Source organism: Coturnix japonica, chromosome 2, assembly GCF_001577835.2.
Source record: "Coturnix japonica isolate 7356 chromosome 2, Coturnix japonica 2.1, whole genome shotgun sequence".
Taxonomy (NCBI): domain Eukaryota; kingdom Metazoa; phylum Chordata; class Aves; order Galliformes; family Phasianidae; genus Coturnix; species Coturnix japonica.
In genome coordinates, this window is record NC_029517.1 from 61,125,542 (window position 1) to 61,689,669 (window position 564,128).

Sequence of the window (564,128 nt, forward strand, 5' to 3'; positions counted from 1 at the left end):
GTCAGTACCTTGATTATAGGTCTACCTATGCATAATTTTTGTAGTTTTTTGACCAGTAATTGCAGCATTACAGTGGCTTGCTCACATGAACATCAGCTATCGCTGCATATGGGACAGGGAATATATAGGGACTATTTTCTCCTCAGCTGCAGGAGCTCTGTCAGCCCTTCACAAATCAGAGATACAAAGCTAACTAATGAAACTTCCAGGTGTGGCTTAAGGTGTAAATATCTACATATTGCTTGACAGCTTTTCTGCTGGGTTCATATCTCTGTGAGTGGAAAAATATCTCTTCCCAAATATCCAGTAGTAACTCTAGGTAAGCTGGGAATGCTCAAAGATAAAGCCTATAATTTTGGTTCCTTTCATGGAAAACTTCAGCACAGGTAGAAGAGGGGGCATGAAAAGAAATGGGTAAGAAAATAAGTCAAAGCACCCAGAAGAAATACGACTGAAGTGTAGGTAAGAGTTATCAAGTGAATGTAGTTATCAAGTGAACAAATTGCATGAACCTGCTGCCCATTTTCCCATGTCTTTCTCAAAGACTGTAGGTGTGTTTGGAATTCTTTAATTCCACTCCCATCTGCACATTTTAATTAGTTGTAATGAGGATCTCTCCTTTCCTGTAAAACAAAAATAGCTCAGTACCTCAGCTTAACATAGTGCAATTTAATTAATTTATTTATTTATACAGTCAACCAGCTCTTGGCTAGTTAGTCTACAGAATTGTTTCACAGAGCTCTACAGCAAAAAAATATTCTTTCTGCATGCATACCCACATATCGGGGAGACTAAAGTTGCTGTTCAGTTATGTCTCTGGCACAACTTACTCAAGCCAGTGAAGAAGATCAAACATTCATGAAGATCAACTGGTTTTGAGGCAAAGGAGATACAACAAAGTTCTCCAGAACTGATAGGATGATATTTTTAATATAATCAGCAAACAAAATCCACTCTGAATCCACAGTCATGTGTATGGGTTCTTTGTGGGCTGAGAAAAGGGACATGGAAAATGAAGTAAACTAAAAGATGGATCCTGAAATTCCTGACCACAAGACTGTACCAAAAATATCCATACTTAAAGAAACAAACTACTTTTTGAAATACATTTCTTTTCTACCTTATCTTCTCTTTCAGAATATAAAATTTGTAGTAATTAAGTACTCAATTGATTATATTCTGTTACAAAACTTTTGAACTTGCCTGTATTCTAACCCAGAAACATTAAATTAGCCATTGTCCTTTTGCTGCAGAAGGAGATACAGGGCGAACAGAGATTAATGTCACTCTAAATGTCTGGTTATCTGGTATTTTACGAATGGATGATTTCTTCCCAAAAGCATTCATGATTTACTGTGCATCCTTATAACTCACTAGAACTGAAATCTTACTTCAAGATGTAATTATGCTTGTATTTAACTTTAAAGTTCCCTTTCAAATATGAGGGGAAAAAAAACCTGCTGTATATTTTTTGGGGAAAAAAAGGAAATAAATTTTCCAAGGACTTCCTGGAATTAAAACTATTAGTAGTCAACAGTATAATACTACTCAGTACATGTACATCTCAATAGTATATATGACTATGTTTGCCTTTTTTCTACTCTTATCCTGTATCCTGCCATTTCAAACATCTTTGAGACACATGAAATTCAAAGAGATTTTTCTCTTTACCTGTTTTCAGTTTCGTTAAACTAAAAATACGGCATTCATAGTTACGAATGAACTGAATTTCAGATAAGAATCCTGTAATATATAAAGAGCCAAAGTCAAACAGCACAAGATTTTGCAGAGAGAAAACCTAGAAGCAATATCTCTTGGAAAAAATTCATTCCAACCTGTTTTGCTTAACTCCTACAGTTGTTAAATGTGCTTCTTCTGAAGTTTTGGCATTCTTGCTGCTTCTGTGCATTTTCTGTGGCTGTGATCTATTACAACCAGTTTAAATCCAATCTTTCTTTCTTGGCACTTTAAATATTTTGCTTTTATTGTTAGACTGTGGCTGTTGGAAAATGTTTGGTGGAAAGAAAGATGAGAAAGTTAAAAGAGGGAAAGCATACATCATTGTAAAGTAGGCTACTGAAAAAACAAAGAAGTACTGAGATTTGGGGTTTTAAGTGAATTTTATCTTTTTATTTTACTGCACAGAGAATGGAAAGAAGTAAGGAGAAATTGTTTTGAAGTGTGTGTGTGTTGGGGTGGGTTCAGAGAAAGGCCAGACAACCAACCATGGTTGATGGAGTTGTGTCAGTCGCATTACAAAGACAAAGAGAGCCACTCCATAACGCTCTGCTGCTGTGGGGGATAGAGCCATTGTCTTCTTTCCAGGGCTTTGCTCTTTCCTCATCTTCTCTATCTACTCATAGTGAATGATGCTCTGATGATCCTTCTTCTGCTCTTCAGCTGAGAAGGTCTTGTGCTTGTGACTTGCAAGACAAAAATCCATGAACTCTATGGCTTTCCCTTTGACCCTTCTCTTCCCTAAAAATCACATGTAGGAGTCATGAAACACAGCAGATATTAATTTGAAAGTGAACTCTAGTTACTTTTGTTTTACAGCCCATGTGTTGTGTCCATTTAGAAAGGGCCACATGGTGTGCATGGCATAGAGAGGGTCCTGTACCCTGACAGCCTCCTAAATAAGGCCAGTGTGGGTAGAAGGAAGCATCCCACTAGTAGAAAGTAAATGTGTTTTCTTTTTCAATTACTCCCATTCTTTGCTGTGATTTGGAGCCTAGAGAAATGATGCAAGAATGAGAAGAATTTCTGCAGTTTGGGTGCAAAGTCAAGACAGGACATCAGAATTGGATGGTAGATAAGTTACATTGTTTAGAGTTTGGGAAAGTGGGTCCAGCAGCTTGAGGAACAGTAGGGCAGAGATATTCAGGGCAGCGAGTGCAGAAATCAGTGATAAATTTTATATCACCCAGTCACAAAGGTTGCTCTTATGTCTCTTCTCATTATGGTGAATAGTGCTTTACTCTGAGGAAGTGGTCCCTCAGATGTTCAAGCACTTGTTGAAGAACCAAGGGCATGGAACCAGCTGAAAAAGCTATCCAAATACTCTGTGGTTTTCTGCCTCCACTCACCTACCTAAGAATGTGGCACTTCCATTAACTGTCTCCAGACAGGACAGGTTTTGACGGGCAGAAATAATCTAGTTCTGGCTCTTTGATTTACAGCTGGTGGTTTTCTCAGCATCCTTCAAATCTATTCTTGCTCGAAGCTCAGTTTTGCCATTATGGTCACTAGGCTGTTTTACATGCTATGCAGAAACACTCGCTCCATGAAACACCTGCAAGAGCAAGGGATGATATCTTCATTAAACAGCACTTTAAACAGAGATGACTAAAAAGCCAAATTCCTCTCTGACCTTGGATATGCAGACAGCACCGAAACAGGGTACCTTGCTTGAAAACCCTAAAGAGTATGTGAACTACGTGTATTAGATATTGACCATTAAATATTGGTGCAGATGAGCGTCACATGGCTCATTGCACTTTATCCACCTATCATATAAGAAAGCAGCATTTTCCTTCACTATACATTTAGGAAAGGGAACTGGCATGGCTGGTCAATTCTTTTTAATATGTTAACATCTAAAACATCCTAATGGAAACTTGGTAACTTTTTTCCTCCAGAGTGATACCCTGCTTTGCAAGTAGCTATACAGATGGTTCATATTTTTATAGCAATTTAGTTTTGGAAAATATGTAGAAATACTTATGAAAAATGCCAACAGTATCATTCTTTTTATTCCTTCAGTTGGATCTAGGTTACAGAGTTGCTTTGACATAATTTTGCAGTATCTTTGTGAGGATTATTATTGTATTTGAAGAGATTTGTTTTCTTCATTCTGTTAAGGTGAGCCTATCTACATTCAGATGGTATGACAAATATATATCACAAATGCAATTTCTTAATCTCCGTGGCAGATGAAACTTCTTATAAAAGGAGACATAAGAAGACCCTGCAAGGAAAAATGCACAACAGAGTGAAGCATAATGAAATGGGAAAATGGGATGTGAAAAACACATGGTATATCAAACAAAAATGTCCAGTGTTTCATCCTGAAGATTCCTCAAGAAGAGCACGGATGAATGACAGGATGAAAATCTGCAGAGTGCACTGCAATGGAATCTCCCATCCAGAAGATTTCCAGAGTGTTTGATGGAGGATTTTGCATGAGCAGAAAACACTGCTGCAGTGCCATGGATTTATGAGTAGTAATATGTATTGTCAGAGTGGATTTAATGGGAGATGTCACTTGCCTTCACTTTGGGGCCAGAAATCTCTTAAATTCTTTCATCTCTGAGCTTCCCCATGAGTCTTTCTCATAAGCCATGAAACATGGGGCTGTGAGGACATAATGATACACTGCTTCAGGAAATAGTGTCAGAAAAGTGTGTTGTTTCAAACTTCACAGCATCCCAGGAGCGAGTCACCCTGTCCTGCCTGGCTGTAGGTGGTATCAGGAGGACGTAGGAATCCAGAGTTGCTATTTGTAGATAACCAGGAAGGCGTTTCCTTCCTAACTATGGTTTAAGTCTGATGTTGGTACAAAGACAGCTTGTAAGAATGAGACAGTGACTAACAAATGAAACGTCACAGAGTTGGGGTAGTTTGAAGGGACCTCTGGAGCTCATTGAGTCCAACCCCCTGCTACAGCAGGTTCCTTACAGCAGGTCACACAGGAAGGTGTCCCCATCTTTCTTCTCCTCTTCACCTTAGGCAGAAACTTAAATCACCTTTCTGAGGAGAGAGACGCATTCTGGCAACTCATTGCAACCAGGTCTCCATGCCAGCCCACGATGCCCAGCACAAAGACACAGAGAACCAGTTGCAGCCTCTCTGCAACTGATTTACAGGGACACAGGAAGAAATGTGACAGGCAGGGTTGAGAAGAGTTCACCTCCCCTCTTTCTTTCTTTTCCTTTTTTTTTTTTTTTTTTTTACATCAGAACACATGCGGAGAAATATCTGATTGCACTAATAGCTTTATTACTTTTCGCATGTACTCACTTAGCCAAACAGGTGAAACTGATTTGTGCCAGGTTTTTACGAGCCCAAGGGCCGAGCAAGCAAAACGGGAGTTTTGTGTGACAGGGCCCAGCTTCTTCTGGTTCTCATCCCGGCTTGAAATTTGTGAGAAAATTCAATTTGAGCAAAGCACCCTTTTCAACTCTGAGACAAGCTCGCAGCCACCTGAATCAAAACCAGATGTACTTATCAAGCCTAAAGATAACAAATAGCGGCTTGAGATCCTGTCAGCAGAGGACCACCAGAGCAAGGGCTACAAAACTCGCTTGCCTCATGAAATTCTAGCACGATGCATATTAATGCTCACCAGATCTGGAGTCGAGACTCCTCGGCTTCTTTTTCTTTTCCCCTTTAATAAATTCTGAAGAACATCGCTGCATTGTAAACTGGTTATTTGAGACTGTTTAAGTAAAACCAAAAGCCCCCACATCCCTCTAATTCCTCCCCCCTTCCCCCTTCCCCTTCTCTCTTCCCCCAGGCTGACATAAGCAGGTCTTTTCAAGTATGCCCATAGCGGGAGATGGTTTGTTTTGGCAAGGGAGCAGGTGCCTTCCCCAGTGCAGAGATCTGGAGTGTCAGCAGTGACCCCGAGGTCTTGGGTGGCCAGCTTCACGCTTACACTTCCCTGTGTCAGTCGATACACCTACCACCCACAAGCTGAAAGCTTCCAGCAAGCTCAGAGCCGCTTAAAAAGCGAACTGACCTTTCTCTCCTCACCTCCCTCCTCCTCCTGCCTCCCTCCCCTGCTCTCTCCTCCTGTCGCCTTGGAGCAACCTGGGAACGTTATGAATGTCAGGCCCCACTTCTTATAAACAGCAAGGTAGGGGACCGTTTGAACGCTGGGGTTGTGTAACCTTAGCTTCTTGGAAATGATTAAAATATGACCATGTAAACAAATGATGCCTTAAATCCCTGGAATATTCTGCCCTTCTCTTATCTAAAGAGAAAGAGAAGATGGGAGGATTATGTGGATATTTTTAAGGCTGATTTTATTTGGTGCTCCTAAGCCAAGGGTGTCTGTTTCAGCACTAAATAGACCAATCTTCTGTTACGGTTTAATTATTTTTTTCTATTTGCATTTTCCAAACAAAATCACTTTCCCACATGGTCTTCTAATAAACATTGGTAGTCTCCACTATGCAAGATAGGGCTTGAAAATTACACTAAGATTTCCTTTTTTTTTTTTTAAGCTGCCAAATTGATGCCTTTTTCTTCTTGTGCTGACTTTGAAGACTACAGGGGAGAAGAAATCTTTGTATACTTGCAGGATAGCAGCAATGGTCTACTGTGAAGGGGAAATCCAGGGAAATTTGGTCATTCTCCTGGCTTTCATTTCGGTTTCACATCATGGGGGCCTGATTTCCAGCAAATATCTGAACCTAATTTCCAGTGAATAATCTGAAAAACAAAAAGATCTCAGGATATGTGGTAATGCCTTTACTGGATGTCCCCTGTGTCCCAGAAGAGACCCACAGTCAGGGCACTATAGAGAGCATGCGTCACCCTGAGGATGTGGAACATGATAGAGGAGGAAGGCAGCACAGCCAAAATGCACCAACATCATGAAATACAAAGTATAAGGTCCTTTGGCTGCTCTGCACTGGCATGCAAGCCTGGCCTGGAAAAGCTCTAGCTGCCCATGTTGAAGGATTTCCATCCTATGCTGAGACAAGTACCTATTAATTGAGAAGTACATTCACTTAAGCTTTTAATTAAGAACTAAGGAAAATCTCACTTTGGCTTTCCAGCACTTAATAATACAATCACATCAATTATGAAAATAACATTTCATTATTGCTTATGGTTCATGTGACCCTGAACGGAAATTAATGTCTAAGACACTGTAAATTTTTGTTTTTAGCACACACACACAAAAGCCTATGCCTGGAAAAGGCTCTCAAGACATAATTCACTAGTTCAGCCTACCATAATGGCATTAGGCTGACAGCCACTGGACATCGCCAGCCCAGCCTGAGCTCTCAAGCACTCTTGTGCAGACCTGTACAACATTCTGACAGTCCTCCATGGAAAAAGAGGCAGACTGTGACCCAATAAGAAGATGAAAAATTGCTTTATTTTGGTGTTTAGTTGTTGCTGTTTTGTTTTGTTTTCTGGGGGGCAATGGTGGAAACGGAGAGCCCAATGTAGGAGGAAAGTGAATGTTCTTTGTCTGTCCATTCAAGGAAAATTATGCAAGCAGCTTGAGATTACATTTGATTCAGTGGTTTCTTTACCAGTTACTTAGCTTTCCAGTTAATGCTACCAATGTGGTTACTGGAGCAGAGGGAACAAAGTTCCCATGATTATAATCAGGCAAAATAAGCCACTTCCTCTTCTACGTGCTAATCAACATTTTCCTTTTGCCTTCCTAAGCAGTTGCAGAAGGAATATTGCCCCGTCTGTGAGGCCAAAAGAGATAGGCAGCCAAAACACAGCCTTGCTAGATTGGCACATCCCTCTCTGCGGCCACAGAGGGCTGGATGTAACACCCAGGGCAAGTTTCTGAAACGTGCCAGCAACCCTCAGGCTCCTGCCCAGCCTCTGCTTTCTTTCTCCTATCACTCACCCTCATCATGTCATGACCTCCTTCCGACTGCCTCCTGGTAGGGGGGTCAAGTTTTCCAGAGGTCTTTGGATCATCTATCATGTCAAAGCTTTTCCTTTGTGCTTACACTTCCCTGGTCAATTGTTGCTCCTTGATGCCCTGTGTTGGGCTCAAGTCAGTGGTAGCCATTTCTTTTTTTCCTGAAGATTTCAAAGCCTGATGTTCTCTTCTCCTCCTCCTCAGGTTTTGTCTTTCCTTACCTGCATCTCAATACTATACAAATATTTTTCAGCACTCGGCTGGATCACTAATCTAGCAGCCCGTGATCTGCAAAGCTTCAAAAACATGGTTGGATTTGCATTCTATAGCTTGAGCCCACAGCCATTATAAAGCCCTATTTTGTCTGTGTCATGAAAAAGCAGCACTCAGTTCGCCGGACCTCCTTTTGCAGCCTTCTTGCAACCTCTTGTACTGGCAGAATCCGACCACAGGATGGCAATGTATGTATGGAGCCATACAGACGTGCCCCGGTGTCTGGCGTACAGGCGCAGGACGAGGGCTGAACTGCTAAGGTATGAGCAGGAAGAGGAGGGGAAAGACCAGAACTTCTCAGTGCTTTGCGGTGTTATGTAGTTGTTGTTCAGGTCAAATTCTGCTGCTGGAAAGTACCTCTCTCTGAGAAGAAACCAGTGTTTAGCCAGTTATCCCAAACCAAAGCTTTATGTAATTACAGCTTCTGTTTTCAAAGGTATTTGCCACTTTGGGCTGATTGCCATTTTGTGAATAATTCTTTGTCGCAAGCTTGCTGGCAGGCTAATGTCAGTGTTTGTTTTGTGTTAAATATGACTGGTTCTGTCTTTTACAATGGGACGTGACCCTCTGTCTTTTGGTGACTATAACTGTTGAACCTGTTGGAGAGGAAGGATCACAGCACAGCAATTAACACTCCAATATAGACTGCAGGAGACCAGGAGTTCAAGACCTTGGACTGTTGCAGCCTTCCTATGCAATCTTTGGCAGAACTTGTAAAGATTGATCCAAAAACTACCTAAGTGTCTGAAAGTGAGATGCTGAATAGCTTAACTTTTGGCAGAATTAAAGTCCAGAAGGGTATATTAAAATCCATAGCTCCCAATCCAACATGTGGGAAGAGCCTGGCCCTTCCAAAAGGAGTTAATTCCCCCTTCCTCCTGCCCCCTGAGCACAGGGAAAAACCTGCACCTGGTGGTAGGGTGTGGGATGGAGCAGGACCAGACTTCTCCCGATTCCTTCCTTCCTGGATGCTGCGAGGTGCTGTGATGTGCATCTACTCCACAACCAGGAGCTTCCTCCAGAAGTAGGCATCATCACTTGTTCCTTCCAAGCAAGGCTGTTATGTTCTTACATGGTGAAATTCCCACCCTGACTGTGGCTTTTATCCTTAATCTCTCTGTGCTTGTCTTTGCCACCCAGTGATGGCACATGGGAGCATTACATCAGTGTTTTTTCTCTTGTTAAGAATGACAAGGTACTGAGGTGCTTTAATTAGCAGGGGTGGTACAAGACGTTTGTGTGTTGATTGTTTTTGGAGATGCAGCTCATACTTGTGCGTAAGATACTACAGACCTCTCACATTGTCTGTTGTGCTTTTAAAATGTACACTTGAGCTTTACACTGGCTACAGGTTTAATGTTTGAGAGCCTTCAAGTGTGGGAGCTTTCACAGAAAGCCCAGCTGCAGGAACTGAATAAAAGTACACACAAATGCTATTTCTCAGAAGCCCTCTAGTTACAGGCACCCATTTTACCAGGAGCCACTTCTATCCTTCCTGCCATAAGCCCTTGTACTCAGCAGAGTCTGTTGTGTCTTGGATGGTGCCCTTCAAGCAGCCAGTGGGACTACGGGCAGCAGGTTTGGAGGATGCCCCTACTTTGGTTGCTGACCACTTTGGAGAGAGATATGAGTGGTCTTGCAAACACTGGAATGGAGCATTAGGCAGAATCAGCTGCTGTTGGGCTCCTGTGCCTCTGCTCCAGATGGATGAAGGTTAATTCAAATGTATATATTTGATACTTCAGCTTCAGGTGGCTAGTGTGGTTGTGTACTTGCTGCTTGCAACAATGACTGCTTCAGCAGAAAGGCTGAACTAAAAATTATTTGTCAGCTAACCAGGAAACATGGAAAATTCACTAAAACAGTACAATAAATACAATATGATGACTTTTCCATTACTGTGTTTTCACCCATAAAGAAATGGGAGCTGTCCCCTCTGTTCTACAGAAAATCATATTCCTACGCTTTCTGGGCAGTGGACTCAGTTATCTGTATGCTCTATTTGTGCACATTTTAAGAATATTAACTGCTGTGCTATTTGGTATGTGCTTTATAAATGGTAACATAACAGTACACCCAGAATTTAAAATATGTATTTCTTGCCTTGAAGAACTAGTCAGAGTTTTGGGAGTGGTAGAAGTTAACAGTCAAGCAATTGGTGCATTGTGGCAGCTTTGCATTACCAAACCACTGAAAATGACTCAAGTAGAACAAAATATGCATGTTTGACCATTGTAAGCCGTAACGTTAAAGCTATGTGCATCTCTGTGACATTTGTAGGTCTTGTCTTGAATATAATTTCCACTCTTTCCCCTTGACAACTTCTCTGCTCCCTGACTTTCTTGTCTTGGAGAAAATTTTGTTACAGTCAAAGGGTCTTAAATCATGCACATAATGAAATACTGAGTCCTCAGGGAAGAAAATCCAATTCAGGAAGGAAAGACCCATCTTCTCCCTCTGTTTGCTCTTTCAGCTTTCCCTGGTGCTCTTTCCTTGCAGGAAGGGCTGAGTTGGCAGTGGCTCTGCCCATCCTGTCCTGTCCAGTGTACTCTCCAATACTCTTTAAGACTTTCTATTTTCAAGAGTCTTTTCCTGCTGCTGAAACAGTGACACACTATGTGTGGGCTAAGGTAAAACTTCTGATATTAATTCAGGACAGGAAAGAGCTGAGGCTTTGAAGTAAGTATCTCTGCCCCCAGCTGCTCTATGGGTGTGGCTAGGCTTTGCCACCAACACCAAACAATAACTAAAGTTTTCAGGCTGACTCATCATAAGGAAAAAATTAAAAGTGCTGTCTTTTAGAAAAAGAAAAGTATTCCTGTTATCTTGAAAATCAGAGAAAAGAAGGATTACAGTGAACTTTTTCTTTGCTTAAGAAGAGGAATGAAATAAGAAGTGTACGTTATAAAGAACAGGCTTCTATTTTGATTTCTTTTTATTTTGCTTTATTTTATTTTCCCCCCCACACCCACTATAAGTATTATGATGTAACCACAGCAATAGATGTAACAAAATCTTTGTCTCTATTGTTTAAGCACTGTGGTGCCAAATTCTGAGATCTGGTTTTATGCTCTGAGGAAAGAGAGAGCTGATTGGAACAAAATCTGAACCACCTCAAAACTGAACTCTGCTCACATTATGAGGTTCAGTGTTGTAAGGCCTCTTCCTAATAGCCAAATTGTCTGTCTCCAGGTTGAATAATGTTGATGATAAAAGGTCTGATGGATCTGTTCTTCCAAATGGGATCTGTGTAGTCAAGGAGACAACAGTTCATTCTGAGTGTATAATAGAGTGACATAAAGACAAATAACTTGGTGAAAGAGCCCTGAGAGGGACTGTGGAATTAACTAATTGTGGGTGAGTAAGAATAGAGGTCATCAGTATCCCAGCCTCTAATAAATTTAGGTGGACTGCTGAAGAAAGGCAATAGCTTTCAAGAGAATGCAGAATGCTCTCTGGTATGTTAGGTGGTGGAAAAAGCAAGGATCATAAAGGGACTTCACATTCTACTATGCAGAACTGAAGGGTAATTGGAACCATTTCTGACAAAAACAAACTACAACAGACAGTCCCTGCCATGAGCGTATGTATTCAGAATATAGCAAATTTGGAGTCCAAAGACATTTCTGGAAAATTTCAGTATGGTGAATTCAAATTTACCCTTGCATGTACGTGCCCTAACCACATAATTGTTGAAATACAACTGATTACAATTAAGTTAAACTTTGTTTGCTTGATTATGTTATGCATGTTTGTTAAAAACATTCAAAAGAATGTTTTATAGACAATAAATGTAGTTATTTAGAATTTCATTTAAAAGTTCCTATCACTTTTTTTCCTTTTCTTCCAGAATCCCTTCTCCCTCTCATATTAACCTTCCCTGGGACATTTTCTTCTTCCTTCTTATGTAGTCAGTTGGTTTAGTGTTTGCTGCAACTGTGAGCATGGGAACTTAGTGGAACTGGGAGAAGGAATAAGATAAGAAGGGAGAAAAGAAGCTGATATAAATGGCTGGAGTAAAGAGATTCTAAAATTTGTTACCAACTGACTGAAAGCATTCTCTGTCAGTAACTCTGTTTTGGGAGACTCTACTCTCCTTTGGAAATCCCGATTTCCTTGGGATCTTCTTGTGATTGGATTGATGAATGTACAAAAGATGTCTTCTTCACAGTGTAAAATAAATCCATTCCTGTCCTCTGATGCTCTTGTACAACATAAGCAAAACCTACTAGCTCAGCAGAAAGACTGGGTAAATTAAAAGCAAAGTGAAAGATACAGACTGTCATTTGAAGTAAACCCCTCTGTCCTGTTGGTTGGGTGCTATGCCCAGATTATTTTGCTTAAATTGCTAATCACTTCTATGACTAGTGTTGACTTCTGTGTTGATGAAGTTGATCAACCAGTCTCCTGCATCATATTCAAAGGACAGACATTTGTGTCAGTCCAAAAGGATTCTTCGACCAGCAGCCATGTCACTTTTTGTTTAATGTAGAGACTTTTAATGTGGATGCCATATGTACCTTGAGTGGTATAAAGAGATCTCTTTATCCTCTTTCCCTCTAGAGCAAGTGGCATGGGGAGCAAAATAAAACCTACAGCAAATGGGCATTTTGGTGATTTCACTTGATGTCACACAAAAAATTACAAGCCCAGATCAGGATTTCATGATCCTGGCAGGAGCCAGGCTGCCCCTTGACATCTTCAGAGTGTGAACTATGCTCTGGAGTATGAACTAATCTGCACAGGTTTGCATTCAGAATTGGTAAGATATGTGCACAGCTGGCTTGAGAACCACAGCTCAGCTTTGAGCCAAAGCCTGGTAAGAGTGGCAGTGGGAGTGAATCCATGGATATTAAAGAGCTTCAGATTAGGCTTCAGGCATGTACTGTAGTTTGTCTTGTTTAGTCCTAATGAGAAAATAACAAGCTCAGACAACAAGCATGCCTCCCTAGGAACTGAAAGAGTTCAGTTTTGAGGTCTAACCTTTCTTGGGGACAGGGTGAAGAGGTTAGGTTTTTTTCTTTTTTTCTGTGTGTGTTTTTCTTCCCAAACTTTACTTCACAAGGAAAAACAAGATGTTGGCAAAAGAGAAGGATCTGTCCCTTGCTTCAGTCAAGCTACAGAGCTGAAATTTTGATCTTAGGTGGTTAGTATCCTTATGTGAGCTAATGTGTGTGTATGTGTGTCTCGGGGTATCATGAGTTGGAAAAGAAAAAGTGGAGAGAGCAAGAAAGAAAAGGAGAATTAAATGCCAGTCAGACATAAGTTACTTTTAGCCACAAGCTTGTTGTTGATCTATTAAACAACAATTTAAATAGCAATGTGCAACTATTCTACAGTCTGGTTTTCAACAACATTAAAAAACAAAACAAAACAAAACAAAACAAACAAAATAGTGAGACAGTGCTGATGTGATTATGGCAATAAAGTGTTATGGGCTAAAAAAAAAAGGGAGGAAAATTACATTGCATTTTGGATGCTATAAAACTTACAGTAAGCCTGTGGTTTCAATACCAGTAAATAGCTCTTATTATGTTACAGAAAAACTGTTCTTTGTTTGGAGACTGAAAGCAGAAATTAAGAAATATGGTTCATGTATGAAAACATTTTTCTTTTTTTAGATATCTCATAAGGTCATATTACTGCAATGAAACAGCTGAATCCAAGAAAGTTCAACAAGGACCCTATTTGAGGGTATGATGAGTGGTGTGACGGAGCAAGTTAGATGACTGCATATTGCACCAAAAGCAATGAAATATGAACCAGGTGATTTCAGATTCATTGCTCCATGCAGGATACATCATGGCCATGACAGCAGGCCTTTGCTCATTATAAGGTTTGGGGTATGAAGAATGATCAATTTCTTAAGCTGTTACACATTGGTGCTTAGGTCCATTAAAACTTCACCTAGTCACCTTTTCTTTACCCCAGTAACATGAGGCTATTTATCATGCAGACCAAGTTCTGGTCTCCTTGCAGTTCTGACCAGCTTCCCAGTTGAATAGTCCCGTTCTTTCAAATGGTAGAGTAAGTGCCCAAAGGGATTATCATCTCAAAAGTTGTCCTGAAATATCTTCTGCCTTGGATACAGTGATGATAGGTGACTCTGGAAAGATCTAGCATGAGTGTTATGGAGAAAACTGGCTTCTCACAATGCTCAGGTGTTGAGGTCATTGTGAAGAAGGTGGCAACGTGTTTACTGAGCATTAGATCATTTTGAAGGCCTACTGAATTTCTGCTTGGTGACTTAGAGATTGCTCAAGTCTTTGCAGGAGGGACCAGATTTGGCTTGCAACCAGATTGCCTGCATGTAATCATCCTTACCCTTGTGCAATGCTACTGCAACTAGAAGTAACTGCCACTGAACTCCTAAGGCCTCCAAGGCTTGGATGTGACACTTGCTCAGCAAGAGTTTGGGTTTGATGCACCCCCAGGAACTGTGCCAGCTATTTCCTGGAGAGGTATAGGGGGGATGTGCTTTGAGGATCTGATATATGTGAGGACTCCAGAGAGTGATTCAGTTTCTGCAGGGCACAACTGAAGTTATGCTCAGCTGTTGCACTATGGAAACAGGGTGTGGGATTCAGTTCTAGGTTAAGAAACAGATGAAGGTTTCTGTGTGTAGATGCATAAATGTTAGTATCTAAGCTCCTGTCATAATTAATGGAAAACTTGTCAATACAGTCAGTAGAGCATAGCAAAAGAACTGTTTTACCCTGAGGCAGACACCTGCTATTCGTCTGAAGAGATCTTGTGGCTCTGTTGGTTTTCTTTTCATGTTGAAACACTGTACTGAAGGTGTTAACCCACTCTGGGCATCAGTTCTACTTTAGTTCACCTGAAGTGCCTTGAATAGTAGCATAGTAAGACTGAAAGTGTGTACAGTTACACTGATGAGTTACTGAGATATTTGCCATTGGAAAGAGACCTGTGCAAAATGGTGCAACTGTGGTGGAGCCTGCTAGAAGAACAAGTCATGCCCTGGCAGTACTTGAGGAAACTTCTTGCTTGTGAAAATTGTATGACTTGTATTTTTCTAGAGTTCTGGGAGGATCTGGATTTATGTCCTTAGAAATTAATATTATTTGGCCTTGACAAAACGATGTGGAAGATAGGGTTGCATATCCATGGTATTTTTTTCAGAGGCATGGAAAATAGATAGAGACTGATGCATTCCTTTCTAGATTTCCCATTGTTAATTTATAATTTTTCTTTAGTGGATTTGTTTATCCTCTGGAGTTATAAAAGTCTTCCTATTTGTGATGTGAACAATCAGTTGCATTTACCTCTATGAGTCCTCTGAAAATGTTGCAAACAGATGAAGAAAGTTTGGCAACTGCAAAGAATCAGTCATTGAAAGATTTCCCCAGGGGTTGGTGCTGGATATGGTCTTGTTCAACATCTTCATCAGTGACCTTGACCTTGACGGGGGTATAGAGGCCTCAGTGAGTTTGCTGATGATATGAAGCTGGGAGGATTGGCTGACACACCTGAAGGCTGTGCTGCCATTCAGCGAGACCTGGAGGGGCTGGAGAGCTGGGCAGTAAGAAACCAGATGAAGTTTAACAAAAGCAAGTGTAGAGTCTTGCACTTAGGGAGGAATAATTGCATGCACCTGTAGGTGCACTTTAGGATTTTCCCTAGATAAAGAAATATCTGTATCTTTAGCAAGCAAAAGTGGTCTTCTGTCAGCTCCAGAGGGCACCACAGAAAAATGATGCTACCTTCTCTTTTACTTTCATCTTCAGATGCATAGTAAGAAGACAAAAGCACAGTATAGATTGAGAATCCAATAGAGAGTTGAATAAAATATTAAAAATTTGAGCTGTTCCTGTCTGCTGTATCATTTGCAATTGTGAAGAATAGCCTTGTATTAAGAAAAACTGAGACGTCAAGAAAAAGCCCAGACCAAAATAAGAACATATTATGTCTTTTCCTAGATGAGTAAAGCAGAATTATTCAATTGAATGTAATGTCTTTTATTATTATTTCTTTTTCAATGCCTGCAAGTATTTTCCTATGATTATCCATCTTTTGGTTAGTATGTAAAGTACTATGCATGTAATCTTCTTTTGCTTAGTATGTTACCTTGGTACATTGCAAGCTGAGATTCTTTCAGTCTATTTTCTTGTCTGTCTTTTATTCTGAGAATTATGAAGTTAATGCTTCTCTTGTTTCCTTATAGGGGCGAAGTCCTGGCTTCACCAATGTCAACGCTTGTGTTGACTAAAGGAGAACTTGAATCCTTCTTAGAAGAGGAGATGGGGTAAGTGAGATATGGAAAGATAACTATTTTCAATGAGACACTTATAGGAAATTTTTTTTATTTTTTTATTTTTTTTGGTTTTTGGTTTTTGGTTTTTGGTTTTTTTCCTAAGTGTATGAATAATATTAGAATAGGCAAGATGTACAAAACAATTTTTTTACTAAAACTACTGAATAGTTTTGAATGAGAAGAATAATGGCTAAGCTAATGGCCTGACAATGACTAAGATAGCTAGCCACTTAAGAAAATCATTACATTGTTTGCTGTATCAAAATGATGTCTTCTGCACTGCCCTACATATTTTGCTTTATCCAAATTTGCTCTTGGCAAATGTTTAAAATTTTGTGTTGAAAAGCTTTCATTTGCATTATTAAACAATTTGTACAATTTGGTCTTTATTTCTAGTACACGCCCTTGAGAGCTGAATGCTGGCAGGTAGGAGAAGGAAAGTGTTTTCCATGGAAAAAGAGCTGAGATAGATATCAACAGTCTAAAAGACATGCAGAATAGTAGTGCTGTTTCCTCATGGGGGGCTGCATCTGTCACGTTATTTTATTTCATAGTATTGCACTGAAGAGAAGCATGGAAAAAGTTTCATTTGAACAGGGTAGCTAGGAGAAGTTTATATGAAGAATGATTATTACTTGCACATTTCTAACAACAGAGTATCTAGATTACTCTGTCACTTCTATTTTTAAATTACTTTTCCCAGTACTAAGGAATACAAACTTGGCAATTCCCAGCAATAATCAACTGATTAGTTTGACGGGTCTAGAAAAAGCACAAATCTCTTGACAGCTATTATTCATCTAGTGCTATTAGACTGAACAAGTCTGAACAAGAAGGTGTAAGATTGGCCAAATTATTTTGAAAAAATGTAATGTAAAATAAGAGAAGTAACAGCAGCCGTCATCTAAACTGTACAGCAGATTGGCACTGTGGCACCACTGAGCAAAATTGTCCCTACTGAAGGGTCATATTGAGGTGGAGGTTGTGTTACTGTCATTAAAACAAAGTATGTGGAGTAGTGGGGGGGAAACTGAAATCCCTGCCTGGAAGAATATGGTGTTAGTTTAGAGAGTTAGAATTTAGTATAGCACATCTAAATAGAAGTTACTAGAGTTTTAATAAGATTGAGTGTTTTCCTTATTTTAACTTGCCTTAAAATATTACTGTTATTTATTTAAAACCACGCCAGTTCTTGAGGTGCTACAGATTCTGCAGAATCTATGATAATGTTTTCCTCATTTAAAACAACAAAAAAGGAACTTATGGGAAAGGACAGTAATCACATTAATAAACAAAGAATGAAGATGAAACTGCCCACTAGCTTGAAACCAGCTCAGCTGTCGAACAAGAATTTCCCAAAAATGGCAGAAATATTATGAAGGGTTTTGTTGTTGTTTGATGCTTATCTCTCTTGGAGAGTCTTTAAAGTTACCCTCCATCTCCCTGTTTCTTTAAAAGAATAGATTCTTTCTGCCCTCAGTGTGGGTGTTTTAATTTGTCCTCTCTGGCGCTTTGAATCCTTGTCTTCTTCAGTGTCCAAAACATTTGTTTCTCCAAGGTTTAGCACATTGTTGCTTTCTATGCCATGAGTCCACTCCAATTGACTTGAAGGGTGCCAGAATTTTGTCTTCCCTCTCCTCTCCTCTCCTCTCCTCTCCTCTCCTCTCCTTTTCTCATAATAGCTGAAATTCTTCTTAATTTTCTCCTTAAAATTCTCCTAAGCCCAAAGGACATCTTGTTTTATATAGAGCTTTCATCAGCCTATGAGATTATTTCCCACACTAATCAATGTTATCTCTTCAAAGTCTGCTTCAGAGGAAAATGAGCTAGTGGTGGTTGTTTTCCTTGCTTGCTTTTGAAGATATGCAGATAGGCCTTTGTTAATATTTTTGGGGCTAGTGACTGTCTTGCTTTTTTGGGTTGAATGGATCTTACTTCTCGACTTCATTATTTTTCTATCCATGTCCTCACAAAGAAGAAATCTTGCCAATCTTGTCTGTTAATGCTGAAAAGAAAAAAAAAAAAAAAATCTTAATAAATGCACACATAATGCAGTCCAAAAGTGTGAGTTACATTCAATTTTAATATTTCCATGGCAAAACCACCACTGCGTGTTTGTATAAATAGTGTTTTTGTTTAACCTAGGAGTATTCCTAACAAGTGTACACATTAACAACCTTAAGTTCAAAGCAAGAGTGTAGTTCTAGAAAGAGCTTTTGGTTTTATTCATCATTCTTTTATAACTGCAAAATAATATTTTCTGTCTTGTAGAATAAAATGAGATGTCCTGTGGATGGGATTTGAGCATGTATATTAAATGAATAAATTTAATAAAGTCCATGGGTGTTAACTCTGATTTGGCTGAGACAAGATAAGCATCACATGTTCATTAAAACAAATCAAGAACAGATGTTTCAACTTCCAACCCATTTGATGTACTAACATCACAGTGTGTCTGTCTCTCTTTGGAAAAGTATTGTGCTAGAGTTGCATACTGTAGTGAGAATGACAATGATAGGTAAAATTAATCTTGTATCAGAGTCAAATACTTGGATTCACTGCTCATGGAGGTAAATATGTAGTGACTTGTTGGATCAGTATGTGAATGAAGGAGATGTGTGATTTCTATTCTTGTACCAAGCTATGAATTTTTAAGATATCAAAACATATCTGGTTGTCTCTGTTTTATGGTATGGCAGTTCTACTACATTGGATCACATTGGAATTTGTTCTTCCTCAGCTCTTTGCAATTCTGACTCGGACTGTGAAACACAATTTTTCTTAACTGATCATCTTTAAAGATTCATGAATTTTCAAAAGTTTGCAAGTATTTGCTCTGAAGGGTTGGGGTGCTAAGATGGCTCTGTGTGCATGAATGTGAGTAAACACTGCACAGACAGGTGTAATTTCAACTTTCATCTAGCTAACCTGAGCTACTCTAATAATCAAAAAGAGAAGAAGAGGACGCAATACTTGGCCAAGGTGTGAACTTCTTTCTTATGCTCATAATCTCAGTTGTTCTGTTGGTTGTAAGTGCTCATGTGTAAAGATGTAGAAGACTGAATTCCTGCTTTCCCTTCATACCATCTGCTTCTTTAAATCATGTTTATGGAGTCCTTCAAACAGTGCATTTCACTTTTAAATACTGTAAGCTAGAATCATGCAATTCCTAGCTAATAACTTTGAGTTTCTGTTGCAGATGACTGTCACGATTAGACATATAGACTAAAACATGGTGGGGCAATGTCACGGTCCTTTTTTGTTATTCTCCTCTTGCAGAGAATGACATTTTAATGTATAAGGAAGCCTTGGTAAAGTCAAGATCAGTATTCTACAGTAGGAAGGACTCAAACATTCTTGTATTTCTAGTAGTATCCACTTCTAATCCATTTAATTGACAGTTCAGCTCTCACTAGAGAGAGAGAAATGTACTATGAGTAAAGCTTTTATCTTTCACTCTTCCAGTCCAACATTTTCCATGCATTTAAGAAATGCCAGAGGATAAAATGATGGGCATTTGATGTTAAAATCTATGTTCTATTAAAAAGTTTGCTATGAATCACTCATGTAAAATCCACAACATTTTTGTTCTATTATAAACTGCTATTCAGACAGCCAGTCTGTGCACTTTTAATCCTGCTGTCATTAGCGATTGGATTTCACTCTGGCAGCTTTTTGGACGGGAACTGAAAACTTCTGACAATCTCCATAAAGACACGATTTTGGCAAAGGGACTTTTCTGGCAATTAAAACATTTCATTCTGCAGTTTCCATCAGGGGCCAACTAGAGCAGACCTAGTTCATTTTTCTGTCTGATTTTTATTTTTTTCCAAACATTCAATGAAAAAGATCAACTGTTCTAGTAAATGTACCTCGTATGCTTAGAAATGAAATGCCCACATATTAATTGGAAGACGAGACCTTTGTAAGAAATAAAAATGGACCCGGAGACAGAAAGAGTTATAACTGCTGTAAACTCTGATATTCTAGTGGGTGCCCTTTGGTGACTTAGCCACCTGCTTTGTAACAGTGATTCCAAAATAGGAGGTGCATTACCAGCAGTTAAGAGTAAGATCACGGGTTTGACTGAGAAAATCAACTTAATCACTTGTTTACATATTTGCATAAAATAAATAACATGTTGGTCCACGATATGGTTAAAAGGGCCAAAGCCGTTTGTTCCCTAAGTATAGATGCTCTTCCTATAGGGCAGGTATTTTAGACTTGACATCTTCCTTCTACCCTCTTTCTCTAAGGTTCTGAGAGCCAGAGGAGCCTCCAACACTGTATTTTCTGCAGCGCCTGCTGCTGAGAGATCAAGGTCTCTGACAGGCTTGTTTGGGTGATTCAGAGACTAGGTCATTCTAATAAGAAATGCAGAATGTGGGGCAGTGTTTCCTCAGCTGTGCTGCAGACTTAGTTTGCTCTGTTCTGTGCAAGTCCCTCTTGGCCAACATTTAACACTGTGGCTGGCACAGCAGAAATTGCTCCAAAGTCTGGTTCACACACATTTGTTCTATAGGAACAGCTGGACTCCTCTTTTGTGCTTCTAATAAAAATTCTGCATGCTTAAATTGATCTTGCTCTCAGAAATGATTTAAATGCTCTGTAATAAAGTGCCATTTGAAACTCATGGGGTTTTTAAATCTGCATTTATAGAGAGAGCGTGTGTAATAATACACAGAATACCCAAAGGGAAATTTAGAGTGACATAGTTACAAGTGCTTCTANGGTCTTTCATGATTTATGATGTCAGTAAGACTCAGCAGTAATTCTCTACATCTTCATAGCTTTCCTTTTCTTTTTTTTTCTTTTTTTTTTTTTTTTAATTTACTTTGTCATATTTGAGTTTTGTTACAAATAAAAATTAACAAGAGTTGGCTATGGTGTAGAGGTTTGAGTTCTAAAATAATAATGAAAAATAATAAATGCTTCATGCAAAGATTAACATTCTGTCTTGATACTTAAGGTTGTTTCTCACCCCTTGGAAAGGAAGGAGGAAGAAGTGAGGTTGTGAAGTGGGACCATCCCTTTCACTTTCAGTATTACTTCCTTTTGGCTTCATCCCTAGCTATTCTTCTTCTTGTGTTTATACATGAAGTCCGTACTCTGTTGCAAACTCCTTAATGTGCCATTCAGCAGCTCTACTTGAGGACAACCTTCTGGCTAAAAAATTGCTGCAGACATTGTACGTGAGCCCTGAGAGTAGTACAGCATGAGTACAGTTATGGGAAGGTGCCCCAAAGAGTGAAACTCCCCTGTTACATGTTGGCAGTGTTGGTCTTCTCATGTTGGTCTTCTCTTTCCAGCAATGGAAAGCATTTTTCAAGGTGGGTGTTGGGGGTCACTCTAGAATGGAATTTCTTCTGGAGGTGAGATGGGCACCTACTGACAGAGAGCTTCATGCAGACAACATCAGTCTGCAAAGCTGTCTTCTGACATACCACTGTAAATGTAGCCTGCTGCGCTGAAGTACATTTACTTAGATTAAGCTCAGCTTTTCTTTTTCAATCAAATTTCTAAACAAAGTCTGCATTTCAAAACAAGACAGAAAATGTCAGTCTAGGGTTAATGGAATAGAACAGCTCAAAGGATACAAAACTGTTTTTTCAGCAATAAGCAGGTTATCACTAGTACAAGAGCATATTACCTCTTGGAGCACGAGAGCCATCTTTACTCATGTGAGAAGTCTGTGGCCAAGAATGAGAAGAACAAAACGTCAGAAGTATTTTTCTACCCAAAACTGATCCTGTCATGTTTCTCCTCATTCACCTACACATCTGCCTTCTGTTTAAAAGCCACCTTTGCAGGCAGTTCAAATACAGATATTATCATTGGTAGAATGTTTCCTTATCACTTACAGTACTGACTTCCCTGTTTTTTCCTTTTGCCCCACTTTTATGACTCAATAAAAATGCAATAAGTGAAATAGCCATATTTAAGGTGGTAAAGGTTATTTTGGAGCTTGTCTTACAGTTTTGAATCCAATTTTTTTGTGTGTTCAAGTTTTCTTTTAAAGTTTTTTGTTTGTTTGTTTGTTTTTGTTTGTTTGTTTGTTTGTTTTCCTTTTTGTAGGACCTTTAATTTACCAATTCTTCTCCTGAGCTTTATTAAATAAAGCATGGATAAAGATCAGGTGAATGCAGCAGTATAATCCTAAGGGATGCATTGCACACTCAGGTGGGATACTGGTTGGATACAGCACTGGAGACATTGGGAATACAGATAATTTGAGGTTTGCATGGTTTGGTGCTCTGACAAAATTAAGAAAAAGAAATACATGATTTTGGACCAACCTAAAAATGAATTTACATTTTTTGAATTGTTGTCAAAACAGAAAGTAAAAATTTGAGATATTATTTATGTCCTAAGCAGTTGGCTGTGATTACTCATCAGGGAAGCAAGATGAACAGTGTTCATATCACCTCTTTGACTTATGTAGAGATTCTGCCCTGAGAAATGTTACAGTGAATTCTAGAGTGGCTTCTGTGTCTTGGCCTGCTGAAGCTATGCCAGATTATATGAGGATTTGAATGACTGAATGGGAAAAAGAGAGATGCATACTGTGGTGACAACCCTCACAATGGACTAAGAGATAGATATACTGTTTTCATCCAAATTCCAGTGTTTGCTCTATTAGTATCTATTTAACTGTATCTACCTAGAAATTGTGTGTAGCCTGCCCTGGCTTTGTGGCCTGCACTAGGGTACTCTTGGAATCCAGTTATGTTAGTTAAAATATTTGAAAACTAGTAAAATAACATGCTAGCACTTCCAAAACCAGTTATTTTCTAACTTATTTTTATTCGTCTTCCAAAACCAACCAAGATTAAGTGGCTTTTAGTAAGTAGATTTTGAATGTAAACTTTATTATTCTTCTGTTTCCTCATCCCTCCCTCTGTCCCGTGCAAGAAGCTCCTCCTTGCTTCCTACTGGCTGTCTAGTGGTAGAGCTATGAGATGGTGGAAGTGATGCCATGATTTCATTCATGTGACAAAGTCTACCCCCGTTCTCAACCTGTTTTAACATGCTAGAGTTGAATGTTACAGAACTTGGCCACTTAAACCTGTCTACTCCCCCCCTCCCTTTTCCCTCTTTTTTTTTTCTCTGCTCACCATGCCAGCCATTGGCCAGTGAAGATGCAATACTTTTAAGAGAACTGTATTTCATTCTAAATGCTGCAGAGTTTTCTACAGGAGTGTTCACTATATTTCTACTACCACATCGCAGGCAGTAACTTGGGTAGGATTCATGTGAATTGTAACTGAAAGGGCAATAGTAGGGCAGTTACTGGGGGAATTGCTCCTGTCTTTGTTGAAGTAGCTGGTGTAGGCAAGAACAAGACAGTAAATAACAGATGCTTTAAACTTGGTGGTAAAAGACAGACTTTCTCAGGTGACTTTAAATGTTTTACGTCATTCAGGCGTACAACTCTCTCCTGAGAATGTTTAAAGTTATTATTTGCTGCCCAAAAATCCTCTAGAAACCATTACCTTATATGAAATGGAAAGCCACCGAATTCTTTCCTAATGACAGTCATTCAAAATGGATAGTTTAGAAGAGTTATAGCTAGCTTCATGCCAGGGAGTTTTTGTGGTGAAACAAGACTTAAGCAGTACCTCTCATAAGTATACCTTTCAATCAGTGTAGCAAAAACTGCCTCACACTTGGGGGTGGAGGGGAGAATTACACAGGAGAAAGATAATGATTTTCTCCTCTCCCTTTGCCTGAAGGTATCTGTACTGACCATCCTGTGCTGAAGTAGAAGAAATTTGAAAATGGGACATGCTGATTTTACAAAGAGAGGCTTTTATAACCAAATTCTTTCTGTTATGGCTAGCTTCACCAAACATGGATTTAACAGATGATAAAGATGTGAATGATTGCACAGAGAATTTATTTGTGTTAAATATTTGGGCCATGACTGCTTTAAATTAGTGCTAGCATGTTTGAAATGTGTTTCTTGTCCGTTCACTATTTTTGCACTTGTTTCTTCCATACATTCCTGTTTAAATGTGTCTACATACACGACTAGAAGTGTTTAGTTACTCAGCCAGGAATCAGAAACAATATTATGGGACCTAAGTGATGAATTACATAGCAGAAATGGGGCATGGAGAAAGTAGTTCCCTTGTGAACAACTTGCAGGCAAGAAATTGTTGACTCACACTACTTGAACACTTATAAGTAATTAATCCAGTCACAAACATCTGGATTTTTTCTTTTATGCTGATGTGAATTTTACGACTATTTAAGGCACTGTCCCTTTATAGATTGCATCAGATTTATAAGGCTTTCCTCAATAACCCACAAATGTGGGAAATGTAGATATTAAACTTCCATGAGGCTGGCACTGAGGTGGCTTCTCTTCTACATGAAATGCTCTTAACCTGGGACAAGAGCAGGTGTCAGCATGTTTTCTTTCTATGAACCCACATGGAAGAGCAGTCCATTTCCTTGGAGCTCATGTCAGCATTGGGACCAGCTTCTGCTGAATATAGTTTGCCACATACACATGCTCCCTCTCTCCAAAGATTGACGGGGTCCAGAAAGCCTTTCTGCCAGGCAATCCAAGATTTTGTCAAATACATCTGACTGGTTCATTTGCATAAAGTGAAAGCTGAGGTGCTTTCAAAGCCAAGCATAACACGCACTGGCCAACAAGAGTACCTATAACACACGGTTTTAACAGTTCAAAGTTTATTAGTGAACTTTTACTGAACAGCCTCTGGCGCTTAGGTTTGTTTTCCATTGGCGAGGGAGTGTAAAAGTAGCTGCCAGGCTCAACTTTCACAAACCTGCATATTTTCAGGATGTTTAGCAAATAATCTCTGCATCTGGCCAGGTCTCTCTTGGGCAGCTTTGAAGCCTGAGCCTGAAAAAGGCACAGGATTGGGGAGGTGGAGGATACAAAAGTAGAGTACAACCCTGCATGTCTCAGAAGACATGGAAGTCAGGTATTTCATGATAAAATGAATATAAAGTGATTCCTTTGCATAAGGATTTGACACAGTCTCTCTCATTGCATTTCAAGCACTTTCTCTTAGTACCTCAAACACAATGAAATGGTTTATGACAGAGTTAAATTGTTTAGTCTCTCTCAACGGCAAGCCAGCCAGCCCAGTGTTACACGTGGCCTCTGATGGTCTTGTGTACTGTCATGAAATTTAGTCAGAACACCTCTACAATTTTCAGAAGGTCCTGAAATGCCTATTAATTCCTATAAAACAAGGACGTGAGATGAAAGGTTATCTGGTCGGCATCTTGTCAGTGTTTACCTCTGACTGGAATTTGAGGAGAGTGCTTAGCAAGACTTCTAAATCCACATTAGAGAATGGAATAGAAGACCTTATTCTCAAAAGCTGCACTCACATATTAAGTTTTCATAGTGGGCTGATGAAATTCCAACTTCTGATTTAAATACTGAAATGTGCATGTAAGAATTCACCCTACCTCTCCTTAAGAATACCCGCTTAGCCACAATACTGCTTACCACAATTGCGTAAGATCTCCATGGGAGCCACAGGGGAAAGACTGACTCAGGGCAACAAGGCCATTAACTTCTTTTGGTATCCTCAGTTGCTCCCAAGGTTGACATCCTGCCTTTATTATCTGTACTATGATCTGTTAAGTTGCAAGGAGTAGCTTGGCAGGACAACCACAACCAGGCTTAGTCGGCAATGTCTTGGTAGGATTAACTCCCATGAAAATAAATGGCCTTGGATTCTCTGCTGTTTGTGAGAAGCTCCTGTAGCACAATCAGCATGAGAAGCCTCACCTGCTTCATCCTGTACTTGTGGAAACAATTCAAGGGTCATGCCTGATTGAGGGAGCACTACTGTCCTCCCCACACATGCCCTTCAGAAGAGTGCAGTCATTTGTTCTCTAGAAAGGACAGGTCACTATGGTAAAACTCACTGATTTCTGCTCATGATAATGAATTATTCTGTTCCTTCCCTCCCATCTTTTACTTATATCTAATGCCTAAAAGAGAAAAAATAAACAAAAAAAAACCTTATCTAAAGATAAATTTTTTAGTTGTCATTCCTATTCTTTCTCATGAATAACATTTCCCAAATCTCCACCACTTAGAAGTCTGGATTAAGACACATGACTTCCTTGATTGTTGTCTCTCATTCACAGCACATTGATTCACTTATTCAGTGTTTTAAACATCTGATGTGGGAATGCTCAGTTATTGCTGTTAAGAGCTGAAGGAAACAGTAAGCTGTTTACTTCCATCTCTGAGCGCTGCGAATGCCAGTGTTCTGAAGAACCAGTGTGCACGACTGCAACAGCAGTTAGTGAGGGCAGTATACCACACCAGCCAGACTACGGGGCAGAGGTAGTATCTTTTATTAGGCCAGACATTTTTATTTTATGAGCTTAAAATAAGGCGTTACCTGCCCCTACAAGCCTTGTCTCACCTCACCCTTAATCCTTAGACTTTAAAAAAGGTCACTAAAACCTTGTTTCTTTCTTCCTCCCATCACAGTCTTCAAAAGCATGAGAAGTGATAAGGAACAGGAGGAATTACTGCCAGATAGACATATGGGCAGTATGTCCAAGCTTTTCTGAGCCAGCTGCATCATTCATCCTCTTCTGCAGCAGCCTTTCCTTTTCCATTGAGAAGTCAATTTAAAATATTTTGCAGACGATAAAATGTGGAGTGATTATGCAATATAGGTCATTACTCACTGGACAATACAATTAGAGGCCACTGAGTCCACTTACAGGTCCAAAGAACCATCAAGACATATTATCTCCACTAGATTATGTGCTAGTCTTCCAACAAATGCAGTCCAGTGACTGCTGGTAAGGTAATTGCACATAGCAAAGAATATGCCAGCACAGAGGACAGATTCTGCTTGTCATTGTAATATAATTCATTGGCCCATGAGATTCAGAATTGCTCTATTTTTCTTCCCCAAGACAGATAGCTATGGAAAGGAGGATGGCCTTGTGGTTAAGGATTTGGATGCTGAAGATACAGTCTCAGTTTCCAGCCTTCTCTCAAACTTCCTGTGTGGCCTCAAACAAACCACGAATGCTTTTGTGATTTTCTTCCCTGTCAGTAAGACAATGATTTTTCTAGCAGGAACAATCTGAAGTGGACTGAACTCAATTCTTCTTTCTTTTCTTTCTCTCTCTTTCTTTTTCTTTTTCCTTCTCAATTCTGTGATGTCCTTACGGCTTTGATATTCTTTGGCTTTATACTAATAGTTCTCTGACAAAGATGCCTAATCAAATTACAGAAGAATAATGGTGCTTCATTTATCATTATTGAGTTCCTAAGGAAAGCAGACAGTTCTCTGAATTATAGAGTTAGTACCACGTGCTGAACATCCCCAGAAGAGCTGAACATCTCACTTTCTGACGGTCTGCACCTCCCTGTCCAGTGACTGCACTGATTAGAATGACAGCTCTGGAGACCTGATGGGAGGAGGAAGGCAAGCAATTGGGCTGTTCCTGTGGCAGATCTGCCAGGGATGGAGGCAGACCCCCTCTCCCAGCACTGCTGTAGACTTTGAGATGTTTCAAGGGAACTTCTTGTGCTCAGCAAATTTTTCAGTGATGCTTTGCAACCGGTTCTCTGCATAAAAGCGCTCTGCGTGAAAAGAAAAACAGCATAAAACGCCTGTTAAATAATGAGCTCGATGACTCTGTCCACTCTGTTTTTCTACTCACTGGAAAAGACTACAAGATTTTTAGGGTTTTGGATAGAACAACGACCCTGCTTCCTATTAATGATTATCCTCCTTTTCTATTGTGACATATCCTCCTTTTCTATTGTGACATAAACAATAGTTTCTTCCCTGTGCAGCATGTGGACTCACTCCAAACCTCTAATTATTCATGCTTGGCATGAGGAAAATTGCAAACCAGATCTGCATCTGAGCTTTTTCTAGCTCCTAATTGAAGCAGTTGAACCGAGCTCACCATCTGAAGACCCATGAAGTCTGTCAGACTCAACAAACTCTGGGTCTGAGTCCAAGCTTTGTATCTTGGTCTTATCTCTCTGGTATCAATCAAATCAACCACAGGAAGAGCTTCAAACATAATCCCTCTATTCTCATGCCCCTTCTTCATTCCTGCAATGTCAGGCCAGTGCTGAGCATATCTTGACAAGCTGCCAGCTTTAAGACTGTAAAGAATGGTGAACTCAGCCCATGCTTGTGACCTCCTAGCAGCACATACTACAAGTGTCAGAAGAGATGTACAAGTGTTGGAGATTGTACTGTATCCCCTCTGCCTCTTGCAAATCTTTCCAGTCATTCCTCAAAGGGTACCTTCTTTTACAGGTTTGGTATTAGGTGGAGAATGCCATGAAGAAGGACAGAATTTCACAGACACAGCTACAGTCGCCTTGCTGCTCACATACACACACCAGTGCCTGAATGCCTGAATGTGTTAACAGCACTAAGGTGTTGAAGTTACAAATTATTCCCTGAAATGAGTTGAAAGATTTTCCTGGAGATCACAGCAAAGATAGTTTTTGGTTTTTTGTTTTTTGTTTGTTTTTTTTTTTTTTTAAGTCCTTTTGTATTTCTATCTCTTTGTCTTTTATTTCCCCTCTTATTTCCACGTAGCAGGGTGCCATCAGCTGGGTCTCCCTAACAGCATGAGAGATGGCGACACATCTTGTGTTTGCAGCAAAGGCTGCTTTGGCTTACGTCTGTCCGGCTAGCAAAACAGCAAGCTGCCAAAAACAACAGTCCAAGGTATGAAAGTTAACAGTTAGCAATAACTGCGGTGTGAAACATTCCCATGAAATCCAGACATCAAGGATACTGCTTGGAATAGCTTGAATGTCCTGCATTCTTTTGCAGTGAAAACAGAGTAATAACACCAGCAGCGTGGGAGACAGCAGCCAAGGAGGAACACACGAGCCCCAGAGAACAGGCCATCAATTTTCTTGCTGTGGCTGGCTGGAGGAAACTGAAATGTATATTGCAGTGGCTTCTGACGCCAGCCACTGCTTTATGCTCCACACTTCGGACTCTAAATATGTTACCCTAAAAATGAAGCAAAAAATTCCCCAAGCTATTAATAGATTTGTATAAAGAAATCCCTTGTAGTTTCTAATCATTTACATCTGGGACTGAGAAACCAACCATAAAATGTCAGTATGGCTATTACATGGGTCACTGGAACAGGTTTATGTTAGCTAATATGCTGAAACAGTAGATTAGGAAGAGGATAGTTTATGGTCTTTAGTTCATTTGTTGACAGGAAGAATCAGGAGCAGATTTGTTTTATGCCTGAACCCATCACGGAACAACTAGGAACAGAACAGTGATTAAAATCCAGGCAACAGAAATAGGATAACGACTAGGCTGCATATATATTACTGTGGGTAAACTAGATGTTTGTGAAGGGAAGGAGCTAATGAGATCACAGAAATCAGCAGAGCAGAGCAGAGGGCTCCTGTGCAGCCCTCTGAAGTGACTCAGCAAAGTACAATTGCTTGGCATCCCATTGCAGAGCTGGTAGATACCACAGCCCCTCATGAGGTGCAGCACTCACAAAAGGAAGAGCTTCTGCAGACATGCAGACAACAAATGTATTCTTAGAAATGTATTAGCCTATACGCAGTGTTCTAACAGGTCGCTAGAAATAGCTAGAGCTTTCCAAAGCGTAGGCACTCTAACACGTTTGAAAGCCTTGTTAAATCATCCCATGCTGTGTTTGATTACTGCATTTTGTAATTCCTCACTCAAAGATGACTTTTTCTCTTGCCTGCTGTTCTTTTTGTGCTTATTCCAGATTTATGGGAAATTCTGTGAGAATCTTTGAAAACTGAAACCATAAACAACCATCAGGACTTCTAACATTTAATCAGAGCATCATGAATGTTAAGAACATCATGATCATTTACAAAGACTTTGGTGACTTGTGATATAAATGTATCTGAATCCTGTAAGTATTGCAAAAATGTGCCAATAATAATTGACTCATTCATCTTGCTTGGAACGAGGGAAAAACTGAGGCTGGAATTCTCTCCATACTCTTAATGCAGCCCTTAATGTTTGGCTCAATCCAACGCAGAATGGGAGGGTGATGCTGTGATGCTTACCCAAGGTCCAGCACTGTAGGAGCTTTCGTCATCCTCCACATACCTGTATTTTCTGAGATATTCTGCCTGCTATTTTAGCTCTGCTGAAGTCCTGTGAGCTGTGTGGAAAACTACTTCAAAGATGGTACCTTCAATAGGCTTTCCTAGTCCATGTCAGGGAAGCAGCAAGGAGCATCCTCTCCTGAGGCTTGCAAAAAGCAGCAGATGTGTCCCCTTGCTTGTGAAGTTCTGGCCAAGACAGAAGTAGATCTTGGTAGTCGGTTTTCTCCCATCACGTACTTAAAGTTTAGTCTTCCCTTCAAAATGTCAGTGCTCAAAAGGGAAGGGAAATCCTGTAGAGCATGAATGCTGCTGAGAAGCAAACCCTACAGTGGGACAATTTCATGTATAAACTTCAGACCAAACAAGTTATTTTACCATGTGGCATCCTACTGGAACATCTAGCTTGGTATCCCATATCTTCAGAAGCTTTAGTGTCCCAGATCAGCTGGCACAGCATTTCAGCCTCAATGAACAGTTGAGAAATCTGCCTTGCACCCTTGTTTCTTTGATTCAGAGACTGTAGCACTTTTCCTTCCACTTTCTTTTTCATATTCTTACTCCTCACACTGTTCATATTTTTGGTACATTTCCTAAGAGGGAAAAAATATATTTTTGATGTCTTTCCCTTTCAAAAATAAAGTTTTCTTTTCTGGAGGAGATTAAGCTGGTTCTCTAAGTGAAGACTTTCATGATTCCTGCCATTCTGCAGCAAATTTTCAGTGTTCACCTGTATGGAAACTGTTGAGTCATGGCCTGAACCTCTGATTGATCACCTGAGGCAAGCACTGAGTCAGCCCTGGGAGCACAGGTGAAGGTAATTCAGCTGTGGGACTGGAACGGATGGAGCCTGGCTGCACCTCTCTTAGACCCCATTGAAGAGCTGACTGCCACTGGAGAAAGATTTTTTTTTGGAGATCTCTCCCTTTGGGTTTTTCTACAGCAAGCCTAGGGCATGGGTGAGCATTTCATTTTTGTTTACTTTCCACCACCACAGTAATCTTTCTATCACCTCTGCACCTATAAATAGCATCCTAACCATGTCTCTCTTCTAACTGTACATTTGTTAATTGTACATCACCTTGACAGTGTTACACTTTATTGGGGCGCTATTTTCAGTAGTTTGGGATTTATGATCACTCCCAAATCGTTTTGACCTCGCTGAGTAGATTAAAGAACTTATGCAACAACACAGCTCCAACATGTTCCTAAGCCCTCCAGCAGCAGGAAGCCAAGTGGATTCTTGTCAGCATCTCACACTGCAGGCTTCTGGGCAGCTAAGATGAACCCAGGATATTTCACTTCACCAAAACTAGCCAGAAGGGGAGACTATGTACAGGGCTTGAATGAAGAAAAGTAACTTTTTTATAGACAGAAAAGGCTTCTTCAGATCAACTTTATTTTTAAGTTTCCTATGGAGGGACAAAAAAACACAGAGGGTAGCAGAAGTGTTGTTGAAGATTGAGGTTCATTCCTCTACATGAAACTTCTAATAGATGTGGTTTGTCAAGTGAGATATTTCTGATATGAAAGTGACATATACTGTTTAGAATCCTCACTGAATATTGGGAAGAGCAAATTTTCTTCCATAGAGCAAGAAAAAGGTCTATTACAGTGTTTTTGTCACTCAAAAAAGAAAGTTTAAATTCTTTCTGGACACCGTATTTCAAGCCTGAAATGACCACCGTGTCCCAATCCAAGAGTAGACAGGGACACTTCTAAAAGAGGTGTATTTTCACCACAGGAAGAGATAGGGAGAAGAGCTGGGGAAGGGGGAGGGAGGAATTTTTTTGTCTCTAACAATCTTTTCTCAATATATCTTTATGCATCTGCTATATATATATGGAATGTTTTACTAGCAGCTTTCTGTTTAACCAGGTGAGCAACTTTACCTATGGAGAAGGAAAAGACAACAAAAGCCTGTGAGGGGCATATCTTATGATGACAAAACTTAGAGCAGGAATATAATTAGATTAAGAAACACTGTGGATATTGTTGAAACTCTCTTTCTTTGTTCCCCTTATTGAAGAGCCCTGTGGTTTGGAGGCACTTGGTGTTCTGTTAGCTGGTTCTACTTTCCTCTACATCTTTCCTCCTACGAATTTCCCTCTAAGGATTAGACAGCAGTACAAATATTATTACACTCTGCAGGCTTTGCCTTCTGACCTACTCCACAGAGACTTATGTGATGGAGTCAGCGCTGCTGAATAGAAAATGTCTTTCTTAACGCTGTGATGCTGGAGCATTGCCAAGGTCCAGTAGTTCATAAAGAGACCGAGCTAGCTGTGCTCATGAGAGGAGTCAGAAAAAGCCCTGATTTTTTAAAGAAAAGGGTCAGTGGAAAGAAACTATAATATGGAAGAGCAGGGAGAGGAGGGGGTGGGAAAGAAGGGGGCGAGGGTTTGCTAAGAGTATGATCTGAGGATGGAGTCCCTCAGTGATGGGACAAGTGCTTCTGTAGGAGCTGCTCCTGTTGGCTTTGCAGACCAGCCAAGTTTCTTTTGCTGTTAGCAGGCAGGATTTGTGATGCACTTGTGTGCATATGTATGAGTGTGTTAAGCGTGTTTTCCCAGGAGAGACTTCTTGGGAACGAGTTGGACCAGCCAGAAGTGTGGGCGGATGGGAGGGCTTTTGCTGCCCGCTGCTTGGTGGAAGCAGCTTTCCCTGTGCTTTGCTGTTCAGCTCTGGCTGCTTGGGAAAGATCCTCATCTTCGTGGTTTCCCTGTCATCACTAAAACCCTGGCCTCCAACTGTGCCAGACACTGTGGTGTATTCGGGCTGTGCATGCCTGCCTTTGCGTGTGCAAATGACGTGGACAAAGCTTCTCTGGAGAATGGGTCTAGACCACCGGTGTCATTCTTCCCTTTGACTTTGGCCAGATTTGGGGCTTCAGCTGCCAGAGGTAGAAATCTGTGCCAAGGCATTGGGCTGTGCTGATGCGCTGCCATGCTCTACTGTGAGCTGGAGGCGCTGGGAAGGGATCAGCCCAGACAAAATCAACAAGAATCTTCCCACCCGAGTGTAACCCAGTCCAAATTCAGATGTTCCTGAGCTCTCCTAAGTCTTGCTGGTGCTTCTTGGTTTTTGTTTAGCTTTTCTCAGTAACTCCCCATTCCCTGTTTCCATCAAGGGGATGATGTAAAAATGCTAATGGACCGTGGAGCAACTCAACTTCTATTTACCCAAAGTCAAAAGCATATTAAAGTAAGCCTCTCCAGGGAGTAGGTTGATCCTTAGCATTTTGTTAAAATTCCAAATTATGTTTTCGGGAATGGACAGAAAACTTCTACTTCACATTGCACTGAGGAAGTGACAAGACATTTTCTCAAGGGCTTGTTTGATGTGTAGGCTAATTTGTACATCAAAAGGACTTAGTTCACAGGGTGAACTCTTTTTTGTCTTTCCATGATTTATTTTTTTCCGACACTGCATTAATGAGTTTTTGAAGCTCCACTTCAGTGGGTGTTATATTTTCTGGATGTAAGTGATGTGCTTTTATAGAAGCTTCTTTTGGTTTTGCTCTAAGGTACGTGGTCTTGGCTGTCATTCTAAGAGGCAAGTCAGGCACTGGGTCATGGAAAGGAGGGAGATTTGCTTGAATTTAAGCCAAAACGTTAATTGCCATCTTCTCTCAGTGAAATACTGGATGGTAAACACTAGCTGTGTGTGGCTCATTCACACTGTGAATGCAAGGTATGCAAAAACCACAAGAAACGAACGTGCTCTGGATAAACAGAAGCGGATGATCACATATAGCTAATTTGTATCCCCATTATTTGGGAGTTATACAGTCGGTTTCAATTTGAAGGACATACTGCAGATTTCAGTACTCCTTTACGTAGGGAATAACCTTTGTTTTTAATTATCAGACTTTAAGAGCTTGTACCATAATTTTGGTGTTCACTTTTATCTGTTGAAAGAAAAAATGGCACAGCCTATAAATCCTTCTTCTTCTTCTTACACAGCCAACAATAGTCTTTTGTGGTCTGAACTACCGTAGTTCAGTGCACTTAGAGGAGAAGAAAAAAAGAATGCAAATCTTGCAGCAAGAATAATATGGAGCAGAAGCAGCATGAGTGGAAATTGTTCATTGAAGTCCCTTCCTTGCATGCAGATGATATAATGCCATTTAATGTGCACTGAGTGAAAAACTGCATCCCTATGAATAGTGGCTTCTGCTTCCTGCTTCAACACTTTTCATAGAGCCAGTGATGGGACTGACGTCCAGCAAGTTGTCTTTAATTGTATTTTTTTGCTCAGCTTGCCTGCTTGTTGAAAAGCTGTGTTTTATTTACCATTAATATTATTTGAGAGGCAAGGTTCCAACTTTATCAGCTTATAACTCTGACAAATGGGGCTCCTCATTTTCCTTCTGAGATTTCACATGACCAGTTAACTTTCCTGGCAAGTTGCAGCTTATACTGAAGGCTCTCCTCCATGGGTCAACTGGATGAGTTCTCACTGAAACTAAGCAGGGACAATTCCTGTCTGCTGGGAAAACATACCAAAGCCCTGAGCTGTGCCTGCCTGCATCTACCACTATGTCTCTGCTTTTGGCAGTGGCCAGTGCCTGCAAGACAACAGCACTCACCTTTGCTTCTTGCTGTGACAGTTCAGTGCCCTTGGCCAAGAAGCCTACTGTTGGTTGGCCTCAAGTAGTAACAGTAGAGGATGCTACATTTTCCTAATGCCTCTTCTTTTCTGTGACATGAAGGACATGGAAAGATGGTGGAGAAAGTGACAGTAAAGCCACATTGTAGAAGTTCGTATTGGAGAAACTGTGAGAAATGTCTTAAGCTAAACTCTAAGTTTTAACCACTGTGGCAAAATTTGTCTTCCACCCCAGTAACTCCTTGTTGGCTTGTTCTTGAAATGTTAACCTCTGTATTTATGGAAGAAAAGGCTGAGTGTTTTTGAGGATCTCAAGTCATTTACAGCAAAGCAGAGTCTGGCTGAATTTGCCTCACACATAATTCCTTTTCCCAGTACTTGATGGGAAGATGGCAAATGACTTGTGCTCTTTGTTTGAGCCTTTAAACTGGATCTAGTATGCTTAGACTTTTAAATCTGTATTATTGCACTTTTTAAGGGGTTTCATCTTGACATTTATGTGGCTGGGAAGTGGTTAGTGCTGCTTCTTCCTGCTTGCCATGATAGAATGATGTTTTTTAGGCAGGGAGTGAAATACTGTAGCTTGCGTTGCTGAAGGACTTATCAGGTTAATTCCATCTGCATTCCTTTTAGTTGCTCTTCCCACTCATCATGTTTTCGGTTTTAAATGTTCAATCTCTACCTCCTTCCAGTGGCTGCCTTTCAGCGAGAAAAAGGCAGAGAGGTTTTTGGCCCCAGTGTATGTTCATAGCAGTGTGTAGGTAAAACTGCCTCTGCAATGTTCATAGCTGCTGAAACTGCGCTGAAATGTGGACAGATGATCAGCTAGTAGCTTCTATCAATGCAAATAGCTAAAGGGTTTTGTGCTGAGGCAGGAGTGTTCTCCAGCTGCATCTTTCCTTTTCTTATTATGCTACCTAAAAAAGACATGTTGTTGTGCCTAGATGCAGACCCCCACACCTCCCTAAAGCCTGAGGCCCTTGGGGATGACCTGAGCTTCCAGTTCTAGACGGGAAAATGCCATCCTTAAGCATCAGTTCAGAGCTGGGTCACTTGGACTCTCTGCAGCCTCCAGGCTTAAGGTGAGCCCCATGTTTATCTCCTCATCCACACTTGTTTCCAGATCCCTTTATACTTGTCTGTGCAAACATACCATGTGGTACAAGAAGCTCTGTCTCTCCGTAAGAGCCTTGGTGTGCGTGCCTGTCTGTGATGCAGGTGAGGTGTGGAGGAAAAAAGTAGGACAAGCACATGAGAATATTGTTTCCAGGCTTGCCTGTAATTTTTGTTAGGCTGATCAAATTTGCGGTCTCTCCAACCAGGACTCAATATCCAATGGCAAGGAGGGGGTCCTCCTTTGAAGAATTGACATCAGATGCTGAGAACTTTTCACTTTATGGCCCTGGGCAGCAAACACCAACTTAAAATGACAGGACCCCAGGACTGCTAATTAGAAACTGGCAAAACCAGGACATCTGGACACCTTATCAGAGGTTTATCAAGATTACTGGCATGATCCATACAAACCCTTAATGGAAATCAGCTGTCAGACAAGTGAAGTAATTTAGGCAAAGGTTGCTTTTTGTCAAGGCTATAATATATTACAAGCTGAGTTCTTAGGGGCTGTAATAACTGCACAGTTTCATAACCACTTTTTTTTTGTTTGTTTGTTGCTGAACTCCCTAGCCAAGGAGGCTCTGGGCTGAATTTGGAAAGCAAGAGCAGCTCTGAAGCAGTCAGTGCAAAAACCTGCAACCATACTGGCTCTGAGCAACCCTCAGCTGTGAGGCCATGCCCCTCTCTGACACCACAGAAGCCTTAACTCCGCTCCATGGCAGTTTCAATTCTGATGACTCTTGACACATCACCTTGTCTTTATATGGTGAGCTAAGAGGGTTATAAAAGACTATGGGGGAAAATGTGATCTAGTAAAAAAGGCTGAATGTGTGGTCCTGTATTTTACACATGAGAGTTTGGAAAGAGTATGAACTTCCTCAGATTACAGAAGCTGAGGATTATGATCGCTGTTTAGTCAGTGTATTTTACTGAGCTGAAAGAATGAAAGCTACCACAAGGAAGAAAACGCAGCTTTGGTTCTTGCCCTCCAGGATACTTCGCATGCTTTGAGTCTATTTACATGCACTTGGGGCAGAGCTGAAATCAGAAAGCCTTTTAAAAATATACTTTAAAGCCTATTTGTCTTAAATCTTACTGAAGCCATAACCAAGGAAAGCAATAAATGAAATGTGAAGAAAGTGGAGCTGCTGCCTGATGTAAGCCTGCTAATGGCAGGGAACACATCTTACTGCCTTGCTTGTGCTGAGATACTTGCTGACTGCCTTAAGAAGGGACAAGTCCACAGTCAGGCAGAATAGCAAAGAGAAGCTGTAGCTAGAGCAGAGCCTGTGTTGCTGACAACCTGTTCTTGTGCACTGATCTGGTTTGAGCCCCCACTGTGAGGAAACTAACTTAATATAATATGTGTAAAATGAAGGCAGTTTTAGTAGAGACTCAGCAAAGCTATTTATTTTTTTCCGCATGGAAGTAGCATTTAAGTGTCTTAGACATGCCTACATGAGCTTTAGCAAATCTGAGCTCTATGTTCATACAACTTCAGATATAGTTTAGGTTTTACAGCCACATGATTTTTGTTCCTGAGCTCAAACTTTTCTTTCATTTCATTTTTCCAAGTGAATGATGGACTTACGGAATATTTCTCCAGACTGAAAAATGAGAATTTATTGTCCTACTGAATGTTTGCGTATTTTGGCAGGTGAGGAGAGACCTGGTAAGTGGGAGACTGCAAAGGATAGATTTCATACTAACATGAACGCTTCAGAAACATTTGCTTTGCAAGAAGTTCAGCTGAAACCATTTCCTCAAACCACTTCCATAAGCATGGAAGCATGGCCGGTCTTTGGAAAGATGAGACATTTTCTTCTGTCTTCAAAATGCAATGAACTGGCATGCACTGGGGACCAGGTGACTTGCATTTTTAGCAACTCACTTTATCCAGTAGTCCTCACTGGAGGACTGGTTCTTCAAATATAGACCGTGGGAGAAGGCCTTTGAAACAACTACTTAGTTGAAGCGTTGGCTTATTTACACATGCTTCATACAGTGTAATTTTGTTTATCTGTTGTTTTACTGTGCACATAATTTATTTTGGTTTCGTCTCTGCTTTCTTATACAAGCATAAGAAAAAAGCACTCTTCTGCTAGAATTGACTTGTTTGTTTAAGGATGAGATTAAAAAAAAAAGTGACAGAAGATAATATAAAAGAGCTTTGCAAAAGGACAAGCCATGGTGACTGTCAGGTTATCGTACTTTAAGTCTTAAAGGCGATGTCTTGGTGAAACCAGTGCCGCTATCACTTGAGAGACAGCTGTTTGCTTTTCTGGATGTTGTAAAAAAACAAACATCTAAACAGCTCTCATAGGGAATATCACCTGCTCCAAAAGTTTTCAGGCTGATACAAATATTTTTATTTGATTATACTTCCCTTGTTGGTCTTAATCTTGATTTTTATAGAAAATAAAAGCTCCAAATATTTGTATGGTCCAGTGGGAAATGCTTTTGTGCTTTGCTTTATTGAAAACTATTGTTGCTGTTAAGTGACAACTGAAAATTAATGCTATTCTTGTATGTGTGTTTCTTGGTGAACACATCAGCTGTGCGGGACTGATTAAAAGCATGTCTATAATTTAACAGTTGACTGCAAGGCTTTATAGCCTACCAAAAGTCTCTCACGCCTTGTAACTGCCAGACTGCCTGTAGTTAAATGGCAAATTTCATCAGTTGCTTTCCTGTCTGAATTAATGCTACAAGCAGTTGAAAGATGGGTACTAGTAAAGAGTGATCTTCCTTCTTGAATGCAGAGATCTTTCTAATAGAGAAAGCTGACTAATACTGTCCAGACGATTAATGTTCTTTCTGACAGGTGGGATATTCACTGACTCATCCACGGAGCCCTTATTTTGTTTCATGACTGCTGTTTTGGGAAGAAAATCTAAAAATGGTGGTCTTGTTCAGAAAGCTATGTCAAAATCATTGGCTTTTGTAAGAATGCAAAGCACCATTCTATCAGCTGGTGACCTCTGTTGCCGTGTTCTCTCTCTCTAAATTTCACGTGCAGGAATTCAATGTATAGAAATATCATGTTTGAAGATTTCTGTCTAGCTCAGGCATTCTGGTAAACAGTGCTGAATACTAGTCCACCCTAGCTTGACCTCAGTGTAGACATAAAACAATCAGGAACTGCAATGCCTAAAAAGCTGTCTGAAAGAAGTGGAGTTCCCTTGTGTACTTTAACCCCTTGTGTACTTTTCCCTTTCATATGATTATCCTGCAGAGCATTTTAAGCTCTGACTTGATTATAAAATGAGACTGTCATGGTGCTGTGTGTCCAACAATTAGTATTTGCTGGTATAAGGATGAGAACAACAATTAGCTGACGTTTCTTTGGCAACTGTAAATGGCCTTGGTTTTTATAGTGATTTTTGTGTAACACCAGCCTCAGCTTCTAGACTTTTGTTAGATATCTCCTGTTCTGGCTTTCATACCAGACTTTAGATAGGTTATGTGAGTGATGGTCTTTATTCTCATATTGACATATATGCTCACCGTATATATGTTTTTGTATAAGTGCAGTGTTCATCACCTTAATGTCTAAATGCCTAATGTCTAGATAGTGGATGCATTCTGCTTTCTTGCTTTGCTACAAATTGCTATTTCATCACATAGGCACTGTGTTTCAAAACTGAAACTCACAGCTGCGCCTTTCTTCAACACTGCCCCCAAATGGATCCCATCATTTAGTAGTTCAAGTTATTGATAGAAGCTGCGTAAAGAACCTTAGAGAAGTCAGAATAATGAGGTGGCTTGGCATTAGTTTTGTGTGTACGTGGTTTTATGAAACCATTTCATAGCTGCTCTAAAGAGGAAAAAATATTGGTAAGCATAGTGCAGCAGATACTGGTGGAGACCAACTGAATTTCTGCGGCCAAGATCACTTGTGTAATTTGTGTCACAATGATACACACACTCAAAAGTCTGTTAATATTTATGCAACTTTTTGTCTTCTCTCGGGTTTGAGGTATCGTAGACCAGAGGTTTGATATAAACTGCTCTGATCTGCTGATTTTTTTATGTAATGCGCGCTCTCACTTCATCTAGTTGAATGACTCAGATTCCTCAAGGTAATGGAGTGTTTCATAGCTTCTCCATGCCATAGGGCATGAGCACATTTATGTCAACAGAATATCATCTACATAATGTTGTGTAAGGTAATTCCCTTTCAAGCCAGTCTCTAAGAACGACTCCAAGTCTGTAATCAAAGAAAAACTCTAAAGAAGAGGGATTTATTTATTATTATTACTATTATTTTAATTATTTGTGAAAAATAAGGTGGTTGTAAGTCATGGCATTGATTTTTCTCTTTTTTTCTTGCTTTTTTATTTCTTTTTTTTCTTTTTCTTTTTTTTTTTTTTAAAGGATGACCCAGGCAAAATACTCAGAAGGTTTCCACACTTTCTTGAAACCATGACCCTTCAGCAGAGCTGAGTGTGGGAACTCAACAAGGCAGGCATCCAAATCATCATCCAGCTGAGGGACTCAGGCTGGGAAGGACCTCCTGAGCAGTCATCTCTGACTCAGTCCCCTGTTAATACAGGCAGTTATATCACATAATCCCTCTCATAAACTGGTCATGCTTTACATTTCAATTACTACTAAGGTTTTACCAGAAATTTGCTGCCCTTTCTTCTAGAAAACCTGTCATAGTTTCCAGTGGGAATGTGCTCAGGGCCAGTCTTTTACTATTTGTTCTTCTGACAACATCATTCTTTAGCTTAAATAACTCTTCAGCTCTCCTGGTGTCTTCTGCCTTAATGTATTCATAAAAAGTGAACATATTTCAACCTTCTTTTTGCTAGACTAAACAAGACAGGCTCTTTTGGTGTCATCCAGAAAGAACAGCTTTTCTTTCCCCTAAGCTGAAGTCTTCCACAGCTGTCTCAAGCTGAATAAATTCATTCTTGAATGTGAGTGACCTGAGCTGTACACATCGTTCTGGATAAAGTCTTGCCAAAGCCTTGTACAATGGCATTTTGAACATTCAGGCTGAATCTGGGGTTTTCGTGGGTCCGCATTTTGAGTTTCGTGTGGCAGGAAGTAAGTTTTGGATTCAGTTTGTATGTTTTGCTAAAAGCTTTTGGAATATTAAATGAGAAACTTAATTTTTTGCTGACAGTTTTGGAAGAAGCTTAGGGGAACTGTATTCCCAACCCTGCTTTCCATGGGAATTGTGCTCCCTTGGATAATTCCAGTTCTAATTACAAACAGGGTAAATGAAGGCAACTTAAGCAACAGTCTCCAAAAAGAAATATGAAACGAAGTGTGACTTGGTGCAGAGATGCTGTATTTCTACTTGGTATCAGCAATAACCCAGCTGTGTCTCCACAGAGGCATGAGCTCAGAGTCCCTTTCTGATCTGATGGGTCTGGTTCAAAGCAGCAACGCAGAGCTATACATTGCTACAGCTAAAGAGCTATCAGCCCCTATGGCAGCCCAAATGTCTTGGTATCATATTCCAGTACACTGTCAGATGCAGCAAAGACCAAACATGACTTAATGAAGGTGAATGGCTTGGGTGCCACTGTGCCTTTAGCTCCTTGGCTCTCGTCCCACAGCTACACATCAGTTGTTCAACAGTGGCAATACAGAGACATTTCTTTGCATTTTCCTGCAGATACTGGGAATTCTCCTCAGTGAGATGTGTCTGCCTTGATGGGAACTGTTGCTCTGTGCTGGAAATCAGGAAACTCCTGATTTCATTTTGGCAGACGTTTATCATGTGTGTTATGCTCCTACTCCTTGGCCACAAAGACAGAAGGTACTGTGTGCTTGCAACATGCACAACACAAGACTTTGGGGGTGTATGGATGCAGTGTAGCACAAATCAATGCCAAAAGCAGAGCACCCTGCTCTCACAGGAGCTGATAAGAGAGACTGTCCACAGAGGTGGAGGAGTAAATCTGTCTTTGAATGTTCCTGGTGCTGTTGCTCCAGAAGGGCCCTCTGAGCTAGAAATAGTAGCTGGTGATCATGTTTAGTGTCCTGTATTTGCAACTGAAAGGGGCCATGACTCATATGTGTATGGTGCTCTGGCTGTAAGCCATTCTAACTTAAAATGGCTGAGGTTTACTGTGAGAAAGAACATCTGATTCGTATTTTCTTGAGTCTGAAAAAGTATCTTCAAATAACAGCATAAGGGAAAAACACTAACTGTAAAGAATTTTACATTCGTTGGAATGATATCATAGAAGAACATACACAGTAGACTAATTATGATTTCATCTTTAATTTTACTCCGAAGTCAGTTGCATTTTTTTGAAGTGTCATTCCTTTTTATTTTCACCCTCCAAAAATGGCCGCATTCCAATCACTTACTTACAATCATCTATATTAATTTGTGTTCTTCAAACAGCTGGATAATCTGTTGTAATTAGAATGTGCTCCGCTGGCTGGCTTTTATCATCCTGTCGGAGGAAAATACCAGGCAGACTTCTCGTTCCCTCCAGCAGACAGCGGAGGGTGCTGTTGGATTTAATGTTGTGGAATGGGAAAATGAATCGAAGCTGTTCTTAGAGTTGGCTGCCCAAGGCTCGCTTCATAGTTACCACAATAGACTGTGCAGATACAGACTATCAAGTTTTGCCTTACTGGGGTATCAAGAAGCACCAATAAGGACCTTCCAGAGCATGATCTGAATTAGGCAGAGTGCAGTACATCTTCAACATTCTAGCTAGAACTTATTAAGGCATAATGAATACTTAACAAAACTTGCTGCCTAATTTGGGAGATTATATTAGGACACCCAAAGTCAGCAGTAGTGCTTTTCAGCTGTTTGTATTAGCTGAATGTGATATAATAGCAGGTGCTTGGCAAGCTGGTCTGCCTTTGGTCTTGAACAGGATGCAGGATGCGGTTACTGGATTGTAAATGCTGTATTTCATTGTCACTGGTACACTGTGACTTTATTAGTGAATATATCACCAATAATATGGCAATTATGTGGTCAAAGGATTTGCCATTCTCAAACCCAAGTAAATAGCATAGAGTTAACAAATACGCTTCAAAGAAGCCCTTTGTGAATTGTAAATATGACTTGCTGCTACTGCTATTTAGACAATTGTTTTCCCTCTATACCACTTTTCCTGTAAAAACTGCAAATAGAAACTCAAGCTTCCCTACTAAAATAAAAATATCTGTTATATGGATGAGTAATTGGAGAAGTGGAAGAAATTGAATGATTTTCCCAGGATCAACAGTGGATGAAATCAATGTGTGAATTAAGCTCAGAAGCTGAACTTCCTTGAACAACTGGAAGGAGCAAGATGCGTCCCATGGCCTCTTTCTTTCCACCACAGAGGAATTTCAATTCTGTATTCTGAAGGGAATGTGTTACACAGGAGCTTTGTGGGATGCCTGCTGCCCTGCATGCCTCATAAGTTCATCAACTCCTGTAACTGGTCAATATATCCTGATCATCATGTTTCTACATTGTTTTAAAGATGAGAAGCACTATGTCTGTCTGTGATTGAAGCTATTGCACAATGTGATTTTCATCCCACAGAATATGAAGCTGCCCACTGAGGTATTCAGATGTACTCCCCTGCTCTGGCACCATGAAAAAAGAAAAAAGAAAAAAAAAAAAAGATCCCTAAAAAATAATACAAATGTAAATGCAATATTCGCCCTTTCTCCATCATTCTGAGCAAACCCAGAACTTTTAAAATTATATATCCTTGGTTCCTGTCTGAATAGCGGTGTGTAGCAACACCTCAGAGCCACTCATACAGTCTTCTTTGGACAAAATTCCTTTCTGGAGTAGATTGCTGAGGGCTGATTTGCTAATGGGAAATGTTCCTACCTATCTTGTGTTCAGTTTACCTGGATTTAATCTCTTTAGTTTGAATTAGCAGAGAAGAATGTGTTTATGTCTGTATCCATAGATGGAAATAGAGATAGACTCCTTACTTGAGTGCACAATGTTTATTTTATCCTAAAAGTTTGTTTTCCTTTCCCCCCTCCCACTACTGTGTCACTGCTGCTGTATTTTATTAGACCTCTGGTTTTCATTATGCAAAAAGTCAAAACTGGAACGTTGTAAATCTCCCCTCTCCTTCCCGCTCGCTGCTCTGAAGCCCGGCCACCATTCGATGCCTGACGGCTTCTCCTACCAACGCACACTATTTCCAGGGGCTCTGGGGAACTGGAGGTGAGAACAGGGAACAGGGAGGGGGAGCCTGCTTGCCTAAGGCTTGTTAACCTGAGCGCACACTCTCTTTCTCAAATTTGTTTTCTCAGCTGGTGGCACAGTCACTGCTCCAGCGCCATCAGCCCAGCAGAGAGCAGTTCCATTTGAGATCTGAAGGCAGATTTTAAAGAAGTGGTTGGGCAGGAGGAGGGGAGCTTAATAAAAGCTTAGAGCTTGACTCTGCATGTTTTCTTAGTATATTGAAATACGAACTGTGTAAACATGCTCTGCATTCCACCTGCTCAAGCATCGGCCAAAAATCTCACAAAAGCCCTTTGCTCTATCTTACACCCTCCTGTTCCGCCTGTCCTCCCTGCAGGCTCTCCTGCACCACCTCACTGTCCTGCTCCCCACCCAGTCTCCACAAACACATGTTCTATTTTGTTCCTGCTGGAGATGAACATTTCCAACCTCTACTTGCACCTAGCATGCAGCGCATTTCCCAGCCTCCTCATTCTTAGGGTTGGGACTCAGTTCAGTCTCAGAGCATTTCTTGGTGCTGAAGCTTGTCAGATTATTGTTGTTCTTCCAATAGTATTTATTATTATTACACATAAATGTGAGAGCAATCACCCCAGGGACCAAATGCTTTCCATGCCAAAAACTGTAGCAAAGCAGAAAGGGTTGCACCCACTTGCTCAGCTTTTTACCTGTCTGCCCCTGACGAGAGCAATTTCCATCCAGATGGCAAGCCATCAAGGGTTTTACACTTTTACACTTAGTAAAAACACTGAACAAAGAAGGGCCTTTTCCATCATGCTCTAAAAGAGAGCAGGCTGTGCTGGCATCTCCAAGAGAGCAGATTTCCCTTTGGCATGATCTTCCACCAGCATCCAGCAGTTGGACACAGGCAGCAAATCACATTTCTGCTGTGCCATGCCAGCCTCAGGGGCTGTGTGTGTAATGTGGAGCGAGCGGAACAACCTCAAGCCATCTTCCTTGTTTCTTGTGTCAAGTGTGACCACACCATCTGGGCCCAGGGTGCGTAGGGCTTGGTGGGGTTCCTGGTAGCACATATTGGGAAGTGTGGAGATTTGGAGCTGGGAAGTTGAAGACACTTTTGGCTGTGTTAACTGCAGCAGGCAGTAAGCCTTGCTGCGATTGCATCAGACTGCAAGAGGCTGGTATGAAAAAGAACAAGGAACTTTGATTTATGACTAAGACAAAACTTTCTTCATTTGACTGTGTAGGGAAGGCACCATCTCAGCTACCCACAAAATGGGGTAGTGATGTTCAGTCAGTTTTCCCACCATCATACAACCTTCGTGCAACTAGTATAGATACAGACATAAGTAGCTGGTTTCTAAGAGTGGCTTAAGTTGGAATAGATCATAAAACCCACCCAGCTCCAACCCCATGATGTGGGCAGGACTGCCCCCACCAGCTCAGCTGCCCAGGGCCCCATCTAACCTCGTCTTGGGTACCTCCAAGGTACCTCCAATGCTTCATACTGTGAAGAGTGGACCACAGCATTCATATCTCAGCTCTGGTCCTTTTTGGTCTGGTGGCTATGATGATAACTGTTCTGACTGGTTTGAAAAGTGCCAGTGAAATACCACCAAAATAAACTGCTGCCACAAGGGGCTGGGAAGGCCTTGGCGGGACCTTTGTAGGCCCCAGGCTTCATGGGGCAGCTCCTAGCTGGGAGTAAATCCTACACTTCATGGGACAGAGGATGGGAAGGGCAGACACTGCTGTTGCTGAGATGTTTCACAGGTGCTTGGGTGTCTCTGCTGTTCACTGAGCCTTTTTGAGGCTACAGCATCGCAGCGGGTTAATGCAATGAGAGACAGTTTAAAGAGAGAGCTTTAACATGGTGGTCTGACTGCATAGATCTCACAAGGTCTTTAACTGGATTGTTTCATCTTTTGAAATTATCTTCAACTCCTGTGTGTTTGGGGGGCAGGGAGGTGGGAGATGACACTTGTTTGTTTTGTTTTCTTTTCCTGATATAGGGAATCAGCCATTTTAGGAGGGTAGTTGCCATGGTGTATCATCCACACTCTGTACTCTCTTGGGACCAGGGCTTGGGATTTTTTTCATTCTTTTTTCCTTGCCTTGCACTTTGTTCCTGCATATATTTCTTCCTGAAACAGGAATCGGGCTAAATGTCCTCACAGCCCTTTCCAAACTCTTGGCATTAGAACCACCCTTCCCCTTTGCTTCTCCCTGCCAAGTGATGTGTGCAACAGAGCTCAGAGCGGGGAAGGGAAGGGAAGGGAGGAGGAAGAGGAAATCATTCACCCCACCCTTCCAACCAGAAGCAGGATCCTGAAGTGGCTGTTCAGATGGAAGAAAGTCACAATTAAAAGAAAAAAAAAATTAAAAAAGAAAAAAAAAAAGTACAAAAGGTATTCCCACCCCCTGCCCTGTTAGGATCATGATGTCTGGGCGTAACCCACAGACAGACACCAGCAGCTCTTGCCAGAAGCTCATCAGATGTCAGTGAAAAGCTGAGACCACCCAGAGAGAAGCAGTAGTTCTAAGCTGACCTGTGCTTTGCTTGTGGAAGGTGTCTTGATGTCCTCTCCACTAAATTCAGCTTGCTGAAGGATGTCCCTTTGCTTTCAGAATTCCTCATCACAAAGTGCAGTTGAACTCAACTGTTTCTAACTCAGTTAGGGCAAATGCTGTCCTGTCTCCAGATATTTTTTAGAAGGTTGCTGTGAAGGACTGAGAAACAGGGACGTGTATATTTGTTCCCTGAAAAGAGGAAGGGTCATTAAACTGGAACATCTAGTATGCTTTTGAAAGAATTGCATTACATCAGAGCGAGCCAGAAATAAGATACCGTTTGTTAACTTTACTAATCCATTAAAAATACATTGGGCAACTGAACTATTATTTGTAACTCTCTGCAATCTCTCTTACAGCAAGGAAACAATGTCCGACTGCGTTTAGGTGTGGTGTGTTCTCAGAGCACATAAAGCTTTCAGCAGCTTTGTACGGGGCTGATTTTGATTTTAGGTAACAGCACATACTGATTCAGCTGGGGAAAGAAACTCTCCAACCAGAAATCTACTAGCAGTAAATTATCTGGAATTTCAAATGACCCACAGATATATTTATCATATTATCCCTATATTCGTGAATTTGTGCGTGGGAGGGAAGGAGGTCCTTGAATCTGCAAATTGTCGGTCCACATTCAGTATTTCAGACTGAGCCAAGTCATTCTCGCCTTTTCTTTTAAGCTGAATGTAACTAGCAAATAATTATGTGGTTGAAATGAAAGATTTTACCTTGGGTAGTACTTTATCGTACTGAGTATTCCTGTGTTCGTAAGAACAAGTTCACCGACTTGTTCTCCATCACTACCATGAACTAAAGGGAGGATGGAAATGAACTGAGAAAATTTTTCTTCTGTTTTAATCTTATTAATCTTTTTTCTTCTGTTCCAGTTAAAACAAAAGCAAGAACTGTGGAGACAGATTGACCCTATAATAGCAAAAGCATTGGTTCAGTGAATCTTTATATCAGTGTCTCAGCTTTTCCTGTTCCCTAGAACTTAAATTGAAATGGCTTTTCTAGCTTTCAGGAGAACAAGTTTGCGCTCTGAAGATAGAAATGTATTTGTGAATTGAAAAATATAGTTTCCTTTAGGATGCTTTTTAGAACATCAGTGTGCTTAATAGTAGAGATGGTAGCTGACGACAGAAATTGTATTATTGGCACCTCATATTATCAGCGATGAAAACAAATTCCCTGAATGGATTAAAATTGCCTGAAAGGACAAAAAAGGACAAATTGCCTGAAAAGCAGCAGGACGTAGAGCTATATACTTCTGCTGTGCACACAGCAGTGACAAACCCATGGCTGATATTTCCTGTCTTGCTGAGAGTTCAGGTTCTAAATTTAGGGCTCTAAATAAGTGATCTGATGTATCAAGGGCCTATACTGCCAACCAGAGTCAATGGGAAGAGCTGATGCCTTCATGCCTTTCCAAATCAGGGCATTTAAGTATAAAGCACATTCTGGGAACCCAGCCTTTCCTTAATGGCTTCACTTTCCCCAGTGGTCAGATGGAGCCATGGCACACCAAACAGCAAGCAAGGGGTGCTGTATGAAAACTGTTTGTCTACCAAGCCTGCCCCCCAGCCCACTGCTGGGATCTGCTCAGAAGGGACCCCAGGAATGATGGTATCCACCTGGACCAGTCAAGCCTGCTGCCAGGACCAGCCCTGGGTACCTGGACCAAGGCAGCACATTTCTAGGCGCTTTGGTAAGTACATTAAGACCCAGCAAACCAGGGGCGGCTGTCAGGCTGGTAGGAGCTGGAGGGTGGGAAAGAGGAGAATAGAAGCAAGGATGGGCTCCCAGAACTGTAGCCACCTCACCTCTGACTGGCTGGTATTTTTTACTAACTATTCAAAAAACTGTCTTAATCTATTGTGCAATTACAACAGCAAAGCACTTACCTGTCATCATGCCTCGGCAGCAGTACCTTAACAAGCAGTTCAATAAAGAAGGCTGCTGTTTCCTCTTTGCTGGTGAAGTCTCTACTTGTGTATGCTGGAGAGTCTTCTTTCCAACTAAGCATCTCAGGAACCTGTTCTTTTCTTACAAGATATTCTGGCAAGTGCTCAACCAACCTCAGTTCATCCTGCCTCCCAAAGCAGTCCTTCAGAGCCCTTCCCTGAGAATAGGAAGCTGGAACTTTGTTTGTTTGTTTGTTTTTGAGAAAGAGAAGATGGAGACTCTTAAGGGAGTCTCCAGGATGGAGACTGAGGAATGGGGAAATGAATCTGTTTTTGTCTTGCCTTACTTTTCTTGGCATTTTGGGTTTTTTTGCTGAGGGATGACTGCTACGCTGACTGCCATGTTTAAAGCATCAGCGTATCACCACTTCTCTCAGGAAAGGTCATAACCAGAGGAAACCTGGCCCCTGTGTGGTAAGCAGTTTTAGTAAAGTCAGCAGCAGCATCTTCGTGGGTCAGAGACATCAGCAGGATCTAGAAGTCTCTGCCTCTCCCAGGAGCAAAGACATCCCCCAGCTGCTTGCAGGAGACAGGGCCACCTGATGCACACCTGATGGGCACACCTGTTGCACTATCCCCTATTTTTTGGATGGTTTACTACAGAGACAGTGATTTTGTAATCTCAAAATCTGCTGATTCTTCCCAATATAAATCACTTTCAAATCCATTAAACAATTCCTAAGAAATGTAGAAGAGGTGTAAGAAATCACAGACTTCAGGAAAACTGGTGGCTGGATGGGAAAGAACCTCCCTGCTCCCACCCCAGACACCCAAAGGAAAAGCATTTTCTATTTAGCCATTATCTATTTTCTTTGGTTGCAGCCAACTGGTCATTCATCACATGTGTTACCATCAGCTGGCCACAGTAAATGCTATTTCTGATCTGGCACTACGGGGAATATGAACAAGTTTTTGATGTAATAGGCAGAGGAACGAGGACAGTCTTGTGGGAGGCCAGGCTCATTAATTCTGTCACTCATGGGACAACTTGATATTTTCTTAATTTTGATTATGACTAATGTCCTGTTTCTCTTTTTTGTAATTAAGTCTCAAGGAAATGAAAAGCAATTGCTGAATGGGAATGGAAACCTTGGTCCGTCTAGTGTTTGAGCACTGTAAGGCAGGTAAGATAACCAAGAGCTATAAGAATACAGTAACAAGGGAAATCAGAAGAACTTAGATGGAGACATTATCATTCCAAGGAAAAAAAAAAAAAAAAGAAAGAAAAGAGCATTTTCATTTTCCTCTGTGGTTCTGTGACTTTCCCTTTCCAAGTCTTCAGTCATCTGCACTAAAGGACTGGCTCATTTTCAGTGGCTGGAAATGGCCTAAGCATTTTAAAGGAAGAGGGAGATACTAGGGACTTGGGGATAAGAGTCTTGCAAGTAATTTTCAAGGAAAATATTACAGCTTTAACAGCTAACAAGGGGCAAAAATCCACTGTTGGGAGAGTGCACTGGGGTGTTGCCAAGAGCAAGTTGCTGATAATAGCTGCAAATATATCTGCTGATGAAATGTTAAGTTGCTTGATAGAGCTTTTTGGTTTTCAAAGTGACACTTTTCCATGAAAATTTACATCATAAGAATTTGAGGTGGGGCAAAATTGGAACCATGTGTTGGCTAGATCTGGCAGTTGCAGTTAAAAAAGAGCACAGAACTGGTGTCCATGCTTACAAATTGCAGCATTAAAATCTAACAAAATGTCACCAAATCTGACTTGAACAGAAGAAAGTACCTAACAATGAGCACCCTGCTGTGAACCCAAGATCAATGTTTGCTAAACAAAAACTACAGCTTGTTATCTTTGTATCTGTCAGGAACAAAAATTATAGCACAGAATATTTTCAATTCACAAAAAACTCTTGGAAAAATCCACCTGATATCAGAAGGAATGGAAATTAGACCCAATAAATCTTTGTTTGTTGGGCCCAAATTATAGGAGTTTCTCTTCTTTCTCACAGCCTCATTCACCCATTGTGCCTTCTGTCCTCTGTGTCATGTTCCTCAAAGTGGGATTCTGTTCAAATGGACCCTGTTGGCAAAACTGTTGATTTCGTTGGGTGTGGATTCTGTTTTCTGCTTTACATACTCTCCGAGGAGCATAGCAAGTCTGTACACAGACCTAAGGGACTTGGAAGTTCTTAAGTAAAGTTTGTGATTGAATGTGGAAGTAGCAGCTCCAGGGTTTTTCCTGACTGTAGCTTTAATCATTCCCACCAAAGAGCTTCTTTGGTCCTAAACCTGTAAGAGTCTACACACATGGTTAATGTTAGGTATGGGTGTAGTTCCCTCTGCATGAAGTCAGTGAGAACATTCATTCATTCAAGGCTAAAAGTGTGTAGATGTTGGAATGGCTGAGACTATGAATGGTTTCAATGGGTGGTCCTCACTGCAAGTATCAATCTAGCAAAAGAAACTTCAGTATCAGTCTTTCAAGCAAGGATTTTAGTTCATTTGGCAAAACAGAAGATAGGAAATTGGTACTGCAGAGGTCTAGACTGATCTCCTAAACTCTCTTTTGTTAAATGAACACACGAGCATATGAAATTCTTCTGTATTAAACAACTTTTGTAAGAGCTTGTAAACATTATGACTGTAAATGATAGCAAGAAAACTTCTAGATCAGACTTAAGAAAGCAGCATGCTCTTGACTATCCTAAATAAAACTTATTTGTCTATTATCTAAGGGTTTATGTATAAGAATTTATGTTTGAGAAGAAGAAAGCCTTCAAAATATATCTTATCTCAAAGTTAGTGTAAGTTAAATACAGGTGTAAAATAAAACAAATGCTTAAATGCTTTCACGAATCAGGGAATAAACACTGAAGGGTCATAGGTCTCTAAACAACTATTTTCAACTATTACCAGTAAATATTTTTAGAGTACACTGCCAGTTATGATAGGCTGAAGCCAGATTCTTGTAGGGAGGAAAAATGAATGCACAAGAGTACTGAAAACTGATCTCTGCTGCTTGCCCTTTTGTTTCTAGAAACAAAAACAACCAAAAATCGTTCTGGCATTTGTATGTACAAACCCATGAACAATGTGTTAAAAGATTATATTCTAAGGTTGTATACAAATTAACAATTTGAAAGTTACAGTTCAGCAGTCATTTATATCACATGACCGGACTATCAATCATAATAATAATAAAACGGGAGATTTTTCAGCTAGCACACTTCTGAGTATTCAGCCGAAATGGAGAAAAATGGGGAAATCACATAATATATCTTAGGAGTAGTAATGTCCTGTTATTGTTAAAAAACTGCTGGGACCTCATTAGTGACTATGAAAACATCATCTGTGAATACTGTGAGGCCATAAATCTACAGTGTCCAAGGAAGAGAGTGCAGGGGGGAGGGAAGGGGCGAGGGAAGAGAGCAAGCACAACATGTATGTTTGCCATTTTTTCTTACCCAGCTGTGAGTTAGTAATTTCCATATCTGCTTGCCAAACAGCTTCCAGAAACTATTACCAATTATGTGAATTCAGTAGTCTGCTAATGAACGATAAGATAATGGGTCTATGTTCAAGAGTACAGAAGACAAATAGTTGTTTACATGTCAAAAATTCCTTTTCAGTTTGGGTCACTGCACTCACATACACACGGGATTTTGAGGCCACACTTCACAGAAGTGTAGCTCCAAGCCAAGGCTGCTGACGCTGCAGGTAATGGCACTTCAGTCTTCAAACCTGGTTGTTTAGTATTCTATTAATGAGCAGTTTTCCATAGCATTAATTAATGGTATTGGATGATAAAGATGATTTTATCCTCTGCCTGTCTCACAGAGCCATGGAGCAATCCCATTTGTGCCATAGTACACAGATCCATTGCTATCATAAGTATGTTGCAGTGGAATTTGGCTCTGTATTTGCAGAGCTCACATCACCTGTCACTGAAATCTGGCTACTTTTAGACAGGAAAAATAGCACTGATTTTAGCAGGGGGAACAAAAGCTAAAAGTCAGCTGAAATGGCTTCAGAGAATAGGTAAGAAGAACACAAGGCATTTACTTGATCCAGAGTTTCTTCAGGACACTAGGTCCACTTATTCATGTAAGTCTGAGAAATGATATCTGATCCCTCACAGCCATGAGTATAATGCCAACTGAAAAAGTGGAAACTACTTGCCAGTGTGAAAGTTACAGACTGGTTTTGCACAGAGCCACCTCCTTTCATGTTGAGCGTATGTGTGTTTTATTATCATTTGTTTGTTTTTCACTGTGAACTTTCACTGTAGAACCTTTTCTTGTATTCAGTTTCACAGTACTGGATCCTTGGGAGGTCATGTTGTGAAACTGGAGAGCTCTTTTGTACATTTTACCTTAAAAAGCAGTGAAAAAGCAAATAGATGGGGATTTACCTCCCAGGAAAATGGATAACTTATCTCTCTGTATGTGAAAATATAGCCACTGGAAAGTAAATGCCTCTAAAAAGACCTAACATACCCAATACCAGTTTTGGAAAACATCAAAGTTGGCAGCTGTCTAGCACAGTGGCCTGCCAGAGGTAGTTAAACAGCTGTTTTCCATACTTTGTTTATGCTAGAGCTTTGGACAGTGAGACTTATGGCAGTAGGGAAGCCAGAGTTTAAGTGGTATGGAACTCTAAGGAACAGCTAAGACCTCTGTCTCTAACTGCAGACAGTGTGGTTTTGCAGAGTAGTTTTGGACTTGCAAATCAGACTGTAGCGATCAGACTGTAGTTCTGTAGAAGAAAATTGAAATGCAGTTTCTAGAGTTTCTATTTTCACCTTTATCACCAAATGATGTCAACAGAAGTCTGGGAACTTCTGGAAGATCGAAATCAGGCACAGCTGAAAATCAAGTATTCACATTGTCAGGGTTGAATCTTTCTTGTATATCAGCTTTATTTCCTGTTCTCTGAGAACTACTTGTTCCACTTTTACCACCTGAGGCCATACCATTTGGCACGGTCTCACCTTTTTGCTCTGCAGTGTTAACAACTCACAAAATCACCAGAAGAGAGCATTTTTCTGCAGCAGCTAGCAGCAATGTTGGTTCTCACTGCAAGCAGAGCCAACAACAGCAAAAGTCAAACCAAAGATCTAACCATGCCCAATCAAAGGTCATCTCCTGTATCACATCCCATTAGTCAAAAGGCAGAAAGGGCCAGTCATGATTTAGAGTAACCTGAAATAAAGCACTATTGCTTGGCTTGGAAGGAATTCCAGCTTTTGTAATGGATCTAGCAGAACTGTACATTAATGTGGTCTGAACTAATTTATGTTTTGTAAATGTATAAAAGCTGATGGGAAAGCAATAGCCCCCTGCTAAGCTATATCTCTTGGAAGAAAAATGAGATGGAACAGGATTGGGCCTTGTAAAATCTTGAAGATAATAGGAAAAAGAGTGTGCTGTTATTCATCCCCAAGAACTGGTAGCTTCTTCCTTCTTCTGGGCAGCTTGTGCTCATCCACCAGTGGTCAGTTCAGACATCTGCATGCATTTTGGTCTACTCCATCAGAAAGAAACAGTAAATAGGATGACAGCATATGCAGTTCTGTGTGTAGATCTTCTGTGTGTTTACCTTCTGATTGCCTAAGGTTGGACTGGCAAGTATAGTATTTGAGGTGAAAGAAGAGTTTGTATTTTTATGAAATTGAGAAGGAAAAAAAACCCCACAAATGTACTGTTTTCCGATATTCCCCTCTGTCACTGACTAAATATATGTAGCATTACACTACAATAGGAGCTGCTCAGCCTGTCAGCGTAGAGGAGTACTTCAAGCAGAATTTTTACTGGGGGAAATTCAGACATTCATCCCCAAATAAAAGTCCCAGGAATGTGCACGCACATCACTTAAGAAACTTCAAAAAATCACAGCTTTCATGTATGATGTTCTGCAGTATAAGCATTAGATGAACATATGCCAGTACTGGCCTGAGATTCAAATTTTCCCTTATCCTGGCCTCACTAACTTAGTTTACTAGATTAAAATTTCCTAATTTTACTACATTTTCTCTCTCAAGAGAGCTAATTCTTCTCTCAATACTATGCCACTTTTCCTCCTGCAATATTTGTCTTCTCTTGATTTCTTCTCCTCCATGTTCAGGAAGGGCAAGTGAGCTCAATGCTCCACACTCACATCTCTCTCAAGCTATGAACTGCATTCTCAGTTAAGTCATCAACAATTCAGTAACTAACAGAAACAGATATTCTTTCTAATATTTCTACAGTTATTATTTCTATTTCAGAAAAACTCTATTCTAAATGTTAAAAAGTGTTAACAGAAATCTGTTAAGGACAAAAAAGTAAAAAGAGGGGGGGAAAAAAAGCTCTCATTGTAGAGCTAGAGAAATCATTCCAAGGCTGAAGTGTATTAATTGGGCCCATGTGCCAGCTGTTAACTCATCAGCAAGTCATGGCTCTTGGAGCCTAGGAGAACTCCTGGTAGCTGCCAGAGCTTTTACCTCTACTCCTCAGTTATGCATGGGTGCATATATCCTGCCAGACTTTCAAGTCTGCCATTTTGGCCCCAGGTTCAAAGGCCTTCAGACATTTCTGGAAGGACAGTTATTCTTGTTTTAGACCATTGACAATGCTAATGGTAAGAGCAGATTTTGATCTCATATTTTGTGAGTCAGATTTTTATTTGTTGTTTCCTGAAGTCTGTGCGAAAGGAGCAGAGGGTACTCTAGGGTCCAGCTTGAGGACCAGTAGAGAAGCCTGGAGTTCTGTTTGTTGTCAAAGGTGATGAGAGCGATTCACAAAAAGTGTTAATTTCTGTGGAGGTTACCGCTATGGAAACCAAAGAGGTGACTCATGAGAAATGCATGGTTTCAGGATAGACAGGTGAGAATTGTTTCCAAATCCTGTAAAGAACAAGTTGAGCTAATAACAGTGCTGCACAGTCCTGACTGCATGGACTGAACTGAAAACTGCTGTAACGTTATTGCGTACCTCTTTTGCGTCACTGGGGGTAAGCTGGTGTTTATTAATTAGTGACTAAGGTATCATACCATGATCTACTTTCTCCAGGCAGCTCCTGAGCCCCCCAAACACCTTTTTTAAGAAATTTACCCTTTTACACAACTGTGGAAAGTACCTTTTAATGACACTAATATGTACTGATGTACTGAAGTATGATGTTAAATGCCATTGCCTTCAATGGGACACAAACTCATGCTTATTTGAACTTAACTGATCTGTTGACTTTGGAGCCTTAGTTTTTTCAACATTTGGTATAAATTGTACAAAACTTTTCCACTTTCAATTTTAATTCGCATTGACCTCTATAGATGAGTCACTGAAAGCACAAGGATGTGTCAGTGGTCTAAGCCAACTCTATCACTATCACGTACTGTACATGACATCTTTTATTTTCTTCCTGTTTCCATTTAAATATATATACCAGGAGAAAAAAAAAGGGGGGGGGAGGGGGGGATTTTTTCTCCCACTCATTTCCTCTCTTCTATACTTCTGACTCAAAAATTCAGTGAAATACCTGTGTGTTGAAGCACTAATATTTAGTTTATCTAAACATTTCCATTCAAAAGTCCCAGTTTAAGTTATTTATTATTTTCATAAACTTTAGCCTCTTTGGCTGAACTTAGTCCAATGCTGTTCTCTTTCCAAAAGTATTTTTGGAAAATTTGGGTATGACTCAAGCAAAAACAAAATCTAACAAAAAAAATAAAATAAAATACACTTTTCCCACCATTTCCCCCAGATCTTTGGAGAAGGTATAATGGCCAAATCCTTTCAGATAAAAATCTGGCATTTGTCATGAAACAGTCTGTAAAAGAAAAAGATGCCTTCTAACATCTTTCTGAAAACAGTTGGAGGCAGATGGAATTATCAATTCCATTCTCTCAAATGAAGAAACCGAAGCAATGGGGTCGGGAATTGAATTTTCCTATACTTTGGTTGGTGTTCTAAGTTAATTGATAATAATCTCCAACACTCTAAACATGTGTTCCTTTTATAGCTAAAGTTGCACAAAGACTCAAAGTGGTGGTTAACAGCTGGATATGCAGTCTAGTGTGTACTGGGTAACTGACAAGCTCAAGGACATCAGTGCACTGAACAGGCACCATCAAGTGAATGCTGAATGCTGAAAGCACTCACACGCAGATTTTGTTCTTTCTGCAGTTCTTGTGAGGCATGGCAAAGAGATATTTCATGACTGCTTCATTCACTTAATAGCATTGTATTTGGCCACTGAATTATAGTGTGTTGACATGGTATTGAAATTTCTCTCATGAGCCTCAACATGTTTGTTTATTTGTTTGTTTTCAAGAGAGTTTTTAGAAAATAGTAGAGTCAGATGCCCAGAAAGCCAGTAGAGTTTGCAGCTATTCTTCATCTGCTCCTTTGACTATTCCATCCATGAAATATAAGTACTGTGAATTGTAAATGTGTGAGCAGTTCCACTGAAGTTTAGTAAGCATTTAGGTGCTTTGTTGGATGGATTCTGTTTGTGCTCCATAGCATAAAAAGTCCATGTGGTGGTGAAAAAAAATAATGAGTTTTTCAGCCAAGATAATGTCTTTGAGGAAATGCTCTTATTTTCTAAAATGTTCTTCAAGAACAAGAAAAAACTGGGCTGTGAGAATGCTTAATTTATATTCCCAGTCACTTTTAATGAAGGAGCTCATAGTTCAGATTCTCTTGATGCTGCAGAAAACAAAAGTTTTTTGCAAGCTGCTGTCTTTGTCATGTATCATTCCAGAAAACATGGATTGAGTGAGTGTAGTAACATATTCTGGAGATATCTCACCTTTTAAATTCTCAGAGCCAGAAGTAAACACTGGAGATCTTTCCCTGTAGCCCCCATTGGATCAAACCACTCTGCACATTGTGCAGTGAAGAAAAAATATACATAAAATAACTGTTTGCCGAGTAAGTTTGCTGATTCTTATTATTGCCACCAAACAACTGTGTCTGAATGACTTATGCCTGAAGGAGGAAAATATCATTTTCAGTGAAGCAGTTAAAGGTCCTATCACAATCCATCCATGTAAGGAAGTGTGTGTGTTCGAGCAGTGATTTCCTTGCTTTTGAGCAGTCGGCTTCAAAGTCAGTAATGCTCTTTAAGTCAATAGGCATTTTTGTGTACAATTTCCCTGTGCATAATAGTTAAGTTCTGGTTGTAGTGAACAGAGATGTGACTTAGTATGTTGTATAGCAGGGACTGAGGCATAAGCCTGTACCCAAGGAGAATCAAACATAAATTTTTCTTGTGGGTTTCACTGATATTTCCTAAAAAGCAGAGGAACAGTCAGGAATCTAGACTTCCAGCCCATCCTTGGGAGAGTATGTTGTAGAGAACATAGCTCATTTCTGTGCATCATTCTCCTCTTCATTTCCCCTGAACTCCTTTTCTTAGATCCAGATGCTTCTGCCCTGGTCTTTCCAGGGCTTTCCTTTTCTAGAATCTGGTCAGACAAAAGTTGGGTTCCATTCAAGCACAATTAGACTTTGAGGCTTCTAAAGACTAGGCTTGCTAGATGACTGCTTTATCACCGGGTGTATCCCTTATGTTGACCCTGGCCACCCTCTTTTTGGCAAAGATATCTCAAAGGCTCCTCCTTAGACTGCAGAACTCTTGGCAATGGCACCACTGACTCAAGTCAATCCATGACTCATTGGTTATGTGTAGACAACAGAGGCTGTACCTGTTGTTCAGGTTTGCTCTAATACATACCTAACACTTGGTTCTGTTATTCTCCAGTTCATGACCCTCTTGCTCCTTGACTCATCTTCCCCACCATATTCTCCTTACTGAGTTTAATCAAAATACTTTGATCTTTCTCTTCAGAGGAAAGAGAAGGGTCATTTATTGACCAGACACAATGTTTTGTTGTTTGGCATTGACCACATTTGCTGTTCTGTTTTTCTTTTTTAGAAGAAGAAAGTAAGAAGTCCACATATGATGCTGGAGGCTTCCTGGTCCTGCTGCTGCCAATCTACAAAATTCAGATAACTGGCCCAGTGATTATGATCTTCTCACTATTGTCACAGTTGCTTTGAGAAGCTCCCACAGGAGAAGCCAGATAATTTGAAGAAAAGAACAGAGGTAAGATTGGTCCATTATCACCTATAAGCCTGATCTGGACACAGAGCTCCTGTGTCCATGCTTCCTTTAGCTCAAGCTTTCTTCAGACATTGTTGTGCAAGGTCTCACCCGCAGATGTACATCCTCAGAACAGACTTAGAAAAGAAAGAATTGGCACTTTCATGCCACACTCATTTAGTGGAGAGAACGCTTTGATCTCTGTGGCTACCCATCTAACAGCCCCACATAGCAGTAAATTCATACACTCTTTTTTTCTTTTTCAAATATATCTGCCAAGAAAGAAAAAAGTGAAAGGAAAAAAGCAGCAATTCCAGGAAGAAGCTGAAGTCTATGAAGTGATCTTTCACTCCCTCTTGCAAAGCTATTGCTAGTCAGCACCACCACGAATCTATCAGAGTATTTTCGGTAACAAGCTTTTGAAAAGCTGAATTTAAAATAAGAAGTGGGAAGTGGAGAGGGAGGCATGGGGAGTATCTTCAAACCAAATGCCACAACTGCTCACAAGGCACTCTATAATTCAGAACTGGGTACCCTCAGGCACGCTGTGCACACATTTATATTTTCAAGGGAACAGACCCACAATGCAAACACTGTGAGTGGTTTTGCCTTAAGGATCCTGTACGATTTATGCACACGAGAGCTCTTGTCGCTTGTAAGTAGAGGTCAGGAACCTGCCTGGGTGGAGAAGGCAGAGTCAGTGCTTTCCTGAAATCCCTCCTTGTGCCAGGAAATAATCACCACACCCACAGCTACTACATTTGAGCCAAGGTGTTCCAGGGACACAGTCTGTCATATAGGGCACGCCTGTGGAAAAAGGTTTTATAAACCATATCCCGTTTCTTTAATCTTCCATTCCTTGTTGCTGAAAGAAATGGGGAAAAAAAAAAAAAAAAAATCAAGGTAGTTGCTTGTGAGGGAAAATAAAAGGCGTTTCTGTTCAATATCCAAAAGGAAAAGATCAAAAATAAAACTTCTGATTTTTCACATATTCCAGATTGCTCAAGACAGGGTTTATTTCCACTGGGTTAAATAGCAGGTAATGAAGTCTTGACTATGGTAGCATAAATCAACTCTTTTGATGGAATAAAGGCATAAGGAGGAGAACAAAGAACAGGCGGAGAGGCTACAGTACCAAATGTTACTTGTTAAAATGTAGAACTGGTATTTGTTCCTGGTAGGCATCTTAATCTGTGATTTATTGTTGATTCAAAAATGCTACATTTTTTTTATTAGCTCAGAATGGATTTGAAACTACCATTGCTACATAAAATGGCTAATTGTGTTTTATTACTTCATTTCAAGTACAATTCTATCTTAGTGCCAAACATCAGGCTGAGAAAAATGACGTATTTTATTTAAAATAATTGCCTTAAAAAATGAGTTGGTTTCTTTTGGCTGTGATTATATTACTGAAAATTTTATTATGAATGAAAATCCTAGATAGTTGTTTCTTGTCAGTATCATCTGTCTAGTATCTCCTCAGTTCAGAAAACATCCAGATTTGTTTGATTTTATAGCATATAAATTCTTCTGAATCTTCGACTTCTCTCTCTCTTTTTTTTTTTTTCCTCAGATATGTTTTGAAACTTAAAGTCTGATAGTTTTCTCATACATACTTAAAACATCACATCACTCATTTTGTGTGGAGGCCAGTGATGTCTGAGAATGAGTAGTCAGAACAGAGGCACAGAGATGTCCTCAGAGCTGTTGCAGAATTGTGTGTGTGTAGTTGTGTGTGTAGGTGATCTACACACGAGCTTTTCCCTAATTGCAAATTACAGGGAAATCAGTGTACAGCAATCCTAGTCATCTTCCTATTTAAAACCACAAGCACTATACAGAGGGAGCTGGGAAGAGATCTTTGTTTTTTAAAAAAAACACATGGCTTTGTTGTTTGATGGCATGGCCACATGAGGTTGTGGGGGGCCAACAGTCACCTCTCATCCAAGTTGGGTGTTACGAAAAGCCAGGAGATGACTCGCCTTTGTCATCTTTTGTGACAGTGGAGTGAATTACTGCTCTCCATTTTCTTATCTACACTGGAGGTGTTCAAGGCCAGGTTGGATGGGGCCCTGGGAAACCTGACCTAGTAGCTGGAGACCCTGCCCACAACAGGCAAATTGGAGCTTGGTGATCTTTAAGATTACTTCCAATACAAGCTATTCTGTCTCTATAATTCTGTGATATAAGACCTGAGAGTTCCAAGGCTTTTCCTAAGCTTGGGCACCGAAGGCTTCTGTTCCAGACCTGCCAATCTGAAGCAGATCTTCTTAACTTTCTTGGATAGAATCTGTAGTAAGAAGTGTTACCTACTCGTTTCACTCCACATGGCTACGAGCATTAACATATCCTTCTGAGAGCAATAAGCAATGGAAGAAAATGTCACAAAGACAATATCACTGTGGTCGCTGCTCCTGACTCTACTTGTCAGATGCAGCAAGTCGCTCGGCAGAGAGAGCTCTGCATGCTCTGTGGAACAGAGATAACAGCATAGAATACTTCAGGGTCATTCTCATTTGTAAAGTCTTTTGAGATTCCTCGATGACAAGATACAGCATAAATCACTACATTCTGTTTTCAAATATGCTAGTTCAGACAGCAGGTTTTGTAGGTAATTTATATTTTGCTCCGTTGCCTGGAAAAATCAAACTCTCCTGAATAACTGTAGTTTAGTGAAATGGCACTGAAGCCAGAATTCATTTATTTCTGCTGCTATTCTTCTTATGAAAGTATGTAACTATAACTAAGCAGTGTCATTCTTTCAGACAGATGGAAGCAATTGTCTTCTGGGTAGATGTGTACGGTTGGCTGTATGGTTATTCCTAAAGCTAGGTAGCACCATTTCTAACTTAGTGTGTGATACATGATGTTGGTAGTGTTTGAATGTGTGACTGTAACAGGAGGTGTGAAGTGCAGCGACAGCTCCAAAATCCACTCAATTTAATCTAGGTCTTTTCGTTTACTTCACTGGCTATTGAATAGCACCTATAAAATGTAGTTTATTGTATGCGTTGCATTGTGAACACATTCTGAGTTATTGTCAGTGGCAGTAATGGCAAACAGCTGAGGTAACTTCTGTTCTGGGGGAACTGCTTTCCAACTATTCCTTGAAAATAACTTTCCCCATTTTTCATTGGGCTTTAGATATATGTGTTTGAACAAAAGTGTTAGGGACACATTATATTGCCGGAATCTAGTGAGCTGATTTTTCAGGCATTAATACAGAAACATCATATGGCTTTATTTTAGTCTAATAAAATTATGTGGGTGACTTAGTGTTTATGTCTTTGGCTTAGAAGATGCTGTCCACTTGACATGTTGTATGAAGGAAAATAGCTTGGTGCTGTTTCTCTTGCAGATGAGCATTTGGCCAGAAAGGTGGGGGGGTATCTGTTGGTTGTTTTTTTTTTTTTAACTGTTAATTGGCTACCAATTGACTAATAAAAATCCAGTACCCTAAAACAGAGGCTTAAAAATAGAGCAGCTTGTGGTATACCTAAAATCCAGCTTCTAGAAAGGATCCACTCCATTTCAGACATTTCTCAACGCTGTCAGATTTTCCACCAGATTTATAATGAGCACTTTGTAAAGCTCTGGCTCCTAAGCTGAATACTGAGCATTTGCAAAGTTCTCCCTGAGGAATTTTCCAGCCACCCTTAGGGCCCAGGAGTATGAAGCCCTTTCTGATGTCCCCATGCACAGAGCTCCGCGCTCTGCCTGAACCTGAATGGAAGTGGCTCTGCATCTCACAAAATAAGGGCACAAAATGAAAATCTGGGATAAAATAATGCAGTGGGTTTAAAATGATTTTTAGACACTGGGTTTGGATCCTTCTCAGGCTGCTCACACCTGTTTAGATGAGTTGTCTCGGCAGAGTCATGTGGGTGCATCTCAGAGCAGCTTTTGGCCTCTGTGGCATCATTCCATGTCTTGAGCTACAGCCTTGCGTCGGTTGCACAGGGTGGGTCCCGGCAAAGTGGCAGAACTGAAGGCTTATCTTGGCTGCCATGCAAAAATGCTGGATGTTTCCATATTTCAAAGAGTGCTTTGCATAAGCTGTGCACGACGACTGTGCTGTGGCAAACCCATCTCTGGGAAGGTAATGTCCTGGCCATGGCAGGGGTATTTCTAGCCAGTTCCTCACTGTACTACTGGAGATTCTGCTTGTCCTAACACTGCCTGAAATTAAAGCCAGATGAGAGGCAAAATTTATTCCACCCTTTAGGTGAGAAAAAATGGATGGTAAAACCTTTTGAGCATTGGAAGCACTTGGGAGAAGGCTGAGGTTTGAGTATGTACAGTGTATCTGCACATCCCGGTTCTGCCAGTGTAATTCTCTGGACAAAAACAACAGTGCTTCTGTTCACAGGATGGATTCAGGATGATCCCTGGCAAATTAAAACTATTTGACAGTTGTTGCTTTCTTCTAGTGTGTTTCCTAAAATTAATTTAAAGGAATTACTCTGGCAGTGCTTAGAAGCCAACAGACTTAGAGAGTGATCAAAAGCTTGGAGGACTGAAATCAGAAATGCAGATAGATACGTATCGGTCAGGTTTCTTTGCCCTGCTTACAGACATCATTTGAGAGAGAATGTATTATTGCATAAACTGACGCCTTGCCACACAAAAAGGACACAGTTCTGCTTTGGGTGCATCAGCTGTAAGAGGCACCTGTTGCTGAGCTGCTCACTGAAATGCTGTGTGGCAGCTCGATGCTGGCTTTCCACAGGCAGAAAACATCTGTGACATGAAGGTTGGCTGAGTGCATGCACAGAGTTTCAAACTCTGCAGGCTCTGATGTTTTTCTTTACCAGAAAACTGACTTCCTGAGTCCAAACCATTATCCCAGGACTCAGTCATAGCAGTTAGCTTGCGTTTTTGTAGGAGGTTGCCTGGGAGCAGCATCAACACAAACTTTTCATAACATAGATGCGAATTAACATGCTTAAATTACAAGCATACTTAATTGCTCTCTAACCAGGGAGGCACTCAAGTTTCTCTCCGTAATTTCAGTGGGTGGTGAACATATCTATGAATATTTTTAGTATCCTAACTTTGGCATCTGTCCATTCTGGTTCCCCATATAGTTGATAGAGAGTGAGACAGAAAAGGAGAGAAAACCCAGAACACACACTCAAGAGCACTTTCCTATAGAATGACCCAGGGCAGCAGGCTCTATGAAGATTATATACCTGCTGGTGTCAGAGCTTCAAGGTTTTCATTTTTTTTATTATTTTTTTTAATAGTGAAATTAAATAGAAAAAGGATTTCTGTATAATAATAGGGCAAAAATTTACTGTATTGTTTGGACTGTTTCTTCTTCCACATGCTGAGAAGGGAAAAAAGGCCTACATTCAGGAGGTAGAAACCCAGTAGGTTTAGGGAAGCATCAAATTTTTATAGTTTCAAGAGCTGAACTTCTGTTTGTGCTTTTAAAAATTAACTGGAGAAGCACTCAGTGTAGTGAGTATCCATACTTAGTAAAGCCTGTTTTGCATCCTTTCAGATAATGCTTTTCATAACCAAGGGGCAATTTTGTGACTTGCTATGGTCATGACTACACAGCGTACTATAAAACAGCTATTGATAGGAATCTGGAACACATAATCCAGTGACTCATAACAGTCTTCCTAAGGCAATGATTAAGGCAAATGCATAGGTTAGCTGAGGGTAGATGTCGCACTGTGTGCACAATGCTATCCCCAACCTCCTGTTTTATGGCATGCAGACTGATTTGGGTTTGATGCTGCAGAGAGGCAGGAGATGTCCTAGGAATCCCCTGAGTATAGTCCTTGGAAAAGACTTGAGCAGTTCAGCTGGACTGTGTGCCTGGAAGGAAGCAACATGATATTCCTCCTTCCTCTCTCAAAGGGTGTAGCCCATGCACTCTTGTGAGCACCAGAAATACAGCTTTGCCCTGTCCTGATATCAGCTGTGCTAAAGGTTTTCTCCCCATCCCTCATTCCTACTGGGCAAGGAGCGGGCAGGCTGTAGCTCTGTATGACAAGGCTTTGTGTTTCACCTCAGACAATTTTGCCTAAAAATGTCTGTTTAAAATGTCAAATATTTCTTAGGGCCTTGGCATGCTGTTTGCCAGTCTGTGCAAGTTCTCTTCAGAAGCAGAACATTCAGATCTCCATAGCTCTAATTAGGAGTAGGTCAAGACATAAACAGCAAAGACTAAAATTAGCTATGCTTGTTACTGACATTAGTTATCATTTATAACAGCAGACCTTGCTAAGTTCTGAGGCTCTTTCATGATCATTTGCTGTCCAATAATGAGTAGCAACTCAGTCCAATTTCTAAGTAGCAGCAAATCAAGGGGAATACATAACAATTTAAATAACTTTCTGGCAGAGTAGAAGCTAAATATTAAGTGAGAGTACTGTGTGTGCCATTGGGTAATCCTATCAGAGGTATTTTTGGAGTATTGTCTTGTACTCTAGCATAGTTGTGAGAGAGTTGTCACAGAGAATCCTTACAAGAACACAGGTATTTTGAGTTCCACACTGATAGGAAAAGTTAGGAATAAAATGAGGAGTCATAATGTTAGATTCATGAAAAATCTGAAGATGTACCACAGAAAAGTATTCACTTTTTGCTATTGGCTGAAAAGTGACAGCTACTTAAAACTGCAATTCCTTTGAGTCAGAGGTCCAAAAAATATCAGTAACTTGTTTCCTAGGCAAGGGTACATGTAGGAGGGGACCTTGTAGGAAGGAACTGAATTAAAATCCACCTTAAAAATCAAATGGATAATAACAGGGAACCTAAAAGGAATGAGAATAGAGACTAATCAGACAAGAAAGCAGCAGTCTGGAGGTCAAAGGGCAAAAATAAAGTAAGAATTACCAAAAGTCAAGCTGTGTGAGACCTTAAAAAGGAAATAAAACTAATACAAAATAAATAATTAAATAAATAAAGATCAACAATCTAAATAGGAATTGAACACAAAAGAAAAAAAAGGAAACTGTCCTGCAATAGTCAAGGGTGGAGATTTATTATTATTTTTCCTAAGTCTGATACACCGTGCCATTTTTCTTTATTCACAAAGTCACTGACAACAGAGAGAGAGATGATATGGCCAGAGAGAATTACTTCTGTAGTGACAGATGCAGAACTCATATACGCTACATCAAGCTTGTATTGCAGGGAGCAGGTTAATCTCCACCTCAGAAATACTGAGGAAGCAGCATGTGAAATCTCCAGTTCATCACAAAACTCCTCTCCTCAACACTGAAGACAGAAAAGATAACTGATGAACAGAAAACATATCCATCTCTCCAAACGGGATAAAAAGTGAGAAGGCGCTCTGAATATTTTGAGGTCATTTACTCCGCAACAACCTGCATGTCTGTAGAACAAATGTTGCAGGAAAGGATAAAGATAAGCAGAAAAATGGAAAATGTTTTCAGACTGGTTTGGTCATAGTCTGATCACGCCAGACTAGTATAATATCTTTCTCTAACGCGACTGTTTTCTCTAGACAAAGGAAATACAATGTTCCCAATTTCAGTGAAACAGTTGGTTTGGTGCCATGTGAGAAAGTGTCTGCTTAGCTAAGGAAAAGGAGGATTAGTAGAAAAACTGTAAGATGGGTAGAAAACTGGTTAAAGCAGAGATGACAGCAGACTGTGTCGAGAGAGGAAGTATTGAGCTGGAGACAGGCTATTAATGGAGTTCGTCAAGGGCTGGTTTTGGCTCAAAAAGTAGGAGTGGGCTTATGAAATGCGTTGATGACACAAAGTTGGAAGGCCCTGACAATTCAGAGGAGGACTAGAATACCATGCAGAGAGAATTGGATGACCCTGAGGACAGAAGTAATGGAAATGGAATGAAAGTGAATAGCACAAAGTGCAAAATCCAGCCCTTCAGAATGAGTAACAAGAATTTCTGTTTGAGAAACACATCTGGAAACAATGGAGGAGAAGATGGTATACCCGACTATACCAGTTAATTGTAGAATGACTGTGATCTCCAGGCTGGATGTGATCACGATCTTAGGATGCAGTAAGTGAAATACTTCTGTGACACATGTAAGACAATTCAAGTCTTCATCTGAAGTGCAATATATGGTTCCAGTGACCTGTGTGCAATGAGGAGGTATTTAAGATGACACACAGTTACAAAATGGACAAGGAGATAGAGAACTTTCTTCAAAAGGATTGTAGACACAAAAAATGTGGCGCAAAGTCTCTGAGTGACCCAATATAAGAAATGAAAGCTTGAAGTCACATTGAAAGACAGATGCAACAGCTGGTCTGAATTGCACAGCAAAATGCAGCTTTGTTTCTCCCAGGGCTCCGGATAGCGGCGTTATGGTGTGGCTCTGCTCTCTAGAGGCCACACAGACCAAATGATTTAATTTATTAACTCTAGTAACTGATGTACTAGAATCAGCTATATAGCTTCTTTGTGTACATTGGTTAGTACAAAACTAACTAGGCTGAAGAGATTTTCCACAAGGGACTGTGGGAATAATATGGATATAACATCCATGAATTTAGGTTGAAAATCAGATTTCTAACATCCAGATACTAGAATAACTGGAAAACACCCTTCCCAGGCATTTAGGCTGCTTAAATAAGATGAAAAGATGCAAAAGAGATTGTGTGATATCACAGGAAAGGACTGGACTCAGTCACCTGGAGGCTTCTCAATCCCAATGCATATCAAAAAAATTTAGCATCAGCTTTGAAGCCAGTAAAGCTGCTCTTCTGATCTGCAACAGCTAATTAGTTTGTTTTCATGATTTTGTAACATTTGTTTTCCTGATCCTTTATACACCTTATTTCCTGAGTGTCTAAATGTCTGAGTAAGTGACAAATAACAGCACTAACAGATGAACAAGCTCAAGTGTGAAATAAAGGGAGTAAATATTATGGAGAGAAGCATTTAGCTTTTACTCAGATAAGTGTATAAGACCCAAAGAATAAACAATAAACCCAGGCTGATCTAACATAATTCATTGGAAATTCTTTCAGAGCAGTCCCCTAAGGCAGTCAAGGAACAAGTTAAACTCCAGAGGTACCAGTTTGTCCCCACTCCAGGGCGGTCTTTCTCCCAAGGCATCTTTGGGACCTCTCTGACCATACATCCAAAATTCAACTCAAAGCGCCATCATGAAAAGAGGCAGCTCACCAGGAAACACACTCACACCCTCCTGTTGCAGATGTCTCTCTCCTGGGTGCTTGCTGTGCCAGATGACTATACTGTTGTTAGTCCTATCCATCTTGGCCATCTATCTCTTGAGGGAAACTTGAGCTGGTTGGCTTCATCCTAACAAACCCTGAGTGCACAGGGATGCACTGTGCAATAAACAGGTTCAGCGTGAGATAACTCCTTCTGATCTACTTCTTTTTTTAATTCACAAGCTGCACACCCGTAGTCATAAGGAAGAACTTAATAGTGTTTTTTCCATGTGATATTGTATATTTGTCTACTAGTTTATAGGAAGGCTGACTAGCAGTCTTGTTGGATGAAAGATAGGCTGTAATTCTGAAAATGGCATCCACTGTGCTGATACCACCCATAGAACTATCCTTCAGTGACTTTTCAGTAGCTGTTAGGATTTATGTTCCATGTGGTGAGATGCTTTCCTTATACTGCACCTGCTGTGAAACCACCAGGAGCTACTAACTGTGTACACGCTTTTTCATACTTGGATATTTTCTCATGTTGTGACTTTATAGGTTAGTTTCCAGAGGGCAACACATGCTAGGAGAACTGGCATTGACCCTCAGACTTCAGACAATAGCTGATGTCCAAGTTTACAGTTAATTCTCTGCTCCCTAGCTATCTACTAATGAAATGGTTTCTAACAGTTAAGCCATGGTTGACATCATATTGTTAACCAGTGATTTCATTGCTTCATTAAGTGCAAGCATCTGAGAGAGCTGGAACAATGCTGAGGGAGTAGAAGAGTATCTCCAGTCTCTACTCAGGGCATGATCCTTGCTAGAGGTATCACGACCTATCCAGAAGTACAAGTATTTTTTACTGGAGTTCTTACAACTCATTTCTATGAGTGAGACAGTGAAGTCTGTCTTGCCGTTCTCTGCAGAGTGAAACGACAACTCTGGAAGCTCAGTTATACAAAGAAACAAGCTATCAGATTGGAAGAAAACCGTGCATGGCTTTTGCGCCCTCTCTCAGATCTTATGCCTTGTCTGATATAGATCTAGGTCTCACTGCATCTGTTTGGAAAATTACATTTCAGTTAGACTAAAGATTGCACAACTGCAGTGCTATATATCAAGAAATAGGGAAAAAAATATCAAGAGCTAAGTAGAGCCTGCAAGCCTCCAGCTGACACCTTGTTTACATTATACAGTATTTATGTGTAGCATTTATGATGGGAGACAGCATTTTGGCTTTGGGGGGGGGGGGGGAATAAAAGAAAGCTGGAAGTTGTGCCACAAAATAAATGCTTGGAGCTGATTTTCAACTTGCCTTTTAACATGGTGCAGATTTTATATATTATGCGCCTGTGGAGCTGTACAGTGGGTAATAGTATCACAGTATAATATCAATTGTAAATCTCTGTGAGGTGCATCAGGACAACAAATGAAGTCAGTTCAAAGTGTTCAGATCTTCACCAGTCAGAAATTACCAGTCCGAGCAAACACTGTACCACATTCTCAATTTAACTTTTGTTCAAGCTGTGAATGTGTGTTCTGCTTCTTGTAACGCTTACAGACCTTTTTTCACCTGCATGGTTTTCCACAGAGCCTTGAGACACAACAAGGAAAGCCATGTGCTCAACCTCTTTTCTGCCAGGCTAAATTTCTTCAGACAGATGTCCCTTTGCCTTTAGTAGAACCTGGAGTCTAACAACAAGAAAATAAATGGGCAGGGGAAAAAAAGTATCTAGCTTAGTAATTTACTGTGGATTAGTTGCATATGTAGTAAACTAAGCGCTCAGTTTTAACTTGAAAATATTTGCATATGGATGAAGTCTCGCTATGAAGGGGCTTGAATATCTTTGCTGTGATGTGGCTGGAGTGCTCCACTCCGCTGTCTCTTTGGTGGGGGCAAAAGTCTTGGGGCAGCTGGTCTTCATGGGATCTTGAATTGTCTCAGAAGCACCAACGTCAGCTCTTGTCTGTCAGATCCATAGGGCAACATTCTATGAAGGGAGGAATCTTCCACCAAGAGAAATAAATATGAGAAACATCTTCTCAATTTTTATGAAGTTTATATGCAGTATATATAAAATTAACTGAGCAAGGAGGACTTTTGCTCCAGTGACAGAAGGTGCCTCAGGCTCACCTTATACACTAACACAATCCAGATGAGGTTTAGAGCAGCCTTGAGGCTGTACTAAGTTACCCTTTCCATGTCTTGTTTACAGAACCAGGAGCTGAGAGACTGGAGGAGGCAACGCTGTCTCCTCCCTGCTCACATTTGAGCATAACATCTCTCCAGAATCCTCTCACTTTCAAATATTCTGTTCACATGGCTCAAGGAGTGATAGTACTGACTCTACCAATTGTCTACCAGTTCTGAAGGCCTCTCAGAGGTCAGCAGTCCTCCATTCCCTGTGTGAATAGCTGGCAGAGGGGAGAAGGTGGGTTAGAGGAAAGAGGTGATTTCAGTTTGACAGTCAGTAAGTGCAAGCTTTGAGAGTATAATATATCAAATGTTCCCATGGATCCAGATTCTGAGCATCTTAAAGCTGGATGGATTTTAGCCCAGGCCTTTACATCATTCAAAATAAAATGAAAAACTTGTTTCCTAAAGGGTATTTTAATAAAGCTAATAAATATAACCAGTTTTGGAAGGGTAAAAAAAACCCACTGAGCTGACTCTTGCCATGGCTGAATCTGGTGGCACTCAGATTTCAAGATGCTTGGGTCAGCATGACCTTCAATAAACATTCAGTCTAGGACTGGCCAGGACTCATCAGAGGTATGCTATCCTCAGCATGGGGACTGGGCAGTTTGGAGACTGGAGTCTCAATTCTGACTGCTAAAGTAATTTAATAATTTCAAAAAGTTTTAGCTGCATTTTTCTTCATGCAAGTAGCTCCATGGTACATAGAACCATAGAATCATTAAGGTTGGAAAAAACCTCTAAGATCATCAAATACAGCCATCAGCCCATTTTCACTTATGTCTGCTAACCATGTCTCTCATATGCCACATCCACACATTCCTTCGACACCTCCAACAACAGTGATTCTACCTCTTCCCTGGGCTGCCTGCTCCAGTGCCCTACCAGTATTTCTGAGAGGAATTTCTTCCTAATATCCATAGTTCTGTAGTCAGGGTTATAGATACTATGATTCTGGACACGTCTTTGAGATACACATTTTTCAATCAAACCCAAGGTTTCTTTTCTTTACCTCTTATCAATTTCACACATGCCATAGAAAGTCCTTAGCTTGTTAATGAGGCTCTTTAAATGTTTATGCTTTTGTTGTAACCTGTCACTGTGTGGTTTAGTGAGTATATATTATGGTACTACAATATATTGCATTCCCGTGACCCTCCTGTGAAAATGACAGAGGACTTTGTCTCTGAATATATTCATAATATATTATGAATAAATAAACATACAAGTGGGCAGTTCTGCAGTTCCTCTCCCTCAGAGCTGAATATTTGAGCCTTCTTTTTCTTAAATAACTCTTCTTAGCTGTTACATGGGTGGGTGGACAGATGTTTGCAATTATGTCCATATATGTGGTCCACAGGTATGCCAGAGCTGAGGAATCTGGCGCTTTGTTAAATATTTTCAAGTAACCAGCTGCCGCATTTCTCCATGCAGCCAAACCACACCAAATGGAAATGTACTAAAAGAGATGGGTAAAGTGAAGTACTTTTTTAAAAACAGAAAAATGACTCATACTCATAAAATATAATTACTGTAGTAATTCTTTAAATATACTGACCAACGACTGGGGGAAATTTCAATTGACCGTTCATCAGAGTAATTTTTGCTTCATCTACCAACAGGCTGGAACTGGAAGGGAAGTTGAAAAGGGCCCATGCATCTGTGGATGAGGGGATCACAGCCTGTGGCAGAGCACCTCAGGTATGCTTCTCATGGTGCCATGTCATGCACCAAGTTTGCAGTCACCTGCGAATGGTGGCAGGCTGGGATCGAGCTTTCTTTCAGTAAATACTCATCAGCAAGTTGTGCTGCTCAACATTCAGTCATGAGGTATTCAGAAAGACAAATATGTTATGAAATAAGGAAAGTGGAAATTCCCGGATTTTATAAATAACTACTAAGTATACACTGATGACATGCTTTCAGTTTTGCTGGCATTACAAGTTGCTGTGTAATTTTTTTCCATTATCTTGTGATGGTTCATAGCCCACTGAGCTATTTTAGGGAAGGTACCTAAGGAGATGTGAGACATTGGTCCTATATACTGAAATGTAACTCATATTTTTCACTACTCTGGGCATCGTTTGCCATTGTCTACCCTTTCTACTATAGAGCAGGTGAAAAGCAAACGTAGAAAAGGTAACCAGATAGAATGGCAAAAAAGGAAGTGGAAACAATCAATGAAAGTTGAGGTGCTTTCATGTTTCATACGTGCTTGCATATATGAGCATGCATGTGCTGCCTGTGTTATGTTGGGCTCTCAAAGGAGCCTAGAGTCCAGTAGCTGTTATCCAGCCTCCAGGGAGCAGGATTTATGTGCCTGTGGTTTTGTTTGAGAAGTGCAGACAGAGAAAAATCTGTGTATGCTCTATTTTATGCTGTGAGGAATTGTAGTTGTAGAGTGTTGTCGATTCAGTAAATAGTTCCTGAACAAAACTTCAGCTTGTCAGGAAGTGGGTGACAAATCTGTTTTCTTTCTTTGCAAAATAAGCTATTAGGAAATTGTCTTCTTCTCGTGCATTTTAAAAAAATGTGGAGAATTTGATAATCAAGATTCAATACTAATGCATAAGACTAGACTGATAGATCCAGAAGTGGAAGGCTAGCATTCTGTGTTTGGCTTCCTAAGCCTGTACTGTCAGGGGCAAAAAATACAGGTATCCAGATGACATAGCCTGCAAATTTATACAGTCTGCACACCTAGCTGAAGCAGGATCCATTTATTTAAATTATTTTTCATAATTTTTTATCCAGGTCTGGCTTTATTGGGCGCCCAAATTCCTGGACCCAGCTCCCTAGTTGAGCTCAATTTATTGAACTTTCATTCCTAAGCCATGACATTTTGCGTAGGAGTCTTTGGACTATTCCCATAAATGGTGTCATTCCCAATAGCACAAGCGAGCTGTTTCAGGTGACTCTAAAAAGTGCTTGGTGATATAAATTTGCACCACCAACACCAGTGGGAATTTTTTAAATTGACTTTGACAGCAAGAGGACTCCTCCCATTCTGACAATGAGATTCTACCTTATTATGAAGTATAAGTCTTTGTACTTAAGCAGATCATATCATATAAATATATATAAATCTGTTAAGGGTCTAAGGAAACAATCCAGATTTTCAAAGGTTTTTTATTTAAATTGTGTACTGTAAGTGTACCATAGAGGGCAATGAGTACTGAATTTGTGTGTACTCCAAGCGACTTGACCTCCTAAAACTGATGATTATTATGTTGTCTGGCTAGCTACCCCAAAATCACTATTCTCAAAGACCTAAGCCAAAAATACTTTAACAAAAAACTTAAAACTGAAAACATTGAAAGAAATAATTTTTAATGCATTGAAAACATTATAAATCTTTGGGAAGTAACCTGTACTGCCTTTAATAAGTTCCTATCATTACGTGAGACATCTGAAAGTGTTTGGGATGCAACAATGCAAAACAAAAAGCATTACTCACTTTCATTTCAAACTTGGTACGAATACAAAGTCCTACACTGAATACTCCAGAATTTGCAGAAACCACAGATGGTGAAAATAGGGCTTGAGGGAAAATGCTTTGCAATGAAACAATGACAAAATGACAAACAACACTCCCACACCACATAACTATAATAAAGTGATTTGATGGTGTGTGTTGATGAAGCTGACATTTTGTGGCAAAGAACAACAGCTATGTTCCACCCTTTCTGGTATTTTTTTTTCAAGCGTAGTTGTGTGGGAAGAAGTTCCCTTTGGTTCCAGTTTTTAAGGCAGCGTAATATCAAAAACATAACAGAGCCATGTAAACACCAGTACTGTTTCAAAAGTTGCTTCAGAAGATAAGCACTGAGGTATTATAAATACCCAATAGACACACTGCATTGCAGGAATTGCCATGTCTTCAGAGCCTGTACAAAATTGCACAGCCTTCACTGCCTATAGTAAGGGTAGTCTTCACAGTTTATCATAAAACTCTCAGTAGTTTTGTTTCATTTGGGGTTCTCTAACAAGACTACGTGTTGGTAAAATTTCAACTGAAACATGAGATACAAAGCCAGATGACAAATAATTGCGTTTAATTTTCCTAATTTCCATCTACATCAAGTTATTTGCATAAATTATCAAATATACTCTGCTCTAAAATAGCAAACAAAACTGAGCAATGGAAGCCATACCAAAGACTTATCCTCTAAAGTATTTCCATTTGACACTCCTTCTGGAAGCAAAACTATTTTTATTTTAGGTAGTATGGGCCTGGTTTTTCCACACATACCATGAATGGTGCTTGAGGTTACAGTACCATACTTATGCTACACGCAAGAGGCAGATCTGTTCCACGTGCAACCTCATGAGCACCAAGAGGCCTGTGTTCCCTTCTGAGCAAACACTGGGAAAAGAGTATGCATATGCATATGCATGTGGTTGTATACTGCACCCCGGTGTCTTGCCTGTAAAATGGGAACCTCCCAGTCTTCTGGGTGATAGGAGAATAAGAATCCCCTGGTGTGGGATGTGGTAAAGAGAAATTTCATACAGGTAACCACAAGCAAATGCCACAATCAAAGTCACCCAGGATTTCAGCAATTTCTTTTTAAGCAGGTACTGAGTTTTTCAAAACAAGTAAAATCTCTCTTTTTTCATGATCAACATGGGCAGATTTTGTAGAGAGCATCTGGTAACACCCCTCCACAGGGCCTCACTTGGGTGGAAGGTCCTGCTTTGGTTTTATGGATCTTGGTTATCTCGAAAAGGATCTGGCATCTTAGAGTAGTTGCAGTAGGAGCAGGGTTTGAGATAGCATTGCCTGCATATTATGTTTTACCTTGCTTATTTTCTCAAATGCTTGAGAATTGTAAGTTGCCATCCTGGAAGAAGGTTTTCTACATTGCCAGTACAGGGGCAAATCCAGTTGCTCCAGTAATAAAGAAACAAAGAAGAGTGGAAGAGAATTTTAAACAGGAAGAAAAGAAAAAAAAAAAAAAAGAGGATCCTGATGAAAGAGGTGAGCAAAAGCCCAACTATTCCAAATTGGACCAGCCAGCTCTGCACTCTTACGTCTGCTCTGGGAGCTGCTTACCCTCTTGGCAAATATCTCCCTGGCCTGGGTCAACTGGGTGAGGAAAAACATACACTAAGATGGCTGAGACCCCTTTGCAAAAGGAGGAAAAAAACCTCCTTCTTGGACAGCTTTTTGGAAAACCATAAAATCAAATGCAGTTCATAACACATGCTGTGTGATCAAGCAGAGCTTCCCCTTGCTTGCCAGAACTCTGCCCAGGGACCAAGAGGTCTTTTAAAAGCTAGCTGTGGTATTCTAACATTTGCTTTCATGCATATTAAAATAGATTATTCTGAGGAAACTAACCCAAAACATGTATGTGTTTTAATATATCATATTTCTGATTACTGGTAATTGCATTAGATTTCTAAGAAGATTCTGCCCTATCTCCTCAGCACTCTTATGTATCAGTTGCTTTATTAAAAATCCTGTGGGTTTTTTTGATGACCTGTTTCCTCATCAAAACCTTGGAAGTCTTAGATGATTACAGTACCCCAGCCTTCTCAAACAAAGCTGTCCGCCAACATAGTAATTAATTAACCTTGCTGACCAGCTATGCCCTTTTAAATGTTTCTTACATTCAAAATTATATATGAAATAAATACCTGATGATTCATTGCGTGAAGGGAAATTTGCATTATTGCCTGCTTTAGTCAGCAACTTTTAAGCCTTACTGCTTTCTTTATGAGGCAAAGCAATAAAAGCAACATAAGCTTGTATCAAAATACATAAATCAAACTAGTGCCTGCCAGGTAGTTAGTAGTGATGAGGGTTCGTTGGGTAACTATCTGACGTCTTTCCACAAGGAACACTTCCTCTGGTAGAACATCCTGTCCAGACAGCAAATACAATGGGAAAACCGGACCACTGTGAAAGATGCAGAGACTCAGGAAAACTCAAGTCTAGTGTGTCCATGAGCAAGCGCATCTGACCTGTATTACCCCAACAAGAAAGCGTTGTGATAAATATAGCTCTGTTTCAGAGCCCGCTGGCAATTATCATTCAGTCTGATATATGGTTGTTTACAATACGAGCGAACCTGCTTCTCTGGGAGACTGACCTTGGAAGACATTCCACCATGACAACCAGAGAAGGAGATTTAGGAGGTCATTAAAACCTTTTACACCTTAGCCAGCATAACAAATGCAGATGCTCGCATGTAAAAAACTCAACATATCCTGTCTAGAAATAATACCTACTATGTTTGCTTTCAGAAAACTGATGGACATCCTTGTTAGATTTAAGACTAACCAATTTCATCTATGTCAATTCCAGCAATTAATTTCACTGTCCCTAGTCTTTTCTATGTAACACCTCCAAAAGAATAAGTGCAGTCAGCACCGCTCTTTTTAGAACCAAACAGATTTTTGAAAATGAGTATTTGCAAATGTTCAGGGTTTTTTTCTTCCACATTGTTTTTGTTTTAGCATTTCGATGACAACAGAGTTGCCATCCCTGTAGGTATACCTAAAATCTGTAAGTAAAAATACAGTAATTCCAATTCAGTGGAACAGAGGGGGATATGAAAAGTTTGTCTTTAAAAAATGGCTGTATTTCATCAAAAGCCACAAGCATGGTAGTGCAACAACTATTCAAAAAAATGGACAAAAGAGTAAGTTAAAGTTGTTTGCGACCCATAACCATGCGTGGCTGTACTGTAAAGACTAGATTTCCTTGAACCACAGAACTTTTTTTTTCTGGGTTTTGGCAGTTAAATGTAGAAAAACCTTGTGGTTTCATGAAGAAAGGCTTGTGGTGCAATATACACATCTCAAAATACATTTCTTTTTCAAAGTCCTGAACTAAAAGCTTGTAGTACAGCAGAAGAGTAGGGAGGCCAACTGCACAGCAGTAGTTCTTGCTAAAGACTTTTATCATGTTTCCTTGAATGAGAGACCACTGCTGGGCAAGCATCTTTCTGTTGAAAAATGCCACGGGGTCCCCTTTCAATTGAATTACCACAGGACGTGGTCCAGAAGTGCTGGAGTTCTTCACAATGCCAAAAAACTAAGTGAAGATGTTGGGACTCAAATTGGCATGAAGGGAACATCTGGCTAAGAAATGTGTGTTTCTAGGGGGCTGTCAGGTTCAAATAAAATTCTATGAAATGAATATGGATTGACAGCATGACTGATTTCTCTTCATTTCAATAAACGTAAGTTTGAAATCAGTCTTATTATGATAAATCTTATATGTATAAACACTTATATCCAGGATTTTATTAATACAGCTGGAGGACTATCTAATAAAGTAAAATATTTTGCCTTTAGGATACTTCTCATGTCATAGCGCTTTACAAACCATATGATATTTCTACAGCTTCCCTCGCTCTTGGATGTGTTCATCACACTGAACCCACAGCCCCGTGTGGGATGCAGACTAATGCCCACTGCATATGTACCAACGAAGTTATAGACACCAAGAGAGGTAAGGAATGCCTTGCTTGTTGACAAGGTTGAACACTTTTATTTCACTGGTATTTTAAGTTCCGTCAAGTTGGTTGTTTTGTAGTGTAAATTGGTCAATTTGATTGGCAACAAAATGGTTATTAAAAGCAGCAGGTATGCCAAAGAACTATTCATGCCATTCTTGCATCAAAGTGAAACTAATATTTCAATAGGAAGAAGCTATAATTTCACAACATAAGCAGTGGTGGGCTGAAATTCTTCTTGCATAGAAGTGAGAACTAGAGGGTGAGTCCATCTGAGTGCGACCCTAATACTATTGCCAGATGTACTTTGCATTTTAAGAAAAAGCACTGGAGCCTATGAACTGCTGCACGCTCCTTGCTGGACGTGCTGGTTTTCAGCCCCCATGGCTGCCAGTGTGAAACAGGGGCATCACATTCCACACGTAGTATTTATTCAGGCCTATATAAGGCAAACTAGGACTTTTGGGAGCAGAGCACTATGCCTGATCCTTCCAACCAGCCAGTATGTAACAGGAATGATCAACAGAAAATAGAATGGTAGAAAATAGGTATCGTGGTATCTCAAAGGATGTTGTAATGGCCCACAAGCAGCAAAATACAGGTGAAGTAACCTTGTCAAAACAGAGATCTTTGCAATTCTAGCAGAGTCCAAGCTAGCACGGAAGGTAGCCATGAGTTGAAGGAGATGGGGATGTGTGCAGAGGCATAGCAGCCCCATCATTCCCTGGCACAGGATGTGAACTGTACTTGTAATATGGAGGCCCAATTTGCCTCTCTTCCCTATAAAAAAACTCCAGTATCTGCATTAGGGACAAACTGTGAAAAGTACGAAGCTCCCAAACTTGCAGAATGACTATCCCAGAGGAGTGAAGAAAATAGGTGCTTCTGAAAATCCCAGTCAGTGTTTTTTTGTGTGTGTAGCTTTTTAAACAACACTGGAAATCTGGCTTGTAGGCAATTAAATCACCTTCTACCAGCAGTTATTATTCAAAATGAAACAGTTTCTTAGGCATCAGCACTCAGCTCTGAATGTGTTTGTAAACCAAAGCGGGGCTGGTTTCACTAGATCAACCTATGGTTAATGTATGGAAATGTGCTTCTTGGCTGAGAGGGGAGCAGCACAGCCTAAGGGTTAGGCCACAAGACTGAGACGAGGCTGCGGGTTCTGCTTCTGGTTTGGCTCTGGCTGCAGTGCAAATCTGGGCAAGTCATTTCATCCCCTTGTGCTTCCTGGTTGGAACCTGTAGGCACTACTGTAACATGAATAATAATAGGCAGCCATTTATAGTAGTTACTGTTAAATTATAAATAAATGATTAGAAGGTTCTTCTAAAATCTTGTTTCTGTTTCTCATCACATGTTTCTAAAAATAATCTATAATTTTGTAAGTATTACAGAAATAGGGAAATAAAAGATTGAAAATAGTTGAAGTGTTTTGAGGTAAAATACTGTTTCACTTATGTAAAGAATATCAGTATTTTTACTGGCTTTCAGACCAAATGTGAAGAAAAGCCAAACACAGAAGAATTACTATATGCAAAACATTAAGAGCAGTACACAAGGAGGTGTGTGGGATATATCCTGCATATATTAGTTGGCAAAAATGGATTTCTGCTGAGCTGAGCTTCTTAATAAGAATTACTCATTGTCTGCAGCTTGGACAACTTGCAACATCATGAACGTGCACATATTCATAACAGATGACTCTGAGGTAATGGAAGCAATTAGTTCCTGTGGGGCCTTACATTCTTCATAGCCCACATTTACATGAGATGTGTCTATTTGCAAGGGAAAACAAAGTCATTTGGGTCAACTAAGGGGTCAAATAAATAAATAAGATTGGACGAGGTCTGTGTTCTGCCAGCCTTCTTCAGGCAAGGAGTGTTACTCAAATTTGCCAGTGTTCCTTAAGAATAAATGAGAGACACGGTGGAACTATGAAGGAGGAAGAATGGGTGATCCTAGCTGGCACAAAATGAATGCAATGATTGGGTGAAAGCTGCTCCACTCACAATGGGAAGTCACCTGTAACCTATTTCACAGGTGTCAGAAAAGAACAAACACATCATTCTGAGGATGTGCATTTTCCAATGCTTTATTTTTCCTGAGGCAGCTCTTTTTGCCTGTTTAAATCTGGAGAACCTTTGATGGAAAATAGGAATTTTAATCTGAAAAGAGAAAGAAAAAAAAAAGGAAAAGAGAGGGGGAAAGAAAGGGAGGGGGGAGGGGGAAGGGGAAAGGAAAATGGAAAAGGAAAGGAGAGAAAAGAACATGACAGAAAAAGGAGAATGTGACCAAAAAAAAAAAAAAAAAAAAAAAGAAGAAAAAAACACAGAAAACTTTCTTAGGAGAGACCAGCAGGTGGGAGTGTTGACTTTATCTCAGAGGATTCAAAACAACACGAAGATTATTTTTTCTGTGAAAGGGCACTTCCCAAGAAACGAGCAAATTAATCTTATCTGTGTTTTGCTACTTTTTAAGATACTGTCCTTTATATCACATACTAGAGTGAGCCTTTTTTCAGAAGTCTTCCATTGTCCATATATTGCTTTTGGCACCATGTCTTGTTTGGAAGATAAAGGAAATTCACATTCATCAGGGTTTTGCTAATCCAGCTTCAATACTCACCACTCTCATCAGTGTCTGGTAAACTACCATTCACTCTGGCAAAGGTATTTTGATTTTTTAAGAAATCAGAATGGTTGGAGACAGAAAAAAAGAACAAACGTGAAAAAACTTGTATTTACGTGAGTGAAGTGGGAATTTTGGATGTAAATATCTTAGGACTGGTTTTAAGACTTGGATGTATTTTTGGAAGCTCAGTTGCAATTGAAATGGGGTAACAAAAGGTAGGAAATAATGGAAGGAGAGTTGTTTCTGTGCTAGAATGGGAAAGTGATGATGAACGATCTGTAATGTCAATGTTTCTAGCTCATTCTTTGGCCAAGAAGACACCTAGCACCAAGGTTTTCCACTGTGCCATTAGTTTGGAATAACTCTATGCTTGTGGAGTCCATGGTTAGGTATCTATGAGCTGTGGTGGGATCACTTAGCAATTGAATCTGTTCTGCTGAGGTTCTGCAAGCTGGAATATAACCATTACCCTATGATGCAAAACATGATGTCACTGAACATCATAGCTCTGTTTCCTCCCAGATCAGATATAGGAAGTGAGAGCAAATTGTTACAGCAGCACGTAGCAGGGAGGTTGAAACTAGATGAACATTATGGTCCTTTTCAAACCAGGCCATTCTATGATTCTATTATTCTCTTTCCTTATGCATTTGTTTGGGTTTAAGTCTATTAATGTTTTAAATAAGACTTGTTTAAAGCCTCTGACTTATTTCCATTTTCATAAGTCATTTTTTGATTCCACAGCCACTAGCCTTACAGTTGTTGGCCTCACTAGGAGCTATTTTAGTCTAGAAAACTGATCATGTGCTACTAATTCACTTACACTGCTCAGAAGATGCTAATACAAAATCTCTCTGTCTATGTTAAGTCCTCTGTTACACTGAAACCTATAGCATCTCTGAACTTCCCACTTAACCATATTTTCTTCCCCCCCTCCCCCCCATTTTTCCAGTGCAGCTTGCTTCTTTTGACTCCTTAAAAAGAAAATCCACATTTAATGTTTGCATCTGCAAAATTTCAGTGTCCTACACAACTCACTTGAGTGTTTTTCAAACTTTATATGGATAAAAAGTGGAATGTTGTAAGGGTTGATATTCCTGCAAAGTAGTTCTTAAAAGGCAAGTGAAGGCCTTAAGTAAGGAAGTATTTAAACAGCAACAAGGAGCATTAAGGTTAGATGTTAGGATGAACTTCTCTTTCACCAGCTGTAGAGCAGGAATGGAGACCATAGCACAGAACCAACCAGAGATCCTCTGTCTACTAACAGGAGAGAGTCACGGCTGGAATGATGTATCTGCCCTGAGAGTGAATGATGGATTTAATGAACAATAGATGTCCATCCCAAGCAATACTGCAAGTTGGATTTTCCTACAGAGAACAGTGATTTGTAATTACTTACCAGGGAAACTGCAGATATTGATGTCTCAACTCAGCAGGCTGCAGGACAAGGTAGGTGCCTGATGACATGGGAGGAAGACTGCAGGGGAGAGCTAGTTGCTTGCATGGAAGGAGTTATCAGTGCAAGGAGGGAGGGAATACAGTCTGGAGGTGAAAATCAGAAAGAGAAAGGAAATTACCTGCTTACTTCCACTCAGTGATAGTGGTAAAGGAGATAATAGGCTGGCTTGAATTCAGCTTTGCATGCAGATAATTTGCTGACTGGTATGCTGCAGCCAGGGTGGAAACACATTCCCTAGTAACAGAAGTTTCTAAGCTTCTGAAACTGTAGCTTGGCTATGTTACAACTTCTATCATCTCCTTTCTTCTGTTCCCTTTTAATATTACATAGAGCACTGAAAGCTTTATTATTCTCTCCATGCTAGAAATTGCAGCCGCCTTATCTCTCTGACAGGACTTGTAAGTTCTCCCATTATTCTTTGTTTCAGCTTGGAAAACAAGTAGAGCAAATGGAAGATACTCTGTTTGAATTGCAGGATTATTCCTGAAAGGATTCCTGATGACTCCAGGTAGGTTATACAAAATATGACCTGACACTGATTTTAGAAAGGAATCCACACTGAAGGAAACATCAGGTGTAGTTTAAAACACCCTCAGTATGATACAATCGCAGTTATAACAAAGAAGTTTTCAGAACAGAGTATTTAGCAGAGGACATGTATCAGCTTGAGCCATGGATAACAAGTCTTCAAACATCTTTGCTTGTTTATTACTAAATAGGCGGATCACTTGTTAATGAAGTGCTTCATGAATAACGTATCTCATTAAATTTTGAGCAGACTTTTCATTGAGCAAGTTCTGCTTTTAGGCCAAAGTAGACACACTTACTATGTGGCAGTCATTAAGTCCTCCTCTGTCTTTGGGCAAATGAATTGGAAATGAGATTTCAAGAGCTGAACAGACCAAGGTAGGAAGCCGAGTTCCGATTTCTACTTAAGAGGCACGTATCATTATTGCCAGTATTTCTGCTGTGTCAGTTGGACTTGGAAAACACACTTGAAACTAATACAGTCTATATTCCAATATTTGCTTTGATCTATTTTCATGTTCTTCTCTGTGGGGATCTCTGAAATGCCTCTCAGGTCTCACTCCCGAGTCAGCATATAAGCAATTAAACAACTGCGGAACTGTCTGGCAACAGTTACTTGAAAATAATTATTAGCTTTCTTGACTGGAGGTATTGAATCAAATTAATATCCCAAAGAATTTTTGGACGCATCTTGTATGCTCCTTAAGTACTGTGTTCTTTGGTTAACGAATGGCCTTGTAGATCCTGCCTGTGAAGCCAAGAGTCCTGCAAGCTGAATCCCAATTTATTTGTTTCAGCAGAAGGAAGGATAGGAAGTGGAAATTAATTCAGGGCCAACTTGTATTTGGACTGGATTTTCAGCCACTTTAAAAGTGAAGCCAAATACAATGCAGAAGGGCAGTCTATGACCCAACGAAAATACAGCCATTCGTCCATCCACGCCTACACATGGCTGAAGTTAGATAGTCCCCTCCAGCCTCAGCAGTGTTCTAATTAAAAAAAAATACGCAGGGCTTACATTCAATTTAGGCTTGTAGAATTTTAGGCCAAAAGGAACTAGATCATGTAGTGTAACCTGTAAGTCACAGGCTGTTAAATTTTACTCAGTTGCCCTGTTGAGCTCAATAATTTTTATTTGACTAAGTTGTGCTTTGGCTTCCAGTAAGGCAAGCAATTTTTGTCTGAATGATAAAGAGGCAGAAAAATATTATTTTTGTTATATATATATTCTGCTTTAGTATCTGAGAACTAGGCTTTAGTTGGGGAATACAGTCCTGCAAGTAAATAGATGTGACCATCATGCAGATGAGAAGACTCACAACATGACTGCTATCTTACCACGGAGAAGAGTAGGGGAAAGACAAAGGGAAGGAATGCACACAAACACAGGCCTGTTTCAGCTCTCCCTCTCTCACACACACTCCTTTCAAGGTTTCCACTTAAGAAATAAACTTAAGTTAACAAACTTAACCTGTTTTTTTTTGTTTTTTTGCTTGTTTGTTTTTCTCTTTTTAATGAATCCCGTAATTTGCAAAAATACCTCAGATACATAATGTTTTCCAAACCACAGTTTAAAGGCTCACATAATTAACACAGCGATATAAATCACTGCTATTCTAGCTGGGAAAAAAAAAAAAAAAAAAAGATGTGGCTAATGATAAAATGAGATTCAAAACCAGCAAAGTGAATGAATTACTCAGGCACATTGTTTATGTTGATTTGAATGTTTTTGTTATATTAATTTGAGCACAGGTCAATTAGTAAATCAACTAAAAATAAATTATAGCTGCTGATATCTAAATTCAAAGTACAACCAACATCTTTTTGGCAAACTAATTGACTGTGCTTAAAACAAGGTTAGAAAACGAAGGCTTCACTTTTAACAGAAGTGGGATGGCTTATATTTTGTACCTCATACTCCAAATCTTTTTAGAAATCAAAGCATAATTTGCTTTTTCACTAATACCCCACCTAGGCTTTAGTAAACACTACAAAGCATGCAGAGTGCTATGAATCAGTGCAACTAAACAGCTGCTGGAGAGCAGCCTAAAAGCTGCAGTTAAACATAATGATCGTAGTTTAGCTTTATACCAATATATTTTTAACTCATACTGTATTGCTTGTATTTATGCATTTTCTGCTGGTCTGGCCAGCTATTGTTTTCTAGTTTCCTTCCTTACGTCTTGAGTAGACTAAAATAGTCTCCAGAACTTCTGGAGGAAATTTTTTAGGGCTCCATCCAGTAAAAGCTTGATACAAAGCCATTTAGCTTAATGAAAGTCTTTCCCCTGACTGAAGTAGTTTGCTTCCAACCTCATGGTTCACAGGCACACTGTTCAAATGACTACAATGAAGCTTTTGTTGGTGAAATTACGTATCTATGTTATTTCTTTTAATTCGGCGTGCCAAGCAGTGTTTTGGTTACCATAATTTTTGTTGATTATCTCACTGAACTTTGAGAGACAGTCTGCTCCAAAGCTGCACGTCAGCTCAGAATGGGTTAAAGAACGACTGCTGTGTTTGCTATGAGGCTCTGGTGCCCAGTCCAGGGTTATGGTCCTTTCTTAAGACCAGGCAGGTGCTACAACCTGGGACAAGCCTAATCATGTCAGTTGTGTTGAAGTCTGAGGTGCCCAGAGAATGAATCTAAAGGAAGATACAACCATCCTCTCCTGTCATGAAGAAGGCAATACAGATACCCTACTTATTTATAACTAGAAATGTAATTTGATTTTTAAATGAGTTTTTGCTTTCCCTGGGTGAGGTTTGCACCTACCAGAAATTTGCCAGAGTAAAAAACTGGTTAAAAACTTCATGCAAAGTCCTGCTTGGAAAAACAGGGACCTGCAAATATATCTACATATCCCTTTTTGTAGAGATCCTATTCTGTTCACTGTACACTTCTGGCATCCCAACTGATTCAGTGGGAAGTTTCATTGGATGTCAAGATTGGCCCTTTATTTGAAGAATAATGCAGACTAACAGTGAAAGTCCAATAGCTTAGAAATACAATAACAATTTGGTTAAAAGTTCCAGGAGTCTCCTATGGGCTTTGTCAGACCTCTGTGGTTTCTGTTTAAAACTACAGCAGATTTTTTCCAGTGAAGCATAGCAGCTGAATTCGCTAGCCCCGTGTGCAGAGTGGGAGGTTTCTCACATTTCCACCTTGCAGTCAAAACATTTTCTGGCAGCGAGAAGTGCTAATTTAACAAATTTCTTTCCAGTGCCTTTTTGCCAGCAGGCAACCAGAAACATCCCCAGGTATTCAAAGCAGAGGTGATGTTGGGAATGGAAAAAGGCAAACTTTATCCCAAGTAGCTTGAGGCCACTCCGGAAACTTTGTCCTGGGAGTCCCTGCTGGATTCTGCACCAAGTCAGTACATGGCCTGATATGAGTATGTGTTTAAATGTCCATTCAGTTGCCATTGCAGAGGGGGGAAAAAAATGGTACCACTTTGGGTGAGACTCACAAATGTGTGACACAGAAAGCCCTCCTTGGTTAATCCATTTTCTCCTGTATACGCTTCCTTTCTGTTCTTTTTGATCTCCCAATAGCCAACAGAGTGCTCATCCAAGAGTGGTGACAGGAGCTTTCTGTGAGTCTAATTATGTGTCTTTCCCTGATTGACTCAGTGCTTTTAATATCCTAATTTGAAAGGCAGGGTGTGATTGCAAAAGCATACCCTTCTACCCAAGTCATAGGGATTTTTGTACAGACTGACCACTGTTGCTTGTTTGCCCAGAAGAGACAGCTCTTCAGAGACTTTCTTGAAGGAAAGGAAAACAGGGTGGACTATGAACAGGGTGGGATTCAAAGAGATTAACAATCGGAATTAAGCAGATTCCTCCGCTAACCATCTGGCTTAGCAACCCCAATGGACAAGTTGATCCAGAAAGCAGAGACACTACCTCATAGTCTATAGCCCATGAGTCAGTGAAAGCGTTTGACAAAGATGATCAAGTAATTATAATCTCCAAAACTGTCAGACTTGCTGGTAGGGTCAGTGGCGTGACAGTCTTAGCTGATGCTGTCACTTCCTCACACACATAGGCCAATTGTGTCACCAAGGCTATAGTCAAACACTTCAGCATGATGGCTCATAATGTTGCCAAACATCTTTCCTTGTAGCTAACTATGAAAAAATGTTGGTGTCAGTAGTCATGTAGAGACTGTAATTAAAATACTGAACTTTTTAGGTCAGATTCTTTAGTGGTCCCTTGCTGGTAGACAGCCTAATGTGGGCAATGGGCTGCAATGAAAAGTGGCACAATTTCTGTTGCATTCACAGAGAAACGATGGAGCCTACAATAAAGAAAATGTGTCAGAAAATTTGGTCTCTGGAGCCTACAGATACCAGAAATGAGAGTATTGGAACTCTTGCTCCTCATCTGCTTTACTAAACAAAAAACAACACACCCTCATTTCTTACAGCCATAACCTTGAGATTATGAACTATTTAAAACCAGTAGCTGAAGTTGGCTATATATATTTGTGATTTTTTTTTTTTTCCCCTAAGACTGTGGCTTATCAGTGATATTTCTTACATCAGCACATGACTGTCCTTTAAAATACATTATGGGTCTGTTATTTTGGGGAGCTGCTCAGGAGTTTGCTCTCTTGGTCCTATGACAAATGAATAACAGATGTTTTTATCTGGACTGTAAGGACCCCATACTGCCTTCCACAGGGGGTAGGCTAGCTTGGATTTGGTGCTATTGCAGAACTTTGGATCACTGCTGCAGAAAGAGATGGGTGAGAAAAAGCTGTGTGATGCAGGGGCCTGGTCATCTTTGCTTAGGAGCTCTGTTCAAGCTAAGGCATTCACCTTTGCCACCCTCCTTGAGCTACACTGCAAGTGTGCCTGTGCCTGGCTGTGTGTTCCACTGACACTGTCTCTGAATTGTGAACTTGAAATCAGTTCACTTGATCTCAGTTCTGCCTCCTCACTACAGGCTTCTCTGGTGATCTGCACGTGGCCATCCCTGGTTGCCATCACCAGACCTGCTCTGCTCTTCATTATTAGGTGCTGTGGTATCACAGGCCTTGTCAACGAAGCCATCACCTTGCCAGCCTGGCTGTCACCCTCTGCTCCCTACCTCGCCCTAACTTCTTCCTGAAACCGAGATTGTTGTGTTTGTCCAGCTGTCAAATTTATTGATCAAACAAAAGCAGTGGAGTCTCAAGCAATATGGAAGTGGCAAAGTGGGTGAGGCAAGACCAGTTGTCAGGACTCTGCTCCCTATTTTCTGATTACAGCTCTGCCACCTATGCATAATGCCTTTTCCTGAAAATAAAACATCCTCTAAGAACAGAATAAATATCTGGCTGCAAAAGGATTACCTAGTACTGTTTATGGGAGTTTGCCTTGAGCTTGAAATATTGTGGTCAAGATCTCATTCCTTTCAAAATACTGTAGATCTGGAAGCAATCCTGAAGCATCAAGTATGATGTCACTTGTCCAGGGTAAGCTCAGCTGTAGCAGGTTGTTCCTGCTGCACAGGACTGTCCTAGCCCTTCATTCCTGGACAATGTCATACTTTCTTATGATAAAATATCCTACTTTTTCTTACCTTTCCTTCCATACCATGTTTTGTGGTTTTCTATTAATTTTTATGGCTCTTTATCACCCTTTCGATAACCAGCACCAAACACAGTGCCCATGTTGAGATGGTAACATCAAATAAAGAATGGGAAATACCCAGTGTGCTCACAGATTGTATACATGTATCTATGTTGTGCTTACCCATTTTAACAACAATGTGCTGCTGATGATCGCATTACTCCTTTTGATAAACATGATCCCTATCTTCTTTTTTTCTGAACTTTTTAAGTTATAGTCAGACATACTATGAACTCTGGACTCTTGATAATATTTGTCCTTCTGTTCTGACAGTGAATTAACATTATCTGCTGTGTCAGTGTGATTTTCCAGTTGATTTTGCACACTTGATATTAGATTCTTTCAGACCTGCTTTCTTTGCTTTGTTCTTTCAAAGAGTCGCTGTCAACAGTATTGAGAACATGTGGATTATAGGTGTGGTACTCAAAAGCAAATAAGAGTTTATATCTATTGTGAGAACATAATATACAACAATTACTGGTTTTCCTTCAATCTGCAGGTCCACTCAATGACTAAATAAAGAAACTAAATTGGACCTTGACAAATCCATAGGCTTATTCAAAAATCCAGGTGTGTTTTTTTTTCCCCTTCCTTTGTAATCCTTGCAATCTGTCACCAAAAGTCACTTTTGGCTATTTCTCCCTAACTCCAAACAACTGAGTTTAGCTGGCCAGTCAATAATTCTTTGACCTCCTTTTCAAGTTATGTCATATTTGCTTTTATCTGCTTTTGGGTACCTTACCCAAAAATCATGTACTCTATAGTACTCCCAATGTCATCTGCTAGTAGGCTTCCCCTTCTGTTTAGAAGTTCACTAACCCTGCTTTGCTTATTATTGCATAATATTGCATTATTGCATAGTTAGAATGATTTCAGTAGCCAAGGTTTCTAGAACTAGCATGTCATTTTCTGCCTTGGCCTTCCTGATGTTGTATCTGTGCACTGTTGAAAATCTGCCTTTAGTACTCCTTTATACTTCCTACTTCCTGTATAATTTCTTCTAATGTATGGGATCAAAGTGACCTAACCAAACTGATTACTTACTCCCTGCTTATCTTCTGCTACTGGAAACTTTGCACTTGCATCTTTAATACCATTTCTTTAAAGTTATGTGATTTCTTTCAATTTCCCCTTTTACCTTGGATCGGTCTTCCAGGAAATCTTACCTAATGAGCTTCTGGATAACTTAAATCTGCCTTCCTGAAATCCTGTTGCTTTTACTGCAATGTTGCCTCTTTCCATATGAAGGAAATGTGAATTCTGTCATTTTCCCATCACTGACACCCGAGATACTCTTTGACCGGCCCCACTCTGTGCCTCTGTTTGTTGGTTTGAATCCAGCACTCCTCTGTGGCAAACCAAAAGAAAGGCTGCAGGGGTCTGACTCTGTCAGCACCTAGCAAACAGTTAATGCATTGTAATAGGAGTAATAAAGGAGTAATTTTATGTATCGTTCTTCTGGTTTTGGTCACAATGAGTCACAGAATGCTTTACCCCAGGCACACAAGCCTGTGAGAGTGCTTCTAGTCGCGTGAAATATGCATGTTAAAAATAACAGCATTAATTCTTACCTTACCACTTCACCACAAATAAATGTAAAGGAATATATAAAGAGTGTGAATAGCATATGTCTAGCCAAATACATGTGTGTTGTTACAAAAAACTTAGTTTCAGCAATGTTAAGAGTCCCCCCCTGGTCCGTATCTTGAGTTTCTTTTATGCTCTGCTACTGATTTGTTCCGTGACTGCAGAGACAACTTGTAAAAGCAACCACTGACATTTTGACCAATCTTCTAAGAGAATAATCCAGGCCAGGGGACAGGGAAGTGATTTTTTAATTTTCCTACTAGATTTTTTTACAGTGTACTTCTTACTCTGCTCCTGTTATGGCTCTGAGTTCAGTGACAAGGCACGCTCACTTACTGCCTCATTGCAGTTAATTCTTTGAATAGTTAATGCTTGCTTTATGTGAATTTTCTTAACAGACACCACACCACTCTATGGCTGCATTACTCTTTTCCCAAGGTGGTCTTTTTTATAGTGTGAGAAGTACAACATTGTTGTTTTCTTTCCTGATTAGAAGTCTTTTGGACAAGATTTATGCAGGGATTTGTGTGTATATTGGCCTATATTTGTGTAAGGCCAGGAGAAAGAAGAGAACCCCTGTTACTGTGTTTTGATGGCTTTCCAGAGAAACAGTTTATAATGTCCTCATTCTGAGTAGAGCAGCTATTTGAATTAACCTTAATGGGGATCAACAGCATGTGTAAACCCGGGTTTGTTCAAATTTACTCCCCGCAAGACCTTATCTCCAAGCACTGGCTCCAAAGCTCCCAACTAAGAAAGACCTCCCAAGTCCTCCTGTTTCTGCTCTGCCTGCCATTGCTGTGTCAGAGCACTGAGAACATGGGTCACTACGTGTGCCCTCAGATATTCAGGTCAACAGTTCAAAAAATAAATATGGAAATTGACTTCCCTTAACTTCCCACTCTCTATTTCTTTTTACTTCAAATGAGATCTGCCCCTCTTTCCCCAGTGACTTGCTACTCTCTAACACCTGCACCTCATTTCATATCATGCTGGATCTCTCCTGGACTCTCTAGCATCTCATCTTTCGCACTCCTTTCCAGATCTCCCCAGATTTGTGTAGCACACTATTGTTTTCCACTGTTAAAGTAAAACAGAAAAGTAGAAGAAGAGAAATAAACCCTAAGTGTTTTACTTTCTTCTAGGCCTACTGCAGCTCCCTTAGTTGCCTGCCAGTATGAACTAAAAGCTCCTCAGGAAGAAAAGGTCTCTTGGATGTATTACTCTGTCCACTGCTGGCTCCCTGAGCCATCTCCTATGAGATGTGAACACCTTGTTGTCGCTATGGACTTCACTGCCACGGACAGGATCCAAAGTATTGGTTAGCAATAGGCAGGCAACTGAAACTGAAGGTAAGCAAAGAATCAGGGCTCTTGCTTGAGTACAGCTTTGACAGAGTTCACAGATGTAGAAGTTGCTTAAACTGTTTGAAGTAGGTCATTCAAAAGTGCCTCAGAAAGAGGCAAGTCACCAGTTTCTCCCCCTGTTACAGAGTGATACAGAGAATGAGAACTACATTTGGTCCACCAGCAATTTGTAACTCCTATACAGAACAGGGTATGCTAATAACATGTCAACTTTCATTACAGCAAAATAAGCCTAAGCTTATGCTGAGAAAGCATTATGAATGACACTATTAATGAAATAGGACTAGGGATGCTTTTGTTCCACAGTGAGAAAAAAGGTTGCTTTAAATTGGCAATTTCTACTTCTGGAGGTAAAGCAAGATTACTTAATCTCTGTAAGTATTAATAATGGGTTCAAGTGAGATTCTTAAACTTCAAATAACTACCTTTTCAAATCTCAGTCAGCACTATGGCCAAAACCTCATACAAACACTGAGGTCCTCATGATTGCTGTGCATGCGGTATTCAAACAGTTTGTGTATGTTCTCCTTCCTTTTCCCTTTTCCTCAGTGTTCAATATGGTCATTTTTTTGGCAATCTAATATACTTCAGCCTTTTCCTCCTATTATTCCTTTCTTCCTTATTCTCAGCAAGATTTATTTTCTCTTTACTTTTCCCTCCGTTTCCTTTTTGCTCATTTCCATTATTCTCTAGTTGTGCCAGTTTGGCATCAATCAGCAGTGCTCTTCATCTCTCTTTCCACATGATGTATATATTTTTATCCACCACCAAAAAGCGAATTTCACTGCATCTGTTCAATACCTCTTTCTCACCTGTGGTGGCAGTGTTCACATTAACACAACACAGTTCTACGGCACATGCTGTTCATTTTTTGTTGCTTCAGGTCTTGTCAGTTTACTCACTCATCTTAAAACTTTTACTGGTTGCAAGCTTCTCCTCTTACAGGGATTCAAGGGGGCTGAGGGTGCATTTGTATGTCTATCTGATGTCTCCTCTTCAGTGAGGGCTTTGCCAATTTTAGCAGCCAGAGTCGGGTCTACGCAGACGCATGAAAAAGTGATTATGGTGTTGGCAGACATAGCTTTAAGTTAGGTAGCACACGTAATGGTACAGGTGCTGGAGGCAGAAAGAAAGACATAAGTGCAGGCTAGCGCCCAGAGTACATATTAACCCCCAGATCCCTGGGGTAGTCCAGTTTTCAGCCTATCCTGAAAAATGCTGCAGTCTGTCATGAACTGCTGTCAACACCAGAGCAACTTAGGCAAAACCGAGTACCTGTGCCACAATCGAGCCTTCAGTCTTGTCTGTAAATGTACCTTGGAAGACTTTGGTGACAGAACAGCCTTTGTGCATTTAACCTGGAATGTGCTCCAGTGCATGCCAGGGGCAGATTTAGAAGGATTATGGTAGCTGGCTAATGGTATCTGTAACTACCAGTGCCAGACTTATAAATGGAACAGAAATTTAAACAGGTTCAAGACTTCTTTTTTTTCGCTTCAGTCAGCTGGAACCTGAACTAGGCTACATCCTGTCTAAAAATACCAGTATAAACCCTGCAAAAGTGATCTCNGCACAGTCTGCCTGAGATGCTCTCCTTACAAAAGTGACACAGATTGGCATATCTCATTCTGAATCTCTTCACTCTGTGAGCAGTGAAGATGCTGAGTAGAAAGACAACTGCTCTGAGCTTAGGAAGAGCCCAGGTACTTGTCACCCAAGATTACAGTCATGGGTCAAGGTAATCTTTCAACCGGTGTGATTGATTAATCATCTGAGTTCTGAACGGTGTGAGCAGCTCCCTCCTTTGGTGGAGAGCTTTGGAGATTAAGTCATGAAAATGCTGCATTTGAAACAGATCTTGTGGGTTCTTGGACAAACAGGGGTAGACAAAATTCTGCTTGGAGAGTGACCAAAAAAAGCCTTTTAAATGTGCACGAGAGCTGAACGATGGGAGCTCCTGACCTAGCACAGCTTCAGGCCCTGCACTGTCAGCACCTCTCATTGATTTGCTGAGCAGCATACAGAAAGAAGACCAGATTTGCTTTGGAGTACATTGAACAAGCTGCCAACAAAAGCTAAAAATGATGAACGATAGTATTTTCCTTTAGTCTTTCCTCTTTCTTGTCACAGCTCAGATTGCAGAATCATAGAATCATTAAGGTTGGAAAAGACTACTAAGATACCTAGTCCAATGGGCAGAACATTCCCACCATGCCCACTAACCATGTCTCTCAGTGCTACATCCACATGTTTCTTGAACATCTCCGGGGATGGTGACTCCACAGAATCACAGAATTACAGAATCACAGAATTATCAAGGTTGGAAAAGACCTAGAAGATCATCTAGTCCAACCATTACCAATACTTCCCGGCTAAACCATATCCCTCAGCACAACATCCAAACGTTTCTTGAACACTCCCATGCTCAGTGACTCCACCACTTCTCTGGGCAGTGCATTCCAGTGCCTGACCACCCTTTCCGAGAAGTAATACTTCCTAATGTCCAGTCTGAATCTCCCCTGGTGCAGAACCACCACCTTGGGCAGCCTGTGTCACTACCTCACTACACTTCATATCCAGTCTGAGCCTCTCCTGGTGAAGCCTCTCATCACAGGTACACGTGAGAAGAGGCCAATCGCATTTCAGTACAACCTCCCTTCAGGCAGTTGTAGGGAGCTATAAGTTGTAGGGAGCTATAAGGTCTCCCCTGAGCCTCCTCTTCCTCCCAAGTGTTCCTGCTGGTAACACTGTTTTTGATACAGGCTGGGATGCCCACAGGTCTTCTTGGCCACCTGGGCACACTGCTGGCTTGTGTTCATCTGAGTGTAAATCAACACTCTCAGATCCTGTATCTCCACGCAGTCTCGCCAGCCGCTATTCCCCAAGCCTGTAGACTGATGCTGTTCGATTTCACATAGAATCACAGAATGACCCGGGTTGGAAGGGACCTCAAGGATCATGTAGTTCCAACCCCCCTGCCTGGCAGGGCCACCAAACATACACCTTTACTAGATCAGGTTGCCCAGGGCCCCGTCCAACCTGGTCTTGAACGCCTCCAAGGACGGGGCATCCACAACCTCCCTGGGCAGCCTGTTCCAGGGCCTAACCACTCTCCTAGTGAAGAACTTCCCCCTGACATCCAACCTAAATCTTCCCTCCTTCAACTTAAAACCATTTCCCCGTGTCCTGCTATTACATATTCTGCCATGCTGAAGTCTGATCCTGTCTGAACATCACTCGCGGCAGCGAGCTACGTTCGCACTTCACAGTATCACAGTCTCATGCGGGTTGGAAAGGACCTTAGAGATCATCGAGTCCAACCCCCGGGATTCGAGCCGGGATTCGAGCCTCTTCTACCACTTGCGCTACAGGGGGGATTCGAACCCGGGCCTCTGGTGTTGCAAAGCGGCGTTCTTAACCACTGCGCCACCGGAGATACAATGATCACTTGGTGTTCTTGCACAGAGATGCCGGCCAACTCCTCTTGATGCAATACCTCCTCCCCGCCGCAGGGGTCGCTGTTTCTCCGGCGCTCTAAGGCGGGGCGGCGGCGCTCTCGTCGTTGTCACGTAGCCCCGCCCCCTGGCGACACGCGGTCAGGAAGTCGGCGGCTCCGCTTCTCCGCAAGCCACGCCCCTTCTCCCTCTCCCGACCAATCACCGCGTTCGCTTTCAGCCCCGGCGCGCCGTCGTCTCGTATCCCTTTAAGGCAGCGCCGAGGCTCCCTATTGGCTGCGGAGCGGAGCCGGGCGGGGCCAGAAGAGATAAGGGGTGGGAAACAAGCGGGGCGCGCTCCCGCCGATCCCCCCGTTATCGCGCGCGGCCGGGGCCGGGCTGGGGGCGGCGGCGCTGCTGGGGTTGTTGCACCTGCGGCCGCCTCGGGGCGGGACGGCTGCGCAGGGAGCGGCGGGCGGGGCGATGCCCCCGCGGCAGAGGTAGCCGCGGGCTGCCGGCATCCCATGTGCGAGCCGCGCTCGGGGCGGCGGCCGTCTTCATCTCGGTGCCCGCCCCCGGCGTCCTGGCCCTGCCCTCGGGCGGCGGCGGCGGTGGTAGCGCCTCCGCCCCGAGCTACCTCTGCACCTGGGCCACCGCCTTCCCCGCCGGCAGGGTGGCGCAGCCAGCGGCGGAAGCGTGTGCCGGAGCGGCGGCCCCGGGAGACGAGGACGGGGAGATGGGCGACAAGAAGGTGGCTCTCATCACCGGCATCACCGGGCAGGTAGGGAGCGGGGTGAGATGGGCCGAGCCCCATCGGCCCCCGGCGGCACGTGTGGGACGGGGGGGCGCGGTCCTATGGGCTCCCGGGGGCTGCAGCCGGGCCCGGTGTCCCTGCGAAGTGCCCCGCGAGGTGCCCGCAGCGCTTTGCGGCGCGGCGGTGCGTGGAGCCCGCACTTCCTGTTGCAGCGGGCGCTGTCACGGCGCTGCCGGGCGGCCCCCGAGAGCCGCCGGACTGTCATGGGCCGCCGCAGGGTGAGGGGTGTGCGGGGCTCAGCTGGATGCTGCCTGTATGTGCGTCCTGTGCTTAGGGATGCTTTCTGCTGGCGTCTTTGGTAGCAGTGCGTTGCTCTTGTGCCTGTCTTCGTAGTCATCTTCACCTGGACTTGTTAAAGGCATCAGTTGACCCTCGGTTGAAGTGGGATGTGATGTGACCTTCAGCAAAGGAGCTGTGTCTGTGAAAGGAAACACGCAGCTCTTCTACCTGATGGGCTGAAGACACGGAGCACTGAGGCTCTCCCTCAGCAGGGCTGTTGCACAGGGCAGCGTGTTGTCACCTGCTCCCCCGACACACAGGATAGTCTTATAAGTCAGTGTGTACTTTCAGCCCAGGCTTGAATGGGTGACAAGGGCATCTCCTGTGTTTTGTGTCCATGTGGGTTACACAGAACCGTAGGGGTTGGAGAGGACCTCTGGAGATCCAACCCCCTGTTAAAGTAGGTTCCATACAAGGTTGTACAGAGAAGTTTCTGGGTAGGTCTTGTATGTCTTTAGTGGAGACTCCACAGCCTCTCTGGCAGCTTGTTCCAGTGCTCTGTCACCTTCACAGAGGGTTTGTCACAGTCTCTGTGTTTTGATTGTGTTGACAATAGAGATAACGATGCTCTCATTCCTCATACTCTCAGCAGAAGGTGCTGAAAAAAGGCCACGTGGAAGGAGAAGTGTTTCCCTTGCAGCAGCTTCTGCCCTGGGGAGAAATAATGTTCCAGTGGTGAGTTTTAACTTAGTGAGACCTGCAGGAGTGTTGATGTACGGAGCTTGTAGCTTTCCTCCCTACGCTGCCAACAGGCACCTTGGATTTGTTTGTCTTGTCCACTCAGAGTTCTGCATTGTTATATTTGCTGGTAAGTTGTGCTAAGTGAAGTTGTGAGCTCCTTTGATGGTGTTTGAGGAACTCCTTGCTTTGTAGTGTAGGTGTTGCCTGCTGCCTGGGAAAACCACTCTGCTTGCACTCAGGTTATCTCTTTGAACATGCTGAGTGCCATCTACTCATAGGGTGTATTGTTTGTGATGGGTAAAACCTGTTAAGTAGGTTATGTTGGATGGTATGCATTAATAATTGTCTTAGAAGTAGTGGAACCATTTTGGTGGTTGTTGTTTGGTTGCTATTTTATCCCTTTACGACTGGCATTAAGTGTGAACTTAGTGCTTGGAAGGACATTTTCTTCAGCTGTGGCTCTTCCTGGAGTGTTTGCCAATCCATTTGTGAGGCCCTGCTGTGGATTGTTCAGAAGGCAGCGAGCACTGCAGAAAAGGACAGGTGAAAACAAGCATGGCACTATTTTACTCTACATTGAAGAGCCACTTGATTTTTGTGAGAGAATTAATTGTGGCAATACAGTGTCACAGCATTTCTCACCCATTACTACTTGCGGACTCCGTGTTCCGTGTTCATCTGCTGATCTTACTTCAGCTCATTGTCTGTACTCAGGTGTTCTTAAAACACTTTGCAGCATCATCCCTTCTGGTGGATTACTGACCCAAGCAGTGGGCTCACTAAGAGTGGCTTAGGATGGAAGTTTTATATTGAGAGTAGCCTCCAAGTCCTATATTTTTCTGTCACTGGGTTTTGTTCTGTCTTCTATTCTTATGTAAAATTTAAGAGGAAGTTGACTAAATATTTGTTCCTTGCCCTCTTATCTTATTCCCTTTCTTTCTTTTTTTTTTTTATAATGGCTTTTATTTGGAGAAGCCTCACCCAGAAATGAGACACCTGTAGTATTCTGTTCCTTCCTTATATGAGAACAGGCAAACTTGTATGCCTGCCTTTAGTGAGAATTTCTTAGTGCTGTCTAGTTTTTAAGCTTAACTATCATGCATAAAATGTAGAAATATATTTGTGCATTTCACCAAATGGCATTGAGCTCAGGCTTTGTCTTTTCTGGGTAGTTAACTTTAATTACTTGGCTAAATAGAGTTGGTCTGTTTTGCATTCTCACTTGGAATTGGTACTCTTGCAAGGCAGGAAATAAGGGCTTGGATCCTTTGGGGTAAGAAAGCATAGAACAGCACTAGATAGTTAACTAATCTTGTTCAAACTGTGTCCCTTTTGTTACACTGAATTGGTACAGTTGAGTTGTATAAAGAATCACATGTGTATGGCCAACATACTCTGAGAACATATGCAAAATTAAGAGCCTGGAAGAATGATAAGTGGATGATAAAATTAAGCTAAAAGAGCTGCTTTAGACAGCTGTGGAGTTGTACTTTTATGTTTAGAGTACTCTGAGGCTCAGCAAGGTGCTGCTTGAACTATAGTGGCACCTCCTGAGTTAAGGTGATGCTATATCAGGCATAACTGATCATAGTGTTGGAATCAGACACCTCACATTTTTCAGAACTTCTGTGCAGGTGTGAACATCTCAACTGTTCATCTTCTCCACTGACAAATGATGGGATTTTTATCTTGTTTTGGTGGAGGAAGAGTTGAGCTGAGGTAGGACTGATTATCCTAACAGTTCTGGTTGGAGTTGTCTAGCAATGCAGCTTTTAGCTGAGGTATGCCATGGAAATGTGGCACAATTGTATCTTGTGATTTATAGACCTCTGATGGGACTCGTAAGACTGGAGGAAGTGGATGTGCTATATGCATGTGTTCTGTATAGTGCGTAGGAGCTCACATGGTTCCTGCTCAACTATGAGCTGCACCAGTTAGTAAAGGCACTTTATGTGGCCTGCTTCCCTTCTAGGTGCCAGCTGTTAGAAGTACAGGTGTATGTGAGGGTAAATGTGTTAACCATAAGCTGATGATGACATTTGGCCAGATAGTAAAAGGTGGGAACGATACGGATGAAGCTGTAAGTACTAACTGATTCCACGTGGTCCCAATGCAAAAGGCATTCATTTGGCAAGGGCTAGACTTCAGTCCCTATGTACTATGTAGTATGTAAATTAATTTCTACACGTTCTGCATTTAGAAATGGGGCTAAAGTGTAATCGGTGCCGTTCTATCGCTTGTACTGCTGATAAGAGACCTTTGACATGTACCCAGTGGTGTTGTACACTCTTGTTGCAGCTCTGAGATTTCCTTATCTCCTTTCTCACACTATACAGCAGTGGGGTAAACCACACTTCACTGTTCTGATAATGTTGGTTCTAGATTGAGCCAACTGCTGTGTTTGGATGGATAAAACTTCTGAAGTGTCAGATAGGTGCTGGTCGGATGGTAAACTACTTCTGAGTAATGTAGAGCCCTTTCTTTCTTCATTGAAGGGGAAAATGTTGTTGTTGAAACACATTCCTGCTAGATGTATCAGAATTAAGTTAAAGACTTAAGTTAAGACATAGTCTGAGTCTTAACTACTGTGTTATGTGCTGATGTTTCATTTTCCCTCTCTGTCACTGCATTATGAGCCTTGAATAGTGTATCTTTTTATCTTTTCTGGCACTGTGCTGCTTTACTTGGAGTGGTGATAAGTTGGTTTGTAGACAAACAGGAAAATTGTTTAACTTGTAAAGCTAAGTTTTAAATGCAGCAATACGCTAGAACTCATATGCCAATGTATGACCAGATGCTTTTGTTAATTATAGGCAAATTAGTTGTTTCTGTCTTATAATGAGAGCTCTTTTGTATAGTTGCGGGCATTTCTGTCAAAACTCGAATTTTGGTTGAAAGTTCTTGAGATGGCTATTGTAAGTGTAAATATAACTGAGAAGTGAGCGTGCATAAGTGCAAGAGTATGTTCTTTGTTTTACTTAATGTAGAGAGAAGATAGGATCTGCCTCTGTCCTAGTACTGAAAGTTTAATGAACATGCACACCAAATCCATATACATATGTGCTGCTTACTATACAGGTGTTAGTATGTGATTTGTGGAAGACAAACTGCACATGGAGGGAAAAGGATCACCGAGGAAGTAGACTTAAAGTGTTTCATAAGTGTTTTGATCAAGTGGGACCCTGTCTTTTGGAAGTGCGCATGTGTCTGGAAGGCAAATGTAGAGGCGTTATATCATGCTCTTCAGAGAGAAGACAGTCCTTTGTCAGGTGGAGGACAGAATCTGAAGGATTGCTTTTCTGCATAGGAATAGGCTAGATTTCACTGAAACTGCATAGGCTACAGGTGAGGCTTCATGTAAGTTTGTGCTGCCTTTTCTTTGAGACAAATGTGGTCTTGGCTGAAAGTAGGTGCTCTCTACTTTAGTGGCTGTCTCTGAATAGCCAAGCATTGTTCTGAGTGAGGATCTCAGATCTCTTGAACATCCTTTTCTTACTTCGAGGTTGCAGAGATGGAGGAGTCCCAGTTTGGGATCAAACTGAAATGTAAGAAACATAATTGGAAATCGAAGACACTCCTACGCTATGGAGTCTAGCTGTATACCATTACCTGCAATGATGCAGTTAATAAGGTATTTGAGCACAGGTGAGCTAGAACACATTTATGACACAAAGTATGGCTGGTATAGGATTAGCTTGAATCTATCTTGGTGTTTGTGTTAGCTTCTCTTTTTTTCCTCCATCCTTGTACATCTTTGCTCAGTGTTTATGGCTGCCAGTGTAGTTTGTTCTGGGGCTTGTTACAGGAGAGGGAAGTTCTGGTAAAGCAGCACAGCTCCCAGGTGTTGACTCAAGGATCAGCACAATCTGATTCCTTGTATTTGAACAGGATACGCACAGGATGTGGACTGAGAAACATTGTGAACAGCAAGTAGACTAAGTATCACTGTATACAGTGATATGTATCTGATGTGAAAGTAGATGAAATACTAAATACATACTGGAAAATTTAGAATTTAGTCTATATGAACAGTGCAATGGTATAGGAAAGGCAATCGCTTAGCACCCAGTCTGTATTTGGGAAGCTGATTTCTGGCAGCACATTTCTTGTAAAAGTTTCTGATGCTGTGAATAGCTTTCTTAGTTCTGTTGTTGGTTTTGTTTTTTAAATGAAGACTGGTAGCCATCAGGAAAGTTACTTGCCTTGGGTGTAGGATGCTGTAAGTCTTGGAGTTTTGAGAAGAGTTTCCTAGTGCGTAGCTTGCACTGCTACACTTGAACACGTTTGAAATAATAGAAAGAAAAATAACTTGCTATGGGAAAAATCTGACTATTAAATGTAAATATGCCATATTTCTGTATTTCACAAGGCTGTAGCATTGAAGCATCCTTTTCTTTACACACCTACAGCCTATTCAAATTGAAGAGAGTGCTCTTCTACCTTCTTCCTATGATTTCAAGCTCTCCCACTAAGCTTTGGTCTTGTTGCTCCTCTGGTTGTCTCTTGTCCATCCATTTGGCTCTTGAGTTTTCCACATAAGAGAAACAATTTCTTAGAAAACAGCTGTGCAGAAGGGCAAGGAGAGTGGAGTACTTTAAGCCTGCTGTGCTGATCTACGTGTAGAACACATAAGAGGTTACCATTCTGATTCCTGTAATTCAAGGAAGTTGTGTAAGGTTTTTCTGTGCAACTATAATAATGGTATTAATCCTAGCATTACTTCTTGTGGCCCACATCTTATTTCTGAGGAATGCTTGATGATCACAGAATCACAGAATGACCCAGGTTGGAAGGGACCTCAAGGATCATGTAGTTCCAACCCCCCTGCCTGGCAGGGCCATCAAACTTCCACATTTACTAGATCAGGTTGCCCAGGGCCCCGTCCAACCTGGCCTTGAACACCTCCAAGGACGGGGCATCCACAACCTCCCTGGGCAGCAATGATCAATCAATAATGTTACCTTGCACTTACATACACTTTTATTTGTTTTTTGATATGGTATTACGGTGGTGAGGCAAGAAGTACTTCCTTTCTTGACAATTTCTAACAGCTTCATCCCAGCTTCTTCAGGCTTTTGAGTCTGGACTTGAGTCCTGGTTAAGTATCTGTTCTTACAAACTTGTCAGTTCTGCTACTCTTCCTATAATGTTGCAGCTTATTTGAGGAAGTATAGTTCCATTGAACCAGCAGATGAACAATGACATGAGAGCAAGTCAATATTATGGATGGTGTCTGATTTCCTCTCTCAAGGATTTGTGTTTCAGTAATTTAATAATGAGATTTTTAAAGCCTGGCAACTTGATGGTAAGCTATTTTGTCTTGTCATTTTTTACATCTGTCATTAAGCAGTAAAGCTTCCTCATATGGAATGTAAATGTTGCAGTACTTTGTGTATTTGTGAATAAACAAAATATATGTCAGGCATTCTTTCTTCAAGTATTTCTTTTTCTCATGGGAAATGAGTTTTGCTTTGCAACTTTTATGTTGTCTGACAGTTAGCAAACTTTCTCAGGATGTGTCCATTGACTTTATGGTCTAGCTGGAGCAGGTTCGATGATGGGTTCCCTTGAACAGCATTTGATACTCTACCAGGAGCCCAATTCATCGCATGAATAAAAGTACAGCTTGTATCATGCAGTGAAATAAGTCTGTTCAAAATTGATGCATTGCAATGCCCTTGTATTGATGCCTAAGTCAAAGCCAATGGGTAAGTTAGCTACGAAATGGTACTTGCCTTGGCTAGGGTATGTTGTAGAACTTTGGGTTTGGAAAGTGTCTCCCGAAACAGTTTGCACTACAATTACTATGCTTGAACACATTTGAAATGATTAGAAGCAAAGATTCTTGCTCTGGGGAAAAAAAAAAAATCTGACTGCTGAGTATAGTAAGATAGTCAATTCTATGAGTTCTCTGGTTTTAGCTGTCATCTGACCCATTTGTTGCTGCTTGGAAATTTCTCTCAAAGGAGAATTCTTGCAGCCTGTGGTGAAATTGAATGTGTAATGGGAGAAAATTGCTATATTGAAAGTCTAGTCAAGTGCTTTTGTTGTAATGAGGAGATGCTGTGTCTCTGCATATCTGGCACCTGTGTAGCTATTCCAGGTGTGCCTCTTGGCTTTTTTCTTGTATTTCATGTTCCTGAGGAGGTGTTCTTTTGCATGTCAGGTATGTAATACATTCAATCTGTAAAGTTTAACCTTATAGCATGGAGCTAAGAGAGGCACTCTGGTCTACTGTGTCTTCTCTGAGTATTTATAAGCATTTTGTGGTAGTATGTCATGCTGCACTGGAAGCCTTAAAACACAGCAAAACCGAAGCAACAAAAATACACATAAAACAAAGAAAGCACCAAATAAAAGAAGAAGTTAGTGGTGTGAAAGCAGTAGAGATTCTTATTCCAACTTAGTAACGTATGAACCCATAACAGAAGTAACTTGAACATATTTGCCATTTTATGAGTGTAAATAAGCCTTTTCTGAGGTATGTGGAACAATATATGTTTAGCAGGACTGAAATCAGGCAGGGAATGGTTAGTGCTCCTATATACACCTTATTTCTGTCATTTATGTGCTGCATGCTTTGGTTGGTGGTGTTCTGGAACCTGGGATGCATCTGACTGTTTAGGCTGCTACTTGTCAATCTGCAGGCATGCATGCTGTAATATGTTGTTACTGTGTCTCTTGCTTTTTTCTAAACAACTCTTGCTCGTGGGATTTCTTTAGATGTAATGGCAGTGTGTGGCTTCATAAGCTATGCTGGCGGTGATCCAATCCTTTTGATTTCTATTTCTTTTTTAGAAACCCAAAGAACAGCTACGCTATCTCCAGTGTCATTGTCTTCTTTATCTTGTATATAGCTCTCCAAAAGCATAAACCTTAATGTGGTGAGGATTTGTTTTTCAGATGCTGAAAACACTGGCAAAGCTTTCTGGATTTTATACAACTAAATAATTGTGGTTTTCAAGTTAGTGTAATTTTTTCCCATGATTATACAGTAGTAGTCTGTCAGCATATTGGTGCCAAAACTTAGCACGCTGTTTCTGGAATTAAAATGCCATTGAAATCTGGTAACATGTACATTATAAAGGGTATATAGAAGTCTTTGGACTTGAATATGGATTATGATGTTCTACCATACTCTAGATGGTGTGATCATGCCAGTAGCTTTGTCAGACATCAGTTTCAGTGTCATGCTTAAGAAGTCACAGCCAAGAAGCTACTTTACTAGTCTTGAATTGGTTACTCCTGATCAAGTGCTATTCTGCTGGAACCCATGCCCGGTCTTCTCTGGTGGAAATGACCATCACTCTATTGCTTTCAAATGAATGTTTGGTTTTGTGTTTACCCCTACTAATGTTGGCAGTGGTACCAGACAGGATGAGAGCAGTTTCAGAGTGCTGACTGCACTTTGGACAGTGATGGAGGCTGTGTTGTAGATCTGTATGTTTAGTAGCATAGGTACATTTATTTTTTAGTCCAAAATAAAGTTACATAGTTATTCTTGAAGATGTGAAGGTGAGGTAGTCATAAAGACTAGCAGCTAAACTACAGTTTATGCCCTTTCTAGCCTGGTTCAGAGAAATAGCCATAACTGTAGCTGGTCCAAGACTGGAAATCAATAACTATGGTTTTCTTCAGGTATTTGCCTTCTAAATTTCCTACAATGATCTGCTATGCATCAAATGGGAGACCGTGTTCACGTGTTCTTATTGCAGCCTTTCCTATTAGAAGATACACTGAAACCATTAAGTTCTATCTCTATCTTGAAGACTAGATTACAATGGTAAGATTTTTCTTTACTAATTTACAAGTTTCTCAGTACTGAGGAATGATATAGAAATCTCAGTATAGACCATCTCTAAAATATTTGCTGCATTAGTTATTAATTTCCTTGTACCTTCATACTTTTGCAGTTATGCTGGATCACTGTTCAGTCAGGACGTTAAAAAAAAAAACCAAAACTTGTAGAAATGTTGTGCTGTGACTTGTTTTATTTATGAAGTGTGGGCAGCATTTCATGTCTTTACACTCTTTACACTGTTCTGTTTAAATGGTGTGAGAAATCATACTTTAAATTAGGAGGTAGTGCAGTCAGATGGGGAAATGCTGACTGCTAATTACACATGCAGTGGAAGTGCTGTGTTATACGTGTGCACTGGCAGTTCTTACCTCCTCCCAGTACCTTGCATCTTTCTGTTATTCTGATTAAAGGAAAGTGTAACGCAAACTTAGCAAGTGAAAAACATCCAGAACCATTACAGTACTGAAATCCTGCTACTGAAATATTGCTATATTTTTGATTTTAATAAACAAGAAGACCTGTAAAGTAACTAAGTTATTGCTAGTTCATAAATACTTAGTATGAAAGTGCCTTAGTAGTGAGATTGGAGAGTCAAACTGCATTTGAAATAGACAACTTCCCCATCATTTAGTGTTGTAATTGGCACTTGCAGAGGTGGACATGCAACTTGATTGGGCTCTTGTTAAGTAGGCCAAGTTCCTGTTGGAAATTATTTGTGTGACTTGAGAAATGTGATGGTTGACTTTAATTGATGCTGTTTCATTTCCTTTATTCTAGCTTGTGTTACTGGTTGATGAATTCTGTCACTTTCAGTAGGAACCCCCTTGCTTAACAATGTCTACACTAAGCTAGTTGTCTAGGCTGCTGCTTTGGTCTCTGAGAATCATTTAGACCATTAAGTTCAGGACTGTAGGCTTGTTTGATCAGATGCTTCTGTCTACCTTATAGTAAGAAGAATTGTGCTCTAAGTTCTGTTGGCTGTATGGATGTCTGCTATACTGACTGTGAAAGGCGCTTAAGGTACCTGCCTGGTGGTGCTTATTTATGCTTTCATTTGCCTAAGCAGCAATTATTTTATTTGAAGCACTAAATAGAATTCTGATTTCTGCCTTACCTGGCAGTAATGATGGATCTTAAGTTACTTTCTATCATGTGTATGCTCTCATCTTAATATTAAATTGTGTTTGTAAACAGAAATGTCATTATTTTCCTTTCAAAGCTTTCTGGAGAGTTTAGATGACTTTCATCTATTGGCTTACTGAGACTGACATTTCAATATAAGATTGTCCCTATTCCCCTCATAAAATGTTCCAATAATCGTAAAGAGTAGATGCCAATATTTGTACAGCCTATGTGTTGAAGGTCAGAATGGGGTCACTTTGCGGCCATGGATGATAGGGAGTGGCCAAAAGTCAAGTAATGGGAGATTTCTTTTAAAGGAGGTACAAGCCCAAGTTCTTAATAAAGATCTAAAAATCTAGATCTAAAAACTTAGATCTAAAGTGATTCAATATGCTGGGCAAAAAAATATCAGCAGCTTGACCCTGACTAATTCTTGTGTTTCAGTGACGATGGTTTTGATGGATTTATTTTTTTTAAATTGATCTTACTAAAATAATTGGAGCTTATAGGAGTAGCACTGGTTAATGATCAAACCAGAGCTTTGAGATTAGCTTAACAGTTCACAGCTTCTTTTATATTTGGAATTCTAAGGGAAGGATGGATGAGAGAAGGGATTGTGAATTTGTAAGCACATCAGGGGTAGAGTAGGGTAGAGTATACCAGGCTTTAATTCTTTATAGAATAGAAGGTACTTCATTTTAATATGGGAAAATGTACAAAAAGATGGGAGGGAAAATTACTCTACCATTGCTCCTACTGTTACAGTAGAACTCTACTGTCTTTGGCATTATGTATGTGGAGGGAAACATATAACTCTACCATGTATTTATATACAATGAGATGGTGATAGGAAATCACCATTGAAGTTGAGCATTTAATTAAATTGCTATATATTATTGAATTTATCTAAGACATTACTGACTTTCCTCACACTCAAAGTTGCTAGTCTTTGAAGCTAATGTTTAATGTTTCTCGTAATTAAACTTAGCTATGAAGTAGAATAAAATCCCGAATCTGTATGATGTGCTCAACACACCAATATACCCTAAGAAAAAGCTCTTATGGGATACAATTGTATTCTGTGGCAAGTTTCTCTGTATCTTTTAAATAAAAAGATACTCTGCCCTTGTAAGGCCCTAACTGGAGTACTGTGTTCAGGTCTGTAGCCCCCAGTACAAGAAAGACAAGGAGCTGTTAGAGGAGGAGGGCCACAAAGATGGTCAGAGGGCTGGAGCATCTCCCCTATGAAGACAGGCTGAGGGAGCTGGGCTTCTTCAGCCTGGAGAAGAGAAGGCTGCGGGGTGACCTCATTGCAGCCTTTCAGGGCCTAAAGGGAACCTACAAACAGGAGGGGAGTCAACTCTTTACAAGGGTAGATAATGGCAGGGCAAGAGGAAATGGTTTTTAGTTGAAGGTGGGTAGATTTAGGTTGGATGTCGGGGGAAGTTCTTTACTAGGGGAGTGGTGAGGTTCTGGCACAGGCTGCCCAGAGAGGTTGTGGATGCCCCATCCCTGGATGTGTTTAAGGCCAGGTTGGATGGGGCCCTTGGCAACCTGGTCTGGTATTAGATATGGAGGCTGGCAGCTCTGCCTGCAGCAGGGGAGTTGGAGCTGGATGAACCTTCCAGCCCAAGCCATTCTATAATTATTGCAGCATCTCTTCAGCTGTATATCCCTGACATCTGATGAGTTAAAATGTCAGTTTCTTCATGCTGGTGTGGAACAGATGTGCCAATGTCATTTGGAGCATTGCTTTTAACTTTGCATGGGACTGGTCCCTCAGTGTGTAGTGTTTATGTATTTCCTTGCTTGAAGAATCTCACTTGATGTCTATTCAAAACTGTATCTGTTACTTCCTCTCTGTGTTTAAACACATACTGGCCCAGTTACAAAGATCTATAGCTGTGTATTGGAACGGTTGTATTATAGCTGTGTATTGTGAACTGTGTATTGGAACGGTTTCTCTGGTATGTCTCTAATTCTTGAAGAATGCATGCCAAAATTGAAAACTACTTATTTCTCAATGTCTTGCTCTCCACCAAGTTTCTGTCTTGCAATATTTATCAAACTGTCTTTAAGGTGTAGTCCTGTTTGGCAATGATTGTATCCAAAAATGACTTGCAAATTTTTTGGATCTTATTATTCAGAAATTATGTATTAAAATATAGTTGACTCTCGCCTTTCACCCAGTGAAAACAGAAATGTTGCTCCCCACAGATACAGGCGTAATATGCTTGGTTCTACTGAAAGCAGTTTTTACAGCTGGGTGCTAAAGCCATGAAAATCAAACTGCTGACACAACCTGAATCATAGTACCACAAGTAGCACTTCTTTGTTTTTGTATGACAGTTTCATTGGTACTATAAATAGTTGGCTCCTTACAGGTGTTCGTATGTAATAACTCTTAGAAGGCAACACTTGGTAAGTTTTCAAATGAATCATGTTAATTCCAGGATTAATTTTTGCAGGGAGACCTTTTGGCTCTTTTCCTTTTGAGGTTTTTAGTCATAAAAATCCATATGTGAAAAAAGTCCATTCCTTTTAATTCTTGAAGTGCAGCTTTCTGGCAGAGGGAATCGGAAAAGAAGCTGGCTTGTTTGTGATAGGGGGCAGCGTCACTTGATCTAATGCTTCCCCTGTCAGTCTCTCTAGTTGTTCTGTTCTGCCATTGGTACTCAGCTGGCACGAGGTCTTTGAGTTAGCTGTGTTATCACCAGCACTGAAGTAACAGCAGATCTAAGAGGAAAAGCCTGTGTGCTTCTGTTTCAGACACCAGCAAGGAAGCCTGAATACACATACAGTAGTAAAGACTTTTCTCAGCTGTTGCTGGGTATATATACTGACAGCGTCATATGCTTTTAACAGAATAGATGGCTGAATGTAAAACCAGAGTTCCTGTTGCAAGTCTTTCTATTGCTCCCTCTTGGTTCTGGTTTATGTAGCAGTGTTGGGAGAACAAAGAAGTGACTGTGTACGTGGCTTGAGTCTGGAATTATTTAGGTGGCTATAGTCAGTCCTCAGACAGCTTGGTAAAATGCTGGCTATAAATTGAGCTGGGAAACTTTTGTTTTCTTTTACGATTATCATTGAGCCTGAATTTAGCATGGCTGATAGGTGTTGCAGTGTCTCTTTCAGGTACTGTTGATTAAATGCAATAATACTCTGGATGTAGTTATCTTGACCTGTGGAGAACCTGAAGTGAGTAGCTTTATGTGGCTCCTGACATCTACAAAGCAAACAAATCTCTGTTCAGTTTCTGGGGCTGCTGTTTAAATACGTCCATCAAGTAGCAGAGTGGTACTGATACACATTCTTTTCTCTCCAGTCTTTGCCTGAGCTTATTGACATCTGAAAAATGGGTGTGAGGTTTATTTGTAAATGCTTTACTAAGGATTTCAAAGATATTGGTTTACTGTAGCATGCATGGCTATGTAGTTGCACCTTAAAACAGTTTAGGTAGTGACGTGCTTGAACTACGTTGAGCTGCAAGTTATTAGGTTTCTAAGAGATTTTTGTAAGAAATTCCTTAATTAGCATAGAGACCAGACTTTGAGAATTAAACTCCATCACACTGCTGCCTATGTTAATATGTTTATCCACAGTTAGTTCATTAATTACATGCAGAAGGCTGACTAATTCAATGGAAAATGATGTTGGAGTGAAGGTGATGGGAAGGGAGAAACATTAGAGAAAGAGGAAGTACAGGTAAGGCTTCTGCTTTTGCTGCCTTCTAGTTCATAGCTTTCTTTTTCAGTTACATCTCCTTGCCTAGATAACGTGGGGCGAAAGGCATGAATGAGCTTATTGTTCCTGAGTAATGGCTAAAGGAGAAAGATAACAAGTTGCTTGAAGGTATCAGTGGTTGTTTAAACAAATTCTGACCTGTTTCTTGATTTCTTGATTGTTTTTAGTAATATTGTTTTGTTGTCATTCTCAGTGCTTTAGCTCTACATGACTTTTCTTTAGGCTTCCACCTTTAAATTATTTCCTGTGGTTGCTTCATGACAAGATACGAGCACTAATTGGAACTTGTAGTTAGTAATATTTTTGCTTTCATTAAGTGATCATAGTATCACCAAGGTTGGAAAAGACCTCTGAGATTACCCAGTCCAACCATCCACATATCACCAATATTAATGAGACTTTTTATAGGGAGAAGGTGCTTCATGCAGTGCTGTTTTTTGGGATGTCTGCCAGAAGAACTTGTTGGAGTCCAGGCTGTTTGGGGAGCAGAATTTGAAGAGGGCTAAGTCAGCTCTATACTCTTTAAAACTGCAGTCAAATGCATTGAAGTTTGAAGTGGGAATGGAAATGTTGTCACATGGTAGGTGAAGAAACTTACGTGTGGTGATATGAGCAAGAAGTTAAATAGTTGTTGAGGTGGGCAAAATGGTTCAGAAGTGAATAAAGTCCAAGTTCAAAATCTGAAAACAGTTCTTTTGAACAAAACAGGGTTACCACTTTCCCATTCTCTCCGCCTGGATTAGGATGTTCATGATGTAGAAATCTCACTTAAGGCTGTTCTGCTTTTGTAGAATTTTATTACATGATGGTGCTACCTCCACTCCTATTTTTGGATTTTTTTTAATTTTTTTTTTTATGGTCCAAGGTGGATAAAGGGAGAGAAATAATACTCTGACAGGCTGATTATGCTGCATTTATGTGCTATGTGCTCTCCCTTTGATCCCAGTTGTAGCATAGAACTGTGCTTCTAGTGACACAGTAAAGCTCTCCACCTAGAGGGAGGAAACAGACTGCAGTCACTGGAGCAAGGCTGACTGGCTGCCTTGGTTTGAGAGATCCAGGATGAGTGGCATAGAGGTCGTCTTTAAGAGACAAAATCAAGTAGCTGATGAATTCCTTACTTAGTATTTTATTTCAAATACTTAAAAAATCCAGCAAAACCAAGAGAATTAGACTCTACTATTCAATAAAGATACAATAATAAAAAATTGCGCACAAATATAAATGTTTTTCAAGTATCTGTGCCTCTTTGAAATAAATTGCTTAGTCAGAGTAATTTTCTTTGCTTCATCCTTCCCTTGATTCGGGAGTGGGCTTCTGAAGAGCATCTCCTTACTCTGGCTGAAGGCAGTAGTCTGAATGTATTTCCCAATGTGCTTTCTGAATGCATAACTGTGCTTGCAGAATGACATCAGTTATACCTAAACCTGACATTTTTAGCTTTAAGTGAAAGGATGTGTGTAAGAAGCAAGCAATTTTATTTCCAGTATATTAAATTTCTCCACCTTATCCTTAGATCTCCTCTCCCATTGTATCTGCTCAATTTTGAGCTTTGTTTTGTGACAATGAGCTGCCCACCTCCTGTGCTACTGATTTTGTGATCACTAGGAAACTTTCAGTCAGAATCACTTCTTCATTTGAGTACAAAATAAGTTGTTACAGAACAAATCTCTTGCTTTGGCTTAGTGGCAGCCTATTTTTTTATTTTTTATTTTTTTAGAGAATCTTGAACGCTGATGAACAATACCAGTATGTGTTTGTAGTTGTTTTGCTTGCAAAAACTATGCATCATTTTGGTTCATGTGGAAAATAAATGTTATGAAGATTTTAGTTATGCCATCTTTGACAAAGAGAACTTAAGGGAAAAAATGAAATTGAGGAGGATGTCAGCCTTAATATGAGTTGAATGAAATCCTCGTTTTTACATTTCTTGGAGTATTTTCACTTCTAAGTATGTAATTTTTGCAACAGTGGCATATATAATTCCAGATTTTTTTATATGAACTCAACTGGTTTTCTGTTCCAGTGTCAGTGAGAATAGTTTCTGTTTATGGGTATGGATTTATGAGTAACTGGTAAGACAATTACAGATATGGGAAATCTGGAGGGAACTGCTGGAAAGTATGTGATGATATTTTCTAACAGTAATATATATTTTTAAAGCTACCCTGTGTGTGATGCATTTTTTACCATCTATCATTACATAAGCTGGAATTGCTGATGGCTCAGTCAGTCCCTCAGCATGCATGTGAGTTAATGCAGGTTCTTTGACCAGACAACGTTGGTTAGGCAAAGAATTAGTATCTGCTACTGCTGTAATAGGCAAGTTTGGTTGGTGGCATAATTTCCTAGGCTTGCAGAAATGTTTTGTTGAAAACTGTTTTGCTTTCATTGTTTCTTGCCTGGCTTCTACTGTTGATTCTTGTAGTGGAAATGCTAAGTTGTGGATTGACCCAGTGATTGAGCACCTGGTAGGAAGGCAGGGCCAACCCAGGGGAGCTCAGGTACATGCAATGCAGCTGAGTGACTGGAAGGGGTGGAGCCTTCCCAGACCTCATTTAAGGGTTGGCAATGGAGGTGAGGGTATCTCACTGGAGATCCCTGCCTACCTGTGAAGGTAAGCAGCTTCTTTCATTTATTTCTCTGCCCGAGGCTGTTGCATTTGAGTAAATCTGCTACAGCCTGGGGCCTTGCTTCTCTGCTGTTATTGCTGCACTTTCTATCACTTTGCAATTCTAGAATTCCCCACAGCTGTCTGTTCTATAACTTTTTCAGTCCCAATGAGTCAACTGTAATGAAAATCCAAATGTGAGGAGGTGGGAGGAAATTTTACAAGGTGGCACGAACTTAACACTTCAAGATAGACTCAGTGGTTTGAAGCATGGTCTCTTTTTGGGATCATGGCTTTGAAGTAAGCTCAGTGGTTTGGAACATGTTCTCAACATCTTTTGGGACAAGGGCTTTTATCTGTTGGTCTGTGTCAATAAAATGTCTTGAAAATGACTGTCCTTAAAGTCAAACAGACTTCATGATATCTCCTGTCTGAGTTCTGAGAAGGCTTTTCTCCATGCTGGCTGTTTCCCAGTCCTTACAGCTCTCCTTCTGTTAGACTCACTGTCCCTGTGGGTGTGTGAAGTATTGTTGTATACTACAGATACTGTTGTATCTGACACTTGACAGAATTTATCTTCCTCAGCAAACTGGGATGAGACTGGGAAGACAGAATGAAATCTGATAGTACTGCACTTCTGGTTTTGGTGTTCTAGGTAGTTTGGATCAGGGGGAAGAACAGTATTATAATCTAGGCACTGTTAGAAGTGGGTGAGGGTTATAATTATATAGCAGAAGAGAAATGGAGGTTGGAAGCTTTGATGTAAAACTATGGCAGGGGTTGTGTGCTGAGCCCTGCTGAACAAGAGGTTGGGCAGAGAGTTTGGCGCTGGACCAAATGGAATAGGGGCAGAGAGGATGGGGTAACTGTGATGATGTGCAGCAGGCTTGGGCTAAGCAGTGAAACTGGAGCAAGAGTTTAGGAAAGCAGATGATGCCAAGGTGGGTGAAGGGCTAGGAAGGAGAGACTGGGAAAGGGCCTGTGAAGGAAGTGGCCCTAGGAGACTGGGTGAAGCTTTGGAAGTGGGAAATGGAGATGAACTGGGGACATCCTGAGGCTGAGATTTTAGTAAGCGTAGAGATTTTAGTAAGAGTAGAGGAGCTGTGAGGAAAACCCTTCTACCTTTCCTATGGTTCTGCAGGCTAGAAGTTCTTTCCTTTGTCCTGGCATGCTACCTGCTGCTCTGCCTATTGGCAGCCTCTTGTCTGTTTTGCCTTAGGACAGGTGGTGGGATAAAAGCAGGCATAGCCTTTTTCTGTGGTACTTGTGAAATTCTTTAAGTCTTTGAGGGAGCAAAAGGCAGCCCTTGCCCAGACATCTGGAGTCCGCTGCGTGCATGGTATGAGTCTGGTAAAGAGAAATCAGATCACAAACTGATCTGTAGCAAGGGGAAGGAAAGAGTTTCACTGAATTGCTGTGTGAATCGTATGCCCTCTTGTACGGGGTGTAGAAGGAGAGCAGAGGGCAGTTTCTATATGTTGAAAGTGTAGCTGTACGCTGAGGTTTTTAAACCTCAAGTTTCTTCATGGATTTTAGAAGGTACTTAATACACTAGGAGAGAGGTTCCTTTAGCTGTTGCTTTAGCCTGTTCAGGACTTCACCCAACTCAGGAGCACTCTAAGATCTCGCCTTATGCACTTGGAAAATGAGTTAAGTAAAATCAAAATCATTGAGTGTATCCAAGTCTTAGTTGTTACATACCGGTATAGGAGCTCTCTGACAGACATGAGGACTCATTGGAGAGGATGTTTTCTGGCATTTAATACTTAGGTTTTGTCACAGAGTTCTCTCTAGAGCTCACTATTGCTTCAGACAATAAATGGTCTTTTTTTTTTTTTTTATTTTGGAGGGGGGTGGCCTGATAAACTTGTTGTCCATTGCTAAATAGCACTGGAGATGGTCCTTTTGTTCAATTGAAATGCCTATTTTGCTGCTGTTGATTTACAGTATCAGAACATGAGATGTCAGTACAGCTGTGGATGTTTATGAGGAAACTGTGTCAGCACCTTGTTCTCAATCTGCCTCAAATGCCTGAAGCTATTTAATGCTCTATTTTGACTGTAGTTTAAAATGGAGCAGCAATCATCCAATCAAAGTTGTCTGGGATGGTCTGTTTTCATATAACTTGATTTTTGAATAGCAGCTTGTGACATTTTGTTTTTAATACTAAAAACAATTACTGCTATTTCTAATTAAAAAAAAAGCCAACATTGTTTGTCATATTTGAAGTACACAGGCTCTGTAAATACCACATGTGCTACAATGATAACCTTCTGCTCTGTGTGAATGTATTATGCCAAATATGGTCTTTATGCTGCAATACAGTGAGTCATCTTATGACTTGGGGTTCTTAGTACTGACCTTTCCAGTTTTGAACGTAAATGTCCTGGAAATTTCTCCTAAGTTTACTAAATGTGTTCTACTGTTGCTGTGGATCTAATCTTAATATATTTCAACCCAGAGAATACAAAATCATTTATTCTTGCATATTGTCAGCATGGAACATAGCAAAAATTCTTTGGCTTTCACATACTTCAATTTGGAAGTGACTGTTGAAAAACGACATATTTTCTCAACAGGTACTTAGGAATGCAATTCTTCAAAGTCACTTTTATATAATTATTAAGAAAAACCATGTTCAAAGCACAATACCTACATGTCATATTTTAATAGGCTGCTGCATCTCATGTAGTATTTGAGCTAGATTCAGTTCTCTGACTGTTGCCCACTCTGTTCATTAGTGAGAGAGGAAAATGTGGAAGAGCCAGATCATGGCCTGAAGCAATAAGAGCACTTTATCTGCAGAGGGTAGTGAGACTGCTGGACTTTGTACTGATGGTGGGTGATGAGCTGGGCAGGAGCTTTTTAAAAAGGAACTTAAGCAATGTAATGAATAAAGTGAGTAGAAAGGCACTGCAGTTGCTGTTTGTTTTGTCTACAGAAGCTGAAGACTTCAAGATGCAGGCAGAGAGAAGGAATGAAAAAGAAAGAAACAGAGAGAGTGGACTTCTTTCTCAGTAAAGTGGATGTTGAGTCTAGTTGAGGTTTCCTCTCTCAGCTTACCTGTTCCTTTATTCTTCTTTTCCTCTCAGCATTGAGGAAGGCATTAAATGCATTTTGGTGCACACCCTTTCCTTTGTCATTCATTTTCTGTGGAAAAATCCTAGCTTCTGGCATACTTCTCCCATAGGTACCTACCTGAAGAGTCCTAGTCAAAGAAACAGGCCTGTTTCGGGGGATTATTTGAAAGATCTTCATCCTTGAAAATAATCTTCTGGTATTTCTTTCCTATAGGGCTGTAGCACACAGTGGTGTTGGATTATGAATACAAGGCTGTGCTCCATTGCACTGACAAGTGTTTGCTGCAGAAGTCTGAAACTTTACTGGATTAAGTTTGGCATAACTGTGTGTGGATGGAGGCTGGGATTTGGAGTCTTCTCTGTGACAGTTGCAACTTGACGAGTTTGTTTCAGTGCATGCAGAGTACGCAAACTGTTGAGGATGCGCTAGTACAGAAATCACACAGTGCTTGTTCTGTTTATGAATGCTGTAGGACTTCATTCAAAAACAGTCAACTGATGGAAAAAGTCTCACAAAACAAGTCAAAATGCAGCTGAGAGACAAAAGGTGGTATGAAGAATCTTAGGCTTGATGTGTTCAGAGGTTTCTTTTTTGAAGTAGCAATGGAAAACTGACTTTTCAGTTTCTAACTTAAAAGACTAGCAGTCTTCAACACCAGTTAAATATGTCCATATTAGTTTGCTCTAGAGATCTGGTACTCTTTCTGTAAGAGTTAGTGGAAGAGCTGCATCTTCCATAAGTCAATGTCAAGAGAATGTTTATTCTCTAGCAAGTAATTCTGTTTTGACTAAAAACAAACTTCTGACCTTCTCTGGGCTTCTCAGCCAGCTGCTATTTAAATGTGTGTGCCTCTGCCTCATTAGGCAGTGCAGCTGCAAGCACTGTACTAGCCGGAAACCAGGGCATTTATGATTGAGTTCCTGTTATTGACTTGCTCGAGAGAAAATGCCAAATTCCACTGTATTTACTACAGTAGGGCCACTGTGGGAGGCTGGTGCAAATGCTTTTTTTGATGCTTGTAGATGGTAGATTGTTATCTTCTAGTTTAAGGGTTATTTTCTTTACAGTTTCTTTTCGGACTACTAAGTATTGCAGGTAATTAAGAAAATGACAGACCTTAAAACAGTGTGCTAGCGAACCTGGGAAATATGGAACTAGAAAAGTATCTGTAAATCTTTTTTGCAATTTTGTAATTAGATGTGAGCTCTCGTCTTCTTAATACCTTTTTCACTATGAAGATGGGTGTGCCAAATGAGTGGCTTATTGTGGGGCTTTTTGAAAGCATGGTGGAGTTTAACAAAATGATCTGCAATATAGGCTAATAACAACTAGGAATGTAAAGTGCATTTGTGACTGCATTGTGCTTATTACATATGAATCATTAAAACATAAATTCATGAATGGCTCAAGGTATGCCTCATTTAAAGACTATCTGTAGCTTTTCAGGAAGTGTTGAAGTCTTCCTTCATTTGAATGCTTTCATATAATGTAATAATAATGCTACATTAATCTTTTCTATACTGAATATTCTGTACGTTGTTGTGCACATGTGTCCATTATTTTCTTGGGGTAGTATGCTAAAATTCCTTTGAACTGAAATAGTTCCTGGGTGTTCTAAATGTTTTCCCTTCCTTCAGAGCTTCTCTGTGTGAAAACAATTTATAGTTGTAGTGAACTGGGTTCTTAGTATTGGACCAAAGTCTTTGTTTATGCATGTGCTTTCTAACAAATCCAAATGTATTAAGATTTTATTCTGCCTGTACCCTATTTTCTTCTTATTGGGATGGTAAGCACTTTAGGAAATGAGAAACTGTTGCTTACATTGCAATGAAACCTTGGTTTCAATTGTACAGTAAAGGCCATTGACTTTTGTTAAGCACTTGAGGTTATTTTTTTTTTTATCCCTGTACTCATTACTCCTTTAGAAAATGAGTTAATTATCAAGGCCTACTAAAAACAAACAAACAAAAAACACTGTGGATAAATGCATACAGGCTATAAATTAGTAGTTCTCTGCTTCTTTACTCCATGATTATATTTTCCTGTGACCTGTGTCAACGTGGACGCAATTAAACAGCAATTGGAAATCCTCTTACTTGCAACAATTTTAACTCTCCTGGGGCAGAGAGTGAAGGTAGGAGCTCAGGAGCTGGGCTTCAGCCGAAAACAGAAAAGAAGTGTACTGCCTATCAGGTAATCACTGGTATTAAGTGTGGGCAAGGGGCTTTTTCCATAGTCTGCTTCATTGTCAATAGCAGTGGTGGCTCTTTCCAGGTCCATTGTTCTGAGTGAAATCTTCCTGCCAAAAAAAAAGTGACTGCTGGTCATTTTCTTCATGTTTTATAGATTGGAAGGCTTATTTTTCCTCCAAATTTTATATTCAGGGTCACTCTCAATTCTTGAGGAACTTGCTATTGAACTGAAGTCTAATGCAGATGAAGAATATACCCTTAAGATGCTGCTGTTGAGCAGGTACTGTCCCAGGTATCTAGCCAGCATTCCATGAGTTCGTAGACTTCCTGCTGTCTTTCAGATATGTAGCTATCACTGCTTTAATTTATGAACATTAATCTACTGTAATGAAACTAATTAAAGGACATTTGTTGTATAGAAACAAAGAAACTATCAAATGATATAATCACAGAAATCAGCATTGTTCCTATCTGTATGGGAAATTGGTAATCACAGCCTGAACCTCTGAGGCAAGTGATGAGTCAGCTGTGAGAGTACAGGTGAAGGTAATTCAGCTGTGCTCCCGGAGGGGTTGAAGCTTGACTTCACCTCTCCTAGATCCCATTTTAGGGCTGACCACCTCTGAGGTAGCATGCTACAAGCTGAAGTATTGACTTAGGATGAGAATACAGCCTGTATCTTGCCCTGGATGACAGACCTTCCCCTCCTAGTGCCTTTGAAACATCTGTGTTACTCTCCCTGAGTCTGTGAGCTTCTAGGACCACTGGAAGGAATTAGATGCTTAATGGTGACCCACATGGGACTGATGAAACACAGATGGACGTGCACCTCATGATTGCTTGTCTCCAGTAACATCAATCAAGCACTGGCCCATGGAAGACCATGAACTTCTATCAGTCATCACTCAAATTGTGTCAATGTGCATCGCAGTGGGAAATTTTATAAGCATTATTATATGTTGGAACTCTGTAATAAGGAAAAGCTCACCTAATCATTGGTTCACACTGTGAAGGGGTGGAGTGTAAGGGAAACTGTTGATCACAGCCTGAACCTCTGATTAACCACCTGAGGCAAATGATGAATCAGCTGTGGGATCACAGGTGAAGGTAATTCAGCTGTGCTCCTGAAAGGGTTGGACCTCTCCCAGATCCCATTTAAGGGCAGACCACCACTAAGGTAGCATCTCTTTCTGGAGATCACTCTTTTGTGGAGTTCTTGTGGTGAGCCTCAACATCAGCAAGCATCCATCTTGACTGAAGGCCTCAGAGTTGGTGAGTCTTTTCCTTAGATACCCTCTGGCTATCTATTTACAACTATACTTGTATTATTCCAACTATACATAACTATACTTGTATTATTCCAGCTCTACAACACATATATGTAAATTATGTTAAAATTTAAATAAAAGTTTACCACATGTAAGAAGAGAAGCAGAACGCTTGTTAGTTTTTGGAAAAATAGTTTTTTATTATGTGTGTGCATTGAAGGAGGAGAACTAAGGCACCAAGTGGTTGGTTTTACCCTCCACTCTAGAGGGCAGTTAATCTACCCTAAAATAACTTTTTCTTGTCCACTCTTTGCACTGTAAAAATGGGAGTAGGGGTGTCTTGCAACCAGCAGCTGGTGCAAATTCAGGGAAATCAGTTATTCAAGCAGATTTGTCTTTGAAGCTGGATTCTTAAAGCTGTTAAGAATTTCTCTACAAACACTGAACTTTCTACTTACCCCTATTTTTCCTTCTTGGAAATAGTAGCTGCCTGCACCTTCACTAGAAGGCAAATAAAACAAAGTAGAAAATGACACAGAGTGGTTATTCCTAGCATAAGTTTATCTGTAACTCAATGTAGATTTTTAATAGCAGGTGTCTCGTTCTCATAATGGAAGACTTGTTATCAGTGCACCTTGTTTCCATTTGCTATGTGCTTGGAAACAATTAATGCCACCTGTTTGGTGTTGTGTAGGAAAAAGACTCTAGGTCCAGGGGTCTGTGTAACACTTAATCTCTGTCCTGTGTTGTTTTGTTTTTTGTTGTTTTTTATGTTTTTTTTTTTAGTAAATCTAGTTGCCAAAAGAATAGGTATTTTAAAGGTAAATGTCTTAAAGAAACCTCAAAAAGCTATACATGCTTTCCTAAAGATCTGTTAAATAATATTTTGATATAAGGAAATAACTCATCTAAGTCATTGCCTAAACTTCTGAAGTTATATTATGAGGTGATCTGTGGATATACAACAACCAAGGCCCAAAGGCTGGTTTAGCAGAGATATGAAATCTTCAGAAGTAGTAGCAGGGCTACTAAAATGTTAAGAACTTCCCCGCACTGGGGAAAAAGCTCTTGAATTTCAACTTAGTTAAAATGAACTGAAAATTGTAGTGGTTCTCTATAGCCCTTCATTTTTGTCAAAACAGGGCAACGTGCAATCGGAAGATTTGTGCTGTGTTCTAAGTATGTTACTGGTGCCAAAAAGCATTAAAAAAAAAAACAAAACTCATTGAAGAATCAAGTTTGACTGTCTTTGAGTTCATGGCTTAGAAATGTACGTATTTCTTCTTAGGAAAATCATTATTTCTGAAAAAAAAATCTGTTTTTTGAAATTTTGGATCATAAGTACTAGTGAAGTATATCTCAATGGCTTTATTTTTGACAGTGTTTTCAGGTAATACGAGGTTCTGTACAGACTGGTTTTTCTGATATAGATTGGTAGTAGAACCCAGATAATGTATTGAAACAACCATAGTGGATAGTATAGCATTGAAATTTAGTTTCTGAATGGAAAATTTTCTTCAGAACTGTTTATTTAGGAGTAAAACAGGATTATTTGTATGAACTAAGGCTATTGGTTTGGTATATTCTGAGACAAAGGAAGATAATTTTATCATCCACTATATAGGTACTTAGATGAGCAGTTACAGGTGATAAATTCAATTTGTATTTGTTCACTTCTATGATTCCAGCTGTGCTGTAAAAGCTTGAAACTTGTTCGAGAACAGCAGATAATCTGCAACTTGGGTTGTCTCCTGCTAAATTTTCAGATCTTAAGACTGCCTTGACTTGGTATATATAGTTATCCTGGTCAGATGAGGGGTGATGCTCTCAAAGACATGCTGCCCCAAGTACTTAAAGGCAGGAAGGACCCCAAAGCTAACCTCCATATACTAAATAAAACCTACACAGTGTTTTTCTTAGTGAAACATGCTCTCCAGTGTGTTCCCATGAAACATTAGTCAGAACTCTCCTTGTAAAAGCTCATTTGGTTGTTGGAAGTCTCCTAACTAGCTCAAGTAGAGCTATTTCTGTATCAAGTAATAAACCCTGTATTATAGAGAGACAGTGAAAAGTGGTTCTTTTTCACAGAAGCAGGAGATCATTTTTACTACATTTAAAACCTCTCAATTTTTCTGTCAGAATACAATTAAGTTATTAAACCAAATGACTCTATCAAGGCTGGAAACTGTTGACAACTTGGGTTAAGACAAGCCCCTACTGTTAAGCGGTTATCTCTGCCAATAAACGTGACTGTTCAATTTTGTTACCTTTTACAACTTCTATTAAATACAGGGAGAGGCTGAGCACCATTTATAACCAAATTTTCACAAAAAACACTGCCACCATTTTCAAGTAATATTTGATATGGGAATAAGAATAAAAGGTCGAGAAAATATGACGAGAGTTACTCTCCCATGTATTGGGAGAAGTGTGATGACTGAGTCATTTTCCCCTCGCTATAACTGATTTTTTTTTCCTTTATTTATAGCAGCAAAGAATACCCTAGATATAATGCAACCCTACCAATAAAGTCCAGATCTGTGGCCAGAATATTAGTCTTGAAGTGTTATCTTTCATTCTCACTACAAAAGCACTTCTAAACTGTCATTTTTAATGGTCCGTGAGCTGTTAGCAAGTTAGTTGTTATGTCTTGAAGATATTTATCTGGTAAACATACTGTTTCAGTCCTCTAGCAGTGTGTTGGACACTACATAATGTACAACCCAAGCATGGTCTTAATAAAATGGCTAGTTTAAATGCCATATGTAATTTCAGAAACAGCTAAGACACTTTAAAAATAATTACAGGTTTGACAGGTCCCTTGGGGACGGATTTCACTTGACTCAAAAGTATCCTACTGCTTGTATAAAACAGCTTGTCTTTAATTTGAGCTGTTCTTATCAGATTCTTGGCAAAATGTTTTTATGAACAATTGCAATAAATGTACTGAGAGAACGGTTCTCAAATGCATTGACTTGGGACTATACTAAAGCTCCTGTGCCAAATTGTCTTTGGTCTGCCAGTGGGAAAACTTGTTTCTAGATTTCTGTATTCTTTATTGTGGAATAAAATTACTTCTCAGTGTTAAAACACTTCAGTTGAAAGTAAATGTGTATTGCCAGCCTTAGCTGGCTTCTCTCAAATTACACTTGAAAAGTATAAATTGGGAAGGTTTTTTCTTTATGTCAATGCAGCAGATACATTAAAATGAAGTGAAAAGTAACTGTAATATTAAAAGCCTAAGTCTAATGCTGGAGTTGACCTATGCTCATGCCACGGTTTACCACACAATGGCTTATTCTCTGATTGACTGAGGAAATCAGCATGTTACTTGGGCTCCTTTATTATTACTTTAATGATGCATGAGCTTGAAGAAATGGTGCTCATGTATTGCACTGTTACTTCTGTACTTAAAATAAAAATACACCCAAAACCACAAATATACATGTATGCTGATCTTCCCCCACTCCTTAGAGTTCTGTGATTTGATCACAGTCTTAGTGAATGTCAGTACCATATAGATCTTATACCGTATAGAATGTCAGTACCACCATGGGAGTGCTTAGTCTGGGATAGTTTAAGATTATAGATTTTCTTGTTTGTTCTTTTTAGTGAAAAATAAATATAAAAAGTCTGAAATCTTTTCAGAAGTCTGATACCTTTTACTTGTCAACCACATATTGCTTGTTCTTTGTAGTTACAGTGAGGTCATAGTTAAGAGAACACAGGCGTAGGGATTGTTGGACTACAGCTAGTGTCTTTGTAATTCATGTGTTTTTTTTTTTCTTAACACTTCAGTACTGCACATTTGTATTTCTGAGCCCATGTTTAAATACATGCTGGTGTTAGCATGTGAGCCTTGCAGCATTATTATATGGAACTCTGCAGGTACTTCTGCAGAGAACTTCAGTTTGCAATGTTATTAATCAAATCACAACTTTCCATCAAACATGTCATAGGAAAATCTCAATTATGGAACTCTAATGATAATTCTAGTAATGTGTACAAAAACTTAACATTGGATAAATATGTATATAACCATGAGAAGCATGACTACAATAGAAGATTATGTGGCATTTTTATGTAAAACATCATTAAATTTACCATACTGAAGCAGTTGAGGGAGGAAAAAAATAGTTTGTATTTACAGGCTTGGTTTCATGAATAAAACTACTTGTATAAGTTTCAAAAATGTTAGATAAAAGAAGTTCCTGGCACTTGTTATTCTTTAATTGAAATTGAAAAAGTGTTGTGCTCTTTCTAAATTGGATGTCTAGACAGGAGAGATGCATTTCCTCTTACTGAAGAGAACTGAATATTCTCTAAAACAAGATTAGAGGCTGTTCTGAAACAGCTGATTCACATCTCATCTGCCTGTAAAGTTAACAGGAGTTTTTGTGCTGCCTAATTACTGTGTGTAGTGACCCTGTGTGTATAAGCCCTTTCCTTCCTGAGCGACGCTATGATCTGAATTACAGACTTAAAAACCTAACTTCATGTGTTGCCTAAAAGCAGCTTTCACAATGCCTGTCTGTGTTTTGGTTGTGGGAAGCATTGATATGCTTTGCAAGAAACCAGTTAAACTTAACCTTTACCAAAAAATGAAGCTATGTAGGTGAACGAGTGTTTTTGCACTGCATCCTGGTGGGGTCTTCAAAGCCTGTCTTCCAAAGAGTTTCAGCTTGGGAGCAATCTACCAGCACGTCAGAGTTGTCTTTCACTGCTTTGTCACTGAATGTTCCTTACTCCTTTTGATAATTTTGTGCAATTTGTACCATTACTTCTACAACTAAACAGGAGATACAGTTTCTTTTGAAGGTACTGACTGATAGCCTGACATCCTAGCTCTTGTATTAATTTATATAAAAATATGCCCTCTTTCAGTGTTGTTTTTTATTACTTCAGGAGCAAAACAGTATGGAATCCCAATGTTGATATATTACACAGTGTTTACTTAACATTCATTACTCATTTTTAGATTCATCGTTTAGATTCACTCTTAAATACCAGCATAAAGCTTGTAAAGCATCCTGCTCACATAAGAGGAGCAAGCAACTTTAGGTTTAATTTAAGCATTAAAATCAGAAGTTGGGCAAATTGTCCAAGCCAGGTGATTGCAGAGGTGTTTTAGGGAAGGACCTCATATGTCTAATCCTAATGATGCTACTTACCAGTAGTTCAGATTACTGTGGAAAGACTATAAAAACATGTAAGGCCTTGTAAGTCTTCATTACATTTGAACTTTTAGTGCTGATGTAAAGCACATGGCTTGCAGGTACTGTGTGGAAATGGACCATATTGTTTGTCCAGAAGTTGTGTGTTGTACTTCCCAGATCTTATCTGTCAGGGTTGGTGCAGTTGGTGTGGTGGTATCTTCTTATCTTCACGTTGTATACCAACAGAAGAAATTTATGACTAGTATGTGTAGTATACAGTGATGAACAAGGATCTAAATGCCTTTACTTGTGAGATGCCCCATGTGTGCAGGTTCTAGAGAGTTCACGTATTTTCTTGGTATGCCACTCGTGCTCAGTGGTTTTATGTAGTATGGATTTAAAAAACTTACGTGGTAGATTACTTTGTGGGGAGCTATTGGCTGAAATCACCAGTTGTTTAAACAGTTTGACTGATGCTAGCTGTTAAATGGTCTTATAGAATCATAGAATCACCCAGGTTGGAAAGGACCTTGAAGATCATCAAATCCAACTGTAGCCTAACCAGAACCCTAACTCTAAAAACCCTACTCTAAATCATATCCCTGATATGATTATGTAGTTTAACTTCAAAAATCCGTGCTATCTAAAGGGAGTACTGCTTTGTGAGCATGCTGCTTTTGTGCTAAGTGCCTGTATTTCAGCCTGTATTGCACAGACCCAGAAAATCACAACACTGATGAATATGTGTAGTGTTGTAATGTGAGAAATATGCCACAAGGTGGCTCAACAATATAGTGCCTTAAGCATTTCCAACGTTTTTGGTTCATTTCATGCCATGGTATTTCCCTATAGCTCAGCACTAATGTAGAAACACTTACTCTGTGTAGTGCTGCAACCCGCTATTAAGTTTCAAGGAATTGTTAGTTCAACGTATCACTAATCATTGTGTTGCACTAACGTGGAGACAGTAAGGTGTTCCTGTATGTACTCTCTGAATGTGCAGTTCCAGCAGGCTTGTATTTTAGTCACATTTCTTGGAACTGGTGAGTAGGAGTTGGCTTACTGTTTGTAAGGAGAGAAATGGAAGTACTGGTATTTTTATGATGCTGAAATGTGAGCTCTTCTCAAAGAATTTCAAACTAAAATGACCATACAGCTACACAAAGGAACGTATTTTGTATCCTATTTTTTCTCGGTGTTCATGCAACCAGAAAGTCACTCTAAAAGTGTTACCTAGTTTTGAAATAAAAATGGAAAGTTCTTAAAACAAGATCTTACTGCCTGCACTGATTCCAGTTGGACTCAGTAAGAGTTCTTCATTCTAGCTTGGGTATCAGTAAGAACCTTAAAACAGAAAATATGGGCTAGGATACATGAAGGAAGGTAATACTGCTAGTGTGGAGGTAGAGGGTGCTTGGGAGGGTGTGAGGTTTGTTGTTGAGTAGAGAAGGTTGTCCTAAAGATTCAGGAAAAGCTGAATGTTTTCTTACTAGGGTGCAGATCTTACGTATCATGTGAAAATACAGCTTGACACTGAGAAGTCTTTGGTTTCCTTCTACTGTTTGATTAATACAGTCACCTCCTATCAGTGCATGAGTAAGTACATGATGACCTGGCTGTCACAAACTGCCATTCTTGGGACTAGGAATACAGGCCAGAACAAGTCTGGCTGAAAGATCCTGACACAATGTGATTACCCACTAAATCTGGAACTTTTTTGATTTGTAGTTGACTATTAGGTCTTTATAGCTGATGGAAAATGAAGCTAATATTTTTTTTTCCCGTGTAGCAGTGGAAAACGGTCAGTTTAAACAAGTGATTACATCTTATTGACTACCATTTAAAAAGAAAATAGAAGAATGATTTAAACTTGAGAAGAGGAACAGCAGAGAGGGATAACCGGGTGGTGAAAGTGCTCTGCTGTTGTTCTAACAATCAGCAATGGTGGACATGTTTCATTAAAATCACACTGACGTGGCACGTTAGAGGTAGACTCAGAAACAAGTGCTTACTAATCTGTTTTCATTTCTGGTACTAAATGCACATGCAGTGAATATCTGGAGTTCATCCAGCAGCAACAAGGGCTATTTTTAAATAGAAGTCTTCCTGAAGTAGTCAAAGCTTGGGTTCACTTTACTACTTTAATTTCACACCTGGAAATGTTGAAAAATGCACGGAGGGCTGCACAGTTGAAGGCAGATCTTACTTCGCCTTGTAGTGGCTTGCTGGCAGGTAGTTGAAATACATGTACCTTGGAAATTAAGAATGATTTTAAACAACAATTTCTATCAGAGTGTTACAAGAGTTTCTCTTCAGGTCATGAAGGTTTTGTCCAGCACGGTGTCAGCATGTAAAGAATGATTGTGGTGCCTCAGCCAATTGCAGTCTATGAAAATTGCTTTGGCAACCACAATATTTGAATGTCCAAAAACACTGATGGGCCTTGTCGGAACTTGAAGCTGGGAATAGTTTTCTAGAACTGGAGCTACTGAGGTGGAAACTTGTTTAAACGTTCATGCTCATCTGCCCTTTGTAGAGAAGTAGTTAGCAGTGATATAAAGTAGCAGGTCTGTGGTTGTAGGAGGTGGGTTCAGGGTGCTTAATTCTACCTTTCCAAGTGTGAATAAAAACTATGAGGAAATAAAGGTCTGGTCAACACCAAATTGTACCAGAGCTGCTTTGCTTATAAGTTGTGGGTTATTTTTTAAAGAAAAATTTTCCCTTTTGAACTAGCAATTTTTTCCTTTTGTGGTCCTGTGCACTTGAATCTCCTCCTCACAGTGTACTAAAGGATCTTTGGAAGCGGCACCATATTAAAGGGGAAATGCTGTGTCTAGACTAAACCACAGCTCTTCTCCCTCTGACGTGGCTAATTCCACCCAACCCAAGTTTGTAATGGAGGGACTGGTGATGTGGTTGAAGGCTGTGGGGGGGGTTACTTTAAATGCTCACACAAAATGGAGGCAAGGCCAGACATGTCTTGTACTTGCCCCTGTGCAATCAGATTTGTCCCACCAATGGGTGGGTCTTTGCTCTTGCTTGGGCAAGTGAGAAAAATATGGACTCCAATGGAAGTAAAGGGTAGTGGTCTCTTAAAATAACTTCACAAAGTTGCTTAGAGTTTTCAACTGAAATATTTGAAAGGTAAATGGTTTTATATTTGAATCTGATATGACAGAAAAGGTTTCCTTTCCCCAACCCTCCAGTATGAAGTCTCTTTAGCTGGAAGTTGCTTGGCAGTACTTAAGAGTTAAGCATCCAACAAAGCCTCAAATCACTATTTTTTAGTATTAGAATATGTAATAGTAAGTTCTAATATTGCTTTATTCCATGTTCCATGTAATTTAAACTTAGGAATCGTTCTTCTCCTTCCCTCCCTTCCATATTCCTCCCCACCCCCTGCCTTGGCTTGTAGCCACTATGGCCCCTGTACAATTCTTGAACAGTGTTCTTCTAGTCAAACTACTTCAAATTCATCACTGAGTTGGATGAAAACATGTATTGTGTTAGGGTATCATTTCAACATCTAGTCCTTAATCATTACTGGTGGTTTTGCATTTGGGACAGATTTGGAACTTTGATACCAATAGAGAGATTTCTATTTGTTTTAAAGTGTACCTGTTTTTCTAAGAGAGACAGAGTTAAAAACCTAAACTTGGAGGAACAAATAGGATTTCAGGATCTCTAATTTGATCATACCAGAGCATTTGCTTCAGGCCAGTAATATTTCCAGATAAAAGGTAATAGTGCTCTGGTGGTGGTTTTAATGGTATGGTTTTCCCGCAGCCTCTTTCTGGGAAATATGCAAACATATTCTCCCATGCTGCGAATTGCAGTTAGATGCAGCCCCTTCCTAAACTATAACTGAGGTAGACAGAAAATACTACTCAGGTAAATAAACAGACTGAGATTCTTGTGCTGTTCATCTCCTTTGATCCCTTCTGTAAATGTTTACACCTTATTCAATGTGCTTTAATAGAAAGTGAAAACATGCTTTTATTCTCACACTTAAGACACACATTTATTTTTAATAGTGCTATTAGTTTTTTTGGAGGTTGAAATGTGTGTGCACTGTTGTTTTTTAAGCCTGTATATGTTACGCACTATTCAGCTGCTCTTCTGAATCAAAAAGCTGAAGTTTCAGGACAAGAATGGCAATGATATTTATGAGAAGTGCCTAGTTTGTACACTGGCTCCTGGAATTAAATAGGAATGGCTTGAAGTCTCCTGGCAAAGCTGTTTTTAGATTACTTAAGTTTTTCTTCTTTTGGTAACCACAGCCTTATACTTTTGTTCTGAGTTATAAGAAAGCTACATTTTTCTTATCAATTTTTAAGAGAAAATCTTTGAAGCTAAGACTTGGAAGAGCTTTTGCGACACCTACTTTTAGTGATGGTAGCTATCTAGTGATACCAGTAATGGTAATTTGAGCAGTGTTTGATCCCCTTCTTTTCCTCCAGAAAGAGTATGGTTGTTTTAAGTCCTGCTGATGCTTATTGACTTCATTTAGGTGTAGAGAATGAAAAAGGTACCAATGCAATTCTGATTACAAAATCCAGAAGCTTATTTTTAATATAGTGCAAAACAATGCCTACGTGAAACTGCTTGTTTACCAGAACTTAAAATAATTTTGCTCTATTTAGGTTAAAGGGAGCATTTGGTATGACAACTACTCCATTCACACCTCATTTTTCTTGAAGATGGATTGTCCCTGAGGTGGTATGTTAATTGAAAAAAACAGCAGTATTGCATAGGACTTCGTTAATTAAAAGTAAAAATAAAAAAGAACACTGAGACTTGTCTCTGCTGTCAGTCTGGGTTCAGGTAGGTTGAAATGTCACCCAGTCTTCTGTTGGAATTGAGGAAGTAAGAGGCTTCCTTAACTACTGAGGGAGTTGTTTATGAGGAATGTCCAGAAGGAGCTGTGGGCTCCTTGTCTGTTTTCTAACACAGGACATCCACCCAACATTTAATTACTGTCAGCTACAAAATGTGGAAGTTCAGTTCTCTTTGGAACCAGTCCAGTATTTTGATTTCCTTGATCAATTGCCAAACTAGTGAAAAGGTTTTGCGCCAGGTTAGAGTTTCTTAGCTCCTCCACTTTTCCTGTGTCATAATGTAACTGGAGCAGAACAGCATCAAAGCTTTGACGTGTTCTGTTATATGCATTTTGATTTCTTGATATTTATATACATGTCAGTAGAACCAAATGTGTTCAAAAGGTATAAGAGTGTAATCACCTTCCAGCAGTGAAACTATTTGTTTTTCTGTGCAAAAATGATATTTCAGTCTGTGGGAAAGGAGGGAAAAATAGCTGGTCCTTTCTCCAACATCTGTTGTGTATTTTGTATTTGCAGGTGTAAGATGTCTACAAAAAAGTAGCTTAGCTGATGTCACTGTTTTAAAATGATTTTTTATTATTGAAGTGAGTACTAATTTATAGTTAAATTTTGACTTGCGTACTAGTTTTCTGTGATCTCAAATGTTGATCTGAAAGTGTTCTGTTGTACCAAAACTGAAGGTGTCACATCAAGTTGTAGCCAGATAGTTTCTGCTCTAGGGACACATCGGTGAAGAGCTTTTGTTTCTCATGGCAGTTTGATGCCTTTTCCAGCCCCTGCTCCACCATATAGGCAGTAAAATGAAATAATTTTAAAACTCTTCTGCTTCTCATATGAGGTGAGGGAAGATATAGCTTACTGATTACATTAATCTTGAGTATAAAAATAGAAGTGTGAAACGGTATATGGGATGACTTGTTAAGGTGGGATCTTGAAGCAAGTTTTCTCATTTTAGGATGGTATTATGTGGCCTTTATGTGCATCTTCTAAATGAATATCACCTTTATGTAATGCAGTGCAGTATCTGGGGAGTGTTCTAGGGAGCCTGAACTGACACTGGTTCTAAATTCGGTATTACTTTGCGGTGTGTGAGGTAGTCTTTTGTCAAGTCTTTTCATGTTTTAAAATTGATTTACCACTTCACGTGTCTTGATGTAAGTCTTGCAGGAAGATATTTGCAGCCTCTGTTACATACCTGTTAAGCTGTGATGTGCAATACCATCACTGAATCATTGAGATGGGATATCCAAGGCTGTGTTCTACCATTAAGGTGCAAGAGGTGATGCTGGGACTTGAACTTGAGATTATTTTGGAGGTGAAGACCTACATCAGTATAAATGATTCAGCCTAAGATGGTACTGATTGATTAAACAGTGCTTGAGTTGTCTTTTCCTTTGAAATATGAAGGAAAGATTAGATTACTTTATCAGAAATAATTTGCTCTGCTTGGAATGTGAGCTTGCTGTGACTAAGTTTTGATCTTAGTCACTGGTCTGCCTTCTTAGGACTTTCCATGTAATCCAAGGGAATCTTTTCTCTTTCAGCAAGAAATCAATTTACACAGTTTAATAATCCTGGACTAAAATGTTTTTAGGGAAGTATGCAGAAATGTACTGATATTAGCTTATATTGCTGTAGTGCTTTGAGAAATAGGTGTTTGATCTGAAAAATGTTTTTTCCCCCTCTGTTAGTTTCTTCTCAGTTTGTGTTTGTCGTGAATATAAACATGATTCCCCATTATTCACTGTAATATGCAATTTACTGTGGAAAAAAGAAAAGATTCTCTGAAGCTTGGGGAATTAGAAAAATTCCAAGTATAAGGCATTCCAATTTAGCATCTAGGGGACTTGAACTTCTGTATTCCTTTTCTGATAACTTGTAACATTTTTGTGCATGATATTGAAATTCTCATTCGTAACGCATTGTTCACTGGCATACGAAGTATGTCACAAGGAAAAGAAAAACTTGTGGTGGTGGTGTTTTTTTTAGAGTTAAAAAGAATTTATTTCTTAAGAAATAATGATGAAAAACCTACAGAAATGTTGCAATATTCCTGCATAGGCTTGAACTCCAGATGGGAAAAAGATGTGGGAGGATTGCATTGGAGAGCAAGCTTAGGTTTTTTTTTTTTTTAGCCTAGTTATTGTGCATCTGGTGATATCAGGAGGAAATAATTTTTATAAAGAGAAAGCCAGAGAAAGAAGCGATGAGATGCAACTGAACATCTTGCCAACTGTTCTACAATGTACTCAATGACTGCTGACAGGGAAGCTGAAGGTTTCTTTCAGAGCCTTTCAGTTGATTTAGTGCTGCTCTCTGACTGGGTTACCCATAGGTCTATCTGTCTTTTCATGCTCTATCTATAAAATATTACTATTGCCAGTAAAATAATCAAACCTGTGAATTAATTAAAAGTCCTCACATAAAACACTGTCAAGGGTCAGTTAGCTTAACAGTCTGAGTGAGCCACATCCCGTAGAGACTGGTGAGTGGTACGCTACCTTTATAGCCTTTTCATTTTCCTTTGTAGCTTTTTTTCCCTGAATTTCAGTTTAAAAATAATATATATATATCTCCATCACTTCCTTAGCGCAGGGTATTGTTGCCTGTTTCTTCTGAGTGTCTAATAACTTTTCCTGCTATGCTTTCTGGACAGTTTGTGTACACTGGTTAAGAAATACTCTCAATACCATAGCGAAGTCATGTGTAATATTCATTTTACAGTCAGAGAGGGGAAATAAAATGTTACTTAAAAAATCAAGTTGCTTGGAGGAAATGAAGTGGTGCCAGAGGCGAAAGTCAAGGCATGTAGGACTGCTCTTTGCATGTTTGATACTCAAAACAAGGCAGTATAATTAGGTCTTTACCTCTTGTTATGACAACAACATCTTGAGAGCTTTAGTTCTTTTCTGCAGAATGACACAAAAACTGTTGAAAAGACTGTGTAATTGGAGTTACAACTGTATGACATCAGCAAGAGTAATTTGCTTTACTCAGCAATGCTGTCTGTTGGAGAAAGAAAAGTAGAGTATTCCTTTTAATATTGTGCTCCTCTAGCCAGTTGCACTGTAGGATATTTTCCTCAAGACTAAATGTTAGCAAAATGAGGTACTTGCAATGAAGTCATTAACCTTGCTGCTTAAGACATTTTTTGGAGGACATGAGTACGTGGAAACAGAGAACATAGTGAAATTGAGTACATAAGATGCTCTTTTTTTCTCCTGTGGACGCCTGTGACTACTAGTCCTTTGCTCCTTCATTCCTGACCTTTTCTACAAAAGGTCATTACGACCATTGATTTTTGACATAGTGAATGTCTCTCCAACTGCTGTCAGTGTAGTTAAGTGTAAATGCTTGTGAATCACTAGGTTTGATGAAAGAGGAAGGAATCAACATAGTACTATGAAATGATTGGGATTCTGCATTAATGAACTGCTGAGGGTATGGGGTGTTCCAGTGAGGAATTCTTCCACTTGTTACTGTGTCCATGAATGAAAACTAAATGGAGAGTAAGTTAGAAATGTTTATGCACAAGTGATTCCTGATGCCATATGAGAAGCTATCGCTATGGCTAGCTACTAGTTTTTGTGTAAATACACTGTTAAATAAACTATTATTTAAAAATAGCATCAAATACTTTTTACTGTCTAGCTAATATCTTTAATGTACTGAATACTCTGCATACTGTATACTCACTGTATACTGTATACTGAGAAGAATATAGCTTGTCATCCTTGTATCCTATGGAATGCATTAAGTACAAGTAAGTATCTGAAACTACATAGAAAGAGGTCCTCTTGCACTTTGCTTTCTCCTTTACACTTGATATTTAACAAAAGCAGTTGGTATATCTTCTCCTGAATATGGAAATATTAAATTTCTTAAATAATAATTTTAAAAAGCTTGTAATAAGAACTAGATAAAAGTTTTCTTCATATTTGACTTTTTGCAAGCGGATATGTTTGTTCGGTTAAAGTATATCCTCACATAACTTGGCACTTAAACTAAAGAATTTTTTGGAACTATAAGTTGGTGACATCGTGGAACGCTGGTGTTTGGTTTGGTGTATGTTGTTAACTTAGCTAGGAATAAATGTGACAGAACAGCTTGCAAAGTTAGACAGGGAGGATTCCGTAGTATTTCCTGTAGTTTCTAGGGCACAAAGTGATTCAAATGAACTGCTAAGAAACCTTGAGATTAGAGGAAATTACTGTGAACTCAGACAAAAATGACTAAAATGCGTCCCGTGTACTCAGTCTCTCCACGGCTTGTAAAGTCTGTTAAATTTAACTTTAAGTTTCAGGTTTTGGTGGAGCAGAGTATGAAAGAAGTTGAAGAAATGCTTGTGACCGGCTCTTTAAAGTAATTTGTTTTGATGCTTCTTAAAGACTTCTTTGTGAAAGTTTTAAATAGTTCCTCTGTTTTTAGAGATCTATGCAAAATTGCATAATTTATTGGAATAAAACAGATGTGGAAATACTTAGGCTGTACGGTGACTTTACCTTGATTACAGCTTTGCCCTAGTTGTGATAAGTACGCTGTTTGTGAAGTAACTGCGGACTAGCTAGCTAGGAGAACTTCTGATAACTGCCTGAAGCCTGATACAAGGGGTGATTTGCTAACTTGGGCTGTAGGTGACTCGATATTTTATGAATTGAAGGAATAGGTATTTTGTTGGCAATGCTGTAGTGGCTGCCTATTCCAAATCCTGTTTCTGACAGATAGGATAAACAAGCATGATAGCTCACTTTCCTTTTCTAGTTCCCTTTAGACAAGGGCCTTGGCAGTTAGTGGAACTGGTTTTTTTCCCTTTCTAAGTTGACAAGGGGAGACTGTGAAGCTGGGTACACAAGCATTGTACAGTATCTGTAAATATAAGGATGACCTTTGCCAACCTGCTCTGAAAAAACACTGCATCCCTTCGCAGTCTATCGCCTAGATAATTCTTATCCTGCTTGGCTTCTTGCCACTAGGAAGCTCAGTTCATGTGGTATCTGAGCACTTGATTGAAGTTAATACACGTAGCTTTGTGGAATGGAAGTATCAGATCTTATGTCCAATTTCAATCAGTTTTTAGTAAACACTTTTGCTATCGCTGTTTTTCCTGTATAGTTTGACATTCACTTGGAGCTGTCTTTGTTTACAGAGGAAGGTTGTGCTGCCTGAATTAGTAGTTCCATTCAGTGGTAACTTACATAATACAATAAAATTTACTGTAGTTATGTATTTCATTTATTTATCTTATATTATGGAGGAAGAAAAATCCTATACTGTATGAAAAAAACAAAACATCAAAAGAACTTTACGAAGCCTATTTAGCCTTTTGCTCAAAAATATCAGGCAAAATGAAGCTGCTTTGGAGTGCAGTAAAAATGTTTGGCAATACATGGATTTCTGTTGAGTGCTGTCATTAATAAAAAGTGTTTAAAAGCATTCTGTTCAAGTAGTTCTAGACCATGCTCCTTTGACTTGTTTAATAATTTCACAAGGACAGTCTTTTGGAAGGCCCAGGAAGAGTGTGTCATCTTAAGATTTCTATCATTTCTATGTGTTTCTGTCATTCAACTAAAGCTCTATGAATTTAAGGCTCAAAATACAGGGGTTGCTCTGAAAGTAATCCCCTCCTATTTTATGATGTTGGCCCGCAGTGTCAGAGGCAGATGGTGGTGGTATGGCAGTAGATGTTAAACCTTCCCATCAATATTCTTTTACTTTTTATTGTCATGTGACAAGAGGGCAGCAGTGGGGCAGTCTGAGAGAATGATGTCTGACATGGAATTGTGTATGTTGCAAAGCTGTGTCATTGAATTCCTTCATTGAATTGTTGGGGGGGAAAAATGGCACTCATTGACACTTGGTGAATGTTTTTAGAGAGAGAACAGAGGATGTGAGCACAGTGAGGTGGTGGGTGGTGCATTTGAGCAGTGGTGATGATGATGTGAAAGACAAGTTTTTAGTAGAGCTGTACAATTATCAGTGTTGCACGTGGGCTCTTGTTCATCACTGGTGAAAAATGCATAGCTAGTGGTGGTGACTACATTGAAAAATACTGTTTTGTAGATGAGAGTTTAATCAAATAGTGTTAGTGTGCTCTTTGAATCAATTGTAGCTTCTGTGGAAATCATTATGTTCAGTGCAACATGCGTACTTGGCATGTATCTGTTTTGGTAACAAGAATGTGTGTAGAGGGGAGATTAAGGAGCAACTTTCTAAGAACTCTCCTATTGTGTGGAGAGAAATTGACAGGAATAATCCCATGAAATGAGTTATTTAAAATGCTCTCCCCATTGTGAACGTATGGAGAAGTTTTTAGGCGTTTTGAGTTGTTGATGTGGCAGGTGTAAGGATTTTAAGTTCTTCCTGTATCCATTCTTGTTAGAACAAGGACTCTGAGCAACCCAGATTTCTAGAAAGAGAAGTCTTTCTGTAGGGCACTCAATATTCATAAAGATATATGTAGTACTGGCAATGACCTTTTAAAGATGTATATCAGTCAAGATTTGAAAAAGCGATAATCTTGAAACGATGAGATGGGAATTGCATAAACAAGCAGAATTCCTGAAAATTTAACTATAGCTGAGTGGATACCAGCCCATTAAAACCGAGCTTCCATTGTGATGATTGGAAGAAACAATGCTGGAGAGTGGATGATGCATTGTAACACAAACTGTTTTGTCCCAAGTCTTCAAAATATCCTGGAAACAAAATTGTTGCTCCTGTGACTTTCAGAGTATGTTGTTGCTGTGCTGATACCATCCTTGGCTATACTGCTTTACTTATTTGGTATGCTAAGCAAGGTGAGTGCTTTCACTCCATCCAAACAAATATTGCAAGACTGAGAACTGTTAAAGCTCAGATATGTCAGTTGAGCATTGTGGATTGCATTTCCAATTCTCTGACTGTACAAACACTGAAGAAAATTGAAGATAGCTTTATGTGCGTTGCTTCTCAATTGCAACTGACACATGCTTTCCTTCTTTTGTTAAGTAAATCATATTTGGGGTTTAATTGCTATGTTTGTATTTAAAACTGCTGAGTACAGAACAGTGAATATGAAACCTTTACCCACATGTATGTAAATCTATGCCTCATTAAGTTCTGGCCTCGTGCAGACAAGATACAAGTGTGTTCTGCTCTGAACACAACAGGTTCTGTGTTTCTCCCAAAACTTTCGAGGCTTTACAGGTTACTTTTCTGCTACAGCAACAAATCTTGACTTATTTTTTATTTTTATTTTTTAAATAGGAGGTCAACATTGTTCTTCTGGGAACATGCCTGACTTAGTACTGGCTTTACTGCTTTTTCTGCTCTGCATGAAGAGAACAGGTCTGCTTGTTTGGGTTTCCCTTGAGTGGTGGTGTGTCTTAGTTTGCAGTTAGCATTTGTTGCAGACTGGGAGGCTTCCCTGAGTCAGCTGCAGCAGTTGGTCATGCAATGGGCTGATGGATTAGTCCAACTGCTGGAGGATGGGCATGGCCAGAAAGCTCCTGTCTCCTGCTACTTGGAAATGCTGCTACTGTTTTGGAATGGTAAAAGACCATCTGATACCCACAGTTATTTGAAAGCAGGAGGAAATAAGAATGGACAAAATAATCATCCTGTGGCTGTTAAAGCTGTTGCAGGTTTCCCCATTACTAACACAAAGTAGAGGGTTTTATTTTCTTGTGGATTGTTGTCCATATGATTTGGATTTCCATGTTTTTAGAGCTATTGGACACATTCTTCTGCTCCCTGAGGTTTCACTAGTGAGAGAGAAAAAAAGTAGCTAGGTTTCTCTCAAATTTAGAGTTCATAACTGGTTTATTTTATAAATATACCAGTTAGTATACTAATACTGTACACATTCATATCTAAAGATGTAATGTAGTATGGTTTATTCCATCACGACTGGATGTTGTGTTGAGGGATGTGGTTTAGTGGGGGCTATTGGTAATAGGTGAATGGTTGGACTGGATGAGCTTTTAGGTCTTTTCCAACCTTGGTGATTCTGAATTTCTGTGATTTAAATAAGCGGTGTTGCACTTTCATACCTTTCTCTTGATGTGAATTGCATTGTTCTGTGTAAAGATAACTGTGGAGGAAGAAAGAATGAACCACCTTTTGCTGCTGCTTGTAACTGCAGTTACAGTTCTTAATATAACTTAATAGTTTACCAGTGGAATAGTTGTGTGAAGGCAGGAGCTCAGATGCGGAAATAACATGGTGATTCACTTTTCCAAGCTACTTACTTCCCTTTTAAATGACTCGTGAGAAAGGGCAGAGTAATGTCATTAAACACTAATGTTGTTGCTAATGATGACCCTTTCTCCTATTCCAGTATTGCATTTAATGCACCATGAGAAGAACTTCAAATACGAGGAATATTTTAAAACAAATTTTTTTAACTTGTATTACCTTTTGACTGTTTGTTTGGACTACAAGAACAAAAGGACACTTGTTTTCCTGTTCTTACTTTGGCCAGAATACAAATCCGTATAGCAAAATAACTGCTGCATTTGTAGGCTGGCGGCTTTAATAAATCAGTTAAGAACTTCAGAGTTCATAATTCTTCCTTTTTTTCCCAGTATGGAGCTTTTCTTTTTTGTATGAGTGCTCTAATGCTTTGCTTCAAACACTGCTTTGAAAGCTTGAGACTAAGTGCAACAGTGTTCTGTCTATAGTAGCTGCATGAAATACCTGTTTCCTCCTTAAGTCATTGAAAATGATTAGTAGTATGCATTTTCCAGCAGAAATAATAGTGCATGGTGCTACTCTCTCAAATCTCTCTTTCTGGAAGAAGGCTAATGTCACGCTATAAAAAAAATCAGTAGCTGTTCTTGTGGACTGTTATAAAAATCATTTAGATGTTGCTTTAGTGTATTGTATGTTTCCTGCTCCAAAGGGTCTGCCACCACAGTCCAACTTAAGTCACTGAAATAGCCTATAGTTATGCAAAGGTTTTATAGTTTGATGAAGCAACTACTTATTGTGAAGGGATAGCAGTGGAACCAGTTCAGTGTATTTTAGCAGAAGTACTTATTATCCCTTTAAACCAAGATAAAGGAAAATTATTGTGACAGTGTATTGGTGGTGTTGTTATTACAGGTCCCTTTACTGAAGAAATTAAAAACATGCCTTGTGAACATGCACCTCTTCTCTACTTCTTCCCCCCAAACAAAGTAATTGAACATATCTAAATTTGACTTCAGAACAGAGCTACAGTTTGTAGTTCAAACAGAATTCAAGACTGTTATGAATGAAGTTCATAATTTACTCCATCTATATTTTGATATACCATAAACTCACCTTTATAGTATTATTCCTGAGGATATGGGAGTAGTTTTTTCAGTTTTGCATTTTACAAGCAGAACCAACCGTGGTCTCTTGTTTATGTGGAAAATTAAGGTACTTTTTCCCCCAAAGGAATAATGATCTCTGAAAATTGTATCCATTATGTGTAGGAGCTGCATAAAAGTAGAGAGCAGATCTATAAGCCTATAGAGAAGGACAGAGATTCATCCTACATATCTACCTTAAAAATGTTCCCCTCAAAAAACCCAAACCTCCCTCTAATACTGCATCTGACTACACTTATATTTAATGTTCTCAGGCATTATTGGCAATGTATTTGCAGATGGGAAGATGCAAGAGGAAGGCACTTTGATCACTCTTGCTGTATTACTTAGTGAGGTGATGTTCTTAGGCTGTGCCTCTTGTGGATTGGAGCCAGGTCTGGGTCTAGTTGATAGCAGGATCTGTGTGTCAGAAAAGTAGAGAGGTTTCTTATTCTTTCCTTCTGGAAAAAAAGAAATTTAATGTTCTTTCCCTCAGAATTTGAGGAATTATAGTAAGAACTCTAGTCAATTTACTTCTGGTCTGTCTTCTCCTGTTTGTTCATCCATGTGATGCTTTCTTCTTTTCCTCTGTCTTTAGTAGAAAGGAGGATTCCTCTTCCCTACATTACTAATGTTTGGGTTGAATGTATAATTTAGTTCTGGTGTCCAGTAGCATTGTGGCTGGTGTCAGAACTGGTCGTCTCAGAGGAAGAGGTGTATGATGCTGTGCATTTGGGGTTGCTCATATATGGCCTTACCTTAAATGTGCTAATATAAATCTGAAATTAGCCTATTTGTGCAATTGGAATTTCCCAGAACAGAACAGTACAAAATAAAGGCCAATTGGATTGTCAAACAGGCCATCTAATTCCACTGATTTCCAGTTTTCCTTTCTGTAGAAATTCTTTTCTGTATAGATGATCCCGTTCTCTGCTCATAGATCAAGTTAAACATGATACTTTTTATTTTAGATGTTTGTGGCAAGACTCTAACCCGTTTATGTCTCAATTTCTTTGCTCTGTTGGAAAAAGATTTTCCTTGACAGTGCATCAAATTTTATTGAAATTCTTGACATTAACTACTGTATTAAGAATAAAATATTGCATCCTATGATTCTCTCTCTAGTTTATATGACTATTTTCTTTTGTCTGGGAATTTTACAGACATGAAAGACAGCTGCAGTTGGAAGTTTACTGCTGTGTATTGGAAGACAACTAAGTATCATTCTTTGCATATGCTTTCAAACTACTTTGGCTGAAGATGGTGAAGCGATTCTTCAAGTGCTGATATGTCAGTGTGTTGATGAGGAGCCATTTCAACTGGCAGTGTTGTTCAAAACATGTTGACTGTTCAATATGGTTTGGAATATGTGTGGAGTCAGTTCTCATTATGATCCTGCATAACAGCTTTCATAGCCTATTTTCTCTCTTTGAAATGGATGATTTAGCTAGACAGGGATGTGCTTCAGTCTGATGAGGTTTTATTGATCTAAAATCAGCAGTAACAGTTGTTGGGTACTTTACATTAGCAAATGTAAGCTCTGAAATGTGAGAATGCTTCTAAAGTAAAACAGCGCATTGCACAGTGGAGGTAGCAGAGTAACCATGCACTCTAATTTGTTTGGCATATGACTTCTCCACTTCCTTTTGTGGTTTAGTTTTGGGAGTAGGTTGCCGAGAGCATCTCAGTGATCAGATTGGGCTCTGGCTTTGCTACTGTCTTGATTGCATTTGATTACAACCACCTAGGCTGGTACTCTGTTTGGTTGATGTGGGTATGCCATTTTGCATAGTTCAGATAATAGTGTAAAAGCTTCCAGTAATGAAATGGCTGTGCTGCTGTACTCCTTACTAATTCTAACAAAAATTGGGCTTTCTTGCCAAATACCTAGCTCCTTTAATGTTCCTTTCCTTGTTTATTGATTCCTGAACCTTGAAAGCTCTGTCTGTACTAAGTGGAAATCAGTAGCTTCAATAATATAATTTATATTCATAATATAGATTGAAACCACTTTGTAGAGGTTGCTTAATATTCTTTGTTGATACTAACAGGAGAAGATTAAAACTGCTATCCTTACAGGCTGCAAACTCTTGAACATTTCAATTGCAAATCTGATTGCCATTCTCACTGACAGCTGTTATACTGAAAAGAAAAGGAAGGTAAACATGAAAGATGTGATACTGTATCATAGTGCGGGACAGCTTGAATCTGCATTGTGTGCCATTAGCAGGCAGTAAATCAGCTGTGCTGTGCTAGAGCCAGAAACCAGTAGCTTTCACACTTGCTGCCTGTTTCCCACTCATTGTGAAGCCCTGCCCTATCACTTGATAGACCTGGAAAGGAAGCAGAGAGGAAGCGAATGCCACCGCTAGTTCAAAATGTTCCAGTGTGTTTGGAAAGTTTGAGCAACAGCCTGGGTGAGAAGAACAGGGTCTTATTGACAGGGTTCAATCCTAGTCAAGTCTGTTGTACATCAACTTTCTAAGTAGTCACAGTCTGTCTTTTATTTTTTTCATCTCCTTTCCACTCAGGGTTTCCTATTTTCACCTTCTTTTTACGTATTTTATTTACTTGGATGTGTAATCAAGGGGTTTTGTGGAGTTTCCTGACCTCTCCTAAATCCTAAGGGACTTACTATTGAGAGAGACAACTATATTAAAAAATTCTGCCTTTACTTCCATATTTCTCCAACGTTTCCGTTGCATATTCTTAGTTTCTCCCCTCAGTGGGATCTTGCTCTGTGTGATGCACAGAAGCACATATTATTCCTGTGATTCCACAGCAAACATGGCTTGTCATGTTCCATAGTCTGACCGTTCTGGTTATGGGTAGTTCTGAAAGCTGGTAAGCATGTGCATATTGTACACATAGTAGGCAAAATGTGTAAGCTGAGTCATGATTTCAAGGTCTTCTGGACTATAGGAGATGAAATATTTGCTCTGTAATGGTGTTAATTTGGTGTTAATTTTTTTTTTTTTTTTTTATATATACTGGAAATTGTAACACATGGTAGTACCCCCTACCACTGCATAAATTTAGGCATGATTTTGCCATCAATCTGATGAGCACTCTTCACTGGCCATCATGCTGCTTTAGGGCCTCCTGGTGCATCTCAAATTTCTTATTTCCCTGTGTTATTCTTTTTAGGCTGTCTTGAGATGTGAAAAATTGATTTAATCTAAGGTGAGAGAGGAGTTCTCTGGAAACGTGGCTTAAAAGAGAGGACCGAAGAGATACGCATTCAGTTTCTTACTTTAGTGTCTCTGTCCAGGATTGTGTCCAGGCAAACACATGTAATATAGTTTAAGCATTTGAGCCAAGGTGTTGTTCCATGTTTCTGTGGTATTCCTGAAGCAAGTCAGTTGACTCTGGAGCGCTCTTACATTATTATTTGATGTGTTGGTTAGCATTCATTCCAGATGGGTGAGCTTTGTTGGATTTCTGCAATGTTACATGCAAATGTATAGGGACATTGACTTACTGTATTTGGTAATCCTGGCAGTAGTGATGGTAGGAAAACCATTTGATTTCAGGATAACACACACTAGGTCATGTTTTGAAGTATTTGCTTTTTGATATTTTAATAATTTGAGTTTGACAGGGATTTAAAAGGAGGAAGAGAGGAACACTCTCAACCCTCAAAGATATACAAACTGTTGAAATGGCCTGTATTCTGTAGCATAAATATAGTATGTGCTAGGGATGTTTTTGAAAAACTCAATCAACAGGCAGAATTTATTGCCTTTAGATTGCTTGTGAAAGGACTGAGTGCAACAGAAATGCAAATGAGACACGGTGCTGCAGAAACCTATCAGTCCCGCTAGTGTGCTAAGCTTGCACCAGTTTTTTTAGAATGTTTTTCCTTTCCTATCTCCAAAATAGTTCAAATTCAATAACTGCAGTTAAAGATATTTTGGAAAGATGTCTCTAGACACTTTTGAATCTCTTCCCAAGTTCCATTATGGAGACTGGAGTTCTGAACCAGCGTTTGTAAGCGAGCTATTTTAAAATATACTGTGACTTAGTCTAAAATTAACCAAAAAGCATCCATAGTATTCTAGGTCAGTGCATAAATCTGGAGAAGTCAAAGCTTATGCTTGCTAACCAGTCCACTTATTGCAAAACTTTCTTCTTCCTTTTTTGGGACCATAATCAGTCCAAATCTCACAGGCCCATTCACTGTGTTTCTAACATTTTCCTATATCTTACTCTTCCCAGGATGGATCGTACTTGGCTGAATTCCTGCTGGAAAAAGGCTATGAGGTGAGTGACTCAGTGACTGACTGCAGCTGATGGAATCACTTGGATGCTGCAGCTCAAGCTTCCTTTGCTTCTGTCCTTCTCTGTGTATGTTTTCCACTCAACCCTAGATAACAAATCAAAACTCCAGAGAGGAATGTGCAGCATGGCTTGTAATCGTGCCAGCTTATTGTACTATTTATCATCTAATGTCCACTGGTGGATTCCCTCTTCTCCTTGGGGTATATCTGCTTAGCGTGTTTTCCGCCAGCTCAGATAAGCAGCAACCTGTGCAAGCCAAAACTGTAAGGAATTAGGGAATAATTTATGATGCTGTGTACCACAGAAAGGAAAGAGGATCTTTTTTTTTTTTTTCTCTCTTGACACAAATGGCCCTCTTCAGCAGTTGTACTTCAATGAAAATGCTGTATTTTCCTTTCTTTATTTTTAAACAAACAAACAAAAAAACAACTTCAAGCTTTCTGTAGTGTTAGTTTCCACCTGCTTAATTATATTTATACTTATTATATGATGTTATTTAGCTTTGTAAAATGAACAAAATCAGATCCCTTTCTTCGGCATATCTTTGGCCAAATTACCATATTATTTTTTTCTGTGGACCACCAATATAACAATCATGTTATTGTGGAATTGTCTGATAGTTCACCATATTAGTCTTAAAAGATGTTCCCAGAAGGTGTGACAGTAGAAGAAGGAGGAAAGAAATGGATGATCAAATAAATCTCCTCAGTGCATTTCCTGGTTCACAGGATTGCACAGGGTTCTTCCTTTCTGTTCCTCAATTCTCCATCTACTTGGAGTTCTTTACTGTGTCTTAGCTTGGGACCTCTGTTCCTGAATAACTGAATGCTGGGGTAAAAGTGATAATAAGGTCATTTGTTTTATATTTACTTTCTTTTAATTGCAATCTACCTAAAGATCAAGCCCTATTGAGAAAAACAGTGATCTTTCATTCATAACTAGATTAACCAGTTTGCACGTGTTTTAGCTTGTCATGAAGTTTGTGGTTCGCCTGTCCCATGCACACAAAGGCATCTTTCATCTTTTTGTACAGTAATATTGCTATAATGGATTAAGCATTTGGCAGGCTTGTTTTCTTTTGTACGTTCACACCAGAAAGAAAGGAGTGAAAGGCTTTATTTAAAAAGAAAACAAAACCACCAAAAAGACCTCACAACCCTGGTGTTCTGGGTTTTTTTGTTATTGCTAGATGTGTGAGGCTCTCTGGCTTTGCTTTTGGAAATATTTTGAAGTCTTGTGTTGATTGCATTTAACGTATCTTACTGATCAAATGTTGGTATCACAGTCATTCAGATGATGCAAAACTCTTGCAAGCATGATCTCTCATTTTTGAGCTGACAAGGTTTGACTTATTGTTCAATTTTTTTTGTGTGTGTGAACTTCAATTTCAAGGTGACTTAAATCACAATTGAGAGATTGGATGTCTCTCATTGGGACTTTAGGCCAAAATGTCTAATTTGGCTAGGACTAACAAGTACTAGGAATACTTGTTAGCTTGTTTAACAGTTTTGAAGAATCAAATTCTTATAAAGTCTTAGCTTGCTCATCAGAACAGCTGTTCATTTAATATTGTTCATTAAAATATTACTAACATCTTTTGCAGAAGTTACGTTATTCTGGAGCTGCCTTTTTTTTAGGTGTTTCTCTATTAGCCCTATGTTTCTAGAAACTATCCACACGTTAAATACTTTGAGGAGAATTTAACTGTGTTCCTTAAGACTTGTTTTTATATATTCATTGTTTAGGAAACAATTTTTCTCCTTATGGATGTGTCTTATTTTCCTATTGATCTTCAAAATGTAGATAACTTGCTCAGTTACGGAAAGTTCAACATTTGGATGCTAGAACACGGTATATTATAAGCCTGTTGTGTAGCTGAGTGATAGACATTTTATGCAAGGAAGTTGACACTCAAGATTTGTGCAAGTTATGTGGATGAAGCTCTTTGGCAGTAATTATGGACCTTATTGCCAAAATGTTGTTCATAAAGCTGGTCTCATTCTGATGTTGTATTAAGTTTGAGGCATAAGATGGAGTAAAATGTGTTTTATGTGAAAATAAAAAAATGTTTACTGTGTAACAGTAACAATAGTTCATACTATCTGCATAACAAAACAAAAACCTACCATTTTTTCCTGCTGGTGTATTCTCACAACTTAAGTTAGCAAGAATAGAGTGAAGTGGCCCGACTTAATGAGGTGTTGGATGCATCAAATTGTAAGTAGTCACTTACAATTGAAGAAAGGGAGGGCAGTTGGATGCTAGAGCTTGATTTCACTTGTGCACAGTTCCTGCAGCTGGTAACCTAAGCTAACACAACTTTCTGGCAGCAGGCATGGGGCTATCTTACATAAGGAGGAAACAGAATCTGTGTTAGAACAATTTCTCTAATGTACTAGAGACAAATAGACCTTTCTTTTAACATTAGTCAGAGCTGCTGCCTTTTCACCAACTTATTTATCGTGGCTGGTTAAAGGAAATTCCCAACCTGTGTTTCAGTCTTAGACTTACTTGTCTGTCTTGTAGCCCATCTGAGAACATTGACTCACACGGTACAAAAAATAGGACTGACTGTTCAGTCTGTTCTTCCAAGACACCAGAAAGTGAATAACAGCTGTTTTCTAAAGCATCTTTGGGCCTTGCTACTGCTGTTCTTTTTTCTTTCCATCTCTCTTTCCTTTCCCCGATCTGACTCTTGCTGCTGCTTTTTACATGCCCATCCACTTTGACCCTAGAAAAGCTACTCTGTAACCAAATAGCAGTGATTGTCTTGAGATCCACTAATTGCTTCTCCAACTCCATTGACATTGTTGGGTTTCACTCACTAGAATACATGATGCTCTATGTCAATGTAGTGTTTTCTGCACTACATGTGGTACCTGCGCTGCCAGGGTTGTCAACAGGGCAGAAGGTGAAAACATTCAAGGCTACTGAAATGACGACATCATAAAGTATTTTGTTAGAAATTGGATAATTGTGTGCCTTTAAGAATGGAGATACTGATGGGACTTAGGTACATGTATCTGAAAAGAGAGAGGATGGGTCTCCTTTGTCTTAAAACATTACACAAGCATTAATGTTGAAAATATTTTAAAAAATAAATTATTTACCTCTTATGTTTACTGTTTCCTTTTGTATTTTTCCATCTCCAGGTGCATGGAATTGTTCGTCGATCTAGTTCTTTTAACACAGGCCGGATTGAGCATCTCTATAAGAACTCACAGGCTCACATTGAAGGAAGTAAGACCTTATTTTTGTATTTAATGCTTGTTGGGTGGAGGAAGGTTCTTGGGAGCAGGAAGGGAATCTCAGTTTCCTCTGATGTGAAAATAATGATTAGTTAATACAATAAAGCTGTACTTGACTTAGAATTAGTTATTGGAAAAAAACCGAACAACCAGCGCTCCAAAACTTAATAGTAAGCTTTCCTTTTCTGTTAGCTGCTGTCTTACAGAAAATCAATGATTTCTCTATGATCGAAGTGTGAAAAAGCATAGATATTCTTATGTTAACAGGAGGGGAAAGTGAAGGGCACAGGAAGGTGCTTCATATTATTCATAAATACAGACATAGTTCTTAAGTCATAGCAATTAAAAGTTGGCTGGCCCCCCAAAAGTAATTAGGAGGATTCAGATTCATTGCTTTTCTCTTCTCTTTAGTTTGTGACCTCCCTTCATATAATCTGTCCCACTTGCATAGGACATAAAATTGGAAAGTAAGAGTGTCAGATGTTGGATGGTACATTTATAGAACTACTTGTTTGTATCAAGAAGGTGAATTCAGGCTTAGTGGCAGCCTTTTGTTTATTGCATGGTCTTTCTAAGAGGAGTAAAATACTGTGAGCTGCTCTGTCAGCAAGGATGTTTTGCACCCTGTTTCTATTTCCTCATGAGCTTCTTAGTGCCAAATGTAGGTAAGGGTTTGAGGACAGCTTATATGACAGTATAAGTAAAATGTAAGCAGTTCTTGCTTATGGCAGGAAGAATGAAGAAACTTGCTGACGTTAACTTGTGTTCTTTGCTACTGATATGATAATCTGGAAATCTGAACTGATTACATTTCAGTGCCATTTTTTAGTGTTTTACTGTAAGGAGATGCTAACTCTTCAGTTAATGAGATGTGGTAGTGTTGGTTGGTTCCGGTTCAGGAGAAGTTTGGATAATTGAGTGTTTGAATGCACATGCAGTTCTTTATTGTTTGTATTTCTAAACTTGTGCAGAATAAAACAGACTTAAAGAAAGCTTGAATGTTTAAGGTGTTACTTCTAAATATTTCCATGCTGTCAGCAAAGATTGTCTTTTGAAGTTTTCCCCACCATAATGAAGCAGAACCTAACTTTACTGTACAGTAACACATAACACAGCTTTTAGATTGCACTTAGTTCTTTGCTTCTCTTTTAAAAATATATTTTTATACAACATCAGTGTATTTTTCTGTGAATAGTTTCTGCTTACTGTACATTGCTACTTTAGTTATCTTCTTGAAGAATACTCGCCCCTATGTATCCAATGAGGACAGCATAAGAACTGTGTCCTATGATTTAAATTTGTGACTTACAATGTAAAGGCAGGCAAAAGAGATCAAAAAGAAGTCTGTATATTATGAGGACAAGATATGAATATGAAAAGTGATTTGAGAAGATGACATATATAACAGATATGTATACAAGCATTTGAGAATTGGAAGAGGGAAAAAGAAAGCATTAAATATTTCATCCCACTTCTTATCTCATTTTCCTTTAACCAAGAAGTCGTAGCCATATGAATTGAAGGTGGAAGAATTGGATTTGGAATCTCAGGAAAGGCTGCTCCATGGCAACTAGTTTGAAACAATGAGTTTCCAGGCAGTACCAGAGGAAACAAAGAAGCAATAGTGATTAGTGAACAAACTAAACTTCTTTTTTTCCCCTGTGTTCTTCCCACGAACTGATTATGCATTGCAGGATGTAGGTGATCGTCATAGACAGTGAATCTCTTAATACCCCCAAAGATAAGAAAAACGAGAGGAAAAATGTGTTTCTTCAAGTGAGTCCTTTAGCTACTGCTTGCTGAGGAGACTTTTAGATTGGAAAAACCTCAGTATCAACCAGTGCTTACCCGAAGGTGTTGACATTTAATCTCTTTATAAATACTTGCACCAAATAAACAGTTTCTAGTAGGTCTTTTCCACTTAGCAGATTACTGCTGAAAGATCTCTTTTTAAAGGATCAGAAAATGTAAACAGTGCCTTGTGTCCTGCTCTCTGTCTAAAAAGATATTTAAATGAGAAACTTCAAAGGTGGTGGGAGACTAAAATGGGTGCCATAGTGAGAGCTTTTATGTATATATTAATTATGGCAGAGCATCTCCACTGCTCAACTCAACTCAAGTGGCAGCCCTCCTTTCCCTAGAGTAAGGAAGCTCAGAGACCAGTCTCTGTCTTGGGGAAGATAGCAGAACTGGATGTTTTTGGCATAGGAAAAAGGAGCCTGGCTATGGTACAGTTTTCTCTGTTGCTCTTAGCCTGTGGAGGGAGGGAGTTCTTTCATACATAAATCTTCTAAAAAAAACAGCTGTCTTGGACCTCCTTTTGAAACACCATCATCTCTGGAGCATTTTCTCCTAGAGGTGAACAGTTGGACTGGATGATCTTGGAGATCTTTTCCAACCTTGGTTCTAAAGATAACAGCTATTTCATCAAGAGTTGTAACATTTTAATTTGTTTAATAGATGTGATTAGCAGTGTGGTGTTCTTAAATGTAAGGTAAAAGATGTTTTATTAGAGTGAATTTACCTTTTTGGAAAGTTCTTAACAGGTTAGAGTCTGAAACCTATGATAAGTCCATAAGCCATTGCAGTCTGCTGTATTTTGACAGAAACTTGACTATTGTTCTTGCCTGCCCTTTTGCATGCAAGTTAGAAATAATTCAGGAAAAGGTATGTAATGTGCACGACTGATAACTGTTTGATATTTGTGTAGTATCATGAAACAAGTTTTATTGTTTTTCGTATGTTGTTAGATGTTATTATGTTATTTAATATATATGCTTAAGTTATTAAAGATGCCTGCAATAGAAAGATTGGAAGCCTAAACTAAAATAATGTTCTTTTGGGTGGCTTATGGCTGAAATTCAGTATGTGGCATTGGTCAAATTTGTTTAACTTGGCTTAACAAAGCATAAGCTACTGAAAAAATGCTGTAAATGTTGCTAGGTAAATCATGCTATTAAAGAGTCTAAAATAGTATTTATTATTCTGGGCAATATATAGTGTGCCTAAAGAGTTACAAACAAGCAGTGTCTTACTTAGCTAGCATTCTCCATTTTTTTTACAGTTACTGTTTATTTGAACTTTAAGCCTGGGATAGAATCTGGTCAAAGAATGCTGTATTGGGATTAAAGTATATTAACCATATGTTCTTAAACTTTGAAGACATGAAGCTGCACTATGGTGACCTCACGGACAGCACCTGCCTGGTGAAGATCATTAATGAAGTCAAACCCAATGAAATATACAACCTGGGAGCTCAGAGCCATGTCAAGGTGAGCTGCAAATAATGAATGTACGTTGGTGGTGACATACTGATTTTATTTTTTTTTAACCTCCCACATTTATAACCTCTTTAAGTGCTGTCTTTGGGTAGATACTTAACAAACTCGTGCTTGCTGTGGCGCTGAATTATTAATTGAGTTTGGATACTGAATATGTGAGCAGATATTGGAAATTGATGAGGTTAAATTCTCATTATCAACAAAATCCCTAGGCTGAGAAATAAATTTTTCCTACTGTTTGCGCCAACTTTCTCTGTGCAGCACACTGCAGATCAACCCTGTGGAGAAATTGTACACTGTTAGGTCAGACTTTGATTATAAACACATTTGCATTAAAGTTTGTATTGTGTCATTTATAGAAAGGCTTCACCTATACTGATTTTCATGTAGACGGTATTTTTTGTCTAACCTATGAGTAGACTAAATGACCTTGCTACAGCTTATGGCTTTACTACTTTTTTCTTTGGAAAATTGAGTTATAGAAACTGAAACTGAGAAGACTTTACCTTGGCAAAAAAATTACTGTGTCATACTGGAGCATGTACAATAGAACAGTTAAATTTAATTTGCATTATATATATGTATGTATGTTAAGCTATGTTGCTTTATGTTCAGCTTAATTCACTGACCGGTGAATTTCGTTTACTTGCCAAAACCTCATTCATACTCCCTGCCATGATTACAAACAAAAACGGATGTCCAAATAGTAAACTATTAGCCTTATGCCCTTTCCTTAATGTGTGCAATGTGAAAGTATTCCTCAGCAGTAATATTCCCTAGTTTCTCTTGAGGTTAGAACTGAGGGAGCATTTAAGCTTAATGAAAACCATTTTGATTTTGGTTTCCTAAGTCAGCCTTCCTACAAAAAGCAATGTTGCTCCTATCAGTGCGCAAGCCCGTGAGGAAATCATGATTAATGACTCGAGTTACTGATAAGGCAGACAGGAGAATATAAAGATGAAATGGGGATAATCTTTCTTTTCAATTGTTTGTGTGATTGAGTTAGCCATCTTGCTTTGTGCTATGCAGGAATCTGGTTAAAGCTTTTAGATTGAGTACAGCACTATAAGAACAAGTCTAATGTGATTCTGAGGGCAGCTCTAGTCCAGAAGGCATTTTAGCTGCTGCTCTGTAGAATTAAACCAGCAAATCATTCCAGGTATTTGCAGGCCAAGTTTGGGTGTTTCAGTGCTTCGTGTCTTAAACCATTTCAGTGGCTAACAATCTCCATGGAATTGGCTTCCGTCCACTAGGAAATTGAGTCTAGAACTGTGCTATCTCCATTTTCTTATTGCATTTGCCAGCAGCTCAAATCACAGCTCTGAGAGGTAGTAAAGGGATGATGGTGGTGTTGAGGCTGCCGCAGATTCTTAGATAATACTGAGATGGGCTCTGGGAAGGGTTATTCCTTAGGTATTAGACAAAGTTCATGCAGTGAGCCTATGCAGAACTGGTGCTGACTCTCAGCTTCTGGAGACCTGAAATGCCGTGGAACACAGTGAGGGAGACTTGAAGACATTCTCATAAGCTAGCACAAATACAGCAGATCAGTGCTTAAGCAATGCTAAGAAGTCTTATTGTACCTAGGTGAGGCCTTGCTGGGAACTTCTTTAAAGAGGTACTTATTGTGCTTCCTAATATCTCCAATAATACTTCTTTTGTTGCAGCTGGGGGAATAACTGAGGTACCCCTAGCCTAATTAAAATGACTGGTAGACTTCACTATGGTGTTGATAGGATTTTAAAAAAAATAATAAAAATTGAAGTTGGGGAGGACCTCTAAGATTGGCAAGACCAACTGTCAACCTATCACCACCATGCCCACTAAACCATGTCCCTAAGTGCCACATTTGCATGTTTTTAGACAGTCCAACAGCATTTACCATTTGAAAACTATTCTCAGCATTAGAAGAGAGGGGTTAGAACTTGGCCGCTTGTTGGGAGCTAAGGCCTTTCCCACAGAACTGAACATTTCTTGCCGTTATACTTTGCTGATGTAATTGTACCACTTCTGCCTGCGTGCATCATGTTTGGAAAAGGAAGAAAAAAAGTCCTCTAATCTTAGCTTACCTCACATTCTGGTCACTTAGAACCAGTGACGTCTTCAGTATTTTTTGGTGCTGTTTATGTTGGCATGTGTTTACGTAGAATAAAGTTTTTTTTAAATCGCTCTCACTTCCAGTTAGTTTTATGTGAGCCATGCTGAAATGAAGGAAAACAAAATAATAGGAAGTTGGTCTGGTTTCCTACAGGAAACCAATGAAGATGAAATTGGTTCTTGGAATGAACCCACAGTAGTCTGGGAAATACTGTCAGAGAAGACTTTTTTTTTGAATCATAAATAGTGAAGATTATGACTCATAAAATAGGTCACTGGGAGGCTGTTCTAATCTTCTACATGGGAGAAAGTGAGAGAAGGCTGAAACTTAGTCATTAAAAACAGTAAACTTAACAGAATGATATCATCAGTAGGAACAAATTATCCAGTGTGCATTCCTGTCTGTTTTGAGGAGAAATAGGGATTAGCTGCCCATACTGTAACTTGTGTGGTGGGTGTTTGGGAAAACAGAGGCACATTCACTTCAGAGTTACTTTAGCCTCATGTTCTCTATCCAGTCTTTGTGTCTTCCTGCTCTGGCTCGCAGTGCTTTGGGGATACACTGTGTTGATCAGGGCTTGTTTTCATATAAGTTTAATGGGGGTAATTGTCAGTATATTGATTGTAAATAATAACAAATTGTGTATAGGTAGTGTGCTCATGACTTAATCTAAATTTGCAGCAAAACTCTCCTTGTACCCCTCTCAGTTGAATGCCTTAGAGGTCAATTATTGAAATGCTACTTTGGCTAAATGTTCCTTTTTGCATAGTTTCAGTAGATGCACCCACAGTCCAATGTGAACTTGTAACTGTTTTTCCTGAAAGTCAGTAGTGATGGCATCCTTTTCCTCACTGTAAGATTTCTGTTTTGAGTTGTATTACACTGATGAAGTTTGTAAATATTTTGACAAACCTGAAGCAAAAAGGCAGTGGAACATTAGGAAAAGGTCTCTTGCTCTCAGCACTTGAAACTTGCCATACTGAACAGATAACTATAGGAGTAGGAAGTAAACTCCAGATTTATGACTATCGTTGTTCTAGTAGCCATTTACTAAATGGTGTTGTCCAATTGAGCTGTAGTGCAGATAACCACAAGTATTCTGTTTACTTTAAATCATGTGGAGTCTGAAGGACTAACATCCTAGATTTTGCCTTCTGACTGTTGACGTTTGTTATTAGAAATTTTGTACCAAGTGTGTTTTATGATATATGAAAACTTTGTGAAGTTTAAGGGTAAGGTCTTACCTGTATTTAACTACATTTAAAAAGTCAATATATGTTGTGCTTTTTACCTGACAAAATGTGTGCGACTTCTTTTTCATTAGTGTACTTTCTGTTTATTCCTTGCATGTATTGATGTCTGTAGAACTTCAACTAACAGTGGTAGGATTTTCTTCTTAGAGGTGAGATTTAAGAATCCAAGCGACTTCTGTTCCCTCACTTGAGTAAAGGTCTCTTTACACTTAATTGTTTTATCCATCTTTATCTCTAGGCCCTCTTTTTTTTCCTTTTATGAATCGTCTTCTCCTACAAAGAGGCCTTTTAGTATCTTCTTTCACCATACAAATGATATAGGCTGGCAAAGGTAAAGAACTTGTGAATTTCTAATTTGTTTACTTGCATCAAATGCTGACTCCTAGTTGTTGTGAACGTAACATCATACCATTAGATTTCAATCCCATACCTATTAATGTGATATTCTTCATATTTTGTGGAAGATGAGTAGCAGCATGAAGGATTTAAACAATTCAGAGACAAAAAGCCACAAAGTCTTCAGAGCCCTGGGAGGAAAATTCCAAACTTATGTAATGCCTGTACTCATGTGGACCTCTACTGAAGCCTGAACTTGTATAGCTTCTATTATTTAAATTTCATGAAGTTCCTGCCTACTCATTGTTCCAGCCTGCTGAGATCCTCTGACGGGATTTGCCATCTGGCATTATCAACCACTCCTCCCAGTTTTGTGCCCTCTGCAGACTTACTGAGGATGTGGTCTGTTCTGTTATCAAGGTTGTGAGTAATGATGTTAATCAGTATTTGCTTGAGTATTGATTTCTGGAGTATTCAGTTAGTGACTGTCCTCCCACTGGACTTCCTGCCTTTAGCCACAGCACTGAGCCTGGCTCTTCAGTCTATTGATAGTCCACCTCACTGTTCATTTATCTAACCCTATCTTCCATCATCCAGAGTTGTAATCATCTCATAGAGGGCTATGAGATTAGTTAGGCATGATATTGTCTTCATAAATCTAACTTCTGATCGCACTTTTGTCTTTCATATGTTTGAAAATTATTTCCAAGTTGTCAGGTCCCAGGGACTTGCATGTGTACCCAATTTTGTTTAAATAATTCCTGTATCTTTCTCTACCAGAGGCAAGCTTTGATTGCTCTAGACCTTCCATGTGTCTTGGCCTTCCTTAACATCAGCTTTTACCGGTAAAGATAAGTAAAAAGGACATGGAATACCTCAGCCATGAGGTGACCTCTGTCATAAACTCTCCTGTCATGTTAAGCAGCAGGCCTGTGTATTCACTGATCATCCTTTTTTGTAAAATTATTATTATTTTATTATTTTTATTTTTTATTTTTTGCTGCTGATGTAGAAACTTTTCTTGCTGATTCAAAAAATGGGCTTTGCTTTGCCTACACCCTTACCTGTCTTTTTTGAATAGTGCCTCTGTATTCCTTGTGGGTCACTTGTACTTGTTTCCAGCTCTTACATGTTTGCCTCTTATGCTTCAGTTGGGATCTCATTATTTATCATGTGAGCCTCTCGCCACTTCTGTATGATCTCATACTTCTCAGAATGAATTCTCTTTGAGTGTAGAGGAGTTTTTTGAGTATCAGCCAGCTCTTGTGGACCCTTGTTCTCTCAAGGTCTGATTTCATTGGTACCCTACTAAGCAGATCCCTAAACAGTCCAAGTCTGCTCTCTCTATCAAAATCTATGATTGTGATCCTGCTTTCTGCCATGCTCTTGCATCTCAGTATCCTGAAAGTTACAGTCTCGTGGGCACTGCAACCAAGGCTGCTCTGACTGCTTTTTCCATGTCTCTAGAAATCAGATCTTTATAGCATTTTTCCTTCTTGTTTACTCGATCACCTGTGTCACATCAGCTGTGGAATCCAGAAACCTGCATTACTTGTGCCCTGCTTTTTTGTTCCTATAACAGATATCTCTGTGATAAAATGGAAGGCAGTGAAGGGTTCCCCATGCGGATCAGATCCTATGAATGTGAGATTTCTTCTGGTTAACTGGAGAAAGTCTTATTTGCTACTACATACAAAGCCTACTTCCATCCCTGGGCTGGCCTAAGGAGTGAAAACCTTATGGGAGAAGGGGCTTCACAGTTCTCAGCATTTTTATGGGTTGCATTTTTCTGTAGCTGTATTGGTACACTAGAACAATTGCTATGAGAAGGTAGTGCTGTGCAGCTTTCTGAGGAAAGCTGTGTTTGGGACACAGCCTGGAATCTAAATCCTCCTGTTTGGGACACAGTTGTGTCAAGTATTGTAAAATATTGCTGAGTCTCTCCTGTTGGTTTTACCAATGACATTACAGGGTCAGTCCACTTTGCTAATCTACTTTCAATTTGTGTAGCTGGTGTAGTTGAAAATAATTTGAGAAAGTTGGGTTAGGATAGTGATTGCCCTGAGGCCATCTCACAGAGGAAGCTACTGCCACTGTATGTGTCAAGCGAGTACTTAGCTTTGAGGAAAGTCATAAACTTAAATACCTTAATCCAGATCTTAGTCAAAACTGAGAACTAAAGCCCCTCAATTGAATTTTGTGATAGTTTCAAGGTCTGGAGTCCATATAGAACAACTCTGCCATGACTCTTATTTTGGAAGTCTTTAAATGTGTTTTGGTTTAGCTTTTAACCGTCTCAGTAATTGTAGTAAGCTAACTTCTAATAATTGCTGATATTGCCTATTTAGTGGCATAGTTCTGAGAACAGGTTTTGTTTGATAGAGATGTGTTTTAATACTGTAGTCAGTGTTAAACAGAAACGTTCTCTACTAGTTTGTAGGGTAGATTTTTATCACATGTAAATAGCGATCAGTAACCTTAACAGTGCTACTAATGTGCTTATATGTGATTTGTAAACTTAAGCAGATTGGTTCCAGTCCTGAAATGCTTATTGTCAAAATTTGTATTTGGTACAGTTTCACCTATATAAAGTAGATAATTCAATGAATTAATGGCAAATTTTCTCCAATGCTGAGTTAGTAACAAAGCTTAAACTGTGTGTGACAGCTTGTATAATAAATGTTGTGTATGCTGTACCTTGTTGTCCTTATTGCTACACAGTTGCATAGGTTGTGCTGTGAATGTCACAAAAGATCATGGCTGCTTGGAAAACTGAGTATTTCTTTCTTGTGTTTTATACAAAAAGGAATTTGGATATTCAGTGGAACAGGATCTAGCCTAGCTAGTTGAAAAGAATATTAGCAGCATACTTTTGTAATCATTCATAGGCAAATATAAGCCTAAAGTACTATAATTTTATGGAGTTAAAGATTTATATAGTTATGCTTTATAGAATATTTTACTGTCTCAAGATGATATCCAATTACTTCCAATTTAGCATGTATGGCAGTTCATTTTATTGTCCAGAAAGTGAGGTTCCAAAGCTGATTCCTGCTATAATAAGATTATAACTATAGGGCCTTCTGCTCCAGGATAAATCTGCTTTGCAGTGGATCTCTGCACAGGCCTGTAGTAATGTGTGCTGTGGCATGCTTGGGTACCTGTCCATCTCCTGTTGTGCTTAGGATATGATCCTGTAGAGTGCTGAACAGTCTTAAAGTAGCTCAGTGCACCCTTTAGCTACTGACTTCAGGTGCTTGGAATTACTCGGGTGCTTTCCTGTGTTTTGTCCAAGATACTCCGTTCTTGTGGGATGAAGTTGTAGTGCACCAGAGGGCAGAATAAGCCTCCTGAGTGCTTCTTGGTAATGCTGCTTACATATGGTGATGTTCTGTGTGTAGTTTACAAACCCTAAGCAATCCAATTTTATGTAAAATTTGATTGTTTACAAGGTTTTACAGTTAAATTATTCTGGGTATTTCTTAAATATATTTACCAATTCAAATGAATTAAGTAGAAAGGCAATTCCAGTAATAGCTAGCAATTGCCATTTTGTATGTCCATTTGACCCACTAAATATTTATGGTACTTTACCACTGTTTGTAATTGTGGCCTGTTACTGGCAGACTGCACTCTAAACCAGAATGTTTCCTAACTTAATGCAGCTATTAATTTTGTTAAACAGTTTAACTGTAATAGCTAAATAGCTGTATTATGGCTGTGAATACAAACAAAACAATGAAATAGCAGTGTTACTAGTATGTATTAGTTATTAGCAAATACAAGTGTTAACAAGTGGCTCCCCAAACCAAATGCTGCTTATGTTGGTTGCAGTGAGAAAATTAAGGCATTATGTTTATGGGTCTGTGTTTACTCCACAAATGATTGTATTCAGCAGTAGTTATGTGAGCATTACCTCTGTGCTGTCCCATTCTACCTCTCCCATTTTCTCCTTAACTATTTCACTCTCAACAACAAGTTTCTCCCTGCCCATCATCTGTGGTAGGGATTTGATTTTTCCTTCCTTGCTATGAAAAGTAACATGAGTTTTTATATGCTTTTTGGATATTCTAACAACTGTTGTTTATAGTGGTCTTAATAACTTGCTAGTTTTCCATTATTCATCTTTGCTTTTCTTAAGGAACATTTCCAGGGTAATTACATTACTACCAATAAGACATTATACATATATTTATTTGTATTAAGGAAAGTAACCATGTTGGGGGGTGCTGAGAGAACCAGACTGAGTCCTGGAACAGAACTTTACTATATGGTTTAGTAATTAAACAACTCAATAATATATTATTTTTCATTTTCTCTGTGGGTAACTCTTGTATAATGTCTTGCAAGTAAAGGATGCTTTTTAAGCTGTTGTTCTTGTGCTGCGCAGTTGCGCGCAAAGCAGGCTGAACCCTGTGATGAATGAAGTGGTGTTTATCTTAGTGAACCTGATGATGGATAAAGTACCACCTCTTTCATCTCACGCTTTGTGTGTGGTTTCTGCTTTTAGGCCCCATAATTTGACTTCCCGACTCAATTCTGAATTTTAAATCTGGTGTAGTGAAAGGGGATTGCAGCACAACCCGTGTTCATTCAGTGCTGTGGTCTGAAAGTTGTAGATAGTTGTTGAAATCAAGCTCTCAATTACCTCTGTTGCTACATAATTAGGAAGGTCTTAGTACAAACCTCGGAACTGGAATCTGGTTTGAAGTTATAAATGTAAGAAGGTTATTAAACTGGATTCCCTTTAGAGAAGAGTGCTTACTGAATATATTAATATCCTCATTGCTACTTCAATCGTAGCAATTTTAAAGTGCAAAAGTAGTTACTGAAAGGACTTCTGAATCTAAGGATGGGCAGGGAGAAGTGAGCAAAAGGTCCTTGGTGGTTTTCTTTCTATCAGCTGCTGTAAGGGGAGAGCTGGTGGAAAGGGAAGGTGGACACTTGTGGTGTTGTATTTTTTCCGTCAAATAGATGGCAGCAGAGTGTCGTATAGAATAGAATAGCTCTATTGAGTAATAGCAATGAAAGAGGAATGACGCTTCAAGCTGAGTTGTATCAACTGCAGCCTTGAACAACTTGTAGTTAGTCATAAGGTAGGAAAGAAAGCTACTATTTATAATACAAGTATACAGAGGATGAAGAAGGGTATGAGATGCTAGAAAGTACTGAATTTCTGGAGTAGTCCCAGGTGGCAAAACTTAATCTTTTAAGGTATGTCACCCACTCATGCAACATGATTGAAATCAGCTAACATAATATGCATGTCAAAATAAAGAGACAGAAAGAAAAAGAAAGTATTCACAAGTTGCAACTGAAAGTAATATACAGCTGCCTTGGGGTACTGTAGGAATTGGCCAGAATGCCTGTTTTTCAGTTAAGCAAGTTAGAGAAAGGAAATGTCAGTCCTCAGTCAGGCAAGCATTCTTTGGTTAAGATCTGCTTATATGTCAGCTTCATATTTTTATTTTTTTTTGGTAAGAAAGAGCTGCAGTCTGTAATGCCCTGATCCCACAAATTAGATTTGTGGTTAAAATGAGCCAAGGTGCAGATCTGCCTCTAGAAGTGTTCAAGTAATAATGGTGGTACAATGATGGACTTATATTTATTGGCTACAAAATATGTAATCATGTAGGCATTAAAGAGGCTTTTGTGTACGCATCTGCATCTAAAAATTTGTAGTAGGGCTTTCCCAAGATAAAGGTAGAGTTTTGTCAATATTGTAGGCTGTGGTTCTGGTGTCAGTGGTTGTTCAACACCTGGGATTTTAAGATACTGTAGCAGAATAGAAAGAGAAACCTTAGAAATGGATGTTATACCGTGATTAGAGAAGTCTAGAAATTATGTCAAGGTTGGAAAAGTCAGTATCTAGACCTATTTTAGTCATAAAACTTATTCCTGTTATGGCTCTGAGTGCTACCATCCTGGATAAGCACTAGCTTCATTTATTTTTCAGATGCACCTCATTAGGATTTTACTTTCTGTAAGCGGATGTAACCAAATTTCCTGAAAGCTCTTATAACAACTTGCTACTTGGCAGGTTTCTATTGATAACTTATTCCTCATATGTTTCTTTTTCTCAAACCGTGTGTTTTAGCTCACCCCTTTGGAAGTGTACCTTAGAGTACTCAGAAAGCCAAACTGCAGCCAAATTTATCTCTTGCAAGTCTAAAGAAAAGCACTGGATTTTCTTTGAAACATTTCAAATAAAGCAAACTGTTGCAAGTCTACTAAGATCACAGGGTAATATGTGTTTACAGGAGTGTGGGTGATTTTCACTATCGCTCATGGAACTATGGAGAGTGCTCATAGAAGAGCTCTGATTTCTGAAGTGTTCTTGTTGTCATTAAATTGCTGTTTGTGCAGCTAAATGAGCAGGTCTGCACGTGTGGGATTTTTTATTTTTTTCTTTAGGGCAAAAGTGGACTTTTAAAAGAGAATTTAGGTTACATGCGATGTCTGTTGTTTGAATGCTAGTAAAGTGCTGCTGCTGAGTTGACAAAATGCATGTGTTTTGTTAGATGAGTTATAACATAAATGCATTTATTCAATGCAAATTGATTTGGTCTGTTCTGTCTCAGAATTCTTACTGTATTTCTGCACGTGCTTCTGTGGCTGCATGTTAATACGTACTTGGAAGAAAAAACATGTTTTTAATATATTTAGAAACCATTTGCTAAGTCACTGTTCAAAACGTTATAAATAAAATGCTATGGAATGCCTGAATACACAACAATGCACGCGTTGCATTGATTATTCAGATAAGTTAGGTTGGCAGAACAAACATTAACTTCTTAAAACAAGCAGTTCCAACGTTCTTTCTGCAATTCTTCTTGGAGCTAAGTGCTGCAGAGTCCTACTTATACACGTTTAAATGATGTTTTGCTTATAAAGGGGGAGAAGGGTGTTTCTCGCCTCCTTTCCATTGAGGTAAGGATATTGGCTTGAATGACATCATTTAATTTTCTCAGTTTTAGAAAGGGTTTATTTGCATAACAAAGCAGGTTTTTTTTCCCCTGTAGGATCATTAGTACTGCCGGGGTGTATGTGTGCGTGCATGTTTCTTGTCTTCTTGCTGAGTAACTCTGCATTTCTTCTTTGTAAGCTTACTTTGTGGTTTATGCAGTTTTAAAAGCGTCTGTTCATCCTCTCAGCTTCCTTCATCTGCAGAAGAAACGCACTGAGTTGAACGCTGCTTGGGGTGTTTTATGGGCATGCAAAATGAGAAATACAGTATTTTTTGCAGTGAAAATGCCTTCACTCTTTTTAGAGCATAAAGCAGCATATAGAGGTTAAAGCACACAGTGTTTTGGTTAAATAATCGTTGCAGTAAGATGTACACGCTTAAGATCGTAGAACCTATGATTAAGAAATTCAGTGTGGTCAGTAATGACAGAACATATTTATATTAGGAGAGATTAATTCCACTGTTACAACAGTCTGTGGACATGATTTTTCTTTTTTTCCTTTGGATGTTGAAGGTGAAACAATTTGAGTTCCAGAAATGAAATTAGACTTTTTTTGAGTCGTGAGTTTCAATAAATGGTGGATGCTAAGAATAGATATCATTGTTCAGTGTAGCAATGTTGAAAAAATATTGTGCACTGTTTAAGTTGCAGTCCTGAGATGGTCAGGATCAGTTACCATTCTGTGCACTTTTCTGTTCATGGCAAAGACCTTGAGGGAATAAGTATAGAATACTACTCTTTAACTGCTTATTTCCTGCTAATCAGATAATTATTTACTCTGTAAACAGTGTCTGTTTGGTGTTTACATATAATCCATCCAGATCAGGAACTGAATTGGTTTAAATAGCATTGCTGCAGTTAAATTTTATTGTGATGCTGCTGTATTACACTTCAGCAGGCAGAAAAATGTTACTCAGGAAATGGATCCGTTCTCCCCTGAAATGAAGAGCTGTGTATTAGGAGCATTTGTGGCTGGAGAAAATCTTCACTGTTTGTCCAAACAGGCAGTTTTGCTGAGGGTTTAGGTGTTTCTCATGTAACAGTAAATTGTTCAGAAGTATATACATGCACGATAACTCAGCTCTGTCCGTTGTGTGTGGAAGTCTCCAACTTCTATTTGGCTTTTCTTTTACTTTTCTTTTTGAAATGCAGCTGTATCAAGCATCTTTGCCAATAGACTCAGGTCCCGAGGAGTGCAGTTAGAGCAAGAGGAGGAGCACTCTGGTGGCTTTTCTCGCTATGCAGCTATCCACGCTCACTTTGCATTACCTTATTTTTTCATTATGTGTTTACTGAATATATTGGTTTGAATAATTACATTGTCAGTGCCTAAACTGCATTTTTCCTATAACTGTGATGCTAAGAAATAACACTTTAATTTTAGCCAGACATTCTTGCATAATGTTGCTTTGTGATGATGCAATTTCACTGGCACAGCATCAGAACAAAGAACAGCATCAAACAAGAGCATAAAAACAAATTAAAGGAGGCTAAGAGTTTGAAGCCCTGCTTTAAAGATTTTAATATGCTAAATATTCTTGATTTTTTTTTAAAGCTTTTTCTGTCTGTATTGTATGCATGTAATAAGTGAGTTCTGCAGACCTTTTCCAATTCTGTGTTGCTGTAATACTTTCTTCCTTTGACTTGTCTCTAAAACTGCATTGTGGCAAAGAACATCCTCTAGAAACGATGTATTTTTAATTACAAGGCATAAATACACAACCTATGTATTTAGTTAGCTTGACAGTAAAATTTAATTGCAAAGCTCTAAGGAAAAAAAAAAAGCTCCTTAAAACACTGCATACATTCAGTGCACCTGAGTGCATGGAACTAGTAAAAGAATCAATTTGCTCAATCCACATTATCTAAAATGCCAATTCCACTGGGGGTGAAAATGACTTAAAACTGCACTGAATAGGGAGTAATGTAAACTACTAATTATAAATAATAGTGATCTTTTTATACAGTAATCTTTTCCATGTATAAACATCAATTATAGTATCAGTTCTCGTCAGGTTTTATCTGAAATAAAATGGTATATAATTCTTCCTGCTGATTTCAAAAGGTACGACTTAATTGAAACAATATGGTATGTAAATAGCTGATAAATGAGAATTCTTTTCAAATGCACTACATGAGAAACTCCGTAAAAACCTTTCACGTTTCTATGGCATGCTAGACAATTCTGAAGCTGTTTGCAATAATTCTAACAAAAGAAAATGGGACTGATTGACTTGTTATATTAGTCTGATCTAAAGGCTACTGAAGTCAATGGGATTCAGTATACAGTGCTTGGGAGTATTTCAGATGCATGGGTTTTTTTGTCACTTCTCACCCTGATCCTTTGACCTTGTTCAGAGGTAAGTATTTCTAGGTGTTATGCTTTTTTTCCCATAAAATATAGATCTTTGAGAGTATTGCTACTGAATATTGGAAATTCCAATGAGTAATTACATGATAGGATAGGATGTTAATATTTTTATTATACAGTTTGCTGCGATGAGAAATATGCATTAGGAAGTCAGACTGCAAACAGTGGGTGCTGAGTAAGATTTAGGAATGTTATACAAGTCAGTTGAAGGCCAACATTTTGGGTATTTTTTTTGAGACTTGAACACTGTTAATCTTGTTTAAATTGTGTAAGTGCTTGTAATCTGTTGCCTTAGATTTGTGACTGGGGTTCTGAACTAGAATTCCCCTATAAGTGTTAGTGTAAGGTATTCTTTATTTATACTAAAAAAAATCAAAGCAAATGACTTGAACTTTCTCTTCAGCGCTTCAGCTTAAAATAAATAATTGTTAATATGATGATTAGTATCAAGTCATGGTGAAGGCAAAATTTCACAATAATGGCATGCAGCTGATCAATATAAATAATTTATGATAGTGTCAGTGTAGATTTAGTAATCTAAGAACCGTAATAGTTTTGCAATTTAATGGCTGAAAATACATGTAATTCTATCTAACATGAAAACCTGTCCTCATGCGAAGGGTAATTTTGCCATTGATTCTATGGTTTCCATATTAAAGTTGAAATACTTCTTAATCTAAGAATGCTTTGCATTTTTAAAACAAAAGGNGGAATGGAAAGGAAAAGCAAGTTTAATGTATCGAGACCCTTGAATAAAACTGAATTGTCTGTAATATATTATCTGTTCTGTCAGCAAGTATAAATTAAAGTTGACTTTGCTTCTGTGAGCGTATGTTAACATTTTTATAGGAGGGGTCTCTTTCTTAATGGCATGTTACATATGCATATTTACTGTTAGATGTTAATGCGTTAACTAAGTAAAACATGTGGTTTTCTCATGCCATGGAGTGTAAATAATTTGAAGATTTCAAAGGTCACACAGACAATATATTGAAAACATTATTACTTTTTAAGGCAAGCAAGCAATTGAACCTTAATTTAAACATATCTTAAGTTTTAATATATGGTTGGATTTAATTTTTTTTTATTTTTTATTTTTTTAAGAAGTAGACATGCGCTTTTGTGGGGCGTGGAAGGATGAGCATTTAGTGTTTGAAGCGGAACTTTTTCCATATTGTAATTAAACACTGTTATGAATAAGAACTGTACAAATAGTTTTCTAACTTTTTGAAGTGGCTCACAGTCACTGTCCCTATGAGTTTGAAAAGAACATTACCAAGGTGTTCACGTGTGTGTGAAAACATGGCTTTCACTAGGCATTTGCTTAGGTTCATTTGCGTGTTAACTTCTGTCAGTTGTATAGAATGTGCTGCAAGTTTGCCAGCATAGAAGCTATTTCTTCACGTGTCTTCTACGCTCCAAATGGGCTCTGGTGTGGCTTTTCTGGTCTGTGATGTCATGGTGATAGAACATGTTTTAGAAGGAGCAGTGGATAAGTAGAAATACTTTTGGTCTACTTCCTCTAATATACTGTGAGATACCTTGCTTTCTGATGTGATTTTTATCTCATTGGACTGCTGTTGATACAGCATTTGCATTCATTTTGCATTCCTGAACTACATAAAATCAGTGCTAATTTTCTTTTGCTTTCCTTAGCTTTTGGCCCGTGTAAAGCATTCTGTGCAACCTGACTGGGTTTGCATAAAATCAGAAACTGGAGTTGTTAAATTGGAAATGAAGTTTCCTTGCATTTTTAAAATTCTAACTAAAAGCTTGCCAGAAAAGCAAAATGGTACATTTTGAAAATGAAAAGGCTGACTATTTGCAGGCATAAATGCAAATGTGTGTGTCAGTGTAACCAGGAAGTGCAAATATAGCTGGTATAGATTTTTTTATGACAGTCTGTAGTGGTTCGTCAACATTTAGTTGTTCTTTGTTTCTAAAATATCAGTACATTTTTTAGCACATTTGTACATTCTCTCATGTAACATCTAGAACTAGTTTTAGAAACCTTTGCTTAAGGAAGCAAGATTGAAAATGAGATGGCAATTGGGAAACAATTACTTTGTCGTTGTTTGATTTAAAGGATGTTGCTAAAATGAAAGTTATCTTGGAAGATTCTAGTTAGTACATTTCTCGACATAGAAACGTAGTGCAATTATGTTTAAGACAGTGGGTTTAAAGTGAGAATGGGCAAGGAAATCTGGAGAGCGTACTATCTGCACTGTTGTTTTTATGATTATTAATTAGATAAACTTTATCTCAACTTTTGTGTATTTCCCCATTTTTCTTATAGCACTGTGTGGGAAGCTTTGATACAAAAGATGCGTGAAATCACTGAGGGCAGGAAAGTGCTCTGTTAACTGTTTCTTAGGTTGTTTTACTTATATACTATACTTAATGCATGTTCAACTGCAGTGCTGTAGCATTAGTTGCATTGTGTAGCATAGGTGAATGACTTGGAATGCCATTGAAGCTATTTTCTATGTATTAATAGTGCTGAAGATTCCAAGTATTTGTCCTGTTGTGAGCTGAATGTAATATTGTGAGTGTAGTAGATTGGGTGTTGCATTACTGTTAAAACTTAACAAGTTAAAAATACAAAAGCGAGACTGGATGAATTAGTCTTTCATCTTTTTCCTCCTTTTCTGTCACTTTTTAAGTTTTTTCTTTTTTTCTTTATTGTTATTATTTTCGTTAGATGGGTGGTAAGCATGGGGAGTATGTGAAAATGTTACACTTTGGAACTGATTTAAAAGACTTTGACTAGAACCATCTGTTCCCACCTCCTAATCTTCAAGCACTTGAAAAATAGGCCAAGTCTTATCCGTGGGGGGCCTGTGGATACAACTATCTGCAACAATAATAAGATGCAAAAATACAAAGTAGATAGATAACAAAAGCTCAGCGATCTGTAGCAACCTGGTGTATTTTTGTATTCTGGGTGTATTTTGTGCAGGTCTGCCTTAATTGAGTGGGAAAGACAATGTGGAATTAATATAGGGAGTGGGGGGAAACCACCTATTTGTCTTCACTTTTAACCATATGATAATACTACAATGAAACTTTCAAATGAGATCACCTTGCCTACTGTGGGCACATGTTTCCACTTTGACAGAGGAAGTGATTTTTCCGCATACTTCCCTCAAACCGTGTTGCCTCTTTTCCTGGGAAAATATTCCATTCCTTTAGGAATAGAAGAAGTGTTTTGAACCTCACATTGTATCATTAAAAATAAATAAAATGAATGCATTTGCAAGCAAAGTAAGGCCCAGTGCAGGAACAGTGTTTTTTGAATGTTGGTTTCTTGCTCAACTGCACATCAGCATCTTGCTGTAGCTTTTCCTTGGTATGATTATTACTGATTTATTGTCACCACCAAGGTTATTTTTAAGGTAAATGGAGAATCCCTGAGGTTAATGCTTTGTGTCATTTTCATTGAACCCAAGCATTTGTTCAAACTTTTGTATATAGAGTCTTCTACAGCTCAGATTTCTTCAGCATTTGACATCCATCCGAGTTACCTGCAGGTGCTAATGAGATAATACAGGTGGAAGTACTAAAAAAAGGAAGGAAAATAAAAGCAGGAAAATGCGAACAACAACATCTTGCAGCTTCATGTTTTTACAGGCATGGACTCTGTAACAGTGATTTGTGACCACAGCTCATTATAACTACACAACCACATAGTGTGCGAAAGCTGAAGCTGGCGTAATTCTCAACAATAAACACAGTTACTACGCTATGAGTACATTCATCCTGAGATAGGTCTTCCTTTTTGTATTGAGTCTTCCCTGAGAATGTTTAGTTTACTAATGGCTTATCTGTGTTTCATCCCAGTTGCTGGAGCTACGAGCCTCACTTGCCACAACATGAACCCCACAGTATCAGTTCAGAAGGTTAGGACTGCCAAATACAGTACTTAGTAGGAGTCAGATCCTAAACTATGCTGTTTGTTCCTGGAAAAAAATATGTTCTCAAGACAACTGTCAGAACTAAATTTCTGCATAAAACTCAATTTTTAAATAATACTGTGCATTTCTGTCAAAGCTAAATAAAAAACTGACAGCTTGTGTAGACTCCTGCTCAAGGAAATTGAAGAGGTTCTATATGTATAGGTTTGAATAAGGAGGAAAAGCAGGGAAGATACTCTCTTGAGTACTTCAGAGTTGTTTAGGTACTGCAGGTGCTGCTGGGGACAATAACTAAAGATACTGACACTGTGAGGTTTTGGAATTGCTTTTATGTACATTTCTCAGGTGTTGCACCAAAGAGGGAGATCCAAAGCATACAGAAATTTCTGTGCTATGGAACTGGTGTTTGCATCTGTCTTACTGTTGCTTCAGTCCATCTGTGATTTGTTACAGTGCCTGTGTGCAGTGTAATACTATCCTGCTATTTTGGTTCCATACTTTACAAGAAACAAAATGAAACAAAAAAAAAAATAAAAACACAAAACAAACAGCAGAGTGGTTCATGAATAGTATTTTTTTCTTTTATATGGTACATGTAGAGCTAAAAAAAAACAAACAAAAAAACGTTGGGTGCAAACTGCTTACTTGTCCTCAGCGTTCTTCACTACTTTCAGATTGCCATTGTTCTTCACCTGTGACTTAAGGTCTTTACTGAGCAACTGAGAGAGGATGCCAAACTGCTTTTCTGCCCTCTGACTGCGGATGCAAAGTACTTCTTTACCCATTACTACCACACCAGGAGTGCTTTCATGTGCAAAAATCTTTAAAAACAGAATATTTGCCTGCTAATAGAAATGTTTAACTATCTTTCAAATCTTCCTCTAGAGATGTGTGCCTTTGAGGCCTATTCTAACAGCTGTAATTAAGATGCTGCTATTTCTTGAGCTAGCTCACTTAAAAGAAATGGCTTTATTTCCACATTAAGAAGTAACAGAGCTTAACTGCATCAACAAGGTAGGAGGACATGTTGATGGTCTGTTTGGACTGTGCTGCTAAGGTAGATAAGAAGTTTCATGCACCAAGGACTGTAGTTCCTTACTTTGTCAGACACTATTGTTGGCATGTCCCATAGTTGTGTACTCCAAACTAAATGGGGTGACTGATAATTAAAAAAAAAAAAAAAAAAAAAAAAAAAAGAAAAAAAAAAGGTATTTTTAATTGTTCTTATATGTTGACTTTTTGTCAAAGATGACAAAGGGCTTTTCCATGGATTTTGCAGGTGTATAGTATTTGATGTATCCAGTAGGTGAATCAGCACTACTCTTAATGTGTTTCTGCCCATAGCCAGAGCCCAATCCTTTCACAGGTGAGAGAAGATGTTTTCTCCCTTTTTCTGTGTCTACTTTGCCAGTAGAAGAACTAAAATATTAAAGATCCTGAATAGAAAGTAAGACATTGGTTGTTTTGTTAGACAGTTAACGTTAGTGTTGCTCAGTGTACAAATAGTACTTCCTAATGCAGCTAATCAAGATGGTAGTAACTCCTCCCAGGACCAGAAGCATAAGCATGTAAGAGTAATGCTTTCAGCTGTAAGTATCTCTAATTCAGGGTAGATGTCAGCTTTGCACTGTGGGCTGTTAATTTCCATTGCATCTTTGAGAAAGAGCAACTGGAAAATCAACCCTGTTGATTTTCTATAGCTAAATAACGGTAGGTGTATTAGATGACTTAAGTAATTTCATCAAAATACATTTCAAGTTGATAGCAACTACTGAACTTTCTCCTTTGTACGATAGAACAGGAATCAATTTGGTTGGTGACATAGATATGGAATGCAGTATGAAAATGAAATAAGATAAAACTCCCCACGGGGAAGCAGTCAGCATGCTGCACCCTGAAGGGATGAATGTTGATACTGTGCATGAAGGGCTTCTTCAGCCCTGGAATTTCTAAATATTTATGATGGCAGAATATAATGATTGAATTACATAATGTGTTGCTGTTTCCTGAAAAAGCTTGATAATCTTGGGCTTAAACATTTCTTGTAGTTGTATTAGAGTTTTGCAGATAGCAGTTGTGAAATAATCAAGACTAAATTTAAGAGCAAAAGGAATTTAGTAGGCCACCTTCCACTTTTAGCTTAGATCTTTAACCATTAGAAGTCTGGTATTTTAACTCTTTCCTTGCTGTTGACTGTAGGGAAGTGATAGGAGCCTAAGGTTCTGATCTGTAGAGTGGTGTAATGCTCAGTTGGTTTTCAGGAGATAATTCTGGGTGTGAGAGACGTAGCAGAGGTAGAAGCTGTGTCAGTGCTTCCTTACTTCTGCATACACTACGGATATAACAAAGACCAAATGGATCTTCAACAAGATTCATAGTGTCATTTGTTCCACACAAATGTGTGCAAGAACTTCTTTACAGTGAGGGTGACGGAGCACTGCAACAAGCTGCCCAGGGGGGTTGTGGAATCTCCTTCTCTGCAGATACTCAAGACCCGCCTGGACACCTACCTGTGCAATCTGATGTAGGGAACCTGCTTTGGCAGGGGGGCTGGATTCCGTGATCTCTGGAGGTCCCTTCCAACCTCTACCATTCTGTGATTCTGTGAAATCAGATGACATCGTGTTACAGAACTGTGGAGTGTTGTAGTTCTGCTTTGAGCATAATCTGTTTTCTGTGTTGTGTGTGTTTGTTTGTTTTCATTTTGGGAACATATCTGAAAATTACTGTGAAAAGTCACAGCTCCTGGTTTTCTCAATTTACCTTTCCAATAGCTACTCTTCGTTAATGGCCTTGCCTCTTCATAGTGTGTTCCAATGACAATTTTATCCTTTTCTAGCAAAGTTATGTCTTTGTGAATAAGAAAGCTACAGATTATAGACTTTTTCCCTGGCTGTGACACCAAAGTGAAGTTCTATGAACATTCTTTTAGCAACACCTCCTGAGTTGGACTTAGTAAAAGGATGTGCAAACATTTTCCCATTTTATTACCCACGCTGGTAAATTAGAGGCCATTTTCAAAATACCCCAAATCTCTTGGGTATAATCTGATCACCCTTGAGTGTTTGTGATAGACTGACAGCTGTGGCTTGATGGATGTTGGTACAGATTTCCTGTTGGCTTGCTGCTCTCTAACAGAATGTTTGCACACTTAGTTTAGTTGCTGCATAGGAAACACGGTTTAGTAGAAGGAAAGACGGTTTAGTCTGTTAGTCTTCTGACTTTTGTTTTTTTTGTTTGCAATGGCCAGCAAATAGCAGCACAACTTCTTACATGTTTGGTGGGTTGCACAGAGATGTATGTTCAGCTGAATCTGAAGAAAGGTAATAGACAATGTCTAACCATTAGTCTGATGCACAAAAAACAAGGTGGCTTGGGAAAGCTGCTCCTGAATTTCTACTATAAAGCCAAATCAGTGAAATATATACTGGCAATTTTTTTTCCATGGTACCTTTTGACATCATGCTGAGGCAGCAGTTCTTGTTGTTTCTATACTGATGGGCCACTGTTGACCCTTTGCCTTTTTTGTGGAGGACTGTATTTCTACTGAGTTTGTAATTAAAACACTTAAGTGAGATATGCTTCTGTAGGCCATTTGCTTCAATTTTGTGGGGCATCCAGAGACTTACAAAACAGGGTGTGGAAAGCAGGCTGCTAAGGAATTAACACAAGCTGAACAGCTATGTTTAATAAGCAGCAGCAACTGCTTTGTATCTTAGTTTTATTTCTTGAAGATTGTCATTATGAAAATCTTCTTGCACCCTGTGCTCAAATTCTGATGCACAGATATTCTACAGTTATCCTAAACTGTAAAGTGTCAAAACTATATTTACATCAAAACTTTTCACCAGCAAATGTGAAAGCTTCATGAAAAGGTTGTGTGTATTTTTCCTTCCTCTTTAATCAGATATAATGACCTGTTATAATCCCTTAAGATGTAAATTAGAGTAGCAATTAATTATAGTATTAATTAAGACTATGGTTCCTCCTGAACTTTTCTGTATTGGTAAAAGATGTTCTCTCTTCTGCCAAAATCAAAGCAAAGCATTGCTTACTGTTCAAGGAGCAGTCTGGAATGAATGAAACTCTTGTCTAGGAGTAGGTGAGTGCATGCCTCTTCCTTTTGCTGGAACAAAAGTCATTTCTATGTCTTCCAATATTGCATGAATTGTCAGGTTGTATTTTTTTTCCCCCTCTACAAATAAGGAGTAAGGTTGTAGTACTACTAATGATGGGCACCACGGTTTATCTAAGTGTTTGGCACTGAGTGAAACCACAACAGATGCATGGGAAAAGTTTAAAAAATAAATAAATATTAAAAATCAGCCAACCAAAAAAGCTTCCAAACACTCCCCTCCTCACCCTCTGCTGCCAAATAGTATATATTTAGGGAAAGAGAATGAGGGGAGCGTGTATGTATTTAAAAGGGGAGATGTGGGAAATTGAAAATAATTTTATGCTTGTGATTTAAAAACAAAAACATTGCCTGGATGTACTGACGATTCCATTCATAAAAAAGTATGGCCAAGAGGATGTCTGGTCGATATTTGGGATCATGGCAGAAGAACAAGAACAAATAAGTTTTTTAACAGGACAAATTAATACTGAGGCATTGGTCAAAGCCATTGTGTTTAGGCAAGTATGATTTTTTCTATTAACACACCAGAGGGAATGCTGTGTTAAAACTTCCTTTTATTTAATGTGTGGAGTAAAAGTTGCATATATTCAAAGATATTGTAAAGAGGCTTACATCTTAACATCTGCAGAAGAGTTAATTTCCCATATGACAAAGAGTGTTTCTTGATGCTGCTTGGAAGCAACTGTCATTCTCAGTCAGTCATACAAGTGCAATTAATGCTCATCTAAATAGTTAAATGCCGCATTCAGCTTGATTATTATCTGTTCAAAGTACAAGTTGGTTTTACATTCCCCTACCTTTTCTTTTTTTTCTTTTCCTTTAAACAGTAACTTATGTTAGCAATAGTTTTCTCATTCCTTTTGTTTTCAGGGGATAGAGGTGTGGGAAAGGGGAAAAAGGGCACAATGAAGAGAAAAACAATGTTTTCATAGCTTTTATACGGTCCTAGCCAGTCACTGAAGTTCATGCCTCACTGAGATAGAAGGAGAATGTTGGAGTGCATATTTAGCTGGTAAAATGTGTGGGACAAGATCAGTTTCACACTGTGATATCCATAGGCTATTCCCTCAAGGATGGGTGAAAGGCAGCAGTGCCACATCTGCAGAACAGATGCAGGCAGGAGCAAACTTGCTTCTCTTGGGAGGTGACGGACAGCATTATAGTGAGGATTCAGAAGTGCATTTGCAGAAGGTATTCCACTCACTGGGACAAAAAGATTTTTCCCTTAGAGAAAATTGATGATAGTGCTAATGCTTTTTAGAACGTTTCCTTGTTTTAGGGGTGGTTTTTTTTTTTACATGTGTGTAATGAGGTTTTGAGCATCTTTTTGCCATGAGCTGGTATTGTAGTGAATGGATCTGATGACATATGACATTTCTTCCTAGAAATTGTGAGGTCAGGTAAGTGTAGTCTCACCTGTATTTGTTATGACTTATGCATTCATTAATGTTCTGGGGTCCTGTTCTCTTTGAGGATTTACTAGTGTATGGTTCTGCCAGAGACAGTGTAAAATTTGTGTGCTGCAACCAGAAATGAGTTTTGTCACAGAAGATGAGATTGGGAGATGCCTGCATCTCCTGCCAGAGCTCAAAAAGGCTGCTGCCTCATTCAGGGATGTAGCAGCCAACTTGGCTCTTCACCTCTCTGATTTATGTAGCTTATGGGCATGGATACCCTCACGTGGGATTGTTTTGCTGCTCCCCAGCAATATGCAACTCTAGACTACTGCTGCCTTTGCCTGTGTGTAAAACCAGTCATGGTTCTGCCCCGCTGGGATACTGCGGAGACCAAATGTAACTGGAGATGTTTGGAGAGAGGCCTCCCGGAGAATGCAGAGGTGTTCTTGTGAACCCAGCACGCAGGTGGCATGTGTATAAATTAACATCAGTGGCTGCAGGTGGGAGTTGCATTAATATTCTTTGTGCACTGACAGACTAATACAAGCATTGTGGTGTAAAATCAAAACTGTTAGCTAATATTTCAGTGTAAGGGTCAGTGAGCCTCTGAAATAGAAGTGTGTGAAGGGAACCAAGAAAATCTTGGGAAGGCTGACATAAAATATAATAAAGACCAATAAACGTTTCAGATTTTCACCTAGCTGAGGTAGGTACCTGCTCACTTGCCACATTTCCTTTCCTTGTGCAAGTTCTCTGAAGTTAGGGAGGTAGGTTTTACTTGGTGAGAGAAGGCTGAAGTGAAAATTTTGCACTCTTCAGCAACTTCTTTTTTTCAGATATTTGAATCTGTTTTCTTTTACAAAATCCTGATGGAATGATCTTGAAAGAGTTATGCCTGTTGTTCTTGGCATTTAGTGGTCGTGCTCCATGCGGTGTGAAGGACCTGCTGCTTGTCCCAAAAATTAAGAAATTGAATGGAGATTGATCTTGGATGTGTTCCAGTGTCATTCCTTAAACCTTACATTTCGAGCTCCCCCCTTTTTCCTCTGATTGCCATCCCTCCAGCACACACACATGCTCATTTGCGATGACCTTTGTAGGGTCAGGAATTTAACTTTCTCACCTTTTTTAACGCATGGCAAGTATAGATGTTAGGACTAATGTGCTTCATAAAATAATATAAAAATCATTTTAAACTTCTTTGTTACCAGCTATTGTTTTCCAACATAACTGGGATCTCTATATGTTGTTATTTTAAGTATTTGATCATTGTAGGAGATTATGCTATTGGTTCTTGTTGGATTGATGACTCTTCTAACTAAAGAGAATATGCTTAAGAGAGAGAGAGAGAGTTTGCAACGATATGTGTGCAAGTTTATAATAAAAAAGCATAATTGTTTCCATAGGAGTTTTTTCTGATTTAAAAATCTAAATTCCAGAAGGGCAGAAACATTCTGGTTCAGATCATCACGAGATGAGATAAATGCCATGAAGACTATCCTGCCCTGCTAGGAGTTGCTCTTGATATCAGTCTGCCAAGATCTGTGTCTTAGCAATTTTATTTTTGAATTGAGTAAATGCTTCCCTTACAAGATAAGAGATGATCTCATTCATTCCTAATGCTTCTCATTTAGGTTAGTGATGACAGTTAGTTGCCTACTGATCTTAATAATTAGGAAGGTTAAAGGATTTGATTGCAGTATTTGCTTTTGTATTATTGAACATATACATTCCTGTATAATGCTACATAGTTTATTACACATTGTATTTTACTCCACAGCATCCAGCAGCTTTAAGAATTTGCCTAGTCTGTGCTCAGATACTTCGCAAGATGTGAGGGCTTTTTCTTCTCAAATTAACACTTCTCTGTGCTAGGCTGTCTTCTAGGATTTAGGGTTTTGTCTTTTTTGCTGCAACTTGAGATAATGCTAAGTGCTGGTCTGCCTTTTAGTTCTCAGTTTACTGTTGAAAATTGTCAGTATTTCAAGGCTCTTTTAACTATGTATTCTTATATCTTCCTACAAATATTCTTGTGTCTTTCTTCAAATAGGAATATCATATCTTTCTCTGAAGCTCATACTCTGAGTCTTAATCCCATCATTGAAAGCCACTCAAAAGTGACTAAAAAAGGAAGGAAAAGCTACCTACAATTCTTTAGAGTAGCCTTCTAGGGAGGGAAGTGGATCAAAGAACTGAAGTAGGAGATGGGAAAAGTTATGCTTTTGGTCAGTCCTGTTAGTGTGTTAGGGTGGTGCTTAATGCCTTGAGATCTTGCACGGATTGCAGATTGTGTTCCCATGATAAAGGTACATAGCTAATAAACCAGATGAAGAACAGCTTAAGAGAGCTGATTCAAAGACAAGTTCCTCATACATGTATATACATATATATAGTGTGTGTGAGCTACTCTGAAAACCTGCTTACAGTGCACACACTTTGCAGCTGTGTGATGCAGCTTCTCTGTAGCTGTGCAAGTAGCTTCTCTGCTTGGTCTTGCAGAGGGTTTCTTGGACATGGAGCTAGTAGTCCTTTTTCTGGCTCCTTGGTAAGGAGGCTTCAGGCTCAGCAGAAGCTGAACATCCCTTCAGGCTGACCTGGCAGGTGATACCTGTGGTAAAGAACAGCTATAAGGATGCTTGTAAGCTGTACATTGAGATCTCAGGGGATAACCTCATCAGAATAAATTTTCACAGTATCACAGTCTCGTGCGGGTTGGAAGGGACCTTAGAGATCATCGAGTCCAACCCCTGGGATTCGAGCCTCCTGTGTAGCAGAGTGGCACTTCTACCACTTGCGCCAAGGCAATTTTAGGCAATTTTAGATTATTTTTTTCTTGTAAATACTATTTTCTATTATCTGGTAGTCAGTTTTTTTTGTTTGTTTGTTTGTTTTTTTCCTTGATATATATTAATGCAATAGCTTTGGAAAGCAGCTTGTCTTTTTCTTGCTAATAACAATCACCGTCATTAAATATTGCTTGTGTCTCACAATGAGACCTACATTTCAGACTTATAAAGTTGTTTGACATCCAGCAGCAGAATGAAGAAGTATTGTTATCTATCTTTCCATTTACGTTTTCCAAATCTAGTTTTTCTCGTCATCCAAACCAAGCAGTCAGACAGCCTATGCACCCTGGGATGAAGTAATTGTCACTGATAGAGACTGTACTAAAGCAAGGATTTTAAAATGAGTGTAGCAGATTTCTTACTTCCTTAGTTAGGCACCTCATGTTGTACTGAGAAAAATGTGATCTTTTAAATCAGTTTGTTCAAGTTCAGTGTTTATTATAAAATAAATGGAACATATGACTTTATATGTACATATATAGGCAACACTAAATTACGTTGTCTGCCATTCTTTCTCCTCTCTCTTCCCTGGCACAGGAAAAGTAGAAAAATATAAATCAGAGCAAAAAATTCCTGGGGAAATGGAAAATGTGAGCTGTGATCATTCAGACATTTGTCTTTAGATTCCGTTTGTAAATAGCAGATAATTTTTTAGTTTGCAGATAATTCTTTTAGTTATGGGATGTGTCCCTCTGAGTGTTATCTTCTCTGCATCAATGATGTCTATATTTGTTCATTACGTGTCTTTTTCTGACTCTATTTGTAACATCTGGCTAACAAAAACACCATTTTTGAGCATAACCACAAAGGTGGTAAGCATGACTGTAATTTATTGGTTGGTTTTTTAACCTCTGAGAACTGTTGCTCCTCTCCATAAGCTTTTCTCTTTTTTTCCCTTTTGCTCACAGCACTTTTGACACACAAACAAAAGTGACTTTTGTCTTGTAATGGAAACATGCCAAGCTGTTTGACATAATGACAGGTGGGATATTATTTAGTGCTGCTGAAATTTGGGTTGTATGGGTGCTTTGTTCCTCCTAGATTGTGTTTTGACTTGCATGTTTCTGACTGCCATTGTAGCATTAACCTTCTTTATTGGACTTGGAACATGCCTGCAAGAGTTAGCCTTATAAATGGCACTGAATTTTTCCTGCATTGTTAATGTGTTTCTGAAACAAATTGTACAACAGGAGTAAAAAGTTTTCTTCCCTATGTTTTTCCATTGTAGATTGCTTGTTATATTTAGATGTACATGCTTTTTTTTTTTTTTTTTTTCCTTCTTTCACACTTACATGGGAATATACTCATAAATAAAATATTCTGTGGGGTTTTTTTTTAGCAATGTTTATTAAACTGGTGCTTTTGAAACTGCTGTCTGACAGTGAGAAGGTCATCTCTATGCAACTTCTCCTTCTGATTATTGAATATTTGAAGATGTCTTTTCTTTTTGATGGAGTGGGGTTTGGTACTGCCTTAATGCATATCTGCCTCCTTTGTGCAAGAGCTATGATATCATGCTTAGAGAAGTAAAAATATGCAAGAGTTGCTGGTCACCAGGAGAGTGAGGAAATATTGCCATTATTTTTATGCATTCCATCTATACTTGTGTTATAACAAGTTCTCCATTGCATGTAATGATTGGAAAGATACGTCAAAGGCAATGCCTGCTGCATGTCAGGAATGCAAAGTCTAAGGGACTGGGTTAGTTAATTTTTCCTAAGCACTGAGACCACAGGACCTCAGTATGAACAGCAGTTTGCTGCTGTGACCTCTTGTCTGGCCAGTCCTCAGTACCTCAGACATCTGGCATGCTGCAGTACCATAGCACGTCTGGCAATAGTACTTGAGGAAGTTCTTTTCAACCTTAGCTTTGCATAAATGAAAATTTGTGTGTGTGTGTACTTGTGTTCTTTGTTTTAGCTTTACATGAAGCACTGCCTTCATTCAGTTTAACCTCAAGTTCTTGTCCTGGTAAAATGGTGAAGGATTATCTGGACAATTCTGGGTATTTTGAAACCCTTCATGTACTAGGGGTGGAAATCAGATTCTAGTTTTCTGTTAAACTGTACAAGCTGTGAAGTTTCAGTTCAGTGATATTCAGAAGTGATTTTTGTGTGAGGAAGATCACAAACCATTTCTTAGGATCATTAAATGGCTTAGGTTGCAGCGGACCTGAAAAGCCCACTCAGCTCCAACCTGCAGCTGTAGGCTGGGCTGCCACCCACCAGATCAAGCTGCTCCAACCTGGGCTAGAGAGTCTCCATTGATGAGGCATCCATCACCTCCCTCAGCAACCTATTCCAGTGCGTCAACACCCTCTAATTAAAAACAATTTCTTCATGTTTTTCTGGATGGCACCCCTTCTTTCTGTTGCTTCAGCTGCACACACAGTTTAGTATCATGAGCAAACTTTCTGAGGGCACACTCGATCCCACTGATAAAGATACTGAAGAGCACTGGTCCTATGATGAACCCCTGAGGGACACCACTCAAAACTTTCTCTCACCTGAATATAGAGCTGCTAACAACAACCCTCTGGCTGTGAGAATCCAACCAATTCTTTATCCACTGACTAGTCCAACTTTCAAACTCGTATCTCCAGTTTAGAGAGATGAAGATGTGGTGTGGGCCTGTGTCAAAGGTCTTGCACAAGTCTGGGTAGACAGTATCAGTTGCCCTCCCTTTGTCTACCATGCTGTCACTCCATCATAGGAAGCCACCAGATTGGTCAATCACGCCGCATGGTTTGCTCTGTATTGTTTTTACTTTGGAGCTGTTGATTAATTTACCTCAACTCTAGTAAATATTTCTCAAGTCAGTGGCTTAATCATAATTTGAAAAATAAATATGGTCAGAATTTTCCTTCTATGCTAGCTTGGTAATACTAGTATACTATTATTCTTATAGCAGTGTATTGAATCAGTATCATGAACTTATAAAAAGCTTTTGTTTTCCAACATTGAGCCTAAAGATCTGTGACTCTTGGATAAATAATATATTTTCATTGATGTAGTTAAAATTAATTCTGTTTCATACTAAAATCCCAAAATGTTAGCTATTTCTCTGCATTTCTATATCTTTTCCTGTTTAAAAAAAAAAAAAAAAAAAAGATTTACTTTTTTCTTGCTTTTTAGTTTTTTTAATTTCCTTGACTGATTTACCTTGCCATTGAAGTACTTAACTGTGGTGCTTTTAAAACGTTGTAGAAATGAAGTCTGTATAGAAGACAAACCAATCAGAAAAAGTTAAAATCACCTAGTAGCCTATTGCTTCTGAGCATAAAACCATACCTTTCAAATTATTCCCAGCAGAATTTGGGGAAAACATTTTAGAAATGATGACTGAAGACATATTTTAATACAATATTTTAAGTGACTGGCTTTTCACCAAGCCTGGCCTTGCAAATGTGCTAGGTCAGTTCTGAAACACCTGGATTGAAGTGAACCAGTGATTCCTTTCAGCGCCTTCGACAACTGGCCAAGTCGTGCAGCTCAGGCCAGGGCTGTAACGTGAGGTCTTGATGTCATCACTCTGCTGTAGAGGTGACTGAATTAAAATGTCCTTCCCCCAAGGGAGGGGAAGGAGAAGAAGGAGGAAAAGGGGGTGGGGAGACCTGTCATCCTGAAGGAAGGGTTTTGAACAGTGCAAATACCACAGTCACTATACCCAGACATGACAGCATGCAACAAGATTGTTACATGAAATCAGATGTGCAATGCACTGTGGACTGTGTGACAATAAGGTAATTGTTGTGCTTGGAGAAGCTAAGAAATGGACTTCTTACACTTAATACCTACAAAAATTGCTTGTGAAAGAGGCACACAAAGGCAACGTTATGTATTAGATTATAGGTTATTACACTAAGTGCTGTGAATTTTTTTGACAGCATGCCAGAGTGGCATTTTATTGCTCTCTGTGTCCTTTTTGGCAAATGAGCTGAATTTTCCTGCTGGGCATATTGCTCATCTTCCAAAGTTTTGACTGGAGTGGGTCATTAGTTTTGCAGCTATTGGCTAAGATCGGATGACTTTCTTAGGTACCAAGTGCAGTGTGGATTTGCTGTTAGCCCGTACTTGTCTATAGGTGGAGAGTTGCATAGGTGGATGCTACTGTAAGTCTTGACCTTTAAATGGAAGCAGATTGGGAAGGGGAAGAAGTTGTCAAGTAATTTTTGGGTTTTCAAGTTCATAATACATGGAGGATGGCTGAAAATAACGTTTCATTGACCTTTTCTCTATAGATTATGTAATGTGACACTTGGGATTATGTGTTTTCAATGGAATTATTACACATATATAAATCATAAAGACATTTTCTGGTTGTCCTAGCATGATGCTCTGTTTAAATGATAAACAGTGTTGTTCTTGTACACAATTCTAACTAAACATGTACTCATCTACCAAGACTCAACATAATTTTGTCTGAGATTAAATGCTTTAACTAGATTACTTACTTCTTAACCTTGTGGAACTACTGAAGCCGTGACATCCAAAGTGATTTTCTGTCCCTCCTCAGGAAATAGGTGAAGTCTCTGAAAGCCTTTGGTATCCCACTGAGAGATGTCAAACTACAACAATTTCATAATAAAGAAAGAGTTATTAATAGTTTAAATCAAAATTAAATTTAATAATTACATTAAGATACTTTATGATCAAAATGAATCCTTGCTCACTGGTTGTGGCCTTCCTATTGCTGTATGACACCATTTAGGTTTGGTAGCAAAGACAATGGCTGTCTTTAGAGGGTACAGTTTGTTGTATTGCTAAGTCCATGCATTATTCTCATGCATGTGTTCAGTTTCTGTTTTCAGCCACTTAAGCATAATTCCAGTGAGTAAATTCCAAATGAATTTTTCTACGAAATTACACTTACTGCCAGTTCTGCAGATTCTGTACTGTTCTTTTTACTGTGGCAGTTTTCTGAGGAAACTCTAAAAGTACTGATGCATCAAAATTATTTTCTTCAGAGGACCTTTCTTTTTCAGAGCGTTACTGGCATATGAATCATTCATGCTAAAAATATGCTATTTTTTTCACGTTGACCAACCCCTGGTGGGGATTATCTAGTTAATTATAGAGTCAGTGTTTGAAAGCTAGGCTGCAATTTACAGGGAAGCTGAAGAAATATGAGTAAAATGAGCCCATCTCGTAGAGATTCATGAGCCAACAACATTTTTCTTTATATTTCTTATTCAAAAGCGTGCTGAGAGCAGAGTGGAAGTGCTTCAGCTTGCTAGGACCTTTTCTACCAAAGGATTATTTTTAAATGCTGTGCGACTTGAAACAATTTTCAAAGATTTTTTTAATAACATTTGCATTGAAGTCACTCTGTTCTGTAGTTTGGAAATTGAGTATCTGTTTGATATTACAAGTTGGGGTCGAATTGTTTGTGATGTAAAAGATGTAGCTGGCCTCCAGCCGAAAGGTGGATTCTCCATCCACCGCAACTGCATCAACTCCATCATCTCCTATCTTTTATCTCCTTGTTTGTTTTGATATGTTTTTGATATGTATTCTATGACTACCACATTTGTAATCAACTGGGTGAAACCACAAATATGGCTATCACCATAAATATCCCAATTTGAGTGTGTATAGAAATGCTTTTCCTCCTTTCTGGGCTTTCTCCACATTGGAGGAGCAGAAAGAGGAAAAACTGGAGGTGCCCATTTCCTCTTTCAAACTTGCCTTGGGGGTTTGCACATGTAAAACTCTAGGTCTGTAAGCATGTTTATGTTTCCTGTAGAAGCTTACAAAAATCTATTCTCCAGGGATGCTCACATGAGGCAAATTTTGTGCTTTCCAATAGAAATCCTGGTTCTCATTAGAATCATCTTTGGAAGGCAAAACCTGCTAGTGTATGATGCTTTTGTGCACCGTGCTATCGAGTCATACTGTTTTCACCTGTGGAAATGCTTAATTTCTTTACTATAACATAAAGTAATTTTGAAAGCCATAGTCACATATACAGTCTAGTCTGAATTAATGGTTATTAAATACACCTACTGCTGTTTACATTAAATAAAAATCTTCAAAATGATTCAGAAAGTATGCAAAATGGAATGCAGTAGGTTACTCTTTGTGACAGCTTGATTCAATATAGAAAATCCTTTCTGTTTCTTACCATGCTGCAGTGATGTACTTAAAACAATGTGGTGGATATCTTGCAAGTCCCTCTGGCTGTCAAAAAAAAAAAGCCTTTGAGATACAGTACAAAAATTCCATGCATTAATATCTCCATGACTTGTAAATTTCAATTTTGGGAATAGCTGTCTCACACACAAAGAAGATAAACAGGCAGATGTGCAGTCATCAAAGGAATACGATCTGTTTGCTACTCTGTGTCTAATTAGAAAGATTAACCCTTCCATAATTGAAAATAAGAATCATTTGCAAAGTTGCTTTGTAAATGTAACTGCCAGGTTTTGTTTGTTTATTTTCCTCTCTTTTAAAAACATACTATAACCATTTCACTAGTCCTGCAGTAGATGTATAGTTTCATAGCAGGTTGTTTGTGAAAAAGGAGGTTCAGATTGGATATCAGGAAAAATCTCAGAAACTGTGGTGGGGCAGTGGCACAGGCTGCCCGGGGAAGTGGTGGGATAACCATCCCTGGAGGTATTCAGGGATTGCATGGATGCAGCTCTGAGGGACATGGGTAGTGGGCATGGTGGGGATGGCTTTGTGGTTGGACTGAATGAGCTTAGATTTTGAACTGAACAGAGCAATTTCTAAAGTGTGTGGTTTGGAGGTGTTGTTTTTATGGATGTTGGCCAATGTCAATTGCATAAGGGCAGCGATCTGGGGCGTGACTTGGGTATCGGTTTTGTTACACTTTCAAACTACTTCTGAAACCCTTTCTTTTTAATCCTTGGAATTTTTCCAAATGTAACAAAATCCAAGCAATTCATACTGTCTGTGGCAAGCTTTGCCAGCAACTGGGTTATGTATCAGAACTGAAAGGGTGGTATAAGCCTGAATTATTCTTCACTACCATTTCCCCAGCTCCCCTTCCCACAAAAAAGTATGGGACTTTCTTCAGAAGGGGAGCTGAAATGTCTTTCGTGCTTTGAACACAGCACTGGCAATCCATGGTTGTGTCTGCAGGAAAAGCATCTCCCTGCAGTGAACAAAACTTAGTGATAACCTGCACAGGAACTAGAGGTCATGGTAAAGTAGCAGCCTAATGCTGTTGTATGCAGCAATTACTTTCTTTTCATGACTGAAAATGTTAACAATTTGTGACTCATTTACATTTATTTTTCCAGCAGGAAGTTCTGTTATCTTTACTTTAGATAATTACTTGATTTCATTTATTTATTTATTTATTTTAAATTACAGGATTTCAGCTTTTACAGGCACTTAATATAAATTTACAGGATTTAAACAACTTGAATAGTATTAAGTGTTAGTAGGCTGTAAGTAGGAAAATTTTTATATTTTTTCACTATTTTTAAGCTCTGTGAAAAGGTTCCATTCTTTTCCATAGTGCTGCTTTTTTTATTATAATACCACTTGCTTGGGGAAGTTTAAATCAGCTCCTGTATGTAGAGGCAAGAAAGTCCTGTATGTTGTGATGGCTCATGACAAAATGTTGACAAAAGGAGACTCAACTCCATTCCTAGCAATCATAATTCAGTCTCTTACAGTATCTGCATTCCTACAGTGTTCCTGACTTCCAGTCCAGGGCAATAATAATTTCCACACTTCCTCTTGTTCTGTCCTGGGACCTGAGGAATGTGGGAGCACAGGAGATGGTGGAGGTGCTGGGATTCTGCAGAGGAGTGGCATCCAGCTTTTGGAGGGCTGAATGTGGGATATAGATTTTAATGGACTATGGGAAGGAAGTGGCTACTTTGACATGGAGATGGTAGAAATTGTGTGCAGGCATGCTGTCTTCTAAGGCAGACCCCTGTGTAGTCAGGTGATCTACAGTACGGACTATGGAAAGAGTATGTGTGTAAAGATGCCATGTTATGTTCTAAGCTCTGTTTATCTCCATCTGATCCATGATAATTACATTGAGGTGTGACAGGTTAAGGATTTGAGCTAGATAAGTCTCTCTTTGTAAGGATCTGCAAAAAAGCCATCACGTAAAATCTGCTTTCTCATAATCCAGTGGGAGTGTTTCTGTATTGTAAAGTTTGAATGTTTCAAGGGCCATCATTGAAGTAGTTTGAAATAGGAACCCAAAGAATGGGATAGCAGTCATCTTCCAGCTGAAGGAGAGGTATCCAAAAACCAATCTGATTCTGACAAATTACACCAGATCTCCCTACTTTAATTTGATCATGTTTGAGGCTTCAACATCTGTGCTGATTGGGATATGCTTTTGCCTGCAGCTTAGCTCTCATGCTTGAGCTTGGGCTTAATTTGGATTAGCTTTTTAGAAACTACATTTTTATGGCCAGTGAAATACTTCAGCCTTGCTAGTAGTAAGCAGGTGCCAGTATTATGGAAGATCTAGTATGTGCAGCTCAGAAACATCTGAGCGTACTTCTGTAGACTTGGCAGATCCATATTTCTGACTTATGATCCCATCTAGTCATGATTTGTCTCCTACCTGAAAGCTTATGCTCAGTGGAGCTGTTCTGTGAAACGACCGTAATCTGGGCTTTTAAGAAACAGAAATGGCAAGGGAAAAAAAGAAAAAAGTAAATTACTTTCCTAGCTTTTAGTTTTGGAAAAAAAAAAAAAAAAAAAAAAAAGTTCTAAACTTTGTCTTTTCATGAAGTTGAAAACAAAACAAAGCACGCAGCCCTAGGGAGCGTGTGAATATGGAAAATAGCAGCTTCATAAATGGTTAATGTTCTGCCAAAGAACAGCTGAAAACAAAACCTTTCAGTGGAGCATACTTAGTGGTATGATGGGAGATGGTGAGATTTCAGACCATTTTCTGAATTCTAGCCACTAATATTCAGTTTCAGTAGGACGTTCTTCTCTTGCGGCCATGTTTGTAAAAAACGTTGTATTTCCATAGATGTGTGAGTCTCGTGGAGAATATACTTTCCAGGCACTTGGATAATGGAAATTATTAATTATGACAGGATGTAGCCCTATTTGAAATGAAAGGGTAATTTTTTAAAATCTTTGATCTTTTTCTGAGAACTGATAAATGTGAGAATTTTTTCTTCCCATTTTTTTGCATCCATTTATATCACTGGGAAGTGGCTTAAAACCATTGCCTTGATCTTGTCTTCTGCCCATTCCGGGTTCAGTGTGTAGGACACAGTGTTTATTAGACCTGAATGTTTTGAAGCTTCCAGGAGGTTTCTAGCGGTGTCAGAGGACCAGAAGCACTGATGTCGATTGACTGCGAAGTCAATACCTTGGAAGTCAATATCTTGGAACTGACTTGACTTCACGGCAAGTAGTGTTGCTTTTATGTTTTGTAGGTGTGTGTTCCCCTTTTTTAATCCTTCTCCAGTTCTTATTAGGATGCAAGACAAGATTTTTTCTCTATCACACTGTTCCTCTATGCTTTTAGGCGTTCAAACTTCAACTAGACAAGATTGTCATTGTCACGATACTCGATACTGCTTACAGGCTATCACAGCTTCTTCCAGCCTGTACTGTTAAGGTTCTGAGACAGTGGAGATTTTATACATGAACAGTATGCAGTACCCTTAGTTTGATGGATTAAGACTGTAACAAAAAGATTAATTATTAATTGGCTGAAGAAATAGCAAATGTTTGTGCAGTGAGCCTACTCTGTATAGAGTACCAAAATGAATCAAACATGCTTGAAATGATGAGATCTAAATCAGTCAAAGTAAGAAATAATATGCTAATGTTAACTTAGGAAGTGTTCAATAATATGATCTTGACTCAAAATTATATATACGGTTCACCAGATAATAAAGCATATTCCTTACACATTTCATTTATTTTGTGTTTTATGGACTGAATGAGCTTTGTCTTGCTCCTTTTGCATTGTGTGCACCCTTTTGCATGAGATCAAGAAGAGATGAGATCATATTTCAAAGAAAAATTTAGGCATTTTAGTTTATCATTAGATGTAGTTGTATCTTTGAGGCTGAGATTAAAAGTAACCTGGTTGGTTTTGTGTTCATTGAGAGCAAATGGGTTTTTTCTCCGTGTTTTAATTCTACAAATCCCTGCAGACATCCCAACAGCTATGTTGCAGTCTTGGTGGAAAATGTAGTGCGTCTGGGTAGAGTGTCTTAAAGCTTTCTCACAGTCTGTATACAATGTTCTTAAAAGGAATGATTTCTGTATCCTAAATATGTGTGAAGTTGTGGCAGCATCCTGTTATTAAAATGCTGTGGTAAAATGGGATGAAATACTTTTATCATGTTTAGATTTTAATGCATGCTCTGTAAACGCTGCAGCAGAAAAACAGGTTTTTTTGTCAGAATAATGCAGGCAAGTAACTTGTCTTTCACCTTGGTTGTTGGAGGAGAGGACTGGAATTGGTGGCAGCGAGGTTTGTTTGGCAAGGTGATGAGGAAAGAGATTTTGCACCCAAGCATAATGTTGTCATCAATGAAAACTTGTAACTTCAGAACTAAAAGCTAAAAGATGTGTACTTCAATAGTGAAATGGAAAACCCACTTCACAGTCTGTCTTACTTTCTTCTACAACACAATAAGAAGGTAAGATAACTATCAGAACTTATTTGTTCAGAAGTACGTTACCTCTGAGAGCTGAAATTTTGCTTGCTTGGTTGATTGGCTTCTCAATTTGTTAAATACTGAGAGAAATGTTTATGATTCCGTTTATATTTTCTAGTTTCCATTTCTGTTAGTAACAGTTACACTGAGAAGAAAAGATGAGTTGCATTTTGTCCTAACTTTTTATCTCCTATGCTGACATAGCAATTAAAGAATTATCTTTAATCCTTTAGTTCTAAATTGTACTCTGTTTTTTGAGTAATGAAATGAGTGTTTGCATGGTCTGTTAAAGGAAAAGTAAGCTTTTTGGCATTACATCTGTTTGCATCCAGCACTTTGAGCTCTGTGCAGGGAGCTGAATTGGTTTGATAGCAAAAAGATCAAGCATGATAAAGTTGTCTGATAAGAAGGACTAATGCCATGCAAGTGCATTGCTTATCCAAGTTAGTTCTCCACGGGTACTACTTCTAAATCGGTCAGCAGCCTCAGGTTATACTTCTTCTAGTGTAAATTTGTCCTCAGAGCCACATTTTTCATATAGTATAATCCTTGAAGATACATGTGCATGACTAATCTATTTCTTGTCAAGAGCCTGGACAGCTCTCTGCCATCAATTCACTAGCTGGGTACTAAAATGTTTTTGCGGTACAGTGTTTTTTCTGAAGATAGTTAAGAAAGTTCAGAATGTGAAATGATTGACCGTTTCTTTTTCTTGGCAAAAACAGAATAAAACAAAGTATGTAAATGTTCTGAGCAAAAGAAGAATGTACTTGTAGTTAAAATATTGGGAGGACTGCTGCTATTCTTCATTTATACTTCCAGTGTGCTTTCCTGAAAAATTAGCATACCATGTGCTGACAAACAATTTTAGTTTTGAAAATATGTATTTTAAAAATAATTCCTCAAATGTATCTCTTGCTGATTTTGCTTTAGTATCGTTCCCATAGAACAGTCAATATTAGCAGCAGAAATCTGATGTTAAATAGGGCTAAAACCTGTGGAGCATGCATCTGGAGGAAATTCTGTTTCTCTCTTCATCTACAAATACGTCTTACTCTACATCTAACGCACAAGTAGATGTGAAGCCAGTAACTGTATGTTGTTACAGCAATAGCATGGTTCTCTTGGGGTCAGGCAACAATTTCTAGCTAATTTTTCTTCCACTTTCAAAGAGTGGCAGAAGTATAGAGACATCAAGAGCAGCTCATTGTCGGAGAGGAATGTTCACAGTGTGTCTGTGAATACCTCCAGTGCAGCAAGCTTAAATGCAGGTAATGGATTTTGTTTGTTTTGTTTTGGGCAGTGTTGCAAATAAGCCTGTGTCCACTGAACTGAATTGCAATTTTACCTGATGTGTATTGAGAAAATACGAACTCACCAAATTTTGTATGTTTTTTTTACATTTAAAACTTTGGCATGCTAAGAGAAAAACATGCCTTTTTATTGCAGGATTTTTTTAATAAGTACAATTTGAGGACGTATGTCTAAAATTTAAGGTTCATGAAAAGAGGTATTGGGTTTTTGTACATGTTTAGGTGACATCTGTACTTAATTAACGGGTTTATTTCCAAAAGTGCTTAGATGAAGCTCAGAAATTAATCCCAAGAAATCTTTTTTCTTTTGAATTACTTTTGTTAATGTATATTAAAAAAGAAAAAAAGAAGTACAGTCCATGTGTTTCTTACTTGTGGTTAAACTGGGCTTGCTTTTTCCTATACAGACTTTTTTTGATGCTGCACCACTAGGACCGTTTTGAGTTGTGGAAAACACTTCTATAAAATGTTGCAGTGAGGGAGACTTTTTAGCAGAGTTTTCTGGTTTGATTTCCCATATGTACAGGATATTGCTTTGACATATCAAAGAATCAGTTCTGCTGCACACAGAAAGAACAAGCGTGCACTAAAAGTAACTGAGGACGGGTGAGTAAAAAACAACTGGAGAATGCCGTGCAAGAGATTGAGGTTGCTTCTACCAAACAAGTCTTACATTCATTCCTGAAAGGCTCAGGCCTGACTCTTTTTGCTAGCTTTCACCAGTATGGCCTGCTTATCAAAGCACTTTATCAGTGGGGAAGGGATGTGGGTTAACCACTTCACTCAACTTTAACTTCCCAGCGAGCAGTCTGTCACCCAACAGCTGTTTTTCAATATGTACACTATGTGTTGTGGAGCTGGTTCAGAGCTCACGACAAGAACAGCATTGTATTGTGGGGCTTGTTCACGTTTGGGGTTAGTTTCCTATGAGCTTTAAAAGTAAAGAATTTGAGTGCAGCTCCAAGATTTACTTTATTATTTTTAAATGGCATTTTCCTCAGTGCACTTAAGTATACGCGTATGTGTGTATATTTAAATCATGCAAAGGCTGAAAGCTGGATCTCAGAACACTGATATGGGATTTTGCTTTCTGGTAAATCCCTATTTCATGCCATTTCAACTTTCTGGAAAGTGTTAGCCTATCTATTTGAAGTGCTAGTATAGCAGACCAGGTAGATGAGCATGTCTGTAGAGTAGTACGTCCTTAGTATTTACACAAGGTGTGATGTGTGCCTGTAATTGTATTTATTTCCATTCTTTATTTTCTCTATATATTTAGAAATGGATTCAAAGGTAGACTGGTTTCAAATAGCTTTAAAAGGGCACGTTTAGAGGAGAAAATAATTCACTAGTTCTTCAGTGTAAGTTTTCTTACTTAAAAACAAACACAGGTTAAATATCCAGCTTCTGTGGAGCTGCACCTAACCCTCTGAAAATGAATAGATGTAATGCGGCTTCAGGAAAGCAGCAGATGAAAGGTTAATACCATGCCTGCTCTTCAAAGTCAGTGTAACACTTGTGAACTTTCCACCAGCTTCTTAGTGCTGTCAGAAAGCCATGGGCAGCACCATGGGTTGATGACACAGGGCTGTTCTTGGGCCCAGAGAACACATAAAATAGAGGTCCAGTGCAGGGAAGGCAGGAGTTAGCAGAGCAGACCCCATCCAGTGCAGCAGCTGTGGGATGGCAAAGTAGAATAACGGACCACCCAGTAATTAAGAGGATTTAGAGTAGATTAAAAACAGAGGAATATCAAGGGCTGGTTTTGTTTTGTTGGTTTTTTTTTGTTTGCTTTCCATTTCTGTGCCATAAGGTGTGTGGAATGGACTTGGGCACTGGATTGTTATTAATCACCTCCCCTATTAGCAAGAAGCCAATACAGAAGAATAGTTTCCAAGTCAAGATCATGTACCTTGCTGAAAATACCTTCTTCATTCTCAGCAGGTGTCTATAGCACCTAGACCCTTCCCTAAAACAGTGTTTCTGTCACCTTCTGCTCCACTTCTCACACTGCTGCTTACCTTGTAAACTGACCTCCAGCTCATAGATGCATTGTTAAAGTTTTCACATGCTCTGCAGATTAATAACTGAAGCAGGAAAGCGGCTGGAGTTGAATGCCATCCCACCAGGGCAATGTTGCAGCCAGGTTTGGCTCCAGTTTCTCTGTGGAGCTTGTCATGTTTGTATGTCTCTCATCTGGGTGAAGTACTCTGACAAAGTGCTGATTTTTGGCAGGCTACACTATAATGATTCGTATTGTAGATCTTGGGAGTCCCAGGATAAGATTATTCCTGTACTGTGATGAATACTTTGAATCTCGTGGTTCTGTGGTCTTCTGAGCACTCTCCCTTCAGGCATCTTGAAAGCAAAACTATCCCTGAGCTGTAGTTCATAGATCCCACTGGAACAATTCTGTGATGACTTTGTGCAACTGCCTGGGGAGTATTTGTCATCAAAAAGGTTTTGCTGGGAATGGAGAAGGAGAGAGGGAGTGTTAAATATTCAACTTTTCCTGAATTTCAACATTTTCATTGGAATCAAGTGGTGTCTAGAAACATTCTACCTTGGTCACTTCAACACAGCTGTGATAAATCCTGTTAATGAGTTATGTATCAGTCTTTGAACTTGTGCAAATGAGTTCTGTCGACAGACTGTGTTTTCATTCCTTTCCTTGTGCATAGCAAATGAATAAGAATGTGGAAGAATTGAGAACTTTATAGGAATGCTTATTTAATCCACTTCCTTATGCATTTGATAAATAACATTCTTTTAACATCTTGGCTTCAGAAGACTCTTGAACCTTTTAAAATATTCATTTAGATTCATTCAAGCAACTTATCAGAATGATATAATTTGGCTCTTCATGAATGTTTTATTCTAGATAATGTGGAAGAACACACAAATTTGCTTAAAATAGCTTGAAAGAGTGATTGAGGATATCTGCAATGAATTCAACGCAGACAGGTTGATTTTTACTCTGCCACAATGAAAATACTCCATGAGAGTTTTACTGAAGATACAGTGCTACATGAGTTGTACCCCCAAAAGGAACCCTGGCGTGTATCATAGAATCATAGAATCACAAGGCTGGAAAGGACCTACAAGATCATCTAGTCCAACCATCCTCCCTTTACCATACCTACAGAAAAACCACTAAACCATATCTCCTAGCTCCCCATCCGGATGCCTCTTGAACACTGCCAGGGATGGCGACTCCACCACCTCCCTGGGCAGCCATTCCAGTGCCTGACCACTCTCTGAGAGAAAAAGTTCCTTCTTATGTCCAGTCTAAACCTCATCTGATACAAGTTGTGGCCATTTCCTCAGGTCCTGTTTGTTGCCTGGCAGAAGAGGCCGAGCCCCTCCTCTTCACAACCTCCCTTCAGGAAGTTAACAGTCATAACACCTCCTATCTGGAAGATGTTATTTTTGCTGACAGATTGCTACCTAGAGACTTCCTGAAACATTGCTTTAGTGCAGATTATTTTGCTGAGTAATTTTTTTGTGGTGTTTATGGAAAATATCATCCGCGTGTTCCCTATCCAGCTACTGACTTGGCGTAACTACTGTAGCAGATGAGATTAAAAAGCCTTTAAAAGGAAGTGGTCTGAGAAGTGTTAGAAAACAGTTGTGCTATACAATTTTTTTTTTCTATTTTCATGGGTGATTTAAAGGGCTTAATTTGTTGATAACCATGCTAATTTAGCATGTGTTTATATTTCTCATTGGGATGCTGGATTTAATTCTTATAAATTGCACAGTCCTTCTTTCATGACCATGAGAAATAGTTGTCTAGGATGAAATGTTCGCAGAATTTAGACTACTTTTTGTAGATTGCTCTGCCTGTCTGTATTTCAGATTCTCAAAATATCTTGCAAATGGGAATCATACCTTGATGACCGGAGGAGGTAAACGCGAGGCTCTGAAGGAACAAAGTGTGTGTGAATTTCAAAGTTGAATAAAAAGACAGGTAGAAGAGAGATTATTATTTTTTTCTTTGGCCTCAGACTGGCATACAGCCATCAGATATTTCAGAGGAAGGGGAAATGTGCCAGAAAGGCAAATGTCCTTTGAGTACCTACACCTTAAAGGATGACAAGAAGTCTCATTGATCAGGAGGGTCTTGAGTATTTACATGGTCATGTGCCAACCTTGGGGATTAGGTGGTGTGGTAGCAGGTTGGTACACCTTGAACCATGTCCACTTCAAAGAAAACTAACCAAACAGCATTGCGATTTAGTAACCCCTAACTTTTAGGTAAGACAATTAGATCCAAGAAATCATCTCTACGGACTCTTTTACTATCAGATTCTAAACAGAGGATTTGTTATTCACTGCTTGTTGGGTATGGATGCGATCAGTTTATGCCTAATTATCAGTAAAGTAAATGTGGACCTTAGAAAGGGCGGGCTGTAAGTTACCATGTAGTTCTTTGTGATGTGTGAACTAATAATTGGGAAGAACTAAATCTGGGAGTGATCTATGGGGGGTTGTTTTGTTTTGTTTTGGTGGTTTTATTCCTCTGAATTTCAAACTAAGTTTAAAATCCCACATTTGTGGCAGTATTGGTAAGATTTCTAAAGCATCAGGAGGCTGTTCACAACAACATTTACATCACAGATTCAGTGTTTATGAGGTTAGATTATCTGCAATTCTAAATGCTGCTTAGAGGTGCCTAGGGGATGGCAGACTTCTCTGGATTTTGCATTAATATACCTAGTGTTTGCTTAACACCTTGTTGGCAGCTCTACTCAGAAAAGGTTAATAATTTTTACTTGGAAAATGAAACTTTATTTTACCCTTCAATTTTGTTCTGTTAATTTTTAATATTGGCTAATTGCAGGACAACAACCTTGTATATATTCCTCAGGGTGCATCGCCAGTTGCAATTTAGTATTGATTTTAGCCACAAAAACATTGGCCCTCCTGTGCCAAGAAACTGTTAATTTTTTTGTGTGTGTAAAAATAAATAGACAGAATGCTCTGTCATAGTCTGTTGAGCGTCAAGGGTGAGATCTGAATGTTGCTGAAGGAAGTCGAGATTTAAGGTAAAATCTCTTTTTCAACTGGAGCAAAAATGGCTATTCTCACAGACATTGTTTTAATTGTTATTGTTGATCGTCAGAAACAAAGGGTTGCAACATGCCCTTTGGATAATCTTGTTCATTTTGTCATTCCTGCAGACATGAAAGAAATCCTTCATTCAGAGAGGGGTCCTTTTTGAAAATTATAGCGATACAAGTTTTGCCACCTTCCCTTTAGGAAGTGCTCTCCAAACAGCTTAAGGGAAATAGAAGAATGCTTTCGGTGAGGTGACTAAATGTAGGTCTTGTTAAATATTTGGCTTACTTCACTATCTATCCCCTCTTCACCCAACTGTAAAGGTTTACCTGGGCTGCAGGACAAAAATAACACAATTCTGTGCCAACTGCTGCAGCCTCTCTTTTAACTGGCTACTGCTGATTAAAATTAGAGCTCTTGAAGTAAAAGCTGTGAAACTGGATCACCTGTGCTCTTAACATGTGGTCCTTAGGCATACCGTCTTTCCTTACTACAGTCCATTACTTGTTTGTTACCGCTATTTCAATTCATCTTCAGTTTAGTTGCTGATCAGTTCAGCCTGTCAGTTCTAAAGCCATTATTTGTAACTTGATTAATTTTGAATGGGATTTGCCAGTATTGGTATGACTAGACTGTATTTGTCCCTGTGTGAGAACAGGAGGTGTTACATGTTGCTTCACTTGTATCATCAGATACTGCAGCTTAAATTAAGCAAAGTTACCTCTCATGTTTAAAATGATCCTTAAAAAATTTGTGTTCCAAGTAGAACTGGTTCACTGGAGTTCTTTAAGCTGGTTTTGGTGTTATACTTGAACTCACTCTTGTTCTTGCTGCTCAGCCTTGCTTCATAGTTTCTGAAACTTCTAGGAGAGTCAAAAATTGCTCAGCAGACTCTTGAGCTCTGAAGTGTGAGACCTCTTTTTCCCCCTTTCTTTTTATAATGTATGTGGTCGTTTTATCTTTCCTTTCCTCTTTTGCCTTTTGTCTTTGCCATCAGCTTCTTTCCCTTAAGGGTTTTTTGTTGTTGTTGTTCCTTCCTCCTTGGTGCTGTCTGCACCATCTCTGTGTTATCTCCCCTCCCCAAGCACTGGGATCACTGTTCATCATTTCCCAACATCGTCAGGTTAATTCTTAATGCTTTTGATCAGTGCTTCCCTCCCTGTATTGCTGTCATGCTTCAAGCAAAGCTGAGAGGAAAGTGTGAGGAGATCAGACAGTCCAGAGATAACACAGACGTGATGTGAGAGCAGCGTCCTGGGACATGGTCAGGAAAATGGCTTAATAACAGGATGTCCCATGAAGTGCAGAGCACTTGAGAAATGTGACAGCCTTCAGAACCCCCAGAAGGTTTGTACCATCTGCAGTTGTAGTTTCTTATGCACAATTTTAATAGTAGCTACTTTGATTGTCTGAATGTGGGGTTTGATTTTGCACAGATATTTCAGACACATTAATGAAAATCTGTTCAAAAAGCAGGAAGAAAGTGGTTAGCTCTACTAACTTACTATTTGATATTCAGGTTTTAGCTACTCCAAGTCTTTTTTTCCTAGATCACTGACTTCCAGTAATCTGCCAAATACCTACTATAATTAGGGTCATCTCTGTCAGTGTTTGGGGTCATTCAGTCAGCGTTTAAGTGCATTATTTGTTTAGTTAAACATGTATTTTACTTGTGCAAATGTATTATTTATCTGATAAATCCTGTTGGTTTATTTGGATCCTTTACAGCCTGAAGGGCAAATACATATTTTGGCATGGCAGTAGTTTGGAAAACATGTATTATTTACCCATCAGAAAGTAATGGGTCCAAAGGAGCCATTATAATCCAGCTTGTAAATCCTACTCAGTTTGCATATTATTGACCCAATAGACAGTAACAACTCCTGGGACCTGTTGTGGTCTATCCATATTCATTTGGTTGCCATACATATGTGTAAAGTCAGCTTGCTGAAAATCCTTACAAATGCTTGACTGAAAAAATATATACGTAGAGTCATACTTATAAATGAAATGGCTTGGTTTTAATTTCTCTCGTTCCTTTGCTCGCATAAATGCCTAGAGACGCTTTTAAGGAAAATCATTTAGGAATTGCATGAGCACTCAGAAGAGCTTTATGCTAATAATTATTCCTTTGCAAAAAAAGAAACCCACAACACTCTGACTTTTGATGAATTAAAAAAAAATAAAAATGTTTTTATGCCAAGTTCTAGGCTAATTTTTTTTTACAGTGCAATAATAAACATTAAACACATCAGCGCATAATGGAAACATTGATGTCTCCAAGGCTGGTTGAACAAATAATTCTTGTGTAATGAGACTCTTGCTTTTTAGAGTTTGATGTTTTGAAGTTTTATTCAAATAATTTCTTTCAAACCAAAAGATTTTTGGATAGCGTATATGAGTTGTATGTGATCCAAGAGAAGAGTTGCCAGGATCAGGATTGTCAGGCTCTGACACCTGAGAAAAAGTTAGCTTTATTGGGTGCTTCTGTGGCTGAGCTTCTTATGCTCGTTTCTGCAACGTGGTGGAAGAGGTTAGATAAGGACTACAGCTGTTTTGGTATGCAGTTGTTCCTACCTCCATGCCCCAACAATTTCCTTGTGCAGTTTGTTTCTAGTTAGAAGACTGGCTGGGGATTTTGCTGTAAAAGCATAGCAAAGGCAACCAAAAAAATAAAAAGCTGATGTTTGTGGTGTGTGGAGTGTAAGCCTCAATTTGGCCAACTATGCAGAGGTGAATTTCTGTGTTAACTAGGTCCACTGACGTTCATTTTGGGGCCAGTGTGAAGTGTTTGTGAAAGACCTTATTTGCCTCTGAGCTTGGTTGTACTGTGTACCTCACAGAAAGGAACGTGAGCACTACCAAGAATGGGGCCCAGCTGGATGTGATGGTCCAGGCTGTGGTCAGCTGGTGTGCCTGCTTCTTTCAGTGATTTGTAAGCCATGTCTGTTCACTATTCCAAGCCAGCCAGAATTTGTGGCCTTCTTAAAGACTCAGTTGGAGTTGAAAAATTCCTCGTTTGAAACCCAAAATGTTTTGTGGGGGTAATAATAACATTAGGGAAAGCTGAATCCTAAAATTGAAAGGTGATGGGAAATACAATTGTGTGCATTAACCGTGATTTTTTTAGCCAACAAATGCCTTTTGACTTTTATGTCTGTATCTGAATTGGCATGTGTACTCACATTTGTATGCTTAAGGAATTCAAGTGTGTGTCTATGTGTGTATATTTTAATCTCATTACATTATTATGACACGTTTTTGTATGTTGCTACTTACCTGCCCTTTTCAGTCTTAAAGGAATTTGACTGTGGCTATGCATGATACGCATTCTCTCAAGCTGGTCAAATAATAGGTACTCACAGCAGAGTGAGCAGTCTCTGCCTTCTTATTTAAGGATTATGTTCAGATACTCATTCTCTGCTGTAAAGTGAAATTAATTTTCTTATTATATCAATTGAAAAAATGACACATTTTTAATAGAAAATAGTAATCACTCTGTGACAATTCATTAAACGCAAAGAGAGAGATTTATGAATCCTTAGAAGTCCTTAAGATCTTTAGTCAGGAAACTTAGCTTGAACAAGAAAATGTCAAGATGTATAACTGGTCATTTTTGCTGCCCAAAACCATCTCTGTCATCTCTGGCCCGCATGCAAAATCCTCAATCAGTAATTATATCTCTTGTAGAGTATAGTAATCAGCATTTGTTAATTCCCATCATTCATGCATAAATCAACAAGTAGAGTAGAAGTAGAGGACATTTATTTGCAGTCTGTTTATTTTGAAGTCTTTTACAGGTAATCCACAAGAAGACGACTTCTGCCAAAGCTGAAGAAGTCTATTGCTTTTCTGTAGTCTTTGCTTATCATTAATAGAAAGCAGCATGTGTACATCCTGCAAACTCATTTCCTTATTTAAAGTGGGCATCCTTCCTTTACTGAGATAGGCTTCCTCTTTCAATACAGGAGTGAGGACGAAGCCTTTGTAAGTCCTTAAAGGCACATCCCTTCCAAATGACCTTTTGTCCCGCACTGGTAGGCTGCATTGTTTTGTCGACTCTGTTCAGTGTAGTTATATGAGATGTCTTTGGAAATGAAGAAAAAAAAAGGGGGGGGGGAGGCTAATTAAATTTGGAAGCATTTCATATTTTCCGATTATGAAGCATAAATGAAAGCTCAGTAGTGTATGTTGTGCCTTTTGGGAGTCGGGGGGAGAACTGAATTCCACAGAGTAACTGAGTGTGGCTCATTCATTCACCTCTCTGTGGATACTCACTGTATTTGAGCCTTATGGTTTTTCTTAATCTTTCATATAAGTAAGATAGTATATTTATCTTCTTTTGATTTTTAAGACCAAAATTTGTCCGAGTATATGTAAATACGCACAAAATTACAGGATTAGATACCTTCTCTATATATGAACAGTGATGTGTAAATGTACCAGTAAGGCATTTCTCCTGAAAGTTCAAATGCAACTTCCAGGGCACTTTCATTTTTGCCCAGGTTTACTTTTCGTTTGTTTATTGCTTCTTACTGGATTTAAGATGAACAGAAAATTGTTCCTCTCTGTGAACTCGTCACACTTGATTTTCCTAACAGCATCCCATTAGTTGCTGTAGAAAAGGCATCAGTATTGCAGACACTGGGTTTTAGTGCATTATTAAATTAATTGGAGAGAGAAAATTAGGATTTATGTAGTTTAATAGCTGATGCAGTATTTTACTAATCATAGATGAGGGGAAAAGAGGAATATGGAAAACTTCAGAAGCCGTTACAGAAGTTGCAGGGCTGAATTTTATCGTTTAATACCTTGAACGTTATAACAAGAGGTCAGGTCAGTTGCTCCCATGTTTCTGTCATAACAGCGAGTAACTTAATTATGTTTTCTGGGTATTTGATTTTACCGCACAGGTCTTGGAAGCTTTTCTTCTTTGTTTCTTTTCTCCATTTCCCCCCAGTTACACTTGTTAGGATTTGTATATATTTGCTTATTATGAGTGGTACTGTTGATTTCCAGGGAACTTCATACCTATGAAACATAAGAAATTATAGCCACTTCAATTCAAAAACCTTGTTGAATTAGTCTTCAACTTTTCTGTATAATACCTTATGCTGAAACCGCTTACACCAGAAGCGGGGAACCTTCATGTTAAAGCTTCTTATCCTAGGGGACTTCACACCCATGTTGCACATACCTCACAGGAAACTCCCTACCTGTGTGGGTATGCTAAAATGGGAACTAGTCTCCAACTCTCCATTGTATGCCACATAGCAGCCACGGAATCAGTATGTTTGCTGCAGGGGCCAGACAGTGTGAGCGAGATTGGTGAAGGGTATAAACAAGAAAATGAAATACAAGGTGGATTCAAGCCTGCAGAGGAAGGAAGAGCTGGAAAAAAATACATGCTTCATGTGCTTTGGCTAATACTGTAAAACCAAATTAATTGAGAGTAAAATCTTAAACCCGCTGCAGTCAAATGAAGTGTTGTCATTATCATCATTGGGGGTTGGAACTAGATGATCTTTGAGGTCCCTTCCAACACAAATCATTCCATAATAAATGAAAGGACTTAAGCTTTTCTTTTAGTGAATTTTCCAGCACTGCAATGGATGTCCATGGTACAACTGTCCTTGTGCCAGCTTTACGTCAGTGTGTTTAAAAAATGGAAGAAACACATGTATGCCTCTAGGAAAACTGTAGTTTTTAAATGTGATTTAACATACCTCAGTACAATAAAGTTCTCGCTGGGGTTGTTTTCTGACCGCCTTGTACGTGGCATACGTTAGTGATGCAGTTTTTAGAACAGCCACTCTTTGCATACTCCATTTGGAGGGGATCTTTGTTGTCTGGATCGTTGGCATAATTGAGTCGGGGGTGAGGTCCTCGCTTGCTTGCAGGTAGCACAGATTCTGTTTGCAGTAACAAGGCTGTTTCTTTAACAAGTTTGAGCAACTGTTTGTTCTGGAGTTAATTAAGATGCTAGGAACAGAGGAAATTCACGTGCCCTTCTGTCCTTTCTTCACCCTGAAGAAAGATGTTGAGACAGCTATCTTATTAGATCCTGTTTGACTAATGAGTATATGTGTGTGAGGCAAAAACCAAGTGGCTAATGACCTTAACACTTCTGGTGCCCTTTCTTTTGGTGAAAAAGGGGAAGAGGAAAAGAGGGGAGGGGAAGACTTCTTTTCTCAATTTTTAATGCTCTCATATGGGGGCCTTGATAAATAAGTAATAATTATAAGTTCTTAAGAATTCCTGTAAGAGAAACTTGTATCTTCCATCTTGTGCTTCAGTGAAATTCTTTTGACACTTGAATCGAACAAGCTGCTAGTATTTTTTTGAAACTGAATACCAGTATTTTTGCTGTTTAGATTTAATATATAACATGCCTTTATTTTTTGCTTTCTAGTTACAGAAAGGAGACGACTCAGACCAGTTGCTAGCTTGCATGAGTAGAGACTATTACATCTGTCCTTTAATTACTCTTGGGAGTTTGTTTGGTATGGAGCAAACTAAGGCATAGAATGATGATTTACTTGAATCTTTTTTGTGTGTGTTTATAAAAGTAACGTTGATTTGTGAACAATGCAGTGCTTCCATATGCACTTAGCTGTTAGCAAGGGAAGGTTTTGAAGGGAGTACTCACATACTTAAACATAACATTCATAAGTGTTTTCTGAATACATGTCCTCAAATGTTATTTGGGCTTGTGTAGCTAAGGTTGCTAGTGCTTACAACATACACTTGTGTTTTTAGAGGCTTGTTCTATGGCTGGGTAGAGTGTCACTTGGCACTTAAGTGTGTTTTATTTCAGCTAACCAGAATACAAGACAACTGCTCCCATTTAGATGAGGACAGCAGAGAATTTGCTGCTGCATAAGGGGCAAGATTACAAAACCAGAGTAGTATTGCTGGAATACGTGAATATGAGGTTGCACCCATACACGGGATTTCAACATAGGCCTAGATCTATGAAAATCAGTACTTTTAATTTTAAAAGCTTTCAGAGTCATTGTGAATAATTAGCTTGATGATCTGAAAGGAAAAGTGGGTTGTACTGACTGCATATTTTACTGCTTCTGGTATATGCCGGTAAATATTTTAACCGTATATTTAATCATGTAAAGCCTTAGGGAGATTTTTTTTTATTATTTTATATATATATTTTTAAGAAATATACACCTGCTTTGATGGTTATGTGTTGTTTTTTTATGTTTTTTTTTTTTTTAAACCTACAAACAAAAAAACCCCAAACCAACCAAGCAAAAAAAATTACCCACACCTCTGCTAATACATCTTTCATGTCAGGAAAGAAAGTAAAAACTCAAAACTTTAAATAGTAAGACTAATACCTCATCTTAATTGCAGCTTGTATTGCTGCGTTAAAAGTGCATATTAGCAAAAGCTTCCCAAGTTTTCTATTTCAGCCTTTGTGGAGTCTCTATGGCCATCACTGCTTCCCTCTCATTCTCAAAGCCTAAGCCCCAAAATACTCAAACCTCTGAAGTCTCCCCAAAACTGCTCTCTTGAAATTAAGTAATATTTTTCTCTATTTCTACTATAGGAGCTTCAGAGTGCCAGAAATCTGTCTTGTGAAGCACATGAGGCATGTTTTGAAAGTTGGGATGTAATGTGTAAATAAGCTTGATTTTTAATTAGCCTAACAAGACAAGAATAATTCCAGGGACTATGAGCTTTTGCATATCTATGAGCTTTTGTTATCTAGCTATTGTTTATCTATCGTTTACAAGTTTCGAGAGGAGGAAATATTACTCCTGGAGAAAGAGAAAATTGCCCAAATGAAGTACCTACTTTATACAACAAAAATGTAGCATGAGCAAGTAAGCTTGAATTTAATGCATGTATTATCTCTCAATCTGCTGTTCTCCTGCTGATCAGCACTATGTTTAAGATGAATAAAGAGGTGTTGTGGTTTTCAGTGAAATAGAGGGAAAAGAATTTGATATTTTATTTTGAAACCATTACTCTCAGTTGCTTCGAAACTGACTTTTTAATGTTTACATACAGGTGGTCTGCAGTGGAGTTTGGCAAAATAGCCTTTTTGATTTCATTCTTGATTGACCACTTGATAATATTAGGAATTATTCTCCAGTGAAGGCTGCACCACGCTGCTTTTCTCTTTGCAACGTGGCATGCCTGGAGCCCTTCTAAGCCAAACTGTCAGAGCAGGGAGGGAGCTAGAGAGCTTTCCTCCAGCCTTTGCCCTGGTCAGAGTTGTCTCTGTATTGCAGCTGCTTTTTGTCAGAAGAGCATGGTGGTTAAGAAGCCTTAATCTCAGTTTTCTTCAGATGGTTTCCAGGTGGGCAGGTGTTGCCCTCTTGGTTCTACCAGGCAAGTCCACTTACCAGGAGCTGGCCTCTTAGAAGCTAAGATTGCTATATGTAGGGATGTAGTCCTGTTTACTTTTTCTTATACAAATTGCATTTGCTGCTGGTGAACAGAAGAGCCAGGCTGTGCCAGATGATGATCTAGGTATGATTTACAATATAACTGGGTGTGGATAAAAACTAATACTGAAGTACAGTATTATATATCATGTTCCAATGAATTTGGGTAACATATAAGGTAGACCTTTCCAGCAAATTCTTTTTACCAAACCCCAACTGATTAGTATCCAAGTCAAGCTACAATATATGTAGTTACTAGACTTCATGCACTGAGTGTGAGTCCTCCTTGAGGAGAATAATTTTGGAGGTTTATTTCTAAGTCTCATATGCTTCTGGCCTGGTCAGCACCTTACATATTTGTATTTTTAAAGTGAGAGAATGGAAGGCAGAAAGAAGGAAGAGGATATCCTGTACATGAGTAGGGTAGAGCATCATCCCTTATTTGGCTTGCTTCTCTCAAGCTATACCAGAGGAAAAGAAAAGTGAAAAGGAGAAGTAAAACATTCCTGTGCTGTATTTGTTGTTTTCTAGTGCTAGAAGATAGTTATATCATTTATTTCCTATTTGACTGCACTTCCAGATAGAGAAGCGCAGTCAAATAATAGATTACCTTGCCTCAAGCAAAAAGTATTTTTACTGACTCCTTTAGTATATTCTAACTCTAAGTTAGAAATTCAGTGTTAAGAATTGCAGATTTCTTACTGCTAACTGCGTGGGAAAAGCAGACTGTGCTAAGCCAGTTACATTAGGACTACATGATCTTCACAAGAAGCGAGTAAAATGAAAGGACAGAGAGCAAGGCTTTAAGGTTTGAATTGAGGTTTGCAAAGTTGATAGCAGGCATAGCTTAAATCACTCAAATGTCTCAACTGAGATTACTAGACTCGCCATTAAAGAGAAAATCATTAAACTCAAAGGCATTACTTCTAAACCAAATTGCTGCATGTGTTTATTAGTATCTCACTGGTTATAGACACCTCGTGCCTTTTGTCAGATTTGTTCTTTTCTGCCTCTGCTTTAATGGAATGGCTCTTTCTGTGAACTAAAGGAGAAGAAACTGGATTCTGCTGAAACCCGTTAGAGCAGCAGTTATAAATAGACTTGGAAACAGCAACAAGCTGGGTCTGCTGCCTCTGTAATGGCCCTTTCCAAATACTTTAAAACAAATGATTCATCAAATAAGGAACACTAAAAGAAGAAATCTGCCAATTTGTAGAATTTGACTCCTCCTAATCAGAGCAAGGCAACAGGATGTTGAGTTCCTGCCCTGCACCTGATTAAAGCCAAATGCACTCGAAACAGCTGGGAATAAGAGGAAGCGCCAAGCTCTTCTCAGTTGGGGGTAGGACAGCAAAAGAATTTTTTTAAATCCCTTCCACCTTTGTTGTTCTGTTTTCCTGACTCTTTGACAGATAAACGCTTATTTCCTCTGGCATTTGGAGCCCCTGGAAGCCGCATACAATGTATAGCCCATAGGAAAGTGCTACATGTGTGTGTGCCTGGCCCAGGCAGAATTAATTTTGGTCATGATTATGACATTCCTCATCACTGTACTTTGGCCAAATCATTAACTTTACAAACTCCGCTCATGCAGGTGCCAAATTCTCCAAGTTCTGCCCACCCACCTTCAGCAGGTCAAAAGCAGGAGTAGTGTTGAGCCTGACATGCATTCTCCATCTGGATCTCTGTTGTTGTTCTCTCTGCTTCATGCCCAGGCAGAGCCCTGCAATGAATACAATGAATACGTTTCTATTATTTTTATAGAAATTCAGAGATAATGTGAAATGTTTGTCAGTTCGTTCTTTCTGTGCTCTAGAAGCTATAAGATACACAGCTTTTCAAACTTTAAATGTATGCCTTCAGTTATTTTTCCCTATGCAATTGCAGAATGTATTACAGAATATAGCCAAGCACAGAAAATAAGTGTCTCGTAGCATATGCTTCAGATGCAATAACAGTTACAGAGTACATTACTGCTTAGAATACAGGAGTTAGTTTACTGTCAGAAATCTTCAGAGAGCCTGAAGATAAAGCTCCTTCTTTTACATTTCATGAAGTAACTTCTTATGCGACTATTCCCATGACACTGGCTTTTTGCATTCACATCACAAAGCAACTTTATACACACGCAGCTTCCTTTCTGTACCTTGTGTCAATAGCACAGGCTGTTTGCTCATGCAGTCCCTGGGTCTGATCCAGCACACGGTCAGGTCAGGAGCAAAAGGCTCCTCCTGACTTCCCTGCGCTTTGGATCAGGCCTCCTGCTGCTCACACATGGTATATTGGCATCCGTCACTCAGCTCTTTTCTCTCAGTATCAGTGCTGCCTGGGGATCAGAGCCATGGCCACCACTGGAAAACCTCAGAAAAGCACACAGTTCAGACAATCTGAGTGTACTGGAGCTTGTCAGACTCTCCTATTTCCTTTTCCTCCTGTTTTTCCTTGAATTTCCAGGTTAATATTGGTGCCATTTGGTGAGAATTGGTGTTAATAGTGTGCCTGACATAGGAGGGAGTGCTGGGACCACCGCTGGCTTACCATGGCCTGATGAGAATAGGTGCAACCAGATTTTGCAGTCCCTAGAGCTGTGTATTTAAGATCTTAGTGTATGTCAACCAAAACAGCTTGTCTTTACCTCAAGCAAACAAAAGTGATACTTGAATAAACAGTTGGAAAGCCAAGAAGCTCTGCAACTGCTGAGAGAAAAAAGGATACATCCATAAACTTGTGCTGTAAAACAGAAACCTCAGGTACTAAGTGTTCCTTGTTTGACTGAATTTGGGATATAGGCTGACCTAGGATAAGGCTAGGCTGACCTGCACTTGGTATTTCAAGGGAAAATCACTGAATAGATGTCTGCCTGGATCTTTGTGCTGTGCTGCATTCTCTTCCGTGGAACCAGAGATCTTGCCTGTTGGGGGAGGTGAGGTGGGAGCTCTGAGCAAATGGACATTGCTTTAGAAAAACAGACACAGAGTTTAGCAAGAATCTTTCTGTTGTTTAAAGCTTTTATCACCTGTTAAAATGCAACCAATTACTTTTTTTTCCTTTGATAGTGAATAGCCTAGCTTGCCTATTAATTCATAATATGCTTTCTTAATATAGCATCAGAAACTCTTAATGAATTTACTGTTCATGTTATATACAACAATGTGGCAAGTTGTATTCATATAGGTCGAGTTAAAAGTCTGGAGCAATTAAACACCTACTTGTTGTGCAGTGTGCTTTTCCTGTCTTGCAGCGCCAAAAAAAAAAAAGGTGCTCGAAAGCATTGAGAGATGCACTAATTTTCCCTGAGCTAATGGAACTTGCCTGCTGCTATTTTGGAACACACAATCATTATGTATTCTTAGATGTATCTATATTTAAAGCCCAAAGCAGATGTTGGATGTTGAGAGCAGATGTTGGATGTTGAGACGACCTGTGGAAACTTGTATGTCAACTTTAATCTTTTTTTTTTTACCCCTTCGGTTCATTTCTGAAAAGAGATTGCTTTCAGAGGGGAAAGTGCTCTAGAAGTTAGAGGTTAATTGCCCTTCATTAAAATTGTTTTTGAAGAAAGATATGCAAAACCCGTGAATAAGCATATTAAAGTTTTCCATTAGGTGATGTCGCTTGTTCATTGGTTTGGTGTTTTTGCAATGCGTATTATGGCATGAAAATAATACCTTTATCAACATATTTATTGTTTGACTTGGGAAAAGATTTTGAAAAAATATTGGTTAACACTATTTAAAAATTCTTAGAATAACAGCGACTTCACGCTAATTCTTGCACATGTGCAGCTGTCAGAATATGACGAGTGAATATTGAAGGGCTAGCTAGCATGCACGTGTATATACAAATGTGGGGTTTGTGCATCTGTACATCCATGGGGCTTATTCTGTTATGTACCCCAAAGGTATTGTGCTGTTGCGTTCAGTAAATGAGAATCAAGGGCCTCTAAGTATAATCATACATATAAAACATTAACTTCAGTGTTTTTTGCCGGCATTGTAGATGTTCCAAAGTTTACTTCATTTGTATTCTCCAGATTTCTTCATGCCAGAGAGATAAAGCCAACAAGGAGAAATCAAATATTTTATGATTTCACTCCTACAATGCCTGGTCACAAAATGAGCCAAGTGTTTCTTATGACTTACTTTCCTTTTCCCAGCAAGCACAGATGGCTGTCTCTGGTTTGCTTTGGGTTTCTACCACCCAACTCAGAAAATCGGAGTATCTTCTGATGGCCACCCTCCTTCCTTCTTTCTTTTCTGAAGGGAAGTGGGAGTTTGGGGAGTGGTGTTGTTCACTAAACTTTTGTAATGGGGTTTATCAGAAGTGTATCCTGTGATGCTGGCAGAGATACGGTTGTAACAAAACTAAGGCAAATGAAAGAATGAACTCATCAGTACAAGTGAAAGTGTTTTATACTTGAGGAAACCTTTCATTTGCTTTCCAAATACTGTTAGCTTTTTGCACCATGAGGACACTTCATTAGAAAACTATTTCCTCCGTCTTCCTCTCTGCACATGAGATCAGATCCAGCAGCATTGTCCTGAACTGCAGCAAAATACTTACTTGCTTAAACAGTGTTTGGGGCACACTTTGGTACATGTTTATGTCTTATATGGCTCTGTGACAGATTTTACAAATTTCGGGAGTTGCAGTCCTGTTCTTCCGGTTTTTTCTTCCTGCTGACAGATGGTGCTTTTTTGTGATGTGAAGCAGGAGATCAGTGCGGGAGCATAACTCTGATGCAGTAGAGGAAGGGAGGCTTGTCTTGTATGCTTGATGAAGATTTTTTTCCTGTTTTCATTTTGGAATAGGCCTAGCGAGGTCTCTAATTTGATAAAGATGCTGGCAGAGGTAAGCTGTCCTCATCTTTGCAGTTAATCTGGCTAATGAGCTCCAGAGGTTAGAAAGCGCATCTGCTTGTGAGTGGGTGATTGGTCGGTGCCAGAGTCAGAAAGAGAGGTTAGTCTGATGCAGCTGTTTGTGAATCTTATTCCTGTCCAGCTTGCCTATTGGGGAGGCTTTGCTGTGTCCCACAGCTTTTGTATGTGACACGGCAGCATGGAAAGCTCCAGTGCTTACAGTAATGTGCCAGGTCTGATCTATGATTTCCTAGGTACCTTTCTAATAAATCCTTTCTAATTCAGAGTTACAATGCAGGAGCTGTCTTTTAAATGATTCAACTCATGCCTAAATTTAAAAGACAGTGAGGTTTCCCAATTTTCCATTTAATTTAAAAACCACAAAACAGTGCTTTCAGTTAGCTTTGGTGTTTCTTATGGAAACCACACTAGTATTTTCTTTACCTTTATCCTCCCACTCCCTAAGCCCACAACCAGATAGCCTTAAAAAAATGCTTAAAGGTTGATCTTGAGGAATTATTAGTTACCCGTCTGATGATTTCTTGATGTAATCAAAACGACCACTTTTTAGAAAAGAGACAGAATTCTAATGTAGTATTGAGGCATTTCCTATTTCTGCTCACATGTTCTGTTTTTCTCTCTTTATTCTCATATCATCGGGCTTCCAAATAGGTTTATTGTTCATAACCTGGTGTTTTGCTCCTTAGTCACTTGAATCTTGGAGTTGTTCTGTAGCTCACAAATAGATTTGATTGCTGTTTCTATGTTTTCAAGTTAAATGAGCATCATCACACTAGTTTTGTACCTCCTTTAACTATATCCTGTCCTGGGTTGAGGAAGCTGGGATATACTCTAAGGAAAAGGTACTGGAGTCAATCAATCATAGAATGGCCTGGATTGAAAAGGACCATAATGTTCATCTAGTTTCAACCTCCCTGCTATGTGCAGGGTCACCAACCACCAGACAAGGCTGCCCAGAACCACTTCCAGCCTGGCCTTGAATGCCTCCAGGTACGGGGCATCCACAGCCTCCTTGGGCAACCTGTTCCAGTGTCTCACCACCCTCGGTGTGAAAGACTTCCTCCTAATATCTAACCTAAACTGTCCACTGTCTCCGTTTAAAACCATTCCCCCTTGTTTTATCACTATCCACCCTTGTAAATGGTTGTTCCCCCTCCTCTTTATATGCCCCCTTCAAGTACTGAAAGGCCGCAATGTGGTCTCCCTGGAGCCTTCTCTTCTCCAAGCTAAACAAGCCCAGTTCCCTCAAGCTTTCTTCATAGGAGAGGTGCTCCAGCCTATAAATGCATTACACAAGAACACTACAGATCTTCTAATTTTCAGAGTATGTTGACAATTGAAAATGACTTAGATGAAAGATTAAAATGATTTCTTTTAGGAGTAGAAAGCAGACTTCCTCATGAAAGACACTAGGAGACCACTAGAATTACCTCATTAAAGTGAACGTGAAGGAGCTATTTGATCCTGTTAACACAGGGAATAAGATGTTTGGTATTACAGTGTCCTTAACCTAGTAGGCAATTATACGGAGATCCAGTGCTGAAAACTAAAGTTAAACAAATTCAAACCAGAGAAGAGGTGCAAATTTTTAGAAGTGAGGACAATTACCACTTGAGCGGCTTACCAAAGGCTGTGAAAGATTCTCCATTACTTGCAGTCCTCAAATCAAGATTGGATGCCTGCCTAAGGTATATAAATAACTACTAGCTATTTGTACAGCTTGCTGTAAGAATCACTGAATGAAGTCATATGGCCTCTGTTATGCAGGATTTTTCATATGAGAAGAAAGAAGATTGTAAATAGTAGTGGTTATATGTATATTGTCATTACTTCTATTATTTAAGCAATTGTGACAGGGAAAAAAAAAAAAAAGTGGTCCTTTTTTAATAATCCTATTTTCCTCTGATTTTTCAATGCGTTCAGATATCTGATGCTTCAGTTTTCTCATCTGCGGGCTTAAATAGCTGTACCTAAATGCCCTTATGGGGATAAAGTACTTTTAAACTGCTACACTCAACAAGATCACGTGGGACTGTGTCTCTTTTCTGATAGAATGAGCACAATTTTTAACAAAGACAAAGGATTGAAATTACCACACATTGCCCACGTGTTTTAGGAAGAGTTAAAAGCTGAGCAGAATTATGTTTTAGAAATGTTGCCTTTTTTTTTACTTGCCCAAGGCATCATACCTATAGAGAAAATAAGAATTAGACTTTGCTAAGGCTGGCTGTGGAGTTCACACGTGATTTATGCATTAGCAGGAAAACTGTATGTGGATTCATTCTTTCATCCTCCTTTTACATATTTTTGTCTGGCTTATTTCATTGTTTTGAAGGGCTGTGTGAGTCTTTTCTCCCTTTGTGTCATTGGTTTATATCCCATCCTGTTGAAAAGCATCTATTTTTGTTGGAAAAATACTATTCACATGGGTTAGAATAATTGTGAAATGCATGCTTTATCTCAAACTAAATACTGAAATGTGACGGTAGTCATTTGGTATCATAAGCCTGTTACAGTAAGTGTAACAGTTTATTACAAGAGAACACGTACCTCTCGATTATCACTTGTAATACCATCTATAACTTCTTTTTGCTTTGCTGTTTATGGTATTAGTTATAGTATATGATAGTTACTGCATATGACAGTAGTTATTACTGTTGTTTGCCTTCCAGTTGCTTTCACTAGCATGCCATGTATTATAGCATTTAAATTATAAACAAAAACGGGGAGGGGGGTTGAATACCCTCTTTTGAAATTGAAAAGTGCAGTTCTCTCCAAAATCTTTTTATGGAAAATCAAAACCAAATTTATTCTGTATTTCTTTAGATAATTTTGAAAGTCTGAATTGACTTGACAGTGGTATGCGTGCGAAAGCCTACAGATTTCATGTGGATCTACATGGAGACAAACACGTCTCACAGTTCATCTGAAACGATGAAACAAAGATTACAAACTTAGTTAATTTCCATGCCATGTTGCTAGAAATCATTGAGAATAATATAAAATTCTTCTATAAAAGCAGAAGGCTTACAGAAGTCTCACTAGCTTTAAAAATCTACTCTAATAATCACAGAATTAATTACAAAGTAATCTAGTTTGAAATTGATAAAGCTAACTTCTTTCGAGACAGTCTTTCCAAGCCTTAGATGTGTTCAGACATCTGCAGTGGAATGTTTCCTCTTACTGTATTTCATCAGTGGGATGGTGGGTGACAGTGGTAATACAATAGGCGTGAATCTTTTTTCCTCTCTTAATTTGTCTTGGCAGCCTTGCAAGAGGAGGGCAGTAGATCTAAATCAGCTACTGTAGCAGTGAGCGCTAAATGCACTTTAATGCGCACCAAGATTTCTATAAGGTTATTATCACGGTTGGTGGACATAGAAGCAAGCAGAAGGTGTACCTGTCTGAACAGTGAAACTTCAAACTGATGAGAAGGCAATTGTTTCAGCACTGGACTGCTGTCGTATGGACAGCAGGGCGGGCGGTGTTGCTGGATAGATGATTTGAAGCAGCGCCTGCCTGAGTCACAACCAAACACTTCAGTTAATTCATCACAGGGCTCTCGAGCACTTCACTTGTGCAAACTTAAAAGGTTAAGGCCGTAAATAGTTTATTGCCATCGAGGCCTGCTGAACATTGATCACTGTTAAATTCCCTCTGTTTAGATATAAGCTCTTTTGAAATATGCTCTGTAGGTTTAGTCTGAGAGCAGGATAATTGCCTTGAGGGCTTAAAATTTGAAAACAGACACTTCTACAGCCAGAATGCAATAGGCTGCCAAGATGAACTGGTGTGAAACAATGCACTGTTATGCTTTTTTTCTTCTCAGTATTTGAATGAAGCAATAGCAAAGGATTTTTTGTGAGGCTTGGATGAGTATGATCCTGTGTAGCTTGCCCCTTTTGTGCCTATTAATAAAACTTTTGTTATAGTTCTATTTTCAACCTCTCTAGAGTTTATGCTGCAATTCTAAGCAGCTGATCGCTCTCCTTAGCCTGGTGTTAGGGAGTTGCTTAATCGGTGTGCAATTATGATTTCTCAGTGCACGCATTGATACTGGGAGGTTACAAGCATTCTATAAGGTTCTCCTGCTGTGTGTATGGCTTTGCGTGTTTTCACTAATGCTTAGGTAATGTGTAGGATTCTTACTACTGCAAAGCTCTGTGTTTCGGAAAAGCTGTTGGCGGTGTTCAGTCAATGTGCAGTGCTGGTTCTGTGCCCAACAAGCTATGTGAACATCAGGGTCTGCCAAAGCATGACCTAATGGCTTCAGGCTTTGGATCCAGATTCACTAATTTGTCTGCTGGGGGTGGAGAGTGATGGGTCTGGGAGGGTAGGTTGCAGCTGTAGTTTAAAAGTACAGAACCATCCTAAATGTCTGTTTATGCTCTTGTAATCATCAGGATATCATCTTGACACATTCAGTGGTACCATGTGTTTGGTGATTGTGTTCCTCCTTCTCAAAAAGGTGAAATCTCTAAAATTTATACCTCGATCCAACGGAAAGCTCAGCCGGGATGAATCTCTGCATCCACACATAGACCTTCCTGGCTTTGCTGAATCTGTGTGTGCAGTTGAGGTTTACAATCAAATCTAGTTAAGCTGAGGTTATGTATATTAACATCTTTTATTTGATTTTCAGTAAAACTGTGCTGATATGGACGCACAGTATAAAACACAAGAAGTGGAATGGATGACCCAGGGAGGTGGTGGAGTCACTGACCCTGGGGGTTTTCAAGGAACAACTGGATATTGTGTTGAGGGACATGTTTTAGTGGGAGCTATTGGTAATAGGTGAACAGTCTTTTATTCCTAAATCCTAAAAGATAGGATTATCTTTTAGGTCTTTTCCAGCCTTGGTGATACTGTGATTCTATGAAACATCTGAGGAATCTGTGCCTGTGTTCTGTTGTTCTGTGGTGGATTATGCATGAATTTAAACTTTTAAGGAAGACTGAGCATTTGGACGTGCTGAACTTGTTATCAAAGACAGTATCTGCTGCCTTTCAGGTTGTAAAAAGGAGGTGGATTTATATGCATAATAAGAGAATTATAAGAACGGAGAACTGTTTCTTAAAAAAAAAACAACAAAAAAACAACTGGAACATCATTAGTAAATTCAGTTCTAAATTTAAGAACAGTTTGCTTCTGAAGGAATGTAGTCTTTTAGAACAAAAATCAGAATTCCTTGGAAATCAAATAATAAAAGTCAAATTCCCAGACTCACAGAGTACTATAAAGTTCAAGACCAAAGCAATAAAGTGAGAGGAAAGAAAAGCTAACACTGACAACAAAAAACTAGTGAGCAGTCAATCACTTTCTCTGTATGTGGCCCTACACTCTACCAAGAAAGCAGAACCTCAGACTTGCCAGCTGTGAAATTTTTAGTTCATCTTTACCACAGAGCACATTATATATTTTTTTTCCTCCTCCTTTAGACAGAACTATGAACAGATGATGGATGAACTGTAGACTCATTGTGTTAGAAATACCTTTTTCATTTTAAAAGCTAAGTTTAAAGTCCTTTCTTGACAGGGCAGCCATTCCCTCTTGTAACAATAGAAGAAACATCGCACAGTCATAGCTCAGCTCCACTGAAAGACTTCATTCAAGGGCTGATGAATAGCAGAGGGAATTGTAAGCAAAATAACATGACAGCTGAAATCTTTTTGCTATCCCCCTCTTTCACTATCTGGAACGTCAATTTTTCCTACGTATTTGATGTTAGGTGAGAATTCACAGTGCAGACAATTATTTTCAGCTGAGAGAGATTTCAAGGATGAACTTGCTGATTTTAAAGTTTAAAAGGATTAATATGAACTAAAGGTAGTACTGTGTAAGATATGCTTTGTAGAGCAACTGTTGCATCTGATGCTAAAATTTCTTCAGTTTTGCTACTTCTGGTGGATCTGAAGAATGTTTACAGCAGAATTCTGAGATACGGTGTCTGTGCTCTGCGCTGTGCGGCCGCACCTCCAGCACTGGGGGCAGGTTTGAGGCACCAGAATGTAAGAGGAGCAAAGGGTCTGCGTCAGAGGGCAATGGGCATGGACCCAAAGTGCTGGAGTTTTGGGAGCATTTGGGCAGTGCTCTCAGGCACTGGGTTTGAATGTTGGGTGATGCTGTGTGGAGCTGGGAGCTGGACTCAGTGATCCTTGTGGATTCCTTCCAACTCAGCATATTCTAACTCTCTGAATGTGCTCACAGTGCGCTGAAATATCTTTACATGAAATTTTATGAGCATAGTAAGTCTTCAAATGCTGAATATCATACAAATACGTCAACTGGGGTTTTCATTTAGAGTTTTATAGGAGCATATAATTTCAAAACAGCACTAGCAGTTGTTAAATGTCAGTGAGAACTAATGTCTTGGGGTAATGTTGGAGAAAAACAAGACTCCTGGGATCAGACTGCTGTATAATTTTGGTATGGCATCTAATTAGATCTCATACCTGCGTGTGATGTTTATGAATTCATGTTTTAAGATGTTTCACAATGTTACTGTCTCTTGGCAGAGGGGTAGTATTATCTGTTCAATGAAGTGAATCAAGTGGCTTTGGGTTCTTTCACCTGAGGAGGAAAATGTCATATTTTGTCATTTATGGGATAAAAAAAATAACCCATGTAAAAATATTATGAGGCTGATACGTAATGATGTATATACTTTACAAGCATAATAACTGTTTTCTCCATAAATTTGGCAAGTTTATTGCATGAAAAATAAATAAGCATCTGCGTTTCCATGCAGTGAAGATGTATGAGTAGGTGGATATCGTTACTTTGAATAGTATATGAATTAGCTACGTTTGTCTATGTGGAACAGAGGGCTCTCTGTAAGTGGTGGCTAGGATAGCTCAGAAATTTAAAACTGATTCTTTCTCACTTTCTCTTTGTTACACAACACTTCATAGCATTATACAATTAATTTTTTAGGAAGGCTTTTATGAAAGAGCCAGTATAGAACTTCAGTGCTCTCTAATGATATGACTACACATGGCTGTAGTTGTAGGCGGGTAGGATTTTCAATCAGTATCGCAGGTTTAGAGATAGCAAATTTTATTTGAAGTTTCTGCCTTTGCTGAATGAGATTTAATGGGATTTTCTTGCATTTATTAATCCCATGGCTGTATTTCCTGAGTGATACTGGGAGGTTTGATTTAAGCTAATATGTGGTTTGCATTATTGGCTTGTATTTGCTTTAGAAGATTTTCTTTATCTCCACTTTTCCCTGTATCTTACTGACAGGAGACACAGCTTCTTTTTACTCATGCTGCTAATTAGCAAAAAATGCAAACTCAACACTTTCAGCTTAAATGGGTTCACTAATATAAACTATCAATCTTCTGTTTTTCATTATCAGAAATACGCCTCTTTCCCTTTCCTTTTCCCCTCACCCAACAGAGGAGAAAAAGAGACAGTTCTCAGGGGTGTGGTTATCATGAGATAATTTCCACCCCAAGGGGGTTTGAGACACTTGGGTGCATTTCATACCTCATAGCTGTCCAAGGATGAGATTTTCACAAGGAGGCTCCACCCCTCTCTATTTTTTATTGCTTAAATCAGTTCTATGTGCTTAGGGATCATTTATCATTTCCCTAATGCTCACCAGGGTACAAACAGTACCGTACTAGTTTCATTCAACCTCCTTATTTCTCCATCCTTCCCCTGCTCAGAAGAAGAAAAAAAAAAAAAAAAAAGTTGGCAAAAAGCTAAAATTATATAATGGCGATTCTGTATTTAATGCAGAAATCATACATTACCCTAAAAACCCTTCACCCTTGAGTACTCTTTGTACTTCTGAGGACATGATATATGGCTGAATAGTGCACTTAGCAGCCATGACTTCATTTAAATCCTCCAGTTTCTGAGAAAGGGATTACTGCCTAGAACCTAAATAGTATTAAAACTACATACTTTCAGATGCAACTGCAGTTAACATCGGCTTAAATCTGTGTGTGGAGAGAACACTCTCACAACATGAGAGGTGTTAAAATCTATAGGGCTGGAAAGGAAAACACTTGCTGAAGTTTTGTTCTTATGCCAAAACTTTTTAATTTTTTACCAAATTACAGAATTCTTCATCAACTTCACACGTTCACATTTCTCAACCTTCTCAGCACAGCTTCTTTAGTATATACTATATACACACAGGGTTGAAAATTGACATTTCCCAAGTCCCAAATGTCACTTCTGCAATTTCCTCTGCTTCTCTGACTAACAGACAGCACCACTGTTTCTCCCCTTGTTTTATAGTTCCTGACAGAGCTTCTTGTATCCCAGCTGAAGATGCTAAAAGCCTCAAGGCAGCTTGGGGTCAGCATGCTTGAAATTAGTTAAAACTGTTACCGCAGCCTTGAGATGCAGTGTTCTTAGCTTGTCAGTGCTGGGTGGAATCATGGGTCTTGACTTGCATTGTTTTTTCATCCAGCCGTACTTCACAGCTATTCAGCGCATCTCCCTCATGAACAGTCATCCCTCATAATGACCTATGCAGCGTGGTTATTTCAGTGTTGTGTAGAAGTATGTAGGATTCCCTCTTTTGTATGTGCGCTTGCTGGGAAGTTTGTATTATGACTCCTTCATTTGTTCTTGGGTTTAATATGGTAAAAGAGATCTTGTGGACTGAACTGGACTTGTTTGTTCCTCACTGACAGGATTTAGAAACACAGTTTCCTTAGCTTTAGTTAAATTCTTGTAAACACTGCTTGCTTGGAAGGGCATGGAAACTGAGAAGGCTGCAATATAGAGGCTTGCAGGCATTCAGAGAAAACATGTTTGCATGGAAGACAAGCTGAAAAAATCTTGAGATGGACTTACACATTTTCTTCCACATTTATCTCCTAGCAAGATAAAAGCAGACTGTTGGCATGTGCTTGCGATCCTGCCACTTCTTGACTGAGAGATCTGTGAGTCATTTAGAAAAGAAAAGCATGATTGAAAAGTGCTAATTGAAATAAAATATTTGCATACAATAGAGGCATGATAATTGCCTGAGCTGTACTATTATTTTTTTTTTTTAATAAAATGCAGCCGTACGCAGTTTTACAGCCCACCTGATTTGTGAAAATTGATGTTCCCACTGGCAGCATCCAATCAATGACTTGTTCATTGCAGTTTGGCAATTCAATCTTATTGTCCCTATTGCCCTTTCAACACGCCTCATCTTGAGGCTCTGAAATTCACTTTGAAAGCTGGTGGAGCCTTTTCTATGGCAAACAAGTCTTTCTTAAGGAGAAGATCTATGGGTACATTGAATACCATTCTCTAACATAGAAGGAGTACTGCCATGTTTCATTTCTAGCACTGCAGGAAACAAAAATCTCAGTGGTCTCTCAGATCATAGTCAGGTGGATGAAAGTAATGTAGTATTGGTTGATGTGTGCAAGAGGAGAAACTCCTAAGCTTTTTGATTTATGAAATTAGCTGACTGCCACGTTGCTGTTTCCTGAACATTTCACTCCTATACTTGCATGAAAAGCAGCTATTATTCCTATTCATTTTCTCTGTGTCAGAAACCAAGTGACAAATGAGAAATCAGGCTGATGTTGGTGTTATGGGTTACACTACACAAATCAACTGCAACGTTCTTCTTTGATTTATGATCACCATGCTTCATGAGTGGCAAAGCTGATTCTTAAAATCAGTGCTTGTGCACTGTATTATTATAATTGCAATGGAGGCACTTTAGTAGTCAAATACAACAATAAAGGAAAGACAAAGGGGATATTAGCCTAAAATCTGTCAGATTGTGATCTGCCTCCTGAGCGAATCATACTAATAGACCATAAAAGGGAAAAATAATTCTTAAAAGTTTAACCTTGAAGCTCTCTGCCCCCTAGCCTTCTCCCCAGTAGCCCCACATAACTGTCAAGATGCATGTGTTTTTCTCATTTGTCCCAGATTTTCCTAGCTAGCCACCCACATCCTGAAGCAGACGAGTTGATTAAGTAGACTGTTTTATGAGGGGATAGTCTTTGAGTTCAGAGGACGCACTTTCACGTAGGAAAAAACATCAGTTTTCTACCTGAAATGATAGAACTGAAGAGTTAGTAAGGCTCATGGTTCCTTAAGTACACTTTAAACTCTGAATACTAACAGTGATGACAGCAGTGCATTCTGCTCCTGTAGCTTCCTACACAGGATGAAGAATTAATCAAAGTCCATGCTGAGGTATGTAATTATTGCTATCCTAATCTTGCCTGAAAAGGAAAGTTAAAATTAGATGCAACTACAGTGAGTTTACTGAAGGCTGTTTCTACAGGTTTATTACATCATTCCCAACAAAACCATCATCAACTACTGTATTCATGGATGTGATTAATACTCTGGTTTTAAAATTAATCATTTGTAGTGCCTATATTTGCATTATGGGTGAGGGTGCTTGTACTCATTTACTCAGTTCGCTGGCTGAATCATTTCAAAGTGGAGTGGTTTTTTTATTCATTGGTTATAATTTAAATAAGCGTAAAGGATTCAATGGTCTTTTTTTTTTCATAACAAGTGTAAATCTCAGACTGTGCATTTATTGTTTGAAACTTTTAAAGTTCATCTATTTTCAAGATTGATTAAAGGAAAAATAATGTTTTTTTATGGAAAAAAAAAATATGGATTTTCAAATGTTGTGTTGTTTTCGAGTAAAATTTGGGATAACATTTTGGACAGATGACTTTATTCATTAGAAGAAAAGGCAGTGGTTTCCCCAGTACCACAATGAAAGCAGGAAAAACAAAAGAAAACCCGGTGACTTATTTCTTGATGTGCTGTTGCATGCTCATGCATTTACTGTCCTTCCTGCTGCAGTACCGGAGCAGAAACTGCAGGTGAAGACTGAGAGCTTGCCTCTTGTCAGTAAGCACAAATCCATCCAAATTTGCCCCATCAGAGTTTAATTCTTTGCATGCGCAGTAGAAATGAATGAAAGCCTGAGAAATTAATTGCAAGACTGAGGTATGCCAGTAACATTCTAGCTGAAGAGGAGGGGTTTTTTTAATTTGTTTGTTTGTTTGTTTGTTTGTTTTTGTGGCAAACCAGATGGTAGATGTAGGTCCACAGAAGGGTAATCTCATGAAGAATTGTAATCACTTGGCACCCATGGCACAGGAGAATTTTGACTTACACAGAGTGAGTGAGTAGAGCAGAAGTAAGTTTGAAGTGATATTACTCATCTTTGTTTAGAAGATGTGTTTTTACGGTACTTCTCTCTAAGAGCGATATCTGTGTGATGAATATGAGTATTTTAAGGATAATCTGAGTGAGTTAATGGAGGCACACTCTTTAGTCTGCTGAACTGGGGCCTTTTTGTCTCTGCCACGCTGGTGCAAGCATCGTACTCTAAACTCTCAGCACTGCCAGGTACTTCAGGGCAGAGGATGTTCCCTCAATGGCTGTGCCCAACATGGGGCAGGAGGCCTGTCTAATGGACAGTCCATCTGATTGGGTTTCTGGATCCATTAACAGCAACTTGTGCATGTTGAACCACTGCATTTGGTTCTTGCAGCATCTATTTGAAGAAGGGAACGTCTGTCAAACACAAGGTAGCCGTAAAGGAGAAGATAGTAATTAATTATTGTTGTCAGAAGAAATTGCATTTAATTGTAGTAATGAAAAGTACAGGTATTTTCTTAGAGTAACAGGTAAAGCTTTCACTGCAGTTTATGGGAAGAATGTTTCTATGATGTGTCTGCTAGATCCCTGTAGCTACTTCATTCAGTGTGCCCAGTTCTACTAAACTGGATTATATGGCTTAACCAGCGGGCAGTGTTTTTTCTTATCTTTTTTTATCACTATAACTGTGCTGCATCAATTACTATGGAGGTATAGAACAAAATCTAAAATCCAAGTCGTGATAAATGTAACTCATGGAACTGCCCAGTTCTGTAGGGAACTGAGGGGAAAAAAGAAATCAAAAAGTTCTTCTAGGCTTTCTAATTCAGTGTTTCTTGACATGAGAAATCACAGTCTAGACAGCTGTTTTCTAAAGTGATAAACACTGGAAAGATTTTGAGTGGGTTGAAAGGCAAAACTGACAGGGCCCATAAAGTTCAGAGGTTTTTACCTTATGCATTGACAGGAGATACAGGAGAGACAGGCAGTGTAACTTGCAGACTGTTGGGGTAATTGTGACTTCTTGGCAACAAGGGGGGAGTTGTGGGGTTTTTTTTGGTGGACTTCTTTTTGCATGCAGTGATGTTTTTAGCACTTCTGTGCAGAACATCTTTCCACATGTTCTGAAAACATCAAGGAAGTAAACACATCAAAACTGAAATACATGCATATAGTAATACTACAACCTACTTGTATCTTAGAATTTTAAAATAAGTTGTGTACTTTCTATTCATTTCTTCACATAGGAAAGAGAATAAAAACTTGTAGCGTTTCTTCCAAAATGACTGCATTCCCTGTGCGCATTTTATCCATAGCTCTCTATTCCCTTGGTACATATAAACCAAAATGAATTGGCTATCTTTTTACATCTCCCTTTCAACGTTCTCTAGTGACTCTGCAAGTTACCCCTTTTTGTCTTTCTACTAAATAGCATTTAAGACTTCTGGCACAGCTGGACTTGAATATGTGAGAAAGCTTTTAGGGTATTATAGCGTCGCTAGCCATTGAAGTCGCAAAATTTCAAGCATTCAAACTCGTCTTGACTTTGCTGCGTGTTCCTTGTGCTTAAAAACTTGGGTAAACATGTATATTGTTGCAAAGATCCCTGAAAAAAATCACGATGAAAAGGAAGAAAGAATCAGCGCTTCTTTTTTAAAAGCTTCTTTTCTAATCTCTGTAACTTGAACCTAAAGACTTTGAACAGTGGGTTGGAGATCGTTCTGCAAGATAAATTCCTTGCATCACATAACCCTGACAACTCCCCAGCTCCATCAAATTAATAACAAATGGATGAGAAGATAAGGAAAACTAATGGTGAGGTTACATTTTTGTGACAAAGGTTTATGGCCGTACCGAATCTCATGTTCTGTGAAACCCCTCCTCCTTCTCCTCCTACACTTTTTTTTTTCTTTAACTATCTGATCTGAGCATTCCAGTATCTGAAGCTTTTCTATGAAGGAAATCTGTTGAATAGCAAGTTGGACTGTGTGCCTCTAGAAGTTGCTGTGAACAGTTCTCCACTCCTACTAGTATACATTTTGTTCAAGATTGGCCTCATCCTCACACACCACACAGCAATCTTCTGCTCATTGGATGGTGCTATCTGAATACTGAAACACACTGATGCAAATCCATCTCCCTCTTTTGTTATAACTGTGGCATAATTCAGTTAGGACCAATCTCTTGAATGTCACCAGCTTAGCAATAAGGCAGGGGGAAACTTACAGCAGGTAGTTCAGGGCCATGATTGATTGAATTTTGTGTATCTCCAAGGGTGGAAATGCCACAACCTGTTTGGACAGCCTGAATTAGGATTAGGCTGCTCATACTGTGAACTTTTTATTTTTCACCTGGTATGTAATTATAATTTTTTGTCTTGCAGCTCGTGTCCCTTTTCTTTTGGCCTCTCTCTGTGCATCTGTCTTTAAATCCAGAGTATGAAATTCACTTAAGAATAAGCAATTTACAGCCTATCTCTTTTCTGCTTCAAAAACACATTCTTCGGTCACCAGACAGCGACCAAAACAACTGTATGGAATGGGCACTTTGTTTTGTTATAGTGGATCTCGAAGGGAATGAATATACCAGTAAAAGACTGTAGTACTGAAATTTAGAAACAGTCAACAACCGGACTTCAGCAGTCAGGCATCTGCCGGTAAAGCTGCTGTAAATGCGAAGGTGAACGTGGTGACCTCGAGAGCTGGATTTACAGCCTCACCTGCAGCTTGTCAGGAAGTGTTGAGGATCCACTCAGTGTAGGAACTGAATAATGAATGCAGCTATCAACCCCTGCTAGTTCAATAAACAAAACTTCAGTAATCAGGTAGTATTGAAGTATATGAAGAAACCCTGTTTTCTTGGAGAATATGAACTTATGAATAAATATTGATAACTCTTCCTTCAGGGTGTCTTGCTAATCCTCTGCATACAGTCAGGTTACTCTGATTTTATGCAGATCACTTTATTTTATATTCTTTAGTAGTGGAGAACAGGGAAGGAAATAGGAAAAAAGACATATACTAAAACATACTTGTTTTATTCAAGCTTTCAGTCATTTTTTCAGTTTACTTCTATGTAGTTATGGAGTCTAATAGGGCTTTGATATATCAAGAACATAACCATAAACACAGCTACTGAACAGATTAATTTTTTGTATGACAAAAAACATAGAGATTTTTTTTGGGGGGTGGGGGTGGATTTTGTTATCTTTCAACTACTAATTTTATTGAGTGAGAAGACAATGCATTAAGCATTTATTATGAGTTAAGATATTAGAGGCAAGAGGAATTGTCATATTCTCCTAGAAGATTACCGGATGTTTCTGTAGTTGTGTTGGTTCTTCCCCATCCCCCCTGACACCTCCCACCTCCACCCAAATTCTCTGGATTTCCTAAAATCCCTAGGACTTTTTTTTTGTGGTGTTAGGACTTTGCAGGAATGCTTGGCCCATACTCTGTATTAGACTTAACAGTTGGAATGTTATGCTTTAAATACCTGTTCCTAGGGGTTGAGCAGTGTGTTTATTGAGATGATATAAGTGATCCCACTGGTTTTTGTTGGCATTGAAAGGCACACTGAATATTCAAAGAAAATAGAATTATTTGTAAAAACACAAAAAAGTAACTGCTGTGAAACTGGTGAGGCTTGAAACATTTCTGAGCAATTTTTCTTCCCTGTGATTTGTTTCTCAGGTGTAAACCTTTGTCGGTGCTTATAGAGACCTGATTCATATCTTCTGCTCTGGTAAATCTAAGTCTTACAGAAATCTTTGTCTTAGAGAACAAAGATGCTTAATCTGATACTTATCTTAGTCACCTCTGCTTTTACAGTGAAGGAATAATACATAATTTACACTTCTATTATCCTGCTTCCTTTTTGGGCTTCCCATAGCCAGACAGCTAAATTCCATATCCTTAAACTGAGGATACCATAAGAAGGATATGAAATTGCAAATTGTTATTTATATCTCTTAGAGTATTAGAGCATGTTCTGCTAGTTCATACCTAAGGTATGGTACCTACCCAAGTGGTATGATTACAGTCCATCCTTTGGACTGTTCAGAAACAGAAATTCATATTTATTTTCTGAATATCACCACTGTTGATGATGCACTACTCAGAAGCAAGTGTTTTTAAATCTGCAGCTTGTATGTAGTACTCATAGACATGATAGGAATGCGTTCTTGGGGAGGGCAAGTCCCATATGTTTTCATTTAGATAGTTTTCAATAAGCTTTTAAATCTTGTTAAAGACCTTGCTAAGCTTGGTTTCGAATGATCAGTTGGGAAACATCATATTTAAAACATTGCTTTATTAAATTTGGATCTCATATAGTGATTAAATCTTACAATTATGAAGAAAGAAGTGGGGGGGGGGGAAAGAGTTTAATTTCAAAATATAGGGACTGATTCACAAAACTCACTGTCATTCTTGGAGCTGTGTTGTTGAAGAGATGCAGTGTAGTATTAAGTGTATTTCTATTGTGTCCTGTGTTTCCAGGAATGTTGTAATGACTCTATGCTTTTCTCAAGAAAATTTTATTATCCTATGAGTAAGCCTTGCTGTGGGAACTTATGCTTGCCTAAGAATGTATTTGAATTGTTCCACAATTAGAGAGATTAGTCCAGCAGTGAAATCCATATGGGCTGAAGACAGTGTATAAAAGCCCCAATTCCTTTTTAATATTCTTTGAGCCAATGCTGCAAGGTATTCAGAGCCTGAAAACTTGGAACTGAAATACTTTTAACCAAGAATTTTAGTATTTCCATTTTGTTCAGTCCACTTTTAATGATAATGTTGTCACTCTTTCTTGAATGGAATAAGGAGACGTATCTTCAGTGTATAGATTCACAACGTGTCCAGAGGTTGACTATGACACTTCCAAAAGCAGTGTGGGAAGGGAGTTCCAAGATCACTCAAACAATCCAAGCAGACAATTTCAGTTTTCTTGGTATGTTGCTTTCCCTTTGACACAAAATCTATCCAAAGAAGACAAAAGAATATTGGACTTATGCCCTTCAGAGTCTTCAATGAGAAAACTTCTAGTTTTTAGGTTTTGTCCAGGCAAAGGCACTTCTTTTTGCTACTCCAGTCATTACAACAACTCTTGCTGTGGCCTTCGGAGGATTTACTGAAGTACACTGCTTCCTTTATGCAGGTGACAAAAACTGTTTGGGATTTTTGAAGCTAGGATGGCACATCTCCCTTAGCTAAGTTAATAACTAATGTATATGTAATTATTCTGAAGCATAATGAAGAGCACTTCCTTAAGCTTTCTGCTCTGACTTTCCGCTGTCTTCAGTGGTATATAGGGAGATCAACTTCCTAATTCAGACTCTTTGAAAACTTTAATCTGTTAGAATTATTTGCGCTATCTTTTCCACAGGGGAAATATTTAACTTTTCAGAAACTATAGGCTGATCATAACATTTATGCACCTGCCCTTACAGGCCACCATGAAGTTTGTACTCTCTCAGGTAATCTCACCAAGCTGAGCGCACAAGCAAAGATTATTGCTGAGTAGTGTTTATAGCATCCGATGTGATAGTTGGTTTCTGTTATACAAGCCCTGACCTTTTGTATGTTGTACAAGCAAAGCCACATCTCTTTTGCATGTCCCTCCTAATGAGATCCCTTCATTATTGTTATTTTCTTCAGTCTTCCTATGGGCTTTGCAGAAAGCAATATGTTCAGAAGTAGAAAGAATGTGTTAAGGATAGCTTAACACTTTTCTTACACTGTCCTGCTTCATTTGTAACTAGTTTTATAGAACTTTTTTACGGTATTAACGTTGAATTAGAATGCAATTCCAGTGTGAAGTGACACTGCAGAAAATGTCGTAACAGCCCTGTGTTTTTAGAGTTGGGAGTTTTTAGTGAGTAAAGCCATTTTTCATTTTCTCCAATGCCGTTTTAGTCCAACCTGCGCTCCAAAACAAAGTGAGTTTAGTGGTCTGAGTCCCGTCCCTGGTGAACAATAGTCGACATTACAAAAACACCAAACCCACACAAAGCTGTCGGTTTCTGTTCAAGAACACTCAGACCAGGCCAACATGGAGAGAGAATTACCTCACACCCGAGGGAGTGATTTTTCTAGGTGAACATTGAGGTCATTCTTCAGGCAATAGGGAAAGGCATGTCTTGTGAAACTGGTCTCTGAGCAGCCAGCAAGAGCAGCCCCTGGTAGTGCTACTGCAGGCTCTTTGTTCACTTTAGTGAAGGGGTTTTATAGTCTGGGATTTCTCATTTAAGACCTCTTGACATCCACATGCAGCATTTACTCATGTCGGTGGAATATGCAGGCAAAGTTTGCATTTTTGGAGAGTTGTTTCATCAAGTTATTTGTTAAGAAGAATATGTTAATATGGTTAAATTCTTGATTCTGCCAAAATTAGTGTTTTGCTTTTTCTTTTAGAGGGGTGGGAACCTGTTAATTTATGTTCATTAGAGCATTTTCAAGATAAGGCAAGATAAGGCTCTGGGCAACCTGATCAGGCTGTGTTGTCCCTGTTCATTGCAGGGGCGTTGGACTAGATGGCCTTCAAAGGTCCCTACCAAATCTAAGGATTCTATGATTTTTGACAATATCACTTATTTAAGATCTGTTCTCAAGAGTTACTCTAACGGTGAAGCTGCGAGGCTTTAAGTGTCTATTATCTTGGTAGCAAATGAATATAAAAAATGGGAAGCTCAGCACTTCTTAGTAGAATCACAGAATCGTAGGGGTTGGAAGGGACCTTCAGAGATCATTGAGTCCAGCCCCCCAGTGCTCAGTTTCAGCTGGGCTATACCAGGTTAACATGTGAAGAACTCAATTTCTTTTTTTTTTTCTTTTGGTTTTAAAGAAAGGTTAGATTTGTTATAATTTGTACCATTAGCTGTTTCAGGTCAAAACTGTGTGAGAGTATCTTTATTTTGGAGTACGCCAATACAATTTACATTATTTCATACTTGTATTAAAATAGCTGTAAGTGCATATAAAAAAGGGTCATTTACCTTCTCCACTCACAACTAACCTGCCACAGAAGGCTAAAGAAGGAGTGACAGTAGTTTTTAACCTCTGGATGGAGTCATATAAAGAAGCTGTAACATTGCTATTGCTATAGGGCTTGTTCCTAAAAAGCAGTCATCAGCAAGAGGAGCACTTAGGCAGAGTAATTTTTCCTTTGCTCGTAGTGATGGTGGAGATCACTCTAATGGTTCATTCTCTTTTTATTTATTTATTTATTTATTATTATTGGTTGGTGGTATAAACAGGGAATGTTTGTTTCAGTTTGCTGGGGTTTCTTTTGTTTAAAAAAAAGAAAACAGTGTGTAGAAGCAAAATGCTGGGCTGGAGAGATGATGTGAAGGGAGGCACTGTCTTGTGGCTTATGCTGCATTCAGGGTCATCATGAAAGTAACAAAACTACTGAGGCCGGAAGAGAAATGAGAGATGTGCCCACAAACCTGTTACCAACTTCTGAAGGATATGTCAGCTAAGGGAGAAGTCAGCTTTCAACTGGATACCTCTACCTTTTGCTCTCCCACTTCATCACCCCCCTGGCCTCTATGCAAAAGTCGCACTTGATACTCCTTAGCCAGATGAAGCTGGGAATGTCATTTGAAAGCAGATATTTCCAGTCTTCTCTTCAGTTTACAGTGTGTTGAAATTGCTTAACTTTGAGTGTTATTTAAGGTTGCTTATTTCTAAAATAAATATTTATGCTTGTGTCATGTTATCTTACATAATTTTTAAAGTATACTTAGGCCATTTTTAACTAATTCTCGTGTGTCAAAGTTATTAAGCCCAAGCGAATATTGTGAAAATTGTCAGCTGTGGAGATGAGAGAGTGCCTGATAATGCTTCCACTATAGGGTAGGCTTACCCCTTTCTTCACATGGGAAAGTAATCCAGAGAGAGAGATCAGGGAACACCAGTCTTTTGATTCTGCTATTTGTGGATCTACTTGTTTATTCTTAGAAATCTTTTGAGAGTACTTTTGTAAACTGAGCATCAACTCTGTACAGAAGTGTCTAGATGATTTGTGACAAGTGGTATATTACTTTGCTTGGTTATACGTACGTACATGATTACTGCATGTTCTGATTCTCTTTACTCAAACTGATGTTTTTTTTGTTTCTTTCTCTCCCAAGATTTCTTTTGACCTAGCAGAGTATACTGCTGATGTTGATGGAGTTGGCACTTTAAGGCTCCTAGATGCTATTAAGACTTGTGGCCTTATCAATTCTGTGAAGTTCTACCAAGCCTCCACCAGTGAACTTTTTGGAAAGGTACAAGAAATCCCGCAGAAGGAGACCACCCCTTTTTACCCAAGATCGCCTTATGGTAAGGCTTGCTGATGCGTGTGTGTCAGTAGTGTCTGTATGTCTGTTCTCCCTTCTCATGTCTCAGGGCTGAAGTCATTCGGGTGTGAGATTAGAATGACGATGGAGTAAAAGTGACTAGACATGTTGAGAGGCATACCTTTATGAATTACTGTATTAAAAGTATTTGTTGCCATTGCCCGGGGGTTGGAAATTACCATCTCACTTCTCAGGACTGTGTTCGTTCAGATCAGAATTAAAGAGCTCTTCCAGACAGGAGGGGGAAGGTTGGCTCTTCCTTCACAAAGAACTGCAAGATAGCACTGGAGTGATAAGGTTTCATATGTTTTGTTGCCCAAATGAAAAACTCCCAAGAGCTCGTTTCTTCCTTCATGACCTCGCATTAAATTTGAAACACTTATTTAAGCAATGTGCATGGAAGACTTTGGTGATAAATTTTCAAATCAATTTGAGTGTTAAGGCACCAGATTTTTGCTTTTATTCCTCTTAAAGTCTTTTTTTTTTTTTTTTTTTTATTAGCAGAGGTCACCACAGTGGCATATTTCACACGCTCTGGCTGCATTAATTGTATTGTAAAAGAAAAAGTGCTATGCTTGAGTGTGTGTAAGAAAACAAGTGAGAGTGCCATAACCCTTCCTGGTGATCCTGGGGTTGTGCAGAAAAGGAGTATTTTCCTGCTCAGCTGCTGTTTATTGGCCTAGATATTTTTTCCCTATGAAATGTGACACATCTAGGGAATGAATTGAATTCTAATTGAATTGTTGAAATGTGGCCATCACCCTGCCTGTGAGAGAGATGTGTGTGTATGTGTCTGAGCAGTTCACAAGTGGAGAGATTATGTGTTACATCTTCAATTATTTTTGTAGGTGCAGCAAAACTGTATGCCTACTGGATTGTGGTGAACTTCAGAGAGGCCTACAATCTCTTTGCTGTGAATGGCATTCTCTTCAATCATGAAAGTCCCAGGAGAGGTTAGAAAATCCATGTAAAACTGTTCTTAAGTTTGTGCATATCTGATAGGAAAGATGATACAATGCATCCAGAAGTTTTATTTCAGTTTCCAAAATGCTGAGGTCAGGTTGTTTGACTTGAGGTAGTCTGTGCACTGTGTTTAATGTAGCCCTTTGTGGCAGTCTGCAGAAATGGCAGTCTTCACTCTCAAGCATCACATTCCATTTTGTAACCTTCCAACTCTGAAGGGAGTCTGGTTTATCTGATTTTGTGTATCAGTGCTCTCAAGAGACTGCAAAAATCTCATAGCATCTCTGCATTTTCTTCCCTTCCTGTTAGTAAGTTAAAGCTATAACATTAAAATGATATATTAAAAGGCAGGTTTTAAAATGGTTCAGGTGAGCAACTGCATAACAGATGCAATTTCAAGTGTGACTTGTACTCAGGATTTTCATTTGCATATAAATGTCAATTGAAGAAGCAGAAATAATAGACCCTCTTAATTTCACAAGACTAATGATTACAGCCTGGTATATTTTGGAAACTTGTGGATTATGACTTCTGATGTGATGTCTTCTTTCAAAGTATGGCTTTAAAATGCTTTTCTGTTTAATCCTTAATAGCAACGCAGTTTAAGTTCCACTTAATCATCCTTTTTCCTTTTGCACTACTTTAGGAACAATTAATAGTGGTAGTTAATTTGAGCAAAAGTCCAGAGTTGATTAAAAGTCTCTTATACAGTGACAGCTTTCCTCTGCCCTTAAAATACTGTGACATAGAAAATACTCTGAAATTAAACTTTAAATTGACACACAGAACTGGATTCTCAGTGCAGGAGCCTTTTATTGTGGTCTGCTTCTAAATGAAATATAAATTCAAATTTTACAGGAATGAAATTATGTAAATTATAGCCTTGTACAAAATATAATCATTTTACTCATACTTACAAATATAAAATAAACCATAATTGCAACTGTTTAAAAAAAAAAAAAAGAGAGAGAGAGGAAAAAAAAGTCAGTGTCAATATGATTCAAATAGGGATTTCTTTGAGAGTCACAGCTGTAAAGCCTTACAGTACACTGAGTAGGCAGTGTTTCCAGGACATGATGCATCAAAAATGGCATGGTTACATTGTCTTCACATATGATTTTTTACCAGAATTCAAGAATTCAAGAATTGTCAAAAATGGTGGCAGAAATTGGTGTAGTGATTCATGCCAGAACGGTTGACGCTATAAGTTCAAAATTAAAAGAGAATCAAATTCACTAACTTGTTTCACTTAGAAGCCCTAATACTTTGCTTTCCTTTAAGCATTTGACTACAATATAGTCTTGGTGCACTATATAAGGTGATGTGAAAATTGCTTTGCGTTTTAATGTTGAAATTAAAACTATCTGACCAAGACGAATGAAAATGCAATTACACATACTATTCTGGCATGATACTGAAGGAAACAGGGCTGCTTAGTCTGGGGAAGAGGAGGCTGAGGGGTGACCTTATTGCTCTCTTCAGTGCCTGAAAGGTGATTGCAATGAGAGCCGTGTTGGTCTCTTCTCACTGGTGACAGGACAAGGGGAAATGGCCTCAAGTTGTGCTGGGGAGGTTTAGGTTGGATATCAGGAAAAAACTTCTTTACAGAAAGGGCTGTTAAGCACTGGAATAGGCTCTCCCAGGGAGGTGGTTGAGTCACCATCCCTGGATGTGTTTAAAAACCATTTGAATGTGGTGCTCAGGGTCATGATTTAGTGGAGGGTTGTTAGAGTTAGGGTAGGATGGTCATGTTGTGATTGGACTTGAGGATCTCTAAGGTCTTTTCCAACTTGAGCAGCTCTATGGTATTATAATTTCTAGTAATAATAAACAACAATGGGATGAATTGGAGGTTACAGGAACACATTTATGATTTCTGCTGTTTTTTTCTCTTCAGGCTTGTGCCATTTTGAAATATAAAAACTTCACTGCTTGTTGCTATTTTGATCCCTCTGACATTCATTCCAGCTTTGATACTGCTGAAACAGAGCTTCCAATGAGAAGTCTCATTTCAACACATTTAATGTCCCTGTGGAGATCGACGTCTGTGCTTTGAAGTCCCAGGCTGTTTTTCTAGTTGTGTGTATGTGACTCTAGTAAAATTTAAGCCCCTTCTGCCATGAACATGAATCTTGTCTTAGAAGTAGTTTAGGTTGACTCCATTAGCCTTAGCAGGAGCACAAGCAATGAAAGTGACAGTAAACACAGCCCACTGTCATTTGCTTAGTGTTTTTATGTGAGAATGTCTGAAAATTTTACAGAGAAGAAAAATAGAAATGAAAGAGTTTTGAGGTTGTTTCTTTATTGGCTTTCACCACTTTTGGTTTTGAAGTCTATGAACATGCTCTGTGAGGCAAAGAGGATGTAATAGAGATAGATAGTTCCTATGCAGAGATAGTAATATGGTGAAAATTAATTGCTGGTGGTGGTGGCTATGTTGAAAAATAGTGTTTTGTAGCTGAGAATTTGCACTAACAAATAGTGCTATTGTGCTCTTTGTATCTGTTGTAGTTTCCATGGAAATGAATGGGAGGCATTACTTTTGGAGTGACGTATATTTTGTTCTCATATTTCATGCTGTTTTTGTTGAAGCCATTTTCTCCTTGGGATGGTATGAGGAAAAATCAAACAAACAGCACGATATTTCAGAATATTGATTATTTTCTTTAGTCTTTCCAGTTTTATTTTGGAAAGAAGCTCCAGTAGTTACATCACATATACTTAGTAGTAATAAACAAGTCTACAGAGTAGAGAGTTGACCAGTATGTGTCCTTCAGCTCACACAAGTCAGCATGGTTGTGTTGAAGTAAACCGGACCACATTGATTTATACTGGCTAAGCATAGTATTTCAAGTAATGGCCTGGTAATGTAAGGTAAGCTTAATTCCCCTGTATCAGGGAAAAGACCAGTAACAGCAATAAACCTTCATAAAGCTGGTTTCTCTCTTACTTTTATCACTCTTATTCCAGGTATGGCTCAAGTGATTCCTGATTTATGGCAATGCCAGAGGAGAATGGCCTTTTCCATTTCTGAGGCTTATTTAACATGACAATATCTGAAAAGCAAAATGCTCACTAGCTTACAGTGCTAGTAAGCTATAAGATGGCATGTGTTTCCAAAACCAAACATACAAGACAAAACCTAAAAAATCTTCCCAGATGAAGCAGGGAGGTGTAGGTTAGGATAAATCTGAATGATTTCTCCATATCAATCTTGTACAGCTGCCATAACAGAGTGGATTTTTTGACACATTTCAAAGGGCTAATTCCAAAGTTGTGCCCTTCCAGGCTCCAGTGGGTGATATTGAACAGAAAGCTGGACACATAGTACTGGAGGGTTGGGGTTTTTTGTTCTTCTTTTTTTTAAAATAACATTGTGGAATACCAAATGGGGAAGCTTGTGATCAGCAAGTTTCTGTTGGTGGTTGAATGTGGCTCCCAGTATTACCAACGTGGAAATGTCTGCCCTATAGCAATATCGAAAAGGCATTTCAGTTCAGTGAGATGACGATTTTGACAGTGAGAGAGTGAGGCAATTAGCAAGTCTAGTTTTCTGGAAAGCTGGGGCATGATCCAAGTCTTCTTTACACCATTGGAAAGATTCCTGTTCTTTTGTTGGGCTGTGGATCTCACTGATACCATTTTAATGAGTAAGAAAGCTAACTACTTGTTGACAGTGTCATTTGTTTCTTCCCAGACAAGCCGTTACTTTTTTTTTTGCTCCTCAGCACTGTGTATAGTTTTCTCAGGTTTACAAGATGTGCCTTTGGATGTCTGAGATAACTCTCCGATTTGGTTAACCGCTTCATTGCTTGCCTCATCTGATCGTTATCTGCCAAGATGTACAAACATGTACAGCATGTTTCCTGACACAATGCAACAGAAGTTTTGTTTTCTTTTTGCTGTGATTTTTTTTTTCTTTTTCTGTAAGTGCTAAATACTTTGCCTCCACGTATGACATAACTGTGTAGATCATTGTGTAGGAAATTTTTGTTTGTCTGATACCAGCTATGGTAAAGCAGTTGTCATCAGACCCTTGCTGTATAGCCAGAGGGAAAGGATACAACTGCTCATTTCTATGATCTCTTTCAGCCAGGAGGGAAATGGCTAGGTGTTAGATTGCAGGCTGAAGGTTGTCAAAGTACATGTAGCAAGATTAAAATGAAAAGAAATCATGATGTGAAGAGAATGGGGAGTGTTCTTTGCTTTTATTGTGCAACTGGATTGCAGTTTTGCTAGGAGGGAGTGGGGCAAGGGGTTCTACCACTTTGCTGTAAATGTACGTGGGTGTCTTGAAATTATTTTGTTGTTACCTGTTGCTTTTTTCCCTCTTTTTAACAAGCTTTCAGTCTCCTTTTAACAGAGAGGGCAGTAGCAGATGTTGACATCTGCTACTGACTTTCACAAGAAATCCCTACAATCCCTGCAGTAACAGCTGCTCTTCTGCATCTCCTATAAAGAGATGTGGCCAACATCTGTCAGATTTCCGTTTCTCTTTTTTTTTTTTTTTTTTAACATTGAGGAAACTAATTGCTGGTGTCCTCAGAAATGTTCTGTGCAAGAGGGGCTTAGGCAACCTAGCACCACTGAAAATATGAAGGGCTTTTGCTGGTCCTCTTTTTTTGTAAGTTTAGACCAGTGAAAGATGCAAATGTGAAATTTTCAGTGCAGAGTTAATTATCTTTAATTTAGTTTAAAAGTCTCCAATCCAAAATCCCATTTGAATAACAGAACTCATCAGAGTGCTGCTTGTGTCTTTCTGATTCCTTGCTCAGGGAGAAGAATGCAGGCTGGCTAGTATTATCAGGGAACGTCTGCCTAGCATATTGAAAACCTGATGGCAAGGTACCATGGCCAATGTAAAAGCAGTTATTCAGACAGTTGTGTGCTGCACATCAGCCAAGATCATTTCATGCTTTTTAGTTTGCATGTTTCAACAGAGAAAGCATGCAGTGTCCTGAAGACATGCATTCTTACTGGCTTTTTCTCCCTGCTGTGAGACTGATCCTGCTAAGTGATCCATGCAGGTGTTCCCTTATCAACACACACAGTCAAACTTCAGTGGGGATAAATATGGGCATTAGAGTCTACGTGTACACATGGATTTGCAGTAATATTGTCCATAATAAAAGAAGACTGCTGGGTAGTAACTCTCTGCTATTTTAGCTAGGTATGTGTGTTTTCCTTTGGAAAAGCAATGACCTTACAAAGTAAGTGGTAATTCTTCTGATGTTGAACATGGTTCTGTCTTTTTAGATACTACAGATCTGAGCACATCACAGTACGCAGATTTTTGTGAGTCTTTCTGATTTTTGTGTTGCTAGTAAATCGTCTTAGTCTTGAATTCTGGTAAAAAATCATATGTGAAGACAATGTAATCATGCCAAAAGGTGAGCGGGCTTCCCTCTGTGAGCTTAGGTTCTGAAAGCAGTGCCAGACTTCTGATACAGGAACTGAAAGCTGTGAATGTTTCTGCATACGCTTGCCTTTGGACATCCATGTCCAGGTCAGTGCCATGGAACTTGTCTCACGTGGACACTAAACACTCATATATATCAACAGGATTATATTATATTTATATATTTTTCTCAAGTGAGTTACTGTGAAAAGAAGATCCTATGTTGAGTAGTCTAATTATTGAATTTTTTTATTCAGTTTTAGAAACAATGGTTTGTGAAAATCTTTCCAATTTCTTATGCTATTTTATTTTTTTCCTTTCCAGTACTGGAGTACCCTTGGTTCTATGCTTCTTATCTGATGTACTTTTCTAGGGTCTATCGACAGTTTATCTAAATAGTTCTGAATATAGCACTCACAAAGACTAAGTAATTTCTTGCCTGTGGGTTTAGCTTCTTGGAACAGCTGCATTTGCAACCCAGATCTCTCCTTGAGCAAATTATTATCTTATCAGATACATCTTCTTGTCATTAAATCATGTGCTCCCTTGTGGCTTATTCTGCGTTGGGAAGAAAGTAGATTACACTTTTTGCTGTTTCCCATGATTGATTTAACTTCACCCACCCAATTTACAAAATATTGAAATTACTAAATCTAGAAAACCTTGCAATGTAATTCTTAATATTTCTCATGTTGTATTATCTGGTGTCAGTGTTAGTTTCTTAAACTGAGTGTTTGAAGCCTTTCCTTCATCTTATGAAATACAAACTCTGACCTCTGGAGTACAGTGTTAAGGAAGATCTGGAAGGCAGCAGTGGGAAATGGAAGGGTTGGAGCATGTACCTCATCTTTTGTGGCCGCACTGGTGCACAAATATGTAGCAAAATTTTTGAAACTATATGAAATATGAGGTTGTTTCTCCTTTTTAATTTCCCTTTGTTAAAGTCATTAGGCAAAAATGCTTCAGAAGGGAAGGTCATCTGGTTATTCCTCTGTAAAACCTTCAGGATTCATTAAAAACAAATACGAAATGAGCATGTAAGTGAGAACTACAGTGTAGTCAGATGTCATGTCAGATACCGTTCATCATTTGGAGGGTTTTTATGGTAGTATTGTAGGAGGGTAAACTACATTATCTGAGGACAGCAAGCAGGTTGGGGCCAGAGCCTTTTGTCAAACGTGGTTTTACGTACCTGCTTTTTTATGCTTTGATTGTGCCAGGGCTTACCGAAAGTTCCCAGAAAACTGTGCTTGAAAATACAAAGCAAATCCACATGGATTCCTTACATGTTTAATTAGTTTGATTTCAGACCATAAAATGCATTGTGTACTTCTGGGGCTGCAAAATACTTCTGTTTCTAAACTAACCTGTTTCACTTTGAAATAATTGAAAATTGAAGTAGCCGGGCAGGCTGCTGATTGGTATGAGTCTGGTTAGTCAGGTATTTTTTGAGCATATTTTAGCTAGTCCCAGGGACTGGTTATATACTGCCCGTTATACACAGAATCATGGAATGGCTTAGATTGGAAAGGATCTTAAAGCTTATCAAGTTCCAAATACATCACAGGCAGAGTTGACTTCCACTAGATCAGGTTGTCCAGGGCTCCATACAGCATGTCTTTCAATGCTTCTAGGGAAGACACAGCTTCTCTGGGCAGCCTGTTGTAGCATCTCACCTCTCTTCAATAATGAAGAATCTTGGCTTGCATCAGAAACAATGTTGCCAGCAGGAGCAGAGAGTTGCTTGTCGCCCTGTACTTAGCACTGGTGAGGCCACACCTTGAGTACTGCATCCGGTTTTGGGCCCCTCACTGCAAGAAAAACATCGGGGTCCTGGAACGTGTTTAAAGGATGGCAACAAAGCTAAGGGAGACCTTAGCATTCATATTCATATTCATATTCAAATTCAAATATTCGTATTCATATATTCATATTCATATTGCAACAAAGCAATAAGGGGAGACCTTATTGCTCTCTACAACTTCCTGAAGGGAGGTCCTGCAAGAGGAGCAGGTGGGCAGCACTGAGCTCTGCTCTTTGGTGACCAGTGATAGACTTTGCAAATTCTGTGAAATCCTTGAAAACAGAGTAAATTGAAAATCATTTCTGGATCTAAATGCTTTGTTGATTAGGAATGGTACTAGTGGTATAATTCATTTTAAGCATTTATACTGAAATGACATTGAATCTTGAGCAAAGCCAATGTAGTGACTATAGTACTTGAGTTTGCAAATTATTGCATACATTTGTCATCGGAAATCAGGCCAGTAATTGCTAATTCTGACATGAATTACAGCAGGAATGTTACTTCCTTTTCTCAAGTTTTTAAATTGATTTTGATTAGGTGTGTCATTGGAAACATAGGAAGTAACAGAAGCCTTCTGATGTTTGATTGGAGAAGAGGCTAGACTAGTGCTGGGAGTGTCATCTGTTGTCGTGCTCCATTGGAGTAGTCATTGAGATATCACGGGTAAAACCTTAGGTGTTGCTGGAGGTGGTAAATGCCTTATGTGGGTGGTTACAGTAGTGGGAACAGAGCAACTGGCAGCTAAGGGGTAAACCTCTTTGGGCTGCTGAACTATGGAAGGACATTGCTGCCCAAACAAATAATATGGTTGTAAAGGTACATCATGTAGATGCTCATGTGCCCAAGAGTCGGGCTACTGAAGAGAAACAACCTCTCTGAGGTCTAAAACTAAGTAGTGTAATTCTCCTTTTCTGAATAGCAGGAAGGTGTGCAGCTTTGTGTCCTAGGCTATAAAACTTTTCAGTCACACTGCATTTTCTAGGTAGTAGCGTGAATCACCTCAGCCCAAGTAAGGTCAGGTTTTATTACTTAATCTAAATTACTTTAATCTCTTCAGCTGTTTTCCTCCTAAACCTGCTCCACTATCAATCAATCAATACCATTCAATCCTGAATACATCTGTAATGAATTTCAAAAGAAGCTAGAAACTAAAGTCTCTTAGACTTGGTGAAAATCAAATACTTGTCATGCATCTTGGGTAGAAGGTGGCTCCATGGGTCTCCCTTATAATTGTCGCGTCCTCATAGAAGTGCTGGTGTTCCTACATGTGAAAGTCACTTTTCCTTCAGCTTGGCATGGTCTAGCATCACAGCCTGTGGTTTAACCCAGGCTGTGCTCCCATCACTCAGCAACAACCAAACATCAGTGTGCTATTAACACTGTTTGGGCTGAAACCAGGACATGGCCCTAGCTCACGCTCTCTATTTACAGCACGCTCCAAGCTTCTGTTTTCCAGCAAACAGTTTTAACATCTTATAGTCTCAAGTCTACTTCTTTTAAACTTTCCCAGTTTATCTTCAAGTGAAGATTCTACCTTGAATGATTCTGTTAACAAGTGAGCATCTAAAACAAATAATATGGATTTTTCTTCAAATATTTTTGAGTTTCGCTTGAATTTGTACTGCATATTATTACAGTTTGTTTAGTGTCAACAAAATTAGCCATGAGATATTTTTTGTCCCCAGAAACCATGTAACAGTTAACAGAAACATTTAAAACAAGACTGGTGTTAACAGTAACTCAGTCTGTGAACTTTAAAGCTTCATTTCATCTAATAACAGCCTTAGGGAAATGCTGCCTTTGCTACTTAGTTGTGTTATTGTTTGTGCTGGTGATACTAAAAAACTGGCAGCAGTTTTTGTCAAGCTGGCGAATCCAGGACCTATTGAACAAAATGGGGTCAGAAAACTAACCAACAAATAACAGGTCATTATTAAGTTTTTACCTGTGTCTCCTAATGATATCATGGTCATAAATTGTACTTATAAAAATAAGCTCTTTGTTTTGAAATCATGAGATTATGCAATTGTGAGTATGAGTTCATTAGTGTGCAACAGTTATTGCGCAGCTTAGGTCTACTTGCAAGTGATGCATCTACTGTCACTTTGGCTCTGCAGGTTCCTTGTGGGTTTGGTAGGGTGACGTCATCTGGTTTTACCTTCACATTTGTAGACAGTGATAACCAGGCATCAACACTCACAGAGGAACCCACAGAGTCATCAGGGAATGCTAATTCACTCTTTTCATAGTTATGTATGTGTGTGAGTGTGTGAATGATGTGTGCAAATGGTTGCCTGTACATGAAAATCTGATGACATAATTAGTGTGTTCAGTAAAATTTGCAGAAAAAATCAGAACAAATAAAAACCAAAAAGAATTGGGTTGTATCTATTGTCAAGAGTGATAATGTACATGAAGGTTTGCTCGTACTTAAGTGGCCTAATATTTAATACTGAAGCCTTTGAATTGAAGACAAAAAAATCTTAGATTTAACACATTTTAAAGCATGCTTTTCCTCTAAAATAAGAAAGGAAAACATTAGGAAACTAGCATCAGCTTGGATAGCTGTTTATTTAATCTTTATTCTTGAAGTGGAGATGGCATAATTTGGGGTTTCTAAGTTGTTCTTTAACTGCAGCTTTTTTATGATTTATTTTTCCATCTTGCCATAGTATTTAGTGTGGTTTTGCCTCAACATCTTTTGACATCTTTGGCTCTCAGAAGAATTTAAGGCAAAATTTCCCTATCCAACCTATTTATGAAACAATTATAAGAAAATCTGAAACATTATTGCAGTAGGCTATACAAATTTAAATTATTTATAAAATTATGAATCCAAGGTTACACTGAATAAGAACTCTAAAAATATAAGGCTTGGAGGGATACTAACAAGCTATTCAGCATCACTTTTCAGAATTTGTGAGTCTTTCTTTAATTATTTTATACATTTGGCAAGTAAATTTTCTAAGCGACTGTCATTTTCTTTCACAGCTATTGTATACACTTACTGTAGAATTACATCACAGAGAATTAGATCACAGAGAATGGCATTTCCATTGCAGTCTCATGACTTTGGATTTCACTTTTTTCACATCTGTACTATTATCACGTGAGCACTTTTGAGATGCAGGATTTAACATCGCTTGCCAGAATTAAATTTTTATATCAGGTGTATATTTTTTTAGTGTTTGTGTGAGCTTTCCTGTAATATGCTTTTGTTTCAACTGAAAGCTTTCATGAACATCTGCTAATTTATCCAGACTTCTGTGTACCCATGGTTGGTTGGTTTTTTTCGTACAAGAGTAGGCTTTTGTCATTTCATGGGGTGTCATTTTATTTAGCTTGCTGCTGCTTCAAAGAAATCCAGGTTAAAATAAAAGTGTGCTTTCCAAATGTTCTTCCCTCAAGAATCCACAGTCTCTGTTCTTTGACAGTGTTTGAACCAGGCTCCTCTAACAACTGTACTTCTCTATGAAACTGCCACCTCCCCTTCTATCAACAACACCTTCACATTCATCTTTTTCTTTTCTTCTCATTATCCCCTACTTTAAGTGGATTAAGGCAAATACCTCTTAATATTCTGTAACCTATCCGGAAAGAAATGCTTATGCAGCCACATGATACTGTAAGATCTTTTTGAATGTTTTTGGCTTTTACCACAGAGAATATTATAGCCACAGTCCTTAAGACACTTGATGCTTATTGGCTCTGACTCTCTATTCTATTGTTATTAAATGGAAGGCTATTGCCAGTAAGTGAACAAGAGCTCAATCACACTGATCAGATTTTCAAACCTGCTTTTTAATGACAGTGAGAGCATTCAGATTTTTCAAAGCACTGGGGCATGTATATTGAAAGGTTGGGCACTTTACAGAATTCTTGAAAGAATCATAGTGTTAAGAAATATTTTTGAGAGGACACAATAATTCCATGCTTCTAAAAGGAGAACAAGTCAACTGTGTAATGATGTCTGCAGTGCTTACCTGGAAATATTTGCTTACCCTCTTTTTCCTTTTACCCTAAAATAATGCTTGTAGGAAGAACTGCTATGCTAAGTATATTTCATCATATGAGAAAGGAACTTTCTCTGGCAAATTTTTTGTAAGCAATTATTCTGATTCAGTAATCATAGAAAAATATAGAAAAATATATATGCTCTGAAAATAATGCCTCCTATTTATTTCCATGGAAAATACAAGAGATTTTTACAAGATGCTTTTTCTGCCTTGTTTTCAACTGAAGCTGTTGTAAGATTCTATCGAGACAAGGAGAAATGGCTTTAAGTTGAAGGAGGGAAGATTTAGGTTGGATGTCAGGGAGACGTTCTTTACTATGAGAGTGGCGAGGTGCTGGAATAGGCTGCCCAGAGAGGTTATGGATGCTCTGTCCCTGGGGGTATTCAAGGCCAGGTTGGATGGGGTCCTGGGCAGTCTGGTCTATTGTTAAATGTGGAGGTTGGTAACCCTACATGTGGTGAGGGGATTGGAACTTGACGATCCTTGAGATCCCTTCCAACCCAAGCCATTCTATGATTCTGTCAGATACAAAGTGCATAGTAACACCATTTGATAGAGGAAATTCTCAGCTGCAAAACACAGTCTTTCAACACAGTCACCACTCTTAGCTCTGCATTTTCACCAGTAATGAGCCAGAGCCTGCACAATGCGCTCATAAAAATCTGCATGGCCATCTTTCATATTGCTGTCACCACTGCTGAAAAGCACTGCCTACCACCTCGCTGTGCTCACATCCACTGTTTAGTCTTCATCAACATTCAGCAGGCGTCAATGAACAACAATGGGTGCTATTTTTTCAGCATGGAAGAATTCAGTGACACACCTTTGCTTTGTATGCACTTCCATGTCAGATGCCACTCTATCGGACTTCCCCTCTGCTGCCTTCTGTTGCATGGCAACAAACAGTAATGGAATGTTGGTGGGAAGGTTCAGCGTCTTCTGCCATACCACCATCTTCCTCTGATGTTGTGGGCTTACATCACGAATTAGGAAGCATTCTTTTGGAGAAGCCCCCGTATTTTCTGTTTTGTTTGGCTCTGAATTAGATTCTGCAAGGGCTTCACGTGACAGATCATTTTCCCATTTTAGAAAAAATAAATCGATTTTATATTTTGGTTCTGTTTGAGGGAAACAAGAAACAAGTGGCCTTTTTATACTTTGGCACCACTTAGCTATTTTGTGCACTTCGCTGCCTGGGTAAGCTGCTTTATTGGGCTATAGCATACTTCCTGGCTGACATGCAATGCAATAATACAGTGGTGCAGTGTTTGGCTAACAAGTAGAATCAGGGAACGTATTGATGTAAGGAGAAAGATCATACTAGGATTAAAGTGTGAAAATAATCTGTATTGGTTTGGTATGAGGTTGAAGTAGTTTGGAGAGAGCTTGTGTTTGTATCTAAATCCACGTGACAATGTTGCCTATGAGCAGATCAGGGAAATGTGGATATTTACAAAAAAGAAAAAGAAAAAAAGAGGAAAGGGAGACAACATAAAAATCTGAAACTTGAGCCTGCATTTTTATAACCTTGTCATCATATACGCTGGGTAAAGAGAATACTTTGTGATGAATAAAATACTGTTTACTGAATTCCATCGAAACTCTCGAGAATAACTTAAGAATTTAACTTCATTCTTAGTAAGCTGATATGCCTATAGTGCTGGCTACTTTTAAATCCCTTGGCAAATATTTTTGCTGTGTTTAAGTTTATTGTTTCTGTATAATAGCTCACAATTTGATTGTTTTTTCTTTTTCAGCAACTTAGGTTGTGTTCTTTCTTTTCATTGGTGTGTGAGATGTTAGGGGACATGAGCAGATTCTTTAGCATCCCATTCTGGGCTGTGCTGAAACTTGGCTAAGAAGCAGTTTTTTCTGATGTGTTACAATTGAAACATTTTAAAAGAAACAGTTGAGTCGAGGGTTAAAGCTTTAATATAATTTAATCCACATGTACTTACAAGGTGTGGATGAAATTGATTGGTGTTATTTGATAATCAACAGTTCCGCTTCATTAGGAATCTGCACAGTTGGGTCACTCAGCAGCTCAGAAGATTATGTTGTAGAGAGCATATACAGCACCCTGTTCCCAAACATTGCCAGGGTCACTGCCAGTACTGTGTACGGGCATAGGAAGAACAAGCAATAGAGTGTTATAAGTACGAGCAATTTGAAATGGCTGGGAGAAGGTGGATGGGAATTGATTGCTTTCTCTCATAATTTCACATGCTGGTCCTTGGTTCTCATCTTGCCACATTATAGGCTCAAAGAAAATACAGGATTTGGCTTTATGGTTTGTTTGCGACGGGAGCAGTTTGTTGTGACAGGATTTTGCAGATGTCAAAAAATTTCCACAAATCCAAAAAGCAATGGAAGAAATTTGTGAAAATCCATCAGAAGCCGTACACGCTCATATCTCTGAAAGCAGGAGGAGAATACCAATAAAGGGTTTCTCTGCAGAGCACGGGGATTTTGCAGTTAGAATTAATTGTATGTTGCCAGTTTTTGAGAGCTTACCCGACTACATGGGCTTCTGTCAGATGGGCTGAAGATGTTCTTGCTGGTTTTGCACACAATTTTAGGAAAACAGAAATAGTCTGTTGCTGAGGAGGAAATCCTCTGCTTCTTAAAGAGAAAACTTCTTCAGTAGTAGTGCTCACTATTCCTTTAGGGTTCTTCCATAAGAGACCATGGTTAAATATATTGTTATTTGCCTGAAGCGTGTGAAGCAGCTATACAGCTGCTTCAATCTGAATGTAAATTAGCTGTGTAAAAGATGAGGGATCTCTCTCAGATGAAATAACACGTGTGTTCAAGAGAGTTATAAATAGAACTGATTTTTATTTTAGTATATCCATCTTGTATCATAACAATTGCCCAAGTGTTTACTCACAGGTGCAAAATACTTAGAGAGTCTCCTTAATCTACAATTATTGTTGCCCTCTCATCTTGACCTCTGTTGAAGTGTTTTATAAACAATTTAAAGAATAAATGAAGTATTAGAAACAGTTATTATAGAGGAGGCAAAGTTATTTGCTTTCCCTCGGTGAAGGGATATAATTTATAAAGGGCTGATTATACTAATCTGTTTTCTGGGTAGCCTGCAAGTTTACTTTACCATGGCAAGGGAGAATAACAGAGAAATTGTGTCATGGGAGCCAAGTAAGATATTGTAGCGGTAGGAAATCCATTTGCCTTGTTGTACAGCCATTTGTCTTGACCGTCATTTCTGTCAAATGATCATTTGAATCAAAAGCATTAAAGAGATTTTCTTCCTTTGCAGTAATGAGAACAACAGAGACTTCTGTGCTGCAGGACATTCTTGCTAGGTCTTTCCTTCTTTTAACATGGCTACTTGCCAGCTTGTGCTATTATTAAAAGTTGCTTCATTTAGTACATTTTATGAAGTGGCTCTGCCTGGCTGCTTGATTGTCACTGAGACCATGAGTCAAGAAAGAGAACAGGAGCAGAGCCTAGCAAAGAAGCAGTTTAAGCTGAGGATATTAATGAGAAGCTTTTTACTTCGAATGTTTTCTTTTCAAGGTATGTGTTCATATAGAAAGAAAAATACTGCAAAAAGCAAGTTTGATCTCTGTGCCTTACCAGTTTAAACAAATGGCTTCTGCCTTGCCTTTTACTTACAAAGCTTAGCACTAGCAAAACTGCCTTGCAACCCATGAAGTTTAGAGAGGTGCAGACCTACTAACATGAGGTTGAAGTGGAGATGTTTCACTCCAGCTCAGAAAGAAGGGCCCTTTCTAGGAGGGAACAGCTTAAGGATTTCAAATGTTCCCTCTGTAAGTCTTCAAGCCCTTCTCACCTCGGCTTTGCACTTCTGTCAAGCAGGGATGAATTGAGACTTATGAGTCCAGGAATCATCAAAACAACAGAGTCTGTTGGCTCCAACACAGCTGGAGCTGGGAAAGTGATGTCTGTTCCTCCTCTCTTATGTGGCTTTTTCTGTTTCTTTTCCGATCTCCCTGTGAGGCAGACAGAGTGGAGGCAGTAGAGCAGCAGGGAAGAAGAAAAGGGTGACAGAGGCTGTCTATTCCAAGTCAGAAGACAATTTGGTAGTGTCCCTTTGCAATTAGAAGAACATTCATCAGTCATGACATCTGCCAACCATAGCTCTGCAGCCGCAAGAGGAGTTTGTCTTACTGAAGTGCTTTTGACTGTTTTCCCAGGCAGATATGAGAGAATGCACCCTTGTTTCCAAGATCAGTATTTGAGTAAGAAGGGCAGTACTTGAATGGGGCAGGATGTTGTTGTTGTAGACACATATACAATTATGTCTCCATTTCTAGTGCTGCTAGAGCAGAGGGATGGAGGAAGATACCTTAATAACACATGGTTGTTGTGAGCATTATTTGATTCCACCTCCTGCAGTAATTCCTACAGTGGCTTACCTGCAGTTGTGCTTAGAAATATTCCTTAGCAGTTATGAGACGCTTCTAAAGCTTTTGCAGTCATCGTTTTAAAATAGTCAGTAAATTCTATGGTTAAGGTACTTAATCACTGAGAGGGCTAAGGCCTGTGTTCAGAAGAATGTGGTTGGGGAAGTCAGTTTCTGAGAGCTGATTCCTTGTCTCATTCAGAGCCCATAGAGGTGCTCTGAGAAACAAATGTGGATTTTACTGTGGCTCAGGGGAGGTCCTTTATTGTGTAATGACATATGAGGGTTATGCATCTAAGTACCAAACTGTCACACTCCCATACTGTGCAGCATTTCACAGCCTGGAGATAAACAGGCTAAAATAACAGTTATATTTTCTCTCTGTTTCTCTGCTTGCTGGGCTAAGTCACCTTTGTCTGTTCCTGAGTGAGCCATCTTACAGATCTATCTGTCCTGTAAATCAGGTATGGTACTTTCCATCAGATATTATTTTTACCTGAAATACATAGCACTGCATTCTTTAAGAATTATTGCAAATAATTGCCAAAAGGTGGTAGCTACATTATCCCAACAAATGCACATTATGAATGGTCTCCTTTTTAAGCCTAGAATTCCTTTAAACATGCCTGTTGGGTTTTGAGTACCTGCAGTTAAATGGTGTTGCTTTTGGCAGGGCTCGGTGAGCAAATGAGGCATAATCTCTCTGATCTCAGTAGTCTGGTCAGCCAGCCATGACATTCTCAGTGTCTTTTCTTTCTACACCCTGTCTGAACAGAGCCATAGCCCAGGCAGCTCTCAGCAGGGTTGCCAAAGATTACGGTGTGCAGTGAAGCAGCAGATGGTAGGACGGTGGAAAATATGCAGTCCCAATCCCTGAGTTCATGTTGGGTTCAGGGTTAAATTTCAGCGATTTCTATCCCTGTTCCTTGGGGTACTCTGAACTGCCCTTTGGGGGGCCAGCTCCTCAGTGTGCACTTGGGAGCCATATGAAATTCAGTTTTGTACAGTTTTGAAATTGGGTTCTAGACCACAGCTGGAAATTTAAGACGGTTGTGCTTTGGCCACAGGAGTTAGGTTTCCTCACCATCCAAAGACATAAGCGATGAGGTCAATATGAACACATCCTGAAAACTGCAGAGAGGGAAGAAAGAACATTGCAGACTTGACTAGCTCAAATATTGTGTAATGAGTGAATGAAGGGTGCCTCCACAGACCTAATTCACACTTGTGCCTTTGTAATCTGATACAGTTCTTATTTGCAAACTTCACCCCCCCAAACACCCCCAAGTCCTTCCCTTGTTCCTTACACAAAATGAGTTGTGTTTGCCTGCATGACTGCATGTTTGATATTTGCGAGGCAGAGCACGAGAAATGATTTCTTTTACAACAGGTATACTCAGTGCTCCATTCATGGGACGTGCTCCTCAGTCTATGCACTAAGAATGATTTCACTCTATTTTGACTTATTCAAGGACACTTCTTTCTGATTATTTTGCAAGTATCAAGATACTCAGCTTTGTGAAGTTCCTGCAAATTATTTGTTCTTATTTAATCCAGTGATCAAATAAGAATCTAGTGAATTGGTGAGTACGTTTTTGAATTGGCCGAAGAAGCTCAAGTACAAAGCATTTTTCCATAGCAGCGTTAATCAAACTGAACTGTAAATCCATCATTTCTTTTTCTGTAGTTCTTCACCTTTGCTGAGCTTCAGATTCTGTTAGAACTCCTGCCTCATTCCTTCCAAGTTTTTGCGCCCAGATCAAATCCATCCTCTGCATACAGAGCAATCTTAAAGGGGGAAAAAGTACAGCATCTAATTAATCTGTAGGTATGTAATGAAACTGTGTCACTGTGCATTCAGTAATAACACTGGCACAGGGAGCCCTAACTTCAGTGCTAGAATTTACAGCTTTCTTCCTGAACAAGCACAGAGTGTGTGTATATACATGTGTGAGCTTCAGAGGGCATGCACAGCTACCTATGTGGGTAATAAAATTATGTGAAAGGTCCCACTAATAGTACAAAGCCAGGAAATTCAGAATTGGGCTAACTTTCTGTCCTGGGTTCACCCCATTGTGCTTAAGTATTGTAAGCATCTCAGAACAGCAGGTGATCTGACTGCCTCTTCTGTTCCTAGAGGAAGTCTAAACTAACTTAAATGGGAAATATCACAAAAACAGGATAACAATGAATTTTGAGAAACTACAAAGGAAGAAGTGTTCTTAAAATACTGATATTAAAACAGAAGTGAACGTGAAAAGTTGAGCTGAGCAAAATGAACATTCTGTTTAGATGTTCTTTTTTGCTACTTAATTGCTTTCCAAATATTTTGTACAGCTCATTTCTGCTTTGCTTCAGTGTCATGCAAAAGTATTGTAGTAATTGGACATATTAATGGTAGAATGTGTAAGTTTGGATTGTTCTCTGTAAACTTAAGAAATCTGACTTTAGTGACTGCCACAATTCGTCTTAGTAGAAAACTGGGCTGTCTGTATGTATAGCTGCATATTTATCTTTATTTAATTCAGGTATTGATTACACTAAACAAACATCATTCCCACTTGGAAAGAATGCAAGAATGGGATTAAGTTTCAGTGACAATGTCTGAAAAAGAGAATGATCATTGAAATGCATGTACATCTTATACAACTGCTATAATTTTACTGGTTTCCTGCTTTCAAGGGATTTTTTTTCCCCAGTAAATACAGTGTCTATTTATTCACCACACTGTCTTTTTCACTTTAAAATGAAAATTAGCTTCATTCCCGGCATTCGTCCCAGAGGGGGTTTGTTTGCAACCAGCAGCTTTTATGCAACCTCCTGTGGGAGAGCTGCCCCCCCCGCCTAGCCACGTTTTCAGTGTAGGGTTGGGTGTGGAAGCCATAGCACCCTTGCTTAACTCCATGGTCCCCAGAGAGTGATTGTGGCCTGCTCTGACATAAGGACATAACTTTTTACAACACATTAAGGCAACTGGCAGCAGCTACAGCTAGGTGAAATAATGTTTTTATTGGCTCTCTGAATACAGGAGGTCAACACAGCTTGGCCAAACATGTCCAAGTTTTTCGGGAACAGAAGGGCTGTGCTGTCTTAGTTGGCTTTCACTCTTCCTTATATCTCGTCAACTTGTCTCTGCACTTCCTTTTCACTCTCACCCAGTTGGGTTTGCAGGTTTTCTTTAAGGTTTTGGGTGTTCTTTTTGCATTATTACTTTGAAGTGCGTGTCATGGAGGTTTGTTGTTAAAATACTGTGTCTGAAGATTGTTTTGGTTTTATCCAAGATCATGACTTCTAGTGTTGTCCTGCTATGTTCTCAGCACCCTACTTGTTCCTGTGTAGAAACAGAGCTGAGGAAGCTCTGGGGAAGCTGGGACAGCCAATGCAGACAGAGTGAGCTGAAATCACCGAGAGCCCTTCTGGTCTTGCTTGGTAGCACATCAGATTGACGGCATGCTGCCTACCACAGCTTGAGGAAAATTTTGGACTTACATGCCAGAGTCATCTGTTTACTTGTTTAGTTTAGCTACAGCTGAAGGGTAGCTGGAGTGACAACTCAGCCTCATAATGGTAATTGCAGACAATCAGCTGATTTATACACTGAGTTCTTGGGATCATCAGCAATGTGAGAGGTGTACTTCTCACAGCATCCCAGCTTAGAATCCAGTTACCAATTTCACAAGTCTGTGGAGCTGGATGGATTATACCCTAGAGTGCTAAGAGAATTGGTGGATGTGGCTGCCAAACCACTCTCCATCATTCTTCATCAGTCCTGGCTAATGTCCCAGTGGACTGGAGACTGGTAAACATGATGGCCATCTTCAAAAAGGGCCAGAAAGATGATCCTGGTAACTACAGACCTATCAGTCTCACCTTGGTGCCGAGGAAGGTTATGGAACGGATAATCTTGGGAGCCATCATGGACCAGTTAAAGATCAACCAGAGAGGGCATCAGGCCCAGTCAGCATGGGTTTACAAACACTAGATCCTGTCTGACAAACCCAATTTCATTCTATGATAAGGTGACCCACTTAGTGGATGAAGGTAAGGCTGTCAGTGTGTTCTGCCTGGACTTCAGCAAAGCCTCTGACGCTGTACCCCACAACATCCTCATGGAGAAGCTGGTTGCCCACAGTTTGGATGGGTGTATGCTCCACTGGATGAAACACTGGCTGGATGGCCAGGCCCTAAGAGTTTTGGTCAATGGAGTTAAATCCATGTGGCAGCCAGTCACGAGCAGTGTAGCCCAGGGCTTGGTACTGGGGCCATTTCTATTTAACATCTTTATTAACAATCTTGATGAGGGGATTGAGTGCACCCTCAGTAAGTTTGCAGACGACACCAAGCTGGGAGAGAGTGTTGATGTGCCAGAGGTGAGAAAGGCACTATAGAGTGCCTGGATAGACTGGATTGATGGGCTAAGTATTGGGTCCTGCATTCTGATCACAACCCCAGGCAACCTGCACGCTTGGGGAGGAACAGCTGGAAAGTTGCCTGATGGAAAGGGACCTTGGCGTACTGATGGACAGTCAGCTGAAAATGAGGTAACAGTGTGCCACGGTGGTGAGGAGGGCCGATGACATCTTGGCTTGTATAAGGAATGATGTGATGAGCAGGAATAGGGAAGTCATCTTTCTTCTCTACACAGTATTGGTGAGGCCTCACCTCAAATACTGTGCTCAGTTTTGGGCACCTCAGTACAGAAAGGACATTGAGGTGCTGGAGCAGATCCAAAGAAGGGCAACAAGGCTTGTGAAGGGCTTGGAAAATCATCCCTATGAGGAGAGACTGAAGGAACTGGAGCTGTTTAGTCTGGAGAAGAGGAGGCTGAGGGGAGACCTTATTGCTCTCTTCCAATACCTGAAAGGTGCTTACTGCAAGAGCAGGGTTGGTCTCTTCTCTCTGGTGACAGGTGACAGGATGAGGGGAAATGGCCTTAAGATGTGCCAGGGTAAGCTTAGGTTGGATATCAGGAAAAACAACTTTACAGAAAGCACTGGAATCGGCTCCCCTGCGGAGGTGGTTGAGTCACCATCCACAAATGTATTTAAAAATCATTTGGATGTGGTGCTCAGGGACATGATTTAATGGAGGGTTGTTAATTTGGGGGTAGGACGGTCAGGATGTTGTTGGACTTCACGATCTTTAAGGTATTTTCCAACCTGAGTGATTCTATGATTCTGCTCATAACATAGAAGATGGAAGGAAATATAGTGTCTCGCATTTTACGTGCACTGTTCAAGTGCTAAAAAAACCTATGCTTCCTGTATTTGCAGAAGCTGAGATTTCTCTCTCTCCTCCCCAGCTCTTCCTAATCCCTTGTTACTCCTTGGTGAGCCTCTTCGCCTCTAGATCTTTCCAGCTCTCCAGAGATGCAGTTCAAGCATTTCAGCACCCTGCTTTGGCTGTTCCAGGACTCCTGGAGCAAAGGGAGTGGTTTATGACAACTGAGATGCATTTACTAAATAATGTAGTAAAGGCTTCCCGTGGAGTGCCTTGGAGGGTACCATTGTCACAAAGCTATTCAGAAGAAAGCTCTAAGAAAACAACAACAACAAAAAAAAAGGTTGATCAATGGAGCTCAAAAAGGAAGTACATGGATTTAGGAACATCTTGATTTTGTGGACGTGTCAAATCTGACCAGAGCTGTTTATTAGTTTTTGTGGGAGGCAGAGTTTCATATGAGTTATTTGGCTGTAGCTAGCCTATTTTTCTCTCTCCAAGAAAATACATAAGTTCTGACTCAGCAAAGTGATTAGTTTTAAGGCTAGCTCTTATTATTGTCTCTTTTGTCTTTAGTAGAAGTGCATGAAAGTTGAAATTAAGTGAAATTACTCATTTTTCACTGAAAAATTTGCACATTAAAAACTGGCATTAACGAGGGTGTATAGAAAGACACAGAAGACCTATGCAAAGTATTGATTATATAGTGACCTACCACAAACTAATGTCCTAACCACCTGGAGAGACTGAGGGACCAACCAGACTTAGTCCCTTAGAGGTCAGAAGGTCTGAGAAACTGTATTAGTCAGTCATGTGTCACCAGGTAAGATTAAAAGCCTTGCCTGCTTGTTCTCAAGGGAGTGCTAAAGTAAAGGCTGAATGTCTCAGCTTGAGCCATCAAACAGCACTTTTCTTGACATGCTACTAGTTGCTGGGGGCACAGATGTCCAAACTTTGCTAGTTATTTAACAAGCTGAGTTAGAATCAGTTTTTGTGCTCATTGCCTTAGACTGCACGATATTTCTGCTTTGTACAAATGCTGGATTTTTCTTTTGATTGCAACCTAAACAATGTAAAGAGACTGTGCTGATGGACAAGCACATTCATGCTGACCCATAGCCCACGCATTCAAGAACTCATCTAACTCTGCAACACCTTAAATTAGTGCTTTAATTCCAAAATGTTGGACGCACATTTTAAAATATATATCTTAATGAATGTTGAATAAATCAGAGTGGCTGAATATTTTTGCTTTTATTTCAAAAAGCAGGGTGTAAGGACTGTGTTTAAAGAATCAAAGGGAATAGTTTGGAGCAAAAGGTTAAGTTTTCTGTAAGCGAAACGCTGCTCTGTTTATGTAAGCGCCATTAAGAGCATAAACTTGGGAACAGGAATAACACTTTTACATATTGTTTTCAGTATTAATGTTTGGTTTTTCCTTTATAAGAATCTTTGATGCCTCACCTTTTCCTGTTCAGTGTACAGTTCCTGAAGGGAAAATATTTTAATTTAAGAAAAATTATATAGAGGAAATATACTAAAATAACAGTTCTGTGTCCAGCTATTATTGCAGGTTAGTCGCCATATCCTTTTAACCAGACCATCAGATAGATCCAATGTGTGTATTTCATCCTGAATAAGGTCCTTTTTTAATGTGAAATATAATAGTGTCCGTCTATCAGTCAAACAGACTGACTGCTAATTAAATGATTGTGGGGGATTTTTTTGCAGTGACATTAGAGGACTGCTGCTATGTATTCATTGAAATCATCCTGTCATTGTTCTGTGCAGAGGTGGAAATGTATATCTGTTTGTATGCAGAATGGTTGTGGAGAGATTTTAAAGCTCTGCTGATAAATCTCAGTGTGGATGGTTAGCTACACTAAATCACTGAGGAATGTAGATTGCTGTGGTGAGACCTAGTGGCAAACACCATGTTTGATTCCCAGTTTTCATGGCCATCGGTACATCAGTTGCCCCACTTTCATGCCTCTCTTTTTCAGTGCTTCTAGTTGTCTCTCCAGGTAGGCTTCATGCTATCTTTCTACCCCCCAGGAAAAAGGAAGGTCTTGCATGCTTACTTATCTGCTTCAATCTCCTATAAGCATGTAAAAAAAAAGTACATTTGCCATTATGAAAGGGCTTTGAGTTGAAAGAGTACAGTACAAATGGGAAATAGGGCCAAAGAAATGTATATTCCTGAATTAGCATACTTTGCTTTTGGCATTGGAAAGTTAAAAATGTCAATATATTATTGAAGAGGATGTCCTTGTTATCAATTTTTTAATTGAATGAATAGCATTTTATTGAAATCACACCTTTTAATGTAATACTGAATCGGAATCCCTTGATAAGGAGGAAGAGTTTTCTCTCGTGTTATTGTACAGTTGCTTTCAATTTGTGATCTGTGAATTTTATTGTTATGTGATTATTTCCAGGGGGACAGATAAAAAATAACTTGTAGAAAGAGGACTATTATCAGTAACTTATTCTTGCGTTTTCAGAGATCCCACATGTTTATTGGAAAATAGCTAGGGCTGCATAAACTGAGAATGTGTCAGGTACTCTAATCTTTGTATATGTATTATAAATACAGGAAATCTATTATATAAGATATTACTACAGTTTTAAGGGGCAGAAAAGGAGATTAGAGACGTTACAGTATATTTCCAGCTACGCTATTAGGATTAAAATGTAAGGATTAAAGCACTGTATCTCACATTTCAGGAAATAAAATGATTTATTACTCAGGTCAGGAAGATGTTTCCCATGCAGTGCGTGACTTTACAGTGAGTTGCTTATGAATCATTTTGCCCTCATTTCACATATATTTCATTTCGCAGAAATCTGATGGTGGATTTTTTCACAAGCTCATCCTGATGTAGCCGTATTCATGTGTGAAATTAGTAGGATAGTATGAAGATCTGGAAAGGAAAAAAAATTACCATTAGAATTGATGTTTCCTTTGTTTCCAAACAGGGATGTTTCTAATTTATGTATTTTTTATAATGAGAACAACAACTTGCTGTTGTAAAATGAGAGTCGATTCATGATTCAAATGCTTTTGTTTGTGTTTAACATGTACTAAGCAGCTGCTTTATCAATTGTTTCAGTTAAGACATAGTTGAAAGTTCCGCTTAAATCTCTCAAACTGGAAGCTTCAAAGATCTGTAACTTGATTTTTTGTCTGGCTTACATTAACAGAACTTCAGTGACTTTGGAGTTTTTGTGCTGATTTTCATCAGCAGAAGCCCATGGAGACTCTGAATTTCTTTCCTTAGAGACACTGGGTGCTACTTTGTTGTTTCATTTTAGCTTGCCACAGGAAAAAAAAAAAAAAGAAAAAAAAAAGGAAAAACTTCTAATAGAATGGAAATTATGAGCAGTGTGGATTTTCAGGCAATCAAATTATTTTAATGATCTCATTAAATGTATCGTTTACAACATATATGCTAAAAGATACGTGCTCCCCTGGGTTAATAGAAGCACTGGGTACACAATGTGTTTGAACATGTTGGACTTCCACTGGAATCTATGCCAGATCTGTAGAATCTAGGAGGGGGGGTGAAAATCCCCCTTTTCTTGTGCCAGAGTTTTTAAGACAGAAAACTTTTTGTCGTATTTCATGCAAAGCGAAGAAAAAGATGTAATGGCAACTCAGATATAATAGTACTGCATCTCAGCTGATTAGTGTTGCTATTGAACAATATTATATTGTCTGTTATCTATTATTTGAATTAGATGGATATTTCTTATGTGAGATATAGCTAGTTTTATACAGGGACAGCAGTCTTTCTAAGATCTCTATTCACCATGTGTTGACTTTCATCTGTAGTTCTGAGTGACTGGAAAATGGTTGTTGGAAAAACAAACAAAAACAGTTTCTATAACAGAAGCTCATCACACTGCTTCATCTGTTTGATTGCTTGTTGTAAAACCCTGAATCCTGATAAAAACACCAGTTTGCTGATAGTACAGGAAGGGTGAAATCCAAGTGCTGATGAAAAGAATGAGGTGTGCTGTTTTTTTCTCTCAGGGTATCTAACTTTGAAACTGTAGGTATATTGAGAGTATACAACCTAAAGCATTGGTTTTACTTGTTTTCCCTATTTTTGAAGCCATGTCTTTGCCAGATACATACAGCATCCTTTTCAGAGGGATGAGCTGTCCTAAGCCAGGTGGCCAAGTGGGCAACAGGCCTGGACTGCAGAGCCCAAGCTGTTGGTTTGTATTCCTTATTGCAGTATTGTTCCTATAATCGTTTACTGTCTGGGTATGTGTTTTACAGATCAGGTCTGCCTAACGAGGATTCCTTGTTTAGAATGGTGACTAAGGTAAACAGTTATAAATCAGACCTTATGGTTCCTGTTGGAATGCTGATGATCTCAGAGGGAGGGCTTGGGTTTTCAAAACAAATCTGAACTAATGCCCAGGGCTGAAAGAGCTGTTAATATCATGAAAACTCAGGTTTAAGGTCTTTTTATTTATTCATTTATTTTAATGTAAACTCTTGAAAGGCAGTCCTCAACCAAGGAACTGCTGAAATGTGAGGACAAGCCAAAGAAAGTCTTGCCATGTCTGGCCAGACCTCTGATGTGGCACTACAGTAATTCTAGCACTGTTGGTAGTAACATGAAGCCACATCACTCCACATTCATTCCACTAGGTGTGAGCAGAGAGGTGTGTTTTCCAAAGCCTCTTGGAAGTGAAGAAGCGGTACAAAGCCAGGAGACAAATGTGGGACTCTGACCTCTCTTCCCTTCCATCCTAAGTTTTCAAGCAATATAGCAATGGTGATAGCATTAAGAATGTAGGCCTTATGCAGCTGTGATAGCTAAATGACCTTGTAGCTGATGCATCATCTAGACCTGATGAAAGACAACCTGAAGAATGAAGTGTTTGACATAGCAGCACCTCTGCTGATACTCTTACTGGTACTGACTTTCCATTCTATGGAGGAAAACGCTTGTGTAGTTTCAACATTAAAATTAAATCTTCAGTATCTCCTGAGGAAGAAAGATGTTAATACAAAGGTTTGAGTTCAGTTATATAAGGATAACTGTATAAATCCACATAGATCTTTCAATAGAATCATTCCCAAGGATAGAGGCTTTATGTCTGCCAAAGCAAGACTTTACAGCCCAATTGCAAACCCCTAGGAGAGGACTTTATGATGGAAATGCTGACACAGCCTTAACTGTTTTGTATGACTCCAGTGGACGTAGGCTAAATTTCTAGTTATGACATGCATTTAATGGCATAGGATCAAACACAAAATATATTAGGATATTTTAAGATACTATGTTTGAAGAGAATCAGTATTTAAACTTTATTTATGAACCATATCATTTGAATTCCCTTGGAACGTGCCATTCAGTCCTTGGTTATGTAAGAAAAATTCTGATCACATTTTTTGAAATGAACAGTAGCATGATTTTCTTCCACAACTTTAATGCTGGAGCATTTCCAAGAACCTTTACTAGGGTCTTTGCGGTAAATAAAGGTTTTCATTCATCACTCTGGAGCTCTTTAATACGTGCATTTGGTGGTGTATTCTGATTTTTCTTGAAGATCTTTAAAGACAGTTTCTCTCCAGTTATTGGCAACTGTGTTGTGCCGGGTGAATCTTTTTTCCTTTGCAATATCATTCATACTTTCATACATTTCAGGTTAAGTTGATTGTATCATCCTCACACACTCTCATTACCTAGTATGCTTCTTTTTGTACTAAGACAGTATAAAAAATGGAAACTGATGTTCATTATTTCTGGAGGTTGACAGTAAAACTCGCCCTAATGCAGATGATGATTAGAACTCTCACTGCTTTTACTGCAAATGGGAGTGTAGTGTTGAAAGCTGCTGGGTTTGCTTGTTAATCAGTTGCAGCCTGGAACAAAAGACCGTGTACTTTACCCGTCAAAAAAATCTCTCTTCCAATTGTTATTCACAGAATAATAATAAAAACTGAAACAATGTCATTGCAGAAGGTTAAGAAATTTCACAGCTCTCCTGAATATGTGAATATGTGATCGGATGAATCTGTGTTAAATAAAACAGTAATAGTCTGTATGAAGATTACTCTGATAACTTTAAAACATAAAATAAAATCATCGGAGAAGTGTCAGTCAGGCTAACCAAAGAGATTCTCTCACCTGGAGTTCCACTCCCGCTGCAAGCCTGTCCAACTGGGAACTGGGGAAACACACTTTGCTTTCAGAAACTGAAATAGAAGAATTGTAGTGCTGGTCCTGTGGTTTACCTCGCTTTATCTTTGGCATAATTCTGTTTCTCCTGCTGAGAAGAATGGCCAAGGCTTTTATCTTGCCAAGTTTGACCAATTTTTGAGAAACATTGATTTAATAAAGACTCCCAAGTATATTTTTATTAGTGAATTTTTTACAAGTCCCTCTATTTTGTAAAATTCCTTTTCATATAAGTGCTTTTTTTCAAGGAATGTGGAAATTGTATGATTTTAGTCCTTAAAAAAAAAAAAAAAAAAAAAAAAAACAACAAACAAGCACAAAATTATGATATATTCTAAATATCTGATAACAGTGATTGAATTGACAGTCTTGACAATTGACAGGAAATTGCAATTCTATATTAACAGTATGGTAAGCTATATACCTGTGTCATTTGATATTGTGCTTAAAAGTGCACACTTATTTTTTGTTGTTTGATGGAATGAAATGATACAAAAAGGAGCTGTAATGCTCTAGACATTAAAGCAAAAATCAGTGGTCTGAAACACACAGTTTTCATCATGTAATAATTTTGCAGCAGCCTAACATTTGTTTGACTAAAAATAGAAAATACTCAGATGCATATTTCAGGTGTTCTATAAGGAAAAAACTACCGTACGTGCCTTAAATGTCCAAGCAACAAGTGTTACTTTGTGCTTTTAAAAATTGCTATGAGCATTTTACAAGTGCAATCATTTTCACTAACGTTCCTGCTTTCCACTTGGATGCTGTATCATCTGTCACCACTCAATCATATTTTTTTAGGTATTAAAAAGGCATGTAATTTTAATTTTTGTGGCCCATTAGTGTCCAGATGCCACTGGGCTCGTTTAGCCTACATTCATTATCTGAATTCAAGTTCCTCTGCTTTTGAGGAAACTGCTGACCACGTTCTATAGAAACAGTGGTCCTAATCTAAAAATGAGGATACAAATTTAATTAAAAGCAAGTCTTTTTTAAAACAACTCAGCTGTGAGCGTAAATGGGCACACGTTTTTCCAGTGAAATATAGCAAACAAAATACTGAAGCCTGATAAAAAATAACATACAGCCTTCAGTTGAAGAAGGTGAAATCACAGTTTCACGATTGTCTTTGAAATGAGGAAGAGAATCCCAGGTAATTAGAAATATAGAGTTTGTTTAACTGTCTCAGTTTTTTAATATGCTTTTTAAAAAAATGAATAAACGAATGTGTTTAGATGTATGCATTCTTTAAAAAATAAAATGGAAGAAATTAAACGACAACAAAAAAAAAAACAAAAAAAAAAAAACCAAGGGTGGCCTAAGATGTCTGTCTTCTTTATGTAACCTTTTGCATTTTGTGTTTAAGTACTGACATTCCAGATGATTTTCTTTGGCTTTATGCCTGGACTGAACACTGAGGCAGCAAATTAGGAATGCTTAGAAGTCCCACAAAGAAAGATGTTTGCTGTGAAAGTGAAGCTAATGTGACACTTGCACTGGAAGCTTCTTAGCCTGCTCAAACAATAAATGATGGCATGGGACTAGGTGGTATGAGAGGAATGAATGAAGAATGAAGGAGAATGAAATAAGCTGAGCTGCTAGGTATTTCTCATAGCCAATTGTGTGCCACTGTGACTACACTGATGCTTCCTTTTATTTCTATTCCAGGAGCTAATTTCGTTACTCGAAAAATTAGCCGATCAGTGGCAAAGATTCACCTCGGACAGATGGATTCTTTCAGCTTGGGCAATCTGGATGCTAAGAGAGACTGGGGCCATGCCAGGGACTACGTTGAGGTAAGCTGTGGGCCAGATGCCTTGTTCTGAATCATCTTTGTGGTGAGGATAACTTTTATTGCTATAGCTTCACTTTGTGATCCACAAAGGGCTACAGGTTTGGGGTTTTCTTTTGCCTATAGAGACTTGTTAACTGTGTTGCTCTTGATTTCAGACTAGGGAGTTTAGTAACATAAGTCTACCCCAGGCATGACCTGAACAGAAAAATAAATCTTTGGGTTTACATTCCTTTACTGAATTCCTTGGGGGAAGGGACCAACAATAAGCTGGTGCTATTTTAGAATATTTCTTCTACTGTTTTCAGAGTTTGTATGACCAATATTAAGATTGTAGCAATATGCAAGCTGGCCTGAAGTCACAGGTTATGCTGGAGAGTGTTGGTGGCCATAATTTACATATCATGTGGAAAGAATGTTGTTGATATTAATGATCAGAAGTGATATTAATGATCAAAATGATCTGGTTATATCTAAAAAAGAAGCATCATCACATAGTTGTGATCTGAGATCTGCCACGTATGTGCCTGCATTTAGCAGTTGAAGTGTTTTCATAGTCAGGAGTTGTTTCTAATTTTATTCTGTGCATCTACTTAAGCAGACAAACAAACAATACCCCTGTATTGTAAGACAAGGAGACATGAATGACCATGTAGGAAATATTGTCTTTTCCCCAGGAGGCCTTTGTCCCCATTTTGGTGCTTAAAGATTTCCTGTGGTCATTGGTCTATTTCTGTCTTTTAAAAATGCCTTGCTGGGAAACCGGATCTGGCTTCACCATTCATTGATGTAGTTTAAAAAAAATGACCACTGTTTTGTTTTTCTGTTTTACAAAGTATTTCAGTAGGAAAAAAGAAAACCTGATCTGGGGTTTTATTGTTTTGTGGGATTTAAAAGATAAAGTAAATGCTCCCAAATCTTGTTTGTGGTCAGAAAACCTCCAAAAACAAAAACAAAACAAAACCTCAAGGAAATGAAATGATGATGCCATGATATACACTTCTGTTCTGGGTGATATAAAAAAGGTAAACACCAAGTGAGTTGTGCTAAGTAAGCAAAAAAGTGATGCTTGGCAGCTGGCTATAAAGATACCTTTTGATTCTGTGCTGCATGTACGTGTAAGATGGTTCATCTCGTGCCACTTGCACCAAGAAAGACAAATGTCCTCAGTCTGCTTCCATGCAAATATTTCCACTTCCATGCTTTATATTTGTGACGTCAACATTAGTTGAAGTAATAATCTAGTAAACCATCCCAATCATCTTTATATTGATAAAACTATAACAAAGTGTTCAAGAAATCATTTGCCAAGGTTCGGACAAAAGGAAGAAACAGATGAGCCAAATAAAATGATCAGTTGCAATGATATCAATATGATTTACTAATGCATAGGATATTCCATAAATACTTCAGCTGCCTCATTTAAAGGCAGCTTGCACCAAATCATAAACTGTGGGATGAATTCTAATGTCTTCTTTTATATGGGAAATTTGGAATAACTCTCTTGTGCATAATGGGTCAGGCCCTTGTCCTGTTTCCTAAATTTCAAAAACAAAAAGAAAATGAGAGCAAGTCTATCCAGGAACATGGCTTTGGCCTCCAGAAGGAATGTAGTTGTCTGAGGTCTACAACGCGAACACATGTTTGTTGTGTAAGTAGCATTCCAGACCTTTCAGTTAACATGTTTTGGGCCTGTCCCAAAATCTTCTGGAAGAATTCCTCACTAAAATATAGTTCATCTTGAATATTTCTCTTCCCAGAGATACCCCTTTGGATAATGGGAGAGTTATTATCAATTCTCTAATTCCCCAAATATCATGGAAATGTGATTACAGACAGCCTTCTAATGGCTAAAAGAGAGTAACTTTAAACTGGAAATAAACAATTATTTGAGGCTTTAATGGGCTGGAAAGTAGGGCTCAGAGATTTAACATTGTTCAAATAAATACATAGTACGTTAGCAAGCATAATCGTATTTACAAGCATTTGGGGAGCTTCCTTAAGCATATGGCTGAACACATAGGGATATATCTTATCCTCTCCATATGTACTTTTAAATCCCATTGATATTAATACAAGTAACACATGTGCATGTAGACTAGACCATGTACAATCCTTCCTTTCTCATTGTTTCCTTAGTAGGGATAATAATAAAACCATAAATATGTTCCTTTTTGTTGTTTTATAAAACATTATGGGTCAATTCCTGATCCCATGAAAGTTGATGATCAAACTCTCAATGACATTATGGAGAGATTGTATCCTGTATGTATTGGAGTGGAGAAAGTCTGGTGGTTTCAAACAGGAGTTGAGTCATAAACATTGGTTTATATTAGGAGAGAAGAGTTGGAGTATGTGTTTGGTTAGGTTTATGAGCTGGGACTGCTATATTCAGCAACTGAGAGTCAGGTACAATGGCATCGTGCTGCTGAATGAAAATAGGGAAATGTAATTCAGAAGAAAGATTTTCATTCAGTATTTAAAAGGAGGGAAAAAGAACTAATTAAACAGTGAACATTTTGGACTGGTTATTTTTGTCCTAATATTCTGTTAGTAAATTTTAACATTTCTGAAGAAATTACCATAGCTTCCTATTTCCCCTTTCTCAGCTTTTACTTATCTGTGATCCAGCACAAGTCTCAAGGGATGATATCATAGGTGATCAATGCCACTGATCTGGAAGAAGAAAAGCAATGTATCAACACTTACGATATGTGAATCTTCTGAGCACCATTTTGTTTTGTGAGAATAATTTCCACCTTTAATATGTTGCAGAAAGTTCTAGTAAACCGTCTGCTAGGTATTTTCAAATACTAGTACAACAGCAAGCCTGGAGTCTGTCATTTTTGTGCCTTTTGTAACACACAAGGCATACGCTTTTCCTCAGACATTCTCTCAGGGGCCTTCTTTCGAATAGGTATAGATCTTAAAAGTCTTTAACTTGGATCATATTAAAAAATGTACATTAATCCATTGCTAGTTGTTTTTTATTTTATTTCCTATGTGCTAAATAGTCCTTAAGGTATATATGCAACTGAAGCCCTGAAGTGGTGTTGCTGGGGAAGCTAGACGCATATCTTTATAAGGCTGTAAGGGGAAAGCCAACAAATGGAGTATAGTCTTGTTGAAATTTGTTCTGGGAAAGAGCACATTCATTTTCATCAGAATAAGGCTTTATTTTCCTCTTCAGTCTCTTCCTTATCACTTACTAAGGCTGCCTTCTGCCATTGCATTGCCCACATCTTTATTGTCCAGTGAGCATAAATATGATGAAGGTGATGCTTCCATGTTGCAGTTTTAGTTGTGACTTCTCCAAACAAATTATTAATATGTAATATAATACATCAATATTAATATATATTATATTAATATGTATATGCTCATTAATTATTTGGAACACCATCAGTGTAGCATTGATGAATGCTATAGAAAAATCTATCAGTACATATTTTACAGAAGTATTTTAAAAGAAAAAATAATGAAAGGTAACAACTTTATAGACTTCAGTCATTGACACAGATAAAAAGCACTTCTTTTCAGTAGAAATCAGGGAGTGTTTCAAGCAGTAATTACAGAGGACTCATGATTTGCTGCAGTTCAATTAATTACAGGTCTGCTCAAATGCTCTAAATTAAGCATAGTCTTAAATTCATTGTGAAACCAGGGAATGTTTGATATTCTAAGTATATGGCAATCAGCTTTCATTAATTTATATTAACTAACCTTTATATTAATTTATATGTTTATATTATTAATTGCAATCAACATAATTAACATTAACTAACCTTTCCAACTTTTTTTTTGTATTTTTTACTTATGTTTGTGATTAAAATGCACAAGAAAATGCAATCATTTTTACTTCTTAAGCCATTTTGTGCCTGTTTAAATTGAGACTGCAAAATCCAGTCATGTGCGCTGTGGTGTCTTTCTGTGTTCAAACCTCTGGCTGCCGTCTCTCAGTTGCTTTTTCACGGTTCTTTCATTCATTTCTTATAGGTAGAAGCTGATCTTTGGCACAGCTTTTACCATTTCTTTTATGGGGAATCCCTTTTATGTTTGTTGGTGCTCATGCACAAAAGTAAAGTAAAATTGTCAGTAATTCTGTCTGGCAAGGGAAAATGATTCAACAAAGTAGACTGTTGGTCAAGGTAATTTTAGTTCCGTTTTGTTGTTTTCTTGGCGCGTTAAGGATGTGTCATTTTTTGAAATACATGACACCTTAGTTTGATGAAACTGGAAGTCCTATTTGCTGTGGCCAGCAGAATACTTGCAAGAGTCTTGCTTTGTTTAGGGCTGTTGGTTGTGAAAAGAAGGTCGGTTATGTCTGTGTACGTAACTTCCCTGTACCTCATATACCTGTGAGATCGGCTCATGAGTTGAAAGGCATGCTTTTAAATGCAGATATTTTACCCTTTTGTTATGGACCAAAGATGAAAAGATTTTTTTTTTTTTTTTCTTCTTACTACCTAGCTTTTATAGTCATAGATAATCACTTCTAACAGGAGTGAAGATATAATATTAAACCTACTATGTTTTTCATTGCTGGACTTCTTTCTTTCTTTGTGAATGTGAGTTGTAAATTAAGATTTTTGAGCCATTCATGTGACCAGAGATATTTTATGTATTTCAAAATGAGCACATTTTGTTTCCATCAACTTGTTTGAACTGGAATAATTAATAGCTCTTTTAATTGAAATCGATCTTAAAATGATATCCAGTCTGCTCTGATTGATGTGACAATCCACTGCATCAATAATCTTATCACCTCCATCTAGGTGAAGTAATTGTGAGATCATTCATAAAATTCTTCACAAGTCGTTGCTGAAGCACCATCTTTTCTAGAGGCGTAGGTATCAGAAAGGATGACTATTCCATCTTGTTTTGTTTTTTGTTGGGTTTTTTTTTGGACAACCCTTAGGTCTCTGGGCTTAGTTATGAACTTGACTGGTAGACTGAAGACTTGAAGCATTTTGTTTTCCAAGACTCTTGCTGAGTGGTACCAAATGAACTATCACAAATGACAAGCAAATAGTGAAGCTGTCCTCCGTGTACATTTCTTCTCCACTGCCTCATGCAAATAGAGAAAGAGTTGATACTTAAATGCTGTTTTTTTCTGTTAGAGCATGATTCAGTACTAGCAGAATATAGGTGTATTTCTCAAATATGTCTTTTCAGATTTTGCTAATATACGATAGTGAAAGTTTTGCTTTCTAATGCCAAACAAAGGCTTACATTCTGGTAACTCAGCATAGGCAACAAAAGAGCTTACCATACCTTTCTTTTAGCACATGTAGTTTAGATTCTACTTCTTGACTTGGATATAGTTGCAATTCCTAGCAGAGTAACACTCTATCATCTTAATTTCAGTTGTGTAGGGGATGTCTGCTCTAAAGAGAAAAAAAAAAACCAACAAACAAATCCTTTATGAGTCTTGGTTATCATCTTCATAAAGTATTGACATCTATACAATAATGCAATTATAAATTCCGCTGTGTAAGAGAAAATTCAAATATGCCATACACATAAGCACGCATGCATGCAATCCATATGCATATGTATGTGTGCAGGTGTGTGTAAAGGTGTGAATGCATGTCTGTTTCTCTAAATGGATGATTTTCTATTTCCATCTATGTGTTTTGTAGAAATATTTCTATCCGTGGATGTTAAGAGGTACACAAATGTGGTATTTCCTCTTCAGGTCTGATATGATAACTAGTACAAATTTAAACAAGAGTATAGTTTACTGCAATATGTACAAATGGTCTCTTTATTTAAAGCTTAAAAACAAGGAGAGGGTTTTAATTACAGTATGTAGGTGTTCTGTCTAATGCACGTCATATGGTATTGATTTCCAGCAGCGGTGCCTACTGTAAGTATTGCTGCTAGACCTTTTCCTTTCAGAAAACTATCCCAGTCTGTTCCAGAACTTTAGCACCATTTTGCCCTTTTTACATTCCCGAAGCCATTTTTATGTGAGGGGAATATAACTATAAAAAGGTTTTTTTTCTTATTTACATGAATTTTCCTGTAGCTTTCTTTTTCACCACTTTTGTGTTTGACCTGTGAGTGTTTTAAGGCTTTGCAAAGCCTAAAACGTGCTCTCTTCAGCAAAACCATCTGGTTTAGTTTCCTGTGCCTTAACAATGATATGTGTATTATTATCAGGGCCACCCCTGTGGTTTTCTAAGTGGTCTTGTTAGAGTGGTGGTCTTACAATTCAATTGGAGTGATTGAAAGGTTAGACTAAGGCTTCTTTCAAGTATAAGGTTTCCATAAATTATGTATTGTTGTCATATTTTTGAGGCTGACCTATTATGCCATTGTTGGCTTGAGTGCAGCATCTCTTTAAATAACGCAACTAGAGTAGCCCTCCTGACAACTTCTGCTTTTGTGGCATGCTGTTTTTGTAGACTAACAAATTAAGGCATTTTTCAGAAGTAACTTTAAATTCATGCTGTGTTACTATGGTTTTAATTTTCCACCATGGCTGGCAACCTTTCTAAATGATGGGGTGTTCCACTTTCCGGACAGTATCAGAGTAGTTTTCACTTGGGGCAACAGCAGCTGAGACTGTGGGAAAGAGGTGAATCCCACAATGGAGTTGGGATTACCCAGGCCAAGGAGCAAGGATACCACGCAGACATCTCTGCCTGCAGCTGCACCTCAAGGGAAACCACTGTCCTATTGCTGAATGGAGAGAGCTCATTGGGAAGTCAGTCTACACAAGGTTCAACAGCAAAGGTTTTGCAAGTCTCTTTTGAGTATATTTAAACCATGAGCATTTGTTTTTATTTTATTCTTTCTTGTCTACACTAATGTTATGAATTTAGCATGTTTGGGGCAAATTTCATAGCAGTGTTCACATAAATAGCCCTACTCTTCCTCAGTCAAGGTTTTAAATTCATACAAATGAAGCTGAATCACTTCAGTTGAGATCTCTCCATTATTTTTTTCTTCTTTCTCCTGTTATGAGTGGGGGGAAAAGTCAAAAATGAAAAGGTAATGAGGTGTGTCTACCTTTGAGCTTAAGTTTTTTTAATCCAGCCAGATGGTATTTGGCAACATTTTAAAGAACTGAAAGCAGCATCTTTTATTGGGAAATGTTTGGCAACATCAAGAACGGGTACTGCTACCAGCCCCACCTCTATAATCCAGATAGTTTATTAACTAATCTGAGATTTGCAGATTTATTTGAATCTTAGAGCAACGCACCATGTTGAGAAAGCTATGTAGCATAGTTGGTTTTAATTTTAATAGGGGGGAAAAAATCCCTTAAAACAGATCATTAAAATTTAATGAGGACATTTTTAAAACCCTGTAATGATTAAATTTACACTGGAAGTCCAAAACAGCTAATGGCATTGTTATGTCTGTGTGGTAACATCCTCGCTCCTCTGTAATTGCTTTCACTTGAACTGTAGCCAGTAAAAAAGAAATTGTGGGCACTGAATTCCCAGGACCAAAGATTGCAGCTCTCCAAAAATTTCAGGTCATTCCACTGAAATAAATATTTCAGATGACAAATTAAAACGTCGGGGCTCACTTTTATTGTGTTCTAATAATATTAATATTCTATGTATTATTAAGAACAAGATTGGTTATCAGCAGTGTGACTATGCTTTCCCTATCTGGGTATGGAAAAGAAATAGGATTTTTTTGTTGTTGTTTGAGTGGGAAACATTCCCCAAACCCACAGGGTGCTCTTAACATGCCACTTTTAGTTTTAACAGAAATACTTGAATTTTAGCTGTAGGTGTTTTTGGATGAAGTCTTGACCTAACAACCAGCATTAATGGCCCAAAGATAGAGCAGCTGAACTTTCCTGTCAGCCTTCTATGGCTGACATTTGTCTTCCTCTGGGGAGGGCTGACTTGGTTACCAGGTTAGGCATGCAAGGAAAGCTTAGTGCTGTCGAGTGCATGACTCCTCTCTCTTCCTCTCAAAACCCGTGTGATTTCTACAACAGAAACAATTGTTTGTTTCCTCAGGAGTATGAAGAATGATGCATTTGCAAAAGTAGAAGAGCAGCCTTCTCATTTTCTTCTTCCTTGTCCCCAGTCAGTTAAGCAGTGTGACTGGGATTTGCCTGCAGCCCTGGAAGAGGAGAATTAAGTGAACAGCATTTCCCTGAAATTATCCAGGGTCTGCAGCTTATGAGAGAGCCATGCAAAGCAGCTGGGGCATCCCTCAAATGCTCTGAGCTCCTTCCTGCGCTCGGATGCTCAGTGGTGCTGCAGAGCCCAGCAGCTGCCTTCACCAGCAGGGTAGCTCCTGCAGCCAGAGAGCTCAGTATCAGTTTCATTGCTTTTAGCAAAATCTGGATGTTTTACTTAAAAAAAACAAGGTTTGTGGGCTAGATATCTGTTTTCAACATCTTCTGTTGTGCAGTAGGATTAAAGGATTTCTGGTATTGGATTTGAGGAAGCAAAATTAGGAGAGAGCTCAGTCCTCTTCTGCTGATATGGAATGCTACCTGTCTGTGTGGAAAAATTTAAGGGCTGGTGGGATTTTTGGTTGGTTTTGTTTTGCCTAGCCTACTTTCTCTGGTTTAATAGGACAAGTAGGGCAGGGCAAATTCAATCATTTGAAGCCTCAGAGAACTGTGACTTCCAATTAGGAAACTCTGCTCTGAGTGTTGGAGGAGGCTGCTGTGTCCTTAGAAGGTCTGGGAGCATTGAAGCATCTTCTTGTTGCACTGATGTTACTTAGTTCATGCAGTTCTCCTATAAAATAAACTGATGCCATTATGGAAGATATGTTTGCTCTCAAAGTTTGCTTATAGTAGCAAGCGTTGTGCTTTTTAGAAGCTGATACTTCAAGATACTTCAAGTTGTATTGCTATTTCTTGATCTGCAAATGAGGTTCTTTGTAAGTCTCAAAAGAAGTTTTCTTTTTCCACACACTCTAGACTGGTTTCCTTAGGACATGACAAATTGCGTTAGAAGAGCATTACCTCTTAATTCTACCTTAACCTTTAACATGTGAGATGTTAACTCTACCCTGTAACTGTTTATCAAGACGACCCTAATGCTATGATACCAGGCATACGTGTTTCTTTTGACATTATGACAAGTTGTTCCAAATCATACAATCATGCTGTACTGTGCCTTGATTTACAAGAAAAATCAATGCTTTGTGCTGCTAATGCAATATTTTCTCTCTGTGTGATACAGGCATACTTTCCCTCTCACCATTAATTTATTTTGCTGCACTTATTTCCAGACAAACCTTACTTTTCCATATCTAGTGGCAAATTCTTTCTTTCTCTGAGGTGTTTTAAATTCAAGGAACATAAGGTTTTTAATATATCATACTCATTTTAAAGGGTAAATAATTGACACAGGAAAAATGTGCAAGTTCCTTTTCCATTTTGTTGCCAATATTATTATTGATATCCTAGGTAGATGTTTATTAAAAATTCTACCAATTGAAAACTGTTCACCTCCCTGGTTATGAGTTAGTCTCAGTTTGTTTGGAAGGTGGCACGAGGCACAAAAGAGGATGGCCATTGCATGGTAGATGCCTGTGCATATATGGCAGGTCTCTTCCAACATGGAAGAGCACTGGGTTGAATGCTGAGCACCATGCTTTGTAGCACTGTAGTCCTCTGGTTGCTGGCAAGCTGATTAGAGCAGTCAGGCTTTAATATGGACCGCAGCTGGGGAGTTGCCCCTGCTTCTACCTAGGCATTCCCACATACTTGTTTATGATGTTTTATTTTGGCCCATGGTACCTTGTTAAGCTTTCCAGTGACTTCTGTGCCACAGTGACGGTGTACACCACTGGAATGTGGCCTTCTGAATCAGTCGTGCTGGTAGCAGAAATCTCTGATTTGCAAGGCTGAGTCTGCCACAGCGCAGGGCCCAGCAGTACGCAGTTCCTGGGATGCGAGCTTGGAACATGAAGGAGCTTGCCTTCTGAGACATTTTCCCACACTAACTGTGCTATCTGTTGCCTGATCTCCAGATTATTTCTTTCTTTCTGAAGCAATTCAGGAGCAAGCAAGTATCAATTAAAAACCATTGTTGCTTGAAGGCATGTGCAAGTTCATATGGTCCAAGCACGCTTAATGACAGACTTCATGTAATGTGTAGAATTCTAGCGGAGTTTTACAAATATAGGTGCTAAGAAAATGTTTTCTAAAGCAGTCTGTTTGATCCAGACAGCAATAAAGGGTGAGAGCATATGCTTCAAGTTTGCCATCCGGGACCCACAGTCATCAGGAGTAAAATTCCATGAGGACTGCAGAGCTGTGTCCCCTCCTTGGCCTCCCAGCAAACCTGAGGGCCAAGCGTGCTGCAAGCTAACTGCAGAAACTGGTCTGGAGTGAAAGCTTGTGCTAACAATATGATTATTGACTTTGGTGGGATTGACTTCATCCATTGCATCGTACATTTATACACAGGGAGGAGGAGGTTGGTGGACGAGAAAAGAGGCTCTGTGCCCACACAAATTTACGCAGTACACCTGTGATAGGGACAGCCACAATTTGGCTCTGAAAGTGACCTCAAGCAACATTAAAATTCCGTTTAACATGTTACCAATGTAAACAGGAAGCACAATAAAGCGTTTTCACCTGGCCCACTCTGTGCTAGTTTTCAGCCTCAAGTATGACAGAATGATGAAATTGGTGCACAACTGCCCACTCCTTGTAATTAAGCAAATTACACTTTCCTCAAAGAAAGCTTTTTTGTTGCTGATTTCCATAGGTCACATCTAGAGAAGGGCAGCGTAAAACCAACAGGCACATGTGTAAAAGTGTAGCTGGCTGTAGAATAAGTTTGAGTGAAAAGTCCACCCAAAATTCAATGAAATTCATCATCATTGTTACCACATTCATTTTTGGAATAATTACTTAAATTAAAGAAAAAAAAAAGTGTTAAATAGTAACAGACTCGTGCAACAACATGTCAGTTGCCTTTAAAATACACTCAATATACGGTGAAAAAAAAAAGCCTGAGTTACTCGGTTTAATTTATTCATAAGAGGTTTCTAAACAAATTGCGTAATGAAATTGCATACTGATGATAGGCATTTAGTTACACTGATTTGCAGCAGTCAGATCATTTAAATACAATGTGTCATAAATATTTCAAGTTAGGGGAAAAAAATCCAAATTCTGAAAGCAGTGTTTTAAGAAGGGCTTGTATAGTTGTTTATGCTCTGTAGTTGCTTGTAAAACAGTTGACTCCTGCATTAGTTGATAGTTTTATTAGTAGTATCTTGAAGTGATCCTTTTTGCCTAGATATGGGTTTTCACTGGGGTGCTGGTTCATATAAAGTCTCTTTCATTGAAATAGTCCACTAAGTTGTCACTGTGTTAGTATTAGAAAGTCCTCCTGGAGCTTACACTGTTATTACACTTTCTTGGAGGGAAAAGTAACACAGACTTTTATATTTCACAAAGGGAGATAAAAACTGGAAAATAAAACTGCCTGTAAACAAGAATAAAATAGCAGTGTTCAGGCACAGGATGAAAGCTTGCATCTGGAATCCCACCCAGAACCAAGTTTGCAGCAGCCAGAAGGAGCATGGTCTGGCACAGCAAAGCAAGTTTATACTCAGGAGGAACATAGCTGAAGCTGCATGTTTGTGTCAGGGGACAATGCAGGATGAGGTTTAAGACCCTAGTTGATTAGGGAGCACTGTGGTCTTATCACGTGCTCTTGCACTCCCGTGGGGCAAAGCAAACCATAGCTTGCTGTTGGGCTTTATTGTGCCTGTGGAAGGAAACTGAAATTCTCCAGACAGATTTAGTTGCGGCACAAATTAGAACACACACACACACAAAGCAAATGTTTACACTTGGTTTTGACAATTTATTTTTTTGTGGAATTAAGAGATGCAAAGGATGTGCTCAATTCAAAGCTTTGACTTGAGAATTGCCTTTAACAGTAGTTTCAATTTCTGGCTCTGCAGAAGCCCATTTACTAGCATGTGAATACTTGACAATTCTGCAAAATCCCTTATTTTGTGTTGGTCATAGAGAGCCAGCTCAGTCTCTGTGCACACCCAGTAAGGGTGCAAGACATTGAACACAAGTTCCCTGTGTGTAGCTCACCAGCAAAAACAGGCCTACCAGCTACCACCGTTAAAATAACTGCACTTTTTTTAAAGGTAATAAAACTAGTCAATGTAGCATGGATCGAACTGAGAGCACCCAGGGAATTCCTCTTAGCTCTCAGAAGCCCCAAGTGAGTATCAGCCGGTTCACCATCAATCATCATTTTGGTAGACATTTATGCTAGATATAACCCTGAAATGAAAAATGAATACATAATGAACACATCAGTTTTGATGGTTTTAAAGATGATCTATGTGTTATATTTATTCCTGACCTGCATCCTCTTCTGCTGTATAACATAGGTGCTTTGAAGCAAGCTTACATATGCATGTGCAGGTTGCTAGTCCTTCAGTCTTCTGCTGTGGGGAATGACAAGAGTGCAATGATTTGTCCTCCCTGGCTTTGCATGGGAACTGTGGAGGTAGCATCTGAAATTTGTTACTGAAATTTTAATAGAAGTGGGTGCCAAGTCTTTAACAAAAACATCCTTTTTTTTGCTAGAGGTTTGCTGGCCACTGGAGCCTAACAGGTGTCAACAAATAAAAAGTGTCAGTTTGTTTAGACTACAACTTTTTTGTTGCTTTTTAGTTGCTGGAAACTCACTCTTAACTTTATTATGATACTGCTATAAATCCTCCGGTTCCCTGAGTCAGATGGGGGAAGAAAGAAAATTCAGTTGGTAGAAAGTGAATATGAGAGGGAGAAATCAGAGCATTTGAATTTTTTAACAAGGAAAAACTTAAAGGAAAACAATGGAATTACTTGCTTTCCTTTGAGTTTCCAAGAGTTTCTTTGCCTGTTATGTGTCATTATTAACCAGAAATACTTAACAGTTGTGTTTAGAATAAGCACACCAAGTCATCTGCCCAACCAAATCTGAATTAAAACAAATCAACAAAGCAAAGAGGGCCTGAGTAAGTATTCCTGCCCATAGAAACATTAAGCCTTTAAACTTAGCCAGTCTGGATTTGTTATTTAGTAGCTTGTGTAATTATAATGTTTGTTGCTTTATTTAGATGAACAGTTTGGCTCCGGCTACCTTTGTTCTCAGCATACAGAAGATTTGGCACACTGCATACAAGGATTAGAGAGGGGAGACCTGCAAAGGACATCCTCCCAAGGCAGATTGGCAGGCGATAGCAGAACATCCTTTTCATTGAAAGCAGCTCATCAGGAAAGCATTGGTCCTGCCTCTCTGTATTTAGCTGAATGCAGATGAGAGACATGATTAACACTAATGAGTGACAGGGGATTTATTGTTTACCTAGAGATAAGGTATGGGCTTCCTTTGTTGGCACTTTCTGCCAAATAGTTTGATCCTAGTTCACTAAGCCTTCTATTACGTGTTGTTGTATTTTTGGGTAGTAATGGTTGTTGTTGCTTTAAGTGATTTCTTCCACCAAAATCTTTTCATCACTTGGGCTTTTTTATTTTATTTTTATTGCAAATTGTCTAAGCTGTTTGTCATTTGGGCCAAAGAAGTCTGGAGGTCCTTTACATGCATCACATGTTTCTGCATCCAACAGTGCTTTTTCTGTTCGGTGCTTGCCCTCCTCCCCAAAGCTGAAATAAATCAAAGTAGGTTGAGACTCAGTCGCAATAAATCAAGACCTGTCCAAAACTGGAGCCTGCCCAGTCAAAATGTCATAGCTTGGCTTTCACTGAGGATTAATTAAAGGCCTGATATAAAGCCCAGATGTGCTACAGAAGAGTAGCAAACTGCCTGCTGGTGGCTATACTAAAAACCAAGTCTCCCCATGAATCTGCCCACCCAAGAACATGGAGGAGGATAAGGCTGAGGAAAGGAAAGAAGGGAGGGGAGGGAAGAAATAAACTGAATCAAGCATGATTTTATAGCATCTACATTGGCAGAAAACAAGACAAGCTTTATGCTAGAGCACCTCTGAAAAAAAATACAAAGCAGACGTGTGTATGTTTCTAACAGCAGCAGAGAACATAATTGTTAAAAAGTTCGGCATTAATTGGGAGTGGGAGAAAACTAACACAGCAAGTGAACTTTTGCACTTTTTATGGTTAAAAAAAAATGCTTAAAAATATATGAAGTGGCATGCCCAGTGTCTGAGTTTGCTCAGTGCCTGTTTTACATTAAATTCCTGAAAGTTATCTTGATTAAAATGGTTTAGCTGAAGATTCTTGAGACTCTGGCAGGGACAGATATGGAAGCGTGTATCTAAATTCAATGTATTTGAATACAAGTATATGAAATATACATAAATTACTTGGTGCTTACATTATGGTCTCTGTAGAACTCCAACTGTACAGAATCACAGAATGGTTGAGGTTGAAAGGAACCTCTGGAGATCATCTAATCCAATCTTTAGAGCACAACAGCATCACAGAATGGTTCAAAGTTTAAATGAAAAGTGTGCACAGATGAGACATTTTGTATGGGTGCACTCACTTTTTTGCAGGCGTAGAGCTACAAGTTATTGCAAAACATAATAGTATCTGTTCAGATCAAAGTTAAATGCCTTTTTTGAGTAATGTTAATTTGACAATAGCTGCCCTGTGTTCTTTTTCTTTAAATTCACTGTAAGTCCTGAATATGCATACATGCTCTGATGAGATGTGGTGTTAAAATTTCCTAAAACTGAAGAAGCGGTTCTGGAATGGCAGAAGTGGTCTTCAGGGCTGCCTGGACCTGTCTGCTGTTTTGATGGATATGTAGTGATTCCACTACCTGTAAGGCAGTCAGCTGTGACAGTGCAGATATTCCTTGGCATGGGATGATCCTATGTATATCTATGTATATACTCATGTATATTCATATGTATCTATTTATATCTTTCCAGTGAGACCAAGCTGTTAGTCATGAATAACTCAGTGATACCCTTTTTGAGACGTGAGGATCTTTCTAGTCTCTCCTCCACCTAGAATAAATGAAAGTCAGCTTTGAAAGATGAAGGTGGGGGGGGAAGGTCTTATTTCTGTAAATTGTGAACCAAAAGTATACGGTTCTTCATTAAGGCCCCAAGAAGAATTGAGGAAAACTGGGACTTGAGGGATGTTTGGTGGGAGGTTTCAAAGTCCCACTCTGCTCTGTGCTGTGCAGCCTCACCTTGAGCATGGAGTGCAGGTTTGGGGCACTACAATATAAGAAGGGCATCAAGCTATTAGAGAGTATCCAATAGAGGATTACAAAGATGAGGAAGAGTCTGGAGGGCAAGGTGTATGTGGAGCAGCTGAGGTCCCTGGGTTCGCTCAGTCCAGAGCAGAGGAGCTGAGGGGAGGACTGATGGTGGCTGCAGCTCCTCACAGGTAGTGGAGGGGCAGCACTGAGCTCTGATCTCTGTGATAGGGACAGGGCCCAAGGGAGCATCATCATGTGAGGGTCAGGTTGGGGGATAGGAAAAAGTTCTTTGCCAGAGGGCAGTGGGCATGACCCCAAGTGCTGGAGTTCAAGCAGTGTGTGGACTCTGCTGTCTGAAATAGGGTTTGAATTGTGAGGACTTCTGTATGGAGTCAGGAGTTGGTATTTATTGATCCTTCTGTGTCCCTTCCGAGTCAGGATATTCTATGATCAACTTCATCAGACTTCCTCAACACTGTGGTCCTCAGACCCTACTTCTTCCAGTAGCACTTCCTTATTTTCAGCTGCAGTCTCTCCCAGCTCCTAGACGAATGTTTCTTCATGCTTTCCATTGTTCACCCTGGCTGTATTAGATGGTAGACCCTTTGTGCATTTCACTGTTTTTGCTCCTACCCTTGTCGCTAATTACAAGTGTTAAAAGACTGAATGTGGGACTGTGGGTAGAGGAGCCATAACAGCATGCCGTTGGTGCAAGATGGATAAAAACTTCTTGGGGACCATTTCTACAGAGAAGGGAAGAAACCACATTTGTTTCAGCTGAATAATAATAAAATGTAATTGGTGTTAGAACAGGAAGAGTCGAGTTTCTTTTTAATTAAGGTGGAGAATTTACCTAGTTAACATCAAATTATAGTGTTTCTGTGCCCCAGAATATTGAGTAGGGAAGAGTAAGCCCAATGCAAGCTTTCCCCCAGAGACATGGAGCTCATGTTCCTTGTGTGGCTGCAGTATAACTCTCCTCTGGGAACAATAGGTGGCTTTCAGGAGGCCAGCCTGGCCAGCTCACCCTTTGTTATAGAAGCTTCTGTACAGTCATGTTTGGGAGCATGTAACTGTGTTGAGGAAAATCTGGAACAGAGAGCATTGGAGGACAGACACTCACTGTTTGAGCAGGACCTAGATGTTGTGACACTAGTACTGCAGAGCTTTTAGGGCAGAGAAGCACATACAAGAAGCACCGCTGTGGTCCTTCTTTACGACTACACCGTTTTCAGTCTATAATTTCCTATAAAAATTTCACCATGGCTTTAAATTTAGCAAAGCCCATCAAAGTCTGGGAACTTCTTAGCTTTTTCTTTTCTTTTTTTGTAACAAATTTTAACAAAGTTCAGCCTTTGAGCCAGGATTAGAAAACTTTGAGAGGGCTGTGCTAAATTTAAAAACCCATTTTAGTTTTAAATGTCTTTGCAAGCTGTTACTTCTGAATGCAAACTATGCCTTTGCTCTGTGCATAAGGGGAATTAAAAAAATAGAAGAAGGCTAAGTGGTTAAATTTTAACAATTAGCTACTGTAAAGGCTCAGGAGCTTCCCCAGCTTTCTCTTCAACTCAGTTTTCGTTTATTCTCCTGGTGGTCCCTTACCATCTGTCAGTTCTTCTGAGGACCCCCCTCTTGTTCCCTCTTCCCCCTTCGTTCTCCCTGTAAAAGAGGCCCCCTCTCAGTCACCGTCCTTCCTGCTGGGAGCCCTCTGGGATCCAGCCAGTGATGGTCTTTATTCTTGCAGAAACCAAAGAGAGATGAGTGGTACAGAAGATAAGAAGACAGCTTTCTAGTAGGGGAAATAATGCTGAATCTCAATCCTCTGTACAGGGAATACATCCTGACAGAGTTGCTGGGCAATTTTTTCTGTGTAGTACTGGAATTTTTTTTTCCTCCCTTCCTCAAAGAATTGATTATTCAGCTGATACAAATCAGCACATCCCATTCAAAACACTGGTATTATCCTAACTTACCCAGGGTATCTCTCTAGGGTAAGGTGTGGTTCCATGGGCATACCATCATTAAGTTATAGGTAGACATTTTTGCTTTGCTTTTTAAGTGGTAGGAAGTTTATTAGTCTGAATGGTATCTCTCTGAAATGGGCTGAGAGCAGACAGGCGAAGAAGCAGCATGTACTCTGTAAGCAGGTTTATCTTAGTGGTGGGTCTCTGAAAACAAGGGGAGTTTTGGATCAAGCAGCATCTACTCTGGAGAGCTGCAACACTTAAACCAGGTTGTCTGTAGTAGTACAGCATTTCCTCTTTTACCTTGGAGGCAGTTAGGTTTGTGCAGAGGTGTAATAGCAGATCTTGTTTTGCATATACACAGTTCTAACTTCTCAGGAGATGTGTTATTAACTTCTTTCACCAAGGAAGTATTTTGCAGTGCGGTAGGCAGAAATAAATTCTCCTAAGACTCTCTTCGGGATCTCAATAACATATCACCTAGCAGCTTCTGTTGACTTGAAAATCTACTGGAAGGCATTACCTGAATTTTCTTGTCAGTAGGGATAACAATAATGTGATTTTTGGAAGGTGTAAGTAATGCCGGTAGTGTGGAAGTTGCTTGGTTTAGTAAATCACATTTACCTGGAAACAGCATTGAGTCTCAGCTCCATTGGTTCAGTAACAGTTTTTGGAGACCATTTGTATCTTAGTTTCGGAATTTTGCTGCGTACAATTCATCATCAGTTCACAAGCATCTTCAGCATGGGCAGAATGAGGCCTTAAATTGGAAAGCAATGTATAAAATACTATACTTGGACTGAAAATCTCTAGGAATACTATTTCCCAATTTGCATGCTGTCAAACACAATACTGGCGTCAATTGCTTGTAACTGTAGTAATTAAGGAATTAATGGCTTAAAGGGCTTCAGCATGTTGAAATCAGTCAATCACCTTGCCTCTGGTGCCTTTGAACTTTTCACTATGTAAGATGTTATACTGTATTTGCTTAATGCAATTATGGAATAATCCTTGGTCCAGTTTCCTGGAACAATACAAATAGCCTTTTCTTCTCTCCATGTGTTCCTGGTTTACAGCCTAACTTGGAAGGAAGCTGTGTTTGTGAACTTTTGTTTCCCTTCACACTGAGGTCCAATTCCAACATACTTCTCATTCACTTTTGTTTTGAAAATGTTTGTGCTCCATTGTCTGCCCGATGTACATTTTGCTGAAGTCTTGTCCTTAGAGTTTTATCTAATTGAGTACAGACTGGAAGAAATATCCATTTTGTTAGATAAGAATGTTAATCATTTTATGTTTATTTTATGTATATTCATTTAATCACTTCATCCAGGTAGAAGATTTCCTGTTATCATTGGTCTTGAGTTACTTACCTTTACACTGGAGTTTGGACAAAACCAAACCCTTGCATCTGACTAGCTCTGTTTTTGAAGCAGCTCAGGCTGGATCAGATGTTTGTTGTTAATTCCTATCTCCAATTGAAGAAGGGGTACATTTCTAGTCTAAGAATTAGGATAAAGATCTGAGCCTAGCACCTCATAATTTTCTCTTCCATTGAAGTTGATTAAACCGTGGAAGGGAGGCAATTGAAGAAAGGGGTTGTCTAAAGATATTTTTTTTAACCTAAATAAAAAGTTTTTATAGTTGAAAAATATTACTTCCATGAAGGTACAAGGATTCTGTTAATGTTTTTATGGGCTGGATACATTTTGAAAAAACAAAGTAATTGGAAAATGTTGGATCTGCTTTAACCACCATCTGCCCCTGCCTTGAAAAATGTGCACAGTTCCATACACACATTTTAAATGATCCATCATATATCATCACTTACTACAGTACTTCATTCATGTAGGTGTTAGGTTTTGTGTGCAAAAGGTCAAATCTTTTCAAACTTAATTCTGAACGCCTGTGTTTTATAACAACCTAAGTTTTCTTTGAAGTCAGAATATATATTTTTAAGATAATAATTCATCATTAGCTAGAGGGGAGTAGTAGGGAGAAAAAAAAAAAGCAAAAGCAAAACCCACATTCCTGCTTCAGATCAAGTTGACTAAGGTCTTTTGGTTGATTGTTCATATTTCTAACACTGAAATTAGATAGAATACACATTAATATCTGTAGAAACGAGATTACTTCACAGTTCCTGAATGCTTCTGTCCTCAAGAAAAGAACAGAGCACTTTAAACGGGAGTTGGAGGGAGGGGGAAAAAAAAAAGTAGTTAGTGAATTTTTTGTTTTTTATATGCCATATTTAAAAAGTTACTATAAGTTTGAAGTTAGTCTTTGGTTAGAGCTAATTCTTTATAAATCCCTTTAGAATGCCTGCTAGACCTGGAACATTTTTCAAGGCCAAAAGTGTATCAGTGTAAAATTAGAAAAACAATGTCTATGAGTTTTCTTGGCTTCTGGGAGATGAGTGGGTGGAGAAGAGTCCCTTCCTTGTAATAATGTTTTTACAATTAGAAATTATGCAACAGTTTAAGAAAGGTACCTCATCTGGAAAAAGAGGAACATGTCAGTGCATTACATTTGCTTGTAATACATTTTATTTTAAAAACAACCTCCTTTAAAATAGAGAATAAGTAATGAAAATTGTCAGGGGTGAAATAAAGAAACACGTAGGGATTAGAAAAATATACAAGTAGATCTGTTAGCTTTGTTTAGACTTAGTAACTGGGCTTTTTAAATGTGTTTCAGAAATTTTGCACTGTGCTGCCTGCTTGTGTCATTATAATTAGGGGTCTCTTGATATTTCCATTACAAGAGAATGTTTTCACGGGTTTTTAACCTAACATTTAAAACAGGGAAATAAAAAAAAAAATAATTATACATATAGATATACACCCAGGTCATTTTTGACAGGTATTGTCTGAGCCTAGGGATGGACAAGCCCCTATATGCTTGTCATGTTTTAGTTTTTTATAAACCAATAAAAATTTGCTTGAATTAAATACCAGTTCACTGTTGGCACAGAAAGTCCAGCAATTGGCTCTGCCTGTAAGCAACCAGATAGAAGTTCCTCATTGGATAAAAGATAAGCAGATTGGCCAGACTCTTCTGTCTTGGAAAGTAATGCAGCCCTTTCCAAAAATCAGAGGGGCAGGCCAAGACTGAATGTTTGTGCGCTGCCCTTTGGGCCATGGCACATGTGCTGGTGGTACGCATTGCTGAGGGCCAAGCATATGGTCGTTTCAGTTTTGGAAAGTTCTGCTTTTGGCTCAGGATACTATGAACTCCATTTAGCTGCAATTGACTCAAGGGAAGGAAAATTGAAATTCACAACATGAAAACATTGAGGAACTTCAGCTGTGGTTAGTGGAAGCTCCCAATGTGAATTTATATAGTCCTGCAAAAGAGCTCAACTGATTCCAGTCCTGCAGCACTCACAACACAAAATGTGGATATTGAAGGCCTAACTGAAAAAAATGATCAGTGGGGGTCCCTTTGGGTCTTCTGCACAGGGGTTTATTTAAAGTGGTTAGGGGTTTGCTTAGGATTCCAGCCATCACACCAAATTGAGCTGGCCACAAGCTTTGTCCTGATCTGCACCCTTCTCATTTCAGAATCAGTCTGTGACCTTCAGGAAGCAATGTAAACTGCTCGTTACCTCATCGTCTTCCTAGACATATCAGAGGTGTACCAGCAGTACAAGAAATTATATGAGGTGGTCCTTAAATATGCTGGTGCATATCAAGCATTGTGTTGAGGGACATGGTTTAGTGGGAGCTATTGCTAGTAGGTGGACAGTTGTACTGGATGATCGTTTAGGTCTTTTACAACCTTGGTGATACTGTGATTCTATGATTCTAAGTATTCCCTGTTGCTGTACAAAATTTGAATGAAAAAATCAAGACTGAATGTGAGGCATAGAAGAGGGTAAGGCTTAGACACATTTGTTGCCTACAGCAGTTGGTGAACAGCAACCATAGAAGGCAATCAGTAGAGCAAAAAGGTTACCATGAAAGTGCCTTGGAAACCATCTTCTTTTTCCTTCCTGTCCACTATTTAAACCCAATGTAAGATTCATTTTTTCAGCCTGCAGTAATATCTAGGAGATATCCATTCCTTTAAACGTGTTAAGATCTGATACGATCATATGGAGAGAGGCTGGATGGCTGCTCGTGGGGCTCAAGATGCCTTCGACTCAGTGTCCAGCACAGATACATAAGGTATATCTTTGTTTCCAGATGCAATGTGATACTTCTGTTGTGACTGGCTTTGATGGAACTGACTCTCCTGTGGCTAGAATCAGGGCTGGGAGAATGATGAATAATACCAAGGTCAAGATTACAGTGGAGTGATGGAAAATCTGATTTCTCCCATCATCGCGTTCATAATATTATGACTCATACTGGAAGGAGGTGTCAGGAGGAAGGTGGCACCTCTTGGCAAGAAGAGAGGAGAAACAGGCAAACCACCACTCCACCCTAAAAAGCTCTCTTACTTGGGGAAAAAGATGGGACAAAATACCACTGTCTCTGGAAGGTTGCCTCAACAAATGTGACTGAATTTCTGGTTCCTGTGCAAGTATTTCAGTAGAGATTCTATTTTTGAGATACCATGGGCTCCAAAGGCAGCACTGCAGATAAGGTGTCAGAAACGTGTGAGCAACATTTCTTTGAGTCTTCTTTCTTGGTTTTTACACCTGAAAGCAGAGCCTCACAGAGGCAAGTATAAAGCCAAGTTCACTAGGAGCTGTAGGTAAGCTGTAAGTTGTTGCATCAGTAGGCATTATAGTTAATTGCCAATATTATTATTATAGAAGAATGTGTACAAACTTATGGGGCTTGCGAAAGATGACATATATATATATGAAATATAACAGATATAAAAGTTGTAATATTGGTTATGATTCAGAAGGAAACTTTAAGACAACAGAATGGCTTTTGTGGTGGATTTATCTCTATCTGTAAAGTGGTTAGAGCTTTTCAGGAACATCATTAGACTATTTCATTGTGCTGCAGTGGAGAAAAAGAAATAATAAACAAAAAAAAACAAAAAAAAATACTTATGAACAGGGAAAAAAAAAAGAAAATAAACCCTCTGGAGGTAGATTTGACTTCTGCTTTTGCATTCAGCCACATAGTGGTCTTTCATATGGTCATATAGCATTTCTTTTGTTGGAACAGGTCCTAGATTAGATTAGAGAGTGTGAGTAAAATATTATTCTAGATAATTATATTATTAATATTTATGAAGTTAATCACTAGTCTTTCCAAAACAGGCTAGACTGTGAATTCTTTTTATTTCAGTGAGAAGTATTTTGGCATCTAGGATGAAGGGGCACATTTATTTTTTCACTGGGTATCTGCTGATTAGTTAATTAAATATTTTCGTCAGTCACAATGACCTCTGTATTTGGGCAGCATATTGGTTTACACTGGATTTCCCATAGCAGTAACTTTGTGCTGCATAGCCTTTAAGTTACAGAAATAAGGTCTCCCCCATCCACCGTCAGCCCAGTTTCTTATCAGGCTGAGTTGCCATGGACATCCTCTGAAACCTGTACCTTTAGTAGGGAAATTGGACTGAGCTGGTCCTGCTAGCCCAAAGTTTCTGTTTTGTTAAAAGGTTCAGAGCAGGTCAGGTATTTTTCAGTGTATTTTTAAAAGCGTGGTTGAGCTAATTTAATTTCTGTTCATTAATTCCAACCCCCACGCCCCCCTTCAGAATAAATGGCCCTTCACACAAATCCAATTTAGCTTCAATATACCTTATTCACACTGCCTTTTATTGCAAGCCACAGTTCAGCCAGCTGTAAGATTGCCCAGCTGCCTCAGGTTTCCCAATTTAGCCCTGGAAATGATTTCAGCATGGCTGAAACTTTTCACTGGCCAATTTGGAAACGGGATTCAACTTGTGAAAAATATCCCAGAATGGCCACTGAAAGAAAATTTAACAAAAAACACACACAAAGAAAACTGGGGCATAAGGAGGTCTGCTTAGAGATTTTTTCCTAGGGCAAAAGGATGTATAGGGGAGGGGGAGCAGAAGTTGAAAATCAATTCATAGCCTTGCACTTCTGTTACCCTCTTAGGGACTTCTCTTCTTGGCCTGGGCTTAATTGCAGTACTGATATAAACAAGGGGCTTAGTGTGAAACTCTGTACAGGCAGCTGGAGGTGAACTGGCAGTGGAGACCAGGATTGAGTTTAGTATGGAGGCAAAATAGCTTGGCTTTATCTGGGAGCAATAGCAGGAAGGAAAAAAAGGTTTGCAGCTGTGCAGTGAGAATGCATGTCTAATCAAAGAAGTCCATGCCATCAAATGTTCATATTTACATGGCTAAGGGGAAAAAATAGTAACATGTCCATGTCTTAAACACCATTGAACTTGAAGCTACGAGCAGAGGTCCTGCCATTAGATCTGACTTGTATTTTACAGTGTCCACGTGTGTGCAGCTCAACAAAGAGTTGATCAAGCATGGATTTATTGTTGCACTTTTATAGAAAGCCCAGGCATGTCCTTTAGTTTCTAGAGACAGACATGCTAATGAAAGCCCTTTGGCAAATGTAGGATTCCAAAATAGGCAATATGCAGAAAGTCTGGTCTTGCAGCTAGGAAGAAAAATATGTGTATACTCTGTGATTATGTAAGTACATTTTGGGCCTGTATGTAGATCACAGTAATTGGTGAGCAAAGTGCAAGACTTATTTGCCCATAGGAAACTGTCCCATAGACTGTCTCTGTGTTTAAAATAAAGAGATTTTTTTTCTGGTGCATCTAGTGGAGTCCATTAAAAATTGTCTGGAGTTTTAAGACTTGTTCTTAGTTTTAAGTAATTAATTGATCACTTAGTAGGAGAGGCATAGATCTTTTCAGTCTAGAGGAGGTCAGAAATAAGCTATCGGGAGGAAGAGGAAGAAAAGCACGTATTTTCAGACAAGCATCCTCAGATGCATTTACACATTTTTATGTGTGGAATTTTTTCCCCAGTGCTTCTAAAATATTGGTAGGATTAGAAAGCAGCTCTGAAAGGAAAATCTGGTCCATTGGATATTTTTAGTTAGGAAGTGTTACTTGATTTCCAAAGGAAGGGAAAGGGATTTCTCAATGCCCGCTACTGACAATTTAACTAATAGCTTTCAGTGTATGTCTGTATGCATCATTACCTTCACCACATGCACATTTTTGCCCTTTTTTACCTTCTGAAGCTTCTGTTCCCTCTAACTCTTGGGTATCATCATTTTAGGAGGTCCTGACCGCGCAAACTGAAGTTCAGAGACCTGACAATTTCATGTCAGCATCTACAATTGACAGTATAAATAAATAAATGCGACCATCTGGTGGTATTAAGTAGGTGAGCATTTCCAGTGAAGTAAATTTATGCCTTTGCCTAATGTTAAGCACGTGCTTGTTTGTTGCAAGTATGGAACTTTATGGTAAAGGATGATGACAATTTAAATCCCTATTTCTGAAATAAAGCGGGGTTAAAAATAAAATCCCTTGTCCTCTGTGTTTAAGGTTAAACAAATTAGCCTAGGAATGTATGATATGCTACAGCAAGACAATCATAGATATTTGCATAGTTTTGTTTCTTTAGAATTATGTATGGAAATACTGAATAGACAAACAATATTTACTGGTTATGGCACCTAGGGAGAAGAGGCTGGCTGTTGTGTTGTGTATATGCTCATTTTTATTGCGGTGTGAAAGCTGTTAACTCCCCCCTTCAGTGAAGAAATGTAATTTTGCAAAAAAATGTTTAGTAGCATGATCACTGAGCTTTTTGCCATGTAATCTCAATTATATGGACGTCTAATATATTGCTGCCAACGTGCTGGGGCAACTGACACTTGGGAACAGCTGACTCATACTAGTTGTTAGTTTCAGTGTCGTCTTTGTGAAGTTGACCCATGCAACCAGCTCTGTGGGAATCGATGTCTTTAAAATGATTTGCAGATAGTCTGCACTTTTTCAGGGAGGGCAAAGCACTGTGGGCAGGTTTTGAAAAGTGCTCGTCGTTCAGTTATGTCCCCAGATGTTTTAGAGATCTTCACATCACTCAGCAAACTTTCAGTGCAAGCTTTCTACTACTGCGTTGTTCTTACGGTATGCTTGTGTGTGGGAAGCAATTACTGATTGTGCAAATGCTTTAGATCGCAAAATAGATTGTTTGTTTACTTTATGTGCTGCCCATTCATTCTCTTGGGACCCAGACCAAGAAGAGAGCCCCAGTCCTGCAGGTACTCCTTGAGGAGATTCCAGCAAGTCCAGTCTTGAAGGGATTTGCGCTTTTATATAGCCAGACTGAAGAGCATGAAGATCATGAAGCATTTAAATAGACATGGGAAATGGGAGGGAATACAAGGGGAAGAGGGTGAGAAAATACTCTGTGAAAAAGTAGAATATGGCAGACGTGTGGAATAAGGCTGCTGTGTAGACAGTGAGGGAGGAGTGGGAGGGGACCTCTGGAAAAAGCTATTCGTCATGGGGAAAGAATGTGAGAGCTGGTTTGTTGGTTGCTTTTTTTTAAAAAGAGAGAGGGAAAAAAAGAGAGACACTGATGACGACATTGTTGTCCCGTGGTCCCTCTTTCAGCTGCTTGTCATGGATCTTGCCAGCTCACTTTTTGGCTTTTTCTCTCGTGTTCACATGGCCAAAGGAAACGATGATGCTGCTTCACTTCTGGTGCTTCTGAAATGGGATCTCTAGCGAACTTGTCTCAGTATGAGATGCTTCGTGTAATGCTGTGTTAAGTACTACTGATATTTTGGTCAGAAATAAAACAGCAGAAGTAAGCCATAGCTGAGCTTTATGGGTTTATTTTTGCTTTTTAATGCAAGATGAGTAGGTGCACAGTGCAAACAATTATTCTAAAAGAGACGAGGTGGGGATGGAATAAAATCTTGTTAAATAGTAAACTCGTGTCAGTTTAAAATCTAAGTGTAAAAGGAGGTTTCTTAAATCTTTTTCTGATATATATATAATCTTTACAGCAAAGTTGTACCTATATATTTTATTTAAGAATTATGAGTTCTTCTCTTTATATTCTTTGCTACAGCCATGCTTGCCTTTGAATGCTGTCTTGGTTTTGTTAATAAATCGTTAGTAATGTTTTTGCCATCAAATGCTTTGTAGTTTCTATTAATGGACCTTAAACTGCTTGTGGCAAAAGACATTGGGTGAATGTATTTCAGAAAGTCTATACAGAATATTGCTTAGAATTTTTTCTTTGCCTTTCTTTTTTCCTTTATTTTTTAAGTTCAGCATCTTAAAAATACATAAAACTGCAGAATTTATTTCTATAGCAAAGCACAACAGAGCAAAAGAGAGACTTCTGTTCAAATTGAGGTTCATGTCTGTATTCCCATTTCCTTTTCTTCTGAAAGATAACATCTTGTTTAAGTGGTGATATGTGACAGGAAATGGGGAGAAGTGGGAACGCAAAATTCCTTGAATTTTGTGGGCAAATCCCCTTTCCTGTCTTCCTTAGAGAATGTAAAAAGCATTGGCATTAAAGCACTGCTATGCTTTTTTTTCTCTTTACCTAAGCACACATGCCCTTTTTTTTCTTATCTATGATATGTGGTTACATTATTCTAGAAATGTTTTGAATACTGAATGAAGCCAAAAAAAGAAATGAGAAAAGCAATTTACATGTCTGTATACAGACTACAAGTGATTACTTTATTTAATTTCCTTAGCATTAAGCAAAGTATCTTAAATATAATTGCTAACGTAGATTAAGAAGATAACTATAATAAAGCTAGTTGGTGTATTTGATGGGAAACCAATTCATATACTTGTTTTTATGCCAAAGAGAAAGTGGGATATTATGCAAATAATCATTTATTAAAATTAGATCTTGGTTCAGACCGTCTCAGCTAAGTTTTATGTACTGTTGAGGCATTCACTTCTGCTCTCTCACTTAAATCAGACAGCTGCATTTTCCATGAGAATCTTACTCTGCTTTTTAGTCGAATGCGTTGATAGCTAATTAAAGTAAATGCTTGGAATTTGAAGGGGGAAGAGGAGGAATAAAGGAAGGTAGTTATCGTTCTTGAATAAGTACTTCTTGGGTAAACTGAGTAAAGATGGAAGTGTAGGACAGAATTGAAGCATTTTTCTCCTATTAGATCCAAGAAAACATTGACCTAATCTGAGGATGCATAGGTTATTTTTATTTCTGAAATTCTAACTTTACAATATTATCTGGTTTTCTTTTAAGTGCCTTTTTTGTTTAATGCCTTCTGAGATATCTGCACCTCAAGTTACAAAAATAATTCCATTCTGAAAGTTCCTGTTTCATTTTCATAGTGCTGTCTGACTGAATTATCTGATACAGTTGAATCTAGGTCTTCGCAGGCATTCCCAGCTTGCTTGGAAGCTCCACTGAAATTAGATGAAAAGTGACTTGCAGGAAAGTGCAGTAACAGTAACTTCAGGGTGTTTTTCATTTTTTTTTCTTTTTCCATTGAATGTTTCATTCACTGAGGTTATTTTTATTTATGGTCAGAAATGAATCATATACTTGTAGAGACAGCAGGAAAGTGCATCTCTTCCTGGCTGACAGGAACAAAATAGTTGAGCCATTGAATAGTTCTGTTGTCTCTACAGTCATTCAGACACAACTGGTTTTTTATTTTTAAGTCTTTGGGTGTCCGTGGAAGTTGTGAAAAAGCTGGAGTGAGTGAGCACTGGCTCATGGAATACATCAAACTATGAAAATGTTCCTAACTTTGGGCTCTTCGGGCACAAAGGCTGAGCTGCCTGCATTTCCTTCTCCATCTTATGATTGACTTTGCCAGATTATGTGAGGGAGAACTTTGCACTGGTGTGTTCATCTTCCAAAGTTGGGTGTCTTGGTTTTACTTGCATTTTACCCTTGCCTACATTGCTGTTCAGCCTCAGTGAGAAAGAAATACAGGTGTGAAGAGCATTAAGGGAATGAATTTGATGGTGTCTATGGCATAGCTTCAGGATCCAGTCCTGCAAAGTGCTGGAGTCCTCCTGCAGCTGCTGTCTCTACATAAGGAGGCAGTATTTAAGAAAGCACAACAAACTTCCTGTAAGGGCACTGTCATTTTTTACATTCTTTCATTGTCTTACCTTTGTTTTCTTTCTCTTTTTTTTCATGTTTTTCCTAAATTTACCCTGATGACAACTACAGAGTTTGTTGAAATCCAGGTTTGGGATTTTGTTTATAGATTTTTATTACTACTTATCTTCCTGATTCTTTTGTCTGTTTGAATACAGGTTTATATTAAGAATTGTAGTTCTTTACTGGGATGTGTGGACACATTAAGCTGATATATGTGCTAGATAATGGTGTAGTTAAAAGTGCGGGAGGACTTCATTTTTCCCAGAGTAACTCTTCTTTTTTGTCTTTAAAATGAGAAGTAATTGCACTTATCTCTGGAGCATAATGCTTATCTCCACCATAACTTAATTTTAGTCTGGTGTATTCTAATAAATTACAGATCCTTATTATTTTTCCAACACAGATGCCCATTATGAAATTTTTAGGTCAGATGACTTCATATCTCACACTGTTCTGTAGAAATCATTATACTTTTTCTACTTTACCCATTAGGTATTCGGAGCATCCTTTTAGCTTCTCAGAGGAGAGGTGCCAAATTATATAAGTATTTATTGTCTTTATCATTCAGTTACATTCATTTTTCATTGACATTGGCAAAGCTTCGTCACACTTCACAGTTAAATCAGTATTTTGAAAGTTAACATTTGGTGGGGAGTTTATGGATGAATGATAAAACCTTGCAGCCTGTAAAGATAAATCTTGAGTAACTGCCAGTAGGTAAATGACTAACTTAAATTCAAGCAATTTAACAGCAATCAGTGTGAGGTCAAGTAACTCTGGACAGTGTCGTTTAATATGTTGTCTTTTTCCCCCCTTTTTTTTCTTTGCAACTAAACCATCACTGACTTCTCTTCTAGTAAATTAAATTTTTTTAGCATATTTTCAGTAGATTGTGCCTCTCAGAAATCTGGTAAGGTACGGCCAGGATTTGAAGGGACTGGGAACATCAACAAATAGAAACGACGCTAATGTGAACCAATGGATTATTTGCATTCCAGTGCTTAAGTTATCACTTAATAGTTATAGGCTCTGGTGGCAAGGCTGGACTGTGTTATGTTAGACTCAGGAACAAATGTTAATATCTTCAATGTTTTCAAATTCCCAACCATATTTGGTAAATTGTGCTAGTATCGACCCTTGGAGGCTGCCAAGTGTCTTGTTGGCAAAAATGCCACTTTGGTGAAGAAATAACTTCTACCACAGCTTTATTTGAAGGCTGTCCGCATTTAAAGGGGTATCACCTCTCTTTTCATGACTCAGTCTTCTCTTTTTTCTTAATTAAATGTGCTCGTCTACTTAATAATGGGTTTAGTGTAAATTACCCTTATGTATTACATGCTTTTCTCTACTTTGAATGTTTTAATCTTTATATAATCCTTTCAGCAGTAAAGAATCCAGTTAATCTGCTCCACAAACTGCTGTAAATTGTTGTACAAATCCTTCTGACCTGCATGTGAGTGCTGACGCTCTTTAAGGATAGAATAAAATTAAAAGTTCCTTTGCCTTGCTGAGTGCAGCAGGTCTGACCCAGACGTTTGAAGGGCCAAATTCCTGCATGTTTAAATATAGGATGTGTTGCCCCAGTCCCGCCGTACTTCAGTCCAGTTCTGTATCCAACGGCCGCCTGCTCATTGTGCCTACCCAGAAAGGACAAAAACTTCGACTGGGCAGTTGTGGAATAAATGCGTCATGGAGGAAATTTCTTCCTCTTTCTCTCTTTTAGAGTTTCATTTATGCCCTGAAGCAGAAGGAGTCCAGCCCAAGCTTTTATGGATTGCTTTTAATTGTGTGTTTTTAAATACAGCTAGTGCTGATCCGACATTGTAAGGGATATTGTCTGTTCTATGTTTACACATTTTCTGTGTATAAAAAATTAAACGTAGAAAATCTAGGTTTGAATAGCGTTGACGTAATAGAGTAAATAATGTAAAACTCTTTTACGTTACAAAGCATAAGGAACTGGGTTTCATATGTACAAGCAGAACTGGAAAGACATTGTATAGGAAGATTTGAGAATATACTCCCTTATCGCTGCACTTGCAGATATCAGATGGCAAACTGCCATTTCTGTCACTATTTCTCATCCACCCAGAGCTTTGGCTAAATGCTTACAAGTCTTCAGGACTGGAAAATCAATCAAAATTATTTTGGAAAGGCCTTGGGATAAAACATTTATTTTCTCACTTTCTTAAGAATTGAATCTCCACACAAATGATTCTTCAGACTTCTCACTGCTGCTGCTGCAAAGATCTTGCAGAGTTGTCACAACTCCCATCACCTAAGAGATATCACATGCACCTGTTGGAGCTCTCTGTTGAATCACTGCACAAGGAGTGCCTTAATAGTCATCATATTAAAGTACCAAAAAAGTTATGAATAACCTTCAAAGGCCAGTGCAATAGCACATGCATGTGTTAAAAGAGAAGAGGAAATGTTGTCTTACAGCAAAATGAATCCTAAGAAACAAGCAAAGAAGCAAAACCAAGTTAGCTGATTGTGTTCTCAGTCGGCTGCTCGCTGTGCCACACTAACTGCTTCACTGATTCACTTTTCAGCTCTTGAATGATGACTCTTGCCTTGTCCCTGCCATGCCTAAGATGAAAGCAGATGAAGCAGATGCTGCTGATCATATGGTGTAATCTGAATCCTTAGATTACAGTTTGACCTGGCAAGATTTCTTATGAAGATTGTCTGTGTAATACCCAGAGCTGCTAAAGAAGGAGGGAGGGGAAAAAAAAAAAGAAAAAAACCCTAACACTGTATAAGTGTTGCGTATGGGTTTGTGTTAGGTTTTCAAGTTTCTGACATGAATGTCAGCGTGTTGTGACTTCAGACATTCATTGCTCTAGCTAGGACGCTTCACTTCAATAATTCCCAAAATGTAAGCTGCATGCTGGGGCATTGAATTGAGCAGTGTGTTTCTTGAATGACTTTGCAATGTCCTCTGCAAGCTTGTCTGCTACGCTGCTCATTTAAAGACATTACTGTGTGCAGCAATGGCTTCTGGTGAGCATGGTTTCCTTCTGATGGCTGACAACTGCCCTCAGCAAGAGTTCTGCTCACAAGAGAGATGCAGACCCTGCCCTATCCAGGCCACCTAGGCAAGAAATAAACTCAGTATGTCTCACTGCTGTAGCTTTGTAACTTGACTGGTTTCTGCACAGCATTTGGACAGGGAGCTAATATTTTCCGTGACTGACTGTCCTGAACTATTTGGAAGAAGAGAGAAGAGCAGCTGTATCTGATGGGAGAGAGAAGCGTGCACAGTCCTATGACGCATCTAGCTAGAAGGTAGCCGATCGATTCAAACATGAGCCAGATGTCTAACCAAAGTCCTTGTTTGGTCTAAATGCTGTCTTTGCAGGGAGAAGAGTGACTAACATTTTGCCCTTTCATAGACTCAGAATGGTTTTGGTTGGAAGGGACCTTTAAGGTCACCTACTTCCAGCCCCCTGCTATAGGCAGGGACACCTCTCTCTAGACCAGGCTACTCAAAGCCCCTTTCAGGCTGGCATTGAACACCTTCAAGGAGGACGCATCCACAGCCTCTCTGGGCAAACGGTTCCAATGCCTCAACACCCTCACCATTCCCTTTCGGTTTGCTGAATTGCTTTCTAGCCCACAGTGGTTTGATTTGACTATACTGTTTTGTGCATCATTTAACAATGCTTTCCATGTAAATTTGTGTCTCTTTACCCTGATCTTCAAGGTATGCAACATAATATTTTGTTACTACAGATATCCACTAAACATAACAGTACAGTAATTTGAGACAGGCAGGCTAAGAAACACAGCAGCCAGAAGGGAGATCAGTAGGCGTTAGATAAAGACGCTGCACTGCAGGAACGTGTCGGGTGAAAAAGTATCCAGAGAGTTACTGAAAGATGAAGACTCAATTTGATCAGAATAGTGGAGCTGGGAAGGAGCAAATATGAGTGTGTGAGATGTTAGCAGTCAGGACTGGTCATTTTTGAAACACTCAAGGGGAAATGAGATAAAGGCAGCAGTGAAGTGAAGGAAGGAGGAAATTCATGAAATGAAAAAAAAAGAACTAGTCAGAGAGAAACAGTAAGGTATAAGTAATGAAAATCTACTTGTAATCAAATGAAGGTGACTAAGTTTAAATAAGACAGAGGAAAGCGACAGATGAGTCTCATTTGTGAAGACCTTGTTCTTTGCTTTGCTCATAATACAGGAGGTACAGGTACTTGAGCCATGCAGAATGCAGCCATTGATTGTCCTCAGATTATTGGCACGGGACACCCGGTGAGCAGAGGAGAGGCCTTATTCTGTTCTTTATGTACTCACTGAGCGTTGTGACCTCACAGTGTCCTGACTGACAGTTTGGAATATCCAAAATATAAAATGTAAATTCTGAATGCTTTAATTATCTATTATTTAAGTTAGCATTCCTTCCATCCAAGACATAGTTGCCTACCCTTCCTCCAAAGCCCTGCTTTTTTTCAGCGCGCTGTTAAGTTCTGCTTTTAAAGTACAAGCAGCTCAAAATAAAGTTCAGAGATCAATTTTGCTCACCTCAGAAATGCAGTTTGATGCATTTGTCTCAGTTGAGGCTCTGTCAGAAACCAGGAGAGCCTGAAGAGTGTCTGCCCTAGTTAGTAGTATTCCAATAATATTTGACTGAATAGGCACCATTATACTGTCAGTCATTTTAACCCCAGATTAGAAGAGGATTGCTAAAGAAGGCTGTTTTGTTTTCCTTGATTACTGGGAGATCGGATGTTGGGAAAAAGCAGGCATGATGATTCAAGAGAAGATGTTTAAAAATATGACAAGATTTTGCGAGTCTCTCTGGAAATTATCCTGATGAAGAGCACCTTTGAGGAATATGAGGTTACCCAACGTATTATGACTTGTTACATTCACAGTGTATTTCTGCCCACTGTTAAAGTAAATAGATAAGAAATGTGCCTTTTTACTTTTCTGAGCTTCCAGGGAATATTCTAGTTTTGCTTTCAAACTTCCCCTTGAGACTTTAATTTTGTTTTGCTTTGGTGGCAGTTCTTTTGAAAGGAAAGCTGAGCAGCCTATGCATTCTCATGCCTATGTGAGGAAGAGCTCTAAGGAAGGCATCAAAGATCCTGAGACTAGCAACAAAAATCATGCCTCTGTGTTTGTGCTGCAGAAGATGAAATCTGTACTCTGACACTGGTGACTTCTTGTCAAACAGTTGAGCTGATATCCACTCAGTTATAGAAGTGCCACTTCTATAAAAACCCTTTACTACTTGCCCATTCTGCTTAATGCAAGCTGCAGCCTTACCGCACCCCACTCTGGTTTGTCTGGAAATGCCTTCTCTTTAGAGTATAGCAGTTTTTATAAGTTAGAACAACAGCATAAGTCATTCATGGGTGTCCATAATTTGATTGATGATTTATTGCATTAACGTAGTAAAACAATCCCCAGCACAGTGTTCAGAGAGTTCTGCTATGTAACTGCAGAGAAGATCAGTAGCATGGCATAAACGCATGGGAAGAAAAGCAAACCTTGACAAAGATGCAGTGATGCCAGAAGAAAAAAAAAAAAAGGGCAAGGTGCCAGAAGATTGATGAAATGTCAGGTAGTTAGTAAAACCTGGCTAAGAAACATATTATTGGAAGATTGTTGTATTATTATATAGAGACTGAAACGTATGGCCTTTTGTTTCCCAAGAAACTGAGAAGTACCTTTAGAGCACTTCTGGAAGACACATTTTTGTGCTTCAGCTATTTATGAAGGTTTTTCTGTCATTCCAATGTAACTTGTAATTCCCACATTTTAAAACAATCACAATATGCAGATTCAGGCTTGGAAATAGGAACCTTTCTTGATAGAGGAAACTTTTATGTACCTTTTTATTCTTGGTTTGTCCCTGGTTTTAAAAAAGAAAGAAGGCCAGCAACACAGTATAGGTGTATTACTGAAGAGGAGACAAAAGCTTTAGCACTGTGCACTACTTCTGTCAAAAGTCTGATGTGGGGTCAGAAGCACAAGCTAAATCTCATGGATGACATCACCATGCAATTAGAGGCTGAGGCTCACACAGGCTCATGTAGGTACTTTTCCCTCTAACTATCTGGAATAACAGACTTGCTATAATACAGCTGTGACTGCTGAAGAATGCTAAAGCATTGTCAGTGACTTGCTGCCTTTCAAATAAGAATGTGTGTGGCAGAGAGAGCTCTCATTGCTCTGCCACATGTCTCGTGCTGTGGGGGAGCCTTGGCCTGGGAGGCTCTGAGTGACTGCCTTTGAATGAGTGGCTGACATGTGCTTTTTTACCCTCTCCTCCCCTCCTGAAATAGTGCAGCCACAGCCGGCTGGGGCAGCACATTGTGTTTTCTCAGTGTCACCCACTCATTCCCACTGATTCATTCTGTCTTTCAGCAGGTCTAGTGGCGCGGTGCTCTCAGGGCTGCAAGTACGGCCAAGAGGGGAATGGCTGGGCCTTCAGCAAGCAACATTGCTCTCCTTGGCCATTTGGCCTCTTTTATTGCCTGGCAGTTCTGCAGAGCAATTGTTTAATCATCCTGTTCCCGAGTTCCCTCTCTCACCTCTCCTATCCCCCCAGTCTCCAGCAAAGAGCATCCACTAATCATCACCAGGTTTTTTAATTGCTGATTCCTACACTGGTCATGCACCATCACTGCACTCCCTGGAATGGAAACACACAGGCTCTGTATGCCCCCCAGTACCCCGTGTGATCCTTGCTGGTCTGTGATTGGCACAGGGGCTTAGATTTAGTGCAGTCTGAATTCATTTATCTGAATGCCACTAGAAACGTAGGAGAGGACTCACGAGGATAGAAGGATATGCTTACTTTTCAATGGGATGCAAAGAAGAAAATGTCAAATAGCTCCCAAGTGAAGTAATTTGTTACAGAAAGCCAAGGATTGAGCTCTAGAAGCTGGTCAGAGCCTCAGAGCTTGGGTCTGGCCCTGAACATTCTGAGATCCTGTCTGAAGTCTAAGTGATAATTTTTTTGTTTGTTTTTCTATTAAGAACAATTGAAATAGATGTTAAAAAGAGTAATCTGGACACCAACTGGATAAGAGGTACAGCTTCCACAAGGCTCAGGTCTGTTACAGTCTGTCCCAGAAGCTGGAAGTAGCAGTTATGTATGCAAGCAGCAGATTTCAGCTGCAGTACTAGCTAGCAGTGCTGCGGCTCTCCCAGCTTCTTGAAGGCCCAAAGATTTACCCACAGAGCAGCCTTGAACTGCACTTCCCCTATGGCAAAGCTATGCAGTGCCTCACTCCCTCCATTCCCAGCAACTTGCAGGAGAGAAATGCAAACTGCAAACATGTAAACAGCTGTTGGGTGAAGGGGAGGAAGCTTCATGTAACAGAATAGGCTGCCAAATTCATCGCTGCCATGTGTGCTGTGTAATGCTTGTCATCTCAAGTGAGTCATTAAGAGGTTCCCCCCTAATGGTACTTTGAAGTGCTGTGACAGCTTGAGAGCATCTATAAATTGCCACAAACAGCCTTCATACTGTGTTAGCTAATTGCTTGCTCTTTGACTTATTAGGAGTCACTGAGTTAAATAATTTGTCACATGTGTGGCTCATAATAAATAATGTGACTAGCCAGTTTGTGAGCTGTTTTGGTGATATATAGTGCCCTTTTTGAATGTTGTCACAAGCAGCTAACAAATATGACCCTGTGATTATCAGAACTTTGTGAAAATAATAAGGCGTGACAAGGCAGCAGGTTTAAAAAACAAGCATCTCCTGAGATATAACGGAAATTACTTCAATTTATTCTTTAGATTTACTGTATAACGATTATCATTTTACTTTCTAGTAGTCCATTAGAAGTAAGTACAGTGTTATAGTGGACTAATTTATGTAGAAAGAGTAGTAAAGGGAAAAGGTTGCTGAAAACACCATGCATCCTCTGATGAAGTTTGCAGTGAGTATCCTCTCTACAAGCTACAAGTCATTTCTGAAGCATGTTGCTTGTGAGTTTTTTAAAAATAAATTTGATAGTTTTCTCAGCAGTTTATTTAGGCATTTTTTCTCATCTTCAGCCTTGGTCCTTATAGCACGATTCAGATGGTGCATTTCCATAAACATGCCTGTTGGGAGCTGGACTGCTCAGTTGGTTAGCACAAACATGGTACTGTTGCAGGCAGTTGTGCACAAGTAATGTTAGAGATGCCTTTAGAAAGAATGTGGTAAAGTGATGACGTACACATTAACACCCTCTTGACATCTTCAGTTAAATAGGAGTCTTGTCTGATTTCTATGTGGGAGGAGAGTCCCCAGAGTTTTGCCAAAGAAATAAATGTAGTTTCTCTCACAGGCAAAGGGTGATTTCTTCCCAAGGGGCAGGACTTGTCATGCACAGTTGAGTTGTGCAGACTGGATCACTGGGCTATAGAATCATCTTTTCCCACCATTGTGCTAAAAGAAGAGCGATGAGTGGTGTTTGGTAAAACTTACCAGTCCCTTACAAACCTGTTCCTGCAGTCATCCTGGCTATTATATTCTTCTTATTTGAACTTTGAGGTGTCTATGCTGTTAAACTTGATCCCAGTTTGGCAGTCGCTTTGTTTTCAGTCATCTTGATTCAACAGAGCCCACATACAATTGCTTCGCATGAGAGAAGCCCCCTTCAGCTGTCTCTGCTGGGCAGTTCAGTGGTCCCACAGCTCTTTCTGAAAGTCCACTTCCTCAAAGCCAGGCAGCAAGCAGCTTATAACAACAAAAGACCTCTGGACAAGGGGCTTGCTTACAGTTCTTCATCCTCTTGCCTCTCCCACCATGTAGGTGTTTTCTGAACTTTTGGGTGAGGAGAAGTGACTCAGATGTGCTGTTTCATCAAGAGGGCAAGTGACTGATGGATTGTGCATACCCATTTTGGTGGCTGTGAGGAATTTGAGTCGATATGTAAAAGAACTAATGTTTACCATCCTCAGCTGTAATTAATAAGGTGATGTTTTTGATACCTACTGCAGATCGCTGGGGTAAGTTGGAGCCTCAAGTGATGATCAATGATAGAGGCACTTGCACCTTTGATTTCAGTATTCCCAGTGAGCCCCTGAGCCCACAGAGCTGCTGCCCATTTCATTGTGCCTTTTGTCTCTTTCCCATGGAAAATTGTGAAAGGTGTTTTGTTGGTATTGATGGACAAGGGCTTGGAGAACTGATCTGAGAATCTTCTGTAGGATCTTTTCCACTAGGCCAGGATTTTATCTAATTTTTGAGGGCTTTGAGGTCTTAATATTTTGAGACAAGGCTCCAAGCCACCCTGGTGATAACTAATGGGCACTTGTTTTCCAGTGACAGCCTTGCTCATGTTTTTTCCCTGGGCTTTGCAAGGTTTGAGTACAAGGTGTGAGTCTTCTTCTCATAAAAGTCACTTCTAATCTGCTCCACTCAGACAGAGGAACTGAGGCTGCATTTTAAATTTTGACTCAAACAGAATAATGAGAACAGATTTCTTCATGTCATTAACAGACAGACTCACTGTAAAGGAGTGAAATGCTGGAGCTCCTGAAGTCAATGAGATCCAAATTTCTTCACATGTGGTCTGGGCTTATTTAAGGCTTTTCTTTTACTTTATCTTCATACAGTTTGGCAGAAAGCCCACTTTCAGACATTCCAGACTTGCTTGTATTTATGAAGGAATTTTCCATAATTTCATTATTTAAGCAAGTAAACAAACATAACTGTGGTTAATAGTCCACCTCATGGGTGTCAAACCTTTTGGCTTGTCTGGGCAGAACTGAGTAAAGAGGGATTGTCTTGGGCTGCACATAAGAATATGTTATGTAGTTAATGTGTATAAGTAACAAAACATTTTTTTCTTTAAAATTATCCTTAAAAAAAAAAAAATACAGCAACAAAAACTTGAGAGGAATATTTGACCCTTTTTTTATGAATTTAATGCATCAGTCAGATTCAGTGGCAGTGGTTGCTGCTGTTTGTGAGTTCTTAAGATGTTCCAAAATCAGAGATCGTTGATGAAATTTTACTTCCTGTGCTTCATCCTTGAAAATAGTAGTTTTCAAATGTGAAAATTACTATTTGCACAGAGAGGCTGTGGATGTCCCCTCCCTGGAGGCTCTCAAGGCCAGTCTGGATGGGGCTTTGAGCAACCTGGTCTAGAGGGAGGTGTCCCTGCCTATAGCAGGGAGGTTGGAACTAGGTGATCTTAAAAGACCGTTCCAACTCAAACCATTCTGTGATTCTACTATTCTACAATTCTGTGAAAAAGTGATGATGTGAATAAGGTGTGATTGTGAAGCGAGGGATGATTTTCTCTGATAAGACATGTAAAAGTATCAAGAGAGACTGAAATTCCTTTATCAAAATGGAAATCATGGCTTTGTATTTTTCACTGTTCACAGGACTGTCTTTATCCAGCGTATCAAAATGCATAGTTATTTGTGTTAACTTGACTTAGCACTGCTCTACCCCATTGCCCTGGCTTCAGCTGAGCCAGTGTTAGTAGCACATACAGCTTGGCAGGGGTGGGTTGCATTGTGAGCTGGGCTGGCTTATATATCGCCCATGTGCCAAGGGTTGGACATGCCTGTGCTATCTGGTTCATATTTGCAAACTGCTATGTCCAAATTTGATAATTTTGACAAAAATCTTTCTATTCTTCTTTCACAGATGTTTGTGATATCTATGGTAATATCTGGTTCTAAATGAGAAACATCTTTAACCAAATCATAGCATTTCCAGCACCACTCATTTTTCTCATTAATTAGGCACGTGTGCTTTTTTTGTTTTTCTTAAAATCACTGCACCTCCATCGAGCATTTTCATGAAAACCCCAGTTGCCATTTGGAAAAATAGAGGGAATTGCTGACATTCAGGCAATCAACCAATTTCTGAGAGCATGAAACTGAGAAGGAAGAATAAAGAAAGAAAGGGGGAAAAAAAAGCATTATACATATGTACTTTTCCAAATGACCAAAGTGTGGTGGGGAATTTTAATCAGAGCAAGTGCTGGATTCTGCATCTGGGAGACAATATGACAATGTTTTTTGGACTCCAAATTGCAAACTGCCAACTATTCCAATTGTTAACAAAAACGTTCCTTTCAGTCTGATGAGAAAGACATGCAGGAAAAGAAAAAAATGTCTAAGGAGATGCTCAAAAAGTGTCATTTCCTTTAGTTGTTAGCCACAAGTAGCAGTATTCTTTTGGTCATGAAAAAAGGACATTCACAGAGCTCTGAAGGCATACTGTGAAAATGTCAAGAAAATAGCTGGTGAAAACAGATTGTGAACTTATGGAAGGCCCTTTGTAGAGGAAAATGGCAACTGAATAGTTCACCATGCTTGAGTGAAAAGATAAGCATCGGGGCAGTTGGCGTTTGTTCTTTTGGGAAGATTTCTCTTACCTTTTGGATTTGGGTTTCAAAATCTGTAGCTGGCTCACCAGCTCAGATGTGAGCTGTCCCATCTAAAAGTCATTCAGGTAACGGAGTTTTTATCTTCAGACTGACTAACCTGAAGTCTGGAGAGAGGGGGTCGTCACAGCTCAGAAAATCTAATGACGTAATTTGTGGCCTGGAGCTTGGCAGTATTAGAGGAATTTAGCCAAGTCCTGGTGATTAGGTTATGATTAGCGGAACATGAGGTCCATCTTCTGTTATTGAGGGACCATGCATGTTTTGTTAGCACTGTCATGAGTGCCAAACTATGATCATGGAAATAAAGTTGCATTTCTACACTCTCCTTCAGGACTGGAAGAGGGAGGAAGCAGCATGGGTAGGGACAGCAATGCCAAAAGCCATGTCAATAAGACACTTTCTTCTTATTTGTAACAGATGTTTATTGGCTACTATAAGCAGCAGGCCGAGAGGTAGATGTTGTTCTCCCAGCCCGCCGGAGCCGTGCTGTGACGGCAGTGCGGTGCTGGCCTAGTGCCGCCGCCGCTGAGGCCGCCTCTTGCAAGGCGGCACAGAGTCCTGGGGGCTGCTGCGGGCCTTCCTCTTCGGGGGGCGCTGGGGCCCCCCACATGAACGGTCCCTGCCCTGTGAAGAGGGGCCCGCTGCCGCCGCCTGCCCTGGCTCCATGCTGGGCCCTGCAGAGCTGGTGGAAGCAAGCTGCCCTAGCAGGGCTCCTGATGGGGAAGGTGCTGGGTGGAGCTGGCTGCAGGACCTGTCCTCCTCCCTCTTCCACGGCTGTGCTGACTGGTGGTCCATCTTGACGCGATCTAGGACAGTAATGGCTGCTAGCGTGTGATAAGCTCCTACAAGTGCAGACATGACCCACTGGTGCTCGCTATGCAGACTCCCGCACACAGGCCTCTGTCCAGCCGTGCTGACACAGGAAGCCTCATCGGGTGGCACGCACTGTCCACTGACTTCCCATCCATTCATCGTCTGGATGTCTTTTCCTGTATCTCTTCTGCAGCACTGGTCGAAGCAGCAGCGCGACATGTTCGGGTCTTTCGATGGTCTTGAAAGGCAGCCCAGACTGGCTGTAGTTGTGCTTCAGTTGAATAGCAACTCTTGCAGGCCCTCTCGTTTCTGCAGCCGTGATTGATCGCTCGGGGCCTCGCGACGCACACTCGAGGTAATCGCGTCGACCTCACCGAGTATCGGATGGTATCGATTTGTGCCCGCATTACGCACAACTCGCTTCTTGTTTGCCACAGATGGCACGCTGCTTAGCCAGTGGTGCTGGCAGGTTCACTTAGGTTACATCCTCCCTATTTGCCGCAATGGGCAGGTCAGTTGGATGGCACGTCCGCCTGGGCTGGAAGTGGTGGGAGATATTAGGTCGGGAACTGCTTCCCTTCAGTGCTGCAGCGGCAGAGCTTGTTACGATACTGCAAGATAAGAGAGACCACGGTCACTCACTGCCCCGGTCCCTCATCAGCAGACCCTCCCTGTGCCTGTTCCCCTCCAGCCACTGTAGGAAGTGAACAAAGTGCCCTTCGGGTTAAATGGCGCCTGGGAGGTCCTCGAGAAGCACTCCCCAGCTGCGATGAGGCATTGCCCATCTTCATGCTCTGCTGCACTCTCTTCCGTGAGTCCGGCTGCCTCTGCACAGCGGGTCCTGTACATACACATGGCTCTGAGACGCACCTGAGAACTGCGCAGCGCACCAGAGCACGTTTCAGCTCCAATTGTGCCTGTCCACATCCTCTCGCACACTCGCTCGTTGGAGGGCCAGTCCGAACGGGCTGGTGCTCGGCCCGATTGAGCAGGTGCCAAGCAGTCACAACATCGCAGGGAGATGTCACAAACCATTGGTATGCCGTTGCCAGCCTTCCTTCACTGGGACATCACATCGTACCACAGTAATCGTCAGTCGCTGTTTGAGTCATCACCGTGTTGCCTGCTCACCGCGCACGTGTGCCAGCAGCACTCCAGCTCCAGCACACGTTCCTGGGCTTTCCCCAGCGCTGCTGCCCACTCCTCGAAACCCCCCACCTCTTTGTTGCTTGGCACCCGTGTTTCACACCAATCTCCGGGGCCTGGGCTGTGTCTTCCCACATGCCCCATCTGGTATCTCTGGCCATGGCCATGGCACACAGCCCCTGGCTCATACAGCAAGAAGGTTTATTATTCAATAAAATTTCCTGCTTCCCTCTGTCTCTTGAAGTAGGTGATCTTGGAGATCTTTTCCAGCCTTCATGATTCTATGATTCTGTGCTGCCCAAGATCACTGTTGAGTGAACCTTTCACTTCAGTGGAACATGAGATAGTGTGTCACTGTCCCCAGCATCGTCAACATTCCTTTATTTAAGCATTTATTTTTACTGTTCAACCTTAAGCACAGTGCTCTAGTGTGCTGAAAAGCCAGCCACTGCAGAACAAACGTAGGGCATCTAATTAGCAGGGGTAGGGTAGCAAAAGGGGACCACATTTGACTAGAATAGAGAACTAGAATTACTAATATGCTTTCACTACTGAGATGCTGAGTAGCCACTGAGGCAACTGTCTCTGCTTGTCAGAGTGCTGGAGAATTAACTGGACAGTGAATAGGTTGTGTGTGTGTGCCTTGCCTGAATATGGCCATCTGTGCAAGATCGAAGGGCAGTCCCAGCTGGATTTGTTCAGTCACTACACTGGGTTTGCTTGCAGCATACCCCATACACTTCCATTACTAGGCTTGCAGTGGTTACCTGACACACATGAGGGATCGCTATCCTGATCCTTCTTAGTCTGTGAAATGTGGTGAAATAAAAGCCTAACGTGCTTCATGTGTAACTTCTGGTCTGTTGCTGTTCAGCTGATGTTGCCACATCTGCACTGAGTGGACGAGGTGGCTCTGCTGACTTCTCGACTGAGGTGCCAGGAAGTTTGTTACAGGTGCACTTGCTGAATCTTTTCATTGCATTGAATAATATGGGATTGTTTCTCACTTCTCCTGTGTTCTCTGAACAGTCATTGGTGCCTGGTGTTATTTGGAATTTTTCATTGGACAGATTTTAAAACCTGAAAAACGGGTATCACATATGAAGCTGTTCTCCATTTTAAAAAAATCGGGGGATTCAAGTAAAAAAAGATCATGATGTAACTTAAATGTTTCAAAAATCAAGGGTATCACTCATAGCTGTTATTGGGTTTGAGTTTGATTCTTTACTGTTCCATGTGTTTTCCTTCCCCTGATGAATTCCTGCATTACTCACATTGAGATGGTTTGGGACGGGGTCTGATATTGTGATGTCATCACCGAATGTCATCACACGTCATCATAATCGGTCCATCTTCTGCTTATTAGGGTCTTTGTCTCTTTTATTAGTAATATCAGGAGTGCTGATTTACGGTCATAAATTTCAAAGATGAAATTTAACACCCTCTATCTATAAGGACAGAAATATGGAGAAAGCAGCATGGGCAGCATGGGTAGGAACAGCAACGCCAGCAGTCTTGTCAAAAACACAGAGACTTTTTGTTTTTTAATATTTTTTGAACTGATATTTATTAGGCATTATAAGCAGCACGCTGAGAGGTAGATGTTGGCCTCCCAGCCCGCTGGAGCCGTGCTGTGACGGCAGTGCGGTTCTGGCCTAGCGCCGCCGCGGGGCCGCCTCTTGCAGGGCGGCGCAGAGTCCTGGGGGCTGCTGGCGGGCCTTCCTCTTCGGGGGGCCGCGGGCCCCCCAGACGAGCGGTCGCTGCCCTGGGAAGAGGGACCCGCTGTGGCCGCCTGCCCTGGCTCCGTGCTGGGCCCTGCGGTGCTGGTGGAGCGGCCTGGGCCCGAGGCAGGAGGCTCCTGATGGGAGGTGCTGGTGATGGTGCTGGCTGCAGGACTGTCCTCCCCTCCCTCCAGCGGTGTGGGCTGACTTGGTGGTCCATCTGACGGGCGGATCGTGGGACCGTACAGGGCTGCAGCGGTGCTGATGAGCCTCCTTACAAAGGGCAGCACATCGCCGCTGGTGCTCAGCTGCAGCGCCTGCACCAAGGCCTCCTGGTCCAGCCCGTGCTGGCACAGGAAGTTCACGGTGGTGCACTGTGCCACGTAGACTTCCCACCAGTCGTCGCTGGACACCTCATGGATCTCTCCCTGCAGCCATCGGAGCAGGGGTCCGAGGTCTCCGGATGGTCTTTGGAAAAAGGCAGCCCAGACCTCGGCTGGGAAGTTGTGCTCAGGTGGAATAAGCACCGGCTCTGCAGGCCCCTGCTCGTCCTGCAGGCCGTGATCTGAGTGCGCTGCGGGCTGCGGGACAGCACACTCGAGGTAATCGTCGTCCGACTCACCGAGTTCGGATGGTATCGATTTTTGTGCCCGCATACGGCACAACTCGGCTTCTTGCTTGCCCACCAGATAGCACAGCCATAGCACAGCTGGTGCTGGCAGGGGGTCACGTAGGTGACATCCTCCCGGATTTGCCCCACGATGGGGCAGTCCAGTTGGATGCACGTCCATGGCCCGGGCTGTTCGGTGGGCTGGGGAGAGCTGAGGTCGGGAAGCTGCTCCCCTCACAGGTGCTGCAGCAGGCAGAAAGACGGTGTCACCAACTGCAAAAGACAGAGAGAGGCCACGGTCACTCACTGTCCCAGTCTCTCATCAGCAAACCCTCCCGGTCCCTGTTCCCCTCCTGCCACTGCGGAGGCCATGTCCCCACGGGCATAGGCCGGCCTGGGGAGGGGCCCTCAAGAAGCACCCCCAGCTGCCGGCATGAGGCATTGCCACACTGCTCACCTGCTCTGCTGCACGCTCCTCTCCTTGATGTCCCGGCTGCCTGCTGCCAACCAGCAGGGTCCGGGTACAGCACAAGTGGCTCTGAGACGGCACCTGAGAACTGCGCAAGCAGACGCACCAGGGCACGTTTCAGCTCCAAAATTTCGCCCTGTCCACACTCCAGTCCTCGCACACTCGCTCGTTGGAGGCCAGGCACGAACTGCTGGGCTGGGCTGCTGCGCCCGCATTGGAGCAGTGTGGGCCAAGCAGTCACAATCCATCGCACGGAGATGTCACAGACCAGGGCTTCGTGTTGCCAGGCCTCACCTTCACTGGGTACATCACCATCCGTCCCACAGTGATGCTGTCAGTCGCTGTTTGGTCATCACCGTGTGCCGGCCTCACCTGCTGCACATGTGCCAGCAGCACTCCAGCCCAGCACGTTTCTGGGCTTGGCATCAGTGTTTCATACCAGTCTCCAGTGCCTGGGCTGTGACTTCCTCATCGAGTCATTTTGGCCATGGCATGCAGCCCCAGGCTTGTACATTAAGAAGGCTTTTTCAATAAAAGTTCATGCTTCCCTTTGTCTCTTGGGCTGGATGATCTTGGAGATCTTTTCCAGGCTTTATTGTTCTATGATTCTATGCTGCCCACATGCAAGATGGCTGTTGAGTGAACCTTTCACTACAGTGGAACATAAGCGTGTCCCCAACGTTTATTCCTTAATTTAAGCATATTCAGCATTTCTTCATTTAAGCATTTATTTTTTTCTATTCAGTCTTAAGTGCAGCAGTCTGGTCTGCTGAAAAGCCAGCCACTGTAGAAACAGTGTAGGGCTGCTAATTAGCTTGAGCAGTGTTGCAAAAAGGGACCACATTTGATTGGAATAGAGAACTAGAATTACTAACAGTTTTTTGTTACTGAGATGTGGAGTAGCCACCTGGGCAACTGCTTGTGCTTGTCAATGAGCCATGGAATTAACTGACCACTAGTACAGGGTGTGTATGTGTGCCTTGGCTGAAAATGGCCACCTCTGCAAGAACACAGTGCAGTCCCAGTTGATGATGTGGTTCCAAGTCAGGAAGCAAACTTTCCTTGAGGAGGACACTCAGTTGAAGCTCTTGCGTTTCACCATACTTTACTGGATCTTGGCCTTGATGAAAGAGTTTCAGTAAACAACCCGAGACATCTTTTCTCACTGTTCCAGACAAAGCTTTTTATAACTGTCTTTTCCGGACCAAAGGTTACTTCTGTCTTAATTCATATTAAGCTGTTCTCAGTTTTGAAAATTCATGGAATCTTGGAATGATCATGTTAGAACTTAAGCGTTTCAAAAATTAAGTAGATCAAATGGCTGCATGTTGTTACCGGGTTTGAATTTGTTTCTTTACACTTCCATGTGCTCTCCTGTAGCTCCTTGTGAGGGGAGCAAGGAGCAGTGCTGAGCTCTGCTCTCTGGTGACAGCAACAGGGCCTGAAGGAACAGCTCAGGAGAGGGTCAGGTCGGGCTTAGGGACAGGTTCTGCACCAGAGGGCGGTAGGCATGGAACTGGATGCCCAGGGCAGTGTGCACAGCCCCAAGTGCCAGAGTTCAAGGAGTGTCAAACGTAGGGTTTCAATTTTGGGGTGATCCTGGGGGGAGCCAGGAGCTGGACTTGATAATACTTGTGGGTCCCTTCCAACTTGGGATAATATATGATTTTTTGATTCTATGATTTTTTGAATTCTTGCTCTCACAAATAGTAAGCTTCTCTTCAGGCTTTTCATCTTAATATTGTCTTCATAGTGTATTTACTAAGTTCTAAACTTCTAAACCCTTCTAGTTTATTAGAAAGTGTTTGATGTGTATCAGTCTGCTGCATTTTATTCAGCCCTTATTTCTCCCACCCCTGCCTTGATTTAATATATCTACATGCTCACCTATTATCACTGATATAACAGGCAATAAAAATGCCAGAAAGTCTGAAGGAGTAACAGAGATGTCACAAACAGCTCCCTGCTGCTATAGACTCATTCATGTGTTTGGCATTTTTGGTGTTCCCCCCCCTTCTTAAGCCTGCTCTTCTACCTCACTGTGGTATGGATAGCTGCAGTAATTAAGTGTGTTTTCAAATTACCTCTCGTTTGAAGAGTGATTTCTCCGTTTAAACCTACTTAATCCAGGTTAGCTGCCTGTGGATGAGGTGAGAAAGGAGGCATTTACCCAGCCTGGAGGTGCCCACCTAATAATCCAGAGATCTGTACTTGCTTTAATGTGTTCTGTCATATTTGTTAGCTTAACAGGACTAGGTTAGTCCCTTCTCACTCTCTGTAACCTTGGAAACAGCACCAAGTGCATTCTTAGGGAACTTAGCACATCGTTGATTTGTCCTCCTTTTGTGCTGGGCCTCCTTGTGTTCAGTTTTTGTTAAACCCCAACAGTTTGTTTGGTAGAGACATGTTTATGGCACTCAATTAATTAATAAACATCTTTTAGTTCTGAACTATGTCTTCTGCAGCTGAATTTTTCGAGTATGCACAAAGCTCAGAAATTCTACTGGTTGCTATTAATGTACCCTACCTTAAGACCTTTACGTGTAGATTTCATCTGCATGTCTTCAGCAAAATGCTAAAACATGTAATTTGTTATGTGGCTAAAATAAGCTGTCTTTGGGGCAGATGAATTAAAATTAGAGATCCTTCTCAAAATTCAAGCTCAGATATTGCATCCAGGTGTATGCAAAGGTCCTTTGGAGATCTTTGCATATACTTGCCCTATTTTTATCTGCCATTAATGCACATCTAATAAAGTGATGTGCATTAGTGATACACTCACTAGAACTCATTCTTTATTTATGCATTTTATTTTCTCTTTCTTATTATTATGGCAGTCACACTTAAGAGAACAGCAAAGAGATCTGTCCTCAAACTCCACACAAAGTGGAGTTCAGCTTTCCTCAAAGATTCACTTATCTCCATGACCAGAATAGTTGAATAGCTGGATTGTTCTAGATCCAGTGCTTTGGACAAGACATTGGATTTACTTTGAAGTTGTTCTGCTTTGGGCAGCATGTTGGACCAGCTGAACTCAAGAGATCTCTTCTGTCACAGCATGTGATTCTGAGCACTAAAAACATTGATTTGAGACTTTTTTATGCAGCCCCTTCCTCTTGGATCCAATTGCTGATAGTCTGCTCATTTCTAAGGGCATTGCGAAAGCCTAGAGTGGGTTGGCACTATTGTGATGATATGCAGTTCCTTTCTACTGGCCTTCTCTGCCCACTGGGTTGTGGAAGTGATGGGAAGGTGCTTGCCATTTCTAGAATTTGAAATACGAAGTAATTCTGTCACTTGGATTTAAATTTGTAATTTAGTAGCTTTGATTTAGGAATCTTAATTCTTACATGTATGTTTAAAGTCCTGAGAAGAACTGCTATACTCTGTTGTGCACACACTGCTATAAACACATATTTCACACATATATGAAGTGCATGCCACTGCATGATGGGTTGTGTTGTCTTATAGCCAAGAACAATTCTCCTGATCCCATTTCTCTGAGTAATGAGCCAGGGTGAATCGTGACTGTGTGCCACTGCAGGCAGGAGTCAGTTTGGGAATTTCCATTAATGCTTTAGCAAACTTGTTCTTTTTGAGGATGGGTAGTCATCGTGCTGTCCTCCAAGTAGTTGAAGGTTCTGTCTGGAGAGTGCTAGATAATGGAAGATGTGTGCTGCCCCTGTGAGAATCTGCAGTGTGCTCAGCACCCGCAGTTGTATCCAAACATACTCAAGAAACAAGCTTTGAAGATCTGTGCTATATGTGAATGTTCTGGTCATTTCTTTGCCCCTAGCCAGCGAGAGGGCTGAGAGCATGTCACTGGAGATGCAGAGCTCCCTGCCCTTACTAGAAGGGAGCAAGGCCAAGTCATGCAGCAGGTAGCAGCTTCAGGAAAATCTGTACAGGCTGAAGCCTCCTCTCTTGAAAGAAACAAAGTGCTACCCATGCAAAAGGGAGTCCAGCATAGAGCACGAGTTAAACAGGCTGATGGTGTGGTTCACTGTGGCATATGCTCTCCGTCTTGCATAAGGACTACTGATTTCAACTTAAGTGCATCAGTAGTTGCTGCTCCGATTTGGAGCTACAGATAATAAAACCTCCTACTACACACTTAAGGGTGTGCTCCTTAACTGCAGTTTAGTTCTGGCACGGCAAGCCTACTAGTTTACCAGCTTTCTAGGCTTAATTGAGCAGAATAATATCCCAAATGACACAATTAAAACACCTTTTACTGTTCAGACTCTTCTCTTTATAAGCCTATGAATTTTATAAGAAGCAACATTAATTGAATTTTATTTGATTACTTCAAATAAATGAAATGATAGAATTAATGTAATTGGTGTGAGTTCAGTAGACAGCCATGATTCAGCTGTTCCTGTGTCTCATTTTGACTGTAAAGATGGTGCTTCCAACCTCCACAGTACATGTACAACAAGTGTCTAGGCAGGAAAAAATTGTTTTTAAAAGATCCTTATGGGAGGTACAGTTAGAGCTTCCTTCAAAGTGTAACAGGATGGATTTTATTCATTTAAAACAAAAACCAAGAAATTACTCCAGGCTGGTTATGCATCGTCTATTTATTAAACTGGCCAAAAATATTCTTAAGCTGGGCAGTTAAGTACAAGGCAGTCAGTCTCAGTCACCTTGATCATACTTCGTTCACTCACCATCCTCCCACAGCTTCTTAGTATCTTCTATTATAGCAGTGGATTTTTGCATATGGAGAACTTCAGACACAACAAACAAACAATTTATTTGTGCGTATGAATGTGTACCTTATTTTTTTGTGTGGATAAACATTCAAAAATATTTTTGTGTGTAGTTATCCATACAAAAGTATGTATGCGTGTGTGTGTGTCTGTGTGTATATACATATAAAAGCACTTTGGAGCACTCTGGCCTCATACTTTTTATTACAGGCTCAGCAAGGCAGAATCATGCAAGTAATGTCGCATATTTCTACTACTGAGCTTGATGCAAAGCAGCAATGCACCATGGCTGCCTGCAAACAGCTATAATGATGGGCCACACCTGGCTCTAAATTGTCTTCAGTAATTCCTCTTGCTGGCCTACTGCTGGCATCTTGTACAAACGTGTGCAATGTAAGTTGTGGCACAGCCTGAGTGGGGTATGGCTGTGTGAAATTGTGCATCTCAGTGCTCTTGATCTGCCCGCTACAGTAAAATCTTTGTTCCTTATGGAATGCATGTTGGTGTACAGTATATATTTATCTGGTCTGGAATGAGCATTAACCTTTAATTACTGAATAAACATATAAAACAGGTGTGGAATAACTGCCCTTTCAACCACTCACGGCTCACGGTGGATCCGCCATTGGAGCGGTTTCACCTCACGGTGCCCAGGGCCGAGCAAAGGTGGGAGGGCTGGGAGGGAGGCCACACGAACGCCCCGAGTCCCACATAAAGCAGAACATTCCAGTTATAAATTATGCACCATCATAACATCCCGTTCACACAGCCGGTGAGCTGGGAATGGAGCGCTGGGTACTTTATAGCGGAAAAATGGCTTTTCAATGGGGAGCACACCCTCAGCCTCCTTCTCCTTCTCAGTGCGGGGCCTGTGGTGTGAGGAGATATAAAGCAGCATTTTTCTCTCTGCCGGGAGGAACAATGAGAGCTCTGTTAGCACCAGCCCAAACTTCTTTAGCCCCTGCCTCACAAGGCTGGAATGGCTGCTTAAACCCAGGTTCAAAGCCCTTGGCCTCCAAGTGCTTTAATTTAGCACTATTTTTGCTTCTCTAACCTCTGTTTTTACTGCTTAAACCATCTAAGGTCTCCTTGTTTTGCAGGGAACTAAGCAGCTCCTTCTTATAATTAGATTAAAGATAATCAAATGAAGGCTTAGATATTTTTTAATGTCATTTAAACTTTGTTCTCATCTTTTTATAACTTGTGCAAAATTGCTTTTTATCACCGTTGCCCAGCTTCTTGAAAATTTACACATCTTTTTTTCATAGCTGTATTTCAAGCTTCTGTTTTTATGGTTAAAAAATATATATATCTTTTGACAGGTATTTTTCAGCATTTTTATTTTATGCCATAAAACAAAACTTTCCCAGGTGTTTTTAGGTACGATTCACAACTCTGTCTTTCTTTCGCTGTCAGTTTTCCCAGTGCAGACTGGTGTGAAAGTGACAGAAAATGCAAAATGAAGTATGAAGAAATGCAGGGAGGGCACAGAGGAAGTGGGGCAAAAAGGCTCAGAAATGGAAAAAAAGGCCCTGGAGCTGCACAAATCTGCAGCCTAGGGACGGTTGTGCCTTAGTAACAGCAGCAAATCACTGCTGGTGCAGTTTAATTATAGCTTTAAAACATAAATACCCAGTCCCAGGTGTAGGCATTATTCAGATAACAACTACCCAAAATATTGCTAACGTCACCACTTAATGTAAAAGCTGTGAAAAGAGTGCTGTAGCTGATCTCAGGTTTCTAAAAGAAAAATTGTTTCAAATATTTCCAAATCCTTCCAGCACCTCCACAATGCACAATTAATACAAATGTATTTGAAATAAGAGCTAAATATCTTACTTGTTACCAAGGGGGTGGGAAAGGAGGTCCTGTCCCATAATTCTCCTTGTAAGAGTAACCTTATATTCAAGAAGCAACTTATAACTCCAGTGGAATGATGGGTGAAAACACCCGAATAAGAAATGGGGATTTCCAAATTGAATTTTTAAGCATTAAAAGCTCTGGAAAGTATCTTTTCTTTTTTTTCCCCTTTGAGAACTCATCAGAATGTTGGAATCCTCCAAATATGATTTAATCCCAGTGGTTTCATTGTTGAGTTGCATATTCTCATGGCCAAAGAAATCAGAGACATGGCAACATTTGGTCTGTGTTTTCACACCTAAATATATCATCCTACAAACAAAATGCCTGCAGTGATCATTTGAAATATTTGATTGCAAAAACAGTTATCATGGCCTGTTTCTCTGACATTTAGAAAAGGTGAGCAGTGTTCTGACCACTTAACTTCATAAAAAAAATTGTCAAATTATAGACGTGAACAGAGGTTGTTGGTGTTTGTGCATTACAAGTCATTCACATTAGTAGAGGCTGCAGCCACAGCTCTTCCTGGGAATGAACCCGCTGCATTTTAATCATGGATGCATGCATTTAAGACACTGTGTTTAATAGTGAAAAGTATGCAGAAGTGGGAGACGGAAATGAGAAACATTTAGAACTAGAGAAGAAAAGAGGATTATTTTCCTGAGTTTCTGTTGATGATATGTGGTAGAAGTGGGAGAACTCTGGAAGCAGGGTGGAAATAAAGTTGTCTAGCCCATGAAGTTACTATGCAGTTCAGCAAATCCAAAGAACAGCAATCCAGAAGTATCTTAACCTATTTTGAAATTCCAAAAAACTTATACAGCTGTGACTTGAGGGAAAAAAATAAAGCGAATGCTATCTTAAAAGCTGGGTTAAGTATTCTTGATTTGTGAGATCACAAGGAATCTTTAGCCAGCTGGAGCCTTCAGGTTATTCAACGATTCTAAGTAGAAATGTGGATGACTAATGAAATAAATAGTTGTCTTCCTCTTAATTTTTCATTTGTGGGGCCAACAGTTTTCACGTTTCCTGAGGCACTCTGCATATATTATTGAGGTAGTGTGTTAAAATGATCTCGCCTCATTTTTCCTCCCCCACAAAATAGTTGAGATGTAACTTTCCAAAGAAAACATCTGAAACATTTAATTTTACCTGTCACTTTTTTTCATTTTCCCTGTTAGAACACTGGGCTGTACGTTTCTAACAGAGTTTTCATGTTAAGGGTAGAATAAACAAAAGTATGATTTAACATTCAGAGACCAAAAAATGACTAATGGGCAACTCTAATTCCTTTTCCAGGTCCTAGGTATACACAGTTGAAAGCTATAAAGGTAACAAAGGTTATCAGGACCTACAGATAAGAATTAGGAGTTGTTAATTTTACTGTCTAAAATCAGAGTTTCCTCATTTTTCTTCCTACTATGTGAAGTAGTAGTTCCTTGGATTTTTGTTATTCGCACTGTCACCTTAATGCTCTATTGTGATTTATCATTTTCAAGGAATAGATATTCATATTTGGTTCATCAAGGCATATCTCATAGCATTCACCACCTAGACACAGTTCACTGTTTTGCAGAACTGTTTTTATATCTTTTCTATTATATTGATGATTTTTTATATTCTGGGGAAGGCCTTTTTTTAGTCTCTTTAGTGAAGACTTCTCCACTGTAGATCAGTCTGTCAGCTGGTGTGACTTTATGCTAAAGCTTCTGTGTGCCTCCCAGTTGATTTTTCTGGTTGAAGCATGGTAGATATGAGCCCTGAACAGATTCACATGTCTTCACTTGGAGTAATGTTATGCAAGCAGAAGTAGCTTCTACTGATCATAAATTGAAGTTAGCTTTGCCGAGCCTGGAGAGAAACTGGTGTGATTTGAAATAAAATCTGTCATTACTAACTAGCTGTAGAAAAATACTTTTAGCTGGTATTTCTCTTCTAACTACATTCAAACTGAATTAGATCCATTGTTTCTCAAACTGGTTTCACTGAGAAAATAAGCTAAGCTTTAAAGTGCGTTATGCATGCCTGAAGCCTATATGGGATAGTTTGGTTTATCTCTTCATATTACTTTTTGCTATACAGTGAAAGAGTCACTGCACTATGAATTTCCTTTTCCACTCACACATTACTGTCATAGCAGTACTGTTGTATAAGACAGTGCTTGTTCAATGGATGTATGTAGTTTCAGTCATCAAGTAAACTCTGTTTTCCCTAGTTTGACTTAGAGAAAATGAATGTTTGTTAGGATATTTTATCTTGTCATCACTATCTTTTTCTTTCTTGGTTATTTCATGAAGTTCTAATGCAGCTTCTGTTTAAATCAGTATTACTCTACACTCAAAAATTTTTGCTGCACCTTTTGTCTTAGGTGAAAATTGTCTGAAGTTCCCAAATATAATTACATTTTTATCCTCTATGGAAGAGTCCTGCCTCACAGAACAAACAGACAGAGAAACAGTCTGGGAAAATACAATGACCATCACTGTGCTTGTGTGCCTGAATGTATATGGCTACTTTCCTGGCTGAAAGCAGGGAACGCATCTTCAGAAGAATAGGCCGCTTGTAATTAGTTGATGCATTCGCACACATACCCCACCATGTTTGTCCACCACGTAAAGGCTGGATTTACAGGTTACTTTTTTTGTGGAGTTAGTGGTATTCATCCCCACCCATGGTCCTCAAGTAACATAGAATCATATCATAGAACATCCTCCTTTGTCATTATTAGTAGTGATATGCAGGGGTGGTGTAACACAAGGGAAGTTGAGGAGCCTAGTATCAGTCAAACTAAGACCAGCCTAGGTAATTTATTACTGTTCACTACATTTAATACTGACAAAGTAGAACTGTTCAGTTGTTATGCATTGGAAAATGGAAAAAAATGCCTATTTCTTTCTAAAAGAGCTTGACACTTCCTCCTGCACGTTGTTTTTCTCACTCTGCCTGAAGAATCTGGGAGATAGCCAGCAAAATCCCCAAGTTTTATAGCAAGTTGCAACATGCAAGTGCTATTTATGATATGCAAAATCAGTTTGTAAATTATATTTTTGTTATTGTTTACCTAATGCTTGGCACATTAAAGAGTTCTCATGTGTTTGTAGGCCTGCATGGGAGCCCTACATAGGTTTTTAGTTATGAGGGTCCATTGCACTTCAGGTTTAAATTTTGCCCAGAATCTTTTGATTCTAGTTTTTCAGATCACCTTGAATTTCCAGCAGCTGCAAAAGACATGAAGACATTTTGTCTGAGGAAGAGTATGTTTCATCAGACCACATAAATAATTTTCAGCTTTGGAAACTTCATTAGAATCAGTGCATGTAATATTTTCCTTAAGAGATAACTGAGGCCTCAGCTAGGTTTTTTGCCTGAACCATACTCCTTGAGCTCCCAGTCTACTGACCTGAATGCCCGCATATGGCTTTGGACTTTCTGTGATAGACATAGTTTATTTGTGGGTGAGGTATGGCTGAGTAAGAGCCTGGTTTTGTCTCTGGTTTCATTATTGGCTTCTAGTTTGAAACGCTGAGAATTTACATCATTTTTGTGTGGTGTATGGGATTTTTGGTTTTGATTCATGGAAATAATGACTAGAGTTTGGGACAGACACATCTTTTCTTCTCAGAGACAGTTTATCTCTAATTTAATGGACTGTTTTCCTTTTATTTTTTTAGCTTTCCAAATGTGCAATTATCCCATTAGAACTCTACCAGAGTCCAGGCTAGTAAGAGAGCAACAATCCCATTTGGAGGGAGGGGAGAGGAGCTTTGGGACTTGTGTTCATTTTGATGCTGAACTCTTTCTCACACCCACTAGAAATTCCAGACTGATTTTCTTCACTGAAACAGATACATTTTTATGAAATATTACTGTTTAAAGGTATTCTAAAGAAAAAGTTTCCTCAAGCAAATTCTCAGATTTTTTTAATATTTTTTTTAAATCTACTCTATCTGTAGAGTTCCATTAAGCAAAGTCTGTAAGCTGAAATGATTTCTGGACTATAGGAATATATTTCTGTAGGACTATAGTAGTGAACAGTGTTTAATAGGGAATGATGGCATCCATTTCCAGCAGTGCTGATTGAGTTGATATCCAGAACAAAGGACCACGATCAGTCTCACCAGGAGTCATTCTCAATAATAGCTGAAGTCTTTGGTAAATTTTTCACTTCATAAGCTTTGCTAGCCTTAAAAATAAATAAATGAATACTAAATAAATATTTCACAGAGCAGTCATGGAAATTTTACAATGTAAAATGCAAAGCTGGCATTTTGCATTGCCAGCAGCCCTGAGCTAAACAGACTGTTCTGTGCTGCTGCTAATACAGATTATTTTGTTTTTTAAACCTGCGTACTGCTAATCAAATCAGCATAGGTGTGAGATGTGTGTCCTTTGCACTGCAACCATTTGCTAACTGGAGTGTAAGTCTTGCTTCATATCCAGGCCTGATGAACAGCACTTGGCACTGGGCATGGTGGTAGCATTTCCTACTGCTTGTTTTCACTTGGAAAACAAAGCAAGCTTGGAACAGTTTCACTGTTTTGCTTTATTTTATTTTATTGTTCCTTCATTTCCTCCCGTGTCATGGAACAATGCTCTTTACTTAGTGACAGGACAGTGTGTTGTGACTTGACGTTACCCAGCTCCTTCTTCTCTGCCAACAGCATGCTATGGAGCAGATTTGGTACCTAAAGGAACAGGGCAGCTGAGAGACTGCGTACAAGAAATAGCAGGAATTGCTTTTAAAATATGTCTGTCTTATGGGAAGATTTTTATAGACTTCTAATCCAATTGTGTTAAAGCACTAATAATATAGTTTAACTTGTTGGCTGTATTTAAAAAAAATCATCTGGTTTTAATCAGGATTCTTCTTGAGTAAGACAGCTATCTCTTTACAATAAAAAACTGCTGTACTGTTAAGCGGCAATATGAAGTGTTTCTTAGATACTTAAACTGGAGTTTAACAGTTGACCGGTGGTCTAGAGAGCATCTCTTTTGAACTTGGATGGAAGTTCGTTGGCTTCAGATGTGTCTTCAGAGCTTTGGAGATGTGTTCTATGGACTTTGTGCAAAAGTAAGTAGACAATTACATTTTGTTACCAGAATACATCAAAATAGTGGGGAGAACCTTTTCCCTGTGCTGCACTGTTGATAGCAGCTGTCTTGCTAGTTTGTGTTTAGTCTTTGGTTTTCTTGAGGAGCCTGATTTTCTTAGACTTTTCATCCTGATACAGTTTTTCTTTATTACTCCCACTATGTGGATTTATTTTTTATTATCCAGTCTGAAATCCATTTTTAAGTAATTATTTAACTGATAGCCATTTGTCCTAGCACAGGCTTCAGGAGAAGCCACTTCTGCCAGAAGAGTTTGAAATAGCCTTGACAAGTTTGTGATATTAAGCTTTGTGATGCAGCATCAATATCCACTTGCGATTTCCTAGGTGAAGTCTGTGTGTAGATGTCAGAATGGATCATGTGAAACTATGTCGGTCAATTAATCACTGCCAATGAGCCATGGCATGCCAAAGCTCCATTGCATAACAGCCTCCTTGTTAAGTTCACAAAATCTAAATCCGCAAGCCAGACCTCCTTCTCTAAGACCTCCAATAGAGGTTACAGGAATGTTTGCAGGGAAATACATTTACTGCAAGAAATCAATGTTGCAGGCTTATAGTGTTGATCTTTAGGGTGGAAAAAGAAAGAAAGAAAGAAAAAAATGTGGAGTTTGTCTTGATAATTAGCTTGGTGGAATTGATTATGCTGGGCAGTCTAGAGTAAGGCTTCTAATGTGAATGTAAACCCCATACTGGGCAAGTACATATAGCGTAAGTGAAAATGAGATGGAATCTGAACATTATTTTTCATAGCAATGACTGCTATGAGGCAGAAAGTATCATAAGGGTTTAGTTCTTCTGCACCCCCATCTGTTTCTTTACCCTGATCTTGACAGATGCATAACCATAGGGTAAGAGAGGTAAGGAAAATCAAAAATGAATAGTAGCCTGACATACTACAAAAATAAATTAAATTCCCCTGACAAGTAAGTCATTGTTACAGGGCAGAGAGTGTGAGGGGGAGAGGGAGACCGTCTTTTACTTCACTGGCCCATTTAGGAAGTTTGGTCACTGGTATGAAGCCATACAGCTGCACACAATATAAAGTAAGTTTAACAGCATATTTGGTGAGTTTATAACTTCCCTAGGGCATTTTAACATTAAAAATAGTGATTGTTAACCTGGTCCATCTGAACTTAAATATGAGCTTACTTTGCAAGAAATGAGGGGTGATGGCTCAAGTACTTTTCTGTGTTTTATTACTGCATGAGGGCTTACATTGCTTGATAGCTGCATTCTGTCTGGTTTTGCATTTTGTACTCAACAGGGATATTCAAATCTGTAGTCTCAGTGAGGATGGCAATCCAGTGCTGGATTAGAAATGTGTTCTTCTACAGTTATGCACAGATAGTCGAAATTGAGTAGTCTATGATAAAGCAGTAGTTGTGTATGATGGGCATTAGTAGTCAGTGCCTTACATGTGCATTCATCTGAAGAATAAAGATTTTCACCAGAAGCAAAAACTGTCTTTAAAACACTTGTGTTTGAGACAGGAAGCCAAAATAAGACTGGAAATATTGAAAAGCATGCAAGAAATTGTTGTGTGATGTTAAGTATTACCATTGCCATATAGGCTGAATCACACAAAATCACAAATGGTTATGGTTGGAAGAGACTTCTGGAGGTCATCTAGTCCAACCTCTCTGCTTAACAGCAGTTTGCCCTGCACCATTTTCAGACAGCTTTTGAAGTCTTGCTTTGTTTCAGGGAAAAGCCACTTGCGAGGTGTTTCAGATAGAGCTCTAATCTTGTGCACTACATCACTGATACAGTTCGTACAAAGTTAGCAGATGAAGATGGAGAAATCAGAGAGCAGGTACAAGTACTGTACCTACTAGATGTACTACTTCCATACTATGGATCCCTTTCACCTACAAGCAAGCTTCAAAACCACATGCCTTAGAGAAGACAGCATCCCACCATTGGAGCAAGGATCTCATCTCGAGGAGACCCATCTGTTCTCTAGAGGCATCCATGCCCAGGCTGACATCCCTGTTGTCAAGAGGTTTGGCAGAGACATGTTCTGGCTTCTTCCACACAAATAAAACTTGTGTTTTATATGCTTCTACCTTTTATTATGTTCTTCAATTCTTTTGTGGTGCATGATGAAGTACTTTGTATGGCTGGTAAAACTTTAATGCTTAGAGAAATTTTCTCATACTTCCTGGGCATGCCAGTTTCATTGGATACCTCACTTCTCAGATAAGAGCCTCCTGCTTTATAATGACCACAGCTTATGGACAGAAATGCACCTGTACAGCACCAAACAAACTGAGAGCACTCAATCTTTCTAATATTGGCAGTTGGCAAAACAGAACCATTGCACATGGGGAATGGCTGTTTGGTTTTCACCACTGCTTGTTCAGATGGATAGTGTTGATGTTCTGTATGCAATGCATGAAAATTCTAGTATCTAGATATTATAAAGGTATTGGAATAGCAATTTTGAATTTTAGGGGGTGCATAAGTGTATATGTAATGTTATCTACAGACACATTACTGAATATAGTTCAGTGCTGGTTTGAATGGATAGTACGTAATCTATCATAGTAGCAATCCTTGGGTTTGTTTTTGGCTGTTATCATGGAGCTGAGGATTAGGAATTAATTTCGTAAAGTTTAACTATAACTTCTATTCTATACGGGTGGTTAGAAAAACAGTACATATATTGAATATGCAGACCATCATGTTGCCTCTGTATCACAGATGATGGTTATAGTCCCAGAACTGAGTTAAATTAGGATCAAGTGTTGGATGATGCTGCATGGCTTATCACTTTTAGTCAGGGAAAGATCTTGCAGTGGTAAAAACATGACAAATAGCAATTCATCTAAAAATATTGAAGTTTTGCTTCTAGATGACAATAATTATCGTCCATCTAATTCATCTCAGTAACTTCTTAAGAATTACTGTAATATTTTGGAATACCAAAGCAATTTGAACTTAAGTATGTGTCTTAATCTCTGCTAGCTGAAGTGAACACTGTCAGAAAGTAGCCTTTTGCAGTCTCAAGTATCGGGCATAAACTGCAGAAGTTTGGATACACATTTGCCTTAGCTGTTGTGAGCTGTTATCTTGAAATAATTGGAGCAACCTTTTTCTTTTTTTTTTTTTTTTTTATTTTGACACCCCAAATTGCAACAGAATCCTGTTTAATAAACAGACAATTAAACCAGTAGAACAGAGAGAAACTTCTGGCCTGGGTAGAAAAGTAAAGTGTGGAATTATATGCCTAGAGCAGTTGAATTTGCAACAGCTAGAGCAGTTTGTCCTACTGCACCCCCAGGCATATATCCAGGACAGATAGGAAGTAGATAAAATACCAGAAGCTAAAGCCAGGAAGAAGCTAAAAAATCTGACAAATTTGTATTGCAAACAGTTACTATACTGAGGTACTTGGATCTATCAAAAAGGTGTTTGGAATGATGGTATTGTGAAGGTCGGTGTACTGACCTGGATACAACACTCTCCCCACTAGCAGAAGAATACAGATCCAAACTTTGAATGCCTAAGAAGCTGTCCAACCTAAGAGATGGACACAGTAAGGCTCACTGGATTAAGTCTACATCTTACTGAGTCTCTGCACTTAATGTGTAATTTCCAGCCATCTATTTATTTTATTCAGGCTGTCAACATTTCATGCCTTTTGTGAGGGAGCATCCTTTTCTTTAGGCTTGTTGAATGTGATGTGCAAAATTTCTTACATTCACTCAGAACATTCCTGTGAAGACCATTTCCCTCGCTGCTTTCAACATGTCACATGTGTCTTCGCTGTCTCCTTTTCCTCTGTCACGTCAAACAAGCGTTACTTGTCTCCACTTCACATGCTGTTCATGTCATCTATTCACCCTATCTGTCATCTCTCATTCACTATTGATTGGTTGACTCTTGCCTGCAGCCGGCTTCTGACACCTGCATTCAGCACCCACTTCTTAGATTTTCAGACAACCATCTCTCCTTCTCCCATGTTACTCCTCAAGCTTGGAAGGAATCTGCTGTTAATACACTCTAAGTTATTTCATCACTGTCCTTCAAATCTCAGCCTAAAACTTTTGTACTGTGATACTACTAGGAATCTTCAGAATGGCTAGACAGCCGTTGTACTGCAACTCTTTCCTTTTCATGACAGTCAAGCTTGTTTTCCTACATCCTTATTCCAGCATAGCCACTTGAAGAAATCATTGTCTGTAATCCATATCATCTCTCCAAAAACTTTTGTTTTACGTGTGTGTTACTGTAATGTGAACTATTTTTGGCAAAGGTAGTTGCCTACCCAGGCCAGGTTGTGCTGCAGTAATGCAATTAAATAATCCTGGGGTTGCATTAGGGGGTTCAGTCTCACTATCAAGAACAGTTACATCAAATACTCATACCAGCCTAATTAGCCTGGTTGCTATTGTGCCAGTTGCCTCAGTGAATGTTGCCTCATGTTTCATGAAACTTAATGTCAATGCTGTCTGATGGGCTCTTAGGGTTGAGGAGCCTCACATACTTGTCCCTGATCAGGTAGATGAGATAGAAGAGTTCCAAGTGTGGAAGTCTTATGTGTGTAAGCAGTAACTTGTGGGACACAAAGGTTAAAGACTTGCATATTGTTCACAACATCCAGTCTAACTAGGAAGGTGCATCAGCTGATCTCCTTATTCTCCCTCCCTGCTTGATGGAAAGACAGAAAATCTCATCAACAAAGTGATTAAAACATTAAAACAGGGATCTGGTATGATGCATCCACTTGACTGTAGGAGAAACCTGGAGAGATGGAACTGAGATGTTTAAAGTTGAGAAGTGTGAATAACCTTCTAAGTACTGAGTGTGCACAGACTAGTAAATGAATAGCAGTAGGCTATTCACCCTCCAGTTTGCTGCACATTAGATGCTATGATCAGAAACCCCATGGAGGAGGATAAAGAGAGAATGAGAAAGTTTTGTTCATGACCAAAAGACCACAGTTTTGTTTGGTATTTCAGAGTGGTGAATTCCCAGTCCCATTGGTGTATTTCAAAAAGTGGAGTCAGAGGGTCATTCAGGTTAAAAGGGACCTCAGGAGGTCTCAGTCCAACCTCAAGTTCAGAGCAGTGTCAGCACTGACTTCAGCCCCAGCTGCTCATTGCTTTGTCCAATTGGGAGGTTTTCACTCCAAGGACAGAGATTGCAAAACCCCTGGTAACCTGTTCCACTGCTCTTCTTGCCTCATCACAAAAATTTTTGCCCAGCCCCAACTGACCATCTTGGCAGCCCTTCACTGGAGTCACTCCAGTTTTTCAGCATCTTTTTTTTTGTATGCTGTCAACTGGACATAGTGTTCCAGATGCAACAGAACAAGTGCTGAGTAAAACTGAATTACCACTTCCTTCGATTTGTAGGAATGTGCAGCATATTATCTTGCTGTAGGACTTTTAAAGTAGCCGAGGGTGCTGTTGGCCTTCAATAGTGCTTGGCTAGCATTCAGCCTACTCCCTGTCAGGACATGGGGTCTGTTTCAGAAGAGCTGCCAGCCAGGCTGTACTGTGACCGTTGCTTTGTCTGTCCCATTTCTATCAACCCTTGCTGAATTTCCTCCAGTCTATCCAGATCCATCCAACTGACGGAACATATAAACAGTTTCCCCAAGGTTGGTGTCATCTTCAAATCTGATGGGGGAGCACCTTACCTCCCACTCAGGTCAATGATAAAGGTGCTAGCTCTGTTATCAGTGGCATGGGTTCATTGTGGTTTAAGCCAGGAGCAGATCCACACCATGCTGCCATTCCTTTACTCCCCCCACCAGTGGGATCGGGGACAGAAACAGCAAAAAGATAAAACTTGTGAGTTAAGTGCAGTTTAATAGAAGGAGACAGAAAAGGATGGGAAAACAACAACAACAATAATAACAATAATAAAAGAATATACAAAAGTGTTGCAAAATGCAATGGCTTACCACCCACCAGTGAGAGAGTATCTAGAGCCAGCTCTCCCCAGTTTTATTGCTGAGCATGGTGCCACATGGTATGGGGCATTCCTCCAGTCTGTGTAGGGCATGGTTCTATACCCTCTCAGCAACTTGTGTGCTCCTGGCCTCCTCACTAGCAGGGCAGCACAAGAAGCTGAAAAGCCCTTGGCTCTGTGCAGCGCTTCTCAGCAACAACTAAAGCATCAGTGTGTTACTAACATTATTCTCATTTTAAATCCAAAACACAGTACCACATTAGCTACTAGGAAGGAAATTAACTGTCCTATTCAAAACCAGGGCAGGGTGTCATGCAGTATTAACTCAGTTTCATAGTCCTGTTAGTGAATCTTTTTTAAGTGCCATAAATAATGCATTTTAGGTGAACAGATCATGAGAAACAAAAGGCAAAGTGATAGGAAAGCTTTGAGCAAGTAAGTTCACGCCGTCATGAACTGTCCCAATCTTGGACCTGGCCTAACAAATTTCAAATCACACAGTGTGTCTGAACATTAGAGAGGAAACAGAATTCCACTTTAAGCTGAGACCATCCTGAACCCTTCATTATGGTTTCATAGCTACCTATAATATATATACAGACGTGCGTATAGTTAAGTTTAACTGAAAGAATGTCTCTTATGGCTGCAGCCCTCTGTGCCAAGTTTCTAAATTGAGTGAGCTTTTCCAGCAGAGTTACTGACCTCTGAAACAGGGTTTCTATCATGAAAATGCTGACATAACCTTTAACTGTAGAGCTACGAACAGCTTTGTTATATTACTTGTTCCTAGCTTATGTCCTTGCTCTGGAAACAGTGGTGGCATTGTCTGCTGCTAATAGTGTTAAGGGGCTGGGGAGAATTGGCACTAATATCAGAAGAGAAAAGTAATTTAAAATTAAAAATTCACTTTATGTGAGTTGTACAAGCTCAAAGGATTTTTACATTAATATCTTTAGTTTGGACCTAGGTATATGATACCCTAATTGTTTTTAATACTCTTCAAATACATCAGATTGATAAAGAACATTTACTACCTCTAATATATTTTGAGTATTTTTAACTGTCTTACATTAATAAATCTGACTCGAGGATCTAATCACCTTTTTTATGTGCTCTTTTTCCTCAGTACTTTATGTAAAGAGAAACCAAAGCCTCACACAGTGTTTCCAGCCTCTCCTGATTTTAGTGTGAGTCTCGCAATATCCAGTGTTTTCTTAAAGTCCCAGCTCCTGTAGTTAGATGATTGCCTCAGAGCTCAGCTTCTGTGCTTTGCTGCGCATGAGACTTCCCAGAAAAGACCCAAATTCTGAATGCTGAAAGATCCAAACTAACAAGCAAAAGGAATCTAGAAATTGTAGTTTTGAATATTTTTATGGCTTTTTCAGAGGACCCATTTACTAAAGGCTTGTAGTGGCAATACTTTAAATATAATCATTTTGAATAGAACTGCTTGGAATGCAAATTGCCACCAGCACTCCGGTTGCTAATGCGGTCACCTAGAAGTGCTCAAAGCAGCACAGCTGGTTGCTTCTGATTTTTACACCCTGAGACACAGAGGAATCCTACTTTATTATTTATCTTCTTTAGATTAGCTTGACCTGAAGCCCTACATCAGGACCATCTTGAAAGCTCAGGCTGTGACACAAACTTTTCTTTTAGTTAACTTGTTATAGAAACACTTGAAGCTAATGTATAAAACTTATAAAGTATGGGGAAAAAATAGAGAAAAAAAAATGCCCTTTTTGGTGTATTCTTTTAATCGTAGTAAACAGAAAAAGAGAAAAAATAAAAAACACTCAAGAAAAATACCAAAACAGTGGTGCCCTTTGTATTTTGCTACAGATAAAGCAGCACAGGGGCTGATGCAGCCTTGACATTAAGCATTATAATCAATTCTTGGAAGAACTGGAAATACCCATGTTGTTCTCCTGCAAAAGGCTTCTGTTGAGCAGCCTGTCAATAGTGTTTTCTTTCCAGAGGTGCTAATTTCCAGAGATAAAGAACTGATTGCTCCTAATGAGAAATGCAAAGGAGCTCTCAAAAGTAGTTAAGAGTGGGAAATTAACAAACATAGGGGGCAAACGGCTGAATAGATAAGTTTCAGCCAATTAAATCCTTATCAAACAAAACCTGTATTTCCCCAGCTGCTGTGTGTTTGGTGTCAAGCTGAGTGTAACTTCATTTGCGTCTGGAGTGAGTAGGAAAAACTTTGTCAATTTTTCAGCAATTCTTTTTTTTTTCTTTTTTTTTTTTTTTTTTTTTTTTCCTTTGGATGAATTAGCCTTTCCTTTTCTATCTGCGTAAGAATGTTATTGCTGGAGTCATGCAATTGTCTTATTGGTTATGGACAGACAGGTAGGTAGGGATAGTCTTTATGTGCAACTCCACAAGGCTTCCAAGAGCTAAATAAAGTCCCACTAAGCCAAGGCTTTTGCCTTTTCATGTTTCATAGTCCCCGTTCTTACGGTGCTGTACAGTTCTAATGTATTCTGAAGTCTTGAGTAACCCAACTGCTAGATGAGATCATATTCTTAATGACATCGGCAGCCAGCTACTGAAAAGATTTGCCATTGTGAAAGTGCATTAATCATAATTCAGTAGGGAAAAAAAAACTGATCTGTTACAGTAAAACCATCTGCCTTTTATTTCTTCTGTTCAGAGAAGACCCAAGTTTGAAATTCCTTCCAATTTTTCCACAATACGTGTTTTTCTGCTTTCTTTTTCCTAACTTCGCTAATTTATATGAATAAGACTTTGAATGATTGAAAACCTCTAGTAAATCTCGAAGTCCTTAACCACTTACTGCTTGCTTGATATAGCATTTGCTGTTGTTTATAGTCTGCTATCCATGGGATTGGTTTTCGGTGTAGTAAAGCACTAAAAATCTCATAGAGTTGGATCAACTTGGGTGTTCTGCGGTTAGCATGGTGGTTGTTATGCCTAATTCCCACAGCAGAGAGGGGGAATTAGGGGGAGCATCATAAAGAACAAAAGTTAGTGGATTGCCAGCTGAGTAAAGCCCTCACTGTGAACAGGTTTGGGTAATAGCAATATTTCTAAAGGGGAGGGTAATGACACTTAAGTGAGGTTGGTCTTAGTAAGCAGTTGCAGGTCTGGATCCAATAATGTATCATTTACTGCGTCTGGAATAGATCGCTTGAATAAATTAAGTGAACTCTTACCCTGCTGTGAGCTTTCTTGCTGTGTGCTCTGTGCTTATTAGCCTTCTAGCCCCTAGTTTGACCCTGTTCCCTTCTTAAATTAATGCATCTCCAATTCCCTAATCTAGACTTTTTCTTTTTTTAATCTCATGTTTCTTTGTTTCCACCCAACTTGAGGAAATAGCTGAGGAGTTTTCGATTGTTTACCCAGAGGCAAAATTAACAGGTGCATTCAGGGTTATTGTAAGGCTCATCAGATGTACTCAGGGCTTGGATCAGCTCCAAATCTTGATAAACAAAACAGTATTGTAAATTAATTGAAAACTGACCAAAAATGAAAGTATCACTTGACGCATAAGCATGGTTATGGCATTTATTCTATTACTTTTACAGTGAAAGAGGGGCCATAAAATGGATGTTTCACCATGCCAGGATCTCATTATCTATGGTGTAGACAGAAAGCACTGGTGACTTTCCATTCAGATTCGATGGCAAGATGCTACTGAAAAAAAAAAAAAAAAAAAAACAAAAAAAAAAAAAAAACACCAAAAAAGCAATAGCGTAACTTTTTAGTTTTTCACAGCATTTTGAGCCATTATCAGCCTAGCTGGCAATAAAACACTCAAGGAAGACAATTCAGCTTTAGATAGGTTTCTTTTCACTTAAATCAGGTAAAACCCTTAACACAGGAGTATCCAGCCATTGTACAGACTGATTTTTGACTGATTCATTTCTGATACAGTTGAAAAGGCATAGAAGTGCATTTTGCATTTACTGTCACTTGTCTGATTTGGTTTGGAAGAAATTAGCAAGAATACAGAGCATGGAGAGGGTTGAAGGGTTAAAAAGAAATACATTTTAATGTGTGTGATGGTTTCATCCAGGGGTCAATTACAGGAGATTCTGGCCAGCTCCACTTTACGTTCAGAAGCTTTGTAGTAGGGACAAAAGCTCTTTGAGATTCAGCTTCCTCATCATGAAAACTAAACCTCATATTTTTTTGGAGAACGCCGTCTCCCTCCAGCCACTTCTAGTGTTAAACACAAGAGACCTTGAAAAGTTCTTTGTCCAGAGGAGTTTTGCAATCGTCCGTGTGTCACAATATGTTAAGACAGTCAAGTTTATAAAATACCAGGAAGTTCACAACGAGCTGTTTAGTGACCTTGTAATAATCTGTCATTTCAGTCAGATTCTGTGGCAAGTGAGCATTTTAGTTGTTCTTTTTGAAAACTGAATTCAGTAAGACCAGAAAATAATTCCGAAGCTGTTCAGCAGATAAGGAAATGTTAGAAGATGAGAGAATTTGGGAAGGATGGAGGGAGGTAGGGGAAGACAATGATTTTAGCAAAGAATTATAGAATAGTCAGTATATGATGGCAGCACTAATTCCAAAGCCTATTTCTCTGTGTTATGCATCTCTTTATTGACTGGCTTTTTGTTTTGGAGGGAGGAATGGGTAGGTATCTAAAACTTCAGAGTCATTTGCAATGGAGTATTGAATAGGACTCAAACATCAAGGTGACAGCAGTAGGTTTATGGTGTAATGCTGAGTGTTGTAATGCATTGCATTTAATGTGCAGCCTTGAGCCCTACACCTGTGCTCTGCCTGATGATCTCTTCCAAAATGTGGTTATGTGTTCCAGATGTCAGAATGGGTTTGTAAAACTAACCATTAGAAGAAGTAGTTGTAAGCATTGTCTCTTGACTTTTCCTAGCTTTGAAACATCAGGTAAATTCAGAGGCTAAACAGGGAGAACCCACATTTTGGTTTTGCTGGCCAGTATGCAGTATCAGTAATGGTGACAATCACAAGGCTAATTGCACACCAGAGCAACTGAGGACACCCTCTCCTCTTGCCCATTTCTCTCTCTATGCTAATCTGCGCAAGTCTGAACTGATTTTGAGACCTGTGTTTCCCTGCAGGAGCCTGTGGTAACCCAGGTTGCACTGCATCACGAGAACAAACTGTTTTAGGTTGGCTGAAGATGAACGGGACATTTCCTCACTCATGATTTCTCCACACCTTCTACCCACATTGACCGGTTTCTCACATAATGTTATCTTTTCCTTGGCTTTGTTAAGGTTTTCACCTGCACCACATTTGTAGTTCTCAGGTTGCCTTTAATGCTCTCGTTCTTAATGAAGTTTGAGTAGATCCTTGTGTTTCTCTTGGCATCTCTATGTCACTCAAGATGTTGTCTAGATCTGTGATTGTTTCAGAGTTGGCTTCATCTTTGAGATAAGTATGGAGAGGTAAGAGCCTCTCAGCTGCCAGTCTCCTTAATGCTAGAATGAAATGCTATCCAAAGTGTATCTCTGTTGGAGACCCCATGCCTTTTTTCATGCCTTTGATCACCGTGAAGTAATTCATTCAAATGTCAGAAAGGTTAATTAATATATCACTGAAATTAACATGGACACTTTTCAGTTGCGGAGCTTTTGCCCTGTATACTATCTAGACTCAGGTCTCGCTTTAATGTTTACTTTTGCTCTCAGTCAAGAATTTCTTCCAGCTGCAAAGAACAAAACATGGTATGGTTTACATTTTTATAATTGACGTTTGAATGCAAAGCTATAGCTATAGGAATTTATGAACATTATTTATTGGAATTTGTGGACGAACTGATATGTGTTTGAATGATCCCTGTGGGGATTTTTAAGTCATCAAAATGCTTCTTCCATACCATGGAGATTTGTTTTAATTAAATAGATGTCTTTTTATGAACTCTCTTACTGTATGAATGCATAACACTCTGTAGAGCTAGTAAATTTTACCCGTGTGTGAAGCAAGTGTAAGGTAAACCAAGGTAAATCCAAGCTGATAGCAGTTACTGCTGCGTTTGACAACATACCTGATTTATTGTGTGCCTTCAGCAGAGGTTCATTGCTTATATGTTGCAAATACCCTGCGTGTGTTTAAGTTTTGTTTCTCAAACTGCTGCTTAAGTCTCTTGCAGAACAGTACTGGGATGGAGACTGTTGACTCAAACAAACATCAGTAGTGTAGCGTGTTGAGAGCCACTATAATCTTGGTCAACGAAGGTCATATATTTTGAGAGTTAGCTTTGTGCACGAGGACTGCCAGTAATTCATTCTTCTGCAGCCACTAATAAGATGATGCCCACAATGGGAAAAGAAGGTTTGGAACATGGTTTTGAATATGAATAGTTCCATAAATAAATTTATATAGAAAATATAGAAATAGCAGGGGAAAAAAAAGAGGAGTATACACCATCAGAACCTATATTCCTGTGTCTGAAGCAAATTAGGACTCCAGAAAAACACTGACACTGTGGATTATTGTAGCACAGGTGGTTTCAGGAGAACCAATAGATATCACCAACATAGAGAATATAGGAAAGAATGAATAGCAAATACGACTACATCACTTTTGATGAGATGAGCTCCAGAGAATTTACCTTGTAGCACCAGAAACAGCATGTGGACCTATTCAGTTAAGCCAGTGTTTTGCTGCAGTATTTTAATGACAAGCCAAATTTGCTGTTTTTTTTTCTTCTGGTCTCAATAGCTTGTCTGCCACTGAGATGCATTACAGCACTGCCTTTAGGATTTGCTCAAGTATTGTTTTCTATTATTTTCATAGTCTGGGACTCCATGCTGTGTCTTCTTGCTCTGAACTTTTTGCTTATGTTAGCGCTTGATAGAAGCCTGGTTCCAAGTGAAGGATTTGATCATATAAATACTTGCAGTTTCTTAACTACGTGCATTAAGCCTCAATGTCCTTCCCAGTTCCCAAATTATAGAATATGTTTTGAGTCTCAGAACAATATCTGAAAATACCTTTGAAAAGGTGCGTACAGGGTGTACATTCTGTCAATGCAGAGTCCTGATACTTCATTTTGCACAGTATAAACATGGTATCAGATACAATGAAGATCATTCAAAGGCATATGTTGAGAAAGAAAAATAATACTAAATCAGTAGAGCAGTTTTGTTCTACAGTTTTTTAGACTTTGCTGTGGATTTCAGACATGGCTTAAGGGAGGAATGAATAATCACTCTCAGCAGAGAATCTCTGAGTTTGAATTCTGTGGTACATTCCAGTAATATTGAATAATCATTTTTGTTTTCCTTTGTGCATGGCTATGTGCACACGTGTGTGTGTGTGTGTGTGTGTGTGTGTGTGTGTGTGTTTGAAAGCCGTGAGGCATTTTATTTTCCTACTAGCAGCAGGCACTATATTTTTCTTTATGATGTGAATTAAAAATTAGATTAAAATATTTTTGATTGAGATACTGCCTTTATCTAAACTAGCATGTGTTTATAAAAACAAAACGTACATAGTGCAAATTACTTTACAACATTCTTTCTAAATTAAACCTCTTGGAAGTAAGATAACTATATGGAAATAATTATCTGGCTTGCAGAGTTCTGAATATGTGTTTTGTAGAGTGGCCTATTTTCTGGAGGAAAGCAACAGGGTTCAGTTGTGCCCTCTTTAGAGCCAAACTGCTGATCAGATGCGGTAAAGAAATACTGTGAAGCTCATCTGTCTGCTGAACACTGCTTGTAAATCATCTTCTGTGTGTCAGTGGCTTTGCTGCTGCAAAGTCTTGTATATGTGGTTAATGCTGTGCCGTGTGAGCATTCCCCTCCAGGTAATAACTCATGCTGAGTAAAATTAAGGGTAATGGTAAGTCTTCTTAGGCTTGAATCTTGTTTGTGAAGCTATGTTTGTGCATGTACGTATGCAAACACTGTAAAGAGCCATGTGTTACACTTTAAAAATGCCTGTTTGTAGTTGAGTAGTATTTCAGTGTGCTGTTTACCAACATTCTTTACATTTAGTTAGTGCTGTAGCAGCACTGGAAGTGGAGGAGTAAGTGGGTCTTTGTCTCTTAAACCTGAGTGCTTGCTTCAGCAAATGAAGTTTTTAGATTACCTAGTACCTGGTTGTCTATCATGGCTAAAGCAAAGGCTGTGTCATACTAACTCCCAAAAATCTTTAGAGCAAGGCACATCAAATTAGGCTACTGTGTGGGATTTTACTCTTTCTTCGCAGTCCTTCACAGAACCTGGAAGTTCCAGGGGCCACAGAAAGGCCCGAGATGCCTGCTTGAAATGCTGCTCCCAAACCTGGAGTCCTTGCAGGCAGACTTCACCTCTAGGAGGATGCATCTTACTCCTTCCTCCTGCATAGGAAGCTTTTTGAGTGCCATCAGCTGCCTCTTCTCCCTATACTTCAGAGAGGCATCTGGAGGAGTTACTGCAACTCTGAGAAGCATTAACTCTGTGAACTTATTTGTGCTGTTTGAAGTATGGCTACTCCCTGGTACTGTCATCTTCTCACCCATGGGAACCTGACCTTGTGGAAGAGCTTGTGTGGGCTCAGTGTCATCATTTAAGCATGTCAGAGATTGTTGTTCTTTGCCCTGCACTCTACTCTTGTTACCAGAGAAGAACACTGAGCCCATAATCGGTAACAGAAATCTTGCTTGATGCTCCTGTTAATAAACGTTGCACACAACTGAGTTTATTGTCCCTCCATACAAGTTGTCTGTAATGCAATAAAAGTGCAGTTAGCAAATGCTGACCATATCACACAATTCAGCTCAACCGTATATTTTTATTTTTAGAGTGGAAATTAAACAATCCCCTTTCATTGGGAGGGAGAAGATGTATCTGATTTAGAATGACTGGAGTAGTAAGTCATGGGCAGGATGATGGATCTGAGATATACTTGAAGGGATAATTGTACACAACCAGTAAAGCTGGTAAATATTTAAGGGTCATGGGTTAAATGTCAGAGCCACAGTACTTGAGCTCAACTCCATAAAGTATCAAGAATGACTGGTAATTAAATCCAGGGTATATTTCACCAAAGGGAAATAAATTTGACAGCTAACAACCAATACTGGATTACCACCTCTCAGAGGTTAGGGATCATGCTAGTAATTGTAGGTGGTTTACAGTTGTTAACATAATAGTAATAGGTAGAATGATTGCTTACTCATAGACATCACAATACGAAGCAAAGCTAAATCTTCTGTGTGTGTTAAAGAGAAAAAGAGCCCACTAATCATTACAGTGACTTCATTTTACTTCACTCAGCATTTTACTGTTTAAAATAAACATCCTTAGGCTGTTCCTGCTTGAATCTCTGAAATGAATGTAATCACGATACTGTTCTCATCTCTACCTTTAAACTGAATGAAGGGAGAATTTAAAGTTCTAAAAGTTCTAAATCCACTACAAAGCGGCTTTGTAATATCTTTGTTTTCTCTGTTGTATTATGTCTAGAAAACAACAGAATACAGAGAGATGAGTCTAAGTCTAATGATTGTGACCAACTCCTCTCTTTCCCTGTCCCAGTTCCCAAGCAGATTTTTACAACTGAATGATTCTCTCTTGATAAGTTATCCTTATTAATTTGCTAATAACTAATAGGACATAATTTAGACAAAATTTTTAAGATCCATTTAAAACCTCAATTAACAATTTGCATCAAACTGCTAACTGGCACACTCCACTCATGTTACTGGAGTGGAATCTAATGCAAGATTTGTTAATTAGAAAGATTCCTGTTTCGTATTTTAGGTGTTGAATTTGGATGCTGTTTTTTTCTCAGCAGGACTCACTGCTCATTAGCTGCTTTGTATTTGCCTGCAGTAGTAGGTACTTAGCACAGCGTCTGGCAGGAACTAAGATTCATTTGCAAGACCTGGGTGCAGAAGTGAAGACTTAATTTAATGCTATAGCAGAGCAAAGAGATTTGAAATCTTTACTCAAGTGGTATGGTAGCCCTCCAAAATGTTCCACGCTTTGTCTTTAAAGCAAGTAATTTCTCTAGGTAAAACCTCATTGTCTTAAATAGTTTTGAAGAGTAGCTTCTCTGACCCTACCTGCTATTCCATTCACTGTAATCCATTTGGTGTTTTTAGCCACCAAATGTTTGTTGTAATCACGTTCAACTTATACTGGATAATCTATTTGGGTGGAAAGACAAGTGACTTTTCACACATATGACAAACCTAATTTTTTAACTGTAATCCAAACAGGATTCATTAATTTGGGGCTTGAAAGGAAGAACATAAGCTAAGCCAAATTTGTGTAATCGTGATAAATTGCCCTGAGTGAAAATATAACTGGGGGTACATATGTCTACTGTTGAAAAGCTTCCTAACCTCTTGCAAAAAGTCACAGGTTGGTCTTAATGTGCCAGTTGGAACGTGATGGCACAGATGGGGGAGTGACCCAAAAACCCAATCCCTGTTATAAAGCAGCAGGGTGCAGTTGGTCTCTTTGCTGATCACATTCCTTCTGGCTTGGGCTAAGTTAACTGGACTGATAGTACTGTATGTGAGCAGTAACACAAGCTGGGGCGAAGACAAAAGGACTTACTGTCAGTATGAATAAGTTTAACTAAATCCCAGTGTGCTTGCAGGTTTTTCTATGGTTTTTGGCAGGATCCTCCTACTTAGTGTAATAAAGAGTACACAGTTCGTATTTTCAGGCTGTTGCTTGCCTCTGAGTCCCAGAGGTGGAACTCTGAGGAAAAACAGCCTTGACTCAAGTGTGTAAAATGAGGTGATTTGTAACAAACTTGAGAAATGCTATTTATTTGTTTAGAGGCTTTTTGTTTGTTTTGAGGGGTCTTAGCTTTTTTAATCCTTTCCTATATCGGCAAGCTTCCTGCTGGGGTGGAACGTTCCAAACTTCAGGTCCTCGAGGGAAAAGCGGGTTTGCTCAAGAGGCCTCCAAGTGACTGCTACCTGTCACTGGCATCAGTGCTGCTGTTGCTCCCTTGCTGCCATTTTCTGCTCCTCTTTCTCACTGTTTTTATTGCTCCCCAGTCTCCTTTTCTCCTGTGAGGCTGTGGGCAGCCAAAACGCATGGCACAACCCCTGGCTTGTCTTTCAGGCCCTCCTGTTTCCTCCTTGTGAGGCCCAGAGTTTCCAACGTCTGCGGTACTGTCGGGTCTTCCTTTCAGAAAGGCCAAAGCTGCTGCAGAGATCCTGTCCAGACCTGTGGGAAAGTGTAGCACAGCAATAGCTATTAATACTGTTCCTTTCCCACTCCTTCAGAGAGGAACTCCCAACAGGAAGGTTTCGGCGGCCCGCACAACTTAGCGGCTTCTCTTTAACTCTTTGGCTCCTACATCATTAAGCTGCCTCAACAAAGCCACCTCATTTTCTGCCAAATGTTCATTGTCTCTCAAAATAATTACTAGCAGAGGTTTGCCATTAAGAGTCTTTACAAGAGCATTTTCCCACTTCTCCCCTGGGAGACGTTAGTGGTGCTTGACTCAGAGATTATTGATGTCGACTTCAGTATTTGGAAATACATCTGACTGTCGTCAAGGTTAATAAAACTGCTGTAGAGAATAGTATCAACAGGTTAGTTTGGCTTACCAGTGACCGTTCGCAGCATGCAGAGGAGTTTGCGTGCTAACGTTTCAGGACTGCAGTTTACCCTGTTCCTGGGGGTCTGCTCTCCCTCAGCCTTCATGCTGAATTTGAAGGAGTTCTGCATGTGCACAGCAAGGGCAGTGTGGGGCTTCTCACGGCTCCGCGGTGAGAGCTAGCAGCTTGTACATTTTTTTTGACGTGCGAGATGGATATCTGCCTCTCCTGGCCTGTCTTATAGAAACTATAAATTAAAAAGCTGGGGAGAGCAGATGTATGCATTTATCATTGCAACATAGGGTAAGCCACTTCCAGAGACCGTTCATTTTAAGTATAATTCAAAGTTGCTGAAACACTTGCTCTGGAAGTTTTCTCTTGGGGTGTTTTTTACACTTTCTGCTGTGCATTTTTTCTGTTTTTCTCTCCTTGGAAATAAAAATAATGTAGTCGGTTTCACTTTTGTTTCCAGTTTGATTCTAGTTGAGGTCATCCTAGTTTTTGTGTCAGGGTACCATGTTACCACATTTTCACCTTAACACAAAGCATTTCAGTTGTGAAACTGCAATTCTCCGCCAAGTTTATTCTTCTCATGCCCCTTTAACATTTATGCCTCTTTTTCAGACATAGTTTTACAACTTCTTTCTCTATTTTTTTTATTTTTTTTTTTTTTGTGGAAAAATCGGGTTTTGAATAAAATTGTCTATGAAGTTCTTGGTAAAATATCTTTAAATGGTGCAGTCCCAATGATGGTTGCATTAACAGTGAGAAGTAATAAGCATACTAGCACTTTATTAGCACATTCCTGGCATTTGTAATTTAAAATCAACTAAGTCTTTTCTCTTTCTTTCTTCTTCTAGTGCAGTGGAAGCTGTAGGACTGTATCCCTGTCACAGATCATAGTGTTATGATTAGAGCATCCCAAAATCACGACTTTTAATCGTGCTGTGCTTTTTCTAGTTCTGATGGCGTATTCTTATGTAACTTCATTCTTCCACAGTCCCTTTCCTTTATGTTCCCCACCAAACTAGGAATGCTGCCTGAAAACAAATACCTAAAAAGCACGACTTAAAAGTACTGCCTCTGTTCTTATTAAAAAGAAGACATGCAAATAAATAAATAAATAAAAATTAAAAAAACGAACAAAAGGCAGACACACACATTCTTTTTGGAAAGCTACCTTACGTAAGAAAATAAATGCTACTTAAGAGGAAATGTAACAGATGCAGTATAAAGAGTTTTACTTCCTGTATTTTGATTTTTAACCTTTCCCAAACTTTCTCTATTGTAAAGTTAAAACAAAGTCTTATCAGCAAGTGCCATATAGCAGCAGCTGGATAGCATTAGAGTTCTCTGCACAAGCTATTCTTCTTCATTACCTTTTTCATGACAGCTTTTACTTTACACAGAAAATGCTGCTTTGTATTGGAGATTTATGTAATTCAGGTGTCTTCCATTCTGAATTAAAGCATGGCCACAGTTGAAATGAATGGTTTACAAGTGGAGTCAATATAAATTTATGGGAGAAAAAGATAAAAATTACAATGTTCAGTGAAAAAACATGAGCTTATACAAGGACTTCAATGACTTCCCTTTCTTTTTCCCCACCTCATGTCATCCTGCCTCCCATTTGGGAGCATTTCACATCAGTGAAAGCAGAGCAGTATTTTTGTTGGTTTGCAGAGGGAGTTTGACAGCATCTCTGCTTCTGGTTTCTGTGTGCATTAAACTAAATAATCTGCTGGGTGCATTCCTGTTAGAGCAAAAATAGTCCCCAGTTTGGTTCACTTGATAAACTGATATGGCTAACCTCAAACTTCTAATGCTTATTTTAAAATTTACAAATTTATTTTAATGGCAATTTACATTTGGAGCCAGCAGAGTGGTCTGCTACCAGTACAGCACTTAGCCCTAGAAGAATCAAATTACATCTGGGACTTTTTCCTCCAGCATTGCCCTAAAGAGCATGAGAGCGCTGGAGAAGTGTTACCTCTTATCCCCTCGAGTGAAAAGGCATTGCTTTGTGTTATGGTTTCCAATATCTAGATTGGGTTGTGATTTTTCTGGTCAACCAGTTGATCACATTAAAAAAGCACTTTTGCTGAAAGGAAATATTTGCAGGGGTGTAACAATAGCAGTAAAATTTTTGAGAAAGGTATGTCCAGCTCGGAAATGGAATTTCTGAGCTGAAGAGGGAATACTTGCCTCAGAATAATGACATGGCCAGAAGCTTCTTACCTTGGAGATCAGAAACCCAGCTTCAAGCCATCATTACTCAATGATCCCAAGATAGTGGTTTCCCACCCAGATCTTTCCAAAAACCCTTCGGCTGTTTAAAGAGGGTGTTCCCTTATTGCTGCTGTGCTCTCAGTGAGACCCTTCTGTACATGGTAGTGGTACCATTGTCATTCAAAGAGGCTGAGAACGGTAGTGATGTTTTAAGGGGAAAACCTTACCTGGCAATAAATTTCTTTATAATCCCCTCTGTTTCCATGCAAATATTTAATGTTAGCTGACTAAGGGACCAGCTCAGAGGAAGTCTACAGTTGATGTTTCTCTTCTGAATGTGTGTTTAGGCCAGTTTCCTAAGGAAACAAGGTGTAGGCAATCACACTGTTTTTCTGTGCCTTCCTCCTCCCTGGGGGCTTTTGAACCTGCTAGACAATCTTAAATAGGAGTCTGACAGGTAATTAATTTTCTTTAACTCTGAAAATCAGTGGCTAGGGAAGGGAGAGGAGCTGAAATGAACATCCTGCTGAGGGAATGGTAGGTACAATTTTACTGTTGTCCATTCTGTTTAAGAGGAGCTGCCTGCTTGAACAGAACATATATATGCAGTCTAGCATAGGCTGTCTCTTAATTGGGATAATCACATCTTTCCAGGCTGTGACAGCACAGCCTATGCCTGCCACTTGCTTAGAAATATAACAGTAAAAATAAACAGCTTGTACAGGAACCCAGACAATACCAGGCTAAGCAGTTGTCTTTCCTGTGGTTTAACTTCCTTTGAGAATGGCAAAAAACCCACACATCCACCAACTGGAGTTCTGGATTTTTGTGCATCTCCTCTCCAGTCCACAGCTGTGCTTTTCACTTCTGGTTGTGGCATCATCTTTGGGATACTGCTCAGTCTTAGGCAGGATGACTGACAGCTGTCTGTATCTGCTAGTGCTGGCACTTCATAATCCAAACAGCCCTGTGCACCTGCAAAAAATAAACTGTCACCATCACAGTGTAATTACTTTTACTTTTTAACGTGCTTTAAAATATGTAATAGCATTTGTATGGCTCGTAAACTTAAAATACATAATGCTGTCATCATGCAGGGGCCAGATGATCAGTATTGCGTTAACTTTGCTTTTTTTCCACGCTACCATTTTTACATGTATTCATTTGAAAACTTTCCTCAACAGATGTAGCATATGTTATGGTCTGATGGCTGCCAAACTCCAGCTGCAAATTTCTTGAGGCCAAGACCCTCTTCTGAAACTCTTTGTCATTTCAACCTCACACACGTATTCGAGGACAGTTCTCCAGTCTTTAAAGGTCCTCAGGGACAAACCTCACAAACTTAGGAAAGAGCAGCCAGACCTGAAGAGGGAGTCTGAGAGCATTTCAGTGCTTCACTGCACATCTGTCTTGTTCTCATTTTAAAAATAATTATGTAATTTTAGAATTGCTTGTTTTCTTCTGTCCGGATGTCAGTCCCACAGTCCATAACACTTCAGTCTCTCCAAATACATTTACTCCATTTTGTTAAGCTTCATTTTTATCTCAGACCTTCCTTGTGCACAGCTCTTCTTTTTTGTTTGAGGGTTCTTAATTCCTGTTTAGAAGTGGAATGGAGAGTCTGACAGCTGAGCCTGGGTCCTTACCACCATTAGGAACAGGTTTGGGACTGTGGTACAGCACATGTCTTTAATTGCCCAGAACAGCACTCTGCTTCCAAAGGAGTTGAGCTGGGCACCCAGATCTATATTCAACAATCAGTTTTCTATGCTTTGCCCAGTTATCTCTTCATAGTCCTGGCATCATAGCAAGTGAGAGTATGAGGAGGTTGGAATGTTCTTGCTTCAAACAGTAAGTTTAAACAGAAAAGAAACACAAAGAGTCAGAGAGTTTGTTTTCAGATGGAAGGTAGGAGCAATAATTGGTGCAAGGGCAGGCATTTGGCTTCTAAAGCATTCTGGAAACCTGCGTCAGCTCTGTGCTTGAAAAAAGACCAGCAGAGCAACTGGCATGAAGTGCCAATGCTTTCCTACCCAGAGGGAAAGTGGAGAGAGGTGAACTAAAATAGTCAGCAAAAGTTTTGTGTGCAAGTCAGTTTATATATATACACTAAAGAAACATCAGACATGGGATATATCAGGTTAAAGCTCCAGCTGGTCTACAGATGGAGCAAGGATTAGAGAAATGTGCCATCACAGAGGAGTACAAGGAAATGTTGAGAGCAACCTATATGAAAATACTGAACTTTCAACAGTGTATTAACTATTCATAGGCACTGCCATGCTGGCTCAAACTAAAATTTCATCTTGCTAAACACCCTGTCACTGTCAATGGCCAATAGTGAAAGCTTGGGAAAATCATTTGGAAAAAAGAGATGAGGAGTGATCCTTCCCAGATTCCTCAGTGAGTAAGGTGTTCAACACCTGTGTATTTTTCAGGGCCTGATTTTGTTTCAGCCCTTACATATGGAATTATATTTCTAAATTTGTATGAGAATACTTGAAAACCTTGACACAGTTGTTTGCAGCCAAGAGCTTGAAAGATTTTCTGGCTGGGGAGAATGGACATAGAGGGATTCACTTAAAATACTCTATTTCTCTGAGATAGATGGCAGTAAAGTGGAAGGTAGATGTAGTATGCATCTTGGAGAACATGGCATGCGTACAACAAGTGCTGAATCCAAACTGCTCTATTTTTGAATAGCAGTACTTTTGAAGAGTGTTGTAGAACACCTGCTCTTCTGCACTTCTGTGTAGTACAAGAAGTTATGATTCAATCTTACCTCTCCCCAGTTCTACACTGCCTTAAAAACAGTATTTTCTTGTCAATAAAACATTCCTCCTTCTATTGGAGTGTGCAAAGTCAAATCTCAGCATGCTTTAGCACTGAGTTTGTAACTGTGTCTTGGGGTCTGGCTTCATGTTGAATTTCTGTTAGAGACTTGTTTGGAATTGCTTGGACAGCAGAAATAAGAAGTGATCCTGAAGTTACTGTTTTAATTGTGTGATTTGTGATGAAATCTTCTGATTTTTAGCTGTCATTAAATGACTTAGTTCCTGATTGAGTAGAACATGTATGTGAAATATTAACGGGTTGCTGTTGGCTCATCAAGTCTTGGTAGCTATATTTCTGCCTTGACCCACTATATTTTGAGTAGTTCTATCAGAAGTCGTAATAATATATTCAAAAAATTAATCAGTCATATAATGCTAGTTAACAAAGATTTGCAGAGACTTAATGTATCACCCCAGTTATACTTCCACATTTCTGAAATCTAAATAGTTTCTTTTTCTCAGAAGTGTTTATTTACACAAGGCTTGGTGGTTGGCTTTTTTCCCCAAGAGACATGCAACAGATGCTACCGTGTTCATTTCACTACATCTTCATTGTTATATTCCTTAATAACTAAAAGGCCATTCATGGGTAGCAGTTTGCAACATACTTTTCCAGTTTAAGTTTTTGGATTCCTTCTCAAGAGTACAGGTCAACAGAAATGCTTGTGAGCGTGTGGGTGACTTTCATAAAGCAGGTGTGTCAGGAACATAATCATTTGTGCTTTCGTTTCAAGAAATTTACAGTTTAATTACAATACGCTCAGCTCTCTCAGGGAAAAAAATAAAAAATAAAAACCTGAGAAAAGACAAAAAAGGCTTTGTAATCCTGTGCTGTGTTCAGGATTTAGATCTCACCTTGTAAAAGTTTTTATTGCAGCCTCCTCCTCCACTTGTGCCATGAAACAGTGAATCACTCCTTCTTGTCTCTAAGTACAACTGCAGCTCTCATGTTTTATCCTGACACCTCCTAGATGAGCTTTCCATACCAGGGAGAGGGAGGACATTTGATGCTTCTAATATTATTCTGACGCCTCCCCTTCTCCAAGGAGTCAACCTTGCTGGCTGTGTTGGCTGTGAATCCCAGCATGAGATCCCATTCAGGGTGATTAATGTACACAGGATCTCAAACCACCTCTTGGCTCCTTCCAGCACATTCATTCTCATGGCATAACGTTTCATGTGTTCAGCTGTAGGATGACCTGGGCAGAGGCCCAGTGACGCTGATACTTTTCCATCCTTTGTACAAGTATCCAGAGAAACCCTTCCAAAGCAACTGACACTGGCCTCCCTCGTTGCTGCTAATGATCTTCAGTAGCTGAAGACTTCCTTTCTTGTGTGGCCATAACACCTTGCTGCATGAATGTGCGGCCTGAATTGTGGCTGGGAAGATAGAAAATGCTAACTCTTTTTCCTTAAAAAATGATAATGCTTCTCTCACTTTTCTGTTCTTTTTCTTCCTTCACTCCCAATCCTGTATTGTTTTTCCAGATTATTTTTTCTCAGGGACTCATCAAATGATGCTATTACATAAGCTGTTCAAGAGGCTTTACACTAGCTTTCCCTTTGCTGTTGTACTGCATTTCAATTTGGCTAAATAAAAATATCTAATGTAGTATTTATATGAGAGCCAATACTACAGTTAAAACATTGTCTTCTAATAACCTGCTTATTTTAAGAAAAAATACTGACTTTCACTTGGACAAGAACATTTCTGTAATAACATAATAGTCAGCTCAAATAATGTGGACACAATCGTGCCCATAGGATGAGGTATATTACCGAGAGAGATTTCCCCTGTTACTTTGCACGTGGCTGTTTTAAATTACCTTAATAACAGGGCAACACATAATAAGAATTGCACAATAAGAAGGTATCTAATCCAAAGTAAATAATGGCTGCATACTCCGTAGTAGCTGCAAGAGGCAAATGTATAATGATGTGTAGAACAAAGTATTTTAGGGAATGGCTTGTTACCTAAAACACTTAGACAAGGTCTGTAGGTAGAGATAAGTATTTTTGAAGCATCCTGGTATAGCTGAAGGCCATTGCAAAGGTTTTGATAAGTTTCTGTAGGGTTTTATCCCACCTCCCTGGTCTGTAGATTTTTTAAAAAGGGGAATAAAAATAGTTAAAAACATTAAGCCTTGAATATCCAGCTACCAGATCTGTGGGAGGTGGAAGGAAAGCTGGTCCTGAAAATCTCCATGAATATCATATTTAGTCTTGAAAACTCATTGTTTTCATGTAATGAACTTCCAGAGAAACCCCTGAGAGCTGCCTTCTTGAATTTAGGCTGGTGAACCCTGTCTGTTTTTAAGGCTGTGCAGGCATGGAGGGGCATGGTTCCCTCACTGAATAACTGAGATTTTCTTTGAGTTCTCATGGTTGTCTCTGTTGCCTTTCAAGACTGCAATTTCAGTCCCTGCAGGAAACTATTAAAGTTTTCAAGATGATCTGAAATGGTGAAATCAATAGAAGAAACAGACAAGTCCCTCTTGATTTCCTTTCCCCATTAGGAGGTAGAGAGATAAGAACAGTGGTATATACTTCAGTTATGAACACAAACTCATTCCCAAATGTGAAAGAAAATAGCTTCCATCAAAACTGTACCCTCTTCTCATTTAATTAAATGTGGATTCATCTTTAGAGCTGATTTTAGGGAAAAAAAAAAAAAAAAAAAAAGGCATTTTGATTGGGAAACTCAAAGGGGCTGCTGTATTTCCAGATGAATATTTGCGTATAGTTGAATTCTCCCGTGAGCTACAGTCTGAGGCCCAGAGAGCCCATGGAAACACTCTGCATAAAAGCATTTCATGTAGAGCCAGATGCTCCCAGCCCTTGAGCAAGCAAGTGGCCTTTGATTTTATTAACAATATTGTGATTTGGTGTGATCAGATCCAGAGAGCACAACTTGTACTTAAAAAAATAGGAGATATGCCATAAAATACCACAAAAAGGCTAGTGCTGAAAATTAGTTTAAACTGTTTACTGCTAGGAGGTGGAAAGAGGAATAGCAGACACAATATCAGATGCAGACTCCATATCTCTGATACCAATGGAGCTTTTTGTCATCCAGTTTGTAGGACCGAAACTGAAACTCAAGTGTTTTTGCACCTTCTTTTTTTTATGTAATTCTTTCTTCAAGGATGATGAAGGTAATACAAATAGTGTATCACATCTCTACACTGGATTTAGGCATACACTAAATAAAGTAAAAGACTAAAAAATAAGAAAATATAGTGCATACAGTTTGAAATGAAGGAACACATAGCTATTAATGTCTTATTTATTAAGCTCTCTCTCTGTCTTGAGAAGATAAGCTTTTTGCAATTTATGAAGGACTGCAGGGAAGTCTAGAGAGGTTTTTTAATGTCTGTATTTGAAACAACAGAAGTAAGCCAGTGTGTGCAGTTAATGCAAAAATGAAGTCCTGTTAGTATCTATATGCACTCTACAAAACCCAGAAGACCTCTGCTGCGCTCAGCAATCTTAACTTTGGTCTGGTACTTACAACTGGACAGACAGAAAAAATTATTCACAAAATTAAAATATCAAGGTAGCTTTTTTTTTTTTTATTACTGGTGCCATGTTACTGCTAAGCCAACAAATGACTTCAAAAATTACTGCTTATTCAGAAAGAAACACGCCTTATAAGAACCTACTGAGCTTTAAGTGTTTAAAAGATTAGCTACTCTTTAGGGAAAGAAGGGAAAGTTCTGGGGATAGAAGAAAATCCACAACAAAGAAATAGTGTTGATCCCAGTCTGCTTTGACATTGTGGTTGAAATGGAAGACATTTCCAGTAATTTCTTTATTTTCTAGAGCCAATGGAATAACTGTAATTTTTCTGATGCTGTGAGTCTTGGTACTTTGTGACTATCAGTTTCAATGAAATTAAAGCCAGCTTCAAGTGCAGTTGCTTTACGATGCCATATCCTAGTGAATGAAGAGTTTGTCACCTAATTTACTGAAATTCCAAGCAATTAATATATATTTACAGTAACTTTTTACTGTTATTCTCTGTGCTCTGATGCACTGGACTTGCAAATATTTATGTGAAGTTGTTTCTATTGGAGTTTTTGGGATAATTCATAGCCATTAAAGTGTTCACGTGGTGTCATTTGCAGGGCCTTTGCTAGCATTTTGCAAGGTCTTTTAATATCCTATATGTATATTCTCATCCTTACATCTTTCTCCTTATAACTCTTTAAAATATTTTTAAATATTTTAATTATTTACAATATTTTAAATAAAATATTTTAAATAAAATATATTTCAGCTGCCTCCATTTTAGGAGCCAGCCTCCCTTAGAAAATGTGTTTTTCATGTCCTTTACATACTGGAAAAGTAGGATCCTTTTTCCCTACCTGCTACTTTAAGGTCATTAAAGATTGTACCCCATGATATATGACAGGTAAAGTTTTAGTGTGATTTTTTTTTTTTCATCTGTTATTTTTGTATACCACTTTTTAGTAACTTACGTGTTTTAATTAAAAGCTTTCAAAAGCAAGCACGGTTCACATAGCATGTAATTTAATAAATATTTGCATGTAAACACATGTCCTTTAATTAAGTACTTGAAGAATAAATTAGCAGTTGTGTTTCTTAAAAAAATAGAGACGTAAAAGTGTTCCTGTGTTTATGACTGTTACACAGCAGATCCAGATGATGAATTGTTAAAGGTGCACATGATTAAAAGACAACTCAATAAAACACTTCCAGAAACATGCGCAATTTTATCACTGCCAGAAATGGAAAAGCTTCTTTTCTGAATTCTATTAGTAGCTAGAAATACTCTGTTCCAGCTTCAATAAGCAAAGCTTTCCTTTACATTCATCATACTGCAGGTGTTTGAGTGCTTGTGTGAGTTTTAAAGTCTTGTGATGAATGAAATACAGAATCAGACTGTTCAGTTCTGTAGAACCCATTGGCTGGCATAATGGTTGTTGTATTGATTAAAAAGAACAAGCGAGGAAGAATTAGAGTTTGGCACAGTCTGTTTTATGGTAGTTCACACAGCTGAAAAGAAATCTGAGAACAAGACTTGAAGGAAAACAAAGAGCTTTACAGTATTTTATTTTTTATTTTTTTCTTTTCAGGAAAACACACAGAAGCTAATTTTAGCTTCTTGATCAAATTGACCCAGTCTTTAACCCTGGCAAACGTTACCACAACACACTTCCAATAGACAATAGTTTGCATACCAGCATCGCACTGGAAACAGATGTGCGTGCAGGACTGGCTTTTTTGGGAGCCTCGCTGAGAATTCCACTACAGTGAAAGCCTGTGAGTGCTTTCTTCCTAATTGGGTTATAAACTGGGTCTTCTTTCAAACCCAGACTGTGATCTTTTCAGCATCGCTTGCACTCTTTAAAAGTTTATTAAGTCACAGCTATGTTTTGACCAGACATTCAAAATATCATTCACTTGGAGAAAAGTTTCTTGGCATGAAGTTTGATTATTATCTTGGAAAAAAAAAAAAAAAGAAAAAAAAAATTGTTAACAGCTGGGCTATTCATGGGCAATGGTTGCGCAGTTTATATATCAAAATGTTTGGAATGTGAACAATTACCTCTTTTATTTTCTCACAAAGTCTCTTATAAAGTCTGTTTTTTGCTGTTTGTTATCAAAAACATGTAGTTCTTTCCCTGCTGTAGCTTGTCCACTTTCCCCCCCTACCTCTCTCCCTGCTGCCCCATCCATTTTCCTAGCCCACTCATTGAAGTTCCCACTACTACCATCTGCTGTTACCGACTTCATCATCATCAACTCTAATCTACTGTATTCTCACTGGGAGTGAATTTTTCCTCTGTCAGGGACAACATAATATTGGTGGTCCCCTCGAATATATGTTTCTGAACTAGAGAACTGTACTTGTAGAGGATCCTCCCATTCAGACCTTTGGTTCTTCTGTAAACTGCGAGCTTCTTACCTTTCAAAGTATTAAGTATGAATTTCTCCAACAAACCCTGTATAATCTTAAAAGCCTCTGGGACACTTGGTTGAGAGATGGGTTGGAAATGTAGGTAATGTTTTTCAGATTGCAATTCTAGTCAATAGGCAATTTTATTATGATTTTCCAGTAGTATTGGGAACCCATTCCTGAACAAGAATTCTGTTACTTGAACTCTTAAACATAGTGCAAAAGTACAGACACACTCCAGATGGTTTCTAAGAATTAAGTAAGAACACAAGTAGATGTAGACAAACATTAAGAGGAGACAAGGCTATATTAGTGGTTACTGGTCTACCATCAAAAGTATTTGGAACATTTGGAAAAGAAAGGTTCTTAAGTACTGATGGTGGTGTTCATAACCAGTAAGGCTAAACAGTGTACAATACCTGTAGTGGAGGCAGTCAGGAGGGTGCTATAGCTATTAAAAGATATATTGTAATGCAAATGTTTTCTTAGGACCAATTCTAAGCTTTTCAAAGCCTGCATTTTGTGAAAAGCAAGACAGTTTGGAGCAAACTGATGGTCAGTTGATAGCGTGTTTTGCTGCAGGCTGAATTAACAGACAAGAGATAGCTATTCATCTCTGAAGCTGTGTCCTTGTCTGTGTCTGGGGAATAGTCTGTCTTATAAGAGAGGAAAAAGGGACATTGAATGTAAGCAGTGTTTAAAGCATAACATTGATCCAGCAATGCGTTGATTAAGTACCAGAAATGTACACAAACTTCAGAGAAGATCACATTCAGGAAGTCTGCGTAGAGCAGTCGTTTAATGCGGTAAAACCCCAAGAACTGGCAGTATTTAAGCGCTACATCTAGACAGGCAAATTGTTATTTGCCAGCGTGTCTTTGTTTATCTCTGCGCTAGAGTGGCTGCAGTCTATCACTGAATTTGTTCAGAAGTTAATTTCCGTTCTGAAGGTATGCTTTTGCCTGCTGTTAGCTTTACGGGAAAGAATGCTAGATAGGCATTTAGTCATCCCCTCCTCACAGCATTTCTTAAAAAGTCAGTCAGGCTTGCATCAGAGAATTGGCATGCTAGTGTTGTCTTACATTTGGAATGCGTGATAGCAACATTTTTATTCAGCCTATTAAGGGTACACTGGTGAACTCGAAGGCAAATTCTGACTTGGACTCAGACGCCCTGGGAACTGGGAATTGTTTGGTATGCTGCCTTTCTTCCAGCTTGACCACAGGCATTACCCTATACCTCTTTACTTGTACCTTTTCTATGGCCTAATGCAAACATTTGTTACCTTCAGTGACAATGAGCCCCACTGTGTCTGTGTAGTATAAGTGTCCAGTCATCCATTGCCACTGGTCTTGAACCTCAGGTCTGCCGTGAAAGTCTGGAAGTATCCTATGGCCGGGCACATCATTCCCTTCTGATGTGTAGTGGGCAGCATAGCTGAGAATGAATGCCAAGGAGGTGTGCCTGCTGGTGCTTTTGGTAAATGCTGTCTCCCAGGGTCTCCATCTCAAAATGAGCAGCAAAAAAGTTATACAGCTTGCCCCGCTACAAGTGGAATGCCTGCAGTGAATTTCCATTTGTAATTATCATGTTCTTTGTAGATGTTGTTTCAATTACAAGTGTTGGAGTAAACCCTAACTTCTGTCACATTGCGTCTTGAAAAGACTTCAGCTTTTATGCAAGGACCACAACTCAAATGCAGCTATTTTGTCTTAAATTCAGAAGTATTAATCTCTTGAAATATTTAGTTACTGTTAAGTTTGAAAATGAAATGGGGAAAAAAAAAAAAAAAAAAAAAAAAAAAGATTGCTTCACAGAAGGACATTTGAATTAGCAATTTTAGCAAATTTTTCAGCCTTGGCAAGTTCACTTGCAGCTTGAATCAGATGACTGGATAACAAGTCATCATCTGGAAGGGGGGAAGGGCAGAGGCAAAAGTCTTCCTTTTATGAGTTAGTGTTGCTTCCTTTGTGATGAAAGAGGAGTAAACAGATATTTAAGGAAATCTTTAAGTTTTTTTGGTTCAAGGTGTTTTATATTGCAAGGAAGCTGAGTAATTCAGCACTCCTCTATTTGAAGAAATTCAGAGTTATGTGAACTAAATAGAGAGATGTATTCCAGATGATTGATAGAGAGACTGGCTTCAAACCTGTAAGTAACTTAATTGTAACTATTAATATTGTCATTACTACTTGTCAAGGAGATACTAAAGAGAATGTGTAGACCCTTAGAGGATAATGAACTTATAAGTCATATCTTTGATCCAGGTAACAGCATAATTGAGCCAGGAGAATAACTCTTCATCTGAGCAGCTGCTGTGTAGTTGTTTTGACTGCAAGCAGCTTGTGGTTTCTATAGCACAGGCCAACCTCATGGTTGTATTACTAAACCTTGAAGTTTTCTTATGACGATCTGTTGGCTAGCTTGGTCATCTGATTTATGGACACCTACCTGGCTCAGAGGGGCAGGTATCCAGCTTTCTGTGTGCAGGTGGCATAGACTGGGGCAAATGTAAGTGGAGGCAGTCTGTGTTCTTCTAACGTGGGGCAATGCTGAGTTTACTCATTTCTTATGGGGTAGCTTACCCCTTTCCTGTTTACAGCAACAACTGTGCTTGTACATAAATGCAGGTTTGAAGACTTACTTGAATCACAGCCAGGGCAGGTCATTCTGAAATGGTTTTCTCATGTGAACAATACTATTTATTTATTTTTTTACTAATTGCTCTTTCTCACTACTGCTCTGAAATTTGTAGTGCAACATGTATTAGTAAGTGTCTGAAAATAACACGGAGTATGTACGTGTTTAGAGAAGATACCTACTGGCAGAGTAATTCATTAGAAGAAACAATCATCTGTGTCTGCTGTGAGCTGATATACTAAGATATAGTCCAGTTTGTCAAATAAATTGCAGGAAATTAAAAATAAGTAGAAGTTGTAATGAGCAAACATAGCGTGGATTTTCCAGTATTTTGTATTGTAACAGTATAGAAGTTTTCACATTAGAGTGCCAAGATAGATAACTTATAAGTTAAATGGTAGCCTGACTTCACTTGAAAAATTTTGCGTTAATAAATGAAACTGAGTTGAGATTAGTGTTGCTAAAAGGAAAGCAATCAACTTTGTTATTTCTGGAGATTTTTTATCCATATAAGAAAGGGGGAAAAACAATCCAAATGCAAGTTACGAGCCTTTATGCCAAATATAAAAATAAAAAGTAAAAAAGACAGTATTTCTGGCCATCTTACCTCATGAAAAAGGCAAACAGTGCATTCTTTTCTTTTTCTCTTAGAGAGGAAAACATGAATTGAGGATAGTTCTGGGCTCTGATCCTTCAGACAGCGAATTCAAAGGGTATTATGACTCATGTGACATTATTCCTAAGCATAAAATTACTCCCATATGAAAGTTATGGAATGTGTTTGAAGTTTGGGGCCAAAATTTTGGTCACTCAGCAGGTGGTTAACTTGTAACCTGGAAAATCTTTGGTGGTGGTGGTTGTTTCGAGGGGATTATTTACTCGAGATAGTAGAAAAGTCTGCACTTTGGATGGGTCAGCCAGTGGTTTTGCAATTATGTGCACAGGGAGGAAGGTGCTGTGCTTGGCACTGGGTGGTTATGCACTCGAAGGCGGGAGCTGAGGTGACTTCCTTGTTCCAGAGTGTGCCCTCTCCTGCAAGCAAGCTCAGGAACTGGCTGGCACCATTTGCCAGGCATAAGTCTTCCGTAAACGAACAAGAACCTGGCACTGCATATGCATTTTATGTCTCTTTTGTAAATCTCACCACTTCAAGGGAGTTATGAGGTGATTTCTGCTCGTTCAAAGTGAACAAGGCTTGTTGGGGATGAAATCATTCCCATCAGTTTCAGCTGGAAGCATGAGCAAGTCTGTTATTTAGCAAAGCATATGAATCTTTCTGGCCTGGGCTCTCAGCTAGTCTGCAGTGGCAGGCAAGGCTGATGGTGGCACCTTCCTCCTCGGCTCTCAGGCCCCAGGCCTTGCTTTATGACACCATCAGAGCAGCAAGAACCAACCTGAATCCATGCTGCCGGTGTCAGGACAAAGCTCTCACCAGTGCAGAGTCACATATGAGAGTGCTGGTGCAGCACATCTCGTCAGGTGTGTGCCTTTCTCCACTGGTCCACCCCACAGCCGTTTCATTTCAGTCTTTGCTTTAAGCATGGGGTGAATGAACTCTTATTTTAGAAACAATTTAAGTAGAAGCAGATTTGGGCATAAATCTTCTCTTGAAGTATTTGCTTTAATATCAACCCAATTTCTGCCAAGTGATGAATATTGGTGTTCTACTAAATGTACATGCAAACAGCTTGAGTACAAGTGTAGACATTCCCGCATCTCTGTTTCAAGCTGTGGTTAAGGATCTCCAAAGCAGCGCTGCTCATTTGTTATTCTAAGATTTCATTCCATAACACACCTTTTAGGAATTTGGATTCGAGGAGTTTGGCTCTGATTCTTCTGCATCTCTTTCCATACTGCAGGCTTCTCTGCCAGAGCATTTTCTGAGAAAGAAGTCTGGGCAAAAAAAAAATAAATAAAACAACCAGCAGTCTGACAGCAGTGCAAAGTGTAGCATGAGCAGTGAGAAATTAAGCACGTATAACACTTGGTGTGCATCTTCTGACTTCTTTGGGATGGACAGGGATGACTGGGAGTCATCTGATGGAATGCCAGCACACGAGGTGTGCTTAGACCCCCTACAGCACTCAGAGAGTCATGTCAATGCTGAGCTGGGGCTGTTCCAGCTGGTGCTCAGCAAAGCATTTATGCCTAGGAACAGTCTGCTGAGTTGAAAGGACCTATGTGAGAGCTTAAAGAAAGGCAAGTAGAAATGCTTTGCTGTACCTTAAATGGGTGAAATAGGAAGATATTGCTAAGCGGAAATGGAGTTGTGCAGCTCACACTGGTCTTGTTTAAAACCATGCAAGACCTTGTGCCAATTTAGAAGAAGGCTTATTGAGCCAGCCATTGGAGCTGCCTCGTCCTCTTTGGAGACAGCTGTGTTTGATTGATAGGTGCACCCTCTTCCCCTCACACCATGTGTGCACGTTGAGGGTGTGAGATTTCTCCAGTTATTCTTGTTCAGAGGTTCAAGCAGATGTGCTGCCTTGCTTCCTTCAAAGAGAAAAATGTCCATTTCTTTGGTCTGAGAAAATTCAATTGCTGGGACAACAGGTCCTCTAATTCTTTTTGCAATTTATCATCCGTCTGTTCCTCCGACTGCACAGCCCATGGCCCACAGAGGGAAAGTGATGACAAGGCCAGCTGGCAGCAAGCACTCATTGCAGTTTAGCCCAGGTGGCCGTGCTGCTTAATGGACAAGTCAGCTTGCAAGATGCATTGCTGGTAGGGAGGACTTCTCATTTCATTTCTGCCTGCTCAGTCAATTTTCAGCTTCAGCTAATCGTCTGGTTAATGCACTGTTTTCTGCTTTACCGTAAGACCTTTTGCCAAAAAGTGAATTAACATGGAGAAGAGGAAATGGGGAGGACGCCTCCAAAAAGCCAAATCTGTTGGCTTCTCATGTGAAAACAGTGACAGGCAGACACTAACCAAAGCTGGATGCAGCTCCCTGCGTGCAGAACAGTGGATTGGACTGTAAGTAAGAGGGATTGAGCATCCTTTTCAGTGGGACACGTGTCCTGCAGGGGCTGGCGTCAGGCTTCACACAGATGCACGAGCCCTGTTTTCCAGGCTGCTACCAGATGTCTTCTGATAGCTATAGGCAATATGAACCCCTCAGTCACTACTTGGTGGACTTTTTTGCCCTGGTTATCTTCTCCCTCCTGAGAAATCCAGAAGCTGATTTTTTTTGAAAAGGAAAGGAAAAATAAAAGGGAAGTTGAATTTAATTGATTTGTTTTCCATCTGGTGTTCCTCTACCACAAAAACATTAACAAACAAAAATAGCTTTTTGATAGCGATAAACCCGTTTTTTTGGCCTCTTCAGTTTCAGTTAAGCATTTCTTTTAATCTACTGATCGATGGAACAAACTCTGCATTTGGTATTTCTGGCCTTTTTTCTGCTGCTTTCTTCAAGCAGGCTGATCCACAGAGACTCCTGTTGTGAGGACTGCACCTTTGCAGGTGTCACTGCTATTCAGAATCAAACAGAAGCACCTCTGGGAACTGGTTGCTTTCTCCCTCAGAATGTTGACAACCAGCACTGTCTCATTAGGAGTAAAATCATATATTCAGGCTTTTCTATTCACTTAACGTGACTTCAGTAACTCCAAAGCAGTTCTAATATGCAAATATTCCAGCACATTTCTAAACTTAAACATCATACTGGGAAACTGGAGAGAGAATCTGTATTCTAGATCAATGCTGTATCTCATCCATAGAAATTTGGATGCAGTCCTTTGCACGAGAGATATCTCAGACAGGAAGGCATATTTGGAGGAGAACAACTGCAAAAACAAATGTCAGGTTGACAGCTTAGACACACTGTGCAATAAAAGAGAGGACAAGCAATTGGGTGGGAAAAAAAAACAAACTAGTGGTTCTTTCCCACTGGAGCCTATATCTTCTACTAGAGAACTAGAGTTTTCCGTGTATCTCTGCCTGTTATTGCACTGTACACAGAGACTAACTTCATTAGTAGACAGCTGAATCCTCAGAGGAAAGTTTAAAGCAGTGTTGTCTAGACCAGTGATATGTTATGACTCATGCATGCCCAGCCTATAACCAATTCCACGCTGTCTTCCTGAGTCTGCAAACTGCCTGAAGCTATAAGCTTGAAAAGACCTATGTCTTTTTGACCTATTATGTATATATATGTGTGTGTGTGTGTGTGTGCTTTTCATTTGGGATTTGTTATACAACTGTTGATTTTTGTAAGCATTTATTATTTATTTTATTATCAATTATTTAAGCTAGTGGAAGATCATTAATAGCTGGGCTATCAAAATAGCAGAGGAAGAAGAAAGATAGATAATAGGGTGGAAAAGCCATGAGTAAAATGAAAGAAAAAGTTGGAGGAACAAGACGGGAGAAGTATTTCAGTGGGAGCAGCAGTGATAGTGCACTCAGGGTGGTACATAGCCAGGTTAAGGTAATTAAAATCAATTAAAGAAAAGAAGTGGCCATGTTGATGGAAGACAACTTTTCCTGATCTAAATCATTCCCCAGTATTTAAAAAGAAAAAATCCTTCAGAAAATACTTGATGAATAAATAATTGTCATTGAAGTCCTTAGGACAAGCTAGCTGTCCTGCAACACAATAATAGAACTCAGCTATGTAAAGAAATAAAAGGGCACCAAGCATTTGGGCTTACGTCAGAACACAACGTGAGTTCTGCTTTAGCTGGAGAAAAGAAGCAAGCTAATAAAAGCAACGTGCATTTACATACAAGGGAAACCAAGCCACCAAACTGACTGGTGGAACAGCCAGGCCATGCTCCCAAGGGAACAGCAGCTTAACCAACAGATGTTTGCTCAAATAGCAAACATGTGGAATCTTCCGGTGATGGATTTATTCAAATCCAGGTGGCCAGAAGCCAGTAATATGGATAAGAAGCAGGGTAAAAATTATATTTATAGCTATTTACTTGCCCAGCACATTACACTTTTCATGAATGAGAGGGATGGCAGTTCTACAGTGCTCTACAGTGTCCCGAATTTTCAAGGTCTTACAGTGAGTGACAAGATCCAGCTCATTCAGACATGAAAAATATCTTAGTTGACTGGGAGGTGGTCAAATTTATCCCTCAGAAATACCCTTGACTCGTGCTGCTGCCCTTGACTCAGTCAGGATTTGTGATATGTGTGTAAACATAGGAAACGTCCCAGCTCATACCAGATCTTTGGCCAGAGTTGGGTTTTTTTTTTTCATAGAATAAATCTATCTCACGTTCCTTGTGAGCTCCTTTGTCAGTTAAATCAGGTTTTCTAAGCTTCTTTGTTGTAGTTCACAGGGAATTGAAATGATTGTGTGTATGAGACCAAGATGATTTAGTTCCTCTACCACATGCATGTGGGCAAGAACAGGGGCTGGTATTTGGCTGAGCTTAATTGTTTATTATGTGTTCTCTTTGTCTTTTTATGTTGAAGTACAACTTTTGGACCTGCCTCCTAGACCAGGTCTTCTGATCTGTAGGTACCCTATGCACATAGAATAGTCTCTTCTCAAGAGATTAGCTCTGAGAGACACCAGATGAAAGCAACAGCCAACACTGGAATGAAATTGCTCAAATGAAAAAAGATTGGCCATATCCCATTTTCAGAATTTGGAAATTTGCTATGCAAATTTGTAAGCAATGGAAGTCTCCTGTGAAGAGGTACCATTTATTCCGCCATGAAGTTGGTTTGTTCTCACATAAGAGGATACAAAACTGACCACTGAAAAGTTCCAGAAGTGTTAATGGGGGCCTTCAGAGTTATGCAGAAGTCCTATTTTGCAAAGCAAATCTGCATTTCACATACCTTCTTTTCAGACAGGCCGCTCCAAGCCCTGCGTTAACTCTTGCTTTCCATCTGTTTGATGTATCTCTCTGTTGTCTCTTGCCTGAGATTGCAGGGTCCCAGAGGAAGAAGCTGCATTTTCAGTTGTGTGTTTGCTCAGTGCTAAAAGCAGATTGGGATTCCTTTATGTTAGGCACTGCGCAAAAATGTAGAAAGAGAGTAGGCTTTGTCTCAAAGGACTTTCAATCTGTTACAGACAAGCCAGATAAAGGATGAAAGAGAATGGTTAGAAAAGTAACAAAGGTCAGATCATGGCAAGGCTACACGCAGGGCAGTGTTCTGTCACAGGACTATGCTGTTGCTGTGTTTACCTGTGATTATCCTACACTACGTTATTTTTTTCAAAGGGAAATCTTCAGTGCTGTAAGGCATCTTGCCCAGGTTTGTAAAGAGAGTAGAGTGAAATACCATTTACTGCAGTAACTGAAGTAGTTCAAGACCTGCATGAAAGCTCACGTATGAGAATATTACCTTGTTTTTCTTTTTTTTTAAACTATATTGTTTGGCCTAAGAAATCTTACAGCTTCTCCCTAAAAACCTCATCTGGCTTTGTTCTTGTACAGCCACAGCTGTGCTGATGTTAGTGAAGGGTTATGTTGTGAATGTACTTGTCAAAATATCTTTCAACCTTCTACCATTATTTTTGTTCAAAAGAATCAGCACATTTGTTTGTAGCTTGTTTCTTAGATACTGTCCCGGAAGCAGAACGTGAACAAACACCAAGGTGTTCAGGTATGCATTTGTTGCATAGCATGGGGGATGTGAGATCATTTAGCCAGGAGATGCAAGCCTTGACAGAAGCAAAGGCATCCTTAAAGCTGTCCAATCAGACAGGACAGACGAAACCTTTTTTTTTTTTTTTTAATGTCTCTGTGAGAAGAATGGGACATGACATGGTTGCTGCCCTGGGAAGCTTTGTATTTCATGAAGTCAATTCAATAAGTAGTGAGAACGAAATACACCAGCATCAGTGCTTGATAGTGCCAGGGACTGAGTGCCTCAGCCACTGACATGAACCAGAATTTTGTAAGGTTACATTCAGTGATGATGCAGCAAAACTGGTGTGCAGTATAGGCTGGATACTTATATCACACAAAGAGAGTGAAATACGCAGTGAAGGAAAAGCTTCTCTGCCTGATTTCCTAATGCTAACAGGAAAGGCTGTGGTGAGTCCTGCAAAGTCTGTACTGGGCATTTTCAGTGTATTTTTTATGTTCATTAAGTATTCAAATACATGGTGCAAAAGCATCATTATGTGTCTCTTTAAGGAAAAAAAAAAAAAAAAAAGAAATTGTTTATTTGAAAGGGGAAAAAATGGGACTTGTTTAATATTCTGGGAACATTGTCCAGTGAAACATTTATCTTCCCTATGGTCCAGTAAAATTACTGTAGAGCTGCCAAGACTCATCTTGAAAAGTAAATAGAAAATCCTACAACTTTGGCTCCTCTATATGAGAATGGCTATTCTATAGTGCTTCTCGACATTTAATTAATCTTACTTTGGACATTAAAGTTACTCGAAATTGAATCAATTTTGAGATCTTTATGTACTACCAGGCACAGTTAACTTATCTGTCTTCGCTGGAGAGGTCTATTAGTGTTTTTTCCATCAGCGTAAACCACTTTTTGCTGTAGTTAATCCTTATCCGTCTATCTTTATGATTTCAGTATTGTTTCATGTAGTCCCACTTTTTGCCCGAACACTTAATTTACACATTTGACTTGGCTGGGTCCCTTTTACCCTGCCTACAAATTTATCCCATGTCATCTCCTCATAGCAATTTATAACCTCCATAAAATGTCATGTAGAGTCACTTTTTATGTTTCTGAGTAATGGTTAGAAAGAATTGCGCAGGGAATCAAAAATCTAATGAGTTGTACATTATTTTGCTATTTTTAACCAGAGAGCAGCCATTGACAATATTTGGCAATTTTACAGCTGAAAGCCCGAACTATTGTGCTTTTGAATGTAATTTATTAAGCAAATAAAACTCTTATTGGTAGCGGGCTCTGTTAAACCTGTGGCACTGCATGAGTTCCAGGCCCATACAGCTGTGGACATTTCATAGTACCTGCATACATCTTGTGTGTCTGGACACTAATATTTTACACTTACTTCATAGTTGTATTTATTCAATTGCTTTCATGCTTGTGATTGGGCTGTAAGCAGCCTTTTATAGCAGAAACCTTGGGTGGGGAAGGAGGGGGGAGCACAAGAAATAAAAAGCATTTATTCCAAGAAGATTTAAATCCCTGCTTTACGAGGCATGGTATTTAGTAAGTCCAGGCAGTGGAGAAAATGGCCAAAATCTTAGTGGTTTACACTGACCTAAAAATAATCTCAGAAAATAGCCCCGAGGGGATAAGGGGGGAGGGAGGAAAAAAAAACATAAAGTGCAAAATCACCCTACAATAGGCAAGACTGAATCCAGACCTTTTCCTGAACTAATTGTGGAAGCTTAATTCTTTTCTCTCCCTGGCAAAATTCTCCTAATGAAGTTATTTTGATCATTAGAAGGATTCTGTGTAACACAGTAGGGATATAATATTATCACATTGCATGCATTCGTAGTTGTGTATGTAGGTAAATAAGCTTGGCTTTTTTTCTCCAACTGCAATTTGTATCTAGCAGGAAATGCTTTCCTATTTGTTGTCTTATAATGCCTAAATGATTGTGGTTCTTGTTGCTCTCCTGACTCGTATGGATATACATCAGAATGATTTCCCCTTCAATTAGTGAGATTACACCAGTATAAAACCAATGTAACCAAGACCCACCTGTATCTCTCGTGTTTAAGAGGTAAGACCAAAGGCTGTTCAGTTATTCATGTGGCTAAGGTGTTTGCCATTGATTAGATCTTGCTATTTGCATAATGCCTTAACCAACTAAAAGAACAGGGTGATGTGGTACTTGCTTAAAAATTTGCTCTGGGAAATAAAAGCAGTTATTAAAAACTTTATCTCCTCAACATCTACCTTAATACACAGTAATTTAACAGGAGTCAGGGGACAAGAAGATAGTAGATATTAGAACAGCGTAGGTTGCTCCAGATGTAATGCTTCCTTCTTATTTCCATTAGAAGTACAACAGACACAAGGAGCTCGGTGACAATATTTGATAGAGCACATTCTCAGCTACAAAACAGAAATTTTCAACATAATTACCACCACTAGCTATGCATTTTGGCCTGCATGCTGTGCTTGTAAAATGCTGCACCAGCAGAGCTGACCCACTATTCCCACTGCTGAAATGCACCACCCACTGCCTCACAGTCTCACATCCACAATTTGGTCCCCGTAGACATTCAGCAAGCATCGATGAGTGTCATTGGTTGCCATTTTTTCCACATGGAGGAATTCAGTGCCACACCTTTGCTTCATATGTACTTCCAAGTCAGACACCATTCTGTCAGACTGCCCCTCTGCTTCCAACTGTCACACAGTAATAGTGTGTAATGGGATGTTGGTGGGAACATTCACCATCTACTGCCATACCACCAATATCCACCTCTGACATCATGGGCTGACAAAATAAGAGACGTTACTTCTGGAGCAGCCCTGGTAAATCTGTGTTTGCACTGCTGTGCAATTCTGACTGTTCTTTTGTATTGACTGCCTTTCCATCATCAAGAGATTAGCACTGTGTTTCAGAAGTAGGAAAGGGGATGGAATACCACATACTGGTGTGTTGTTTTGTGGCTTGTTTGCATGTTGTTCTTCTGTTACCCGTAGTTACAGTTTGTGAGTTTCTCCACATTCTGGAACAAGATTTTGTAATGTCCCTTGTCGTCATTGCTTTTGTCACTGCTCTTAGGAGGCATGAGTTGGTGGTGCCATACCCCTGATCTCCCAGCGTCTTATGCTTTTGAACTAATTTCTGCTTCTTCCACTCCTACACACCCCTGGGAAGAAAAGGAAAATGTACCTTGAACTGGTTATAAAGACACCATAGGGTCGAAAAGTCTGTGAGAATGAGCAAGCCTTCTTCCCACATTAGTATTAACCAGGATATCCTGTTTCTTGATTGTTGCCTCAAGGATGAGGGACTTATATACAGTATACCTTGGTTTGTGGTTGAGAAAAGAAGAGGCTTCATCCATTTTAGGAATCTTGAAAGGGGGTGGCCGTGACAGCAGGGGGACGAGTTAATAGGAACCAGATTTAGGAAAATATTGTATCTGTCCTTCTGGGTGAATAAATCAGTGACCGAAACAGCTTGATAGCTGTAACCATAACCTACAATGCTCCACAGAAACAAATATTCCCTTTAGGTCACTGTCTTCATACCATATTGTGTCTGTGTGCTTGGCAACAAGTTCCTGCGGCATGCAGAAAGCGGTCGTGAGAGTACAGACAGGAGGGCAGATCTGAGTGTTGTAACCAAAAAATAATTGGGAAAGTGTCATTGCTGGATATTAGTAACGCATCACTTAGATTTCACTGCACCATGTTTGTATACTGTATACCTGAGATACAATCTGGTTGGCTGCGCAAACATACGCTTAAGCCCTACCTGAAAGATGAGGGAGCTGTGTGTTCTCCAATAGCATGAGTAATTCCATACTTGAATCAGTTCTCTTCTCAGTTACATTTCTTTTACTGCTTACACCCATATAAACAGTAGGAGAAACTGGCTGTTAGGTCCACTGCGCTGCAAGCTCAAAACAGTTTTTTTTCTATACCCATTCTCACATCTCTGGGAAATTTTTTCAAATTCATTTGGAAACAAAGCTGGCAAAGGTCTCTGGATATTTTTTTTTCCCTTTAATTGACTAGTTCCTGCATTTTTTCGACCTTACCCTGTTAAACAAAATACCTATGTTTTGCATTTCACACCTAGCAAGCTGCTTTTCTTCTTCATTAACTTCTTCCCCTGCCGCCACCACCACGTACCTAAAGTGTAGCAGCAACTATAGTACCAAACAACTCCGTTACCTTCAAGTTCTCATTTTTACTGATGCAGGAGTGTTAGAGAGGGAGAGTGTTGGTCATCACCTTTGCAGTGTTTCTCTAATTATCGAACTAGTACCTCTAGAGTCTAGTAAAGCCCTGCACTGTTAGTAATAAAGTAACCAAACTACTTTTTCTTTTACTATTTCTTTTCTTTTTTCCTTTTTGCCTTGTTTGGTACCTTTTGGCCTTCCTAAAGGGAGCCCCCACCTATTCCACTAAATTGTAGCTGCAGCCTTGATAATACAGCACTTGGACAATAAGGTCTCCAGGGATGCTTACCGAAAGAGATTAAACTGTAATTAAACTGCCCTGTGAGTAAGAAGGAAAGGAGGAAAAAGAAAAAAAAAAAAAAAAAAAAAAAAAAAAAAAAAAAAGATTTGTGGTTTTCATAAAGCAGAGAAAAATACATTCACTGGTGTTTGCAGCCCAGAGCTTTTTTTCCTTTTGCTGTCCTGACTACAAAACAATCTTATTTTTAGCTGAGCGAGGTTTGCAGCAATGCCATATCAATCCCACAATCCTCCTCCTTGAAATAATTGTGCCGGGTTAGTCCCCAATCAGCACTGACGGCAAAGCAGGAAAGGAGCATTTAACACACATGCATGAAAATGGATGAAATTTACCATAAAAGTATGAATTTATGTAAGCAGTCTGCAGTCTTCCATCTATATGTATTTTTAAATGGGCCTTAATTGACTACACAGCAATATAATATCCTTTTGTTTAGGCTTTGAGTTGTATTGGGTGGGTTTGAGGGCTGGGGGTTTTCTGTTTTTTTTTTTTTTTGTGTTTTTTTTTTTTTTTTTTTTTTTTTTTTTTTTTTTTCCAGTTAACCCCTCCTCTTATCAGCTCAGCTATTAAATATTGTGGCTTTCCAGCTATCAGTCTCCGATCAGCACAGTTAGTGCATTTTACCTTCCAAGGAAGTGCACTTTGAGCCAGCTGGAGCACGAAAAATGTAGGAGCTGGAGAAAGTCATAATTGAAACAGGCGACTGCTCCAGTACAGACAGGAAATAAAAGGAAGACGGGGCCCTTCAATGGATTAAATTAGATGTTTCAAATTCAGACAGTATCAGGAAAAAGAAGACTTATGTTAGAAAAAAAAGGTAACAGTAAGTTCATTCAGCTGAACACCCAGCCCTCCCTTCTCCTTCTCTCCTTAACATGTGTTTTTGCTGGAATCTTGCTCTGATGCTCTGAAGGGTAGAAACTACACAGGCCCCTCTGCTTGCCAAACAGCAGAGTAGCAGGTCCCTGCTAGGGTTAGGCTGCCTCTATTTTTTCTTCTTTCAGACAGTCCTGGGATATTCTCTTTCTGTAAATTAAGCATGAAATTACATCGGGCTGGAGAAACAAGATTTTGGCTGCTCAGTAGTTAGAAAAGTATGTTGTGCTTAAAGCAAAAATTTCATATGGATGCGTTTCCCATGCATTTAGTTTAAGATATGCTTATTACATCTCTCTGTACACAGTACATGCTTGCATCCATAAATTATGTTGTGTTTCTTCCATTCAGACTAGTTTCTTCTTGCCGTGCAGCTACCACCTAGTGTTGCTGACTTGCACAGCTTTATCATGCTTGTGGAATTTTCTTTTTAGTCATTTGTATGTGGATATGTATGGTATGTGATAGCAACCTATCCAAAGATTTTTGTTAGCTCAGAGCTTCAAATGGACGGGTTACTCTTCAGTGACCATATATGAGTTCTATGGTCAGTCCAAGAATGTACTACCAAAAGACCCGCATTGCACTGTGCCATCATACAGTCAGTGAATCTGTGACATACGTTTTGGGTTTGGTGCCTGTTTTGTTTGATTGAATTCTACTGTTTCATTAGCAAATTATTTGACCAAATATTTGTACTTTTCATCCTTGCTTTAAAATCTTTCAGATTTCAGAAATGTCTAAAAAGACCTCGGGCAGTGACTCAACATTAGAGCCGGTCAGATTTTTTTAAATTCAAAATGTAATTTTCTTTTTTGATGAAAAAGCACTTTTCAAGTAGTAATCAAAAAGTTGCTGTTAATTTCAACAACTGAAGTTATCCCCTGGCAAACAGAAACATCTGTATTTATGAAGCATAATGCACACCAAGGTGGGCCAGCATCTATTAAGGGCTGGCCAATGGGATACATCTTGCTGTGCGCCGTCAAGCCTACCAAACTTGCCTCTTTAGGAAAAATGAAGCCTTTGACTCACGACAATTAGGGTTTACAAAGCGTATAAATTACAGCAGGAATGCCTCTAATCACTCACTTACCTTCTAAAATGCCTCAAGGGTTTTGGATTAGAAAAGAACCATTGCAAAGATTAAGAAGTTTGTTAGAAACAAATGGATATAGAAAAATGTATTTTTCCTTTTGTGTTTTTTTTTTTTTCCATGTGATTAAAAAAAATAATAGAAATAAATAAAAGGCATGTGGTCTGTAAACTAAAATCTTTTTCTTGGAACAACTGGACGTTCAAGTAATGAAACAGGCACATGGAAGTGTGATAAGAAAGCTGGAGGAGTAAAAGAAAGAAACTAGATGTATCACGAGATGGAGTAAATTCCTTAGCTGTGTTATGTTTCTATGTGGGTTTTGCTTCTCTATAAAAATTAGAGCTGTTCCAAGGTAAAGAACTGATTTTAAATATTTTCTTCCTTTGAGCGATGTAGGTTGTTCACTCTTGTAAAAATAAGATCATTCCATCTTTCCATCTTTCTTCAGCTTCCAAGTTTGCTGCCCTTTTTATATCCATGCACAAGAGCTGAACAGATCTCAGAAGAATCAAATGAAGAGGAGGTTGAACTTGGTAGAATGTTTTGCATTCTTGCATGGTCAGGTGAGGTGTTTGAAAGGCTGAGTTGAAGAAAAAACCTTTTTATTTTAAATGAGAAATCAGTCAGTTAAATAAAGGTGTATCTGTGCCTCAGTTTGCAATTTTATTTTATTTTCAGTTTTTTAGTTGTATCAAAGTTTTTTTGTGACAGGACTGCAGCACCATTGTATGAAGGGATCTTTCTTTGCTACCGCTTTTGTAGTTTACTCAAATGTGAAGCAGGAAGAAAAGAGATGAGTAGTTAAACGGTGTGCAACCTGGACGGGACTAAAACTCGCTTGTTAAGCTTAGGAGTTTTGGAAACCTGCCTAGACATGGGAAAAAAAAGCTAGAATGTTTGGTTGAATTCTTGCTGCTGAATGTTGGGGACAAAGAATAGTTGAAGGCAGATGGCTTGGGTTCAGTGGGTTTCATTTGTTTGGTTTTGTATGTATATAAATAGATACTCTTATCCACACACACATATATATAAATATAGGATAGATGAGAGATGAAAAAGGCATTTTCTTTAGCTTAGTTTTACCTAGATGTGATTTAGTATACGTGCATGCTTGTGGAATTACATAATTCAAGAGACTTACATTGTTACACATTTCCCTATCTGGCTATCCCTTTTTTTATCTTAGAAATAAAGGACATCAGACTATCTGCTTTTGCTGCTAAAATTGCTTGAAAAAAGGACTTGAAAACACATGGCTGTGCTGAAGTTTCTCAGCCTTCCTGAGAACCGCCATACAAAGCCATACCAATGCCAGGATTCCCAAAGACTTAGGGAGTGCCCTTAGTTCTGTGTGGGCATAGCTAAGCTGGCTCTTTGCAAGGTCTTTGAGGAAGTGAAGTGCCTCTGAGGCAGCTCCGGTTTCAGCCACGGACTGTTTCCATGGAGAGGCAGAACTTACAGCCACTAAATGGTTGTGTAGGTGTGAGAGAGGAAAATCAATTCCAAAATTTTCACCCTGGATCTGTTAATTGTGCTGTGGGATAGTGGCATTTTGGTATCCTTCCAAGGAGAACGTTTGCAGGTGGAGACACTGGGTGTGTTGCAGCTAGTACAGCATCCAAGTATATGCAAGACCCAAGACTTGAGTTCAGAGCCGCATCCAAATCATGTGTGGCATCAGGGATGAGGAACCTTTTATGGGGGGATAGAAACAAAACAGCAGGCCTGTTCAAAGCCATGCTGGATGACTGGAGATTGTTTGGTTGGAGAAATTCTCAGGCTCATCACTTACTGATAGATGGGAGGTGTGACCTTCTGCAGTGCTGACATACGGCTGGCTGCCATGGGGTGATCAACGAGGTGCAGCGCCAGTCCATCAACAAAGAAAAGATCTGAGTGTAGCTCTGACTGCTGCCCAACTGAACAAGCTTGAGCATTTGCAATGTTCTCCATTTTTCCAGTATTCCTCTCTTACCTCTGAAAATAGAAATTTCAGTTCAGTCTCATTTCAATGCTAGCTTCCTTAGAAGATTAATCTAAGCTCACTAAGCGAAGGGGATTATTGGGATCTTATTTTTTTTTTTTTTAATTATTTTGCTTTTTCATTTTTTTCCATTGCTCTACATCACTTAATACATTTTATTCCAGATTCTGAACTTAAAAAATAGTTGAAAATCAATAGGTTCTTTTCAGTCACGAGTAAGGCTTGTTTGCACCTCAAATATGCTTCTCTTGTTTGCATCACTTTAAGTAATTTTTCTACCACAGTCAGCATAAAAGATTTCTGCCAAATTCACACACAAAAAACAACAGAATTTGAGCCCACAGCTTGCATAGACATTTGTGCAATAATTCTTTAATAGTTTCTTATACGCCTACAGTGAAAGAATGAATCAAGAATTAATTAGTACATCAGGAGATTCTCACCCCAGCTTCCTGTCTTTCTTTTGTATCTCATTACTGTCCCTGCCTTCCAAATTGATGTTCCTAGGCATGTAACAATAGGCAGCTTTTGCCTGCAGAAGTTTGTAAAAAATATTCCTACTGTTACTGTACCCGTCTTGCATTTTGTGCTTGACTGGGAGGGTTGGAGGTTTCTGGAAGAAACACAGCCAACCATGCTGGTTGTTTTTTGGATGGGTTGTGGGTTTTTTTGTGGCTTTTACCTGAAGTCATAATTTGCCGTAGATTTGCAGGAAGTCACACAGATCTTTGTGATCTTTTTGGTGAACTTGGCCTGAAATTTGGGTTTGTGATGAAGCCAAAATTCAGATAATATTTGGGAATTCATTGCCAAAATTCTTCCTGTCTCTGTGGGCATGCTAGCTGAAGATAATGCCAGCAGGACTGCCTGTTCTTCAGCCTCCTGCTCACAGGCACTTACAGAGCCAGTTTGGGGAGATGTTCAGCAGCACATGTAGGAGCAAGGTGCTGGTCGTCAGTGGAAACCAAGCACCTGCTTGCCCTTTTACCTTAGAAAACTTCCCTCATAAATTTTGAGTCATGGCGAAAAACTGGAAGGGAGACCTATTAAGTTGAGTGAGCTTGGATGGAAAGAAGGCAACAAAGCATCTGTAACTGGGCAGAGCGAAAGCATATTCTCATGTCTGAGCTTGCTAACACAAAGAAAGGCTGTTTGGGGAAAACATCAGTCCTGGGTATACAATGCATCTCCAGAAGATACCTGCGGCATTTCATAATAAATGCCTCCATGTGAGATTTCTTTTTTGACTGTGATAAATTCAGTGCAGCGTTTTCTGCACTTGTGCTGTTGTCAAGGTCTCACTGGCATACCATGAAGCCATGCCCCCATTTGCACCGGGGTAATTTGCTATAGTATCTATCTTCCTTTGTAGTTTGAAGGATTTCATGAGTCCATGCTTAGCTCCTCTCAGACCTCTCATGCTCAGCTCTGGTGGGTTATGTCCACTAAGAATTATGCACTGCCGTAGTTAAGTCGTGCTTTCAGCTTGGTGCCATTTGCTGTAGCACATGGTCTTCTGGTACTAAGTTCTCTTGACCAGCACACTGGCTTTGTGTCCAGTGAGCAACGTTCTTAAAGTTGTTTTGTTTCTCTATGATGTATAAATAGCAATTTCTGTGTGCTTGCCATCTGATGACCTTTTGTGAAACGCCAGGCCGGTTTTGTAGCTGCAGATGCAGATGTTCTCCCATTCCTTACACCTCTCTCTCTGGACTTCCCCATGCAAATGGGAGGTCCCATTGTTTCTCTTCCATTGCCATAATGTGCTCCTCAGGTACAGTTGTGTCTCAGCTGTGCTTTGTGCCACAGCCATGTCCTTTATTATGTATTCTTGTATGCAAAACAATTCTCAGTGCTTTAATGTGTTGGAACATTAATGATATTGATAACTCACCTCAAAAATGGGGAGGAGGAAAGAGGCTGTGGCAGACTGCATTCTCAAGGGGAAAGTAAACAAAGGGGAGGACAAGAGGTGCAGAAGAGCTTCAAGCTGACACTAAAGGGTTTGATAACCTTCTGAAGGATTGCTCTCCTCCATAGCTATTCAAGGCGATTCTAGGCCACCTTATTTTAAAATAAATAAATAAAAGTTATGTAGTGGAATTGGGTTCTCCCCTACTTAAAATGATTGCTACTCTCCTTCTGCACTGGAGTGATTCTCCAGGATCTGGTTACAGTCTGCTTACGCTCAGCAGTGCTCAGATGAAGGTGATATTTAGTTTCTGTGAGCCAGAGCCTCCTTTCAGGCCGATAAACATCTAAAGTTACTACAGATTTGCACTCAGGTAAAGCAGTGAGTTCTGTGGGATGAATTTGGACTTACACCACTGTAAGTGCAAAAACAATGTGGCAATAAACGGTGACAATAAAAATGCTTTATTAAGCCTATGTGACTGCACTGAAGTCATTATATGCACATCTATTTACATTAACATCCATTAAAACATAGCACACACGTTGTCTAATAAAGAATTAAGTTTAATGCGGATGCCAGGCTGTGACATTGTTGAACTCTTGAATTTTATCAGCTCAGTGAAATAGGTCCCATTTTACAGAGCTCTGACTCTCGTGTTTCGGGTGTAAGCAGGAACTAACAAGTTCTCTCTCTTCATTTTCCTGTTTTAAGTTCTGCTAAGAAATGCTTGGTATGTGCAGAGGTTGTGATAGAAAGACCTGGAGTCTTGCTATGAAACATTGGCTCGAAACAACAAATTACGCCTATCACCTTCACACATGTCGACCTTGTAATTTCTCCTCCTTGTTATTTATTATGACACAAACACACCGGCAGTGCTTGAATAATCATGATGAAACTACAAGAATGAGTCAGGGGATCGGGATTCAGATTTTAGATGTTGCCCCAGATGATTTGACTTCAGAAGTCTATAGCAGGCCTAAAACTGCACTTCCGTTGCCAGTATGTGAATTATACCAAAGTTCTCACTTAGAATAATCACCATGCTATATCATTGCGCAGTAATAACCGCCTAATATACTGTAAATTATTATAGGTCTCTTCCTCTAATTTGTTTGCTAAGAGGAAACAGACCATTTTTATGAGAGAGAAATGAAGCTGCATTTCTCAGAAACCAAAGCATGCAGATGACCGTCTTATTATTAGAAAAAAAAAAAGAGAAACATCAAAAGATGCGTAGCCGTTTGTGTAATCATCCCAAGCTACCATGGTCACCCTTCCAGTGAGCCTCCTTCAGTTTTCCCACCCCCTCCCTCCACATCTCCTTTGCATGGGCTGCAGTTGCTCAACATGCAGACCCTGGGAAAAAAATCAAAGAGGACTGTGCCCCATCCTGGCCAAAAAGCTCATGCCCCCCCCCCCCTACCAGCTCAAGGTGCTGAGAGCAGCGAGTTGAAGCTGCTCCCGTCTTTAAGCAGAGCTGCCTTGATGCTGACGCTGCAGGCAGAAAATATAGCTTAACTGAGGTTTCAGCAGAGAAAAATTAATTTGAAACAGCACCTGGGCTGTTCTTTTTTCTTTTCTTTTTCTTTTTCTTTTTCTTTTCTTTTTTTTTGGGGGGGGGGGTGGTATTGTTACAAATAGCCGGAGTTCTGTTTTTTCCTAGTTAGTTCCCTGCTACATGTTCAGCATGCTTCACCTATTAGGCTCCAGACAAGTCTCCAGGTCAAGATTTCTCTGTGACTGCATGGGACCTGGTCAGATATGTGCTCACCTCTAGCCTGAGCTGTCATGTTCTGTCTTGACTACTTATGCATGCAGTGCCTGGAGTTTTAAAAGGCCTGTCGTTTGTACAAGTGTTTTTTAAACAGTCCTCCTGTAATGTTTTTAAAGCTTCTGCTTTTTTAAAGAGTAAGTCTGGTCCAGTTAATGATATTAAAAGTAGTTTCAGTTTGTGTTCTAGATACTTGATGTAGGTCTCCAGAGAAAGGCTCACAGACTGTATGATTAAGAATTAAGTTATCCTTTTAGAAAAATATTGTAAAGTGTTTAAGTGTTGAACCACTGTATGCTGCTTTAATAGACAGTGTTATCCATACAATTGTATAGTAAAAATGAAATTTTTATTTTATACCTTCCATTTCTTCTAAAATGCATATTCACTAATAGTGAATATTCCCTCTCAAAAATAGTTTTGTCACAACTGAACATTTAGTACAAGGGCAGCTTTGATAGTAATTTCTCCTATTTAGTGATGTTGGTCCTTGATGTCAGATGTTGGTGCTATGGCAGTAGAGGTCGAACCTTCCCACCGATATTCCATTACATGTTGTTGCTGTGCAACACATGGCAGCACAGGGGCAGTCTGACAGAATAGTGTCTGACATGGAAGTGTGTATGAAACAAAGGTGTGTCACTGAATTCCTCCATGCAGAAAAAATGGCACCCACTGACATTCATTGATGCTTGCTGGACATGTCTGGAGACAACCAGTGGATGTGGGCACGGTGAGGCGATGGGTGGTGCTTTTCAGCAGTGGTGACAGTGCCATGAAAGTTAAACCACATTCCGGGTGAAACGTGCACATCTGTTACATCATGAAATGAAGAGTGTCTCCATCAGCTCATCTGTGCAAATCAGGGGATTACAATCAGGGAACTGTGTATGGAGCTGAATGTTGGCTTTAGTGCACTGGAAACAATGGTGGTGACTTTGCAACTTCACGAAGTTTGCACCAGGTGGGTCCCATGAATGCTCACATAGGAACAAAAGAACACCATATGCACTGTATGCTTACAGCAAGAGCGGGGTTGGTCTCTTCTCACTGGTGACAGGTGACAGGACAAGGGGAAATGGCCTCAAGTTGTGCCAGGGGAGGTTTAGGTTGGATATCAGGAAAAACTTCTTTACAGAAAGGGTTGTTAAGCACTGGAATAGGCTCTCCCAGGGAGGTGGTTGAGTCACTATCCCTGGATGTGTTTAAAAACTGTTTGGGTGTGGTGCTCTGGGCCATGATTTAGCAGAGGGTTGTTAGTTAGGGTAGTGTGGCTAGGCTGTGTTTGGACTTCATGATCTTTAAGGTCTTTTCCAACCTGAGCAATTCTATGATTCTGTCTTCCTGGATTTTCTGGAGCACAGACAAAACATCAACTCACCCTGCTACATCATGACACCAGGCTGAAATCTTGAATTTCCAGAGTCAGGCCAGAGGAGAAGGCAAACTTTCCCCTGCAACGTGATAACTCCAGGCCCAATACCAGTGTCCTACTACATGCATTGTATGGTCCAGATGTGGCATCTCCTGACTTCCGTCTGTTTGTGCTGGTGAAAGATTAATTGAGTGAGCAACATTTTTCTAGTACTAATACTATCATAGCAGCTGTGAAACAGTGGGTCACCTCCACTGGTGCAAATTTTTATGAGTGCAGCATGCAAGTTCATGTTAATTGCTGGTGAAAATGCATAGCTACTGGTGGTGGCCAAGCTGAAAGACACTGTTTTGTGGCTGAGAATTTGCTCTATCAAACAGTGATACTGTGCTCTTTGTAGCTAATGTTGTTTCCATGGAAATGAATAGAAGGCATTACTTCCAGAGCAACCTACATAGAAAGGGTTTCAAATACCTCAGTTAAAGCAAGGGTATCTGGTTTTATCCAAGATAAAGGAGAAAGAGGAAGCATAGTGCTGGGGAGACAACAACAGAAGTCTGGAAGCCTTGAAAAAATACAGAAGAAATGTCTTTATTTTCTGTATTTTATTTCTTTATTTGATCTATTAGCGAGAGACAAATTAAGTAGCAATGTTTTGTGGATGAACTAGCAGCTGAAGTGCTTCTCTTCTCCCATTCCTGTTCATATATTGCCAGGGCTGAACAGCAACTGGTCATAAGAATCTTTCCATCTTCTTCCTCCTCCTTGCGTGGGGAAATACTTGCTGCTATTGCAGAACCACCACCACCAGTATGAGTTATGGAGCAGCTGCAGTCTGTCAGAAGAGCATTTTCTTTTCTTTTCTTCTTTTTCTTTTCCTTTTCTTTTTCTTTCTTTTCTTTTTTTTCTTTTCTTTTCTTTTCTTTTCTTTTCTTTTCTTTTCTTTTCTTTTCTTTTCTTTTCTTTTCTTTTCTTTTCTTCCCCTTCTTTCTTATTGTTTGAAAAAAGTGCCATCACTGCATAAAAGCACTGAGAAACTTCCTGTCGTGAAGCCCCAGGAATATTATCATACGCTGTATAGGGTTATATAAAATAAGCTGTTTCTTCTTTAAATCTGAAGGTTGTTCATTCACAGAACTCATGTGTTGCGGTCAAAAACCAGCCTAGGAAAATGGTGCATGGGATCTATTCAGACTGCAGTGTGGCTGTAGCTCCCAGTGAGGTGGGTGGATGTCAGGATCACCCCATGGCAGGAGAATAGAAGCCCTTGTGTTCTGAGATGACTTATCACATGGTTAGCAGAAGGAATTTATGTGAAGCCTTATTAAATGAAACAGCAGTAAACCAGTCACTCCCGCTGCAATATACTTGAAGGTACAGTACCTGATTTTTGTGGAAGCACTTGACCTCTCTGCTTCTTTGGCATCTCTGTATTTTCTCTTGCTTTCCCTTGACAGTTTTTGATCTAATGGTAGACTTTTATTATTGTTTTTATTATGCTTTAAGATCATGAAAATTTTAAAGTTTGAGTTACATGATTGCAAGTTTATTAAAAGAAGATTAAGACGTGCCTGGAGAACCTCTATTAAATGATTAAATTATAGTGTTTAAGAGTCAGCTTTTTATCTTACTAAGTTGATTTGGTATGCATATATATATTTGTTAATATACATTTGTATTTAAATGTGTGTGTATCCTTTTTTAATATATTATTGTGCAAAACAGTATCTCAAGATGGTAGGTAGAACATCTGGAATAATCGTGTAGGGGAAGAAGTGTGAATGGAAACAATACCGTACTTACATAACAGCACAGGATATTTCATTAAAACAATTCCAGTAATATTTATAGTTGGCAAATTACAGCACTTAAAGAACCGATCTCCATATGGGAGCACTTAAACCTTTGAAATATTATATTATTTTTAATTGTCTCTCATTCAGTGAAGGGATTAGAATTTTGGGGGCGGTGGGTCACAGTACACCGAGCCACTACAGAGCGAGCAGAGAAATCCCTGGATCACTGATGTATCCCCTGGTAATGGTAATTTTGGTGTTTTATAAAGTTTATTAGCTTTGTACAGGAGCTGCAGAGACTGAAGTGTTTGTCAAAGCAGGGAGGAGAAGTCTGCAGAGCGGCTGCACTTGCTTGCTGCACATGGCCCTGCTGCAGTGTCTCTTGCTACAGGACCTCTAGGGGCTTGAGAGCTGGAACTCTCTGGCATAAAAGTCTGTGTGTTTTAGTTTTAATAGCCACAATACTAGGAATCTCTTTCATTATCCTTCCAGGATATCAGTGTTTCTTTTTATTGTTGTTTGTTTGTTTTGGTTTGGTTTCTTGTTTGTTTTTTTTTCCCCTGAAACTACTTGAAAAGGGGTGAGCTGTAGAGAGGTAGGCTTCTTGTGAAACCTGAGGGCTTCTCCAGAACGATACCTCAAGGCTGAGCTAATGGTAAGGGAAAATGGTAATTAATATTGTCAACCTGTTCTGAATCATGATATGAAAGAGAAAACAAAAAAGGCGGGCCCATCAGACTGCTCATACAGTGCCATTTGCTTGCATGGAGTTTGTCTGCAATGTGTTTCCTGTGGCTTACAGCAGGTCAAGGCGCTGGCAGGGAGGGCAGGTCCTCTAAAGCAGGCAAATGACAAAATGAGCATTTTTGTGTGTGCATACTCATACACAGCAACTGAGAGAAGCTGATTCACTTGTGTTCAGTGTGCCTTGAACTTACCCATGGTGATAACATTAAGCCAGCAGGAAGGGATAAGTTACAGATGAGTAAATGGCAAACAGTGAGAGACCAGAGTGGCAGAAATCACTGATTTCTTGCTTCTAGCTTCTGCTGACTCTATCTCTGTGTAATTTATTGTGTGAACAGATAAAAGCCCATTAGAAGAGTATGTTACACTACAGTAAAACCCTGGGGACATTCCTAGACAGAATGCCCAACCCATGGTCAAAGTTTTCTCTGGGGGAGCTCATTGACAGTCTCATACTCTTGTTCTCTTGGTCTTTTAGTACAAGTGGGCCAAACCTCTGCAGATGATGCTGAGGAAAGCCAAAGAAAGGCTCAGAAAGCACACTGTGCTTTATCTCACGTTGTTGAATTTCAAGGCAATGGAGCTGGTGAACGTGCATTGTTGTACCCTGCTCCGTGCTCCCAGCAGGCAGCTCCGATAAGCTGGGCCTGCCTCTGAGAGAATGTTATCTAAACAGCAAGCAGTTTACTTCTCTGTAAATAAGGAAAGGGATTGATACAGACCTGTTGAAATAAATGACTATTGTTAAAATACATGTTTTTCTCTTTAGGGGAAAACTAGGCATCCCTTTTCTGGTGTAGCAGATTAAGTGCTGCAGGAAGTTTAAGTTAGCATGGCAGCACCCACAGTGGGTTGCTCCCTCTTGGCGTGCCTAAATAACTCATGCCTTCTGATTTCAAATCTCCTGTCTAGTTCAGATTTTTCAGTAGTAACCACACACTACACCCACCCCTCATATCGCAATCTACTTATTCCAGAAGCCATGTACAGGTACTGTTTTGAAAAAGAAAGAAGACAGCAGCCTTTACCTTTTCTCGGTGAAAATCTAATCCTGTGCTTCAGAGAACTCTTCTATTGCTGTTACTGTCTCCCTCAGCACTAATTAACTCTTTCCCCTATCCTATGTTTTCACATCATTTGCATGGCATATCCAAGGCAGGAGTAGGTCACCATTTTTTTATGCTCTGTGAATATTAACCTCATGAAGAACAGCAGGAAAGATGACTTCATTATAATCTATATATTAGAACTTGAAAGTCTCAAGTGCTCACTTAAACTGCTAATTAATGTTTCTTCTAGCAAGCCACCCTTTAATCAGAGTTTAGCTATTGCCATTAGTTTATTTTGTTTCTTTCTCTAAATTGTCCTGTTTCATTCTCCCTTCTCTTCTCACAGCCATCATACTCCCCAGCACCCTAAGGTGTCACAAAGTAACTTTATTGTCAACTGGGCTTCAGATGTTCCCTTCTCCAGCATGTCGCACTTCAGTTATTTCTCTTGATTTCTCTAAATCTTAGCAATGCAAGCGCTCCTTTCCTAGCCACATCTAATCATCCTGACTACTGGGTTCCTCATTTGTGGGAAGGTCGTGGAGAGAAGCTGGTACGGGCATGCTGGGTATATGGTTTTAGGGATCAGAATGAGAAAGGAGTTCTATGGTATCACAGGAGCCCAGATCCAGCACTAAAGACAAATACAAAGCTGCAAACTTAAGTTGGGATGCTGTTTCAGATAGATCTTTCGGTTTATATGTCTGGCTTTTGTATGAAGAAGCATCAGAGAGCTGTCAGGGTGTCTGTGCTGTTTGTGATGATGATGGCTGAGAAGTCTCATGGTGATTGCAGCCTAGAGTTGACTTTTTGGTTTCACACAAGGAGTGTGAGGGTTAAGAATCATTTGAGTCAGGCATGCATCTTTCCTCTGTGCCATGGTCATGTTAGCAGCTTAACATAAAAAAGTCACCTCAGCAGTTCATCCAGAAAAAAAAATAAACAAAGGAAATGTAGAGTATTGACAAACTATCTGAAAACCATCTTAATGCTCCTTTGTCTTCGAACTTTTATTCATTTTAATAAATATGGTATGATTTTAATTTAGGAATCAGCTTCTAAGTTTCCTTTTAATTAAAATAAAATAAAATAAAATAAAATAAAATAAAATAAAATAAAATAAAATAAAATAAAATGCTTTTACACGGGCTGTGAAACTTCAGTAGAACAGCTGCAGCCTGAAAAACTATTCTTTCCAGGAGAAAAGCCATCAAAGACAAAAGGTACTGGAAAAAATGTCACATTTTTCAGTGGTGTTGTGTGTGTAAAAAAATGAGAAATCATCTGAGCAGTTCTAAGCACCTTGTTTTTTGTTCCTTCCACTAAGCTCATTTTTGACTTCAAGTACTTACCATCTCAATCATTGTAAAGTTCTTTCTGACATCCAAGCTTTAATAATCCAAAATTTTTGCCTATTCTACCATTTTACCTATTTCACCATTCTACGAAGTAGACTTATCAACTTCTTCAGTGATAAAGATCTGTTTGGTTTTGATTGATTCCCATCTTTCAACCTATGTGAGCCAGCTGAAGATGGGATAACGTTAAACATTTATTTCTGTTACGCAGAACGTCTCCTCGTTTTTCCTGCTGGCTTTCAGCACTTGGTCTATCTTAGTTATATCACCTGCTTCTGCAGATGTGTTTGCTGCCAAACTCTTCCTAAGTTACTCGTTTGAGTTGGATTTTGTATACAATAGATCACATTCCTCTTTCATTCTCAATTAAATGACAGATACTCTTCAGCTTTTAAAACATCCAACTCAAGGGTTCATTTGCTCTCTTACCTATCCATGCACCCTGAGCTTCCAGGTTTCTAGTTCAGTGTCACAGATTTTCTTTCCCTTATTCTGTAGGGCTTTTTTTTTTTTCTTGGCAGGAACAATAAGGAAGAAGTCACATGACTTCGGGTAAGAAAACAGCACAGTCTTAGTCTTAGCACAGTCTCTACTGAATCCCTTTAGAGACCTCTTCATTTTTTTTCTGATAGACTGATAAATTTTACAGTGGTTTGGAACTGTCTCCATGAGATTTCCTCTTCTGGAAGGGATCTTATCCACCGAGAAGCAAGATGCTCCTGGATCAGACCTTAACCACAGCTTAAGGAGCGCACCTCCTGAGTTGTACAAATGGGAGCTAAGATGTACGGAGAAAGAAACTAAGAGTAAGGAAAACAAAGAGCCCCACCAGGTGTTAGATTTATCTCTGAGAGAACCAGCCAAGTCCGGGATTTTACAAGCTCCTCACACATCCCGTTTCTCCAGGTCAGTAGTAGCATTTTCAGGTCAGGCTATGAGGTAGGATGGTTATTCTAAAGGCAGCTGCATGAGACCCACCAGCTCCCTCACCTTTTGCAAAATTATTCAAAATCACTGCTCAGCTTTTTTGCAGCTGAGCTACTTGTCTCGCTAGTGAGGGAATGATCAGTTTGCAGCTTTTGTGTATGCATTTTGTAGCATGCTGACAAATTGGTTGCCCTCACACTTGTTTTTCCATTCATTCAGCAGTGGCATTTCTTTTAAGAGATCTGTGCAGTTCTAACTGTTGCTTTCTGTATCTTACCTGGTGGCTGTTATTCACTCACCACGCACAGAGCTGCTCTTGAAGGTTCAATTATGCTGTACAAGCAGCCTCAGAACAAGAATCCTCTTGTGCTACTTGTGCAGAATGAAACTGCGTGGTGCTTTCCGGAGGGCTCTGCACTGTTTTACAGTAGTAATCAGTTCCTGTAATTTATGAAAATTCAGGCCCATATTTAACAGTTAGCACAGTTCATGCAAATCTGAAATATCCTGCATGGTTCATCGCAGCTGGGTGTAGGATCAAGCTTTGTTTTGGGATGCTTTGCCAAGTAGCAGTGTGTAGGTGAGGTGGGGGGAAGGGGTCCTGCCTTCAGCTGTTCAGCCTTCACAAACCTTGCACAGGGTCTTCATGGTAGAAACTTTTGTGCATGCCTCTCTAAGTACACTAAATGTGGGACAGAAAAAGAGAAAACACTCATTTGCATTGGAACTGAAAACATTATGGGATTTATTCCTATAAGTGTGGGACTTTTTCTGTAAGCTCAACCTGTAATAGTTTGGGGGTGGGTTTTTTTTTTCTTGCTGTAAAGTTCTCAATAACAAAAGCACAGAGGTAGCAAATTCATAAGGAAGATAAATAACTTTGAGACTAGAATGAGGGCCGTTCCTGAAATGTGGAACATCTGAGAGGTGTGCTCCCTGCAGAAGCTAAATACAGTGGAAAAGAAAATACATCATATTTGGAATAAGAGCTAATTCGTCTCCACACTGGAAGAGATCCCAATAATCTTTTAAGCATTCAAAACCTCAATGACTTTCAGAAATCTTTCATCACTGCCGGATGGTCTTTTGTCATACTGGAAAACCATGAAGGTTTTGGCAGCTGCAGGAAAAGGATGCCTTCTCTGTCAGCCTGTGTGCAGTGATTCATCTTGTCTGAGGGAAAGGAAAACCAAAGCGATAGGGTTCTAGTCAGAAATTAGTCACTGTGAGACACTGTTCAATCAGTGTGCCAGAGCTGGGATTTTTTATTTTGTTTTCTTACCCGAAGTCAGATGACTTACTCTTCTTCCTTGTTCCTACCAAAAGTTGTTCTACTGGGACACCTAGGTTCTTATTACCTTCATTAGCCTTTATCTTGCAGTTGAAGGAGTTTCATTGTGGATTTGGAACTCTTGGTCAGCATCGGAGGCGCTCTTCATGTATCTGAAAGTGTTGAAGAAGAGGTAGCAACGTTCCCATCAAAATAACTGGAAATGAGAACCACCATAATCTCCTCTCATCATGTAGTCATTCACCTTTTCCTGACTTTTTTACTGAATAGATACAAACTTCTAGGAAGAACTTCTTTACAGAAAGGGTAGTTAACTGGAATAGTACAACCAGAAGAAATACTGATCAAGGTAATTGAGCTAGATTTGTGTACAAAAGGTTCAAAAGATTTTGGGGGCAAAATTCAATTCTTTAAAAATTCTATGAACCACACTGCCCCTCTGCAGTAGTAGCCTGAATGGTATTCCTCCTTTGCTTGAATTTAGAAACACAAATGTCAAGACTGGTTTTCTTTATTTGTGTAGCAATGAAAGAAAGTTCACTCTAGAGACAGGAGAAAGAACGAGTCTGGAACATGAGGCACAGACAAGGGCTATAATGGAAATTAATTGGGTAGCATGTTAAATAATATTACTTTAATCCTGCAGCTTTGGGCAGTTGAGCTGAATTTCTATTTTATGGCACGTTTTACATACTAAAATATTTTAGGGCCTGGAAACTGCTTGGCTTTAGTAGTTCAGCTCAGGAAATATGCTTCCCTGCTATCAAACACCGCAGTCTGTACTCCATATTATCAGCCACAGCATGGTGCATGCAGACAGTTCTTGTTTGCTATCTCTGCTGAACCTTTCACATCAGCTCATTTATCTTTCAGGTGTTATAATAATTGACCCTCAATCAGTATTCCATTATCCTAAACAGGCAATTATCCACATTGTCACTTTTGCATTTGCTCTTTTGACCCAGAGGTCATGGAGGCCTAGTGTAACTGAATCCAACAAAATTATTCCCTTACCTGTCATATAAATAGTCATCCTAGCAAAATGAGACCCATGGGGGCTTTTGCTGAGGTGTTGAGAAGGCCAGTCTAACTCGATCCTTTATTCTACTCTTTAAGGAATGCAGTACTGTTTTGGCACTCTATCAAAATAAAACAAAGTTCCATTTTTTAGCCTTCTCTTTTTTTTTCCCCTTTTTTTTCTTCTTTCCTTTTTTTTTTTTTCTTTTTTTTTCTTTTTTTTAAGCAAGCACCCCTGTGCTTACAAATGCTTCTTTGTGGCCTACTTTATTGAAATTTCCATTCAGCTCTTCCATCTGTTAGCTGTGTTTACCACTATTCCTGGGGAAAGAATTCTGCATTTCACCTTCATTTGGGGGTGTAAGGTCATAAAACTGTCTGGATTATTTCAGCTATATTTATACCTAAGTTAATATTACTTCTTTAACAGGTTTAAAGCTTTTAATTCCCCAGTTCATTATTCATGGTGAGAGAACTGAAGTGAATGAAGTTTTTGTTTTATAAAGGGGAAAGCTTTTGGCATTCAGAAAGTGTTCTGCAAATGTGGATTGTAACCTTCTTCACCCCAGCTCTTCGATTCCGATTAGACTCGTGTTTCACACCCTACCTCTGCTGCTCCAAATGCCATGTTTCAGTTAACTGGCTTCTGGGACCAGTTTGTGTGGTTATACACTGGGGTTATTTCTACAAATGTGGTTGTGGCTCCCATCTTGGTAACACTGGCAGAGTAGCAGGATGCCTTGACACGAGCTTGAAACAAGGCATGGACTGTAGAGCTCATGTTATCTGTATGGCCTTGATGTATTGGTATCTGCACCTCAGAACCTTTGGTATATCCCTGAAGATACATTTGATTGGTGGGGTGATCTTCCTGAGGTTGGACATGGCAAAGGAGGGAACCTCATTTCTTCCTGGCTGTGTCCAAACTGCGGCAATATGTGGTGCAATGCATGACCCATTTATTTGGATGTACATGTTCTAAAATTCAATGTATGCAAAGTGGAAAAGGTAAGGGGCAAAAAAAGCCTTGCTCCAATACAGGATTTCAATGTGTTTACACTTAGCTGCCTAGTCCCAGCCTTGCTCCCTGTCCCATCTGTTCTGGTTTGCTAGGAGGAGATAGTCAGCACCTTGAAACGCTGGCCTGGCTCCACTCCAGCAAGAAACTGGGAGTTGAAATGAGAACACAAATGCAATTTATTTTTCTTTGTTGAAATGTGCGCATTTTCCCAGTGGCAGCACGACTCAATAGCTGAAATAATGTTATTGAGAGAAGAGAGTGTAGTCCCAGTGCGAATACTCTGCACATAGGCCCTCATGCTTAAGCCAGCAAATGTCTGGATAATATTTAACTTGCCATTTCTTAAAAAGAAAAAAAAATAATAATATTTTGGGACTTTCTCTGCATGTCTTTTTAGGAAAACAATCACTTTGCATCTTTTACTGTGTTGCTTCATAGGAACTTACATTGTCTATTCCATCACTTTGAGCTCTTCATTTTTGTGATGTCCTTCCCCAGAGCCTCCAGTGTAGGCAATGCTTTGTTATCCATTAGGTGCAAAAGTCTGATGCAGGAGTAAGGGGAGGACTGACCCAACTCTGCAGCATCTGCAGACCAATGGAATGTGCAAGTGGCTGAGATGTTATATGTGCTATGGGAAGCACGGTGATGTCTGTGTTGTTTTAAAAAAAAGACTCAAGAAAATGGTGGAAGTCTGTATCGCACCTGCTCTCTGTCAAAGTCTATTTTTGTCCTAAGAAGCATTTATCTTAAATTTAACCCAAACTTGGGTTATTGGCTAGTTAAGAACAGCCTAAAGCCATAAAAAAGACTCGATCAGGAGAGTATCTCAGATGTAAAACTGTTTCGAAGTGAAAAGTGTGACCAATTATGAGCCAAAGCCAAAAATCTCAGAGTAACTAAATAACTTGAATAGAAATATGTTGTTTCTGTGTCTTCTTCTGTCTGAAGTATGACACTGCTGGCTTTTTGGTAATAGCAAGCTTGAGTCTGTTGTGGTGCTTGTTGAAATCAGTGCTGCAGTTTGCTGAGTCCCAAGTGTGAAAGCCACCATGAGGGGAAAAAGGTGGCCCTTCTTCTCCTCCCCATCTGCTCACACTAGAAGCAATAAGGTGAGGGGAAATTGGGCTAGCCCTGAAGTTGATGGTTTTATGCCAGAAACCATACATGCCAGATTTGGGGAGTATTTTAAAGCCTAGCCGTGTTCTCGATCTTTTCCGTGTTAAGGCTTATTAGTTTTTATTCTGTCTTACTTGTTTTCCAGGAATTGGAATATTGCAGACTTTCAGCAGTGTCCTCAGCACATGATTGTAGGTTCAGTCACTCAGTTGCTGTCTCCTCCTGTCTTGAGCATAGACTCCCAAGCCAGCTGCTGCTAATCTGTGTATACACGAGCACAAGTTGGTGTAATTTTTCTTTCATTATGATGCATATTTTGAAGGGTTAGTACAGGTTCATGTGGCATTACTGCCTCGGGAACAGACCAGTATGTTAGGGTCTGCAAGCTTTGGAGCTGCACTGCAACCTTATCCCTGAGCTGCTGACTAATTTGGAATGAGTCTTCACATTTTTCTTTCTCTTACTTTCCTCATCTATTAAGTAATACTTCTTGCGATATTTTGGGGTGTATTGGTGAAAGCATCGCAGAAATAGAGGCTGTTTTAATACTCCTTACTGCTGCTAGAGGTGAATATGAACTTATATTGAAAGAGGTGATGGCATTAGAAATGTTGGCTACAGGAACTGAGATTATTCCCAGTGTTTGGATACTAAATTGGTGAACACGTAAAAATTGAGATAGCCTTTCACAGTACTTAAGACAGTCTTTCTCTAACTGAAATATTTTACCTACTATAACATCTTTCAGTCTGAAATGTTTTTAAACAACGACACATGCTCCCAAGATGTAGTCTGTTCTTATTTAGCAGAAGCATATGGCAAGCTAGTGAAAGTTATGCTGTACATATACTAGGGTATTGGAGAGAAAAAGGCAGGCTTTTTTAGAATATGTATAAAGTTTTTCATATTATATGTGCAAAAACTGTCTCCCCTCATGCATTTCTGCAGTGGGGACCAAAAACCTGTGTATGCACCTCACACAAATAATAAACAAGTCATGTAGCTTCATTCACACCTTTCCTTACAGGGGGCTCGCATAGGCTTGCTGTCCAAGGCGCAGCAACACCTCTCGTAGCATTTCATCTTGCAAAAGTCAAGACCTTTCACTCTCTTCCCATGACTTAGCTGATATTTTCTGTGTTTGATATCAACTTGCTGCGGATCTTTAGACGTGCAGAACAGTAGCAGGATGGTTTGTAATGAAACACAGAAGCAGGGCAAGGAGGGCAGGTTACGCTCAGCAAGATGTGAGTAGCAAAGCCAGAAACTGAGGTAAAAGCCATGTGTCTCTTTGCTATAGATGCAGAGTAGCATGCACAAATCTTTTATTATTAAAAGAAGAAAAAGGAAAAAAGAAAGAAAGGGAAAAAAAAGAAACAACAGTAAATGAAAACATTGCTGCACGCACACACAACTCTTCCCTTGGGGAGAGGATGAGAGAGAATGAAGAAACCACAAATGAGGGAGGTTAGTCATGTTGTTTAATGAACTACTGGAAGCTTTTCAGATACTGTGGTGATGAAGGAAATGTACATAGAACAGTAGAATGTTCCCCAGCTGATACTATCTTGGAGTTCAAAAGAAGAAACACAGTAAAATAGCTCTCTGGTATATTATTAAAAGGTATCTTGAGCTTTCCTGCTTGACAGATACTTCTTGTTTTAAGTTACACATCTACTTCCATAATTTAAACCCAAGATAATGAAGTAATAATTGCTAGTGACTAGTTAACAAAATGCATTTATTCAAACCAATTGTTTTATGGCAGAGGCAGCCTGTTAGCAATGCACCTCTGGCAGTCAAGTCCTCAGAAGTGACACTGCTCTTTATTTATCTAGTTTCTATTTTGTAATTTTATTTCTGTAATTTCCCACTATTTCGTTCAACAAACAGTCACCTCGTTTAGCAAGCACACAACTGGAATCAAAATAGGCATTTTGCTTTCAGATCGTAAACCAGAAAATTGCTGTATTTACTCTTCTTCCTCTCATATGAGTAATGTAAGTTTATCTGTAATATGCATCAAGCTGACTACGCTAGTGGGAATAATGCGTGTAATCTCCAAAGTCATTTTCTTGTAACTTGCTGGTTTTTATGCTTAGATTGCCCATGGAGCTGCTTCAGTAACAGCTGCCCTCTAAAACCTGAGTGAAGCCTCAGCTGTATCTAAATCTAGCATATCTCTGCAAGGTGCCATCTAATGTAAGGAAAAGTAGGAAATTCTGACCAAAATCCTCCCTGCTAAGAACAAAAGTTCATGATCAGTGCTGTAGCTGGATGTCAGTACTGCAGACATAGTCTTCTTGAAGAGCCCATTGAGTGTCACTGGAGAATCATAGCATGAATTCCTTCCTTCTTTAGAGCTACTCTGAAATTTTGGAAAAGTTTTGATACCCAGACTTTGCTATTGCAACAGCATAATGTTTTTACATTGATATGTGTAATTAAAGATACGTATGAATCACATTTCCTGTTATGAAAAAATGTGGAAACTAAATGAAGTGTGAGCTGAAGTTTAAGACATGACAGTAGTATTACACAAGACTATCAATAGAGAGTGAAATACATGCAATGCAGTCAGAACTGTAGAGAAGACAGGGCTAAGTGTGGCTGTGGGAGTGGATGGTGGATTAGGGAACTACACACAGTGGATCCTGTGTACTCAAATGCCTGAGATATCCAACTCAGAGTTAGCTCAGATAAATCAGAGTCCCTTGGTGCCTATTTGTGACTCCAGTCAAGGCAGGTTCCTTAGATATTCAGTCCTTTATTTTGAAGAGTGGGTTGCTGAATTTATGTGAGCTCATCAGCTATGAAGCTAATCTTGAGGATAATCCAAGAAGCAAGAATTGCCATTTATTTGTGATTCATCTTTGTTTTCCAGTCCCACCTTCCCAATGCCAACTAGCCAGTTACTTAAGCCAGGTACTACTTGAGCAGATGCTGATCCCTCTTTTCTCATCACGAGTATGGTGAAATCTCCGAAGATTTCCAACAGTGAGGGGCTGACACAGAGCACTGCACCTCTCGTGACATATTCTTTAAGGTCTGATGCTAAACTCATTCTTTGGGTTCTCCCATCTTTCCCGCAACCTCAATTTATGACTTCTATGAATTGTATTATGCCTCCACTTGTGTGAACGTGATGTGTCTTTCAAGTGTATCTTAAAAGTGGAATTGAGTGTTCTGTCAGCAATTAATTTTAAGTAGGCAGTGTCTCTTAAAAAGGAAGGAAGAAATCAGAACTGGGATTTTTTTTAACCCACCTCTGGCTACTTTTACAGGACAAAAAGCGTTGTGTGTGATCTTTTTTCCCTTCCATTCTCCTGTTCAGAAATATATCCCAATTTAAACATTAGCAAAATCAAACATTAACACGAGAGTTAATGTTTTAAAATAATGACCTCCTGCCGGAAGTCTGTTGGTCCTGACATGCTGCCAACTACAAAATCTAAATGAATTTAGAAACCAGAAGAAAATAAACTTATCCTATTTTCATTCTCCACTAACATCTTTTGCACTATCTGAAAACTTGATCGCTGTGTTTTATGGTAGTGAGTTCTTCTTTCAGTAATGGGTTGCAGGTGCCATGTTTCTGCTAAACAATATTTAGGCTACTTAGTTTTATTGTTTGGTTTAATTTCTTGAGTGAGTGATTTCACCAGCTCATCAAAGTCTTTAGCTCCTTTTCTTGCAAATAATAGTGAAGGGAATTAAGACTACTCAGTATGAACTTTGGAGAGACATTAAGTTTTACAAACCCATTTAAAAGAGAAGTTAGCACCAAACCATTTAAAAAATATGCATGAGTCTATGAAGACACTAAAACACCATCCAAAAATGGCACAGCAAGTAATTGCAGTGATAACTTCCTAGGAATTAAAGAGTCACTCTTTGTTTTCTTAACAGCAGTGTAGATTGTAGCTTTCTGTCATCATCACACAGCATAGAAAGTGAATTTGAAGACCTGCGATAAAACGTGCTTGGGAATTAGCAGCAGATAGTTCCAAGGCCTCCATATCCAAGAGTTTGACCACCCCACAGACATGGATTAGATGATATTTGGCCTTCGGAGCAGAATTTGGACAGCCTACACTGTATCAGTGGTATACATAGCACAGCAGTGGGTTGTCTTATTCTGGAGAACACTTTATAATGATGTAAGAGGTAATAAGCAGGATTATGAATGCAACTGGGAGACATTACTCTGAATTTTAATTTTGGGTTTACTTGGCCTTTGGCACATGATTTCATTTCCCATAGACAATCTAAACTTACCATAAAGATTACCATGGGACCTGGATGCATTCACTGATGTTCACTGATGTAGGGTGTGGCAATTTCCTGTCTGTCTGATTTGAAATTACAATTAGTATCTGCTTCTTTTATGGAGATTGCTTCACTGGTCATTCTTTATAAAAGAAAATTGTTAGGAAGACCTAATACAGTATGTACTTAGGAAAATTAGCACTGAACCATTTAAAGTTTATGCATAGAACCATAAAAACACCATCCCAGAATGTAACAAGTAATTGCATAAGAAACATATGATTATTATCTACAACAGTCTTTGTCTGCCCTCCCAGGACTAATTCACAAGGAAAAGAGTTTGTTTTCTGTGGTTTGAACAGCTATTTATTGGGCTTAAGATAAGTGTGAGAGTTTGGTTTTTTTTACAGTGGAGTTGGATAATATAAAATAGAGGAAAAAACATTTTCTATCTTATTTATCGGTGAAGTTGTAGGTCTTAAATAGCTAATGTATATAAAAATACAAAGTATTATTTCATATTGCGATGGTAATCAGAATAGGCTCTCTTCATTTTCATTCAGTGCTTCCTGTTTCAAAGCAGTGCACTTCAGAGGCCTCTCTTCAGGAAAGAACTTCAGTCTGGATGTAAATCTAATTAAAGTGAACAGATTTAAACTCCTCCGAGCAACAAGCGTGTACTTATTTAAGTCTTTTACTTAATTGTGGCAGAGAAAGAGTATGTTTAAAATTAAGCGCCTGCACAGCTTTTTTGATGAACTGGAGTTTTATCTTAGAGCATCAAACCTACTATGGAAAATTCATAAAGCGAGGATTGCCTCCTAATTATTATGCTCATTTCAGCAAGCACTATAATCATAAGAACAAATTTGCATAGTATTTACCAAGAGGCAGAACATCTCTATACTTCTAATGGCATGGAGCTGCAAACTGAATGCACGCAGGCAACATCGAAAGAAATATGCTCATGTTCCTATGTTGTGTAATTGCTACGGAAGGATGATGGCAGGATGCTGTTCAGTGGACCAGCAGAACGAACTTACCATCCAAACAACTACAAATACTTTACATTCACAGTGTTGATGTATGGTTAAGTATTATATAGCTTCTACTCACAGAAATTTTCAAAGGGATTTTGGTAAATGTCACAGAGTGATATAAAATAAAAGATGGACCAGCTTTATGTCCCCATGAGAACTGGTCATAATATTGGATGTTCCTTTTGTGTCTAACTGCCTGCCTGATAGCCCACAGGAATCTGTCCGGATCAGCATGTGTTTATGCTTCACTGCATCTTTCCTCTTCCTCGGTACCATTCCCAAATCAGAGTCATTACTGAAGATGCATTACAAAAGGGGTATGTTGGGATTGTACCAGGAAAGTGCATTCCTTTAGCAACCTGTGAATGTGGACATTTTTTACTTCCATTATGAGATGAAATGTCTTGGCATTCATACAAAGAATTTATGTTCCACTTGAGTAGCAGTGCCTGCTGGTGAGATCAGCACTGATCCAAGACAAGTGCCTTGATGACAGCTTATTTGGGATTTTGGCAGATAGTTATTCTCTCCTTGTGGTTGAAAAATACTGTAGGCTCCCGTTGTCCAGCCGAGCAGCCACAGACACAGCCATGAGTGCAAGCTTTCCTTTTTTCATGTCCTTGATCAAACTAACTTCTATATGGCAATCTGCTTAGTAAAGCAACAGACTGAGTGCCCACCCTGTGTTATGTTTGGGTCTACACAATTGATACGCTGTCCCGCTTTGAATTAGGGCACGCAAACAAATTGCATGAGCTGCAGTGCTACAGCAGCAGCAGGTTTCCTGGTTTTAACCCTTGCTCTTGGCAGGAAGCAATTTGCTCTCACTGTGGCCCTCCTCTGCTAGCTAGTGCCCTACCCCCAGCCCCTGCCAGGCTGGTTTCTCTGGGGCATGGAGCTGCATTATCCAGAGGACTGGCAGGGGCAAAGTGTTTCCCCACCAGCATCCTTTGCATTAGTCTTGGTAGGACAGAGAAGCTGGTGGGCTGCGGTTATCCTTTGCCAAATTTTGATTGCATTGATCAGGAGTACAGGAACATAGAAACATGTGCAGGTGAATTGCATATGCCTCCTTATAGCAGTAAACAAGACTGAAAGTTGAGTGAGTTATATCTGTTTTACACCAAATATATAACAGGAGGTGAGATGTTTTCTAGTGGGAGGTGCACGGTTTGAGGCCATTTATCATCTTGTTTTCAAAACAGGGATACTCAAAGCTGATGGCATGGAAAGTCTTAAATCTGACATGATAATAAACTAGCAGGTTACTTCTTCCAGATAGTGAAGAACAGGTTATTTATCACAACTTCCAGTCTTAAGTGTGACCTGTGGGTGAGTTGGTTCTTAGTGGCTACTGTCTTCATTTCCATATTAGTGCTATTGGGATGCTGCTAAACAGGGCACATTAGCCTTTGTAAATTTACCAATTAACAACAGGAGTTTCCCATAGCACGTTTTCAGTTGTTGAGCCCTATGTTTTCTGTATATATCATTTAACAGGATAACTATAAAATGCTTGAATCATGTAACTGGCACAGGCTTCCTTTTGAAGATGAGCAACACGTGCCTGTATTTTATGGCCACATTACTACCATTATTGTTATTGTTACTGCTCCTACTACCGCTATCCCTACTACTATTAGGAATGTTGTGGTTAGCCTAGATTTTAATTTACTGAATAAATCATTCATTCTGTGGTTTTGATCAAGACTTTTTGCACAGTTAGTTAGGATATCAGTGTTTTTTTGCCACCAATGCAGATAATGGCCTTAACTCTACTTTCAGTTACAGCAGTGCAAATCTGGAGTAATTGAATTGCCAATGTAACAGTGCCAGTGAAAGAGCAAATTTAGTGGTGCATGTTTGCCATTGTCCTTTAAAATTAGTTTATTTGCTTCTAAGCACTTCCATTTACTGATGATGTGTCATTTTAGCAACCGTAACTGCACTCTGAAACTGTTTTTTTCTGTTGCTTTTCTAGGGATTTCCCAAAGTCTGGAGGAGTGTTTTGTTTTTCTTTAAGAAAATGAAACGCAGTTTTAAAGCTGGGTCAGATGCCAGAGAATGTTCTCCTCCTCTCCTCCCCATCCCTTTTCTTTTGCCTTTTGCTTTGCTCTTGCTCCGTATCAGCTCTTGTATTTAACTACAGAGCCTGAACTTCCTCATTAAGGACCAGAGTTTGGTGAAGCTTATTGTCTTGCTTCTGGCCAGAGCACTTCAGTTTTCCAGTAATCCCATTTGGTCTTCATTGTATTCTCCAAATTATTTGCAAAAGCAGGGCCTGTGTTTGACTCACCTAGATGTTTTGGTTGGGGGAAAAAAGCAGCAGAAGAGCAGGCACACTTAGTGGTGAAGTTAGTTACGCATGTAAGTTATCATGGCTGTGTTATGTGTTATCATAACTGCTGTGCTCAGCTGAGCCAGGACAACCGACTTTGTGTGCTATTAGCCCATCACAAATGCAAAGTCAAATGCTTTCACTAAAGCTCTCTAGCATGGTCTTGCATGATACTTTTTAGACCAGCTTCACAATAGGCAAACCAAAAAATCCAAATTGACCAGCTGCTGTGATTCAGAAACACGTGGCATCTCCATGTGGTAAAATCAGCATGCCTGTATTTCCCTCACAGATTTCTGCCTGAGACCCCTAAGTTTAAATGTGTGTATATAAGGTGTTCAGGATAAGAATGTCAGCTGTGCTCTGGTTTCCCTGATTTTCTCACACCTTAAATCTTAAAAAACAAAAATGTTTCTTAGCCCATCCGGTTGATTTGCTTCCTATTCTTTTAATGTGCTCATTTTCTAAAAGGTAGAGGGAATAAGTTGTTGCTGAACTCCATTGCGGTAACTGGCTGGGAGACTTTCAGAGATACCTTTACCATTAGCACTGGAAAAGTCAGCAATTTCCATTAGTGTGGTATTTTTCTTTACATACAAGAGATACATTTGTTTCACATCTGCCAAGTTTCATTTCTTTTTTTTCAGAAGATTAAATATTTTTTTAATAAGTTTAAATTCAAAGAGCAAGAATGTTGATGTGCCAAACAACAAAGTGTTTCAAAAGGCTGAAGCAGAAATTGTATCTTCAAGTTATTTCTTACTTGCTTAATACAACAGTTATGTTGTTTTTATTTCGTACGGTCAACTGGAAAGGAAATTGGTGACTTTTCTATCCGTTCTAACAGCAAACAAACTCTTTGATATTTCTGAAACTCTTCTTTTCCTCCTCCGTTTGTACAGTTTGGGGCTAAAGGGTGTAAAAAAAGGCAGAGTGAACTGGCTGAAGGGCTTCTTCCAGAAGGAGCTACTACAGTCCATCAGCAGTTCCCCTGCTGAGCTGGCAGCTGCTTCCACAAGTTCAGAGGGGTCACCATGCTTTCTTTCCTGTTGCTCCTCCAGGCATTGAATTGTGGGGGAGCTAGGAAAAAAGGCATCTTCCTTTCTTGTCCTGTGACAAAATCCTTTCTCACATGTAAGTCTGTCCTGATAAGGCGTATAAAAGCTTGGATATGATGAAAATAATTGAGGTTTATGTTGCAGCTTTACCCAGAAATATCTGAAAGTATATTACAGACTGACAGACATCATATGTGGGTATACGTATGGTAACTGAGGATGGATGAGTATTGTGTGTGTGTTCTTCCACGCATGCTGCATTTGAAAATTCAAGGAATTTCTTCACCACTGACTTGTTTCTTTCCCAAGAGACAAAGCATATTGTTTGGTAAATACTTCAAGATATGATTAATCATAATTTATTACAATAAGCATCAGTGTATCCTCTCAAAGCCTGGGGAGGAGAAGGCAGGTTTTTAAGGAAAATGTAGGTCTCCTCCTTATGGTTCTCATTCAAATATTTGAAGTTTGCATGATTGTTTTTTGGACGCAAGTAGAAGTTGCTATCTCTTGTTTTGGTACTAAAGAGAGGCAAGAATCTTATTTAGCAATCATCTCTTGCCAGCTTATCATGCAGTTCTCATGCATGTTTTTTCCTAATTATTCACCTACCAGACTGTAGCAGCTCTGAAATGTTTATATATAAAGTCTGGTGCTTGAAAGACAGTAACTTATATTTTAAATTTCCTTCTCTGTTTTGTTTTTTTTCCCTCTAAGTACATAAACTTTTCAAAATACGTAAACTTGCATGCAGTGCCAAATGTGCCCTTCCAAAATATAATAATAGGGATCTAATTGCACCAGTTTCCCAAGGGGCATAAAAGTAGAAAAGCAGAGCCTGCATGGAAAACACCCTTTTTTTCGCCTTTGGCCGTGGCAGGCTCCTGCAACACAAATGAAATTCCATCTTCATACGAGTCTATGGCAAAGATTTGAGTGGCTCCAGGGGGGCAGGATTTGGGCTCACATGTCTGATTTCAGGGTATGATTTTGGTGACAAAATAGGCTTTGGGGAGGGGTAGGGAGTATTTGCTGTGGAAGGAAGGGCTGATTTTCATGCGTTTTCTCTGGTGTCTCTCCTGTGCAGAAATAACTCCCTCCTTTGGTCTATCAATTCTTCTTTCTAAGGTAGACTACAAAGGCACCTGCTGAACAGACGCTTCTCAAAAAGCTCAAGGGAAAGACTGTGTTGATTGTGTACCGCGTGTGTACAAGTTCTGTGGCAGCCGTGTAAGGAACAGTCGTTCTGTGAAAAGCAGACATTCAGGACAGGAGCAAGAAATCTAGGAGACCCTGTTGATGCCCCAAGCTCATTGGCTTGTCCTTACCATGAACTGTGCAAACTTTTGTGCCTTTTTCCTTTACTTCTTGCCTTCTCAGAAGGAGAAATATTTCTTCCAAAATATCCAAAACATGCTGTTATGCTGGATTGGCTTATCAAAAGCATTTAATAAATGAAGATTGTGCATTTTAATTCAGGTTTATAGGGATGTTTGTCATTCACAGTGCATTGCTAGGTGATCACCACTCATGACTAACAGTACATTTAATAATGTTTTGAAGCATGAATTTCTCTTTTGGAAAAGCTTGCCTATTCCAAAAGATCTGGCTCAGGCAATGAGTTTTCTCTGTACATTTTTTATTTCATCTTCTGTTTCCTTAGAGTCAGCTACTATAACCTCAGCCTGAGCAAAACGTTTCTCATCCTCTCCACATCCTGTTTGCATACAGAGCATCAAATCCTCATTTCAGAGATGTCTGGTGTGGCATGAGTTGCAAGTCTGTCTCTGGTGGAAGATGAGGTGGGATATTGCAGGGCGTGTTGAGCTATCTTTGTGTCTTACCCTGGCCTCAGGTTGCACTGGAGATGTGCTGTGTCAGAAGCGTATGCAGATCTCAGCATTCCTTCTCTCTCTAAATCTTTTTCCTTTGCATGTCCTGAGATAGTTTTTGCCCTCTCTCCAATGAGGGAACCTGAACAAAGCTTTCTGTAGAGAAGTCTAAAAAGATACGTTTGGAATTTAGTAGTATTTGCTTTGCTTATGAATGCTAAAGTTTCACTGCAGATTAGAGTTCGTATTTCCTGATTAAAAAGTGGGCATAAAAGCTGAAGTACATCAGAGTTTACTGTTCACTTAGTGCCCTACATAGTTACACATCCACAGGCAAAAAAGCTACTAATCAGACCTTTTAGAGCCGCCAAACCCACTTTTTGTCTTTATTATGAAACTAAGATTTGGTCAACTGAGGTCAAGTTGTGCACTTAACACAGCTTCCATTATAGTCAGTGAACTCTGTAACAGAGAGTAAAGTCAAAATATAAACAGAGAACATTTCTGCAGCAGCTCTGGGCTGGGATTAACTTGGATCACCTAGTCTTCTGCTTTTAATGAAATTCTCTCCCTTATATTTTCTTGTTTGGAAGAGAGTCCAAAGTTATCTCATGCTAATTTAGTTAGGCAGTGCCCTCCAGGGATGTCACAGGCCTCTGTGACCTCTCCAGAGAGACTCAGTAAAGGGATGAGGAGAATTAAACATTCCTGAGAAATTGCAAAGCAGCAGCCCCCAGAGATTTTGCATAGAAACTAGCTCCAGACTAGCTGCCAGAGACCCAAGTCACCTTTTCAGCACTTCCTTGACATGTCTCCACTAGTCCCATCTGGCTTGATTCAGGGGGTCAGCATGGGGACTGAGGAGAGGTGGCAGCTAGAAAGAGCAGGGTTTGAGGGAGGTCTGACTGCGGCGGTCCTGAGCTTTAGATGTGCCTGTGGGACATGCAGCAAGCTGGTTTTATTTCCTTCTTTCCTGGTTCCTTTGAGTTCTTTTGTCTTTTTCTTTGTGCTGGAAAGAGGAAGTGTGCTAAATGACAAGGTTTAATAAGAAGTTTAGTAATTATTTCACCATTTGATGCGATGGTTTGTTTCTTGCCTGGGTTTACGACCACCTCTTGGGTCCGATTCAGAAAACACTGCGATCTCAGAAAGCTGCTTATATTACTGTAGTGTGGTCCTGATTTTCCTCTCTTGTGCATCTACTGCCAGGCTGTAAGAGTCACATGAAATGACTCTCCTGTGAAGTCAGGATCAGACGGAGTTGGCAGAACGAAGCTCCTTTCTATGGGAAAAGAGCCAAAGGACTTATTTTCAGGTTTCCCTCAATTATTGTGCAATGGGGAAAAAAGGTGAATTTGATGAAGGTTAGGCAAGACAGAAAAAAAACAGAATGGAACCACTGTAACTTGCTTGTTAGCATTATGATCTCCTGAGTAGTTATCTCACTTCTCTTACATCACAAGTGAAATGTGCAGTATCTGAAGAAATGGCTATTTAATTGAGTTGTAGAACTTGCAATCCAACAGTCATTTCTGCATGTTCTCATCCATAGGTTTCTTTACCCCTTTATTTTGCTCCTTAATTAGTCTGAATCTAATCAGCATTAAGGAATAATGTTTTGATTTCCACTTCTAGAAGGAAAAATAATTTTATTTTTTATAAAAGAATGGATAAAGGCATCTAATTAATTAACAAATAATGCATTTCATCATAAAATGCCTGTGTTGCCCTTAACTTTCTTACAGCACTCTGGTCACATAAATATCACCACTCCAGCTTTACAGACAGCAAAATTTAGGACATAAGGTTGAATGCTTTAATCAGAGCTACAAAGACAACCATTGTCCCTGCTGAGGTTAGGGCTACAGATAGTCTTGTTCATCATTCACTTTGACCAAACCAAAACTAAGAAACAGGCTGGACCTAGAGCTGGACCCGTGAAGTACAGCTATTAAAATATAAATATGTTCAGAGCAGAAAATGGTGTTCATTTTCTGCCCCAGCTTGAAATACCTTTCAGCAGTGGAGCTATAAATCTTTGAAACGAGGGGAAAAGAAAGAGTGGAGACTTGCGCATGGAAACAGGCACATAACGGATGATAATGTCGTTGTGGCGATAAATCTGTTTTGTTCTGTAATGACTCATGCCTGTGCCACTGTTATTTGCCCAAGAACAGACTTCTGGCCTCGCCAAGTCACTTGTGGGAATGTTGTTTCTGGTGTCTGGCCCACAGAGGCTATTGGAGCCCTAGCAGCATACCTAGCAAGGAGCCTCCTTCATACCCACTGAGGAGGGAGGGTCCTTGCTCTGTCTGGATGCGATAGGAGTGATGACTTCTGACATGCCTCTAGAGCAGATTTATTGCAAGCGAAAGCCGAAGTGTGATAATGCTACTGGGGTATTCTGTAATAATATGGTAAAACACTTGTCAGCACTTCATCTCAGGCAGTGAAAGTCAATTGTATATGCTACACAGAGACAGATAAAAAACATAAGTATACTTAAAACTTCATATGGTTTGCATTTTTAGTAACAGCTCTCCTGACTCTCATATAAGACAGGTTTTAATTTTGTTTTGGGTAAGTGGATGTGCTTACAGTCTCACACCCACAATTCCATGGCTTTAAATAGAATCGCTCCCAGGGTGCATGAAAGAACACATGCTGTTATGTGAAGGATTTATCCAGGATGCCAAAACTGTATTTATTGCTGGGAACAAACTGAATAAAATTTTCTGTTCCATTTTGACACTAGCCCACGGAGAGCAGCCGTATCTCCAGTTTTAATGCAGACCCTTCCCATTGCCTGACTCAGGATTCAATGTGATTAACAGCCATTGCAGAAGCAGCAATTACTAATAATGGTGGAATTAGAGCGACCCGAACAAGCCGAGGGAATCCGGTCAGTGTGAAGTGCCCAGCAAATGTATCTCGAGCACGCTGTAACAAAAACTTCCCGTTGTCTTTCGACATCTGCACTGCACAGCCAGACGTCTAAAATACATTCCTTGCTTTCTGAGATCATTTTACCACTGACATTTTCTAGCACAAATTCCCATGCCCCAGTCTGAGATGGCACAGGCTATCAGCCAGGGTCCAACCCACAGCCCCACGCAGTACCACTGCCACCATGGCCACAGATCTGAGAGATGCGTTCCTGTGTCCAAGCCTGGGGTAAAAACCACCAGGCTCTTTGCATAAGCTGCAGTATCACACAGTGGTGGGTTTGGGTACTCTTGGCCTAAAATTGAACTTGTGACATGAGGTAGAAATGAAAAGAAATCCCTCTGTATTGCATTATTATATCCCTGAGGCATCAAGGTTGTGCTCTTGTCTCTGTGCTGGAGAATTCAGCATCAAATTCCAAAGTGTCATCACCTGTTCTGGTAAGGGAGAAGGAAACTTCCACAGAATCAGAAGTGAGACTACTTCAGCATCTTAATGCTTTCTGAGGTTTATTCTCTGCTTTTCATAGTTAATGAAATACCACCGGATTTGTATTTTTACCTTTGCCATGTATTTAACCATGACTTAAATGTGAAAAACTTCAAGCGAACTGTTTTAGAATATTATTCGGAAGTGCATCATCATTAGGATGCTGATAGCAGTCAGAGGAGAAAATGCCTTAGTGCTCAATAGCATGACATTGGAGTTCTGGAAATATGGAGGAAATAGAGATTATGAGAGAGGATTTGGGTTTGCCTATCTCCCTGTATTTCTTTAACTAAACAAACAAGCAAAAAGCCTGCATACACTTTATCGCAGCGCTCTTGTTTTGTTACCTATACTACCATGAAGGCTTGCTCTTCTTCCTTCCCAATTGCACCCTCAAATATGTATAAACACTATGAAGTGCTGATTTATTATCTCTAATCCTATCTGCCTGTGCTCTGGCAGCTGCCTGAGGCTCTCAGTGCTTTCCTACAGCAATACGAGCAGTTTAACCCTGCCAGGGCCCACTCCTGATAGGCACCAGGCAGATCCCTGCAGGCCCCCACACCTCAAGCACACATGCCAGCAAGCAGAGGGAGCGCTCCTCGCCAATGAGAGGAAGGGAAATGGAGTTTGGGAGAGAAAATCTCATTGCCAAAATCACACTGCAGATCAACAGCGTCTTTGAGTGTGCTGGGATTGGTAGCACTTTGAACCGTAGGTTGTGCAGCTCCTCTGACCTCCTTTCAAAGAAAGCGCCTCAGCTTGTGCTTAGCTGTAGGTGTCTGTGCACTCCAGGAAGGCAACAGAAGGCAAACAGGTGTCAGAAGCATGACCTGAGATCTTTTTATAGTCAAATATTGCACTGTAAACATATTGTGATCGATATCTACCCTGCGATCACTATTTTGGGGCTGATCATTTTGCTACAGTAAACATGCTGGCGCTTGACTTGAAAGCCTCGTCTGTTTTCTTGCGGTTAGATCATGGCCCCAACCAGGATCCTGGCATGGATCCCTAAGGCTGCTCTACCCTCACCACAACCCGGGTACAACCCTTTACTTTAGCGGTGAGTAATCCTGTCAAATGGGAGTGCTGCTTTGTAAAGAGGCATTTTGTCTTTCATTCATATAAAAATAGCAGGGAAAATTAATTCTGGAAGGAAAAAAAGGAGGGGGAAGTGGGTCAAATATCTTTCAGAATTGTCTGCTAGGTGGAGCCTGGGAAACGTGTACTCGCTCTGTCATTTTGTCTAGGTAACACAAGCTTGAGTGCTTCTAACTCACATGTACTTTTAGATTTTTCTCTGTTTAGCTTTGAGTTCCTTTCCTTTTTTGAGTCGACAGGATTTAAAGCACCCCTCCCTTCGTTAGCAATTGTGACGATATCCCCCAAAATTAAAATGAAAGAAACAGAGCATGTATGCATCCTTTCTGTATCTTTTCATTTAAATTGCTTTGTGTCACGCGTGTCACTTTCAATTTAACCGTTTGAAGAATAAACAAACCATTGTGGACCTAAAAAATCTGTTCAAAATTTTTTGGCAGGAGGAAAAAGCGATATTAATTTTCATTGTTGGTGAGGTTTCCCAACAAACAGTTTTGCTGTTTCTTTTTGCTTCTAGCTAGCAACTAAAGATCGGCTCTAAAACTGTATACAAAGACTTCCATGTACCTAAAGGACAATATTTTGACACTGAGTGACATGAGCAAGGAAAAAAAGTGAGGAAAAAAAAAAAAGAGAGAGGAGAAAAAAAACAAAGGACGGCGTAGTTTTTGGTAACACAATGAGATCTTTGTATTCAGCTGTTCACCTGAAGTGCATATGGGAGACATCGTGCTGTGCTAGCAGAGCAGGCTGACCTTTAAAGTTTATCTGAGTTATAATTCTTGTGGTTTTTATTAATAAAACTGCCTGCAAAAGTTTCATAAGGCCTCACTGATTTCTGTATAACAATTGGGCTATCTGCTTACAAGAGAAAAGTTAGACAGTATTTCCTAGTATTTCCTACAGATGTGAGGGCTTTTGTTTCAGAAGACATTGATATTGTTTTCATTCAAGATGCTCCACAAAGATTATCAGGTGTTTTATTATCTTAGTAACTTTATAATTGTTGTATTATTATCTTTAGACATATCAGCCATACCCTTTTAACTTGAAAGAAAGAAATGGTGGAACCGAACACAGTTCAGCTCAGAACGGGTTCACATCGGCAGCCAATCTGTACAAGTTGGCTCAATCAGCAAGCAGGCTTCAGACCATTGCTGGACCAATTTATCGCCTGCGACTTCTAACGTCTATGAGAAAGTTTATAAAATGAGTTGTGATATATTATCTCTGTAACTATAGCCTAGGGGTTTTCCCAATGTGTATAGCGGTAAAAGCATTTGGGTTTTTTTGTTTGTTTGTTTGTTTGCTTGCTTATTTGTTTGATTACTCTCTTGAGATTTCTAATATAAATTTTTCACTTTTTTTTTAAAATCAAACGAGGCATTTTTGTTCTCAGAGGAAAATGTTTTTATCTTGAATCTGTTCTCATTTTGTACCTTTTAGATGTCGATGTAACTGTCTGTGTCTCTTCTCTGAATGAAAGCAGCTGCTGTGTCGTAAGCGCTCAGTGTCTCCTCTTGCTGACTTGAAAGGACAACACTGAGGGAAAGCTTTGTACACAGCAGTTGAAATCCTTGTGTTTAGCATTACTCACTTGAAGAGGCAGTATATCAACATGTATTTAAACTGATGAGACCTGATAGATACTTCAGCGGTGTTCAGAGGGGATTTTTCATGGATGGAGGCTCTCTGAGCAAGACATCTTGCCATCTTGCACTGAAGCTTTGATTATTAGTGATCTAAGAACACAGGATAATTGCTTATCAGGGAGAGGAAGAGTCATGCATCCTGCATCCCTAAACATCACTCTTGTTGCTATGATGGGCATCGACCCCAGCTGTGAACTTCACTTTATCTTTCAAATGCAAACTGTTAATCTTGTAGTAAGGTTCTTGTTTGTTGGGTGTGCACCATTATTTTTCTAACAAAACACAGAGAGTTGTATTTCAGGAAAAAAAGAGCATAGGAATACATTGATTGTGCATACTCCCATATCCCCGCTGCCACTGGCTTCTTGGGAGTATCAGCATGCCTGGCAGCACATCCTTGTGGTTTTCTTTGGCAGGAGTCTTCATGCCTTGCTTGCCTTATAATACTGTCAGAAACAAGTACTAAAGCAACAGTCATTACTTAGACTGAACTCCCATTGTGGTAGAGAGCAGGGAATCATGCCCAATGGTTTTGCGTTGGCTTTCAGGCAGAAGCTTTTCACTTTGCTCTCACCAGAAGAGCTTTTTTCGCTGCACTCGAGCTTCGTAACTGCTTTTCAGCCATGTGTGCTATGCCCCTATTGTGTGCCAAATATGTGTAAGGATACTTTTTTTCCAGCATGTTGAGTATTATGCACACGTATCGCCGTCTCTTTGTATAATCTCCTTATATAACATGCTCTCATGCCTACCAGGTACACCCAGTACACACCTACCCTTTTAACAGTTGCAGAATTCAATCAGTTGAGGGTGAGTCATCCAGCATAGCACTTCTTCCTTCCCCACCCTTCCAAAAGTAAATAAATAGATAAACTGGAAGTCAGTGAGGGTTCAGAGCCCTGAGTTAGTGTCCCCAGTCTGACTTTTCCAAGGCACAGACATCAATTGTGGTCATTTTTGTAGCAGCTTGAGAAACCACAGTCAGCTGGACTGTGTTAGGAGGAGCTGGGCGATGCCATCTGGGACTACTTCACATCCAGGCAGGCAGGAAGTGTGTGGGTACGACATCTCCCCATGTCACACTGCACAGAACATGCTGAGCAGCTTCTTTCCTTGCCAGAGCAATTGAGTTGGGACAATGCAGAGAGAGAGAGGTGATAAAATAGCCTTGTCCCTTGTGGCACAGAGGGAGTAGTCCCTCATGATGCATGCAGGAACAGCAGTTGTGCCAGGCCTTTGTGCTCACCATATGGGGAGAAGGTTCTCCTTGCTGCCACATCCATCATGCTTTGGCCCAGACCGTGCAATTCTCCTTCTCAGTGGTGACCTCAGCAGGATAGCTAGGTTTGGGATCACTGGAGAGTACCATATCCATCCCACCAAATTCCTCAGCCCACTTCTAGACAATAGAGTATGGAATACTATAAAGGCAGAATTTCTATAAATGGTGATAATATACTCTTGGGTCTCTCTGGGTGGTAATGTTTTCTGACTTAGTCAGAAATTGCTCCTTAATTGTTGACAGCCTTGAAGTAACCCATGCCCTATGCAAGCGATAAGTAAGTAGGGCTAGACATTCGCCAGTGGCTGCTCCTTTGTCTCTGCTACACACAGACAATGCACCCTGCATCAGCCTGCAACAATCTATTCCATCTCCTAAAGTAAACGTTACTGACTTGGTTTGAGTTTTTGTACGTGTGTGAGAAATACAAGAAAGTCAGAAGGTTTCTGCATAATACTTAGAAGTATGTGTGAAGTATTTTTTTGACATTATAGGACTTGGAAAAAAATGCTGGGTAGCAGCACAAGGCAATAGTAATCGCACCAACAGGAATATTTTCCACTGATCACACTGTATGTCTCTGAATGGGTATCACATTCAGTCATATCTGTTTTGGATCTGCCATGATCTGGGATATTCTCAGCTTAACTCCTCTTGAAAAATCAACTTTTATTTCTAGAGCAGAAATCTTCAGTTGTACAAAGCCTTGGTGTTGGATTTGTATTTCTTTTTTCTCTTAAACAGGCAGATATCTAATTACTGATCCCTTTTTAACAATACACAGTAATAGAGCGGACTGTGAAAGAGAAGTATCAAATAAATAGAGTTAAACATAACCTCAACTAACAAGTCTTTGTTATCCATGGATGACAGCCCAGTTAATAAATGTTTTCTCACTGCAATGTTGGACTGGGAGTTAATGTTGAAACACGGCTTCAACATACTCCAGATGCTCAAGACAAGCAGACCCATCTCAACCATAAGGGCAGTGGCACGCACAGTATGTATGTATATGAGGGTTGCTTAGTCCGGACTGGGTTTCTCCCTTTGCTAGGCTGGGTGCAAATGCTGTGTAAGCTAAGAAATTTGGGCAGGAAGAAGACTGGTTTGTGTTTTGAATATATTACTTGAAAATGGTGCTTAACACTGGCAGGGGCTTGTATACAGAAAAGGAAAGAAGAAAAGATGAAAGAATAAAGGTTTTGGCAGAAGTTGTAGTTCAGGCATGCAGAATAGATACGCTAGTCCGCATAATCATAAAAGTGTGTCCACTTGTAAGACTTTCTACGTATCTCTGCAGTTGGCTTTCTGTCTTTAAATGTAAATGACATAGCATTGCCTTTAGACTTTGTGAGTCACTAGACCAGAGCCAAAAAGAGTTCAAATATGAAAAATATGTTTTGCTACATTTGCCATTAAAGGAAAAGCATCATTTTAAGTGATCCAAAGACTGAATTGTTTCCATCATAACTTTCTCCTTTTTTTCAGCATTTGCCCACATTTTCTTAACTGAATGAAGCTAAAAATTAAGTCCAGGGTGGCAACATTTCTTGACTTGCCATCAGCCTATCCAGAAAAGCCTTTACAGAGAAATACTGGAAAATCCATGATTTTCCATTTCTGCCCCACAAAAATTCCTAAAACATCCGACCTTGTGATGGTTAAAAGATAGCCAAGAGCCAAAGCTGGGCAGTGTTTTTATCCCAGTTCAGCCGTGTCATGGGTCATGTGGTTCAGCATGTGAACAGGAAGGTGAGAATGGGTGAACTTTTGCCTCAGTCGTGCAGTCCATCAGAGAATAAATGGACCAAATCACTCCACAGCTGTATAAGGAGGTGAACGGCTGAATACCTCTCACACAGAGTCCTTTGTGTTCTGGACATGATCTAGCATTATGATGGGACGCGCTAGGCTGAGGTTTTGTAGCAATTACTAACCCATTATCACGCTAGAACATGAGATCATTTATCTTCTAATTCAGAGTGTCACCTGTTCTTCATTTACCAGTCAATAACCATTAATTACTTTCAGTGGAAATTTAAACAAAGCTTTTCCCCTCTGTTAAAACCAGTAAGCCATTCAGTAATGACAAATAAACCTGGAGCTGTATCTCCCCCTTTCCTCCCATTCTCAGCCTGGAGTCTGGTACAATATGAACTCTTGGAGGAAATGCCTAGGAATTGATAGGTCAAGGGCCTTTATTAGTCTGATGGGGGGGGGGAGGAAAGCACATTCCTGGCACTTACTGTAGGGAAAATGTATAGCTACTGCTTGCACACAAGTTTCTCATTGGTTACACAGGCTCTACCTGTGGAAAATAAGAATTGAATGTAGAGTTTGATCAAAAATATTTCAATTTTCTAACTTGCCTTTGTGCAGACAAACTGTTCGTGCAGACCCATTCAAAGCAACAGCATTTGGTCACCTTCCTCAGAGCAAACAGAGCTATCGCTTACTTTGTGAATTTAAGCATGTTCGTTTCTTTCATACCTGATTTTGACTGAGGTAATTGTAAGTGCCAGCAGTTATGAGTGCCAGAAAAAATAAAAAGAACCAGCAGTGATAGATTCTCAATTAATCATTAATCTAAACATTCTTTCCTGGTAGGAAAATAAGCAAAAATTTCTTCTAGCAACTGTATCTGTATTTGATGGTTGCTAAGTTGGTCCTGCAGTTCAAGTTTTATTTCTAGGACAATGATTGCTTGCTCTTTGAAATGTAGACAAGAGTCGATACATCCAAGTGCATGAAACCTGGCAGGACCCACCGTCGAAGGCTGTTTTTTGGTTTCTGTTTTGTAGCTGTCTCCTTCAACACATTGCGTGTGTTTGAGTAAAAAGGGGCAAGGTTCCAACACTGTGTAGTACCACCAGACAAAATTAAGACTGAAGAACATCTCAGCCAAAGTGCCTGTACTAAAATTACATCCAGTGAATTACAGTACTAAGGTGTTTAAAAGCAGAAGTATAGACAAATGTTATCAAAAGTCCCACTCTGCTTTTCCTTAGACATATTAATACTGTTTTATGGAAGTGCACTGTAAATAGGAGATATTTGTGCCGCTATGGTATATTGGGTCCCACATGGCTTTTGAGGTGGGGGGATTTTTTCTTACTAATAAGTGATGTGAGGTTTGGTTGTTAAATCTCTGTCAATTGTGCCGTGTATATTCCCAGAAAAGAAAAAAAGAAAAAAAAAAGAAAAAGAAAAAAAAAAAGAGCAGATCTTAAATTCATTATGCACAGCAAACATCCCCTAAAGTCAGGAGGAGAACCACTATAAATGTATAAATGTTGACTCTGACTGACTGTCCTGGAAATCCTTATTCACCCAAACAGTGCCTTTGCATACAAGGAAGCTTCGTTGTTTTCCGGGCTGCTTAATATAAACTGGTCTGTGAAATCAGGAACTAGGCTAGCAGAACCAGAACTACCAATTATGTATTTAAAATATTCCTTTTGCCTTCCTATGATGTTGTTACCACCGTGAACCTTGCAAGTTTGTCCAGTCATGAAGAAACAGGCGTTGGCGATTTAGCACGACCTCTCAGATCAGCAGGGAAACCCCAGTGTTCCAAGAAAGCTAATGGGAGAGATACGAGTTAAGATGTCTCCTCCCCACAAGAGGAGTTTCATCAGCCAGTCGGGTATTTCTGCGTCATTGGCTAGGATGTTCAGCCCTGGAAAGGAAAAATAAAGTTGCTGCCATTGTCTTGCCCAGCAGGTCATATCCCTGAAGCACAATTAATGTCAAGGACTTACACAGCAGTTGCTCAAAACCCGGCCTGCCCTGCGCATTCAAAAAGCAGAAAGGTTCAAAAGGAACATGTTAATAAAATCTTGTCAAAACTTTGGAAGATGCATAAAATAATAACTGGAAAGAAAAATGACTTGCAAATAGAGCCGTTTAAGTGGAATGCGTTGCCTTGCTATGCTGGACACTTGATTTATCGAGGGGTGTGGGGGGGCAAAATTGAGTATTTCAGGTGGTATTTACAAAGAGAAACTGAGCTGTCCCAAAGCTTTTATTAATCTGATTTGCAGAGTATCCACTACCATCAAGGGACCTACTAAAGTTGTTTTCTTTAAAGCTGATGTGAAAAGGTCAGTGCAAATAGCATTGTGGATTACACTGTGAGAAGATGACAGTCCTTTTTACCATATGGAGAGAAAGTTGAATGATTTTGTTTTCCTCTTCTGGTTATTTATTAAATGAGGATCATGCCGTACAGGTATTCCCTTTTCCTTTCTAAAGGAAATGAAATGTTTAGATCATTTTGATTGATCTAAAGTAATAATTATTCTGTCCGCCTACAGCTCCTAGGCAGTAGTCTAATGGCTAGAGCAGTGTCAGAAAACTGAAGTGTACCTGTTGTGACACCTCAGACAAGCCACATGTGTCCCCATGTAGCACTTTTTCCATCTGCTTGCCTGCTTTCTTGTTGATTTAGCTGGCCATCTAAACAATGGTGCTCATCTGTTACTGTGTGTCTGTGGGAGAGGACTCTGAAAGACAGATGTGGGGAGTAAAGGTTCCCCTGAAAAATACCAAAATGTTGGTAAACCCATGAAACTGTGCTTCAAAACCCGTTGTGATCTTTGTCACTGCCCAAAGGGTTCTATGAATGAGAAGTGTTAATGGTTGTCTCACTGTTCTATCCGTATTTTTTTGTATTCTTCTGACAATTGAAAAATTTTCTGTTGCAGTTCTGTAATATGTTATATTCAACACATATTCGGCAGGAAAAACAGGCTAATTTGGTAAAATGCAGTGTTGAATATTCTTAGGTACTTTTCTAATTACTTATTTGTAATTAAAATTCCCATTTAGCCGAAACAAACAAGGCAGAAGAGCCAAAAGGGCTCCCGTTGTGATTCAGTGTTTGGCATAATTCTATGACAAACAGACAACAACGTTTTGAATGGAAACATAAAATGTTGTTCTCTTCCCCATATCTGTCTCAATGCATGCAGTGTTTTAAGTAAATGAATCCCTGCTCCTAAGTGCTAAAGCAAGCCTCGGAGTTCAAAAGTAAACATATTAAAGTCTCCCCTAAAGAAATCCCTGCTGTGAAACAAATTGAAAATCAAATATAGCATTGTTTTCTGTAATAAGAAACAATTGAACTCTTTTCAAAGTTGCGCTGAACTGGTTAATAGCCACCAAATTAGGAAAGTTCTAATTTCCCAAGCTAGGGGCATGCGTGTATGTGTTATCTGCAAATCAAAAATGCAGCAATATAATATCATGTACCAAAGAGGCCACTTACATTTGCACCAAATCTGTCTTTGTTTGTTTTCCCGTAGGCCATGTGGCTGATGCTGCAAACGGATGAGCCAGAGGACTTTGTCATAGCCACTGGGGAGGTCCATAGTGTCCGTGAATTTGTGGAGAAGTCATTTAAGCACATTGGAAAAACCATTGTGTAAGTATGAACATGAGATAGTAGCCACAGGCTGAACTTTTCAAGCTTTTTTTGCATCGGATGAGTTACAGAGCATTGTTTCTGTACACTTCTTTTTTCCCCTCTCACTTTCTACTTCTGTAAGATGAGAGTTTTGAGGCATAAACAGCTGCCACAGTGGGTATATCCAGTGCTGATCATGAGGAAAAACTGTAGGAGAATATATCTTCCTTTTTATTTCTGAATCTTCACCGTCTGTTCATACATTTCCCTCCCTGTTTCTGCCCAGTTCTTCACTCTGTGTCCCCACACCCCAGATATCCCCACAGTTCTGCTCTTACTCTCTGCAGGTGTCACCTGCCGATGCCAGTCCTTCCACACTACCGCCCATCAGCCATACCACAAGGGTTATGTAGCATCTCACTCTGCATTCCTATTAGCTCTGCTCCTACCAAGACATAAAAATGTTGAGCAGTGGGTGCAGAATGTTTACAATGCATATTCCACATAGTTTGATTGAAAAGACAAAATTCCTTCTCAAGGCCATATAATAAAACCAGGATGGCTTGGTGAGCGCTTTCCGTAATTTATATTTTTATTGTTTATTATTTTTTCAATTTCCCTCCTTCTGTATCTTCTCTGGGCCCCATGCATCAACATACCAATCTCAGCTGGAAAAGGGAGAGGAAAGCCACAGGCTCTTCCATGACGCTAGCGCCAGGGCTGTTCCTCAGCCATCAAAGTCACTTGTGCAGCTGGTGAACTTTTGACAGGGCCAATAAGTTTTACTTGGGAACAAAAACTTGACAAATTCAATAGATATGCAGAAGTGCACAGATATATGCAATATTATTTGAACAGCCAGTGTGTGGCTGGGGAGGTAATAACATTTTCTCCTCAATGACTTTTTAGTCTGTTTTCAATTTTTGGCATCAACTTCCAGAAGAAAAAGGGGGGGAAAAAAAAAGCCTTTGATAGAGGGAGAGACTGTGTAAATAGAATTTCTAGCCCAAAAGCTCAATTTTGGGAAAAAGTTTCTCATGATCTTTTTAACAGCCCTTTCACTGTGAGATGTCCCTTTGTGATCACACGTTGTCCCGAATGCCTCAACAGTAGTGAGGTTTGACAGGACAAAAGGGTAGCAGGAATTCTAGTACGCTTTCCCTTTCCTTTTTCCCCTTTTTCTCTATTTTTGTCTCTTGTGTTTATAAGTTAATTCTCCCTAATTAGCATTGAAATTGATATATTTGCACCTAGTCTACATAAATAATTCTTGTGATAGTGAGAACTTTTTTGCCTGTCCAATTCTGTTTGCAAAAGGAAGAATTAATATTTAACTACTTTATTGCCATTCTTATTGTTACATAAGAAACTGAAGCCTATACATCAGTGCCTAGCTGGATATCTTTTTGTTTTTTTTTGCAGATATTCTCATCACCACAGTTTCTTTTTATGCCAGTACATTTCACTACTAGCTTAAAATTAAGTTCACTGCTCTGTATTTGGCCAGAGAAATCTCAGCATGTACCAGGGATGATAAATGAGTGTATGTCCTACTATAGAGGATCCTAGAGGCTACTATAGAGGATTCTATTTTAGATTTAGTTGGTCCTAACACACTTCTAAAAATGATTATTTCTCTTTTTATCAATTTTTTACTCACATACAGTTTCATGTGGTGGGCTGCATATCACGTATAGTGGTGATTCGTAGATTCAGTGTTTGGACTGAATCAGTCAGTCCTAAGTTTCACTCTTGGGGAAACTGTACAGTATTACTGCAGCTGATGAGGCAGGGCAGGTATTCTGTGTACACAACAGCTTATTCGGATATATATTTTTTTCAATTAATAAAAGTAATTTTCCAAGTTGGATGAGAATCCACTTGAGGAGCCTAAGTGTCTAATCACTTTAAAAAATGGTACTTTGCTAATCACCACAGTTCTTTTGAAGTACTTCTTACTGTGAATACATTATCAACTTCTTAAGTCATTCATGGGTGATGTGGAAATAATAGCTGTATACATGGGGACCGAGGGAACATTTGAGGTGCCAGCAATAATTTTGTTGCTGATTATTTTGAGACTAATATAAATCTGATCATTGTAGCCTAGTCAAATAAATCAACTGTTCGTTCTCTATGCTCCTGGAGTGGGATAGTGTCACAGCTGACCTACTACTTGTCCTGTAGCCGTCATTTGGCTTTCAAATTGCACTAAAGGTTAAAGCATTTGTAAGGACTTGGGAAGTTGGGAAGATACCCCACATCATTAGTGTAGGTATCAGCCCAGCCCATGCTATTTACAGAAGGCATGCATGCCCTCCTTACTTTCTCTGTCCTCTTGGCTGCGCAGCTGACTCCTCACATCCCTTGAAACCCTGAAGGACTTTCTACTCCCGCCTCCTCCAGTTTAAATATATCTTCTTCAGGGAGTAGCTGGTAGCAAAGTCCTCTCTCTTATAGTTGTGGGACCCCATTGGTGAGTCCCATTGATTTGTTTCCTAGCACTTTACGATGAGGCACGTAAGAACAGTGCACCAGAGTTCTAAATGAGCATATATAGGGATGCCTCCTTTCCTCTTATCTCCCTTCCTGATAGTTTGGTTGTGCTGTTTCAGGGCGGTAGGTTGTTTTTTTTGTTGTTGTTGTTGTTGTTTTGTTTTGTTTTGTTTTGTTTTGTTTTCTCTGTTTGTAATCCCCAAAACTTACATGGGAAATTTCCATCAGCCTTTTTTGCTGTTGTAAGTGATGGCCCAGCTTCACAATATTCCTGTGCCTTTCCAAATCAAAATACACTTTTCAAAATCAACAGAATGATGGAGCAAATGGCCAAAAAGAATGGAGGGATAAGCAGCAATTGGCAGAGCTCACAACCTGAAAACACCAGGCATGTGTGAAGGGGCTCTTAACCTTCCCTACTTTGTTCTTTAGCAGGAAGTGATGCATCTTAGCTGTCAAATCTTAATACTGCTGTAGAGAACAGGAAAAAAACCATTCCTAATTGCCACATCAACTAACTGAAAATATATATTTTTAAGGTTTTTTGTCTTCATATTAGCTTCTACAACTGAACATCCAGGGCAGCCTGAAAAGTCTTTCCAAAAAGATAGCGTAATGCTCTGTCATAATCAGTCATTAGCTCATGTCAGGACTGTATCTTCTCATCAAAATGAGAGATGAGAAACTTTACCATATTTTTGTGGGTAGTGAAATGTACAGCTGCAAGAAGACTGACTGATTGCCCTCTGAAACTGATTCTGAAATGTACATGGAGGTTTATCTTACGCTGTATGTTTTTTTTCTTCTAACATCATTTTTCAAGGGAGAAATTTGAAATTACATTTATATAATCCTCTGTATCGTTCAAATCCAGTCCCTTGTACTAACAGGAAAGCCTCAGAGCTACAAATATTTCCCCCCTGTAAGGGTTACACTTTTTTTCTTTTACTTTCCCTGCTACTTATTACTAATTAAGTAGTACTTGGGGGAAACACTTCCCGCCTATAATTTGAACTACAGCAGGGTAAATGAAACAGGCAAACGCTTGTCTTGACTAATTTTCTGTCATTAATCTTATTAAATTAGAACAGGATTGCAAAGATAGCCTGAAACCACTACAGCTCTCATAGTTCTTTGCAGAATGCTACAAAGGCTGCTGTCTGCAATGGGAGGGGTGGAGGGGGAAAGTTTGAGCACTGGAAAGATTTATTGTGTTTTTTTATTAATATAAAAATACATACACATTTGTTACAGAAATATTTGTTGCTTCCAGGATCAAAATTAATTCATGAAAAATGACTATTTTATGCCAGTCATTTGGCTCTAAACACAAATTTTATCTTAGCTAACATGCCAGTTGGTCTTCTTTAAAAAAGATCACCCCAAAAAGGAGAAGTTTGCAGATTAGCTGTAAGGTCTAATGAGGTGAACTGCTAGCAGTAGCGGCACAAGAGGAACTGAGGGAGAAGGGGATTTTCTTCCTTTTTTTTATCCCAACCTTAGAATGGAAGGTATTGCAAAATGAATGAGATTTGAAATCCTGCAAAAAGAATGGAAAGCCAACAATGCGCTGGTCATGGTGAAAGAGGAGCCATCATCAAAACAGCTGCTGTCCTCCAGTTTGCCTTTTGCCCACTGAACAGTGCTGTCTGACCAGTGTTGTGCATTCTTTTTACAGTGTTCAGATGCGGAAGAAGGAAGCAAAATCTCAAAAGTAAACTAGAGACATTTGGAGCAGCGAATGCTGGCCTGAGTGGACCCACAAACAAGGTCCTCACATAGGATGGTAGCACTTTTCTTGCTGTTCTCGCAGTAGAAAATATGGCATTGTGAAGCATTTAATCCAACTCAGCCAGAGGATTAACTCTTCCAGCTGAGCTGACTAATTTACTTTACTGTGGATACAAGCTTTTATCAGTTGGCAGATCTAGTTACTGTTCCAGTGCTCAGGTTTGAAGATGGTAACAATTTAATTATCTAATTTTGTACATCCTGAGGTGTGAGAGTTTCTCTTGTGAGAAGACGAGGTGAGAATTAAGTGTGGTGTTCCGTTAGAAATTCAGTATCTCTTCCCCAAATGGGATGAAAATAATTCTCACAAATGCAGTTTGGAAAAATATCTGATTTCAAGTCAGCGGGAATGTTTTGTTTCTCTTCTAGTTTTCTATTAAAGAAAGAGTAATGCGAAAAGAATTTTTAAAGCTATTCTGAAAGAAAATACAAAATCTTTCCCTTTGGAAGGTGTCAAAGCTTCATCTTTCAATTTTATTAATACATTTTTCTTGCAAGTTGACAATAACTAATTTGAAACGACAACTTTTCTATCCAGAATGTTTTGATTTACGTAGAAACATTAATATTCTTTGAGAAAATATTTTCCTGTGAACAAAAACCTTCTTAAAAGGAAGCATTAACACCAACTTTCACTTTTTTTAGGTTGAAAAGATTTCCAACAGACAGAAAAAATAATGGAACCCCCCCCCAAAGAAAAACCCAAAAAAACAAAAGGCCACATAACATATATTCTGTACTAAAGTCACAGAATGTGGGGAGTCATGATTTAGGTTTTTGCAATTTGAGTTTGGCAAAACTGGACGTTTAATACCACCAATTGTATCGTTTTAGCTCTGTTCCTTTAGTGAAGAGTTTGAAGACCTGATTCATCACAGCACTTGAGCTGTGTGTGAGAGCACATCCCTGTATGGTAGCATACTTATTCTTTTGATCCAAGCACAAGGGAGCAGCTAAGCAATTGTTGAATCCTTAAATGTTTTGTTGTATCTGGGCTTGAGATAGTAGCAAAGGAACATACTATGAGTCATATTTAAAATCTCCCTACAAGAAATTACTTGCAGGAAACAAGACATCCATAGTTTGTTGTATGATGCCAGTTTTGCTGTTTATAAAGCATCACGACAGATGAACTTCTCTGGCTAATCATGTGTATTGGCAGTCAGGTCACAAATCTCTGAAGTCCGTGCAAATACTACCTATACTAGCTTTGAAGAATAAGCAAAATTTTCCTAAAATTTTACTTTTAAGTAATATCTCAACCATTAGCAAACATGAAAATGTTTTCTACCAATTTGCATTTGATTTTTAAGGGATGTATGATTTATAGGATTCTTTCTTTCCATAAACAGTTTGGGGTCTTTAGCTGCTAATGATTTGCAGTATTTTGTAAAATCCTATTAGTTCTTTACCTCTGCATAAAGGTTAAGTGAGGGGATGAAATGCATATGTGAGTTAAGTGCCTGTGCTTTTGTGAAAGGTTTCGTTTATAGTTGATTTCCTGGCCACCTCCTAAAGATCCACACTTCGCCTTGTTTGCTACTCAGTTACAGCCATTTGGACCACTTGGTCCTTTGTGGTGCTATTCTATTTCCCCCAGCTTGTCAGGACTCCCCTGGGTCACTCCCTGCACTCCTCACACCCTACCAAGTATCTCAGCTCCTCCTCAGAGATCCTCTGTACCTGTGGATGTTTTTATAACTTGATGTCTTGCAGAATAGTTATAAGAAATGGAAAATAATTGACATCTCCACAGTCCAAGAGGAAAAGGAACATTCATTACAGCTGAAGAAAAGTATTATAGCATTAGTGATTTGCAGATATGAAATTAGGTTTAATTTTAATGGAAATCCAGTTCTTGAGGTGGAGAACCTTTTAAACAAGTGAACTTGTGAATACATTTGAAGTGTGAACATCTCAATTCGAGGAAACTTCTGAGGCTGCTGATAGATGTGCAGCCCCCATCACTGAGTTGTGAATGATCTCACTTTGAGAGATTCATTTCCTTCAGGCTCCAGGATCAACCTTCTATCAAAAGCTTACAGTTACCTGAAAGCTCTGGGCTCCACCACCAGCTGAGATCTGCTCCCCAACCTCCTTGAATTTAGCCCAGCCCTGATGAGACAAACTTCCTTTAATTCTGGTCCCATTGCATTTCTCCCAAAGTATGCAAGCCTGTTTTCTTGCCCACTTGGAGCAGACAACTCAGTAGTCCGTGTGGCTGGAGCTATCTAAAAGCGCAATAATTTGAGGATTCCCCATGCCTCTTCTACCTCACTCATGCTTCAGCATAGTCTGGCATTACATTTCCCAGATAATAATTCTGACTGCAACTTGGCTACAGATTAAGGGGTGTGTTGATGGTTTTTTTCCCTTTTCCTTAGAAGAAGAGAGGGGGAACTGCTTAGCTAACTGGATGCCTTGCTCCTGGTGTCAGGTTGGCTCAGCACTAGCCCTTTTATCGGCAGTATGGTGTCCCAGCTGTGAGCACAGAGGTGCCAGGGGTAATTAAGAGTGCTGCTATCGTGTTCTACTTTGTTCACAATGAGAAGCGCTTTTTTCCCTGTGAACTTTTCACATCGCTGGGCTGAACAAAATGGGTGGAGTTTTCTTCTGAAGTTATTTCTATTGTTATATAACTTTGATAGTGACAGTAAATGAGTCTTTACTGGCTCAGTTGAGCCTTCTGGAGATTGTTGGGTGTTAAATGGAGTTCCCTGCTCAGTGACCTCCAACAGCAACTGATGTCTCCTGATCTAAGCACTTCCTGTTGTTTTTCTGATGATGGTTAGTTTTCTATTAAGCTCATTTGAGTCCTGCACATTTTTACCCTCTGCCCTTTAAAGGGAGGGACTAATGTTAGTTTTGGCTTCTGAATGGAAACTTTACAGTGCAGGCTTCAAACACAGCAACAGTGAAAGAGAAAGGGAAAAATTAAATTATAAATCATCCTTAGCATCATGGCAGGACTATCTATGGCTGATTTCACCGTGGCTATTATATACTGGAAATTGTTTCGGTATCAAGTGTTTATAATCATCCTACAGGCTTTGCTTAGCATCCAAAAGTCATGAGTTTTGTGTAAAAAAAAAAAAAAAAAAAGTGGGATTTAAAAACTAGTGATAATGCATATTTCGTATTTCCTTCTGCCTTTTGGTGTTTTAACCTTCATGTCTACAGAGAGGTCACATTTGCAAACTCTCCTCCATGGGCCTTGGGGCTAGAAACTCAAAAATGAAGGCTGAAATTGTCAAAGAATTAAATTCTTCTGGGAGCCTGGAGGAGAGGGCAGGGGAGCAAAGAATAATCAAATCTGTGACAAAATCCCAAGGACTGGTGGCACAGTTAGTAAGTGAAAGGCAAGGAGTGACTGATAACTAAAGCTGAATAATCTAAATCCCATATTATGTGTATTGTACTTGAATACAAAATATAAAGAATTTCATCACTGTTTTTGTGCCGGGCTGTTTCAGAGTCCCATGGTATACTCAGAAGCAAAAAAAACAAGCTGAGGATAGTGTTTCAGTCAAAACTCTGCATTTTGTACATTCAGTGAATTGATTTTGAGATATCAGTGTATGTTCCTAAACGTTTCATCCAAAACATTTGTTTTGGGAGGGAATATTGTCCTCAGGCTTCCTGGCTGCAGGCTGCCCCTACAAAGGCAGAGCCACTCGCCCATCAAACCGTGCCTTTTTGGCTGCCCAAACTTTTTGCCCAGAACAGTTGCTAACCAAATAGCCCGGCGTGCATCCAGAGCTCATAAATTATAGCAAGTTTCAGTCTGTTCAACACATATGAAAATAATTTAGACAAAGGAGCTGACCGTAATCTCACAGGTAGCGAGTACTGTTTACAGTACATGTATGTGAAGCGCCATGTTGAGCTAAGACTGAAAATTCAAGAACTGTTTTTGTTTTGCTTTTCCTGGTTAAACAGAAATTAGATTATGCAGCTTAATGCTATTCAAACAGAGCTGCTCTTCCATAAAATTAACAGATTAAGGTGTTCCTGAAACTGTTGGCCAAAATACAAGAATTAAAAATATTTTAAGAACCGTTTCAAACAACTTTGAACCAGTCCACAAATGAAAAGGTTCACTGTCATATTTATTTGAAGATACATGAAATGTTCTGAAAACGGGAAGTTTTATTTTCCCTTCACATTATGCGTTTAATTTGGAAGTCCTGTATTTTAGACCTTCCACTGATTCAAAAACCAAAACAAAGAGACTTCAAAAGCCATTGTTGCTACATTCAAGTCTAAACTCTGCCTTTGTTCCTATAGCTAATGAGTTTATACTGTCCTGCAGGGAGAATTGACACCAGCCTCAAGTATATGAAAGCAGGCCAAATGTTGGTAAGATCAGAGCACTAAAGTAATTATGGGTTGATTAAATGTTTATCTTCTTTACAGGTGGGAAGGAAAGAATGAAAATGAAGTAGGGCGATGCAAAGAGACTGGCAAGATTCATGTGACAGTCAATCACAAGTACTACAGACCAACTGAAGTGGTAAGAAAATGCCCTCTCTTAGCTTTGCAAATGAATAATCCAATCACTCAGCCAATAAATTGCTGCATTTGGCCAGCAGTCTGTGAAAAAGGCTTAATTGCACTCCTACTGCTAGCTTTTAGAGCTCTAAATTAGCCTGCTTACTGGCCCCCTCACAGCCAGCTACTTGGGAGCAAGCAGCACTGCAAGAGGCAGCAGTCTGGCTGCCCTGGCATGGACATGCTGCTCTGCCTCTGTCACAGTCTCTGAGCTGCAGAGGGGAGGCTTAGCAGGGCGATGTGACCTGTGCAAAACAAAACAAAGTACAAAAGAACTTCTTGTTCCTTTTGGTCCTGAATTTGTATGTGGTCAGCTCCAGTTAGAAGATGGGAAAGCAAAAGAAGAAGGGCACTAATTGGTTTGATTTTTGAAGTTCCTCCTTCCATCTCTTCATGACAGTGTCTCAGTTCCATCCAGTGTTTATCTGCTGTTCAGCTTAGATCTTGGCAATGAGATCAGCACAGAAGTGCAAGCATCCTTGTGTGTTTTGCTTTCTTGTGTACTTTGTGGGGGCCTGTTTAGTAAACCCCGATTCACAGAACACATCTTCATCCTTCCCAGGAGTGCCTTAGTGAAGTCTACAGGTGTGCTCCAATCATTCACTGAGCCTCCTATGAGAGAAAAAGAAGCATACTGCCAACTCAAGCAGGATGGTGGCAGCCTACAGAGATGGTACAGGATGGAGCCTGGTTTCTGGACACAGTGGCCCTGATTGTGTGATGTGGGTGTGCCTAGGAGAGGATATTCCGCTCTCCTGGGGAGGGTGACATTGGCCCTGCCACTGCTGATGCAGCATCGCCTGTCAGTCAGCCTGTTTGAAAGTGCTGGCTTCAGCTTTGTAATAGAGCAAAGTGTGCCGAGCACATTTATCTTGAGACAGGTTGCAAGGCAGGAGTGGAGAGCTGCATGTGTTGAACTGGACATGGGTTCTAAAGAGGGAATTCAGAGCGGAGTAGAGACTTTAGTGCTGTCCAAAATAAAGGGCTTGGTCCGTGTACCAAAATTAAGTCCTAGTATGTTGTTAAGAGCTGTCTGTCATTTTGCATTTTGGTAAGGTATCAGGATGATAAGGACACAAAGACAAAAGGACTTGCCAAACAGGAAAAAGACACTTGACCCAACAAGTCTGTGCTTTGTGAGAACCGTTTTCCTGCTTTGTCATACTTTTTACTGACAGGTACCTTTGCTTCAGTATCCACTGGTAGCTGTTCTGAAGCTCTCACCATAACTCCACCTTATTAATTCCCTCAGACTTCTGCTGAAATAGTATTGCCCGCAGTATTCTATTTGTCTTTGTTGGTCTGTTTTGGGAACACGATTTCTGGATTTTACATTCAGCTCACAAGCTCATGCTTATCCATTTTGGGACAACACATAACAGAGGTTCTTCAGGAATGCTCATGCAATTGCTAATGGGTCCATACATGAATACAGAGATGTATCCAGATATGGAGTGCAGCATGCCCTTCAAATAGCACTGCATGTAATGTTTACAAGCTCTGTTGTAGGCAACTTGCTTTTCCTTTGGGCTCTTTTCCACAGCCCCCAATTTGCACTGCATTTAATATGTTCCTACTTTGTTCCCATGGAAGCCAAGAAGGCTATGAAGCTGCTTGAGCACAAGAAAGGATAGAAACACAAAAAAGATTTTGAAGTGTCTTTGTCTTAAGGGATATGCAGGTGATCTGTTAGCAAATTCCTGTGTGAACGGAGATGGAGCAGAAGCTATCAGATGTTGTCATGAGTTTGTTGGAGGGTATCTGTTGTCTGGTTTAATTCCAAGCCAGCTTAACCTGTTACAATTTACGGCATTTTGTTTCAGTTATATGTTTCAGTTTTCATACATAAATTAAATATGTATTATCTACATAGTCAGAAATGGCAAGGCATGTGTGTCCAGGTAGATTATTTAGGTAAGACTACTGATGTGTGACATGATGGAGAACAGGCACCAACTATGTCATCCTCATTTTGTCTTCTGGATTATTCTTGACTAGTGATAATAAGCTGGTTTCTGAACAGTTCTTTAAGATTTTATGCTGACCACATTTCTTGAACAGTGTTGTCAATCATGTAGCTTCTGAAGATGTTTCTTTGGCAATATTTCTCCCATGGGAGAAATATTCAGTATCGATATTCAATCTGGTTATAACTTTCATTTAATTTAGTTGACACAAAAAAGGTCCAGCCTAAACCCTTAAGTACACAAGTTTCTCAAAGGTGCTAAGATTCAGAACTGAGTAGTTTTTAGGCCTGTTTTATCCATGTGGAAATGTAGAGCAGGACTGTTCCATGACTTTCAGCTGTTGGTTTGGGTGCCATGGTTCTTGGCAATCAGCCTGACATCTGTTTCGTGGAACCAAGTTTTTACATAGGAAGATGTAGACAATCTCAGGATGGCTATCCAGAGTCACTTTCTTCTCCTTTTTTAATATACATTATAGAATGTAAAGTAAGTGAAAAGAAAGCAAACCTCTCTATTTCAGTCAGGGAGTCACAGCAGTGCAAATTCAAAATGCCAGATCCAAATCTAATCCATTTCAAGGAAGTAAGTAAATGCCATGAGAGAACGGACTGACGGCACATGTCCCTTCCCACTATCCTCAGCAAGACTGCAGAAGTCAAGAAAGCCTCAGGCTGACATTTTCACGGGAGGCTTAGCCAGATCAGTTAACAGGAATTCTGCTGTTGAATCCTAGCTGATGCAGAAAATCTGATGCTTAGATTCTCATGTCTTATTTGGAAACGTTTCTGTCTGTCTCTCTAAAATTTAATGCGGTATTCTGGAAAGTGAAAATAAATATCATTTAATCTTGTATACAGTCAGTTCTGACAATGCCAATACATTCATTTGAAAACATATTTGTTTTCTTAGTTAGCGATCCCTGGGGTCAAGGCCTCCCATTGAAAAGCTTAGCTGTACCGAAGAGGAAACCTTGAAATGTGAGACTGTCTTCTGGTCAAACTAAGTAGACCCTCTGAATGGCTTGACTCTTAATCTCTTCACTCTGCTTTTGACTTCTTTGCAGCCCCTGATATTTACTGGCCTTGGGAATTCTTCCTGCTAATTCCTCTAATGCCTGTCTCTATCCTTCCCTTCTTTCTTTTTGACTACAAACCCATTGCTGTCATTTCTTTCAGCTTGTGTCATATTCCTAATAGTATTCTTTTTGGCTTTTCTTTTCCAACTGAATTTGGAGACTGTAAACTGCTGCATGGCATGGGGAAAGGTGATTACTTTTCTTTTTTTAAAATCAGGATTTTTGTACTAGAGCTTCATCACAAGGTTGCTTTATATACTAATCTGATTTGGTGTGAAAGATGTTTTCATGCATTCCGTAGTTGTTTTTTAGCGCATAGCTGAGAAGGCAATACTTTACATTCATTTGCTGCTTTTGGTGTGCATAGGTATCACTACAGTTTACTCACTTGTAAAATCTAGATCCTTCAGAAAAGATCTCACCAGACTTTTCTGGTTTTGTTATGGTCAGAATATTCACGTAGCAGGAACGCAACTGAAGTCTATGCTTGGATTCAAATAATCTTCTTGCTTTACATTTAAAAAAAAAAAAAAAGCTTTTTTTTTTTAATTTAATAAAATTATGAAATTCTGTGAGCCATCCAATTTAGTTGGAAACAGGCAAACCTGCAGCACAGGATGCTGCTGGCATCCCATCTCTCAATCCCTAAAGTTAGGTGGTTTTTAGAGAAGCTGAGCCTGTCTTTCGTTTTTCTTATCTTTCAGCATGATAATTAATGTTAACTTGCTGTTCTTTCTTCCATCTTATTATACACACTTGGGGAAAAAATTCTTTTACTTCTACAATGAAGATCAACCCCAGATCTCAATGGTCGTACTGTTATCAAAGAATTTAAGATGTACATGTCTCAGTTAGGAATCCAATAAATTCTATCTTTTTTTTTTTTTTTTTTTTTAAAGGGAAAAAAATGTTCCAAGAAACCTTTGATCATATGAAAGTGTTGGGTTTTTAATCTGTATCTAATTTTTTGCTGATGTTACAGGGAATATTTCTCCTCCCTTCCCGCCTGTTTCTGTAGGTGTCCTACAGCTTTCTTAGGGTGAGGCTTGAAGGTTATATTCATGCATCACGATTGTTACGGACTGACATGACTGTAATTCTGAGGATGTACATACATCAATGCAAATTTCCTTCCTTTATGCAAATACTAGAAGCTCTGTCACAATGTGATGCTAATGTTTAAGCACTCGTATGGCCTATTATTATTATTCTTCAAAGAAAAACAAGTATGCTAACTTCTTCCTTTTGTTAAATGCCATAAGCAATTAAGCGTTTTTCTCTTAGTCCTTTTTAGCACTGATATAAATGAAACTCCATGCAATGTTCAGTGGAAAAATTCTTAGCAGCAAAGTGTGCACGGATGCTTTGGCCTCCTGGAATTGTATCTTTCAAACTGCTCTAACTTCAAAGATGTTCCATATCCCTTCATACCAGGTTGCTTTTCAAAGGATGACTTCTCATATCTAAAATACCTACAGAAATTCTCATTAAAGGAAATTTGCCAGGTTCTCTCTGTGTTGCTTACACTAAATTTACATCTTAACTACAGTTGGCCCCTGTTGCCCTTTTTTTTACTCTTTGGAATTAAGCAGAACAGCTTTGAATTTCCGTTTCTTCTCCCATGTTTCACAGGATCCCAGTAAAAGAATTTCTTGAGGCCCATCACATTTTTCCCAAAGTCAGCTTTCTTAAAGTCGAAAACATTTCTGAGCTCCATCTGAGTGTTTCTGCCGTACAGAGCATTTAGGATCTAATGAAACCATGATCACAAAGCTCTGACTGCCTCACGTTTCCACTTCAGTTTCCATACAGCTTCATTTCCTACTCTTGACTTCAGAGCAGCCATGCCTGTAAACTGTTCAAATGTCGGTATGAGGAAACATGTGCTTCCCTTCCTCAAGGATCTTTATGCTCATCGGTGTCAATATGTGGCCTGTATTAATACTCACAAAAATGAAGTGGGAGCATTCAAGGAAGAATTATCTTCAGATGTTTTTCCTGTCTATTTTGCTCAGTAACAGCCAGGTGAAGGAGTTGTTAGTTGCCATAGCTCTGACAGTCTCCTTCTGCATTTGGTTGTTCTTTTTTTTCTTGTTATAAAAATGTATGTCAACATCTGAAAGCCACTGCTGTGGTAAATGATTGCCTCTGATGTCCATAATTCTCCTCCAAGCTGGCTCAGCTGCTGTGTCAGCCAAAATACTTGTATTGTTTCTTACTTCAGGCTCAACATTATCTCCGTGTTCCTTTGTCACACTCTTCCCTTTCTGTCTCTCCTGCTTTTTTTTCTTTGCTGTAGCTACAGGCCTTATGTACCAGGCCTTTCAGAGGTATCTCTGAAAACGTACGTGTCAAATTCAGCCAAGTAAAATAATGATTAATAAGAACTTCTCTCTGTGTGGCCTCTCCAAGGCACTAAGCACTTAACATACTTCAAATGCTTGTCAACGAGCATGAGAAAGAGGTGAAAAGTAGTATTGCTGCATTTCTGCTTGTGACCCACAAGCATAATAGGGGAAATAGGCTGTGCTATGTGAGGGCATTAGGGGAGAGCTGGTGGCACTATTCTTGGCACAGAAGCTGTTCCCTCTGGTGACCATAGGCATTCTTCCACAGGAATCACACTACTTCTTTGTCTCATCCCGAATTTGCTTTTGTTAGTAGTGGCTTGAAAGACGCAAGAATCACTTTTGCTCTCAGGTTGTCCCCTCAGTAGGTCATCTGAGAACCTTATTGGGTTTGTGTCCAGCCTTGATTGCTTACCTGTTTAATTCTTTGTGAAGACCTAGCGGGAGCCCTACTGTATCTCCTTACTTCTGGGAGCAGCTACCTCTGATATACCCTTCCAACACTCCCACACACATTTCTGACTTTTCACTTCATAACTAGCTCATTACATCAGTATTAGGCAGCCGCATCCAGTAAAGGAATCCCTCTGGACAATTCTCTTTGCAGTCCTCATCTGCAGCACTTTACTCAGTTGCTTTTCTTTGCGTCATCCTGCTCCTCCTCTGCTGTGCCTCCAACTAAATATTTCTCTGGCAACTTCTACAGCTGGCTCTGTTCCCCCTCTTCCTTCACCACCTCTTTCCCTGCTGTCATTCCTGAGGTTTTGAAGCCAGCCATCTGTCATCAGTGAACCTCTCATCTTCATTGATCTTCCCGAGCACATCAACCTGTCTCTGAGTCTGCTCTCTGATCTCCTAATACCACAACTATCCCACAAGAGTAGCCAGGGGAAGAGGGTGACTTTACCTCCTGGGGTCTGAGTTGGAGTGGCTTTGCACTCTGACTGTTGCACCATATGTGCGTTTACAAGATCTGTAGTTTTTCTTCACAAATGTTGGACTGAAAAAATGAAAATGAAATCTGTGACTGACTTCAGGCAAAGCAATTTTCCACTGTGGGTAGGTGAAGAGATTGCAATCCCATTGAAGAGCTTGCGCAAAGATAAAGCTGTCATCCAGGCAGAAGGGTTGGTGGTTTTAATTCATTGCTCATTTTTCTAAATGATGCTGACACATAGCAATTAGTGGCAATCTTGGATGTGACAGATCCAGGCTCAACTCCTGAAAACAGATTTTTAAATTAAACTTAGTTGACTGGAGGATTAAGACTGAGGGAGAGGTGAATGAGGATAGAAGGCTGTCTAGCTCCTTAATTAGGTCCTGATTCAGCCAAGCATCCAAGCAAGTGCTTCACTTCAAGGGCATGAATACATAATAGGGACAGTTTCCATACTTGGAGCTATAGGCATGCTTACGTGCATTGCTGCATCTTAATGTGAAGCAAAGCAATTTATCTGTGATGGGAACTAAGTTGGTCAGCCCAAATGCTTGTGAGAACTAGGGAGGTGCCAGCTGATTGTTCTTGTTAGTCTGCCCCATGGTCCATGAGCACAGTACTCAAGAGAGTAGGTACCGAAATGTTTTCTTTAGCCAGATTCCCTTAGGATGGCTTTGCAGGCAAGAAGGAATGAGACCAAGTACATTTAGTTTCAATCAACTGCTCCTGCAATTGCGTTTCCTGCTCCTAATTCTTCTTTGCCTTTCTGACAGTAGGGGGTCTTACTACCACCTCTTCACTTATTCATGCTTATTCATGCACGGAAAGTCTCTCTTTATCTCACCTCTTATGCCTTTGCTTCCCCCTTCTCTTGGCCTGCCATTTGGCCTCCTCCTCCCCCTTGTTATCTCTGTCTGTTGTCTTACCTTGTTTTCTTATCACCGCATGCCCCATGCCTGTCTCACACAAATACTCCCTGTGTTCCAACAGCTGTGGTGAGAAATGCAAAGCCCCTGAAGGGAAGTCACAGAGGTGGGAGAAAGCCTGGAACAGGCAAAAGCCATGGCAGAAGTCCAGGCTCAGGCAGCACCAAAGACGCATTTGTCACAACTGCCAAATATTCCATCCCACCAGTAGTTACCACTACCTGCAGCCTTTTACCTACAGCCCTTCCCCATTTCTTGTGTGAAGCTGGATGTTCCAGGGAGCTAAACTATGGTTCAGACCACGTTCTGGAGTGCCCTGTGTCATGGGTGAGACTCAAGGCCTGGTGGAGCACTCAGCAGAAAGCTGTTCCCACCAGGACTTTTCAAAGACCTTGATGTCAGAGGTGGTTGAGGTCACTTACAGACCTGACTGCTTGTTCGCATGCAGAAGTGGAAGCGTGTCTGAAGATCTGTCTCCCTTTTAGAAGCAGTTTATGTAATTTTACAATGGGATTTTAAAAGTCAAAGTCAAGCAATATGTTTATAACATTGCTGACACCGTGACTGTGGTTCCCACCATGTTATATCTTTCTAAGTACTCTCTGCCAACACATTTGCAATGGTTTTAGAGTGGCAGCACAGCACCATAAATGACATGATTTATATGACAATAAAAATGGCTTTTGAAAACAGCGGATATGAGACAGAGGTGAGGTTTCCTCCAGCAGATGTGAATTAGGCTCCTTTCTCTCCAGTTTCTCTAGCATTTTCAAGAGCTTGCCTGCTGTATTGCTGTGCTGTATTTTATGGGTGCACAACAGAAGAGGACAGCCACAGATTTCTAGTGTGTTTCATTCAAGAAGCCACAAGATACTTTTAGTGCTGTAAAATAGCTTCTGTTAAGTTCCAGTCAGCAGATGCCTTGACGTCAGCTTTTTCAGTATTGTCTTCCAGTCAGCATAGCTGTCCCCAGCCTGAATATGCTATGACATGGTATTTTTGCCTGTTTGAAGGACAGTTCTTCAAGCTACCAATTCCCAATATCCCGTTCCACCTCCTATAGAACGTGTGTCATCATTGCTTTCTTGTTGCTGAAGTTTTTATCACAGAATCACAGAATCACTGAGGTTGTAAAAGACCTCTAAAGTCATCTAGTCCAAACATCCACCCACCACCAATACTGCCCACTAAACCATGTTCCTAAGTGGTACTTTTATTCTGCTTTCTTATTTTGTCTCTTTAGTTATTTGAAGTTTGTTCCTCTACTAACTGTAGAACTGTTGAGAGTCTTGGCTTTACACCAGAGGTGCAGGGGAAATATGGAGAAAATATTCTGCTCAGAAGAAAAGCGAAAGAAAGAAAGGAAGGAAGGAAGGAAGGAAGGAAGGAAGGAAGGAAGGAAGGAGGAAGGAAGGAAGGAAGGAAGGAAGGAAGGGAAGGAAGGAAAGGAAGGAAGGAAGAAGGAAGGAAGGAAGGAAGGAAGGAAGGAAGGGAAGGAAGGAAGGAAGGAAGGAAGGAAGGAAGGAAGGAAGGAAGGAAGGAAGGAAGGAAGGAAGGAAGGAGAGGAAGGAAGGAAGGAAGGAAGGAAGGAAGGAAGGAAGGAAGGAAGGAAGGAAGGAAGGAAGGAAGGAGGAAGGAAGGAAGGAAGGAAGGAAGGAAGGAAGGAAGGAAGGAAGGAAGGAAGGAAGAAGCAAAACAGTTTTTTTTTCAGTTATTTCTAATGCAAACCTAATATGCGAGGAGAAATACTTTTTTCTGACAGTAGTCAAGCTTGTTTCAGATAGATCCTAGAGGTCCTCTGTCTCACAAAAAATCCACAAGAAGTTTTTGTTCAGAGTCCTTTATGTTTCCTTCGCTATTAACAGTTTCTCTAAGAAGAGCAAATGGTTGGCAGAAAGTGGAGGTTTGGAAGTGGTTGTTTACAAAATAAACAAATCTTCACAGTTCCCCTCTGTCACTTTTGGAGTCATCATTTGTAAGTTAACAACTTTGTGATGGAGGCATGACAAGGTGGGACTTCTGTTACTGTTGCTGCCGTGTGTTGATGATGCTGATCAGTGCTGAACCACCTTCCCTATCTTCTTGTCTCATTCCACACTAAAAACCTGTAGTAACGACATTACCCGTATCAAAACTTGAAGGATTTTACATTCTGCATTAATTTAAATACCATCCCCCACCCCACCCCCTTTAAATATTCTTGCCCCCTCCCTGGAGCTCTTCAAGGCCAGTCTGGATGGGGCTTTGAGCAACCTGTTCTAGAGAGAGATGTCCCTCACTGTAGCAGGTGGTTTGGAACTACATGATCTTACAAGTCCCTTCCAACCCAAACCATTCTGTGTTTCTGTGATTCTCTCAGTACTTCCCTAGTGTTTTAAGAATAGCTTGTATGGCTGAGTTGCAGGGGAAACCAAGCCTGGTAGGTCTAGGCAACTTCTTAAAGTTTGTTCTTGAATGAAATGCTAGAAAATGAACTTAATGGCACAAGTATCTACTGTAGTTATCATGAACCAGGAAATGGATCTTCATGCCCATCTTGGATGCTCCCCAGATTGTCTGCTACCCCAGCTGGATGGGTGAAACAGGAGACTATTTATCTGCGAGGTGGGAGAGACTTAAACATTAAAAAGCTTTATGCCTAGGATTAGCTGGAATTTTTGCTCATTCCTCACATACAGAGTCTGAGCTCACCAAAGCAGACAATATGAAAAATATTAACAGGATTCAAGAAGACATTAGTAATAGATTAAGAGTGTATGCCTCCCCTGACAGACTTTTTTTCCTGTGTTTTTTTTTCTTTTTCTTTCAGACAGAGAAGTCTGAAGGTGAGTAGGTGAAGTCAATTTTAATAATTCACAGACAATAATACATCTATTTCTCACTTGACAGAGCTAGTTTTAAACTACTGGTATTGCCTGGCATGACATAAAACAGGATCAGTCACTCATCCCTTTGAAACATCTAACTGGGCTTCATTTAAATTTCTTCCTTCCAGCATTGCCAGTGCATTTTAATAGTCTTGGTAGAGCTCACAGCTGACTCGTGACTTCAGACTTTATCTGCAGGGTTGTGGTTAGGAGCAGAGTATGATAGCACCATTCCTCGTCAGCTCTTTCCATACACAGCGACACAAAAACCTCAGTACTACAGATAGATGTCGAAATTCAAAACAGATTGCTCGACTGCTGGATAGAAATGTCTTTTTAAGTGAAATGTTCTTCTCGGAACCTGGTTCTGTCATTCTGGAAAACTCTTTTCCCTTCATCCACACCGCTGAACTGGTACTACCCCACAGTCATGCTTCATATCGAATAGCTGTGAGGGCAAAGGTGGATTAACGATAATGAAAACAAAAAATGTGTTTGAACATAGGACGCCTGCCTGCTCTTCTTTTTCTTTTTTTCTTAACAGTCATCTCTGACAAATTCATGTTTATAATTCACTACATCTGTTACCCAGTTAGTGCTTTGCAGACTTCAGTTTAACAAATTGCCAGATTGGGTGACTAGGAGTAGAAATGCTTTTGTTTTTACTTTTGTCTTTTGGGTGACCCATAAAATACTACACTTCCACCTTCCCATTTAGAAAGCAAAAGCATGTATGAAGCTTCTTTACAATAACAAATGCTTCTGACTAAAGCAATTGGCTCCTACTATAGTTTTCCCTTAGATAACAGTTGTAAATTCCTAAACCTCTAATCTTTGGCAGCATTTCCTTCTTGATCCTAGTCTCCCTTTCTGTGTGTTGGGGGAGATTAAAAGGTTGGTTATGAAGGTGAAATAGGAAGCAGAAGAAATGTGAAGTTTTAGAAAAAGCTCAAGTGAGAGTGATAAGACCAAATTCTGCGAAACAAAGCCTCCTGGGGCCTCTCCTTACAGCACAGCATCACAGTGATCACTCCTCACTCTAAACAGTGCTTCTGTATTGCTAGTGCTGTATGGTTAACAGTCTTCTATCCCGCGTACAGCTGGTTTAAAGGGTTTGCAGGTGACTATCCCAGGTAGTACTTAGGTTTTTCTGTGACCTTTCTTTCTCTGTCTCCTTCCTAAGGTGCTCTGCAATGGGAGTAGCTCTGCATTTCATGTATTTGTCAGAGGCTTTTTGCAAGGCTCCTGAGCTTAAAAAAAATAAAAAAAATTAAAAAAAATTAAAAAAACCAGAATAAATCTTGACTGATGAAGTGAATCTGAAGGAGACGGGCAGCTCAGGCACTGTAAACAAAAAGTTGGCATGATTAGGATCTGATTAGCCCTAAAGGTAAGCCACTCACCTGTATCATAGCTCCAGAGCTGTGTGGCATAGAGAAAACAAGGAAAAAGTGGACATAGGAACAAAAACACAGGAAAGTACATTATTCACTACGGTAGAGATTCACAACAGTGAAGACTTACGTGCACTTGAAGAACAGCCAAAGGGAGCTGGTGATGGATGACAGGCAGTTTGTGCGCCAGAATACTCACGAGAAATAGTCTTATTTTTGCTTTCTAGTATTAGCGAGCACAATTAGTTTTACCTTGGCTTAGCTGCTGGATGGAGTGGGGTTTTTTCATTATTTATTTTAAATGCTTAATTAAGTTCTAAAATACAGCTCCGTGAAGGATTTCCTACTCCAGACTAATGCCTGGAACAATAATCTTTGATACCCTTGGTACCATAGCTTGCTGTGACTGGGTGCGAGCATCTACATCCAGCAGCTGCTGCAGCTCAGGAATTGCTTACAGGAGAAGCAGGTGTTAGGGACAAAAGCCAGGGGAAAAATCTCTGGGAGGAGTCTGTCACATGCACAGGTGTGTGAGATGTGCTTGCTGAGGTTTTTGCAAGGATCAGCAATTATGTGCTAGAATTCATCAAATGGGTATTTTGTATATTGGCACATAGACAACTGACTGGAGAGTTTTGCAACAGCACTGGAACTACACATCTGCCGTTCATGTTTCTGTTACAAGGGCCATACATAAGTTCACATATAAGTTACAAGGGCCTTGGGTGAGAAGGACAGTGTAGAGATGGGACAAAGCAGTGGGACTCACTGTCACTTTTCACAGGAACTGTTGAAGATTGTCCCATTTATAGTACTGAGTGGAAGGGGTTTGTTGAACATGTATGCCCAGTGGTCAGATTGCCAGTGACTGCTAGAGACAAAACAAGCTAAATATATTAGAAGTAAATACATCCTTAGTTTGTCAGTTTTCCCCTGACTGTGTTTAATCTGTAAAGCTTTGGGAAGTTGTCCATCAGCTCTTCCAGTGCTGGTTTTTTAATACCAAGAACTCAGCATGATGCTGGTTGCAGCTGTCTATAAGCAAAACTTCACAGGATACCGAGTACACTCATTTATACACTCGCATACATTTGGTGATGTGGAAACTTTCTCAGAGGCCCCATGTAATCGGGCAAGGACAATTCCAGACATTGGCACACTTTGGCAAATGTATCATACCTGTGTCTCTCTTCCAAAAGCCTTGACGGCATTGTTGAAATGGAGGAAAGAATTTAATAGCACATTCCTATGTGGGAAAACATTCATTTCTGTTCAGGATTCCAAGTGTGTGAACATGCAATTAATTTTTTTATGTTTCCCTTTCATTCACGGATATCAACTGGCCAACTTTTGACCTCCTCCAAATCAGTACCATCTAAACATTTATGATGGTCTCTGTAGAGGTGCATGTTGAAAACAAGCATTCATTTGATTTATATATGATTATTTTAATGTGGGCTATAGATATATTAGCAAAGGAGCTGGATAAGAAAAGGGAGGGTTAGACTGTAAGAATACCAATTTGGACTCTAATGCAGATGGGATGAGAGAACTTGACAGTGCACTGGTGGAGGTAAACAGACTCATTTCTGTGGAAGGGGTGTTGACAAGCAGTGATTTTTGGGAAGCCTCCAGACAGAGTCCAGACACTGACTTTAGGGATTTAGACAATATAAAAATGATTATTAAAAGGAGGAAAAAAACATTAACATCAGCTGTGACTTTGTCTTTCTTTTTTTTCTTTTTAAATAGACATTTGCTCTATTAAACATTTCCAGAAACACTTGTACAGTTAAGCTTCACACTGTGAAAAGAACTAATACACTTTTTTGATCGACTCTTCCTGTGTTGCTATTCTGTCAAACTGAATATGTTTCAGCTGCTTTATATGTAAGGCCTCAAGCCTGATAGAATTCTCAGAGACCTGAACTAAAATGCTCACATTGGATGTCATGGAAGTGACTTTGCATGTTCACATGGCTGTAAGCATAGATATAAAGATGGCTAAGCTGAATTCCAGGCATGCTGACAAAATGGTTTGCTCATGTCCCAGATATTGTCTGTTCTCATCCCCCACATTCAATGTACTTTCGCCTAATAAGGTGATGCCTTGGGGAGGGGGAGCTTACAAGCATTCTGCTGGTTTGCTGCTTCTTTCTCACCCCTTCTCCAAAGCATCCCACTGATTGCTGATTCAAAGAAAGCAAACAGATTCCTTGCTATGTACCCTCAGATCCCTCCTGAAAACTCTTTTCTTTGATGTCCACAAAAATCATCATACTCCTACTATGCTATAACTTATTGTGCTTCGTGATGAGCGCTGTTGGTTTGAGTTGTATTATCCTCTTAGTGCCCGGTATCTGTTTTGCCCTGCTTCACATCCTAAGAGTGCATGCATGCAGCATAAGCTAATGAGCTGTGTTGAGTAAAGAAAGCAAGCAAATTAAATTAGCTTCTCTGAAATGCTGTGTTTGTCACAGTAGCATTAAAGCTTTGTGTTGTTGTCTAGGTTGGATGGGGCCCTGAGCAGCCTGAGCTGGTGGGGGGCAGCCCTGCCCACGGCACTGGGTTTGGGCTGGGTGGGCTCTGAGGCCTCTTCCAGCCCAAGCCGCTCTCTGATTCTGCACTGTTCCCGCTGTATTCAATTATCTACACTCTCTAATGCTAAAGAAACTGTAAGTTTTCTGTGGAGAGTCTGAGAACACATTTTAATTTGTGCTTTGAACTTGTTCTACTACCACTACCTTGCAATGTACCTTACAGTAGAAGGTTATTATTAATGAATTACTTGAGCAAAGGATCAGGTATCATCTTAATTCTGCTACTGGTGCATGGCTTGTGGAGAGCATACAGTATTTTTGCAGGGATGAGCCTTGTCTCCCAGCATGTTTCTCGTCAACATGTTTTTCTGCTTAGAGGGACCATACATCTCTCTTGAAATGCATTGTCTTGGTATTGATTTCTTGTCCTACCTTTCCACTTTAAGTCACTGCACTATGATCCTCTAATCACCATGTCACAATATGACCACTAGTTATTTCAGTATTTTCGTTCTTCCTTTCCCACAATTGCCTGTTATCACTCACTTCTACCTTTTGAAATGTATTTATTCTTTACATCCTTACACAGGTTTTATTTGCTTGGGTTTTGGTTTTTGGTTTATTTTAAAGAAATATACCCATGCCCCAGGACTGAAATTCCCCAAATCCAGGATTGCTTGGGCCTTTCCTGACCTCTTTTGTACTTTCCCTATTTCTGCTTGCCCCTACTCTGAGTCCCATTGGTCCCCAATACTTACTGCTCTCTCAGCTTTTGCAGCACAACTAGCTAAACACAAGCTTCTTCTCAGTCTTTCTAGAAGAAAGATTTGGAAGATGTCTTTAAAAACCCTCAATAATCCTACCTTGTGCTTACCATAACAGAGTCCAATATTTTTGATCCCCTGATATTGATAACACAGAAACAGAATTTGATTTGGTATTCATTCGTGATATGATGCATGAGCTGTGCACGTACATGTGCTTTGTCTCTTTCTTCTCTGTTTAAACTCCATTTAAACAGCACTTGGTGATAGCTGGGAGTTGTAATCCATGTGCAGGTCTGTCATGAGGCAAACACCAACTGGAGGGACTGCTATGCAGAATGCTTTGCAGCTGAGGAGTCATAAAAGAGTGAAAGAGGGATTCATGAGGACTGAGACAGTGTTTTTCAGCAAGCATTTTTTACACTCCCTAATGAGCTAAAAAATCTGTCTATAGTTTCTTACACGTGGTGAGGGGCAAGGTTACAAAACAGAAAATGACAAAAAACTTCACAGGTAAATCAGTACTTTCTCCGATTTGCTTGATATGTTATTGCACGTGGTTTCCATAGACTGAAGACTGTAAGCACCTATAAAAACCTGTTCAGTACACAGATCAAAAATCAACATTATTTATTCTCTATCGAAGGAATTTTTTCTCCTACCAGAATCACCAACAGTGTGAATATTTCTCATCAACTCTCTATTACTGATATATTTGCTTTACCCATCTTTAAAGTCCTCATCTGTATTTGTGGAAGGGTGTCTGAAGCAGCACAGATGTTTGGAAGTTTTCCGCTCTTTTAATTCAGTAGTGAAGTAGGGTATACTTACAGCTTTTCTGATTCTCTGCTGTAGGTTAACACTCCTGTACTCTGATACTACTGAGTAGTTGCCCAGAGCATTATCCTAGCTAGGGATTGTTTGTGTAGAAAACCATAGAATTTTTATGCAGGAATTTTAATAGGGAACGCTATTTCAATAAATACCTCTGTTTGTGGGTGTTTGCTAGTGAGGGAAATGCTAAAAAAGATGCTAAGCAGGGACAATGTCAGAAACAGAAATGATAAATTACATCAGATAATTAGAAGTGGTGAATATATCATAGTTGTTAATACTATTATATTTTATTGCATTGGTTCCCTTGGTGTTCTTCCCAAAAATAACAAAGTAATTGGGATCTGTGTTGTAGCAGAGCAGATCTAGGGAATGTTTGATGATGCTATGTGTTACAACCTGGCTACAAAGATATTTGGGTTTTGGCATCTTATAGTTAAGTACATACTGTTATTTCCCCTTCCTGCTCGTAGCCATTTCCAAGGATGTGTACTCAAAGGTTAGTGAAATGAGAAACTTGGGAACAGTTGTTAATGGAAAACGGGAAGAGGTAGCCTTCCCAGTGGTGTACCTCCTCTTAGAAAACTATGTTAAACTGATACAATTGTAAGCTGTGGGCTGTGAAACAAATCTCTTAACACTTCAAATATAAAACAAATGAGGTCATTGGTTCTTGAGATGGAATTCATTTTAATGTATTATGGTGCTGGTGCCTGTGATAGAGTACAGTGCAGCAAGCATGCAGCAACTGAAGTGATCAAGTATGGAGATGATCCCAGTGAGGCACACAGTGAAATAGCAGGTGTGGTCTTCATTGGAACCCATGCTCCACTTGCATGGTGTACTGTCACAACAGAGATCCTGTTGTTGGAAAGCAAACGGTCCCATCAGAAAGCTTTATGCCCTACAGTAAGGGTTGTTAAGTGAGATGACTGAGAGACTGGAGGGAGTAGGAATTATAGTCTCCTTTTTTTCTATTAAGGCAATTTCAGGTTTTGCCCCACATGTTGTTTTGCCCTGTCAGTTTGTAAACCTTTGCTACTGTTGTTGCACACAGATCCTTGGGATCTTGGGGGCTGTTTCATGGAGGATTTATCAGCTAGGTCTCCCCTCTGAGTTTACTTGCAGAGGGAGCAAAGGACAGCTGGTGTCTTGGCCCATAAGGCTTAAATGCTTTCCGGCAAAGCTGGAGCACTATGGAAAGGTCTGAAGTTCCACCGGGTTATGGTACAAATACTCCCCCTCAGCCAGGCTCAGTAGAAAGACAGAGACACGCTGAGGGAAGGTTTGCTTTAGCTGTAAATCCTCGCCCTTGAGAAAGCAAGGATTTTATTTCATCGATCTCATCCTGCTCAGAGGCTCATGACATAAGCATTCCAGTAATGACCTTGGTACTCCAAATTAGTTAGTACTGACTGGCTGGCACTGTTGACATGATAAAGGAAAGCATCATATTTACTGCAAGTAACTTTGCCCAAGCACGACTGTCTTCAGCAGTAGCAAAGGTGGCAGTTAAGTGGTGTTTACTGTTGATTGCCCTGTTCAGTTTCCTCTGGATAAAATGCTGATGGTTTATTTAGGGGTACAATGAGTCGAGAATAACAAATCCAACTTATGTGACATGGAAAAGTACAAGTACAAATTCATCCATGTATTCCGTAACAATTCTGACCTTGGGCTGGAGAAATGTGACATCTGTGCAAACAAGCAGAAGGGAGTCATTGTACGTTTTCAGAGTTAAATGATGGAAGTTTTTCAGTGTCCCAGTTATTTGTGTTTTGAGGTGAAAGGGATATTATTTCTCCAAAATAAAATGTTCTTTGGGAAAGTAAAACAATAATTACTGCTTCAGCCAGATCTTCAACTGAGGAAACTTTTAGCGACTTCAAAGTTCCCTGTGTGTTCAGTCCTAAACTCTTGATCTAGGACTGGTTTAACATGACATACATTATGCTTGACTTCTTAAACACACTTCTATGGGGTTACTGTGCTCTCTGCAACCTTGGAAGCATTTAATTCTTACTTTACATTTGTAAGTTCACAGCTATCTCTGCACACAGTACAAACATTGGCTGTAAAATGAGCATGTGAAACACCTCCCTGCAATTAAGAAAGGAGGTGGTTTCCTCAGTGGAAATAATCTGTATTGGCCATAGCAAGAGCTGCAATTCAATTCAAGCATCTCATTTAACACTTCAAATTGTCTTTGCATATATGGGCTGGAGTCCAACAGCATTAGGAAATCCTTGGTGGATAGTAATCTGGAACACAAAAAGCAGCAGTCATACTTCAACACAATTGATAGCCTCTACTTACTAGCAGTCTTCGGGCTAAATTATCATGGCTATGCAATTAACTGTCTTTACAGAGAGGGTGGGTCCTTCCGGATGTAGGAGAAGAGGTCACAGATGGGGCAGTATGGCTGTGCGGTTAAACATAATTTGACTTGCACAGAAAGAGGTCCAGACCCTGGGATCTTAGCCTTGACACAAGCAAAGTCAGACGGTAAGAAATGCTGTTCACCACCAGCCAACCACATCTACCACCAGACACGACTCATCCAGACTGCAAATTGAGGCTATTTTTTCTCTGTCCTCATGTTTTCTGTCCAGCAAGTGGCATGACTTGCCCTGAGGAAAGAGACACAATAAAGTGGGCAGTCTTTAGTCTTGTTGATGCTCTGCAGGGGAAACAGATTATAATCTTTGCTCCAGGTATTTGTTGTGCTGAATTCCCTCTACAGCTCCTGAGTATTACGCATTTCATGGGCCTCCTGAGCTTGACCTCAAGCTAAAAGCTACAAAGTGTAATGGAGTTTCATTATCAACACTGTGATTGGTGCCATGTCCAAAATGCAAAATAATGGAGTCAATAATTTGTTTATTTGTCTGGGACAAAGCAAATAGAGAGTGTAGTTTCTTGCTGAGAAAACACACTTTCTTGGCACAACTTCACACTGATGTTTCCAGCAGAATCTTCTCTCATTTGAGTCTGTCTAGTGTTGGAAGAGTAGTGTTGGCTTCCCAGTTCAGTTTGAGATTTGACAATGCCCAAGGGAAGAGATGCGTCAGTTTTAAGGAATCCCCCCACACCCCACAAAACTTGGAAATTTTACATTTATAACATCATGTCTGCCTTGAGGAGGCAAAATCTTGTTATCAGGATTTGTCTTCAACTGCTTCTTTGTATTGTATTATTTAGTGTTTTCAGAAGAGCATGTTTGACACAAGTGAGCCTGACTACCACTCCGTGTTTACTCTCAATACTATATGCACAGCAGTATTTGAATATCATTCTAGGCATAAATATGCAAAATGCAATCAAGTTTAAAGACGCCTGAGAGCTGAAGCCTTACCTGGTATTAATTGTTGCATCTTCCTTGATTTTTGTTGTTTTCCATTGCAGTTTTAAAGGCAGACATAAGGATTTGAGATACAGATTTTTTGACACATTCTATTCAGAGCTTCTTTTCCTGGAGAATATCTAAGCCGAGCAATATTCATGAATGTCACTGAGAAACTTCTCCTCCCAGTTGCACTGATGTTAGTGTCACTTGGTTTTATTAGATGTGTTTTCCTTGCAAGAGTTTAGGTATCCATTTCTGCCATATTTATTTATATATGCATTAAAAAGAAAAAGAAAAAAAGAAAAAACACCTCATTTTATGTATTTGGGATCTTAAGTAACTACAGGATGATAAAGATCGCCATCGTTCCAAAGGCTTAGCTGTTTGCTTTTCACTCTTTCTAAAGCAGGTTCTGAGCATGGGAATCAGTCTCCAATATTCAGAATGCTGCATTGCATTAACTTTGTTTTTTGTGTCCTGGGAGCACTTTCCTTCCACTCTTGGCCTGCAGAAATGCATGCTGAGCTGCATGCTCCCTCTACCTGCTCTGATTCCTCTCTGGAGCCAGTCATACCCAGGAGTGACACAAAATCCCAAGCAGGACTCAGTCAGTCTCAGTGAGGTTGCAGTGCTTGTATTCTTCAGATATAAGGTTTTTCCATGCCTGTGGACTGAGGACCAAGATCTCACAGAAAGGGAAAGTTGCCGTCAGGCTTGAGAGAAGAAAGAACAGAGCAATAGGGTTTGTGTATGTTAGGTATAAAAGAGAAGGTTGGTAAAGCTATAACTCCAGTCTTGTTCTTCAAAAGTCATTGTAGAGTAAATGGTACAAGCACTATAGACTTGCAGAGGTTAAAAATGTTACTGAAGGCAAGGAGGAGAACAGTATTGCTATTTTTGATTTTAGAGGAACACATTTGCAGCATCCCTAGATGCAGAAAATTCCTTGAGAAATCCCAGCAGATTAATATTTTCCTGTCTGGTGAATCTGGCACAAAAACTAAGATCTGGGAATTAGGATCAGTTTTAAAATTTTACAGATTATGAGAAATCAAACCATAGGAATGTCACTAATTCATTTCATGAGGTGTTCATTTCTGCACTGCCAGGAGAGTAACTGCTATATTTAACCAAGCAACAGCTCTTCAGCCAAAATCAGCGGATAGCCCCAACTCATTAGTTAGCTAAGCTTCATTTCTCACTCCCACTCCCTTCCATCATATCTCTGGTGGCACAAAGCCCACTGTAAAACTGAAAGTTGCCTCTCATATGGTTTAGCTGCGCACACCAAAGGAGCAACATTAAACACCTTTCACACATTCTGCTTTTGCCACTAAGATTTATTAAAAGGGGAGGCCATTTCCATCCTTGCTGACCCTTGCTGCTTTTATCCAGTTAACTTCATCAATGCTCTAATGCTGTCAGATTTCCAGTTTTCAGACTGAACTAAGTTAATCAAGTCATCAGTTTCAAACGTTTGAGAGGTATCCTTCCACATTTTCAGCCTTGGAGTGAAGGGGGCAGAAGACCCTCAACAACCAAAGTTAAAGCTATTCCTAATTGTGGTGTGCTGATAAGTTTGTATCCAATTGAAGCTGACTGTAAGTGTTGTGCTTAATGCACTTGCAGCCTTTGGGAAGCATGACCAAACCTGCCTGCCTCTTGAGTGCCCTGTTTGCCATTGAGCTTGTGCATGTGTATGCCATTCATTTTCCACTTATCTTTGCCAGAATTTTAAGTAGCATGTGGCCTCTCCTCTGCAGCTTCACTTTATTGTTTGAAGAATTGGAACAGCTGTTCACCTGTGTCAAATAAGGGGGGAAAGCTGGCATACAACAAGGCAGAAGACAGACATTGGATAGAAGGGAGGTAACTGCTGGTACTCGTCAGCATTTTAGTCAAGGAGTTGCCTGAGGTCACACCCTGAGAAAGTCTGTCCCCAGATGTCATCAGGAAGTAATCTACATCAGGCCAAATTTAGATTCCAGAGTCCAACTGAAACAAGTTCATCAGCATGAAACTTCTATGGAGAATAGTAAGGAGGTTTGGGAATCACAGATTTTCATGGGTGGTGAGGATCAGTGTGAAAACACAGATTTAATTCCCATGTGCGACAGCTGCATTTGGTCTGTGTTTCAGTGAGCACACATCCACTGAAGTGAACATGCCAGTATGGTATGGATATTTGAGTGGAGCAGTGCTTTGCTTAGCAGCTGGACTTAAGGCTACCTCTAAGGAAACTGGAAGCACAGTGACCAGATGCTTGAGGGGAAGCTGTTTCAAGAGATTGATAGATTTGGCCTTGGACTTGGGGTACCCCTCCTCTGCTTTTGTTGTTTCATACCAGTGCATTTCATGTTGTTCATTGTATATATTCTTCAATTGTGTGTCTGCCTCCTACTGAAATTATTATGCATATGTAGGTATTTGACCTACAAAAAAAAAATTGATGGTTTTGCTCCATAAAAGTGCTTCGTGTGCAATTTACCCCCAGACAATCCTATTTACATTGCAAAGCCAGAGGAACCTCAGCTGCTTTAACAACTTGCATTGATGATTTTAAACAACAGTTGTTCAGTGTAAGCCCTTCATTCTTTTATCAGTACCTTTCCACAGTACTTCCTTTTTTTTTTTTTTTTTTTTTGTCCTTAACAATTTTTCTACATTTGCTGATCCTAGCAGAGAATTACTCTCACTCTGTGATGTTTCTCTTTCCAGCAGGTTTGCTTGCATGGTTTCTTTGGCTCTCTTTTTTATGCGTCTGCAACTCAGTCCTGCAATTTCAGGCACTTGCAGGCTTAGCTTCCCTACTTCCATGTCATTTGAATCCACCTAAAACAGGACATGATCAAACTCCACCTACTTCTCACTTTTCTGACTCACTGTTTTATATTTACACATGAGTTTTTTGGTAGATTTAAAATAACAGCTTTTGTTTATGTACATCCCGTCCTTCCCTTTTTCTGTGCCAAAATGATGCAATAGTAAGAATTGGCAGTTTTAGCATTTCCCTTGTAGGAAGGCTTCTGGTTTGTTTCTGTCTTCTAAGCACCAGCATGCTTGCATTGTGTGGATCCATTTAGTTTTCAGGTGAAACTAATTTGCTCTGGTAATCAACAGATGTCACACAAATCTGAAGTATAAACCCTTCACGGCTGGCAGGCAACTATACATATGTGATTGCAAATGTGCATTTATTTGTGAACGGTCACCCTGCTAATGAGTTTTCGTTTCCTAGCAAGGGCATTTTATGTTTTTTTTTTTCCTGGGAAGTTTATTATTGCTTTACAATGGTATAGGTAAGAGCTGATAGCGTCCCACTAACCCTTCTACTGCTCTCAGCCCACAAAAGTGCTTGTTTATGATCCACGACATTTGGATCCCTTTCTTTTTTTCTTTTCCCTTTCTAAATGTGCCTGCCCAGACGAATTTAAACTTAAAACAGATCATCTTGTGAACCACATTCACCAACATGATTGTTCCCACGGGGGAACATAGTAAATATTGCGATGCCTCAAGAAATGCTGAACAAAAGAGTCAACCTGTAACATTTTAAGGGTCTTTCCTACATGCTTCAGACACGGCTGATTGATCACCTCACAAAAATGTGCTCTGTTGCTTTGGCTGCTGTAAGTCTGTGAGTTTTTTGGGCTCACAGTACAGTACAGTTCACGCGAGGTGGAGGAACGAACAGTACTAGCAAGAGGGGCCAGGATCAGCCAGGTGTGAGCCACAGCAATGCAAGAGGAGCTGAGCCCAGCATCTTCTGTGGGAGGGAGCCAGGGATTTTGGGCAGTATTTGTGTCCCTCTAACTGCAAAGTAGGCGGGGGGCTGCTGCTGAAGTCCAGTTTCATATCGACTTGGACTCAAATTTCCTAGGATATTCCCACCCGGGGATTATTTCCTCTCCACAGAAGATTTCTTACATATCATATTTATAAAAGTGCATAAACACAATACACATATCAGTAGAGAGAGATAGCTATAAATATATACATATGTGTGTGTGCCTATATATGTAAATATATGTATGTATAATACACACAAAACTTAAGTATACATTAACCAAGATAAGCTGTGTTTGCCAGAGCTTTAATCTCAGTGGGAGACTGTTATTGCTGGAGTCAGACTCTTGAGCACCAGCTGAGGATAGGAAACGAGATTCTGGCATGCAGGGTGTGGGAGGAATATCTCTTTGTCTACCCCCCTTATTTTGTTTCAGAGTACATACACAAATAACATTCACATGTGGCCACCAGTGATGTAATGCATGCATCTGACTCCAGGAGAAGCTTTCTTTGCGAGCATATATAATTTTATATCACTAGTAAATAATTCATTGCCACTCCACAAGGTAATACGGGACATTTCAGACCACAGAGTTGGAAATCTGTTTGTATTTGTCATCCATATTTGTTTGCATATAGAAAGAAACTTGGTCTGTAGGCACACGTCTGTGTATTTTGTCTGTAGACATATGTGTGTATAATGAGAGATGCATGAAACAAATTTCTTCTGGCTTGCCAAATCACTGTGTTTGAATCTCTTTTCATTGCCTCTGCTTTTCACTTAGAATACTGGGAGTCCTGTGGCATACGGGTGTGTGTGTAGCTTGATGATGGGAGTCCTTTCTGTGATTTGCTGGACAAGAAGACTGTGGCTGCAGGGCATGCAAAGCACTGTGAAGCCTGTTTTGTTGTAAACAAGATTGTGCTCCAAACGCACTCCAAACAGCACAGCCCATTTCCGGTTATTTAAAATAAATACCACAAAGACAAATCTTACCTAAATGGCCTATGTATTGAATGGGAGGTGGAATAGTAAAAGAATAAAAATTAAAACCCTTATGGCCCCAAGTGAAATAGGGAGCTGGTGTTTGGAAAGTAATCTCAAAACTGCGATGCCTATTATTAAAATACATAAAAAGTAAAGTCATGCAAGGTTTGTATGCATTGGCTCAAGAATCAGTAGTTCATATTTTCTTCTCTTCCTCATGGAGAGTTGCTTGGAGTAGGCCCTGTATGAAGTGCAACTGTAATGAAGACAACGGTTACATCAGTGTGGAAAGGGCTATGTGAAATCAGAGTCAGAGCCAGCATGAAAACCTTCTTAGCAAAAGCTGTTTTAACACACATGGAAGGTATTAGCACAGTCCCTCCCCAGATAGCACAGATAGTGTCAGAAAAAAACTGGCTTTCCTGGATCAAGTATAGATTGCCAGGGCTTAAATTGCATGATAATGAGCTTGTATTGCTGCTATTTATTTTAAGTACTGGCAATGTATTTGGCACCGCATAAGGCAAAAGTAAAGAATGTTTTCATCCAAAGGAACTTCTGGTATGAAAGCAGACAAAAGTAACATGTCATATGAAGGGACATGTAGGAAGTATTGCAGTCAAACTTAAATTACAGTAAAATTACACTCTGTGAATTAATTCTCTGTGGTCCTAGGTAGGTTTCAGCTCCCAATAATCTAATGCTGTAATACATTCTAATTGGTTTCAAAATCCAAATGCAGTATTTTATCATTAAAAAAAAGCAGCTTGAAAGGCCTGAATATCAAAAGCAGACTTAAGGCTCTGCCTTACTCAGGCTCATCAACTTAAAGAGAAAAAAACACACAATCCATTATCTTAAATTCTTTTTTACTTGTGTTTGGAAGTTTGGGTTGTTTTTTTGGGTTTTTTTTGTTTTTGTTTTGTTTTTTTCAGCAATTCAAATAACAGCTCTTCATTTCCTTTACTTTCCAATTAATTAAATCACTATATAAAGTACTGGAAACCATTAGACCTCCAAGGACTCTCGTGACTTGTATAGTTTGCTGCTGGAAAGCAGCTTGCACTTGGATTTTGCTTCCCTTCCCTTGCAGCATGCCCTTTCTAATTGCTGCAGGTGGAGTTAGAGCTGGTCTTTAACAAATTGCCAGCCGTATACTTTCTGTTTAGAATGAAATTTAAAAATCAAAGCTAACTTTACAAGGCCCCGTGAACTTCCCTCTCAGGTCAGTGGGAGCACTACCATTACATCCAGTGAGCATGAGAAGAGGTCTTAAGCTCTAAGCACATTATTTTGGGGTTATTAGTCTACGTGCCTCAAATCTGCTCACTTTTACTTGTTAGGAGATCAGACTAAGTTGTTTGAAAGGAAGTGAAGGTGGTAAAGGAGGATGTGTGAAGCACTGCCTATGTGTATGGCGTTCTGGAAGACAGGGTGCATGAGCACTGTTTGTACCTCCTTGGGCTCGGACAGGAGCCAAAACCACTGGGCCGTTCCTGAGAATCACACCCCACTGTCAATTGTCTGTATTTAAAGGATAGTTATGGGCAAGAGCTGGGCTTTTGTACTGTTCTGTTGACTTAGCTTTCTACCCTGCATAGGAATGTTCTCCATCCAGAAAAAATAAATCCTTCTCTTTTTGCCAGAATCTGTTATTTGGTTGACTAACTGGCATCCTGACTCATTTGTGATTAGGTGAGGGTGTAGGTTTGGAGAGGATTTGCTGAAGAGGTTGTATTATCTTAAATAAAATCTGTACAAAGAAATATTTAAGCAATACTCTGCCTTTGTGCAGAGTTTCAACCTAAGACAAGTTTCAGACAGGGTTTTACAGAAGCCTTTTCAGTATTTTAAGGGTGATAGGACAAGCAATATTTGTAGAATCTGAAGAGTGTTAGATAGGATTAGCTTAATACTCAAGACAAGAAAGCCAGCTGATACCAAGTTGGGAGGAAAGGCACAGAGTTCAAAGTGATCTTCACTAATGGACAAATAGTGTGACATGAATAAGGTATGATTGAATGAGAACACATGCAGAGTACTATACTTAAGAAAGAGAAATCTAGTAGATCAGAATAAGATTAAAAATGAGCTAAAAAGGCATTTTCCATAAAAGAGTTTAGGGGCATCATACATGTCTGACATCTAAAAATGTGCCAGTTTTGTTGCAGTTTTGGAAAAACAGGCCTGTTTTGGAGTACTGGAACAGGCTGCCCAGGGAGGTGGTGGAGTCACCTTCTCTGGAGATATTCAAGACCCACCTGGACACCTACCTGTGCGACCTGGTATAGGGAACCTGCTTTGGCAGGGGAGTTGGACTCGATGATCGCTGAAGGTCCCTTCCAACCCCTACGGTTCTGTGATTCTGTGGATGTGATGAATGGGAACGCCGTGTCTGAAACTTGTGAAGTGATCCTTTCATTCAGTGCTAGCAAGACGTCCAACAAGAAGATGGTGTCTGGTTTTGTGTACCATATTGCAAGAGGACCGGCACTGATTGAATCGGGGAAAATCAACAAAAATGATTGGAAATTTAGAAACAAACTTCAAAGAAAGAGGTTACTAGTTTGCTTAGGACAGAGAAAAGCCTTAGAATAGGAAGGATACTATCATGAGGAACAGTGTAGGCTGTTCTGTGGATCAACATCCTAATCACTCATCGAGTTATTGTTGCCCACAATAAATAGCCTGAATATTGTCTTCAGCGGGTGCAGCAAGTTGCCCAAGCAGTAAGGTTATAATAAAATCATACTGCTGTTCAATCAATTACGCTTCTGAATTGCCAGGGAGTGATAATCAGAAACTGAGGTACTATTAACACCATGATAGTGTTAGGCAGAGTTGTGAAGAATAATGCGTTTGTGAACAAGCTATTATCTTTGTGCTTCTTTTCCTCCAGTAGGAAGAGTTGAATCAACAGCTCTTGGTTTCTGAAGTGTTTTGTGTTACTGTAGTCAGTTACTTTTCCTATAATATGGTCCAGATGTATATTAAGTAAACTACTCAGATATCTCTGGAACTTTAGGGGAAATACATTTATAGCTATCATGAGAGCAACTAATCTATTTTGGAAAACCAAAATCTATTCTCCAAACATGACAAACTGTAGGCCAGCTAAGGTGAACTATGTATTTCTACTCATTCCTCCCCACCTTTCATTATTTTTCCCCTTAAAGTGATAGAATATGAATTAAGAAGCACAAAGCTCTTAGGCACTTTAGATTAAAGCTAGAACATAGTAATGATAGCTTGATGATTGAATGACGTCTGCCAAACTTCCTCGGGGACTTCAATAATATGAGGGTAATAGATCATTAGAAGTGTTGAACACTGTGTCTGACATGTTTAAATTTATGTATCACGTTCCTCTCAAATAATAACTAGTAAAAGGGTAAAAGCTTTGGAGGGATATGGGATATGCATGCTAAACCACACAATTGGTGAGTTTGAACTGGTGGTGCCAGTTAAGTAGTTGAAGATTACCCACTAGTATGTTTTAAATGCGTTGAGGTGGAACTTAATTATGACAACTTTAGCCAGGTTTTCTTTCATTTATTTATTTATTTATTAGAATGTGAAAGTGGTATATATGAAAATATCTCAGCTATGAATTGATGTTGGCTAAGATCGTGAACAGAACTAGGAAATGCTGCTCAGCTCGGTGGATGGTAATCCATGAACTATTGGAAATCTAACATTTTGGATTGTGTCCTGATATGCAGTCAGAAATTATACAGTAATTTGTTTAGTTTATAGCAACTAAAAGATTATCAGAAGTCCTAGCATTGGATGCTAAGTTTCAATACATCAAAAGATGAAGTTCTTAAGAGGAACAAGCAGCTCAAAGGGAAAGATGTTTCTGATATGATGACCACTTTGCCTGCTGTTTTACATGCAGCAGGTCTCTGCAGAAGCAGCACCAACAGCTCTAAGTGAATCCTGAGTTAAATAGGACCATCTCCTAAAGAAAACATGGAAGGGCAGTTCTTGCATTTTTCCCTCAGTTGACTGGGAAACAGTGGTAAAATAACCCAGTTGATGTGTATGCTACATCTAATGGAAATGTGTATAAAAGATCAACCATGCCGGGCTGTTGATATTTTTGGTGAGCAACTATGAAGTCCAGTTCATACCTGACAGAGAGAGCACCCTATGGACACATTACAAAGCCTGTCAGGAGCACTGTATTGCTCATGCTCCTGCATTATGTACCAATAACACTGTAACAACTGACTGTGCCCATGTAGTATCATGTTGGCTGGAGGAGCTGGCTATGTTTCTGATGGATTGATGGTAGGTGGTCCATGATCTCTCTTGCCCTGAAGAATCATTTTCCTCTCCTCCCCAGACTTGTCAAATTCCCTCTTTTCTTCTTGTGACAGTCCTGCCCCCTCTTCGATCTGTGATACCCTTGTGAGCTAGCGTATTACATACTTTGCCACAGTCATGACATTGCCATATATCTGAAACTGTGATTGAATGGCAACAGGCCAGGCTGCCTGGTCTTTGTTGTGGGTGCTTCCTGGGAATGTAATTTGCTTTGGACTTTCAGCCTGCAAGCAAAGCTCAAAAAACCTCTGGGAATCCCAGAATTTCAATTCTTCATTGAGTAAAAGGTGGATATTACCTAGACTTGTGCTCATATTTCTTTTGAACTGTGTGGTATGAATCCTCCTCAGGTTACTTTTTGGCTGTGGAACTACATAATAAAAATAGATGTATATGATGCCGAATATCGCTTTAGTAAATGTAGCATAACTTTGAGTTTTGTTTCCATGAGACTGTTTTCATAGTTCAGTATCACATAACTTCACGTAACATCTAAGTACTATAAAGTATGTGTGCCTTAGCTTTCTTATAAGTTTGACTGATTATAGCACAACCACGATATTGGAAAATTACATTCACTTACTTTCAGGAATGCTGCTGACATAGTTGCTACTACTCTCAGCCGCTAGCTTTGGTGTGACTAGGTCTGGGACCATGTAACTAAACAGAACTGTTCTTATTTATGCAAATATATGCTTGGTAACCTAGCGCTGATTTGAGTGGGATTTTTATTTAAAAGGGACTCTCAAGGTGTGCCTGTTCATATTAAAGTCTCTTTTTTTTCCCACTTCTTCCTTGTTTTTGTATGTATGAATTTATTGCAGAAGCAAACGATGGCTGGTTTCTCCTTCCTTGTGCACACACTGATCCTTACTCTCTGGGAGGTGTGCACAGCGCTGGCAGCAGCCGGCTATCCGCCTGTGCTCCTGCGGCCCCAGAGCTGGGAGCGGCGGGCGCTGCATACCTCAGGGTAGCTTACTGGCAGGAGGCCTCCTGCTTTACTCAGACATGTCAGGGCAGCAACTTGAGATGCTTTGTGAAAGCACAAAATGAAATGAAAAGCTGATCCCATTGCTTTTCAAATGCTGCAGTACGGATGTCTCCAAAAGGTGGTACCAAGAATTACCCCAGTGCGACTGATATTGCGTGGGTGTAGGCATATTCCCTTGGCAGTTGCATGAATATTCCAGTGCTTTACAACCTAAAAGGCAGAAAGATTAATATCTCAGTAGGTGTACTACCATAATGAAAGTCAGCAATGAAGTTAGAATGCCAAGTAGAAGAAGGATTTTCTTGTTCCTGAATGTTTCATCAAAGATTCATTGGCACATGACAGTGGTGGATAGCTTACTATAATGTTAAAAGAAAGCCTTTGTGTACCTAATACAGAGGAACAACGAGTCTTGAGATAATATTGTTAACATAATCCCCATCAGAACAATGATTGTCTGAGTTATCCATGGCATAAGATGAACTTCTCCAGAGACATCCATGGGAATTGTTAAATTCTTTACTTCCTTCACATGAGGAGGTCACCAAAGTCAACAGTACTTCATTGCACAAGCAAGGGAATTAAAACTTGGCCTTAGTTGTGGAAACTCAAAACTGAAAATGGGTCCCATGTTCCTGAATAACAGGGGCTCTCTTGTTCAAGCATAAAGTCCTTGTTTTAATTCTGTTGGTTTTCTTTTTTCTTTTTTTTTAATCTAATTTCTATCTAATAGATACCACCAATTAATTGCAGGTAATCACATTCCTTTTTTCCTTCTTTTTTGTTTTATTTTTAAGTGAACTTAAGGACACTATTTTCTGACATGTCCCCCTTTCTGTCTTCTGAACTGAGAGACACAAAGTCATTCCAACACTTGAGTTCAGAAAGCATCATCTCTGAGTACGAAGTCACTGAGTAGAGGAGTGGATGTTTATGTTCTCAAACAGATGGGAATATTTTCAATAATATTTATCGTGTTTAATGTTTATTAAATTAAAATTGAGTTACTGAAAATGTTTTTGGGTGGGGTTTTTTTTGTTTAGTTTTTTGGTTTTTTGGCAAATCTATGTCTCAGAGTGTATCTTCTGACTACAGGGTATCTTGATGAATATCTGCATTTAGAAAGCCTGTATGAATTTGACACGTGGCTGGTGAGGTGTCATATCAATGAGATTTTTAGTTTGTGTTGGTGACTGGCAAGAGGGATAATTCTAACCGCATACTTCCTAACTAAAGAGAATTTATATAGGCATTTTCTTTCATCCATCTCTCTGAGAAGTCAACAAATACGAAAAGCTTCATGAGGCATAAAAATAGTTAAGATAGAATAAATGAATAAAATTAAGACAGTATCCTATTTTTGAGTCAATACATGAGACAATAAATAAGATGAAAAGTAAATTCAATTAAATTCGATTCAGTTGCAGCATGTGTGAAGGAAAGCTATATTGCAGTAGAAATACTATGACACAGATAAGGTGTTTACTTCAGAAGAGCAAGTGATGTGCTTTTTGCTTCATTCACATAGTCTTTGTATGCCACAGAATGTCATAGCCATGCCTGCTTTCTTTTGAGGTTTTGAGATACTGTCGTGACAGTATTTATGTGTTGCTTGAAAATCTTGCTAAGACTCTATCTACACTGTTTTACCTCTAACTTATCCTGAGATAATCTGTTGGGTTAATGCTGGTGATGGTTTTGCAGTTTCTCTTTTCAAGGAGACACTCTCATATTGCTGTTTTGAATGCTATTTTGAGTCTTAGGGATCTGTTCAATGTCATAAAACCAGAAAAAAGATTGCAGAGGTACACACACCATATACATACTTAGCCTGAGGAAGCTAGTGCTTGTAGGTCTTCTTTGCATAGGCAAAGAGTTGTATGTTCTTCCAGTCCAGTTAGGTCCCAGTGCTGAGAGATACCATGAAAGTGTCTGTGTCTATCTACTGCATAGCTTTGTGAGTGTTCTCTCACTTTCTGACTCCAAAGGGATTATTTCAGGAGGTCAGATCCAGAGACATCTCCCTCTTTTGTTTCCTCTACTCTTACCTTTTTGTGTTGGGGAAAGATGCTGATAAATACTGTGTGCACTTGAGTGTGCATAGTGTAGAAAGAAGACGAACAAGTCCTTCTGGATACTTAAATGCCACTTATGCTTTTGAAATCAATAGGACTCAGAAGAGGTTTGGACAGGTTCCTTTCAAAAGGGTGAGTTTCATCCACAGAGAATGTTTAGCAGTTCAGGAGTTAAATGCTCTGCTTTCCCAGAGAATAGAATTTCCTCCTCCTCCATGTCTAATTGAAGGGTACATATCTACGATCTATTCTGAACAGATTTTGCATTCGCTGCACCCAATGTAATATGTCAGATTAAAGAGTAATTGATATTAATTGTCAGCTTGACAGTTATTTACGTAATACACCTGTGATTTGTCCATGCTGCAACATCAAAGAACAATGTAGTCCATTGTCAGTCTTGTTGGATTTTTTTTTTTTCACTCTGGAAGACCAATTCATTGTTCAAGAGCAAATATGAAATATTTTTCAGCAAGTTTGCATTGGCATGTTTCCTGCCCAATTATGATCTGACTAACAATAGAACCTATGCTGATTTTGTAATGGCAATTCCAAAATGAGCAAGAATGGCTTTGAAGCGCATATTTTCTGATAAGCGAGTTCCAACCCCTCATCATCCTGCTATGAAATGGTCCTTTTACATTTTGTAGCATTTTGGGAGCTGACTCACCTTTGCATTAAGCTCTTCAGCTTTTTCTTGACATTATCACGAGTGTCTTAATTATACTGACACAAGGATAGAATGGAGAAATGCTGAATCACACCCACTAACAAGTCCATTGAGAACAAGCAGGAGTTGTCCCATTGTCTTCAAGGGGGTTTCTCGGATGTAATACTCACCAGAATTGGGTGACCCTGCTAGACATTCTTTGCTATTTTTAGCAATATGAAAGAAAACTGATATTTATTCACCCAGCCATGTCTCAGTGCAAAAAGAAGATATGCATCAGAAGTCTGTAACTAGAAATGGGAAATTACAAAGTAGAAATTTGATTTGGTTGATAAGGCAGAACGTGGTCCTGCAGTCAAAGACAGTACTGAATATAATCTTGGCTTTATTTTGCTCAGCGTGCAGCCTATGGAGTATACTGTTATATGTAGAAGAAATGAGGCAGAGAGAAAGTAAGTCAGAATAGTAACTTCAAGCCACACTAAAATACAATGGAGGGAATGCAAAAAATAAATGGATTTTAACTGTCTCAGTGCTAGGATAAACTGCAATCTCTGTACTGCAGGAAGCATAAGATTGTGAGGCTTCAGAAAGACATTAGTTCGTGGTATTTTTCAAGCATGGTTTACAGCATGAATTCAGCAGAAGAGCACAGCAGTATGGATTAATTAGCCATGGGATTTCTGAGGGGTGTTGGGAGGCCTGAGTTTCCTCTGGGACGTGTAACATGATGCCCCATACCCCAAGCTATGTCTAACAGGCAGGATTTAACCTTTAACTAGCATGATTTCAGCTCTATCAACAAGAGATCTGCCACAAACAAACAACTCCAAATTATCTGGCCTGAATAACTGAACAGGGGTTTGTTTGTTTGTTTATTTCAATTACCACTTGTGGTAGCAGTGGGTGTAAATGAAATGCTGCCATTGCTTTCTGCCTTCTCTCCAATTTGTAGCATCATGCATCTCTGTGCCTTTGTACTACATGTCATTATTCATCACTTTTATCCATTACTACTTGAGGCTCCCTTTACTTTTCATTCCTTAAGATCTAATGTATCACTATCCAAAAAAAAACCAAAAACCCAACATTTTCTTTTTCATATCTCCTGTGAGAGCATTATTTTTTCCCATAGTCCTTCCTTTATTAGTTAGCTCTTTTTCTTAGGTTTTTAAGTTCTGAAGATTTTTTTTTGCAGGCAATGCCTTCTCCAATGACTTCTATCATATTCCAGCATCCTGACCTCTGTAACACTACTGGCATGTCAGGTATGCCAGTTTTTGTTCTTCACAAGATGTCCTTCAATTAGATGTCCTCTGATTTTCTCTAAGTGCTACAGTTAGATGCACTGTTGTGACAACAGCTCTTTTATTTTAAATGTCCTAATCATCATATGAAAACTATTACATTATTTTGTCATATGAGCATAACTCTTCTTCAATTCAGCTTGACATGCAACTCTTCTGGAGATTACTGTTAACTTCCATGGCATCAGTGTCGGATATTTGTTCTTTTGCTTTTCCCTCTCACTTTGCATAAACAAAGGACTACTCTGTTTTTAATTCCTGCATTAATTCTGGGAGCACTCGCCTACTAGAATTCCCTCTGCTCCATGCTGCCATGCATGTTTTTCCCTGCAAGGTCACTCCACTGTACCCAGTTCTGCTTGTTTTGCACTGATGCAGTCCTTCCACCTCCTTCCTTGTTCCTAAATAATAAATGCAGCCCTCATTTACATTCCTAACAACCAAGCTTTGAGCTTCTGTTCCACTTTCCATTCTTAATTTGGTTTCTGTGACCTAGTATTTGTCCCATGCTCAGTCTTCACCTCATGGCCCTGGAGGTGAGCAGCAGATTGTGATCGAGCTTGACTTACAGGAGTTTTCCCAGTGTTCAGTATTACTACAAAGGTTTTATATGGGATATGTGTTCAGTGGTTCCCTGAAGGAGTGAAGCAGCCTGTGAAGCACCTGCTCGGTTAATGCGTACGGTACAGAAATGCTTCCTGACCCTACCATGTCCAAGGCTGCTGCTGTGTATTTAACTACTGGGGCTGCATGTATATGTGCGTCTACCTGAGAAAACAAAACCAGCCTGTTAAAGACTATTTCATCAGCTCTTGTTGGCTGAAAGTGCCAGTACGCCTTGTTTGTGATAGGTGTCCAAGCTGTTTACTTTGGATTTTGAACTGCAGACAGATTACACTTCTGAGGAGGTTGCTATTGCTTTTTAAAGATGTAACCCCAATCTTTGTTCATCAGCTTGAAGGTATTTACTAATCATTATCTGTGTTTGGCAAAAGAGCAGCAAGTGAAATAGGACTTTTGTTTTTTGTACAGTCTTGGTAAACATGTATATTAAAATGCAACATCCTTTTATTTGAACAATATTCATAAGAGAAAATATTAATTATTCTTAAATGTCAGAATGTTATTATTTTGCTTTATGCCTCAGGAAATGGCAGTCTCTGCGGTAGCATTAATTAATATGTAGCTTGGGTGTGTAGGCAGAAAGCAAATCATCTCCCAGCAGATTATTCAACGTTAGCCTGTAGTCTTCCATCTCTTACTGTACTTTCAAAGCGATTCTCATCTACTGTACTGCAACCTTGAACTAACATTATGTTAACAAATTTATAACTTGGAAATTATTCTGCTGACATCAGTGGTGTTACGCCATGCAAAACTTGTTTAAAATTACATCCAGGTTATTTCATTTTTTTAATTCTAAAATACTGTCTTCTAAGTAGTATTTGAACACTTCTGTAATAGATGGTTCAGAACAACTTTACTTTTTCGTGTTTTAAAATGAATGTACCTAAAGCTCGTCTGTCTGTTTTTCCTTTATTTTTCTCTTCCCCCTTCAGGCAAAATCACTTCCTTTCTTCCCCTTGCCATCCAGTTATACTGCAAACCTACAAACTGAATTGTCTATAGGATCATTCTTGTATATGGGTTATTTTCAATGTGATCGGAGCATACAGGAATCTCCCATTTGACAAAATGGAAATGAACTGCCTGACAATCTGTCTGTGCACACAGCATTACGCACTAAGACAGAAAAACAGAATAGAAACCGCACTTGAGTTCAAAGACCATTATTTATTTATAAGCTAGGCAATGCAGATATAGCAGCAAGTTAATTTGGCCTGGTTTGATTGTCCAGCCAACACCAAGTGCCTATAAGATGTTGGAATGTCCAGAAATTGAATTTATCAGGCCCTACTAGACTCTGCTGGGCATGTGCAGACCAATGCATTTCTTTTTAATGAAGGCACATAAGTTGGCCTGGCTTGGGTGAACTTTCACCAGGATGGCAGAATACATGCACCTGGCAAAGCTGCCAAAATCTTGCTTTATTTTGAGTCCTGGCTGTAAAATGCCGGAGAGCTGCAGCTTACTAAACATGCCTCAGTTTTCATCTGGCAGCAGAGGAAGCCTTGTGGAGAAATACCACCCCGGGGGGGTTGCCAGGGGCCCTGGGACAGAGCCACGTGTGGGCCCCATTGTTCTGCTCCATCTAGGCCTCTACAAAAAGGGGCCAGGGGGCAGGAGGGATGTTTCTGATGCAGGGCACTACCAATGCGGTTATGGGAGGGAACTTTTCTCCCAGTGCCCTGGGAGGAATGGGTAAAGGAGGCATGGGTGGATATGCAACCTCCTGTGGGCTGCCTTTTTTTCCCCTTATTTACTCCTGAATATGTCATCTGTGTCATCTCTGTGCATTTCAAAAATAAGAGAACACCAGCAGCCTGACACAAGCTTTCCTACCACAATTCCTCAGTAATCTGCTGAGTGACACACTAGTTTGTACTGTCCTTACGAGTATCACATCAACTGCTGTTGCTGACAAAGAAACCCATGTCAGATACTTAGGGTGAGCCTATGGCCTGTGGCCATCTCAGAAGCATGCATTCATTGGAAGGAGAGCCTCGTGGAAATGAGTGTGTTTGTCTACAGTTTCCCTGAGCCCCGCCACAGTCTGCCTTGGGAGGGAGAGAGGAGGAAGTGGAAGGGGAGAGGGAAAGGGGGATGGAGGAGCAGTGCTGAGTTCAGATGACAAGTGATGGAAATGCAGCCTACGCGGGTTGGGTGTGCGTGGCCGTATGGAGATGCATTTTTGAAAACTGCTTAAGTAACACCTGAGGCAGTGGCGTGGCCTGCAGATGACTTCTTTATTTGGAGCTCTGGAATGCAGAATAAAGGAGAAAAGAAAATAAAAGGAAAAGAAAAAAAAAGAGGAAAACAGTGGAAGAGATGCAGATAAAATGACTATTTTATTATTACTATGACTGTTCTTGCTGCTCCGTAGACAATCTTTCATTCCTTCCAATTAAAAGGGAAACTTCCTTATTTGGTTTATTCTTCAGAAAGCTATTTCCAAGTTTTGCAGGGCATTGGAGCCTTCTTATCACAATTCCAGATTGTTCTGAAATGTTCAAGAATGCTGAACTTTTACTGTAAACTCGAGAACATTTTTTCTTTTTTGTTGTTTTTGCTGCTCATTTTGCAGCTTCCCAAACAGTTGACCTGGAGCCTCCTATAACTAGTAACTTGCCTGGTGCTTCAGGTGTTACTAGTGACAGTAGTCCTCTGTCTTCACTTTCTAGGTGCTACTTCTGTTTTATAGCTGTAAAGAATCACAATTGCACTGGGTTTTCTTCTTATGGATAACTGACATAACTATAATAATTATCATTTCTACCTATATCTGATAATGGGATGACCGGTGTTCTATCCTGACTCTTTTCCAAAGCCAAACTGAATTTCGTGGGGCTAAGTTTTAACTGTTATGCTACTGTTCTTATAAACTCACACCCTTTTCACTTATTATTGGTGAAAGTTAGCCACCTATGCCAGTTCATTGAGTAGTGCCTATATTTTACCCAAAATTTGATGATATGTCATGGTATCACTGAGAGAAAAAGAGAGAAAACTGAGAGATTTCTCAGTTTTTATCAGTACAGACAATTCAAAACAGTCCCAGAGTCAAGGGAGAGGGAGCACAGCCTTGATCTGCTCATAATACAGGCTTGCAATTTTTGAAGGCTTAGCTTTGACAGCCAGCCAAGCCTTTGTATGTGGCTGCAACGGTCTTTTCCAATTTTTTTTTTTATTTTTTTTTTTTCATGAGTAAAACTACTCTGTGGCAGGGAAGGTAGCCCGCCATTGTCCCACAGACCAAATAACATTTCAATATCCTCTTCAATGTATAGGGATTCATTTGACCATGCCCTAATGAATCTCCTGACGTTATATTCTCTGAAGAAGTCAGGAAAGTTCCTAAAATAAGAGTGTAGCAATGAGTTTGCAACATTGCACATATAAAAATTATTTTCAGAAGTGGAGAACCATGAATGGGGGAAACATTTTTGCCATCATTCTGCTAAGACTGCTTCACTTCAATCTTTCCATGACATCAACATCAGAACTCTTGCCCAGAGAAGATAGGAAATACAGCATGCTTATATTTTTTTCAGCAAAAATACTTTCTTCCCCCAAAGACCACTTTGCTCTTCTCCATTAGAAAATGTAAACACTTCTTTATAGTTTGAGTATAACCACACTCTAAACAGCTGCTGCCTCTCACCTGTGCTGCAGCTCCATTTCTGCAGTGAATGAAGCCCTCTCTTCACGGAGTGCACATCAATTGCAGTTTTTTACGTGCTTTGGGATCCTTTGGGATGAAAAGTATGATATAAATTGAAGATATTAAATCATTAAGAGGAATAAGAGCATTACCAGATGCCAATGCTCATGTTGTTAACAGCAAGTCAAAACTGGAAGGGATACTGATGCAAGTATCACACCACAAAACCCTTTTCATTAATTGCACATTGAAAGTCACAAAGATGTTTAACCCCAGCTAATCCAAATACGTAGCCATCCAGAACCTACCTGATCTTATGGTTAGGAAATTTCTTCTAGCATCCCAGCATACTGGCATTTTTGGCAAGCTTATGTTAATCTGCTTTTACTCCATTGACCTTCGCTTAAATAGTTCTTTCCTTTGGTGGTGCTATAACTTCTCCCAAGTGACTGTATAGCATGCAGTCATATTGCCTCTCATGTTTCAGTACGGTTGATTAAACAAACAAAATTCTTCCCCATGTTCTTACGAGAACACACCCCCTTGACCATCTTTGTAAGTTTTCTCTGTATCTGCTCAAATTCCACTTGGTTTTGTTTGTTTGTTTGTTTGTTTCAACAGCACTACTGACAGCAGACACAGTATTTGAAGTAGCAGACGTATCAGTGGTCTCATACTACCAACAGTAATACTTCCCTACTTTGACTGGAAACACATCATGCTATGCATACTATGCATGTTTCTCTTTATCGTTGCATCACACTTGTGATTCACAGTCACTCATCATGAACTGGTACCTCCAGGTTTCTATTTACACCAGTTATTTCAAAACATAGCAAACCTTTGGTTTCTAGTCTCAATGTAAATTATCTCGTAGAATTCTCAGGTTGGAAAAAACCTTAAAGATCACCAAGTCCAACCACAACCTAACCATCCTACCCTAACAACTCTCCACTAAATCATGTCCCTGAACACCACATCCAATGTTTTTAAACACATCCAGGGATGGTAACTCAACCTGGAGAGCCCATTCCAGTGCTTAACAACCCTTTCTGTAAAGAAGTTTTTCCTGATAACCAACCTAAACTTACCCTGGCACAACTTGAGGCCATTTCCCCTTGTCTTGTCACCTGTCACCAGTGAGAAGAAACCATGAAGTGACTTTCAATGTGCAGATTCCTTCAGTGTACTTTCAGTGTGCTTTCTCATGCTTTTTCCTCCTTCTCAGTTCCCTGCTATAATGCCTTTATAGTGAACCAATCTTTTCCTTTTATTGACCTGCGACATCTCTCTACTATTGTTCAAATTTAACCTATTAGCAAATTTCTCCAGCTTGTTTGTAGTATTTTTGACATTATACTATTTGACATTATACTACTATACATAGAAAGTACCTATAATAATTATTATCACAATCGCAATCAGTAAACCCATAGCCTCCCCTGGGATTTCCCTTTTTGACCTGTCATTCTTTCCCCTTGATGCACATTGCTTTGCTGTACCTCATCATCTCCAGCTCAGCTGTTACCATAGTTCTTGGAATGGTAAATTAGCCTATGTTGTGCCTTACTATGTCACAGCTAGTTCACTCTTCATAGGAAATGTGGTGGGAAAGCTAGCTTGAATACTTCCCCATTATGCTCCAGGCTATGAGACAGAAGTATCTTTTATAGTGATGGCGTATGGTTAGGTAAATCAGCATTAGAAAGTTTGGATGAAAGAGCTGATACTTTTTTCCTTTTTTTCCCACTCTCTCTGGATGGATATTTATAGTCAGGGTCACTGGGTCTGTTCTGTCTCATGCGATCCCAAAAGGAATGAAACAAACAGAGATGCTTTCTGCAAGGCAAGCTATTTGTGCAAGTCTTCTTTTAACATCGGCAATGGTTTTCATCATTTAACCTTGTGCTTTACTTGCTTGCAGAAAAGGACGCTACTTTAATTTGAATCACAGTAGAACTCAGTAGCAAGTTCTGGATTACTTACTTCTTCTGTATTGTGTAAAATGATAGACCACATTTCTTTTGTTCTTACTCACATTTTCTTCCCACACTGGAATGCTGGCATTCATTTAATTTAACAAAAGTCAGATATTGTTGCTGCTAAGAGTAAAAGAGGTAGTAACTCAGGTAAATTAGGTCTTGCAATTATTTAAGTAGCTGTCATTGCTGGTTGTGCTGCTTTTTTGGCTTTTATTTTGTGGGTTTTTTTGTTTCATTTTGTGCTTGTTTTGTTTTGTTTTTGTTTTTACATGCATATTCTTGCTTTATTTGATTTCAGAAGAGTCAAATAAGTCCATAATTTTTTTGAATTTCTAATTTGTTTTAAGTTCAGTGCTCTGAGTCATGTTCTGCATGAATATCCATAAGCCTGAAATCATTACATTTTCATAAAATCATAGAATCATAGAATGGGTTTGGTTGGAAGGGACCTGTAAGATCATCTAGTTCCAGTCCTCCTGCTGTAGGCAGGGGCACCTCCCTCTAGACCAGGTTGCCCAAAGCCCCATCCAGCCTGGCCTTGAAAGCCTCCAGGGAGGGGCAGCTGAAACCTCACTGGGCAACCTGTTCCAGTCTCTCACCATCCTCACAGTAAAGAATTTCTTCCTAAAGTCTTGTCTAAATCTACCCTCTTCCAGTTTAAAACCATTTCCCCTTGTCCTGTCACTACATGCCCTTATAAAACGTCCCTCCCCAGCTTTGCTGTAGGCCCCTTCAGATATTGGAAGGCTGCTATGAGGTCCCTCTGGAGACTTATATTTTCCAGGCTAAAAAGCCCCAGCTCTTTCAGCCTGTCCTTGTAGGGGAGATGCTCCAGCACTCTAATCATCTTCATGGCCTTCCTCCAGACCCACCTCAACAGTTCAGTGTCCTTGTGTTAGGAGCCCCAGAATTGGATGCAGTACTCCAGGTGGGGTCTCATGAGGGCAAAGTAGGGGGGCAGAATTACCCCCCTCGGCCCACTGTCACACATTTCTCTTGATGCAATCCAGGATATGGTTGGCTTTTCTGGGCTGCAATCACACATTGCTGGCTTATGTTGAATCTTTCATCAACAGACACCCCCAAATCCTTCTCCCCAGGGCTGCTTTCAAGCCATTCTCCACCCAACCTCTATCTGTGCTTGGGATTGCCCTGACCCAGGTGCAGGACCTTGCACTTGGCCTTGTTGAACTTCATGTGATTGGCATGAGCCCACCTCTCTAGCCTGTCCAGGTCCCTCTGGAAAACTTTCTATTTGCTCTTCCAGCAACAGCTCCCGCGGCTGGTCATAACCAGCAGGCAGTACAAAGCTTCTATTCTAAAATGATGGCCTTTCTTGAATATGTCTTTACTTTTTCTTGTTTTCTAATTCTGAGGCAGAGGTTCAGTCTCACAGAGCGCTGACTATTCCTGCTAGAATTAGCAGGAATACCCCTTTGCTTAACTTCTAGTGTGTTTTTCTGCTTCTGGGCTAGAGGACTCGCAACCCAGCAAGGTGAAGATCCAGATTTTACTGCTCTATCTCCAGTTGTTTTACCAATATTTGCAGTACCTAACTGGTCTCTTGTAGGAGACAATACCACTATCTAAAACAGGATGCTACTTTCATTCTTATGCTTATAGTTATAAACATATTCCCCTTTCTTCAGACAAGCCAGTTTGTTAGCCTTATGCTATACCATATGCTATAGCTCATGTGCTGCTAAACAGAATCTTTTGATAGGATTAACTGAATTATGCATCATGTGAAAGAGACCGAGCTTTATTTAAAGAAAAAAAGAAAAGAAAAAGGTCTGAATTCACTGGGTAAAGATGCTCTGTGCTTTATGGGAAATCTCATAAGAGTGATACATCTGAGAGGGCTTTGAGTCACAGAGCTCTGGGGTTCTTTTTCGTTGGTGCTGAATTAAGTTTGAGAGATTTTTTTCTTTATTTCTCCTTTTAACTCTAAATCTCAGTATTTGGAAGCAATTGTGTGAAATAAACACAAATCAGTTGCATTTTTGAAAACTATTTTCATCCTGTTTCCAACTCCTCTTGTGCTGACATTCTACAAACTGGTTTTCTAAAAGGACTGTCACCATCAATTTTGCTTTTTTAAAGGACTTTAATTCTTTCAGCATGTTCATATGGTTTTATAAAGCCCCAGATACATGGCAAATCCCCTTGGTGTTGTAAGACAAGATTGCTGTTAAAAAATGTTTAGGCTTAGTCAGCTTCTTCTCACTACTGAAGTCATGAGGGACTCTGGGAAATGGTGTTTATACTAAGCTTAAATTGATAGGGCAAGTTTAATGCAATCAGGTCAAAGGTACAACTGCTTAGCCAGTCTCATCAACCACTCGGGTTTCAGCATCAGTTTATAAGAAAAGGCCCTGTAATGATAACATCTGGCTGCTAGTGCATGGGCTACATTCTCTGTGCAGTGATTGAATGTAATTTAATGGTGGGGAGGAGCAAAGTGAAGGGCAGTTTCGTTCCTGAATTACGATCCCAGATAGATAAGGTACAACTGCCAGACTTTGATCACCCATTATCAATTCACTTGATGAAGAACCACTTTCCAACCGAACCTGGATAGAGAAATCTTCCTCCAGTGAATAAGTGCACTCTATAAGAGCTTTGAGAGGGTGACAGGTTCAGGACAAAGTTGCATGGTTTCCTAGGGTGTATGTGTGAAGCTGACTGCCAGTCAGGCATGGTTTTCAGCAAGTGACACCGACCTGGGATATTGTTGAGAAAATGTGATAAAATAATGACTTGGGCTGCTCTTCCAGTGTGAAAAAGCATAGTATTAAGTCATACATTTCCAATCTTGTACCATGCAGATTGGTGTGTGGCAACTTAAATATTCAAAATTACTGCCAAGCAGGTCCCCAAATATATCCTTGTTAGGAGACAGTAAGTACCTTTGGCATCCTCAGGGAGTTTAATGATAGACAAGTCTGGTCTGCTGATCTCAATTCAGACCTGAAGAAGGGCTTGTGCATACACAGTATCTCTGGTTTTGCCAGCCAAATCAGGCTGTCATCAGTAAGGTATTGCCTTTCTGTTATTTGTGCTCTACAGAAGTTCCTATCATATCGTTATTTCTTTTCCAATTTAGTTTCTAGATTTTGATCTACAATGGCTAAAATTTTCCTGTCTGTACCAGGCTGAAGAATTTGGGAAATTTAAGCCAAAATCATTTCCAGGGATTCGTACAGGAAAAAAAACTAAACTAAACTAAACCAACCCTGAAATGGGGTGGTGTCAATAGTCATCTAATGTCAGTAATGGCTTGTTTCAGACTGGGGGTCTCAAGTTTGTCAGTGCTGTGGCTTGTATGTCACTGACATGTATTGTGTGTGTTTTTTATGGTTTTTTTTTTTTTTCATGTGAAAATCACTGCATGTTATAAGACTGAATAAATCTCAGAATGTTTACTTCCTGTATTATGAATTCAGTCTTCTGATGGTTCTAAATGAGCTGTATTATTTCCAATGATCAAGCATGCTCCCTTCACCCTACAAACGCCATCAGGATAAATGGAATTGACCTGAGCCAATACATGGCATTCTCTGTGACTGGATAGTCCAGTTGTTACAGAAGGTTACCACCATCTCATTTTCCAAGTATGCTGCTTACGCTGAAGCAGAATAGACCTCAAAGCCCAGTAGACTGGTGATTTTCTGACCTAAGTGTTTTCAGCAAAAGGCCCCATGAAAAGAAAAAAAGTAGCTTCATGGTTATGTGTCACCCAGAGAAGTATACTCTTCTTTGTCTCTGAGGCCACATGTGGGTAGGTTCTTTGTGAGTGGCATCAGTAAGAAGATCCATAAAAGCCACACTGGGACCCAGATGTTGAATATACCCAGGGCACTTTATATTTCTCACATCAACCTACAAACCCTTTTAATTATACATGGCACAAGCTTTACTGTGGTTAGGGGTATACACTCTTCCATTTTCTCTGTAAAGTAGCTCATGAATCTATACTGTTCCATGTTTGTGTAAATATGCCCTATATAATGTGTTTACATTGGTTCTGGTGATATTCAGTATGTGTTCAGTAGGTGCTGCCTTTCTTAGAATCACAGGATGTCTTGAGCTGGAAAAGACATTAAAGCCCACCTAATTCCAGTTTCCTGCTGTGGGCAGGGCTGCCACCACCAGCTCAGGCTGCCCAGAGCCCGATGAAACCTGGTCTTGAACACCTCCACTGATGGAGCACCCACAACCTCTCTGGGATGCAATGAGGTCTCTCCAGAGCCTTCTCTATTCCAGGCTGAACAAGCACAGCTCTCTCATTCTGTCTTCACAGGAGAGGTGCTCCAGCCCTCTGACCATCGTGGCACTCCTCTGGACCTGTTCCAATCGGTGCTACGAGTTTCTTGTGTCTTTCATTCATATCAAATGAAGATTTTAACTGATTACTTGATAATGGGTAGCGCCTCAAGCTCTTTTGTCTTGATAAGTACATTTTATTGTGCATCATTATAAATCATATAGTAGAACAGTTTCTAGTGGCACAGAAAACAGCCAGGCGAAGCTTGGCTCACAGTTTTTCCACAGCTTTGTATTGTTCCTGTAATTTTCAGTGCTTAGCTTAGCACGTGTAATATGTCATCTCATGCAGATGGGATGATACCTGCACAAAGCAGTAATGATTATATACATCATACTCCTAAATGTATAAACTGCTTTTGAACATATTAGAAAAGCTAAAATACCAACTGTTAAGCCAATGAATCATACTTTGTAACGGAGTGTTTTTATATATAATACATAAAATCCATTTGTATATGTATAGGGAGGGCGAATATTTACACATCACATGTGTAAGACATAAATGATCCTGATGAACATGACTGGAGTAAATTACGTTAATGCTCCAGTTAGAACTATTTCTACATTAGTTTCAAAATGTTTTTGTTACACTGTAGTTTCAGTGTCAGGAAGATGAAGGAATCCGGGCTTTTAACTGCAACCTCCACACTGCAGTGTGACTCTATGGGGATGTTCAAAATTAAACATTTGGCTTAAGCATTAAACACTTAAGATTTCTTTTTAATTCCTAGGCCTGTATAAAAGCAGATTGTGAAATGGTTTACAATGCTTCCTATAGGGGGCTTCCACACTGACAATGTCAGAAATGACATTGCTTTTCTGCTATTTGTTTTTTATTGCAGTTCAAGAAGATGTCTCTAAATAGGCAGGATGTAATTTTCCTAGTGTTAAGTGATAACCTTTTAAACAGACATATTTTTATTCTTTTGAAGATAAGGATGCTTTGGCCCCACGTTCTTGTTAGTTAACTTAATCAAGCAAAACCACCATCCCTCCCCAAATCTCGCCAGTCCTGAAAGGTACGGAAGGACTCATCACTAGAGGGAGTCAGTGTGTGCTCAATTACCTTTCTCCTTAGCTTGTCACAGATGGTCTTGTAACTGGTTCCCTGGTGGACAGTCCCATTCAACTATCCATTGGAAGGGTGGTCAAACCCAATCTGTCAGATCCAAGTAGAAGCCCCTATTGACACTTTCGATATCTGTGTTCTTCACATGTCTCTTCTTTGGTGACTGAACAAGGCTAGAAGGAAGCCTTCATACTCCCTCTGCCTCTGCTAGTTTTTGGCCCCATCTTGAAGGCTTTGCACATAGGAAAGAAAGTAGCTACCGCATGGTCTTCCCATATCAGGTGATGGGGGAAAAAAAAAGCCATGGTGGGAGGAGAAATCCCATTGGACAGGGAAGAATGAAGAAACCCATCAGAGAAATGGGGAAGGGAAGAATGGTCTCAAGTCTGCAAGTCCCATTAGGATGAATGGAACAGGTAGCAAAAGAAAGGCATATGATGCAAAGAGAGTGGAAAGGTGATTTAGAAAGATATATGGCAAGTGAAAAAGAGCTGTGCAATGAATGAAACAAAAAAGCCAAGGGAAGATAGTGAGAGATCATGAAAGGGAAGATAAACAAAGATGTTAGTAGCATATTTTAAATCATCTGTGGCATTGAAGTAAAACCTTCACCATCCCTTATCAAGAGATGAAGTGCCGTATTTATAAAGATTTTTATATGGCAATTTGAAGAATGCAGTAATTGAGAACAAAATGGAATTTGGTTGTCCAGTTTGAATACACAGCAGACAAGGAAACAATATGGGAAATAACTCATCTAGGTTTCATTTTATTTAATGTAGAATCTGCCTGCCTCAGGGTCAGATAGGAAAGTATCCCCTATTGTGGCTTCATACAAAACAGAACTTACAAGTGTAGATTAATACAACTTTGTGCTCCCCTCAGTATGAGCAGAGCATGTTGACTGAGGCTGCTGTTACACACAGAGGCAGAAGGTGCACCAGAGGCTGATGGATGCCTTTTCTCTTTGGGCCAGGTCCCTGCTACATGCCCTTCTATGGTGTCCAGGCTTTTGGAAAGGTAACCTGGCTCTCAGACGCTCCTTTCATTTTCACCTATTTGGGTGTACTGCATTCTGCATTCCCTGTAGTCTGCTGGAATGTTTCCATGCATGTAAGTTAAATGAGAAACGTCAAAAAGCATGTGGATTTGGTACAGGTTTATTCATATTTTAAAATAGAATGTAATTTGCTGTTGGAAAATTAATCTAATGTATCCAAGTCTTATTTGTTTACACCATGTGAATAGAGTTATTCATGTGCAAAGGAGCTGGCAAATGCTGCCAAATCTGCTAATACATCTGGGTGCTGAGCATAGCATTTAGAAATTGAGTTATTTGCCATCCTCAATCAATAGTAAGCTAATTTCTATGACAACCTACTGTGATATTAGAGGACTTTATGTCTTGAAGAAAAAGCCAGCAGAAACTATTAGCCTACCGTATCACATGAGAACTGCTGGAATACTACAGTCAGCAAGACAGGTCTGCAGGACTAGACCTTTTTGTCAGTGGCGGAGGTGGTCTCACTAACTTGTTGCACAATAGAGTCCAGATTCATTTCCAAGTGTTTCCATTTATCTTTCCATTTTTTCAGTTTTTGCTCAGTGGAAAACACTGACACAGCTCCAGCTCTTTCATGTGTATGTACATGTGGCTGCAATAAATATATAAATCTTAATCATACTTACGAATTCCAGGTTAGGGGATCCCACGCGCTGCAGATGACACTGAAGTGGCTGCTGAATTTTGATTTATTTCTGGAGAATATCACAGCAGTATCATCTTCATAAGAGAGCTGTGGGCTGCCCTGAGAGCTTGCCAGAAACCCGAGGGCTGTATTAAATTTACATGAAATGATGCATATTGCCACCCTTGGCATTACCACAAAGGTGTGTCCTAAAGACTGCGCAGGTCTCAACATGCACTGAGCCATCTTAATCCAAGCAGACAGGCAAGGAGCTGTGTGCTTTCTGCAGCAGATGTACCTGTCTGCCTATGAATGTGACAGCAAGCCTGGTTCAAGCTGCGCTATTTGTATGCTAAGCAAGCAGGTAAAACAAAACAACAGTGCAGCCACTATAATTATGTTTTATCTCACAGGAGTTCAAAAGGAGGGCTTTCCCACTGCCACTCTGTTTTCATGGCTGTCTGCTTCAGAGCCATTTTTGCTGTCGGTGTTTTATGTGGAAAATTAAAAGGGAATGACTGTCATAACTTCCTAATGACATCTTGGGTTGTTTTGTATGCTAAGTCATTCATATCTTTTACAATTTAAAAGCATGCTAACGTCATACACAGAATAGTCATACAAGACTGCCCACAAGTTTGCAAATAAATGTTAGAAATCATGGCGATCGTTTTTTCTCATGCCAAAGATGGTTAAACAATTCTCATGTGATTTCTTCAAGCACTTTCTCTGTAAATAGAAATGCCTCTATATACATCCTCTAAATGTTAATAGAAAAAGTCCATACAGCTATATTTTACAAGCTTTTATTTGTTATTTAGTTAAAAATGACAATTGAAAGATCATAAAAGTAATCATGAGAAGTAAGTTTCTATCAGCTATATTCATGACTGCAAATAATATTTCAACTCTTCCCAGTGCCCCCTTATATAAAACATTTCTAAGCTATTACAACTTCAGATCAACAACATATATTTTCTTAGTGCTGCTTACCATGTAAGTATCGCCTACAATCTTCCGCTGTTGTGATACTAGAGCTTTTTTTCATCCTAAGATGTATATGCATTTTGCATGCTCCAATGGCTTTGTATCAACATAACATATTTCATTAGCTAATGAAGACAGAAGCCAGGCAATTTATTTTCATTGCATATACAGTTGATGTTCAGTCAACCTGAAATGTGAAACAGAAATATGCTAAAACATGCTTGTATCATTTTACTACCTTGATTATATCTCTATGTATAACTGTATCCTCATGTGACTCTAATAGAGGTTGTATTTCTTCTTTCACTCATGTTAATGTACATGTAGTATGTTAAATAGAAGACCTATTGGTCTGTGCTTTTCCTTTTAACCTGGCAAGAAATTACATTGATTTAAACCATTTCAATGATTCCAAAAAGTCAATCACTACCATGAAGTATCTTCATATAAAATTTTGAGTTAGCTTTAGAGAAGGAATTTGGTGCAGTGCTTCAACTTCTAGAGCTCTTGTGTAATATGTAAGATCAGACTACAGTATGAAATATCTAAAAGTCCTACAATCTTTATATTCTTGCATTAAATTCAAGCCAGCATCTAGACCTGTTGCAGTCCACAGAACAAGAATCATAGGGGTTGAAAGGGACCTCTGGAGATCAACCAGTCCAACAGCCCTGCTGAAGCAGGTTCCCTACAGTAGTTTGCACTGAAAAGCTATTTTTGAGGCAGGTTTTGAGTATCCCCAAAGAAGACTCCACAACCTCTCTGGGCAGCTTTGTTCTACTGCTTTGTAACCTTCAAAGTGAAAAGCTTTTCCTCATGCTCACATGGAACTTCTTGTGTTCCAGTTTATGCCTATTGCCCCTTGTTCTGTCACTGGGCACCACTGAAAAGAGCCTGGCCCCATCCACTTGATTCCCACCCATTAGGTATTGATTAGCTTAGTTCATTTCCAGGTCTGCAGCACACACTGGTTGTGTGAGGGTGACAAAGCAAAACTTGCTGGTCTTGTATGACTTTTGATGTAAACCTACGTCTCTTACAAACAAGTCATGTCAGCAAAGTGAAACAGGGTCCTCACGTTCTTAAATGCCTAACTTAAAGACCACATTTAAACAGGCATCTTAGAATTTACTTTTATTAGGTGTACTCATGGTGTTTGATGAAACATTTATTCCTTGTCCATGACTGGTTGTGTCACGTCTTGCTGTATCAGATAAGATGACTGGGGCTTTGTGCTGCATTCCTTTCCAAGAGTTTAGCAGTGGACAGGCACAATGAAACCACAGTTTACCTTCCAGCCCATGTGCAATAATATTCCATTAACACAGTAGGTGTTCTTTGTAATTATTTCAGCAAACGTAAGGTGCGGTAGGGATCTCTTTGCACCAGAACGGAGAATGCAATCCTCAGTTGCTAGCAGTTGAAATACGACTCTTAATCAAAGTGATCCACTTCACATCTATTTCAAATCTGACATATAATTTAAAGTTGTGCATCTGCTGTTTCTGATTACAGTGTGCTTTGTAGTGTTTGGATTTCAACACAGTAAGATGGCTGCAATCAAAAGGGAAGCTTTTCTTTTCCACTCCACTTGGAAGCGGTGGTCCCATGGATATCCTTCATCCTAGTAGAAAACAGGCTCAGTTTATCTAAAACAACTCAAGATAAAATACAGCCAGTTGGCATCACATGTCACATCTTTCCAAGCACAATATGTTTTAAAGAGAATAGGCCAAATTCCTTCCCAACATAGCTGCATAGAAACCCATTGGTTTGATTCGGCGGGTAGCCAAATATAAACACTGTTCCAGAAAAGGTTCGTTTGGAATTGAACATGGAAAACTTTGGAGGTAGGAAGATATCTGAAAATATTTGCTCAGTGGAATTAAGACATTTAAAATACTTGGCTAGATTCACCTTAGGGTTTATACTAGTTCCAGTGTAAACCTCATGGTGGATCAGAGCCACAGATACCCACAGACCATGCAAGGGACATGGGGAAAAGTAACCAAAATCAACTTTGCTTCAGGGAGTTGTCGGCATATGACCTCAAAGCTGGGCGTGCTCACTAGAAAGATGAAGTGACTGTAAGGTAAGCAATGACTTGACACATTGCTGCTTTTCTTTTGAGACATGCCACCTTTTGGAAAATGCATGGAACTCAGCTGGGAATTGAAGCTGCAGACGTCCGAACGTTTTCTTCACCAGCTTCCATTTATTAATAATTCTTACCTGGAAATAAGTTTCCTTCAAGGTTTTTTGTGTCTTTTTGTCCAGTTCGTATTTGAATGACACAATGGTAGCGACACCCTAGGGTGTTACCACACTTTGAGAGGCCTTTTACTTCCAGGCCAGCAACACTCCCTTCATGCAACACTATCTTGCAGCATTGTCTCATGCCATTGTTCTCTATTGCTTAAATATTTGGAGAGGCTTGTCATGCTTTGTCATCACACCTCAGCCTTTTGGAGAATGTGTTAGGCAGATTTCTATTGCTGAGTGGAATAGTTTAGAACTTGACAGTGACTTGAAAATTCTTCACCTGTGATTTCTCCAGTCCGAGGCATTTAGCAGCACATATCATAAGCTCCTCCCACTTTTTATAGCCAATTCTGTTCCAGATTATATTGTATGATTATTTGTTTGGATTCACTGCTGGTTCAAACTGCATTTTAAGAGCTAGAGAAGTACATGCTAATTTTTAGACTAACATAAGCCACTAGGAGCTCTGTTAAAGATAGAACTGCCAAAAATTATGATCAGGTTCCTATGGTTCTTGGCACAGAGAAAGCTGCTTGGATTTGGTTACCATTAGTTATTTAGCACTTTCATTATATATATATATATATATTATATATATATTTGCTTCTGTTGCTTCATTCAGCTAATTGCTAGGATTTTGAAAACTCTTATTCCATGGAGACAAATGCTATATTATTCTTTTCTAACACTGTTAAAACAGCAGGAGTTAATTGTATGCAGTTGAAGTAATATGATGTTATGAAGTTAAAAATATGCCAGCGGCCAAGCTGTATCAAAACGTTACTGCGATTTTTTAGTCACCAATAAAAAAGCAATCATATGCTCCAATTTGTTCGAGCATTTTTCTCCCCACACATTCACCCACTCACAAGTCCTACTTAATAAACACTGCCTTCTTTTTGGCTGCCAGCAGTGAAAATTAGAAAAGCCTCTTCACACTGGTACCCATTTTAAGCACTTCCTCAGCCTAAGTATTTCAAATGTTTGTGAACGCTATCAATCATAATGTATAAGGATAGCAACAGTCTTTGCAATAGCTAACACATACTTTCAGGGCCAAAGTGTAGTATGTTGTAAAAATGCATACTGACCTTCCAGCATCATGAGTAACAGCAAGTCAGCTGTGAAGCAGAGAGGTCAGCAGCCATACATTTCATTACCTTTGATTTCAAAGTCCTTTGCAGAGATGTGTCATCAAGCATCTCATACAGCTTTTCGTTGCTGTGCAACATCTGCATTAAAATTTAAATTTCCATTATACAAATTTTAACAGAATCCAGGGCTGAAGTCTCTGAGGCCTGGCATAAGAACAGATTTTGCTCTGAGGTTCAGAGTAACCCCTGAGTCATGTGGCAGATGAATCCAGTTAGCTTCAATTAAAAAATGAGAATGTTGGACTGACTTGGCAGAGGGATACTGCTGCAGGGGTGGAAAGAGCACCTTCAAGGAGAAAGTGTAGGATTAAACCCTAGTACAGGATCTCCTCATTCTAAAATGTAGGCTTTGTTATTGAAATTAACTATCATGAAAGTGAAATTTTGAGATTTAGATTATTAGAGAGTATTCACACTTTTATCGTACTAACAGTTAAAGGTATAAGCAGGTAAACGGAGGATAGCAACCCAGAATTGCTGTGGAACAGCCATCAAATCCTAGTTAAACTATTTTGGAGCACAGGAAGACTTTGCTGAGAGTTTCTCTACGTAAGACACTGGAACCTCTGCCTTCCTGCATGTGAAGACAATAATTAAACATTGTAGAATGCCACTCGAATACAAAAATTAGTAACTGTTGAAGAGAAGAAAGGTGGCTATTTTTCTCTTTTCTGAAAGCTGGTGCTTATAAAAGCATCTGAGACGTGTTTCAAATGCATTTCTTAATATTATGCACACAAGTCTGCTTTTCAGAAGTTGTCTTTATAATCATGAATTGCTAAATGGAAATATTTCTTAAGTTGAAATAGTAGTGCCTCATCCACAGCCCTATTAGAAATAGTAGAGATAGTAGAAACAATTTGCATGCATTTTGCTTGTAGATACAGGTAAGACATTTTTTCCTTTTTTTTTTTTTTAACTCACAGTTTTTAGTTACATCTCTTAGTTTGAATACAGTAATTCTAATCAAAAAAAAAAAAAAAGGGAGAAAGATGGTGTTTTCCTTGTTGTCTCTCTTTTATTCTGCAATTCAGGCCCTACTTCATCCCCATAGTACATCTGTCTATCTGACAAGTGCTTTATAACAAACATCTAGGTCTAAATGGGAGTAGTGTTTGCACACAGCTAGGCAGGTGTTAAAGCTCCTTTCAACACACTAATGAGATGTAAGAATCTTCAGTGAGGACACCTACCCAAGGAGTCAGCCTATGTATTTTGTAAGTGCAGTCCCTACTCCTGCCAATTTTGTCACTATAGATCCAAAACATGGCACTTCATCATTTTCATTATCTTCCTCAGTGCTGTTCCCCAATGTATGTACTAAATATGAATAAAAAGCATAGGCTTGTTCTCTTCCTTTCTGATTCTTGCTCTTAGGCATGAATAGCTCAATGATTTAAAAGACACATAGATACAATTGACTTTGCAGGCAAGCAACTTGTCACCTAGAGTTCCCTTAAGATTCCCTTAAGATATCTACTGGAACTATTAAAACAGAAAAATACATTCATGTAACAAAGCAAGGACACACACAAGTTCAGAAGCTTGGACCCCATCAGTCTGGGCAGAAGGAAGATTATAGATGCAGGTTGCACAGTCATGGAATCACAGAAGGTTAGAAGGGACCTTCAAGATCATCTAGTCCAACCGTCCTCCCATTACCATAGCTACAGCAAACTACTAAACCATATCTCATAGCTCCTCATCCAGACTCCTCTTGAACACTGCCAGGGATGGAGACTCCACCATCTCCCTGGGCAGCCATTCCAACACCTGACCACTCTCTGGAAGAAAAGTTCCTTCTTATGTCTAGTCTAAACCTCTTCTGGTAAAATCCAAACCTCTTCTGGTCCTTTGCTGCCATTTGGAGGAAGAGTAAGATTCAGGGTGAGGGGCAGATCAGACCACCATAACCACAGTAGAAAATGTCTGGATATAAAATAAGACTTCAGGATCTGTTCTCATGGTACATTAAGAAGGTAGGAACGTTATAAGATCTGTTAAATCCAAGCTGGCAAAATATGTTCCATTACAACTCCCATACCCCAGGTTGGTCCACTCATAATTTTCTGAAACAGTTATTTACACTAAAATTTTCCATGCTTGGTCTTTTTCCAAAGGTAAATGTCATCGTCAGGTTTTAGCAGAAACCCTGCTGCCGGTGCAGGGAACAGGTATCTTTATAAGTCATCTGAATTTTATTATGGAGTCAAAAAGGGAAAAAAAAAAAAAAAAAAAGAAAAAAAAAGAAGGCCAAAGTCTGGTGCTTGGAATGAACAAAAGCTTTCACTAGTATTGAGCACAACTGAACTTTTCCAAGGCAATGTGAAATATATATTGCTTCTGTTCCATTTGGTTAAGGTCAAGAATGAACAAATTCAATGCCTGGGTTGGTTAGAGAATTACTCGTTCTCCACGCAGAACTGTTTTGAAGCTTGAGCTATGGTTCAGTGTTTCTGGTTTCATCATGTGATGGATCAACCCCACAATTTAGGAGCAACCTGAATAGTCCAGAGACTTTGCAAGATCTCCTGGCACAGTTATGCAAGAGTGGTGGGTTATTTTGTTTTGTTTTGTTTAATGGGGTTGTAACATGGCCAAGCAAAGAGGCAGACTACACACCAGTAAGCGTGTTTTTGAATTGTAGCGCTCCATTGAGATCACAATGATCTTCAAAAGAGCAGATCTTTGTAAAAATTGCTTTGGATAACATGTCTTTTTGGGGTGTTGAGTTACAACAAAGCTCATATTTCCATTATACAGCCTTAGATAAGTCAGAAACTTGGCCTGAGGTTTGCTCTGCAACTTTCAAATAATAGTTTCAGCTTTTTGTCTGCTTCTAAGAGTACAAGAATTAGAAATGACCTGACAGCAGATACTACATAAAGATAAGAAATTACTGTTGTCATTATACAAAGATGGAAGTTTATGCATTACTACAAATGCTTGTTCTTTTTTTTTTTTTTCTTAGTTCTTACTATTATTAAATTAGTAGTCATGAAGGTCTGTAACATAAGAGGAAATAGAGGACTAAAAGGAAGAATCCGTTTGGCTTAAAAGTAAGAGGCAGGTGTCAGAAAATTAAGTATGTTCTTTATGGTTCAGTCCAAGAAAAATATTCAATAAAGTCATATTGGTAGTGTTATGGTAATCTCCCTGGTAGAAAAATTGGAGGTAATTCTGCTATCATTTCTCATTCTTATTATTGTCTACTATTGCATAAGCAGCAATCCAAAAGTGCCCTGAGTAGGTTCATACCCAAAGAAAACATCAGTATCCTTCTTGAAAGCATTCCAGATGAAACCGGGGTCGTAAAACAAAATGGAAAGTTGACGGTTTTATTGTGATGAACGTTACAATCAAGTAGTTATCTGATGGATCAGCTGCTTTTTATGATCCATGATGAGAAATGTAGCTGTCATATGAGGAATAGATTTCTCATCATAAAACTTACCTCTGTAATTTCAGCACCTGAATAAGTGCTGCCTCAGGTGCTGATTGTGCTAGTAAACACTGTCTGAAGGATGATTTCCCCATCTGTGTTTCTCCTCCTTCCATTCAAATGTGCAGTTTGGCAACAAGTGTTTTTCTGTAGCTCCCTTTCCTTCAGCAGCTGGTGCGATTAGAGATCTTATATGAAACGGCTGCAGTTGGATAGCAGGTGATAGAGGAGTTCACCTGAGGAAAGAGACATCTTTGCAAGGTATGTAGGTCAGCAGTTCTGTAGACATCTGGTAAAGCAATCTGTCATTGAGAAGTTACCTCTCTGGTAGAGCAACGTACTTCAAATCACTGCTGCCACCAGAAGGGGCTTAATTCTTGTGTCGTATTACGTAGGTTTCCAGTGTAATCAGTGAAAGAATAGCTCATAGCTTATGTACATTTCCTTGGTTAGGCCCTTGCATCTGGATAGATGTCTAAAATTACAGCTTTCAAACCCTTACTGCCTTATTTACATATGACACTTTCTTTTTGAGAGAACAGAAGATAAGCATTTGAGGGCATAGATCAAAGCATCAGGTCCCCGGAAGGCTGCATTGGTTTCATTACAATCCATAAGATTTTCTTCTGTATAAACTGCCTTGATGTTAAAAGCAAGGCAATCTCCTCATCTAACATGATGATTGAACCATAGGAACAAATTTTCCTCTTAAATTCATGCTGCGGACCCCCTGTGTTCGAGAGAAGTTATACATTTCAGAGTGCAGACAGACACTGTTACATATTGTCCCTTGTTCACCCCAGTTCCACCGCCCTCCAAAAGTTCTCTGCATCTCTGAATCGCTCCGCCTTTGGCAATTCTGCTGGTGAGGCTCCCAGCTGGGGGTGTGGTTTACTTAAAATGGGTGCTTTTCACCAAAATAATAAATTATCCCTGTACTACTGTCTGAAGAGGATGGATCTGGAGCCAATTTAGTGAGCATAAGTTACAATTGACTTTGGAAGTAATAACTTACACTTGGAGCTTTCTTAGATGTATAGCCAAAGAGCTGTCTGACTGCTTGTGTTTTTACACTTCTTTCAGCTAAATCAGAAATCTAAAAGCAAAACCTAATGCTCTGAGATATCTTGGAGATTTGTGGCCTTCCCAGAAAGACTTTGGGTCCATAAACTAGCCAGAGGGTCTCCACCTTTCATATATTTTCTTCCTCATGTGTGGGAAATTGGTAAACAGTAATTGGAGTTCATTATATCTGAATTAATGAATCTGAGTATAATTTGCCTCAGTCCTGACAAACTGTGCTGGAAAGCTGATTAGTGGAGGGAGCAAATTTAACAGAACACCTACTCCACAGGTGGAACCAATGATTGAAGGATATATTATTAACATGTGGGGAAGGTAGGAAAGCTGTAGGAATACAGAAAGCAAGTATTACGCTGGGCTGGGGAATATGAAGTCAAGGGTGAAGCTTTTAAGTGACCGGGTAGGAAGACAATGATGAAAAGGAAAAAATAGTGTGGTAGAATAAAAATCTGAGAGAACTTTGATGAACTGGAGAAGCTGAGAATATCCAAAAATTCTCAGTCCAGGGAAGAATGAAGCTGCGTATGCATCCAATGTTTCTGTTCATGATAAGAAAGAGAAGTTCAATCCAAAGCCTGATATCAAGAATCTGCTGTTGAGTTTAGTGGTCTTTATGTCAAGCAATGAGAGGACTGAATAAAAGAGGCATTATAAAGAGCAGGAACGATAGCAGTTGCAGATGGTTTACTTCATTCTATTATCAAATTTCTGATTTTAGCCTGTTAGGATGCTACTGGCAATGATGACTAACACTGGAAAACTTGGATATATTTAGCCCACTCAGTGCCTACCTGGCCAGGAGCAGGAGTTTGCATGAGAACATGCAAGTCCCTCCTCACCAGAAATGGAAATCCCAAACCAGAGTATTCTTCTAGGTAGCTTGAGTAGGTTCGTTGAATCACTGGCATGCTTTTAGTACTTTGTTCACCATTTCTGACAGAGAAAGCTAAACACATTCCATTTCACATATAGAAAGTGAAGCTCTTAGATTTGTTGGGGAGAAGAGCTTTATTTCCGGGAGATGCTGAAGTATATATGAAAATACAGAACTTAAGGCACTCATGAGAAAAAAATACCCAACAATAGTAAGAACCACCTCTAAATGTGCTTTTAATATGTGGATTTGAATGTATTAAATTTTATGTATGTTGTTGCATTTATTTCTTTTCTTATGCAGACAGGCGCAAGTCTTCACTACATTGTATTCTCTGTACCTTGTCTAATTCATATGCATGCAAAACAGACCAAGGATAAATGGAGTTGGTTGCATCTTTTTGTTAGATATATGAATAACTATTCAGGATGTAAAGCAGTTGAAAATGATGCCCTTATTACCTAAAATTTGCATGCCTGCTGACATGAAGCATCACATATTTCACACAGATCCTACAAAACAAGAATTGCTGTTGGAAAATGCCCCATTGCTTGTGTAGTTGATTGTTTTTATACGCAATTCCCAGAACTGCATGCTGAGTTCCAGTAACCATGCGCATAAAAACAACTGCAGCAAGTTTTTAAGGATTTTTAATCATATGGCCCAAAACCTCAGTCTTCACTGCTGTGTTGTTTTATGCAGTTTTTTGTAAGATAACCGAGATAAACATGAGATCGGTTGTTGACTGTTCAAGCCAGAGAAGGCATACGTGTACATGTGTGGGGCTACAGAACTGCAGAATTTCTGCTTTAAATATTGAAATTGATAGAGGAAACTGATGTGCCAGAAGAAATATGCTGCAGCCAGTGACAGTGGTTCGAGTAAGCAACAAGCAGCTTCTGAAATTTTGCATTTCCAGTACATGAATCTTAAACTAGCAGTGTCATAGAGAAGAGTGAATCCTTGCCATAAAGCTATTAAAACAGGCTGCAGTAGTTCAGAGAATACTTAATTGGTGCTTCTCTTCTTTGCATATCACTTTTTTTCATCAGCTCTAATACTTTTTTTTCCTCCTCAATAAACTTCTTTGCCTTAAAGGACTTGTGAAGGAAATAATTAAAAAGTACAGAGAGGAAAACTGTCTGAGCAGAAGGGGCAGAAATCCAAGGTGCTTAGGGAAGTGCCTCAAACACTGCTTTGGATTATTAATTTTTTTCTTACTATTATTTTATGATGTTGTTTATGTTTAATTGCTCATGTTTTCCTAACCCGTGTGACAGGCATAATTTGAAGAGCAGTAGTAATGATCAAGCTGTGGAAGTGCCAGCCGCTGCCTACGTGCTCAGGCAAGCATAGAGCAGGCAGTGTCATCTCTTGATTAGATCTGAACTTCTTTTGTATGTTGATGAAAATGATCCTGACTGTTATTATTTAAATATAATTGATGCCAAGAGGCTCTATAGGAAGTCAGAGCTCTCTGTTCACTCCCTATAAGGAATAGTAAGTTTGTGGGACTTCACCACAGTATGTGCTATTAAAATGTTTACTTTAAAAAGATAAAATTAGTTTATTTGGGTCTTTTTACTAGAAGTTGCCAGGCAGCCCATCTATACCAGTGTAATTATTTTTTTAATCAGTGGACAGTGTCAGTTTTAACTTTTCAAATCAAACCACAAGATCAGAGATAATAGTAGTGCCACACAGCATGTGCTAGTATTGTGAATCTCATTTGGAAGCTGTAGTACAATGCTGGATTGGGATTTTCTGGTTACTACACCTTTGGGTTATTTCACGCTTCAATTGTGTGGTACTGTAGTGACACATTGGAGGCCACACTGCTGAACAGATGAGAGACCATCAGAATGTGAAGTCTTTTCAGGTTATTCAAATAACACATGGAGATAAAATTACTAATTTGCAGATATCTTTGGTAATGGTTTGTCAAGGTAGCTGTTGCGATATGTTTGAAGGCTTTTATACTTCTTTTTTTAAAAGTGCATTGAATGGTGCACTCCTAAAGCACTCCTTCCAGTACCTAAGGGAGGCCTACAAACAGGAGGGGGGACAACTCTTTGAAAGGCTAGATAATGGCAGGACAAGAAGAAATGTTTTTTAGTTGAAGGAGGGAAAATTGAGGTTGGATATCAGAGGGAAGTTCTTTACTATGAGAGTGGTAAGGTGCTGGCACAGTTTGCCCAGAGAGGTTGTGGATGCCCCGTCCCTGGAGGTGTTCAAGGCCAGGTTGGATGGGGCCCTGGGCAGGCCAGGTTGGATGGGGCCCTGGGCAGCCCAGTTTGGTATTAGGTATAAAGGTTGGTGACCATGCCTGTGGGGAAGGGGTTGGGGGGGGGAGGAATTGGAGCTTGATGATCCTTGAGGTCCCTTCCAACCCAAGCCATTCTATGATTCTATGAAAGAGCTTTGATGGTCCAGTTTCTTTTGGCATGAAAAGAAAATCAGGGGAAAAGGAAAACATTCTGCTGTTGGCTGTGGCATCAGTGTGCTGCAGAGTCCTTCCATGGAAGTGATATAGTGAATCTCTGTAAGACAGTGAAGTGAAATAAATTTATGTTTGTTCTCTGAAGCCAGCCTATCATGAAAATTGTATTACCTATTACCCTTCTCATTTGTTTTGTTTTCATAAACCAGAGTTCCGGAGTCCCATGATTGCACATAAATCTCAGCTTTTTGACACATTAAGTTTTTGCTCTAATGTAGTATTTGAAGAGAAAGTCTTTGAAAAGAAGAATGTTAAGTTTTTAGAGCATAGGAGACAAGTAAACCAGTAAACTCATGAGTTCTGTTACTCCCAGGTCAGTAATAGGGCCTGGAGGGGAAAGGTGGAGCAAACAATAATCAGATTTTTAGCATTACTAGGGTAAGCATTTTATTTGAGTGAGAGAAGCTACAGAATAAAATCCAGGGAGATAAACAGAAATGAAACTTTAGACAAGCAAGGAACATGAGATTGAATAAGTAACCTACTGTGCCCAGGTGCTGTATGTCCACTCATCCTCAGAGTTGTTTGCTGCTGAGGGTCTGTGTGCTCACCTCAAAACAACAGCAAGGACTTACTTGGGGCAAATCATTTTTGGCCAGATGCACTGTGACTTGCATACTTCAGCTGTTTTGTCTGTAATAAATCACACATGTATCAGAGGGAAGTGGTGGGATACAGCCTGGAGGTTCTTCCCCTCCCTCACAGTCCAAGGTGTTGATCAAGTCCCCAAATCTTCATACTTCTCAGTTTTTTTAGATGGAGGTGGAAATGTGTTCTTGCCATTGTAATGTCAGTACTGTTGCTTGATTTTATAAGATTTGCATTTTGCTTCTCTGCAGGTTCTCCAGTCATTGTAGTGCTGCTGTGGAACAGCTTTATTTTGTCTTAATGGCATTATGTCTGCTTGAAGTCTTGCTGAGGTTACAAGTGAAATAGTTGCCAAGATATTTATCTAGCTTTCTTCAGCTGATGGTTAGATTCTCAATAAGTACATGACAATTCTGTCATTTGTGGCTTTATGTGTTCACATATATTGCCTGCTAGGTTGGATTGCCTCAAACAAAGTGAACCAAACCACAAGGTTTATCTTTGACCTGCACTGGGAAAGAGCTGTGAGCTGCAGATGGATTCTAACAGGATAATCAATGAGGCGATACTTGACTTTGATAGATTTTCAGAGAAAAGACTGCCATTTTTGTGCTTGTGCAGTGTAAAAAGGACCCTTACCTGATGTCCCTGTGCTGCCGAAGTGTGAATGAAAAATAGGATTTCTTGTCTGAGGAACAGCTCTTTCTTTCGTATTGAAACTTGGCAGAAGACATACTGTGTGAATGGTCTCACGAGACACCTTCCTTGTAAGAAAGTGATGGATGAGGCATCTCACATTTTATACATAATACTGGTGAAAGCACTGGACTGTTCTGAGCTCATGCCTATTACTGTATGCGTCTGAGTAGTTTGCTTGTTCTTCAGCTGTGGAACTAAAGGAGGTTTGGCAGGTAGGGCAGGACCACTAGAAAATGCTAACTTTATCCCTTCTACAATGCTTATTCATATTTGATTGCTGCAGGGTGAAATAATGAAGAATTTTTTGGTAACTGATCAAAAATTCCTTTCTTGTTTAATTGAAGGTGTTTAAGCTTAGAAGGTCATTGAGAGGACAGATTTAAAGAAGTGTTATTTGCATTTGGTGATGCCTTGGAAAGAAACAGAGCATATTATGCATGCTTTTAAAGTATATACGATAAATGCGCTGCCAAATCTGTGGAATTTTATAGGCAACTACTGTGAACATCAATAGCAATAAATGAGTCTGGTTTTACCCCTACAGAAACTGGCACTGTAAGCTTTAGGAGATCTTTGTGCCTTTTAAAGCTTATTTCAACAAAGTTTCAGCCCTGTCAGCAAACTTTTGCTGTGTTAGTGGTACTTTAAATTGTCTTCCAAACCCTGCAACATTCTGCACTGTATTCAGAACTGGAGCAAAAAGAAAGCTGGCACTCGTGTGTGCTGAAGAACCACTGAAAAAGGGACAAGTTGGTAAGGATACATAGAGAACACCTGGAAAAATAATGGAAAAACATTTGATGGAGAAGAGCACTATAGCAGAAATGAGGAGGGCAAAATCTCACTGGGAGGCGATGCATTTTGAGGGTAGATGAGAAATGATGAAGGAACGCCAGGTTTAAGAGAGTGTTTGTGAGGAAGAGGAGAATGATGCTCAAAAGAGAAACAGGAGCTTAAATGCAAGAAAACCTGGAAGACGCCCCAGATTAGGAAAGAAAATGTCTAAAAGGGGAAAAATGACATTTTATAGAAAAACAAATGAGCCAAAAATGGGAAAGAATGAAACAACAAAGAAGGTGAGAGAAATTAAATTGACAAGAAAAGGGAAGGACAAAAGAGAACAAAATACTTGGCTTATCTTTCAAAGAAAGGGAAAAAAATCTTTATTGATTTCTTGGAAGATTTTACAATAGATTGGATGTTTGTTCTGAGAGACAGTGAAAGGTAGAATAGGAAAAAATGTGGTTTTTTTTCCAGGCTTTCCTGTGCAGGAAATCTAATAGGAAGTTATTTTTATTAACCAAGATGAGAGAACACGCAACAGCAAGCTACCAAGAATGTTGTGGAAAATCCAGTTATTTTTCCAGTCGAACAAGATAAACCTGTGGCCATTGACCAGTAAGAGCCTAAGGCTCAAATTATTAAGCACCAAGATCAGTGAGCTGAACAGCTATTGGAGTCTGCGTGTCTTCAGATACTTAGCAATCTACTTCCATCACAGGCAAGAAACATCCTGAACACCACATAGCTCATATTTGTAGCCATTCATTAATCACCTTCTTTCTGTTTTGTCTATCTAATCAACATGAAAAGTAGACTTGTTTGATTTAATTTGCAAATGTGAGACCAGTTAATTTTATGGAGATATATCACTTGATGGAGTTGAGCAGTATTTTTCCAACATGGCAGTCAGATTTCACTGGCCACTATATAGGGGAGACAGAAGTGCGAATGCATTGTGTAGACAAGGAAGTGTCTTTGGCAGAGTGTTTTGGGATTGATGGTTGGGGTGATACTAAATGTCTCAGGAAGGCTTTGTTGTGTTCAGGTTTCAAGTTCCAAGTGAATGTCATGGAGCCCTGCTCCATGGGGCACCATTTCTTCGCACAGCAATGTGATAGCAACCCTCCACTAGTCTTGGTGACAAAATTGTGCACCCCAACTGTCTTTTGTCCTGACTGGAAATGGCAGTATGCACAACATCTAACACAGATAGCCAAAAGCTTCAGATGCTTTGCTGGGAAAATGAAGTGGGCATGCTTCACCGTTCATTCTGAGTGACACTTCTTGAGGTTTCATAAAAGAAAAGAGGAAGGGAAATAAGTCTACCTTTCTACCAGATTTGTGCTTCTGAACTTCTAGAGTCTGCAGTGGCTTGTAGAGCATCCTTTCAAAAGCTGTAAGATACCGTGGCAGTGTTCAGCCCACACCCCGACATATTTGCAAGAGACTGTGAGACAGGGCAGTGGGGAGCACAATGCCTGTGTTTGCAGCAATAGCATGTTTTTAATCTGTAAAGGAAATATTCAGCTGCCTACTTTGCTCGGACTTAGCAGTGGCCAGTGTTTTATCTTGGGAATCTAGGTTGAATAGACATGCAGCATAGAAATACATTTGTTTACAGACAGGAAATGCATAAGCCTTTTAATGGATAAAGCATGAGTTTGAAGCATTAAATGAGACCTGTTTTGTTGTGCGCCAGTACCTGCAAAGGGTTATTCTTTGTAGTGTCCTACTTGGACTCAAACACTAAAGCTTTCATCAAAGTAAATCTGATTATTTTGCACATGGTTTTCCTGAAAGGATGTTATGATTTTCTAGATGTTTGGTGGCTGGTGATAAATTAGGCTTTTATGATGTCATGTGAAAGGCCACTGCTTGGACTTCCTTCTCCATCAAGTGCGCTGAAGAATACATTTGGGACATACTTAGATTCAGAAATGATCCTACCTTGTTTTATATTAACCCTTTTGCAGTTCATTGTTTGCTTTATAACTGGAAGGGGTTAGCAAGGATATCATCACTTTCACAGACAGGAGCCCCATGGTATCATGTCTTTTTCCACGGGTAACAAAGCCTCAGCTCATGAGCTCCCTTTAAACCTTTCACAGCTTAAATTCTTCCCATATATTGCATCTTCAAAAGGGTTTTTGAATCTGATGGGGGTTCTAGTGAGAAATTGGAATGTGGTGAGTGGTGGGGGGAAGGTGATGTGCCCCATAAATTAGGTCAGGTTTATGACCATGCAGAGGGAGGCTGTTTCTGGAACAAGAGCCAGCAGTATGCTGCTGTTTTACCAAGAGAGGTGACAGCTCCCTTCTTCACCCTGCTTAGTCCAAGGGAGAGAATATTTACAACAGCAGGTTTTCCATCAATGAGAAATGACGATCTGTGCTCCGTGCTAACTCTTTCGTACTTGTTAATCTGTAGTGGGGAAGAAGACAGGAAGAGGGAGGTATCCATCTTTTTGCTGTCCTTTTCACCCATAGTCTTACGATAGGTTTCAGAGTGGCAGAGGTTCATACATCACTATAAACATGCCAGGAAGGGAGCGTCATCTCTCCTGTCAACCCTGATTCACAGAGCAGTGAAATGAGCACTGAACACAGGTCAAATAAAGCAATTGCAGATCATAGGTGGGCTGGAGTTTTCCAGTGACATACTTTTTAGATGAAAAATGACCTTTCGAGGAAATTAATATTTTTATTAGGAAAAAAAAAATAAAATAACAGCACACCCTTCCAACTTTCTTAATAATGTAACTTTTATGTTAAAAGACCTTGACTTTCTCAGAGATACAAATATTCTTAAGGGTAGTGAAATAACCAGTGCATCCTCTACAAGAAGGAGAAAATCACACTCTGCAGTAGTGATATCCTGCTGATCACTAAACTGCTGCTTAACGCTCTAAGGTTACATAGATAAATATCTATAGGTAGAACACGTGCTCATTGTCCTACCATTTATTGGTCTGTTGCTTATCTTTTGGTGTTTGTCTGGCAATGAAAATTAAACCTACAGACATATCCAACAAAATTTGTTATAAATGAAGTGGCTTTTCAGGGGAAGCAGAGAATAAATTAAGTAGCCTAGCAGCACGGATTTGTGGCGTTATCTGTCTTCCTGTTCATCTCGACATATCAGCCAGTGAAGACAGCTAGCCCTGGGGGCCATATTCCACTTCCAGTCAAAAATGCAGCTATTACTGTACAATAAACCCTGCTGAAATCAAACAGCTTTACAGAGTGATTTCCCAATGTTTCCAATAATACAAAAAGTAAGGAGTGATGAGAAAAACAATTGGAGCTGATGAACAAAACTGTGAGAGTTGCATTCGGCAATTCCAAAGAATATCTTGTGTTGGCTTAAATAACAAGAATTGTGCATAGCAATAAACATGTGTGATGAAGGAATGATTGGTTTACTCTTTCTCCCAGAAGTGTTGTTGGAGTTGAGAACAGGCCTCAGGGAAGCAAAAGTCACCACACCACACTGTAACCATGAGCAAAAGCCTTCCCAAGTGCAGAAGTGGCAGGGAAAAGAGAGGAAATCTTCTTCTTCCATATGCTGCAGCTGATCTCTACCCTCATAGGTCTTGTTTTGGTGATGTGAAGGTCATGCACTGCAATTCTCACTGCAATCTGGCCAGGCAGCTTGAAGAAATGTATTGGCGTACAACCACTGCTCTGCCTATTCACCAACAAGTTTCTGTAGACTAGGAGCCACTGTATTATCTGAAAGACCATCCTGCAGAGCCATGAGCTCTGAGGTTACAGCTTCGCTTCCATCCACACTGGGAACACCTTCCAGGTCTTCCCAGGAATCCGGGATTGCCTTGGGGCGGATCAGGAGGAATGTAAGCAGGGAGGGAGCTTTGCTGTAGACAGCAGTGGGGTTTTCCCTGCTTCTGGGAGCACACTTCCAGCCTGCCCCATGGCTGGTCCTGGAAAGCAGCTGTAGCAAGGCATGCCGTGGGGTGCTTCACTCCTGATTCAAGGCGAGTTAGATCCATTACTGCCTTGTGGGGAATATCAGGATGTAATTTGGGAGGAATTTTATCTGACTCAAGGGACGGCACTGGCTGAGATGTCTTCTTATGCTTTGCTTGGCAATTCAATAGATCTGAGGAGCGCTCAGCTCTGTTCAGGGGTTTGTCCATGCAGCTGCGCACTGACACAAGGCCAGCACATGCTCTCCCCATGCTGCCTGCCATGCCAGCATGCTGCAGCCCTGCTGCTACCAAAGCCACCTGACCACAAGGCTGCCATGGCTCCAGGCCCAGCTGGGCTATATGTGCTGTGTTATTGGTGCCGGCGGGTCGGGCAGAGCTGTGCTGATGGAGCCAAGCGAGGCGTCGCTGCCTGCCGCCGCTTGGCCCCACTGATGGACGGTGCTGCCGAACTCTGACTTCCTGAGCAGGCCAGACGGGTTGCTGTTTTCTTCTTGTCTCTTATCACCCCTGTCATTGCAGGAGAGGCCTGGCCTCACTGCAGTTCATGCTGATAGGCAGCGGTGAAGTGGAAAAGGCGCGGGAGGGAGGGGAGGAAGGGGATGTAGGGAGGAGGAGGAGGAGGAGGAGGAGGAGGAGGAGGGAGGCGATCTCCATTGCTGTTATTATTGCCCTAATGTTTATTGCTGTGCCACGCTCACTTGCCTTAACCCTTTGGAAACTGGTGACACTAAAGATTATCAAACAGATAAAGTAAAACCTCTGCTCTAACACCTGTGGATAAGCAGGGATGGTGCCCAAGTTGTACAGACAGCGTGGCTGCGGTGGCCCCTTGTGCTGGGTTGTATGCCCTGGAGGTGCCCAGTGCCTGCAGCCTGCGAGGGCCCTCAGAAGCGCAGGTGCCCAGCGCCTCACAGTGTCAGCATGGCCCTCTGGTTTTTCTCTCCCTCCCCTCCTTTTCCCCTTGCCATGGAGTTATTAAAACTGGAGCTTTTGTGAGCAGGGAGGGGATTTGCACATGAAAACATGAGCCGGGGGGGGGGGGAGCTTGTCTCTTATTTTAAGTGATATTTTGTTATATGTGAGTTTCAACCTATCGCTTGCTTTTTGCCTTTTGCCTTTTCCTGCGGTTCTTTGCAAACAATGCTGTCTTTCTGCTAAAGACTGCTGACCCAAGAGTGGAAAGCAGTCTGTTCATGCTGCATTAAAACAAATTTAGATCAGGAACCAAATTCACTGGCATTCCTCTATTCCCTCGGTACCCTGGCTGCTCCACAACTTTGCTTTTCTAAGAACAGAGGAAAGAAAAAGTGAAAACGGAGCGACACATTACGGCTCCTCTGAAATTCCTGAAGATGTTTACTGTGTTGTCACTAGCCCTGGGCATTGCTCATGGACATGCTTTCTTTCCACTCTCCTCGTATTTATTGTGGTGATAGGAGCCTCTTGCTTTATAATTACAAGGTTTTTGTTTTTTTTTCCCGTTACTATAGATATTATACCAAACAGTGCCCTTTACAGACATGGAGCCAGAACTCTCTGTACTTGCAGAGCAGGGCCAAGAGGCCAGCAGGCGCAGTGCTTGTGTCTGGGACTCCTTCGGGGTGCTGGTGAGAGCTCAGCTCAGCTGGGCATTGGGTCTTGCACCAGCAGAATGCACGTTTACAGGCTCTGCAGCTCCTGTCCAGTGAAGTCTGTCTGCTTTTCCTAACAGTGTACTGGGAACAGCACAACTGAAGTCACAGCAACTGCTTTCTGTCTTTGCATCTATGTTGCGACACGCACAACATCCCAGGGCCTGGTGGCAAGCAGAGGACAGGAGATGTGAGTTGCAGTGGCAGAACTGCGTGGTGAGCTGCACATGCAGCCCCTTGTCTTCTGCAAGCACTGTAGCAAGGCTGTTCCTCTCCAGCAGCAAAAGGAATGACCTGCAGCAGAGACCCAAGAGTACAGTGCAGCAATGCTGTTACTGAGACATGCTCAATAAAACTTGCTGTGGGGGGAAAAAAAAAAAAAAAAAGATACAAAAACAGCATGAAAAGAGGCATGCATGGTTTCATAAAATGAAATTTGCATGACTGAGATAAAAAATGCAAAGCTGTAAGCTAATGTTGCTGGCTTCAGTAGTTGTTTATTAATTTTTCTTCTAGTGGGATGAGTTAAAGGAAGGGTCTGAAGTAGGGGACCAGGAAAGTAAAAGACAAGCAGGGTTTGCTGGAGACATTTGCCTCTATACTCTTGAAATCCTTCTTGATGAAACTCCTTGAGGAGCAGTGCAAGACTAAACACGTAAGCCAGAGCCTGTGCTGAGCTGGGTCTGCACTCCGTACTTGTGGGAGCTCTGCTGTAACAAATCATCTTCCAAGCAGCCTTGCTGATTGTGAACCTAACCCTGGCCACTTTTCAGATGCAGTAAAACTGTTGTGTGCTTAGATCAAGTCTGTTTATTTTTAGAGGTAAAGCCTTGTCTCTGCCGCAGCGAATGGAGCTGGGCATGATTCCATCGCAGGTGTTTTACTGAGGACTCGGTCTGCGTTTTATTCTGCTGTAGCAGCGAGCAAAAGCTGGCTCTCAATGCTGGCTTAAGCGAAGGAACATTTTAAAGGCAATCAGCTGAGCTGTAGCAATTAAGGAAACCTTGGATTTCTTTCAGGCCACACTATCTCCTTTTTCTCACATTGTCTTGAAGCTTTACATTTTCAGCTGAGGCTAATTGAATGAGACAGTGATGCACTGCACACTGAAACCAGATCAATCACTGCGTGAGTCAAAATAGAAGCAGTGATGACACCCAGAACAAGAGCTTGGGAAATGCGATCTTTACATCAGAATATTCTACATTTTTGTCTCATGGCTTTAAAACCTAATTTTAAAATGCCTTGGTGCATTGCATAACAAATTTCTCCCTGCTTATCTGACTGTATTGGTGTGCGTGCATTTGGACAACGAAACTGAATCATAAAATCAGATTTAGTAATAACGGGGTATATTCTACGCTATGTCCAATGTACAGAGGACATAAGAGGTACATACAGAGGTAAAAGAGAAAAAATCACACTGGATGAGCTCGGTATTTTCTGCAGGAGACGTATATGTGACAGTGAGATGGATATAAAGGTGGAGGAGAGTTTCCTGTCATATTCAGTACTGCTGTCTTTTCCACCCTCCTTCACTTAAATATTTACTTGGATGCTGTTTCCAAATCTTAGACAGCTTCCAGGCAAAACTTGTTGTAAGTGTTCACTACGCTAACTATATTTGCATGGAAAATAAGGGAATGTTCCTTCCAAAATGATTAACTAAGAGCAAAGACTTAGTCTTATGTTTGTGACCCGAGTACCGTAAGAACAACAGAAAGCCTTAATCGGTGTTTTCAGGTTTGCAAACTCTCAGCTCAGTATCTAAATCCCTTGTGAAGTCAGAGGGCTTTGTTTTCCTGTCAGTACATAAAGTTCAGCGTTGCAGACAAAGCTCTCCTGCAGGGGCACAAAGCACTGAGTGCTGTCATTCCATCATTTCCAAACCACACGGGGATACCGGCAGCCTGCATTCAGCAGCGGCACCCAAAAACATCCACAGCTTCTCCAGTGGCAGCTCACCTCTTCCTTCTTGGTTGTCTCAACTGTTGGCACCTCCAGAAAATGGAGCCCCAACACAGAAGAACCTACATACTTTATGGATCAGTGTGTTAGAGGGATATATATATATATTTATTTTATTTTATTGGAAGCCTGACAAATTCATCTCTGGTTTCAGTGAAAGAACTGAGATAATATAAACAAGCAGTCACTCTGTTCCAAGAGGAGCTTTTTGTAATATTCTTATTTTATTGTAATTACCTTATTGTTTTCATATTATGAGCTACTTGTAGAAAAATACAGGAAACACGACTGCGATACAATCCTTTAATCAGGAATAGCTTTGTTCCAGTCTTCATTTCCATTCGGTGTTGAAACCTCGCTTAACAAGAACACAATCAGACCTTGAATGTAGATGTAATACAACATTAATACTGTGGTATCACATAGCATTTTATCTCTGGACATGAGAACTTCTGTAAGAGAACCTTTTAAAAGTGCATAGGGGTTATTTTGTCCACAAGGCTGTTTTCAAGTAAATCTTACTACGAAGTAGTGCTTCTCAGAAGTACAAGACTTCTTCAAGAGAGCCACTTAAAAATCTTTTAACCTGAATCAGCTGGGGAATTTGAATTATCATATATATTAAATCTTCTCTTTTCTCTCTCTCTTTTTTTTTCCCTTTTGCTCACAGATTATGCCATCATTGTTAAAGCATGGGAGCTTTTTAAGGAAAAAAAACAAACATTTTTTTAACATGTATGTTTACTTAATACACTGGTTATTCATCTCATCTCAATGTATAATCCAGTGCTGCAAATCACTTTATTACTGCTTTCAAATCTCCCCTCGCACACACCTTATTTTGACCTATTCAGCAGCCGAATGTTTGTGTTTTTTGTCTTAAAGACTGAAATTAAGGTGTTTTTTTTTTTTAAGCTGAACTGTTTTAAGAAAAAGCATTTGTCCAAGAAAGCTAAAAGACTGCTCCCAAGCTGCTCAAAAGCAGAATGCAGCCACATGCAGCAAGCAACAGCAATTTGTTTGCTTGTTCTTGGTCCATTTCTTAGCTGGGAAAGCAAGGTCCTTGATAGGTTCAAATTCAAATGATATTTTTTTTGCCACAAAGATCATGGATGTGAAATTATTGCTTAAGAAGCATTTCCAAAAATGAAAACAAGTTTTATGTTACAGCTTTTACGACTTAAAACAGGGCAGTATTAAGAACGCAACTTCTAGCTTGTGGCTCGAATTAGAACTGAATAAAAGGCAGTTGTTTTCATTATGGAATTATTATTTTAAGAAGGATTTCCTTGTTTGCAGGCACATACACACACACACACACGTATTAATGTGAACTAAGCCGAACCCCAGATAAAAGGCATCCCTCTGTGAGTGCGTTAGGGCCCGATCCAAATTTTATCAGAGTTAATGGGAGCCTTTCTCATTTCAAACCAGATTTTGCAATCCATATTCACACGACCCTCTGGGGGATCCCTCAAGCTGACATGGTTTTACATGACTTGGCCCCAAAGGTCTGCAGCAGTTTCTGACAACCCAGTGCAGGGCTGCAGTAGGAAATCGTTTAGTCTAATTTAAGGAAATCACTGCATTTTTATTTTCATATCATTTTGTTCCTATGCATCCATTTACTCTTTTCTGAAGGCACACTGGAATGCTTTCAGCATAAAGCCTGAAGTATTACAAATGCTGCCTGGAACAGCCTCAGCAGACGTGTTTGTTCCACATCCCCTTCTGCAATATTTCCTTTGGTGGATTTCCTCTGCTGCTGGAAGCGAGCTGTCTAGCTTTCTGCAACACAATTATGGAGAAGAATTTCCTACATTTTACTGCACAGGATGAGGTGATTTTGGAAGTTATCACAATCTGAACCCCACGTGCACAAAAGATAGCAGCAGCAGGGTAAAAAAAACCATGTGCCCGACAGCGCCAGTGCATCCATCATAGAATCACTGAATGACCTGGGTTGAAAAGGACCACAATGATCATGTAGTTTCAGCCCCCCTGCTATGTGCAGGGTTGCCAACCACCAGACCAGGCTGCCCAGAGCCACATCCAGCCTGGCCTTGAATGCCTCCAGGGATGGGGCATCCACAACCTCCTTGGGCAACCTGTTCCAGTGCATCACTACCCTCTGATTTCCTCCTAAATCAACCTCAATGCATCCATCAGCCCCAGTGTGCCCATCAACCCCAATGTGTCCATAAGCCCCAATGCATCCATCAGCCCCAGTGTGTCCATCAGCTCCAACAACATACCCATCAGCCCCAATGTTCCCATTAGCCCTGCCAATGGGCACAGTGTAGAGAAGGAGAAACCCAGCCCAGGTGTAGGGCAGAGCCCTGCCATTCTGCCAGCATCAAGTGGTGGCACCTCAAGTCAAGGGCAATGGCAGCATTTCTCCTCAGCTTTGTAGTTATGTACTAAAGTTTGTTTTGTTTCTCCCTAAATACGTACGGATATAGTTTGGTCTTTACTACAGAGAAACTAAACTTGCATGGAGAGATGACACTTTATTATAAACCATTGCATACTACTGCAAGTTGCAAAAGCCAACTGGGTATTACAGGAAGATGCAGTCAGTCCCTTAGTCGTTCATTTAGAGATGCAGTCACGGGAGGTTTTTCCTTGTTTAATGTTATTAGTTTTGATGACCGGTTGTGGGATTGTTTTGGTGTGGTAGCACTTACAAGAGCACTTTAACAGTGAGGTGAATATGAACAAAGCCTTGTTTTCTGTAACGGTTTTGAGATCATTTATTTTCATTTACGAGGTGTTTGGACTTTTCTTTCCATGGGGATGCTGGAAATTCTTAAGAAAAAAAAGATGCAGGCAATTCCAAAGCTGGCTGTTTACTACTGCTGTGTGTGGTTACCCATATTCACAACAGTCTTTCAGCATCATCTGTCTGTGATCACATTTTTATTTGAAAGAGAACAGTTGTCATGTTTGCTCTGTGATTTACATTATTTAAACAAGCAGGGGGGAAAGGAATTTGAAGCAGCTCATTCAATAGCATGACTAAGATGTATGACAACTTATTATAAAGCGTTCACCATTATAAGGCAGTAAGGCACACACAAAAACAAAGAATAACTCTTTTGCTCTGAAATAGCCTGGTGAAAGGATGCTGCCTCCTGGTGATTTATAGGCATATGAGCTTCCACAACAATTACATCTTCAATATTTTGCCCTCAGAAGGCAGCCAGGTCTGAGAGCCGTGCTCAGCCTGCAGAGATGTGTACCTCACTCAATGCCCACTGACCACTGGGCGTTGCTTCCAAGGGTTCCCCCAAGTTTCCTTCCTCAGACAAGCTGTGGCTGGAGGGCTTTGACCTGCAGCAGCACAGAGCCCAGCACCAGTGCTGTGCAGTGGGGAGAGGGAGCCATTCTCACAGTGATTTTCTCTTCTCCACAGGATTTCCTTCAAGGGGACTGTACCAAAGCCAGGCAAAAGCTGAACTGGAAGCCCAGAGTCACGTTTGATGTGAGTAGGGGGTTTTGTGCCTACCAAGAGTTCATGTCCCATAGGAGCCACCTGGGGTGGGGGGCTTGGCATGGTCAATGACCACCCTGGGCTGTTGTTGCTTGCATGGCAGCAGCCACATCAGCAGTATGTGTGACTGTTCACCCACCCTGGGAAAGGAGTGTGTGCTCATGGAGGGAACCAAGGGAGGTCACAAATAGGGGAATTCACAGGCAAGCACTGGAGGAGCCGTGCTTCCTCCCCATCCCACAGTGGGCCAGGGGCTGCTGGGTTCATCCCTGACTCCGGGGCCCTCACCTGCCTTTCTCCTTCTTCACAGGAGCTGGTGAGGGAGATGGTGGATGCCGACGTGGAGCTCATGAGGAGCAACCCCAACGCCTGAGCCCGGCAGGACCCAGCCAAGGCACAGCTACACGGGGGCCATGCTGGGGGCCACCCCCGGCCCTGGTGCCTCAATGCTAGCAGCCTACATGTACAAGGCCGGTTTTGTCCCTCCTCCATTCCCCCAGTGCCTCAGGCCCCACACATTGGGGGCAGGCCTGCTCCTCCACACGGGCCACCTCTGGTGCCTGCTGCACTACTGTACCTAGAGGAGCCATTGGCCAGCGAGCCCATCGACTTACTTTTTAATTAAAACTTCTCTTTCTATTACCTAATGCGACCTCCAGCGCATTTTTAGTACTTTCTCCCATCTGAATACCAGCACCCCCCCCCCAGCAATGGCAGCAGCACAGCCCCTGTTCTCTGTGTGCCCTCCAGCCCCTGCTCCACCGCTTCCCCCTGCCTTCCTTTTCTAAGCACTCCTTGTTTTCCCTTCCTGCAGCTTCCCTCCACCCCAGCAACCCATTTCCAGCACTTGAACTCTGTAAAAATTCAGATAACTCGATCTAACTTGCAGTGAAATCGCCTTTTGACCATGCCAAATTAATTCCTAATTGCTGGAATCGCTTTCAGATCAAGCACAGGGGGTTTGCACGCACGCTTCAGATCTTCATTGCAGGGTGTGAGGGGTCACAGAGAACCTTTTAGTCCTTCCCAGCCCCTCCTTCCTGAAGTACCTTCCAGCCCTGCGGGTTTGGGTGCTCTTTTCCCTCTTCCCCCCCCCCCCCCCCCCTCAGAATCATCTCGTTCCCCACCCACCTTCTTCCTGTGTACTGTGATTAAACCTCAAACTGGAGCTTGAACCGTCTCAAAAGATGGCTTAAGAAATAAAAATAATAATAATAAAAATTAAAAATAAAATAAAAAGAAGCATTTTAAAAAGAAAAAAAAAAAAAAAAGCAACTTCAAGGTGAGTAAATATTTTTGCACTCTCCATGCCAAGGTGCCCGGGTTATCCAGAGGTCACCGAGCCCATCCATTTCCCGTTGGTTTGGGATCTTCCACCACTGATCGCAGCCATCGCTTCAGCTGGGTGCCCCATACACAAGCAGGGCCGTCCTGCAGCCAACCAGAGGGGAGCTCTCATGGGGGAGTTGTGTTTGGTGCTGGATGGGGCACCATCTTGCAGTAAAACGGGGGGGGTATTATGGGGGCTGCAGAGAGAAAGGGCTCTTTGTACACCCTGGCGGCTGCCAGAGATGCGGTGGAAAACATGTAGGGTGCTTTGGGGCATGGGGAAAGGGAACTACTGCTGCACAGCCCATTGGGGCCACTTCATGCAGGTGAGCAGAGTGTGAGCCCAGGGTTGTGGGGCTGCGGGAGTGAAGGGAGAGAAAGAGGGAGGGGTGGGAGCTGCCCTGCTCCGCTCACCCTGAGCCACGGCCTCTGTGCAAAGGGCTGTTGCTGGCATATCTCTATAGCACATGTAATAATTAATAACAATCATCATTTAAAGGAGAAAAAAGAAGAAGAAGGGGGAGAAAAAACGGAAAAAGATAACCCTAAAGCACTTTCCTGACGACGTATTTCTGGGAACTATTTTAGCATACAGTGGTATGGGATGTTCGCAGTAACATCGGCTTGCAGCCCTCGTGTGTGTCATCAGCGCTCCTCTGCCCTCGGTGCTCTCTGCTCGCCCCAACCGCGCTGTGTTAAGAGCCAGGCGGTGCTGTTACAGCCTTTGTGTTGGGGGCAAGGGGGAGCGGCAGGCGAAACGGGTCCTAAACCAAAGGCTCCCTCAGGGCGACTTACAGTTCTTCCTCCAGCCGCGCTCTTTTGCAGTGACCACGGGATCGCGTTTTAAAACAAAGCAAAACGAAGTAAAATAAAACAAAAATCAAATCAAATCAAACGATGAAAAATAAAACCCAAACGCTCGGTGATATAAGCAGACGATCCTTCTGTACGGAACTCACGCCCCGCTCACAGACCCACGTTCAGTGCCCACGTCTGGCTCAGCGCAGCCCCATTCCCCCCGTTCTCCCGCACACCGTCGCTCCTACCGCGCCGTCGGGTGCACCGCGGCCCCGAACCGAGCCGGACTGAGGGAGCGCTGGATCAACGCAAAACCGTGCAAACAAAAAAGGCTTTCTTCTCGTTTTTCCTCTTCCCCCCCCCCTCCCCAACCCCCTTTTCTTCTTTCCATTTCTCCCCCTCACCCCCTTTTTTTTTGTTTCCTTTCTTTCACTTGTTTTCTTTTTTTTAATTTCTTTTGCTTTTATCTTTTTTTTTTTTTTTTTTTTTTTTTTCCCTTTTTTTTTGAGGAAGGTTGGGAAATCACCCTCCCGAAACCCTTTCCCCGGAGCCACCCGCGGGTGCCCGATCCAGCAGGCGGCGGCCCCACACGACTCCGACCCCCCTTCCATTCCCAAAGGGGGCTCCTTCCCCGCAGCCCCCGGCCCCGTCCTCAGCGAGACAAAGCGCCGGGGTGTTCCCCGGGGTCGCGAAGCGAAGCCGCCAGCTCCATCGCGAGGGTGACACCCTCCTCCCTTCCCATCCCTCCCCTCGGGGCAGGGGGTCGCGGTTTGTGGGGCGGGGGCCGCTCTTCCCCCCGTGCCCCCCCATCGAGTTGCCGGTGCTCCGCCGCCCGCAGACACAACAAACGCGGCCCGGAGCGCTGAGGCCGGCAGAGCTCCAACGTTTTGACGGGTGGAAGAAAAACATCAACAGATTCCTCGCAACGATCCGGTGCTGGGGGCGAGGGGGGGGCTGCGGGCGGGGGAGAGGTCGGTGCGTGGCGGCGGGCGCTAATTGCGACCTTTGCTTTGTTAATGAGCCCGCTCCGATCCCCCTTACCCCCTCCGTCCCGAGCTACGCCGGCACTGCCCGAACAGCGCTCTGCTCCGGACGGCACCGTCAGCGCTGTTACTTTATCGTTCGGTGGGAAACTTCTCCTTTTTTTCCTTATTTTAGATATTTATTAACAATAATGATAAACTCGAAGTTTGAACACTCGGAAAACAAACTACAGGAACAGAGAGGGGCAACGCTATGGCGCTTCTCTACCCCGAGCCCTTCTTCTCCGAGGCTGTGCCGAGCCGACCTCGGTATCCATCGATTGATGAATATATAATATCATATCGTACATAAATATCCCGAGTGTCATCATTTGTTCTTTCTTTTCTTTTCTTTTTTTTTTTTTTTCTTTTTCTTTCCCGACTGGAGGAAATTCGGCTATTTTCAGAGCTAATGATTCTAAACGTGTCGGTTTTCCTGCCATCTCCCCAGCGGCGGAGGCGAAAGGAGGAGGGGGGGGGGATTCCAGTTGGGCGCTCGTTGTTGGCGGTGTCACTCCGCTGCGCTCAGCCCCGACCCCCGGCGCAGGTAGGGGCGCTCCCGGGCGGCCCCACGCACCGCTCCGCTCTGCCCACCCAGAGCGCTCCGAGCTGCGCTGATGGAGGGGGCAGAAAACTGCCGGCCGCCACGTTCCCACGCAGTCCGCGGGCCGCCCGCCGGGGCCGCCTTTCCTCCCCTTCCCCACGCTTTCTAATATCTCTTATTTTTGCCGCACGCGCTTATCGAGCGAGGTTACAAGCCTAGCGGCTATCGGTGCCGAGAGAAGTCTCCGTCCCGCACGCCGCCCGCACCCCGGGGCAGCTCGCGGAGCCTTTGCCCGGTGCGGAGCTGCGGCAGCTCCGACACAGAGCCGCTCCCCCCTCCGCTTCGGCCATTGTTCCTCGCTTGATAAAAAACAATCGCTCGTTAACCCCCGCCCTCCCCCCGGCGGCGGTGCGCTGGGACCGGCGGCATCGCCTCCCCTGACCCCCGTCTCCTTTTCTGTCTTTCTGTCCCCTGAAAAATGATTCCGCGCGCTCTGATTGAATTTTATTCCTTCCTGACCTGGCCCGGTTTTATTGCATGGACACCATCAATCTTGACCTAACACGACGTTTGTTTATGGCTTTGGAAAGAAGCGAATGGCTTTATGAGCGCCGCCGTCATGAAGTCGGGAGGGCTCCGCGCACCGCGGCACCGCACCACCTTCGGGAAGGACGCGCCGTCGGGCAGGAAAGGGAGAGGGGGAAATAAAAGGGGAGAGAAAAAAAAAAACCACAAAACCCACAAGGGAAAGGCGAGCGAGAACCTCCTGACCCGTGGGTTCGGGTCGAGGTCCGGTGGACTAAAACTCGCGCAACCTGCTCTGCGCGCTACCTGCGCGCCCGCGCAGCGACCACTCGGCCTCAGGAGCCCCTGACGGCACCGCCGCTGCCCCTGCTCTCTGCTGCGCGCTTCGCTGCCCTTCCAAAAAACCGCGCATAACAAAATAACCGAGCCGTCGGGCAACCGAGGGGAAACGGGGTGAATTTGCCGACATTTCAATGACTTCGCACTGAGATTAATTAAAAGCTAACGTTCAATTAGCGGTTATTTCCCGAAATCGATGATTTCTGGCAGAGGACGCGGGAGCATCCATCCCCACGAGGCGCGGAGGTCGCTTTTCTACTACGCTCCTTCTCACGCCATGAGGACGACACAGGAAACCCCGAGCATCGTTACCTCGCGTTCCACTTCACGTGGGCCCCGGCCGCTGCCCTCTGCGCGCAACAAAAGCCCCCGGCAGCGCAAATCCAACCGCGCTCCTCTCAGCCCCTCGTTTTGTGGGGTTACGCGCAGAGGGCAGCGTGCTGCCGGAGGGCAGCCCAGAGGTCACCTATCGCGCCACGGAGCTGCGCTCTATTTTGAAAATACGGCCTCGCTCACCTCGAGGCTCTTTCCATAAGATTTCCGAAAGGGCCCCGCGTTCGTAAAACGCACGTTTGGTAACACGCCCCGTAAGACCTCCAGCCGTGACACGAGCAGTCGCACCGCGTTCTGCCTTTGACCGGGGCTGTGAAGGTGGGGAAGGACTTTAAATCCACATCTTTTCTGCAGTGCGCTTCCCCACTGCTTTTGGTTGTGACCTTTTTGGTGCATAATGCAAACTGCCATTCACTTTAAGAAGAAATTGTATGGAGGAAACTCGGACAGAGGGAAGAATTCCCCCCTTCTGCCCGGGGGGAATTCAGACCTCACACTCCCCTCAATTTCGGTGACAGATAATTAAACACAAATAAGAAACCAACGCGGCCGGCCAAACGGAGCTGTTCCCCAAATTAACAACAACAGTTAGAAGGCGAGATTTTTTTCTTTCCTTGGACAACACGCAAGGCAATAGCTTTTGAGATTTGGCTCAGGCTGAAACACAGTGTGGAGCTGCTCTCTGGCTCCAAACCCGCAGAGTGCCCCGCGGCAGAACAGGGCCGAGTAGCCCCGTCCCTCTGCCCAGCGCTGCAGGGGCTTCGCGGATAGATGCGCGCTGCGCGCAGGGTCATACGGTGGCTCCGTGGTGATGGGACAGGCCCGGCTCTGCGGGGAGACCCACGCAGAAACCGCGCAGCGCCATTTCCATTCACCGCGTTATGGTTCTGTGCGGAGGGGGGAGAAAAAAAAATAATAATAATTAACAGAAATAAATACAAAATAACGAACCCCGCGCGTGCCCTCTGCTGTGCCTTCCCATAGGACCTACGGGAGCGGGAGGGGCCGTCAGAAAGAACCGAGAACCCGGTGGGACATGTCCCTGCCCCCCGCGCAGGGACAGTGAAAGGTACGGGCGGCACTCGTTGGAACTCCTCACGGCCTTGTTCTCTCCCAGCAGAGCAGAGGCACGAAACGAGCCCCACTGTCCTCGCTGTTCCCTCCCGCCGCTGAGAAAACCGGGGGTGCGGGGAGATCGGTGTTTCTGAGCACCGAAAATACCGCGCAACCATTACGTGCAATCTCTGCTCTGCCCTCCCCACGCCTTAACTTTGATTTTGGCGTTCAATTTCGAGAGAAATACCGATCCCAGGAAGGCACCGCGGGGACAGACCCCGCTTGCCGTCGGAGCTCCATTTTGGGAGGAGAAAAGGGCGAAAACAGGAGCGGGGTGCAGCGCTCGGCGCTGGGAGAGGGGGACCGCCATCAGAAATGGCCCAGAGCGCTCCGCTCCATTTCTCCTTTGCTCCAGCGTTAACACAACGGTAAGGCAGAGCGGGGGGGGCGGGGTGGGGAGGGGGGGCCTCTTCGGACCCAACTCAACAAACAGATAGAAGTAGGGTCGATAATTTCTTCACAGATATTATCACGGGAAAAACGAAATAAAAGCAAAGTATTACACGAAACACTTTAAAAGACTGTGAGCTATTTAAATAAACCGATTGCCAGGCAGCTCTATGCAGTAAACCCCAAAGTCGTTGTACTGAAGGTGCGCTGTGATTTTCGCTGCTCCGGAGAGGAAGAGCTGCCCAAAAGAGGGGCACTGAGGTGAACACCTCTGTATTTATTTACAGTGCAAACTCAGCAATGCGGCAGCAATTACTGCTGAGTGTCGCCTCCTGATAAGAGGCGCTGATAGGAAACGGCATTATCTTGCAAGCAAACTTTAGGCCTTAAATATCTGCAATCGAATCGCCTTCTCCCCAGGTCTGACTGACAGGGCACAGCCTTTCAACTTAATGAATTTATGGCACTTTGGTGGCTGTTTGCAAAGGGGGAGGCGATCCCCAATGCCCGTAGGTCCTTAATTGCAAATTGAGCAGAAGGTGACATTCCTGCTCGGACAGAATGTCAGTCTGCGACCCATTCGTCTACCGTGGCCGTGAAAATAGTTTATATATATTTTTGCCAGGTTTAAAGAATAAGGTGGGAGGAGAGAGGTGGGGGAGAAGAATGTTAAAAACTACATAGGATAAAATCTCCCTTCCAACTTTTCCTAAACGAATTCACACCGGAGCAGTGGGGCCGTCCCAGCAGAGTGGGAACGTCCCCAAAGGACGGCAGCGGGGCAGAGCCACAGCAGCGCGACCCAACGCTTCGTTCCCTTCGGAGATCAAGCGCTGCGCTACGGGATCGGCCCCGCTGCCAAGTGAGCAAAGCAGCGATTTCCGTGCCGACGAAAATACACGTTAGAGACTATCTGCCATCTAAGATCCACCGCGGGGTTTAGAAACACACGCGGTGAGTTTCTAGAAATAAATACGCGACCCTTCTTTAAATAGAGACCCACACGCAAATGCCGCTCACAAACACATGGGCAACGCGCAGAGGCCGTCCCGTGTGAGTGAACCGACAGCAGAGCAGGGACCGGGCCGGGGCCGCACCGCCACTTACAGCCATTAATTGGGGAGAAAACGCGTTTGTTTACTTGCCAGCCCCGAGCTGCCCCGGGAGGGTTTTGTTCCCAATGTATGGGGCGAACCGAGAGAGGGAAACACAGCGCAAAGGGACAGAAATGGGATTTTCGGACCTGACGGTGACCGGGATTTGCGCGGAGGGGACGCGCGGTGCCATCGCCCAGCGGGAACCACAGAACCCTTCTCTTGTCCTCTCTCTCCCTTTCCAAAATCAAAGCGTGAAAGTATGCAGACGTGGGCAGGGTCATTCCAACTGAACGGTAATTTATTAATAAACAAACAACGCGATACCTTCGGGATATTTTCAACGAGAAAAAAAAAATATTGATAGAATAAGATTAATACAGTTTCCCTTTGTTTTTTTTATATATATATATAGAGTGGAAAAAAAAAAATCGGCGTTTCAGTCCGTGTTAACGACACTTCTCGGGGAAGGGGAAACACTTTGTGGCGTTTGGTCCGCACCATCCAACTACGAATTAAAAATAAATTACTATGTGGCAATTTACACTTTCAAACAAGTCCTTGTCCGGGGGGCAGGGTGGGTGGGTAGGTGGGTGGGTGGGTATGGGGTGCGGAAGCGGAGCGCGACGATACCTCAAGGGACTGAGAGCAGGGGGGGAGAGCGCTGCCGGGAAGCGATCAACCAAAAACAAAGCGACACTTACGTGGGAGCGGGCACCGCCGTCCTCTCACCGCCCCGCACTCGGGTTGCGGGCGGCGGGCCGCGCTCAGAACTTGCCGCAGTCGTAGACGAAGGCCCCCGAGGCGCGGTACAGCGGCTGGCTGCCGGGGAAAGCCATCTGACAGCTGCCACCGCCCCCCGCTCCTCCGCCGCCGCCGCTCCCCGCGTTGCCGCCGCCTCCTCCACCTCCGGGCGAGGCGCTGAGCCCCATCCGCGGCGCTTCGAAGACGTCCCGCGGACCGGCGGCGAAACTTTGCTGCGGCCCCGCGTATCCCAGCTCCCCCGCCGCCGCCGCCGCCGCCGCCGCCGCCGCGGCCGCCTGGTTGAGGTACCAGGAAGCCAAGCGACCCTGGTGCGGGTGCGGGTGCGGATGGTGCCCCTCCTGGTGGCCGCCCCCCGCCCCGCCGCCGCCGCCCGGGCCGCCGCCGCTCCCCGCACCGCCGTTGGCCGCCCCTCCGCCGCCCCCTCCGGGCATGGCGTAGTCGGGCAGCGGTTCCTCGGCGGGGCTGGCAGCGGGCAGGTGGCCGCCGGGCCGCTCGTTGCCCCCCGCCGCCGCGTACAGGCTCATGGCCTGCATGTTGCAGTGGTACGAGCCGGCGGCGGCGGCGGCGGGCTGGCCGCAGGGCGAGCCGTACACCGCGGAGCTGTGACCCGGGGAATAGGCGCCGAGCGACAGGGCGGGCGGCAGCGAGCTGCGAGGGGCGGCGGCGGCGGGGGGCAGCAGGCCGGCGCCCAGCTCGGCCGCCTGCGGGGAGCCCCGCAGAGAGGTCATGATGTTGTCCACGCTGAAGCCCGGCCCGTGGTGGTGCGGAGGGGGGGGAGGAGGAGGAGGTGGAGGAGGAGGAGGAGGCGGCTCGGGGCCCTCCATGCCGAGGGAGCGGGCGGCGGGGAGCGCTCCGCCGCGGGGGCTGCCGCCGCTCGAGAGGCTGCTGCTGCTGTCGGGGCTCTCGATCTTGGGCACGGCGCCCAGCGGCGGCGCGGCGCCCTGCGGGGACACGGCCTGCGGCGGGGAGGCCGTGCCGTTCTCCGTCTTGATGTCCTGGATGCGCACCGGCGGCGGAGCGGCCCCGGCCGCGGGAGGGCCCCCGCCCTCGGGCTCGGCGCCGGTGGCTGCGGTGGGCGGCGGGCGCGGCGGTGGAGGGGCATGGTCCTTGAGGTGCAGGCGGTCCTTCTCCTCCTTGTCCTTGACGGCGTCCTTCTTCTTGAAGCGGCGGCGGCGCCGCAGGAAGCTGCCGTTCTCGAACATGTTGTAGGAGTCGGGGTCCAGCGTCCAGTAGCTGCCCTTGCCCGGCTTCTTGTCGTCGCGGGGCACCTTGACGAAGCACTCGTTGAGGGACAGGTTGTGGCGGATGCTGTTCTGCCAGCCCTGCTTGTTCTCGCGGTAGAAGGGGAAGCGGTCCATGATGAACTGGTAGATCCCGCTGAGGGTGATCTTCTTCTCGGGGGCGTTCTGGATGGCCATGGTGATGAGGGCGATGTAGCTGTAGGGCGGCTTCACCATATCCTTGGGCTGCGGCGGCGGCGTGTAGGGCCCGTAGGCTCGGGCCATGCCGCCGGGGTACTGCTCGTGGGCCGGGTGCGAGTACACGCTCATGGGGGCCGGCATGGCCGCGTAGCCCCCGCCGGCCGCCGCCGCCGCCGCTCGGTAGTAGCTCTGCTCCCCGCCGAGGTACGGCACCACGCCCAGGGAGTTGGGGCTGGACACGGAGTAGCGCGCCTGCATGGCCGCCCGGCAGCCGTCCCCCTCCCTCCCTCCCGCCGCGGCGAGCAGCGCGGCCCTTCCCCCTCCACCCTCCGCCGCTCCGCGGGGCCGAGCAGCGCCCGGCGGCCGTGCGGCACCCCCCGCCCCCCCCCCGGCGGAGCGAGGGACGGAGGCGCCGGGCTCCGCTCATCGGTCTGCTCGCGAAGGTGGCCGGGGGTGGGGGTGGAGGTCAAAAAAACGGGTGGGGCAAAAAAAAAGGGGGGGGGCAGCGAAAAAGAGAACGGGGGGAAGGAAAAACGAAAATAATAAGAAAAAAAATGAAAAAATGAAAAAAGAAAAAAAAAAAAAAAAAGAAAGCAATCGCAGCGGAGAAGGCAGCTCCCAACGCAGGAGGGGGATTAAGGAAAGAAAACCTTTGCGACGCAGTTCCCGGCTCCGCGTTCCGCAGCGAGCTGTTTGCAGCGGGGACCCGGCTCAGGGATGGGTTCTGTTGGGCTTTTTGAAGCGAGCAGCAGCAGGAAAGAAAAAAAATCCGTCCGCTCCGCCGGCGGAGCTCCGCGTTTTCACTCCTCTCTCTCTAATTTTCAGTCTCTTTCTCGGTCCCGGGCTGCGTTGGGACGCATCGGAAAAACTCCTGAACTTTTGAGCATCCGTCACCGCCGCGAGAACTTTTTTACGCACTTACGGGTTTCTCCTTCTTTTTTTTTTCCTTCCCTTTTCTTTTCTTTTTTTTTCCCCCCTCTCTCTCCCCTCTCTCTCTCGCTCTCTCTCTCTCTCTCTCTTTTTTTTTTTCTTTTCCTCCTTTTGCAGAGGCTGGGCTCCGCCCCGTCCAATCCGAATGGCCAATTGGGGCCGGGAAACACCCGCGGATCTGAATGAGGAGGGAAAAAAAACGCGACCGGGCTGGAAAGGAGAAAAAAAAAAGAGGGAGGGAAAAAAAATAGAGAGAGAGGGAGAAAGAGAGACGGGGAAAGAGCTCCCGCGCAGCGCCGGCAGCCGCGGCTCACGGCTACGGCCACACACGCCGAACCCGGTGCTTGCGCGGGGCCCCGTCGCCTGCGCGCATTTTGCGCGCATTCTGCGCGAGGGGTGAGGGGGGAGCGCCAAGGCCTCTTGAGCGCCCACCCGTGCTCCGTACGAGCGCGGACAGGTCCATGCGTTTCACCGATGCACACTCACACACGGAGCTCTCCGCCACGCGTGTTTCTCCCACGTCAAGTTTATTGTTATGTTCTTTGCTCGCCCCCCGCCTTCCCTCGATATATTACTATTCTTTTCTCACCCCCTCCCGTTGGCCTTCTCCCCTCCCCGCTCCCCGGATCCTCTCCCTCGCCCCACGCCCGTGGGCACGGAGGGGACTCTCGCGTGGTGTATATACGCGGTGCGGTGCGCGGTTCTACGCTCCCAGGCCCTGCGCGGAGCCCGGGGTGCAGCGTTTGTGCCCCGCTGCTGTGCCAATCCCGCTCCGTGCAGTGGGGCTGAGAGGTGCGTCAGGTGTGTGTCACGGGAACGAAAAGAAATAGGCGAGGGAAAGGAGATGCTCCTGATATCGTTTGGCAGGACCCAGTGGCTAGAATTGATTCGTATTGCTGCTGCCTTTGTTTAAAAGTCTGAGAGCGTACGTGAGCTGGAACGGGATGTTGGGAATAACACTTCAACGGGAGCGCAGAGACAGCGAGGGATGAGGGCTCGGTTCGTTCTTCTCCAGCATCTCCCACCCCGTCCGGTCGTTGCTCCATCGGAGCGAAGAGGATTTCATTTTCTCCATTTAAACCCGAGAGAGCCGCGTCCGTGTCCTGCGGGGCGAGACCCGGCAGCCCCGCGGGGACCCGAACCCCATCCCGCTGCCCTCGGCCGCTGCCAGCCGGGACCCTGCTGATGTTTGGAACCGGTCGGCAGGAAGAAAGAGCCGAAATCTATTTTGAGGGGCAGCATATGCGGGGGAAAGGCGTTGAGTGAGCGTTGGTGCGAGGTATCGCCCACCCAAGCGTGTGACAGCGAGTACCCCGGAGCTCCCCCGGTTCCGAGCCCGTTTCACAGCCTTTTATTATGGGGACTCATCTTTCTCTCGGTTCGTTCCCCACACGGCGCAGAGCCGTTGGTTATTCAATAGGCACACGCGTGCTTTCAGTGCGGTACAAGGAACCGAAGAAGTAATTTATATGGGCTGATATCTGCTCCTTTTCATATTCAAACGTCGTGGGTCTCCTCTTGCTAATAAATGTCAGCGCTGTAATGGGGAATACCCGGTCCCACACAGCCGTTGCGTTTCACCGCCTGCAGTCGTTCACCTGCTGCTGCCCCACTGCGCGTTTCCCCCCTTCTTTCACAACTGCAGAACGAATAAATGTGCGAGCACTGCGCTGTTTGTCCATCCCAACACTTGGTATTTTCAAAAACCGTGTGTCCGTCCCAACACTTGATATTTTCAAAAACTCTCTCTTGTTTTGCTGAGGAAAAAAAAACAGAAAAGGCAGAAGGAAAGGGGGGGATTAAAGGAACGTGTCAGCCCGTCCCCACGCTCCCGGGCCGTGCGGTGTTCCCACGGCTCTACCGCGGACACAGCCGTTCCCATTCACTGCGCGCTCACTGCGCGTAGGACCCTTTGCTCCTCCGGCGTTGCGCGGGGCTGTGCCAACACCCGGAGGTTTCAGCACAAGGAAGAAAGGAAGGGGGGCATTAATCCAGCGTGGTTTGCATTCAACCCGTTTTGCAATAGCCCCTCTGATTCTATAATTGTGAACTGACGCAATTACCGCTGCGTGCTGTGCTACATACCTCGCAGCAGCGCAACTCTGGTTTCTGCATGCGGGGCACAAAAGTCACCATTGTGAGGAGCGAGTGTGGTGTGTTAGTACTGTGATATTTGGTGCGAGGGCGGCAGGAAGGGCGCTTTTCCCACCGCTTTCTCGGGATACCACCCAGAAAGAGGTCTCGGCGCTGGGCTTTCGCCTCCCCGAAGGGCTCCAGCAGCGCACCAAGCGCGGCCTCCGGCTGCCGGCGTCTCTCGGTGACCCACACGGAGCGGCCCCGCGGAGTGGGGCTGGAGCCGGAGGGGCCGGGGCCGGGCTCTGGGACCCCGCCGGGCAGCGTCGGGCCCGGGGAGCCGCGCCGCGGGGCTCGGCGCGTGTGTGGCCGCTGGCAGCCGTATTTACGGAGATGTCAGTAAGAAGGATGGCAGCGGGGCGCTGGGCGGAGGGGCCGCCGTCTGACCTGGGCAAGGCCAGGTGGGCCCCCCCCGGCTCGCTCTGTGAGACCCGAGGGTGACCCGCCCGCCGGCCCCGGGCTGTTTGTGTTTAGACGGAGTCAGAGCTGCGTTTCTCTCTCTTTTGGCTCCAGCATCACAGCGGCAGCCCTGCAGCTCCGAGCCCAGCCACCCAGCCCGACTCTTCGCATCTCAGGATGCAGCTTTTCGCGTTCCGCAAACGGAGGGCAGGGAGAGCAGCTCACATCTTCTCGGGGAGAGGGAGCAGGGAGAGAGGCGAGCCCCCCTAAATCTGGGCTCCACTCAGAGCCACCCGCTCTCAGCCACCGGTGTAGCAGCGCGGTACTTCTGCCCTCGAAGCGCTGAGCGGCCCGAGCTCAGGGGCTGTCTGCGCGTGTTTTGTATTTCATTGGTACTTGCGTTTGTGTTCGTGTTTTTATTTTGTTTCTATTGCCGTGGGTTGACGACTTCACAGCTGAGCCGGAGCACTCTTCCAGTCCCGGGTGGCTTTTGTCTGAAGACATAAACAACTCAGCTTAATAGGAAAATGAGCTCTCCATCCCTCCGGCATCCTTTAGGCTCTCGTTCTTGAAAGGGAAATAAATTGCCCTTCATCGTAAATGCTACAGCGGTCATCGGCTTCGTGTATTTCACGAGCGCGACGCCTTCGTTTCACCTTTGGTGTCTAAAGGCGAATTTTGCATTTAATTCCCAGGGCAGATCCCGTGGGGCTGTCGGAGCCCGCGAGGTTCCTCGTCCCATCCGTGTGGCACAGAGGTGTTGTGGCACCAGCAAAACAGCGCAACCAAAACCGCGTTGCGAGGAACTGCTCGAGCTCTTTCTGCAGTTGGGGCACAGCGGTGTCACGCAGAAGACACAGAGAACAAACCGACCCCCAACCGCATAAACCCCTTTAATTTAGTGTGTCCTCCAGCTCCGGCACCTCACGGGAAAAAACAACGTTTGGGGGCTGAAGGGGTGGGGGGTTAAAAGTTATCTGCTAAAACGACAAGGAGACGGCCAGACATGGATTTGATTTGATTTGATTTTTTCTTTATTCTTTCCAAGCTCCCTTGTCCCTTTTGTGTTCCTTTTCCTCCCTTGTTTCCTTCCTTTCTCCGGGAGGGGCGGCGAGGCTGGAGCGGGGCTGAGCCCACCGGCTTCTCCGCAACCGCACAAATGAAGCCACAAATGAGAGGGGAGAGAGCGGGAGCCTCCTGCTCCATCCCCACCTACTGCCATGTATGCGGGAGGAGAGAGACCGATTTGTAAAAAGGATTTATAAACTCTAGAACGAGGCGGCAGTTCCTCTCGGGGCAGCGATAAGAGCTTGGCGATTCATCACGCACCCGATAGCGATCATCCCCTGCGCGCATCATTCCTTTCTCTCTCGTATTCCGAGAGCAGGAATGAGTTTGCGGGAGGGCTGAGCTGCCCCACGGCGGGCAGGTGAGGGGCATTGGCTTCTCCGCGCCCGCGCATCTCCCGCTCCGCACCCGCCGGCCACCTGCAAGACACCGGGCGCTGCGCGGGCCGCCGGCTCCCCCTACCGGCATCTCCGCGCCGCTCCGCGCACCTGCCGGGCCCCCGGGAGCCCCGCGCAGTGCCGGGTCTGTGCGGTGCGCGGCAGCGCGGTGCCAGCTCCGCCGGGGCCGCTATTTCCCCGTCCGTGCCAAGGAATGTCTTTATGGGTTGCCAGGCTTGCCCGTAAAACGTGCGAACGAAACAGTGCCGGTTTCCAGGAAAAGCGCTCCTGTGGTTCTTTTTTTTTAAGCTGCCCCTTGCCGTCTCGTTACAGCCGTGCTCGGCCACCGACGAACGGCCCCATAAAGCTGCCCGTAAACTCGGAGCACGGGCTTTTGCACCTCCGTATGGCTGCAGAGAGGTGCGAATGTGCACACGCACAGCTCGGTGAGCGTACGGTTTTTGGAGTGTTATGAGGCATTGACGTACACTAAGCACAAACGCACCGAGGAGCTCTATCTTCCTTTAGGGCTCTAGGAGCAAAGGCAGTGCAGGTCATAAGGCTCTGCTATCTGCATACGTGCTTTTATGAGGCTACAAATGCTCTCTGCGCAGTTATTCGTGTGCTGCCAGACGTAACGCGCTACAGCTGTTTGCATGCAGAAAGCAGAGGTGTTACAATGCAGTAAGCAGAGGGGAAAGAAGGGTTTAAAGAACTGAACCTTCAGGGTGTAGGCTCTGTTTTTCACAATGCACAAGGCATGCGTGAATGAGTGGGACTTTTAAATAGGACCTAGGGGTTACACTGGCACTGACCACTTGTGTTCTGTGGGTCTCTGTCTCCTAGCAAGGCAATGTTCCATCTGTATCATCGAGGCCAAGTGGAGCCAAATCCCCATCCTGCAAAGCAGCAGAGGCCATAAGCCTCTGTCCCATGCCAAGTGGGGACAGCAGGAGGCCGTGGGGACAGCAAGAGACCTTTGGAGACAGCAGGAAGCTCTGCATGAGATGGTGACCGAAGCTCCCGCAGCTGTCCCTGTGGCAAGAACACCCACAGCAACAGGTAATGTGCCCCTCCCACAGCAACTGACAGCCAGGAGCAAGAAATGTTCAGGCAGCTTACATCATCGTTTGCCTGTATCATTATCAAGGAGGAACTGAAAGCTGTTTTATGAGGAGCAGACAGACAAGACTAGCTTGAGCTTGAGACATAAAGAACTCAAACCACTAAGATACCTGAAGGCATCCCAATTAAGCGATATTACCATCCCGATCAAGATGCAGTCATTGTTAGTAAGCATCCCTGATTTCTAAGCGAGATATTCCAATGAAACAGATTTCCTGATTAAGTGTGCTTAAATTAAGTGGAAAGTACTGCGAGGAGGAAATGTGGAATGGCTCTTATATTGGCCAGCTTCACGGGTACTGTGTCACTTCCAGTGACGCAGAGCTCGGACCGCTAACCCCAAACCCACAGTGCTGCTCATGCCTGGGGCTGCGTGACCATCCCACCTCCACCCTCTGCCTGAGCTCCCAGCACAGGGTGTGCTGCTGCTAGGCATGCCCACAGCCACCCACATCAGAGCACCTTGGTGACTGTGCTGTGCCAAAGTCCCACTGGGTGCTGAGAAGGAGACAGAGTGGTATCTGAGGGCCTGCGGGGGCTGATCTGATAGATACTGGCTTGGGCTTTGGGATGAATCTCAAAGGAAGGTCTTTATCAGCTATGCACTGGATATCTCTGTGTTTTAGAGGTCAAGACTCTCATAGTTTTCAGATGGAGGGACTCCAGATTACATGCTCTGGCAGTAGGGCAGAAAGGCAGGTTGGGGAGGAAGAAAACACAGACAGCAGGTCTTGCTGGTCCTTCTGAAAACCCCAAGCTGTGCCTGCCGTATGAGCTGGATGAAGAAAGAAGGGCCCTACGCTTAAGTCCAGTGCTGCTGCCCTTCTTAACATCCACTGTGGGCACCTCCCAAACTGCTCTTCTGGTAGGAGAGCTCTGAAAGGAGCCTGCAGCAGATGGGCCCCTGAGGAAAGGTTTGTGTCTCCTCATGCATCTCTTTTGCTCCAGAGCCCTGCCTTGTCTCACATCCCCACACTGAATAAGGCAAGGAATGTGAGCCCTCCACCACACCTCTAGCTTTCAACATTTGCTGAGCCTGTTTGTCTATTATTATTATTATTTTTTCCCCTGCGACTTTTGAGATTGTAATCTTGGCAAGGTAAGGACTGCCTCCACTTCTGCGTTTATACACTGTCTAGCTCCTGGTAGTGCCCAGGATCTTGGTCTGATGTGCTAGCAATGAATAAGCAGGATTATTCTGGGGGTACTCTTTGTGGATACCTCTGAGATGGACTAGACTGGGAGCATACCAGTTCCTTTGGAAGAGAAGGGCTTACGGTAACCACTTGATTAAAACAATCGCTCTCTGTAGGGATGCACACAGGTGTTGCCTTGAGTGATGTTTGTCACAGATTTGCATACAGTGAATAGCACGCCACGTCCCTCTTTCTTCTAAGATGGCAGCAGCTGTCTAAAACTCTTTGAAGAAAAAGATGACACAGTGTTTTCCTGCTGACCTGCAGCAAAGGTGCGCTCTTGAGGTGTGCCTACCTATATAAATTCCAAATGTAGCAGCTTCATGCAGTTACTTCATTTCAGAGGTCCCCTCCAAGTGTCTCACCCTGACCTTGCGTGGCTGCGTGGCATGCAGTAAATCAGTGCAGAAATCCATCTCTGAATCTCTTCTTTTTCATTTTTCTTCTCAAATTCTGCTTTTCCTTTCAGACGAGGCCAGCTCCTCAAGCCATTAGGCTGAATTGCATCAGCTGTGGCTCTGGCTTGGGGAAATTAAAGGTGAGCACCTGTGCCAGCTCAGCATCACCACAGTGTACGAGCACGTAGAAGTTAAGTCATTGGAGAGTGAACAAGGCAGGAGCCTCAGTGATGCTTGTGGGTTGGGTGTGTGCTATGTGCAAGGTAGCGTCCTCAGGAGGTGGGAGGGAGAACTGCTTCTTTGGGCAGCTCTGGTGGTGAGCCTGGTTTCTTATTCTGTTCAGTTTGAAGACTGACCATTCTAAAGTGTGCTGTTTGGTGGCATGGTTGCTGTGTTTTGGGGATTTTTATCATAGCTTAGTATGTGCATCAAGTCTTCAAAACAGTGTTATCTTTTCCAGTATGATTCCCATTGAGGTAAATGGAAATGTCCCCATTAGCTTTAAAACACAATTTCCTCCACCTTCTCCTTCTTAAGACTTAATCAAGCATGTTTAGCGGAAACCTATGAAAGCTGTCTAATAACTGACTTGCTTTGCCCAGGGAAAAATGTAACCATAAACTGAAACATGATGCTGAAAACTGAGTTTAGTAGAAAGTGTTTAGTCTAGTGCTAGATGAATGATGGAAGCGTGTATTTGCGAATAATTTATTTGACAATTGGTGTGGGGGGGAAAATGACGAAGTCTTCTACTCGTTTTTCTCTGCCTATCTACAAAACCAGCTGAACAATGCACAAACAAATTGCTAATATTTATTCTGGAGCAAAGAGGTCAGCTTTTGTCAAAAGCGTTTTTAGCAGAGACTTGGACCAGCCCCAGATCAGCTTAATTTTCTCGTGTTCTTTGCATAGTAAACAAAGGAAGTTGTTCTATTAGTTACTAAATCCAGTGTGAATATGCATCTTGCCAGCAGCGTTCATGTTCTATTGCAAATCCTGCACCACAAATACTGAAGAATGGTCTTCCTGGCCATGGCTGATGTACCAAGATGTAAGATGCTGCTTGCTGAGCTCACCTACAGCCCTTCCTTGGAGTTCCTTGCTGTGGATGGCACCTATGCATAAGGCTGAAGGAGGAGAAGCTGCACCACTTGAGAAGGTGTGTTCTGCAATCAGGAAGGCTGCCATCTCCATATATGATGATGCAAACAGTTGCTGATTGCCAGACAGAAGCTGCTCATTAATTATTTTTCCTCTTGGTGAGAGAGGAAATGCAGCCAGATGGCGGAGGCTCTGAAGAGCTGGCTTTATTAGCTTGACCTGACAGCAGTGCAGAGGTGTTTTGCTTGGGGACAGAATCTACATTTTGCCTTGCAATTTAGTGAGCTTGTCTGCATCACCTCCTACACTTCCTCCTACCTTTCCCTTCCCCTACGCCACACCCAAGCTTCTCTCTCAGTAGTCCTTTATCCTGTGCTACCTTTGTACCTTCTGTCATACCACCAAATGAGCTTTTAAAGTTCTAGAAGAAATATATGTTTAGTGTTGTTGTTTTTTTTAAGGTATTTTTCAACAGCAAAATATGAAGATGTAAGAGAGTGGCTCTTCTCTCAAACTGAATCCCACTGATCCCACATTTTGTGCTGTTGCTGTCAGTAGGATTTGGGTTAAGCAAGAACTTGCTCCATGGGTTCCCAGTTATGTGCCAGACACCTGCAAGCCCCCCAGGTGCCTGGAGGAGCTGCAGTACATGAGTAACTGTAACCCAGGTCCTCTCAGCCTGCTACCTGCCCACACCTCCTCTGTGCGCTATCAGCTGCAGTGATTGCTCCTGCTTATCTCCTCTGAGGGGATAAGTGCAGTCTTCAGGCACTTGCTTCACCTTCATACTTGGGTGGAAATAGCCTGTCACTTTGTGGCTTCAGCTTTGTATGCCCAAGAGTGCAAAAGGAGAGGCAAGGTGGGTCCTCCTGGTGAGCATGGTTTAATGGATGTGGTGGTGATGGGCTGATGGTTGGACTGAGTGATCTTAGAGGTCTTTTCCAATGTAATGAATCTGATGCTTTCTCTGTTTCCATAGCAGAAACTGTCTTGTGGTGAAGGAAGTGGGCAGTAGTGACCCTTCTTGGGGTATGGGGCCTGCCTGCAGTGAGCTTCAAACTGCTTGGGACTAGTGGAGGGTGAGGGAGACCTGGTGAGGTGCTAAGAGTCAGTGCTGCTCCTCCTGGAGCCCGAGGCATCTCAGGTGATCAACACATAGAGCAATAAACTGACAGAGGAGCCCTGGTAAGAGCTCCGTTTAATTTCACTGTGGTATGTAGCACTCCAAGAAAACTCCCCGACTTGGTCCTTTTCCTTCAAGCACAACTCCTTATCAAGGTTCTTGGCAGGAACTCACTTACAGAAAGGAGCAGCTGTCATGGTATTCCCACATACAAACATGGAAAAACAACCCCTCCCTGCTTTCAGTGCAGCAATGTTATGTAGTAAGAATAATTACAATATTTAACACTTGTATCTGCACTTTTAATCTTCAAAGCACTTAACGAGCGCTAGCTACAGGTAATTGTAGCTGCAGAGTGATGGGGCTGTTTGCAAAAAGGAAAGAACTGTGTGCACCCCTGCTCCAGCAGCCTTGTGCACAGGGAGCATGATGACACAGGCTCAGTGATAGGGACCTCTTGTGTCCCAGGGATGCTTTTTCCCACTGCATGTCACCACCCTCCTGCCAGAGGTCACTGACTCTGGGTGTGCAGGTGGAGTTGCTCATGTTGAGCTTCCTATCCCATTTTAGTCCCAATGGACTGACTATATGGCCAGCTGTTTTATGTGATCCAGTTGGTCTATATGACTGACTATACGGCCTGGCTTGTTTGGAGTGGAGCTGATGAGGGATGAGAGGTTCAATGGGCAGAGATGGGAAAGCAGTGACTCCTGGCAGAAAAAGGTGACAGTGAGAGGCTTGCAGGAGGTCTGTGCCTGAGAAAGAGAAGCGAGTCCATGCTGATTCCTCCTCCTCTGGGTCTGCCTTACCGTCCTAAGGAACTTGTTATGGACAGCCTCAGTGTAAAAGGTGTTATTTGTTTCCTTGTCATGTTCGTGTGGCTTTTGGCTCACACTGGAAGGAATAGCAGCACTGCTCCTGTGTTCTCTCTCACTTTGCTTTCTTACTAAGTCTGCTTATCTGAAAACATTCAGGTAAAGCTCTCTTTGCTTAGAGTTGGAAATGGGATTGCAGGGTACCACTGCCTGTACCTGGGAAACCAGGGAACAGCCCTGCACAGGGCATACTGGCCATCCAGCTCAGCACCTTGCCCTCACAGGCAACAAGCCTCTGTATTTATTAACCTATACCATTCACAGGCAAATAAATGACGTCTGTGTTGGATGAGATGTTTGCGAGAGGTCCCTTCCAGCCTCCTCTATGTGCTGACTGTTCTGTTTAGATAACTTTGAGGCCCATGTACCTTGCAATTTGATTTTAAACAAAGCAAATCCAACTCCAACTGCTGGAACTTTTGTTTTCCCTGGAAATCACACTCTTATCTGTGCAGTATGAGTAACTGTTCTTCCTGCTGTTTAAGAGGAAAAATAAGGTACTACATACAGTACAGTAATGACAGTACATTAAGAGGAATTGGCTACTCCCAAGTGATTTGCTTGTGTTCAGCTTTTATTTTAGCTGTTCATGCACGTTATCATTTTTCCCCTTGAGGATTGTTATGGAGAGAGGGGGGAAGGGATTGTGAAACTCTGAGCTAGTCCTCTCTTGTGCTGCAGCTTCATTATTATGTGCATGACTCTGGGAAATAAAACCTTTGCTTCTTGAAAATATACCCCATAACAGTGTTGTTTCTTTGATTTCTGAAGTTCAGCCACATAGCTGGTGGTTAAGAAATGGATGACACTCTTCTTTTATAGGCCCCTGTTCTGAAATGAATTGATAAGAATCTTGTTGTTCTCTTTGAAAGAAGAAGGGGGGCGAAAAGAGGAAACAAAGGCAAAATAGAAATGATAAGCCTTCTAGGCCTTGTTGTTCCAGAGGAAAGCATCCCATCAGGCTCAATTCCCAGCTTTCCTGAGACATGAAATAAGAAATGGTCTGGAAAGAAACACATGCGCAAACCAACCTCAGAGGTTAACCTCACAACTCTGGAGTTCCTACTCCTTCCTGAGGCCTCAGACGTTGCTGTTGGCAGGGCTGTACAAGGGGTCAGCTCCCAGATCCAGCCACTTCCAGGAGAAGCTCAGCGCTGGGGAGCTGGGGTTGCTGCCGGCACTGCTTTGCAGGGCCAGGAAACTAACCTGAAATCCTCTCTCCCTTCCTCACGCAGTTCCAATTAAGAGCAATCAATTGCTCAATCAATCTTTTGCTCTTAATAAAGTCGGTTATCTTTTTCCCTCTCGTTCCCCTCCAGGTTTCTGAACAATTGTTCAGACAGACACAACAAGCAGCTTTTGTAAAGGAAGAGTGTAGGCGTTTCCTTTGGCTGTTTTCACTTTCTGCCTATTATGTTGTGCTCCGCACCCTCCCCGAATCCTAATCATATACAATGAGTGTTCTAGGAGTCCTTTTTCTTTTTTTCCATCCAACTGGCATGGATCAAGTACCCTAATTTGATAGCAAAATCATGCCAAAACATTTTGAGGTGGGGGGGGGAGGAGAATAGACGTTTTGTCATCTTTGTGTTGCTGATGAGTCAGACTGTTTAAACTAAGGAAAGGTTTGAAAAAGGGAAGGGAAATGCTCCACAGCCTTATCTACACCAACATTAATTTGGGTAGAAGATAGGAGTGGAGGAAGTCTGGGTAAATCTGTTCCTTATTCAAGTTGTCTGTAGGTGGTTATGGCTGTCTGTGAGACGAGGGGGGATGCATTCAATTGTTGCCCATGGTTGTGGCAGCGGGGAAGAGGGCTGTATGTGCTTGCCTTGGTTTACGCATGTGCTAAGGCCATGTTTGCTTTGTGTGTGTGTGTGTGTGTAAAAACCACCAGCACTGGTTGCAGCTGCACTGCATTTCCAGGTAGGAAAATGCTGCCAGCTGTGCAAAGCATATTTGTACCTGAGTAAACCTGACCATAGAAGGGGTAGCCCTGTTCAGCTTTCCTGGCTTACGAACAAGCTGTCCTGAACTGACATGGTCACGCAACCACAAAGCTTGTACATGGGTCAGGCCGTGTCTGGAGGCCGGGCTGAATGTTCGCTTTCGAAGTGGGTGAGAAGGTTACGGTGAGCTTGTACTGTGCAACTTAGGGGAGAAAAAAACCTAAGAAGGTGCAGTCAGGAGAGGGGTGAGTGACCTGGATGGGAAGAAGGTGTGGTGCTGCACAAAGTGCCAACAGCACAGCCTTACTTAAACTTTACCTAAGCCTGCCCGCGTATTGATTTTACCGTAAGGATGGTCAAGTCAGGCCTCTGTGCTTAAAGGACAAGGGAGAGGAAATGTCAAGAAAGTGCAGTTACCTCACTGTGAAAAGCAAACAAACTGAGTTAGTGGGAAACCTTGTGTCCTGGTGGAGCTGCTGGAAATCGCATTACGTAAGGGAGCATTTTGCACTGCAGCAGCTCTCTCACACGTCAGCAAACCCAAGCTTAGCCCTATGCTTGCCCACAGCTCTGTGGCCACTGTCCACTGGCACATAGAGTGAGTTGTGCAGCCCTGTGCATTGCTACCAGTCTCTGATAATGCTGGCTTGGAGCTGGCTCAGATGGACCTGCCTTGCTTGCAGTTGTTGTGGTGCAGATGTTCCCTGGGAAGTTTATAAAAGAGTAAAACCCAGAAAAATACACTAAAGGTGGTAATGTGGTAACGTGAGAGGGGAGTGCTACCTTAGCTGAAGGGCCATTCTCAGCTCTGTTTTAGAGGATAGCTTTGCTGGAAAGCGAGGAGCTAAGGAAAAAGTTCATCTTGTTATCCAGCCACTTCCCACCCTTGTCACAGTCCCTGGCTGGCTCTGGGGAAGGCAGGTCCTCCAGCACAGCTTGAAGGATGGATCCTGAATAGCAGAGGCTCTGGGGTGCTGTTATGGAGGCAGAGACCTGTTGGGTGCTGAGAGTTCTTGTGGGTGCCCCTCTGCTTGTGGGGAAGCCATGCAGGAGCTGCTCTGCTGACTGCAAGCCAAGAGGCTACCTCCTTGCACTGGGGTGATCCTCCCTTGGCTGGGTCTCCTGGCCTCAGGGCTGTTTGTGTTGTGAGGATGGCACAAAGCAGCCGTACTTCAGGGAAGGATTGGGGCCCAGGCCTTATCTCACTTTGATTATATTAAATAATCTATCTGTCTGCCACGTTATTTACATAACTCTTATTTAAATAGTTTTACATCAGACACACTGAATCATGAGACTGAAAGTCTAGACGATGCTTGCTAGGCTCAGCCTGCCCTTGGCCCTCCCGCGCTGCCATTTTTCTTCTTCCTCCCACCAGGACTGCTCTGTACGGCGCTCGGTCTGAGGACAGAAGAGACCCCAGGGGCTCAGGGTGAGCAAAACCCAAGTGGATAGGGTAAAGGACGAGAAATAGGGGAGCAGGAGGGAGCTGCCTGCCTGATGTTACCAGGTCAGCTCTGGGTATGCCGTGGAGTACAGATCTTTGTCTAGATGAATGTAGGGAAGGGCTTTGCCCCTAAGCCTACCCCCTGGGAAGCTGCTGTAGGAGATATTTCACTACAAGAAGAGCAGAGAGATATAAAGAGTTACTGAGTACTCAGCGTGCACATGGGTGAGAGTGAAAGAGCAGGGAGTCTGGAGGGAGCAAGCAGAGTAAAGACATTTGTCATCGGAGCGAAAGCCAAGGAAACACGTTTGTTTCCCTAGGTTCTCTCCAAAAAGCACGCTATAAATTACTAATAATTCACAAAAGGTCCGTGTTACAGCACGCTTCACAACCCATCCGTCCCTCCTGAAGGCATCCCCTGTGTCACACGCCCCAGTGCCGGGCTTCACTATAGATCGCTTCGGACAGCGGTACGGGGGCGGCGTGGAGCAGCAGCGCCACCCTGCGGTCGCTGCTGGCAACGCAGAAATGGGCTGATATCTCAGGAACCATCAAACATCAACGCTCTTTTTTAACTTGTTTTTTTCTTCTACCCCCCACTCCTCAATGTGTTTTGCGAAGGTCACTCTTTCTACTCTCAGTTTACAGGTGCAGAAAAGGAGGCACGAGGGACTGCAGCAGGTACTGTAACCAATAGTACCTGCTTTGAACTATAAACTAAAAGAGGGGAGATTTGGGTGAGATGTTAAGAAGAAATTCTTTACTTAGAGAGTGTGAGGCCCTGGCACAGCTGCCCAGAGAAGCTGTGGGTGCCCCATCCCTGGAGGCTCAAGGCCAGGTTGGATGGGGCCTTGGGCAGCCTGAGCTGCTGATGGCAGCTTTGCCCATGGCACAGGGTTGGAACTGCTTGGGCTCTGAGGTCCCTTCAGACCTAAGATATTCTATGATTCTGGGTGCACCACAGCAACAGTATAGACAGCCTTAAAACCAAACCTAGCCTCTCAAGGTGAGCTCTCAAAGCACTGATACTTTTGAGATGTGCAGATACTGCTGCAAAGGATTGAGGAGCCAAGTTAAGACTAATTCAGTGGAGTTAAATCACACTGGCATGCCTATTGGTAGCAAAACTCCTGTATGTTTCTAAGAGGATGGCCCAGGTTTGCTGTCTCCTGCTTTAGCTGCCAAGCTGTGCTGCCTCCTTTCAGCAACTGGCTGTTGTGAAAGAGGAACTTGCTGTTCTGCAGGAGCTGTTTCCCAACAGGGAGGCTCATAGGGTGGAATTGTTATTGTGGAGACTGAGGAATTACACGCGCGCACACACACACATACACACACCCCATTCTGAATTCTGCAAAAGGAAGTTGTAAGTTCAAAAGTGAGGATCAGAGCAACTGAGGTGATCCTACCTGAAAGCAGGGCAGGATGTGATTGACACCTCTGGGCTGATTCAGCACGCAGGCATGGCACGAGGTGTGTTGAAGTTATTTTAAGGTGCTGCGGCCTGCCTGAGGGCATCACGGAGGTCAGATGCCCTGCCAAATAGATGTGACTCCCCAGGGGAGGGGCGATCTGCTGATAGCCACACCTTCCCCATTGGCTGCCTGGGAGTAATTATATACATATATATATATATATATATATATATAGAAAAGGCTTTATTGACAGAGAAAAATGAATAATTTGTACTGGAGGAACACACGGGTCATTGTTCTTATTCTGCTGTGTGACTCATCCGGATCAAGCTGTCTGTTTGGTATATCTACTAATGTGGCAACGTGGAAAAGCTAACCCATAAGTGCTTCTTTTGTTTCCTAAAAAACAATCCCTGGGTGCCTTTTTGGTATTTTTCAGTTTTTCTAAGCATGCCATATATTGGAACGAGAAGAGTGCAGGCATTTTCTTGGCAAATCTTCCATAACCTTTTCAGTTCCACCCTTACACAGTGCCTTCTTTTTCTGGGTTTGCAACAGAAGTGCTTTACACACCTCCAAAGCGAGAGGAAACCTTGCCATGAGCCTAAAGTCGAGCGCAACATCACGCATCAGGCTGTACCAGGTCCAGCATGGATCCCAGCAGTCCAGACCCGAGCATGACCTGCCCCGACCCCATCCATCACCACTCAGCAGTGCACCCCCTTCCTTCCCCCAGCTACTCTTTTCTGTCCACCCTTGCTCTGAGCGGGCAATTCAGCAGTGCACGTGGCCTCCCCCAGTCCCCCCTTGCACAGCTGCCCGTGTCCTGCCCCCTTGGCACAGCTGTATTGCCCCATGTGTGATGCATCTGGGGAGCGTGCTGCCTGCAGAGGAAGGACTACATTCATCTCTCGGCATAGGAATGCTTCTGAGAGTTCTTTTCTTTCTCTCCCTTTTTGTGTCTTATTTATTTATTTATTTATTTTATTTTATTTTCAGGTGTCTGACTTTTTATTTTATTTTCAGGTGTCTGACTTAGCCCTTAAGTTCTTAGTTCTAAGTTATTAATCAGAAGCAGGCTTATATGTAAATAAATGTACTACCCCAGGTTAGAAGAAATAACAACAAAAATAACAACAATAAGTGTCTTGAGAGAAGGCACTTATCTCAGCCCTGCTTGGGTAGCTGGAGCAGCTGCAAGAGAGCTAATAGCAGGGTTGAAACCAGACTTGCCAGCAATTTCATTCTTGGCCAGACAGTCAATTTTTTCATGCTTTTGTCTGGCTGTCTCTCTGTAGGGCTGCACAAGGAGAGCAGTTTTACTTTCTTTCGTTGCTATATGTATATTTTTCTGCTGAATTCATCTATGACTGCCATAATAACTCAGTGGCACTCTGTTTCCAAGGAAGCTTGAGTGACTGAGTAATGAAGATGAATCAGGATTCCAGAAAAAGGGAAAATCCTCCTTTTCCATGCAGTGCAAGCCCAATAACCTGCTTCTGCCAACCCCTCCTTACAGAATAAAAAAGAGGCCTTCGTTTGTACCTCCCCATTTTCCTGTAAGTACAGTGAAAGGATTTTGTGTTGCCTGCTGTCATCCTTGCCTGTGCTCTCTGTGCCCCTGTGTGGGCAGAGTGGAGGTTTTTAATAGGAACTCATTTCACATACCTATGTGCCTGTTGGTAGAAGAGGTCACGCTCTCTCTGCTTCGCTCCGGCTGGGATCCTCCTTTGGACAAAGGTGATGTGTCTTAGAGTGCCTTAGGCTTGGCAGGGCGCCTTTATGAAAATACCACAAGTTCAGACAATGCTGGTTACGAGGAGCACACGGCGCGTCGTATGTGGGAGGATTGGCGCAGAGTTTCCAGTAAAAATGAAGTGACTTAGAAAGCTCTTCTTCACCCCAGTGCATCCCAGAGAGCGTATTTGGTATCTGTGCATCTGGGGGAAGCATGGGGTATGCTGTATGCTAGGCCATGTCTGACTGGAGGGCTTGGGAATCGATTAGCTCCTCGCTAGCACGCAGCGCAGGTTTCAAAGCGTCCTGGAGTATTCTTTTGCATCCAATGAAAGCCTGCCTCAGATTTTAAGAGCAGCAGGGGCCAGAGTTTCATCTGCTGTGAATCAAGGGAAGGTGGTAGGGCCATGCTAGTTTGGGTTGGCCTTCCACTGTCTCCAGTACTGCAGCACAGTGCAGGCAGAAGGCATGAGGACAGCCTGCAAAGCATGATGCTCCCAGTAAGGCAATGAGCTGATGCCATGCAGTTTTGTCAGCCATGCTGGGCAAAGTGAGGATGCTGCTGCCACGAGACAGTTTTAGGCTGTTGCCAAAACCTGTTTTGTGTCTCTTGGAGACTTTGTATGTCACATTAAAGGCCACCTCTTTCCAGCTCTGCTCCTTGTCAGTAAAAATGAAGTTGCTGCTTTTGGCCTCTGCACATTCAGCAGGAAGGGGAAGACTGCCCCCAGATTTACTCATTCATTTTATACCACCTCCAGAAAAGCTCAGGATCTTTCTGTGATCCTGTCAGCAGGTCCTAAGCAGCCAATGGGAGGCTTGCAGAAGAATAACCTCCAAAAGTGGAGGTAGGTAGCTTCAGATGATGGAAGCCACATTCTACCTGCTGACTATTTCATCCTGCAATTAGTGGTAATCCCCTGGGACACAAGTGCCTGGCTGAACTTTGGTTTTTGCTCTCTCACTATGGGTGTTTTTGATCCCATTGTTTGACTGTTCGTTAAAAGTGTATGTCCTATTTGTTATGAGGAAAAACACAACAGAACTAAGTGGAGAGAATTTTCAGCTTTGTTCCTAAAAGTCAGTAGCATAAGATTTTAACTTCACAGCCACCTGTGGTTCATCCTGAAGCTGGGTCAAGTCTCCTCATTATGAACCTAGTATAAATGCAATGGAGATCTGCTTGTTTGTGTCAGCTGGCCCAACAGTTTGCCACTTGTTTCTCCTACACTGATCCATAAAACCCTAAGTGGGTTGGGATTTGGCAGCCTGAGGAAGCATACTGGACTTTCTGAGGTAGTCTTTCTTCTAATGGCACTCAGATGACCAAGTTAAAGTACTTTGATTCTTACCTGCCTGTCTGTCTTCCTCTACCAATAAAGAATGTAGGGTGACCTGTCCCTGGAGACTTTCAAGGTGAGGCTGGATCAGGTCCTGGGCAACCTGATCTTGTTCCTGTTCATTGCAGAGGAGTTGGACTAGGTGACCTTCAGGAATCCCTTATAACTGTAAGGATTCTGTGATTTTAAGGCTGGAGCCAGGAGTCTGATGCCAAAGATTTTGAAGGTCCAGCCTTCAGGGAGCTGTGACCTCAGCTTAGATAAGTTGTATGTCTGTGCTCCAATGCCAATAGTTTGCTCGTACCTCCCTCTCTTGTGAGATTGATCTGAGATAAAAATACAGTCCCATTTATGGACTGCTCAGATGTTGAGAGTGTGTGTTTACATGTTGTAAGACTGTGTTTACAAAGAGTTGCTTACTTTTTATGGCATCTTAAGGCTTTGGGTGACTTTTTTCTTCAGCTAAGTTCCCAAGAGATGAGGCACAAATCTGTGGCCCTGAGGACTCAGATCTTTTGGTGAAGTCAAACAGAACTCTGAGCAAGGCCAAGGACTTAAGTGCTGTTTTCATCCATGACATGATGATTCCTTCCTTGAGAACTGGAATTGGGTGTGCATCTGCAGTACTGAAACTCAGCATGGAGCATGCAAGCTAGTCAGTGACCTGTGCAGATATGATATGCTACCTTGAAATAGAGAGAGGTGGGACATCGGGGTCAAATTTTACCATGGGAAAATTTTACCATGGGATTTTATCTTGGGAACTCCCTAATAGAGTATGTATAGAGTTGGCCCTTGCCAACCTAAGATGCTTGTAACTGAGAACAAATCCTGTCTGACTCATGTAACAATGAGAAAGGAAAATCACAATGGGAATCAGTGATCCATTGTTATATCTCATTCCTAGTGTTTTTCCTATGGGCAAGTGCAGAGCTGGGGTGCTTTGCTCATGATACCAAGTCAAAGGCTTGACTGTGCCAAGCCTTCTGAAGCACCTTGACAGAGGTTGTTAAGAATACCCACCTGATGAAACTAAGCTCAAGACTTCTGTCCAAAATGTGTTAGGGCACTTGTTTCATGCCTTGATTTCCGTGGCCGTGCTCTTTGGTCTTGGTGTAGTTTTTAGTAGCTATCTCACCTAGTCAGAGTGGCATTGCTGTTTTGTTATGGAACAGAGCATTTTAGAGACCTGAGGATAAAGAAAACTGTAGTGTTCAGAGGTGTATTTGTTTCCAGGTGGTTCTTGGTTCAGAAAGAGGTGAACGCTTATGGCAAGTATCTGAGCACGATTTCAAGAAAAGGAGGTGCTGCAGTTTCTTTGCTATTGATGACAAAGGGAGCCAAAGGAGCAAGACCAAGGTGAGCACAGGTGTTGTGCTGGGACAGCGAGCCTATGTGAGCCATTAAGAACAGGTAAGGGGAGTGAACTTAGGATAGAAACTACTGTGGTATTGTCATTGTGGTATCTCACTCTTAACCAAATATTATATGAATTGGAGGACCAGGATGCCAAGTTGAATATGAGAAAGAAGCTATAAGCTGGCAATGAGAAGTAAAAGACAAGCAGTAGACTGCAGCCAGAGCAAGAAGGAGGCTTTGTGTGCAATTTATGGTTCAGTCATTCATCTGATATCTCTTAGGCCTTCAAGCTGGGTGGGATTGTTTCAGCTGGAGAAGATGAGGCTCAGGGGGGATCTTATTGCCTTCTACAACTACCTGAAAGGAGGTTGTATTGAGGTGGGTGTCAGCCTCTTATCTTGGATAACTAGTGATAGGACGAGAGGGAATGGCCTCAAGTTGTGCCAGGGGAGGTTCATGTTGGATATTAGGAAGAAATCTCCTAAAGAATGGTCAGGCACTGGAATGGGCTGCCCAGAGAGGTAGTAAAATCACCATCCCAGGAGGTGTTCAAGAAATGTATAGATGTGGTACTCTAAGGAATGTGATTTAGTGGGCAATATTGGTAGTAGATGGACAGTTGGACTAGATGATCTTAGAGGTCTTTTCCAACCTTTATAATTCTATGACTCTATGGGACAGGGTCCATTTTCTGTGCACACACCTCAGTGATGTGCTAGGTTTATAGCATCTGGGCAGTGACTCATGACAACTGCAGGTCTCTGGGCTCTTGCAGTAATTCACAGAACTGAAGAAAGTTTTTCCTGCAGGGAGGCCTGATCCTGGGTCCTGCACCCATGCAGACCAGGCAGAAATTGTCATGAATGGCTGTGGACTAATGCTCCTGAGCTATCCTGTCTAGAGTAACAGCTACTTTTTTCTAGTTCTCTCTACTTCTTTTGCATGTTTTTTCACTTCACATGTAAATTATTCTGGTTTGCAATAAATTATAATTCATAAATGGTCCTTAAAACACAATAAAGTAACACAGAACTGCAATCAGAATTTGTGTTAATTAAATAGCTGAACTTCATTCTTCTTATGGGGCTATAGGGGCAAACTACATGTGCAGTAGTTGTTTGAGTTTTTCCATCATCTTTGTTGCTTTCCTGTTCAGTACTTTTCTTCTGCTGAGATCTTCATGTCTCTATGAATTTCTACACCATTTAAAATACAGCATAAAGAATGGGTAATTCATATTGTGGGCACAAGCTATTATCACAGTCCTCCTGCACAAAGTATCATCCATGATATCATCAGGTTATCCAGATGTGATAAGAAACCAGACTGCATTCTAACATATTATAATTATGAATTTGCATAATTTGAGTAATGCTTGTCTAATTCTCAAATCGTTGTAAATTGATTTATGTTTTCCCTATAAACTTGTTTGCTCCTTCCTCCCCCAGTTTTCATGTCAACTGTGAATATAATTAATGTTTTTTTCTACTTCTGCTTCCAGATAACTGTTGAAAATTTTAAACAAACCAGAGCTCTGGCAGGACCCTGCTAGACGCTTCATCCAAACATATCATCTTACAACTCTGATAAAAGGATCTGCTGGATTTTCGTTTGGCTGAGATAAGACATTTGTATTCATTGAAACCGATGTTAATGTGAGTAGAAAGAACTGAGATCTAAATTAGATAGATAAGTCATTAAAATGAGGTTATTTTTGTGACAGAACTGTATGAAAAATGGAGAGCGAGGGATGATTTGCATTGAGTGTGGACTTTATTTCATGTTGGGTAGTGCTACCATAGTATGTGTTTGCAAGTCACTGAGTAGCAGGCAGTAGGGAGTGTTGGGTTGTGAAGACTCTTATGTTGTCCTATTCACTAAGAGAGGGCTGGAGGCAATCAGTCTGAGGCATCTCCTTCTGATCTCACTGGTACATGCAGGAGTAAAAAGAGAATGAGAAGAGCAATAGACATTTGCCTCTCCACCAAATTGGATATGGGCTTTTATTTGGGTTTCTTTTTTACCCTTCCAACCACATTCAGTTGACATTTTTCACTTCCATTTAAAAATACTTCATTGCAACAGTAAGACCTATAAAAAGAATAAATGAGACAATAAAATATATATTAAACAGACAAATCTGGCAGATTAAAACAGTGAGGCAGTGCCCACGCCCTGTCTTCACCTCACAGTCCAAAGCCACCCCCAAGTGCTTGGCAAACTGCTCAAGTGAAAGTCACACAGCACACAGGCAGCTTGGAAGGTTGTCCACTGCAAAGAGATGCATCTCAAAAATGATCGCCAGCTTGGCCCTCAAATACAGTTTTCTCTTTGTGGGAGGCAAGCTGCCTTTCATTTGTGCCTCTGTTCACATCTAATTGCGTCCCTTGCTCTGGGCCTGATCCAAGGCCAATGGGGAGACTTTCACTGGCTTCAGTCAGCTTTTGGATCAGCCTCTTTGAAGGGGATAGTTGGTAAAAAGACTGCGTGGAGAGCTATGAAGCGCTCATGCATGTTCTCTTTGAGCTTAATGGCGTGCTGCTCTCTGAAGTGTTGCATGCATGAGTACAGGGCAGGAAAAAAATAAAGGAAAAAAAAAAAAAAGAGGAAAAAGTGCTAAGCCAGGAGAAAGAGGGCAGGGGAACTCGATCCTGCATGAACTGGAGCGCAGCTGCATAGCCTTGAGCACTAATGTGCGTAGTAGCAAAAGTGAGGCCCAGAAGGGGAACGCTTAACTAAGTGCCTCAGCAGCACTGAGAGATGCTTAAATGCATGTCTCTCCAGACATGCCTGCTGTGAGCCTGGGTGGGAGCATTAAGGGATACTGAGATTTAGTGCTTCATGGTGAAAAGGACCAAAGCAGCATTTAATGTGCACCTGCATGCAATTCGCTGCTTGGTCTGGCACGAGGACATTTCTCAGCACACATAATGCTGCGTGGCTATGGCTTTTCATGGGCTGCTGGATATTTTCTCACTTAGAAAACTCAGTGTTTCTGGAGGGGTTGATAATGTGAAGTGCATTAAATAATTAAAAAAACAAGCAAACAACAGATGAATAGAGTAGGATGAACTACAGCCAAATAAGATGCTGGGTGAATGTTTCTTCTGTGCCTTCAGCGGTGATGGAAAGAAGCAAGAGATAAATGTGACCAGACAGTAAATATTATGGAACAAGCATTAGTGAGCTCAAATATTTTGCATTTTTTCAAGGTACAATGGGCAGCTACACACATATGTAGGAGGAGAGCAAGGAAACACATCAGCAGGTGGGACTCCTGCTAACATCAGATCAATGGTGTATCCCAGTATGCAAGGCTGAGCATGGAGTACATCCCCAATAGCTGCTGCTTCATAGTAAGGAACATCTCTCTAAAAATATTAACCAGAACCTCAATAACGAACCCAGAAGCAAATGATGGAAATTTCAGTGAACATGGCACAACTGAGAATGAAATAAATTTACTTATTTACTGAACCTAAACTGGAACTCTCCTATTCTGTGTTCAAGAAATCCATCTGGGATGCTTAAAGACAGCTGCCACTGACAGCAGGAAGAGTGAACTTCCTTTCCCTAGGCCCAGGGCTCACATGGTCCTTAGCCCAAGGGTATAATGAAAGCTATGGAAACTGTACTGACAAACGTGATGATGTGGAAGGTTTCCCTGACCGAGAAACTTCTGACTGTGAATGAGCTCCGTGGGGAAGCCTGACTCAGGCTCCACAGAAAATGAGAGGAAAGCCAAGCAAATACGGAAAAGAAGAGGTAAAGAAATAACTACAGATAGCATCTGAAAGAGGAAGAAAAAAATCACAAGTATGAAGTTAAACAGAAGAACTATGAATGAAGTCCCGGAATTGAAAGAACCAAGAAGTAATGGTTGCCTTCAAGTACTGTCTTTTTATTTCATTTTTTTGTTGTTTTAAGTCAAATTATTTGAGGCTGGACAGGCCATCTAGGAAAAACTTGAAGCTTTTGGGAACAGTTTTGATATTAGCCTATCTTTGGAACTGAAATTAAGATATTGACATATTTTGTTGGCTCTGTTGTTTGGATGCTTGTATTCAACACATTCCTTCAGGCACTGTTTTGTCAGCAGTCGTTAGGGTGATGTTTTCATGGCACATGCGTGTGTATGAGCTAAGGAGGAGGAAGAGGAGAAAGCACAGCTTTCCCCAAATGGGAGTCATGACCAACAAACTTAGTAGGTCAGAGTTGAGGATTTAAAAAGAAAAAAAAAGTTTTAATTTCCTTTCTTCCACTTGATGAGAACTGAGTGAAGTGTGACCAGCAAAGGACCTACTAGCCAGCCTGAATTTTCCAGTCACTGTATTTTTACAACTCATGCTGAAATGAAAAATATGAATACCTCATTACAGCTAATGAGATGAGGATATTCTTCTCAGTGTCAACAGTCTTTATGGGGCAAGTAGGTCACTCACTCCTTGACATATCCCTCCAGGCTGCTGCTGTGTCCCTGTTAGCTCAGCCCTTTACTGCGTCTTTGGAGGGCAGATGCCTCTCTGACTGCATAGGACAGACAACTGCACAAGGGCTGCTGATTTCCAACCAGATTAGGTCCTCATGGGAAGATCCTCTTGAAGCTTTGTTAACAAGGGCAGCTGGGACTTCCCAAAACACAGGAGATACATACAGGTGTATGCCCATCTGACACCCAGAAAGCAATTGCCATATATGCTCAGTCATTACCTTCCCTATGCAACTTATTCCAGAAATTTCTGAAGGTTTTAGCAAATGCAGATTTGATAGCATTTGACATGAAGATTGAATCAGAGATCTGGGTGCTAGACATTAAAAATACTGTTGTTTAGAATGCCTGGTTAAGGGTTTCATTGCTAATTTCTGGCATGCTACTAAGCTTGCAGCAGAGAGATAGGACAAGCTCTCAGCCTGGGAGAAGGGATGTGGTGGTTATTTGTTTGTTCAGGAGTACATCCATGGCTTCCAAGAAAGCCAACAGGAATGCACATGTGTATCTATGGGGAAGAATTCCCATCCTCTATATAAAACACATCCTTCTTATGATATGCTTACTGGGGGGGAGACAACTCACTGTTCATTATCCATCAAAATACTCTGTGCTATTTCAGTGTGGGATAGTCTCATCAACAGGTAAGTTAAACTTTTTTGGTATCATAGAATCACCAAAGTTGAAAAAGACCTCTAAGACCATCCAATTCAACTGTCCACCTACTACCAATATTTCCACACTAATCCATGTCCTTCAGTACAGCATCTAAATGTTTCTTGAACACCTCCAGGAATGGTGACCCCACCACTCCCTCAGCAGCCTGTTCCAGCACCTGATCACTCTTTTGGAGAAGAAATTTTTCCTAACATCCAACCTGAATCTCCCCTGGAGCAGTTTGAGTCAATTCCCTCTTGTCCTATCGCTAGTTACATGGGACAAGAGGTCAACCCCCACCTCAATACAACTTCCTTTTGAGTAGTTGTAGAGAGTGATGGGATATCAGCTGAGAACTGGTGGTAGTTTAAAACAGTTGGTAGTCCATGTTGAATGCTGATTCCAGACGTAAGAATCTGACTTCCCTAATATGTTTGAAAGGCCTTGGCTGTGCGATGGATGTGATTTGCAAGCCAGCAGAGCCATTGCCTCTTGTGGGTCACACCTGACGGCCTTGGTGACCAGACATTATATCCCACGCCCAAGCCTGCAAATCTGAAGAGCCCTTTTCTGGTCTGGATACTGTGGAAATAAATTGAAATATATATTGAAAATATGAATTAAAAATAACAAAATAATGCTAGATGGGAGGTTTATAACCACTTTCTTTTGAAAGTGTCACATTGCTACAAATTTGCTTTGATAAAGCTCAATAATACAGCAGTAGTAATACAATGAATGCTTCCAAATTGTAACGATGATACAAGTGAAGTAACAATGCCTTTTTTCCCCCCATGAATTTAAAAATGATGTGATGTCTTTTTATTAGGTTCAAATTAGACAACCTGTTAAACTACTCAGTGCTCTTACATTGTGCTATAGAAAGCAGTGTGCATTTTAAAAGAGTTTTTTTTTCTCTTAGTCAGTCTGTTCAATCAGAGGCAGATAAATCCTTTGGATTATTTAATCCTTTCAAGTGCTTTGTGGATTGTCATGATTACTGTTACTTAACAAACTGCCTGAATTCACACCTTCTTGTGGAAATAGATACCTACTTTAGGCAGACCTGGTGACTGTAGGTCCTTCACAGTAGAAGGAAGCTGCAGAAGTTTTGCCTAAGCTTTCTTTTCTTTGCCTCCAATTTCTATTTATTTAACTGACACAAACCTCAGTGACACCTTGAATAAGCTTTAAGCAATTGCACCTCGCTTTGCATTGCAGTGGCCTGGAAACATCACATTGCTGTGACTCAGCAGAGGACCTTTTTCTGGAGAGGTACTCCACCTGAGGTGTGTTATCTTTGTTATCTGCTCTCGACAGTTCTCTTGCAATCAGCAAAGTGTATTCTTTCAATTCGAGTAGCTTGTTTAAACTACTTATTGCTTAAGCTAACTTATTGTTTAAGCTAATTTATGTTAATCTGAAGTGCCAAAAGTAACAGCTAACAACTTTTCCATAGATTTAATGAAAACTATTTAGAACTATAAATTAAATTTAAAAGCCTCGGCAGCAAATATGTGCAAATGTGTCAATAATGCTGCACAAACGGCACAGACTTTGCTTTTTGTAATATTCTTAGATTCAATAAAATTGAATTCAATAAAATTGAAACCTTCAGGACAGAGTGGTCTGGAAAACAATCCCTGATGCCTCTGAGAGGAAATACTTGTATTTTTAATTTTTTTAATTCAAAGTAGAATGAAAAACTCTGTATAGCCTTGAAATTATGCTTTGAAATTGTGAATAGTAATTGCAGAAAATTATGATGTAAGTATATGCATTTGTTGGTGTTGACTTAGAGAGGTCTTTTGGCTCTTCAGTGGCTCACAGCTGGAAAACGTTTAGAGATAGACAGTCTTATTAGCTTGTTATTAGTTTCTCCTATCATGTCTCATGGGTAACATCAAAAACACAATACTGCTTTATTCCCCCTCGTCACTCCATTAGATTTCCACTTAAACTCCCATTCTACCATGAGCTCTTAAACACAATTTTGATTTGCATCTCCTCCTGTACTGTAGTAAAAGCCATAATAAACATTACAAAAATACAAACATAGGTTTGAATTATGACCATTTTTAGATGATTCAATTAGCTGCTAATAGGTGTTCACAGTGGTATGCTGTAATGGGAAGTCAGGTTGTAGTTAATGGTTACCATAAGCTAGGACGGTGTTAAGAACAGCCATCCTATTTAGCTCAGCCATACAATCAGAGCTCTGTCTTTGGAAGTTAGTGTGGAATACTGAATAGGCAGGAACCTGGGCTTTCGCTGGTAATTTTATTACTTTTCCTCAAGTGCTCAGTTGATATGAATAGGAATGGCTCTATAGAACCATGTAAAGAAGAGCCCTATTAACCCATAACAATTCTCTTGAGGAATTTTGCATCCCTGTAGGGTGCTTGTTACCACAATTATGTTTTCCATTATGGATTTTCTTTGGAATGTGCAATCCATGTACAAAAATCAGATAGCTATGAGAATGACTTAGTTCATCGCCAACACGAAGAATGAGCCTGTTCATGGCTTAGGATTTTAGAATGCAGGTAACCACGGCAGAAAGTTAGAGAAATGGAAAAGAGACTTGTCATCTCATCTTTCCATCTGTGTTACATCTCGAAGATAATTTCACAATTCTGTCCAAACTCGTGCTACTGTATTACAGAATGTTCTTAGTCAGGATATTAAGTGACATCTGATTATGAAAAGGAAAGGATAATGCAGGGAAAACATACAGTGTGCAGACAAGCCAAATACACAGTGGTATTAACCATTGCAGGCACGTTCACATATCAGCATGTGTAAGTGGAGCGGGGGAGTGTCTTGCAATATGTCTGGTATGTGGATCTGCTGATCCTACTAATTAATATTTATTTTTTGTATTATAACATCGTCTAGAGACCTTAATTAAGGCTTCGCTGAGCATATTTCTGTACACGTATAGCAAAAGGCAGTCATTGACCCCAAAGAGCTCCCAGTTTACCCAGATGGCATAAATGAACAGGAAACTGGGACAGGAGCACAAGCTAACACTTCACCAAGGAGTTGCTGAGAGTGTGAACACTGAATAAGGCAGCTGAACTTAAAAGATGATGCACAAAATGAACAAGGCACATAAGAGAAGATGTGGTAGCAGATAACATGCTAAGTACTGAGCCATGACAACTAAATGGTAGGAAGGGGAAAGGTTTAGTCCCCAGCCGTTCCCCAGGCAAGGCTCAGAGCACAAAGGTCTTTTTCTGGAGACAAACACTACAGCCCTGTCGCTAGATGTAAACTGCAACCCCATGATGGGGAACTGCTGACTGCAAGGTTTGCTCATGCACCAGGACCTCTGAACCTCTTCAACCAGCACTCAGCAGTGAGAAAGCTTCTTTCTGAAGATGAGAAGAAGTGAGGTTACTTTTCAGCCCAGCTGGTGCCTTTCACATGGGAAAGACATAGAGAAAGGGGCTGGGAAGGTCCCTATCCAGTTCCAGCTGTGCTCATTCTCCCTCCATACACCCTTCCTCCCTGAAGTCCCATTACTGGAACACAGACTTTGACCAGCTGAGGGAAAACCAGTGGAGGACCTTATAAGCTGAAAAACATGAATATTGAAATAAAAAGCTAGTGAGTGAATCTTCCTGAGGCAAGAGGGAGAAGGCTGAGCAACATGCCTGAGAGGCAATTTAACAGGGAGGGGTTAGGCCTAATTAATCGTTGGGATGAGGAGGTGGGTCAAGCGACAAGTGTTCTACTGAGCATGCCTCAGGCTGAGTCTCCCTTTCAACACATGCTTTATTAATATTCAGAGAGCAGTGGCTCCCTGTATGGGGAAAGACTGGCTTTGGGGGTGGTGGAGTTCTTCTACCTCCTTTCCTTAAGCAAAAATGCCCCATGCAGGCAGATCAGAGTAGCTCCTCCAGTTAAAAGATAATCGTAGGCAAAAGTTTTAGTTGTGCTATTTGAAGCTATGAAGGGTGTTCCAGTAACTGACCAAGTCTGGTGAGAGGGCTGTTGTAAAGCAGGAAGATTTGGTAGGAGTAAAGAAGCAAACACTCTTAAACTCTTCACTGCAATGATGATATGCAAAGCAGAAGGATGTCGTATATTGCTAATTTAAAGTCAGTGAGGCTCTGTTCCAAAATGCACTAAGACGGGGTTTTTTGCTTCCACCAAAAAGCATAGGTTTGAGATGCATGTGCTTTGAAAGGTGCTGGTTCTTCAGTAAGGCACTATTACAAGGCTATTGCATCTGCCAATTTAGCTCCTGCTGCTAGGGACTGGCAGAACTGCCAATGAGCCTGCTTGGCTGGCCAGTATTTGAGATGCAAGCAAGCTACGTGTATGGGGACATGCATGCTTTCTGACTGTAAAGGAAAGCTGGTCTGCAATATGTTGCACTTCCTCCAGACTTTTGAGTGGCAGGTAGAAAGAACTGGACCAAAGCTCTGAAACAAGAGCAAAGTTCCAGTCAGCTGGCAGCCACCGGCTCAAATGAGCTGTGAATACTTTCACCTACACGAAGAAAAAGGAGCAGATGGAAGATCATTCTGCTCACTGATCCTGCTGTGAAACTGCTTCGTTCTAATTTTTATGTGGGGACTTAAGGTCTTGTTGCTTCATCTTAGTGTCACTCAGCATGATTTTGGGCTTAGCGATTTGGAAATGCTTTTGTAACTTGTAGAGCTGATCAGAACATAGGGCATTCTGGAAAGACTTCGTGGAAGCATTTGGAGATTTTCAGAACAAAACCCAAGGAGGTAGCTTAGCTCTGCGAATGTTGAGAGAATCACTTACAGCTCAGCAAATTCCACAATTGGTTTCATGAGGCATATCAAAGCAATAGAGGCTCGGAGGAAAGTCATGAAGGCAATTGAAAGGGTGAAAAGAAACAAAATACCCTCAAGATAGCAATAAATGTCAGGGGAGTTCTCGTTATTTAGCCTTCAAACAAGTCACTTTTCATGGGCTAAAGCTACCTAAGGAGGATCAATAATGGAGAATGAGGGATTCTGTGGTACAATAGACACAGATGTAACAGAATGTGTTGGCCAGGAACTGAGGCTAAGCAGCTTCAAACTGATACCCAGTTGTACATTTTTAACTGTGAGAATAAGTAACCACTGGAACAACTTACTAAGAGTTGTGGTAGATTTTCCATGACTATTTATTGTGGTTGTTGTTCAACCCCAGCTATTGAACTTGATGTGTGAACTACTTAGCATAGTCTTACAGTCTACGTTGTTATAGATGTCAGACAGAAAGACTTTAGCTAGTTCCTCTGGCCTTAATATCCAAGCATTCTTGTAGGATAGGGAAATTTATTTTCTCCATCCTAGCACAACAGCCACAGGCACTGACAGGGTTGCTGATGGAAAGGCTTGTAAGAGTCTGAGTCTCCAGGCATGCCAGCTCAAATCCAAACAGGCTAGACTGAGTGGACTGTACTGAGCACAGTGATGAAACATAGACAGGCTGCATTTAATCATCTTGCTCCTGGATGGGTGTGTCACCTGCAAACTGGAGCTAGATAACCTGGATCTCAAAAGAGAGTCTTTCCTCCTTGTACAATGGGTTTAGAGTGACTTCCTCAGAAATGAAGTTGGCTTCACACTATTTCCTGTGTTCCATACAGCCAGTGCTGCTGAAATAAATTACTTACTTTTTGGTAGGAAGGATGGGACAATAATGATATTTGTTTAAAAAAATAATAATTTCATGCTTGGATCCCACTCATTTGGACTTCATAGCTTTTCTTTTTACACCAAAATCTCATTAACTGCCTTCTAAGAAGAACCCTCAGAGCTTTTGACATGCTTCAAGAGGACTAGAGGCAGACTAAAGGCTGTGGTGCTCATGCTGCTGTCTCATTTTACATATACACATATCTTCAGAGAGGTGATATCTGAAAGGACAAATAGCAGTAAGCTTTTGAAAGCAAAACTGCACAAGATTACATCTTACAGCTCAGATTTTCCTTTGAAGCCAGAAAAAATCCAATTAGCAAGAGTCTGATGTTTTCTTTCAGTTGCCTACAGTGAGAAGAGTCGTGCCCATATGAATACTGCCTGTAAAACTGCACTCATGCCAGTCTGGAGTAGTGATGATGGGAGATGCTCCCATGAAAGCCTTTATCTGTCAGGCTGCTTGCCTTTTAAGACACTTAGTGACCAACTCTTAATGCTGTGTGGCCACAGTAACAAATCTGAGATTTCCCTTGAGAATCTAAAGCAAGCAAGCCCACACATGCACATGTTCAAGCTCCCTCCTTTATTCCTCTGTGTTACATGAAGCCTAGGCCTTGGACAATAGTGGGAGAGACCTTCCTAAGGCCATAAGAGGGCAAGTGGTTTGCCTTTGTACTGGAATTTCTGTGGGTGAATTCTGAAGGATTTTTGTGTCTTGGGATTTTGTATCAAAAGCGAGACAGCTGGAAAAGGAATTGGAGCAAAAACGTTCTGATCAAAATAGTCATGCTCCTGAGGATGTTAAATCTTCTTATAATCATCTATGAAATCAAAGACTGACTTCCTCTCTAGGTGGAAACTTGCTTCCAGCAGATGGGGATGGGAAACAGAGGACTGACTCTGATTTAAAAAGAAAAGATCACAATTAAATGTCATTCTCAAGAAGAGAGATCTGCTGAAATTGAAGAGATTTATGTGTGAGATTTAAAGTGTCCACGGTGCTGGAAGACTACACCAGAAGGAAAGTTTGTTTGATAATTACACTGGGAATACAGGAAGGAAAGACTAATTCCTGTGCTGTAAGGGAGGCACGGGTTGACAAGTAGAGAACCACATGAATCTATGCAGAATTATTTATTAAGGAGTTCCATCTAGGTGTGTATGGCTGTGTGCAATACAGTGCAAGAGAAACATGTGGAGATGTTGAGTACAAATTCCTAGTGCCTACAGGGAGGTAGAGAGGAAGACTGATCATGTGTGATTAGACACTGATCGCTGGCTTTCAGGAAACAGGGGGTCAGTTCCTGCCTTGGCTGCACATTTCCTAGGGCCAGACATTTAATATCTTTGGTCCTGGTTTTCCATCTGTAAAATTGGAATAACATTTCTTTTGGCCTTATTTGTTTAGGCTGTGTGATCAGGAAGACTTTTCTCTCTTCCGTTATGTATGCAGTGTTTAGCACAATGGGTACCCTGACTCTCCTTCTATTTACTTGGTGCTATGCTGATATCAATGTGAAAAAAGGGAGAGAGAAGCTGGAATGAAATCCTGGTTATCAGGAGAGTCTTTGCCACCGGTCAGGCAGACGGCTGTGTCCCATGACATGGAGAAGCATGGAAGAAGATTAAATGTGAAGATAGGGAGGAAGAAAAAAGATTGGATGCCAAAATGGCTGAAGCTGAATGCTGGATTTTCTGAGCTCAATGAGAGTTTTTAGGGAGGTTATGAGATTCTGAAGTCAGCACTTGCAAATGAACCTCAGCAATAGCTGAGATTCACAGCACAATTCTTGTGCAGCCTGGATCACCTACTAAATATTATCAGTAACGGGTCTGGGATCACACACCATAAGACACAAGGAGGGTGAGCAGGTAGTGCTGTCCATCAGACAGGGGCTTGGGTCTAGGTTCAGTGTGACTGTCTTGCCAACGTTCTCACCTACAATGTGGTCCTTACTGTTTTTAGGCAGCTCCAGGATGGTGAGGTAGAGTAAAATGCATGAGGTGCCTGGGATGAGACTTCCTATGTGCACACAAACCAAAGAATGCTGGTTAGGCATTTTGTACTGTTTCCAAATTAGACTTGGTCTATGTCGTGGGTTTGCCAACTTCACAGGGGAGTTATGTGATACTCTTGTGTGGAAAGATTGGCGAGGGAGGCACGGAAAGGAAGAACGTTAACAATAGCGTTGTTCCTGGCATGCCTGGACCACTATTCTGAACAGTGTAGGTTTCTTCTGAGGCTTTTGTACAGACAGGAGTGTCTGAGAGTCTCACACCACATGCACGGTCCTAACAAGTGAGCAACCTGCTCCACTGTGTACTTGAAAGTAGAATGGGTTGTGATCTGCCTACTGGGGCTCTGCCAGTGTGTTTGGGTTTTTCTGGACTGAGAGACTGACCAGTGCTATTTGTATCTGTTGTTTCTAATTTGTCTAAATAACACATGTATCAATGGTTCTTCCAGATCTCAGTTTGGAAATGAAATATACCTTTCACTTGGATTAAGAAAAAAAAGAATTTTGGGGGAAAAAAATATAGAGAGGAAGAATTTATTACTTGGATATTCCAGAAGTGGCTTTTTCCCCCCTTTTCCCTCTCTCTCTGAAATACCTGCCTAGTTATGAGCTTGAGAGATTCAGGACTTGTCTACACAGGGAAATTTATCGTCCTAATTATGCCAGTATAATTAGGCTGATAAATTTGCCTGCATATACAAGCCTTAATTTTGAAAGCCCCATTGTCTCCGAACACGAGACTAGTGAGCAGTTGTATTTTAGGCCCCTGAGCTGTGCTTGCCAGCTGTGGGCTGACTGCCGAAGTCTTTGACCGAGTTTCCTCATTTCAAAGCAGTGGGTCTCTTTGGATGTTAAAAGTCTGCATTAAATTAAACAGGAAGGTATCAAAGGAGTCATATTTTGCTGAAGCGACTTGCAGTTTCTTGTGAAATGTATCAGCTGGGGTGTGTAGGTCACTGCTGCCTCCTGCTTGGTGAAATATCAGACCTGCTTGAGTCTCTGTATCTCTGACATTTGGCTTATTTGTGCAATCAGGACTGTGATTATGGATCCTTCTTTAATAAAGACCTGGAGAATTTGGATTTTAAGGTGAACACACAGAGACAGGCTCTTCCTATAGCAGAGGTGCACTGCAGTGGTGATTCCTACAGTCATATAATGTGTACCTGTTTTTGTGCGTAATCACAGAGACATTGGCCCAGAGGTAGGAAAACTCCTTGGTGAGCTTTTAAGCAAAAGATGTGTACAATTTTGAAGATAGTTAGCTCTGTCTCACTGTTTTTTTTTGTGCAAAAATGTCTTGATTTGCATATACAATAACCTAGACAGATGTGAATCTGGGTATTTACAGAGTGAATACACAGTGTGGTCTTACAGCTTAAGGCATGATTGCTTCTCCACAGCTGTGTAAGAAAATGAATACTCACCTGATCTAGGCTTCATTACAGAAAGACTGCCTGAAATAATAGCTGCCTCCTTCTCAAAAATAGGCATTAATCAAAAAACATAGGGCTGAGTTCACTTGTGTGTGTGGAAGTACCTTGCTAGTGGTTGCTTTGCAAAGATTTATGTTTCCCTGGGAGAGAAACAGGAGGCATCTCCTCAAGGAGCATGGATGGATGTCAGTAGAAGCAAGATTCTAGAAAGTGGGGATTGTTAGAGCAGCCCTGAGAAAAGAGGATCCTCTCAGCACAGGCCTAGATCTGTGTAGATCTGTGTACCCTCAATTTGGAGAATTTGGTCTATTGAGTACCTGATTTGTCTTCCTGCTGATGTCTCCTAAATTCCTGAGGACAGATCTGGATTGAACTTCTTTAGAAGAACGGCTTGCATTTCCAGGCCCATTAAACCTGATTTTCCTGATATTTCAGGAAAACTCTGGAGCCTGGTCATAGAGCAGAGAGAGCAGGATTTAGAGAGGAGCAGTCAAAACTTGGGCTCTTGTTGGGCAAACCTCACAGCACTGCAAATCAGGCCACATATGGGCAGCAGAAGGAAAGGGTACATGACAGTTTTGTCTTGGGTCTCTTCCAAATGCCAACAGCAGGCACACTTGATTCCCTTTCCCTTTTTCAGGACTTGATGTTCTCATGTTTTCCAGCACTGAACAACATAGGGTGCCTCTGCGAATGAAAAATGTCAGCCTGACCCTGCTTTTCCTGTGTCAGTGCTCCAGCTCTAATGCACTTCCATCTCTGCTTGCACAGCTCCCTCTTTGTAGATCAGAGAAATGTACATCGAGGCTGAATTTCTCTGTGTGTTGCTCCGCTGGTGCTAATGGTGGAAAGGAGCTGTCAGGCTCTATTTTGTTTTTGAGCCTGTAGGAGGGCGCATATTGCCCACCAGTCATGCACAGACATGAGTTATCATCGAATCAAGCAGGTCTATGAGAGGCAGACCTGTTTGCCCCATTGTCTTGCCAGTTTCCTCTATTTGCCTGTTTTTGTAGAGCCTGTGGGGACTTTGTGCCCCACATCATTTTCCCCTGTCAGACTTGGTTGAAATTGGAAATCAGATTGAAAAATTAGTAGGGAGACACAGACATGCATACCTTAAACATCTAATGCATGCATGATTCATCCCATTACATTTTTGGTGCTGAAAGATCTCACTGAGGTGCAGACCCAGAGAGCTCCCAAATGTTCCAGTGAGCACAGCAGGACAAGAGGAAGATGTGATGCAACATGAGTCAGGCAGGCACAGAGGATGATGCCACAGAGCTGCCAGGTGGCCACTGGGAGCTGCTGCTGGAGGGGATCTGGACAGGTGGGTGGGTACAGGTGAAACCTTCTCACCCATTCTGTGTGGGATGCCTGCTGTCAGGGAAAGATGCTTGGCTGTGATGGGAGAGGGTGCGTGCTCTTTGGAGTCCCATTCATCTTCATAGTATGAGAAACCCATTTCGTAAAGAAGTTGCCTAATCTTGCTATGGCATTTTCCTTTGCCTGCTTATCTTGTATTTCCTAGCCATTGATGGACAAGCAAAATCTTCCTGTCCTGACGGTGTGAAATCCTACGTACGCAGGCTGGTATGCAGAGCTGACACAACACGAGCTTGCCTTGCTGGGGCGATGTTAATGTGTCTTAATGACAGAAAGCTCCAACACAAGGTGCAGCGCAACCTTTTTCACACATCAAGACACTGAATGGAAGTTTTAAGAATTCCCTGCCATTTAGAAGATCTTTTTTCTCATCTCTTCACATACTGTCAGTTAAATAAGGCCCCATTAATGATCTTTGGTTAAAATGTTTTTATTACATTCTCCTCCTCTCCTCCTCTCTTCTCCTCTCCTCTCCTCTCCTCTCCTCTCCTATCACACCTCTGCTCTCCTCTCCTCTCTCCTTCTTTTTTCTTCTCCTCTCTCATCTCCTCTCCTCTCCTCTCCTCTCCTCTCCTCTCCTCTCTCTCTCCTCTCCTCTCCTCCTCTCCTCTTCTCTTCCTCTCTCTTCTTCTTCTTCTCTTTTCTCCCCTTTTCTCGTCCTTTCTCTGTCTCTGTCTCTTTTTGGCCTTTAAACCCGTGTCTATGACTGTGATCTGTGCAAAATTATATGAATTAAGAATCCCAGTCCTCTAAAGACTTCAGGTTATTTTGTTTACCAACTTCTTATAAACCTTGTATTTACAGTTCTTAAAAAATATGTTTATTAGCACATCTGTAGGAAAAGAAAAAAAAGAAGGCAAAATATTTTCAAACAGGATAGCAGAATATTCAATATGCTTTTTTTTTCTTTTTTTTTTTCTTTTTTTTTTTTTTTTTTTTTCATAAAACTGAGACGGGAAATAGAATAATCACCAATTTACTATTTAGCATCCATGTCTCTGTACCAGACAGGCGTCCCACAGGAGTGAGGCTTTCTTTGTGCTAACAACTACAATACAAACATGCAGTGAGAGGCAGATCTAGGTGCAAACCCATCACAGTGAATTTATCAAAGAAGTAATATAGCACCCATTCTCTATAATCTTAAAAGCTCCTCATTTTTTGCTTCTGTGGTCAGTTCAGGGAGGATCCTTCCCCAGGTAATCCTAGAAGTAAAGTTCATTGTATGGCATACTGATGTTTAACTGGATAAGTAGTTTGAAGTTGTGAGTTGGAGCACCTCAGTAGCATTTCCATCCTTTACTGCATCAGCACAGAGATTTATCCTTCCTCTGGATGCAATTGTGTCTAAGGGCTCTTTGAAAATCACAGAGGAAAACAGGAGTTGTCAAGCCTATTCTCTGAGTCAGGCTGAAAAATTAATTCTGTGAATCCTTTATGTATGGTAACTTATAAACTGAGAGCTCATTTTTGACAGTATTTTTGCAATGAATCAGTACTGAAAATCACAGGGAATCCTGGCAATTTTAACTGAACTTACTCAAACATTAAGACTTATGAAAAATTTGACAAATTAAGCAATCTTGTATTTGATAGCATGTCCTGGGACTTTCTTAAGCTCTTTACAGCAGTCTATTCATTTTAGCTGTTTCAATAATGCTATGTATTTACTTTTCCAAGTGAAATGTGCTGTGCCCTATAAAGCGTATATCCCAATTTACATCTGTCAGTTTAAACTAGTTTAAAGTTACAGTTTCACGCTGATCAAATGACTTTCTAATAATGTGATTATTTCTTAATAATTGTATCTGAAAGACAGTTTGAAACAGTTAAACATTGTTCCTGTCAGCCTTCTGGAAAAAGAAAGCATAGTGAAAAAATGGTACATGTGCTTTGCTGTTATACATTGTATATAAGTATATATACATATATATACATTATACAACCTTGCTATGTATTTGCTGCTTTTCCACTGCTTTCTAGTTCATAATATTCCTAACTGAACATTTGCAACCAGCTTCTTCCTTGTGGATATAGATTGTGTTTTATTTTATTTCGCTATTTTGCCATCTGTAACATTTAGCCTTCATCTGCACAGCTTTTCCTAGCAGCCAATGTGTCACATAACTTCTCTTACGAGTCTCCTGAAGTCCTGGGGGTCAGCCTGCAAAGTGAAATATGCAGAGATCTAGGAATGGCTCAGCCAGCTGAAAGTTACGGGAAGGGAAAGGCTCCAGTTTCACTGAAGGGAAAAAAAAAGAAAAGAAAAAAAAAGAAGAAGAAGAAGAATGGCTCCTTTCAATGCAGACGGAGGCAGTCTGGCTGAGAGTCAGTGAGGTTTAAAAATCCAAGAGGTCCAATAACTGAAAATCTGTATAGATTCAAAGCAATATTTTAAATACCGCACAAGTGTAGATAAAAAATAATAATAAAAAAAACCCCGTGTGATGGTTTTTCCATCCTTCTGGTGCACATAGCCAACCACGTCCCAAAACCAGGCAGTATTTCTTCCCCTAAAACCCTGAGCGCATGTCTAAGACCTGCCCATGTTGTCAAAGAATGAGGATGAAGAGCTCCTGTTGGATTGACCCCTTTGGTCACTTTTCAGTGGGATGGGGATGATGGCTGGTTGTTTCCAACCAAAAGGCCACAAGAAGTTACTACTGCTAGTTTGCTAAATAGGAAATAGGAATAGAAATAGGAATGTTGCTGTTATTGTAACACTGATGTTCAACTAGCAATCCAGCAGCAGTGCCACCACTGGCATCACAAATGTTGTTACTTCTAGTGGCCAGGCTCCAATTTGTGACGCCCATTTTATGACAAAAGAGCCATGGGGTCTGATGATTGTGGTGCTCAGGGACATGATTTAGGAGGGTTGTTAGGTAGAATGGTTAGACTGCAGTTGGACTTGATGATCTTGAAAATCTTTTCCAACCTGAGCAATTCTATGATTCTAAGCTGCCTCTTCTTGGGTCTCTCCTGTCTGTTTGCCTTCCTCTCTCTCCTTTTAATGCTCCTATTCACTGTTCCAGATTCTCCCCCTAGTTCCAGACAGGCTCCAAAGCCTTGTATGAAAATGCAGGGAGAGGGCAAAAGATCAGTGAATAAAAGCACTGAGTACTTACCTCTTAGAGCCTGTTATACTGTCAGCTCAGAGTTAAAGTGCAATAAATCTGGTAGTCTCACGTTGGTCCCTCGTGTGCTGCAGTCCACCTCATAAAACTACTACATAATTAAGTACAGTGCAGCACAATTGGCAGTCTCTGCTCAATGAAGGCCCAGCAGTGAGTGCATAAACTCGCTGCCGGTCCCTGAAGGTGGATGCTCGAGGTGCTGGGGAGTGGGGGCAGGTGCTGGCTGCCAGTGCAGCTTTCCTGCAAGGAGGGGGCAGCTCAGCCTTCCTTCTGCCAGTACAGCCCCATGCTGTGTGTATTTAAACAGGGAAAAGAGGGGAGCGGGCAGCATGGGTGATGCTTGGGGCAATAGGAGCAGCATGTGAAGGTGGCACCAGGGAGAAGGGCATAGGCTGTTGCAGAAGCTGAGGCCTCCTTCCTAGGCAGGAAAATGTCCCACATGCTCTGCATCTGGATCATCAGCAGAAAGGCAGGGTGTTGCGAAGTCTCCCCATTTATGGGCTCGACACCCAACTTTTCTCTTTAGCAGCAGGACCTGTGTGACTGTGCAGGGTGCTTATGGGAGTGAATTAAACCTCTTTTAGAAAAGAAAAAGAATAAATACAATGGAAAAAAGAAATAAAAAGATAGGGGAAGAAAGAGAAGCATTTAACCACTAGCTAGCTGCAGCAGCAGGTCTGGCCCTATCCTGCTGGTGCCCTCTAGTGCTTTGCGACCCAGCTGCAGAGATGATTTTTGAGCTTGGGAGGAAATCCCCATGTACAAATAATCTTCAGGTTTTGTTTGTATCCGTGGTGCTGCTGTTGTTTTCTCTCTGGCATTTCACAGCCTGCTGCATGCAGATGTGCACTTTGCCTGTGTTTGTGTGCATTGATTCTGCTGTTCTGGGGAAGGATGGCTTTTCTTTTGAGTACTTGCACTATGTGACAGACCACAGGTGGGCTGTATTTTCCAAGCTATAAGATCAGCTCTCAGTTCTCTCTGCCTCCTTTTAAAAAGAAGATTCAAGGTGTTCATCACTGAACTAAATGCCATGATGGCAGGAGGAATGTGCAGGACACCCAGCAGTCAGAGAGGCCAGGTTATAGACAGGTAGAGAGCATCCAAGGACAGCTGTGAAGATGGAGAAAGATCTGAACGGCAAGGTATATGCCAAGTACTGGGCATGGAACTGGGCTGCTCAGGGCTGCTCAGGGCTGTGGTCACAACCCCAGTGCTGATGTTTAAGGAGAATTTGGACACTGCTCTCAGACATAGGGTTTGGATTTTGGCTGGTCCTGTATGGAGCCAGGAATTGGGTCCCTTCCAAATCAGGATATCCTATGATCCTGTAATTGTATCAAATTAGCCTTAAAAGTCCACCTGGACAAAATTCCTGGATGAAAAAGGAGGATTTGTTTAGGTAAATCCAAGAATGTTCCTAAATAATAATAATACCTGGAAACTCTACAATCTATTTAGAAGTTTCCTCTTTTGGAAAGTCCTTGTTTTTTATTCAAGAGCTTGTTATCCTAGTGGAAAATAATGTGCCCCATCCAGGTGCTGGTAGAAAAGAGTTTGTGGGCACTGCTGCTTAGACATCTGCAAAGAGAAAATAGGCAAAGGTATGAAGAGAAATGGTATTGACTGCCTATTTTGGAGGTGAAAAATAAAAGACTGAAGAAAAAAAATCTGCATTCTTTGAAATGAATGCAGAAATATTCCTGACTATTTATGGCACAGAATTTTATTTAAAGAATCTTGATCATGAAATTGGCAAATGAGTTAGGATTTGTTTGTGACATTGTGTTAAGCCTCTTTCATTTGTAGATGTCTCCAAACACTCTATGAAACTAATTTAAACACAACTAGACTCATTGATATAAGAACCTAAAACACTTCAGAGAGTTCATCTATAAATTCTCATCCCCATGATGCAAAATGAATGATTAAATGACCAAAAAGAAAATTTAACTCTAAAAACTTGATGTTATGCTAGATTGATGTGGTCTACGTGTGATTCCAGATCTGCATACAGAATTCATGAGTGAACTGTGTTTCACTGTAGGTGGAACTGACACTCCAAGTATAAAAAGTGCAAATGCTGAGAGGTGCAAAATCTGCACTGAGAGCCAGACCCAAAAGGTATGCCAAAACAGCAGACAGAGGGCAAGTCTTGGGTCTTTCATTTCTTTCAACAGTTTTCAGCCTTCGTTTTTAAGGTGCAAACCAAATTAAGGAACTGTTTTTTCAGAAAGCAAACTTTTTGGTCAAAGTCACATTCGGTATTTGGGGAAGAATATTTTAAACAACCCAATGGTAGATTTCCTCTGTAAAGCTCACTAAAATCCTCTTCTGCCAGTTTGTCTCCCAGAGGACAAATTGCTCTGATGGTACACTGGACAGACTCTGCTGCTGAACTGTTTATTCATAACACTCATCTCTGTTATCATTACTGTACTGAGTTGTCACTGGGTGGCCCTTGTCTCCTCTTGTAAGCCTTTTTGTGAGCTGGAGCATAGTAGCTTCAAGCTCTACTTTGAGTGAGTGGTGGAAGCATAGACAGCTGGATGATGTGTTGGCAACCCATGATCCTTTATGATACTTTCTGGCATCATCCCAACCCTCTTCCCTAGCTAGAAATGCTGCATTTTGGCCTTGGTAATGTGGGCAGCAGCACCATGACTGCCTCAAGCTTTGGAGCTTTTCTGGCACCCAAGGCAGGCTGAAATTTTCAGCTGCCTATTAGGATGAGCACTGGAGCTGAAGGTGGATGACCATCGTGAGACAGGTTAGTTTTACCCTACTGATAATGTGTCGTTGCGCTAGTCTTGTCGGACTTGTTGGAAGTACTTGCATTGGCTTTGGGTAGATTTAGACAATTGGGTGCCCAGAGATTTATCAGACAGCACTGGTAGGACAAGTCTCATTAAGCCTGTGATTTGCTGGAGCTTCTTAGTCCTCTGTGATGGGCTGAGTGAGCACTTTGCATGGTACCTCCATGGGGATGAAGTGTTGGTAGGGCTGTGAGTGCATGGTTGGTGAGGGAGATCAGTGTTCTGTGAACATCTTTGATGGGCATGAGGTCCTCACCCTGCCCCATAAAGTTCCCACGCCAGGAGAAGATCACCAGATGCTCCCTTTCATATTGTGTTGAGTTTTGTGCCCCTCAGCACAAGAAAGACATTGAGGCTCTGGAGCATGTCCAAAGAAAGGCAGTGAAGCTGCTGAGGGAACTGGAGTGCCAGAGAAGCAGCTGAGGGAACTGGAATCGTTTAGTGCAAAGAGGAGAAGGCTCATGGGAGACCTTATCACTCTCTACAACGACCTGAAAGGAGGTGGGGATTAGCTTCTTCTCTCAGGAAACAGCAATAATACAAGAGGTGATGACCTCAGGTTGTTCCAGGGGAGGTTGTGTTGGGTATTAGGAAGAATTTCTTCTCAGTAAGAGTGGAGAGGTACTGGAATAGGCTGCCCAGGGAGATGGTGGAGTCACTGTCCCTGGAGGTGTTTAAACAATGGGCAGATGTAGCATTTAGGGATGTGGTTTTGTGGGCAATATTGGTGAAGGAAGGTGATTTGACTAGATGATTTTAGAGGTCTTTTCCAACCTTAATGATTCTATGACTCTATTCTAAGTAGTAGATATAAAGTGACAGTATCTTGCAAGAGTGACAGTGGGAGTGATTTTGCCTATCAGGAGGTGCCAGAATGGAAATACTTACAGCCAGAATCCTGGTTTTGGTCTGCTGAAAGGAAGTGCTGGTAGGGAATTCTGACATTTTCCACATTGTCCTGGGACAGAATGAAGCCTCATTACAACTAAAAATCATTTTTGAGTGAAGAAGTGTTTGTGAAATTATTCGTATGCAGTTCATGGGTTAGATTATCAAAACTACCTGCAGTCTGAAACCATGGCATTGTTGCAAGTTGGTGGTGGAGCTAAGGCTCTTTTTGATGACCTCAGGCCCTGTAGGTACCAAAGATTAACTTCAGTACATGACAAAGAAGTGAAAAGATTTTTTTCCCTGTAGAGGTGATGGCTTTGAAGTTCTTTGCCATGCAGCAGAGGAACTTGCCATGGAAAAGAGCACATAGCAGAGGATGCCCCAGGAAACAAAGGACCTGCTGGCTCTGAATGCCTTCTGTGCTGGTGTGGTCTGAGCAATAAACTGCTCTGTTTTCTGTCAGAATATGGCCCTAGCACCATGATAAATGTACACACATGTATGTCTGGACTGAGAAATCCAACACTTAGTATGCATCCGAATTTGGAGTTCATCTATGTTATGGGTTAAGGTAAAAAATTCAGGCCGAAGCACATCATATGTTAACAGTATATGTGGAAGCTTTGATTCTGGGAAGAGGTTCCTTTTTCTGGTTAGAGTAATCTGCTCTCAGAGTGGGTTGCTGATCAGTTGCTTTCAAGTAAAACTGTGGAGAAGTACCTTGGAGACATCAGTTCCTGCTCTTCAGTCCTCGATGGGACTGAGAATCAGTTGAAGATAGATGGAGCTGACTCCACCAGCTTGTAGTTGCCTGTGCTAGTCATATGTTGGGGCAAAGAACAAGAACACTCCCTGTTACTGGTCTAAAATGGTACTGGGAAGTGATGACTGAGTTTATCTGTGATCTAGGCCTATTAAAGTTTGACTCTGCACAACAACTCAATTATCTGTACACATCTACTGCAGTCATTTAATTCCTACTTTCCATAATCATTCTGGTTTTTTCTGGAAAACGGTCATTCCCACTGAGACAAACAAGAGGCCATTCATTAGAGCGAGACAGTGGGAAGAGAGACAAGTATTCTTTTGAAAGCATATTTAAAGCCATTCTCACCAGTCCCTATTCCCATTCCCATTGAACAGATGTCCATCTAGCCACTAAACGCATCACAACCCTCTTGGCCACTGTGGGAACCTGCCATCCACACGCCAGTGGTGAGCCTGACACCTCCACAGCCATAAAATCTGGGCTGTGTAACCCACAGCCAAGGATTACAGACCCCAGCAGCCAGGCAGTGACGGGACGCCACCTTAATGTTACCATGCTGGGCAATGGGGTTTTAATGCCTAACTGTGAATTTCCTACCTTGTCTTTTTTCTTTTTTTCCTTTTTTTTTTTTTTTTTTTTTTGGTGGAGAGTTCTCTCACTACATTAACTTTCTTGCAATGCGTTTCTTGTTGTGTGAATACTGCCGCCCTGTCAGCTTGGCACTGAAACGCCATAAATCTGGTGGTCTTGTGCCTGTCCCCTGTGTGCTGCAGTCCACCTCATAAAACTGCTACTTAATTAAGTATGGCGCAGTACAATTGGCAATCTCTGCTCAGCCGCAAAGGCTCAGGGCTAAGCACACACATGCATGCCTGTTGAGCTCTAGCTGAGAGGTGAGGTGAGGGACCTGCCGCTGCTGAAGCAGGGAGACGTTTCTAAATAGTGGTGATGGGGAAATCTCTTTAAAAGTGTAGAAAATGGCTTGTAAACTGTGAAAGGCCTGCCCCTCTAATCACAGGCCAGGATTTCTAAGCCTGTGGGGGAGAAGACACCTTCCTTTGAACAGAAGACTACATACAGTCAGAAAAGTTTGAGAATTAATTACGATGGTTTTGGGAAATTAAAATGAAAGAACATTAATAAATTGTTAGTATGTAATGAAAGCAATACGTTACAGTTACCCAGAGGCCTTGCTTCCATCTATCTCACTCAGGATAAGTAAGAGATTATTAAAATTTCTATTTTAATTTACCGTAAAGCCAATATCTGAAGGAACTTTACAGGCATTAGTGCACTGTTTCTCCTACTGCTCTTGTTCTTTTTACTTTCTTTGAAAGTGTGCATTCTGAGTGTTGGAAAAATTAAATGTTTCTGGATTGTGTATCAAGTCATGAGTCACTTGATTCCTATTGATGCACTAAAAGAAGTAGAATGCCTTTATATCTGACCCATAATTTGTAGGAAATTTAATTAGAGCATTATCACTTGCCTTGTTTCAGCTTTCCACCTCAGCAACATGGCCTTCTCCATAATGCCAAGGCTCTCTCGCATTAGCTTATAAGAAGTCTCTGTATTCTCTTTTGCTGCTCTTTATTCCTCCATGCCCTTACCACAGGTCATCCTGGATCCATCCACACACCATCTACACAGGCAGGCAGCATCCTTAGGAGTAGATAGGGTTGAAGCTGGCAACACCTAAGTGGCTTGAAGCACAGACAAATATGATATGGGGTTTTTTTGTGAGTGGTCCTGATGACTGATTTTGTGATCTGGGAAGTGTAGGCATGGACTTAATCCAGATATTTAGGAGCCTCATGTTTGGAGACCAAAAATGGGACTGCTGCTTTTGTCTGAGTACAATCATTGTTTCAGTTAAAACATGGCTACAATTAAAACAGTAATGACTGGTTGTAACAGTGACTTGTTCTTTCCTTGTTAGTGATGTGCAATGACTGAATAACTACTGACATATGATGCTCACCACAAGCACCATTTTTCATACCTGAAGTCCTGCATCACCTTAGTCATGAATGCTGCTCACCCCATGCCCGCCCTCATAGGCTCTGAGCTGTGGTAGCCTGTGAAAATCAAGAGCAAACAATGATGAAAGCCAAGTGTTTTCAGGCTGGTGAATGTATTGGTTGAACCACCAGGTCCTGGATCTACAGCAGCGGAAGGGATGCTGGACTTGTGTCCAGCAATCATTTCAGCTTCTTTTCCAGACCCTTTTCCGTTCACATGAAAGTCCTTCGGAGTCAGTGGGGATTTTGCTGTAACAATAACAGTGGAGTTATTCCCAAAGTTGCTGTCATGGGAATTTTATTTAGTAACAGCTTTACGCTTTGTGAGGTCTCCAAGGAAGGCAATTGTTTTCTTCTGTCTGATGTTGAAGATGGAGATCTAGGGACAGGTGGTGGATTTCCTCCGTCTTCTGGTCTTGGTGGTTGAGGGAAAGATCAAGGGCGTTATTTTCCTTTCACTATAGCTTCAATGCAAATGCACCCAGAGCTTACTGAACAAACAAATGTATTAGTCTTCAGTGCTTGTTCAATTGAATGTTATTCAGAACAATCCAGACCAGCAAAAACAAAGAATACTTGGTATGGGTACATCTGTAAGACCAAAGGAAAAAGAAGAAACTCTCTAATTCAAAGAACATAGACTTGCACATTGCCTGAAATACATTGCATCTTTCCTGTTACTTATGCACAATAAGTCTGCAGTGAGAAGAGAAACTCAAGGCTGGTGAGATATTCACCATCAGATGAGTGCACAGCAGTTTAAAGCAGTTGCTCAGGGCCATTCTCATTCCCATTAAGAGTTGTAAGGACAATATGGTTGTTAGGAATTGGTCTGCCTTTCCATTACGAAATGAAACTAAAAGGTGGTTTTATCCTATGCACTCCTGTGTGTTTACGTATACAGGAAATGACCCAGCTGATTAGGCCAAATGGCAAACATGGAAACTGGTGTGCAGACACTGCAAAGCACTTACCTGGAATTATGACTGTAGTGATGCTGTGTTTTGCCACCAAATGCATGGCCTTCTCGGCTGGATCCCAGACACCTCATGCCAGTTACCAGGATGCTGATGAGATTGTGGTAGCACCCTGCAGAAGCTGGGAGCTGTAGTGCAGATGTGGGTGCAGTGGTTCCTGGGATGGACAAGGACAGCTGCCAACCACTCAGGGCTGTTCATTCAGGAAGGGATGGTGATGCTTTTCCATCTGGTGCTGTGCTCTTTGGACAGTGACATTGAAAAATCCCGTGTTACGTCCCATTGGCTGCAGGTGAAGTTTGGCTAAGTCTCAGTGGCATCACAGAAAAGTGAGGTGGTCCCCTGAACCTTCTCTGGGCTTAAGATTTCTGCTGCTTCCAGAAACACCGTTTCTGCCTCAAAAATGCCTTGCAGATGCTTCATGAGTAGCTCAGATAACAGAATTATTAACATCATTTTCTTTCCCTTCAGTATTGGGCTCTGTCATGCAAAGAGCTCTGCCAGCACAGAGATAGGCCGCATCCTTGCCTTGCAACTTGCTTACAAAAACATGGCATTGAGTGATCTGGGCCCAGAGTGCCCCATCAGCCCTCACTCTGGCCAAGCTCCCGATGGATGCCTGCCCTTGGCTGCTGCTCCCACGTGTTCGCCTGAGTGGGTGGAAGAATGACTCAGACAGAATTTGACTGACTGGGAGAAACCTGGCATGGGGGTGATTTAAGGCAGGGAATGAGCGGTGTCTCCTGTGGGCAGATATGGTAAACAGCTTTGTGAGAATGTTCTTTCACCAGCTTGATAATGTCCTGGCTAGAATTCAGTATTCACTGACCTCATTGTTTGTTACTTGAGGTTAGTCTTGATTCTGAAAAAATGTTTGCGAAAAAGAAGGTAGCTCTTCTTCTTAGTGCTCTAGAGGAACAAACAGATCCTCCTCTGGCAGAAGTCAGCTTCAGTCCATTGTCCTAAATTATTGTTATGGTCTGATACATCTGAGATATGAAACAAGAATGTTTTTGTTGGTAAATGGAAAACATTAAAGTCAGTGGCAGAAGTCTTGGTTAAAAAAAAAAAAAGAGAGAGAGAAAACATAACAAAAAAACCCCAAAACACATGTTCCAATTTACAGGTCAGTTGATATCCTCCCCTGAGGCTGCCTTAATTTCTAGTTTGGGCATGTCAATAAATCAATGCCACAAGCCATCAGTGAGGCAGGATCCAGCAAAGCAGCTGCCACATGAACACTGTGCTCAGGATCCAAACGCACATAGCCAAAAATCTCTCAGTACTTTTTCTTACTTCATTAGTTTATGCTTTACATAAAAATAGCTGTCATTTTTTGCAACGAATAATTGTGTCTGCCTTAAGATAGATATGCCTACATGATAAGCTTGTTAAACAAAGGAGAGGAAATAAGTTCCTGTGAGGAACTTAAATGCAATTCTGAATTACAGTATCTTTTCTTGATATGTGTTCTACTCTTTAAGCACCAATTTTGTTCTTGTTATATGAAAAAGGAGTAGATAAAGCAGCATCATTAAAAAGAAAAAAAGTGATGATTTAATGCTTATACATCTCAGGAGAATGTCACAGGTGTGATTAATGGAGGGTCATAACACAAATAAGACTCTCTGGAGAGAAGACTTTTGCCTCATGCTATGAGCATTTTTCATTGCTGTGCAACCTGATTATAAAATGTTCTCTTACAGGATCCTTAAGGTTTTATTTTGCTCTGTTTTGTGTTCTGAGGTGAATGCACTTGAGCAGGTGAATACAAATTACTACCATGACAGGACTCCTGTTGTCCACCTACTCTGCAAAGGTGCAGATGTCTGCATGATCTGCAAGGCTTGAAGAGTCAAGCCTTGCTCATGCTGATGAGTAGGAGCTCAGAAAGAGAGCTTCCCTGTGCACCCCAAAACCTCCTTGCTCCAAAAAGATGAAGACATCAGGAAGGCAGGAAGATGTGTGACAGAAAAGCATCAGAATCTCTTCAGCCTTCAAAGACCAACATGGTACTCTCTTAAACATGGTCTCTGAAAACATCTGTAACTATGGAAAACTTAAATGTCCAGGATCAAAAAAAGTATTCTGGGGGCACTGATGGCTTGAAACCTGTCATGCTGGACACTTCCTGCAGAGGTTAAACTAAACAAGTAGTTCCCGGAACAGAGGAACTAACACCACCCGGTTTCCTCCCAATCTTTTTCATAAGATCTTTTCTTCCTCTGGATTCTCTGTCTCAGACAGGAAAGGCACATGGTAAAGGTTGTATATTAGGGGAGACATAAAGAACAACAAACGATTTGTCTTCCTGGTCACAGAGGTGCAAAAAATCTTGATGTATTGGAAACCGCAACCCTCTCTGTCAAATCTGGTTGAGAGCACTAACGATAGTTACCAGTGGGGAACAGAAACAGACAGACACAGCATGACTGCATAGACCTTGTTTCCTTAGGAAACTGGTCTCAAAACAAAGCTCAGAAATTTGATATATTTATAGTAAAAGAGGTGGGGGGCTTTCCTTTCCAGAGGAAATGGACTGCTTTCCTGGGCCTGATCCTCGTGTTACTGGAAACTACTTCAGTTCACACTGTTCTACTCTTCCAGATCTGGGAACCTGTACAGGCCCTGGAAGAAGTTTACTGTGTCTGAAGCACTACCAAGAGATGCCTTAAGCACTCCACAGGAATATTAATTTCTGTATTAACAGTATGTGTGGTACATCTAAGGCATATATGGTGTGTAGAAAAATCAGTAAACTGAGATGAAAATCAGCAAAAAGAGAAAGGATCACGCTGAAGACAAGCTGCCCTAGCGTCAGCTCCATCCCATAATGCAACTTAGCAGATACCAAACATAACCAAGTACAGATCTGTACCTTATGGGCAGTGTGACAGTAGCTACCTGCAGGAGCATTGCGCTCTCCTTTGTAGGTGAGAAACGAAGAGAGCAGAGGCAAACTCAACACAGAATCCCTTTGAGAGAGCAGAGACCATGTAATCTGTTTCTGCTCTCAGATGTGAAGTTCCCTCCCACGGGGGAAAGACTAATTGGGTGAGTGAGAAGAGGCAGTATTGTTCAGCAAGCTAAGGCACATAGAAACAGAATTTTTCTGCTCTACCACAAACCTTCCAGTCTATCTATACACCACAGCTGCAGTCCAACCTCTCAGGAAGCCAAGACATGTAGATAGTGGGATACTGAACACCGAAGACACCTACTAAATCCAGACCCTGACAATACAACATTGTTTGCAATTTAAAATTCGTTCGAGATCTTCTGTATTTCAGGTTCTTGTGTACAGAACTGGCTGTGGAACTGCCTTGTACTTGAAACACCCCAACCAGGCTTAAATTACTAGTTAAACATTGTGAAGAGCTCTGTAAAGACCTGTAAAATACAGAGTTATTTGTTATATAGCTAAGCTTTTATTATTTGGTCTTCCATCCAGAAGTATTTTGAAAAGCCAGGAATAAAATGGCTTTCCTCCTTGATGCACTGATCTCGTGTCCACTGATCACAAATGTCAGGTACAACTCTCCACCCTAAACCCACGCTGGGTGTTTCTGACAGCTCCATACAGCCTGTACTACTTAATTGCCTGTAAGATTTTTGTTTGTGGTGTTGGTGTTTGGCTGTTTGTTTCCTCTTCTTCTTACTATTATTATTCCTAGAATAAGACAAAGCAGAGCTTGCTGAGATATTTCTCATCTGTCAGCCTGACTCCTCTATTACTCCTTTGTGAATTCTCACAGCCATACCTTTCTGCCCCTGTGCTGGGCTGATTGTGAGATAATCTTATCTGATGATGTCAGTTAATACTAAGATGATTCTGAAACAGGCTTAACCATATGATTTCATGATTCCGTGATAAAACAAAGTAACAGAATTTCTCACAGTTTGCTCTTACATCTTTGCATTGACTCAAATAACATGTGTAGGCCTGTCTCCCTATTTTAAGGCAGTCACTGCTTTTCAATGGCTGTTTTATGTCCGTGATCAATATACCCTTTCAACAATAATTTATAAGAGATTTCACCATAACTCCTGTCCAACATTTGCTGACTTAAACCGTCAGCAGTACTAATGTATTGTGATGTTCTATTAATGCCTAAGGAGCAGCAGGCTATAGCAGGGGAGCTCTTCGTGGTTGTGAACAAAAGTTAATTAAAGGTGTATCTTCCTCTTCTTTTAATGCTCATCATTCTTCATGGCACCGACCTTTTTTTCTGTTTTTCTTAGGATCCATTTAGGAATTAGCAGTCTGATTGCCTTTCTCTGTATAACATAGGTATGTTATGGCTCAGTGGTGAGGCATGCTGTCTTTCAAGAGTGGGAGTGCTACCCCATTCTGGGAGAGGTGTCAGGGAGGAAATTGGACAAGTAGTTTTCAGTTGCACTGATTTTTTTATTTTAAAGTCAAGTCTGAACACATCACTGTACAACAATGTAACCAGGATGAAAAGCAAAGGCTGGATCCTTCTTCGGCTTCTTGTGGAACAAATGGAAAGAACATTCAGAGTCGGTGTGTCTGTATGAGTGCAAGTGAATTGTAAGACTCAGGGCTTTGAGTTTTGCGTAGGCTGCAGTTTCTTTGGAGTGAGCTGTTTTCGTGACTCAAGACATGCAGTGAGCTGAATTTATGCTGTGTGCTGGTTTCATTCTAGTAGGATTTAATGCAAAACTTGTAAATGTTCAACTCTGTAACTGCCACCACAGTCACAGATAGGAATTTCTCTGAATCAGGCTGCTAAGTAGTGTTGGGAAGGTGAAATATAGAAGCCACATACAGCCACTTGTGTAATGCATAACTGGAAACATACCCTCCACAACATGTTCAGCCTCTCCTGTTAAACCCACAGCTAAGTGAGGATGTGATGTACTGGAGTGACTATAACTGCAGAAATGAGTGTATATATGTACTCAGACCTGGAGTGAGAATAACAACATGCAGACAGTAACAACAGGGTTTCATTCACAGACAATGGGTTTGGAGTCCTTCGATGAAATAGAGCTCTGTGGATAAAAGGGCTATTTAGGAAGTTTCTGTGTATATGATATTTGTGCTTTTGTCGCTGACTTACTTCCAATAAGACAAATAACAAGGAAATTACAGCGTTTTTATAACCAGTACAGTGGAATAGTATTTAAAGCTCCTTTTATTTCAACATCAAAGCATACATAAAAGAATAATTCATTCCCAGTGGAATAACAAGACAAGACAGGACACTTGCTGTCTTTTAAAGCATGAGATTTTTTTTTTCCCACCAAGGGCCTGAAGAAAATAGATCAGCTTCAGATGATAAACTGATGCCTCTTGTCCCATTAGCAAACTAATGCACTGAGTATGAGGAAGAGAGGAATCATTATCTCTGAAAAGAGAGAATAAAGATGCACAAGGTAAATTAAATGGAGAACTAGAAATAGTCATTATCAAATGTATATTGCAATTATATCTGTTCTTTTGAAAGCTTAAAAGAGCACCACCATTCAATTAAAGAGGAAGCCATAACAATTTTAGCGGTTGGAATAATTTTCCTGATTAAATCAGCTCCAAATTTTACTGAACCCAATACAGAGCCTTCCTTATACTCCTTCCTCCTTCCCTTCTGCCGCCTTCGTTGTATTAAAACAAGGGCCTTGGGAGGTCTGGATAAGTGGCTAATTCCAAACCTTACCCATGGCATGTCTTGCTGGCAGCTTGTTGGTGTCAGCACATGGTGGTGCAGGGTCCCCTTCTACTCAGCTCACATATGCAGGTGAACCTGGCCCAGAGTGCTGCCCTTAATGGAGAGCAAGGACATGGGCTGCAAGAGCAAGACTTCCATGCTGCGTGCTTTGCAGCCAAGTCTCAGGCTCAAAGGACCTTTCCTGCAGCAGCCGGCACGTGCAGAGTGTCAGCCCCTGCGCTCCCATCTGCACGTGTGGGTTTCCATGGTGGCCCCAGCACTTTGAACAGCCACTTTGTAGGCGAGTAGGGAAGAGGTAAACCAAGTGCCTGGGAGCGGGAAAGGGGGTGGGGAGGAAGGAAAATAAATGTGAGAAAGCTTTAGATGTCGTCCAAGCGTCCATCTGGTAGGTCCTTCTGATGTTTCCTTGCTGAAGGCCTCCCACTGAGCGTGTCTCAGAAGGATCCCTCCTTTCTTTCTCTCATGCCAAAAACTGAGTCAGAGGCGGGTTTTGTTAGCAAGGGGTCATGAAAGCTTTGTTCAGCCTGTCCTGTAGCCTGTACATTTTTTTAGGAAGATACTGAAGCTATCGGAGACCTGGTGGTTCATATTAACACGAAGCAGAGCAACCTTAACCTCACTGGGATACACTGGGACACCAGCACCTCTGAAACCCATCCAGAAGGTGCCAGGCCAGATAAAGGCCAGGACTGTCCCAGATCCTAAGCTAACTGCTGCACTGGAGAGTAGGGGAGGTTGCTGTTTAGTATTCCTAGTCATATTTTGGACTGCTCTAATTCATTCTGACTTAGCTAGAGAGAAGGAGCAGGGGAAACGTGCTGTGGACACAGCAGTCAGGCTGCTCTAGGGGAAGCAAATGCCTTGCTGCATGCTTGCTCTTTCCTCAGCAGCTCTGGCTGCAGTGAAGAACTCAGGTTTAACCCATGCACTTTTTCCTCCTGCTTCTTCGGCACTTCCCCAGAGCAGCTGCACTGCTCCTGGATCACTCTGTAAGGTATTGCAAGGTAGATCTTCAGCGAGGATTACATTTTGCAGATGTTCATTGGATGAGGGCTTGATATTTTACACAGTGAAGGACGAGTACCTGGTGTAACAGAGCTCTAGGATGACATGGTGTGAAAGATAAGAGAAACTGTAATACCAGTGTGAAAGCGACTGATTTTAGAAAGACTTTCATGAAAGCTGGAGTTTATAATACTCTTGTAAGAGAGCAAGAAATAAAAGATTTTATTTTATTTTATTTTTATTTTATTTTTGCTATTCTACTTGCTTTAACAAACACAAAAAAGTTATTTCTTTTTCTTTTTTTCAATTTATTTTCAGTTTGGGACCCATAGATTCAAATTAAATTTAAACAGATGTGAATTAGCTCTTTAGTTTCAAGTTCTTGAAGAAAGACCGTGTCTGCATTTCCACTGATAGGAAGTCATACTCAGTCACTATAAAATGAAAGCCACTGTACGATGCAGCTATTTATCTTGCTCACTTAAGATAAAGGAACACTTTAAATGAGAATGTAAACATGCTATTAAGCCTCGATGAAGGAGGACACCATAAAGGTTACTTTGGAAAACATATGCCTGAAATTAGAAAACAGCAAATGAAGCCCTCTAACTGTTAGGACCTCATCCTGGCTGGGAGGTAAAGTGCAAAGTGGGGATGAAGGGAGATACAATAGGATTTCAAGACTGTCTTGCATACAGAAGTTATATTAAAAAGACTTGAAAAGAAAATACATGGAATTTTATACTATTGAAATGCTGGTAGGAGGTTTCTTTTATTAATACAGTGCTCAGTTTGCTTCTCAGTGAGGGTCTGGGCTCAAAGTCTTCTCACAGAAAAAAATACAATTACTCTTTCCTGTGAGTGATGGGAACACGGGCAATTCCTCTGCACTGCTGTAAATCAAACCATATCCAGAGACATCTGTGCAATGACACTTGTATGATATGAAGACATGGCCTAGAGTTTCCAGACAACTGGATGGTTACACTGCAATCCATTATGGTTTGGTCTTCCTGCATTTCTATATCTTTTCTGGTGTCTATTGGTGTGCTTGGGCATCACTGATGAACAGTTAGGACACAGCCTCTGCCATAGCTCAGCTCTGAAGCTGGCTGGGTGCCTCTGCTGTACAGAAAGAGGAATGGGAAGGTGATGTGTATGTGTGCAGACACACAACCTTCCTTTTCACATGTACGTGTGTCTTTCCTTCCCTTAGCCTTTTTCCTCCCTTGATTTGTGCTCTTCACAGAAGCACAGACAAGTTTGGGTTGGAATGGACATTTGAAGGCCACCTAGTCCAACTCCCCTGTAATGAACAGGGACACCCACAGCTACATCAGGTTGCTCAGAGCCCCATTCAGCTTGACCTTGGATGTTTCCAGGGATGGAGCATCTACCACCTCTCTGGGCAATCTGTTCTAGCTCCTCACTGCCCTTATCATTAAAAACTATTCTAGTCCTGAATGATTTCCTTGTCTCTCTTTTTACTATGGCATTCCTGTTTCCTCATTATGCTTTCCCTTTAAAGGAAACGGGAACATTTTTAAATGGCTAGGAGTTGTTATTCAGTGGAACTTCTGTCTTTTCATTTCCTCCTGAGCTGATCTAAATTCCCTCCCTGGTACTTCAACAGGTATAGTCTCCTTACTGTCTCCTCTGCCAAAACCTGAAGCCTTTCTCCGGTCATTTCTTGCTCCAGTCTTTGAACTGGGCCCATTTTTCTCCCAGTCCCTCAGTATGCTCCAAATACCTCAGGCAAGCCCACCACCTCACAGAGTTTATTTCTTGCCTTCCTGGCTCTGTGTTGTATTCATCTGTTCTTTTGCCCCCAGAAGTATTTGGACTCTACAAGCCCTTTGCATTTCATACCTTACCTAAAATAGCACTTCTATTTCTTCTCCGTTCTTTCCTGCCCTTGGTGATCTGCTGTGACTGCTCCTTTTGTCTACTTACCCCACTCCCATCTGTGGGCTTCTCCCCATGCTCCCTTCTGATTAATGTGTGTCAATGCCCTCCATTTCCTTCTCCAAATCACTTCTTGAAAGCCCACCTATTCCATGAAATGTAACCATTTGAAAACTACCTCTTTGGGTCTGGCGAATAGCAATTTCACCTTATTTAATGGCGTGAAGCCAGTACAAAACCAGTACAACCATTGCTTTCATGTGTGGTTTGATCACTGATCCCTCTTCTGCTGTAACACCAAGCTTCTCTGGTGGGAAGAGAAGTGTCACTTGTGTCATAGGCACCCTTAAGCCATTAAGCAGCAAAGAAAGAAGAATGTGTGTTGGTGTCTCCGTTTCTCTAATTTCTTGGGTTTTGGGGGTAAAATGGCTTGTGGCTGGGTCACTGTGACCACTCTGTGCATCATGGGCCATCATCCCTTCCCATCATCTCTTCTTATCCTCTACTTCTCTTCTGGATGTGCTGGTTGAGCTTTGTGGCGGACAAGTTTAATGAGTGCAAAGTCTTCCCACCATGGAGATCCTGTACAAAGCAGTATTTCTCTGCTGTGGAGGAATTCCCAGGTGGAATAAGTTGGGGACAGGGTCTTTGGGCTTTCAGTTTTCAGTCAGTGTTGTGTATTTCTATAAGTGTAGCAGGCAAAGTTTCAGTGCTTTATAAATACTATTTGCTCTAATAACCCAATAATAATAATGCTTTTTTTTTTAAATGGCTTCATTTTTATGAGTGCAATTATGTTGCATGTATTTAATAAATTTAATTTAAAGACATCTCTTTGCAAAATTCCTCAAATTAAGTTCCAATTATCCCTTTTCCTATGCAATGGATTATGAGTGTATATTGGATCTGGTCTTACATTTTTTATTTCTCTCTCATCCAGCCAAACTCTTATAAGAAGTATTTTACTTACATTTAAACCATGTCCCATTGATATCAGGGGAGCTTCAACGTGACTGTGCTCAGGAGTATTTATTTTGGCTGTTGCATCATTACATATTTAGACGAGAGGAAATAGCTGTGTGCCTTCTAAATTGCTAACACTAAGGGGAGCACTTAATCTTTAGAATATCTTAACTATAAATCCAACATCAACACGTGTGTCAGAAAACACATAGATTCTTTGTGCCTAAATATGCAAGGATTATGATTAATGTTTAATGTAAATCATACACTAAATGCATGGAAATTGAATGCCAGTTGCTTTAGGTTCCATTAAAGGACTTAAAAACCTATGTTTAATGATATTCTTGAAATATCTTCTGTATACCTCCTGGCATCTGTGCTTCCTCAAGGCCATAAGTCTCTCCATGTCAAGCCCTATGTCTTTTCTCCCAGTCTCCAGGCTTTGAGTCAGTCACCCTTAAAACAGTGAACATGGGGAGGGAGAATGTGAGTGAAAAGAAAGGACCGTGCTTTTCCTGTAGCTCACAGCTGCCTGACTCAGCCAAGGGGATGCAAGGGGAGTCACAAAAGTGGATGGAAAAAGTGAGCTATTTCCCTGACACTTAGCTGTGGTCAAAGGCAAGATGGATGTACAGGTCCTAATTCTTCAGGCTCTTCTTCCTGCAGCTCCCAAGATGCCTTCCAAAAATCTGCTTCTTACTGGTTTCTGTGGTTTGCTGAAGATTGGAGACTGCACAGGCAGCTCCATCATTTTGTTGAGAGGCTGGCCTTGGTTTTGATTGTGGACAACCTGCAGGCATATCTTCCTCATATCTAGTACAGTGATGGCGGGCTTCAGAAACAATTGTTGTGGGAAAAGATGACAAGATTCAACTCCAGATAAACACCAGTGCTCAGCAAACCTTCTCTTGGGAAGGCAAATCTCCCTGATCCTCAACATTGTCTATGACAGTGCTGAGAATCCTGTAATGCTTCTGATGATCTTGCATATGACCATGACATCTGCCCTTCATGGTTACCTGGTCGTATTGTTCTTCCTTGAGGAGAAGGTTTTCTGTAAATGCTGTTCCAGGGTTTCTTAAAGCAGCTCATTCTCACATTTAGTGGTATGGTGATGAACTTAGGTGTGCTCCTTTGATTTACTTGAGTTTTACATTTGTCCTGTTTTCATAGAATCACAGAATTGTTTGAGTTGGAAGGGACACTTAAAGGCCATCTAGTCCAACTCCTCCGCAATAAACAAGTTGTACACCTACAGCGAGATCAGGTCACTCAGAGACCCCTCCAGCCTGACCTCGAGTGTCTTCAGGGGCATCCACCACCTCTCTACCATTAGAAAAATGCCCAGAAATTTCAATGGTATGTGAGATCAGAAGTGTTGGAAATCACAAGCAGCTCTCAGATACATGTTGATTCCTCTGACCAAAGCAGTGCCTGTTTGCTTCCTGTGGTCACCAACAGTGGAACAGGTGTGGGGATGTTTATTCTGCATGAAAATATCTCCTGTGTTTTTCTTGTTATTATCTAGGATTCTGAGATAAATTCACTGGAGTATCTCAGCGATATGGAGTTGATTACTCACCCATTTTTACTGTGAAGGATCTACCCAGCATGCCAGTATCACCCTGATGATGTGAGCAGATATGCAGCTTGTTAAATAGGCTGTAATTTAACTATTAATAAGCTGAGGAAGGACTTAGCAATGACACTACCAGTAGATATGACAGCTCCACACTTCTGTTCAGTGATATTTTATATTCCACTATTCTTGGGAAGCAGGATGATTGATCCCCTTCAAATTAGAACACAATTAATGGGGATATTTGATATTTATATAGGCTGACCAAGAGCAAAGAACTGTAAAATAGTGGAGGAAATCATCATTGATTAGCTTTTCAGTTCAGGTTAGAAATTCTATGACAACATTTCTAGTCTTAGAAGTGGAAGTGCACTGATTAAATGGAGGCACTATCCTGATGCAAGCTTAAAACTCATATTCCAGGCTTTGTCTTACAGTGCAGTATGCACTAACTCTCCTGACCTTGCAGGGAAAATGCAGCAGACTGTGTGCTATGGGATCCAGCTGAGAATTCTGGCAGTGAATTAAGAAAGTCAGATTTCATTTTGGAAAGTGATGGTGATCATCACCATCAATTAGGAAGTTGAGCTAAATGTTTTTATTGCAGCACACTAACAAAGGTGATTGCTGTCCTGTTTCAAAGCAGTGCCTTGGCAAAAGGGAATTAATGTTTCGAATTTTACTTCATTGACAAATGGCCTGCAGTTAGCCACTGCCTACTTTCAGTAACTGATATACTGGAAAATAAGCAGAAACATTTTGCTTAATTATGTGGCTGTGATTTATCTTGTGATTGCTGTGCACGTGTGGACTATTCAAGGAGCAGAGCTGATTTTGGAACTCACCACCACATTATTACTTATTAATGTTATGATTTAGGAAACAAACGCAGACAATCATAGACAACCAGTGTTACTACTCACACTTCTCTCTTTCTCTTCCTTCCTTCCTTACCTTCCTTCCTTCCTTCCTTCCTTCCTTCACTTTCCTTCCTTCCTAATCCTTCCTCTTCTCTTCCTTCCTTCCTTCTTCGTCTTTCCTTTCCTTCTATCTTCCTTCCTTCCTTCCTTCCTTCTTTCCTTCCTTCCTTCCTTCCTTCCTTCCCCTTCCTTCCTTCCTATCCTGTCCTTCCTTCTTCCTTTCCCTTCCTTTATACTTACCTTTGCTTCCTTTCTTTCCTTTCCTTCCTTCCTTCCTTCCTTCCTTCCTTCCTTCCTATTCTTCCTTCCTTCTTCCTTCCTTCCTTCCTTCTTCCTTCCTCCTTCCTTTCCTTCTTCCTTCCTTCCTTCCTTCCTTCCTTCCTTCCTTCCTCTTCCTTCCTTCTTCCTTCCTTCCTTCCTTCCTTCCTTCCTTTCCTTCCTTCCTTCTTCCTTCCTTCCTTCCTCTCCTTTCCCTTCCCTTCCTTCCTTCCTCCTTCCTTCCTTTCCTTCCTTCTTCCTTCCTTCTTCCTTCCCTTCCTTCCTTCTTCCTTCCTTCCTTTCCTTCCTTTCTTTCTTTCTGTCCGCTTCCTTCCTCTCCTTCCTTCCTTCCTTCCTTGCCTCCTCCTTCCTTCTCCTCCTTCCTTTCTTCCTTTCTTCCTCTCCTTCCTTCCTTCTTCCTTCCTTCTTCTTTCCTTTCCTTCCTTCCTTCCTTCTTCCTTCCTTCTTCCTTCCCTCTTCTTCTTTCCTCTTCCTTCCTTCCTTCCTTCCTTCCTTCCTTCTTCTTCCTTCCTTCCTTCCTTCCTTCTTCTTCCTTCCTTCCTTTCCTTCCCTTCCTTCCTTCCTTCCTTCCTTCCTTCTTCCTTCCTTCCTTCCCTCCTTTCCTTCCCTTCCTTCCTTCCTTCCTTCCTTCCTTCCTTCCTTCCTTCCTTCTTCCTTCCTTTCCTTCTCTTCCTTCCTTTCCCTTCCTTCCTTTCCTTTCCTTCCTTCCTTCCTTCTCCTTTCCCTTCTTCCTTTCCACCTTCCTTCCTTCCTTCCTTCCTTCCTTCCTTCCTTCCTTCCTTCCTTCTCTTCCTTTCCTTCCTTCCTTCCTTCCTTCCCTTCCTTTCCTTCCTTCCTTCCTTCCTCCTTCCTTCTTTCCTCCTTCCTTTCCTTTCCATTCCTTCCCTGCTTCTTTCCTTCATCTTTCCTTTCTTTTCCCTTCTTTCTTTTCCCTCCTTCCTTCCTTTTTCTCCTTTCTTCCTCTCCTTCCTTTCCTTCCTTCCTTCCTTCCTTCCTTTCCCTTCCTTCCTCCTTTCTTCCTTCCTTCCTTCCTTCCTTCCTTCCTTCCTTCCTTCCTTCCTTCCTTCCTTCCGTTCCTTCCTTCTTCCTTCCTTCCTTCCTTCCTTCCTTCCTTCCTTCCTTCCTTCCTCCTTCCTCCCAATCCTCTCCTCAATACAGCTCCCCTTCAAACATATACCACTTCTCTCTCTTTCTTTATTTCTACTATTTTGAGTTATTTGAGTCTCCTCTATTTTGAGTTATTTGAGTCTCCTGTTCAATTTTCTTTTTATGACTTGAGGGTTGCCATGGTTCATCACTATTCCTGACTATTGCCAAGTGAGGTTTTAGGCAGTATGCAACACTCCAGGTCCCATGATGAGGAATAACTCATGAAGCATTTAAACTGTTCATTGACCACAGGCATGTGATGAAGAGTAAGTTGAGTGAGAAGGACTCATCTGGGCTGCTGTGCTGCCCTGGATGCATGAACCTGCTTCTGCGTTCAGAACGGTGGGAAATAGCATTTACAATGAATTTACTCCAACTGATGAATACAAAGTGGGTTTCTTGATAAACACTGGACTAATTAAGTCTTCTGGGATTTAATTTTATTTGAAAAATACAAGACAGAGCAAAGCATGAAATAATGGCTTCTCATTCCTTCACTTCAACATCATGCTGTTTGTATAGCGTGGACAGCAATGTCTCATTTTAGACCCACAGAATCACAGAATATTTTAGAGTTAAAAGATTGCATTACTAGCAACAAGTAAATGCCACTCACATCTTTTGGCTGTGCTCTCTCCGTCTGTGTTGTGTGTAATTGGATCTGAGTTATCTGGAGTCTGCTTATGTGCAGATGGGCATATTTCTGTTAAGTGTGATCAATACTGCTGAGATTCGCTGTAGGTCACTGCTATTTTAAATAAACAAATGTGTGTCTTTTGTATCGTCTACAGAGCCTTCCCTGTTCCCAAGCCCACACACTCACATTATGACAGCAGGCATGTCTGTGCTTTCTTGTTTTGATGAGGTGGGGGTTGGACTCTTCTCCCAGGTAACAGTGACAGGATAAGAGGCAGTGGCCTTAAGTTGCACGTGGCAGGTTCAGGTTGGATATTAGGAAAAACTTCTCACAGAATCACAGAATCATGGAATGACCTGGGTTGGAAGGGACCTCAAGGATCATGAAGTGCCAACCCCCCTGCCTGGCAGGGCCACCACTTGTTGTTGCAAGTTTTGCAGGGTGATATTAAAAATATGGTCTTTTCAGTTAACTTCACTGGTGTGTGAGCAAATGTTTGGTTTTAGGAAGAGATGTTGTGTGGTTACCAGGTTTTGCTGCTCAGAATTATGTGAAAAGGCAGCAGTCCAAAGTGGATTAAACAGAATTTGCTGCTCTCTTGGTTTTCTGATTAGAGGAAACCCTTGAGGCAGAAACTGGTTTTATTTGACATTCCAGAAGAACTCATTTATTTGCATACTCTGTGGCCTACTCTGTGCCAAGAGACTGGCATAGATGGGTAAATAAAACTTCTGATGCTTTGAGGCTAGCTACATTTAGTACCACCTCTTTTTTTCTTTTTTTTTTTTCATTAAATCAAATGGTGCCACCATTCAGCACTAGACGAGGGATATCTTGTGACGAGATCCACATTTAAATGCATTATTGCTAGAGGTATATTTGATGCATAGTGCATAACCCACAGAACAGAGGATGGCTGGTATGTCAGTCTGAATTCATTATTCCCGCTTAGTTTTGAGGACTCAACATATCAATGCCCTTTTTAATAAAGGAGGCAGGAGTGGTTATTCTAGCCCCATACAAACCAAGTTGCTCTCAGTGAACCACAGCATGCCATATCACCATCTGGAGCGCATTTCAGAGAGAGCAATCAGTGCTGTTGTCTATTGCTTTACCAGCAGCTGTTTCCTGCCAAACTCCTTCCCTCCACCCCACCGCTGCTGTCTGCTTAGTTGGATTCTCCCAGGACTCTCAGGCCACAAGCAGCCAGCCTGGGACAGCTGTGCAGCACACGAACGAACAGTTCACTACACAGAGCTGATTAATATGTCTGCTCCTGACTTTGTGTGGCCCACTTCACCTGGATTCCAACCATGTAAAGGTAATGAAAACATTCACAGAAATGTACAAGCAATACTACATGACTTATTTTTTCCTTGGGGTGAAGAATATAGGTGGGTAGTTAATGCCTATATCACTTCTGCTTCCTGATGATGTCCAGTACTGGTGCTGAAGAGTGTAGACCAAGTGTATGTTGGTCACCAGTAATTAACTTCACTTCAACCATCACAAAAATATTCAATAAGTGCATCCTATTCAAAGTTCTAAAGCTGTGGAAAAAAACAAGGCAGCATCCTGCTTGTTTCAGACACCGCATTAAAATGTGTTTTACCTGCTACACACTGAAAGCCATAGTAAAGTGAATACTGAAAAGCCCAGCACTTATACAACTTTTGACCATAAGATGGAGATATTGGGCTGCAAAAGAAATTACATACTTCATTGCCTCACCACTTGGTTAGTGTGGGCTTGTTTCAAGAAAAGCAGTGATGATTATTCTGAGCTAAAACTAGTTTTGTGGTCAGAATTAGAGACCAGCCAAACCAGGATAGTGAAGTGCTAGAAAAATGAAATCCTAGTTTTAACGTGCACTGTTAAATGTGTTAATATAATATTTTCATCAGAGGATTAGGTCGTGCATTTGCTTCCCCTCAGAAATGTCAGAACATCATACTTCCAAGTAGCAGAGGTATGCCCCTTTCTGTTGAATAGAAGATTATATGCAATATTCAAAGGCAAGAAAAGTGGCTTGTGGATACATAGTTTGTATGTACTAACTATATTGTATTGTTGTATTCTAATTTTTAAGTATATCATCAAAGCCTGTAGTCCAGTCATCACCTAGCTCTCTGCGTGTTTGCTGCTGTTGAGTCTGAGAGGATCCCTACTTGCTGTTGGCCTGGAATCCTACTGCTATGCTGTCTTGCATTTACTTGTTGTGCTTTCCACTGTGTTACAGGTTTACACCCCAACAGCAACAATTTCAGGGGTTACAGAATCAGTGAACAGGTGAGGCTGGAGGGCAGCTCTTGTGACCAAGTCCAAATCCTAAAGCACAGTTAGCTACAGCAGATGGGCCATGGCAATGTTAGATTTGTAACATTGGAAAGGAAACATTTGCCTGTGTCTGTCTCTCTTCATGATACATATTAAAAAAAAAAAAAAAGTTGGTATTTTTTACTTTTCATGCTTAAATGCAGTTTAATGTGTTCCAGTCTATGCCCACTTCCTCTTGCCCTGGCACTGGCCATCACTGAGAATGGTCTGGGCCCCATCTTTATTACTCCCTCCCTTCAGGTATTTATGCACATTGATGATCTCCCTGTGGGCTTTCTGTTCTCTAGGCTGAACAATCACATCTCTCTCAGCCTCTTCTCTTGCAAGGGTTGCTTCAATCCCCTCAGCACCCTCCAGCATGTCAATGTATCTCTGGTACTGGAGAACCCAGATCCGGAACCAGCATTTCCCATGAGTCTCACCAGCCCTAAGGAAAGGGTAAGGACCTGATGGTAACACCCTTCCTAATGCAGCCCACGATGCTGTTGGCCTTTGCTGTTAGGGTTATTTATCGTTTTGTGGGCACTTTCATGTCCAAGGTCAGCAGCTGGTCAGCACACAGTCTCTATTGGGGTGTGGGATTATTCATCTTCATATGCATTTGCCTTTCATGAGGGAATCATGAGGGTTTAGTTGGCTCCTCTCTCCAGCCTGCCAAAGTCCCTCTGAATGGCAACACACCAATGAGATGTATTAGCTACTCTCAGTTTTGTATCATCTGCAAATTTACTGAGGGTGCACTCTGTCCCATCATCCAGGTTATTAATGAAGATGTTAAACAGTATTGGTCTCAGTATTGACCTCTGGGGCACAGCATTAGTGACTGGCCTCCAGTTGGACTTTTCGTTGCTGATTACAACCCTTTGAGCCTGGTGTTTGAGTCAATTTTTACTCTATCTTACTGTCCACTTATCTAGCTTATACCTCATCAGCTTGTCAATGAGGATATAATAGGATACACTGATGAAAACCTTAATAAATACCAGATAAGCAAAATTTGGCATTTTTTTTCATCCACTGAGATAGCTAGTTTGTTGTAGATGGCCACCAGTCTGGCTGAATGTGCTTTCCCCTCTTTAAATCCATTCTGACTGCTCTGTCACCTCTTTGTCCTTAATGTGCTTAGAAATGATTTCCCAAATAATTTTCTTGATCACTTTCCCAGGGACTGAGCTGACAGTTAATTCCCTACATCGTCCTTTTCTGTAGTAATAACCTCATTTTTAAATTTTTTTTTAATTAATTTTTTACAGTTTTCAGGATATTACCTCTATGATTTTTCAAAGATTGCCAAGAGTGAATTTACAACATCATCATTAACTCCTTCAGCATATGTGTGTGCCGGCCATCTGGGTCCATAGCTTTATGTAGATCGGATTTGCTTAAATATTCCCTATCCAGGTCCTCCTCCAGCAAGGGTAAGTCTTCCTTGCTTCAGATTTGCTCATTGGTTTCTGGAATCCAAGAAAACAGAAGGCCAGTCATTCTGGTAAAACATGAGACATGTGTTATTCAGTACCTTGGTGGCTTACATTTGTCTCCAGGTCCCCTGGTGTGCTAAGTAGTGGGCCCATGTTTTCCTCAGCCTTCATCTTACTGCCTGTGTATTTGTGGAAATCCTTGCTGTTGCCCTTCATGTCCCTCACTAGATTCAAATCTGGGTGGGCTTTGGCTTTCCTAACTCTGTCCCAGCACACTATAACAGTGTCACTGTACACTTCCTGGGTCACCTGCCTCAGCTTCTACCTCTTTTACAGCTTTTGATATTTTCATTTAGTCAAGATCTCCCTGTTCATCCATGCAGGCCTCCTGTTGCCTTTGCTTAATTACTAGTTTGTTAGGCTAGACAGCTCTTCTGGACCTCACCTCTCTCCGAGGCCTTATCCCATGGACTACTAACAAATAAAGCCTTCAACATGTCAAAGTTTGCTCTCCTGAATTCACCTCTGCATTTTTATCTTGTACACTTCTCTCAGGACTCCAGACTTTGTTATTTTGCAATCTCCGTAGCCAAGGCTGCCCCTGATCTTCACATCACCAGTTAGTTCTTCCTTGTTTGCAAGTAATAGGTCAAGCAAAATATCCCTCTTATTTGGTTCACTGACTGCTTGTATTAAGAAGCCCTCCTTAAAGATTTGTGACTTTTCATGAGTAAGGAAACTTGATTTTCAGAGTTGATCTAAATTTACTATATTGGCAATAGACAACTAGCATCTAAGGATAAATGGAGAAAACTCACAGGGAGAATGCCTCCAAGTAATGTCAAGCAAATATCCAATTTCCTGTATGTGTGTGATCACCAAGATTCAATACAAGGGCTGAAGGTTAAGATCAATCTTTATCCTCAACCCTTCCTTCTTGTGGTCTGATTTCTGTAACAAATAAACCTGGGTTGGGAGGAGCAACAGCAGTAGTATCAGCAGACAGAAAGTCTGCACATGTGGGGTACTGCTGTAGTTCCTGCTGCAATATTCCCTTAAGCAACATCTCTTCTCTCCAAAGCTGTGCAAGTTAGGCAGAACAAACACACAAACAGATACAGTGCCATGTAGTGCTCCTTGTGGCAGCTTAATTCCCTAAATCACATGGCAACTTCTGCCTGTCAACTTGGATGTAGGTGTCAAGCTGCAGCCTTCATTTTTGTGCGTGTGTGTGTGAAGATAAACAATATTATTGGCACTGGAAATTACTCTTGCCAAGGAGATTTTGAATTTTATGAAGCCAAGCTGGGGGGTAGTGGTGTAAGCAACCCATCTGGAGTTACATGATAGATGGGCAGCACAGCCAGGAAAAGCACCCGGGCGCCCTGACAGTGGGCCCATGCTGCCTCCCCTTTTCAGACACCACACTCCTTAAGGTATTTTATTGCTTATGTCTTTCAGGACATGTGAAAAAGGCTTAAAATACACAAGATAAATTATCCAACATGATTCTCTGGAAAATGTTGTGTATCTTAAATGCAGCCAAAGTGCAGAGTGTATGCCAGTTGTAACAGTAATCACTCATTTTCTGTTTTGACCTAGCTGAGAAATTACAGGCTTGGAAAGCAGTAATTTGAATGTAAGAATCTCTGTCACTTCAAAGTTTTTCTTTCTTTTTCCTTTCTGGGGGCAGTATGTGCTATATGAGTTGTTTCTCTGTTCAGAACACACCCTACTTCACCTAGACCTGCTCCCCAGAAGTCATTGATCTATTGGAGATATAATATGATGGTGTACCTCACTTCCTGTGCTTGTAAGTCTCTGTATTAGCTATTCACTGAGAAGCCAGCAGTGGAACTGGTAAAAGTTAAACATCAGAAGACCAGTGAACTGTGAAAGAATTTCTCGCTGTTTCCAGGTCAAGTATTCATAAGTTGTTTTGTTTTGACTGTGGCTTCTAGACGTGGACCATGTCAACATACAGTGCGGGGTTGACACCGAGAGATCCATTTAATAAACATTTGTGTGTGTGTGAGTGTGTATGCGTGTATGCCTGTATGTGTGCATGTTAACTGCTCTTATCTAATACCCATTCTTAGTGGATGGTTAAATACCACACTTTGGAAAGCATCTTTCCCACAGGACAAGTTGAGGACTCAAATTTACCAGAAACAACACTCTGGAATGTGTTTGTGGTTGTAGCGTGCATTTTATGCTATCCTGCTTTAAGCTTGCGTTATTATCTCTATTTTTAACAGTAGGGTAACTGCATTGCTCAACTTTGGGCATAATTATCTGAAATAGAGGAAAAATGTTCTTTACACCACAGTTTCTACTAATACAGTAGGCTATATTAAAAATATTCCCTCATATTTGTTGCCTCTGATAAATTAAACGTTTGAAACGTTTTCATCCTATGTCTTGAGAAGCTTTTGTTATGTAAGCCACAAAGAGAAGCTGATAAAATGTTATGGCAGGTACAAAACCTGTGGGTGTATCAGTATCCAATGATATCAAATGTATCAAAATGATACACAAAGCTTAAGGCAGTTAAAGACAGTTATTTGCAGCCGCACATTAAAGTATTGTAGTTAAGATAAGGTTTAAATGTGTATGTAGGCACTGTTCACTGGTGGCAATGCCAGTGTACACTGACATTTTAATTTACGCATCTTCAAGGTAATCTTGTTTCTGAAAATCCAGACAAATCAACTCAAAATCTTATATTTGTTTGTCATGCTTATGGTATCTTCATGTTCATTGTATTTCCTGGGTCAGACTTGTATTTATTACAAAATATTATCAGTTGCTTTTCATATTGGTTTGTTCTAAATTTGAACTGAAGGGTTCAAATGAGAATACTGAAGTCAGCAAGTGATCTTGCATATTGTGCAAGGACACAGCTCTTTCCAGTATGAGTGCTGCTGCTTCCTTTGAACACTTTCTTATGCAGCTCTATGTTTTCTATAGATTTTGGCAATTTTTGGGTTAAGTCAGAAAAATCATGGCTCATATGTGGCTGACTTCTCATATCTCATGAGAAGCCAGGTGTGGGGGGTCTAAAATATGATTTTTAATTGAGTAACCTGTGGTATAGACTACTGTTTTCTGTGCATGTTTGTCTGTAGTAAGTGTCATTTCCTAGTATTTGCCTTCTGTTCAGGGCTGTCACTCATCTCCCCCCAAGCCCTGTCCATAGCAACCAGTCCAAGAGTGCGTGGTTGTGGCACACTGCTTCAAATTCACAAAACTAAATGAGAAAGATTTCTCTTTCCATGCTATGATCCCTTGGGCAACTGCTTTGTACCACCCTTGAAATAACACTGATTGACTTTGATTCTCAGACTCATTGTATAATTCATCTAACAGCCATTCACTGCTTTGTATACAGCAAAACAATAGAACTTTCTTCTTGATTGTGATCCCATAATCTCAAACAACCGGCCGTCATCCATAATGGCCACTAACGTTTAAATCTATCCAAACCAGAAAAAAATCACTCTTCAAACTCTTTGTTACTTAGAGAGCTACGATTGTGCTGCAAGCGCATGGAGTTGGCGGACTGTTTATAAAGAACAAGTTTCACCTGAATTACTGTAGTTAAAATCTTTTCCTCCATGGAAATGTGACCTAGAGAAATGTTTCAAATTATCCCAAGAAAAAGAGCCATGCTGAAAAGATTAGAAAACGTCCCATGCACACACATGCTTACATGCACGCTCTCCTACCCCTGGTAGGAGTGTGGGTTGCAGAAGGAGCAGTGCACTTTTGCAGACTCCTGCGTTGTGCTCAAAGGAAATGCAGCAGACATTTAAATATTTCCAAACCAAACAAGACATCCTGAAGGATTCTCCTCCTGTGGCCTCATTATCTGCTTACATCTGTGTTTTTAAAAACTGAAAGAAAGGCTGGAACAGGCAGAGCCACACTGGATGAGAGCAGAGAGGGGAAATGGATAAGAATGGAGAAAAAAGTTAATAACGTAACTGTCTGCCCTCACGTTCTGAGGTGAATGGGGCTAAAAAAAATGTGAAAAATAAGAATGGACATTAAAACAAAGCATCTTTCTTTTTAAGGTATTATGCTTAAGTGTACATTTTTTAAACATATAAGGAAGGCCAATACTGAAACGGGGTGGTAAGAACTGTTTCTGACGACTTGATCATCCCTCTAGATTTTAGTGAAAAATTCTTCCCTGAAGTTGCACCTATGTATTTGCTTTTCAAAAAGAAAGCCCTGGGGCTCAACTCTTCTGCCCTGAGTGCCCAGCTGACATGATGAGCAAGCTGCTGACATGAGTAACGGACTGGTTCAGACAAGACCATTTTCCCTGAATGCCAAATGTCATCCAAGCCCTATCCAACCTGAGGAGAACCTTCTGAAGGATGCTCCCTGCTTAACATATCCTAACAATACCTTGCAGAGAGAGGGAAGAGGGGGTAGGCATGGAGGGAAAGGTTTCAGATATGGCTGAGTGAGGACTAGAAAGGACTAGAAAGAAAGATAAGAAGCCTGAAGCAGAAGAGAGGAGAAAGAGAGGGTAAGAATAGCATCCTTGATCCTCATTCCAGTTGCATTTGGCAGTTACTGGGTAAACACTGGTTTTTCACCTTGAGAACATGGTCATCCTGTAAGCAAACTATTCTTATTTTTAAACATAAACAGCATCCCTGACTGTGAAATGTCTGTAGGTTTTTGGCTTAGCAGATCTTAATGCCATAATGTCATGGCCTTCCTTCATAGATGTTTGTGTGTGAGTCAGTCAAGGTAGGTTTTTTGGCAGCTTGTGTTAAAGCTGAACACAGTACAAGCTCTGAGGACCAGCTCTGGCATTGCTTTATATCATAAATCACCTCCCACCCCACGTCTGAATTGCACTGCAGCAGAGACGAAGGCGGCTTCAGGCACAACAGGGAACGGAAGAGTGGAGCTAATGAGAAAGGTATTTAAGTGGCTCTGGGTGCAAGGACTCAGCTCACCTTGGCTGGAGGGAGCATGGCTGGAAAATGTTGGCCTGGCAAAGTGGAAAGCTCCTGAGGAGTTGGCTTGAAGACAGAAAATATCTCCTGGCTTTAAAACCAACTTCAAGCCAACAGTCTCCTCCAAACTCAGAGGCTGGTTACCTCCAAGTCTTCTGCAACCCAAAGGCCGTGTGAATGATGGGGTGACAAGAATCCTCCACAGTTAGGGCAGCTAGCTTCTGAGCCCAGAACTAGTTTATCTGGATGACATGGCTCAAAATTCCCATAGCAAACTTGCCTTTGGTTTCCTGGATGTAAGTGCCGTGGCTTGCACTGTTGATGGTTGTTACCGTGGTGCTAAATCCTGATAGGGATCTTACAGATCTGAGAGTTTCTACATGTGGGAGGCCATCTCTGCATTTTGGCTGTCCAGAGGCCACAGATGAGGATTTTTACAGCCTCAAACTAAACACAGCCTCTTTCCTACTAGGAGAACTGCCATTACTGAAGTCCAGGATCTACTGGCCGCTGACATTTACATGGGGATTTATGACTGTAATAAATTATACTTCAGATTTACCATATTTGGAATAATTTTGGAGTATTTTTTCCCCACATTTTTTATGGCAATGTAATAGACTACATTTTAAAGGACTAGGAAGACGTTGCTACTACCTTTACTGCATGAAAAGTTAGGACACAAAGCTTTCCAAGAGAGGAGTTTTTGGATAATGCAATATCATTTATTTACTTAAACCATTTTATAATGCTCAGGCAGCCCAGCCCAGTGGTGAGCTCCCAGAGAACTTTGATTTTTATTTTTCTTTTTAGTCTTTGTGCACAGGATGTACTTACTTCACTGATAAGACTAAAATAAGGCTTTTCTGAGGGAACAAATCTATATTCTTTCCTGGTGATTTTATCTCTGTAGGCAGACCACAGGTATAAGGGAAATAGAAATATCAAGGCTGCTAGAACAACGAAAGCTCATCTTTGCAGGAATCTGCAAATGTTGCCCATGATGTGTGAGCAGAATTTGCTTTCACCTGGCAGCTAAAAATGCTTTTGAGAGAAGATATGATATGTTGAGGTGCCCATGTCCTACTACCCTCTGTCTGACTCCAGAGCATCTCTGTGGGTGCTTCTGCCCAGGCAACAAGTAATCCCAGTGCACTACATCCTCTCATGCTGGGATGCAGTCTGAAAGGTGTGAGTGTCTCCCCATGGTTAATTTCTCCTGGCTGCCCTGTTTTGGTTCTCTGTGAACATCCCCCTCCTGGGAGTTGTGCAACCAGACAATGCATCCAGCAACGACGTTTGGCCTTTTCAAAACAAAGCAGCACTTTAGAATCAACAGGAACATGGTGCTCTGATAACTGGGTTAAAATAACAAAAGGGCCTGCCACAAGAATATGGCTTAAACTTCATTCCTTCCTCTCAAATTCTGTGCAAGTTCTACGTCATCTTGGCAATCCTGCTCCTAGGCTAGGAGAAAGGTTCACTGCCTTTCTGCTGGAAAGGACTTTAGGCAGTACTGTCTGTCAGCTCAGGTCTGGATAGCATCGTTGACAGACCAGTTTGGTTGCCAATGGAGACTGTATCTGGAGAACTGATTGCTTCCTACTCCGCCAGGCACTATTCACCATTTCTGGAGACATCTCACAGCTACCCCTGCTTCATGTGGAATCACATCCCTGGAGATGTTTAAGAAACATGTAGCTGTGGCACTGAGGGACATGGGTTAGTGGGCATGCTGGAGGTGGGTTGACAGTTGAACTAGATGAGCTTAGAGGTCTTTTTCAAACTTTATGATTCTATGATGTCCTGCATTTTTTCTCCTGATTGCTTCTTTTGTTTTGCTCTGTGCAGCCACAGCGTAAGTTGAGGTGCATTAACAGTCTTCATACTAACAATTCTTTGTGTAATTTTCTATTATGTCTCCATATTTGTTATTTTTCTTCCTTATACTCATCTCTTCTTGTCAGGTTCTTTAGAATACCAATAGAATTATTGAATCATTGGAAGGGACCCTTAAAAGCCAACTGCAACGAACAGGGACACCTACAGCAAGATTAGGTTGCTCAGAGTACCATCCAGCCTGACCTTAGCTATCTCCAGGGATGGGGCATCCACCACCTTTCTGGGTAACTGTTAATGTGCCTCACCACCCTTACTGCAGATAACTTCTTCCTTATATCCAATATAAATCTCCTCTCTTTAGTTAGCTCTTATTATTAAAAGGTGTATTTAGTAATAAAATACTGTTTTCTATAAGTATACTATCTTCCCAGTATCACTGGATGAGGTGGTATTAAAAAGAAGATAGTTAATGATATAATCTTATTGTATTTACAATACAGTACCAAAGCAGATCAGACTATAAACTTCTCTAAACTTCTGTATTAGGTTTTTCTTGCCATTATGACAACTCTCCCCAAGTAATCAACCAAAACTAATGAAGCTGTTCCCTGTTTGCAGCAGTGTGTCTAAAATGTTTATGCATGTGCTTGAAATGCATTACATCCACTCTGGACACCAAGCTTCCAATTGCATCTAGACATTTCCAACCTGATTTCTATACTGAAAAAGCAAAATAATTATTTAAACTCCACCATCCACCATCCTTTCATTAAAAGAATCTGTCAAGATCCTGTTTAAGTTTGAAGGAAGGAGATAGGAGCAAGTGGGGTAAACCCACTTAGAAACGAATAAAACCCAGCTGAGGTGAAAGGGGAGCTTCTGTTCTTCTTTATCTTGGCATTACTAGTCTGTTTTGTACTGCCTAAGCACCCCCTGGTGCCCCTTGACATAGGATGCCACAGAGACCACGAGCTAAGTTCAAAGCTGAGCTCAGTCCTCACTGTTAGAGTTGTTGCTGTGAATGAAGGTTGCCTCATACTTTGCCTGCAGCAAATTTTCTTACATCTTCTGAAGCATCCATTGCTGATGAAATGGGCTGTACAGGGTAAGAGAATATCTTACCTGTGCACACCTATAGGCTTGGAAAAGAAATCCAAGCAGAGTTTAGACTGCTAAGTGGGAATCCTGAGAAATGAATGCCTTGGAAAACTGGGTGCAGCAACTGATCTTAAAACAGTGGCTGATATTCAGGGTGTAGATCACACACATGACATTCCACTCTGATCAGGAATGAGGGAATTAAACCGTTTACTTCACTCCATAGGTCTAACACTTTTCTGTCCCTTTTCCCCTCCAGTACAGGAACCTGGAAGACATGGACTATGAGAAGAGGGTGATGAGGAACTTGCTACCTCTTCTTAGTGACACAAATTCTCCAGAGAGAACATGAAAGTACATGCAGGTGGTGTTTTTCTAGACCTCTTCCTGTATCTGTAAGGGTGTAAAAGATCTGCATTGGATCCTCTTTATGGAGGAAGGAATTGACTTTGTTAATGCTGGCCACACTGGTAAGAGAGGAATTCCTTACAGTCTTCACAGAGCAGGATATATAGAACATACGCTGTAAGTGGGGCTTTCTCAATTTGGGGAGTTCTGCTCTCCCTGAGCACAGGTCCCTCCTAAAGTGCTGAGCTTGGGAATTTCATTAGCTGAATGTTTCTTCTCTTTTTATTTCCTTTTTTTATCTTCAAAGATTTAAATAGTTAGAAAGAATTCTGGCTGTTTCAAACAGCATGCAGGAAATGAGCAAACTGAATGGTGTGTTTGCCAGCACACGGACTGTTCTGGCATACCTAAATTTTGTCTGGACTATAGATTTTCCTTATGGTTAGACATTAGTAGCCAACCATCAAAAGTTTTCCATACAAAACAAAAGCCATGATTTGCTGTGGTCTGTGCCTCTGACTAATAAATATGTCCTGAGATGCCCCGGGATGTGAGCATCTGTTTTCTGTTTTTCCCCCCTTGAAGTGTGGTTCCTGCCCATGGGACCCTGGGGGTATTCACATCCAGAACTGACCATGGGCAGGTGGAAACTGCTTGGAGGTCTAATGCCCTTCTACATGTCTCATAGAGACATGCTGGGGAGGCGGATAGCCATCAGATAAGGGACAGAGGTCGCTGGAGAAGACAGGGCTCTTCTGGGACAGAAAAAAGTCAGCTGCTTACTGCCAGAGGTTGTCCACTCAATGAGAACACTGCCTTTTGATTACATTTTCCTCTGTTGCCAAAAGATGAATCCAAGAAAGAAACCAAGAAGGTAATCTACAAATACAATTCTGGCTCACTTTTGCTAGGCTGTGTACCTTGTTTGCACTTCTATTACTCTTCCCAATGACCCCTCTGGGCCTGAGCTGCCAAGTTAGTGTTTTCTGCCTTCATATATTTTTTTGTCCTTTTTCTCCAGGAACTGAGTTGAAAAGACCTCTATATTTCCCTTGTGCAGTGACAACTATAGAGGAAAGTATCAACATGCTACAGTAAAAGAGGAAGTTTCAGGATTCCTACTTCCCTTCAGATATGGGAAACAAGCACATGTGAATGACTTTTACTAAGGAATATCTTTAAACACTACTCATACAGTAGGACTGAGATGAGAGTAATTTGTAATATTAAGGGGAAAATTAGGGGGAATATGTAGTGAAAATGGCAAGTGTTTGCAGAGATGCATGTATCTGCTTTGATTCTATTGGAACAGAAACAGTGATATATGGATCATTCATGGCTGCTCCTTGCCCTCATGGTTTTGCAACAAAGGCCATTGTCTGAATCAGTACAGAAGCTTATATCCTGGAGTTGGAAGAAAATTCACTTGCCAGAGAGAGAAATCTTTTGGAGCTATCAACAGACATGGAAAGATGGGAGAGAATCAGCAAAAGAAGGCTGAAGATATCAGAGGTGTGAGGCCAAGGCGTGCTTGAGTTCTGTTGTCTAGATGAGGCTATTACTGCTGTCATTGCCTTCCTGGACATTCACCACTGTTACCTGAACCACGACTGCATCACTGCCTCATCTTATGTGCACTTTTGTCCTCCTTGGGCTCTTGCCAAGCATGAGTAGAGGGCTGTGGCCATACTTCTGCTGAGTGGAAGATTGAGCTTCACCAGCAAGTGCTTGAAGATGTGGCTAGGTATTTGTTACCTATTGAGAAGCCTGTGACTGGAGATATCCTGGGACAAAGCCTTCTGGAATCCAGGCTGTTGCTTGATTTCCACAGAAGAAATAATGCTTTTAGAAAGCAAAGATAACTTGAAAAACTACCAGCTCTGTACATATATCTATACTCAAGTATGAGTAGGAGCTCAAGTATGGCTGAGCTGCTTCAGACATACCTGTTTCTCAGGAAAGTTTCCTCAGACAGCCCCTACTGCTCTTCTGACAAAGCCTCAGAGCCTGCTGAGTAACTTGACTGAGTTCCAGGACCTGGTTCTGCTTCATCAGTCTACTTTGGACACTTTCAGTGGGAAGTGGAGCCAGATTCCCTGACCCCCTGCTCTTCTGCTGTCCTGGGCAAGCCTCTGTTTGTTTACTGGAGGTCACTTATCTGGAGCTATTGCCTTTCCTTTGGTTCAGTTCTTCTCACTGCCTCACTCTAAGCAAAATCAGTGTAGAAAAATGTTCAAGTACCCCAGTTCCCATATCAAGACAGGTATCCAAGAGTCATTGCCACACAACTATGTTCCACCTCAGAAGGGAAAAGGGGTGTACTGCAGAAGGGGGGACTTCTCAGGTGTGAAGCAGGTATGAAGTGTGGAACATGATGCCTATTTTAAGGAACATAGCATGGACTTTCATAGATATGCAGTGGAGCTTCTTGGGACACTGGCACAAGTTACATGTTCTTGTGTATCTACATAAGTTATTACTCTGGCCTAACATCATTCACACTGCAGATCCTTTCTGCTACAGCTCTGTTGTTAAGTCTCTTGAGATCAAAGAGTACTTTGTCCAGTGCTCTTCTGCTGCCCCTTCTCCTCCCCAGTGAAAAATGCTGCTAATGGCCAGACATTCATCCAGCCTTACCAGCACTATGTCCCAGAGAAGACATGGCTAAGGCTGAAAACATTCCTATTCTTCAGCAGTTCTAATGACAAAAGCATTTTATCCCTCATTAGAACTTCTTATCCACTCCAGCACAAATGATGAGAAGAACTGTCCTGTGACCTATGAACTGACTCTGAGCCATCAGCAAAGGCTCTGCAAGCCACCAATGGCCAGCAAATCTCTGAGGAGGAAATCTCCAGTTTAAGAAGAAAAATAAAAAGAATAATTAAAAAAAAAATAAAATAAAAATGAAGTAGAGGTCCAGGGGCTGAGTTCAAAGCCTTGATTCCACATATAAAACTATCCAGGAGCTCCCAATAGGATCATGCTTTAGATCCAGTTTCTAACATTCATCTTCCTCAAAGGGACAAGCTGCAGCCCTTTCATGCAAGGATTGCCCAGTCACAGATAGTACACTGTTCAGTTTCACTAAGCCTTGGGGAGTTGATTCCACTTTAAATTTGGTTGTATTGGCATAGTTTGCAGCTGTACGTGTATAAACAAGGGATTACAGTGATGGAGTGCCCATAAACACCAGCTATGCGGCTTAAGCTAAATCACACCTTTCATCATATCAGAGAGCTGCCATGCCTGAGACTCATGCTCAGAGAGTAACGTTAAACTCATTCGAGCTGATTGCAAAAATAATAACGGAGAGAATTCTCATAAAGTAAAATGTGTTTGGTGTGTGTTAATCGGGACGGGTATAAACCGATCCAAAGGAGATTGCTGAGAATGAGATAAGATTGTGTACATAAAGGATTTCAGTAGCTCAGCTAAATCAGTTATAAAACTTCTAATTTAAACTAATGCTACCTACATTTGGACAGTAAGAATTAGTGCGCCCCAGCTCTGCTGCAAGGAGATGTTAGCAACAGAGATCTACTCCAAGAAATCTGTCCTTTGTCTGCTCCTCCAAAGCAGCTCACTTTTACATTTACCCTGAAAACACCAAATTACTGCAGAGCCCAATGGTTCCTTGCACAGTGCTGCACATTCATTTTGCAACGGTTAAAATAACCCATGTAATGCAGTTAACATTTCTCCCTAATCTCCTAAATAAATCTAAATCCACTGTCAAAATACCTCTAATTCCAGCTGCAGCTTGGTAGTGGTGTCCCAACAACTTTCAGAACCTCCTCCACCTCCCGGCATGCTTCTCTTTGGAAATGACCAATGGAGAAGCCAATGGCTTTCTATAAATCACCGCTGGATGAAAACAAGCATAAAAAGGAGGCTTGGGGTTGTTTAATATTACAGATGTTTTGGAGCTCTATTCAGTAGTTGGCAAGTCAGCCGGAGCTGCTCTGAATTCTTTATAATCTAGACACAAAGATCATTGAACCCTGAGAGAACCTCTGGGCTTTTATTCAAAAGTACGTTGGCTTCTATTTACCTCTTTCTTCATTTGTATCTATCAAATGGCTCAATATATAAATAAAGCCCGGGTGTTCTTATTAGCTAGGGCAGTATTTCAGGAAAATTAATGCCAGCAGGTTTTGTAAAATACATCTCTATTCAGAGCCAGAGTGTGTTTTGAATTAATTTTCGTTCTATATATGAACCAGGTATAGCTCTTGTGCAGCACTCAGCCTCGGCGTGCAGGAGGGACCGGCAGTGTTTGATTCAGGCCCCATCATCGTTGTTCAGCAGAGCACTTCTAACCCTAAGCAGCTGCTCAGTCCCACTGAATTTAATGGGGCCGCTCAAATGTTCAGGTATATTAAAATTATAATTGAAAGCAGTCTTGGCTTTCTCATGGGCCAACCGACGTACCCAGCGTTTTGTCAGACAGCCTCATTTAAATGTTGCCTTGTGCACATGTTAGCAGCAAATCTTTCTAGTTCTGTTAAATCACACATATTGAGTTAAAAATAAAAAGGTTTTTTTTTCTCTGCCTCCAAAGTCAGCTAAAGCTCTCACCCTGAGCTGCATATATTGCGTTGGCTCGCAGTCCTCTGCCAGCTGGGACAAAGCGCAGTGAGATATTAATCTCGTGATGGTCTTAATAGAATAATAGGCAAAGGGATTTAATGGGATTAATAAACTGACTGCTTTAAAAAACACTTTGGTCAAATGTCAGCTAGAAACTCAACATCCCCCATATGATATCTCTGCGTTTGGCTAATTTTGTCAATGTTAAATTGATTGTGCAAACGCTCCCAGCTTTGGAGTGGCTGAGTGGTTTGCTCTGCATAACATAAACACCCTCACCAGCAAAATCCCTCCGCTGGGGCAGCGAGACCACGATGAAACCAGAGAATGGAGAAAATACATCTATAAGATGATAGGAGATCACATGCAATCTGTTTGAGGCTCTCCGGCGTGGTTTCATTCCTGTTCTGTGGAACCCTGGCTGGTGTGTTCTAATAATGGAAATGTTTGGGTTAGTCTGTGCTCCATCCATTTGCTGAAGTGCCTCACCAAACGTGATCTGCTCCCTCAGTCATGATGAGTAACTGGTTGTGATTTAGCTTTCTGCAAGCAGGGATGGTCTGAGGTCAGGTGATGCGTTGCTCAACCATCAAACCCACTGAGTTCACTGGAAAAAAAAACAATGCAGCTTTGAACTATAGGCTGTATGTCTGTGATGACGATGCTGTCAGACTGTCACTGGAGTTGGTGCTCCTGGGGCTGAAGAAAGAAAAGCTTGCGCTGAGGTGTATTGCAGTGCACACACACAGGACAAAGCAGTCGGGGACATGTCAGCAGGCAGAGAATGAGAAGATAACAAGCGATGAAGAGGATTAGGATTGACTGTGGTCAAAAGTCAGAAGGATGACTAAGAAAGATGTGAAGAGATGGACTTTGTGTGCATTTAACCAGCTGTCACTCACTATAGCATTGCACCTACTGGTTTCCTCACACTGTGATGAGCAGACACACACTCAGATGTAGAGCCCTCCTGGGCTCCCTCGCAGTGCTCACACTAAATCTACACAACTGGGTCGCTGGACTTGTGATCTCATTAGAGATCTTAGTACCTCCAGGAATCTCAGGGATGAGTACAGCATCTGTGATACCACCATGAGAAGGCTCAGGGCTCTGGATTTCCAACTGAAACTTCCTCTTTTCCAAGATATGAAGTACTTCTGCATGTTTGGTGATTGTTAACAAACACAGCAAAATGCAAAGAAAAAGGATTCATAAGGGTATGGCTCAAACTCAAATACCTCGTCCTGTCCGTGGCACAGCTCTTGGCCTTGGCCCCCGTGGCTCTGCAACCATGGGAGCTCTTTAGACTAAACAAAACCCGGGTTTCTAGGCTAGCAAGCGCTGTAATAAAATCAAATATCAAAACAAAATCAGTTCAAATTAACTTAAATATCTGGCCTTTGGATTTTGTTTTGTTTTGGTTTGTGTGTTTTTTTTCCCCCTGTCATTTGTTGGTCCCCCTTAAATTCCAGAAAAGTTGGGTTCATTTTATGGCTGTCACCCAGAAAGAGACACAGCGGTGTTTTGAGACGCCCTTTGTTTGGGAACTGCGGAAAGGGAACCTCACTCAGCCTGCTGAGTGCAGAGTGCTCAATCCTGGTGCGGAGAGCAGAGAGCAGGAGGATGCCCGAGCAGATCTTTCTTCATCAGGAGAACAGGCAGTGAGAGCATCAGCCGCGTTCCCTGGGATGTACATGCATTCATAAGCGGAAAATAATAATCATAATAATGAAATAATATATAATTATAATAATAAGAATGACGATGGTGTCCTGGTTGGATGGATGCGCGGGGGCCGATGCCGTCGAGGTGCCGCTGGAGGGCAGTGACACCCCGCGCTCGGCCGCCGTTCGCAGAGGCAGTTTTTTCCCCGTTGAGGTCCTGTCATTCCTGTATAAACAAGTTACGTTCGAGTGTTTAGGATATAAATTACGACCATGCAGGCTTGCCTCGGAAAGAATGTAAACACAGCACTGTGGTCGGAGCAAACTCTGAAGCTGACTTTATAATTTATCACAGGCCCTGAGAAGCTCGAGGAAGAAAAGAGCATGGTTGAGCGTAAATATGTATTTTAAAAGATGAGGGATTATAGATGTGTGTGAGCGTATATCATTACACACGTATCATTACATGCGTATCATTACATATACAAAATGTTACATGTGTGTGTGTCTATGCTGAAAGAGTATATCCGTATATACGGAGCATCTTGCTCAAGCTCTCTCTCCTTGGAACCCACGGGGCTCCGTACCGGGGTGCCGCGGGGCGCGGGGCCGCCTCTGTCCCGGTGGAGCCGGGGCCGACGGAGCTCTGAGCTCCGGGAGGGACAGAGCCGGGGGTATCGCACAGGAACGGGGATGGAGAGGGCGAGCGGCCCCCCGAGCTTCGGGCCTGGCAGGGCACGGCGGGATGGAACCGTGCAATCATGGAATCGTTGGAGTCGGGAGGGACCTTTAAAGGTCATCTAGTCCAGCTCCCCTGCGGTGGTAGGGGACGGGAGTTGTTTGGCTTTGGGGTGCTTCGGGAGCCCTTTTTGGAGTTTTTTGTTTGTTTTTCCTTTCTCTCTTCTTTTTTCCTGCCTTTATTTTTTCTTCCTACCCAGTTCCGTTTCCACTCCTTCCTCAATTCTCCCAGCCTCTCAGCCACTTTTTTACTAAGGACCCGTCTTGCCACCCCACCTCCCCACACCCGAAGTACTCTCAGTGCCCCTAAGGAACGCAAAGAGGTTCCGACGGGGACGCGGGGACACCCGGTAGCAGCTCCAAGCAGCTGGCAGGGCACCCCGCAAAGGCTCTGGCTCTCGGGTTGGACTCCTCTTGCTTTAAGCTCACTACCCCCACTGTCTCCCAGTCACCCCTCTCTCTCCTCCTGCGGGATATGTTGCTCAGGGCCATGATATAGCGGAGGGTTGTTAGTTAGGGTAGTACAATTAGGTTGCGGTTGGACTCGATGATCTTTAAGATCTTTTCCAACCTGAGCGATTCTATCATTCTATGACTCGGGGTTGCAGCTCCACCAACGGAGAATGGTTTGAAGGGAGAGGTTTCTCTCAAGGGGCCAAAGGGAAACGAGTGCCCGCAGTCG

At 40.7% G+C, this 564,128-nt stretch overlaps 2 protein-coding genes and 1 long non-coding RNA gene across 3 annotated transcripts; 2 read left to right on the forward strand and 1 right to left on the reverse strand.

Moving 5' to 3' along the window:
* The first annotated feature begins 77,426 nt into the window (after positions 1 to 77,426).
* On the forward strand, positions 77,427 to 85,546 carry LOC116653020. The gene is made up of 4 exons (XR_004306383.1): positions 77,427 to 77,530; positions 81,436 to 81,617; positions 82,055 to 82,135; positions 85,380 to 85,546. It is a non-coding gene; the product is annotated as an uncharacterized LOC116653020 (long non-coding RNA).
* An 8,823-nt stretch (positions 85,547 to 94,369) lies between these two features.
* Positions 94,370 to 475,037, forward strand: GMDS (GDP-mannose 4,6-dehydratase). The gene is made up of 11 exons (XM_015854488.2): positions 94,370 to 94,945; positions 141,287 to 141,331; positions 144,502 to 144,589; positions 147,760 to 147,869; positions 222,735 to 222,927; positions 223,793 to 223,897; positions 252,613 to 252,740; positions 393,537 to 393,655; positions 402,341 to 402,437; positions 474,308 to 474,376; positions 474,696 to 475,037. Exons 1-11 carry the CDS (start codon positions 94,901 to 94,903, stop codon positions 474,756 to 474,758), a joined length of 1,062 nt encoding a protein of 353 aa, XP_015709974.1. The 5' UTR covers positions 94,370 to 94,900; the 3' UTR covers positions 474,759 to 475,037.
* A 7,118-nt stretch (positions 475,038 to 482,155) lies between these two features.
* Positions 482,156 to 484,373, reverse strand: FOXC1 (forkhead box C1). The gene is made up of 2 exons (XM_015854501.2): positions 482,580 to 484,373; positions 482,156 to 482,383 (listed from the first exon to the last, which is right to left on the reverse strand). Exon 1 carries the CDS (start codon positions 484,317 to 484,319, stop codon positions 482,643 to 482,645), a length of 1,677 nt encoding a protein of 558 aa, XP_015709987.2. The 5' UTR covers positions 484,320 to 484,373; the 3' UTR covers positions 482,156 to 482,383; positions 482,580 to 482,642.
* Positions 484,374 to 564,128: the final 79,755 nt, after the last annotated feature.

Excerpts from the sequence above, each read along its gene's own strand:
- GMDS (XM_015854488.2), top strand. The coding sequence starts at position 94,901 with ATGGGCGACAAGAAGGTGGCTCTCATCACCGGCATCACCGGGCAG. Across the intron at positions 141,332-144,501 it reads TGCTGGAAAAAGGCTATGAG|GTGCATGGAATTGTTCGTCG; the intron begins GTGAGTGACTCA and ends TTCCATCTCCAG. Across the intron at positions 474,377-474,695 it reads AGCCCAGAGTCACGTTTGAT|GAGCTGGTGAGGGAGATGGT; the intron begins GTGAGTAGGGGG and ends CCTTCTTCACAG.
- FOXC1 (XM_015854501.2), bottom strand. The coding sequence starts at position 484,319 with ATGCAGGCGCGCTACTCCGTGTCCAGCCCCAACTCCCTGGGCGTGGTG.